The following is a 576,716-nucleotide window of genomic DNA, read 5'->3' on the forward strand; positions in this document are numbered from 1 at the left end:
TCAAGGTATTTCTTCACTTCCTACTTTTGCATTCCAGTTCCCTATAATGCAAAGGACTTTTTTGGGGGTATTAGTTCTAGAAAGTCTGTAGGTCCTCATAGAACCATCCAACCTCAGCTTCTTCAGTAATACTGGTCTGGGCATAGACTTGGATTACTGTGATATTGAGTGGTTTGCCTTGGAAATGAACAGAGATCTTTCTGTCATTTTTGAGATTGTATTTTGGACTGTTTTGTTGACTGTGATGACTACTGCATTTCTTCTAAGGGATTCTTGCCCAAAGTAATAGATTAGATTCACTCATTCCAGTCCATTTTAGTTCACTGATTCCTAAAATGTTGATGTCCACTCTTGCCATCTCCTGTTTGATCTCTGCCAATTACCTTGATTTATTGATATAACATTCCAGGATCCTATGCAATATTGCTCTTTACAGCATCAGACTTTTCTTCCATCACTAGTTATATCCACAGCTCAGTGTTGTTTTTGCTTTGACTCCATCTCTTCATTCTTTCTGGAGTTATTTCTCCACTGATCTCCAGTAACATGTTGGGCACCTATACCGACCTGGGGAGTTCATTTTTCAGTGTCCTAACTTTTTGCTTTTTCGTAGTCTTCATGGGGTTCTCAAGGCAAGAACACTGAACTGGAAGTGGCAGCTGTGCAGTGCTGGAATGGTGGTTGTAGCAAGGGAGCGACTTTGAGGAGACACCCCATGTCCAAAACAGAGAAGCACCAGAAAGACAGTAGGAGGGGTGAAATCACGTATAGAATCAATTCCCATACCTGCCAGAGATGCTCAGAAGGCTCAAACAAACCTTATGTGCACCAGGACCTAGAGACCCCTAAGACACTGAACAGAATTATGTTTGAGAGTCTCCTGTGCAGGTTCAGTTCAGTTCAGTCCCTCAGTCGTGTCCAACTCTTTGCGACCCCATGAATCGCAGCATGCCAGGCCTCCCTGTCCATCACCAACTTCCGGAGTTCACTCAGACTCATGTCCATCGAGTCGGTGATGCCATCCAGCCATCTCATCCACTGTTTCCCCATCTATTTCCCATGAAGTGTTGGGACCGGATGCCATGATGTTCATTTCTGAATGTTGAGCTTTAAGCCAACTTTTTCACTCTCCTCCTTCACCTTCATCAATAGGCTTTTCAGTTCCTCTTCACTTTCTGCCATAAGGGTGGTGTTATCTGCATATCTGAGGTTATTGATATTTCTCCCGGCAATCTTGATTCCAGCTTGTGTTTCTTCCAGTCCTGCGTTTCTCATGATGTACTCTGCATAGAAGTTAAATAAGCCCGGTGACAATACACAGCCTTGAAGTACTCCTTTTCCTATTTGAAACCAGTCTGTTGTTCCATGTCCAGTTCCAACTGTTGCTTCCTGACCTGCATACAGACTTCTCAAGAGGCAGATCAGGTGGTCTGGTATTCCCATCTCTTTCAGAATTTTCCACAGTTTATTGTAATCCACACAGTCAAAGGCTTTGGCATAGTCAATAAAGCAGAAATAGATGTTTTTCTGGAACTCTCTTGCTTTTTCCATGATCCAGCGGATGTTGGCAATTTGGTCTCTGGTTCCTCTGCCTTTTCTAAAACGAGCTTGAACATCTGGAAGTTCACGGTTCGCATATTGCTGAAGCCTGGCTTGGAGAATTTTGAGCATTACTTTACTAGCATATGAGAGGAGTGCAATTGTGCGGTAGTTTGAGCATTCTTTGGCATTGCCTTTCTTTGGGATTGGAAAGAAAACCGACCTTTTCCAGTCCTGTTGCCACTGTTGAGTTTTCCAATTTTGCTGGTATATTGAGCACAGCACTTTCACAGCATCATCTTTCAGGATTTGAAATAGCTCCAGTGGAATTCCATCACCTCCACTAGCTTCGTTCGTAGTGATGCTTTCTGATGCCCACTTGACTTCACATTCCAGGATGTCTGGCTCTAGGTCAGTGATCACACCATAGTGATTATCTGGGTCGTGAAGATCTTTTTTGTACAGTTCTTCTGTGTATTCTTGCCACCTCTTCTTAATATCTTCTGCTTCTGTTAGGTCTTGTGCAGGTAGGGGTCAGCAATTTTCTGCCTCAGGGAAAGGGGCTCTGATGCAGCAGACCTGGGTATGGCATAAGCCCTCCTGGAGGAGGTCATCATTAACCCCACCTTAGAGCTTCCAGAACTTAAACAGCACTGGGAAATAGACTCCTGGAGAGCACAATAAAACCTTGTGCTCACCAGGACCCAGGAGACAGGAGCAGTGATCCCATAAGAGATTGACCCAGACTTGCCCATTAGTGTCCAGGAGCCTCTGGAGGAGGCATCTGTCAAATACCAGGGTAAGTGCTTTTAATCAATTTATGTTCTTGCAATTGTTAGTACCACCCTGAAAATAAGCTCTTAGAGTTTTAGTCTTTCCTGTATATGGAAACATATTTAAACTTTTCTCAAGATTAATGCATTTGTGTATAGTTGGACATTCTGTAAAATATAACCACCACATTTATATATTAGTTGACTTCTTGTTCATCATTCAGTGTCACTGAACCATTCAGTTCCAGCTCATTCTATTTTTAATAATACATGCTGCTAAGTAATCCAGCAGTCTAAGGGAGCCATATGAGAGCATTTATTTCACTGCTACTTAGATGGAAAAAAAAAAAAAAAAAGAAGGCCAAAAGATAGGATGAATCACCTCTCTTTCAGGAAGAATAATAAATTTTGTATTCTCATCACCTGGATCAGATTGGTGCTAATATCTGGATCTTTCTCCATCTTACTTTATCTATCATTTAGTTTAGATTTGTAATATTATATTAATTCAATATTTAATGGGTTAAATTGTTACTTAAACATTAATCAATACTACACAACCATTCACTTTTTATAATTTTTCTATAATGCCCTACTCTAAAGACAAATGCTCTGTGTTAGTGGAGTAGGAGGAAGCAATGGTCTATGGAAACATTATCTTCAAGCTTGCACATGGAAGTCAGAAATCTGCATTTATAACCACCTCAACAGTTCTTGTTATGGTTCTACTTTCCATCTTCCTAAACTTAGAGAAATTCTAAGCTGTCTTCATTTGTGATTTATTCTTGTAGATTCTTTTTTCAACCCAGATCTGGTTATTCAAGTACCTACTTTGAATCAGCTCTGAGAAATTTGAAAGGATTTTTCTTTGTTTCTTTCTTTCTTTTTTTTTTGGTAGGGGAGTAATTAATTATTTACTCCTGATAGTCTTTATTTGTGCATAAAGATTCAATGGTAGAAAAACTCATGACCTCCTTCCCCAGTTTGCTCCATAACAAAGAAAACAATACAACTTATTTGACTAGTAAACCAGGGAAGAACAGACAGTGATGTATAGGTCAGATCCAGTTTTCTTCCTATCAGAATTAAAGATTCATTAGACAACATGTTTTGCCCCACACCTAGTCCTTCATTGTGTTCTCTTTTCATTTCCACACAATGATATAGAGGATAAAGTTTAAATGTATATGTAATGATAGAATAGAAAAATATTTAGGCTACAATTTACTTTAAGATACAAGCCATCAAAGCAATCAGAGTAAACACATTTTAAGATCATGCAGACCTTAGTAATCAACATGATTTAACAGGCTTTATAAAATGATGCATTTGGCTTTCAAAAGGTTAATTTTTTAGGCTATGAAGTAGATATGAAATTGATTAAATGAGGATAAACTAAGATAAATTAAAAATTCACCCTTAACTGTGATATTAAATCCTGCTCAACCTGACCTATCCAATTCTCATTTCTGTAAAATATACTCTCAAAAGTAGTGGATACATATTCAAAGTTAGCTTTAACAAGGGTCAGAGTTCTGTTCTAAACATTTTAAAATCACAAGGATACAAAAGTATTTCAAGGGCATTACACTCCCCCCAGGGGATCTAATTAGTTGCTTGTGGTCATTCTAAGCATTCTACTGCATAGATCTGTCCCCATAGATGTCCAATGTCCCCCCATCTGCTTTGTCAGCTGTATTCTTAAGGGCACAATGTGCAATATTGAAAGCAGAAAATTAAAAGCTTAGGCCTTAAACAGAAAATTCAGAGGACAGAATGAAACCGGATGAAAGGATGATAAAGAGGGCTAATCAATGAGGTACTGAAAAGACTATGAGTTGGCCATCAAAAGTATAACTGAATACATTTGAAAATTATTAATATCAAACAAATATTGATGCTCCATAAATCACCACAGGCTGTGAAGAGTGGTTGAGTGGTAATCTTTTATTTTAAAACAACAACAACAATAAATGGATGTGATGGGACAGTTCTGTATCACTGGTTTGATGACTACAATTCTAGTCTTACTATTTTAGTTCCACTAGGAATCAAGTTCTGATCCAATGCTATATTCTGTTAGTAGTGCAGAAGAGAAAACAGTTGTGTCAAATTCTTGTACAGTATATGAAATCTCTTTCTCATACAGTTTATCCTGCCAACAAAACACTATCCAATCAATAAGTAAATAGCTCCAGGAAAAAACAATTGAAAATGAACTGAAACAGAGTTAAAGTGTACAGGACAAAAATAAATCTTTTCACAATTCTTAGAGCTTTCGGCATTATTTTAATCATAGAATGCACCTGCATATAACTTACTTAAAACTGTGACATCTGTGAATTATAGATCTTTCACATATGTGAAATATTGATTAAAAAATGCACATACTTTATTTCACTCTCTATTTAAGAGTTCTTAAAAAAATAATTTGGAAGTGCCTGAATTTTCTGCTTTTTAAAAAATTAGTTAGCAAAGACATTACACAATGTTTATAAGAAATGGAGATGAGAATGCATAGTTTTTTGGATGCTTTGTAAAATTCCTTGAAGGTATAATGAAACTTGTTGAAAGGATCATACTAATCACAGTTGAAAGTCTTAGCCAAGTGAAAAATGATGTATTCCTCTGATGAAGAGCCCACATGTTTTAGGAGAGAAAGAGCAAGAAAGAAGAAAACAAATTTTTCTTTACATTTTGTCAAAGTTTTCCTTATTTAATAACTGGCTTTAGTAGGAGACTTTATCAAAGGTCCATTCGGAAATGTTAGACTAAATGGTAGAAATCTAAAAAGAACATAAATGAATTGAATGGGGTATATATAGAATTATGACTTAATAGTCTGTAAAAAATACAGAAATATTTTCTGGAAATTTTGAGTTACATATTGTATTGCTGATACTGCTTGTGACACCAACTGTCTCACTGTATCCCACTGTGTGCACTGTTTACTGAAGCCCAAGTAGGCAAGGCGTGACTAAGAGGCTGGAAGAAAATGTGAGGACCCATAGGAAATGCAGACATGTTATTCTCTCCTGGCTGGCACAGCTTTCATAGTTACAGATGTAACATAGTTCAGTTCAGTCACTCGGTCCTGTCTGACTCTTTCAGATCCCATGGACAACAGCACGCCAGGCCTCCCTTTCCATCACCAACTGCTGGAGCTTGCTAAGACTCATGTCCATCGAGTCAGTGATGCCATCCAACCATCCCATCCTCTGTCATCCCCTTCTCCTCCCAACTTCAATTTTTCCCAGCATCAGGGTCTTTTCAAATGAGTAAGCTCTTCGCATCAGGTGGCCAAAGTATTGGAGTTTCAGCTTCAACATCAGTCCTTCCAATGAAAACCAAGAACTGATCTCCTTTAGGATGGACTGGTTGGATCTCCCTGAAGTCCAAGTGACTCTAAGAGTCTTCTCCAACACCACAGTTCAAAAGCATCAGTTCTTCAGAGCTCAGCTTTCTTCACAGTCCAACTTTCACATCCATACATGACCACTGGAAAAACCATAGCCTTGACTAGACAGACCTTTGTTGGCAAAGTAATGTCTCTGATTTTTAATATGCTGTCTAGGTTGGTCATAACTTTCCTTCCAAGGAGTAAGGGTCTTTTAATTTCATGGTTGCAATCACCATCTGCAGTGATTTTGGAGTCCAGAAAAATAAAGTCAGCCATTGTTTCCACTGTTTCCCTATTTATTTGCCATGAAGTGATGGGCCCAGATGTCATGATCTTAGTTTTCTGAATAATGAGAGTCAATTCTTAGGTAGGTTGATAAGAAGTCCAAGGTCGCTGAGGGGCGGTAGGGGAGGAAGGGGGAGGAGGAGGGGGAGGGGTGTATAAGGAGGAGGAGGGGAGGGGTAAGGGGAGGCAAAAGGGGTTTGTGTCTCTCAGGAGGAGAAAAAGACAGATTTTTTTTTTTCTTTTCTATATTTCTTAGTCACATGAAACGTTTTTCTTTAAGCCTAGAGCTGATGATTACACAACAGAACAATTCATCTTAAACTCTGTACCAATGATTACATAACAACAATGTATTCTGCTTGAGGACATATTTCTCCTTCTTAGAAGAATCTTCTAACTCTGTCATCTTAAAATGTATATTTTGGGAGGGAGCCTGGTAGGATCTTTATATTGTTAGTTCTAATCCCATTAACTTAAAATGTAAATTGTGGGTGTCTGGTAAGACCTTTGGGGAGAAGGCAATGGCACCCCACTCCAGTACTTTTGCCTGGAAAATCCCATTGAAGGAGGAGCCTGGTAGGCTGCAGTCCATGGGGTCGCTAGATTCGGACACGACTGAGCGAAATCACTTTCACTTTTCACTTTCATGCATTGGAGAAGGAAATGGAAACCCACTCCAGTGTTCTTGCCTGGAGAATCCCAGGGACGGCGGAGCCTGGTGGGCTGCCGTCTATGGGGTCGCACAGAGTCGGACACGACTGAAGCGACTTAGCAGCAGCAGCAGCGGGTAAGACCTTTACAACCTTGAGACATTCTTTTGACTTACTATAATAACCAACTGAAAAAGTATACAGTTCTCTTGTTAAGACTAACAAGGGGGGGCACTCTCCATACCCCTTCTGATGTGAATGTCAGAAGTTATTTCTGTGCTTTTTGTAGTTTAATAAAACTCTGCTATACAAAAGTTCTTGAGTGATCAAGCCTGGTCTCTGGTCCCAAAGCTAAATCTTCTTCTTCAGAGATTACAAATCTGAATTTACTGTAAGCTGTCAATAACACAGCATCAGATCAGATCAGATCAGTCGCTCAGTCGTGTCCAACCCTTTGCGACCCCATGAATCACAGCACGCCAGGCCTCCCTGTCCATCACCAACTCCCGGAGTTCACTGAGACTCACGTCCATCGAGTCAGTGATGCCATCCAGCCATCTCATCCTCTGTCTTCCCCTTCTCCTCCTGCCCCCAATCCCTCCCAGCATCAGAGTCTTTTCCAATGAGTCAACTCTTCGCATGAGGTGGCCAAAGTACTGGAGTTTCAGCCCATAACACAGCATAATTGCATACAACTCTTCAGGGCTTTTCCAGGTGAAGCTAATACAGACATAGCCCTACAAAGTAGCCTAGTGAGGTAGAAATTACTAGGCAGTCAGTGTAGAACTCAGACCTTGGTCTTGTTTTCTGTAAACATCCCACTACATTGTCCTGAATTCCTGGAATATGTCTTTAGTCTCATAAAATATCAGCACCCAGATATGGAGAAGGGCAGTAATTAAATTCTATTCCATATACTTGAGGCCTCCTCAGACAGCCATTTTGCTTTTTATCATTTCTTTTCCATGGGGATGGTCTTGATCCCTGTCTCCTGTACAATGTCATAAACCTCTGTCCATAGTTCATCAGGCACTCTGTGTATCAGATCTAGTCCCTTAAATCTATTTCTCACTTCCACTGTATAATCATAAGGGATTTGATTTAGGTCATACCTGAATGGTCTAGTGATTTTCACCACTTTCTTCAATTTAAGTCTGGTCTTAGAAAAGGCAGAGGAACCAGAGATCAAATTGCCAAGATCTGCTGGATCATCAAAAAAGCAAGAGAGTTCCAGAAAAACATTTATTTCTGCTTTATTGACTAAGCCAAGTCGTTGACTGTGTGGATCACAATAAATTGAGAACAATTCTGAGAGAGATGGAAATACCAGACCACCTGACCTACCTCCTGAAAAACCTATATGCAGGGCAGGAAACAACAGTTAGAGCTGGACATGGAACAACAGACTGGTTCCAAATAGGGAAAGGGGTATGTCAAGGCCGTATATTGTCACCCTGCTTATTTAACTTATATGCAGAGTACATCATGAGAAAGCTGGGCTGGAAGAAGCACAAGCTGGAATCAAGATTGCCAGGAGAAATGTCAGTAACCTCAGATATGCAGATGACACCACCCTTATGGCAGAAAGTGAAGAGGAACTAAAAAGCCTCTTGATGAAAGTGAAAATGGAGAGTGAAAAAGTTGGCTTAAAGCTTGACATTCAGAAAACGAAGATCATGGCATCTGGTGTCATCATTTCATGTGAAATAGATGGGGAAACAGGGGAAACAGTATCAGACTTTATTTTGTTGGACTCCAAAATCACTGCAGATGAAGCCTGCAGCTATGAAATTGAAAGATGCTTACTCCTTGAAAGGAAAGTTATGACCAACCTAGATAGTATATTGAAAAGCAGAGACATTACTTTGCCAACAAAAGTCTGTCTAGTCAAGGCTCTGGTTTTTCCAGTGGTCATGTATGGATGTGAGAGTTGGACGGTGAAGAAAGCTGAGTGCCGAAGAACTGATGCTTTTGAACTGTGGTGTTGGAGAAGACTCTTGAGAGTCCCTTGGACTGCATGGAGATCCAACCAGTCCATCCTAAAAGAGATCAGTCCTTTGTGTTCATTGAAAGGACTGATGCTGAAGCTGAAACTCCAATACTTTGGCCACCTCACGTGAAGAGTTGACTCATTGGTAAAGACCCTGATGCTGGGAGGGGATGGGGGCAGAAGAGAAGGGGGCGACAGAGGATGAGATGGCTGCATGGCATCACCAACTTGAGGGACATGGGTTTGGGTGAACTCCAGGAGTTGATGATGGACAGGGAGGCCTGGCGTGCTACAATTCATGGGGTAGCAAAGAGTCCAACATGACTGAGCGACTGAACTGAATTGAACTGAATGGATACTTGAGGTAAAAACAACTGGTGATCATTAATCTTAAACCCGTACATCTGGTCTTTGGTAAAATGCCCAGAGGGCATGAAAAAGGGTGGTGACTTAATCCAAGGATCAAGAGAAGCCATAAGGATGTAAAGTGTCTTGATCTCTAAATTGATTGATTAGAAATAATGTGATTTAAGGAAGGATATAAAAACTGCTGTAAGTCCACTTTGGGGGGACTGTTTACCCCTTCTTGGGGTCTATGCTGAGAGCTTTGTACTTTCCTCCTCTTTTATAAATCTTACTGCCATACTTTAACTACTTAGTTTACTTTAATAAATCCTATTCGATTGACGGGGAAGCCTGACTGCAGTCCATTGGGTTACAAAGAGTCGGACACTATTGAGCGACTGAACTGAACTGATTCGCTTACTACCGTGAGTGCTTACATTTTCCTGGATTCCATTCTTTGGTTCCATGGACAAGAACTTGGATTCCCATCTCACTGTGACTAAGAAATGCACATTCGCAGTGCTACAAGTGATCTCAGCCATTACATAACCGTGCGAAGTTACTGTTTACAGAACGGCCTTTGGGAGGGCATGAGAACATGGGGTGAGAGAACCTGAGTGGCCCCATCTTGTTAATTTACTCACACATATCTGCATAAGCATGATAGGAAATTGTAATCTAGGGTACTGGCCAGAATATCTACATGAGATTTCCAAAGTAGTGCAAGTTGTAATAGATTCATCTTAATACGTTTTCCTTAAGGCATGATTGTGTAGGAAAACACAATTTACCACCCCATAATGTCTCTTTGGCATACTGATTATTTAAAGCTGAAAGCAATCAAGGCCCAAAAGATTCAGGAAGAAACTTTGCCCTCTCCTTTTGGCTGCCTAAATAATGTAGACTCAGGACCTATTAGAGTCGTAAGAATCCACTTTTATGATGGTAAAGAATCTGTCTGCCAGTGCAGGAGACATAGGTTCAATCCTTGGATCAGGAAGATCTTCTGGAGAAGGAAATGGCAACCCACTCCAGTATTCTTGCCTGGAAAATCTCACAGACAGAGGAGCCTGGTGGGATATAGTACATTGGGTTACGAAAAAGCCAAACATGACTTAATAAACAAACAATAACTATTAAAGAAAGATCACCATAAATAGTTATAGTAAGAACTAGGTGTGGTTGACAGGGCAGAACCTATGAAAGTATTTTTATTAAAATTCCTTCCTGTGTCTCACTGTCTCTGCCTGGCCCAGGAAACATTTCTTAACCAAATATTTACTTTTTGTCTTCATGTGAATTTCCTTTGTCTCCCCTAGAAGTTTCAGACCTCCAACATCCTCTTTTGTCTTTAATTGAAAATAGTATTTAAGTGGAGGGTTTCTACCATTTTTGGGAGTTAATCAGTGTTTCTGGGTATTTTCCATGTATACATATTATTAAACTTTGTTTGATTTTTCTTTTGTTAATCTATCTCATGTTAATTGTTAGGTCAGCAAGAAGCTAGATGGATAGAGAGAAAATGTTTCTCCCCAACAATTCCTGCAAATGGATTAAAACAAAGTTGGTGATGTTAACTAGTGGGAAAAGAAAAACACAAAAAAAGTTCTTAAAACAACTGAAAAATAATAATAAAACAAAACGGGAAGCCTAGAGAATTCTATTATTTTATTCTTTACCATGAATATGCTATACTTCTATTATTATCATATCTAAAATATTCTTAGTGCCACACGAGTGTATGTTTCTTGGTTCTTTGTCTCATCACAACAAAGATTTGGAGTGACGGACATTAAAGCCCTTGGCACGTCACAGCTCTTGGGTCTTGGACAAACCGTGTTACAGCTCTTAGGCAAATCAGTGTTACAGCTCTATTTTATTTAGAAAATAGCAGGAGAATCCATCCTCAAAGTGCGAGGGCATGCCAACCCAAAGACTTGAAGAGAAGAGAGTGGAAGAGCATGCGGGGGAAGGAGAGAGAGAGAGGGAGAGGGAGAGGAGAGAGAAAGAGGGAGAGAAGGAGAGAGAGAGAAAGAGCACACACACATGGGAGAAATAGAGAGAAAGCGCTTTGGCTCCTCCTTTTATATGTTTTTTCCTCCACCTGGGCCTGCCCTATGCAAATTGGGCTTAGCCAGGAGTGCTGTTTGTTCTACCTGAAGTCTTCACTCTGGTCCTTGGACCTTCCTTTGACCTTACTTTCTTCTATTTTCGCAGGCTTTTCCCTTCCTTTTCTTTTAGCCACTGCCATTTGGACTCCTTTTCCCTATTCTACCTACCTAACATTAGTAATTAAAAGATGTATTTATGTACGAAGCTGAACAGGGCCCTGTGAGGCCCTTCCAGTTATGAAAGTCCCTCTGAGTCCCAGTTTCCTGTTTGCAGAAAAATATTGCAGCCTCGTAGAACCTTTTCTGAATTCTAAACGGCAGATTCAGCTACCAATTGGGGAAGTGAGGGAAAGCAGAAGCAAGGAGAAAACAGTCAAGAAACAATAGTGTAGTGATAAAGCAAAGTTTGAGTTTACCCTCAAGGGATATACACAACAATCTTATGTATATCTCTGAGTCCTTCTTTAAAAAAAAAAAAAAAAAATATATATATATATATATTTTTGGCTGTGCTGGGTTTTCGTTGCTGCATGGGTTTTTCTCTAGTTGTGGCAAGTTGGAGCAACTCTCCAGTTGCTATGCACAGGCTTCTCATTGTGGTGGCTTCTTATTGAGCACAGGATCTAGAGCACACAGGCTTCAGTAGTTGTGGCTCAAGGGCCTTAGGGCACAGGCTCAATAGTTGTGGTACACAGGCTCTTAGTTACTCCATAGCATGTGGGATCTTCCCAGATCAGGGATCACACCTGTGTCTTCTGTAATCACAGGTGGTCCTTTACCACTGAGCCACCAAGGAAGCCCTCTGAGTTCTTTAGGAGCTGGGACCTGACTCAGGTAGGGGATGGTAACTTCAGGCTGAACACAAGCACTGAATCCCAGACTCATTGGGAACCAGAAGCCAGATGATTAAGATCCTGAAACTTCACACATCAACCCATCAGAAGACAGTCACATACCCTCCAGCCCTCACCCAGCTTCTGTCTTTAAAAATTCTTCCTTGAAAAACCATTGGGGGAGTTTTGGTCTTTTGAGCATGAGCCACTCATTTTCTCTGTCTGGCCCTTGCAATAAATCTCTTCATCTCCAGACTCTGATGTTTTAGGCTTTTTGCCTTCACTGTATGTTGAGCACATGAACTTGAGTTCAATGACATAGACATTCAACAGATAAAAATCTAGTAATATTATCCTTCAAATTGATTAATCTTTTTGTGAAAAATTAATAATTTATACAGGTGTTAAACTGTAGCATTCAGTTGTAACACAGTTGTTACTTAATAGTTTACATTTTTAATGCCAAATTTGTTAGGGGAGATATAGACTGAAACTGCCCACCCTGGCCAAGAAAGATAGTAGCTTCTTACTTAACTATCTTAACAATAGGAGGTCCTAGTAACAAACACAGAATTAACAAAACACCAGCATGCAGAAAAATTTGAGAAAGGTCCAAAAGAGACCTCAATCCATATGTCCTACCAGTCCCCAGAATCCTTCTAGCTGGATCCATCTTGACTGAGAAATGCATGTGCCACCAAGAAGGACCCTGAATCAGAATGACTGAACAGAGACCACCAGGAACTAATCTCACCACTGTAAAATGTAAGATGGTGACCCTTGTGGCCAAGCAGCGCTGGTAGGTTACCTTACTCACCTGCTCTCCTCCCGGGTGCCTCTCCCCAGTAAATTATCTTGCTTTGTCAGAACAAGTGTTCCCTCAGATAATTCAGGCACCCACTGTTGTGCTATAGGAAGGACCCCATTTCTGAAACGATTTCAAATTAATATTTTTCCTAAGGTTCAATTTTTGCTTATTATGATATGATTTCATGTATACCAGTTGTTGGAACTCTCAAGATTTATTCCAATTTTATACTCAGATATCAAATTAATTTTTAAGTGCTATCTTTTCTTAATTTCTGCTTTTGAACTTATGTATATCTTTAATACTCCTCCATTTCCATTAAAAAAGTAACTGAAGAATAGATAGCAACTACTGATTTCAATTTCTATCTTTACCTACATAATGAAAGTGAAAGGGAAATTCACCATCTTGTCTGACTCTTTGATATCCTGTGTACTATAGAGCCCATGGTGTTCTCCAGTCCAGAATACTGCAGTGGGTAGCCTAGATCCCCAGAGGATCTTCCTGACCCAGGAATCAAACCTGGGTCTCCTGCATTGAAGGTGGATTCTTTACCAGCTAATTTACCAGGGGAAGCCCCCACCTGCATAATATCTTCATAATACCTGCATAATGCCTGCATAATAGCATCACATTACCAAAGTTGGATTTTAAATCCTATAAAATAATTTTGATGAATTAATGTTTTTCTCTACACTTCCAATGAATTGAAGCAAACCTAGAGTAATCACTGATCAAGTCAAATATATACTTTGTAAAGGAGTGACAAGAAATGCTTTCAGTGGTGTTTGTTGCCATATGTCAATGTGAAAAATTGTGTGTATGTATATACAGTTTAAAATCTGTATATAACCATATAAAAATAAATTCTGTGAAATTCTTGCTATGCATGTGTTTAATACTCCAGTAAAAGATAAAGATATATTTGAGTTTAAACCTATTTTTCATCCTGTTTTCTTTATTCTATCTGAAGAAAATTTAGGATGTGCATTTATGTGTGTGTATGTGTGTGTATACATATATATATATATATGCAAAAGTGTGTGTGTGTGTGTGTGTGTAGCGTGATATCTAGAATTGAGAATTTGCTTGAGGGCATTAGTTTGAATAAATATTTATTAAGGGTAAACTACTTCAACTGATACTTGTTTGCATAAGTTATTCCTTAGGGGTTAGGTGCTTAAAGTCCCCTTCAGGGATATAGCTTTGCATAAGCTGTTTGCATTTAGATTCCCTTTAGGAGATGTTAATTGCTTGAGCTGTCATTAAAGAGTGGAGATTTAAATTCTGTTAAAGTAATACCCTGGAGTGTGACTAAGAGGAACTGCTGAGGTGAATTTGAATATGTTTGAATCCTAGAGGTTTGCTTTAGAATGGATAAGCCTCCAAGAAGTGAACTGTCTTACTGTGCCATCAGAAAGTAAACCCCATGCAAGCAGGCATAGAGGAAACATTAACTGAGAAAAAGTATTTTTGCCACCCATTTTTATTCCCATACTCCTCATTGAGCCTTATAATAAAGATAGCATCCCTCCTTTGGGAGATTAGATTAAGTTGCTATGTGCCTCAATTGATCAGAACTATTTGTCACTTCATTTTAAACAATATCCTGTTAGTCATAACAGTTTTTTATAATTTACTAAAACCTGAAATAATCCAGATGATGTAAGATTCTACTTTTTTCTATAACAGAGTTTCCTCAGATATATTAATTTAGGAATAGAGTTTATCTCTTGATTCACCATAACCTAAAAAATCTATTCCACTACACTTGCACCCATTTTTAACATTCAGACTTTTAGTTCTGTCAAGTGCTTTCCATTCTAAAATTAATGTTGAATATTTTTCTATCTACATATCTACCTATCCATCCATGAGACACTTCAGCCATCTGTTTTTATGACAATTCATTCACTTATCCATTCATTTACTAATTCAAGAACTATTTCTTATGGTTCAGACATATTCCAACTGATGAAGACAGTAGTATACTCACATAAGACAAATATTCTAGTAAAGGAAACAGATGATAAACGCAAACAAAGAACTGAGGTTACCTCAGATAGAAATTATTACTATGAAGAAAATAAAAATGCACAATAAGAAAATATGAGTAGAGTTGAGGAGACAAGAATAGAAACTTTTAAAAAGGATAAACTAATGAAGTAAAATGTAGTTTGTTTTCTATAAGATTTTGGATCCCATTGGTCTCAACAAATATTTTGGATGGCAGAGCTAAGAGATTCCTCTTGTTATTATTATAGAGGGTCTCTAAAATTGCATGTTTCCTGTCTGTTTCAAGGAAGTGACAAGGTAATTATTTTTATAGTTTTGAATACTATAAAAATACTATCTGTATATTCTTAAGCATGTGCAGATAATCAATATAATTGCTACCTGCCATTCCTATTAAAGTGGGCACTCTTACCTGACACATTTTTTGTTCCTAATATTTCCCCAATTTCTTTGGAGATGTCCAGCCTTCCCTGAAACAGCCTGAGTGCTTCAGTGAGAACTGGCCTACCATGACTTAAGGTTAATTTATCTAAGAATAATTCCATCTCCATTGCATGACTGATTTTACAATGTAAACCTAAGGCACACAGGCCATGGGTATTTTGGTATTGCTCAAAGAATAAGCCTGTAGAGACTGCTGGCTGTCAAACAAAATTCATTATTTCCTTTCTTCCTGGGCACATGGCTTAAGTTACATTTCTAAGATTCTCTTATAGTTGTATTCATATGATGAAATGTTTACTAATGTTACAGGAGCAGAAGGGACAGGTGTAATTCTATGCTTTTTAAAAATTCTACTCTTTTAAAAGAATTTCACATAGTCCCAATAAGCAGTCAATTTTGGGAGCTACATCTTGAAGCCTAAAACATTTAATTTACACAATTTATTTTGTTAGCTTTTATTATATTCCCTTCATGTGTGTGTGCATGTGTTGCTTCAGTCATGTCTGATTCTTTGCAACCCCATGGACCGTAGTTATCCAGAGTCCTCGTCCCATGGGATTTTCCAGGCAAGGCTACTGGAGTGGATTGTCATGCCCTCCTACAGGGATTCCCTTCATGAAGTGAAGTGAAGTCGCTCAGTCGTGTCCAACTCTTTGTGGACTGTAGCCCACCAGGCTCCTCCGTCCATGGGATTCTCCAGGCAAGAATACTGGAGTGGGTTGCCATTTCCTTCTCCAGGGGATCTTCCCCACCCAGGGATTGAACCCAGGTGTCCCACATTGCAGGCAGATGCTTTAACCTCTGAGCCACCAGGGAAGCCCAGTCATATGTCAATTATATTTTCAGTAACCTACTGTCTTTTGTTTCAGGTTATTGAAGTTCTAGTATGTTTGAAGTGTACTACATGATGATTGGATATGCGTATGCCTTATGAAAAGATTCCTCACTGAATTAACACATATTCATTTCTTTTTAATTTTAATTGTACTATTGCAGTAAATTTCAACTATATAATATAGTGTTATCAATTATATAACTAGGTGACTATAGTTACCTTGTTGTACATTGCTGCTGCTGCTGCTAAGTTGCTTCAGTCATGTCCGACCCTGTGCGACCCCATAGACGGCAGCCCACCAGGCTCCCCCTTCCCTGGGATTCTCCAGGCAAGAACGCTGGAGTGGGTTTTCAGTTCCTTCTCCAATACATGAAAGTGAAAAGTGAAAATGAAGTCGCTCAGTCATGTCTGATTCTTAGCGACTCCACGGACTGCAGTCTACCAGGCTCCTCCATCCATGGGATTTTCCAAGCAAGAGTACTGAAGTGGGTTGCCATTGCTTTCTCCATGTTATACATTAGGCTCTCAGAATTTATTCATCTTATAGCTGAATGTTTCTATGCTTTTACTCTCCACTGTCTCAATAATCCATTATCTAATATTACTGTAATTTAGTTAATAATAATACTTAGAAATATTTTTTTAAACCTATGAAGAACATTTATAAAAGTAAAGCAAAATATGTATTTTGGTTACTGATTTTCTAAACTTTTCTATGTTAAATGTTTTATATTAAAGCATTTTAATCCTGAATCAGATATTTTTGGAGTGTCTGACTTTCTAATATATGATAACATATATGTTTTCCATAATACTTAGTTGATGATCTTTCACTAAATGTCAATATGTGGGTTATGATAACTGTAGGAAAGAGTGCTAATTTCTTCTCCATGTTTGTTTTCTTTTTATTTTTTATTGTTAGAACCTCTGATATATACACAGGTACATTCTGAATGGTCACCTAGGATAATGACACAATTTCTCAATTACCTTTAAATCCTATTGTGATCTTATGACTACATCTTGCCAATGGGATTTAAATAGGAGTGCTGTATGAAATATCTTCTTAAAAAAGAAAAGCATGAAATTTTTCTTCCTGCTTGCTGCAATGTGTTCAAGATGCCTGAAACAAGCAGACACCTTGGACAATAAGATCAATGCCATGTGTTAGGTAGGGCAAAGCAATAAGATTGAAGGAACATCTCTGATGATTGGATTAATCATAGTGCATTGTAGCTATATACTTAGTTTTTTTTTTAAATAAAATTGAATTCATATCAGATGTAAGCAATATTTAACTGAGGTTTTCTTAATTTTTCAGCCAAACATGGCTTCTGTATTGCATACCTCTAAGCACATCACTAGACTAATAGAAGATACTGAGGTCTATGCAGATTTCACCCCTAGTTTAATAATAAATAGCATTTATATGAACTCTGATGTGAAAATGTTCCTTGGAATTATGCACTGTAGAAACTCTACTGCCAAATCAAACTGTAAAACAATTAAATTATTTATAATCAGTTTTTACCTCATTATGTGGTAACATATTGGACATGAAGCAAGATACTTTAGACTCTAAGATTCCATCAATCCTATAAAATTTTAGTGATTGAATTTCGTGATAAAAATGACTTTGAAACTCTCTACATTATGCTCTGTATTTCAATGTCATTACTGACCTGTAACTCTTATTAAGATACAATTTGCTCTTCTTCAACTGCCCTGGGACCTAGAACAGCCATTAGTGAATACTTCAACACTGATACTCATCCCTGGTATTGATCTGCTGTTGGAAGTTTCACTTTATTAACAGAACACATCATCAGGGTTTTGTGTTATATTCATCATAAGAAAAAGCACCAGTAGTCTGCACACATATTGCTTTGACAGAACCTCTTTTACAGTATATCAAATGCCAGGAGTGTCAAAGATATTTCAATGACTGTGCTTTCTACTCCACTGGTATGAATGTTAGCAAAGTAAAATAATTTTTAAAAACTAAAGATAAGTTAAATTTTCCTCAGAACCCCATGAATATAAAATCATCCAACCTGTTCACTGAGAAAATTGAGAGATTATTCAATTACACATTCATTTCCTAGTCTGTTTGTAATTTCTGCTCATTAGTGATTTTAATTCCATGCAATCACTGGTTATTGTGAAATGATATTTCAAGAATGTGACCTTTGCTGTTTTCTTTTTAGGCAAACATATTTTTTAACAAAGATTAGATAGAAAATAAACTGTAATAATCAGAAATCATGAGGAAAAAATGCAACAGTGTTTTGATCTTTTGGGCTTCCCTGATAGCTCAGTTGGTAAAGAATCCGCCTGCAATGCGGGAGACTCTGGTTCGATTCCTGGGTCAGGAAAATCTGCTGGGGAAAGGAAAGGCTATCCACTCCAGTGTTCTAGTCTGGAAAATTCCATGGACTGTATAATCCATGGAGTTGCAGAGTCAGACACGACTGTGCAACTTTCACTTTGACCTTTTAGAATATAAAATAAACGTTTGGAACTTGATATCTTCAAAAACTTTTCTTCCCAAACTTTTTCAGTTTTCAATCATTGGTATAATTAAAAAAAAAAAAAAATGGTTTTCATTCAGTTTTGCTTTTTCAGAAAGATTTTCCTTATAGCCTATAATTTCTCTACATTCTTCTGAATAGCAATCACATTACGACCATTATTCCTAAAATAGGTTAAAGTTAATAACTCTACAAAAAGAATACTTTGTGTTAGTAAAGTACTTATTATTTTGCAATTGCTGAATTTAGCAATTTCCACTATTTATGTGAATTATCTCTCAAAAAATACCATTGATACATATTTTATTATCATCACTGAATAACTAAAAAGAATCACAGCTTAAAGTAAATACATGCATGCCTGAGGTAACGTATTTTATAAAGTTATAGTGTTGGGATTCGAATCCAGACTGTTAATTTCAGGTCTTTCTTATAAACCATTACACCATGAATCAGAAGCAACCTGAAAACTAAGCAGAATGGTTAGGAGAAAAACTATTATTATTTTTTAATCCAGTTAAATAGCTTAGTGATTTTGTTGACTATGCAAGTAATATGTTTTATAAAACAGATTACCATAGAGAACTAATTAATATATATCAGCAGTTAACAAAATATGGCCCTAGGGGGAAATCTGGCCTTTTGTCTGCTTTTATAAATAATATTTTAGTGGAACACAGCCACATTCATTAATTTAAGTATTGTCTATGGCATGTTTGCACTGCAATGGCAGAATTTAGTAGTTGTATCAGAGACCACATGGAACACAAAGTCTGAAATATTTGCTCTCTGCTTTATGGAAAATATTTGCAAACATCTGACGTATTATTATCTTTCGTGTCATCTAAGACTTCAAAGAAGCTATTCAGCTTCTACTATAAGCTCTAAAATTAAAGACATCTTTATAAATTGTCAATGATTGAAAAATGTTGAACAATTATATTAAAGGAATGAATCCTGTTTGGTATTTTCCTGTAGAAAATGATGTTACAAATTTTTGGCATGTAAAGAGATAAAAAGAGATATAATCAGAATATAAGAATATATTAATCAGATATACCCAGAAATTTATCTTTAAAATAGTATGTTATTTTTCAGGATTCATGTTTGTTTATATTATGCTTTCCCCACTCAGACTGAACTCCATAAAAGCAAGTTTTGTTGTTTTTATTTACCACTTTACTGGTAAGTATGTCTGACACTTTTTAGGTAAGTATGTGGCACATAATAAAGGCTAATGAAAGGTGCTGAAAAACAGATACGTTTAAGTTCATCATTCTCCTCTATATTCTTATGTGATGTGAAAGTCACTCAGTCATGTCTGACTCTTTGTGACCCCATGGACTATATCCTGTCAGGGTCTTTTCTACATGGAATTTTCCAGGCCAGAATACTGAAGTGGGTGGCTGTTCCCTTCTCCAGGGGATCTTCCCAACCCAGGAATCAAAGCCAGGTCTCCCACATTGTAGGTAGTTTCTTTATCTGAGCCATCAGGGAAGTCCATACTCTTATGTAGAATAAATAAAAATAAGAATTATCCAGGAAAGATTAGACACTATCAACTTACTAAAAAATAATAATAATAAATTCCAAAATAGTGAATGAAGAAGTTAAGAAAAATAAACCCTAGTACTATATACAATTGCAGTTATATAAAGTTAGGGAGAGAGAAAAAGGAACGAAATCCCTGTCAAGATGGTTGCTTGAAGTAATGTATTAACCAAAGATAAATATAAGGGCAAAGCATAACAGACACAGGAACAACATAATCAGATGAGGGAAGACATTGAAGGGTAAAACATTTCACTTGAATTCAAAAAGGAAGTCATATATTTATTTTCTATATAAATGTAAAGGTGAATAGCTATCCAGTTAACTTACAAAGCTCTCTCAGATAATTAATTGCAGCATCTTCATAAAAGAAAAAAAAATTGTCTCCAATAGTTACAATCAGGGGTGTAGTAAGTAATCCTCTGTAATGTCACTCATCACAGAGCAGACATATTTGAAATATACATGTGTATATGAACACCTTCAAAGAGAAGTAAATTACTTTAGAAATTGTTTTACTAGATCCTAGATTCAGATTAATAATACATATAAACTTGATTTTAAAGAAAGATTAATGATATGTGGCTTTGTAGTAGAGCCTGAAGTCAGGTAGGTTGATTCCTCCAGTTCCATTTTTCTTTCTCAAGATCGCTTTGGCTATTCGAGGTTTTTTGTATTTCCATACAAATTGTGAAATTATTTGTTCTAGCTCTGTGAAGAATACTGTTGGTAGCTTGATCGGGATTGCATTGAATCTATAAATTGCTTTGGGTAGTATACTCATTTTCACTATATTGATTCTTCCAATCCATGAACATGGTATATTTCTCCATCTATTAGTGTCCTCTTTGATTTCTTTCACCAGTGTTTTATAGTTTTCTATATATAGGTCTTTAGTTTCTTTAGGTAGATATATTCCTAAGTATTTTGTTCTTTTCGTTGCAATGGTGAATGGAATTGTTTCCTTAATTTCTCTTTCTGTTTTCTCATTATTAGTGTATAGGAATACAAGGGATTTCTGTGTGTTGATTTTATATCCTGCAACTTTACTATAATCATTGATTAGTTCTAGTAATTTTCTGGTGGAGTCTTTAGGGTTTTCTATGTAGAGGATCATGTCATCTGCAAATAGTGAGAGTTTTACTTCTTCTTTTCCAATTTGGATTCCTTTTATTTCTTTTTCTGCTCTGATTGCTGTAGCCAAAACTTCCAAAACTATGTTGAATAGTAATGGTGAAAGTGGGCACCCTTGTCTTGTTCCTGACTTTAGAGGAAATGCTTTCAATTTTTCACCATTGAGGATAATGTTTGCTGTGGGTTTGTCATATATAGCTTTTATTATGTTGAGGTATGTTCCTTCTATTCCTGCTTTCTGGAGAGTTTTTATCATAAATGGGTGTTGAATTTTGTCAAAGGCTTTCTCTGCATCTATTGAGATAATCATATGGTTTTTGTTTCTCAATTTGTTAATGTGGTGTATTACATTGATTGATTTGCGGATATTGAAGAATCCTTGCATCCCTGGGATAAAGCCCACTTGGTCATGGTGTATGATCTTTTTAATGTGTTGTTGTATTCTGATTGCTAGAATTTTGTTTAGGATTTTTGCATCTATGTTCATCAGTGATATTGGCCTATAGTTTTCTTTTTTTGTGGCATCTTTGTCAGGTTTTGGTATTAGGGTGATGGTGGCCTCATAGAATGAGTTTGGAAGTTTACCTTCCTCTGCAATTTTCTGGAAGAGTTTGAGCAGGATAGGTGTTAGCTCTTCTCTAAATTTTTGGTAGAATTCAGCTGTGAAGCCGTCTGGACCTGGGCTTTTGTTTGCTGGAAGATTTTTGATTACAGTTTCAATTTCCATGCTTGTGATGGGTCTGTTAAGGTTTTCTATTTCTTCCTGGTCGAGTTTTGGAAAGTTGTACTTTTCTAAGAATTTGTCCATTTCTTCCTCGTTGTCCATTTTATTGGCATATAATTGTTGATAATAGTCTCTTATGATCCTTTGTATTTCTATGTTGTCTGTTGTGATCTCTCCACTGTCATTTCTAATTTTATTGATTTGATTTTTCTCCCTTTGTTTCTTGATGAGTCTGGCTAATGGTTTGTCAATTTTATTTATCCTTTCAAAGAACCAGCTTTTGGCTTTGTTGATTTTTGCTATGGTCTCTTTTGTTTCTTTTGCATTTATTTCTGCTCTAATTTTTAAGATTTCTTTCCTTCTACTAACCCTGGGGTTCTTCATTTCTTCCTTTTCTAGTTGCTTTAAGTGTAGAGTTAGGTTATTTATTTGACTTTTTTCTTGTTTCTTGAGGTGTGCCTGTATTGCTATGAACTTTCCCCTTAGGACTGCTTTTACTGTGTCCCACAGGTTTTGGGTTGTTGTGTTTTCATTTTCATTCGTTTCTATGCAAATTTTGATTTCTTTTTTGATTTCTTCTGTGATTTGTTGGTTATTCAGCAGCGTGTTGTTCAGCCTCCATATGTTGGAATTTTTAATAGTTTTTCTCCTGTAATTGAGATCTAATCTTACTGCATTGTGGTCAGAAAAGATGCTTGGAATGATTTCTATTTTTTTGAATTTACCAAGGCTAGCTTTATGGCCCAGGATGTGATCTATCCTGGAGAAGGTTCCATGTGCGCTTGAGAAAAAGGTGAAATTCATTGTTTTGGGATGAAATGTCCTATAGATATCAATTAGGTCTAACTGGTCTATTGTATCGTTTAAAGTTTGTGTTTCCTTGTTAATTTTCTGTTTAGTTGATCTATCCATCGGTGTGAGTGGGGTATTAAAGTCTCCCACTATTATTGTGTTATTGTTAATTTCTCCTTTCATACTTGTTAGCATTTGTCTTACATACTGCGGTGCTCCCGTGTTGGGTGCATATATATTTATAATTGTTATATCTTCTTCTTGGATTGATCCTTTGATCATTATGTAGTGACCTTCTTTGTCTCTTTTCACAGCCTTTGTTTTAAAGTCTATTTTATCTGATATGAGTATTGCTATTCCTGCTTTCTTTTGGTCCCTATTTGCATGGAAAATCTTTTTCCAGCCCTTCACTTTCAGTCTGTATGTGTCCCCTGTTTTGAGGTGGGTCTCCTGTAGACAACATATGTAGGGGTCTTGTTTTTGTATCCATTCAGCCAGTCTTTGTCTTTTGGTTGGGGCATTCAACCCATTTATGTTTAAGGTAATTACTGATAAGTATGATCCCGTTGCCATTTACTTTATTGTTTGGGGTTCGAATTTATACACCATTTTTGTGTTTCCTGTCTAGAGAATATCCTTTATGTGGACCTCACCTGTTTTTTTTTTTAATTTTTCTTTGACTATGAGAATCTCTTTTTTTAATTAATTGATTTATTTATTTACTTTACAATATTGTATTGGTTTTGCCATATATTGACTTCAATCTGCCATGAGTGTACATGAGTTTCCCATCCTGAAGCCCCTCCCACCACCCTCCCCAGCCCATCCCTCTGGATCATCCCAGTACACCAGCCCTGAGCACCCTATATTATGCATCGAACATTGACTGACAATTCATTTCACATATGATAATTTACATGTTTCAATGCCATTCTCCCATGTCATCCCACCCTTGCCCTCTCCCACAGAGTCCAAAAGACTGTTCAATACATCTGTGTCTCTTTTGCTGTCTCACATACAGGGTTATCGTTACCATCTTTCTAAATTCCACATGTTGTTGTTCAGTTTCCAAATCGTGTCTGACTCTTTGGGACCCCATGAACTGCAGCACACCAGGCTTTTTTATCCCTCACCACCTCTTGGAATTTACCTAAGTTCATGCCCAATGAATTGATGCCATCCAACCATCTCATCCTCTGTCATCCTCTTCATCTTATGACTTCGATCTTTCCCAGCATCAGGAGCTTTTCCAATGAGTCAGCTCTTCCATCAGGTGGCCAAAGTATTGGAGCTTCAGCTTCAGCATCATAGTATTCAGGGTTGATAAACTTTAAGATTGATTTGATCTCCTTGCTTTACAAGGGACTCTTAAGAGTCTTCTCCAGCACCATAGTTTGAAAGCATCAGTTCTTTGGCTCTCAGCCTTCCTTACTGTCCAGCTCTCACATCTGTACATGACTACTGGAATGACCACAGCCTTGAGTATACAGAACTATGTCAGCAAAATGACATCTTTGCTTTTTTAACACACTGAATTTTGTCATAGCTTTCCACACAAGAAGCAGTTGTCTTTTACTTTCATTACTTCAGTCACCATCTGCAGTTATTTTAGAGCCTGAGAAGAGGAAATCTGTCACTGCTTCCAACTTTTCACCTTCTATTTACCATGACGTGATGGGACCAGAAGTCATGATCCTAGTTTTTGTTTGTTTTTTAATATTGACTTTTAAGCCAGATTTTTCACTCTCTTCCTTCACGCTCATAAAGAGGGTCTTTAGCCCCTCTTCAACTTCTGCCTTTGTAGTGGTATCATCAGCATACCTTGTTGTTTCCCCCAGCAATCTTGATTTCAGCTAATAACTTATCCAGCCCAGCATTTCATATGATATGTTCTGTGTATAAATTAAATAAACAGGGTGACAATAAACAGCCTTGTCGTACTGCTTTCTCAATCCTGAACCAGTAAGTTGTTCCTTACAGTGTTCTAACTGTTGCCTCTTGATCCACATACTGGTTTCTCAAGAGACAGGTAAGACCCCATCTCTTTAAGAATTTTTCACAATTTATGTGGATTGTACTTGATTAAGTTGAAGGAAGAGAGTGAAAAACTCGGCTTAAATGTCAGCATTAAAAACAAAACAAAACTAAGATGAAGGCTTCTAGTTCACACAGTCAAAAGCTTTGACATAGTCAATGAAACAGAGGTAGGTGGTTTTCAGGAATTCTCTTGCTTTCTCTATGATTCATTAAATGTTGGCAATTTTATCTCTGGTTCCTCTGCCTTTTCTAAACACAGTTTGAAGATCTGGAATTTCTTGGTTCTTGAAATGCTGAAGCCTAGCTTGGAGGATTTTGAGCATAACCGAACCAGCATGGGAGATGAGTGCAAGTGTTCAGTGATTTGAACATTCTTTAGTACTGCCCTTATTGGGAATTGGGATCAGGATTGGCCTTTTTCAGTCCTGTTGCCACTGCCTAGTTTTCCAAATTTGCTGACATATTGAGTGCAACACTTTAATAGCATCATCTTTTAGGATTTTAAATAGCTGTGTTGGAATTCCACCACCTCCACCAGCTTCACTGGCATCAGTGCTTCCTAAGGCCCACTTGACTTCACACTCCAGAATGTCTGGCTCTGAGGGAGAGACTACACCATTGCAATTATCTGGGCCATTAAGATCTTTTTTATACAGTTTGTCTGTGTATTCTTTCTATCTCTTCTTGATCTCTTTTGCTTCTATTAGATCTTTACCATTTCTGTTCCTTATTGTGTCCATCTTTGGATGAAATATTCCTTTGATATTTCCAATTTTCTTGAAGAGATCTCTTTTCTTACCATTTCTGTTATTGTCTTCTATTTCTAGACATTGTTCATTGAAGAAGGCCTTCTTGTCTCTCCTTGCTAATCTTTGGAACTCTGCATTAGGTTGGATGTACCTTTCCCTTTCTCCCTTGCTTTACACTTCTCTTCTTGCTTTAGCTATTTGTAAAGCCTCCTCACACAACCACCTTGCCTTTGTCGGAGGTTTGTAATTTCCTCGGTTCTGTCTCGTCACAGCAAAAATTTGAAGTGATGGACCAGCATTACAGCTCTCAGATGGGTCAGTGTTACAGCTCCATGTTACAGCTCTGTTTTATTTAGAAAATAAAGGAAAATACATCCTTGAGGCATGAGGGCATGCCAACCCAAAAGACGCGAAGAGCAGAGAAAGACACCCCCAGCATTCTGGCTCCTCTTTTTATGTGTTTTTCTCCTCCCCCTGGGCCTGCCCTGTGTAAATTGGGCTAGCCAGGAGTGCTGTTTGTTCTATCTGAGGTCCTCACTCCTGTCCTCGGACCTTCCTTTGATCTATTTTTGTGGGTTTTTCCTTCCTTATTTTTAGCCATTGCCATTCTGGACTCCTTTTTCCTATTCTAACTACCTAATATCTTCATGTCTAGAATATTTTTAAGTCTTGATTTTGAAATGATTAAAAAAAAATAGGTTCTGCTTCAGCTGTTATCAGACACTCATGTAAAACTTAACTACAATGAGTTAAAACTTAACTAATCAGGGCCTAGCCAATTGTGAATAGGTTCAAAAATCTGTAGGAGATATTTATAGGGTAATTTTTTTCCATAAGGAAATAGGGAAAGGGAGAGAGATTTAAAACAATAACAACAACACATATTTTATTTCATAATTTTATGAAAAGATCACTAAAAGACAAATTCCTCCACTGTGTTGACTAATGACATCCTAAGCATCAAAGAGCATGCAACCATTTGTGTGAGTAGCCAGTAAAAAGTCCAGGGTAACTACATTCTCTTGTTAATTGTTCCTATGCTAATTTGATACTAGATTTTCTGTACTAAAACATCTCCTATGGGACTCCTGAATTTTGTCTCATAAATGCATTAATATTCTGCATTTCAAACATATATATATGTAACAATTACATATATATATATATATATATATATAATCTCCAAGGTCACTCTTGCTGCTGCAAGATAGGTCAATAAACCCAAGTCAAGATGTTGAGACAAGGAAGGGCCATTATTTGGGATCCAGTGACTGAGAAGATGGCAGGCTAGCACCTCAAAATAACCATCTTGTCCTTGGTCTGGTGGCCAGATTCTTTTATGGATCAGATATGGGGGGAGATGAGGAAACAAACAAACAAAAAAAGATTATTCAGTCCTTGCAAATGTCCCCTAGAATGGCAAGCCTCAGGCAGGGTGATGTTTTAGTTTCACTTCCTTATAGTCATTTCCTGGGTTATGTGAAATGGAATATCTCCTGTCATATTAACAATCAAAGATGCCACTTCTATCTGTGATTCTGGCTTCCCTGAATGTACATTTCTGGGCCACACTGGAAAGCAGCTTAAGAGGGACCTAGAGCCATTTGCCACACAAAGAATTTAAGAATGTCACAGTCCTTCACCAGTGGGCAGAGTCAGGTTATCTCTCTGAAGTAGGCCATTATGTAAGCCTATAATAACAAAAATGGGCAAGATAAGGGTTAAAGTCACACAGCAGATTCAATGTGAATTCAAAATTAACCATTCCTGGTTGCAATCTTAGTTCCTCAATCAGGGATTGAACCCTCTCCCTCAGCAGTGAGAGAGCAGAGTCTTATCCCCTGGACTGCCAGGGAATTCCTGACCCACTATAATTTACATGCTTGATTCAGACAGTAATACTTATATATGTTTTTCTCTAAGAAGTTGAAATAATTATGTTAGACATAGCTTTTAGACCAGAAAAAAATATTAAGATGAAATATTCAAGATTATATAGACCTTCTTTAATGGATAAAATATTCTCTGATTCTATTTCAGGAACAAGTTTTGTGATTTCTTAGAGAATACTAACATTTCCAGTTGTAATTTTAAAACTATAATAACTATATTATGGAAAAGGGCAGGTACTGTAGTGTTTGATGAATCATAAAGAAGTACTAGGTTTTCCAATCTCAGTGAATTTCCTTGGGACCTTTGGGGACATCTTGATGTGGTAAAGAATGAGTTCCTTCTTCTTCAGCATTGTAGAAAGTAGAGAAATGGGTAGTCTTTGGGGTTAGATTAATTGACGTTATACTTTATGATATACCAATGAATAACGGGTTTATACTGCATAACAATGCTATACCTCACATTCCTCACCTAATAAATGAGTGTATCAGATGAAATAATATTTATAAAGCTCAATACATTCATGACACCATTAAGCAATAAACCAAATGATATTTACTATTATTTAGGGCACCTGATCTGCTAACCTCAGTTCAGTTCAGTTGCTCAGTCATGTCCGACTCTTTGCAACCCCATGAACCACAGCATGCCAGGCTTCCCTGTCCATCACCAACTCCTGGAGTCCACCCAAACCCAATTCCATTGAGTCGGTGATGCCATCCAACCATCTTATCCTCTGTCGTCCCCTTCTCCTCCTGCCTTCAATCTTTCCCAGCATCAGGGTCTTTTCCAATGAGTCAGCTCTTCACATCAGGTGGCCAAAGTACTGGAGTTTCAGCTTCAGCATCAGTCCTTCCAATGAACACCCAGGACTGATCTCCTTTAAGATGGACTGGTTGGATCTCCTTGCAGTCCAAGGGACTCTCAAGAGTCTTCTCCAACACCACAGTTCAAAAGCATCAATTCTTCGACACTCAGCTTTCTTTATACTCCAACTCTCACATCTATACATGACCACTGGAAAAACCATAGCCTTGACTAGATGGACCTTTGTTGGCAAAGTAATGTCTCTGCTTTTTATATGCTGTTAACTGAACCCTGAACTCCAGGTAAAGCTAACTTTTATTTAAAAAAAAAAATATCAAGCAATAAACTAGTTTCTAATTAACCTTCACTTTTCTCCATGGAATTAACTCCAAGGAAGTTTGAATAGTACTTTTGGATTATTAATGTAGTCTTAGATTTATGAGTTAGTACATGAAAAGGGGGTAATTCAACACCATGTTCTTTGACTTTCTGAAGGCAGGGAAAATGATTTTTCCTTTTCCTTTTTTTGGAATTGCATGGATGGGCAATGTTTAGGTTCTTAATATACATTTGAATGATGGCCAAATTAATGGAAACCTATTCAAATAAATAATCTCTAAATTTTATTTTTACTGTAGCCAGCCAGGCTCCTCTGTCCATGGGATTTCCCAGGCAAAAGTATTTGACTGGGCTGCCATTCCTCTAGGGAATCTTCTCAACCCAGGGATGGAATCTGGGTCTTCTGCATTGCAGGCAGATTCTTTCCTGTCTGAGACACCAGGGAAGCACATTTTTACTGAAGCTAGACACAAATGAACATTGTATTTTCCAACAGGGGCTCTGGAGTCAGCCAGCCAGAGGTCAAACCCAAGTTCTTCTACTTACTAGTTCTGTAACTGGTTGAGTTACTGACTGCTGTATTCAGCAACCTTTTCTTCTTCAATAAATGACCTCAAAATCTCAATGGCTCAGAAACACAGATCCTGGTTCTATAGCTGGGCTATGTCTATGGCTCTTCTCAGCTAGGTTCAGCTGTGCTTGACGCCAACACCTGCATTGTGTGCAAGTCTGCTTTATATATATTTCTTTCTGGTACTCTGGCTGAGTGCAGGAGTTCAACAGGATCAAGGAAATATAGGTGATGTTGTTGAAAACCTCTGCTTAGAACTGGTACACTACCACTTCTTCCCACATACTGCTGGATAAAAGAATCACATAGCCCAGCTCAAAGTCAGTGGGTGTAGAAATACACTCCACCTCTCCACTGGGAGGCATTAAAATGTTCCAAGTCAAAGCCTGAGGGCATATATTCATAATACAAGGGAAAAGAAGAATAATCCAATCTCTGACACTACATTGGTGTATTTTTTTCCCTGATTATGTTAATAAAGTCATTCAATTAATAGGATTATTGTGAGAATTAAATAAGATAATATACTTAAAGTACATTATGTTAAAGTCTGTTTCTCAGAGCATATTATCTGAAAGTATATTTCTACCAGTCGCTGGCAGAAATTAAAGATAATAATAATTCCTATTAATATTATGCCTTATAGTCCATGGCCCCAATATACCATATTCTTTTTTATTTGGACAGCTTCTAAACTTTGGGGTTTGTGGTATGCAGTATCTAAGATAACTTCCATGACCCCTACCTCTGACGGTCTTGCTCTGTGTATGTATACATGTTAAGAAGAATATGATCTAGACTGTATTGGTAACTTTTCACCTACCTGATTAAAGGAGGTGAGATAGAACTTCCTATTAATATAACAAAATAAAATATACATTCACTTAATCTTTACCAACTCCATTTATCACTTTTTCTTTTACATAGACTCTGTCAGGAAGAAATAGTATTTAATGTAACATAACTCACAGGCACATGCTCTATTAAATAGTATTTATATGATGTTCCATAGCCACATCTATTTTGCAGACTTAGAAATGCTAAAATTCTAAACCCCAAAAGCTTTTAGTAAGAAGAAAAACCAACGGGCTGATAATAAAATGTTTACATAAGGAAGTGTTTCTTTCCTTCCACACTGAGCAAATTGCTCTCCATTTCACGATTATATTTTGGGAGCATTATCTATGATTAATAGACTTTCAATGTTTAACTGAAAATCCAACTTCACAGACAGATGATAATCTAACTACTACTTGAGTATTGAAATATCCAGAGTTGAGGACATTATCAGGAATGACTGGCCCCTATAGAGTGGCCCTATTTAAGATTTCTCTAAGCTAAAACTAAAAGTTCATTTAAAAATTAAAGCCTTCTTCACAATCTTGTACTCCATTGTTGAACTTTTCTAAGTTTTTCCTTCTCCTTTTGGAATGAATTCTCTCCTACAATAGCGTATAATGATCTTGCTGTGCTCTGATGAGTCAAGTTTCTTTTGAATAATTCTCGGTTTGGGTTTTTGAGGACATTCTGTTTTCACATTTTTCACCAAAGTTTTGAGAGAGCAAAAATAGCATCTCTTGTAGATTCACTTTCCCTAGAGAGCTACTTTCTTAATATATTTGTTTGTTTGTTTGTTTCAGTGTACCCTAATGGCTACATTTGTTCCCATTAATGGTGTAATAACAATTCTTTGTGAATGCCCTTCTAAACAGAAGAAGGAAGTGAGACTTCTCTCAATTTCCATAGCCTGCCCTATACAGTCTGCATGCATTTCAGCCTTGCTGCGTCTGTAAATAAATTACCTCTGAGAGGGAGAATGAAGAATAGCCTTTATCCAGGTTACCCAGCTTCAGACTAATGGTGGTGCATACTTGCCCAGTTGAGTCCCACTCTTTGCGGCTCCATAGACTAAATATAGCCTGTCAGGCTCTTCTTTCCATAGAACTTTCCAGGCAAGAATACTGGAATGGGTTGTCATTTCCTACTTCAGGGGATCTTCCTGACCCAGGAATTGAACCCATGCCTCTTTCATCTGCATTGGCAGGCAGATTCTTTACCACTGTGCCATCTGGGACATCCCAAACAGGAGGGAAGGAAGATATATTAATGAAGTTTTGAATATTAAGCCACAAAATAAAGAATGCACAAAAAGTTTGTTTTTTTTTTAATTTTTTTCTGTGTTAACCCAGTTTGACATCTGAATTACCATTCTGTGCAGCTGATGAAATGCAGAATATTGGCTTTTTTTTTCAACTCCACCCTCCAGTGTTGTATCATGCTCCAAGAAAAATATTTCCTGTCAAGAATATGGGGAAGCATATGCACACCTGTCCATACCTGCTGCTGAGGTTTTATTTGTTGCTTCACATGGTGCTTCTTGCATTGTGCTAGAGCCACAGAAAACTTCCGTGTTTATCACCTTGAATCCTTATCATCTTATCACCTTGAATCCTTCTCCTTAAGTAGGTCTGTTTCCCTTCCGGAGCCACACATTTGACTCCCTTCCACCAAGCCTGAGGGAATCTCCTTTCGTAAATGAAGAAAGCCTTGTACTTAGTCCTTCAAGAATTTAACCTTGTTCTTTCTCCTTCTTACCTACCCAACAAAAAATTCTGTCTGAACTCTTCAACTTTTGGTAGTGAAAGCCAGGAAACCTTAAAGACTACTTTTACTTTCTAATCTGACACCTTTCACCCAGTCAATTGGATGTCAAAATATTTGTTACTTAAATTACGGTACTGCAGGGTAGCAGGTTAGGAGAAATGGAAAGTTCATTACAAAAACTGACTTGAAAACATATATTTATTTGGCAAAACTAATACAATTATGTAAAGTTTAAAAATAAAATAAAATTAGAAAAAAAAACAAACAAACAAACAATATCCAGTATACTTGCTTTGAGAAGAATCTAACATTCCCTTTCTTTTCAGTTACTTATTGAATTTTATTTCCAAACATCTTGATCTCTGATGTACATATCCTTTTCTCCCATCTCAGTGACCTTGAATATCCTTGCCTCGAATATTCACCTCATGAAGACATTTCATTCACTATAATTATTTTTGCTTAGTTTATAACTCAAGATTGATTAATATATCATGCATTTGAAAGCGTTCTCACCATCTTTGTCTAGACTTTCAATGGATTCAACTTTTAATTCCACTATTTTTAAAAATTGTATTGAAGTATAGCTGCTTCACAATATTGTGTTAATTTCTACCGTACCGCAAAATGAATACATTACCCATATACATGTGTCTCGTCTTTTTGGACTTCCCTACCATTCAGGTCACCACAGTGCATTAAGTAGAGCTCCCTGTGCTATACAGTATGTTCTCATTACTCATCTACTTTATACAAAACAGCAACTACAAGAAAAAATGTATACGTGTCAACCACAATCTCCCAATATCTATTGAATTTAACTATCCTTTGGCAGCTACATAAACTCTCTTTTTGATTACAGTCCTCAGACGATTATATTGCATCATCTTTTCAACATGAAATCATAAACCTTTATAATCTCATTCATTTGTTCCAATTCTTTTTTTATTAATATGGATCAGGTGTCTTTCTTGTTAAAAGTTATTTCCTTTATTCTTTCCTTTATAGATTCTGCTGTATCTCTGCATCTTTCCCTAAATTGTCAATCTCTACTGGAGCATACATCTCAACAGGCAAACATGATATCACTAATGAATAACTAAATATATATATATATATAGCCTTAATCCATAGACCCTCTTTTGACCCCACTTTCCCTTCCACCTGTAGTCCTAGATTATTCTTCACTCACAATTAAAGTTCCTGGAAGAATGATCTACCCTTGTTTTACCAATTTCTTCTTCTTTCTGTCACTCATCAATCTTTTGCAATCAGACCTTCATCACGATTCTTCCACCAAAGTTGTTCTCCTTAAAGTCACAAAAAATGCTCACGCTTCCAGTTATAAAGGTACAAAGCATCCAAATTTGATAAATTCTGCTCTAGGTTTTCAAACCCCTTCCCTTCTGTATTTTTAGTCTTGGAGATAAACACTTTCTAACATGCCATATGTCTTACACATTTCATATTTGTCTTATGTCTTGTCTGTCTTTCTTCTCCAGAATATTGTCTCTATAATTTTAAAAATGTTTGTTCATTTTGTTCACTATTGTTTCTCTGGTGCCTGAAGAATCTCTAGCATAGAATACAATTTAGATTCACATTTCTTTATGGAATGTTTAAATAAACACACTACTCTATCTTTAAATAACTAACTTTTAGATTTATTGACTAGTTTTGAAATAATATTCTCCCTCTTGACTTCTACTACCCCATTCAATTTCCTAACTCACAGACAAACTTTCAAGTGTCTTTTGCTGAGTTCTTACCCTTCTATTCTATTTCAAGGTTTAAGGCTATAGTTCAGTTCAGTTCAGTTCAGTCGCTCAGTCATGTCCAACTCTTTGCGACCCCATGAATCGCAGCATGCCAGGCCTCCCTGTCCATCACCAACTCCCAGAGTTCACTCAAACTCATGTCCATTGAGTCAGTGATGCCATCCAACCATCTCATCCTCTGTCGTCCCCTTCTCCTCCTGCCCCCAATCCCTCCCAGCATCAGGGTCTTTTCCAATGAGTCAACTCTTCATATCAGGTGGCCAAAGTATTGGAGTTTCAGCTTTAGCATCAGACCTTCCAATGAACACCCAGGACTGACCTCCTTTAGGATGGACTGGTTGAATCTCCTTTCAGTCCAAGGGACTCTCAAGAGTCTTCTCCAACACCACAGTTCAAAAGCATCAATTCTTCAGTGCTCAGCCTTCTTCACAGTTCAACTCTCACATCCATACATGACCACAGGAAAAACCATAGCCTTGACTAGATGGACCTTTGTTGGCAAAGTAATGTCTCTGCTTTTTACTATTCTACCTAGGTTGGTCATAACTTTCCTTCCAGGGAGTAAGCGTCTTTTAATTTCATGGCTGCAGTCACCATCTGCAGTGAATTTGTAGCCCAAAAAGATAAAGTCAGACACTGTTACCACTGTTTCCCCATCTATTTCCCATGAAGTGATGGGACTGGATGCCATGATCTTTGTTTTCTGAATGTTGAGCTTTAAGCCAACTTTTTCACTCTCCTCTTTCTCTTTCATCAAGAGGCTCTTTAGTTCCTCTTCACTTTCTGCCATAAGGGTGGTGTCATCTGCATATCTGAGGTTATTGATATTTCTCCCAGCAATCCTGAGTCCAGTTTGTGCTTCTTCCAGCCCAGAGTTTCGCATGATGTACTCTGCATATAAGTTAAATAAGCAGGGTGACAATATGCAGCCTTGACATACTCCTTTTTCTCTTTGGAACCCGTCTGTTGTTCCATGTCCAGTTCTAACTGTTGCTTCCTGACCTGCATATAGGTTTCTCAAGAGGCAGATCAGGTGTTCTGGTATTCCCATCTCTTGAAGAAGTTTCCAGTTTATTGTAATCCACACAGTCAAAGGCTATAATATGAATACAATTTCTCTCTATATATTTTATCCCTTAGTAACATTATTTATATGTATGTTTATAAAAGTTGACTAAATGTTGATAATTTTAAGTCAGTATTTACATCCCAGACCTTTCCTGAATTTTCAAAACTCATGTATCCATCTGCCTATTTTGACTATTTGTATGCTTTCTAGGAAATTCGAATTAGCATAACCATGTTAAAAACTTTTATTTCCTTCTTTTAATCTATTCTTCATCTAGCATTTCCTGTCTGGTTTTTCACCTAGTGGAAAAAACCAGAACTCTTATTGGAGTCTTCTGCAATTACTTACATATGTTTTGATTTTCCTGATCCGTTATCAGAGCCACATGGTGTGATATATGATTATAAGTCTAAATGTTAAGCTACTTCTTCTACACAAAAGTATTTCAAATGTGCTCACATCGCTCCATCTTTTCTGTCATTTTGCTAAGCTAAATTATACCACTTTTAATCCTGAACTACTCTGTCACTGTTCCTTTCTCCTATTCTTTCTTGACCCAGAAGCTAAACAATATTTTAAAACATAAATATGGAGATCAGTCCTGTGATCTCCACAATTAAATAACTTTTCACTGAACTTGAAAAAAATTAAAAATTCTTTATGAAAATGTGTAAGATATTCCTTGATCTGGTCTGTGCACTCTTACTCAAATTCATTATGTTCTTCCTTTACTGTGAGTGATTCAGGTACACTGTTCTCTCAACAGTTCCTAGAAGAGAGAAAATTTGAGGGGCTGAAGAGCTTCAGTGAAGTTGAACTTGTTTTTCCGTAAGTCTGTAACTTTCTTCCCTTTACTCTCTATGTAGCTGACTCTTCATTCCAGAAATCCCAGAGTAAATATATCCTTGTTGAGAATCCTCCTTTGGCAAACCTATTACACAATGGGCTTCCCAACATCCATTCTAGGCAATAGCATTTTTACTTTCTAGCACAACAAAAACTGTAAATTTGCAATTGATCTGCTTCACTGCCTGCAGTTGAATATGATGCCAGCTCTATTTTGGCTTGACCATACCTTTCCCATGCACAGTGGAATCTCTGGCACCTAAACTTATACTGGGCATAAAACAAGGATCACTAACTAGTTGTTAAGTGAAACAATAAAGATGTTTCTTATAATAATGCCTTTTAACAATAGATGTAACAATAGTAATTGTTTAGAAACCATTTAATAGCCTGTGCCCCTGTAATTTATATATATGAAATATTTAATAACCCTATAGAGTATACCTGTTTAGCCATGTTTTGTGTAATAGAATAAGTCTCAGTTAGATTCAACACACCACAAGCATTCAAGAAGAAAAGTTTCAGGCATGGTAAGCCATCCAAAGACTTATGGTGTAGTGTGTGATTGCAAGCTTAAATTTCAAACCTTCACCTCCTCAGCAGTTAAAAATATTGAAATAAATGTTGCCCTTCATTCCACTTCATGTCTTTATTCTTTCTTTTACATATTCACACTAAAGCAAGTACTTTTATACTTCAATATTTCTTGATATGTGGAATTGTTATAAATATTTAAAAGTGCTAAGTCAGGACTTTGGTAAATATTTCATAGCAAAGCCTTACATACTGCTTTTATCAAAGTCCTGCTATAATATAATTATCCAGCATGTTGGATGAAACTGAAATAATAGCTAATCGAATATTCTTGTTAAACTCAAGTCTATTCATGTTGCTATCAGTTCAGTTCAGTTCAGTTGCTCAGTCGTGTCCAACTCTTTGTGACCCCATGGACTGCAGCATGCCAGGCCTCCCTGTCCATCACCAAGTCCCAGACTTTACTCAAACTCATGTCTATTGAGTCGGTGATGCCATCCAACCATCTCATCCTCTGTCATCTCCTTTTCCTCCTGCCTTCAATCTCTGCCAGCATCAGGGTCTTTTCCAATGAGTCAGTTCTTCACATCAGATGGCCAAAGTATTGGAGTTTCAGCTTCAGCATCAGTCCTTCCAATGAATATTCAGGACTGATTTCCTTTAGGATGGACTGGTTGGATCTTCATGTTGCTATAAATGGTTCTTTTTCTCATTTTTCTAAAGCCTTTCATATAAAGAAGCTATTTGGGTAGATTCAAATCAATTTTTGTGCATTCCTAAGATGTTTGCAACATAAATTTCTCCTACATCTCAACATACACACGTCATACACATCAAATAGTCATTACAGTGTAAGATATCCTATATCTCTCTATAAAAATAATTTGTTTTCTATTCTCTGATAATATTTTCAATCAGTGCCAGATGTTACAGTGAAGATCTGTGTTGTGGGATAGTATGGGATAGTTTCTATAGAACTGGAGATATCATGAGATGAAAGGATCTAAGGATATTTGTTTGTATCTACACACAGTGAAGGATCTATCTCTGAATGAACTTTGCAAGTAAGTATTTAATTTCTCCTTAAAATCTGCAGATATATTTTATAACTGAAAGACTGTAACAGTAGTTTTGAGTTGTTTAATCTTTCATTTTGCTAGAGAGCATACCAGGAAAGTTATCAAATGTGTGTGTATGTGTATGTGTGCTCAGTCATGTCCAACTCTTTTCAACCCCATGTGCTGTAGCCCATCAGGCTTTTCTGCTCATGGAATTTTCCAGGCAAGAATACTGGAGTGGGTTGCCATTTCCTCCTCCAGAGGATCTTCCTGATCCAGGGATCAAAATTGCATCTCCTGTGTCTCCTGCATTATAGGCGGATTCTTTACCATTGAGCCATCAAGTTACCATATACATTGCGTTAGTTAATGGCAACCCACTCCAGTATTCTTGCCTAGAGAATCCTGTGGACAGAGGAGCCTGGGGGCTGCTGTCCATAGGGCTGCACAGAGTCAGACATGACTGAAGCGACTTAGCATGCATGCATTACATTTCAAGAAGATAAATATGATTTCCTTAATAGTTTGCACATTAAGAAATAGATCCCTAATATTGTCTCTTATATTCTAGATTGGAACTTAGAATTCATGCATTGTGTACAGTTTCTCAAGATACAGCAATCCCCATGAACAGAGGAGCCTGGTGGGCTACAGTCCATGGGGTTGCAAAGAGTTGGACATGACTGAATGTCTAAGCACACACACGAACAAATCAAAACATTCTAGTAAATTTCATGTGATAAAGGTTTCTTAGATATAAAATAATATGATCAATTAATTTTTTGGAGAATATAGATTTCTTGCTGATATTTTTTATGCTGAACCTAGAGAAAAACTTAGAAGATATTGAGGTTATAAGCTATAAGATTGAAGGACTAAAATTTTCTGTTTTTTCTCCTGCTGTTTACCATCTATAAGTAAAAGAATACAAGGACAGAAGGAATTGGGAGATAGTGGCATTAACAGATAACAGATTTCAACAACTGTTGATGGTTAGTAACTAATAAACAGGAAAAGAAAGATGCAGCTTAAACTATAGATCAGAGGGACTGAAGCAGAAATAGAAATACATTATCTATTTAGAACACCATATCAACCAGATATTAGAAGACTTATGTATATAGAAGCAGATGTGTGAAATGGGGGAAAATAAAAGAAGATTCACTGACAACTACCCCCAACATACACATGCATATTTATACATTTAATATATTTCCTTCAATAATTTATCACCTCCAAAGCATGGGTTGATGAGAGTGGTAAATCCTAAAAATAAATAAATAAATACAATTAAATTAAATATAAAAATAACAATTGGCTAGAAAAACATGAGCACTTAGTGAAACAGGAAGGAAAGGGGCAGGCTACAACCTTTACAAGAATGGCATAGCCTAAGAACAAGACATAAACTGGTTAAAATCATCTAGGTCAAAGATGGTGAACGAGACTTCTACTAGACCTGGAGCCTCAGTATATGCTCATTGTAACATAACCAGCACACTAAATGACATGAGCAAGGGTGCCATGACAGTTCAAACAGGACAGTGGCCCTGAGAAACTCCACCCCTTCCCCAAAATAGGTGGAATACTCCTCCTCAGTCATTAGCCTATGAAATTAGCTACCCTATAAAAACTGACAACCCCATACCCTGAGATGACTCTCTTCTGATGTGGCCCACACTCTATCTGTGGAGTGTGTATCTCTCCAAATAAATCCACTTCTTACCTATCACTATGTTGCTCACAGAATTCTTTGTGATGAGACATCAAGAACCTGAGCCTCATGAGACCAGGAGTGTGATCTCAGTTAAAATTCTATGGATTCAATTTCCATTCTGTTTTTTTTTTTTTTTCCAGGCTTGAGTTTCAGACTGTGGGTTCAAGTCCCAATCTGAGGAACATGGTTTCACTAGTGTTCTAGAAAAATGTCATTCTCTTTGGGCATTTAGGCATTCCACTGTTGAACTGCTGATTCTCTGGTTTTTCACATTAAACTGCAAAGGAAGCCTCCCAACTGAAAAACCCAATCCCATAATTTAGGCTCTTAATCATCTTTCTATGATTGTTTTCCTCAATGTAAATAAACAGACCATGCTCTTTAAATATTTAAATAAGCCTAGCAATAAGAACAACAGCCAGATAAACAAAAAAGAAAATAAAAACACAAAATATGACCCCTAAGAAAGCAATTAATTTAAAGAACAGAGCCTATCAGCAAGAAACACTTTAATTGAATGTTGCATCAATGATACAACAATAGAAAGCTACTTGAAAGAAATATTCCAAAAACAGCAACAGGCTTTTGGAAATATAAAAACCTCCAATTAAAATAAATAACTTTATATTTAAAAAAATTTAAAAAAATCAATAGAATGTCTGAAATAAAAATATAGGAAAATATCACAAAGTGAGGAAATAATATAATAGGACAAAATTTGAGAGAAAACAATTACAGAGGCCTGATTCATAATAGCAGACACATGCACAGTGAGAAGTCATAATTTACAAAAAGCAAACAACAATTCAAAACCAGATTGAAAGCTTCACTCAACACATATGTTAGGGAAAAAAAAAATTTCAAGATACATCGCTTTGAAATTGAAATTAGGAATGATGATGTTCTTCTAAACTCAGAAAGAATATATCCTTACCTTTGTAACAAAAGCAACAATGAAAGATTTCTTATAAAGGAATTAAAAGCAGGCTGATATAATTTGTCTAGTGAGCTTTGCCATGTGCTAAAGGCTCTGACTGGAATTCTTAACAAGTTACTTTGGACATGCTCTGTAAAATAAGAAAATTCACCTGAAAGGGGAAAGACAAAGGAACAAAAAATGTCAAAACACAAAAGTGTTATGTATGAGTTTCTTCAGTTGCCCCCATTTAAAAAAATAAATAAATAAATCAGTGAAGATGGGGTTGCTGCTGCTGCTGCTGCTGCTAAGTCGCTTCAGTAGTGTCCGACTCTGTGCGACCCCATGGACTGCAGCCCACCAGGCTCCTCTGTCCATGGGATTTTCCAGGCAAGAGTACTGAAGTGAGGTGCCATTGCTTCTCCAGAAGATGGGATCAACAAGGTGGAATTGACTGGATAAAAGTTGATTTTGTAAACAAAGAATAATTTCAGAAATCTGATGAGGCCTTTGGGAATACTCTGGGAATAATAATCAAAACTCAAAGCAGTCAAAGAAAATGACTTAATCAGCTGGCATTAATTGGCTTTCAAGTAAAAACTAGATATCAACAGTGAAAGAAACCAGAATATATCACCCCAAACATGCCATTTTGGCATAAAAACTATTTTGAACTAAAGGCACCTTTAAAAAGAACAACAGATACAAGAAGGAATTCTGACTTTACCTCCCCTCCCACCTTTTTAATTGAAGTACATTTTATTTACAATATCACATTAGTTTCAGGTGTATAGCACAGTGATTCGGTATTTTTACAGATTATACTCCATTCAAAGTTATTACCGGATCATGGCTAGGATTCCCTGTATGCAATATAGTCTTGTTTCTTATCTATTTTGTACATAGCATCAGTAGTTTGTATTTCTTAATTCTATACTACTAACACATCCCTTTCCCCTTTGCTCTTTCTACTTGTAAAGACTAGTTTGTTTTCTATATCTGTGAGTTTGTTTCTCTTTTGCTATGCACCTTTCTTTCTTTGCCTTTCAAATTCATCATATAATTGATATTATACAGTATTTGTCTTTCTCTGATAACATAGAGTATTAGTCTGATTAATTTCATTAAGCATAATATTCTCTAGGTCCATTTATGTTGCTTCAAATGGCAGAATTTCATTCTTTTTTATGGCTGAGTTGTGTGTGTGTGTGTGTCTGTGTGTTTGTGTGCGTGTGCTGTTTACTCAGTTCCTAAGTTGTTTCCAACTCTTTGCAAGTTCCAACTCTTTCCCATGGACTGTAGCCCACCGGGCTCCATTGGATTTTCCAGGCAGGAATATTGAATTGGGTTGACATTTCCTACTTCAAGGAATCTTCCTGACCCCGTGATCGAACGCATGTCTCCTGTATCTCCTGCATTGGCAGGATGATTCTTTACCACTAGAGCCTATGAAGCCTATAGACATGTGTATGTGTATGTATGTGTGTGTATACCCCAGGTCCATTCATCTGTTGATGGACACTTGGCTATATGACTGACAAGAGGTTAATATACAAAATATGTAAACAGCTTGTATAACACAAAATCAAATAAAAAATCAACTTGAAAAAATGAGCAGAAGACCTGAACAGATATTTTTCCAAGGAAGATACACAGATGGCTAACAGGCACATAAAAAGATGCTCAGCATTGCTAATTATTAGAGAAATGAAATCAAAACAGCAATGTGATAACACCTCATAGCTATCAGAATGGCTATCATCAAATTCTACAAATAGCAAGTGTTGGCAAGTATGTGGAGAAAAGGGAATCTTTGTACATTGTTAGTGGGAATATAAATTGGTGCAACCACTGTGGAAAGCACTATGGAGCTTTCTCAAAAGAAAAAAAAAGAAAGCTAAAACAAAACTACTGTATGGTCGAGCATGTCCACTCCTGGGTTTATATCCAGAAAAAACAAAAACACTAATTCCAAAAGATACATTCATCCCTATCTTCGTGCCAGAATTATTTAATAGCCAAGATATAGAAGCATACTCCTTTTATTTGTGAGATAAAATTCCCATATGGAAGATGTCATCCTTGTATCAGAAGAAAAGTAACTCTTATCATCACAGACTAGAAGTTGGGGCAGAAAATTTTGTATAAGCAGGCCTTGTTAGAATATTTCTGATCTTATTCTTTTAATGGAGTATAATTGCTTTGCAATGTTGTATCAGTGTCTGCTCTACAATGAATTGAGTCAGGTATATGTATACATATACACTTTCCCTCTCAGTCTCCATCCAAACCCCAAATCCCAACACTGTAGGTCATCACAGAATACCTAGCTGAACTCTCTGTGCTATACAGCAGCTTCTCACTGGCTATCTATATTATAAATGGTAATGTATATATGTCAGTGCTATTCTCTCAGTTCATCCCACCATCTCCTTCCCTAACTGTGTTCAAATGTCCTTTCTGTATGTCTGTGTATTTTTCTACCGTGCAAATAAGTTCTTTTGTGCTATTATTCTAGGTAACATATATATGTGTTAATATATAGTATTTGTTTTTCTCTTTCTGAATTTCTTCACTCTGTATGACAGACTCTAGGTTCATCCACATCACTGTAAATACCCAATTTTGTTCCTTTTCATGACTGGGTAATATTCCATTGCTTATATGTACCAAATAATCTTTATCCGTTCACTTCTCAACTGACATTTAGGTTGCTTCCATGCCCTGACTGTTGTCAATAGTGCCACAATGAACATTGGGGTACATGTATATTTTGTACTGTGGTTTTCTCAGGGTATATGTGCAATAGTGAGACTGCTGTGTCATATGGTAGTTCCATGTTTAGATTTTTAAGAAACCTTCATACTGTTCTCCATAGTGGCTGTAACAATTTACATTCCCACCAATAGTGCAAGAAGCTTTCCTTTTCTCCACACTCTCTACATTAATTATTATTTATAGATTTTTTGATAATGGCTATTCTGACCAGTGTGAGGAAATGCCTCATCATAATTTTGATTTTCATTTCTCCAGTAATCAGCAATATTGAGCATCTTTTCAGGTACTCCTTGGCCATCTGTGTTTCTTCTTTGGTAAACTGAATGTTTACATCTTCTGATGACTTTTTGATTGTATTGTTTGATTTTTTGATATTAAGCTTCATGAGTTGTTTCTATATTCTGGAGATTAATCTTCTGTTTGTTGCTTCATTTTAAAAACATTTTCACCCATTCTATGCGTTTTTTCATCTTGTTTATGATTTCCTTTGCCAGGCTAAATCTTTAACTAAGCTTGATTTGCTTATTTTTGTTTTTACTTTCCTTATTCTAAGAGGCATAGAGACCTGGAATGTTAGATCCATGAATCAAGGCAAATTTGACGTGGTCTAACAGGAGAGAGCAAGAATTAATATTGACATTTTAAGGATCAGTGAACTAAAATGGACTGGAATGGGTGAATTTAACTCAAATAACCATTATATCTACTACTGTGGGACAGAATTCCTTAGAAGAAATGGAAGAGTCATCATAGTCAACCAAAGAGTCCAGAATGCAGCACTTGGATGCAATCTCAAAAATGACAGAAAGATCTCTGTTCATTTCCAAGGCAAACCATTCAATATCACAGTAATCCAAGTCTATGCCCAAATCAGTAATGCTGAAGAAGTTGAAGTTGAACAGTTTTGTGAAGACTTACAAGACCTTCTAGAACTAACACCCCCCAAAAGGTGTCCTTTTCATTATAGGTGACTGGTATCCAAAAGTAGGAAGTCAAGAAATACCTGCAGTAACAGGCAAATTTGGGCTTGGAGTACAGAATGAAGCAAGGAAGAGGCTAGCAGAGTTTGGCCAAGAGAACTCAGTGGTCATAGCATACATGCTCTTCCAAAAATACAAGAGAAGACTCTACACATAGACATCACCAGATGGTCAACACTTAAATCAGATTGATTATATTCTTTGCACCCAAAGACAGAGAAGCTCTATACAGTCAGCAAAAGCAAGACCAGGAGCTGACTGTGGCTCAGATCATGAGCTCCTTATTGCCAAATTCAGACTTAAATTGAAGAAAGCGGGGAAAACCACTAGATCATTCAGGTATGACCTAAATCAAATCCCTTATGATCATACAGTGGAAGTGATAAATAGATTCAAGAGGTTAGATCTGATAGACAGAGTGCCTGAAGAACTATGGACAGAGGTTCGTGACACTGTACAGGAGACAAGGATCAAGACCATCCCCATGGAAAAGAAATACAAAAAAGCAAAATGGCTGTCTGAGGAGGCCTTAAAAATAGCCGAGAAAAGAAGAGAAGCAAAAAGCAAAGGAGAAAAGGAAAGATATAAGTATCTGAATGCAGAGTTCCAAAGAATAGCAAGGAGAGATAAGAAAGCCTTCCTCAGCGATCAATGCAAAGAAATAGAGGAAAACAGTAGAATGGGAAAGACCAGAGATCTCTTCAAGAAAATTAGAGATACCAAGGAAACATGTCATGCAAATACGGTCTCAATAAAGGACAGAAATATTATGGACCTAACAGAAGCAGAAGATATTCAGAAGAGGTCTCAAGAATACACAGAAGAACTATACAAAAAAAAAAAAAAACTTCACGAACCAGATAATCACAAGGGTGTGATCACTCACCTAGAGCCAGACATCCTGGAATGTGAAGTCAAGTGTGCCTTATGAAGCATCACTACAAACAAATCTAGTGGAGGTGATGGAATTCCAGTAGAGTTTTTTCAAATCCTAAAAGATGATACTGTGAAAGTGCCACAGTCAACATGTCAGCAAATTTGGAAAACTCAATGGTGGCCACAGGACTGGAAAAGGTCAGTTTTCATTCTTACCCCAAAGAAAGGCAATGCCAAAGAATGTTCAAACTACGGCACAATTGCACTCATTTAACACACTAGCAATATAATGCTCAAAATTCTCCAAGGTGGGCTTCAATAGTACATGAACTGTGAAATTCCAGATGTTCAAGCTGGATTTAGAAAAGGCAGAGGAACCAGAGTTCAAATTTCAGCATCAGTTGGATCATTGAAAATGCAACAGAGTTCCAAAAAAAAAATCTACTCTTGCTTTATTGACTACACCAAAGCATTTGACTGTGTGGATCACAACAATCTGTGGGAAATTATTCAAGAGATATGAAAACCAGACCACCTGACCTGCCTCCTGAGAAATCTGTATGCAGGTCAGGAAGCAACAGTTAGAATCAGACGTGGAATGAAAGACTGCTTCCAAATTGGGAAAGGAGTATGTCAAGGCTGTATACTGTCAGCCTGCTTATTTAGATTCTAGGCAGAGTACACCATGCAAAACGTCAGCCTGTATGAAACAAAAGCTGGAATCAAGATTGCTAGAAGAAATATCAATAACCATAGATATGCAGATGACACCACCCTTATGGCAGAAACCAAATAACCTCTTGATGAAGGTGAAAGAGGAGGGTGAAAAAGTTGGCTTTAAACTTAACATTCAAAAAACTAAGTTCATGGCATCCAGTCCCATCACTTCATGGCAAATAGATATGGAAACAGTGACAGACTTTATTTTCTTGCCCTGGAAAATCACTGAAGATGCTGACTATAGCCTTGAAATTAAAAAGCACTTGATCTTTGGAAGAAAAACCATTACCAATCTAGACAGCATATTAAAAAGTAGAGACATTACTTTGCTGACAAAAGTCTGTCTAGTCAAAGCTCTGGTTTTTCCAGTAGTCATATGTGGATATGAGAGTTTGACTACAAAGGAAGCTGAGTGCTGAAGAATTGATGCTTTTGAACTGTGGTGTTGGTGTTCTTTGGAAGGAATGATGCTAAAGCTGAAACTCCAATAATTTGGCCACCTGATGCAAGGAACTGACTCACTGGAAGAAACCCTGATGCTGGGAAAGATTGAAGGCAGGAGGAGAACAGCACGACAGAGGATGAGATGGTTGGGTGGCATCAACGACTTGATGGACATGAGTTTGAGTAAACTCTGGGAGTTGGTGAAAGACAGGAAAGCCTGGTGTGCTGCACTCCTTGGGGTCACAAAAGTCAGACACGACTGAGTGGCTGAACTGAACTGACTGTAATAAAATTCATTTGTATATTAATAGAAAACTTTTAAGTAAATGTTGAGTGTAGGAAAGATGTCCATTGGGAATAGCAAAATCAGTTGTTCTATATACATGTTTGTTAAGTCAAATGGCAAGCTGTCTAAACCCTATCTTTGGAAAATGTGGATAAAAACTTCCTAGTGAATACTGGTGGAAAAAATAAAAAGTAATTGAAGCATTTCCAATCCCAAATTAAGGCAATGCCAAAGAATGCTCAATCTACTGCACAACTGCACTCATCTCACAGGCTAGTAAATTAATACTCAAAATTCTCCAAGCCAGGCTTCAGCAATACGTGAACCATGAACTTCCAGATGTTCAAGCTGGTTTTACAAAAGGCAGAGGAACCAGAAGTCAAATTGCCAACATCATCTGGATCATCGAAAAACCAAGAGAGTTCCAGAAAAACATCTATTTCTGCTTTATTGATTATGCCAAAAACTTTGACTGTGGGGATCACAATAAACTGTGGAAAATTCTGAAAGTGATGGGGATACCAGACCACCTGACCTGTCTCTTGAGAATGACCTGTATGCAGGTCAGGAAGCAATAATTAGAACTGGATATGGGACAACAGACTGGTTCCAAATAGGAAAAGGAGTGTGTCAAGGCTGTATATTGTTACCCTGCTTATTTAACTTCTATGCAGAGTACATCATGAGAAATGCTGGAAAGAAGCACAAACTGGAATCAAGATTGCCGGGAGAAATATCAGTAACCTCAGATATGCAGATGACACCACCCTTATGACAGAAAGTGAAGAGGAACTAAAAAGCCTTTTAATGAAAGTGAAGGAGGAGAGTGAAAAAGTTGGCTTAGAGCTCAACATTCAGAAAACGAAGATCATGGCATCTGGTCCCATCACTTCATGGGAAATAGATGGGGAAACAGTGATAACACTAACAGACTTTATTTTGGGGGGCTCCAAAATCACTGCAGATGGTGATTGCAGCCATGAAATTAAAAGACGCTTACTCCTTGGAAGGAAAGTTATGACCAACCTAGATAGCATATATTAAAGCAGAGACATTACTTTGCCAACAAATGTCTGTCTAGACAAGGCTATGGTTTTTCCAGTAGTCATGTATGGATGTGAGAGTTGGACAGTGAAAAAAGCTGAGTGCCAAAGAATTGATGCTTTTGAACTGTGGTGTTGGAGAAGACTCTTGAGAGTCCCTTGGACTGCAAGAAGATCCAACCAGTCCATCCTAAAGGAGATCAGTCCTGGGTATTCATTGGAAGGACTGATGTTGAAGCTGAAACTCCAATACTTTGGCTACCTCATGTGAAGAGTTGACTCATTGGAAAATACCCTAATGCTGGGAAGGATTGGGGTCAGAAGGAGAAGGAGATGACAGAGGATGACATGGCTGGATGGCATCACTGACTCGATGGACATGGGTTTGGGTAGACTTCAGGAGTTGGTGATGGACAGGGAGGCCTGGCATGCTGCGATTCATGGGGTTGCAAAGAGTCAGACACGACTGAGCGACTGAAATGAACTGAACTGAACTGAAGCCTTTCCTACTCTACCTGATGGCTATACATATCTAAAAATTCCATATGGCTATAATATGTAATATTATAATTTTCTTGAGGCTCCAAATCTTTGGACACCTGATGTGAAGAGCTGACTCATTGGAAAAGACCCTGGTGCTGGGAAAGATGAAGGTGATTGGAGAAAGGGAGAACAGAGGATGATATGGTTGGAAGACTTTGTGAATTCAATGGATATGATTTTGAGTAAACTGAAAAGAAGAAGAGGAAGGCCTGACATGCTTCAGTCCATGAGGCTGAAGTGTCAGGCATGACTGAATGACTTAACAAAATTTTATGTGATTAAAAACCTACTGTATATGATGCCACAAATACTCAATATTTTGACATGACACACATATTTGGAAATTTAGTTAAATCTCTCAGTTCATTCAGTCAGTTCAGTTGCTCAGTTGTGGCTGACTCTTTCTGACCCCATGGGCTGTGGCATCCCAGGCTTCCCTGTCCATCACCAACTCCTGAAGCTAGCTCAAACTCATATCCATTAAGTCAGTGATGACATCCAACCATCTCATCCTCTGTTGTCCCCTTCTCTTCCTGCCTTCAATCTTTCCCAACATCAGAGTGTTTCTTTTTTTTTTTTCCCCCAGCGAGTCAGTTCCTTGAATCAGGGGGCCAAACTATTGGAGTTTCAGCTTCAGCATCAGTCCTTCCAATGAATTTCATTTAGGATTGACTGATTGGATCTCCTTGCAGTCCAAGGGACTCTCAAGAGTCTTCTCCAACACCACAGTTCAAAAGCATCAATTCTTCGGTGCTCAGCTTTCCTTATAGTCCAACTCTCACATCCATACATGACCACAGGAAAAACCATAGCCTTGACTAGATGGACTTTTGTTGGCAAAGTAATTTCTCTGCTTTTCAATATGCTCTCTAGGTTTGTCATAACTTTCCTTCCAAGGAGTAAGCGTCTTTTAATTTCATGGCTGCAGTCACCATCTGCAGTGATTTTGGGGCCCAAAAAAATAAAGTCTGATACTGTTTCCACTGTTTCCCCATCTATTTCCCATGAAGTGATGGGACCGGATGCCATGATCTTCGTTTTCTGAATGTTGAGCTTTAAGCCAACTTTTTCACTCTCCACTTTCACTTTCATTAAGAGGCTTTTTAGTTCCTCTTCACTTTCTGTCATAAGGGTGGTGTCATCTGCATATCTGAGCTTATTGATATTTCTCCCAGCAATCTTGATTCCAGCTTGTGCTTCTTCCAGCCCAGCGTTTCTTATGATGTACTCGGCATATAAGTTAAATAAACAGGGTGACAATATACAGCCTTGACGTACTCCTTTTCCTATTTGGAACCAGTCTGTTGTTCCATGTCCAGTCCTAACTGTTGCTTCCTGACCTGCATACAAATTTCTCAAGAGGCAGATCAGGTGGTCTGGTATTCCCATCTCTTTCAGAATTTTCCAGTTTATTGTGATTCACACAGTCAAAGGCTTTGGCATAGTCAATAAGGCAGAAATAGATGTTTTTCTGGAACTCTCTTGCTTTTTCCATGATATGCCAGCAACTTTGGAAAGCTCAGCTGAGGCCACAGGACCAGGAAAGGTCAGTTTTTATTCCAATCCCAAAGAAAGGTAATGGCAAAGAAAATTCACACTACTTCACAATTTCTCTCATCTCACACACTAGCAAAGCAATGCTTTAAACTCTCCAAGTCCAGCTTTAGCAGTACGTGAACCGTGAACTTCCAGATGTTCAAACTGAATTTAGAAAAGGCAGAGGAACCAGAGATCAATTGCCAACATCAGTCGGGTAATCAAAAAAACAAGAGAATACCAGAAAGTCTTTCTGTAGATTAATCAAAATAAATGTTAATAGAGATTAAGAGTAAGCAAAAAATAGCCCACATGCCAAATCTTGCCTAACCTGCTTTACTGTATAAAGTTTTATTTGAAGATAGCCACACATGTTTGTTCATCTATTGTGTATGGTGAGCAAGACAGGCTATTTTCCTGCTACAATCACAGAATTGACTAATTGTATCAGAGAACACAAAGCCTGAAATAGTTAGTATTTGGCCTTTTATAGAAAATGTTTACCAACCCCTATTGTGAATCAACACTGGGCAACACGGCTTTTTTAGATAATGGATACATTCTACATCCGTGATCTTAAGAAATTTGCTACCGACTACATGTGACTACTGGGTATTTGACATGTGGTTAGTGTGACTGAGGAAATGATTGTTAATTTAGCTAACTTTAGTTTAAATTAAAACAGCCATATGTGGCTAGTGTCTATGCTACCAGATAGCAGCTCTAGATGGTCTTCTAGCTGTGGAAAACAATGTAATTTTAGCTAAGCAATTTAAATACAATTTGACATTTTTCAAGAATTCAGATTATAAATACATTTGTGCTATTAACAAGCAACTATTTCATGTTAGAAATTTTCAAATTGAATAAAAGTCCTTGAATATAATAATTAACAGTGCTACATTCCTTTAAAGGGTCAGAGAAATCTCATTGCTTCTCTGGGTTGGGATGATCCCTTTGAAGAGGAAATGGCAAGCCACTCTAGTATCTTGCCTGGGAAATCCCATGGACAAAGGAACCTGGAGGGTTACAGTCCATGTGGTCACAAGAGAGTCAGACATGACTTAATGACTAAACAAACAACAAGGTATATTATATTTAGAACATGGTTCATTATTACAAGAGAATGGTAGTTTAAAATAATATTTGCGGGTTCTTTTTCAACCATTGAAAAATGAAGGTCCCTGTTATATAGTGAAAACACGTGCTTTAGTTTACTGTAAAAGCGGAGTTAAAATTTAAGATCTGTGTCTTTTTGCATAAAATCTGTCTATCCATTTTGAATATATCCAAACAATTGCTACAAAGTATATACACAAGTTATATAAATCACTTTTTCCTTAATGAAATAGTTTCTTTGGGAATCTCCTCCGTTAAAGATTAATCTGACTCTATTTTCTATGCATATATAAGTTTTCAGAAATGAAAGTATGATTCTGACTTGTATCTTTATAAATTGTGGGAATTAAAGACTGAATTTTAGAAATGATATCTATTTGCTACCTTATGAAAAAAAACTAACATTGTTCAGTTCACCTCTCTCATTGAATATTGATGGTATGAATGAGGAACTTCAAATGGAATTTACTTAACTAAAATAAAATTTGACACTGAAAATTAAATATTATAATGCTCATATATTAAAACTTTACAAATACCTTGGGACATGTTACTGTAAATATAAAAACCATTGTGAAAGATTATATCCATCTTTGGAAGCACTTACATTGGTGAACAGCTGTATTCTACTATAAAACTGAATATAATAAAATATTCTTCCATGTTAAGTGATTCAAAGCTGACTTATTTCATACTACAACCCAGAGTATAAGAATGACTTTGATATTTATTGGTATAAAAAGAGAACCCAGGATCTGGAATTAAATAAAAAGAGACATAGATTTGAACAATAGTATATGTAATAGTATATGCAATATTCACTATTATGTTATAATTTTATAATTTTATTATTTTTATGGCATAAACTAATATATTTTTATGTAATAGTACATATGTCAAATAATAGTAATCAATTGAAAAGCTTAATTTCTGGTGGCCAATCTTTCCAATTTCTGTCTCAGTTCATTTATATTTAACATGTCATCTTTGTATACACATTTGAATTCCCAGCTTTCACAATACACAAAACAAAGGTGATTTCAACCTGTTTACAAAAGAATGTAGATTATTAAGTATGAATATATAGAAGTACAAAAGATAGTAGTTGGGAGATAACAGAATGAAGAGGTTGAGAAGTAGAGGAATAGAGACATCCTCATTTTACAAAGGAAAATGGGCAGGAAGTAATATCTAATGTCATTAGAACAATAAATGAAAGTGCAATAATATATTTATAATGAAAATTAATAGAGGAAGAGAAAATAGTATTATTACTAAATTATAAGGGTGGATTTAACTGGGGCATTAAGTATGATAAATTTTTATAACAAAGTAGGAAATAAACTGAACCCCACATTTTCACTGTTGATTGTTTAATACAGCACAGCATTGTTTTCATAAAAAAACTGTTTAAGATGCATTTTAAAATATGAATAATTAAGCAAACCAAAAAAGCAAAAATAATTTTGGAATTTCATAAATTTGACAATTCTTCTTTTTGAAAAGAATCTAAAATGAGGGAAGTAAATGCAGACTTCTTTTTCCCTGTCGTAGGTACTTGCCTTTGTTCTTGTTATACATATATTTAGAAATATACAGAATAAAACATCCACTGAAACACTGCTCATCAATCATTCAATACTCTAGCCTTATGAAACTAACATTTTAATTGGAAACACAATTGAACAGTTAATTGCATTAAAGTTTTTTTTTAATTACATTAAAGTTAATTGCATTAAAGTTTGATAAGGATGTTTGGGAAATTAACAGACATTTTGGACTTACCTAGCAGTAGTGTCTCATGTGGACAAGGCCAGATCAGGGAATATTTACAAGACAAAGCCATATTTCACACTAAATATCTTAGAGAATTCCTGACTGAGGTATCACATGTGTATGACAGAGCATTATATCTGGAAGGCACTGGGTGATTATGGATTATACAAAGGCAACAATAACCCTCTTGAAAAGTATTTAATAACCAAAACAAAACTCATCTATTTGTCAATGGTCTTTAAATATTACCCTTCGTACATTTGTAGGATCATGCTTAGTAAGGCTTCTACTCTGATAATTTATAAAAAATAAAATGTAAAACTCATTGCAAATCTGTTTTTTTAAACACAAAATTATGTAGGAGTTAGAAGTACAAAGAATCATGTGACAGTAAGTTGTGGACTTAAATATATATATATATTTTTTTACTAAAAACGAAGTATTTTTCTGTTACTACAAAACAACCCTGAAAATCAAAAAATTAGCATCTATACATTACTACCATCTAATCTTCAGACTTCATTAAAGTTTTGCCATTTGTAATGCTAATATTTGTATAAGAAAACAACTTAGTTCAGAATCATACATAGTAAAAAGTTCTTCCTGTTTCCATAATTTCCCTCAAGCAGTCTTTAGTCTTTTCTTGTCTGATCCTGACACTTCTGAAAAGCAGAGGCCATCATTTTATAAATTGCCCCTCAATCTGGAATAATCAGATGTTTCCTTGTGATTTGATTCATGAATCGTTGTAAAGAATATGACAGGAGAGACACTGTGTTCTTACCACACCTGATGCAGTGACATATGATTTTAATTTGTCCAGTTACTGATGATATTCATCTTAATCACTTGATTAAGGTGATATCTGTCAGGTTTCTCTACCATATTGATATTTTCCCCATTGAAATGAATATGAATTCAGTGGGAGGTTACATTCATATCATAAACATTTTTCATTCCCAGTCATACTTTCAATGCATTTATTCATTTATTGATATCTATATGGTACCCATGGCTTTCTCTTTTACTCCATGTACTAGAATCCATTATTGTCGTCGTTGATTTTGACGTCAAAATTCTTTCAGACAAGGTCAGTGGGAGAACCTCTTGCAAGTTGGCTCTGCTGTTCTTTTGAAATGCTCCCATATGTCTTTGACCACTTTATTTTTAACGACAACAAGGTGTCCTAGATTCATTTTGCACTTTACATGAGCCAACCTTAGAATTAGTCACTTCAATAAGAAGCTTTGGTTTCTTTTAGATGAAAATGACATTTAGAAGTCAAAAACCATGATCTAGATATGATCATTGTGCTCTGTGGCCTGTGCTTATTTATGCTAGCTATGCACCTTTCATAAAAAAAATGTTGCCTACATTCTGAAATATACAGGATACCCTATTCTCTAGGTTCTGATCTTTAAAGATATAACACTTTTGATTCATCCAGAAATTAAAATTTGCAGAACAAAGAATACCATTTATCTTGCTGGAGGTTATAGGAACATTGTGACCAGACTCACACGGACAGATACAAAAACAAAGGATTCTGGCCCTAAGAATGAAACAACCAGGCATACTCTCCCCTGTTAGTATAAAAGAAGCCTGGATTCTAACTCAGAGAAGATGACTCTTTGGAACACTAGTTTGTCATCTTCTCAGTCTGCTGGCCAAGTAAAGTCTCTATTCCTTGCTCCACCTCAAGCTAAGGTGCTGGGAAGACTACTGGAGTCACTCGGACTGCAAGGAGATCAAACCAGTCAGTCAATCTTAAGGGAAATCAACCCTGAATACTCATTGGAAGGACTGATACTGAAGTTGAAACTCCAGTACTTCAGTCATCTGATGCGAACAGCTGACTCACTGAAAAAGTCCTGATGCTGGAAAAGATTGAGGACAGAAGAAGAAGAGAGCATCAGAGGATGAGATGGCTAGATGGCATCACCAATGCAATAGACGTGAACTTGGGCAAACTTCAGGAAATGGTAAGGAACAGGGAGGTCTGGCATGCTGCAGTCCACAGGGTCACAAAGAGTCACACACGACTGCATGACAGAACAACAACAGCAAGAGTGATATAAATAGATTCCCCATTCTATAGATGACTAAGTGGTTATCATAAATATTAGGTCATTTACCTAAAGCAATGTGACTAATTAGTGGTCAATTTTGATATAAATTCCAAGTCTGAATCATTCCATAACATATCTCTGTTCAATCAATAAAATGCTACTTCATGCTTTCGGTAATCAATTATAATCAGCTAATTACATGCTGCATTTAACCAGTGAACTAACCACTGTTAAAAATCAGAAGAGAAATGTGAAGCATCCCTCACCCTTACTAAGCTTGGGAATTGAATTAAGAAACAAAACAAATATCCATGAAATAATCAGAGAGTCTCTGTATGATTTAATACTCCCTAACTTGGATTCTAAATGATGCTAATATATATACTGAGTAGAGAAAAAGAGGAAAAAAGAGAGATGTTAATATGTACACTGGGTAAGAGAAAAATGGGATGTTCTATGATCAATAAACTATGGATAACTTAGTTAACTTTAAAGAAATGTGTGCTAATTATAAGGCATCTCAGAATCTTTAACACACATGTGCATCATGGATTTCCAAATGCAAGACGGAGCATTTCCTACATATATTTGGGCAGTTAACCCCATTCACAACTAATAAAATCCCATGGAAAATAATCTGGAAAATGCTAATAGAGTAGGGAGATACAATGACTGTTGAGAGTAGAAAATTCATTGAGACAAAGAAGTCCAAGGTGGCTCCATGGGTGAGTAGGTACCCAATTTAACCTTTGAAGAAATTATGTAGCCTAAAGTTCATCTAACACCACAGAGGTGGGAAAGATGAAGCTAGATAGACTGAGGCTGGCTTGCTTCAGATGGAGGATATTACCATAGGAAGAGATAATATTAGTGCCAATTGAAAACAGATTCAAAAATCCTGGGAGGGGGTGTTTTTAGTATGAAAATTAAAACAAAATAACCATGGAACAATAAGGTCCAGAATCTCCCAGACCATCCCAAACTGAGACAGTCTGAAGTTGAAAGGAAAGGGACCTTAAGAATTGGAAGATAGAAAAATGATTCTCTTTACTTACCAGGCAGCCACTCTTGTGATCCTCTATCGATTTGAAAAATGCATGACCTGAATGTATTTAGTCATGTTTTAGATTTATAATAAGCAAAAGGCTCAGTAAACAAATATTATTGTTACTTTGATGAAAGTACTATCTTTTTTTAAAATAAAAGACATAGCCATTCATTGTGGTGCAATTTCTTATTCAGCCTTTATCAAAACCTCTGGAGATACACAGTGCAGTCATTATAATCTTCAACATATTACAATTGGTGAAAAATATACACATATGTCAACATTTTTTTGGTTTCAAATGACAGTATCCAACTTAAACTAGTTTGAGAGAATTTGTTATCTGTATTAACTCAGAAGGGCATTAGGTCAGCTTAAAGGATCAGAGGAAATAATATGTTTGTGTATTTCTTATCTTCTCCACAGGGTGTTAGAGATCTTCTCTATCATGTTCATGTCATTACCCTAGCTCTTTAGACAGTGTCTGACACTTTTAAAGTATACTAATAACATACTCACTGAAGAAAAAATAAATAAATAAATAAAAGAAGCCTGGATTCTAACTCAGAGAAGATGACTCTTTGGAACACTAGTTTGTCATCTTCTCAGTCTGCTGGCCAAGTAAAGTCTCTATTCCTTGCTCCAAATATTCATCTCTTCATTTATTGGTGCATTGTGCAGCAAGCAGTACAAGCTTAGACTCAGAAACACATACAGATATTTACACAGAGAATTAAGTCTCTATCCTCTATCTATCTAATCTATTCAACTGAACACTGCAAATCTTCACCCTGATGTATACAATTTAACTCTATAATTTCTAGCTTTCTCCCTTTTTGTATCTGGCTTCCTTATCTATTCCTAAGAAACCTACTTTAATTATCTTTAATATATTTATGTATTTGATTAACGCCCTTTATCGACCAACCTTCCATCTCCACTGCCACCTGTTTTCTGCAGAGATACCCTCCATTCCCTGCTTGAGCTCGACCTCCATTCTGGGCAGCATCCCATCCCCAAAGGAGTGTCCTGCTTAGTCTACTGGATAATTAGACTTTCGTGTCATTAATGTATAAATATCATCTCTGTGCATCTCTAATTGTTACAACAAACCGCAGTTTTGCAAAGCTGCTTCATTTTTTGTTTCAGTTAACACTTGTGTGTGTGTCCAATCACTCAGTGGTGTCCGACTCTTTACAGCCTTGTGAACAGTAGCCTGCCAGGCTCTTCTGCCCATGAAGTTTTCCAGACAAGATACTAGAGTGGGTTGACATTTCCTACTCCAGGGGATCTTCCCAACCCAGTGACTGAACCTACTTCTCTTGAGTCTCTTGCATTGGCAGATTTATCCTCTACCACTAGAGCCACCTGTGTAGAAACACTTTGTTGAATGCATATTATGCATGATTAATGCATTATAGACACCATTGTTCATATGTCACACTCTAGTGGCCCAGAATTATATTTTAGAATTATATACCAGAAGATACATTCTACAGCAGTTTTTGTGTTTTTTTTTTTTTTTTTTTTTACGCTAAAATGTTAGCCTTTTCCCATTGAAGAGAATTACTGTGTCATAATAATCAAAAGATACTTATATATGCTTATGTACTTTAAAAGTTAGTATTATTACTTGGTATTTATTCAGGACACACATTTAAGAGTTATTAACATTACAGATTTTGGACTTAAATTAGGCCCTTAAATAGGTCTTTATGCATATAAAAAAATATGCAACACTGTTTTAGTGCTTCTGTGTTTGGACATGGGCACGCAATTAAAATTAAAGCAGATAAGAGAATTACAAGGATTCTGATTCTTTTGAAGGAATAGATTTTGTGATACTGTAAGTGCTTGCAGAAATCCACTAAACAGAAAATGCACATAACATGTTGGGAAAGAGCATATATATATATATATATTTTTAATCAAGGCATCCTGCTTTAAAATCCTAGCTTTCTTCTAACTGTTTATGAATATAGGGGAAAACATTACCTAAGCAATCTGTGTTTCAACAGTCATCTACAAAATGTTGATCAAAGAGTGTTTGTCTCACTGAGTTATGGTGAGGATTACATGCATTTCGAGGTATAAACGATCCTATATAGTGTACATTGTGTAATTGTTAGCTATTATTATTGTAATATAAAATTTTATTTGCTTACAGATAATATTGTTACTGCGTGTTCCTTGGAAATCTAAAATATAGTCTTTTATTAAATGTTCACCTTTCACTGGAAATCTCTGTTCTTGCCTAAAAATATTTGGAAACCAAATTGATCATTCCCAACTAATCTACTTATATATGCTAGGACATATGAAAGTTATCTAATTTGATTTTTTTGCTGTTGTTCTATGTCGCTTGACTGTTTTTAATGAAACTCCCTCCAGCCAATTTGAATAATAAAATTGCTAAGTGGTGAATACTTTAGTGAGTTTAGTAAAAGAAACACATAACTGGATATCTGGGGAGAACAGCTTGCAGTTGCCAGCAAACTAGCCAGAAGGCACATTTAATGATTTTTGTCAATCCTTTTGCATTTGACAAGTAAAGAATATCCACTGTTTTATGTTTTTTTTTTTTTTTTTCCCCACCAAAAGAAGGGTTGTCCACTTTTAATCACACTTTCCCACAGCTATCTAAACACCTGAGCTATAACTATTTCCTCCTCTTCCTGCCCTGCTTGAGCTACTCATCAATATCTATTTTTTCGTTCCCTTCTGTTTTGGAGGACAGTTGTCCTTGATTTGAGAAGACTAGTACTGATTCTTAGTATCAAAGGCTATTCCAGCTATCTATATTCTTCAAAGACAATTCAAAGTAACCTTTCATCCCTCTTCCTTGTGGACCATCATTAATACAACTTGCATTTTTAATGTTACAGTCCTGCTGGCCACCACATCTGAAACCGTAAAAACGACAGTGCATGCAGAACCTATCCTACTGTGCTTTTTGCTCCTGCCTGTGAAACTGAGATCCAGTGCTGAAAGTCCTGGAGTTTTGACGCTTCACTTTGAGTGGAAGCTTTGTTGTTTTGGCACCAGAAAAGAAAAACCTAGGGAGAAATGTTAGTTTACAAAGTTGGATAATACCAAAACTCTAAAAAAAAAAAGAGGAAAATATATGTTGTGAAAATGCTCTACGTTAGGAGTCATGGAGTTGCATTCCTGTATGTGAATACATGATGAAAGCTTTTGTGTATTGTATTTTGTTAAATTCAGGAATTTAGACGTATTATGCTCAACCTGCATTACACAGGCTTTTCTTTGAAATATCATTTTAATAACTGGTTAATTGATTTCAGTGCATTGGCAGACCTGTTGTACTTGGTCTATGCAGAATAAATCATTATCAGAATTAAAGTTATATATGTTCTCACAAAGGCCTTTGAAACTCCCTGACAAAAAGGATTAACCCTCTTTGAAAAGTATTTGTACATGTTATAGGATTAATTCTCTTTGAAACATACATGTGCATTTTATAACAACCAACAAATAAGAATCCAAATATGAGTTCATCTGTGTTTTGCAGATTTAGAGAACTAATTTTGAAACTGAATGGATTTTCCAAATGAGGTACTTAGCAAAAGCAGACAATAGTATAGAAATCAGCTTAAAAAGATATCTTGATTGTTTTCTGTGGCAGGATGACAGACAGAAGCATTGAAAGCATAAATGAAAAGAGATATACATTTTTCTATACAGAGAGAGATTTTCAAGCCATCAGTTCATTCAGTTCAGTTCAGTCGCTCAGTCGTGTCCGACTCTTTGCAACCCCATGAATCGCAGCACGCCAGGCCTCCCTGTCCATCACCAACTCCCGGAGTTCACCCAGACTCCCATTCATCGAGTCTGTGATGCCATCCAGCCATCTCATCCTCTGTCGTCCCCTTCTCCTCCTGCCCCCAATCCCTCCCAGCATCAGAGTCTTTTCCAATGAGTCAACTCTCCGCATGAGGTGGCCAAAGTACTGAAGTTTCAGCTTTAGCATCATTCCTTCCAAGAAATCCCAGGGCTGATCTTCTTCAGAATGGACTGGTTGGATCTCCTTGCAGTCCAATCTCTTAAATAGACTTCCTAATAAACATATACATAGCCATGCTCAGGTCAAGGTGATCTTTTATGATAAAAAGAAGCAGTATATTACAACAATTAAGAGCAAAATTAAAGTAAAAAAAATAAAATATTCAGTAGTAAGAGTGTTATAAACAGTGCTGCGATGAACACTGGGGTACACGTGTCTCTTTCAATTCTGGTTTCCTCAGTGTGTATGCCCAGCAGTGGAATTTAGAAAGATGGTAACAATAACCCTGTATACAAGACAGCAAAAGAGACACTGATGTACAGAACAGTCTTTTGGACTCTGTGGGAGAGGGAGAGGGTGGGATGATTTGGGAGAACAGCTTTGAAACATGTGTAATATCATATATGAAACGAGTCACCAGTCCAGGTTCGATGCACGATACTGGATGCTTGGGGCTGGTGCACTGGGACAACCCAGAGGGATGGTATGGGGAGGGAGGAGGGAGGAAGGTTCAGGATGGGGAACATGTGTATACCTGTGGCAGATTCATGTTGATATATGGCAAAACCAATACAATATTGTAAAATTTAAAAAAAAAGGTGTTGTATTTTGGCACTATTTGGCAAAATTCAATCCAATTTTTTTTTTAATAATTCTGCCATGTTCATACACTATGCTAGGCACTTATGATGCAACAGTAACTTTTTGAAAAAGAAATCTGTATTTAAAGAATGTACATTCCACTAGGACACTGGGTAAGTTACCTAAATTCTGAATGTTAGTCTCTTGGCATATTAAAAAAGAATAATAAGTGTATCTCATTTGATGCTCTGTCACTAAGCTATGTACAACTCTTGTGACCCCATGGATTGTAGCCCACCAGCCTCCTCTGTCCATGGGATTTTCCAGTCAACAATACTGGAGTAGGTTGCCATTTCCTTTTCCAACCCCATCGGTAGTCAAAAATAAAACAAATTATTTCCTTGGCCATAATCAATAATCAGCATCACCTATTATTATTGTCACAACCATCCTCAAAAGTTATTATATCTGTCCTTGCCTAATATAGGGAGACACAAGATAATTATTACCTTTGTACAAAATGGTGGAAAGGGAGTCACATCTCTACAAAATGATTCTACAGAAAAAATATTATTATCATTATTTTTCACCATAGTACATATGAAACCATTGCTAAACATGTTTTCTGCATGGCTAATTTAAAGAACACCCCTAAATGTATTTATTAAAGTTCTGTCTGTGATAGACAACATCAATGAATGTTTTGAAAGGATATATTATATGCACAGGAATTTTTCAGCCCAGTGTTTTTTTAGGTGGATCTATAATTTGATGATTTAATTTGATATCTGCTATTTTTCCAAAAGTAATTGTGTGCTTTCAGAATTGAAATCTACCCAGTATCCTCTAACCACCCAATTGTATTCATTCAAGATAATTTGTTTTTTAAGTGCCTTATACTATCTTAGTAGAAGCATACAAAGGTCATTAAAATATGGTTTTGTTCTTGAAATAGAAATAGTACAGCTGAGGAGACAGGTAGGTGTTTATACTGCTTCAATTCTATGAAAGAAATTATCATTTTGAAAAGGTCCATTCTGCCACCTTACCTACATCTCCTTTGACATGCCCACATTATCCACTGCAGGAACTAGATAAGTCACCAACAATGCCTGAATTTCAAGGATAAATTGAGGCTGGCTTACTCTTCCAATCAGCTTTGAACACTCTTTCTCAGGGATTAGTCTTATATGGCTTCATATCGTAACTATTTCCCTTTGTTTAGTGGAATTTATTGAATGTATTTTGGATTGTAAGACTTATGTCTGGTTTTGCACTGTTTTATGTAACTGTCTGAGGGAGATTTTATAACTGTGAGTTAATAAATGGCTATTGTTTTAAGCTGCTAAACTTGTGGTCATTTTCCATGCAGAGATAGAAAAATAACATAATTAAAAATCATTAGTTCAGTGAAACTTAATAGAACATAATAGTTTAACGGGCTTCCCAGGTGGCACAGTGGTAAAGAATCCGCCTGCCAATGCAGGTGATGCCAGAAATGCGGGTTTGATCCCTGGGTGGGGAAGATCCCCTGGAGTAGAAAACGGCCACCTGCCCCAGTATTCTTGCCTGCAAAATTCCCTGGACAGAGGAGCCTGTCAGGCTCTAGTCCCTGCGGTCGCAAAGAGACACGATTTAGCGACTGAGAACACACGCAGGGAGTAGCTAGTCCCTTATACTGGAGCTGGTATTTGAGCACGTGGTACTACACATCACAAAGATGCAAGGAAATGAAAAGCAAAATTTATAAGGAGTTATACCAACAATTAACTCACATCTTACAGGGTAGTTAGGTTCTTAGGATACCGTGTGAAGCAAGAGTTGTGCTTAAAGAAGCAACATTGGAGTTAGATACAGCATGTGAATGGGTTAAAGGCAACTGATGCTTCCTCCAGCATTGGAACAGATGTTATAGCAGATGAACTGGCTGCTGGTAATATTAACAGTAATAAAAATAACACCACTAATATCTCTATGCTATACTTTCTCGTAAGCACTATAAATATATATTAGACCACACAACTTTTAATAATCTTAAGAGATAGTTATCCTCACTCTTTTATAAAAGAGGCAATTTAGGCAAGAGTGGCTACATGGAAGAGTGATGGTATGTATGCAACATGGTATCCGGATCAGGGAAGATCTGAAGAAAAAGCAAGGGAATTGCTTCTCATAAAATGCAATCATAATCATCCAATTCTTTCATAACTGGGAGAGAATTAACTCTTGTAACTCCACTAGTTAAATACAAGTTGTCTGGAAGCAATTCTAATTCTTGTGGGAACTTAAATAAGTCATGTGATCTCTCAGTCTGTTTTCCTCATCTGAAAGTGATAAGAAAAATCAATTTACATAAAGCATTTAAAGCTGTTGGCAATTAATAAATAGTCAACAATAAAATCTGCTATTATCAATTTTTACTTATTATTCCTTATCTGTCTGTATAGACTACAGGGAAAGTTCCTCGTCTCAATGTCCTATAGGCATTCCAGGGTTCAGAACAATATTGTACTATATCTATGAAAATTTTTGATTATTAAGTGAATACATTTTAATAGCATAAAAAAGACTTTTTTAAATATAAAAGTATTATATTGGCAATATAGCCTTATCATAAATATTTTTGTTTATGAAATCTGAAATGATATTTTTCGTACTCCCTGGACTTGCAGAGGAATAAGATTTGACTTCCTTCTTATACAGTACACATGGAGGATCCATGTTTTAAAAAGAAACACATTAAAGTAGCATTCAACTTAAGTGAGGATTCTGAAAGAGAAGCAAGTTTCTATTCTCATATTCTAAAAAATACTACTTTTAAGTCTATTTTTAATACCATCTGTTATTAATTCTTCCCTTTTCATTCTCTGAATAGTATGTTTATTCTTCTCTTTCTGTGTACCACCCTAAAATAGTTTCACTTCTTTCCAGCACAGAAGAATGCAGATTTATCTCAGTTACAATGCTCATATCCTGCCATCTCTGCCCCTCTATCTTTTTTATTATTTTGATACTATTGGTTGCTTTCAAACTGGGAGTCAAGAACTCACTTGTGTCCCTGGAACAGGCAATTAATCAGTCCTTCTGGGTCGTTGAGCCCTTTCCTTGTTCATAACTTTCAGCCCTGAGTTTGAAGGTATCTGGGTTTATGCTTGTCAGATCAGCTTTCATTTTTAATTGGATAATCTGATGCTTCCTCTCAAAGAAATATCCATTAAACAGACATCCACAGTCTTTCTACCTCCAGGAAACTGATGAATTCTCTTTGGGCTCATGTTCCTTCTCCTGTGTCTTTGTTTATATGAGTCTATAGTTACATGTTAATTTTAATTATCAATTGCATTACTATTATTTAAACAGAATCTAAGAAGGAAGTTAAGAACTGGATGTGCTCATTTCTTATTTTTAAAGTGCCTTTTTCTCTTTCCCCAAGAGTTAGTGATGCAATAAAATTATCTATTTTCTCAGGGTGATATGAAAGAAATGTTCAGATGGAAATTATTATCTAAAAGGATTTTAAAACTGTTTTCTATTTTACATAAATAATGTGAATAAAAATGTATAGAATCTTATCTGAGGGAAATTTTTTAACATAGCAATGGATAATATTACTGTAGAGGTGTTATTTGAACATTAGCTATTTTTTTAAACTCACTTGAAATAGTTTATAATCTCTAAGTGTGTGTATGTGTGTGTGTGTGTGTGTGTGTGTAAGCATGAATGCAACATATGTGAGTATATATATCTCAGTAGTTTATGATATTCTAAAAGAAAGTAAATATTCTAATAGAAATAATCATGGAATTTTTCATGTCAGATGTATGTTTCATTTTATAGAAAACATATTTAACTCTAATGCTGTATACAGGGAACTTCAGCTTGTAAAAGACCAACTAAAAGCAACCAAAGGAATATGTCCTCGCTGTGTACAGGTGATTTCGATAAGAGAATATATGGCACATTAGGAGACGGATCTAGAAATATATCAAGTGAAAGAGAGGCAGATTAAATCAACATACTCTTATCCAGTTTATATTTTGCAATTAGAATTACTACTGATTTTTAATGATGTTGAGATTAAAGTTTCATTTAAATATAGTATTTTTAATATCACAGTCCACTGAAAATTCTATAACATTTCTACAATTTATCCATGGAGGGAACACAGAAAACAGAATACCTTTGTTTGAAAAAAAATATAGGTTTTTGTTATTTCTGTTGTAGGAAATAGAGGACAGGTGTTGCAATTGGCCAATTTCTACAAGGTGAGATGGAGATCATCAGTGACATAAAAATTCTATGCCTCAAAAAGCAAAATATACTCCTTAATAAGCTACTTCTCAAAAGGAACATGGCTTATTCATATTAGTAGAATATTAAAACAGACACTCCCATCTGTGTATGTTTCCAAGTATATCACAAATAGAGATATACATTTTTTTATCTGATCTGCAGTTTCTTTTGGGCACTTTGCCTCTGTCCCTAAGAGCCCAGAGCTGATTGTTAAATTCCAGAAAGCATGCTGTGTTTGATAGATTTTACAATTTAAGCTTCACTCTTAATACGACTGAAACCCTTCCCGGACTGATCTGTCTCTATGTGTAACTCATTATATCCTCATTCTAATTTGAGATTGGATATAGGTGATTGCAAAAGAGATGAGTAGTTATTAAGTCAATAGCTATTGCTGCAGTGCAGTGCCCTTGATTTTTAGCCATTATTATTTTTATTTTTAATTTACACAGCATCGCATTACTAAATGTTTAAATGCAAATGAAACCATTTGAAAAATAGTAAAATAACTGAATTGAGTCAAAACCTTCTATTTCCTTTTATGACAGTTAAGTTTGTGGATCTTAAGGTAGCAGCATTTCAAAGGTATAATTAGTTCACTCATTCAGTCGTGTCCGAATCTTTGAGACCGCATGGACTGCAGCAGGCCAGGATTCCTTGTCCATCACCAACTCCCAGAGCTTGCTCAAACTCATGTCCATTGAGTCAATAATGCCATCAAACCATCTCATCCTCTGTCATCTCCTTCTCCTCTTGCCATCAATCTTTGCCAGCATCAGGGTCTTTTCCAATCTGTCAGTTCTTCACATCAGGTGCCCAAAGTATTGGAGTTTCAGCTTCAGCATCAGTCCTTCCAAAGAACACCCAGGACTGATTTCCTTCAGGATGGACTGGTTGGATCTCCTTGCAGTCCAAGGGACTCTCAAGAGTCTTCTTCAACACCACAGTTCAAAAGCATCAATTCTTTGGTGCTCAGCTTCCTTTTGGTCCAACTCTCATATCCATACATGACTACTGGAAAAAGTCATAGCTTTGACAAGATGAACACTTGTTGACAAAGTAATGTCTCTGCTTTTTAATATTCTGTTTATGTTTGTCATAGCTTTTCTCCCAAGGAGCAAGCGTCTTTTAATTTCATGGCTACAGACACCACCCGCAGTGATTTTTGGAGCCCCCCAAAAATGAAGTCTGTCACTGTTTCCATCTATTTGCCATGAAGTGACAGGTTTGGATGTCATGATCTTCATTCCAGCTTGTGCTTCCTCAAGCCTGGTATTTTGCATGATGTATTCTACATATAAGTTAAATAAACAGGGTGACAATATAAAGTCTTGACACACTCATTTCCCAATTTAAACCAGTCTATTGTTCCATGTCCGGTTCAAATGGTTGCTTCTTGTCTGCATACAGGTTTCTCAGTGGAAAGGGCAGGTGGTCTGGTATTCCCATTTCTTAAGGAATTTTCCACAGTTTGTTGTGATCCACATAGCCAAAGGTGTTAGCATAGTCAATGAAACAGAAGTAGATTTTTTTTTTCTGGAATTCTCTTGCTTTCTATTATCCATACCTAAATAATAGTTGAAAAGAAAGCTCAGTGTAAACTATTCTTACTAATGTATTTGTACTAATCCATATTCTTTATTTATTTGCTATCAGCATTTTGCAAAAACTAGGAAATAAATAACAGGAATCAGCTATTATGTGAAGACCCTTTAGCATTTCATTATCTGTTTTCCCTACTTTTCATGATTTGTGACTTAAAGGTATGCATCATTTAAGTTGTAGATTTTAGAGTATATAGAAATTCTAAGTATAAACCATCTAAAACAAACTAAACTTTTAGATGACCTCGAGACCATGAATCCTATTGTTTCAGTTGCCCAGAAGCTCCTAGTATCTATATGGTAAATAGATTAGAGTTGAAAAATGAGCGTCAATGTATGTGACAATGATGACAAGGGGTTAATTTCCATTTCAGCTACTAACAATAGTTTTTTATCCACACAACACGATTTCTAACAAATTCTGGGCAATGTGCCAGGCTTAGAGAATCAGACATGAAAGACAGAGGCACTTTCCCTGGTGTATGGAATATGTTGTGTGGATTTTGAATTTCTAATCCATGTAGAAGAATATTCTCCAAGTATTTCATTTTCTAACTTTATCTGAGAGAAGCGGGGCATTTATTTAATCAAGACAGGGATATAGTTCTTCTCAGAACACTTGTGAATCATTGAAGCCACTACAGAGCTGAGTTTCACATTTTAGAATAGATAATAAGGTTTTTCTTCATAATAGGTGATTGAAAATTACTTTAAGAAAGATTTTTTTTTTCAATTAAAAATTCTCAGTATACAATGTAACTTTTCTCAGGTTGTGACAGTTATTTTCCAGCCATACTTATTATTGCAATGCAATTCATGAAATTCAAGAAACATTAAGTCATTCTGCAAATATGTTTAATTATTAACAAAATATATATTTGAGAGTATTTAATTTTCTTATCTATGAAGTATACCATGTCTTCTCAGGTGATGCAAGTGGTAAAGAATCTGTCTGCAAAGTCAGGAGACAAGGGTTCAATCCCTGATTCTAGAAGATCCCCTGTAGGAGGGCATGGCAACACACTCCAGTGTTTTGGCAATGGACAGAGGAGCCTGGTAGGCTACAGTCTATAGGGTCACAAAAAGTCAGACACAACTGAAGTCACTTAGTATGCACTCATGCATGAAGTATAACAATCTCAATTAAGACTTGGATGGATAGAGGATTTTGTCAGATCTATTTGGAATTCTGTTTCTGCTACTTAATAGTGATTTTGAGAAACTAACTTTTCTGTTCTAAAATAAATTCTGTTATTTGTCAATAAAGGATCATAATTATACATAGCTCAAAATATTACTTAAAATTATAAGCTATTCTATTTACAAAAGAATGCATGTAAACATAACATATACAATATGTATTATATAGGGGTATGTATTATATATGCGTATATAGAAGACGGACACACTTTTATTTATTTATTTATTTTTGTATTACAAGGACGATTTGAAGTAATCTTAAAACCAAATAAAGAATAAAATTACTTGATGGATGATTTACTTCTGTATATGATATTTAGCATATATTACTAACTTTTCAACAGCTAAAAACTAAACATCTGGAAAATATTCTTACATTATTTGAAACAATTGAAGATTGAAAAAAATGAAGGGAGATGGGAAGCCAATCAAATTATTAAACAGAGAAATAGCAGTATTTTTTTGTTTGTTTGTTTGTTTATGAGGGTCCATTTTTCCCAAGGACACTTTCCACCCATAAGATATTAGGTTAGTGAAGCTCAACAAGAAAGTTTCAATTTAGCAGGTTTTGGAAATTGAAGGACAGAATCTAAGACTGCTGAAGTGGCTGGAAATTTGAGGCAAAATCTTGTGAAAAGGAGACAGCTTTGAGAAGGGGAGACCTCAAAATCTCCAACTAAACACCATTCAAAAGCCTGGCTCGCCCTTGAACTTCGCTTGTACGGAGAAGACTTCAACAGGCCCATTGGAAAGCAAGAGATGGAAGGCTGCAGATACTGGAGATTTCATTTGATACCCATTGCCTGGAAAATCCCATGGACAGAGGAGCCTGGTAGGCTGCAGTCCATGGGGTTGCTAAGAGTCAGACACGACTGAGCAACTTCACTTTGACTCTTTACTTTCATGCATTGGAGAAAGAAATGGCAACCCACTCCAGTGTTCTTGCTTGGAGAATCCCAGGGATGGGGGAGCCTGGTGGGCTGCCGTCTATGGGGTCTCACAGAGTCCCACACGACTGAAGTGACTTAGCAGCAGAGTTGCTGGGGTCTCGAAGAGTTGGACATGACTGATTTCACTTTCACTTTTCACTTTCATTCACTGGAGAAAGAAATGGCAACCCACTCCAGTGTTCTTGCCTGGAGAATCCCAGGGTCGGGGGAGCCTGGTGGGCTGCCGTCTATGGGGTCGTACAGAGTCCGACACGACTCACGTGACTTAGCAGCAGCAACAGCAGAGTAAATAGAGTTTGGAATTTGAATCAGGACAGTCTTCTTCTTAGAACAAAAGTCAACATTCTTTAAAGAAAACGAACAAAATTCAGATCCTCTACAAGGTATCATTCTAAACTTACAATATACAATCAAAATTGCTACACGTGTACAGAAAGAGAAAATAAGACATTTAAATAAGACATTTACTTAGTAGACAAAAGATTCAACATGGTGATGGCAAGACAATAAAAATATTGGAACAGGAATCCAAGGACTCTTGATACCTCAAACTGTATAAACACATTATAAGAAAATGAGAATCAATATAGTGAAAATGAGTATACTACTCAAAGCAATTTATAGATTCAATGCAATCTTTATCAAGCTACCATGGTATTCTTCACAGAGCTAGAACAAATAATTTCACAATTTCTATGGTAATACAAAAAACCTCGAATAGCCAAAGCTGTCTTGAGAAAGCAGAATGGATCTGGAGGAATCAACCTGCCTGACTTCAGGCTCTACTACAAAGCCACAGTCATCAAGACAATATGTTACTGTCACAAAGACTTAAATATAGATCAGTGGAACAAAATAGAAAGCCCAGAGATAAATCCATGCACATATGGACACCTTATCTTTGACAAAGGAGGCAAGAATATACAATGGATTAAAGACAATCTCTTTAACAAGTGGTGCTGGGAAAACTGGTCAACCACTTGTAAAAGAATGAAACTAGAGCATTTTCTAACACCATACACAAAAATAAACTCAAAATGGATTAAAGATCTCAACGTAAGACCAGAAACTATAAAACTCCTAGAGGAGAACATAGGCAAAACACTCTCCAACATACACCACAGCAGGATCCTCTATGACCCACCTCCCAGAATATTGGAAATAAAAGCAAAAATAAACAAATGGGACCTAATTAAACTTAAAAGCTTCTGCACAACAAAGGAAATTATAAGCAAGGTTAAAAGAGAGCCTTTAGAATGGGAGAAAATAATAGCAAATGAAGCAACAAACAACTAATCTCAAAAATATACAAGCAAGTCCTACAGCTCAACTCCAGAAAAATAAATGACCCAATCAAAAAATGGACCAAAGAACTAAATAGACATTTCTCCAAAAAAGACATACAGATGGCTAACAAACACATGAAAAGATGCTCAACATCACTCATTATCAGAGAAATGCAAATCAAAACCACTATGAGGTACCATTTCACACCAGTCAGAATGGCTGCGATCCAAAAGTCTACAAGCAATAAATGCTGGAGAGGGTGTGGAGAAAAGGGAACCCTCTTACACTGTTGGTGGGAATGCAAACTAGTACAGCCACTATGGAGAACAGTGGGGAGATTCCTTAAAAAACTGGAAATAGAACTGCCTTATGATCCAGCAATCCCACTGCTCGGCATACACACTGAGGAAACCAGAACTGAAAGAGACATGTGTACCCCAATGTTCATTGCAGCACTGTTTATAATAGCCAGGACATGGAAGCAACCTAGATGTCCATCAGCAGATGAATGGATAAGAAAGCAGTGGTACATATACACAATGGAGTATTACTCAGCCATTAAAAGAATACATTTGAATCAGTTCTAATGGGGTGGATGAAACTGGAGGCTATTATACAGAGTGAAGTAAGCCAGAAAGAAAAACACCAATACAGTATACTAACATATACATATGGAATTTAGAAAGATGGTAACAATAACCCTGTATACGAGACAGCAAAAGAGACACTGATGTACAGAACAGTCTTTTGGACTCTGTGGGAGAGGGAGAGGGTGGGACGATTTGGGAGAGTGGCATTGAAATATGTATAATATCATACATGAAACTAGTTGCCAGTCCAGGTTCAATGCACGATGCTGGATGCTTGGGGCTGGTGCACTGGGACGACCCAGAGGGATGGTATGGGGAGGGAGGAGGGAGTAGGGTTCAGGATGGGGAACACATGTATACCTGTGGCAGATTCATTTTGATATATGGCAAAACCAATACAATATTGTAAAGTTAAATAAAATTAAATTAAAAAAAATAAAAAAAGAAAATAAACTTGCAGAGTAGTATCTCTAAAACTTATAAATATATTTAAACAATGTAAGAAATTTACCATATTAACAGGATCATGGAGAAGAAACATATGATTTTGTCATTGAAAAGGATGGAAGAGAAAAATTGTCCATATTTGAAAACATTAAAAAGCCACTGAAGATATAAAGTAAAAGTCACTCAGTCTTGCCCAACTCTTTGCGACCCCATAGACTATAAATTCTTAGCAAATTCTAAATTCTAAGCAAATTTAGAGAATAGCAAAACTTCCTCAAGCTGAAAACCCCTCCTTGTTGTTATTCAGTTCCTCAGTTTTGTCTGACTCTTTATGACCCCTGGACTGCAGCACGCCAGGATTCCCTGTTCTTCACTGTCTCCCGGAGTCTGCTCAAACTCATGTCCATTCAATCAGGGATTCCATCCAACCATCTCATCCTCTGTTATCCCCTTCTTCTCTCACCTTCAATCTTTCCCAGCATTGGGGGTCTTTTCCAATGAGTCAGTTCTTCACATCAGTTTGCAAAAGTATTGGAGCTTCAGTTCAGTATCAGTCCTTCCAATGATATTCAGGGTTGATTTCCTTTAGGACTGACTGGTTTAATCTCCTTGCAGCCCAAGGGACTCTCAAGAGTCTCTCCAACACCACAGTTCAAAGGCATCGATTCTTCAGTGCTCAGCCTTCTTCATCCTCTCACATCCATACATGATTACTGGGGGAAAAAAAAAAAAAACACATAATTTTGACTATACGGACCTTTGTCAACAAAGTGATTTCTCTCTTTTTTTTTTTTTTAATATACTGTCTATGTTTATCATAGCTTTTCTCCCAATGAACAAGCATCTTTTAATTTCATGGCTGAATTCATCATCTGCAGTGATTTTGGAGTCCAAGAAAATAAAAATTTGTCACTGTTTCCCCACCTATTGCCATGAAGTAATGGGACTGGATACCACGATCTTCTTTTTTTGAAAGTTTGATTTTAAGCCAGCATTTTCAATCTTCTCTTTCACCTCTATAAAGTGGCTCCTTATTTCCTCTTCACTTTCTATCTTTAGGATGGTGTCAAGTGCATATCCGGGGTTATTGATATTTCTCCCTGCAATCTTGATTCCAACTTGTGCTTCATCCAGCCCAGCATTTCTCATGATATACTCTGCATATAAGTTAAATAAGCCTTGACCTACTCCTTTCCAATTTTGAATCAGCCCGTTGTTCCATGTCTGGTTCTAACTGTTGCTTCTTATCTGCATACAGGTTTCTCAGGAGGTAGGGAAGGTAGTCTGGTATTCCCATCTCTTGAAGAATTTTCCACAATTTGTTGTGATCCACCCAGTCAAAGGCTTTCGTCATAGTCAATAAAGCAGAAGTAGATGTTTTCCTGGAATTCCCTTGCTTTTTCTATGTTCCAACACATGTTGGCAATTTGATCCCTGGTTCCTCTGCCTTTCATTCATCTAAATGTCTACATCTAGTATCATGTTAAATGTGAAGTATCTAACACTGTCTTCCTACGATGAAGAATACAAGGTTATACGATTTCAATATATCATTTCAACATTATACTACAGGCCTTAGCCATTGCAATAAGACAAATAAGGGAAACAAATCATAAAGATAGAAGAAACTGAATGAGATGGTCTATATAAAAATCTGTAGAATTCTATAAATTAACTTTAAATAAGTGAATTTAGCAAACAGCAGGATATAAAGTATATATATATATATATATATATATATATCTTATTGTAGTTATATATACTAGCAACAAACAATTGAAAACTAGATTTTTATTTGTTCTGGTGAGGGTTCAGGATGGGGAACACGTGTATACCTGTGGCAGATTCATGTTGATATATGGCAAAACCAATACAATATTGTAAAGTTAAAAAATAAAAAAATAAAGAAAAAAGAAAACTAGATTTTTTAAATTAAAAAATTCATTTGCAATTGCATTTATAAACATACACTGATTTTATTAGAATTTAACAAAGAGCATACAAGACTATTTCACTAAAAACTATAAAACACAATCCAGAAGGCCTTTATAATAGAAACTGACATGCTGATGCTAAAATAAAGAAATTCAAATGATCCAGAGTAGTAAATTAACATTTGAAATGAACAGTATATTTGGAAAATTTGTAACACCAAAATTTGATACTATATAATTTGTTTGTTAAATAGAAGTCCAAATATACCATCACATTTAGTCTGGTCATGCAAGAATACTGGAGTGGGTTGCCATTTCCTCCTCTAAGGGAACTTCCTGATCAAGAGTTTAAACCCACATCTTTTGCATCTCCTGCATTACAGGTGGGTTACTGCTGGGTGAAGAAAACATAAAGTGAAATGTAAATTTAAAAAAGAAATAAACAAACTTCCCCAAAGGGTGACATCAGCAAGATAGTGAAATAGGAGGTCCTGAGTGCTCATCCTCATACAGAAACACTTATTTAAAAATCTACACATGCCAGTGGAATGTGTAGAAGCTTTGTGGAAGCTTTTGGGTCCAGATAAGCCATTGTGAAACTTAGAGGATCCCAAGATCAAGAAAAGCTGCTTTGAGGAGGCAAGATTTTGTCCCTGTTAGCAGATATGTCAACCTCAGACCAGCCAGCAGACCTCAGCTTAGCAACATTATCCTGTAGACATGCCTCCTGTCCCACTACCAGTCTTTTCAGCTCCAGGGCTGGGCAGGAACCATAGTCGCCTGTGCCTCTAGTAACAGATTCACCAAGTGGGACTTCACTATGGACTCAGAGGCAGTCACAGAGCCTAGAGATCTAGTGACAACCATGCCTGGCCATGCCTCAAATAATAGGCCTGCCAACAGTGAACTTGACTGCAAATTCAGAAGCATAAACTACCTTCTGGCCCAGCCACTCCCATACCTGCCAGATGAACTGGAGGCAACCCCATCTTACAACAGACACATCAAGGGTCACAATGAACTGCACCTCCAGTGGCAAAACTACCAACCATGGAGCTGACTGTGGTCCCAGAGGCAGTCCAGCCTTCCCACAGATGTAGCGAAAGCTCTGCTAAATAAACTACAGACCTGATTTCAGCCCCATCCACCAGCACACATGGCTTTAGCCATGCCCTTCTTCATCCTAACAGCTCAGAGGACAAATAGAAACCTTAAAACATTAAAAAAAAAAAAAAAAACCAAAAATATATCCTAAAGCTGAAGAATATAGGGACTGAACTGAAAATCTTAATAATTTCAATAGCAGATTCAATTAAGCAGAAGAAAAAATCAGTGAAATTGAAAACAGGTCATTTGAAATTAACCAAGGATAAAAGACAAAATGAATAAAAGCGAGTGATGAAAGTCTACAGGTGTTATGGATACTATCAAGTGAACCAGTGTAAACATTGTGGAGTCCCAAAAGGAGAAGACAGAGATAAATGTATAGATATCTTATTTTAAGTTTATTTGTCTTTTAATTGAAGAATAATGGCTTTACAGAATTGTGTAGTTTTCTGTCAAACCTCAACATGAATCAGCCATTAGTTCAGTTCAGTTCAGTCACTCAGTCGTGTCCCACTCTTTGCGACCCAGTGAATCGCAGCACACCAGGCCTCCCTGTCCATCACCAACTCCCAGAGTTTACTCAAACTCATGTCCATCGAGTCGGTGATGCCATCCAGCAATCTCATCCTCTGTCGTCCCCTTCTCCTCCTGCCCCCAATCCCTCCCATATCAGGGTTTTTTCCAACGAGTCAACTCTTCACATGAGGTAAGCCAAAGTACTGGAGTTTCAGCTTTAGCATCAGTCTTTCCAATGAACATCCAGGACTGATCTCCTTTAGAATGGACTGGTTGGATCTCCTTGCAGTCCAAGGGACTCTCAAGAGTCTTTGCTAATACCACAGTTCAAAAGCATCAACTCTTCAGTGCTCAGCTTTCTTTATAGTCCAACTTTCACATCCATACATGACCACAGGAAAAACCATAGCCTTGACTAGATGGACCTTTGTTGGCAAAGTAATGTCTCTGCTTTTGAATATGCTATCTGGGTTGGTCATAACTTTCCCTCCAAGGAGTAAGCGTCTTTTAATTTCATGGCTGCAATCACCCTCTGCAGTGATTTTGGAGCCACAAAAAATAAAGTCTGACACTGTTTCCACTGTTTCTCCATCTATTTCCCATGAAGTGATGAGACCAGATGCCATGATCTTAGTTTTCTGAATGTTGAGCTTTAAGCCAACTTTTTCACTCTCCTCTTTCATCTTCATCAAGAAGCTTTTTAGTTCCTCTTCACTTTCTGCCATAAGGGTGGTGTCATCTGCATATCTGAGGTTATTGATATTTCTCCTGGCAATCTTGACTCCAGTGTGTGCTTCTTCCAGCCCAGGCCACCTACAAAATGAGGTAAAATATTCAATGAAAATATATGTGATAAAAAATATATATGGGCTATATACTATATAGATAGATAGATATGGACTTCGCCAGTGTCTCAGCAGTAAAGAATCTGTCTGCAGTGCAGAAGACACAGGAGATTCAGGTTCGATCCCAGGGTTGGAAAGATCCCCTGGAGGAGGGCGGAGCAACACACTCCAGTATTTTTGCCTGGGAAATCCCATGAACAGGGGATCCTGGTGGGCTACAGTCCATGGGGTAACAAAGAATCAGATATGACTTAGTGACTAAATAACAACAACAGTAAAATATTATAATATATATGAAGAACAAAATGTACCCAGATATATATTTAATTTTTTTACAACTCAGTACAAAAAAATACAAAATTGGCAGCAAAATATTTGAATTGACTTCATAATGGAAAATATACACAGTAAATAAAATAAAAACGTGCTTAGTGTTGCTACCATCATTAGGGAAATGCAAGCTAATCTCTATGAGGTACCATTTTTCTACCTGAATGGCTAAAATGTGATTGACTGCAGCAAATACATTGAGCCTATAAAACACCAATAGTTTCAAGCATTGCTGAAGGAAGGAAATATGACAAACTGGAAAATTCTATCAGATTTTTACAAAATCAAACATTTACCTACCATATGCCCAAGAGTCTGTTGGTCATAGGAATTCACTGTTGACCATTTAAAGACTAGAAAATTTATATTTATAAGAACCCCACATGGTAAGCAATTCAAAAGCTATTAACAGAAAATTTGATAGAGCAATCATAGTATATTAATATTCAGCAATAAAATAAAACACTAAACTACTGATGCATGTAGCAGGTTGGGTAAATCTCACAGTAAAAAAAGAAAAAAATAAGATATTTAAAACTACTTGCTGGATGTTTCTATTTATATGAAAATCTGAAAGAGTGAAAAGCAATGTCTTTGGTTAAAATAAACAAACAAATAACAACAACAACAAAAAAACACAGAAGCAACTCCTTTCATGTGGAATCAGCCTGGGAAATTTTATGGTATGGGCATATGTAAAAACTCTGTATAAAAAAAGTAGATTAGTTATCTAACATTATGTATGTTTAAGATGCACATTTTGTTATTTTGATATGTTTGCATACTATAATATGATTATATCACTTACACGTGTGAACCAAACTGTTATCTTAAAAAGGTTGTGGGTTACAGGCATGTATGCATTTATTAAAGTTCATTGATCCTGAGCTTAATATACAGCTTAATACACCTTTTGCTGTAGTTTGTGCAAAAGTTATCCAAAAAAGATTTATAAACAAATATTTAATACTAGCATGTAGTCCTTTTTTACATAGTTATATGAATTAAACATTGTTTAAAGTACCTTCTTTTCCAATGAGTCAACTATTTGCATGAGGTGGCCAGAGTACTGGAGTTTCAGCTTTAGCATCATTTTTTCCAAAGAACACCCAGGACTGATCTTTAGAATGGATTGGTTGGATCTCCTTGCAGTCCAAGGGACTCTCAAGAGTCTTCTCCAACACCACAGTTCAAAAGCATCAATTCTTCAGCGCTCAGCTTTCTTCACAGTCCAACTCTCACATCCATACATGACCACTGGAAAAACCATGGCCTTGACTAGATGGACCTTTGTTGGCAAAGTAATGTCTCTGCTTTTGAATATGCTATCTGGGTTGGTCATAACTTTCCTTCCAAGGAGTAAGGGTCTTTTAATTTCATGGCTGCAATCACCACCTACAGTGATTTTGGGGGAATTGGGGGCCGGAGGAGAAGGGGACGACAGAGGATGAGATGGCTGGATGGCATCACCGACTCTACGGGCGTGAGTTTGAGTGAACTCCGTAAGTTGGTGATGGACAGGGAGGCCTGCTGCTGCTGCTGCTAAATTGCTTCAATTGTGTCCGACTCTGCACGACCCCAGAGACGGCAGCCCACCGGCTCCCCCGTCCCTGGGGTTCTCCAGGCAAGAACACTGGAGTGGGTTGCCGTTTCCTTCTCCAATGCATGAACGTGAAAAATGAAAGTGAAGTGGCTCAGTCGTGTCCGACTCCTAGCGACTCCATGGACTGCAGCCTACCAGGCTCTTCCATCCATGGTATTTTCCAGGCAAGAGTACTGGAGTGGGGTGCCATTGCCTTCTCCGCTCGCGTGCTGCAATTCATGGGATCCCAAAGAGTCGGGCACGACTGTGCTACTGAACTGAACTGAACTGAAAGTACCTTCTGCAATTCTTAGCTTTGAGTTAATGAGAAATATATTAAGAGCAAAGGGCTCCTGGTTTCTTGCTGTTAGAGAAGGAAGTTATAAATATGTAATAGGGAAAGTCTAAAAGATATTGTGTACTTTTTGATTGAAAATGGAGGTATCATTAAGAAGTGAGTCTGTGTATATGTGTGAGGGAGAGAGAGAGAGGTCACACTCAAGTTTTTTTCTAGAAGCAGTGTCATGTGAGTAACAATGAGAGGACCCGGGATTCATAATTCAGTTTCTAAGTAACATCCTCTATTGAAAGAATTAAAAGTCATTGGAGGAAATACTGATTCCAGCGTTGAGTCAGAAAACATAGCAAATCAGCCTGAAAAATCATGCTATTCCAGAAAGCAAGAGAGTTCTCAGATAATACTGTTAACATGGCCATAACAGGAGCTAGTCTGCAGTGGTTCTGAGTTGCCAATTGTGGAAGACCTTGAGCATTGAACACTGATAGTTATTTATTATCCCTGAAAAAAGTAAGTACCCATGAGATTACTATATGCATGATTAAAGGAATAAATGGGAGAAAGAATGTTCTTCCTTGTAGTACAATGGTAAATAATAAACATAGAAGTTAATATTAAAGGAGTTATAAAAACATCAATACATGGTATAAAATTGAAGTGAGAAAAAAGATGCTCAAAGTATCTTCCCCCCAAATATTTATTAATTAAATAGGGGTAAATGTAATTGTACATTAGAAACTACTAGGTACAAACTTTAAAACATATTGAAAAGTACCACTGAAATAAAATACTATTTAATGCATCTTGATATGAGATACTGAGAAAGACACTACTTTTATGAAACTCCTAACAAATATACACATTATTAAATCTAATCAAGATGAAACAAATTAAGAGGTAGTCTACAAAATAACTGGCCTATACTAAAAACAAAACAAAACAAAAATACAAGGTTAGGAAATTAAGCAGAACAGACACCTAAATATAAAAAGTGATTCAGGACTCAATTTATAATTAAAAGAAGAAAATTATCATAAAATGCATTGTTGAGGTGCTTGATTACATTTGGGTATAGGCTGAATTTAATTGTAGTTTTGTTTCAATATTATTTTCTGCTTTTGATAATTGCTCAGTAGATATTTAAGAGAATGTCCTTATTCTTAAGAAAGACACACTGAGCATATAGGATTAATGGTATACACAATGTCAATAATTTATTCTCAGATGGTTTATTTAGGATGATATGCATGCATATGTAAGCAAAAAAGAGAACATGTAAGCAATATACAAAACTAGTTAAAGAATACATATGAATTCTCTGTAACCCTCTGTGAAATTTTCTGTAATTTTGAAATTAGATCAAATTGAAAATGTCAAAATGTAAGTAAGGAAAAGTTAGAGACAAAATTTATGAGAGAGACAGGATGATAACAGAAACATACAAGTAGTTTCAAGGTCATGGGATACCTAATTTTTAAATATGAGAGTTCACATGTGCTCATTTTATTATATTTCATAACTTTCATATGGATATTACATTTTTTAATGCATCACACTACATATTGCATACTGAAAAAATAGAGTGTGAGAAAATAATCGGATGAAACATTCACTAGACCCGGAATTTGAAGCTTCTTTTTAATGAATTTTATTTTATTGTTTACCACAGAAAAGAGTCACAGTACCACAGAAGTCTAAAATATACATATAACAGAAATAATTAATTTTGAATTGCAGATTATGCAGGACAGTAACATTTATGCCCAGATGTGTGATATTCTGATACATGAAAACACCGCAGATATAAAGTTTCTTTTATGGGATAGCCATGAGTTTTTCAGTGACATGGTTTTACATATCCAAAGGTATAATATTTTTGTATTGCATTTTGTTTCTGGTTGCCACAGATTTGTTTTAATCAAGTACAAATCCTTTGTATTTGTTTTGCTATTCATAGTTCGTTACCGTTCAGCTTCATTGAGCAGCTTGTAACAACAGTGAAAGAAGGAAGGAGACTTTCACTCCATGATTCATCTTAATAAATAATCTGATGTTATTGAAGATACCAGAGCACTCCCAAATTGTTTTGAACTGGAAGCAAATCTGGAATTAATCTACTGATATCAGGATATGAAACTGATTTTTTTTTAATTTTGTGGGGATCTATTTTCCACATCTGTTCTGCTGGAGAAAGGGTTTGCAGCTATCACTGCCTGATACAACTTCATGGGTATAGGAGCCTACCTTTATTGAGGCTTATTAAGTGTTCTTGTCTGGAGAATCCCGGGGACAGGGGAGCCTGGTGGGCTGCCGTCTATGGGGTCGCACAGAGTCGGCCACGACTGAAGTGACTTAGCAGCAGCAGCAGCAAGTGGTATTAATCTTCCAAAGTTTTTTGTGATAGGATAAATAGTAAATTTCTATCAGAATTTGACTTTGTTGATTGATGCAATTGAAACAAAACAAGCAATTTTCTTTCCTTGCTGCTGAAGTGATCTTTTGAACATAAGAAATGCAATACATATGCTGGTTAGATATTTTTGTAACAATTTTATTAAAGTGTGGTGAATAATTGCCTTAAAACTAATCTGATTTTGGTAAAGAACAAAAATACATTTCCCTTAAGATGCTTAACTCTTTTTAAACAGTTTTTCTGAACGGGGCAATAAAGAAGAAATCAGACTTTTCAAATTATGTTTATAAATAATGTACACAAAGAGCATAAGGCCACTATTTTATTTTTCCATTCTGTATCCTTTCACTATCAGATTATTGCACCTGAATTAACACACATCATCATTTGGAGCCCCATATAACTAAAAAGCAAATTATAAACTTACTGTTAACAATCAGTGCCAATTTTCATAAAATCAATCCTAAGCAAAATAACATAACAATAAACAAAAGTAAAATGCATAAGTTGCTTCTGTTATGTCTGACTCTTTACAATCCTGTGAATCACAGCCTGCTAGGCTCCTTTGCCCATGGGATTCTCCTGGCAAAAATACTGGAGTGGGTTGCCACGCCCTCCTCCAGGGTAATCTTCCCAACACAGGGATAGAACATACGGCTCTTATGTCTCCTGCATTGGCAGGCAAACTCTTTACCACTAGCTCCATAGCTCATTTGGTAAAGAATCCGCCTGCAATGCAGGAGAGCCTCCATTCCTGGGTTGGGAAGGTCCACTGGAGAAGGGATAGGGTACTCACTCCAGTGTTCTTGGGCTTTCCTTGTGGCTCTGCTGCTAAAGAATCCACCAGCAAGTGCGGGAGACCTGGGTTCGATCCCTGGGTTGGGAAGACTCCCTGGAGAAGGGAAAGGCTATCCACTCCAGTATTCCAGCCTAATGAAACCCATAGACTATATAGTCTATAGGGTCACAAAGAGTTGGACATGGCTGAGCGACTTTCACATCACTTCACTTCCACCTGAAAAGCCCATGAAAGTGAAATATATGGTATCAGAAATTTGCTTCAAATGTTCCATAAAGCATCACACTGCTAAAATGTAAGCAGTTATTTTAAACAATATCTACATATAATCCTTTCAAATCATCTTGCACTTTCTTACAAAGTTTTAACTTTATACAACATAATACATTTAATTTAAATAATCAAGGCAAGATTTTTCATTGTTTTAACTTTACTCCTGGGCTGTTTGCTTTTTTCCCCATTATCACAAGGTATGAACCATGGTAAGACACAATAGAGAAACACTAGAACACTTCTTACTTTCCATTTAAGAAAAATTCACTATTTAATTTTTATTTTAAAATAAGTTGTATTTTTAGCATTAAAAGTAGTATCAATAGTCTTAATAATATCTTTTCTTCATAATCATTTCAATAATGACTGAAAAATTGTGTCCTATTTAAAAATTATCATTTCTTTTTTATGTCATTATAAGTAAGAATCACATTATTCTCTAAGAACATGTATCTCAACTGACAGTTAATATAGTGACATGTAATCAGATCTTTGGTCCTATTCAAAGAACCAATATTTGTTCTGAGATTGCAATTAGAGTCCAACAGTTACATGTTGCTTATTAATTATCCATCATCAGAATCCTCCCTTCTTTCCTCCTGCCCCTCTTCTCCCTCCCTTTCTTTCTCCCATACGGCCCTTCTTTCCTTCCTTCCTTCTTTCTTTTCCCCTTGTATATGCATGTGATGCCCAATATATATGTAGAATTTGCTATAAGTGCTATTCAAACTGGCCTTAATCATATAAATGAGTAAATAAATATTCAATTAAGGATAATGCCAAGATTAGGTAAAAAATTGATCAGAACTTTATTTTCAATTGACCCTGGAATTATTTTTAAGAATTATTCTTAGAATAAAATCTTTATTCTTCACAAAATTTTACCTTACAGAAAGGCATGATATCACTGTATTAACATTAAAGAACTAGAAAAAGGTGAATAAGAAACAATAGGTTTTGGGTAAATACATTATGATACATTTACCTGTATATGTTACTAAAATAATGAATAAAATATGATTATGGAAGAAATGCTTACATTTATTGGTAAGTGTAAATTAAAAATAAAGAAAAAATAAGTCCAAATGTGTGTTGTGATTGCATGTGTGTACACGTGTGTGTATTCAACTGAATTTCTTCACTGATATGTTAAACATATTTAATTTTAATGTATTATAGTGTATAACGATGTGAGAGTTGAACTATAATGAAGGTTGAGCACTGAAGAATTGATGCTTTTGAACTGTGGTATTAGAGAAGACTCTTGAGAGTTCTTTGGACTGCAAGGAGATCCAACCAGTCATTTCTAATGGAAAACAGCCCTGAATACTCATTGGAAGGACTGATGCTGAAGCTTAAATTTCAATACTTCAGCCACCTGATGTGACTCATTGGAAATGACCCTGATGCTGAGAAAGACTGAGGGCAAGAGGAGAAGGGGATGACAGAGGATGAGATGATTGGATGGTATCACTAACTCAATGGACATTGGTTTGAGCAAGTTCTGGGAGATGGTGAAAGACAGGGAATCCTGGAAGGCTTTAGTCCGTGGGGTCCAAACAGTCAGATCTGACTGAGTGACCGAACAGCAACAATAGTGTACTGTATAAAAGTTAGGTTTAAAGGTTAAATTTCAATTGCATAAGCTTCCATCAATGTGAGTGACAAAAGTCTAGAGTTTTCCCAGTAGCCTTTCTCTCACTAAACTTTGTAAGTGGACCTGAAAAGCCAGGGAAGGGTCCTCTATTACCAGAGATACTTTCATAGTAGTGCATACTCCATGTTCACTGTTCTCACTGTCTTTGTTATTGCTTGTTCTGACAACAAGTTGTCATCTTTTGACAAATCAATCACTTTTTTTTTTATCACTACACTCTTTACTAACAGTGTGTTATCATTTATCTCTAAATACTTGAAATTAACTACTCTTATCTTTCTTGAAATGTTATTTCCAACACATGTTCTCATACTTTGACTCCTAGTATAAAATACAGTTTATTCTAGAATATAACTTTACATATCTTGGGTTATGAGACATTAATAGATGTATAATAAATATTATGAATCAAATATCACTAGAAAATTTTAGTTGAAATAAAAAATATTAAATATAAAATAATATAGTACATAAAAGTAAACAAGATTAGGATAACTTTGTGCAGGTTTTGCATGTTAAACTGGATTTGTTCTTTATCCAAAGTGATTCTATGTCTTATGTAAATCATGAATCAATATTACTACTAATAACAGTAGTAGTAATTTACAGTTAAAGACTATATATTAATGTTTAGTGTAATCATGACAAATCTATGATTACATAGATCTTAAGTCTTTATTAAGCTAATATGCCCTCTGAGAAAATAAACTAAGACATTTAAGTAACTTGTCCCAGGTCACAGTTGTAGTTAGTGACAGATCAGGGACTCAAATATGTCCCAAACCCAACAGTACTCCTAGGCGCTACCAGCAGCCTCATTGCCCAGAACTCCACGTGGCAGCAGAGGATTCTGACCAGTGTCAGCAACAGAAAGCTAGTGTGATCTGAGTACCTGGAAGGCTGTTGCCTCTGCCCCAGGTCAGCCTCACTTAGTCTCATTTCTGATCTATACAAGTTAATTCCACAAATACATGTGAATGAGGAGTTGATTGCATACCAAAATCTGTGACTTATCAACAGTGTCTCTGAGTTATGGAATTTCCTTTCTTATTTTTAAGTTTTCCTAAGTTTTAACTTTCACAGCAACATTTTGAAAAAGGGAATTGTTATTTACTTAATGGTAGCAAGAGGCTGAGACCTGCAAACATAGTAGCAATCATTTTTTTAGGTAGAGATCCCTTCCAGCCATACTAGGTTATAAAAAATTCTTACTTGAAGTGGTGCCATGTCACTTTCAGATGTAGACAGATTCCACAATGATGCTGATTAAACTCAGAAGATCAGACTGCTTTGTCTGTTTGAGTCATTTTCATGTCAGAAACAGTATAGCAGTGCAATGACTCCAATAATAATGAATGACAAAACCTCCTACTTAGGTTGTGACATGGAAAGTATATATTGAGTAGTTAGGAACTTGAGATGCATTTATCAGGACCTCCCTTGTGTCAGGTACTATTTTAAGTGCAGAAAAGTTTTGCTTAGTTGTCTAGTTTAAATGATCTGTAGGCAAGTTATTGTTGCTTAGTATTAAAATGTAATTTAAAAATTACCCAGGTCATTGCTTAGCTGTTTCCTTTGGCCTGAGAAAAAAAGTGCTTTAAACAAATTGTGCTCATCCCATTATCCATTAGTGGCTGAAGTTTAAGTATCTGAGGAAGGGTGTTTCTTTTTCTTATATGTTGATTTCCCCCGTGCCTCCCCCCAACCAAAAAAAAAAAAAAAACTTCCTCAGAAGGAAAACCTGATCTGGAAGGATTTCCACTTTTACTCTGATTTTGTTTGGAAATAACTGGTTCCTTAATGAATCTGTTCTACTGTAAAAGCAGCTTCATAGTGAAGCACAAATGTGACTGTTAGAATAAATAAAAGCTGAAGAAATATTTTTTCTTCTTTCCTACCCCCATACCCAGTTTTAAATGTATTAAACTTTCCAAAGTTCTGTTTGTTTTTTTTTTTTTTTTAACTAGTATTAGTTTAGTTTCAGGTATTCACTTTCTATAATATGAGTTCTTTCAACATGTTAATTCAATTATTTAGTTTTTTGTTCTCTGAAAATAATTTTCAATCAAGAATTTCAAATAAAAATGAAACAAACATCTGTATAAATAGCTGACTAAGATTCTGCAAATAAATTTAATACTAAAATATGTAAATTACTTTAAGTATAAATAACAGGATAAAAGAAAGAAAACAGAAACACTAACAATGTAGGAATAACTAATGAAATTGGGTAACTATCAAAGGCATCAGTGACTGTAAAATGAAAAAAATGAATAAAGTTCTGAAAGTAGGGACAGTAGAAGAGCATATAATTTGCATCCTATTCCTGCCTGCTCATTCACTATTCTCAGTCAACACAAATGAGTGATAATTACTAACACTTCTTTGGGGCATATGCCATTAATTCACAATCATATTTTAAAATATATGTGCATAAACACTTCTGCTATTAATAAAAATAGCATGCATTTACCTCACGCTTATTAGTCCTTGTTATAGCCTCTTCACAAGCATTAGTATTTTTCTACTTAATAATAGTCCTGAAATTATTCTTTTGAAGTTTAGGGTAAATGTGCACTTGTGTGTGAGTACGTATGTGTATGTGTTATAAATTGCTTTATATTCAAAGCTAAAAATATTCTTTTGTATAATCAATAAATTATATAACATGCAGAATTTATTATATATATCTCCTATGTGAAATATATATTAAATATGTTAAATTTTTAAATATATTAAAATTGTTTTTAAATATAAAAACTTAAAAATACTTTTGTAAAATAGAGGCAGCATCAGAAAGGTTTGTTTTGAACTTACAAATTTTGAAACATTAGATAATTAGCAAAGATGTTAAACTTTGATTTAAAGTACACTTTTATTTAAAATACAATTTAAAAACAAAACTAGACATGCTATGGTTACAAATAATTGTTTTAAGCAAGGTATAAAGTTATGTAATCTTATAATCTTTATATAATGTTAATTATCAGTGGTGAAATAGCTTAAATTAAAATAAATATCAGATAAGCAAACCTTAAAGGATGTTTTTGTAAACATATAAGACTTTATCATGCTGGTGAAATAAAGAGTTTTCTACCATTTTCCCACCAAAGAACACCAATCTTGACAATCACCATGGTTGGAAGAAGACTTTGCAGAATTCAGAAAGCCAGTGGAGAAATTGCCATGGAATTCCAGGAGGCCAGTAGAGCAAGAAGTCTGAGATTGGATACATTTGAGAGGGTAAGAGAAACAGTTTTTACCCAAGTCTCCCCTCCCCTAAGGCAGCATGGCTCAGTGCTAAGCAAGACCTTATTGGCTGTGATTTCTTCAGCAGGTGAGAGTGAACCCAGTTTCCCCAGTTGCACAGGATGCTGTCAAAGAGATCCACTACTTTCTCATCCCATTAAAAATATGAAGTGTGTAGCACAGCTAGGATTGGAAAGCCTGGGAGAACCACAGATACTGGAGATCCCACAGATCCTACTAAGGCATTTTGCAGACTGCATCAGTAAGTATGCCCAAGAACTGCTGGGGAGGCCTCACCTTGAATCCCACTAATAGGCCTACAGGTAACCCCAATGTTCCTTTCAACTCACACTCCTTCCCCCTCAACTCCATGGCTGGCTTCTTGTGTGCACTCTCCAGTGGCAGCAAGAGCCAGCCTTTGCAGACAGCTACTGAGCACATGCAGAAAGCTGACCCAACTCTGTGAAACCGGGTGAAACCACATACACTTGAGTATCCCTCACTTCCCTAGGGAAAGCAAGAGAAAGCTGTCAGTGTTCCATCTGCTTTTGCAGGAAGATGAAGGCATAAAATCTAAAGGACATCCCCATAAGCAGGAACAAGAAGTGCAGAGAATTGTATCTTAGAAAAGATCTGAGAAAGCATGAGAATCTCTAACAGGACTGACAAAAGGTATTTCTTCCCTGTATCTAGTCAGTAAAGATTGGAAGAGGTAACTGCTTCTTCAAATATGATGTGGCTGTAACAATAAAAACACCAACAAAATAGAAAATAAATAAGTGGGTCTATATCAAACTAAAAATTTCAGAAAAAACAAAAACAAAAGAAAAAGTCAACAGAATGAAAAGCAACCTAAAGAATACCAAACAAATATTTTCAAGCTATAAATAAGAGTTAGTATACATACTATATAAGAAATGAATGCAACTAAATAGTTAAAAAAATGCACAAATAATACAATTGTAACTTGGGCACAGAACTTGAACAAAAATGATATACAAATGGCCAACAGGTATATGAAAAGATGTTTGACATATACATCAATGTATATGTCAAATGAAATATCATCTTACACCTGTCAGAATGGTTATCATCAAAAAAACAAGAGATAATAAGTTCTGGCAAAGATGTGGAGAAAAGGGAATCCTTGTATACTGTTGGTGGGGATGTACATTGGGACAGCCACTGAAGAAAATAACATGGAGTTTCCTCAAATAATTAAAGATAGAACTACCATATGAATATAAGATTACACATAGGAACTGTACAAAAATATCTTCATGACCCAGATACCTACGATAGTGTGATCTCTCATCTAGAGCCAGATATCCTGGAATAAAAAGTCAAGTGGGCCTTGGGAAGCATCACTAAGAACAATGATAATGGAGATGATGGAATTCTAGTTAAGCTATTTCAAATCCTAAAAGATGATGCTGTGAAAGTGCTGCACTCAATATGCCAGGAAATTGGGAAAACTCAACAGTGGCCACAGGATTGGAAAAGGTCAGTTTTCATTCAATCCCAAAGAAGGGCAATGCCAAAGAATGTTCAAACTACTGCACAATTGCATTCATCATCTAACACACTAGCAAAGAAATGACCAAAATTCTTCAAGCCAGGCTTCAACAGTACATGAACCAAGAACTTCCAGATGTTCAACCTGGATTTAGAAAAGGCAGAAGAACCAGAGATCAAATTGCCAACATCCACTTAATCATAGAAAAGCAAGAGAATTCCAGAAAAACATACTTTTTCTTCACTGATTACACCAAAGCCTCTGTACACAGAAAAAAACTGTGTACTGTACACATCGGAAAAAAACTGTGGAAAATTCTTCAAGTTTTGGGAATGCCAGACCACCTTACTTGCCTCATGATAAACCTGTATGCAGGTCAAGAAGCAACAGTCAGAACTAGACTTGGAACAACAGACTGGTTCCAAATTGGGAAAGGAGTACATCAAGGATGTATATTGTCACCTTGCTTATTTAACCTATATTCAGAGTATATCATGAGAAATGCTGGGTTGGATGAAGCACAGCTGGAATCAACATTGCTGGGAGAAGTATCAATAATGTCAGATATACAGATGATACCACCCTTATGGCAGAAACTGAAGAGGAACTAAAGAGCCTCTTGATGAGAGTGAAAAAGCTGGCTTACAACTCAGCATTCAAAGCATAGGATCATGGCATCCGGTCCCATCGTTTCCTGGCAAATAGTTGGGGAAACAATGGAAACAGTAACAGACTTTATTTTCTAGGGCTCCAAAATCACTGCAGATGGTGAAATCTGCAGCCATGAAATCAAAAGACACTTGCTCTTTGGAAGAAAAGCTCTGACAACCTCAACAGCATATTAAGAAGCAGAGATATTGCTTTGCCAGCAAAGATCCTTCTTGTCAAAGGTATGGTTTTTTCAGTAGTCATGTATGGATATGAGAGTTGGCCTATAAGGAAAGCTGAGCACCAAAGAATTGATGCTTTTGAGCTGTGGTGTTGGAGTAGACTCTTGAGAGTCCCTTGGACTGCAAGGAGATCCAATCAGTCAATCCTAAAGGAAATCAGTCCATCCTAAATGGTCCTGAATATTTATTGGAAAGACTCATGCTGAAGCTGAAACTCCAATACTTTGGCCTCCTGACCTGAAGAACTGACTTATTAGCAAAGACCCTGATGCTGGGAAAGATTGAAGGCAGAAGGAGAAGGGGACAGCAGAGGATGAGATGGTTGGATAACATCACCAACTTGATGGACAGGAATTTGAGCAAGCTTCGGGAGTTGGTGATGGACTGGGAATCTGGCATGCTGCAGTCCATGGGGTCCCAAAGAGTCGGACATGACTGAGTGGCTGAACTGAATTGAGCTGAACTGTATGACCCAGTCATTCCCCTTTTGGGCATATATCAAGTGAAACAAAGTGAATATCTTGAAGTGATAGTCACACTCCCAACTCCTAGAAAAATACTGAAACAGACTCAACAAGGAATAGAAAATCTGAATAGAATTCTAATGAGCAAAGAGAATGAATTAGCAATTTTTAAAGTTTCTGCAAAAAAAAGAAAAATCTAAGACCTGATAGTGATGACGGCTTCAACTGAAGAATTCAACTTCAATTCTTCAAAAACGAATTAAGCTCATTCTCTCTTTGGCAGCACATACACTAAAATTGGAATAATGCAAAGAAGATTATCATGGTCCCTGCAATAGGATGGCATGCCAATATGCTCCAATTAAAAATTTTAAAAAGAATTTAAGGCCAATTATTTCAAATTCTTAAGAAGAAAATAATTTAGAAAGAGGAGAAAACATTTTTAACTCAATTTATTAGGCCCGCATTACTCTGATAGCAAAGTCAGGCAAAGATATCACAAAATCTTTAAATTATAGATGACGTTTTCATGAAAAAGTACACAAAATTCTCAAAAAATAGTAACAAGTCAGATCCCACAATATAGCAGAAAGGATTATACATCATGACCTAGTAAGATTATCTGAAAGACTCAAGGTTGAGTGAATATACAAGTATCAATCACTGTATAGCATCTTATTAATAAAATAAATACTCCCCAAATTCATTGCCATTCTTGTCAATACTGCAGTAGGATTTCCTGCAGAAACTGACAAATTAACCCTATCATTGACATGTTAATCCTATGATTTACATGTTAAGAAAACATCCCAGAATAAATAAAACCATCTTGAAGAATAAGAACAAACTAAGAGGACTAAAAATTTCTGATTTCAAAACCTCTGCAAAAGGTACAATAATATAGTGTTTTACTGGCATAAAAAAATAGACATATCAGTCCATGGTATAGAACTGAAAGTCCAGAAATAAACTCATATATCTATGGTTAGCTGATTTTCAATAAAACTGCAAAGACAATTCAATGGGGAAAGAATAGTTTTTTCAACAAATAGTGCTAGACCAACTGTATATCCAGATGTAAAAAGAAAGAAGTTGTAGTTTTATTTCACAACAAATAAAAAGTAACTCAGTATGGATCAAAGACTTTACATTTGTAAGATAGCACAGTGAAAAACTATTAGAAGAAAGTATATAAATGTAAATCTTTGTGGCTTTAGTTTAGATGATGCTTTCTTAGATATGATTCTTAAAGCATAGCAACCCCTTTCCCACTCTGCAAAAAAAAAAAAAAAGAAACTAGACGTTATGCATATAAAAAGCTTTTGTGATTCAAAGAACACTATCAAGAAATTGAGAAGCTACACCTACAATGTGTGGAAATATCTGTAAATCATATATCTAATAAATACCTTATTTTCAATATATGTAAAGAACTCTAAAAACTCGACCAAAAAGCAAATATCCAACCAAAACTGGGCAAAGAACTTTAATACATAGTTCCCCGAAGAAGATATACAAATGACCAACAAAGACATGAGTACTCAGCACCTGTAGTCATGAGGGAAATGTAAAGCAAAAATATAATGACATACCACTTCACTCCTACCATGATAGCCCTAATCAATTTAAAACTGCAATAAATTTAAAAAAGGAAAACTACAGATAATAAAAAGGGTGTGGGGAAATTGGAATTATGATGACTTGAAATTTGGAAGTAAAATCGTGCAGTTGATTTGATAAATAGCGTGCAGTTCTTCAATAAGTTAAGCATAGAGTTACAATAAAAACCTGCAATTCCCTTTTTAGTTATATACCCCAGAGAACTAAAAGCACAGCCTCACACATAAATTTGTACTCAAAAGTCTATAAAATATTGTTTAAAGTAGCAAAATAGGGGAGAAAAACTCAAATTTTAATTAATGAATAGATAAGCAATTATGTGTATGTATACACACACCAAAAAATACACATGGAATATTATGCAGGCATTAAAAGTAATTGAGAACTAATACATCCCAAACTGTGAAAGAACTTTGAAAAAATTATGTTAAGCAAAAGAAGCCAGCTACAAGGCTATATAAGTTTGTTTATAGAAAATATACAGAATCTGGCAAATTAATGGATACAGAAAGTAGGCTACTGGATTAACTGCTAATGTGTATGAAATTTATTTTGGGTCGATCAGAATATTCTGGAATTAGGTAGTTGTGAAGGTTGCAAAACTTTGTGAACACACTAAAAAGGCTGAATTGTATGATTAATTAGATGAATTTTGTCTAGATTATATCTCAATAAAAAGGCATAAACGTATTAAAATGTATAGACAGAGAACACAACACAGATACAAAGCCAAATAAAACTAGAATTGCAGTATCTGTACCAGAGTAGACTTCAGAAGAAGAAATATTATTAGACATAAAGTAAATATTTTAAAATGACAAAGTATACATTAGCTAACAAACATAAAATGCTAATGTTTATCTTCACAAAAGAATTTCTAACATGTGAAACAAGGAATGAAAGAAGAAACAAACAATGAATAAATATATTTCAACATCCAACACTACTTTTTAGGTAACTAATAAAAGTTGGCAGAAAAATGGCAATGTATAGGTGAGCTGAAAAACAATATTTATCAAGTTACTTTATTGCCTAATGGAATATTCTACCCAACAGCAGAATATACATTTTTCTCAAGTGTGCATGGAACAGTCACCAAAACAGCTTACATAGCTGGACACATAAAAAAACCCTTTTACAAATTTAAAGGAATACAAATAATACAAAGAATTTTCTCAGATCATACAATTTAAGATATAACTAAATATATTGAAAATGCCAAAACTTTTCAATATTTGGAAAATGTAATAATCATAAATAGTACATGTGTCAATGATAGAATCTCTAAAAAAAATCTAAAATACAGTCTGAATTGAATAAAATATGAAACACTGCACATAAAAATTGTCAGAAGCACCCAAAGTAGTGCATAGAGATACATATATAGCATCAAATGCTTATATAAGTATAGACAAAAGTTCTTACTTAAATCAGTAATGTACATTTCCACAGTACTTATCATGAGTGAAAAGAGCAAAATAAAACAAATCAAGCAGAAAGAAGGGTATAAGTTTAATAGTACAAGGCAGTGAAACTGAAAACAGAAAAACAGTAGAGAACACCAATGAATCCAGATATTACTCTTTTTAACAAAAAGTTAATAAAAGTGATACAACTTCAGTCAAATTGAACAAGAATGAAAAAAAGAAATATTATCCGAGATCCCCAAATCATTAAAAAGATAACTAGGGGTTAATATAAAGTATATATGCACACAAATTCCATAATTTAACTGAAATAGACCAATCTCAAAATTAAAAAAAAAATAGATAACCATGATGGTATGATCACTCACCTAGAGCTAGACATCCAGGAGTGCAAAGTTAGGTGGGCCTTAGGATGAATCACTATGAATAAAGCTAGGGCAGGTGATGGAATTCCAGCTGAGCTATTTCAAATCTTAAAAGATGATGCTGTTAAAGTGCTGCACTCAATATGCCAGCAAATTTGAAAAACTCAGCACTGGCCACAGGACTGGAAAATGTCCATTTTCATTCTAATTCCAAAGAAGGGCAATGCCAAAGAATGTTCAAACTGCAACACAATTGTGCTCATCTCACACCTTAGCAAAATAATGATCAAAAATTTTCCAAGGTAGACTTCAATAGTATGTGAACCAAGAACTCCTAGATGTTCAAACTGGATTTAGAAAACTCAGAGGAACCAGAGATCAAATTGCCAACATCCACTGGATCATGGAAAAGTCAAGAGAATTCCAGAAAAACATCTACTTCTGCTTCATTGACTATGCTAAATCCTCTGACTGTGTGGATCACAACAAACTATGGAAAATTCTTAGAGAGATGGGAGTTACAGACCACTTTACCTGCCTCCTGAGGAATCTGTGTGCAGGTCAAGAAGCAACAGTTAGAATTGACATGGACCAAGAGATTGCCAGGAGAAATATCAGTAACCTCAGATATGCTGTATTTTGTGACCTTGGTTATATGCAGAGTACATTGTGCAGAATGCAGGGCTGGATGAAGCACAAGCTGGATTCTAGACTTCCAGGAGAAATAACAATGACCTCAGATATGCAGAGGACAATGCCCTTATGGAGGAAAGTGAAGAGGAACTGAAGAACCTCTTGATGAAGGTGAAAGAGGAATCAGTAAAAGCTGGTTTAAAACTCAACATTCAAAAAGTTAAGATTATGGCATCTGGTCCCACCACTTCCTGGCAAATAAATGGGGAAACAATGGAAACAGTGATTATTTTCTTGGGCTCCACAATCATTGCAAATGATGACTCCAGCCATGAAATTAAAAGACTCTTGCTCCTTGGAAGAAATGCTATGACCAACCTAGACAGCCTATTAAAAAGTAGAGACATTACTTTACCAAAATGTGTCTGTATATGTAAAGCTATGGTTTTTGCAGTAGTTATGTATGGATGTGAAAGTTGGACCATTAAGAAAGCTGAGCACCAAAGAATTAATGTTTCTGAACTGTGGAGGTGGAGAGGACTTTCAAGAGCCCATTGGACATGAAGAAGACCAAACCAGTCAATCCTGAAGTAAGTCAGTCCTGAATATTCATTGGAAGGACTGATGATGAAGCTCCAATACTTTGGCCACCTGATGCAATGAACTGACTCATTGGAAAAGACTTTGATGCTGGGAAAGAATGAAGGCTGGAGGAGAAGGGGACAACAGAGGATGAGATGGTTGGATGGCATCACCAACTCAATGGACATGAGTTTGAGCAAGTCTGGGAGTTGGTGATGGACAGGGAGCCTGGAGTGCTGCAGTCCATGGGGTCATAAGAGTCAGACATGACTGAGCTACTAAACTGGACTGAACTGACCAACATATAATAAAGATAATCCTATTATACAACGCATGCACAATTAGGAAAGAAGAGTTTCTTCAATAAATAGTATTGGAAAAACTGTCTGTCCACCTGTAAAACAGTGATACAGGAACTTTATTAACATTAAATTAAGAAAAAAAAGGAGCTGTCTATATATTCAATACTTAAAGAAGAGCTGAAGCTGCAAACTGCTAGAAGAAATTATAAGAAAAAATCCTTTTGTCGTACCTTTTGTATATAATCTCGGAAGTATATGCAGTGAAAACTAACATTGGCAAATCAAAGTGCATTGAACTAAAAATTTCAGCAGTGGCCACAGGATTGAAAAAAGTCAGCTTTCATTCCAATTGCAAAGAAGGGCAATGCCAAACACTGTTCAAATTACCATACAATTGTGCTCATTTCACATACTAGCAAAGTTATTGTCCAAATCCTCAAGGTAGGCTTTAGCAGTACATGAACTGAGAAATTCCGTATATATAACTTGGCTTCAAAGAGGCAGAGGGACCAGAGGTCAAAGTGCCAACAATCATTGGATCATGGAGAAAGCAAAGGGATTCCAGAAAAACATATACTTCTATTTCACTTACAGCACTAAAGCTTTAATTGTGTGGATCACAACAAACCATGGAAAATTCTTAAAGAGATGGAAGTGCCACATCATCTTACCAGTCTCCCAAGAAACCTGTATGCAGGTCAAGAAGAAAAAGTTAGAACTAGACATGGAAAAAGGGATGGTTCAAGATTGGGAAAAGAGTACATCAAGTCTGCATTTTGTTACCCTGCTTATTTAATTTATATGCAGAGTGCATCATGAGAAACGCCATGCTGGATGAATCACAAGCTGCAATCAAGACTCCTGGGAGAAATATCAGTAACCTCAAATATGCAGTTGTTACCACTATCCTGGCAGAAAGTGAAAACAATGGTCTCTTATTGAAGGTGAAAAAGGAAAGTGGAAAAGATAGCTTAAAACTCAACATTCAAAAACTAATATCATGACATCCAGTCCCATTACTTCATGGTGAATATTAATAGAAGGGGTAAAAGTGGCATAACACATTGTGTTTTCTTGGGCTCCAAAATCATTGCAGCCATGAAATTAAAAGATATGCTCCTTGGAAGAAAAGCTATGACCAACCTATACAGCATATTAAAAAGCAGAGACATCACTTTGGTAACAAAGGTCCATATAGTCAAAGCTATGGTTTCTCCTGTAGTCATGTATGGATGTAAGAGTTGGTCCAAAAAGGAGGTTGAACACCAAAAAATTGATGCTTTCCAATTGTGGTGACTCTTGAGAATCCCTTGAACAGCAAGGAGACCAAACCAGCCAATCCTAAAGGAAATCAACCCTGAATATTCATCAGAAGGACTGTTGCTGAAGGTCCAATACTTTGTCCACCTTATGTGAAGAGCTGACTCATTGGAAAACAACCCTGAGGCTGGGAAAGATTGAAGGCAAAAGAAGAAGGAGGTGGCAGGAGATGAGATGGTTAGATAGCATTGCTCAATGGATATGAAATTGAGTGAACTCTGAGAGACAGTGGAGGACAGAGGAAACATGTCCATGGGTCCCAAAGAGTCAGACACAGCTTAGCAACTGAACAACAACAACATTTCTGTATAGCAAAAAAAAAAAAAAAAAAAAAACCCGACAAAGAAACAACCTATGTGATGGGAAAATATTTGCACATATGTGTATATAGTCTATATATATTTATATACACATAATTAAGTTTACCTCTTTCTTAAGGCTCAACAGTAGTTGATTGCATATTGTGGCAAAATGGATAAAACTGGTTATCATTACACCAACTGAAATAAGTCAGACACAGAGAGACAAATACTGTTTATTCTCACCTAGATGTGGAATATACAAAAGTAAGACTAAGAAGCAGAGAGTAGGATGTTGCTTACCAGGGTCTAGAGGGTGAAAAAAATGGGGAAAATATTGGTCAAAGGGCAAAAAGAAAAAAAAAAGTCAAGTATGTAATAGGAAAATATTGGCAAGCCAAGTATCTCTTTAGCAGTTCATATTCAAAATAAATAAGCAACAACAACAGACAGGAAAACAAACAACCTGATTTAAAAATGGGCATACAACCTAAATACATATTTTTTGGTTAATATCTAAAATAAATGTATTTTAGCAAAATATATTTAGTAACATACAGAAAAGATTTAGATACACAGGAGGAACTTCTGAAGATATGATGTACTACATCATGATGATTGTCATTAACCACGCTTCATTGTACACATGAAATTGGCTGAGTAGAACTTAATTGTTCTCACAAAAAAGGTACTATGGAAACTGATGGATATTTTAACTAGCTTGAATGTTGTAAACATTTTACAATGTATATGTATGTAAGAACATCACATTGTATACCTTAAGTATATTCAATTTTTGCCTATACCACAATAAAGCTGGGGGAAAGAAATGTAATCTTTTTAAAGAAAGTGAATTTGTAATTATATCTTTCAATAAATAAAGCATCAGATATAAGATGTTTCCTGGGTAAATTGTATCAAACATTAAAAAAAATACCAAAGTAATACCATCTCTTCCTGAAAAAGAACAGGAGGGAACACTGCCCAACTCATTGTGCATCCAGTATTATCTGAATAACCAAATTAATAAAGACATTACAAGAAACACAAGCTACAGATAACCCTCATGAGTATGAATGCCAAATTATTCACCAGTCATTAGCCAAATATATATAAAACATACAGAAAAGAAACTACATCATGACAAGTAGGGTTTATTCCAGAATTTCAAACTTGTTCAGTAATCAAAGCAGATTGAGATTGACACATATGCTCTATTGATACTATGTACATAGATAACTAATATGAACATACCACAGGGAACTATACTTAAGGCCCTGTGGTGACCTGAATGGGGTGGAAGCCCAAAAGGGAGGAGATACATGTATTCATATGGCTGATTCATTATGCTGTAGAGTAGAAACTAACACATTGTAAAGCAACTATACTCCAATAAAAAAGAAAAACGACTAGTGCAAACTATCATATCAACAACTTAAAGGAAAAGCACTTGATCATCTCAAGAAACACAGAAAAAGCATTTGACACACTTAACGTTCATTCATGGTATTTCTATGTATTTGTGTACTCTTCTTCATGTGCTCAGTCACCCTCTCATGTCTGACTCTGTGTGACTCTATGAACTGTAGCTCGCCAGGTTCCTCTGTCCATGGAATTCTCCAGGCAAGAATACTGGAGGGCTTGGCATTTCCACTCGAGGCCATCTTCCTGACCCAGGGATCAAACCTGCATCTCTTGCAATCCTTGCATTGGCAGGTGAATCCTCTACCTGCTGACCCATGTATTTGACAGCTATTCAATAAATCCATGTTGGTTGAATAAATTAAAATGTTCAATAAAGCCACAACAATGGGAGGAAAATAAACAACTTTAAAGCCATAATATTGATTTTAGAGTTATGACAAAGTGTAAAATGAACCCACAGGAGCCAAAGGAGAGAGATTTTTTTGAAGGAAGATGACCAAGAGTAGGGAGTTGCTGATGTCCTTAATTATGAGAACTGAGGAAAACATACTTGAAAATTAGGAAGTCCATGCTGGTCCTCATAATACAAATTAAACAGAACCTAAAAGAGAGGTATTGTGTGTGTATGTGTGTGCATGTGTGTGTGTGTGTGTGTGTGTGTGTATACCCCCATCAGAGGAAGAGATGGAAAGATTTTATACTTGATAGTTTTTATTCAATATGAGGAAGCAAAATAGACCTAGAGGCAATAGGAAAATAAACATTGAGATAATTTTAAATATGTTAAATATTTTAGAATCTCCAAACATCTTAGGGGAAAAATCATATCATGATTAAAAGCAGGCCACTTTAGAAAGTTCTGTAAAATTTTCTGGCAATGGCTTACAGCTCAAAAAAAACATAGTGATGTAACATCTGATCTAGTGTGTTTATTTGTGTAAAGAAAGACTTAAAAATTGAAAGTGTGTATAGCATCTTGATATCTAGAAAAATCAGTTTAGGAAAAATAATTTTAGTTCCAGTTCTTCAAAACAGAAAAATGATTAATTGTATACATATTAGTTTTAAGGCTGAAACAAAAGCAGTGTACATTGTGAATAATACATTTGGAGGGGAGAGAGAAATTTCACTTGTTGATCCATTATCTTTCATGTCTGAATGGCCATTCATTGAAAAATTAAATAATTTTTAATATTTAATAAATTTATTTAATTAAATAAAATTGACGCCATACCAAATGAATTTTGCAGGACATATATCTCTAGTGAAACCGAAGACACCAGTGAATTAAATGGAATCAGTGTTCAATTTAATAAAACAACAGAGAATTTACTAATCTTTAAGTAAATTTAGTTATTTTGGAATAAAAGTACATGAGAAAAAGCTATGTATCTGCATGATAATACTAAGAAAACTAAATTCAGACTTAAAAATGAATTAATAAAATTACTCTTCATGTATATTACTATATACATTCATGTAAACTCAGAAAGAATTTTGTTTTCATTCCATGAAAAAAATGAAAGCTCTTGTCTTATCTACTCTGTTGAAACGTGTCCTTTGCCTTATTATAATGGTGATGGACTATTTAACACCATCCTCACAACTCAGCCACGTTCTAGCCTTAGCCTAGCAGCATTCATAATGAAGGATAATTAAGATAATATTGGACTGTATCACCAACAAGACAACCCACAGCTTTGTTATCATACTTAATCAATGCATCAGCTAGGGAATAGAGACTGTATAATGTCACATAACTGATTCAGGAATTCTTCATGTAGTGATAAATCATCCTCTTTCTAAAGCATTACCTTGTTAGTTAGCAGCTAAAATGGTCCCTATGTTAATATCTCACACTCAATTCTGTAGCCTTTCATTTCATTGACTTCAGTTTTTTTGTTTTTGTTTTTTTTAAATTGGAGGCTAATTACTTTACAATATTGTAGTGGTTTTTGCCATATATTGACATGAATCAGCTATGGATGTACATGTGTCCCCCATCCTGACTTCAGTTATGATTGAGCAAAGGACTATTGATTCAGACCCCAAAGGCTAAGGTAATAACTTTTCATAGACCTTATAACTAATTGCCTTGCCCCAATTCGTTACAATATACCACTCAAATTTTGTAATAAATATTTATTCCGTTGAACACAATGAACTGTGTTTTCATGCTGGCCAGTATTTTAAAGCTATAGAGTTAAACCAATGTGGTTCTACATATTTCTTTGAGGCTCCTATAATAGCATAAATTCTTAATCAAATCAATATCACAGACTTCTAGAGACATTTGGCTCTTTAAGTTTTGACAGTGCATATTCCAGATCAAAGAAACGCAGATTTTAGTCTACTTTTATTTGGAATATCTGTATATTGATTATATATGACAACCTCAACCATGTTTACAGGTAAGCTTAGAAATGATGTAAAACTGTTAAGCAAGTCTGTAGAAATTTATTTCTTAAGGCTTTTTAGATAAAACAAAACACAAACAACAAAATATAACTTTATTCCAAATGTTACCTCATTCTGATTTCATCTCAGTCGTATAGAGTAACAATGTTTCGAGTTGCCCCAGTGTTCAGCAATAGGAATATTGTTGGGAAAAGAAAGTCCAATTTCTTGGACTAATACCAAGGTCAAACAACTTCCTTAAACCTTCTAAAGTAATACACTCCAAACACCAGTGGTTTAAATCAGCACAGGTATATTTCTTGCTTATGCTACCTGCCCAACAGGCTTGCCTAGGATTTTATCCCATAATCTTGATTTTCTAAGAAAACAATAAAATTAGATTACTTATAAAATTGATAATTTTAACCAATGGTACATGAGATTTTTTTTTTTTTTTTTTGTCAATGTAGCAATAAAGTTTCCATCATCTTACAAACTTTCCCTTGTTCTCTTCTCCCAGGCTATAACCATTTCCTTAGAATACATGCAGGTTGGGAATAAAATGAAATGGACCTATTTACCACTCGTCTGCCATTAATTTCCTGCCGCTGGAAAGTGGTCATTTATAAAGCTACAGTTTTCTAAATCATCAGCACTATTCTTCCTGGAGTTGCCAAAAGCAGCCTTTGAATTCAAAGACCATCTAGTAAAATCTTGCTTAGCTCAAAATAAGCCTGAGGATGTTCCACCAAGCATAGAGTCAGCGAGCTAAATCATTTACTATAATCCACAACAAAGATGCTATTAGATAGAAAAGCAACTGACTTGGAAATGGTTTTTTATGAGCAAGAGCAGCAGTAAGGTAAGGGCAAGTAAATGAGAACGCAGGCACACTGGTTCACAGAACCAATGCGGTGAGGACACTGGCATGTGTTATAGGGAACCAGCAATGCTCACTTTCAAAGCACAAAAATTGGAATATTGCCTGAAAATACTATCATTATCTAAAAACAACTTATGTGCTACTTCACTAGCAATAAGAATTATTGATATTATTGAAAATGGCAGCACACATAGTAACTTATGTACTGAAATGCCTGAGCATGAAGCTTTCTCGCTTGTGTGGCCTTGCTATCAAATTGATGCAAAACTGATTTTCATAGTTGACAGGTTATTATAAAGAAAGGTACATTTCCATTTTCAGCAAGTGTAGCATATGAAAATCATGATACACCCTGGTGGTACAAATAATGCCTATCGTGTGATTGATAAAATAAACACTATTGTTAATAAATACATAAATCAGTGTTGTTATTTGTGAGTCCAGGAGAAAGAGAAAATCTGACACGTTTTGTTATGCACAATAACACAAAAGACTGACTTCTGGAGAGACAATATAAAACAGTGACAAAGAGGCAGATTTGGAATCAGAAAGCCTATGTTTGAAGTCAGAGCTTTCTACTAATTAGGAAACAAATTCATGAATGTTACCTCTTCCAGCCTCAGAGTCTCCATCTGATAAAAGGAATATTACTATCTTGTTCACCATAAATGGATGTTAAGTAAAATATATTTCATAAGATAAATAGAACAATGCTATTTATCCATGCTATTAACAATGCTATTCAACAGCACAATGCTTGATGAAAAGTTAATGGTATTTTTAATAGAAGAGTATGAATAAACGATCAGTCAAGTGGCAATCAATAAGCCTAGGTTTATGCCAGTTAGAGCACTGATTCAATGTCTTGGCCTTTTTACTTACCTCCAAATCTTTTGTTTTCATTATCTATTAGCTATGAGAGGAGAGGAGAGGAGGTGGATAAGCACATTCATTCATGTATGCACTTATCCTTTCATTCATTCATTCTCTTACTGAGCACTTCCTATGAGCTAAGCACAGGGCACAATAGATGCAAAGATGAGTAAGTCAGCCTCTCTCAACCAGATATTTACTGTCTAGTGGGGGAGGCAGAGAAGCAAACGGAGCAAGTACCATGTATCAGGGGTCACCACTTTAAAAGTACAGCTGAACACAGAGAGGAGATAAATTAAAGCTGCCAGGAAAAGTCAGAGCTTGTTAAACCTGTAAATTTTATGTACATTCCATCTTGAAAAATAATTTTTTACTATAATTTAAGAAGAAGTTGAACTACTTTCCAGAAGGATGAACAGATGCAAAATCAAGGATGAAAAAATGACACATTTAAATTAGAAGGGCAAAAGATAGTGAACTCAGTGACACAGTTGGGGAAGTGGGCAAATTCAGTGTAGTCTTAAGGTTTTGGAGAAGGGAAGGGCAACTCACTGCAATATTCTTGCCTGGAGAATTCCGTGGAGAGAAGAGCCTGGTGGGCTAGGGTCACAAACAGTTGGACATGACTGAGTGACAAACACACTGGAGGTCTTATTTAAGGAGGCAATGTGCAAAGCTTTATCACAATTTCTGGATATCAGCTTCAAACTGAAGTTTGTATAACTTAGAAAAGCCCTGCATGAAATGTTTGGATGTGAAATATATCAGAGCTAAGTTCTGGGTGTGAGACTTCAAACAGGAAGGGATTACAGAGGGTGATAGTGTTCTCAACTGTGTCAATCTTTTGGAAAAGACTCCAAGGCTTGAACAAATGTTGAGTCAATACAGGAAAATGGACATTTGCAAAATGTTTCAAAGAGAAACAGTAGTAAGAAAGACAGGCACAATTAAGGAGGCTAAATTATCTCAAAATCCACCAGACAGGTGAACATGAGACATCCAGTTCACATCATAGACCTGGAAGACAGACTGTAAAAAAGAGGTTCACCTTCTAAGTGATGGCATGTTTACCAGTAACTGTAGCCAGACTATAAACATCAAGAAAAATGGTAAACACACAGATCTGCTTTTCAAAATTAACTCTGAAATTTTCTCTTAGACCACAGACTTTTATCTTTTTCCCCAAAACAGATAACTCAAACCTAAAGTAGTTTACTTTATCTCAAAAAAGTATTATATTTAAAATAAGAGGTAGGTGGGTAAAATATTTGTATTATTAAGCTCCCCATTCTACTAGAAATGCATGAGGATTGACTTTGTAAATCTGTTCTGAATAAGTTCTTGTTTAAAATGTAGACTGTCACTTTTTCTTTTTCACTTCATCATCTACAAATCAAAATCAAGACAGATTCTGCTCATTGTCTGAGATCCCAATTACCACTCATTCTCTTATTCGAAGGGAACATGATTGTGATACTTAGCTGTCTTTGGTATTATCATGCAGGAGGGAAGGTGAATTATTCTGAGATGATCCTTAGAAAGGATGAAAATTTATAATACACATCTCTTATGACATTCTGAGAATCCCAACACATCAGAACTGGGTATTTTTGAACCTTAGAGAAAGGAGGTTGTGCTTTTGATATGCAAAAATACAGAGTCTCTTCTTTGAAGCGTGTGATGATTACTGCAGCCTCATGCTGACTAAACAACTCACTGGAAAACCATAATATTCCACATTTTAAATCCCATGTGTCATTGACAATAATCATACACTAGGTTTCAGGTAAATGAAAGCTATTATTCAACATAAAAATACTATTCCTTATCTTCTTCTTTCTCTAATACTATACTAATAATAACTCCCAATGAAATCATCAGTGCATTTTTATCTTGGTCCTTATCACTAAATAAATTAAAAAATTACCTGTAATTTCTTATTTTACATGACTTTTCCTTTTAAAAACCCTAAGCAATACATTTTATTAAAAATAAAATTTTATTTATTTAAAATACATAAAATTTATTTATTTAAAAATAAATAAAATTTATTGACATGCTCCTCTGCTGGCAATACCAAATTCCTGGGGAAGAGATTTGTGTCATAGAATGTCTTGCTAGTATTAGTCCTAAGGGAACAGCCTATTGCTGATATTTTAGGAATGTAACCAAACATACTATTAATTTTATCAATATTGGGAGAAAGTTTGGGGTCAGGAGAGGAGCAAAGCTAAACAAAATCTCCACACACACACGTGCACACATGCTCACATATATGTTTGCAACCATGAATCATCTTCCTAGAGCATTTTATATATTAGCCCAATCCCTAATTCAGTTTGGGGTCATATTGTACTTTGACTTGTTTTTTTTGTTTTTTTTTTTTTAATTATTAACCTTGAATCAAATAACATGTGTATTTTTACTCACCATAGCATCAGTTCTTATGCACTCTTCCTTCCTATCAATTATTACTCACGATCCCCCTGTGCTACAAGGTTAAGTCCAGTGAGTTTTCCATGTGTTGCTAGATTACATTTCTTGTCCCTTATCCAAGGATATCAAAACACCACAGTAACAATTTTTTAATCTCTCTGTTTCACTATTGATTTTACCTATTCCATCCATCAGCATGAAAGCACACTGCTATGTTTGCGGTATTTAAAGAGCCAGGAGACAACAGCAAAGGCAAAACTTCTCTTGACATCTCTACCTTCTTCAACTTCTTCCCTGTTTCCCTATTTACAATCACAAAAATCTTCAGAATTTTTTTTTTTACTCACTTTTTTCAATTTTTCTTCTCATCCTATTTTGACCTTTTGCAATGGTCTTCACAATATTAAACCCAGTGGTCAAATGTCAGTTCTCTTCTTACAGAACTATCAGCAACATTATTCTTTCTCAGAGATGTTTTTTGGTCTTCCTCCTAGATTTCAGGCTGCTTTGTTTATTGTATTTTTTCATCAATTCTTATAACCTGAGGCCTTTAAATTTGAGATTATCCAGGCCACAGTACTCAAAGATCTCTTTTCTTCATCGTGGTTGGCTTGGTAATCTCTTCCTGGGTCATGCCTTAAATCACCAAGTGAAAAATGAATATTTGTACATTATTATCCCCAGTGTAGATTTCTCTTAGGTGCTGATTCCACAGCAACCACAGACTGAAAAAATACTACTTATGGTTTAGATAAGAGGAGGAATAAAAAGTAACCACTGGAATAAAAAGATTTGTGTTATTTTAGTGTATATGTGGATTTGAAATCCTGTTAAGAATAAATTCAACAGAAAAAAAAAAGGAAGAAAAAATTTGAGACAGAAAACACTGAGAAATATATCAAGGATATTTTTCTTTCTTTCTTTCTTTTTTTTTAAATTAAGAGGAGTAGAGAAAAAGAGTAATACCTGCATAAGGGGGCTTTATGTTGAGAAATATTTCAAAGCGACTGACCCAGTGCATATGTAAAATTGCCATATATCTTAATTTGAAAAATTTATAGAATTTAGAGAACACCTGGGGTCAAACATAGAAGATATAAGCGTGTATGTGTATGTGTGTGTGTGTGTGTGTGTGTATGCGTGCATGCATGCTAAGTCACTTCAGTCATGTCAGACTCTTTGCCACCCTATGGGCTGTAGCACACCAGGCTCTTCTGTCCATGGCATTCCCCAAGCAAGAATACTGGAGTGGGTTGCCATGCCATCCTCTGGGGGATCTTCCTGATTCAAGGAGATATTGGGCTTCCCAGGTTTCTCTAGTGGTAAAGAACCTGACTGCAAATACAGGAGTCATAAGAGATGTGGGTTTGACCCCTGGAAATATTTCAAGGACTGATGCTGAAGCTGAAGTGACAATCTTTTTGTCACTTTATGAAAAGAGCTGACTCATTGGAAAAGGCTTTGATGCAGGAAAAGATTGAAGGCAAAAGGAGAAGGGGTCGGCAGAGATTTGAATTGTTTTACCAAAAATAATGGTAGATACATAATACTCTGTCTCTTCATTCTCATTTATTCAATTAAATTAAAGCTGCTAAGCAAGGATATACTAAACAGTATAATTTTTTTTTCTGGAAATCATTTCTTGTCAATAGTTGTGAAGACTTTAAATATAATTGGTTGATAATATATATATATATATATATATGTATATATTCAAATAACTATTCAGGGTTGATTTCCTTTATTATTGACTGGTTTGATCTCCTTTCAGCCCAAGGAACTCTCAAGAGTCTTCTCCAACACCACAATTCAAAAGCACTAGTTCTTCAGCTCTCAATCTACTTTATGGTCCAGCTCTTACATTTGTACATGATTACTGGAAAAACCATAACTTTACATATATTGACATTTGTTGGCAAAGTGATGTCTTTGTTTTTTTAATACACTACTTGGATTTGTCATAGCTTTTCTTCCAAGGAGCAAGTGTCTTTTATTTCATGGCTGCAGCCAATGTTCACAGTGATCTTGAAGCCCAGGAGAATAAAATCTATTTCCACTTTTTCCCCTTCTACTTGCCATGAAGTGATTGAACTGCATGCTGTGAACTTAGTGGTTTTTTGTTTTTTTTTTTTTATAAAAGTCAGCTTTTTCACTCTCCCTTTCACCCTCATCAAGAGAGTCTTTTTTTTTTTTTTTATTTTTAAATTTTACGTAATTGTATTAGTCTTTAGTTACACTTCACTTTCTTCCATTTTTAAAGTATCAACTGCATATCTGAGGTTGTTGATATTTCTCCCAGCAGTCTTGATTCCAGATTATAATTCAGTCAGGCCAGCTCTTCTCATGATGTACCCTGCGTATAAGTTAAACAAACAGGGTCAGAATATACAGCCTTCTTGTACTGCTTTCCCAGTTTAGAACCAGTCGGTTGTTACATGTAAGGTTCTAACTGTTTCTCCTTACCCGCGTGCAGATTTCTCAGGAGACAGGTATGGTGGTCTGATATTCCCATCTCTATAAATTTCCCACAACTTCTTGTGATCCACCCAGTAGCATAGTCAATGAAGCAGAAGTTGATGTTGTTGTTGTTGTTTTCTGGAATTCATTTGCTTTTTCTCTGGCCCAATAGATACTGGCAATTTGATCCCTGATTCTTCTGCCTTTTCTAAACCCAGCTTGTTCATCTTGAAGTTCTCAATTCACATAGTGCTGATGCCTAGCTGAAGGATTTTGAGCTTAACCTTACTAGGATGCAAAATGAGTGCAATTTTCTGGTAGTTGAGCATTCTTTGGCACTGCCCTTCTTTGAGATTGGAGTAAAAACTGAATTTTCCAGTCCTGTGGCCACTGCTGTTTTCCAAATTTGCTTACATATTAAGTGCAACACTTTAACAGCATCATATTTTATGAGTCTAAATAGCTCTCATGGAATTCCATCACTAACACTAACTTTGTTTGCAATAGTGCTTCCTAAGGCCCATTTGACTTCACACACTAAGATGTTTGGCTGTACGTCATTGACCACATCATCATGGTTATCCTAGTAATTGAGGCATTTTTGTATAGTTCTTCTGTGTATTCTTGTCACCTCTTCTTAATCTTAATGTCTCTGCTTTTCGTAGGTCCTTACTACTTCTTTATTTATCATGCCAATCCTTGCATGAAATGTTCTTTTGATTTCTCCAATTTTCTTGAGGAGATCTCTAGTCTTTATAATTCTATCATTTTCCTTCATGTCTTCATTTAAGGACGTTCATAGCTCAGTTGGTAACAAATCTCCTGCAGTGCAAGAGACCCTGGTTAGATCCCTGGGCTGTGAAGATCCCCTGGAGAAAGGAAAGGCTACCCACTCCAGTATTCTGGCCTGGAGAATTCCATGGACTGAATAGGCCATGGGGTCGCAAAGAGTTGGACAGGACTGAGTGACTTTCAGTTTCACTTTCTTAGCTCTCTTTGCTATTCTCTGGATCTCAGCATTCAGTTGTGTATATCTTTCCTTTTCTCTGTAGCTTTTATCTTCTCTCCTTTCCTCAGCTATTTGTAAAGCCTCCTCAGATAGCCACTTTGCCTTCTTGCATTTATGGTTTTGAGATGGTTTTGGTCACTGTCTCCTGTACAGTGTTATGAATCTCTGTTTACAGTTCTTAAGCCACTCTGTCTACCAGATCTAATCCCTTAAATCTATTCATCACCTTCACTGTATAATCACAAAGTCTTTGATTTAACTCATATCTGAATAACATAATGATTTTCCCTAGTTTCTTCAATTCAAGCCTCAATTTTGAAATAAGGAGCTCATGATCTGACCCAGTCAGCTCTAGGTTTTGTTTTTGCTGACTGTATAGAGCTTCTCCATTCTCAGTTACAAAGAAAATAATAAATTCAATATTAACCATCTGGTGATGTCCATGCTTAGAGTTGTCTCTTATGCTTTTGGAAGATGATGTTTGCTATGACAAGAGTGTTCTCTTGAGAAAACTCTGTTAGCCTTTGCCTTATTTCATTTTGTGCTCCAAGGTAAAACTTGCCTGTTATGCCAGGTATCTCTTGACTGCCCGCTTTTGCATTTCAACTCCCTATAATGAATAGGACTTTTTTTTTTTTTTTTTTTAGTGTTAGTTCTAGAAGGGTTTGTGTAGGTCTACATAGAACTCTTCAACTTCAACTTCTCTGACCTTAGTGGTTGGGGCATAGGCTTGGATTAATATGATATTGAATGGTTTGCTTTGGAAATGAACCACAATTTTGAGATTGCATCCAAATACTGCACTTCAGGCTTGTTGACTATGAAGGCTACTCCATTTCTTCTAATGGCTTCTTGCCCACAGTAGTAGGTATAGTGGTCATGTGAAGTAAATTCACCCATTCCCATCCATTTTAGGTCACTGATTCCTAAGATGTCAATGTTCACTCTTGTCATCTTCTGCTTGACCATGTCCAGTTTACCTTAATTCATGAACCTAACATTCTAGGTTCTCATGCAATATTGTTCTTTACAGCATTGGACTTTGCTTTCACCACCAGACACATCCACAACTGAGTATCATTTCCACTTTGGCCCAGCCACTTCATTCTTTCTGGGGCTAATAATAACTGCCCTGGTAGCATATTAGACATCGTCAGACCTGGGGGGCTCATCTTCTGGTGTTGTATCTTTTGGCCTTTTCATATTGTTCATGGGGTCCTCACAGCAATAAAAGTGGAGTGGTTTGTCTTTCCCTCGTGCAGTGGACCACGTTTTGTCAGAACTCTTCACTATGACCCATCCATCTTGAGTGGCCATGCATGACATGGCATGGCTCATAGTTCACTGAGTTATGGAAGCCCCTTCTCCACCCTTCTTTAGATTTTTCCAAATGCTTTATTTTATATATTTATTTAAAAGTTGCAATTATCATAAAATATTAATATATGTATTTTTAGAAACATAATGTAACGCAGCAAATAATGAAGGACATGAAATTCAGACTTGATAGGGATAAAAAGGAAAAGAGTGTATATGAAATGATCCAATTAGCAAAGGCCACTTCTATCCTCTAACTGCCCTTAAGGTCACAATGACCAATTGTACAATCTATCACATTTGAGAAATTAATTTCACATATATAATCTTAATTGATCTTTCAAATAATTCAGTGAGTAGATTGTAATCTCTATTTTGCAAATAACATTTTCAATGTTACTTTTAGTCACAAAGTTAGTGTTTTTAGGGTCAAATTCAAGTATTTTAATCTTAGGGCTCTTTTTGCTAATATTACTGATGATTAAACTTGGTTCTTATCTGGATTAGAAAGTTTCAAAGTTCTATTAATAAGAAGCTATCATGGTTTTCCTTCTTTTTTCTTCTTTGGATTAGATGCTCTATCTGATTCTGTGTTTCTAAAAATTCAAAAGTACTCATGAGCAATTACAGAAAATGTAGATTTCAAATAGGGCAAACAATACACATTAAACAGACACAGAGGTTTTGTTGTACAAAATAATCCAGAAATTTGTGCTAAAATAATCAAGATTTAATTTATCCTAAATTTGTTTCAAGATAAATTTCACATTTAGGAGATGAAACATACTTTTATTTTGAGCTAGTCATTAGAAATAATATATAAACAACAAACAAAACAAAAATACAAACCCAATCATCAGTAGACAGGATTACCAAATCACTCAACCTTGCACATTAGAGGAAAAACAAGCAAACAATCAAAAACTCAGCACAAATCTCACCCTATACGAAGCTTACACAAATCACTGGACCAACCCTTAGGAGGGCAGAAACCAAAAGGAAGAAAAAATTCACACTTGAAGCATTGGAAAAGGAGAACTCAAAAACAATGTCAAAAAAAAAAAAAGAAAGAAAGAAAAGAAAAGGCCAAGAAATACTACATAAATGAAGGAAAAAACTGAAAAACAAAAGTCTGAATAAATGAAAAGGAAATAAGCAAACTACCTGAAAAATTATTCAGAAAAATGATAGTAAAGATGATCAAAAACCTTGAAAACAAAATGTAGAAAATGAAAGAATCAATTAACAAATACATAGAATAAATAAAGAATAAACATAGACAAATAACACAATTACTGAAATTAAAAATACTCTAGAAGGAATCGATAGCAGAATATCTGAAGCAGAAGAATGAATCAGTGAGCTGGAAGATAAAATGGTGGAAATAACTTCTGAAGAGCAGAATAATGTAAAAATAATGAAAATAACTGAGAATAGTCTCAGAGACCTCTGGGGCAATGTCAAATGAACCAACATTCAAGGTATAGGGGTCCCAGAAGAAGAAGAGAAAATTAAAGGGTATGAGAAAATTTTTGAAGAGATTATAGTTGAAAATTTCACCAATATGGAAAAGGGAGACCTTTAGGATGATATCAAATGCACCAACATTTGAATTATAGTGGTCTCAGAAGAATGGAAAAATAAAGAGTATAAGAAAATTTTTGAAGAGATTATAGTTGAAAATTTCCCCAACAAGGAAAAGGAAATGGTCAAGCAAATCCAAGAGGCCCAAAGAGTCCCATATAGGATAAACCCAAGGAGAAACATGCCAAGACACATACTAATTAAACTAACAAAGACTCAACACAAAGAAGGATATTAAAAGCATCAAGGGAGAAGCAACAAGCAACATACATGGGAAACCCCATACACTTAACAGCTGATCTTTTAGCAAAAACTCTGCAGGCCACAAGGGAATGGCAGGATATATTTAAAGTACTGAAGGGGAAAAATCTACAGCCAAGATTACAGTACCCAGCAAGGATCTCATTCAAAACTGGGGAAGAAATAAAAAGCTTTTCAGACAAGCAAAATTTAAGAGAATTTAAGCAAAATTTAAGAGAATTCAGTACCACCAAACCAGTTTTACAACAAATGTTAAAGGTAATTATCTAGTCAAGAAATATAAGAGAAGAAAAAAAAAGATCTATAAAATCAACCCCAATTAAGAAAATGGCAATAGGAAAATATATATCAATAATTACTTTAAATGTAAATGAATTAAATGTTTCAACCAAAAGACACAGACTGGCTAAATGGATACAAAAACAAGACCCATATATATATTGTCTATAAGAACCCAATTCAGACCCAAAGACACATATAGACTGAAAGTGAGAGGATGGAAAAATATATTCCATGCAAATCTGAATGAAAAGAAAGCTGGACTACCAATCCTCATATCAGACAAAATAGACCTTAAAAAAGATTACAAGAGATAAGAAAGGACGCTAAATAGTGATCAAGGGATCAATCCAAGAGGAAGATATGACAATTGTAAATATCTATGCACCCAACACAGGAGTACCTCAATACATAAGCAAACACTAACAGACATAAAGGAAGAAATTGACAGTAACACAAAAATAGTAGGACACTTTAACACCCCACTCACACCAAAGGACAGATTGTCAAAACAGAAAATGAATAAGGAAACATAAGCCTTAAATGATACATTAAATGAGATGGAGCTCATTGATATCTTTGGACATTCCATCCAAATGCAGAAGAATAAACCTTCTTCTCAAATGCACATGGAACATTCTCCAGGAAAGACCACATCTTGAATCACAAATCAAACCTCAATGAATTTAAGAAAATTGAAATTCATATCAAGCATCTTCTCTGACCACAGTGCTATGAGACTAGATGTCAATTACAAGAAAAAAAAAAAAACTGTAAGAAACACAAACACATGGAGAAAAAACAACGTGTTTCTAAATAACTAACAGGTCACTGAAAAAAATCAAATGGGAAATAAAAAACTTCTAGAAACAAATTACAATGAAAACATGACAAATCAAAACCTGTGGGATGCAGCGAAGTAGTTCAAGGAGGTAAGTTTATAGAAATACAATCCTACCTCAAGAAACAAGAAAATCGTTGAATAGACAACTTAACTTTACACCTAAAACAACTGGAAAAAGAAGAACAAAAAACTCAAAAATTAGTAGAATGAAACAAATCAAAAAGATCTGTTCAGAAATAAATGAAAAAGAAATGAAAGAACCGATAGTAAAGATTAATAAAACTTAAAGCTGGTTTTTTGAGAAGATAAACAAAATTGACAAGCATTTAGCCAGACTCAACAAGGAAAAAAGATAGAAGAATCAAATCAACAAAATTAAAAATTAAAAAGAAGAGGTTGCAACAGACAATGCAGAAATAAAAAGGATTATAAGAGACTATTATGAACAACTATAAAGCAATAAAATAGATAACCTGGATGAAATGGACTGATTCTTAGAAAAGTTCAATCTTCCAAGACTGAACCAGGAAGAAATAGAAATTATGAACAACCCAATTACAAGCACTGAAATTGAAGCTGTGATCAAAACTCTCCCAAAACACAAAAGCCCAGGACCAGATGGCTTCACAGGAGAATTCTATCAAACATTTAGAGAAAAGCTAATGCCTATGCTTCATGGGAAATAGATGGGGAAACACTGGAAACAGTGTCAGACTTTATTTTTCTGGGATCCAAAATCACTGCAGATGGTGACTGCAGCCATGAAATTAAAAGATGCTTACCCCTTGGAAGGAAAGTTATGACCAACCTAGATAGCATATTCAAAAGCAGAGACATTACTTTGCCAACAAAGATTCGTCTAGTCAAAGCTATGGTTTTTCCTGTGGTCATGTATGGATGTGAGAGTTGGACTGTGAAGAAGGCTGAGCGCCGAAGAATTGATGCTTTTGAACTGTGGTGTTGGAGAAGACTCTTGAGAGTCCCTTGGACTGCAAGGAGATCCAACCAGTCCATTCTGAAGGAGATCGGCCCTGGGATTTCTTTGGAAGGAATGATGCTAAAGCTGAAACTCCAGTACTTTGGCAACCTCATTTGAAGAGTTGACTCATTGGAAAAGACTCTGATGCTGGGAGGGATTGTGGGCAGGAGGAGAAGGGGACTACAGAGGATGAGATGGCTGGATGGCATCACTGACTCCATGGACGTGAGTCTCAGTGAACTCTGGGAGTTGGTGATGGGCAGGGAGGCCTGGTGTGCTGCGATTCATGGGGTCGCAAAGAATCAGACACGACTGAGTGACTGATCTGATCTGATCTGATCTGATGCTTCTAAAACTCTTTCAAAAAATTTCAGAAGGAACACTTCCCAACTCATTCTATGAGGCCACCCTGATACCAAAACCAGGCAAAGAGAACACAAAAAGAGAAAATTACAGGCCAATATCACTGATGAACATAGATGCAAAAATCCTCAACAAAATTTTTAGCATACAGTATTCAGTAACACATCAAAAATCTCATACACCATGATCAAGTTGGGTTTATTTCAGGGATTCAAGAATTCTCCATCAATGTAATAAACCGTATCAAAAAATTGAAAGATATAAATCATTTGATAATCTGAATAGATGCAGAAAAAGCCTTTGACAAAATTCAACAGCCATTTATGATTAAAACTCTTCAAAAAATGGGCATAGAAGGAACCTACTTCAACACAGTAAAGACCATATATGATAAGCCTACAGCAAACATTACTCTCAATGGTGGAAAACTGAATGAATTTCCCTAAGATAAGGAGCAAGACAAAGGTGTCTACTTTCCCCACCATTATTCAACATAGTTCTGGAAGTCCTAGCTACAACAATCAGAGAAGAAAAAGAAATAAAAGAAATCCAGATCAGAAAAGAAGAAGTTCTCACTATTTGCAGATGATATGATACAGTACATATAAAACCCTAAATATAGGGTCAGAAAATTACTAGAGCTAATCAGTGAATTTAGCAAAGTTGCAGGATACAAAATCAATACACAGAGATTACTTGCATTTCTATATACTAACAATGAAAAATCAAAAAGAGAAATTAAGGAATCAATCTCATTCACCATTGCAACAAAAAGAATTAAATATCTAGGAATAAACTTACCTAAGGAGACAAAAGAACTGTACACAGAAAATTATTAAGACACCGATGAAAGAAATCAAAGACGACATCCCATGTTCCTGGGTAGGAAGAATCAATATTGTGAAAATGACTATACTACCAAACACAATCTACAGATTCAATGTGATCCCTATCAAATTATGAATGGCACTTTTCACAGAAGTAGAAGAAAAAATTTCACAATTCATATGGAAACACAGATGACCCCTGTAGAGACCACTCAACAAGAAGGATTTCCAAAAGTGGGATATGGCAAGAGAATGAGAAACGAGACACAAGAATTCAGAGATAAGTGAGGATCAGGGGACCAACACCACTCCAAGGTGAAGGTGCCAAAACGGAATCCAAGCCAGCTTCATTATACTTTTAGTCGTGAATGAAAAATACGCGGGATTTACACTGTAACTCATGTGCCCTTCAGGGCCAAAAAAACAAAATGATCATCAACCATTGACTAATTAGGAAACAGTAATCAATAACAAATCAGTACCTAAGGCTAATATACTTATCTATAGATTTTCTACCAGATACGTAAAACATGTGACTCTGAGACACCAGTTGAGATACAGTCTGGGGTTTTCCGACCCCAGGATCATATCTTGTTTTCAAGATTATGAACTGTTCCCTCTAGACTTGTTCCAAGTCTCATGCCTTATAGCATCCAGTTTATTAATAATGATAAATTTCTTTTGCAGCCCTTGCAGGGGCCTGCTTTTCTTTTATTCTTCCTGTCTCCTACAACCCCAAATAGCCAAAGCAGTCTTGCGAAGGAAGAATGGAGCTGGAGTAATCAATCTTCCTGACTTCAGATTGTACTACAAAGCTACCGTCATCAAGACAGTATGGTCCTGGAACAAAACCAGAAATATAGACCAATGGAATGAGATAGAAAGCCCAGAAATAAGCCCATGCACTTATGAGTATCTTATTTTTGACAAATGAAGCAAGAATATATAATGGGGCAAAGACAGCCTCTTCAGTAAATGGTACTGGGAAAATTGGACAGTTACATGTAAAAGAATGAAATTAGAACAGTTCCTAACACTATACACAAAGGTAAACTCAAAATGGATTAAAGACCTAAATGAAGACCAGAAAGTATAAAAATCTTAGAGGAAAACAGAACACTCCATGACATAAATTAAAACAAGATCCTCTATAACTCACCTCCTAGAGTAAGAGTAATAAAAACAAAATTAAACAAGTGGAACCTGATTAAACTTAAAAGCTTTTGCACAGCAAAGGAAACTATAAGCAAGGTGAAAAGACAACCCTCGTAAATAAATTTATATATATAAACAAAGACAACCCTCAGAATGGGAGAAAATAATAGCAATTGAAGCAATTAACAAAGGATTATTTTCCAAAATACACAAGCAGCTCATATAACTCAATGCCAGAAAAACAAACAACCTAATCAAAAAGTGGGGAAAATACCTAAACAGACATTTTTCCAAAGAGTTACATATGGCTAACAAACACATAAAAAGATGCTCAACATTGCTCATTAATAGATAAATGCAAACCAAAAAAAAAAAAAAATACAATGATATATCACCTTATACCAGGCAGAATGGCCATCCTCAAAGAGTCTACAAGCAATAAATGCTGGAGAGGATGTGGATAAAAGGGAATGCTCTTGCACTGTTGGTGGGAATGTAAATTGATACAGCCACTATGGAAGACGATATGGAGATTCCTTATAAAGCTAGGAATAAAACCAACATATGATCCAGCAATCCCACTTGTAGGCCTACACCCTGAGAAAACCAGAGTTGAAAAAGACACACGTATCCCATTGTTCACTGCAGCACTATTTACAATAGCTAGACCATGGAAGCAACCTAGATGTCCATCGACAGTTGAACAGATGAAGTCATTGTACGTATATACAATGGAATATTACTCAGCCATAAAAAGGAGTACATTTTGAGTCAGTTCTGATGTGCTGGATGAACCCAGAACCTACTATACAGAATGAAGTGAGTCAGAAAGAGAAAGATAAATATCATATTCTAACACATACATATGGAATCTAACAAAAGAATACTGAAAAATTTATTTACAGGGCAGCAGTGGAGAAGCAGACATAGAGAATAGACTTATTGACATTGGGAGAGAGCAGGAGAGGGTGATATGTATGGGAAGAGTAACACTGAAATTTATACTACCATATGCAAAATGAATAGCCAATGGGAATTTGCTGTATGGCTCAGGAAACTCAAACAGGAGTTCTGCATCAATCTAGAGGGTTGGGATGTGGTGGGAGATGGGAGGGAGAGTCAAAAGGGAGGGGATATATGTATAGCTATAGTTGATTCATGCTGAGGTTTGACAGAAAACAACAAAATACTGTAAAGAATTATCCTTTAATTAAAAAAAAAGAAAACATTTTTGAAAAAAATATAATATTTCAGGATAAAATGGATAGGGAATGATTTTTGAATGAAAAAAACTAATTTTTTTTAAAGTTTCTAAAGTTATCTATAAACATATTATGTGGCATCTTATACTTTCCCATATTTTTTGTAAAATCCAGTTTGTATCATATCTACAGAAAAAAGTATTTGAAAGGTTTCTTGTTTCAAAATGCTATCAATGCCCAAATAAGTATGTAAACATTTTAGATGTTAAATTGTAACATCAATAATAACTTTATTGACCAGTAACAAGTAATCATTTCCTTATATTACTTCTTTTTGTCTCTTATATATTCCAACACTTAACTAAAACAGTACTAATGGATTTCTGAAGTTTACTTAATCTTTTATTGTAAATCATGATATTAATGTTCATTAATATTTATTAATTATTATAATCTCTATTAATATTTATTAATATTTTTGAGTGGTAAGAATTTTTGCTGTTTAAAACTTTAAAAATGATTCTATGTTTATACAAATTTGTAATGATCCCTATTTAATAAAGAAATCCAAAAGTGTATGATTTCAAGGCTCACTCAGAATATTAAATTTTGCATGAAATCATTAAAATTAATTCTTTATAATTGAACCAGAAATGGAATATAGCAAATTTCTTTTCTAAATCAGGTCAAGTCAGTTTTTCATTAAAATTAATTGTTTAAAATCCTATGTATGCAGTACTTTCTTCTAAAAATTATTCAAGAATTATGAAAATACAGAGTTCTTTCATTTTCATTATTGAATTAATTCTGGCCATCTGGGGAAAACAACGTTGATCACAATCCCAAGTTTCTGAAGGCTATTTTCTTAATTGTTAACTATGGAGGCATGGAAAACTTGAATTGTTAAAACATGAAAAGCATTCTGAATCATGCACTAATAGTCTTAATTTACTTAGAGAATCAATTAACCAATGTCATGTATACTTGAACAGCTGTTTTTGCTGCCTGCCATTTGTCTACTGATAATTTTATAACACAAGGAAAGGATATTCACATTTAATCTGGAAAATTTTTGATTCTTCATACTGATCATATTTAGTTCCAATATTAAAGCGTAATATTCTCTTTCCTCTCTTCTCTGTTCACAGAATCTGTGTGTCCCACACAATGAATATTAAATGAACACATGCAGAAGATAACTGTGTGGTATAACATTCCACTTACATTACACTTTTTCCTACTTTAATTTCTAGTTTACTCTTCTATTATATCTAGTATGATGTGATTTTCTAAAAAAGGCTCTAGTATGTCATTGCCTTCATTGCATCCTCAGTGCTCAGTGGGTCTGGTTCAGACAAGATACACAGATAAAATTTATTATTAATATATTAATGCAAAGCAGAAAATTTAAAGCAGAATGCTACTTAAGGAGGCATTGAAAAGCTCCCTGGGAAGGGGCTTGAAGTGAAATTTTTATTTTCCAAATATTTAGCAAATAAATGTGTTGAGAAAATTGATTATATTTATATAAAAAAAGTATAATTTAACTTGGAAAATAGCTTCATCTTTACAGAGTGTATGTATTGTGTCTCAAAATCTGTTATTTCCTTTCTTGTTCAGATAAAAACAGAGAATTTTGAAATTGCATACACAGATGACTTGGGTGAAACTGGTTCCTTTTTAGTGATTGGAGTCTAATAAGGAAATCAAAGCAAAATATTTTAAGAAATAAATGCTTGGGGCTAGTGCACTGGGACGACCCAGAGGGATGGTATGGGGAGGGAGGAGGGAGGAGGGTTCAGGATGGGGAGCACATGTATACCTGTGATGGATTCATTTTGATATTTGGCAAAGCTAATACAGTTATGTAAAGTTTAAAAATAAAATAAAATTTAAAAAAAAGAAATAAATAGTTAAAATAAAAAACAACTTTAAAACCCTATCTTAAATACTCTCTTATGGAGTCACTATAAATGGGTGGGAAAGTATGTATTTTCATTATTTTTAGGGCCTAGGCATATCAATTTAGATTAGAAATAATTTTACTTGGTAAATCTAGAGATGTTAACAGATAGGAAAAAGGCAGGATGGAAGTAAAAGAGGGGCTGTAAAACTTAAAAAGGAAGACATAAAAATTTGATACACAGTCCAGTGTATGTATTTGTACCACTTACAGATGGAGGCAAATAATATTCTATGTATTCTTAGTTTTTCAGTTAAGTAACAAGAGGTTAGGAAGCTCTTTTGAATGTGAGTGAATGGTGTGTGTGATGACACTGCATTAGAGAGATGAAGACAAATTTTTAACTACAGTTCTGTGTAACATGAAAAGATCCTGTCTTTAAACATATGACAAATAAATAGGAAATGTAAATTATTCTTTTAGAAATGTGAAGATTTTAAATTTCTGTAACAAAAGAAAATATTAGAGAATATATAAAATTGGCTTCCAAGTGATATAAAGAAATTCCAAGAGTATAAGGTAAGTACACTTTAAGAGGAACCAGAGATCAAACTGCAAATATCACCTGGATCATCAAAAAAGCAAGAGAGCTCCGGAAAAGCATCTATTTCTGCTTTATTGACTATGCCAAAGCCTTTGACTGTGTGGATCAAAGCAAACTGTGGAAAATTCGTCAAGAGATGGGAATACCAGACCACCTTACCTGCTTCCTGAGAAATCTGTATGCAGGTCAAGAAGCAACATTTAGAACTGGACATAGAATTAACAAACTGGTTCCAAATTGGGAAAGGAGTACATCACGGCTGTATATTGTCACCTTGCTTATTTAACTTATATGCAGAGTACATTGTGTGAAATGTTGGACTGGATGAAGCACAAGCTGGAATCAAGACTGCTGGGAAAAATAACAATAACCTTAGACATGCAGATGACAATACCCTTATGATAGAAAGCAAAGAAGAACTAAAGAGCCTCCTGAAAAAAGTGAAAGAGGGAAGTGAAAAAACTGGCTTAAAACTCAACATTCAAAAAGCTAAGATCATGGCATCTGCTCCCATCACTTCATGGCAAACAGATGGGGAAACAGTGGAAACAGTGAGAGACTATTTTCTTGAACTTCAAAATCACTTCAGATGGTGACTACAGCCATGAAATCAAGAACTTGCTCCTTGGAAGAAAAGCTATGAGCAACATAGACATCATATTAAAAAACAGAGACATTACTTTGCCAACAAAGTAATGTCTAGTCAAAGCTATGGCTTTTCCAGTAGTCATGTATGGATGTGAGTCATGTATGGAGTTTCTTAAAACTATAAAGAAAGCTGAGCACAGCAGAATTGATGCTTTTGAACTGTGGTGTTGGAGAAGACTCTTGAGAGTCCCTTGGACTGCAAGGAGATCCACCCAGTCCATTCTGAAGGAGATCAGCCCTGGGATTTCTTTGGAAGGACTGATGCTGAGGCTGAAACTCCAATACTTTGGCCACCTGATGTGAAGAACTGATTCATTGGAAAAGGCCCTGATGCTGGGGAAGACTGAAGGCAGGAGGAGAAGGGAACTGCAGAGGATGAGATGGTTGGATGGCATCACTGACTCGATGGATGAGTTTGAGCAAGCTCCGGGAGTTGGTGGGGGACTGGGAAGCCTGGTGTGCTGCAGTCCATAGGGTTGCAAAGAGTTGGACATGACTGAGCAACTAAACTCAACTGAACACTTTAAGATTCGAAATAGTCCAAGAAGATTCCAGCCATTTCCAAACAGGAGGCCTGAGTAATAAGTCAAGAGATCCAAGTTTTGTAAATAATGTCTTATTTCCTTAGTTCCTAATACATCATGAATGATTTAAGCAAAGTTGTTTTTGTTTTTTTTTAACCTAGTGTTGCGACATTTTATTTTTCCATTTTAGAGCATTTTTAACTAAGTCTAGATCGAAACTGGCATAACCAATTCCCCATGGGAGACATTTGGAAGTGGCAGCAACCTGAGAGAATCAAGTCCCACCTCACACTTAAGTGAGCAAACCTCTGGCTTCTGCACAGAGACTGTGTAAAGCAAATGAGTAGATATATACAGAAATGAAACAGCCAAAACAAGCAAAGCCTAGCTTCTTGCCCCCAATTTCATGGGGAAAGGCTCCCTGATTTCATTTGTTAACTCGGCTTTTTGCTTTGATGCTACTGCTTGTAAATTGCTCTTGCCTCTTCATTGTGAATGCCGGCAGAAAGTCAGTGTGCTCTACTTGATACTCGCTGTTTTAGACTTTCTCTCAACTGTGTATTTCTGGAATGGAGCACTTCTGCTATGGAGAAAATATATATTTTCAGTGTGTTCTCTGTGCTTTTCAACTGAATTCCCAGTACATGATGAAATATGTAATATACCCAGATATAATGTACTTTAGAGGAAATTCATCGACACACTATTTTTGTACATTCAATATTATATCTCAGTTGAAATCACTTGGAAACATTAATCAATCTGTTTACTGGTCTGAGGAGGTAGCAAGTTGTCAGGGTGAATTAGTGATGAAGTCTGAGGAACTTTAAAGACATATTTGTAAAATGATATTGAAAGGGTCTGAAACTGAATTTTCCCTAATTACCCATTTGACTGCTGCTGAAATTACCAGTGATTTGCAAGATGAAGACTGATAATTTCAGTGTAGGCAAGAATGATGTTCCAAACTCAGAAACTGTTTATGTATTTTATTATTTCAAAAAGTGCGTGTGAGTCAAAGTAGGATCCAGTTGACAATTTCTGTGTTTCAAAAGCAGCAATAAGCTGAGAAGTCAGAGGGCAGTGCCTTTGAACAGACTTTTCCCAGAACCCCTTAACTTAGCACAAGCCAGAATAACAAATGTGAGTTGTGGCTTGCCAATATGCAACTAAATGCTATCAGCCCTTCATATCACAATATTTAGGGTTGTTAGATTTAGCAAACACAAATAGAAGACGTCAAATTAACTGAACTAACTTGTTGGCTTAGTGAATTTTCTGAAACAGACAGAATGATCTTGTAGGTAGATTCATCCATGATACCATAGATAAGATCCCAGCCTGACAAACACTTGGATTTGTTTTGTGAAAACCTCAACACACAACTCAGTTGAATCTGTACAGATTTCTGATATAAAACTGTGAGTTAATAAATGGATATTGTTCTAAGCTGCTAAATTAATGGTCATTTTCCATGCAGAGATAGAAAACTAACCCAATTAAAAACCATAAAAATCATTATTTAAATGAAGCTTAATAGAGCATAATAGTTTAATAGACTTCAAGGTGGTGCAGTAGTAAAGAATCTTCTTGCCAATGCAAGAAACATAGGTTCAGTCTCAGAGTAGGGACGATCACCTGCAGTGGGAAATGGCAACCCACTGCAGTATTCTTGCCTGGAAAATTCCATGAAGAGAGAAGCTTGACAGGATACAGTCCATGGGGTCACAAAGAGTAGGACATGACTGACTGAGCAACCAAGCACACACAATAGTTTAATATTAGGTATCTTGGTAATAGCCTCATGAAATAATAAAAATATAAAAATAAAGATGAATCAAACATTAATAGGAAACTATATTGCTTAACTAAGAGAAATATAATTGCAGTTCATTTTATTTAAAATGACTTCAGACAAGTAACTCTACTCATTCTCAATCTCTTTATCTTCAAAATGGGGTTAATATTGTATTTACCTCATAAGTTTGATTAGGCTTAAGTGAAATAATTCATATATAGCACTAAAGATTGCATCTGCCAAGTAGCAAGTGTTAAAAAAGCATTAGCTAATATAATAACTGCTTGGAAATATGGGTCAATGTATATTAAGGCCTTCTGTTAACATGACAGGAACAATACCACTGTATTGGGATTCTCAATACTCAAGTATAAATTATTCAAGTATGAAATTATTATTATACTCTTGTAAGTATTCTATGTGTAATATTTTATTATATTGAATGTCTCTGGTGGCTCAGATGGTAAATAATTTGCTTGTAAAGCAGGAAGCCCAGGTTTGATTCCTGGGTAGGGAAGATTCCCTTTAGAAGGGAATGGTTACCTGCTCCAGTCTTCTTGCTGGAGAATTCCATGGACAGAGGAGACTGGTGGGCCATAGTCCATGGAATCACAGAGTCAGACACAACTGAGTAACTAATATTTTCACACTTTCACATTTTATTGTATTTTAAAAGTAAAAATCAAAAGTTATCACTATTCTGTCATTTATCCTCACATTGTCATTTTGGTAAAAATTATTTTATTTGGAAAAAAAGGAAAATTAAATATTAACTAAATAACTCTATGCTCTTTTGGTATAGTGTTCCCCTTTGCAAATTCATTCATTTCCACTGATGTATTAAATGAATAAAATTATTTAACATTGTTTAAGAAATATCCTGGTTAAAATAGTTATGACTAGGACTTATTTTAGCTTAGGGTGTCCAGGAAGCTCTGAGAAAGAGATTTTTGAGCTAAAGAATAAATGAATATTATTGATGTAAAGAATGAGAAGTCTGAGATGGATAAAAGAAGGATTTTCATTTCATTTACTTTTGTCATTTGTTTAACAATTTTTGTAGGTGAATATTTCAAAGTTATTTTATTTACTTTTAAACTCCTTTATAGGCAGTGATAACTTGCTGTCATCAATGAAGAATGCCATCTAAAGCTGATTATAAAAGGTGGTGTCACATCAAACTCTTTGTGATAGTGTGCTATCTGTCTTTTTTCTTACCTTGCTACTGATGATTTACTGGAATTATTTTAGCCCCTGATCTCTTGTAAATCAGTGGTTGCTATAATCTAGGCACGGTTGTTATTTATTTGCACAATTAATGATGCAGAAGACAATTCCTTGACACTTTGTCTATTTCAGAAGGCAGATGAACTCTCTGCACTTTGCTACGTGATTCTAATTATTTTCAGGGGGACTAACTAATTATTTAATTAGTAGATTAGATGAAGCCAATCTGAAATGTCAATTCCTACATGTCAGTTTCTAGTCAGTTTTAAAGTTTTTTTTTCTATTTTTATAACTATTATTGATTTAAAGATGTGCTGTTTTAATATTTTGTTTCTTCCTCCCTCCCTCCATCACTCCCATCTTTTGATTGTGTCAGGTGTTAGTTGCAGCAGGTGGGTCTTAGATCTTCACTGGGGCAGGATCTTTAGTTGTAGCATGCAGACTCTTAGTTGCAGCATATGGGATATAGTTTTCTCACCAGAAATCAAACCCAGGTCCTTGAACTGGGAGTGCAGAGTTATAGATACTGGACCATCAGGGAAGTCCCTAACTCTTATGAACATATCAAGGGCCATTTTGCTGAATGTTGCCTTTATTCAGGATTTATGGAATTGTGTACCTATGAAATATACAGGAATATACCACACAGAGCCTTTAAAATGTGGCCCTTTACTTGTTTAATTTACATGGCATTCATATTAATAATGGGCTTCCCAGGTGGTGGTGGTGGTAAAGAACACACCTGCCAATGCAGGAGACATAAGAGATGCAAGTTTGGTCCCTGGGTTGGGAAGATCCCCTGGAAGAGGGCATGGCAACCCACTCCAGTATTCTTGCCTGGAGAATCCCAGGGACAGAGGAGCCTGGTAGGCTGCAGTCTATGGGGCCTCAGGTCGGACATGACTGAAGTGACTTAGCATGCACATGTTAATAATATTGCCGCAATACTTTGAAGTATGTTACACAAAGATGGGCTCTGTAAAGGACAGAAATGGTATGGACCTAACAGAAGCAGAAGATATTAAGAAGAGGTGGCAAGAATACACAGAAGAACTGTTCAAAAAAAGATCTTCATGACCAAGATAATCACGATAGTGTGATCACTCACTTAGAGCCTGACATCCTGGAATGTGAAGTCAAGTAGGCCTTAGAAAGCATCACTACGAACAAAGCTAGTGGAGGTGATGGCATTCCAGTTGAACTATTTCAAATCCTGAAAGATGATGATGTGAAAGTGCTGCACTCCATATGCCAGCACATTTGGAAAACTCAGCAGTGGCCACAGGACTGGAAAAGGTCAGTTTTCATTCCAATCCCAAAGAAAGGCAATGCCAAAGAATGCTCAAACTACCACACAATTGCGCTTATCTCACACACTAGTAAGGTAATGCTCAAAATTCTCCAAGCCTGACTTCAGTAATACGTGAACCGTGAACTTCCAGATGTTCAAGCTGGATTTAGAAAAGGCAGAGGAACCAGAGATCAAATTGCCAACATTCGCTGGATCATCGAAAAAGCAAGAGAGTTCCAGAAAAACATCTATTTCTGCTTTATTGACTATGCCAAAGCCTTTGACTGTGTGGATCACAATAAACTGTGGAAAATTCTGAAAGAGGTGGGAATACCAGATCACCTGACCTGCCTCTTGAGAAACCTCTACGCAGGTCAGGAAGCAACAGTTAGAACTGGACATGGAACAACAGACTGGTTCCAAATAGGAAAAGGAGTACGTCAAGGCTGTATATCGTCACCCTACTTATTTAACTTATATGCAGAGTACATCATGAAAAACTCTGGGCTGGAGAAAGCACAAGCTGGAATCAAGATTGCCAGGAGAAATATTAATAACCTCAGATATGCAGATGACATCACCCTCATGGCAGAAAGTGAATAGGAACTAAAAAGCCTCTTGATGAAAGTGAAAGTGGAGAGTGAAAAAGTTGGCTTAAAGGTCACTTAAAGCTCAACATTCAGAAAACTAAGATCATGGCATCTGGTCCCATCACTTCATGGGAAATAGATGGGGAAAGAGTGGAAACAGTGTCAGACTTTATTTTTGGGTGCTCCAAAATCACTGCAGATGGTGATTGCAGCCATGAAATTAAAAGACATTTACTCCTTGGAAGAAAAGCTATGACCAACCTAGATAGCATATTTAAAAGCAGAGACATTACTTTGCCAACAAAGGTTCCTCTAGTCAAGGCTATGGTTTTTCCAGTGGTCATGTATGGATGTGAGAGTTGGACTGTGAAGAAAGCTGAGCACCAAAGAATTGATGCTTTTGAACTGTGGTGTTGGAGAAGACTCTTGAGAGTCACTTGGACTGCAAGGAGATCCAATCAGTCCATTCTGAAGGAGATCAGTCCTGGGTGTTCTGTGGAAGGACTGATGCTAAGGCTGAAACTCCAGTACTTTGGTCACCTCATGCAAAGAGTTGACTCATTGGAAAAGACTCTGATACTGGAAGGGATTGGGGGTAGGAGGAGAAGGGGATGACAGAGGATGAGATGGCTGGATGGCATCACCGACTCGATGGATGTGAGTCTGAGTAAACTCCGGGAGTTAGTGAACTCCGGACAGGGATGCCTGGCGTGCTGTGATTCATGGGGTCACAAAGACTCGGACACGACTGAGCGACTGAACTGAACTGAACTGATACATTTTTATTTGCTATTGCTAAGCATTAGTCTGAAATATATTTACCAGCATTTTAAATAATGTTTAAATATTTGGAATAGTGTTATTAATCATACATGATCATGTATTTGGAGAAAGAAATTACTAGAACAGACTTCAGTACTGACTTACAGAAGTTCAAACCAACTATCCAATTGACATTTTTATCTAGATACACTACAACTCAAATTTATCATATCCAAAGCACTTACAAAAAAATAGAAATAATGTAAAAGAATAATGTAAAATTCATTCAACTCAGAATGAATAAATAGATTATTATATATTCTTGGGATCAATTTACAGCTACAGCAGAACCCCATCTCAAAAAAACATGTCACTTCACAAATTTTTCGGGAGACCAGTACAAAACAGGAAGCTGTAATTGGAACTGACTCTTCCTCTTGCCATGCATGCCCTCATAGCTCTTGAAGCAAGAAAAAGCAGTACATGCTGGTCATGCTTTTCAGTTAGCCCTGGACATCCAGTACCCTGCTAGGCGTTGTCACCCACCAGTCAGTTCCCATTAGTACAGCTGAGTTTTAATACTATGTTTTTCTCCAAGCTTATTTTATTAAAAAAAAAAAGAAAGAAAGAAAGAAAGAAATTAACTAGATTAGACGTATGAGCATCACGAAACCTGAGACCAGTGACTAGGATTGGTCACATTTTAAGTCCACATTGTGTACAGAGAGTGGGTTAGAGAAATACAGGACGTCCTGGTAGTTACTCTCTTACTTTCCTTGTAAATCTCCACAGGTGATAATATGCTCCTTCCCTTTTCCTTACGCTTTGGTTCACTTTATTGGCATCCAGGGTGTGAAGACAGCTAAAGTTAAAGATCAAAGATAAGGAGAAACAGCAGAAGATGTACTTTCTTCTTCTTTTGTACCTTGTAAATCTTCCTTTGGGAACACACAGACCAGGAGATTAAGCAGACCAGGTGGCCAAGATGATCAGCTTTGTTATGCTGAGGAGGGAAAAGGAGGTTTAGTGTTCACAGTTGTATTTTGATACTGTGAAGAAACAAGACATAGACAAAACATGGGGATTTACCAATGAAGCAAAGATATATATTCTGATTGCTGCTGCTTCTTCTGATCCTAGTTTTTGATGTGTTTCTCTTCAGAGCCATTTCTATACTCACCATTGGCTAATTTTGAATGGATTTTGCTGTATTCAATCTTTGCTGAATCACCTTTTGGTAACAGAGGTCTTTCTTTCTACGGATGTATATTATTAAGTATCTTTCATATAAATATTTACCAAAAGAGACAAAAAAAAAGTATAACAAGTGATTTAGTGTGGTATAAGATTGTAATGAAAATAGGGAAATTTGACGCCTGGATCTGCTTTATGAATTAACTACTTTAGCAATAATGTGCTCGTAAGATAGAGTCTGCTGAGCAGTCTTTGCTCTCTTCTGAGTCACTTTCTGATGCTGAATGCTGTCTGGAAACTCTAAAGAAATTTTTAAAATGCAGAAATACGTCTGGATGACAAATCAGTTATACAGGTTTTACTAAACTGTTATTTTTAAATACAAGTCTACATTTTACTTTTTTTCTTGTGTGGTTTAGAGTACATAGCATACTTTTGATTAAAGATGATGTTGAAAATATATCAGAATACCAGTTCTAGTTTTGGTGGTTCAGATGATGAGCTTTGTTAATAAGACAAGTTATTTAACCTTTTTGTTCTCTAGTAGCAACAATTCTAAAATGAATATTTGGGAGTTAACTATTATAAAGTTACTTCAACATTACTCTGTGCTTCTTCTTGCTTCATCTAGCATGATCTCATACTTGAACTACCCTCATTTTAGATATTTGATGATACAGTAATTCTCTATATTTTAATTACATATTTAAGTTAAAATTAATGAATTTCATGCTCACATTATTTATTTTACACAGCAAAAGTTTTCAGTTCATACATTTTTATTTTCATAGAGTAATAGATCTGAATATTTTCTTCAGTCTGTTCGGTAATTTTTAAGAATACAAGAAGTGAAAATACTAATTTACCTCAAAACATCAGAATGTAGCCAAGGAATCATCCTGAAAACAAGATTCTGAAATCTTAATGCATTGTGCCTCCAATTAGATTATATACCAAGCAATTTACTTGGAAATAAACATATAAAATTCTAGTAGTAAGACAATTAAAGTGTGATATTCTACAAACAGAAGAGAAGTTTTCATTGTCTAAATGATTTGGACACAGACCTCTGGTTTAATAGCTTTGGATTTCTTTCATGGCAAAATTATATTACATCTCTGCAATTTTCCTTTTTGGAAAAGACGCCAGGTGTGCTGCATATGGAGAGACAGTTGTGGTTTTATGGCACCTCCTCTCCCAAGCACATTAGTATATGTCACTCACAGTGGCCCTCTTTCTAGGAGTGACAAATGTCCTCATTCACACTTATTGTCGAAAAAGACCTTAGCATCTGGGAAAAAAAGGAAGGCATATTTTGACTTTACTGAGTGTGGAATGGGGTTTGAAGGAGTTTCCTGGTGCAGTTTAAATACCCGTTATACAAGAAAGGGGTTTCTTGAGCACATGTACTTATGGAAAAGAGGTTATGGTTGCAACACATACTAATTTTAACTCAGGAATAAGACACTCCCATTCCCACCTTCCATCCCAACATACATGCAAGTTTGCTCTGGATGTATCCAAGCAAGTCGCTTTGGATGTGTTTTACTCTTTGCCACACTACAGACTGTAGACTGCCTGGCTTCTCTGTCCATGGGATTCTCCAAGCAAAAATACTGGAGTGGGTTGCCGTGTGCTCCTCCAGGAGATCTTCCTGACGTAGGGATCAAACCCATGTCTCCTTGATCTCCCGCATTATAGGCAGATTCTTCACTGTTGAGCCACAGGGGGAGACCCCATCCCAACACACATAAAAACAAAAAGAGAAAGGTGTACCATGTAAACAGATGAGAGGTCTCTGGTGACCCTGATGTTTGTGGAAATGATGAGAGATATTGAAGTGAGATTAACAGTTCCATTTATCTGCCCACAAGACAAGTTTGAAGACCAGGTTTGGCCATCTTTCAGTGAACTAGGTCAAGAGCGTGGTTTATAAAAGCCCTGTGGGCAGCCGTAGGTATGGAATAATTAGTACAAAGCGCTACTCAGTGGTACAGTTGCTTTGGCAGGATAGATGAATCTGAGGATTTGATTAGTTCTTTTTTTGCCCATAACCCGTGACCCTCTTTAGTTAATTGAAACTTTAAGTAAACCCACTTGATAATAACTGGCCTCCTGGTGGTGAGAGTATCAGAACCATGGTGACTCGCTAGCAGAGTTTTAATTTGAATATCATATTTAGCATCCCATTCTGGATATACCAATTTTGTTGTCAAATGGGAGTCAGATTTGAAATATTAGCTATTAATGTAATTTTAAAAAATGCTTTGTGGTCCTCCCACAGGAAAATCATGTTGAATAAAAATATTCCTCTTAGTGTTTCCTAGCTAGAGAAAGAATTAATACATTGATTGAACATTTTAAAAAGTAACTTTGTCTTTCATCTAAAAAATATATAAAAACAGTGAATTTATGTTTTTGTAGAAAAATTTAGGAAAAGGCTTTAGTGGTGAAAATAATGAGTACCAGATTTAAATATCCATCAGAAAAAGCAAACAAAGAAAAAGATTAATGAAAAACACAAGAAAGATCCTAGTTTTGTTCCTCCACAAAACACTCAAATATCTATTCTTTCTGAATAGTAAAGAGCTGGTCAGTATTTTTCCTGGTTACTGGAGAGGGATCTGGTAAGAACATAATTGTGTGTATGTATGAGTTACAATCTAATTAAAATAGGAAAATGAAACCTCACTAATAAGAACAAAAATATTTGCTTGATATCCTCTAAAATATGACATGAAAACTTGATACCATGAGGGCATTAAAGAAAACAGTAAAGCAAAATTTATCTTAAAATTAATTTTTTCCTTATATTTTTGTTTTTTTAATTAATAGGAGACACATAGGATTATAAAGTACAATTTGAGAATTTTAAGTTAAAATGTAAACAAATGCTTATAAATAAATAATATATTTATAAATATGAATAAAGAATTTTATTTTTAATATTTAGGCAATTGATGTCCTTAAGTAATAAATAACATTTTGATGCAGATATATTTTGGGGGAACAGAGGTATGAAAGCTGCAGTCTATCATGTACTCTGAACATCATTATAAGAGTAAATAAAAATGTAACTTTTAAACTATCCTGGATATGAATAAATAATTAGCATTTTATCAAATTAATAATCAAATATAGTACAATTAATTTCCATTTTAATGAAATTTTCCATTTTCCTGGATCTGGTCATTTCATCAGTTGTTCAGTATTTAATATTAAGAAATAATCACTGACTTTAATCTCCTATGTCTGGTCCTCTATTCAATTGTTTGATATCTAATATTAAAAAATAATCTCTGACTCCAATCTCCAGGTTTCTTTTGCAGTTTCTGTGATAGGGAGCAACTTGTTAGTGTGATACTGTGCTCCTAATTAAAGACTGTGGCCCTAATCAGAGTCAGCATGGCAAAGGCATGAATCTGCTGGTTCACCTCTCTGAATACTAATTAGCATGTGAAAGCCTCAAGCTCCAGTCCTAATTTAGAATAGTTGATCCATAAGCATTATGTTATTGAAATGTCTATTTGATCTGAAATATTATTTATAGGGAATGATATCAAAGGTCACATAATTTTGAAAACCAGTCTGTATACACTTAATTAAACTTTTTAAGTTTAATTACTAATCCTTCAAACATTAAAAAAAGTTAGTCTATGACAGCTATGATTGATGATTAAAAAATAGAAAGTAGTTATTACTAATACTAGGTAGCCAATATAATCTTCTAAATCTAAAATTATACATTAAACATAGAGGTAAAAAAAGAAGCAAGTTAACTTCAAAACCTGAATTTGTTGTGAATATTAAATAATAACTCAAACCTAAGTTTACTTTCTTAGTTTGAAATGCCCTAAATAAGTCTAAAGCACCACATCTTATTTTAAAGTTTTAAAAGTAGTTAAAATTATGGTTTATGAAGTAAAATATATATATATAGAAATGGAAACAAACAAAAAAAATTAACTGTGCTCCAACATTGCAACAATTTTACAAAAATACATAAACACAAATAAATTATTTATTTTTTTACTCACTCTGCTGGAGTATTTTAGGAATCTTTCCCTTGTTCAGAGCCATTTTCAACACCACCAATATGAGTGTTCCTTATTTTTCTGAATAAAATAATAATTGTGATTTTTTTTAAATCAAAAATATACTATAACACATCTCCAAATATCCATGATACATGTAATGTTCTGCCACTTTTCTATGGGAATTCTTTCAGTTCAAGAATCATACTTCTTTATGCTTCTTTCTTTCATTGAAGAATGAAATCGGCTATCATCAATGGCTACTAAGTTAAGGAAGTTGCAAATGGGCATGTTACCAGTTCTGCTCTTGAGTATAGGGCAAAAAAGACAGAAAGCATCATCCTTTGAACTATGCTGTACTGTGCTTGGTTGCTCAGTCATGTCAGACCCTTTTGTTACTTAATAGACTGTAGTCCACCAGGCTCCTCTGTCCATGGAATTCTCCAGGCAAGAGTACTGCAGTGGGTAGCCTTTCCCTTCTTCAGGGGATCTTCTCAACCCAGGGATTGAACCCAGGTCTCCCACTTTGCAGGCAGTTTCTTTATGGTTTGAACAACCAGGGAAGCCCACTTTAAACTAGAGACCTAGGCTAGTGTTGAGAAAGTCAAGTTTCAGAGGTATTCATACCTTTGAATGGAAATTCACCTCATCAGTAGATAAATGGGTAAGAGTTGACTATTGAACTAGATAGAGAAACATGTGCAGAATAGGACATTCTTTGACCAGTTTCTGTGACTTGAAGTCCTCAAAATTTCATGAGCTAAGTACCACGTAAGCTGGAGGGGAAAACCACCCTCCTTATGGCAACATCCTGAAATGCCCTAGTAAGATTTTTTTTTTCCTTCAAACACATTTTAGAGAAATGTTCTGGAAAGAACATTGCAAAAAATTATTCAAAATCTGTAACTTTGTAGAGCAGGAACTTAGGCTCTAAGAAATGAGTTGCTTAAGTAAAAAGAGTTGTTATTCATTTTCAAGACTGAGATTCAAATTCTTTATTTTTTAATTAGATAAGTTTGAATTTATATCAATTTCATTGCCATTTAAATATTTTCATACATACCTCTGCATCTAGTATGATCTTCACAACAACCGGTTGCATGAGAAAAAAATTGTGATTTTGTACCTCTACTAAGTCAACACATATGCTAAACCTCAGAAAGGTGCAGTACAGTATATTTGTTGCTCTAAAGATATTTAGGATTTATTTTCAGTTATCTCCAAATGTAGTTAACACTTCATAAAGTTTCCCCAAATGTCCAATTCACCAAGACAATATGACTCAGAAACTAAACTGAATTCTGAGAAAACCTTAAGCTTTTTATTTGTGAAAAGCTTTAACCTTGCCAATAACAGTACAAGAAATGTCATTTTTCATCTGGCTTCAGCCAGCTTCTTATGGATCTCCACAGAACTGCTCCAGTTCTCTTTGCCATGGAACTGAGAAAATTGAAGCTATTCATCAACTGCAAAGAGTGGCATGCGAGGGTGTGAGACTTTCACTGACTTTCTTTTGACCTTGGTTTCTTTGGTGATTTAATGTAGGTGAAATACCCCTAGCTGGTGAATACTTCAAGGTCATTTTCAGGGTGGAAAAAAAAGGTGTGAGCTAATATTGATTGATCATCCCTATTTAAATTTGATAAATTATAAAATCTAATGACAAATTAATGTTCTTTAGTCTTTAGTGACATGAGCTATTGTGAGAAACAGTGTTTATGAAAAAATGAGTGTTTACTTACTCGGTTTTTTCCAATTACCAGTCCTTGTATTCTTTTTGTATATATAATCAATTATAATATTGCATTCTGCCAAATAAACTTGTGAGTATAAATGTTTGACTGAATCCATTCATACTGCTGGAAAGTAATCTGAAAATTGGTGGGTAAAGTCACCTCTCTTTGTTGACCATGATGGCTACTCCATTTCTTCTAAGGGATTCCTGCCCACAGTAGTAGATATAATGGTCATCTGAGTTCAATTCACCCATTCCAAGGACGGCACCACTGACTCGATGGACGTGAGTCTCAGTGAACTCCGGGAGTTGGTGATGGACAGGGAGGCCTGGCGTGCTGCGATTCATGGGGTCCCAGAGAGTCGGACAGGTCTGAGCTACTGAACTGAACTGAACTGAACAGAAAGTCACCTCTATTTTTGAATTCAGCATGCATCTCAGAATTCACTATCAGTATCTTTTGGCAAGATGATCTATATGAACCTCACATCTTAACTTCTGAGAATCCTAGAACTGGTGCTTACATGACCTAATGGAGACAAAAAATAAAATAACATCTGATTTTCATTGACCAGTACTGGGGCAGTTAAATTATTGAAAGTAATGTGTACCAAATTCGTGATTTAAAAAATCATATTTGTTATGTTAAAATGTTGACCTGGCAAGGACATTTTATATTCTCTTTTTGGAAGAATACTGACAAATCATTTACATGAATATGGAGGAGAAATGCCTAATAATTTCTCACCTCCCATAAATATTCTTTAACCTTGGAATAACTGTTTTTGTGCAAAATGATGATAATATTTTAATAGCGATTAAGGCTGTTTTCCCACTTGTCTTTAAAGGTATTTTTTTCCTGTTGTTTCTTGTTTCTTCTTTTCATTTGGACTTTACCAAAAAAAAAAAAAAAATCATTGCATGAGATAAAAAAGGCACTTAGCATTGTAAGTGTTATGGCCATACACTGTTGAATGTTCAGGGTCATATTTCTGTTTTACATAAAATTTAATCTACAAAACATGACTCTTAGATACAAGAGAACTAAGTGAAGACAAATGAAGTACGCATTTTCCAGGGTAGAAATTGTAAGTCACTTTTCATGAAATATAGCCAGTAATGATGCATTTTGAAAGTTTAACTTTGAGTCTTTTATTTCTGAGTAGGATTTTATTTTCTGTGGTAAACAGGTGCTTTAAATACATGGTAGCTGCATATTATGGTTAGATGGCATTATGGAAACAGGAAGCTAGATAGATGATAGAATTTTTCATATTTTTACCCTAGTTTGAGTAACTGTTACTTATCTTTTAATCTATATAAGACTTATCTAAAGGAAAGTGATAACAAATATGTCAGGTTTTATTCAAATTAATGAGGTACTTCATTTTTTTTTATTTATTTTTTAAAGATGTACAATGATTACTTTTAAAATAAACAATTTTCTAATGTTGTACATTGATTTTCATTGCAAATGTCTGTGATGAAAATGATTCAATTTAATACAAATAAAAGTTTCCAAGTTAATACAGATAATAGGTAATAGATTTAAATACTTTTTCACTTCTTCTAAAGTTAAATATGCTAAAAGTACAAGTACAAAATGATACTACTAAAGTAAAATGTTCTTTAAGATAAAATAAAAAAATAAAAAAAAATCCCTGTGGAATGTTACCACCACTGTATTCAAGGGATTTCTCTGAACCTTTGCTTAGAGTTCAGTGATGCAAATTGATTCATGAATTTGTTAGAACATATTTTGCATTTTTACCTTTAAACTAGCAGTTTCCAAGTATTTAAAGATTTTATCTGTAAACTCAGTATGAATTAAAAATCATAATTTTTAAGGCTTCCAATAAAAATTTCAGTTTACTCTCAGTGATTTCAATATGTTTTTTAATTGGCATAAAAATATGATGCAAAAATAATTTCGACTCTCTAACATGCTCAAGTAGAAATGTTATTTTAAATGCAATGTAACATCATATCAACATATTATTCATAAATTCTTTTATTTATTTAGTATATACCATTACCCCTGCATATTAGAGTATGAAGAAAGTAATCTTTGTAGATGTTTAACTATGATATGGATCAAGACCCTACGGGGAATTCCCAGGACAGAACCCCAACCCCCATATTTTCTGTTTGCCTTTTATCTGTAGAAAAACTTTAGTCAAAGAATAAATTTAATCAGAGAAGTGTGAAAATGTGGAAAGGAAGGGAAAACAGTCAAGCAAGTCTAAATGACAATAGTAATTAAATAAAGTCAAGGACCTTTATTTCCTTCTCTAAAGGCTATAGATAATATACTTTGACCTGTTTTGTAGATATTGAAACCCCCACCAGGTGGAAGAACCTAACTACATGATAAGCAGATTGTAGCTATGACATAGCTGACACAATTCTAAGAGAAAAAAAAAAAAAAGTGAAAGTCGCTCAGTCATGTCAAACTCTTTGCAATCCCATGGACTATGAAGGCTGTGGATTTCTCCAGGTCAGAATACTTGAGTGGGTAACCTTTCCCTTCATCAGGGGATCTTCTCAACCCAGGGATCTAACCAAGGTCTCTTGCATTGCAGGCATATTCTTTACCAACTGAGCCATCAGGGAAATCCACAATTCTAAGAACTGGCCTCAAAAAAAAAGGGAACACACCAACCTGAAACTGAAGATTAATTGTACTCAACACAATCAGGATGCTGATCAGGCCACCAATGACCAATTTCAAGATGACTGTCAGACCTGACTGTGCTGTTTCTACATGCAGCCCCTATCTCCACTTATACATCCTTGAAATGCCCTTTAAAAGCTTGTGTCCCCTGGTTGTCAGTGGGGAGTAGACAATAAGGCATGAGTCTGCCTTCTCCCCAAGTTGCCCTTCTCTGGAATAAAGCAAATTTTTCTTTCCACCAACCTCTCCTCTCCAGTATTGATTTTTGAGTGCCGAGCTGCAGTTGGACCTGAGTTTCAATAGCGTCTACGTAGGTGGCACTAGTGGGAAAGAATCTGCATGCCAATGCAGGAGACACAAGAGACACAGGCTCGATCCCTGGTTTGAGAAGAATCCCTGGAGGACAGCATGACAACCCACTCCAGTATTCTTGTCTGGGAAATCCTATGGACAGAAGAACCTGGCAGGCTACAGTCCGTGGGACCACAGAGAATCAGGCTTGGCTGAGCAACGAAGCACACAGTACATACTCAAGACCAACTTGTAGAATCTACAAGCTATCTCCTTGGCTAAAATAGAAAAGAAAACCCCTGAACGACAGGGAAAAGAACTTTTAAATATAAAAATTATTAATCAGAAAGAAGACAATGTCTACAGATTGCTTAGTATGCAGTAATATCCTAATTTTTACGATTTCTAATTTTCATTTAATTGATTCAAATTTCTTAATTAAGAAATAAAACATACAATGTTTCCATTGTGGACTTTCATTATATATGATGTACTATGATACAGTTGTTTTTCTCTTTTAGAAGATGTTACCAGGCTTACTTGAAGCTACTAAAAATAGAATGCAGAAAATGAACACGTATTTGAAATAGTGATGTTTGAAAAAAGAGGTATAAAATGAAGTAAAATATAACTGAATAAATACAATTATATGTGTATATTATGTACAGAATTTCTAAAGTTGCATTCTTCACTTAAATATTAATTTAAGGGAAACTGTCACCATATAAATACAAACATTAATGTAAATACTATTAAGGGTTACTGTTGTTTTACTTTTGTCTCACTATATTAAGCTATATTGATTGACAGTAATGGAATTTGATAACAGCAAAGAATAGAACAACTGATTGAGTGAATCATGATCTTTTGTAATTCTCTGTATTTAATCTTGAGCATTAGATGGTAACAATGTTTGATGAAGGATCATTCTTAATTTGTACATGAGGTAATAAGCAAGAAAAATTTGGAACACTAATTATGTGCATGTTTATTTTGCATTCCATAAATGGTAAACATTATATTGGTTAAAGAGTATAAAGAGTACAGAGTGTAAAGCAAGTAGTGGAATTCAGTTCATCCTTTCAATAATCATATATTCTAGTTACTGAGACTCTTGTAGTCAAGTGACTACATATATACTAAAATGAAGCAGTAAGGCCAGTTGATAAAATATTGAAATATTTCCTTAGTGTTTTTGGTAAGCAGATACATCCTCAAGTCCCATGAGTGACCCATTACTACTTTCTCCACACCATCCACTTTCTGGAAAGGATCTTGGTGAGAAGGATATAAAATACGGACTCCAGTTCTGGTGCCCACCTTCCCCACATGCTGAAAGAATAATTTCTTAAAACAGTAAATAGATAGCAAAGAGATAAGGCTTGAGGTGGGAATATACTTCTATATTTGAAGAACAAGGCTATCCACAATTATAAGCAAAGATCCACCAAAAATAGTCCTAGTGATCAGAAGCAGAGGACCTATTGTGATATGGTGAAGTGTTGTGATTTTCAGCTCAGTTCAGTAGCTCAGTCATGTCCGACTTTTTGTGACCCCATGAATCTCAGCACCCCTTGAACTGTAGCCCACAAGGCTCCTCTGTCCATGGAATTCTCCAGGCAAGAATACTGAAGTGTGTTGCCATCCCCTTATCCAGAGGATCTTCCTGACTCAAGGATTGAACCTGGGTCTCCTGAAGGTCTCCTTCATCACAGGCAGATTCATTACTGTCTGAGCCACTAGGGAAGGTCCAAAACAGGGATAAATTTCCTGTTTATCACCACATACCAAAAAAAAAAAAAAAAAATCCAAGTATCTTTTTAACACACATTTGAGGACAAAGAAAATCAATTTTTGTGCAGTTTCAGAAATGAATAAGAACATATTTTACAAAGATGATTGAAAAGTCTGTTTCCCTGGTTTCTTAAATGGAACTGGAAAATGCTTTAGGAAAGTTTTTTGGAGGAAAGTTTTAGCTACTGAATATAAGTTGGTGATGACTCTCAAGAAGTTTATCTTATATCAATGAATAAACCACAATCTCACAGAATTTTAGGATAGGTTGGAAACTGTTATGATGATTGAGCTCACATCCTTTAATTTTCAAGCAAAGAGAATGAAGATTTGGGGCTTCCCAAGTGGCACTAGTGAGAAGGTGCTGCCTGCCTAACGCAGGAGACATAAAAGACATGGGTTCAATAGCTGGGTTTGGAAGACCTCCTGGAGAGGGGCATGGAAACCCACTACAGTATTTTTGCCTGGAGAATCCCATGGACAGAGAAGCCTGACAAGCTAAGGTCCATACGGTGCCAAAGAGTCAGACACTACTGAAGCAACTTAGCACACACACACACACACATTCTCTATAATATGCAGTTTTCATAGGAATCATAGCATTTGGAAAAAGAGAGGATATGTTCATTAACTTCTCCCAGTAAGTATAAATGGAAGAAAGATTTTCTTAGGCATTTTTCAACATCTGAGAGGTCATTCAAGAGATCTGTTGAATAGTTCCAATGTTTGAACTGGATTCACTACTGTGAAAATATGATATCTTCAAATAACATCTAGAGATGATTTTGCCTATGTATGAATGGTATAGCCTCCTGTCAACTCTTAAATTGACCTAAAATCCATTGTGCAGCCTTTTCACAATGATCTTATCTTAGAACTGTTATCACAGTATAAAAATGTGATACCTTTTGAAAAAAGGAGAGATTTTTTGTTTTCTATTGTTTCTGTCATCCATCACTCTTCTTAGAACAAATGTAGATTATATTTACATTTTTATTCTAGAATTTAGTTTAGAATTGCAGAAATATCTAAATCTGTAAAAAGTGAAATTCATGTTATCCAATTCCCAATTTGATTTAGTTTCTCTCATGGGATGGGTCCACGTGTTATGTAAATAAGAAGTTAAAGGAGGAGACAAACAGAAGTTCTAGTCACTTCTATTCACATGCAATACAAAGCTCAATATGGATCAGAATGATATTTGAGAGCCTTTTAATAGTGAAAAAGCTGGTTTAAAACTCAACATTCAAAAAAATGAAAATCATGGCATCCCATCCCATCACTTCGTGGCAAATAGATGGGGAAATAATGGAAACAGTGACAGACTTTATTTTTTAGGGCTCCAAAATCACTGCAGTTGGTGACTACAGCCATGAAATTAAAAGACACTTTCTCCTTGGAAGAAAAGCTATGACAAACCTAGACAGCTTATTGAAAAGCAGAGACATTACTTTACAGCAAAGGTCTGTACAGTCAAAGCTATGGTTTTTCCAGTAGTCATGTACAGCTGTGAGAGTTAGACAATAAAAAAGGCTGAGTATGGAAGAACTGATGCCTTTGAAATGTGGTGCTGGAAAAGACTCTTGAGACTCCCTGGACAGCAATGAGATTAAACCAATCAAACCTAAAGTATATCAATCCTCAATATTCATTGGAAGGACTGATGTTGAAGCTGAAACTCTAGTACTTTGGCCACCTTCTGCAAAGAACCAACTCATTGGAAAAGACCCTGATGCTGGGAAAGATTGAAGGCAGAAGAACATTGTCCTATGTTAAAGGAGACAACACAGGATGAAATGGTTGGATGTCAATGGACATGAGTTTGAGCAAATGCTGGTAGATGGTGAAGGACACGGAAGTCTGGTGTGCTGCAGTCCATGGGGTCATAAAGAATCAGACTCGACTGAGCTACTGAACAATAATAGTGACGTGTTTTTACCACAGACTTTGAAGTACGTGACAGTGTTCCTTACCTAAACAGTGAAAAAGGCACATGGCATGTCACTCATAATCCTCCATGTCTGTCAAGAAGTCAGGTCACTTAGGTAGCTTCAGGGTGTTCCATGAAAATTGAAAAAAATTTTAACAAGTGTCTTAAACAGGATTCACTGTATATAAGCTATAAAATCTATTCCAAGAATTTGATAGTGCAAGAAAAATAATTTCAGTTAGAAATATAAAGAACAGTATGCGAGCTAAAATACTAAGTTGTCTTTTGATTAATCCTAGCTAGTGGCCTAACAGTTCCTTTTCTTGAGGAGCAAATTAAGTTCACACATCATCCACTTTTCTGATCAGCCTCTCACACTCCAGGGCCAGTATTAGCACCAGGCCCAGGTATCAGCCACTTAGGATATATCTCCTATGTTCTAGATCCCAGGAAATTATTCAAACTAGTAAACATAGACCCTGTTTGTGTAATGTAAGCTGCTCCCGACAACTCCAGCTTGTTATTATCCTGTCCTCTGGCTCGATCCACTATGTCACCTTGTCTGGCAGTCTTATTTGTTTTGGACCTGTCAGATCAGATCAGTTGCTCAGTCGTGTCCGACTCTTTGTGACTCCATGAATCGCAGGATGCCAGGCCTCCCTGTCCATCACCAACTCCCAGAGTTCACTCAGACTCAACATCCATTGAGTCAGTGATGCCATCCAGCCATCTCATCCTCTGTCGTCCCCTTCTCCTTCTGCCCCCAATCCCTCCCAGCATCAGAGTCTTTTCCAATGAGTCAACTCTTCGCATGAGGTGGCCAAAGTACTGGAGTTTCAGCTTTAGCATCATTCCTTCCAAAGAAATCCCAGGGCTGATCTCCTTCAGAATGGACTGGTTGGATCTCCTTGCAGTCCAAGGGACTCTCAAGAGTCTTCTCCAACACCACAGTTCAAAAACATCAATTCTTCAGTGCTCAGCTTTCTTCACAGTCCAACTCTCATATCCATACATGACCACTGGAAAAACCATAGCCTTGGCTAGACGAACCTTTGTTGGCAAAGTAATGTCTCTGCTTTTGAATATGCTATCTAGGTTGGTCATAACTTTCCTTCCAAGGAGTAAGTGTCTTTTAATTTCATGGTTGTAGTCACCATCTGTAGTGATTTTGGAGCCCAGAAAAATAAAGTCTGACACTATTTCCACTGTTTCCCCGACCTATAAGTAAGAAAAAAAAGAAACAAAACTCTATCTTTTAGCTATCTGAGTGTCTTTGTGTTTCTTTCCAACCAAATCTTTAAATCTTATAAAACATTGTGATATAGTGTAAGTACTGGACCAGACCACACAGTACATGTATCATAATGAAAGCACTGTCATTTCTAAACTAGATAATGTATAACAGATATGACAGCCAGATGAAAACCATCCTCATTGAGACCACATACTATGAGGGTGAGGTGATACTTCTTTTACTGCCTTGACTACTGTGTCAGGTGGAAGTCATATTGCCCTAACAGTGTGGGCATTCCTACAGTGTGGGAATTCTTAAATTAGTATATATATGCACATATACATGTGTTACTGGTAGGACAATGATTTCCTCTGTTCTTATATTCTTAAAGGAAAAAATTAGACAAGAAACATCGAACAGTTTCAAACAACATGAGTTTTATTAAGCAAAGCAAGAGTACACTCTTGAGAAAAGATGATAATGGGCTATCTAGAAGTCAAAAAGCAACCCCACAATGAGGTTGGGTTTGGTATTTTAGAGTGTGGCAGCCTCTTCCCCTGTCCTACATCATTTGAATGACAAGTTGATTGACAGTTTTAGGTTATACAACTTTTCTCCTAGTGTGCAGGTGCTTACCTACAAGCACCCAAGCATAACCCAGACTGGGGAGGTTAGGCCACAATGCTAATTTATTATATATATGGCAAAATGGGTCCCAAGTTACTTTGAGTCACTTTTAATCTTGGCACACTTGTGACAGCTTGTTTCGGTGGTTTTATCTTGTTTGGTCCTTGTTTTGGTGGTTTTATCTTGTTTGGTCCTAATAAGATTGGAAACTTAGCCATGGTCCTTGGCTAGAAGAATGAGGCACTCTGGGTGTGCTCTGATTACCAGTATCCAGGAAAGAGAGGGAAAGATAATCCCTGCCAGAACGAGGTGGGATCTGCTTATGTCTGATTAGCTACATAACAGATGCATTCAGTTGAAAGAACATATAAATTTTATGTGTATTATCTTTTTTTTTTATTGTAAGCATTATTTACTGTAATCAATGACAAACATTCAAAGCAGTACACTTATGAATTTACATAATTCTTCATTTGTCCATTTTATTTGTTAATTTTTTATTCGGGGATTATTGCTTTACAATGTTGTGGTGGTCTCTTCTGTACATCAATGTGAATCAGTCATAATCATATATATATATATATATATATGTATGTATGTATATACATATCCCCCTCCTCTTGAGTCTCCCACCCCCTCCATCCCACCCATCTAGGTCTTCACAGAACAATAGGTTGAGTTCCCTGTGTTATACAGAAGCTTCCCGTTAGTTATCTATTTTACACATGATAGTGTAAAATAGATATGTCAGTGCTACTTTCTCAATTTGTCCTATGCTCAACTTTCCCTGCTGTGCCCACCAGACCATTCCCTATGTCTATAATCTCTATTCCTTCTCTGTAAATTGGGTCATCAGGATTATTTTTCTAGATTCCATATATATGCATTATTCTCTGTCTGATATACTTCAGTCTGTATAACAGGCTCTAGGTTCATCCAGGTCACTACAACTGACTCAAATTTGCCCCTTTTTACAACTGAGTAATATTTAATTGTATATATGTACCATGGGACTTCCCAGGTGGCACAACTGATAAAGAATACTCCTGCCAATGCAAGAGACATGGGTTTGATCCCTGGGTCAAAAGATTCTCCATAGTAGGAAATGGCAATCCATTCTGGTATTCTTGCCTGGGGTTGCAAAGAGTGGAACATGACTAAGAGCCTGAGAACACACAGCATACACACACTACAGTTGCTAAATTCATTCATCTGTTGATGGACATCTACATTTCTTTAATGTCTTGGCTATAGTAAATAGTTATGACCAATGTAGACAGCATATTAAAAAACAGAGACGTTACTTTGCCAAAAAAGGTCCATCTAGTCAAGGCTATGGTTTTTCTAGTAATCATGTATAGATGTGAGAGTTGGACTATAAAGAAAGCTGAACACTGAAGAATTGATGTTTTTGAACTGTGGTGTTGGAGAAGACTTTTGAGAGTCCCTGGACTGCAAGGAGATCCAAACAGTCCATCCTAAAGGAAATCAGTCCTTACTATTCATTGCAGGGATTGATGCTAAACTGAAACTCTAATTCTTTGGCCACCTGATGCGAAGAGCTAACTAATTTGAAAAGACCCTGATGCTGGGAAAGATTGAAGGCAGGAGGAGAAGGGGATGACAGAGGATGAGATGGTTGGATGGTATCACTGACTCAATGGACATGAGTTTGAGTAATTCCAGGAGTTGGTGATGTACAGGGAGGACAGGGAGGCCTGGCATGCTGCAGTCCATGGGGTCGCAAAGAGTCAGAAACGACTGAGAGACTGAACTGAACTTATGGTAAATAGAGCTACAAAAAACTTTAGAGTGCCTGAGTCCTTTCAAATTGTGGTTTTCTCCGTGCATATGCCCAGTAGTAGAATTGCTCAGTCCTATGAGAGTTTCTTTCCTCATTTGTTAAGGAATCTCCATATAGTTCTACATATTGGCTGTATCAGTTTACATTCCCACCAACAGTGCAATAGAATTTCCTTTCTCTTTATCCTCTCCAGTATTTTTTATTCATAGTTTTTGATGATGGCCATGCTCACTGGTATAAAGTAACACCTCAGATCAGATCAGATCAGATCAGTCGCTCAGTCGTGTCCGACTCTTTGCTACCCCATGAATCGCAGCATGCCAGGCCTCCCTGTCCATCACCAACTCCTGGAGTTCACAAAGACTCACGTCCATCAAGTCAGTGATGCCATCCAGCCATCTCATCCTCTGTCATCCCCTTCTGCTTCTGCCCCCAATCCCTCCCAGCATCAGAGTCTTTTCCAATGAGTCAACTCTTCGCATGAGGTGGCCAAAGTACTGGAGTTTCAGCTTTAGCATCAGTCCTTCCAAAGAAATCTCAGGGCTGATCTCCTTCAGAAAGGACTGGTTGGATCTCCTTGCAGTCCAAGGGACTCTCAAGAGTCTTCTCCAACACCACAGTTCAAAAGCATCAATTCTTCGGCGCTCAGCCTTCTTCACAGTCCAACTCTCACATCCATACATGACCACTGGAAAAACCATAGCCTTGACTAGACGAACCTTTGTTGGCAAAATAATGTCTCTGCCTTTGAATATGCTATCTAGGTTGGTCATAACTTTTCTTCCAAGGAATAAACATCCTTTAATTTCATGGCTGCAGACACCATCTGTAGTGATTTTGGAGCCCAGAAAAATAAAGTCTGACACTGTTTCCACTGTTTCCCCATCTATTTCCCATGAAGTGATTGGATCGGATGCCATGATCTTTGTTTTCTGAATGTTGAGCTTTAAGCCGACTTTTTCACTCTCCAGTTTCACCTTCATCAAGAGGCTTTTGAGTTCCTCTTCACTTTCTGCCATAAGGGTTGTGTCACCTGCATATCTGAGGTTATTGATATTTCTCCCAGCAATCTTGATTCTAGCTTGTGTTTCTTCCAGTCCAGCGTTTCTCATGATGTACTCTGCATATACGTTAAATAAACAGGGTGACAATATACAGCCTTGACATACTCCTTTTCCTATTTGGAACCAGTCTGTTGTTCCATGTCCAGTTCTAACTGTTGCTTCCTGACCTGCATACAAATATCTCAAAAGGCAGATCAGGTGGTTTGGTATTCCCATCTCTTTCAGAATTTTCCACAGTTTATTGTGATCCACACACTCAAAGGCTTTGGTATAGTCAATAAAGCAGAAATAGATGTTTTTCTGGAACTCTCTTGCTTTTTCCATGATCCAGTGGATGTTGGCAATTTGATCTCTGGTTCCTCTGCCTTTTCTAAAACCAGCTTGAACATCAGGAAGTTCACGGTTCACATATTGCTGAAGCCTGGCTTGGAGAATTTTAAGCATTACTTTACTAGCATGTGAGATGAGTTCAATTGTTTGGTAGTTGTAGTTTTAACTTGCATTTCTCTAGTAATAAGAGACTTTGAGCATCTACTAATGTGTTTATTGGCTGTCTTTCTGTCTTCCTGGGAGAAAATGTTTAGGTCTTTGCTCATTTTTTGATCGAGCTATCCCTTTTATCTAATATTGAGTTGCATGAGCTGCTTATATATTTTGGAGATTAATCCTTTGTAAGCCACTTTCTCTTATTCTGAGGGTTGTCTTTTAGTCTTGATTTTTGTTTCCTTTACTATACAAAAGCTTTGGAGTTTAATTAGGTCTAATATATTTTTTGTTTTATTTCCACTATTATAGGGAGTGGACCAAAGAAGATCTTCCTGTCATTTATGTCAAAGAGTGTACTGCTTATTATTTCCTCTAAGTGTTTTATACTTTCTGGCCTTATATTTAAGTCTTTAATCCATTTTTAGTTTATTTTTTACTTTTAGTGTTAGAAAGTGCTCTAACTTCATTCTTTTACATGTAGCTATTCAGTTTTCCCAACACCACTTACTGAAGAGGCTGTCTTTTCTCCATCAATTTTTTTGCCTCATTTGTTACAGATAAAATTTGCATTAAGTGTGTGAGTTTATCTTTGGACTTTCTTTCTTGTTTCATTGGTGTATATTTCTGTTTTTGTGCCAGTACCACACTGTCTTGATGTCTATAGCTTGGTAGTATATTCTGAAGTCAGGAAGAATTATTTTGCAGTTCTGTTTTACTTTCTCAAGATTGCTTTGGCTATTTGGGGTCTTTTGTACAAATTGTAAATTTTTTTGTTCTAGTTCTAGTGAAAAATACCACTGGCAGTAGGGATTGCATTGAGTCTGCATATTGTTTTGAGTAGTATAAGTATTTTCATCATATTGTTTCTTCCAGTCCAAGTACATTGAGCCTTCTTTGATTCCTTTCATCAGTGCTGCATACAGGCCCTTTGTCTCTTTATATAGGTTTACTCCTAAGTATTTTGCTCTTTTCTTGCAGTGATGGATGGGATTGTTTCCTTAATTTTTCTTTCTGATTTTTCAGAAAAAAATTAGTGTATAAGATGCAGGGGATTTTGAGTATTAATTGCATATTCCAAAACCCTTTTGTTGATTAGCTCTAGTAAGAATAATTTTCTGGTGGCATTTTTGGATTTTCTATGTATAGTATCATGTCATCCAATCTGGATTCCTTTTATATAGTTGTTTTTCCTCTCTGATTGCCATAAGTAGGACTTCCAAAACTATATTGAATAAGACACTATACTGAATAAAAATGGACACTCTTGTCTTGTTCATGGTCATAGATGAAATATCTTCAGTTTTTCAGTGTTGAGAATAATGTTTGCTGTAGGTTTGTTCATATATGGTATTTACTATGCTAATATACTGGAGAAGGCAATGGCAACCCACTCCAGTACTCTTGCCTGGAAAATCCCATGGACGGAGGAGCCTGGTGGGCTGCAGTCCAGGGGGTCACTGAGAGTCAGACACGACCAAGTGACTTCCTACTTTCACTTTTCACTTTCATGCACTGGAGAAGGAAATGGCAAACCACTCCAGTGATCTTGCCTGGAGAATCCCAGGGACGGGGGAGCCTGGTAGGCTGCCGTCTATGGGGTGGCACAGAGTCAGACACGACTGAAGTGACTTAGCAGCAGGAGCAGCAGCATATCAATATACGTTCCTTCTATGCCTACTCTCTGGGGAGTTTTTTTATCATAAATGGCTGTTGAATTTTGTTGAAAACTTTCTCTGTGTCAGTTGAGATGACAGTATGGCTTTTATCTTTCAATTTGTTAATATGGTGTATCATATTTATTGATTTGCATTTATTGAAGAATCCTTGCATCCCTGGGATAAACTCCACTTGATCATTGTGTATGACCCTTTTAATGTGTTGTTGGATTCTGTTTGTTAGAATTTTGCTCAGAATTTTTGCATCTGTGTTCATTAGTTATGTCCTTAGCTGCTCAGTCATGTCTGACTCTTTGCTACCACATAGACTGTAGCCTGCCAGGCTCCTCTGTCCATGGGGATTCTCCAGGGAAGAATACTGAAGTGGGTCACCATGCCCTCCTTCAAGGGATCTTCCCAACTGAGGGATCAAATTTAGGTCTCCCATATTGCAGGCAGATTCTTTACTGTCTTATAATTAATATATCTTCTTTTGGATTGATCTCTTCACCATTATGTTGTGTCCTTCCTTGCTTGTGTAATGAAATTTATCTTGAAACCTATTTTATCTGATATGAGTATTGCTATTTCCACTTTTTTTTTTTTAAATTTCCATTTGCTTGGAATGTCTTTGTCCAGCCCCTCACTTTGAGTCTTTATGTGTCCGACGGAGGAGCCTGGTAGGCTGCAGTCCACGGGGTCGCTAGGAGTCAGACACGACTGAACGACTTCACTTTGACTTTTCACTTTCATGCATTGGAGGAGGAAATGGCAACCCACTCCAGTGTTCTTGCCTGGAGAATCCCAGGGACGGAGGAGCCTGGTGGGCTGCCATCTATGGGGTCGCACAGAGTCAGACAAGACTGAAGCGACTTAGCAGCAGCAGCAGCATGAACCTATTACTATTTACTTTATTGTTTTAGTTTTTTGTGGGTTCTGTTTTTTATCTTATATTTCTTGTCTAAAGTTCCTTTAGTATTTGTCGTAAAGCTGATTTTGTGGTGGTGAATTCTTTTAACTTTTGCTTATTTGTAAAGCTTTTGATTTCTCCATCAAATCTGAATGATATCCTTGCTGATTAATCTTGATTGCAGGTTTTTTTTTTTTTTTTCCCTGTCATCACTTTAAGTATATCCTGACACTTCCTTCTATCTGGCAAAATTTCTGTTGCAAAATCAGTTGTTAGCTGTAGGGTGACCCCCTTATACATTATTTGTTGCTTTTCTCTTCCTGTTTTTAATATTTTTCTTTGTGTTTAATTTTCATTAGTTTAACTAATATATGTCTTGGTATGTATCTCTTTGAGTTTATCCTGTATGGGACTATCTAGGCTTCCTGGATGTAGATGGCTATTTCCTTTCCCATGTTAAGGGCAGTTTTTGTCTATAGTCTTCTTGAATATTTTCTCATACCCTTTATTTTCCTCTTCTTCTTCTGGGACCCATGTAATTCAAATGTTGATGTGATTAACATTGTCTAAGATGTCTTTGAGACTGTCTTAATTTCTTTTCATTCACTTTCTTTTCTCTGCTTCAGTTATTTCCATTATTCTGTCTTCCAGTTCATGCATTCATTCTTCTGCCTCAGTTTTTCTGCTATTGTTTCCTTCTAGTGTATTTTTAATATCAGCTATTGTATTGTTCCTATGCAGTACTGCTCTTTACAGCATCAGACCTTGCTTCTATCACCAGTCACATCCACAACTGGGTATTGTTTGTGTTTTGGCTCCTTCCCTTCATTCTTTCTGGAGTGATTTCTCCACTGATCTCCAGTAGCATATTGGGTACCTACTGGCCTGGGGAGTTCCTCTTTCAGTATCCTATCATTTTGCCTTTTCATACTATTCACGGGGTTCTCAAGGCAAGAATACTGAAGTGGTTTGCCATTCCCTTCTCCAGTGGACCACCTTCTGTCAGGCCTCTCCACCATGACCCACCCACCTTGGGTGGCCCCACACAGCATAGCTCAGTTTTATTGAGTTAGACAAGGCTGTGGTCCATGTAATCAGATTGGTTAGTCTTCTGTGATTATGATTTCAGTGTGTCTGCCCTCTGATGCCTTCTAGCAAAACCTACCGTCTTACTTGGGTTTCTCTTACCTTGGACGTGGGATATCTCTTCACGGCTGCTCCAGCAAAGCGCAGCTGCTGCTCCTTACCTTAGACGAGGGGATTCTCCTCACGACCGCCCTTCCTGACCTTGAACGTGCAGTGGCTCCTCTAGGCCCTCCTGCACCCGCACAGCCACCGCTCCTTATATAGCGCTGCTGCTCTCTTTTATGAAAATTTTCAAAGCACCACTTCTTGATGATTCTGCAGCAGTCCCAGCCAGGATGATTGTAGATACAGCACTTAAATACAATAGAGAGTTTCATCCAGCACCGAGGTATACACTGGCTTCCATGTCTTAGACTCAAACAGTCTGCACTTCTTCCTGCTCCCATTCTTCCTGTTACTCAGGGAGCACACAGCCCACCATGGTCAAATTGGAAGTGGTCAAACAGGAGATGCCAAGAGTGAACGTCAACATTCTAGCAATCAGAGAACTAAAAAGGACTGGAAAGGGTGAATTTAACTCAGATGACCATTATATCTACCTCTGCAGGCAGGAATCCCTTAGAAGAAATGGAGTAGCCATCATGGTCAACAAAAGAGTTCGAAATGCAGCACTTGGATGCAATCTCAAAAATTACAGAATCAACTCTTTGTTTCCAAGGCAAACAATTCAATATCACGATGATCCAAGCCTATTGCCCAACCAGTAACACTGAAGAAGCTGAAGTTGAATGGTTCTATGAAGACCTACAAGACTTTTTAGAACTAACACCCAAAAAAGATGTCCTTTTCATTATAGGGGACTGGAATGCAAAAGTAGAAAGTCAAGAAACACCTGGAGTAACAGGCAAATTTGCCCTTGGAATATGGAATGAAGCAGGGCAAAGGCTAATAGAATTTTGCCAAGAGAACGCCCTGGTCATAGCAAACACCCTCTTCCAAGAGCACAAGAGAAGACTGTACATATGGACATCACCAGATGGTCAACACCAAAATCAGATTGTTTATATTCTTTGCAGCCAAAGATGGAGAAGCTCTATATAGTGAGCAAAAACAAGACTGGGAGTTGACTGTGGCTCAGATCATGAACTCCTTATTGCCAAAATCAGACTTAAATTGAAGAAAGAAGGGAAAACCACTAGACCATTCAGGTATGACCTAAATCAAATCCCTTATTATACAGTGGAAGTGAGATATAGATTTAAGGGACTAGATCTGATAGACAGAGTGCCTGATGAACTATTGACAGAGATTCTTAACATTGTACAGGAGACAGGAATCAAGACCATCCCCATGCAAAAGAACGGCAAAAAAGCAAAATGGCTGTCTGGAGAGGCCTTACAAATAGCTGTGAAAAGAAGAGAAGCGAAAAGCAGAGGAGAAAAGGAAAGATATAAGCATCTGAATGCAGAGTTCCAAAGAATAACAAGGAGAGATAAGAAAGCCATCTTCAGCAATCAATGCAAAGAAAGAGAGGAAACAACAGAATGGGAAAGACTAGAGATCTCTTCAAGAAAATGAGAGATACCAATGGAACATTTCATGCAAAGACGGGCTTGATAAAGTATGGTATGGACCTAACAGAAGCAGAAGATATTAAGAAGAGGTGGCAAGAATACACAGAAGAAATGTACAAAAAAGATCGTCAAGACCAAGATAATCACGATGGTGTGATCACTGACCTAGAGTCAGACATCCTGGAATGTGAAGTCAAGTGGGCCTTAGAAAGAATCACTATGAAAAAAGCTAGTGGAGATGATTGAATTCCAGTTGAGCTATTTCAAATCCTCAAAGATATGCTGTGAAAGTGCTGCACTCAATATGCCAGCAAATTTGGAAAACTCAGCAGTGGCCACAGGACTGGAAAAGGTCAGTTTTCATTCCAATCCCAAAGAAAGGCAATGTCAAAGAATGCTCAAACTACTGCACAATTGCAGTCATCAAACACGCCAGTAAAGTAATGCTCAAAATTCTCCAAGCCAGGCTTCTACACTACATGAACCATGATATTTCAGATGTTCAAGCTGGTTTGAGAAAAGGCAGAGGAACCAGAAATCAAATTGCCAATATCTGCTGGATCATGGAAAAAGCAAGAGAGTTCCAGAAAAACATCTATTTCTGCTTTATTGACTATGCCAAAGCCTTTGAGTGTGTGGATCACAATAAACTGTGGAAAATTCTGAAAGAGATGGGAATACCAGACCACCTGATCTGCCTCTTGAGAAACCTGTATGCAGGTCAGGAAGCAACAGTTAGAACTGGACATGGAACCAACAGACTGGTTCCAAATAGGAAAAGGTGTACGTCAAGGCTGTATATTGTCACCTTGTTTATTTAACTTCTATGCAGAGTACATCATGAGAAACGCTGGACTGGAAGAGCACAAGCTGGAATCAAGATTGCCAGGAGAAATATCAATAACCTCAGATACACAGACGACACCACCCTTATGGCAGAAAGTGAAGAGGAACTAAAAAGCCTCTTGATGAAAGTGAAGGAGGAGAGTGAAGAAGTTGGCTTAAAGCTCAACATTCAGACATCTAAGATCATGGCATCTGGTCCCATCACTTCATGGGAAATAGACGGGGAAACAGTGGCTGACTTTTTTTTTGAGGGGGCGGGGGGTTCCAAAATCACTGCAGATGATGATTGCAGCCATGAAATTAAAAGATGCTTACTCCTTGGAAGTAAAGTTATGACCAACCTAGATAGCATATTCAAAAGCAGAGACATTACTTTGCCAACAAAGGTTCATCTAGTCAAGACTATGGTTTTTCCAGTGGTCATGTATGGATGTGAGAGTTGGACTGTGAAGAAAGCTGAGTGCTGAAGAATTGATGCTTTTGAACTGTGGTGTTGGCAAAGACTCTTGAGAGTCCCTTGGACTGCAAGGAGATCCAAGCAGTCCATCTAAAGGAGATCAGTCCTGAATGCTAAAGCTGAAACTCCAATACTTTGGCCAGCTCATGGGAAGAGTTGACTCATTGGAAAAGACCCCGATACTGGGAGGGATTGGGGGCAAGAGGAGAAGGGGACGACAGAGCATGAGGTGGCTGGATGGCATCACCGACTCAATGAACATGAGTTTGAGTAAAATCTTGGAGTTGGTGATGGACATGGAGGCCTGGCATGCTGCAATTCATGGGGTCACAAAGAGTTGGTAATGACTGAGCGAGTGAACTGAACTGAACTGATTGTATTGTTCATTGCTAATTGTTTATTCTTTATTTCTTATAGACTTTGGTTGTAAATTTCCTATATCTTCTTAATATGTGCCTCCAGTATATTTCTGTGCCTCCATTTTATTTCCAAGATGTTGGATCATCATTGCTATCTATACTCTGAATTCTTTTTCTGGTAGACTGTCTGTATTCTCTTAATTTGTTTGGTCTTGTGGATTTTTACCATGGTTCTTCATCTATTGCATGTTTATGTCTTTTCATCTCATTTAATGTACTGTGCTTGTGGTCTCCTCTCTGCAGCCTACAAGTTGTAGTTCTTCTTATTTGTAGAGTTTTGCCCAGTTGATGAGTTGGACCAGTGCCTCATGAAGGTTTCCTGGTTGAGGGAGCCAGTGTCTGCGTTCTGATAGGTAAAGCTGGATCTGGTCTCTCGGAAGGGCCCTGTCTGGTAATGGACGGTATTGTGTTGCTGTTTTGTTGTTGATTTGGCATGAGGCATCAGCATTAGAGTTTGCTGGTCTTTGGTTGGGGCATGGTCCTAGTGTTGAGCTGAATGCCTTTTGGAGAGTTCTTTCTAATTAATGTCTCACTAGATTTTGAGTTCTCTGGAGGTCCAACACCCAGGACTCAGGTGTCTGACCTCAGAGGTTCAGGCTCAAACTCTTATTGTAGGACTAAATCTCCACAAGCCACAAAACACAGAAAAGAAAGAGGAAGAAAGAGATAGAGGAAAAGGAAAAAGAGAGAGAGAGAGAGAGAGAGAGAGAGAGAGAAAAGCCAAAGGGAAAAGAAAGAAAATATAGAAATAAGAAATGAAACAAACATACAGACAAAAAAGAATGAACAGACAAAACCTGAAGATAAACAGTAAAAATAATGCTCAACAGACAAGAATCCAAAAGGCACTCATACTCATTCTAGGGAGATTAGCTTTCTTTTTTGAAAGTCTGCGGTATTCTTCTAGTATACAGACGGTATTCAGTAGGTGTTGTTCCACCCACAGATATATTTTCTTAATCTTTTCTTTTCTTAAAAAAAAAAATTATTTGGCTACACTTGGTTTCAGATGCAGTTCATGGGATCTTATAGTTAATACATGCAAACTCTTGATTGTAGCATGTGGAATCTTGCTATCTGATTAAAGATTAAACCCAGGTACCCTGCATTGGGAGTGCAGACTCTTAGCCATTGGACCAAGGGAATGCCCTAGAATACATATATTTTAATAGATTATCAAATCAGTTCAGTTCAGTCTCTCAGGCATGTCCAAATCTTTGTTGACCCCCTGGACTGCAGCAAGCCAGTCTTCCCTGTCCATCAAACTCCAGTCCATTGAATCAGTGATGCCTTCCAACCATCGCATCCTCTGTCATCCCCTTCTACTCCCACTTTCAATGTTTCCCAGCATAAGGGTCTTCTCAAATGAGTCAGTTTTTCGCATCAGGTGGCCAAAGTATTGCAGTTTAAGCTTCAGTCCTTCCACCGATTATTCAGTGCTGATTTCCTTTAGGATGGACTGGTTGGACCTCCTTGCAGTCCAAGGGACTCTCAAGAGTTTTTTCCAACACCACAGTTCAAAAGCATCAATTATTTGGTACTTAGCTTTCTTTATAGTCCAACTCTCCCATCCATACATGACTACGGGAAAATCCAAAGCTTTGACTAGATAGATCTTTGTTGGCAAAGTAATGTCTCTGCTTTTTAATATACTGACTAGCTTGGTTATAACATTTCTTCCAAGGAGTAAGTGTGTTTTAACTTCATGGCTGCAGGCACCATCTGCAGTGATTTTGGAGCCCCAAAAAATAAGATCTGTCACTGCTTCCATTTTTTCCCCCATCTATTATTTGCCATGAAGTGATGGGACCAGATGTCATGATCTTAGTTTTCTGAATGTTGAGTTTTAAACCAACTTTTTCATTCTCCTCTTTCACTTTCATCAAGAAGCTCTTTAGCTCTTCTTCACTTTCTGCCATAAGGGTGGTGTCATCCGCATATCTGAGGTTTTTGATATTACTCCCAGCAATCTTGATTCAAGCTTGTGCTTCAGCTAGCCCAGCATTTGCATGATGTACTCTACATTTAAGATAAATAGGCAGGGTGACCATATACAGCCTTGCCTTACTCCTTTCCCAATTTGAAACCAGTCTGTTGTTCCAAGTCCAGTTCTGACTGTTGCTTCTTGACCTGCATACAGATTTCTCACGAGGCGGGTCAAGTGCTCTGGTATTCCCATCTCTTGAAGAATTTTTCACACACGGATTGTTGTGATCCACACAGTTAAAGGCTTTGGTGTAGTCAGTAAAGTAGAAGTAGATGTTTTTCTGGAACTCTTTTGCTTTTTTGATTATCAAACGGATGTTGGCAATTTGATCTCTGGTTCCTCTGCCTTTTCTAAATCCAGCTTGAACGTGTAGAAGTTCATGATTCACATACTGTTGAAGCCTGGTTTGGAGAATTTTGACCATTACTTTGCTAGCATGTAAGATGAGTGCAATTGTGATGTAGTTTGCACATTCTTTGACATTGCTTTTCTTTGGGATTGGAATGAAACCTGATCTTTTCCAGTCCTGTGGCCACTGCTGAGTTTTCCAAATTTGCTGGCATATTGAGTGCAGCACTTTAACAGTGTATCTTTGAGTATTTGAAATAGCTCAACTGGAATTCCATCACATCCACTAGCTTTGTTCTTAGTGATAATTCCTAAGGCCCACTTGACTTCACACTCCAGGATGTCTGGCTATATTTGAGTGATCACACCATCATGGTTACCTGGGTCATTATCATCTTTTTTGCATAGTTCTTCTATGTATTCTTGCCGTCTCTTCTTAGTATCTTCTGCTTCTGTTAGGTCCATGCAATTTCTGTCCTTTATTGAGCCCATCTTTGCATGAAATGCTCCCTTGGTATCTCTAATTTTATTGAAGAGATCTCTAGGCTATCTCGTTCTATTGTTTTCCTCTATTTCTTTGCATTTATCACTGAGGAAGATTTTCTTATATCTCCTCACTATTCTTTGGAACTCTGAATTCAAATGGGTATATCTTTCCATTTTTCTTTTGCCTTTCTTGTCTTTTCTTTTCACAGCTATTTGTAAGGCCTCCTTGGACAATCATTGTGCCCTTTTGCATTTCTTTTTCTTAAGGATTGTCTTGATCACTGCCTCCTGTACAATGTCATGAATCTCTGTCCATAGTTCTTCAGGAACTCTGTCTATCAGATCTAATCCCTTTAATCTATTTGTCATTTCCACTGTACAAGTGTAAGGGATTTGATTTAGGTCACATATGAATGGTCTTGTGGTTTTCCCTACCTTCTTCAACTAAAGTCTGAATTTGGCAATAAATAGTTCAAGATGTGAGCCACAGTCAGCTCCTGGTCTTGCTTTTGCTAACTGTATAGCGCATCTCCATCTTTGGCTGCAAATAATATAACCAATCTGATTTCGGTATTGACCATCTGGTTGTCAAAGGCTAACTGAGTTTTGCCAAGAGAATGCGCTGGTAATAGCAAACACCCTCTTCCAACAACACAAGTGAAATCAGTTAATCTCTACCCCATATTTAAGTATCAATAAAAGAGAAGAATCTTTAGCTCTAAATTTTTATAAAGTCAACAACCTAAAATTTTTGAATGAAAAACATGGAAAATAATCTAGATATCTTTTAAAGTATAGATGAATTAAATACAGAAGTATTATTAGTTTTTTAATTCTTTCCTACTAAGGGCTTTGTAAAACCTTTAGTTAAATGTGGCTCCAGGATCAAACTATTCCTGATTCCACCAGCCTTGAACTTTTCCAGGTGCTTCACAGGTCCCGATAATGATGCTCTTTTATGTTTTTCACATTATGTATGACCCATTTTGAAATTTCTTCTGATTTTCATGTATTAACATTCATTTTAAAATTTCAGTTTCTACAATATAATTTATTTTAACAATAACAGTACAACACCCTATCAAGTGTTGAGTATTTCTTTACTATAATCAGTAAATGGCTTCTTGTAATCCATTACTCTGAAGAAATTATTTCCCTTGTCCTTCATAGAAATAAATGCCATTGTTTCCTGATTCCTAGCTATATACATATTCTATTCTCAGGTCTAGTGACTTTATGTTTGGCCTATGGAAGTTTTGCTTTATTATTCTCCACTTGTCATAAGAATAATTTGCATGTTGAATACACACTGAGAAAATAACAATTTTTACTATAAACATTAAGACAATGGTATACCCTTTATAAACATGTATTGTGATGCTTTTGCAGTGCTAGTTTCAGCAATTTATCTAGATTACTGTTTGGCTTTCCAACCAAAGAACACACAACTCATTTTGTTCAAACTCTAAATGCTCTTAACTCTGAGTCTCACTTTACTCATTTATAAGTCTCCTTTGCCTTGAAGGTGTTTTCTAGGCCAAGTGAATGGTAAATGCCGATTTTTATGGTCTCACAGGGTTCAAAACCTACTAAAGTAATGTAACATAATAGGAGAACACTATATTAGGCAGGTTTCTTCAGATGGAAATATCATCAGTGTTGTAGGAACTATAAGTAAATACCACATAATGTGCTCCAAAAAACACTGAACTGATAATTTTGTTAAAAATGGTCCCAGAACTTCAGTTTCTTGATAAACCTGGGAGAATCAAACGTAGATTTTCTCAGGACAGAGTCTCATGAATTTTAGGCCTCATAAATTCCCTATAGTTAACATACTAGGGGAGATTAACACCTCTCTCTCCCTCTTTCACACACACATACTCAAATTGCAAAATACATGTAAACAACCAGAAACAAACAAAAAACACCCACAGTAGAATAAGACTTGAAAAAGAGTTCAGACAAAGTAATTGTTAATACATAATTAAACAGTTCAGTAATAATAGGAACTGAAACATATATAGGCAATTTTCAGAAGAACCAAAATGAAGTTTCATAAATAAAATACAAAAATAAAGTAACTGAAAACTCAAATCCAATGTATGAGTTTAACCACAAATTGACATTTTAAGACACTAGTAAACTAAAGGATTAATTTATACAAACAATCCAGAATGCATCAGAGAGACTAAAATGAAAAATATGAAGGATCTTCAGAGGCCAGGAAAATAACATGGAAACAAAAGTTGTGGAAAAACATAAAAATTTATTGTCACAGATATTACTGGAAGATACGTAAGCCAAGAATTTCCCAGAGTTGATGAAACAGAAAAATGTATAACACAGCACCCAGTGAACCCAAATCATATTAATAAGAAGAAATCTAGACCAACACATACAAAGGGAATTATTCAAATCACTGAAGACAAACAGATAGTCTCAAAAATAGCAGGAATCAATGGTAGATTAACTTGAAATGTGCAAAAATAATATTTGATATCCAATTTTAGGAGTAATATTGGAAGCCAATGACATAATTTAATCACCTTGTAAGAAAGTGGAAATGTGCAGTTTGTCTAGAATGTTATACCTAACCATATCATTTAAGGATCAAGTGTGATCATAACATAGCTCAATATCAAAGCAGAGTTAACCCTCAACAAACTTTTACTAAGGGAAATTAAAAATGCTGTATAAGAAACTGCAGAAAATGATGCCAAATTGAAGTTGGGTGATTAGAGGAACACAGGAAATTAATATAAATATATCTAAATCTAATAGTTTTATTTTTTTAAAGCATGAATTTACAAAGTAAAGTAGATCTAAAATACATGACGATAATAGTATTTAATGGGAATGAATTTCAAATGTTTAAGATTTTCAAATTTCAAATGTTTTGGAAGATTTTTAGAGTTAAGCTGGTGTTCACTGGGAAAAAAAAAAGAAAGAAAGAAAGAAAAGAAAAAAAAAAAGCACAAACTAACACTTAGAGCTCTGTTTTATTCAGTGGTCAAAACTGAGAATAAGCTTGGAGCACTAAATCTCAGGTAATTCCTACAAAGAGGCAGGGGCACAGGGTTGGAGGGGAGCCAGGATATATAAAAGTTTTTGCAGCTAAGACTAGGTAGTCAGTACCTCTAAAGTTTAGTGTTAATTAAAGAAAGCCAAATATCTCAAGTTAAGGAATTTAGTACTTTTCTATGTATGGGAAGATAAAAAGTCTGGGCTCACTGAAGTCATTCCTTTGATATGCCCCTCAGCTCTCTGGGGTCAGTGTCCTGGGCTTTGCATCCTGAATCTCCTCAGGGTTTACCATCAGAGGTGGCTGCGGAGGCTAACTACTAGATTGGGGGGCATCTTGCATCCATCCTGAGTTCTCTCCATCTTGGGGTGGCTGTCACTTGATGGCTACCATATCATTTGTTTACTGATATAGAAGGTGGCATTTTTAGCTCACAGTGGGCAATAAAGTGTTAAATAATATTAAAGTGTGTTCAGAATGAGTATTCATATTATTATCATATACGCAAGTATGATGAGTATATAAACTTCAAATAGAGAAAGTTTGTAAAATAAGAGCCCCCCTCCAGAAAAAAAAAAGTCCACATTAAAAAAAATGGTATAGGAAAATAACACAAAATAAGATGGGAGAAATTAATTGCTGTCACTACAATAAACCTGGGCTTCCTAGGTAGCACTGGTGGTAAAAAGACTACCTGACAAAGCAGGAGACATAAGAGACGTGGATTTGATCCCTGGGTTAGGAAGTTGCCTGGAGTAGGGTATGGCAACACAGCCCAGTATTCTTGCCTACAGAACCCCATAAACAGAGGGACCTGGTGGGCTATACTGTCCATGGGGTCACAAAGAGTCAGACATGACTGAAGTGACTTAGCATGCACACATGCACAATAAATCTAAATGGAGTTAGTATTCTAATGAAGATAAATATTTTTACATTGGACAAAAACAGATATTTTTATGCAACAAATGCAACAAATCTTTACAAATTATATTTTCAACTTTATTTTATTTGCCTAAGAGTATAAAGCATGCTTCTTTTACATTAAGTTTATAATGATTATTACTTATTTTTATCACAGAGGTCCAGTGTAGTTGGAAACTTATATACAGGTGCCTAATTTTACTTGAAGTAAAATTGCCTGTGGTTCCACTTCTAGAGTCTTTTTTACACTTTGGCTATATATACACCTTTATATGTATTTATAACAAATTAGCTTTTGACTTATAATTTTATCCTTACACTTTGCTAAGTATAAAAACAGTGTAATTGACATCTGTCTATTCTAATATTTGCTGTTGTCCTCAGTTGCAAACGACCCCATGGACTGTAACCCAACAAACTCTTCTGTCCATGGTATTTTCCAGGCAAGAACACTGGAGTGGGTTGCCGTTTCCTACTCCAGGGAATCTTCCTGACCCAGGGATCAAACCTATGTCTTCTGTATTGACAGGCAGATTCTTACCACTTGTGCACCCGGGAAGCTCTCCCCTACCCCACAAAAACAAAATCTAAGCTTTCACTTTCTGCACAGTCTAAGAGGAAAGAATATGGGATCAAAGGCTTTGAATAAGTACTGGCTTAAAGCACTATTCTGTTGTTTACCAGCTGTGCTGTTGTTTAGTTGCAAAGTCATATTCAACTCTGTGACCTCATGGACTATAACTCACCAGGCTTCTCTGTTCATGCGATTTTCCAGACAAGAATACTGGAGTGTTTTGCCTTTTCCTCCTCCAGGGGATCTTCCTGACCCAGGGATCAAACCCACGTCTTCTGCATTTGCAGGTTGATTCTCTACCACTGAGCCACTAGGGAAGTGCTATTCCATTATAAGGCTGAAGAGATGCTCTTTCTTAATATGATTTTTAAAAATCAATTTTTATTAAAAACCATCCTTTCAAACTGTATTCAAAATGCAGCTCTACCTGTAATCATTAAGCAGTAGTCTTCTTAATTCCAATAAATTCTGTTAAAATTCTATAACCTAAAATACCCTCTATCCTTTTTCTTGCTGTAATGTTGAAAGCTTAAGAAAGCCAAACCTACCACTGGCAGATTGAGGGAAAAATGCTTGACAACAAAAAATATCATCTTGATAGTGAGGTTAGGATAATTTTTTCCAGCTTATGTTTATTTTTACTGAAAAAAAGCTAACAAAATTTTGAAATAATCACAATGGAACATTCTGATTTAGAATTTTAGAATTTTTTTAAGGGAAGGAATATATGAAGATAAAAATGTTCATTTTTCTGTAAGAGATCTAATGGATAACTTTTCACTTTACCAGTAATAATGTATTGATTAATTATAACTTACAAATCAGTGATAATTATAAGGAATTGGAGAATGAAGTTGAGAATACTCTGACATACTATAAAGAAGTTCAGTGCTACTGAAAAGTAGACATGGATGAGTTGTGTATCTATACTCTGAAATCTAGAATCTAGGACAAACATTAAAGTAAAATTAACATGATAAAAGAGGAGAGAAAATTGGATCATATCAAGTGCTTAGTTAAAACCAGGGGAGGTTAAAAAAAAGAGGGGAAGATAAACAATGAAAAAGTTTAGTGACTAGAACGTATTTATAGAAAAAGGTCTATAAGTCTGCAGACTTATAAGTCCAACTATATCAATGAATCACTTTCAATGTGAATGCTCTGAATTTACCTATTAAAAGTAGAAACTGAGAGAACTGGTAAGACAAACAAACAAACAACTCAATATGCTTTCTAAACGAAGTCCACCTTACATATAAAGACAAACGTGAAACCTGTGGCAGATTCATGTTGATGTATGGCAAAACCAGTACAATATTGTAAAGTAATTAACCTCCAATTAAAATAAATAAATTTATATTTAAAAAATAAAAAGTAAAAAAGTAAAAGGGTAGAGTAATACGTATTAACACAAATTAAAAAAAAAACTGGAGTACATTATTTATTACAAAGCTGACTTCAGAGCATGGAAAAATTTTCAGGTTTAAATAAAGGTGTTACATATTGATGAAGAAGAGTCAGTCTTCAAGAAGACATAACAACTCTTAAGATATTAAAATACATCAAGTAAGAACTGACAGAACTGTAGGAAATAACGTAAATCTACCATTAGAGTTGGATATTTTAACACACATCTATCAGTATATGATGGATCCAGCAAGCGGAAAACCATGATAATATAGTTGAACGAAACAGCTTTGTGTTAGTCAGAGTTCTCCAAAGAAATATATACATATTTTCATTTATACATATGAAAAGATTTATCATGGGAATTGGCTCAAGTAATTGAAGAGGTTCTGAAGCCAGTCCATCATCAGCAAGCTGGAAAATAGGAAGGCCAATGGTTTAAGGCCAGGAATGTGGGAGCCTGAGTAGAGGAAAGGGAAAACATGGTCCCAGTGCACATACTAAGGTCTGATGTGAAAGTGAAAGTCGCTCAGTGGTGTTGGACTCTGCAACCCCATGGATTATACAGTCCATAGAATTCTCCAGGCCAGAGTACTGGTGTGGGTAGCCTTTCCCTTCTCCAGGGGATCTTCCCAACCCAGGGATCGAACCCAAGTCTCCTGCATTGAAGACAGATTCTTCACCAGGTGAGCCACAGGGGAGCCCAAGAATACTGGAGTGTGTAGCCTATCCCTGCTCCAGCCAATCTTCCCAACCCAGGAATTGAACCGGGGTCTCCTATATTGCAGGAGGATTCTTTACCAACTGAGCTATCAGGGAAGCCCCAGCTCTGATAACTAGGAGCAACAATATCCAAGGGCAGAAGGAAAAGCATGTCCTATCTGAAGTAAAGAGCAAAGTCACCCTTCCTTTGCCCTTTTGTTCCTTTGATAAAGCTCCTCATATTTATCTTTTCCAAAAGCAGAGCCTCAGTGGTTATCAACAGAAATATGCTTCATTGAAAGTACAAGCTGATTGACATTTCAAGATGAATGATCAAGAGCTCATATTTATATGATACATAAACTTTAAAACACTTTAGTGTAACTCAATAACAGTTTTGACGTAGAAGTCTATGACTCTTAATATTTTATCTTTTATATATCATGAAAAAAATCTACACTATCAACTCTCAAGACTGCTGATTCTCATTTTCATTTGTTATATATATATATATATGTATATATATTTCTAAGAATTTGAATGCTTTTGTGGCACCAGAACAATATATTTAATGGTTAAGAAAGGAGCCCAGGCACATCAATAAGTGAAAATACAATTACATTTTTTTTAAGAATAGGTGTAATAATGTTTAGATCAAAATAAAATTAATAAATATTAAAACTTTGCTACAATATTATTAGTTTTATCTATTCTGTTCAATGTTGCATTTGCAGTTCTTAGATTAGTACCTTGTCTATAGTATGTATACATATAATTGATGTTCAAAGAGTAGATTATATATTAATTCCTGGTAATATTAGCTATTTTAATGATTATTTATGTAATATCTGATAATGTATACATTGTAATATTAGACAATATGTTAGTTACATCACAAGAAGTTGTCAATATTTGATCCTTTTTGACATCCTGTTACTTATATTGTGAGTACTTTAGGTGAATCTGGTTTGGCAATAAAATAATGATGTGTTATAATTACAAAATTATGTTTAAATTACCAGTTTGGATACCTGCAAAGAAAATGACAATGTAACATATTCAAATCAATCAAGGTTTTTTCCACTATTACTGTGCTTATCTGCAAGATTTAAGTTCTAGTTTTACATTTCTGGACTCAGCTTCTATAAACTTTTCAATGACCTAACTTTTAAAAGGCTTCCATAACTAGATTTGTAGTGTAAACCATGTGAATATGCCTGATATTAGCTAGCTATTCACAGATAATTCTCTATGAGCTTGGTTAATCAGAGCCCAGCAACAGGTGACCACAAAAGTAATATATTAAGAGTTATTGGCATCAATGTTTTCTTCCTATTGATCTGAAGAAAGATGAATTCACTAAACAAAGACATTACCCAAACAATGTAAAAGAAAAGACTAGAGAGGCAAAGGGAAGGCCGAAGTGAATCTGATGATCTCATTGTAATTCTTGCTGAGGTCAATTTTTGTTCCTCCTGTTTTTATGAGATTTCTCCATATTCTCATAATAAATTATCCCCTTTTCCTTAGGCTAATGTTGGTTTTCTTTATTTGAATTCCAAACAGTTCTAAGTTTTTTGTCATATCAAGTAAGAAATATTGATAAAGCACAAAAGAGCCTGGAGGCTATAAATTAATTGTACTTCCCTGTATCTACTTTGTTCTGTAGCTGACAGATATCTAAAATAGTATTTTAATTATTCATTGATTATCTTTTTGTTATAAAATATACCACCAAAGAAAACAATCCATATAACTGTGGTAAAGTCTTTAATAAATCACTGCACTAGTGTTTTAACAAGTACACATATTTGTCTTTGTTCATACTAAAATTAGATATTAAATACTTTTTTCAAGGAATCAGAATGATGTACATGTGTGTGTGCAGGCAAAAATGACTGTGGATAGACCTCAGAATTGCAGTAGTAACAGTTTACAATAAAATTACAATGTAGAAGTAATGATCAAATCTGAAAATCAAGGTCTTAGATTCACAAATCATAGAATATAAAATCTGCCTCCAAAAAGGCAGCCAGACAGAGGTCAAAGAATCCAGAAAATCACAAGTCAAAGGAAAAGCATTTTGGCTCGTTATTTCTAGTTGTTAATAATTAATATTATTAATAGTGGGAGTATAACTGGGGAAAATAATTTATATACCTAAAGATGTGATACATGACCAGTGATTAAATCCAACAGAAAATGTTGATTACATAGAAAGTTATACAGAGTGGACTTTTTTTTTTTTTTTTAAGCTAAAATGAACAATTATGCAATAACAACCACAAAACAAGCTTACTGTATGTGCATAGGGTAAGATTTGAAATTATACTCACCATGCTTCTTAAGAAGCAAAACTTAAGGTTTGTTTTCTTTCTAATGGACTATCCCCAAATAAAGAATTATGCATTCTAAAATGCTAAGATATGAAATATAAAAAGTTATCTTTATCACTGTAAATATGTAAAAAACTAAATATAAATGAACAGTTCACACTGATTATCAAATCAAATTGTAGAAAGTTTCTCTCTTTATATTTTGTATTCCTGTTATTTTAATTTCATTTTGCAAAAAAAGTAATTTAAAAAATCAAGAAATAGGATAAGAAGAATAAAAATTACATCTGTTGAACACCCTGTTTTTGCTGGCTTTTTATTTTATACAATAACTCCATACATCAATTTTTGCTACATGCTTTCTTAGGAATATAGGAACTGTAAATTAGAAGTACAGAAATCCAGAGAAGATTTTTTTTTTTTTTTTTGCCTAGAGTACAGCTAATAAAGAGAAAAAAGGATGTGGCAATGAGGGTATTTTATAACTTAAAATTCTGTGATGTTAAACCACCATATTGATCATTTAGAAAGTGTACTTATACAAATTTGGACATTTTAATATGAATTTATGATAGAATCAGATTACAAATAGAAAGTCTAAAATTATAAAATAAATGAGAGATTCAACACCTTCCCTATATTTCTGATTCAAAACAAGGTAAAGACGTTTTGAGTATGTTGTAGTTTTATTATTTCCTAAACATTATCTTATAAACTGATAGCATTTTAATCTTTTCATTTTCTTCAAAATCTTTACATTACTGAAAATATCAAAGCAAAAAAAAAAAAAAAGGAAAAAGAAAAGCAGAACACCACTTTCAAGTTTGGCCAAGTAAGTCACTCACAAAATAGACCCTTCAAATTTCTTCAAAATATTTGAATGTGATTATACTTAATGTAAGGCTTCCAATGTGGCGCTAATGGTAAAGAATTCCTCTGCCAGTGCAGGAGACACAAGAGATGTAGACTTTGTCTCGGGGTAGGGAAGATCAACTGGACAAGGAATTGGCAACCCACTCCAGTATTCTTGCCTGGAAAATTCCGTAGGCAGCACAGTCTGGCAGGCTACAGTCCATGGGGTCGCAGAGAGCATGACACAAATGAGCACAAAGCACATACTTAATATAAGAACTGATACCGGTTTTAACTGCCATATGTCAAAAAAACTACTTACCGATATTGGCTGTGTGTGTGTGTTAGTCACTCAGTCGTGTCTGTCTCTGCGACCCAAAGGACTGTAGCCCTCTAGATCCCTGTCCATGGGGTTTCCCAGCCAAAACTACTGGAAAGGTTAGCCATTCTCTTCTCCAGGGTATTTTCCCAAACCAGGGATCAAACCCAGGTCTCCTGAATCACAGATGGTTTCTTTGCCAGAGTCACTAGGGAAGCTTGGACCAAATTGTCTCAATTTAGTTCAGTTCAGACACTCAGTCATGTCTAACTCTTTGTGACCTCATGGGCTGTAGCACCTCAGGCTTACTGTCCATCACTAACTCCAGAGTTAGCTCAAACTCATGTCCATTATGTCAGTGATGCCATCCAAACATCTTATCTTCTGTCATCCCCTTCTCCTCCTGCCTTCGACCTTTCCCAGCATCAGGGTCTTTTCAAATGAGTTAGTTCTTCACATCAGGTGGCCAAAGTACTGGAGCTTCAACATAAACACCAGTACTTTCAGTGAGTATTTGGGTTGAATTCCTTTAGGATGGACTGGTTTGATCTCCTTGCAGTCCAAGGGACTCTCAAGAGTCTTCTACAATACCAGAGTTCAAAAGAATCAATTCTTCTACATTCAGCTTTATGGTCCAGGTCACACAAATATACATGAGGACTGGAGAAACCATAGCTTTGACTGGTGGACCTTGGTCAGTAAAATAATGTCTTTGCTTTTTAATATGTTGTCTAAGTTTCTCATACCTTTTCTTCCAAGGGGCAAGTGTCTTTTGATTTCATGGCTTCAGTCACAATCAGCAGCCATGATTGATTTTGGAGGCCAAGAAAATAAAATCTCCCACTGTTTCCACTGTTTCCCCATCCATGCCATGAAATGATGGGATTGGATGTCATGATCTTTTTTGTGTGTGTGCTGAGTTTTAAGCCAGCTTTTTCACTCTCCTCTTTCACTTTCATCAAGAAGATCTTTAGTTCTTCTTCACTTTCTGCCATAAGGGTGGTGTCATATGCATATCTGATGTTACTAATATTTCTCCTGGCAATCTTGATTCCAGCTTGTGCTTCATCCAGCCCAAAATTTCACATGATGTATTTTTCATATATGTTAAATAAGCAGGGTGACCATATATAACCTTGACATACTCCTTTCCCAATATAAAACCAGTCCACTGTTCGATGTCTAGTTCTAACTGTTGCTTCTTGACCTGCATATAGATTTCTCAGGAAGTAGGGAAGGTGGTCAGGTATTCCCATCTCTATAAGAATTTTCCAGTTTGTTGTGATCCACACAGTCAAAGGCTTTAGCACAGTCAATAGAGCAGAAGTAGATGTTTTTTCTGGATTCTCTTCCTTTTTCTGTGATCCAGCGGATGTTGGCAATTTGATCTCTGGTTCCTCTGCCTTTTCTAAATCCAGTTTAAACATCTGGAAGTTCTTGGTTCAGGTACTGTTGAAGTCTAGCTTGGGGGATTTTGAGCATTACTTTACTGGTATGTGAGATAAGTGAAATTGTGCAGTAGTTTGAACATTCTTTGGCATTGCCTTTCTTTGGGATTGAAATGAAAGCTGGCCTTTTCAGTCCTGTGGTCACTGCTGAGTTTCCAAATTTGCTGGCATATTAAGTATAGCACTTTCACAGCATCATCTTTTAGGATTTGAAATAACTCAACTGGAATTCCATCCCCTCCACTAGCTTTGTTCATAGTGATGCTTCCTAAATCCCACTTGACTTCATAGTCCAGGATGTTTAGCTCTAGGTCGGTGATCACACCATCATGGTTATTTTGGTCATTAAGATCTTTTTGTATAGTTCTTTCATGTATTCTTGCTATCTCTATTTAATATCTTTTATTTCTTCTAGGTCCATAATGTTTCTGTCCTTTATTGTGTCCATCTTTGCACAAAATGTTCCCTTGTTATCTCTAATTTTCTTGAAGGAATCTCTTGATTTTCCTATTCTATTGTTTTCCTCTATTTCTTTGCACTGATCACTGAGGAAGATTTTCTTATCTCTCCTTGCTGTTCTTTGGAACTCTGCATTCAGATGTGTATTTCTTTCTTTTTCTTCTTTGCCTTTTGCTTCTCTTCTTTTCTCAGCTATTTGTAAGGCCTCCTCAGACAACCATTTTGCCTTTTTGCATTTCTTCTTCATGGGAATGGTTTTGATTGCCACTTCCTGTATAATATTATGAACCTCTGTCCATAGGTCTTCAGGCACTCTCTCTATGAGATCTAACCTCTTGAATCTTCTTGTCACTTCCACTGTAAAATTGTAAGGGATTTGATTTAGGTCATATCTGAATGGTCCAGTGGTTTTCCCTACTTTCTTCAATTTAAGTCTGAATTTAGCAATAAGGGGTTCCTGATCTGAGCCACAGTCAGCTCCCAGTCTTGTTTTTGCTGACTATATAGAACTTGTCCATCTTTGACTGCAAAGAATATAATCAATCTGATTTTGCTATTGACCATCTGGTGGTGTCCATGTGTAGAGTCATCTCTTGTGTTGTTGGAAGAGGGTGTTTGCTATGACTGGTGTGTTCTCTTGGCAAAACTGTTAGACTTTGACCTGCTTCAATTTGTACTCCAAGGTCAAACTTGCCTGTTCCTCCAGGTATCTCTTGACTTCCTAGTTTTGCATTCCAGCCCCCTATGATGAAAAGTACATCTTTTTTGAGTGTTAGCTCTAGAAGTTCTTGTAGGTCTTCACAGAATCGTTCAACTTCAGCTTTTCAGCCTTAGTGGTCAGGGCATAGACTTGGATTGCCGTGATATTGAATGGTTTGCCTTGGAAAAGAACAGAGATCATTATGGTGTTTATGAGATTGCATCCAAGTACTGCATTTTGGACTCTTGTTGACTATGATGGCTACTCCATTTCTTCTAAGGGAGTCTCACCCATGGTAGTAGATAAAATGGTCATCTGAATTAATTTCACCCAGTCCAGTACATTTTAGTTCACTGATTCTTAAAATTCAATGTTCATTTTTCCCATCTCTTGTTTGACCACTTCCAATTTTCCTTGATTCATTGACCTAACATTCCAGATTCCTATACAATATTGTTCTTTTAGCATCTTTTAGCATTTACTTCCATCACCAGTCACTCCACAACTGGGTGTTGTTTGTGCTTTGGCTCAGCCTCTTCATTCTTTCTGGAGCTATTTTTCCATTCTTCTCCAAGAGCATATTGGGCTCCTGCTGACCTGGGGTGTTCATCTTTCAGTGTTATATCTTTTTGCCTTTTCATACTATTCATTGACTACTTGGTAATAATCAAAATATTGCCTAGTTGGTAATAATTAAAAGCAAAAAAAAAAAACTTTAAATAATTTAATTACAATTTAATGTTCTTGTATCTAATTTTATATTAGTATTGAAATATGCTATTTCTACCAGTGTAACTTTTATCTGAATCTAATTGAACTGAAGCTATCTTATGTATGATTGAAAGCTATACTCTGTTTAACAACAGTATTACTCACTGATTGCATTTTGGCTTGTAGCTAGGGGTATAAACATGTTTAGTTTAGCTTTGAAGGTTTGGTTTATCTTTTTGTGTGTATTTCTTTACTGAAAGGAAACCACCCCATTTCCACATGCTCCACAATAACAGCTTCTGTCCAAATTTTCTGTCAACAACAAACATATATTACTTCCCTTGTCCTGCTGTACACACACCTCTTCTGTTTTGCTTCTCAGAGTTTACCACAGCTTGTATCTTTTCATCAAATTTCTTTTTTATCTTTTCCAGCTCAGCAAACTTAGAAACATTAACATTGAACTCTAATTAGTAATGTCTTTACAGCTGATGCTGCCTTACCACTTAATATTATCTATAGCTCTCTGAGAAAATTCCTAGAAGATAGGGCTCTGATGGCAAATCTCAGTTTCTTGCATGTAGGAGCATGTGGCACCATCCTGTAAACCTTTAGCTTCGTCTGGAGTTTAATATAACACGGATGTCAGAATGTTGGCCTTCCAAAGGACATGCTGAGATTTTTGATCTACTTCTCTGATTCTTGTCTATTAATAAATTCTGTGACAGCTTCCTGCTGAGTAGCAAAATTCAGTGACAACCTTCAGATAGGTGTTGCCAAGGAAGATTTCTGAGTGCATGTAGTTTTCATCTGGTGCAAATTAATACATGACCTTTGTCTTCTTTAGGCTGTCTATTAATCCACAGCACTGGTCTGACTGCAAAAATATAACTCATAATATTAGATGTAGCTCTCTGGATGTGATTCTGGTGAAAAAGTCTGTAGCCATTAGTAATTTTTATAAAGACAGTGCTAACATCTTACATTGAAGCTGTTGAGGAGGCAGTATTTCCTGGAGATAAAAGTGTACCAAATGCCAATACTGCATATTTGCTTATTTTCCTTTTATGCTATATCATAAGAAAAATAAAATAGGAAAATTTATTCCTTTTCTGCTGAGTTACCAGTGAGTTAGGGAGGGTATTTTTATTACTAAGTTTTCAATCTTTACCAAAGTGATATGCTTTTTATGATTCATAGTTGACTGGAATATTTTTTAAGTTTTCCTTTTTTCCCACTTTATTGATACATCGTTGACATACAGTACTGTGCAGGTTTAAGGCAAACAGTGTTAAGGGGGACATTTCCTATCTGCTTTTATTTCTATGATGACAACTTATTGGAAATTTATGTTAAAAATAAAGAGCACTTACTTTAACTTTCAAAGCATAATGGCCATCTGCTTAAACTGAGACTGTAATGATGGAAATCCTTGGAAGGGGTACAGGAAAAGGAAACAGAAACAAACAAAAAAGGAGAAGGAGAAAGAAAGGATGAAGAATTAAAATTAAGAGAGGAAACTTTGAATGCCAGGAATAGTGTGCTCTAAGCTCTTAAGAGGTATCATCTCCTAAATGTTTATAATCATCTTATGGATTAGGTACTATTATTATAACCATTTTACATATGCAGGACTGAGGCACAGTGAGATTGATCTACTGCAAGCCATCCAGTAAACAATGGTAACACTAGTATTTGAATGTTGGCAATGTGATACAGGGGGCTTCCCAAGTGGCTCTAGTGGTAAAGAACCTGCCTGCTGATGCAGGAGATGCAAGAGATGTGGATTCCATCCCTGGGTCGTGAAGATCCCCCGAAACAGGGCATGGAAACCCACTCCAATATTCTTGTCTGCAGAATCCCATTAGGAGAGGAGCCTGGCCAGCTACAAGTCCATAGGGTCGCAAAGAGTTGGATATGACTGAAATGACTTAGCACAGCAGAGCACAGCCCAATGTGCTACTAAAACCATAGTACCAAATGATGCTGCTTCTCCCATTCCTATCAGAACAAAAATTCTGATTAAGCCTAGATAGAGTTTCTTGCAAAAAAAAAAAAAAAAGAGCAGACTTATTTCACAAACAGTGCTGAATGACAGTTTACCTCAAGTTTAAGAGTCCAGGGAGGTACTGTATCACTACATAACAGAATAGCACACACTGGGTGGTGTAAACGACAGAAATTTATTTTTTACACTCTGGAACTTGGCAGTCCAACATCAAAGTGTTGGCACTTTTGATTTCTTTTGAAGCCTCTCGTCTTAGTTTGCAGACGACTGCCTTCTGACCGTGCCTTTTGTGACCTTTTCCCTGTGGACTCACAGGGTGTCTTTTTTGGTATCTTTTCCTCTTTTTACAAGGACATTAGTCAGATTGGATTAGGGCCTACTTATATGATCTCAGTTACCCTTCATTACCTCTTTAAGGTCCCTATGTCAAAATAAAATTATATTGGGGTTTACATATACATATGTATGTACGTATACATTAGGTGCATGGGTGGTATATACTATGTGTACATATAGATTACCTATCCAGCTGTATCAGGGGAGATCATAAATACAAATTCATTATTTATTTTTCTTTTATTTGACTCAGTCTTTCATTTAAGTAAGAAATGTTCCCATTTGTGTACAATTACACAGTAGTTGTTCTGACCAGATAACCTCAAGAGCCCTTACAGATTTATCAAATAAAAATTTCCCTTTTGTATGTCTCACAGATATCATATTTACTCCATAACCACCAATGTCAATAACTGGATATCTTTAAATAAAGATATCAAAAGAATTGTTTGGTTTAATATTGATATGAAACTAGATTTCAGACTTAATGTGAGTCTCCAAATTTCATCTTGAAAATAAGTGCAGGTCCTGATTCAAAATAATCACCAAAAAGATATTCTATGAGAAAGAGAATGTCAAATGTTCCAAATCTAGAGTTAGGTAAAGTGAGACTTTAAAATATTGTCACTGTAGTGGGGGAGGGGGGTGGGATGCAGTAGGGAGAGTGCTCTGACAATAAGATCTGCAAGAGTGTCAGGAGTCAGGCAGAAAGGAATTTTCTTTTATAGGGAGTCAAAAGTGAAAGTATTAATTGCTCAGTCCTGTCCAGCTCTTTGGGACCCCATAGTCTTGTCACCCACCAGACTCCACTGTCCATGGAATTTTCCAGGCAAGAATATTGGAGCGGATAGCTATGCCTTTCTCCAGGGATGGGTAGCAATTCCTTTCTCCAAAGGATCTTCCCGACCCAGGGATAAAACCCGAGCCTCCCACATTGCCAGCTGATTCTTTACTGTCTGAGCCAACAGGGAAGCCCTTAATGAGTCATAAATGGAGCTAAAAAGAACCAGGCATTGGGGAGTAGGGGGTGCGGGGGCATGGTCTGACAGTTGAGTAGGAAAATTATTTCCCTGAGGTCAGCCTATTGTCAAGAGTACCTTTAAGGAGGAGTTTCTCCATATTCCACTACTGACCCAGACTGAGATTATTCAATGTTGAGGAGCCTGAAGGGAAGAAAACAGGTTTAACCAAACTTTTATCAAGCTAAATTTGCAGGTATTTTGTGGAAGTTGGTGAATAAAAACAATTCAACTAATCACCTAATCTACAAAGAATTTGGGTGGTCTGTGTCTTGCCTTGTCATAGGTAAACACGAATTTCTCTAATCCTAGGGAACACAATTCTTTGAATTAAATATTTTCTCAGAACATAAGAAGCTGGGGAAATTCCTGAACGCTTGCTCTCTTTCAAGAGCACATACCTCAGGTAGCTTAGCATTGTCACAATCAAAATACATTGGTAAGTGTTTTCTTTCAATATTCAGACATATGTTATATGCATCCTTATGCTCTTCCAAATAGAGAAAGGAGTATGTCAAGGCTGTATATTGTCACCCTGCTTATTTAACTTATATGGAGTGTACATCATGAGAAATGCTGGGCTGAATGAAGCACAAGCTTGAATCAAGATTGCTGGGAGAAATATCAGTAACCTCAGATATGCATATAACACCAGCCTTATGGTGGAAAGTGCAGAAGAACTAAAGAGCCTCTTGATGAATTTGAAAGAGGACAGTGGAAAAGTTGACTTAAAACTCAACATTCAGAAAACAAAGATCATGGCATCTAGAATTACCATTCATGGCAAATAGGTGGGGAAACAGTAACAGATTTAATTTTCTTGGGCTCCAAAATCACTGCAGATAGTGACTGCAGCCATGAAATTAAAAGACGCTTGTTCCTTTGAAGAAAAGTTATGACCAACCTAGACAGCATATTGAAAAGCAGAGACATTACTTTGCCAACGAAGGTCTGTCTAGTCAAAGCTATGATTTTTCCTGTACTCATTTATGGATGTGAGAGTTGGACTGTGAAGAAGGCTGAGCACCGAAGAATTGATGCTTTTGAACTGTAGTGTTGGAGAAGACTCTTGAGAGCCCCTTAGACTACAAGGAGATTCAATCAGTCCATCCTAAAGGAAATCAGACTTGAATATTCATTGGAAGGGCTGATGTTGAAGCTGAAACTTCAATAGTTTGGCCATCTGATGTGAAGAATTGATTCGTCTGAAAACACTCTGATGCTGGGAAAGATTGAAGGCAGGAGGAGAAGGGGATGACAGAGGATGAGATGGTTGAATGACATCACTGACTCAGTGGACATGAGTTTGAGCAAGCTCCAGGAGTTGGTGTTGGACAGGGAGGCCTCATGTACTACAGTCAATGGGATCACAAAGAGTCAGACACGACTGAGCAACTGAACTGAACTGATGTTCTTATAACAGAGCAACTGAACTGAACTGATGTTCTTATAACAGAACACCTCATAAATATTACTGACAATGACACATTTATCATCACAATTATTTAAAAAATACTGAGGACGCAGGAAAAAAATGTCAGTTCTTAGTCCTGTTTATGAATGAGACCATGTGACAAATTAATGACTACAGTAAAGTCAGAAATGGCTAAGTCCTTTGTGGATTCATTGCGATTTGGGCATGGAATTGAAAGATACTGAGTTGCCTTTACCTCAAAAATGATATGGGTTTTAAAGTTTAAGAAAGTGGGGAACATCTGTGTCTGTCACTTACTTTGCATATATTCTGTAAGTCATAGGAATTCAATAACACTTCAACTTCTGGAGGAAATTCATAGGAGATTTTTGTCTCTTATCTATGATGCTGGCTCTCTTTCAACAGATGATGCTATCTTCTTTTTAATTTTTTTCTTATACTTCTAGGAGAAATAAAATCTAGATACTGTCACAGTCTCTTACAATTAATATAGACCAGGGATTGTGTTGACATTTCCTTCTGAAAACTGTCTATCTTTGCTCCCTGGGTATAACATCCACACAGGAGTATAAATACCAATACAACAGAGAAAGGAAACCTCCTTCTACTGTTGTGACAGCATAAGGAATGTTTAGGCCTATTTTTTTCTAAGTAATGTAAGTTTTGTGTATTTACTCAACAAATAAAAATACATATAACAGTTTGGAAAATATCTACTCGATAAGTAAATTTGTAAGAAGTATATCCATAATTATTAATGTTTGTTTTTGTTTAATTGCTAAGTTGTGCTTGACTCTTTAGTGACCACATGGACTGTAGCCTACCAGGCTTTTCCATCCTTGGAATTTCCTAGGCAAGGATGTTTGAGTAGGTTACCATTTCCTTCTTCAGGTGATCTTCCTGACCCAGGAAAGGAATCTGAGTCCCCTACATTGCAGGCAGATTCCTTGCCATCTGAACCACCAGGGAAGTCCTTATTAATGTACCTGAAGGTATTTAATCTGCAAGTCATTTGTTTCCCTACAAAGGAAGAAAACTTAGAAACATTCTGATATACAAGAAAGGAATTTATAGCCTGAAATGATGTGCATTTTTTACTGTTCCAAATTAGGATCTTCTATTCCTGGTCAAAGTCTATACTCTCAGAAATAGATAAATTCCCTCTAGCAAGCCCTAGGTAGTTATTCTATAATGCACAAAATAGTAATGTATTATTTGATTCAATATGTTTACTTAACAGATGGATTACATTTATATTTCTATGTAGAAAGTTTATGATATATGTAATCAAATTTCATTAAAATGTCATAAATATATATTTTATGGTACATTTATATATACAAAATTTTATATAATTTATATCATAAAATTTCTCCATAAGAAAATATATACTATAATTTTATATATATATATATAAATTTATGGGCTTCCTTGGTGGCTCAGATGGTAAAGAACGTGCCTGCAAAGCAGGAGACTCAGCTTCATTCCATGAGTCAGGAAAATCCTCTGGAGAAGGTAATGGCTACCCAGTCCAGTATTCTTGTCTGGAGAATTCCATGGACAGAGGAGCCTGGTGGACTACAGTCCATGGGGTCACAAGGAGTCAGACACCACAGAAAGACTAACAGTTTCACTTTCACATTCAACGTCTTTATATTCAGTATACCCATTAAGGCCTAAGGCAAATCCCTGATGCTTTAAACTTATTAATATAATAACCCCCTCACACCCCCACAACACCTCCAAAACATAGGAACAAACGAAGGCACTTGAGGCAACTATGACCCATTCTGCCCTAGAATCAATCAGTTTAAGACTTCATTATTAAATTATAAGCAAATAAATATGAAGTTGAATAACTCTAATCACTAACATGCACCGTCTTAATGGTAATATCTTAATTATTTCATTAAAAAGTATAAGCTTTGTCATAAACATAGGGGTACAGATATCTCTTTGAGATACTGGTTTCAATTGCTTTGGATATAGACCCAGAAGTAAGATTGCAGAATCATAAAGCAGTCCTATCTTCTTTTCCAATAATTGTGTTTATGTATTTGTGGCTGTGCTGCGTCTTTGTTGCTGTGTGGCCTTTGCTCTGTTTGCGGTGCGCAGGGCCAATCTTTGTTGAGGTGCTCGGGCTTCTCATTACAGTGGCTTTCCTCACTGCTGAGCACAGGCTCTAGCATGCACAGGCTTCACTCGTTGTGGTTAGTGGGCTTAGTTGCTCTGTGGCATGTGGGATCTTCACTGATTAAGGGTCAAACCAGTGTCTCCTGCATTGGCAGGCAGATTCTTCACCACTGAGCCACTGGGGAAGCCTCTAATTTTTTGTGATCCTTTCATACTGTTTTCCATACTAGCTACACCATTTTACATTCTCACTGTTGACATTTTAAAAAAAAAGCACAACATAAGAGTTGTGCATTAAGATTGTGGAGGGCAAAATGAGGATTATAACTCAGGAGATAGCATTTCAGATAGCTCTGAGAAACCGATCCTTAGAGGAAGGAGGGAAGGTCAGTGTGCATATGATTTGGATGAAGGCAGGGCCACGTGCAATCAAGCACACAGCTTGGCAGAAGGCTGCTGCTAGTTTCCTGAAGGTCACTGCTAGTGACAAGGAGCAGATGTCTCCAGCAACAATTTTAGTGCTTTTCTAGATATGAGGAGATGCAAGAATTGGGCTCATAGAATCTTTTTCTGAAAGTATCTAAGTATCTGAAAAATCTGTTTGTCAGTTTTTCCCAGAATGCAGGGTGCTTCATTCCTGCTCTCCACCCTGAACACATTTCAGGGGTGTTGAAGGTCAGGGACTGCAGCGGCATGTGATTTAATCCTTGCAGAGGCAGATGGCAAGTGCCAATTTTGAATTGGCACCAACAGTGTGCAAATCTTCCAGTTTCTCCACATCCTTGCCAATATTTACCTTTTGTTTTTTGATGATAGCCACACTGGCAAGTATGAGTTGATCTCTGATTGTGACTTTGATTTGCATTTCCCTGATAATAGGTGTTGAGCACTTTTTCATAAATCTGTAGGCCACAGTAAAAACAATGGAAGCAACCTAATGTCTATTCTCAGATAAACGGATAAAGAAAATGTGGTATAGACATGCAATGAAACATTATTCAGTTTTAAGGAAAAGAAAGTCTTGCCAAATGCAACAACAGGGATGAACTTGGAGAATGTATATTAAGTGAAATGTCAGTCACAGAAGGAAATATTGTATGATTCCACTTATATGAGATATCTAAAATAGTCAAGCTCATGGAAGCAGGGAGTAGAATGGTGGTTTCCAGGGCTTGTGGAGAGGAAATATGGAGTTGTTCTACATGTATGCTGTGAAATTTCAGTGATGGAAAAGAAATACATTCTAGAGCACTGCTGTACACAAATATAGTGCGTAGAGTTGACCACACTCTATTGTACACTTACAAATGTAAGAGGGTAGAACTTATTTTTAGTGTTTTACCACAGTAGAAAAAGAAAATAAAGGGTGAGGAACAAGAATTCGTAACAGAGTTAGCCTCCTTTGTTTTAGAAATTTGAAATAAGACACATATTTGTGTGTTTTACTTTAATACTTGAACATAGATAAGTGTATCCATAGCATCACAGATCATTTCTACTGAAACTATTTTTATATAAATTATTACCCATTACAAGACAGGCTTATATGACATTGTAAAGGAAAAAGTGACAGTAATTTATTTGGTTTTTTGTATTGATGCCCTGGATTAATAGATTTTTCCTAGCAATGTATGCATAATGATGTGAATATGAGAAATTCAATGACAATGCCAGGGAAACAAATAGAAGTAACTCAGATCAGGTCTTTGCACTATTATGTGGAACTATGTGTCATGTTAGCTTATGGTTTCCACTTGTCCTCTATTTCTTCACTTTAAGAAATAGTGGTCTAGATATATGAATGTCACACTTTTGTAGAATATTTCCATTTTTACTCATCACTCTTTTCTATCTGCTGAAGTTCACAACAAAGATTTTGAGAAATAGCTACCACCTAAACTACATCCCAGCATACCCAATAGATGATGTTCTACAATAGCTTGGCGAATGCTTACATGGGGCACACTTGTTTCATAACAGTTTGATTTATGAAAAAATTACATATAGTGTTTTATCTTATGCTAACTATAGCTATAAAGAAATAAAAGTAATAACTTGATTGTTAACAGTAAACATGATTGTGACTGAGAAATATATTGGAGAAAGCAGCATCTGTTTAGAAAAGGCTGATTCTCAATCTCTTTTTTTAAGGAGAAATTAAGTAACCCTGTTACAGCACTGGGCATCTTCTGAACAAAAGAAATTCTTGAAATTAGTATGTAGTAAATTAGTGGAATGAAAATTAAAATATTAATATAATTGAGTTAAGGAACAATTAAAGTACTCAAAAAAAAAAAAATGCATTACCCTGATCCATGGTTTAACACAGTGATAGTAATCCAGGTAATAGAACTCTGTTGGAAATATTCTAAGCACTCCCTTAGCAAAGTCATCACAGAGTGGCCTTCTGCCTCAAACAATTTCTATGATAAGCTACTGAAAATTTAATTGGCTTTAGCTCTAAAATATTTCTTCATAAAGTAAGTACAACAGATGAATAAACCTCTTTGATTTATCTATTTATAGAAACTTAAGGAAACTCATTAACATACGTCCTTTGCAGATATTTGTATTAAACAGGAATGTTCAAAGAAATATTGCAAGGATCTTTAAGAAGCCATATTCCCTACCATAAAATCATGTTTGCAGATGAAAATTTTGATTAAATGAATTAAGTACCCACTTAATTTGCTGCCAGAAATAGCAAGTACTATTTTTGTCTATTATTAAGATATAAGCTCTTACAGAAATATATATTTGTCTGGAATAATATTTCTTTTCCCAAATGTTAGAAATGCAGCTTCCTTATAATCTTTTAATTTGAGAATTAGCCATATGCCCATATCTCAAACTGTTGTAACATCATTTACTATTTTCCTTTACTGTGAGTTTTGTTGCTCAGTTTAAGTGGTTCTTTTGTAGGAAGCATAATTGTAAGGAAATGAATCAAAGTTCTAGTGAAAGCCCAAAACTTTCCTTGTAATTCCAACACAGAGCTTGGTCTATCAATAGGTTATAGTAAATAGAACTTTTACTTCTACCTTAATTATAAAGATGGCTTCCCAGGTGGCTCTAGTGGTAAAGATTCTACCTGCAATGCAAAAGACCCAGGTTCAATTCCTGGGTCGAGAAGATGCCCTGGAGTAGGAAGTGGTAAGCCACTCCAATATTCTTGCCTGGAAAATTCCATGGACAGAGGAGCCTGGAGGCTACAGTCCATGGGGTTGCAAAGAGTTGAATGTGACTGAGAGACTAAGAACTTAAGGATAAGGATCTGAAATATCCTACATCATCACACCCAGAAGTCACTTTGACCCATCCTTCCTCTGGCCTCTCCCTTAACCTAGATCCTGCAAAGGCCTCATGCTCTTACTCCCTGTGATGTTCCCTCTCTTGTGTATGTGTGGGTATGCCCAGATGCTCGGTCATGTCTGATTCTTTGTGACTCCATGGGTTGTAGAAGCTACCTGCCAGGCTTCTCTGTCCAAAGGATTTTCCCAGCAAAAATACTGGAATGGGTTTCTATTTCCTCCTCCATGGAATTTTCCCAACCCAGGAGTCGAATGCTTGTCCCCTGTGGCTCCTGCTTTTATAGGTGGATTCTCTACCAGTAGTGCCACCTGTGAAGTCTCTTGATTCACCTTTGATTAAATGTGATGTTGAGTATATGTTTCATCAGCAATGACTCATTTTTACACAAATTTCTGTCATATTTTCCACAGTTTTTTTTTACTACCTCAAAATATTTGGTGCCATAAAATAATACTTACACATATATCTCACTTACCCATTGAGGCAAACACTAAGTGAGATAATTTCATGAAAATATGGTATGCCCCAATATGTATGTGTCTCGTCCAGAACAACTTATGGGCATCTTTTAGCTCTTAATGCTGTAGAGTCCAAACCTTAGCCTAGAACACAAGATCCCTCATGAGGTCCTTTTAAGCTACTTCCCCACCTTTTCTCTTCACCTTGGATTTCCATTCAGTTTATCCTCCCATGACTTAACATTCTAGCTCTGAAGCCACTTTCCAATTTTGTATATAATTCACAAAACTCTTAAAAAATTACCATCAAGCTATCTGAAATACTAAAATGTCTAAAAGAGGTTATACGATAAATTTCTGATTATCAAGTGTGCATTTGTATGTGTGTATGTTTACTCAATTAATCTTCTTCTGTATAGCAATGCTAGAAAGGATATTGTTAAACGTATTTCCTAAATTTTGGAATCTCAAAATGACTTTGTATAGCTTGTACAGAAGAGTTGAACATGGAACTGTAAAGTTTAGGCCAAAAACCACACTCCTAAAAAATTAACTGATATCATTGATACCATTATATACATTTTAGTTTCTATACTCCTTCTATAGCTTTTACATCATATTTCTGCTTAAATTCATTCAGAACAATATATTTATTATACACTGTATATATATGCTTATATATATATATGCATACCATGTATATACTCTTTATTTTTAGTCTCATTTTTTTCTTTTTTCTTTCAAATTTTCTTTTTCTATTTTTATCATTTTTTCCTGTAACAAATGTATTGTGAAACCTGTCAAATTTGTTCTCCACAACCTTTTTATATTTTATTCATTGTCAAAATGTCTTCTTTGTACGTTTAATGGGGAAGATTCCCCCACTCTCTTCTTTTTTATTAAAAGACACACTTTTGATATGCCAAAATACAACAGAAATAATATAATGAATGTTTTCATAACCAAAACTCTCTAGAGTGAGGTGATATATTTTTTTTTCTTATGTTTCATTCCATAATCAAATTCCTTTCTTCTCTCTCACTCAGAAGAAAGCATCATCTTGAAAGAAGAGTTCATAACACCCATAGTTTATTATGTATGTTTATATTATGTTATACATTTTATTAATTGCAAAAGTTTTAAATGTCATCTCCATGGTATCACAATGCATCATTTTTAAATCATTATCTTTGTAACATTTATCCAAGTATATATAGTTTCTATTAATTTTCACTTCTGTACTGCATTATTTTATTCAAATAAATAGATATTTATAAATCCATTATCCAGATGGTAAATATTGGGGTTATTTTCAGCATTTGCAAGTGCAAATATTATTTTTGTATATGTTATTTGCTCATGTACATAAGTACTTCTTGAATATATCAATAAGAGCCAAATTTGCTGTGTCAAAGGATGTGAACCTCTTCACTTTACTATTTCTAACTTTCTCTTAAAGTAGATATAGAAAGTATAAAAGTTTTAATTGTACCAACCAGTTTTAAATGTTCTATATACACATCAATTCTTACTCTTTGTGGACAAATTTTTAAATCTGAGAAGTAGTAAGTAATAAAATTCTGTTTTATTGAGGATTGAATTTGTGTTTGATTTTAGCAGTTGGGAACATCTTTTCATATACTGATTCAGTTTTCCTTTATATTCTACAGATAATCCCTTTTTTAGACTTTCAGTATATCATATGTTTTCTGCAAATCTATCATTTCTGGAATATGATAAATCTGTGTGGTGCATTCTTAATTATATAAATAAACATAGATATAAAATACATATATGCATAAATATTTACACATACACATATATGCCACATTGACATATATAAACATACAATTCTATATTTACACTCATTATATGATATACACATTTAGATGCCTATTTACATATATAAATAGTGTTTTCCTCTTTTAACATGCAGATACCCAATATAAACAAATGCACACATACACCAGAGAGAAATATCTCTGAGAAAAGCTGATGAAGGAAAGGTGATTCTGATACTGATTGACAATATATCTATAAGTGAGGTGATGATAGATATATTTGATATTTAATTAATGATTTACCTTCTTCATAATCAATTTATTTATTATATAAATATATATATTGTATACCAAGAAAAATTAAGAGGGTTTATATTGTCATATAATTAAAAATTTTTTATGGCTAAAACTCAAATCTTTCTTTCAAATAATCAATAGGATCCATCTGGTATTATTGCCTTCTGAAAATCATAGGACTGATTTCTCTCCTAAATTCAATTTGCTTGGTATAAGATTATCTTAAAATGTCATCTCTACACCACAAATGTGAAGATATGTTTTAGTTTTAAAATTTCCATTTCTCAAATTAATTGAAATGATTTTAACATAGTCTTATCGATCAATCTTACACTAAATAAGAAATAAGAACCACAGTATCACATATTTCACAACAATATAAATAACATCTTTTCAAATTTTACTAGAATCATAATGAAGTATAAGCTGTCAAAATCTGAGGTCCTAAAAATCTAATTTATAAATTCAACTTAAGAAATAAAAGCATGGTTGTATAAACATTTTTTTTGTTTGTTTTTTGTTCTTCTGGTGGCTCACACACCAAAAAAATTAATAGTAAAACTTTCTTTTATTTCTGCTATCTCTTCATCCAAATCTTTCCATTAATATTTTTAAATGCAGGAATGGTATAATAATAATAAAATCTTGTTTTCAGAGTAAATATTAGTGCATCATGACAGGGGAAAAAAGCAACATTTATATTACAGAAACTTTTTATTTTTTATTTTTTTTTGATGGAGCAAATGGAATTGATATGATCTTTATTTTTATTTTTTTTTAAATTCTCTTTTCAATTTTATTTTATTTTATTTTTTATTATTTTTTTAATTTTATTTTATTTTTAAACTTTACATAATTGTATTAGTTTTGCCAAATATCAAAATGAATCCATCTTAAAAATGTAATTTTTACTATATTAGAAATTTTAGACATTATTGTGTAATTGTACATATATTTAATTTGAGCTTTTCAGTGAAATTAGTGAAGCAAAATTTTTATTACATCTTTAAAAAATAAAACTCATGCATGGCTTTTCATTTCTTATAATACAGACCTCTTCTTCCATTTAAATAGCTTTTTTTTCACTGTTTCTTAATCCCCAATCTTATACTCCCAGATACAATATTCTATTTAGTGTTGAACTGGAAACCCAGCTTAATATTATAATGAAACCAGAGCTGATGAGGTTTGTTACTTTTTCTTTGCATACTCCAACCATATGAGGCTAAACATATTGTCCTGCAGTCTTTATTGAAACTTTATTCCTCTGTCCAACAAAAATAATAGTTATTCAAATAAATGTAACACAGTAGCATTAAAAATTGCAGGTGTATAGTACAAAATTTTATTTTTTAAATATTTATTCATTTCTTGATACTTATTTTAATTGCTTCAAGCTCCTGCCTGCATGAAGCTGCTTCAGTTGTGTCCAACTCTTTGTGACCCTATGGACCATAGCCCAGCAGACTCCTCTGTTCATGGGATTCTCTAGGCAAGAATACTGGAGTGTGGTTGCCATACCCTCCTTAAGCGGATCTTCCTGACCCAGGTATTGAACCCATGTCTCTTATGTCTCCTGCACTGGCAGCTGTGTTCTTTACCATTAGTACCACCTGGAAGCCCAAGCATGCAAACACAAAACAAGCTCAGACGCCACACTTAAGTTCTGTGGCTATCGTAAGGTTGCACCTTACTGACCACAGGACCTTTTCACTTCTTAGTGAACTATACAGAAATTAACAAAAGAGAGGCTTATAACATCTACACGATGGGTTATTCATCTCTACATTGTTGAGATCTCCTGGTTATAATTCATATAAAATACAGTCTGCTATTTCATTTATTTAGTTATTAAGGCAGAAATTTATATTTGCTTATTATTTTGGGTAAAATGTTGCTATGATTAGATTCACGATGAAATACTGCATGAAGTTTGAATATCAGATACATTATTTCCTACAGTCATTATGATGACATCTTTCTCAGCTTTATATCTTAAATGACCTAAATATTTGTATTAACCTTGAGCATTAACTTTTAAAATGCTTCACATACTTAAAAAAAAAAAAATGTGCGATGAAGCTAAATCATGAACCTACTTACTGACAAGAGATCTGCTTGAAGTGCAGAATTTACCCAAGGAAAGGATGTCAATAAGCAGTGCTGAGTTCCACAAAGAAAGTACTTAACAGCAAATAGAACAATTGCTTGCAGTGACACATTTCAAACCCAAAGAAATGAGAGATCTCTGTCAATTGATTTCAGCTAGCAGTTTGTGGAGAACAGACTTGAAAACTCCTTAAGGTAACTGTCTGCAGGTGTGGCATTTTCCATACACTACTAGGACTGTATAGGTAATGCAAAATTTGAAAAGTACCTGGGGATAGCCAAGTCAAAGATGGTACAGCAAGTAGTAATCAGCTGTACTATTAATTATGCTAGATTACCATTATAATCAAAGAAGCCCATAAATGATAACATGCAAGAAAATGTTACCTGGAAAATGAGTTGATTCTAAAAGGAGTGCAGTCTTTCGAAGAAGATGCCATCATATTTTAAATGAATAGGCAATGTCAATCAAAGTGTCCCACATTTTAATAATAGCTTATATTTTAAATATTTATTAAACAAAATCTGGATACTATAAATTATACAATAGATTATCTAAAACCACAAACACCAAATGTCAGGTATTGTCTTAGGGACTGGGATTGGGAAAAAATATAAAAGGATGGCAAATGTCAGATTTGGACATATTTTAAGTTAGTGGCAGGATATTTAAGGGAATTCCAGTGAGAGTTCGGAAAGCAATAACAGGCAAAACTTGCATTTTTTATTTAAAAGTCATTTTAAAAGTCTATATAATTTAAGGATGTGTTTTTATCATAAATTATGATAAAGTGTGTGAGTATGTTGAATATTGGAGAATAGCTTTCTATTTATGTTTCTAGGAAAGGACATGAATATTTAATAAATGCAAAGCTATGTCTCATTCTTGATTTTGAAAAATAAAATTTCTTTTGCTTTTCCATCCTTCAGAAACTTTACTATTTTCTATTATATGTCTGTTCAGCTACTAAGTGAAGAGTACCTGACAAATTAAATATGACTCATCAGAGGGAAAAAATTCATGAAGATACACAAAGTTATTGCCAACTTCTTTTTTTATCTTATTTACTTTTTTTTTCAGAACTTTTTGAGCTCTAGTAGATTCAGTTCAGAACACATCCTAGATAAGGTGAACCATAATTCTATGCTCAATATTCTTCACACAGTAAACTCACAGGTGTTAGATCTTCCAGAGAAGGTGAGTGCTATTAATTTAGTTAGCTGGTAAAGTCAGGAAGAAATTTTTCTTTTATTGAAATATAAAAATATGTTTTTAAATTTAAAGATTTTTATAGAGCAGTTTTATATTTACAATTAGAACTGAGATGAAGGTAAGAGACTTCCCACACACCCACTACCTCCATACCTGCATCAGTTCAGTTCAGTTCAGTGGCTCATTCATATCTGACTCTTTGTGATCCCATGGACTGCAGCACACCAGGCTTCCGGGTCCAACATCAAATTCTGGGAGCTTGCTCAAACTCATGCCCATTGAGTTGGTGAGGCCATTCAACCATCTCATTCTCTGTCAACCCCTTCCAGTGACTTCAATTCTTCCCAGCATCACGGTCTTTTCTAATGAGTCAGTTTTTCGCATCAGGTGGTCAAAGTGTTGGAGCTTCAGCTTCAGCATCAGTCCTTCCAGTGAATATTCAGGGTTGATTTCCTTTAGGATTAACTGGTTTGATCTCCTTGCAATCCAAGGGGATTTCAGTTCTCCAGCACTGCAATTTGAAAGCATCAATTCTTGGGAAGTCAGCCTTATTTATGGATGAACTCTCAAATTCTTACATGACTACTGCAAAAAACAAAAAACAAACAAACAAAAAAACATAGCTTTGACTATATGGATGTTTGTCAGCAAGGAGACGTCTCTATTTTTTAATACACTGTCTAGATTTGTCAAAGCTTTTCTTCCAAGGAATAAGAGTCTTTTAATTTCATGGCTGCAGTTAGTGTCTGCAGTGGTTTTGGAGCCAAAGTAAATAAAATCTGTCACTGGTTCCATTTTCTCCCTTCTATTTTCCATGAAGTGATGGGACCAGAAGCCATGATCAAAGCGTTTTAATGTTGAATTTCAAGCCAGCTTTTTCACTCTTGTCTTTCACACTCATCAAGAGGCTATTTGGTTCCTCTTCACTTTCTGCCATTCGAGTGGTATCAGTTGCATGTCCAAATGTTGATATTTCTCCTGGCAATCTTGATTCCAGCTTGTGATTCATCTATGCCAGCATTTCACATGATATAATCTGCATAGAAGTTAAGTAAGCAGAGTGACAATATACACCATTTCCCAACTGCAACCAGTCAGTTGTTCCATGTCCAGTTCTAGCTGTTGCTTCTTGACCTGCATACAGTTTTCTCAGGGGACAGAAAAAGTGACCTTGTACTCCTGTCTTTAAGAATTTCCCATGGTTTGTTGTGATCCACACAGTCAAAGTCTTCAGCGTTGTCAATGAAGCAGAAGTAGATGTTTTCTGGAACTCCCTTGCTTTCTCCATAAATCAATGAATGTTGGCAACTTGATTGCTTATTCCTCTGTCTTTTCTAAAGCCAGCTTGTACACTTGGTAATTCACAGTTCACCTACTGCTGAAACCTAGCCTGAAGAATGATAAACATGACCTTGTTAGCATGTGAAATGAACCTAACAGTATGGTAATTTGATCTATGAAGGAATGTACATTCTATAGGTTTGGACAAAACATTAAATATTATGCAAAATAATTTCACTACACTAAAATATCCCCTGTACTCTGCCTATTCGTGTCTCCCCATCCCCTACAGCCACTCATTTTTTTTAAATCTCCAGGGTTATGTTTTTGCCAGAATGTCAGGTAGTTGGAATCATAAAGTATTGAACCTTCTAAGATTCGCCTCTTTCACTTAGTAATAATCATATAATTTTCTGTCTTTTCTTGGCTTCATAGCTCATATCTTTTGAGTGCTGAATAAAATTCCATTATCTGGATGTACCAGTTTACTTATCCATTACTGGAGGGCATTTTGGTTTCTTTCAAGTTTTGGAAATCATGAATAATAACATCCTTGGCAGATTTTTCATGGATATGTATTTATAACTATTTGGTTAAATAACAGGGAATACAATTGTTGGATTTGTTTAATTAAAAAAAAAATCAAGCTGCTTTCCAAAGTGGCTATACCATTTTGCATTCCCACCAGTAGAAAATGAGAGTTTCAGCTGCTCCACATTCTCCTTAGCATTTGGTGTTGCCCGTGGTCATTGAGATTTTGTCCATTCTAATAGTTGTGTCATGGGATCTTATTATTGTTTTAATCTTCCTTTCCTTAATGATATATGTGGAGGATCTTTTCACGATCATATTTGCCAGTTCTAGATTTTCTCATAGTCCTCAGAGTCAAGGCTATGGTCCTGCCAGTGGTCACGTAATGTTGTGAGGGCTGGACGGTAAATAAAGGAGAGCACTGAAGAACTGATGCCTTTGAATTGTGGGACTAGAGAAGACTCCTGAGAATCCCTTGGACAGCAAAGAGATCAAACCAGTCAATCTGAAGGGAAATCAATTCTGAATACATTTTTGAAGGATTGATGCTGAAGCTGAAACTCTAGTATTTTTTTCATCTGATACGAAGAGGTGATTCTTTGGAAAAGTCCCTGATTCTGGGAAACATTGAGGGCAGAAGAAGAGGGTATCAGAGGATGAGATGGCTGGATGGCATCACCAATGCAATGGACATGAGCTTGGGCAAAATTCAGGAGATGGTGAGGGGCAAGGAGGCTGGTGTGCTCCAGTCCATGGGGTCACAAAGAATTGGACATGATTGGGAAACTGAACTGAACTCTGAACTCCAATACTTTGGCCACCTCGTGAGAAGAGTTGATTCATTGGTAAAGACCCTGATGCTGGGAGGGACTGGGGGCAGGAGAAGAAGGGACTACAGAGGATGAGATGGCTGGATGGTATCACCAACTTGATGGACATGAGTTTGAGTAAACTCCAGGAGTTGGTGATGGACAGGGTGGCCTGGTATGCTGTGATTCATGGGGTCACAAAGAGTTGGACACGACTGAGCAACTGAACTCAACTGAACTGGGCAACTGAACAAAACAACATTTTATCTGATATTCTTTAAGTAGTTACTTCAGATTGTTATTAGAATGCTTATATTCATACATAAATCAGCATTTCATATAGTTACTCATTAAGGCTGAAATTTTATTTTATCTGAGAAAATGGGAAAAATATGAATTTTGCCTTAGATACAGATGACACTTTTTTCTACTAATTGCATAAAGTGATAACACTGAGTCAAGTAGTTTATAAAAAATATGAAGCAATCAACAGAACCATCAATCACAAAATAGCAAATATACTGTAATACTCGTAATTTCTATAAAATCAAAAGTATTTTACATAAAATGTTAACTTTCAAACAGTAGTTCAGTTCAGTCTCTCAGTTATGTCCTACTCTTCACAACTCCATGGACTGCAGCACGCCAGGCTTCGTTGTCCATCATAGACTCCTGGAGTTTGCTCAAACTCATGCCCACTGAGTTGGTGATACCACCCAACTCTTTCATCCTCTGTTGTCCCCTTCTCCTCCTTCCCTCAATCTTTCCCAGAATCATGGTCTTCTCTAATGAGTCAATCCTTTGCATCGAGAGGCCATAATATTGGAGTTTCAGCTGCATCATCAGTCCTTCCAATGAATATTCAGGATTGATTTCCTTTAAGATAGACTGGTTGGATCTCCTTGCAGTCCAAGGGACTCTCAAGCATCTTCTCCAACACCACAGTTCAAAAGCATCAATTCTTTGGGGCTCAGCTTACTTTATAGTCCAACTCTCATATCTGTACATGACTACTGGAAAAACCATAGCTTTGACTAGATGGACATTTGTTGGCAAAGTAATGTCTCTGCTTTTTAATATGGTGTCAAATTTTGTTACAGATTTACTTCCAAGGAGCAAGCATCTTTTAATGTCATGGCTGCAGTCACCATCTGCAGTGATTTTGGAGCCCAAGAAAATGAAGTCTCTCACTTTTTCCATTGTTTCCTTATCTACTTGTCATGAAGTGATGGGAGCAGATGCCATGATCTTAGTTTTTTGAACATTGAGTTTTTAGCCAGCTTTTTTCACTCTCCTCTTTTACTTTCAACACGAGGCTCTTCAGTTCTTCTTCGCTTTCTGTGAGGGTGGTTTCATCTGCATGTCTGAGGTTATTGATTTTTCTTCCTTCAATCTTAATTCCAGCTCGTGCTTCATCCAGTCTGGCATTTTGCATGAGGTACTCTGCATATAAGCTAAATAAAGAGGTTGACAACCTTAATGTAAACCTTTCCCAATTTGGAACCAGTCCGTTATTCCATATCTGGTTCTAACTGTTGCTTCTTGACCTGCACACAGATTTCTCAGGAGGCAGATAAGGTGGTCAGGTATTCCCAACTTTTGAAGAATTTTCCACAGCTTTTTGTGATGCATGCAGTCAGAGCTTTAGCACAGTCAATGAAGAAGAAGTAGATGTTAAAGAGTAGAATGCTGTCCTATTTAATGCTATTTTCTTCCAGTTTTTTTTTTTTTAGATTTAATTGTAAAATTTATTTTTATCATAGATGAAATATTTTAATTTTCCCTTTGATTATGATTTTCTACATAAACAATTAACTTATACGTTGAAATGCAAAAGAAACTTCAACTGTTCAAGAACTGTAACAGGATTGCTATTTACATTTGTGGCCTCAAAAATCAATCTCAGTATTCATGATGAGTTTGATTGAGTTTAGTTTAAATAAAAGATTCCATTTGAAAATGATCAAAGAAGCCAACTTTCATGGAACTAAATTATTCCTTATGGAGAGTTCAAGTATAATTATTACAAATGAATATCTTTTAAAAATTACTTTCATTGAATTTTACTTCAGAGATTCATATAGAAAAGAAGTCACCATCTCTAAAATTTATAAGAATAGATTTTATTAGATTTCTTGTGTTTGTGCTTAGTTGCTTCAGTCAAGTACCACTCTTTGCGACACTATAGACTGTTGCCTAAAGGCTCCTCTGTCCATGGGATTCTCCAGGCAAGAATATTGGAATGTGTTGCCATGCCCTCCTCCAGGGGACCTTTCTGACCCAGGGATTAAACCTGTGTCTCTTACATCTCTTGCATTGGACGGTAGGTTCTTAACACTAGCACCACCTGGGGAGCACTGTTAGATTTCTTGTGAGTAATGTAATAATCTGAAAATTAATTATGGTTGAAAGCAAAAGGCAAAGGAACTTAAGACAAAGAAAAAATAACTTAGGAGATGCAAGGATTATTTTCTTTTCCTTTCTTCTAGGGTTTCAGTGGTTGAAACATTCTGATTTTGTAGACTTGTTATGAGAACAGTGATGTTTATAATGCCTACCCTAGGACATGGTTGGCCCTCAACTAATATTAACTGTATTTGAATTCTAAAGCTGTCTTTACATAGACTTTCAATAAAGTTATTAATTCAGGTACTTCCTGAGTGGTTCAGTGGTTAACACTCTGCCTCCCAATGCAAGAGGTCTGAAATTCATCTTTGGTCAGGGATTAAAACCTGTGTGGTGTAGCTGAAAAAAGAAAATAACTGATCCATACACATTGAGTGATCATTAATTTTGAAAGATTAGGAAAAAAAAAAGGTTGAATCTGAAACTTGAAGTCCTCTAATGACATACTTTGTTTGTTTTGTCTATTGCTTTTTAACCTAACAAACAAAGGAAATCCTTAAAGATTGTGATCAGAGAAATTAAAATATGACCATTTTAGTCTGCCATAATTTAACATATTTAACCTTACATCATTGGCAATTGATTATCTGTATATGTGAATGCATTCGTATGAGTGTAATGATGAAGAGCATTTGATATAAGTCCCTTAAAATTCAACTAGTCTGGATAGAAGGCAAACATTTTCCTTCCTTTCAGCTGTTTTTTGGGGGGTTATATGATCCTGACTGCTTTTCTGTATTGAATTTTGTGATTTGTATGTGATAATAAGTCTCTCAGTATGCTCAACTGGATAATTCTCTTTTTTCCTGACAGTTCACACAAATAGCAATAAACTTATCTGATGCCTGCTGCTTTCTTTATGTCATTTGGAAATGAGTTACTGTTATATTTTCAGCATAAATTGAATTCTGTCCTTTTAAACATGGATTTGAGTAGTCTTGTACTTCAGTTTTTTTTTTTTTTCTCTTATGTTACAGAATATTACTTAGTCCAATGTGACACACTGTAGGAAGAGTACCATTTAAATCCTGTTGCTATTGTGGAATCTGGGATTTATTTCCATGGACACTGAGCCAAGCTAACAGTAAGGATTTTATAGCCTAACATTGACTGAGGACTGGGAACCTAAACAGTCTCTATTAAAATGAAGTGACTATAAATTAAGCAAGCATTGTGTATATTACACAAAAACTAATTTATCAAATTTCCTCTACAGAAACATATTGAAAACGATTATTAGAGCTTCAAGAATTTTTTTAAGGCAGAAAATACCACTACTTTCCCCAATCCTAATAACTATAGATTAATCATTTTGATGCTGATACTAGCACAAACATATGATAATGAATTAGATATAATGAAAGACAGCATATTTATTAATCTAGAATAAAACTGGTCCATTGGCTTGAGTGTGTGTGTGTCCATCACTCTGTCTTATCTGACTCTATGTGATGCCATGGACTGTAGCCCACCAGGCTCCTCTGTCCACAGAATTTCCCAGGCAGGAAAACTAATGATTTCCTACTCCAGGAGATCTTCCTGATTCAGGGATCCAACTGGTGTCTCTTGCATTGGCAGGTAGGTTCTTTACCATTAGCGCCACCTAGAGTAAAACTAGGGGGTGATGTAACAAGCATCTCTAGAAACAACATTCTCTGACTGTATGTCTATTTAAAAAAATAAAGAAAAGAACACAATGTTGATATAAAGTGAAAATATTTAATGAACCAGTTAAATTGTATAAAAGTGCTACATTAAGAAGATTAATTTTTTCTTCATTTTATTTCAGTGGAAATATTGCTTTCCAATGTGGGTTTTTGTGAGGGTCCTTGGGCTTCCCTTTTGGTTCAGTCGGTAAAGAATCAACTGCAGTGCAGGAGACCTGGGTTCGATCCCTGGGTTGGGAACATCCCCTGGAGAAGGGAAAGGCTACCAATTCCGGTATTCTGACCTGCAGAATTCCATGGACTGCATAGTCCATGAGGTCGCAAAGAATCAGACACGACTGAGCGACTTTCACTTCACCAGGTTAAAATTCTTGTGTTCTTAAAAGATTAGTAAAGATTCACATCTTTACTAATGTGAATCTGCCTTGCTTAATGTTTCACTCAGCCATCAACCTATTCATTCATTCTGGAGAGTTCCAGGTAGGCTGAGATTTATGGCATCAAGTTTACTTCACCAATGATGATTAAGTAAAGAAAGTGAAGTTGCTCAGTCATGTCCGACTCTTTGCGACGCTATGGACTGTAGCCTATCAGGCTCTTCCGTCCATGGGATTTTCCAGGCAAGAGTACTGGGGGTGCGTTGCCATTTCCTTCTCCAGGGATCTTTCCGACACAGGGATCGAACCCGGGTCTACCTCACTGTAGGCATATGCTTTACCGTTTGAGCCACCAGGGAAGTACCCTATCAATAATGATTGACCTTTGTTTATTTTCCTCAAAATTGCAGTAAAATAAATCTTAATCTACTAGTAATGTAAGCTAATCATTACCCAATTGCTAGTCAAATACATACATGTTACTATAGCAATCACACATAATTTCAAATAAATTAAAATAATTATAGAAAGCCACATATGATAAATTTTCAACAATTTTAAATTGTATGAAACAGGATATTCATAAGTAAATATTAAAAAATAATTAAGACTTATAAAGGCTTATAACATCCAAAGTATGTATATTTTGCACACACCTGGGGTTGTAGCAACCATCCCTATGTTTCCCCAATCTTTTTATTTTTTCTGATTTCAGCTTGGTTTGTCTGAACTATTAAAGCAAGGCAAGGATTCTAAATTATTTTGGATGTCTATGCAAATATTCTTTTTTTTTTTTTTTTATTAGAGCCTTTCATCAATCTCTTGTTTTACCTATCCCAAGTAGTAGTATCTATTTCTTGCCAAAAAAAAAAAAAGGGTGCTACATTGGTGGCACACAAAAATTGCATGAGAAAACACTGAATCCTTTTAATCAAAAGAAAGAAGAAAAAAGTCTTTTGAAGTCTGCTTACTTTTAAATAGAAACAAATAATTATTGATGTGTATGTCAGAGTTTCAGTTAAGACTTAAATTAAATGTGACAATATAAAATGAAAATCTGTTGTCTTTCTATATTCAGCTTTAGTAGCTGAAGAACATATTGGAAAATTGTGTGTTGTAGAAGTGGAAGACACATTTAGAGACAAATTTCCAGCTAAAGCACCAAAAATCATGTGTTTCTTTGTTTAAAGCTATATTGCAAAGTCCAACCAACATCCTTGAGGATGAGCTCGTATTTTAAATGAAGTAAAAATAATTTTTAAAATTTAGCAAAAAAAAAAATAGTATTTTAGACTAGTCTATGGATTGAGGTTGGCATTAATTACATTATTAAAATATGCAAGTGGCTTATATAAATCAATACCAGAAAAACAAGCAACCCAATCAAAAAGTTGGTAGAAGACTTAAACAGACATTTCCCCAAAGATATACAGATGGCTAATGAACACATGAAAAAATGCTCAACATCTCTTATTAGAGAAGTGCAAATCAAAGCTACAAAGAGATATCACCTCACACCAATCAGGATGACCATCTTCAAAAAATCTATAATCAATAAATGCTGGAGAGAGTATGCTGAAAAGGGAACACCCTTGCACTGTTGATGGGAATGTAAATTGATGAAGCCACTGTGGAAGATAGTATGGAGATTTCTTAAAAAAAAAAAAAAAAACTAGGAATAAAATTACCATATGATCCAACAATCCCACTATGAGGAAATCATAATTAAAAAAAAAAAAAAACATGTAACACAATGTCCATTGCAGCACTATTTAAAAATTTAAAATAGCTAGGACATGGACGCAACCTAGATGTCCATCTACAGATGAATGGATACAGAAGTCGTGGTACATATACATATAATGGGATAATGCTCAGACATTAAAAGGAATGTTTTTGAGTCAGTTGTAATGAGGTGGACGAACTTAGAAGCTATTATACAGAGTGAAGCTAGTCAGAAAGAGAAAAACAAATATCACAAATAAATGCATACATATGGAATACAGAAAGATGGTATTGATGAACCTACTTGCAGGGAAGCAGTAGGGATACAGATACAGAGAACAGACTTGTGGACACAGGGCAAGGGGGAAGGAGAGGGTGGGACAAACGGAGGGAGTTGCATGGAAACATACATACTACCATATGTAAACAAGATAGCCATAGGAATTTGCTGTATGACTCAGGGAACTCAAACAGGGGCTCTGTGACAACTTAGAGGGATAAGATGGGGTGGGAGGGAGGTTCAAGAGAGAGGGGATATATGTATACCTATGGCTGATTCATGTTGATATATAGAAGAAATGAACACAATATTGCAAAGCAATTGTTTTTCAGTAACTCAGTCATATCCAACTCTTTGCGACCCCATGGACTGTTGCACACCAGCCTTCCCTATCCTTCACTATCTCCCAGAGTTTGCTCAAATTCATCTCCATTGAGTTGATAATCCCATGCAACCATCTCAGCCTCTGTCTTCCCTTTCTCTTCCTGCCTTCAATCTTGCCCAGCATTAAGGGTTTTTCCAATGAGTTGGCCGTTCACATCAGGGGCACAAATTATTGGAGCCTCAGCATTGGTCCTGTCAATGAATATTGAGAGCTGATTTCCTTCAGGATTGGCAGGATTGATCTCCTTGCAGTCCAAGGGACTCTCAAGAGTCTTCTCCAACACCACAGTTCAAAGGCATCAGTTCTTCAGTGCTCAGCCTTCTTTATGGTCCAACTCTCACATCCTTACATGACTACTGGAAAAACCATACCTTTGACTATACAGACCTTTATTGGCAAAGTGATGTCTCTGTTTTTTTTAACACACAATCCAAGTTTGTCACAGCCTTTCTTCCAAGGAGCCAGCATCTATTAATTTCTTGGCTGCAGTCACTGTCCTCAGGGATTCTGGAGTGCAAGAAAATAAAGTCTGTCACCTGTTTCCATTGTTTCCCCAACTATTTGCCATGAAGTGATGGGACTGGATGCCATGATCTTCATTTTTTGAATGCTGAGTTTTAAGGCAGGTTTTTCCCTCTCCTCTTCCACCTTCATCAAAAGGCTCTTTAGTTCTTCTTCACTTTCTGCCTTTAAGGTGGTGTCATCTGCATATCTGAAGTTATAATATTTCTCCTGGCAATCTTGATTACAGTTTGAGCTTCATCCGGCCTGGCATTTCACATGATGTACTCTGCATATAAGTTAAAGAAGCAGGGTGACAATATACAGCCTTGAGGTACTCTTTCCCCAATTTTATCCTAGTCAGTTTTTCCTTGTCCAGCTCTCAATTTTCCTTCAATTAAAAATTTAAAAATAACTTGATGCAATGAAAATTTATTACCAAATTTCCCATTTAATTTATCATGTTAATCATGTAAAATTTCTTATGATCATCTTGTAATGAAGTTGCTTGACTTACCCTCAAAATATAAAGCTACTAATTTATTTTCTGGGTTCCCATTCTCTTCTGACAACCATGACAAAATGACACGATAAGTTACAGTCATGTTGGTGACAAATTATTCAATTGTTATATGTATAGTTTATTAGCTTCTTTCTTCAAACAATAATTTTAATAATTATAGAATTAGCCCCAGAAATAACTATTGGCTATATTTTGTATTGATAACATCTACTTAAAAAAAAAAAAGCAAATGTAATAAAATGTCAAAACGTGATTATCTCTGTAGGGTCACAGATGTCAATAATTATCTATGTCACAAGGATTGGACATCTTCCATTCATGCCCTCCTTGATTTTAATTGGCTGTTAACTCTATTCATCTTATATCACAAACTGGTGAGGGAATAATAATGCAATTGAAAGCATTGATGGTCTTGATACTAGTCACTTATAAGCAAAAAGAAACAAAAAAAATGAGATAGTCATGAAATGGAAGAATACTCTTTCTCTGGAATAGTAATGAAGGACATAAATATGATGTAATATACAGATACACCTGGAGTGTGGAGTCAAAAGTAATACTTCCATCTTTTTGAAACTTCTTTTTTCAAAGTAAAGAAACATCTAATCAACTGCTTTCTGCAATAATGAAAATGAATATAGTATAGTCCAAGATATATTTAAACACACATCTGAAAGAACTTTTGTGGGATAAATAGCATTTATTTTTTTAATTTCAAATAAGAGGAAAGTAAGGTTTAAGAGTTTACATTTTATTCAGAAGCTCACATAGTAAGTGTAAAACTCATATATAAACTTCAAAACCCATTCAATTTCCCGTATATTATGAAGCAGAATGATGCCCCTGAAATGATGGATTAGTCAGAAAGTACAAATCCACAATTCAAATTTCACAAATGGAGCACATTAAGGTCTTTGCAAGTGTCTTGGCAACTATATTGCTAAAATGGAGTGGAGAGGAACTTAATGTTGTTGAGGGTGAATCTGAGTTATGTAAGAAAGTCTGAAAATTGGGGGTTGGAAGGTGTTACAGCTCATCACTTGAAAATAGCTGATACTTGTGACTGATTTTAAGGAAAAGTGGTTTTCTGGGGTATGAGTATAGGCAGAGGAGGAGACTGAAAAGCAAAGGCCTGATAAGAAAAATAAATGAATGTATTCACATAATGCTAAGGTGGGGGTAGATGTAGGAATTTGAGAGGAGTCAACCTTAAGGAAAGTTATAAAGTTATAAAGAAATCAGAACAAAATGATAGTAAAGCAGTAAATAAATAGGAAGCATTTTAGAATGTTGCAATTCAAGATTTAATGTTTGGGTCATGTTTACCAAAGAAGATACTGAATATTACATGTTTCATTATTACAGTATATATTTTCCACTTCTAGACATAAACCTCATTCAGAGGACATATTGTGTACCATATGAAAATCAGCAAACTTTCATGATATGAAATAACACATGATTAAATAGACATATGAAGAATGGCTTTAAATTTATTACTAAGTAAAGTGCTTTATTTTAAAGCAGGTAGCTTAAATGGATATTGAATATTAAGAAAGTGTTAGTATGAAAAATATACTACACTTTTTCAAAGCAAAAACTCGTTTTAGTAATCTTTGAGCTTATCACCATATAAACACTTAACTATATATATATATATATATACACACACACACACATATATATTTAAACTGCAAAGCTATTGTCATCAATACAGTATGGTACTGGCACAAAGACAGAAATATAGACAAATGGAACAAGATAGAAAGACCAGAGAGAAATGTACACACTTATGGACACCTTGTCTTTGACAAAGAGGGAAAAACTTACAATGGAGAAAAGACAGTCTCTTCAACAAGTGGTGCTGGGAAAACTGGTCAGCTATGTTCAAAAGAATGAAATTAGAATAAAGCTAAAGAAAGATATGTAAAGAGTGGGCTCTTGTATAAAACAATTTCCATATAGTTTAAGTAGCTTTACTTTAAGTTTGACCCCAGTATAAGTTGCTATAGCACTTAAAAGAACAAAATTTAAAAACATAAATGTTGAGAAATTAAAAGTGATGGAATTTAAATAGTGAGTTTCATGGTGATTTGGTAGTATTCTTGACTGCTGTTAGATTGATAGACCTAATACTTTTTTTGTGAGTCGTGTAAGACTCTGCGACCCCAAGGACTGTAGCTCTCCAGGCTCCTCTGTCCATAGAAGCTTCACATAATTTTCCTGGATTTCAGGTCAATTGGTATACATTTTTCCTCCATTAGTTTTATGTTAATTACATGTTTCTCCAAGTACAAATGCTTATGGTATGACATAAAAATGACAAAAGAAATTACAATGAAAAGTCAATATCAGGTCTTTTTTGGTTCCCAAACACAGCGTGATTCATCAGAATCTACCTCTTTTAATTCTTTTCACTTATTTTCTCGTACTTATGTCAATAACTCTGTAAAATAGTTATACGTATTAACAACTGTGTTCTGTAAAATATTTGTACCTAACTTTTGCTTTAACAAGTGCACTATTCTGATTCATATATATATATATATATATATATATATATATGGTTTTCATCTGTGCTTCTGGCACAGAGAGACTAAAACCCTTGGGATTTCCTAAATGATTAAAGCTATAACGTCCTTTGTCATGAAGTGAGCTTTGGGCCACACCTAAGGATGGGTGCTCATCACCCAGGGACCCAGTGATGGCAATGGATTGGCACTTTCATTTGCACCCCATGATCTTCTGGGAGGGGAGAGGGGCTGGGAATTGGGTTAATCCTTAATAGCCATTTATTTAATCAAGCAATCATGACTATGTAATAGAGTTTCCATAAAAATTAAAAAGGATGGGATTTGGAGAGCTTCCAGGTTGATGAATCCAAGGACATTAGGAGAGAGTGGTGCATTCAGAAAAGGTATGGAATCTCCTTGCCTTTTCCCCATACTTTGCCCTAAGTGAACGTCCATGGGGTTGTTTCTGAATTGAGTAAAATATTTCTCTGAGTTCTGCAAACAAATTTATGGAACCCAAAGAGGAGGTCACTGTAACCTTCAATCCATAGCCCGATGGTACAGAAGCACAGGTAACAACCTGGACTTGCAATTGGTACCCAAAGTGGAGGTAAAGGTCAGACTCGTGCGACTGAGTCCTTAACTGATGGATCTGAGGCTATCTTCAGGCAGATAGTGTCAAAATTAGGTTGGATTGTTGGACACTCAACTGGTGACTAACATTTTCTGAGTCGTGTGGAGAAACCCCCTCCCCACATATACTGGAATGAGTCAAATTAGGTGCACAATCTTAATGACTTTAGACAATGAGGCATTAAATGATGTACACTGTTCCTTTGACCTAGTAAATAAATTATTTGTTCTTTTAGTTGTATTTCTGATGGTTATAACATTTTTTATTGGATATTAGGCTCAAACATATGTTTTTTTAAAGCAACAAACATTTAACATATCTCATAACTCTCCATATTTTAAGATAAATATATGCCATCCTGTATTTGTCCTATATTTTCTTTTCTACTATTAAAATTTCCTGTGTTACACTTATAATTTTTCATTTTTAGTTCACTAATATATACATTTTCCCTAAAACCATAATAAAATAAAAGTAGGAACTTTGATATTAGTGTCCCATTTTCTACCACTACCCAATTTTGCTCCTGGAAAGTGTTGAGGAGATTATTGTGCACAGATCACTGGTCCCAAGAAGAGGACTCTAAACACTTTTGCCCACTGCACCTTGGTATGAGATTCATTAAGAAGAACTCAACACAGTCAAGCAGTGGATGGAATGATGCTTATTGGTAGAGAGAAGAGACAGAATAAGATCAGCTTCAGGAGTGTACATAGGAGCCTCAAGGCCAGCAGATTTCTCTTGGAGAACATAGGGCAATTTGTATATATGTGCCCTCCTTGTTAAAGGCAGATAGAACTGTTGGCCAGGGGTCATATGTAGTGCATACTTCAAGCAAAGAAAAAGCGAGCATCCTTTTAGCCTGAAACAGGCTAAGATATTCATTCCTAAAGTGATAATCTGAGAACAGGCTACATGGGTTTCTTAGCTCTTGAAAAGAAAGTGTTGCAAGCCCAAGGCCCAGTATTAACTGGCCCACTGGGTGACAAAACATGGACAAGGTACATGAACAAGGAAACTGCCATTCCCAGGAGAAAGTCTGACTTAAATTCACTTTTCTTTTGTAAATGACTTGGTTTTATACCATTCAGCAAGTTTTTAAGGTCCCTTTATTGTTGGTGTTTAAAATATAAAGAGAGCTTTCTACATGGACATCACGAGATGGTCAATACTGACACCAGATTGATTATATTCTTTGCAGCCAAAGATGGAGAAGCTCTATACAGTCAGCAAAAACAAGATTGGGGCCTGACTGTGGCTCAGACCATGAACTCCTTATTGCCAAATTCAGACTTAAATTGAAGAAAGTAGGGAAAACCACTAGATCATTCAGGTATGACCTAAATCAAACCCCTTATGATTATACAGTAGAAGTGAGAAATAGATTTAAGGGGCTAGATCTGATAGAGTGCCTGATGAACTATGGAATGAGGTTCGTGTCATTGTACAGGAGACAGGGATCAAGATCATCCCCATGGAAAAGAAATGCAAAAAAGCAAAATGGCTGTCTGGGGAGGCCTTAAAAATAGCTGTGAAAAGAAGAGAAGCGAAAAGCAAAGGAGAAAAAGAAAGATATAAACATCTGAATGCAGAGTTCCAAAGAATAGCAAGAAGACATAAGAAAGCCTTCTTCAGCGATCAATGCAAAGAAATAGAGGAAAACAACAGAATGGGAAAGACTAGAGATCTCTTCAAGAAAATCAGAGATACCAAAGGAACATTTCATGCAAAGATGGGCTCGATAAATGATAGAAATGGTATGAACCTAAGAGAAGCAGAAGAAATTAAGAAGAGGTGGCAAGAATACACAAAAGAACTGTACAAAAAAGATCTTCACGACCCAGATAATCACGATGGTGTGATCACTCACCTAGAGCCAGACATCCTGGAATGTAAAGTCAAGTGGGCCTTAGAAAACATCACTACGAACAAAGCTAGTGGATGTGATAGAATTCCAGTTGAGCTATTTCAAATCCTCAAAGATATGCTGTGAAAGTGCTGCACCCAATATGCCAGCAAATTTGGAAAACTCAGCAGTGGCGAGAGGACTGGAAAAGGTCAGTTTTCATTCCAATCCCAAAGAAAGGCAATGCCAAAGAATGCTCAAACTACCGCACAATTGCACTCATCTCACACGCTAGTAAAGTAATGCTCAAAATTCTCTAAGCCAGGCTTCAGCAATATGTGAACCATGAACTTCCAGATGTTCAAGCTAGTTTTAGAAAGGGCAGAGGGACCAGAGATCAAATTGCCAACATCTGCTGGATCATGGAAAAAGCAAGAGAGTTCCAGAAAAACATCTATTTCTGCTTTATTGACTATGCCAAAGCCTTTGACTGTGTGGATCACAATAAACTGTGGACAATTCTGAAAGAGATGGGAATACCAAACCACCTGATCTGCCTCTTGCGAAATTTGTATGCAGGTCAGGATGCAACAGTTAGAACTGGACGTGGAACAACAGACTGTTCCAAATAGGAAAAGGAGTACATCAAGGCTGTATACTGTCACCCTGTTTATTTAACTTCTATGCAGAGTACATCATGAGAAACGCTGGACTAGAAGAAACACAAGCTGGAATCAAGATTGCCAGGAGAAATATCAATAACCTCAGATGTGCAGATGACAGTACCCTTATGGCAGAAAGTGAAGAGGAACTCAAAAGCCTCTTGATGAAAGTGAAAGTGGAGAGTGAAAAAGTCGGCTTAAAGCTCAACATTCAGAAAATGAAGATCATGGCATCCGGTCTTATCACTTCATGGCAAATAGATGGGGAAACAGTGGATATAGTGTCAACTTTATTTTTCTGGGCTCCAAAATCACTGCAGATGGTGACTTCAGCCATGAAATTAAAAGACGCTTACTCCTTGGAAGGAAAGTTATGACCAACCTAGTTAGCATATTCAAAAGCAGAGACATTACTTTGCCAACAAAGGTTCGTGTAGTCAAGGCTATGGTTTTTCCTGTGGTCATGTATGGATGTAAGAGTTGGACTGTGAAGAAGGCTGAGTGCCGAAGAATTGATGCTTTTGAACTGTGGTGTTGGAGAAGACTCTTGAGAATCCCTTGGACTGCAAGGAGATCCAACCAGTCCCTTCTGAAGGAGATTAGCTCTGGGATTTCTTTGGAAGAAATGATGCTGAAACTGAAACTCCACTACTTTGTCCACCTCATGCGAAGAGTTGACTCATTGGAAAAGACTCTGATGCTCGGAGGGATTGGGGGCAAGAGGAGAAGGGGATGACAGAGGATGAGATGGCTGGATGGCATCACTGACTAGATGGATGTGAGTCTGAGTGAACTCCGGGAGTTGGTGATGGACAGGGAGACCTGGCGTGCTGCAATTCATGGGGTCGCAAAGAGTTGGACACGACTGAGCGACTGATCTGATCTGATCTGATCTTCTAGATAGTTTGCTTTTCGTTTTGATTATTTTTTTTTCATTTTGATTATTGAGTATAACCTTTAGAAACAAATATGTGGTTTTCATATCTGAACATTTTTTCTATTATTTCTTTAATCTTTTTTTCTCCCAATATTTCCCATTCAGTCTTCTAGAGCTTCTGAATAGGTTTCAATCTATAAATCAGATTACTTACATTTTCCATATTTATCTTTCTGTTTAGCTTTGAAACATATTTCCTCAAATATAATTTTAGCTTTTTTATTTTTGATTATATATTTTAATATATATAGATAGATGTTTATTATAGGCATACATATATGTGTGAATATTTCAATATTTTTATATACACACATATGATATTGTGTATATAAATTTTTCAACAGTAAAAACAACTTAGATACCCATAACTTGACTAGTGGATAAATTATGTCTCATGTCCATACATTCCATAAAGATATATCATCATACATCAACTTTAAGAAATTAATCTTGAGTGACAAAATGCAAAATGAGACATATATAAATATTAAAAAGATGAATTATCCAGGAACAGTAAAAAATACTATATGTAGATATAAATAAATTTTATATATTTATAATAGTACCTCTTGGAGAAGGAAATGGCATCCCACTCCAGTGTCCTTGCCTGGAAAATCCCATGAATAGAGGAGCCTGGTGGGCTAGAGTTCACGGTGTTGCAAAGGGTGGGACATGATTGAGTGACTAACATACACACGCATATACATGTGTGTGCCACAAAATATATGTGTATATTACAATTACGGTTTTCCAATGTAATGAAAAAGAATGGAAGAAAACAATAATTTGTGAAGGAAAAAATGTCATGAAATTTTTAAAAAACTATGTATTTTCATAGTTCAATGTTGAAAATTTTCTGTGGTTCAAATAACAAAATGCACCTAACTAATACATCATGGTCAACAAAAGAGTCCTAAATGCAGTACTTGGATGCAATCTCAAAAATGACAGAATGATCTCTGTTCGTTTCCAAGGCAAAACCATTCAATTACAGTGATCCAAGCCTATGCCCCAACCAGTAATGCTGAAGAAGCTGAAGTTGAATGGTTCTATGAAGACCTACAAGAACTTTTAGAACTAACACACACAAAATAGATGTCCTTTACATTATAATGGACTGGAATGCAAAAGTACGAAGTCAAGAAACACCTGGAGTAACAGGCAAATTTGGCCTTGTAGTACAGAATGAAGCACGGCCAAGTCTAATAGAGTTTTGCCAAGAGAACACACTGGTCATAGCAAACACCCTCTTCCAAAAACACAAGAGAAGATGCTATACATGGACATCACCAGATGGTCAACACAGAAATCAGAATGATTATATTCTTTGCAGCCAAAGATGGAGAAGCTCTATATAGTCAACAAAAACAAGATTGGGAGCTGACTGTGGCTCAGACCATGAACTCCTTATTGCCAAATTCAGACTTAAATTGAAGAAAATGTGGAAAATCACTGGACCATTCAGGTATGACCTAAATCAAATCCTTTATGATTATACAATGGAAGTGAGAAATAGATTTAAGGGGCTAGATCTGATAGACAGAGTGCCTAATGAACTATGGACAGAGGTTCTTGACATTGTACAGGAGACAGGGATCAAGACCATCCCCATGCAAAAGAAAGGCAAAAAAGCAAAATAGCTGTCTGAGGAGGCCTTACAAATATCTGTGAAAAGAAGAGAAGCGAAAAGCAAAGGAGAAAAGGAAAGATATAAGCATCTGAATGCAGAGTTCCAGAGAATATCAAGGAGAGATAAGAAAGCCATCCAACAGTGATCATGCAAAGAAAGAGAGGAAACAACAGAATGGGAAAGTCTAGAGATGTCTTCAAGAAAATTAGAGATACCAAGGGAACATTTCATGCAAAGATGGTCTCAATAAAGGACAGAAATGGTATGGACCTAACAGAAGCAGAAGATATTAAGAAGAGGTGGCAAGAATACACGGAAGAACTGCACAAAAAAGATCTTCATGACCCAGATAATCACGACGGTGTGATCACTCACCTAGAGCCAGACATCCTGAAATGTAAAGTCAAGTGGGCCTTAGAAAGCATCACTATGAACTAAGCTACTGGAGGTGATGGAATTCCATTTAAGCTATTTCAAATCCTCAAACATGATGCTGTGAAAGTGCTGCACTCAATATGCCAGCAAATTTGGAAAACTCAGCAGTGGCCACAGGACTGGAAAAGGTCAGTTTTCATCCAATCCCAAAGAAAGGCAGCCAAAGAATGCTCAAACTACCGCACAATTGCACTCATCTCACACGCTAGTAAAGTAATGCTCAAAAGTCTCCAAGCCAGGCTTCAGCAATATGTGAACCGTGAACTTCCAGACGTTCAAGCTGGTTTTAGAAAAGGCAGAGGAACCAGAGATCAAATTGCCAAGATCCGCTGGGTCATGGAAAAAGCAAGAGAGTTCCAGAAAAACATCTATTTCTGCTTTATTGACTATGCCGAAGCCTTTGACTGTGTGGATCACAATAAACTGTGGAAAATTCTGAAAGAGATGGGAATACCAGACCACCTGACCTGCCTCTTGAGAAACCTCTATGCAGGTCAGGAAGCAACTGTGAGAACTGGACATGGAACAACAGACTGGTTCCAAATAGGAAAAGGAGTACATCAAGGCTGTATATTGTCACCCTGCTTATTTAACTTTTATGCAGAGTACATCATGAGAAACGCTGGGCTGTAGGAAGCACAAGCTGGAGTCAAGCTTGCTGGGAGAAATATCAGTAACCTCAGATATGCAGATAACACCACCCTTCTGACAGATAGTGAAGAGGAACTGAAGAGCCTCTTGATGAAAGTGAAGGGGGGAGAGTGAAAAAGTTGGCTTAAAGTTCAACATTCAGAAAACTAAGATCATGGCATCTGGTCCCATCACTTCATGGCAGATAGATGGGGAAACAGTGGAAACAGTGTCAGACTTTATTTTTGGGGGCTCCAAAATCACTGCAGATTGTGATTGCAGGCATGAAATTAAAAGACGCTTACTCCTTGGAAGGAAAGTTATAACCAACCTAGATAGCATATTGAAAAACAAAGGTATTGCTTTCCCAACAAAGATCTGTCTAGTCAAGGCTATGGTTTTTCCAGTGGTCATGTATGGATGTGAGAGTTGGACTGTGAAGAAATCTGAGCAACGAAAAATTGATGCTTTTGAACTGTGGTGTTGGAGAAGACTCTTGAGAATCCTTTGGAATGCAAGGAGATCCAACCAGTCCATCCTAAAGGAGATCAGTCCTGAGTGTTCTTTGGAAGGACTGATACTGAAGCTGAAACTCCAGTACTTTGGCCACCTCATGTGAAGAGTTGACTCATTGGAAAAGACTCTGATGCTGGAGGGATTTGGGGCAGGAGGAGAAGGGGATGACAGAGGATGAGATGGCTGGATGGCATCACTGACTTGATGCACATGAGTTTGAGTAAACTCCGGGAGTTGGTGATGGACAGGGAGGCCTGGCGTGCTGTGATTCGTGGGGTCGCAAAGAGTCAGACACGACTGAGTGACTGAACTGATACTGAATACATATTAATTTGTATCCATTAAATTTGTCATCGTTGTTACAGAGCAAGGACTTGAGCTGTCTGACCTGGATAGATGCCATTTTGTGGTACTGGATTTTTGTAGAAACAGCTCTATTCAGAAGGTGACCATCAAGGAGACAAGAGGCAGGTTTTAAATAAAAAATTCAAATTATTCCTAGTAGTAACTGAACAGAATGCTATCATTCCATTTGGTGGATTTTCTGAAGTTCTAAAGGGGAATTATTTTGAGGAAAAACAAACAAACAAACACATGCCAGTGTTTGCTTCAGTAGCATATACACAAAAACTGTAATGATGTAAAGAAGCTTAGCAAAGTACCCGTGCAAGAATAACATGTTATTTTGTTAAGTGGTGTCTATTTGTTATTGTTTATTCACTCCAGAGTTTTTGTTAAAGTAATTAAAAATTTTAGGAATAGATAGTGATGATTGTTGCACAATATAATGAATGGAATTTGTACCACAAAATTTATTAAATTTTGTTAAGATAGCTAAGTATATATATATGCAAAATTGTTAAAATAGCTAAGTACATATATATGCAAAATAAGCTTACAAAAAATACATTCAGTTTGTAGAGATTTCATTGTATTGCATCATTGTTCCCCATTTTCTTTAACTTTGTAAAAAAAATGAAAAATAATTAGAACAAGATATAACATATTATTATTTGATTTTTTCTTGTTTTAAAGTTGAGCAAGTATAATAGATTAATATATGGACTATACTGAAAAATAAATAAACCATCTGTAATAAAAGCCATGGTAGGACTTTTTTTTTTTTTTAATCTCACAGGGTCATTTCTAAGAATGCATTTCTTGTTTGTAGAAAAACTGTCTTCCAGTTTTATATGCTGGTACATTCAAAATTTATTTCTGAGTGTCTTGCCTTTTTGCTAGAACTGTCTCCTCCCCAATTTCAATCTTCTTTTGCTAAAAAACCAAAATCTTTTAATTCTGTATTTACAAGAAGTGATGTTTGACACGTTATGAAAGTGAAAGTTGCTCAGTCATGTCCGACTCTTTGCAACCCCATGTTCTATATAGTCCATGGAATTCTCCAGGCCAGAATACTGGAATGGGTAGCCTTTCCCTTCTTCAGATCTTCCCAATCCAGGGACTGAACTCAGGTCTCCTGCATTGCAGGCAGATTTTTTTTTTTTTTTTTTTTTAACCATCTGAGCCACCAGGGAAGTCCAAGAATGCTGGAGTGGGTAGCCTATCCCTTCTCCAGTGGATCTTCTTGACCCAGAAATTGAACTGGGGTCTTTTGCATTGCAGGAAGATTCTTTACTAACTGAGCTATCAGGGAATCCCAGATATGTTATACCATAATTTAGTTTGTATTTGTCTCACAAATAATGATACAATTCTGCTGCTGCTGCTGCTAGGTCGCTTCAGTTGTGTCCAACTCTGTGTGACCCCATAGACGGCAGCCAACCAGGCTCTCCCATCCCCAGGATTCTCCAGGCAAGAACACTGCAGTGGGTTGCCATTTCCTTCTCCAATGCATGAAAGTGAAAAGTGAAAGTCAAGTGGCTCAGTCGTGTCCGACTCTTCGCGACCCCACGGGCTGCAGCCTATCAGGCTCCTCCGTCCATGGGATTTTCCAGGCAAGAGTACTGGAGTGGTGTGTCATTGCCTTCTCTGGGATATAATTCTAGAACTCTTCTAAGGCCAAATATATGTTTATTAAACACACAGGGTCATCATTTGTTTTGGACTGCTTCATAGCATATCACCAACACTGTCAGAAGATAACAGATTTAGTGTGATAAACTGTTCTTTTACTAGACATGAAAATTTAAATATCATTTATTTTAGATTTTACCTAGACTGCTACCAGTTTTCTAATATTGTCATGTCAGAATGTAGTTATGGCAGCAATGCAGCATTTAGAATAAGAAGAACTAGATTTTTGTTCACACTTTTTGTTCTTTATTTAGATCTTTCTTATTTAACTTTTTAAGTGCATTGTAGATTTTTCTGATGATAGCATGTGCTTGGCCTATCTACTTCTGTTAGCTTAAGAAATAACTAAAAAACAAAAAAAAAATCTTTGAAATGATTCTGTGCACTAGGGGAAATCATTATATTACTTGTGGAGTTTGGTAGCACAGTAATTGTATAAAATTTTTTGAAATGAAACAATTTACTGAAACCCCATGAACAAATTCACTGAAATAAAATGGAATTCATTACAAGAAACTGCAGAGTCACTCTTTTTTACTATACTACCTTTCATTTGCCTCTTGTCATTTTCATTTTCTAGTCTTATCCCCAAAGAAAAACAGAGATTTCAATTCATTTACTGATAACAAGGGCTCGTTGTATCTAGCGAAATGTATTACTTGCTTTGATTTTTGCATAGTTCCTTTCAACTGTGCTAGTTGTTGTCCTCTTAGCATGTCCATTTTTCCTCTGGAGTCAGGATCACTCTGATCCGTACTTTGATTTCATATTCATTTCCTTGCTGTCCCTTGCACGCTATATAATGACATGGATGTCTATCATGTTGAAGAAAGAAGATATTTTTTGTGTACTTTAAAATAAGTTAATTGAGTTTTGCTGATGTACATGTAAAAATAATATATTATATTATGGAGTGTAAAATTAGTTTTGGTTAAATAGAAATTTTAAGTGATATTGAATTGTATAAAGTTAATAACTAGTGAAAGGAAAAAGTCAGAGAAAAGAAAAGAAAAAAAAAAGGTACCAGAGTTAAGAGATTTAAATCTGTGTTTTTTCTTGTTGGTCATTTCCCTCAGTGGTTATAAAAACATCCCAATAGATTTCATACGTACTATTTATTCATTGTGCACATGCTTCAAATTGTTTATGTCTATAAAAAGTTAATTATATACATATCCTTATATCTGTTTAAGGTATGCATCAATAATTTATCCTGATACAATTTTAGGAAATCTAAGATATTGGCTTGCCTTATTACCCTTATTGAGCAAGGTAATTTAATAGTTGCATTATTGTTCAAGTTGACATGTTCTCTTACAATGTACTTTTTCATAAGCTAGACACAATAGGGGGCAGCAGAGGAAGACATAGTTAATATGACTCAGTGGAGATGAATTTGAGCAAACTCAGGGAGAGAGTGGAGGACAGAGAAGCCCCATGTAATCTACGGAGTTTCAAAGAGTCAGAGATGACTTACCAACTGAACCACAACTGAACACTTACTTTGTGCTGAGCATAAACTATCATATTTGGATTTCTGGGAGAGTTTCAAAGATCTCCCTGTGATCAAGGGGATTTTACAATTTCACACAATCCTATTAACACTTGGAATTATAAAGTACTCTAATTCGACAGTAATTGAGGTATAAAATGATATCCCAGGTTTGCTTTAATCACTATTTCTAAATGCCAATGATTTTGAGCACTTTTTCATATGCTTAGTGACTCCTTTGGTTTCTTTCTGTAAAGGGCCTATATACACTGTTTATTCACTTTCTATTATAGTTTTGGTGTCTTTTTTTTTTTTTTTTGCATCAGTGAGGGTTTTTTTTTTTTTTAATTTTATTTTTAAACTTTACATAATTGTATTAGTTTTGCCAAATATCAAAATGATTCTGACACAGGTATACATGTATTCCCCATCCTGAACCCTCCTCCCTCCTCCCCCCCCATACCATCCCTCTGGGTCATCCCAGTGCACTAGCCCCGTGCATCGAACCTAGATTGGCAACTCGTTTCTTACATGATATTTTACATGTTTCAATGCCATTCTCCCAAATCTTTCCACCCTCTCCCTCTCCCACAGAGTCCATAAGACTGTTCTATACATCAGTGTCTCTTTTGCTGTCTCGTACACCGGGTTATTGTTACCATCTTTCTAAATTCCATATATATGCGTTAGTATACTGTATTTATGTTTTTCCTTCTGGCTTACTTCACTCTGTATAATAGGCTCCAGTTTCATCCACCTTATTAGAACTGATTCAAATGTATTCTTTTTAATGGCTGAGTAATACTCCATTGTGTATGTGTACCATAGCTTTCTTATCCATTCATCTGCTGATAGACATCTAGGTTGCTTCCATGTCCTGGATATTATAAACAGTGCTGCGATGAACATTGGGGTACACGTGTCTCTTTCCCTTCTGGTTTCCTCAGTGTGTATGCCCAGCAGTGGGATTGCTGGATCATAAGGCAGTTCTATTTCCAGTTTTTTAAGGAATCTCCACACTGTTCTCCATAGTGGCTAAACTAGTTTGCATTCCCACCAACAGTGTAAGAGGGTTCCCTTTTCTCCACACCCTCTCCAGCATTTATTATTTGTAGACTTTTGGATTGCAGCCATTCTGACTGGTGTGAAATGGTACCTCATAGTGGTTTTGATTTGCATTTCTCTGATAATGAGTGATGTTGAGCATCTTTTCATGTGTTTGTTAGCCATCTGTATGTCTTCTTTGGAGAAATGTCTATTTAGTTCCTTGGCCCATTTTTTGATTGAGTCATTTATTTTTTTGGAGTTGACCTGTAGGAGTTGCTTGTATATTTTTGAGATTAGTTGTTTGTCAATTGCTTCATTTGCTATTATTTTCTCCCATTCTGAAGGCTGTCTTTTCACCTTGCTAATAGTTTCCTTTGATGTGCAGAAGCTTTTAAGGTTAATTAGGTCCCATTTGTTTATTTTTGCTTTTATTTCCAATATTCTGGGAGGTGGGTCATAGAGGATCCTGCTGTGATGTATGTCTGAGAGTGTTTTGCCTATGTTCTCCTCTAGGAGTTTTATAGTTTCTGGTCTTACATTGAGATCTTTAATCCATTTTGAGTTTATTTTTGTGTATGGTGTTAGAAAGTGGTCTAGTTTCATTCTTTTACAAGTGGTTGACCAGTTTTCCCAGCACCACTTGTTAAAGAGATTGTCTTTAATCCATTGTATATTTTTGCCTCCTTTGTCAAAGATAAGGTGTCCATATGTGCATGGATTTATCTCTGGGCTTTCTATTTTGTTCCATTGATCTATATTTCTGTCTTTGTGCCAGTACCATACTGTCTTGATAACTGTGGCTTTATAGTAGAGCCTGAAGTCAGGTAGGTTGATTCCTCCAGTTCCATTCTTCTTTCTCAAGATAGCTTTGGCTATTCGAGGTTTTTTGTATTTCCATGCAAATTGTGAAATTATTTGTTCTAGCTCTGTGAAGAACACTGTTGGTCGCTTGATAGGGATTGCATTGAATCTATAAACTGCTTTGGGTAATATACTCATTTTCACTATATTGATTCTTCCAATCCATGAACATGGTATATTTCTCCATCTATTAGTGTCCTCTTTGATTTCTTTCACCAGTGTTTTATAGTTTTCTATATATAGGTCTTTAGTTTCTTTAGGTAGATATATTCCTAAGTATTTTATTCTTTCCGTTGCAATGGTGAATGGAATTGTTTCCTTAATTTCTCTTTCTGTTTTCTCATTATTAGTGTATAGGAATGCAAGGGATTTCTGTGTGTTGATTTTATATCCTGCAACTTTACTATAGTCATTGATTATTTCTAGTAATTTTCTGGTGGAGTCTTTAGGGTTTTCTATGTAGAGGATCATGTCATCTGCAAATAGTGAGAGTTTTACTTCTTCTTTTCCAATTTGGATTCCTTTTATTTCTTTTTCTGCTCTGATTGCTGTGGCCAAAACTTCCAAAACTATGTTGAATAGTAATGGTGAAAGTGGGCACCCTTGTCGTGTTCCTGACTTTAGAGGAAATGCTTTCAATTTTTCACCATTGAGGATAATGTTTGCTGTGGGTTTGTCATATATAGCTTTTATTATATTGAGGTATGTTCCTTCTATTCCTGCTTTCTGGAGAGTTTTTATCATAAATGGATGTTGAATTTTGTCAAAGGCTTTCTCTGCATCTATTGAGATAATCATATGGTTTTTATTTTTCAATTTGTTAATGTGGTGTATTACATTGATTGATTTGCGGATATTGAAGAATCCTTGCATCCCTGGGATAAAGCCCACTTGGTCATGGTGTATGATCTTTTTAATGTGTTGTTGGATTCTGGTTGCTAGAATTTAGTTAAGGATTTTTGCATCTATGTTCATCAGTGATATTGGCCTGGTTTTCTTTTTTTGTGGGATCTTTGTCAGGTTTTGGTATTAGGGTGATGGTGGCCTCATAGAATGAGTTTGGAAGTTTACCTTCCTCTGCAATTTTCTGGAAGAGTTTGAGCAGGATAGGTGTTAGCTCTTCTCTAAATTTTTGGTAGAATTCAGCTGTGAAGCCGTCTGGACCTGGGCTTTTGTTTGCTGGAAGATTTTTGATTACAGTTTCAATTTCCGTGCTTGTGATGGGTCTGTTAAGATTTTCTATTTCTTCCTGGTCAAGTTTTGGAAAGTTGTACTTTTCTAAGAATTTGTCCATTTCTTCCACATTGTCCATTTTATTGGCATATAGTAGTCTCTTATGATCCTTTGTATTTCTGTGTTGTCTGTTGTGATCTCTCTATTTTTGTTTCTAATTTTATTGATTTGATTGTTCTCCCTTTGTTTCTTGATGAGTCTGGCTAATGGTTTGTCAATTTTATTTATCCTTTCAAAGAACCAGCTTTTGGTTTTGTTGATTTTTGCTATGGTCTCTTTTGTTTCTTTTGCATTTATTTCTGCTCTAATTTTTAAGGTTTCTTTCCTTCTATTAAACCTGGGGTTCTTCATTTCTTCCTTTTTTAGTTGCTTTTGGCGTAGAGTTAGGTTATTTATTTGACTTTTTTCTTGTTTCTTGAGGTGTGCCTCTATTGCTATGAACTTTCCCCTTAGGACTGCTTTTACTGTGTCCCACAGGTTTTGGGTTGTTGTGTTTTCATTTTCATTCGTTTCTACGCAAATTTTGATTTCTTTTTTGATTTCTTCTGTGATTTGTTGGTTATTCAGCAGCGTGTTGTTCAGCCTCCATATTGGAATTTTTAATAGTTTTTCTCCTTTAAAGTAAGCGTCTTTTAATTTCATAGCTGCAGTTGCCATCTGCAGTCATTTTGGAGCCCAAAAAAATAAAGTCTGACACTGTTTCCACTGTTTCCCCATCTATTTCCCATGAAGTAATGGGACCGGATGCCACGATCTTCATTTTCTGAATGTTGAGCTTTAAGCCAACTTTTTCACACTCCTCTTTCACTTTCATCAAGAGGCTTTTTAGTTCCTCTTCACTTTCTGCCATAAGGAAAGACTTTAAAACAAAGGCTGTGAAAAGAGACAAAGAAGGTCACTACATAATGATCAAAGGATCAATCCAAGAAGAAGATATAACAATTATAAATATATATGCACCCAACACAGGAGCACTGCAGTATGTAAGACAAATGCTAACAAGTATGAAAGGAGAAATTAACAATAACACAATAATAGTGGGAGACTTTAATACCCCACTCACACCTATGGATAGATCAACTAAACAGAAAATTAACAAGGAAACACAAACGTTAAACGATACAATAGACCAGTTAGACCTAATTGATATCTATAGGACACTTCATCCCAAAACAATGAATTTCACCTTTTTCTCAAGGTGAAACCTTGAGAAACCTTCTCCAGGATAGATCACATCCTGGGCCATAACCTAGCCTTGGTAAGTTTTGGTGTCTTTACTGTTAATTTGAAGAATTTTTTGTATATTCTAAGTAAATTTTTTTTCTGTTAGACATATTCAATTCTGTTCAATTCTGTTGCCTATGTTTTAAATTTATGTAAATTTTATGGAGTTCTAATTTCAATAATTTTTGTTTTTGAGAAACTTGAAAATTGTTAATAAATATATAGAGAAGTTTAAGAATACACAAAGAGCCCAGTAGATATTTTTAAAAGAAGCTAATATAAGACATGCTATAGTATACTATAGCATGCCATATGTTTTAAGATTTAGCATGCTTGACAACACACTAATAAACCAATTGAAAGAATAGAAAGCTGAAAACCGACCATTTATAGATAGCCTTCTCATATACATTAAAGTGTTGCCATAAATCATTTAAGAAAGAGAATTTCAGTAGATTGCATCAGGAAACCTAGCTCTTTATGTAGAGAAAAAGAAACTTAATCAAATGTGTCACACAAGGATGGAACCTAGATTGACTGAATATTTAATTTTGAAGGCTAAACCACAAAGTTAATAAGGAAAATTAAGAAAAACTTTAGTGTCTTAGAGGCAGAAAAGAAACTTCTGGCATAAAACTTTTACAGAACAAATTACAAGGCAAAACAATAAATTTAGTTACATCGAAATTAAAAATTTCTTTTTATAAAGGACATTATTGTCATTTTCAAATTTATTCACTACTAATAAAGAATAAAGAATATATATTTTTTAAAATGATACAGTAATAACAAAAATATAGTGTCTATAAATAAATATGTGCAAGAAATTTACATAAGGTTGGACTCAACATTTTAAAGATTTTTTTTTCTTTTCGACTTATCTCTAGATTCATGTCGATGAAATTCATGATCAACAAACCTTTTCCAGTGAACTTACACCCAAGAATGTGTAAATTATTAAGATTTTTACATGAAGGTAGAGTTTTCAAGATAGCATATGTATTTGGACAGAGATAGCAAAAGTAAATAATTCTATAGAGAGAAGGTATCTCCTCTCGGCTGCCCCCCCCCACCCCTGACCTCTGATGTGGGGTAGCTCCTCTCAGCCGTTCCTGCGCCATCACAGTCTGGCACTCTCGGCCGCTGCCCCTGACCTCGGACGTGCGGTAACTCCACTTGGCTGCCGCCCTTCAGGAATGGGGTCCTCCCAGCTTCTGCCCCTGACCTCAGACGTGGGGTAGTTCCTCTCGCCGCGCTTAGCGCAGCCATCGCAGCCGCCTGAAAGGTTAGGGGCGGTGGCCAGGAGGAGATACCCCACGCCCTTAAGCCCGAGGCCAGGGGTGGCAGGCGGGAGGACCTAGCCCACACCCCCATGCCCGTAGTCAGGGGCTGTGGCCAGGAGGACCAACCCCATGCCGAGGCTGCGTGGGCACAGGAGGGCCTAGAGGAGCTATGCCACATTGAAGGTCAGGAAGGGTGGCGGTGAGGAGATACCCCTCGTACAAGATAAGGAGCATTGGCTGCACTTTACTGGAGCAGTCGTGAAGAGATACCCCATGCCCAAGGTAAGAGAAACCCAAGTAAGATGGTAGGTGTTGCAAGAGGGCATCAGAGGGCAGACACACAGAAACCAAACTCAAAGAAAACTAGTCAATCTAATCACACTAGGACCACAGCTTTGTCTAACTCAATGAAACTAAGCCATGTATGTGGGGCAACCCAAGATGGGCGGGTCATGGTGGAGAGATCTGACAGAATGTGGTTCACTGGAGAAGGGAGTGGCAAACCACTTCAGTATTCTTGCCTTGAGAACCCCATGAACAGTATGAAAAAGCAAAATGATAGGATACTAAAAGAGAAACTCCCCAGGGCAGTAGGTGCCCAATATGCTACTGGAGATCAGTGGAGAAATAACTCCAGAAAGAATGAAGGGATGGAGCCAAAGAAAAAAGAATACCCAGTTGTGGATGTGACTGGTGATAGAAGCAAGGTCCGATGCTGTAAAGAGCAATATTGCATAGGAACCTGGAATGTCAGGTCCATGAATCAAGGCAAATTGGAAGTGGTCAAACAAGAGATGGCAAGAGTGAACGTCAACATTCTAGGAACCAGCGAACTGAAATGGACTGGAATAGACGAATTTAACTCAGATGACCACTGTATCTACTAATGTGGGCAGAAATGGAGTAGCCATCATGGTCAACAAAAGAGTCTGAAATACAGTACTGGGATGCAATCTCAAAAACGACAGAATGATCTCTGTTCGTTTCCAAGGAAAACCATTCAATGTAACAGTATTCCAAGTCTTTGCCCCAACCAGTAACGCTGAAGAAGCTGAAGTTGAACGGTTCTATGAAGACCTACATGACCTTTTAGAACACCCAAAAAAGATGTCCTTTTCATTATAGGGGACTGGAATGCAAAAGTAGGAAGTCAAGAAACACCTGAAGTAACAGGCAAATTTGGCCCTGGAATATGCAGTGAAGCAGGGCAAAGACTAATAGAGTTTTGCCAAGAAAGTGCACTGGTCATAAAAAACACCCTCTTCCAACAACACAAGAGAAGACTCTACACATGGACATCACCAGATGGTCAACACCGACACCGGATTGATTATATTCTTTGCAGCCAAAGGTGGAGAAGCTCTATACAGTCAGCAAAAACAAGACCAGGACCTGACTGTGGCTCAGACCATGAACTCCTTATTGCCAAATTCAGACTTAACATGAAGAAAGTAGAGAAAACCACTAGACCATTCAGGTAAGTGAGAAATAGGTTTAAGGGCCTAGATCTGATAGATAGCCTGATGAGCTATGGAATGAGGTTCGTGACATTGTACAGGAGACAGGAATCAAGACCATCCCCACGGAAAAGAAATGCAAAAAAGCAAAATGGCTGTCTGGGGAGGCCTTAAAAATAGCTGTGAAAAGAAGAGAAGTGAAAAGCAAAGGAGAAAAGGAAAGATATAAACATCTGAGTGCAGAGTTACAAAGAAAAGCAAGAAGAGATAAGAAAGCCTTCCTCAGCAATCAGTGCAAAGAAATAGAGGAAAACAACAGAATGGGAAAGACTAGAGATCTCTTCAAGAAAATCAGAGATACCAAAGGAACATTTCATGCAAAGATGGTCTCAATAAAGGACAGAATGGTATGGACCTAACAGAAGCAGAAGATATTAGGAAGAGGTGGCAAGAATACACAGAAGAACTGTACAAAAAAGATCTTCACGGCCCAGATAATCACAGTGGTGTGATCACTGACCTAGAGCCAGACATCCTGGAATGTGAAGTCAGGTGGGCCTTAGAAAGCATCACTACGAACAAAGCTAGTGGAGGTGATAGAATTCCGGTTGAGCTATTCCAAATCCTGAAAGATGATGCTGTGAAAGTTCTGCACTCAATATGCCAGCAAATTTGGGAAACTCAGCAGTGGCCACAGGACTGGAAAAGGCCAGTTTTCATTCCAATCCCAAAGAAAAGCAATGCCAAAGAATGCTCAAACTACCACACAGTTGCACTCATCTCACACGCTAGTAAAGTAATGCTCAAAATTCTCCAAGCCAGGCTTCAGCAATATGTGAACCGTGAACTTCCTGATGTTCAAGCTGGATTTAGAAAAGGCAGAGGAAAAAAAAAGAAAAGGCATAGGAACCAGAGATCAAATTGCCAACATCTGCTGGATCATGGAAAAAGCAAGAGAGTTCCAGAAATACATCTATTTCTGCTTTATTGACTCTGCCAAAGCCTTTGACTGTGAGGATCACAATAAACTGTGGAAAATTCTGAAAAAGATGGGAGTACCAGACCACCTGATCTACCTCTTGAGAAATTTGTATGCAGGTCAGGAAGCAACAGTTAGAACTGGACATGGAACAACAGACTGGTTCCAAATAGGAAACAGAGTATGTCAAGGCTGTATATTGTCACCTTGCTTATTTAACTTATATGCAGAGTACATCATGAGAAACGCTGGGCTGGAAGAAACACAAGCTGGAATCAAGATTGCTGGGAGAAATATCAATAACCTCAGATAAGCAGATGACATCACCCTTATGGCAGAAAGTGAAGAGGAACTAAAAAGCCTCTTGATGAGGGTGAAAAGTGGAGAGTGAAAAAGTTGGCTTAAAGCTCAACATTCAGAAAACGAAGATCATGGCGTCCAGTCCCATCACTTCATGGTAAATAGACGAGGGAACAGTGGAAATAGTGTCAGACTTTATTTTTCTGGGCTCCAAAATCACTGCAGATGGTGACTGCAGCCATGAAATTAAAAGACACTTGCTCCTTGGAAGGAAAGTTATGACCAACCTAGATAGCATATTCAAAAGCAGAGACATTACTTTGCCACAAATATTCGTCTAGTCAGGGCTATGGTTTTTCCTGTGGTCATGTATGGATGTGAGAGTTGGACTGTGAAGAAGGCTGAGCGCCGAAGAACTGATGCTTTTGAACTGTGGTGTTGGAGAAGGCTCTTGAGAGTCCCTTGGACTGCAAGGAGATCCAACCAGTCCATTCTGAAGGAGATCAGCCCTGGGATTTCTTTGGAAGGAATGATGCTAAAGCTGAAACTCTAGTACTTTGTCCACCTCATGCGAAGAGTTGACTCATTGGAAAAGACTCTGATGCTGGGAGGGATTGGGGGCAAGAGGAGAAGGGAACGACAGAGGATGAGATGGCTGGATGGCATCATTGACTCGATGCACGTGAGTCTCTGTGAACTTCGGAAGTTGGTGATGGACAGGGAAGCCTGGTGTGCTGCGATTCATGGGGTTGCAAAGAGTCAGACACGACTGAGCGACTGATCTGATCTGATTGACAGAGGAGAAGGCAATGGCATCCCACTTCAGTACTCTTGCCAGGAAAATCCCGTGAACGGAGGAGCCTGGAATGCTGCAGTCCATGGGGTCGCTGAGGGTTGGATACGACTGAGGGACTTCACTTTCACTTTTCACTTTCATGCATTGGAGAAGGAAATGGCAACCCATTCCAGTTTTCATGTCTGGAGAATCCCAAGGATGGGGGAGCCTGGTGGGCTGCCGTCTATGGGGTTTTACAGAGTTGGACACAACTGAATTGACTTAGCAGCTATAGAGAGAAGGTCCTAGAAACTATTCCCCACACATACAGAAACTTAATTAATAAGAGTTCTGGAGTGACCAGAACTGGAATAGGGAAAATTGTTATAATTTCAAAAATACATGCTACTTTAATAGTATATATCCATTTATGAAACCAGTTTCTTTAGTATTGGCATATTGAGCCAGAATCCAGTAGCCAATGGATACATGCTGTGGTTCCTCAGGACTGTATACTTATTAAATTGCTATATGTATCAATCACTGTGGATGGTGACTGCAGCCATGAAATTAATGATGCTTTCCCGTTGCAAGAAAAGTTGTGACAAAAGTAGACTATATGAAAATGCAGAGGCAGCACTTTGACAGGAAATGTCTGTATAGTCAAAGTTATGTTTTTTTCTGTAGTCATATTATAGATGTGAGAGTTGGACCATTAAGAAAGCTGAACATTGAAGAATTGATGCTTTTGACTTGTAGTGTTAGAGAAGACTCTTCAGAGCCCCTTGGACTGCAAGGAGATCAAATTTGTCAATCCTTAAGGAAATCAGCTCTGAATATTCATTGGAAAGACTGATGTTGAAGCTGAAGCTCCAATACTTTGGCCATCTGATGCAAAGAGCTGACTCACTAGAAAAGACCCTGATGCTTGGAAAGATTGAGGACAGGAGGAGAAGGGACGACAGAGGATGAGATGGTTGGATGGCCTCATAGACTCAATAGACATGAGTCTGAGCAAGCTACGGGAGTTGGTGAAGGACAGAGAAGCCTGGTGTGCAACAAGCCATTGGGTCGCAAAGAGTTGGACACACTGAGTGACGGAACACAAACTGATAGTACAAAATTTGTTTAAGTCTTCTTCTTTTAAGTAACCTCAGAGAAATGAAGTAGAGCTGATGAACTCTTGTGTTGTATATATCTTCATTTAGACAAGAAGCAAAATATTATCCACCATATTTAATGTGGCTCACATGTTTCAAAAGGACATGCTAATTTCCAGGCCATTCTTTTCTCTGTACCTATTGTCAATAAGATTTTCTTTGGAAAATAATCCTTATGTCATTAGACAAGTGACCCTTGTGTAAATTATAAGCTTGGTATTTTAAGACCTCACAGTCTACTTCCTTATCAGGATACCAAATTTGGGACACCTTATGAGTATACATTAATATGCAATTATAATGCCATTCCTAGTTCTAAGCAACAAAGAAAAGTCAAAATCACTGCATCCTTGAGTGAGGATGCATTCTAGTTGGTGAAGTGATAATCAAGCTAAGTGTCAACAGTTATCTTTAGAATTAATTATGCCAAAAGAAAATCACTTAAATAATTTCTATTGCACAGTATCTGTGGGTCACAAATTCAGTTGCAGCTACTCAGGATGCTTCTGACTCAAAATCTTTCATAAGGCAGATAACAACTTCTCATTCCCAGCCACAGTCAGAAAATGCACTAGCAAGATCTTTCACAGACTATTGGCTGTTGGCTGGAGGCATCTTTCCTTGCCATATAAACCTGACCACTGGGTGATTCACAAAATAGCAGCTTGCTTTCCTCTGAAAGGAAGAGGTGGAAGCTACCTTTTTTTTTTTTTTGGAAGCTACCATTTTTGGGGAAATAATGTTCAAAGCTGCATTCCATTGGTTCTTATATTTTCTTTGTTAGGAATGAGTCATTAAATCCTGCCTACATGGAAAGGAGAGATTACACCAGGTAAAGAATACCAGGATGCGAGGCATCTTTGGGGGCCACTTTAGAAGCTGCTTTCTGTAGTAGGTAAATGAACAGTGATAAGGACTAAGAAGAAAAGTAATGCAGAGAAGGAGATAATAAGTTTCCAGGGGAAACGCTGAAATTTTAGACAGGATGAAAAGACAGCACTGGCAATGAAATTTGACACAAATAAAGGGGGATGACACATGTGAGGATGTGAGCCAAGACCATTCGAGACTAAGAAAAATGGCAAATAAAGAGATCTTGATATGTAACAAATCAGTAATGAGAAAATTAAAATTAGCACATACTGATAAAGTTATAATTGGCTCTCTCACTCATCAGGCTAGGATAACAGACAAGGCCAACTCAAAGTTAACATGAAACAGTATGTCTCCAAGGATAGCTGCAGCTGTAAAGTGTCATAACAACTACCTTCTTTAGTGACTACTGATTTCTTAATTATTGAAAAATGCTGTCCCCTGGAAATCATGCCATCAGAAACACTGTGGTTTGAAAGTATAGAAGAGTGAAGCATGCCACTCCTGCCTGGGTATCTACATCATTTACTACAGAGTCCAGCCTCAATTTTCAATCCAGGTCCTGTGATGCAGATAATAGTATTCTGGACAATTTTGTTGTTTCCATGAAAACAGGATCTTGCATCTACTTTCCAATCTAGACTTCACGTTTACCCTGTTACACAAAGTCCATTTCTGTTTTCAGCGTATCGAACCCAGCTTCAGTTAGGTTTCACCTACTTGCCACTTTTCCCAAATTCTATAACTTTCCTTCCTTTGTGGAAACATTCCACAGTTCCCCCAGTGTATAGTCGTTTTCACTGAAATAGGTCCATAAGAGTGACTTTGTAGAACTACAAGTGTGTCCCCATGGATTGTAGACTGATTGTGCTAGAAAGGCGAGACATATTGAAAAAACTAAGAATCAGTAGCAAAGGAAGACAGAGAAATATATTTTCCCTCCTTCAGGGTAATAAAACATCTACTCAAATGAGGGATACTGCTGTATTGCTGGTGCTGCAATAGTTAGTATCATTCATCTCTTTGGAGACATCTGAACAAACTAATTGAAGAACATGGCTAGAGATATTTTGGATGGATAATAGATTTTCAACCTTGGATGCATGATGGAATTGGAGTTAATGTGCTCTGTGTTTTCTGGAGGAAAGTTCTACTCTGCCTTTTTTGGGAACCAGCATAATTACATATGAAGCTGTAGTTTTTGTTTTGAAAGCAGCCAAGTTGGACTTTTGGGTTTTTTTGCTCCCAAAGGCAATAGCTGAATGCTGGATGATCAAAATTTTTAACTAGCAGGTAAAAGCATCCAATACTCAGTGTGGATGTGGCCACGGATATTTACTGTGAATAGTATTTCTAATAGCTTGTCTGTGTTCTGCTTTCCTGATTACTGACTGTGAGCACATGGGCTATCCCACCCAACTCCTACTGGGACCCAGCAACTGTTTTGGGTAAGGGTGTCTGCAGAGAAAATTAAAACTGACCCTCAGGAACTCTGTTTCAATGTTTAACCTTTTTGGAGGGTGAAATGGGGCAGAGCATGTTAGCCAAGTCCATTGGTCAGCATAGTTTGCTCACATAACCAAGCAAAACTTTATCAATAATATGTTTCACAATAATTATGATTCCACTTGTTTGACTTCTGTGTCTATCTCTAAATTGATTTTGAATTTATGTGGGATGCACATTATGGATGAACATTATAAAGTTTCAATTGTCTGCTCCAGCCACCATTCTAATTTCCTGTTATTCATCTTATCCCAAAAAATTGGACAATACTATCTACACTCGCTATCTACACGTTCTCATTTATTTAGCAAGTAATTCCAAGGTGATTTTCATTACCAAAGCTCTACTGAATCTCTTTTCAGGTTTACAATGATCTCCATGTTGCTAAATATCCTTGTCCAATTCAGCATTTGGAAAGTTTGGCCATTCTCTCTTTCATGATATATCCATTTTCTTAGCTTGCATATACCTCATCAACAGTTTCTTTTATTGATATTTCATCCTTTACTCCACCTGTAAAATCTAACATCTGAGAACCTCAGGGAGGGTTGCTTCTCAATCCATGTTTTATTCTCTCCTCACTATAGAGAACCTCATCTATTCTTAAGATCTTGATCATAAATGTAGTTAATACACACACAGACAACACACACACACACACACATACACTCACATCATGGTTCTCAAGATATTTTGTTCAGGCATGGTATATTTCATAAGCTCTTTCAGACCCCAAATCAGTGAAGCATCTACCTGTCACCTTTATCTAAATAACTAACAAGCTCCTCAGAGCTTCTTGGTGGCTCAGTGGTAAATAATTGGTCTGCACTGTAGGAGACTTGGGTTTGATCCTTGAGTTGGGAAGATCCTCTGGCATAGGAAATGGCAACCTACTCCAATATTCTTTGTTGGGGGCCAGCGTGAGGTACTCTGCCCATGGCAAAGGTCATGAGGAAGGAGGCTCGACATACGCAAAGGCGGGATCAAGCCTCAGGAGTCCCCCTGGAAATTCTCGAGCATCTACCCCCATAACCAGAGCCTGCCTACTTTACTACTTTGTGCTCTCCCCTACACCTCTGACTTTACGGGGGGCTGTCCCCCACCACCTCTTTTGGAGAAGGAGTTAACTTAGAGCTCCAGTTAATAAAAACTTCTGGGCGTGACAAGAGTGTTTCAACCTACAAACTCCTCTGAAGGTTCTCTAGCCTGCCTGACAGGCTTGTCCGGCCACATGTGATTGCTCACAGCCTCCCAACCATGAGAGGCACGAGATGCTTTAAACCTTCTAAAAAACAGGTTCTTTAGAGAAGTTAGAAAACTATTAGTATAAGTATAATGGGCTAATTAGAAATTGTATTGGTGAAGGGTTTTTCATTTGTTGAGCCAATGTTTACTGCTAAGACTCCACACCCCCTGCCCTTACACACATTAATGAGTATATAGAAGAAATAAGTATTAACCTTTGATATTAATCACGTTAGACCTTAGGCTAAGTAAATTCTTTCCTTAACTAAAACCCACTACACCCTCACCCTATAGGAATGTAACTTTATTTGGGTGGCGTCTGTTTTAAGAATAATCACCCCTGGAGAAATAAGTGTCCTGGTTGACTGACCACTGTCACAAGGAGAGGGTCGTAAATTGTCAGCAGGCCCCCCTGGCCAGAAGATGATGTAACACCCCTAAGACCTCTGTATATATCTGTGTGAAGCACCTGACTTTAATAAAAGTCAGGACTGCTGTCCCCACATGACTTTTGTATAACATCTCAGTGTATAAAAACAGACTCTGGAAAATAAAGAATTGGGATCAATTTCTCGAAATACTGGTCTCCCCATGTCTCTCTTTCACTCTGGCTGAGTCTCCATCTGGAGCGCGGAACCCACCATGCTTACTAATTATGCCTGGGCTTCTAAGATCCGACCGGGGAGGCCTCAGTGTCTCCTCTCCTTTGGGAGAATGGAAGGACGCCTGCGGCCTACGTAAGTGGTGCAAGCTTCTTGTCTTGAAGTTTTATTGGTCTCCCGCGTAAACCAAGCTACTCAGCTTCTTTTCTCCACTGAATTTTCCTACTGAGCTATCCTCATCCTATTACTCTTTATATCTTTGATAAAATATTTAAATAAATAGGTCGCCGACGCCGTCCCCGCTTCGAATACCCTAGATCAGCCGGGGCAGGACCCCGACAATTCTTGGTTGGGAAATTCCATGGATAGAGGATCCTGGTAGCTAGAGTCCATCGGGTGCACAAGATTCAGACATGACTTGGTGACTAAACAACAAAACAAGTACCTCAGGTCAATGATTTCAAACTTTACTACCCTCATGCCCTCCAAAGCTGCTCATAACTAGTTTTCCCATTCATAATAAACGGTGTGCCAGTCCACTCATACCTTCCATTTCAAACCAACAATCATCCTTATTAGCCGGCCTAATGTCCCACTACCCTCAGTTCAGTTCAGTCAGTTCAGCTCAGTTGTGTCCAACTCTTTGTGACCCCGTGAATCGCAGCACGCCAGGCCTCCCTGTCCATCACCAACTTCCGGAGTTCACTCAAAGTCATGTGCATCGAGTTGGTGATGCCATCCAGCCATCTCATCCTCTGTCGTCCCCTTCTCCTCCTGCCCCAAATCCCTCCCAGCATCAGGGTCTTTTCCAATGAGTCAACTCTTCGCATGAGGTGGCCAAAGTACTGGAGTTTCAGCCTGAACATCAGTCCTTCCTCCCAATGAACACCCAGGATTGGTCTCCTTTAGAATGGACTGGTTGGATCTCCTTGCAGTCACAAGCATCTTCTCCAGCACCTCCATCAATTCTTCGGCAATCAGCTTTCTTCACAGTCCAACTCTTACATCCATACATGATCACTGGAAAACCATAGCCTTGACTAGACAGACCTTTGTTGGCACTAGCCTAGGCACATTTAATTCTTGTGCATAGATTCTATAAATTCACTACAAATTGTAATTATCTATATCTTAAATACAATGCAATAAACATCTATCAGTCTCTTTTTGATGGTTCTTATTTCCCTCCAAATAATTATATTTTAAGTACTTATTTTTTTCTGATTTAATATAGTCATATTCTTATTTATATGATAATTCTTTAAGTCCATCCCTTTTTACCTATAACCCATTTTTTATAATTTTTTTTTTTTTAGGAAAGGAAAATAAGCCTCACCATTCTCTTTTCAAAATTATTCCATAACATCCCATTATGAATGGACACTTTTGATTAGTTTAGCATTGGACTTAAAAATCATGTAAGAGGGCACAGCTTTTATTTCATCCACTACTCAATCTCTATCAGTAACTGGACTGCTCACTGCTGTCATAAATAAGCTGTGCCATTTCTAGTGCTGTGTTTTAGAACCTCTGATCTCCTATCTCAGTGAGGAGAAATCTACACCAAATACTTGAAGGTCTGTGTCAAATGATAACTCTTCAGTAAAGTCTTCTTTTACTTTGGTCTTTCATGATCTCTTTGTGGATATCTTTTGAAGGACATGTAATTTATAAATAGATGAGTAGGTAGCTCCCTTTTCTAGTTGTTTTAGACCCACAGAGTTTAAGACTTATTAACCATATCCTCAGATTCTAGCACACAGTGCCTAGTCCAAGGGGAATAGTTTAGAAATAGTGACTGAATCATATTGAGATAGTACTAGTTATCAACTAATAAGTGATTTATAAAGTTGGATAATTTACCTGGGAGATTTTTCTACTCATTAAATGTCATTATCAAATCTTTTCTCTTTTTTGCTTTGAATATTTGTGCCCCAAAATACTACTCTTATAAAATAAGCCACCAAAATCTATTTTTTTGGCACAGGTTAGACAACAACAATGAAATCATTTTCATAGATTTTAAAAAATGTATTCAATAGTGTAGCTACCATTAATATAGAAGAAACTTGAAATAGTGTTATTTATTTCCTCCATAGGCAAAATATGTTGAAATTTGGTCTTAGTCTCTGTTACTTAGCACCATGATAGACATGAAGTCAAGCTGTACATGAATAAGGCATAGATTTCTTAGAATTCAAGAAATAAGCACATGCTATTGTTAATATTAATATTGTTATTATTAGTCCCAGTAGAATGTCCCATCGTGTTACTTAGTCTGCAGCATATAGTTGAAACAGGTTACAAATTTCCATTCCCTAGTTTGGTGCAGCATATAGAGAAACTGCACATCTCCAACTCATTACCTAAATAAACTGGCTATACTTAAGAAATTGGGAGGAATACCTCTGTAATACATGGACTGGTTAGCATTCATAGGTTGCACAATCATGACTATGGTAATGAAATAAAACAATTTGGCAAAACTAATACAATTATGTAAAGTTTAAAAATAAAATAAAATTAGAGAAAAAAAAAAAGAAAAACAAATAAATTATGCATTTGTACCTGTTAAAAGTTTAATAATGATAATATGATGCTCTAGGGTGAGCCAAAAGAAAAGAGGAATCTGTACAGTTAGAAAAACAAGATTTCCTCACACATTAAATGGCCTTAGGGCTGTACTTAAAATATGTCACTTAACCAGTAACCCCTGAAGTGTCTTACTGCTTAATCATGTAATAGTCACAGTTTGTGTGGCAGACAGCCCACTGCCAACTAAACTTAGGTGCTTAGGTTAGTTTTCTCTCTCATTGTTTCCATTTTTTAAAATAATTTCTCTTATCCTATTAATAATATGTGTGCCTTGACCCCCAGTATAAAACACGATTCCCCCAAGTGGTTCTCTGTAAGGCTTGGTCAAAACATGATTTGTGAGACAGATTTTGAGTATATTTTATAACACTAAGTTGAATCCTAAAGGAAAAAAGCTAGAAACTCTCCTCCACAAGGATTTCATTCAGCGCACTTTTAAACTTGATCCATAATTTGATCGAATGCTCTTGGGCACTATTAAATAGTAATAATGAACTTCACCTAAAGCCCTTAGTAATTTTGTTCCACATTTCCTTCTCTAATTATCCACTATTCCCTATTTATTACTACTTCATTCTCTGCCTTCAGGCCCTCTAAAAATACTAAGAAATGATAAATTAAACAACACATTTGGCACTAAGTTAACCAGTGGGGAGGGTTATAATTTAATGGGTTGTCTTCTGAATTAATTATTTCTGGATTATTTAATTGCAGTTTCTAAACAAATTTCTTAAAATATATGACATTAGAACTTGCAGTATATTTCTCATAAAATTATTATGGCAAGATCACAGGTTATCATAATCATCTATTTAAGATTAATTTTATGGTAATTTTACTGCACATATATAGAGATTTACTAGTTATATTTTTCTAAGTGTTGTCTTCTATGGAATTTAACAATATTTTCCTTAGTATCTCACCAGTGCAGATGTCTAATTGCTGGCATTTTGAAACCAGTGCCTTTTCCCCCTAAGTAACAATAACCATTGACTTTTATATTAAAGTCATGAGTCTTACTATATATTTATAGTTTTTAGATTAAGTAGTAGAGAACATGATGATATGCTGTATACTATTTATTTACCCCCCTCAGTCTCATTAGAGTTCTGTGATAACCAATTCCTGATTCTCTGAGCTAAAAATCTCATTTTATCTAAATAAACTATCATTTAGAAGAATCCACATTGCTAAATGACAAGCAAGCTATTTGTGGTGTGAAATATAACTCATATTGTGCATTTTTTTTTTAGTATTTTTCTTAGAAAAAGACTAGAAATTTTTTCTTAGAAAAATTTTTCCTTAGAAAAACAGAACTTTTATGAAGTTTCTTGCAAAGCTAATAAACAAAAACTTCTCAACCATTCATCAACAGTCAGCAAGTCCAGAGGAAGTGAAACAGCTCATCTGGTCTTAACCTCTGGAATTTCCCCAAATTAATTCCCTCTTACATCCAGCCCACAAAAGCCTTCTCAGATTTCATGTATGAAAGGCTGCATTGGTGATCCAAAGCTCTTTACAACTTCCTTCAATTCTGTGAACTTCTGGGCAACTACATTTTTAATGCTTTGCAAAGCTCAGTGGTAGAAAGTTTTCACTAAGTATTAGGGTGTCATTCAACTGTAAAGACTTAAATTTTAAAAATGTATCAGGTACTTATATATATATATATTTTTTTTTCTTTTACATTTTGTTCAAGCTTACTACAGAAGTAGATGAATCTCACTAGGTACTGATAACCACGGACTATTTATATTGTTGGCACCTAGACTTGAAAATACCTATAACTGTCTCAGAAATAAATATTTAGTAAGATAAATGCATTTCAAAAGGAAAGTGGAATTCTTATACTATATAGATATGAAGTACAAATTGCTACAAGGATTTTGGAATACTATTTGACATAATTAAATTGAAACATGCATGTGCCCAAATGACTCAGCAATTTTATAAAAGGATACACAAGTGCACCAACAAATTTGTATAAAAATATTCATAGAAAAATATTGTATAAAACTCTCAAACAGATAATATGGATCAAAAGTAAATTGGGAAAGTATCTTGCAGTATCTATATACAGTGGGGATACTACATAATGATAAAAAATAAATAACTATAGTTACCTGTAACAATATGGCTGAATCTTATTAACATAATATTGATTGAAATAAGCCAAACACAAATAATATATTCATTCATTTATATAATGTTCAGTAACAGGCAAATCAGGCTATAGTATTGAAGTTAGGACAGTGGTTACTTTCAGGGAGAAAGAAGATATTGTTAATTGATGTGGCCAGAAGCCTGTGTAGTTCGGTAACGTTACTTGAGCAAGGTGGCAAACAAATGCATTTGCTCATTCAATTATATACTTACGATCTGTGCATTTCTCGATATGTCCATGTGGCGGTGGTGGTAGTTTAGTCACTAAGTCGTGTCTGACTATTGCGACCCCATGGGACTATAGCCTGCCAGGCTCCTCTGTCCATGGGATTCTCCAGGAAAGAATACTGGAGTGGGTTGCCATTTCCTTCTCTACTAAACAGGTCTTAATGGCATCGACCTCACTGGACCGTGAAGAGGCTCAAGAGAGACTAAGACTCCTAAAGTTCTTGACACAAGGCTTGGTACCCTGGAAGTTCTCCACACACAGTAAGTTCACTGTGAATAATGATGAGGAACACTCCTGGTGGTTCAATTAAAAAGTTAAAAAAATAATTTGATGTATTTGAATATTAACATCTATTGTTTTTTGGCCCACTATCACCACGGTTTCCACAGTGAGCTACCTTATAGATTTTATATAATTTGATTCATTTATTTTTCTCATTTCCCAATTCAAACTGCCATGAATTATTTAATTTGGGGTTTTGAGCTATGTTTTCCAATTGTCCTCCACGTGATTCAATTTGATGTTCATATCCATTACTGTTCTAATGGAGATTCTCCCCATTTCAAGTTTAAACTCCCTCAGATAGATCTGACTTAAATTACTTTTAACTGTCTTAGATAATTTTCTGGAGCCACTGCTTTTAGAATTTGACACTTATGATTGAATAGTTTATTTAGTGAATTTGATCACCTACCAGAAAATGATTAAACTATTTTACTTTGCTTTAGAGGCCTTCCATTGTAAGATTTACAATTTTATTATTATTTACCCAGGTTTTCTGTACAAAGTGACTTCTTTAGAAAGAATTCCATTCTCCAAATATTAAGGAAGAGATGTTCTAGTTACAATTTCTTTCTTCTGCTATATGTTCATTCATTTCACATATTTATTTCTTTGTTTACTCATATTTCAACTGTTTTCCAAAGTTGTCTTTGTTTCAGTTATTTCATGAAGTTTTATTTGATTATACCAGATTGAATGATCTCCCCTTCTTTTGTAACACTTTTATAATGTTTACAAATGCACACTATGATGATCAATTACACTCCCACTTACCTACAAAGATTCTATTAATATTATGTGTCAGGTATGCATATATACAGATGTAATAATATGTATGGGGAAGTATAGAAGTGTCTCATGCTCTGTTCTACAAAATCACACAGCCATGCACAAATAAAAGGAAGAAAACACATAACTAGAGTATACTGGAGTGTTCAACCTAGTAATTTTTTTTTAATTTATAAGATAGTTTATAAGACACATATCACAAGAATATACTGTATTGTTTTTAAAAATAGAAAAAAAATCACTTGTAATAGATCTTAAGCAAGGAATAACTATGCCAGCATGTGCTTCAGCTTCTTGAAATGACTGTGGAATTTGTGATCCCTAAGGTAAAATTGTGAGGGAAAGTATAAAAAGTAAACACAAAAAAATGAAAATACTTGTTTAAATATCTGTTTTAACTTTTTTTCAACAAACGGATGACATTTCTAAGTAAAAACAAAAGGCTTTCAAATTAAGTAAATGTTTATAAACATTCTTCAGGTAATAGAAATTTTCAAATGCCCATGCATTTTTTTGTGTAGCATAGTTTAAATTGATTTTCATTAACAAAATAAGAAAATAACAGTGTGACATTTGCAGATAACTATGCCTGACTTGCTGTGTTAACTTTGTAAAGATATTCATAATTATTTTATGTTAATTGTATTTGAAATAGCATCCATGAAATTATAGTTTTATATTTATTTATTGTACAATTATCTAAAATTATTTTCAGTCAAAGCCACCTAGCATGTAAATAACACTTTAAAATTTAAAACTATAGAAACAAATCACGTTTCTACTACTTTATTCATTTCCAAGTAGCATCAAAACTGCATGCATAATAAAATTTTCTGCTTTCCCCCCCAAAATAACAGTCAATTAACTAGATGAATGCAAGTTTCTTTAGCAGCTGTTTTGACATATTATTACACTTTCTATTTTACAAGAATACAAATTATATGTATATGCTTTAATTCATACCCATAAGTAATAATATATAATATTTTATATAAATTTCATGTGTATTATTAGTACTAATTCAACAGTAAAGATTACAATTTATAATTAAATTGTGTTGTTATGAAGGTAGAGTATAATAAACCATAACTTTCTTACACAGTTAGTTTATTATATTAGAATTTGTTTCTTTCAAACAAACATTGGAATTCATTTTTATTTTAAGATCAAGATGTAAAGTCTTTTGCTTCTTACTCAATATCTGTGTTTTTTTAATTCATTATCATGTATCAGACACCTGACATATATACACAAATGGAAAGAATAGTCCATCTAATTGATTTTTTCTGAACATGCATTATATTCTCTCAAATGGGAAACTCAAAACCACAAGTAATTTTGTAATATTGACATATTTTTGCCACTTAAATACCAAGAGTGTATAAATAATTCTATAGCAATCATAGTTCATGTAAATTTATTTTAAACATAGAAATGAAAGATATTTTCTTTCTATTGTCTCTTTCTATATATATATATTCTGTATATATATATATATATATATATATTCTGTATATATATATATATATATACACATAATCCCTGTATGTATGTATGTGTGTATATATATATATATACACACACACACAGAATCCCACATGATATATATATATAAATATTCATGGTCCATGCGGGCATAGCATAGAGTCAGAAAGCCATAATGGTAATCATATTCGCATTAAGTCATCTGTGTGTGTATGTCTGCATGTATGTATAATGTCTTGACTGTGCATGTGCTTAGTTGCTAAGTCATGTCAGACTCTCTGTGATCCTTTGCACTATAGCCTGATGGCCTCCTCTGTCCATGATATTTTCCAGGCAAGAATGCTGGAGTGAGTTGCATTTTCTACTCCAGGGGATCTTCCAGATACAGGGATTGAACATGGGTCTCTCGTGTCTCCTGCATTGGCAGGCAGATTCTTTCCCACTAGGTATTTACCTGGGAAGCCTACATCTTTCATAATTTTGGACAATAAACATATCTCAATTTGTATCCAAAAATTTTGGCATTTATTAGGTGGTTCCGTAAAGAAACATATTGGAAATGTTCTTATTCTATGTTGCTTAATCTGAAAAATGAAATTAATGCTGTTGTGAGAATAAAAAAAATCTTACACATATGAAGTGTTTTGAATGCATTTGAATATGTCATTATCACTCAAAAAATTGTGGGACAATACATATGAAAATGTTAAAATCTATATGTGGACGCAATATAGTGTTTCAAATTAATATGTTAATTTCCTAATATCTAATATTTAATTGTTACATAAGAAATACAAATGAAAACATTTACTTAAAAATAATAGATATTTATGTATAAGTTTAAAATTCATATATTTTAATAAATGTATATATACTAAAATATCTTTAATAATAAGTTTATTAAAATTCAATAAATAGAATAATACAATTAAGATGACTTTTATAATACACCTCATGTCTACTAATTTTAAGATTAAATATATAAAGACAACACTTCTTGGGAAACATTTTTAATATAGATTGTACTTCTTTATATTATGCATCAATTCCAACCTCTTCTTCTTCTCTGTTATAATATACATGCAGAAGATTTTTAATTGTCTTAATTCAATAGTTGTAGCTTTTTAGTGCCAATCAAACAATAAATTTTGAAAATCACAAGCAGAAAATTTTATGAATCATAGTAGTTTACTTTGTTCATTGCTGCTACTCTCTATGCCATTGTCAAGTAATACTTGACTTTTTGAACATCAACACAAATTATTTTTTGTATAGTTGAAAATGTAAAGCAAAGAAATGAGAATGTACATGAAATGATCCAAGTTATTTTATGTCTCAAATCTTCATAATGCTCATCATTTGTATCACTACAATCATTTAGTTCCAAATTTACACCATTCTTAAAAAGTTGCAAGTTGATGAGAAATAAAATATTGATGTATAAATATGTATAATGTGAGATTGAATAAGAAAATGTCTAAGAGGAATGCAAAAATGTATTTAAAATATTGAGGGGCGAGAGACATTGAAAATGGAGTGCAATATGAGAACACATGTTTTTAGAAAATTGTCCTTTTAATACAGAAGCTAAATAATTCTAAATAAGAGTTTCAGAACTTGGATCAAGGTAATGAGTAGAAGATGGAACTCACCTCCCCCAAACAAAACATCACAAAAAAAAAAGTCTCCATGTATGGAGGAATTCTCACCAAAAGCTAACTGGAGACTGGCATAAAGACTTTTGTGCAAAAATGCTGGCAAAAATATCTGAAAGTGAGTAGAATGGAAGCGGAAGGGAAGGAAAAACAACTATGCCCCCGAGAATGATGCAGAGGAAAAAGGAGATAACAAAGGTGGGATGGAGAGTCTCCTTGGAGAATGAGTTGTTCAAGCTACCTATTGGTCTCCCCAGTCCTTGAGAGGGATACAGTGAAAATAAGTCCCCTTGTCTGACTGGTGGGCTGGTGGGTCTAACAGGAGGGTTTATGAGAAGCCTGGACTAAGGGCCTCTTGCTGAAGTGCATGTCCCTGCCTGTGAGGGAAGGCTCCAGTCCTGCTTGCCTCACATCACAGCTTTACACTGGAGTGAGGGCTGCCACAGCTGAGGATAGATCTCAGCCATGAGATGATGAGGTGACTCAAAGTGAAAGCCTGAGCAAGGATGGGGCAGATACTGCTGGTGCTTACATGGCTGGTGGGTCACAAAAAGTCCAGATATCTGTCAGTGGTTAAATAGCCAAAATTCAGACCCTGGCCCTTGCCAAGTGCCCACACCAGGCCCTCTTGGTCCAGCATGGCTCCACTCTGGGGCAAAGGAGTTGATGCTGCAAAGGAAGGGAGTGCTTACACTCAAGAAAAACTGAACCAGATCACACTCAACCTCAGGGTTTCTGCTCCAGCAACCTGGAAACTGACATTACCCTCGATAGGTCATCACCTGACTCATAGCCACTGAGCAGAGGAGAAGCTCCACCTCACATGTGACTCTGGCCCTAATCCCTCCATTTCCAACCCTACCTCTCCCCAAGGCGATAACTGACAGCATAGCCTGATGAAAGATATGGCATGCATTCATGTTAAATCCAGTTCTCCCACTGGGCATGTATAGACTGTACAAGGATGCTCCCAGGCAAGAACACTCATTCAAGACTGCAATAGGTAACTGTTTCACTTAATTTTGTTCAGTTCAGCTCTGTTCAGTCTCTCAGTCATGTCTGACTCTGTTACCCCATGGACTGCAGCACACCAGGCCTCCCTGACTATCACTAACTCGTGGAGTTTACTCAAACTCATATCCATTGAGTTGGTGATGCCATCCAACCATCTCATCTTCTGTAGTCCACTTTTCCTGCCTTCAATCTTTCCCAGCATCAAGGTCTTTTCAAGTGAGTCAGTCTTCTCCAACACCACAGTTCAAAAGCATCAATTCATCAACACTCAACTTTCTTTATAGTACAACTTTCACACCCATATATGACCACTGGAAAAACCATAGCCTTGACTAGATGGATCTTTGTTGGCAAAGTAATATCTCTGCTTTTTAATAGGCTGTCTAGGTTGGGCATAACTTTCCTTTTAAGGAGAAAGTGTCTTTTATTTTCATGGCTGCAGTCACCATCTGCACTGATTTTGGAGCCCCCCAAAATAAAGTCAGCCACTGTAGAAACAGAGAAATAAATTAAAATGAGAAGACAGAAAGATTGTGTCTCAATTGAAAGAGCAAGAAAGAAATGGTAAAATATAAAACAAAAATAAGCAATTTGCCAGATAAAGAGTTGAAAGGTTTAGTAGTAAGAATGTTAATTGACTTAATGAGGATAGATAAACACAATGAAAATTTTAAGAAGTAACCCCATAGAAAAGAAATGCAAAAAAAAGCAAAAATGCAAAAAAATCCAAAAAAGCTGTCTGGGGAGGCCTTACAAATAGCTGTGAAAAGAAGAGAGGCGAAAAACAAAGGAGAAAAGGAAAGATGTTAGCATCTGAATGCAGTTCCAAAGAATAGCAAGAAGAGATAAGAAAGACCTCCTCAGCAATCAATGCAAAGAAATAGAGGAAAACAATAGAATGGAAAAGACTAGAGAACTCTTCAAGAAAATGAGAGATACCAAGGAAACATTTCATGCAAAGATGGGCTCGATAAAGAACAGAAATGGCATGGACCTAACAGAAGCAGAAGATATTAAGATGAGGTGGCAAGAATACACAGAAGACGTGTACCAAAAAAAGATCTTCATGACCCAGATAATCAGGATGGCATGATCACTCACCTAGAGCCAGAAATCCTGGAATGTGAAGTCAAGTGGGCCTTAGAAAGCATCACTATGAACAAAGCTAGTGGAGGTGATGGATTTGCAGTTGAGCTATTTCAAATCCTGAAAGCTGATGCTGTGAAAGTGCTGCACTCAATATGCCAGCAAATTTGGAAGACTCAGCATTGGCCACAGGACTGGAAAAGGTCAGTTTTCACTCCAATCCCAAAGAAAGGCAATGCCAAAGAATGCTCAAACTACTGCACAATTGCACTCATCTCACACGCTAGTAAAGTAATGCTCAAAATTCTCCAAGCCAGGCTTCAGCACTATATGAACCGTGAACTTCCAAATGTTCAAGCTGGTTTTAGAAAAGGCAGAGGAACCAGAGATCAAATTGCCAACATCCACTGGATCATGGAAAAAGCAAGAGAGTTCCAGAAAAACATCTATTTCTGCTTTATTGAGTATGCCAAATCCTTTGACTGTGTGGATCACAATAAACTGTGGAAAATTCTGAAAGAGATGGGAATACCAGACCACCTGACCTGCCTCTTGAGAAACCTCTATGCAGGGCAGAAAACAACAGTTAGAACTGGACATGGAACAACAGACTGGCTCCCAATAGGAACAGGAGTATGTCAAGGCTGTATATTGTCACCCTGCTTATTTAACTTATATGCAGAGTACATCATGAGAAACGCTGGGCTGGAAGAAGCACAAGCTGGAATCAAGATTGCTGGGAGATGTCAATAACCTCAGATATGTAGATGACACAACCCTTATGGCAGAAAATGAAGAGGAACTAAAAAGCTTCTTGATGAAAGTGAAAGAGGAGAGTGAAAAAGTTGGCTTAAAGCTCAACATTCAGAAAACGAAGATCATGGCATCTGGTTGCATCACTTCATGGGAGATAGATGGGGAAACAGTGGAAACAGTGTCAGACCTTATTTTTTTTGGGGGGGGGGCAAAATCACTGCAGATGGTGATTGCAGCCATGAAATTAAAAGATGCTTATTCCTTGGAAGGAAAGTTACAACCAACCTAGATAGCGTATTCAAAAGCAGAGACATTACTTTGCCAACAGAGGTCTGTCTAGTCAAGGCTATGGTTTTTCCTGTGGTCGTGTATAGATGTGAGAGTTGTACTGTGAAGAAAGCTGAGCACCGAAGAATTGATCCTTTTGAACTGTGCTATTGGAGAAGACTCTTGAGAGTCCCTTGGGCTGCAAAGAGATCCAATCAGTCCATCCTAAAGATCGGTTCTGGGTGTTCTTTGGAAGGAATGATGCTAAAGCTGAAACTCCAGTACTTTGGCCACCTCATGTGAAGTGTTGACTCATTGGAAAAGACTCTGATGCTGGGAGGGATTGGGGGAAGGAGGAAAAGGTGACTACAGAGGATGAGATGACTGAAACATATATAAAAAAGTATCAGTCATAACTGGGGAATGCCAGGAGCCAGCGTGAGGAACTCCACCCGTGGCAAAGGTCATGAGGAAGGAGGCTCGGCATACACAAAGGCGGGATCAAGCCTCAGGAGTCTCCCTGGATATTCTCGAGCATCTACCCCCAAAACCAGAGTCTGCCTACTTTACTGCTTTGTGCTCTCACCTACACCTCTGACTTTATGGGGGGCTGTCCCCCACCACCTCTGTCTGAAAAAGAGTTAACTTACAGCTCCAGTTAATAAAGTTCCTGGGTGTGACAAGAGTGTTTCAACCTACAAACTCCTTTGGAAGTCCTCTAGCCTGCCTGAATAGATTCTTCTGGCCACATGTGATTGTTCAGAGCCTCCCAACCAAATAAGTCATGAGATGTTCTAAAGTGTCTAAATAAAGATTCCTTTGAGCAGTTAAAAGATTGATTATAAATTGTATTGGTGCAGGGTTTTTCACTTGTTGGGCCAGTCTTTGCTGCTAAGTTTCCATATCCCTTACCTACTGTGTCCCTGGCAGTATATTGATTAATGTAATTGGTGTATAGGAATGTAAGTAGTAGCTTTAATGTTTGTAACCTTGGACCCTTGAGTTAATTATTTTTCTTGTTATAGCCCACCACACTTTGCCCTATAGGAATGCCACTTTATCCAATTCTTTTGGAGGGTGCGCCTGACTAATCACCTTTAGAGAAAAATAAGTTTTCTGAAGAAAGGGTCTTAAAAGGCCTCTGGGCCAGAAGATGATGTAAATCACCTAAACTTTTGCATATGATAAGTTTGCAGGCAGAAAGCCTGGCTTACTGTTGACTCTACCCCTTCCCCCTTTATCCTCTATGCCTAACTTAAGGTACAAAAACTACTTTGGAAAATAAAGTGCGGGCCTTGTTCACCGAAGCTTGGTCTCCCCATGCCATTCTTTATCTCACCTTCTGGCTGAATTTTCTTCTGGGGCATGGAGGCTCGTCAAGCCTACTAACTATGCCTGGGCTTCTAAGATCTGACAAGGGGGCCTTAGTGTCTCCTCTCCTTCGGGAGAATGGGAGGACACCTGCGACCTATGTAGGTGATGCAAATTCCTTAGTTTGGAATTTTATTAGCTTTCCATGTAAGCCAAGTTATTCAGCCTCTTTTCTCCACTGAATTTCTTCGCTGAGCTATCCTTATTTCAGCACTTTTTATATCCTTAATTAATGTTTAATTAAGCAATTGTTTCCTGATCCTCGCTGACGCCGTCCCCACTTCGAATTCCCTGGATCCACTGGGGCTGGACCCCATCAGGGGAATATTATAACTGAAATGAAAAACACATTGGAAGGAATAGACAGCAGAACAGATGATACAGAAAAATGCATAAGTGATCTGAAAGATGAAATGATACTAATCATTCAATCAGAATAGCAAAAATAAAAACAAATTAAAAGAGAATAGTTTGAGGAATGTCTAGGATAACACCATTGTGTACCGTCACCCCTATAATTAGAGGTCCCAAAGGAGATAAAAGAGAAAAGGGATCAAAAATGTACTTAACAGAATTATGACGAAAATATTCCTAAACTGTAAGAAGGGAAGAGTTTTTTAGGTACAGGAAGCAAAGATTGTCCTAAACAACATGAACCAAAACAGCTTCACACTAAAGACACATCACAATTAAAACTTAAAGAGACAAATCCCTCTGTCTTCTCATTTTTATATACCTAACAATAATTACTTTAAATGTCAATATACTAAATTCTCCAAACAAGAAACATTTTCCAATGAGTGTCTCATTGGAAAAAAAAATACTCTCTCTCCTTTATCTCTCTCTCTCTCTCTCTCTCTCTCTATATATATATATATATATATACACATACATATATAGATATAGATATAGATATATGTACTCAGTTGCTTCAGTCGTGTCTGACTCTTTGAAACCCTATGGCCTGCAGGCCACCAGGCTCCTCTGCCCGTAGAATTTTCCAGACAAGAATATGGGAGTGGGTGCCATTTCCTTCTCCCGAGATCTTCCTGACCAAGGGATTGAACCATGTCTCCTGCATCTCCTGCATTGCAGGCGGATTCTTTTCCACTTAGTCACAGGGGAAGTCCCATGTATACACATGTGCGTGCGCGCACGCGCACACACACACACACACACACACATAGTTTTCCAAGTGGCTCAGACAGTAAAGAATATAATATAAATTATGCATGTAAAGATAATATACATGTGTATATAGATATATTGCTTACAAGAGTCTCACTTCAGAAATAAAGACACACTCAGACTGAAAATGAGGAGGTGGAAGCTATTTTATGTAAAAAAAAAAAAAAAACAACCAGAAAGTCTCGGTAGCAATATTCATATCAGGCAAAATAGACTTTAAAAGACAGTTTATAGCAAAAGACAAAGAAAGTTATTATATAATGATAAGGTGATCAGTACAAGCAGTGGGCATTAAACTCATTAATGCATATACACCCAATACAGGAACATTTAAATATACAAAGCAGATATTAACAGATATAAAGAGAGAAACTGACAACAGTATAATAATAGTAAGGGATTTTAACACTTCACATACATTAATGGACAGAACCTCCAGATGAAAAATAAATAAGGCAACAGTGGTTTTAAATGATATTGACTGCTCAGACAGCTGGATATTAAAAACAAACAAGCAAACAATAATAACAACAACAACAAAACAAAACAATAAAAAATGGGGCAGAAGATCTAATTAGATATTTCACCAAAGTAGATATATGGAGAGCTAATAGACACAACCAGACATGGAACAATGGACTGGATGAAAACTGGGAAAGGAGTACCTCGAGGTTGTATATTGTCACCCTGCTTATTTAAGTTATATGCAGAGTATATCATGAGAAATGCTAGGCTAGATGAACTGCAAGCTGGAATCAACATTACTGTGAGAAATATCAACAACTTCAGATATGCAGATGATACCACTTTAATGGCAGAGAGTGAAGAATTAACGGGCCCCTCGATGAAGGTGAAAGAGGAGAGTGAAAAAGCTAGCTTAAAACTCAACATTCAAAAATCTAAGATATGGCATCTGGTCCTATCACTTCACAGCAAATAGATGGGGAAAATGTGGAAACAATGTCAGATTTTATTTTCTTGGGCTCCAAAATCAATGTGAATGGTGAATGCAGCCACAAAATTAAAGGATGCTTGCTCCTTAGAAGAATAACTATATCAAAGCCAGAATTGTTTTAAAAAGCAGAGACATCCCTTTGCCAACAAAGGTCCATATAGTCAAAACTAAGATTTTTTGCAGTAGTTGTGTATGGATGTGAGAATTGGATCAAAAAGAAGGTTGAGAACCGAAGAACTGATGCTTTTGAACTGTGGTGTTGGAGAAGACTCTTAAAAGTCCCTTGGACTGCAAGGAGATCCAACCTGTCAATCCGAAAGGAAATCAGTCCTGAACATTCACTGGAAGGACTAATGCTGAAGCTGAAGCTCCAATATTTTGGCCACCTGATGTGAATAGCTGATTCATTTGAAAAGACCCTGATTCTGAGAAAAATTGAAGGCAGGAGGAGAAGGGGATGACAGAGATGGTTGGGTGACATCACCAACTGGTTGGACATGAGTTTGAGCAAGTTCCAGGAGTTGGTGATGGACAGGGAAGCCTGGCATGCTGCATTTCATGGGATTGCAAAGAGTGGGACATGACTTCATGACTGAACAACAACAGCAACAAATAGACACATGAAAAGATGCTAAGTAAGCTCTGGGAGCTGGCGATGGATGAGGAAACCTGGCATGCTGCAGTCCATGGTATCGCAAAGAGCTGGACACAACTGAGTGACTGAACTAAACGGAACTGAAAATTCTAAAGATGACTAATTATTAGGAAAATGCAAATCAAAACTGCAATGAGGTAACACCTCACACCTGTCAGAATGACCATCATCAGTAGGTCTACAAACAATAAATACTGAAGAGGGTGTAGTGAAAAGGGAACTCTCTTGTACTGTTGGTGGAAATGTATATTAACAAAAACTTTAGAGAACAGTATGGAGGTCCTTTAAAAATGAAACATAAACTACTATATGATCAAGCAATACCACTACTGGGCATATACCTTGAGAAAATCATAATTCAAAAAGACTCATGTACCCCGATATTCACTGAAGCATTATTTACAATATCCAAGACATGGAAACAACCCAGATGTCCATCAACAAATGAAAGGATGAAGAAAAAGTGTACATACATACAATGGAATATTCAGTTCACTTCAGTTCAGGCGCTCAGTCATGTCCAACTTTTGGCAACTCCATGATTTGTAGCATGCGCACGCCAGGCCTCCCTGTCCATCATCAACACCCAGAGTTCACAAAGACTCACGTCCATCGAGTCAGTGATGCCATCCAGCCATCTCATCCTCTGTCGTCCACTTCGGCTCCTGCCCCCAAAACCTCCCAGCATCAGAGTTTCTCCAATGAGTCAACTCTTCGCATGAGGTAGCCAAAGTACTAGAGTTTCAGCTTTAGCATCATTCCTTCCAAAGAACACCCAAAACTGATCTCCTTCAGAATGGACTGGTTGGATCTCCTTGCAGTCCAACGGACTCTCAAGAGTCTTCTCCAAAACCACAGTTCAAAAGCATCAATTCTTCAGCACTCAGCCTTCTTCAGAGTCCAACTCTCACATCCATACATGACCACTGGAAAAACCATAACCTTGACTACACGGACCTTTGTTGGCAAAGTAATGTCTCTGCTTTTCAATATACTATCTAGGTTGGTCATAAATTTCCTTCCAAGGAGTAAGTGTCTTTAATTTCATGGCTGCAATCACCATCTGCAGTGATTTGGGAGCCCAAAAAAATAAAGTCTGACACTGTTTCCACTGTTTCCTCATCTATTTCCCATGAAGTGATGGGACAGGATGCCATGATCTTCATTTTCTGAATGTTGAGCTTTAAGCCAACTTTTTCACTCTCCACTTTCACTTTCAACAAGAGGCTTTTGAGTTCCTCTTCACTTTCTGCCATAAGGGTGGTGTTATCTGCATATCTGAGTTTATTGATATTTCTCCCAGCAATCTTGATTCCAGCTTGTGCTTCTTCCAGTCCAGCGTTTCTCATGATGTACTCTGCATAAAATTTAAATAACAAGGTGACAATATACAGCCTTGATGTACTCCTTTTACTATTTGGAACCAGTCGGTTGTTCCAAGTCCAGTTCTAACTGTTGCTTCCTGCCCTGCATAGAGGTTTCTCAAGAGGCAGGTCAGGTAGTCTGGTATTCCCATCTCTTTCAGAATTTCCCACAGTTTATTGTGATCCACACAGTCAAAGGCTTTGGCATAGTCAAAAAAGCAGAAATAGATGATTTTCTGAAACTTTCTTGCTTTTTTGGTGATCCAGTGGATGTTGGCAATTTGATTTCTGGTTCCTCTTTCTTTTCTAAAACCAGCTTGAACAACTGGAAGTTCACAGTTCATGTATTGCTGAAGCCTGGCTTGGAGAATTTTGAGCATTACTTTACTAGCGTGTGAGATGAGTACAACTGTGCGGTCGTTTGAGCATTCTTTGGCATTGTGTTTCTTTGGGATTGGAGTGAAAACTGACCTTTTCCAGTCCTGTGGCCACTGCTGAGTTGTCCAAATTTGCTGGCATATTGAGTGCAGCACTTTCACAGCATCATCTTTCAGGATTTGAAATAGCTCAACTGTAAATCCATTACCTCCACTAGCTTTGTTCATAGTGATGCTTTCTAAGGCCTACTTGACTTCACATTCCAGGATGTCTGGCTCTAGGTCAGTGATCACACCATCGTGATTATCTGGGTCATGAAGATGTTTTTTGTACAATTCTTCTGTGTATTCCTGCCACCTCTTCTTAATATCTCATGCTTCTGTTAGGTCCATACCATTTCTGTCCTTTATCGAGCTCATCTTTGCATGAAATTATTCCCTTGGTACCTCTCATTTTCTTGAAGAGATCTCTAGTCTTTCCTGTTCTGTTGTTTTCCTCTATTTCTTTGCATTGATCTCTTAGGAAGGCTTTCTTATCTCTTCTTGCTATTCTTTGGAACTCTGCATTCAGATGCTAATATCTTTCCTTTTCTCCTTTGCTTTTCACTTCTCTTCTTTTCACAGCTATTTGTAAGGCCTCCCCAGACAGCCATTTTGCTTTTTTGCATTTCTTTTCCATGGAGATGCTCTTGATCCCTGTCTCCTGTACAACATCACAAACCTCATTCTATAGTTCATCAGGCACTCTATCTATCAGATCTAGTCCCTTAAATCTATTTCTCACTTCCACTCTATAAGCATAAGGGATTTGATTTAGGTCATACCTGAATGGTCTAGTGGTTTTCCCTACTTTCTTCAATTTAAGTCTGAATTTGGCAATAAGGAGTTCATGGTCTGAGCCACAGTCAGTTCCCGGTCTTGTTTTTGTTAACTGTATAGAGCTTCTCCATCTTTGGCTGCAAAGAATATAATCAATCTGACAATCAGTGTTGATTATCTGGCGATGTCCATATGTAGAGTTCTCTCTTGTTTTGTTGGAAGAAGGTGTTTGTTATGACCAGTGCATTTTCTTGGCAAAACTCTATTAGTCTTTGCCCTGCTTCATTCTGTATTCCAAGGCCAAATTTGCCTGTTACTCCAGGTGTTTTTTGATTTCCTACTTTTGCATTCCAGTCCCCTATAATGAAAAGGACATCTTTTTTGGGTGTTAGTTCTAAAAGGTCTTGTAGGTCTTCATACTTCAGCTTCTTCAGCGTTACTGGTTGGGGCATAGACTTCGAATACTGTGATATTGAATGGTTTCCCTTGGAAATGAAGAGAGATCATTCTGTCATTTTTGAGATTACCTCCAAGTACTGCATTTCGGACTCTTTTGTTGACCATGATGGGTACTCCTTTTCTTCTAAGGTATTCCTGCCCACAGTAGTAGATATAATGGTCATCTGAGGTAAATTCACCCATTCCAGTCCATTTTAATTCACTGATTGCTAGAATGTCGACTTTCACTCTTTCTATATCACTCAGTCATAAAAAGGAATGAAGTTGGGTCATTTTTAGTGACATGAAAGGACCTAGAGTCTGTCACACAGAATGAAGTAAGTCAGAAAGATAAAAATAAATATCACATTATCTATGTATATATATGGAACCTAGTAAAATGGTCCTGATCAACCTATTTGTAGGGCAGGAATAGAGACTCAGATCTAGAGAGTGGTCTTGTGGACACAGGATCAGGGAGAGGAGGGTGAGGTGAGTTCAGAGATCAATCATCTTGTGGACATCAAATGATCTCTGGTCCATCAAAATATGCACATAGTGAAAGCCATTAATATTTTGTTGTTACACATTTGTGTCTGGATATAACTTCATATTAAGAGCTAAAACAAAGAAAATGTTCAAAAGATCAAAATCTTAAGTAGAAATATATATGATAAATGCAATAATACAGAAAATAATTTATTACAATAAAAGCACTTCTAAGTCAAGGTGTACATTGCCTTTGTTTACATTTAAATTTTCTTTACTGATTACTATTTCATGTGTGGCAAACACATACAATAAAGATATAAATCTGGCTCTTCATATATATTCCAATGTCACAACAGAAACATTAGAACACAAATATATTTTCAATGTAGATTAATTAACCTGCACTAGCAAATTTGAAATACATTTACATGAAGAGGAAATAAAAGCTTGAGCATATTCTAAAAGATGCTGGCTAAGTGGAGTAACAAATGAAATGAGTCCATAAGGTTGTAATTGAAAAATTAATCAAGCCATATATAGAATCAAAAATAAAAAAGAGACAGCTTTAAGTAACTTGCTTCTATTCTTTAAGATAAAACCATGTTACCATGTTTAAATTTTTATTGGTCATTACTTCTATTTTAAAACTAAGGTGTATCATTACCATTTTAAGATATAATGAAAAATATTGTAAATATATACTTTATTTTATGGCTTCTTTAAACTAATCATCTTATGAGTATGTTTTCTTCCCAAATTTCCAAGAATTATACTTCTGTTCTTTATTGTATATCCTCTATAGAAATAATTTATGCCATCAAGAGACTCAATTTATATCATTTCACTAATGGTTCAGGATAAGAGATAGATGTAATCAATTTTTATAAACAGCAAGATTTACATATCTATATAATTCAATTTTGCTAGGTTTTACAAAATAATCACAGTATTTTTTTTGCAACAAGAGATTTTATATTAATCATAGCATTGTAATGCAATAGATTACACCTTTAAAGGAAATAAAAGGAGAGAAGCATAAAGCATTTATTTGGTAGCAGAGTTAGAGTGGATAAGCCTAGAAGAAAAGAACATGCATTTCATATTACTTTAACTTTACTACTGCACATTCTGTGCACAATAATCACACTGAGGAGATGCAAGTATCTGTGTCTCAGTGAAGTTACATTAAAGTTATGCTGTGATTTACAGAGAGTTGGTTATGACTACTCCAAAAACTACTTTATGACTGATCTTTTTTTTTTTTTTTTCCCCTTACCTACAGAATATGTGATTTCTATTGGACCTTGCTTTTATATCTGAGTGTTCGGCTACTGTGTCCTATAGTTATTAACAATTTAAAGGGACCCTGTGTTTACACTTCCATAATTTTTATTTGCAAATAACAAAAATATTATAGCAATTAATATTGATGATTTTGTGAATATATTTGAGATGAACTTCTCTTACATATACAGCCTTGACGTACTCCTTTTCCTATTTGGAACCAGTCTGTTGTTCCATGTCCAGTTTTAACTGTTGCTTCCTGACCTGCATACAAATTTCTCAAAAGGTCAGGTGGCCTGGTATTCCCATCTCTTTCAGGATTTCCCACAGTTTATTGTGATCCACACAGTCAAAGGTTTTGGCATAGTCAATAAAGCAGAAATAGATGCTTTTCTGGAACTCTCTTGCTTTTTCCATGATCCAGAGGATGTTGGCAATTTGATCTCTGGTTCCTCTGCCTTTTCTAAAACCAGCTTGAACATCTCTCCATTCTGAAGGAGATCAGCCCTGGGATTTCTTTGGAAGGAATGATCTAAAGCTGAAACTCCAGTACTTTGGCCACCTCATGCAAAGAGTTGACTCATTGGAAAAGACTCTGATGCTGGGAGGGATTGGGGGCAAGAGGAGAAGGGGACGACAGAGGATGAGATGGCTGGATGGCATCACTGACTCGATGGACGTGAGTCTCAGTGAACTCCAGGAGTTGGTGCTGGACAGGGAGGCCTGGCGTGCTGGGATTCATCGGGTCGCAAAGAGTCGGACACGACTGAGCAACTGATCTGATCTGATCTGATCTCTTACATATAATGTAAATACAGGTGAAAAACACATAATGAAAATTTTCACACTCAAATTTATGGCAGAATTATTTCTCAGGAAATCCTCACCAGTCTATTAGCTGATGCTAAAGCTGGTTGCTAAACACCACATGCAAAATCTATTACTCTCTTTACTTCCTCACTATTTTGTTGTTTCCAAGCTAACAGACCATGATTTCATTTCCCAGAGAACAAGAATCTTTTTCCAGGGAGCCTTCTAAACTCCAGCAAGCCTCATCAAAAAACTGATAATCAATGAAGTGTGTACACATGAAAATGTCTAAAGAATTCTGATGAAGTAGTGTATTTTTACAGCTTGCCTGTCTTCAGAGAAGCTTTACGAATGAAGCCAATTGCTTTCTCCACTGGGAATTCTAGATGGTAGAGATCAAGGAAGAGGCTAATATTTACCATTTCACAAATTAAAGACTACATGGTAAGTCTAGTGTCAGACAGCTTTAATTATTTTCCCTGCTTTGTAGTTTGGATAGTTTAATCTGGGTTTCCCTGCAGCTGACAACTTAGAGTGAAAAACCAAGCACAATGTCAGCATTTACTGAAGCAGATAATGTAGCTCAAAAATGCAGAGACATTTTATTGGGATGCAAGACAATGTTTTGCATAGCTCTAGCCATTCAGCTGAGTGAACATTCCCATATTCATTTAATGCAGAAAACATGGGTAATGATATGGTTTTCAACACATTTGATTGAGTAAAAAAAAAAAAAAAGTGAAAATATCTTGATGTAAAAAATAGGATTTTGTTAAGATTATATCATTTATATTAAAGTTACAATGTGTACAAGGAATCAACATATATTTTTAATGCAGCAATCAGAAAACATTTTGCATTTATTATATGTAATTTATGGGCTATTTTCATGCCCATTATTTTTACTATTAGAGTTCACAAATAATAACAGACACTTTAGGAAAATGAAAAAAGGAAAAAAGGATGATATTCTTCTGATGCTAAGAAACAGGTATTTTAAAGGTTCAAGTTTAATTGGGTGTTGTACAATTTCAAATTGAAAGGCCTAATTGTTTAAGACTGGGAGCTGACTGTGGCTCAGATCATGAACCCCTTATTGCCAAATTCAGACTTAAACTGAAGAAAGTAGGGAAAACCACTGGACCATTCAGGTATGACCTAAATTAAATCCCTTACGATTATACAGTGGAAGTGAGAAATAGATTTAAGGGCCTAGATCTGATAGACAGAGTGCCTGAAGAACTATCGACTGAGGTTCGTGACATTGTACTGGAGACACGGATAAAGACCATCTCCATGGAAAAGAAATGCAAAAAAGCAAAATGGCTGTCTGGGGAGGCCTTACAAATAGCTGTGAAAAGAAGAGAAGTGAAAAGCAAAGGAGAAAAGGAAAGATATTAGCATCTGAATGCAGAGTTCCAAAGAATAGCAAGAAGAGATAAGAAAGCCTTCCTAAGAGATCAATGCAAAGAAATAGAGGAAAACAACAGAATGGGAAAGACTAGAGACCTCTTCAAAAAAATGAGAGATACCGAGGGAACATTTCATGCAAAGATGGGCTTGATAAAGGACAGAAATGGTATGGACCTAACAGAAACAGAAGATATTAAGAAGAGGTGGCAAGAATACACAGAAGAACTGTACAAAAAAGATCTTCATGACCCAGATAATCACGATGGTGTGATCACTGACCTAGAGCCAGACATCCTGGAATGTGAAATCAAGTGGGCCTTAGAAAGCATCATTACAAATAAAGCTACTGGAAGTAATGGAATTCCACTTGAGCTATTTCAAATCCTTGAAGATGATGCTGTGAGAGTGCTGCACTCAATATGCCAGCAAATTTGGAAAACTCAGCAGTGGCCACAGGAGTGGAAAAGGTGAGTTTTCACTCCAATCCCAAAGAAAGGCAATGCCAAAGAATGCTCAAACTACTGCACAATTGCACTCATCTCACACGCTAGTAAAGTAATGCTCAAAATTCTCCAAGCCAGGCTTCAGCACTATATGAACCGTGAACTTCCAAATGTCCAAGCTGGTTTTAGAAAAGGCAGAGGAACCAGAGATCAAATTGCCAACATCCACTGGATCATGGAAAAAGCAAGAGAGTTCCAGAAAAACATCTATTTCTGCTTTATTGACTATGCCAAATCCTTTGACTGTGTGGATCACAATAAACTGTGGAAAATTCTGAAAGAGATGGGAATACCAGACCACCTGACCTGGCTATTGAGAAATCTGTATGCAGGTCAGGAAGCAACAGTTAGAACTGGACATGGAACAACAGACTGGTTCCAAATAGGAAAAGGAGAGTGTCAAGGCTGTATATTGTCACCCTGTTCATTTAACTTCTATGCAGAGTATATCATGAGAAACGCTGGGCTGGAAGAAGCACAAGCTGCAATGAAGATTGCCAGCAGAAATATCAGCAACCTCAGATATGCAGATGACACCACCCTTATGGCAGAAAGTGAAGAGGAACTAAAAAGCCTCTTGATGAAAGTGAAAGTGGAGAGTGAAAAAGTTGGCTTAAAGCTCAACATTCAGAAAACGAAGATCATGGCATCTTGTCCCATCACTTCATGGGAAATAGATGGGGAAACAGTGGAAACAGTGTCCAACTTTATTTTTTGGGGCTCCTAAATCACTACAGATGGTGATTGCATCCATGAAATTAAAAGATGCTTACTCCTTGGAAGGAAATTTATGACCAGCCTAGATAGTATATTCAAAAGCAGAGACATTACTTTGCCAACAAAGGTCCATCTAGGCAAGGCTATGGTTTTTCCAGTAGTCATGTATGGATGTGAGAGTTGGACTGTGAAGAAAGCTGAGCACCGAAGAATTGATGCTTTTGAACTGTGCTGTTGGAAAAGACTCTTGAGAGTCCATTGGACTGCATGGAGATCCAACCAGTCCATTCTGAAGGAGATCAGTTTTGTGTGTTCTTTGGAAGGAATGATGCTAAAGCTGAAACTCTAGTACTTTGGCCACCTCATGCTAAGAGTCGACTCATTGGAAAAGACTCTCATGCTCGGAGGGATTGGGGGCAGGAGAAAAAGGCGGATGACAGAGGATGAGATGACTGGATGGTATCACCGACTCGATGGACATGGATTTGGGTAAATTCTGGGAGTTGGTGATGGACAGGGAGGCCTGGCGTGCTGCAATTCATGGGTTGCAAAGAGTCGGACACGACTGAACTGAACTGAATTCTTTAAGAAATCCTGAAGCAGCCCCATGAGGAATATACCATTCCTGTAGCAGAGGGAAATTGCAAGAAGGTGCTGGGTTTGGAAATTCTTCTTTATATCCTTTCTAATAGTCTCTCATTATACCCATGAGTTAGATTCATGATCTCTTAATTTAATTCTTGTATTTTTTCCAGCATATAGTCTCATAAAATTTTCCTGGAGCCTCATATGATCTGTTGGGGGTATTCATTTTTTTAACTGAATCTCCAGGACCTGACATAATATACCTATTTCTGAATCTATAATTAATCAATAATCATTATTCACTCATTCATTCATCATTCCATCAGTCAGTGGATAATTATTGATTACTGAATATTTGTTATGCTTCATATTATACCTTGAGAATTCAATATAAATTGAATTCAATCACTACCTTAGAGAAGCTTATGGTGAAATACTTGCTGCTGCTGCTGCTGCTGCTGCTGCTAAGTCCCTTCAGTCGTGTCCGACTCTGTGCAACCCCACAGACAGCAGCCCACCAGGCTTCCCCATCCCTGGGATTCTCCAGGCAATAACACTGGAGTGGGTTGCCATTTCCTTCTCCAAAGCATGAAAGTGAAAAGTGAAAGTGAAGACTCTCAGTCGTGTCCGACTCTAGCGACCCCATGGACTGCAGCCTACCAGGCTCCTCCCTCCATGGGATTTTCTAGGCAAAAGTACTGGAGTGGGGTGCCAAGAAATACTTGCTGCTCATCTTAAATTCCTTATTGATTGACTTTAAGAAAATACAAGAGCATCTTTCACAAATCTTACTGTATCAGTCAGCTCTGCAGTAGAGAGAAGTCTCATTGCCTTATGACAGTAAAGTTCTGTTCTTGCTTATGTACCAGCTGGGGCTCTGCTCTTCCTGTGTGTGATGTTTTCATGTCTGGATCCAGGAGGTGCCAGAGTGAATAAGGAGCAGCCACTTGGTCACGAAGTTCATGGAGTAGAGAGTACATTGAAGAGAATTGGGAGAAACATACATGGCTTAAGAGTCTTCTTGGAAAATGAAAGTGAAAGTCAATCAGTCATGTCCGACATTTTGCGACCCCATAGACTATACAGTCCATGGAGTTCTGCAGGCCAGAATACTAGAGTGGGTAGCCTTTCCCTTCTCCAGGGGATCCTCCCAACCCAGGGAACTGACATAAATTACTTCCTTTACTGTTTATTGGCTAGAGAATGTCATATGGAAAAACTTGACAATAGGGTAAGGAGTCTGGGTCATGTGGGAATTTTAAATAAATAAGAAGGGACAAATCCCTCCAGCAAAGGGAGTAAAGGACTTGGAGTAATCATAGAACCAGCCAGTTTATCTAAGAGTGTGTTCTTATGGTGGGAGGTGATTTTGACATTTCATAATGGAATTTCTATTTAGGCTGTGATCAATATTTATTTTAAATATTTCAATCCATGGCATTTTATTCTTTGGGTAACTTTAAGCTAAATCCCTCACCTAGTCCTCATACATTGTATTACAAATATTAAATTATCAGGAGATGAAAGAAATGTTTACTAGTTTTTATTATGAAAGAGCACATAAGAATTAGCCAAGAACATTTAGGTATTTTGCCTGGAAAACAAGTCAGATACTACTCCACGTAATTCTCTCCACATTAAAAGGATCATTACACATGCTAAAATCTGTGTAGCATCCTGTTAGACAAATTTTTGCTAAGTAAGATATTTAACTATCTTAAAAGCAAAATGTTTATTTTTTGTATCTATCTATACATATGGATAACTTTATTCAGTGAAAATTAGATTTTCTGTCTCAGAGAAGCTTATCTTCTACATTCCTCTCTGCTAGTTAGAAGCCTGAGGAAGAGAAGGATTCTATGAGCAGAATGTTTTAGGTGAAATACAGCTGCAGGTTTGAAATTTCATTATGATTCTATTCTATTTCCATCACCCCACAGGAACACATAGACTTAATTCATCAGAGCCCCGTTATTATCTGTGCAACACCCTCAACATCCATATCCACCCCAAGCCCATTAACATGGCTAGTTATAGCATTTACAAAGGGAATCAGGCTTTGAAATACAACGGTGCTGGCAGCATGCCCTGTATGCTTCTAAAACATATACAGAAAACTTCACAGCAGGATTTTTCTCAAAAGAATAACAATAGTCTCTTTATACACCTAAAATAGGAAGCATATGTTCATGCTGACATATTTAAGTGGATTTGATTCCCATTCATACCGTGATGGACTGATTTAAAGATGAAATATAGAAGTTCCTCATTTGGAAAAAATCATCTCCACTACCAGCTATTGTAAAATACTCTGCCTTGTGTAGGTATAATCCAGTCACTCAAAAACAATTTTAAATTTACTTAGAAAAAAACATGCAACGTAGAGAAAATGTTATGCTTCACCATATACTCTCTTGACATTAACCTACATACATAACTTTTTTCTTTTTTTTTTTTTAATTTCCAAATTTAAGAAAGATATTCATCCCTCTAGTGATGTATATTAGGTATAAGTACTTTCATTTTATAAGCTAATTTATGACTACAGGTTTCTCTCATGGGATTTCCTCAGTCTTAAATAACCCTTTCTATTTTCTTTCTTACATAATCCATCTTTATAATCCATGCTTTTCTTCTTTCTTTCTGCTCCCTGGATTCCTCTCTTGCTTTTACTCAGTCTCTTTTGGGTCTTTTCCTATGCTTTTTCTGTAAATGAGATTATATAACCAACTAATTTCCTTTTGCAATTTTATCTGTAGCAATACTGCTAATATAACAAACACATGAAAAGATGCTCAACATCACTCATTATCAGAGAAATGCAAATCAAAACTACTATGAGGTACCATTTTACGCCAGTCAGAATGGCTGCGACCCGAAAGTCTACAAGCAATAAATGCTGGAGAGGGTGTGGAGAAAAGGGAATCCTCTTACACTGTTGGTGGGAATGCAAACTAGTACAGCCACTATGGAGAACAGTGTGGAGATTCCTTAAAAAACTGGAAATAGAACTGCCTTATGACCCAGCCATCCCACTGCTGGGCATACACACTGAGGAAACCAGAATTGAAACAGACACGTGTACCCCAATGTTCAATGCAGCACCGTTTATAATAGCCAGGACATGGAAGCAACCTAGATGTCCATCAGCAGATGAATGGATAAGAAAGCAGTGGTACATATACACAATGGAGTATTACTCAGCCATTAAAAAGAATACATTTGAATCAGTTCTAATGAGGTGGATGAAACTGGAGCCGATTATACAGAGTGAAGTAAGCCAGAAAGAAAAACACCAATACAGTATACTAACACATATATATGGAATTTAGAAAGACGGTAACAATAACCATGTATATGAGACTGCAAAAGAGACAGTGATGTATAGAACAGTCTTTTGGACTTTGTGGGAGAGGGAGATGGTGCGATGATTTGGGAGAATGGCATTGAAACATGTATAATATCATATATGAAAAGAGTCGCCAGTCCAGGTTCGATGCACGATACTGGATGCTTGGGATGACCCAGAGGGATGGTACGGGGAGGGAGGAGGGAGGAGGGTTCAGGATGGGAAACACGTGTATACCTGTGGCAGATTCATGTTGATATATGGCAAAACCAATACCATATTGTAAAGTTAAAAAATAAAATATAAAAAAAAGAATAGTAAGAACCAGTGTTCACAGAACACTTGCTTTGAACTTGAAAATTTTCAATGCCCTTTATGTGTAACTATCTACTGTAACTGTAAAAGATAGAAATTATTATCTACCATTTACATATAAGTGAGACAAAGCAATATTACATTACTTGCCCTAGAACATTCATCTAGAATGAAGTGCTCCAAGTTTCAATTCCAGGAAACATAATTCTAAGGATAAGTTATTAAGTACTGTAAGCTTCTCATACCACAAGATCCATCTGAACATAGTCTGAGGCTGCTAATTCCCAAATGTATTTTTCCAACTCAGATTTTTCACATGAGCTCAAAATCCATGGATCTAACTCCCTGCAAGAAGCATCTACTCATACCACTAACTGAAATGCAGCAGTTTGAATATTAAATTGTTTTATTTACTCCCATACTAGGTCCTCGGTGCTGTTCCCATCTCAGAAAGATGCACCACTAATCCCCCATTGACTTAGTCACAGACTTGACTTAGGCTCACTCATTGCTCCCAATCCAAAAATAAGTCCTATCAATGTGGTTTCCAAAATATATCTCAAATCATCACATCATTCGTCTCTATGGACACCACCACTTTGCTACAGGGATCTAAAATATCTTCTTTTATTTATAAGTTCATACCATTTTCCACAATTTGACCAGCGTTGAGTTTTCAAAAATTCAAAACTGTCATTTCTCTGCTTAAAACCTTTCAGTGTCCCTCACTGTCTTTATGAGATTTAAAAATCTTAATATAATAAACCGCTTCTTTCCAGAATTTACTCTTGGCACATCCTCAGTCCCTCAGTGTCACACCACATTGAACTGCATTCTTGGGTTTCCTCCTCTCAACCGCCTTGTTTTCTCCTCTTGCCCACCTCTTTGTTCATCAAGCTGGCAGCTTGACATTTCTTCTAAGCATAACTATGTCATCTCTATGCCATCCACTTCTAGGGAGGTATCTAAGAGAAATAATATATATATGTTCCTCAGAAGACTTGCATAATAATCTTCCTAGAAGATTTAGTAATAATAGGCAAGGAGTGAAAATAACCCACATTTTCATGAGTACCAGAGTGATGTGGTAGTTTTTCCCGAAGAGAACTGCCCAACTAACCATACCTCCTGTTGGGCACTTCCTTATGTTGTCCCCTCTCTTGAGTTTGTGTTGCTCTTGTAATTTCTCATTGACTGCTGGAATACATCAGTTGTGAAACTTTGTGGTTTCTGACGCTGGTTCATAAGACTTGCAGCTTATCTTTCAGCATTTTGGAACATTCTCTCTTGATACACACTTTTATAGAACCCAGTCATGGTGATATAAGAAGCCTAAGTTAACTACATGGAAAAACCATCTGTTGACACTGGTTGACACTCCCAGCTAATAATCCAGCCAATATCCAGCATCAGCTGCCAATCATGGGACTGAGGCATCTGGGGAATCCAGCCCCAGCTTCAACCTGTGATTGCAGGAGAAACCCTGAGTGATCACTGCCCAGCCAAACACGGTCAGTCTCAGCACTGTTAGAAACAGTATTTATAGTTTTGTGAAAGTCACAGAAATAGGGAACCAGGACAAAATGATAAACAAAAATTATAGATTCATGTAATGTTACTCTATGCAAAAACAAAAATGAATACTCTTGTGTACAAAAAGTTCTTAACACAAAATAGTACATGTGATATGGCTCAATATAAAATGTAAGTTAAAAAAAATAATACCATCTCATCTAATTAGAACAGTGGTTTAACAGTGGTCATGATGTAATCTTCTGGCATAAGGAAAATGTTCTGTATCTTGATAAATGGGTTTGGGACATGAGTGTAAAACGCAAATTGTACACTTAAGATGTGTGTGTTTCACACTATGTAAATTGTACTGAAAAATTGTCATTGAGCCAAAAGCAGTATTTTTGTAACAATAGTGACTGGTCAGCCTTCGATAAGTTATTAAAGTCTGTTTTTTCCTATGTCAATAAAGTAACTATTATCATATTTAAAATGTGTATTATATAGTCTCAAGATCTTCCATTTTATCACTTCAGCACAGTGTGTTTCTTAATTTCTCATATGACATATTTTCAAGAACTTTTAGTAATTGTATGTTCTCCTGTTATTTGCCAATAAATATTAATGCCCAAGGGCTGATCATAAAATTCCAAAAGAAAGGACCATTGTGTAAAAGCATGAATTTATTATCTTCATTATGGTCTGGTATGAACTAAGATAGTTTTAGTTTTGGCAAACTCATGCTGTCCACAATAAATAAAATCTGAGGGTCTTGTTTTACATTTATTAATTGTTCTAATACATTTTATTCTCCTTCTTGAAATAAGTAGTTCATTTTACACAGCAGTTCTCAAGTCAGTTTTTATGCCCACATTTGCCGACATCCTAAACCATGTCATATCCCTGCTTTGAGCTCCTGTAATATCATGAGCTCCATTACCACTTGTGTGATTAAAGTTACCACGTTGTGATGAATTGATTCAGCAAAGAATAGTGTTGACATACTTTTTATCCTCAGCATTCAATATGATCTTAAAATCTCCTCTTCACAAAAAATTGTTCCTGCAATTTTAATTTTTAGATATTCCTTACAAGCTATAATGATCAAAATCATGCCATCATGCATACAGACAGATTCTGGCCAGTAGGTCAATATTCAATAAATGATATAATAGCTATAAGCATTAACCCAGGCTGTGGGTCATTTCAGGGTTTCTCAGGTGGCATTAGTGGTAAAGAACCCAACTACCAATATAGGAGACACAAGAGATGTAGGTTTGATCCCTGGGTTGGGAAGATCCCCTGGAGGAGGGCATGGCAACCTCCTCCAGTAATTCTTGCCTGGAGAATCTCATAGATAGAGAAGCATGGCAGGAGAATCCCATAGATAGAGGAGTCCATAGGGTCACAAGAGTTGGATATGACTGAAGCAACTTAGCAAGTGGATCAATTCAGTTTTTATTTTTTTAGAAATATGTGATCTACACAACATGAAACATATACACACTGGAACACTAGAATAATAAAAACATCATAACAACACATTCAAATTTCTCCACAGGTTCTCAAGGGGATTTATTGGCATTATCTACAAAAAGCCCTTCAGATAACAATAAAGACTTGAAATAAAATATGGAGGGAAAATGCTTCAGTGAATTAAAACACATTTATCAGATTTAGAGATTGACTATTTACATTCCTATGATGTGTAGTTTCATGGTAACGACAGGTTACTACTGGTAAGTGATTTTTTTTTTTCTCAACAACTGATATAAATTGAGCATTATTTGTTTCACAGAAGTTTTGAATCCCCTCTTTTATATTTGTCAGCATTCTTGTTTTCTTTTTGTTTCAACAGTCATGTTCATATTAGTGTCTTTAGTTCAGTATTCATTCCTCACTTACTATTTAAAGGATAGATAAGGCATCATCATTGATAAGAGGAGCAATATCATTGAAACATTAAGCTATTTATAAAATGGACTTGAGAATATAAAATAAAATTTTGCCTGTGAATGACATAATCAAAAGATACCATTATCTCTCAAGGTACCATTTGAGCACACGACATTAATGGAACACTACATGTAGAATTAAATTAAAAAATAACATGGAGAATGAAGGAAATATGTAATATCAAATCAAAATTGCAAAATCTCTACCATTACACTTTAATATTCATGTTATTGCTAAGTAAATGCAACAGTTTAAGCAACAAAAGACTTCCAAAACAAAAGATACACTCAGTGCAATCCTTTGGTTTGGCAATATAGAATTTTCCATGAAGCTCAGTAAATCCTTATGTCTCCATTGCTCTCGAGGGTCAGTTAGCAAAATAAGGATTCCATGCCATATTTTATCTTTTGCTCCCTTAATTCTGATTATATACATAAAATAGAAAAAGAGAGTGTTGAAATAATGAATAAAGGATGAAAGCAAAGAAAACGAAAGCCTGATGTCTATCTACACAGACATTTATTTGTATATCTAAGTGACAAACATTAACTAGGCTGCTCTGGAATTGGGCTAATTATTTTTCTACATTATGAGAGTTTCTTGTAATTTTATAGTATTATTCATTTGAAACCAATTATGCTTCCTATTTAAACTACTAAGCCAGATGATTTGAAACAAGAATATTCTGATCTCCAGTTTAACATATACAGTAAGTTACCTACATAGCAAACTTCAAGCTGTGAACTTTTGAAGACGCGAATGTGAAGACTCATGTCCAATCACTTCTGTTAATTCTTATTTCTGACATACATTGTCACAAGTGAGGTTTCTTTACAAGTGGTTGTGCTTTTGTGTACAAGCTGAAGATAGATCTGCAAGAGGACAACTTCATTGAACTCCCTGCTGTGCAACACAGGAGCTTACAATGAAGACCTCATGGAATTGGAGGCCCAGAGAAAGAATGAAGAGATAAGGGGAAGAAGAGATAAGGGGAAGAAGAAATAAACGAAGAACCAAAGAGACTCATCATGCAGGAGATAGCAAAAAGATGTTATTTGAGGAAGCACTGTTCGTTTTTCAGGCCCAGGATCCTAACATAGACCTACTACTATATGAAGGTTGCAGCAGTGGTTCAGAATTTAATCTAGTGCTAACATGTCACTTATGATATAAAGAGCTACTACCTAGACATCACTGGATAATTTTTTCAAGGGGGTAGATAGAATTGAATCCAGGAAGGAACCAAAACCTGTGTCATTAGCATCAGGCATGAGTGAAATTGCAGCTTGCACTCCATCTCTAATTCTGATGATCCTTCAGCTCTTCCATTTTCTACTTCCTGTATCTCCTCTGGTCAGTAACTGTTCTTGCCAGGTCGTTAATGTCAGCTGTTGTACTGTACTACTGTACTTTTCAAAGTCTTGTTTTGTTCAGTTGCTAAGCCATGTTCAACTCCTTGTGACTCCATGGATTGAAGTATACCAGGCTCCTCTGTCTTCCACTGTCTCCTGGAGTTTGTTCAAATTCATGCCCGTTGAATCAGTGATGCCATGCAATCATCTCATCATCTGTCACTCCCTTCTCCTTCTGCCATCAGTCTTTCCCAGCATCAAGGTCTTTTACAATGAAGTCAGCTCTTCCCATAAGGGGGCCAAAGTATTGGAGCTTAACCAACAGTCCATCCAGTGAATATTCAGGGGAGATATCCTTAAGGGTTGATTGGATTAATATCCTTGTGGTCCAAGGGACTCTCAAGAGCATTTTCAAGCACCACAAATTAAAAGTATAAATTTTTCTGCAGCCAGGCTTCTTTATAGTCCAACTATCCCATCTGTACACATGACAACTGGAAAAAAAACATAGCTTTGACTATATGAACCTTTGTAGGCATAGTGATGTCTCTGCTTTTTAATAGGCTGTCTAGGTTTGTCATAGCTTTCCTTTCAAGTAGCAAGTGTCTTTTAATTTCATGGCTGCAGTCAGCTAATGAATCATTGATTCATTCAATGATTGATTCATTCAATCAATAATTGAAAAATCAATCACTAATGATTTTGCAGCCCAAGAAAATAAAAGCTGTCACTGCTTCTGGTATACCACCTTCTATTTGCCATGAATTGATGAGACCAGATGCTCTAATCCTATATATATAGTTTAATGTTGAGTTTCAAGTCAGCTTTTTTAATTCTCCTCTTTCACCTTCCATAGGCTCTTTATTTTCTCTTCCCTTTCTCCCATTAGAGTGCTATCATCTGCATACGTGAGATTGCCGATATTTCTTCCAGAAATCTGGATTCTAGCTTGTGATTCATTTAGCCTGGCATTTTGCATGGTGTACTCCTCATTTAAGCTAAATAAGCAGGGTGACAATATACAGCCTTGTCATACTCTCTTCTCACTTTTGAACCAATCATTTTTTTTCCACATCTGGTTCTAATTGTCGCTTCTTGACCTGCATTCAGGCTTCTCAGAAGGCAAGTAAGGTGGTCTGGCACTCCCATCCCTTTTAAGAATTTTCTACCATTTGTGGTCATCCACATAGGCAGTGGCAACCCACTCCAGTACTCTTGCCTGGAAAATCCCATGGACGGAGGAGCCTGGTGGGCTGCAGTCCATGGGGTCACCAGGAGTCAGACATGACTAAAGCGACTTAGCAGCAGCACTACATAGTTAAAGGCTTTAGCATAGTCAATGAAGCAGAAGTAGATTTTTTTTTTTCTTGAGCTCCCTTGTTTTCTCAATTATCCAATGAATTTTGGCAATTTGACCTCTGGTTCCTCTGCCTTTTCTAAACCCAGCTTGTACATCTGGAAGTTCAAATACTGCTGAAGCCTAACTTTAAGGATTTTGAGCATAATCTTGCTAGCATGTGAAATGAGTGCAATTGTGTGGTAGTTTAAATATTCTTTGGTATCACCCTTATCTAAGATTGGAATGAAAACTGACCTTATCCAGTCTGGTGGTCACTGCTTAGTTTTCTAAATCAGCTGGCATATTGAGTGCAGCACTTTAATAGCATCATATTTTAGGATTTTAAATAGTCAGTTGTAATGCTCTCACCTTCACTAGCTTTGTTCATAGTAATGTTTCCTAAGGCCCAAAAGACTTCACACTCCAGAATGTTTAGGTCTATGTGAGTGAGACCATCCCATCGTGGTTATCCAGGTCATTAAGACCTTTCTTGTATAGTTTTCTGTATATTCTTAATCTCTTTTGCCTCTGTTAGCTCTTTACCATTTCTGTCCACTATTGTGCTCATCTTTAAATGAAATGTCCCCTTGATCTCTCCAATCTTCTTGAAGAGATCTCCAGTCTTTCCCATTCTATTGTCTTCCTCTCTTACTTTGCAGTGCTCATTTAAGAATGCTTTTTTATCTTTCCTTCTTATTTTCTGGCATTCTGCCTTCAGTAGTATATATCTTTCCCCTTTTCCTTTGCTTTTTGATTCTCTTCTTTCCTCAGCTATTTGTAAACCCTCCTCAGATAACCATTTTGTCTTCTTGTATTTCTTTTTCTTGGGTAATAGTTTTGGTCACTCCCTCCTATACAATGTTATGAATCTCTGTCCATAGTTCTTCAAGCACTCTGTCTACCATATCTAATCCCTAAAATCTCCACTGTATAATCATAAGGGATTTGATTTAGGTCATACATGAATGGCCTAATTGTTTCCCTTCTTTCTTCAGTTTAAGTCTGAATTTTGCAGTAAGGCATTCATCATCTGAGCCACAGTCAGCTCTAGGTCTTGTTTTACTGACTGTATAGTGCTTCTTCAGGTTTGGCTCCAAAGAACATAATCAATCTGATTTCAGTAGTGACAATCTGGTGATGTCTGTGGTAGATGTCCATGTCTTCAGCTGTTGGAAAAGATACTTGCTATGTCCAGCAAGATATATATATATTATATATATTAATATATATATATAATATATATTAATAAACTCTGCTAGCTTTTGCCCTGATTTCTTTTGTACTCCAAGGCTAAACTTGTCTGTTATTCTGGGTATGTCTTGACTTTCTTCTTTTGCATTCCAATCCCCTATGATGTAAAGTGCATTTGTTTGTTTGTTTGTTTTGGTGTTAGTTCTAGAAAGTTTTATAGGTCTTTATAGAGCTGGTCATGGAGAAGACAATGGCAACCCACTCCAGTACTCTTGCCTGGAAAATCCCATGGACGGAGGAGTCTGGTAGGCTGCAGTCCATGGGGTCACAAAGAGTTGGACACAACTGAACGACTTCACTTTCACTTTCATGCATTAGAGAAGGAAATGGCAACCCACTCCAGTGTTCTTGCCTGGAGAATCCTAGAGATGGGGGAGCCTGGTGGGCTGCGGTCTATGGGGTCGCACAGAGTTGGACACGACTGAAGCGACTTAGCAGTAGCAGCAGCATAGAGCTGGTCAACTTCACCTTCTTCCACATCGGTGGTTGGGGCATAGACGAATTACTGTGATGTTGAATGATTTGCCTTGGAAATGAGCTAAAATTATTCTTTGTTTTTTGAGACTGCACCCAAGGACTGCATTGTGGACTCTTTTTGTTGACAATGAGGGCTCCTCCATTTCTTGTAATGGATTATTGCCCACAAGAGTAGATAAAATGATCATATGAATTAAATTTTCCCATTTTCATCCATTTTAATTCCTAAGATATTGATGTTTACTCTTGCCATCTCCTCCTAGACCATGTTGAACTTACTTTGATTGAATGTACATAACATTTAATGTTCCTATGCAATATTGTTCTTTACAGCAGGGCACTTTACTTTCTACAACAGACACATCCACAACTGAAAGTCATTCCTGCTTTGGCCTAGCCACTTCTTTCTTATTGGAGCTATCAGTAATTGTCCTCTGCTCTTCCCCAGTAACATGCTGGACACCTTCCAAACTGGGGGGCTCATGTTTAGGCCCATCTTTCTATCTTTTTGCCTTTCCCTACTGTCCATGGGTTTCTTCAGGCAAGGACGCTGGAGTGGGTTGCCATTTCCTTCTCCAGTGGATCATACTTTGTTAGAATTTTTCACTATGACCCATCTTTCTTGAGTGGCCCTGCACAGCATGACTCATAACTTCATTAAGTTATGAAGGCCCCTTTGTCAGAACAAGACTATGGTCCATGAAGGGCAGATATGTATAGTAATAATATTATACACACACACACACACACATACACACACAGTCTAATAATATTCAGTCATAAAAAGAAGAAAATCCTGACACTTGCAAAAACATGGATGGACCTTGAGGACACTATGCTAAGTATACCATAAGATTAAAAATCTTCAATTTTTTGTTTTTATGTAATATTTGTGTGAGAAGTCTTCTAAACCTATTATAATACAGTACTATTAATACATAGGTAATTGTCTTAGTGGGGTACCTAAGCTAACTTTGTTGGAATTATTAGTAAGTTGGACTTAGAAATGCACTCTGAGAACAGAACTCATTCATATGTTGAGGGCTGACTGAACTCAATAACTCATTTGAAATCAAATTCAAGTTAATTTCTTTCCCATGCTTTCCAAATCTATTTCTTTCACCAAATTTCCATTTCTTTGAGGCACACAGTATTCTATTCACCTCTTAAGAAATCATTCTCAATATCTTTTCTACATTTTTTGTCAAACCTGACACAAATTAGTCTGTAATTCATCTCCTAAATATTATGCAGTGTCAATGGTTATAATCTGAGGTACTGCCACTAATCTAATAATTTTATACATACCAATTGGTCTTTTGAAGTTTATACTTTAAAATCAAGGTGAGACTTTGATATTTCTCTCTCAAAAATTCTTGATGATTCTATATTATATTCATAAATATCTAAATCACTTCATATGTCATAATGTTCCCTTGACTTGTGTCATCGGTTCCTTCAGTCCATCTCACAAAAAAGTTGTCATTTGATTTAACTTGGTATCTAACACTTTCCTCTTTCTGACGAATTACCATACATGCATCGTCACTAACTTTTCCTTACATGGCTTGCTCCTAGTTATTCAACTATCAGTTCTAATTAACTCCTTAGGAGAGCATTCCCTAGCAGCTGCTGGCTGACTTAGAATACTTTTGTAATTCTTTCTTAGTCCTTAGAGTCTTTATTTGCATAGCACTTATCAAAATGTATGGTAACACCTTGTGTAATTTCTTTCTATGACCATTAACTTTAAAATTGTTGAGAAAAGATATCATGAATTCTATTTCTGAATTTCTAGCATCTGCTCCTCTAGCATCATCTCCTCCTTACTATATTTAAAAAAAGGCTGAAAAGTGTTTTTGAATTAATAAAGACATTATCAAATGGTTGAGATTCAATAAATAAAATTTTGCATTAAAATCAATTAAGGAATAATTTAATTTTGGATATTAACAAGCAATTATATATAAATTTAATCATCCTTCTACTGAAGATTACCAAGCCAAGACAACAGAGAAACAGAGGTTGACATTAATAAATCTGACATTTATAATTATTACTATCATCTGGAGGTTTTCTAATTTAAAACAAAAGTTGTTTTAGAAAAAAATATTTAAAATGGTAAAATAATAAACCCAGACTATAATCTATAAAAATAGGGTAATCTTGAATGAAATGATATATAACTCAAAATAAGAAATCAATAAGTGCTTCTAATTACATGTTTGAGTTGTAAAGAGAATTAATAGTGGAAGATAAACTAGAGAGCATGTTAAAAACAGAGACATCACTTTGCCAACAAAGGTTCATATAGTCAAAGCTATGATTTTTCCAGTAGTCATGTATGGATGTGAGAGTTGAATCATATAGAAGGCTGACTGCCAAAGAACTGATGTTTTTGAACTGTGGTGCTGGAGAAGACTCTTGAGAGTCCCTTGGACTGCAAAGAGATCCAACCAGTCAATCCAAAAAGAAATCACCCCTGAATATTCATTGGAAGGACTGATGCTGAAACTGAAACTCCAACACTTTGACCACCTGATGTGAAGTGCCAACTGATTGGAAATGACCTTGATGCTGCGAAAGATGTAGGACCCTTGATGCAGGAGGAGAAGGGGGTGACAGAGGAAGAGATGATTGGATGACATCATCAACTCAATGGAGATGATTTTGAGCAAACTCCAGGAGGTAGTGAAGGACAGGGAAGCCCAGTGTACTGCAGTTCATGGGGTCACAAAGAGTCAGATACAACTTAGTGACTGAACAACAAATAGTGGGAGATAGGTTACAGTGAAAGATCAAGATCAATCACAGAGCAGCATATGAAGAAAATATATAAAAGTATAATATAAAAAGTTTAAAGAAACAAAAAGAAGGCATAATATACATGCAATTCAAGCTCCAAGAGGAGAGGAAAGTGGAAGAAGCTATATCGAGACTGTTCTAAAACTGATGAGATAGTTTCATGAAGAAAGCCATGATTAGATAGTCATCATCTCAGTAATAATTACTCAACTCAGAAGGTAAGTTTTAAGAAAATAACTGGAAACTTATAATTCAATACACAACAAAATATTTTTTAGTATCAAAGATAATACAAATATATTTTCTGAATAAAACACAACTGATATAATTTGTCAAATGTAGGCCTGGATAATAATAATAATAAAGGCAGTGTTTCATTTATGGGAATATTGACATATGTAAATAGAGAAATAAAGAGAAACTGAACATGATGAAAAATATACTTGATAATGGTGAACTTGTTGGTCCAGACTAACTCGTCTACTGATAATGAGTAGAAAAGCTTTATAAAAATAAAAATATTGTCCTATAAATTTCAGTGAGCCAACAGCAAAAATATGAGAGTTTATGGGGCTATGAGAAGAATAAAACCTAAGGAAGTTAGACCAATATTAGGGTGTGCATTAGCAGTATCTGACAATTCTGAATAAAGCAGCAAGAGCCATAGAATGTCTATTTAGAAAATATTGAAAGAATCATAATCTTAAGATAAAAATCTGATATCCGATCCCATGATTTAAATTCAGTTTCCATAGCAATACACTGTGAGGGTAAGGTAAACAAAAGGAAAAAATAAAAGAAAAAATTAAATATTCATAGGGACTAAAGTCTAGTTTTGTATTATTATTTTATTAAATTTCTAAATGAATTAAATATTAGCCTCTCTAGTCCAATATCTGCCAGAAGCAAAGCATAGACTCCAAATATTGATGCAATCATTAAAACAAAATATATGGCAGTCAAAAATAATGCACAGTGCTAAGATATAACCATATATGAGTGAAAGTCACTCAGTCATGTCTGACTCTTTGAGACCCCATGGACTATACAGTCCATGGAATTCTCCAGGCCAGAATAATGGAGTGGGTGGCCTAGCCCTTCTCCAGGGGATCTTTCTAAGCCACGGATCAAACCCAGGTCCCCACATTAAATAATACAAATTAGTGCATAAATTAATTTAAGAGAAAAAATAATGTGATCATAACAAAAATTTACTTTTGAGATGATTAAGATTCACAGTCTTTTGAAGAAAGATCAATAACAAAAGCACAAGTAAATAATATTAATATATGAAAATGAGAGCATTACTACATACACTAGAAATTTCAAAAAGGCTATTGGCATTCTTTCCAATAAGCTTGAAAATTTAAAAGAAATGAAAAAACTTAATCCAGAACAATTGAAACTCATAAGAATAAACAGAAAGTATAAATATTAAAAAAATAAACTACTAAATAAAATTGAATTTATATTAAACTCTTCCCTACAATTGAATTCCATGCCCAGATGTTTTTTCCTTTGAATCTTATTCTAGGAAGATATTCTAGGAAAAGTTGCATAAATTAAAGATTAACTGTCAGAGAATAATAAAAAAGAATATAACTTAACTAAGCCAGTACAGCTTTGATAGTAAAATAGAAGAAGGAAATGACAAGGGATTAAAACTATAGTCTTTTTTTTTTAATTAATTTTATTTTATTTTTAAACTTTACATAATTGTATTAGTTTTGCCAAATATCCAAATGAATCCACCACAGGTATACATGTGTTCCCCATCCTGAACCCTCCTCCCTCCTCCCTCCCCATACCACCCCTCTGGGTCGTCCCAGTGCACCAGCCCCAAGCATCCAGTATCGTGCATTGAACCTGGACTGGCATCTCGTTTCATACATGATATTTTACATGTTTCAATGCCATTCTCCCAAATCTTCCCACCCTCTCCCTCTCCCACAGAGTCTTTGTTCCAGTAATATCACTAATTCAGAAGTTCTAAAACACAATTAAGATAATTCAAAGACTAAATAAATGGAAGGTATCACATATTCATTAATGAAAACACTATAAAAATGAATTTTTGTCAAATTTATTTATAAAGATCTCATAATCTCTCAAAAAAACTGTTTATCAAGTTGATTGTAACATTTATATGAAAACATAAAAGGACTAGAGTAGACAAAAACCTTGAAGAGGAAGAGTATACCATACAGTATCTCAAAATATATCATAAAAATACAATGAGACAATTTGATATTGGCTCAAACTTAATGGGCAACTAAATCAAACAAACAAACAAAAAAATCCAGCAATATATCCTCATATATATTTATATTTAAGGAGATGGCAATGGCACCCCACTCCAGTACTCTAGCCTGGAAAATCCCATGGACGGAGGAGCCTGGTGGGCTGCAGTCCATGGGGTCATGAAGAGTTGGACACAACTGAGTGACTTCACTTTCACTTTTCACTCTCATGCATTGGAGAAGGAAATGGCAACCCACTCCAGTGTTCTTGCCTGGAGAATCCCAGGGACAGAGGAGCCTGGTAGGCTGCCGTCTCTGGGGTTTCAAAGAGTCGGACATGACTGAAGCGACTTAGCAGCAGTAGCAGCAGCATATTTATATTTAATTATAGTATGATAGAAGAAGTGACAAATGAATCATTTTTTAATTAATGGTGATAATTTAACTGACATCTATAAATAATATATTTATTTTATTATCCAAACTTGAGTCCCACCCCATACTTAAAAATAGATTCAAGTTGAATTGTAGATCATGATATTAAAAGCAGAAAAAATCATAGAAAGTGACATAGAGCAATATCTTCATATCTTAGAGAGTTTGCAAATAGTACACAGATATAAAAATTTGATAGATTTCTCTATAGCAAATTTAAGAATTTATGGTCATATACTAGTCAGATCAAATAAAGTACTAAATAAAAAAGTATTAAAAATAAATGACAAAAATTTTACTGCAGCAAAAAAGATAAAAAAAAAAAAAAACCTCAGCAACTTTTGATTTCTGATTTCAGCACATAGAAGTTGCCAATACATCTTAGTAATAATGAAAAATCTAAGCAAACTGAAAAATGTACCTGAGAGATCAAGAAGGGAAGTGAAACCGTAAGGCATATCATTATCTTCCAAACTGGAAAGACAGACAGGCAAACACAGAGAATCAAAAATCACTGGGACAGAGGACTCTTCTGGAGCCAGTATTAGGGTAGGAAAAACTGAAATGCAGATTGAGGAATTACTGGAGGTTCAGGACAGACAATTCTGAGAGATTATCAGTTGCACAGGGACCCAGTCATTGTTGCTGGAGCCCACATAAGTTTGTAAGCTTTACCTCCATAGTGCTAGCAGTTTCTCAGATAAAAATTCCCTCATATTTCCTGCAGGGGTGAGGGAAGGGAGACATCTTGAAATATACCAAGGCATTCTGTAGTCCTTAAATCTGTCCTCAGGTGAAACTATTTAAATAGAGTCAAATCTGTAGGATTTTATCAGAGCCTAACTCATTGCAGCTCAGTTCAGTTGCTCAGTCCTGTTCAACTCTTTGCAACCCCCTGGACTGCAGCACGCCAGGCCTCCCTGTCCATCACCAACTCCCAGAATTTACTCAAACTCATGTCCATCGAATCGGTGATGCCATCCAACCATCTCATCCTCTGTCGTCCCCTTCCTCTCTGGCCTACAATCTTTCCCAGCATCAGGGTCTTTTCAAATGAGTCAGTTCTTCTCATCAGGTGGCCAAAGTATTGGTGTTTCAGCCATCAGTCCTTCCAGTGAATATTCAGGATTGATTTCATTAGGGATGGACTGGATATATCTCTTTGCAGTCCAAGGGACTCTCAAGAGTATTCTCAACACCACAGTTCAAAAGCATCAATTCTTTGGTGCTCTGCTTTCTTTATAGTCCAATTCTCATATCTGTACACGACTACTGGAAAAACTATAGTTTGGACTAGACAGACCTTTGCCAGCAAAATAAAGTCTCTGCTTTTTAATATGCTGCATAGGTTGGTCATAACTTCTCTTCCAAGGAGCAAGTGTCTTTTAATTTCATCACTGCAGTCACCATTTGCAGTGATTTCGGAGCCCCAAAAAATAGTCTGTCACTGCTTCCATTGTTTCCCTATCTATTTGCCATGAAGTGATGGGACCAGATGCCATGATCTTGGTTTTCTAAATGTTGAGTTTTAAGTCAACTTTTTCTTTTTTAATTAATTTTATTTTATTTTTAAACTTTACAAATTGTATTAGTTTTGCCAAATATCAAAATGTATCCGCCACAGGTATACATGTGTTAAGTCAACTTTTTCACTCTCCTCTTTTACTTTCATTAAGAGGCTCTTTAGTTCTTCTTCACTTTCTGCCATAAGTGTGGTGTCATCTGCATATCTTAGGTTACTGATATTTCTCCCAGCAGTCTTGACTCCAGGTTGTGCTTCATTCATTCCAGCATTTCTCTTGATGTACTCTGCATACAAGTTAAATAAGCAGGGTGACTATATACAGCCTTGTGGTACTCCTTTCCTGATTTTTAACCAGTCTGTTGTTCCATGTCTAGTTCTAACTGTTGCTTCTTGACCTGCTTACAGATTTCTCAAGAGGCAGATCAGGTGGTCTGGTATTCCCATCTCGTTAAGAATTTTCCACAGTTTGTTGTGATCCATAGAGTCAAAGGCTTTGGCATAAGGGAAAGTAAACACATAATTTAGTTAATGCTGGCACTCCATGGAGAGCAAGGGATATACCCAATTCCAACTCTCTCTAGCCCTCTACATGGAAGAAAGAAAATACCCATTCCAGTCCACTCTAGCCATCCTGTCCCAGATAAGAGGGAGGGGGTATAGAGAGGCACTTCTGAAATTAACACTCCAGAAACACAGACTCCCTGACCCATTGCTATCACATTACTTAAGTCATAATTACAACAGTTCTTTTACCCAGTTTATCTGTCTGATTATGAAGAAAAAGTATAAGGCGAACTAAAGATCAAAAAATAGTTTGAAGAGACAGAGCAAGCATATATGTAGTTAGGTATGACAGGGGAGCTGGAATTATCAAACTGGAAATTTAAAACAACCATGATTCATATGCTAATGCTCTTGTGCAAAAGTAGACAGCATACAAGAACAGATGGGCAAGTAAGCAGACAGACAAGAATTCTAAGAAAAAGCCAAGATGAAATGTTAGACATAAAAACCATTATAACTGAAATTTCCTTAATAGCTATTAATAATTAATATTAATAGAGGGCTTATTAAACTGAACACAGCTGATGAAAGAATCTCTGACCCTGAAGATAACTCAATAGGAACTGTCAACACTGAAAGTCAAAGAGAAAAAGCACTGAGAAGAAAATAAAACAACATATATAAGAACTGTGAGACAACTACTAAAGGAATAACATACACCTAATGGGAATGTCAGAAAGAAATTAAAGCAAGAAAGAACAAAAGAAATATTTGATATAACAGCACTGAGAATTTTCCCAAATAATGTCAGACAATAAACTACAGATCAGAAAACACAAAGCAGAATAAATGTAAAAAAATAAAATAAAACTACTTCTGGTCATATCATAATAGAACTATAGAAAATCAAAGTAAAAAATTCTGATAAAAGTCAGATGAAGAAGCACTTTACCCATAGAGGAGAATGTGTATTCTTCTCAAGCTCATAAAAAGAATATTCATCAAGATAGACCATATTTGGGGCCATAAATTATATCTTAATGAATTAAACTGGATAGAAACATTATAATATCTATTCTCAGATCACAATGGAATTGAACTACTAAACAACAAAAGAAAGATAGGTGGAAAATACTAAAATACTTGATTAAACAACACACTTTTAAATAACATATGATTAAAGAAGAAATTTCAAAAGAATCTTTTAAAATATTTGACTTAATAAGAATGAAAGCATGACTTACTAAATCTCATGGGATACAGTAAAAACAGTGCCTTTTGAAAACTATATTATTGAATGTATATATTAGAAGAAAGATCTAAAAATTAATAATCTAAGCTTCCACCATACTTAACTAGAAAAAGAAGAGCAAACTAAATCTAAAGTAAGCTGAAGGGGAGAGCATAAATCAATGAAATTGAAAATACTAAATCAATAGAGAAAGTCAACAAAACCAAAATCTAATTCTTGAAAAGGTCAATAAAATAGATGACCATCTAGCCAGGCCAACTAAGGAAAACAGAGAGAGAACATCAATTACTATTATCAGAAATGAAAGAAGAAACATTACTATAGAACTCATGGAAATTAAAATTATATTCAGTGGAATATTATGAGCAATTCTATGTCCACAAATTTGATAATCTAAATGAAATAGAGCAGTTCCTTGAAAGGCACACTATCAAAATATATACAAGAAAAAATGGAACATATGAATAGGCTTATATCTATTAAATAGATTGAATTGATAATAAATTTCCAAAATGGGAAACATCAGGTCCAGAAGAACTCGCTTGAATGGAGCATGGAGGCCTTCTCTCAATATGATTATCATCTAATTCTGCCAAAATATTGTGCACTAAAGCTGACAGTTTGAATTAAGTTAATAAGCTAATTATTAGCTTGCAATGAATAAAACTCTATTGGATTTGGTACTTTTTCCCAAGCTATTTTCTAGAATTAGATATAGACAAAATTAAAACTGATCTACTTAGAAACAAATAATTCAACCATAGTGATTTTTTTTTTCTATGAAATTTGGACTAAGAGTAAGTGACAGGTGATATAATGGAGGTAGTTTAATGAATAAATCAAGGAACTACTTCTTGTTTACAATGGAGTGGAGTGAAATACACAAAATAAGTAACAAGATAATTTCAAGTAGATTGTATTATAAATAATTAGCCTACAGGTTGTCCCTTTCACACCATTTCCAACATGACTCTTCTATCCCACATTACTATGCACACACCACTCTTAGAATCTCAGGGAAGGAAAGCATCAGAAGAAATGTCAAGGGGAAATCCAGAGTCAATTCTTAATATCAATTTCAAAAGGAATATTTCAAAACTTCTGACAGAGGTAAAATGCTTATATTTTGCATTTGCAAAGGCTAAGCTTTTTGAAGTCCAATTCTGAAGGTCCCAGGTTCTAACAAACTTTAAAAGGGGGAAAACTACAGGACAATGTAAATCAGACTCTCTATTATAAGTAAAATAAGGGAGGGAGGAGGGTTCAGGATGGGGAACACATGTATACCTGTGGCGGATTCATTTCGATATTTGGCAAAACTAATACAATAATGTAAAGTTTAAAAATAAAATAAAATTTAAAAAAAAATAAAATAAAAACAAAACAACAACAACAAAAAAAACTTAAAATATATCAGCTTGTAGAAAACATGCATTCTTAATAAATATTTGATGATTGAAAAAAAAATTAAATTGGAAGGATGAAGAAGAAGTCCAGAAAAATGTAGGCGTTAGGACAAGTTTAGGGAGTTAGGGAGACAAGACTCTGTCTCTAGGATCCCATAAATTATCATGCTTATTACCTTCCAAGGCACTCCCTCTATCTCCATGTGTATGTGTGCTCAGTCGATTCAGTCATGGCCAACTCTGCAACCCTATGACTGTAGCCCGACAGGCTCCTCAGTCCATGGGATTGTCCAGGCAAGAATACTATAGTTGATTGCCATGCCCTCCTCCAGGGGATCTTCCTGATCTAGGGATTGAAGCTGCATCTCCTGAATTGCAGGGGGATTCTTGACTCACTGAGCTCACCTGAGAATTATGCTATGCATTTCTCCTCTCCGCAAATGTACAGGAATTTAGATCAACAGTGGGAAGAAAGTGGGTAGGAAATATGCACACTGAGCAATAAAGAATTCAAATGACTTGGTTTCCCCTTCATTGTACTGAAATTATCTCTCCTTAGCACAGTTAAGCTTGTGGTAGAAATCTAGTAATCATTAGACAAAATTACCATTCAGGAGCAGCTGAGTTTATAATCTGAAACTTATACTCAGTTAACAATTAAAGAAATGTGATATTTGCTTTCAAAGAAATATATCGTATATTAGAATAGAGAGTACCTGGGGAGACAGACCTGTGTTTGCTACGTATGTTAGAAGAATCAGGATTCTTCATTGTAAAGCAACAGAAGCGAACTTTTAGAAAAAGAATATTGGCTGGCTCAGAATTTTTGGAAGGGTGAAAAACTAGGTTGTGGCTAAGTTTTCAGAACCAAAGCAAAACATTACAAGAAACCATGGAAAAGAGATCTAAGGAAGAGATGGAGAATGCCAAGCCAGAACTAAACTTGACTGTTTCAGCGACAAGCCTCAGAGCACTCTTGTACAATAAACCATACCAGGACAGCATTTCTTAAGAATTTTAAAGTTAAAAAAAAAAAAAAAGAAATGGGATAGCTCAACTACCCCTTTAGAAAACAAAGAGCAAAGCAATAAACAAACAAAATCCGTCAACAAATAAAAGTAAAAGGAGAATAAAAAGCACTTTTTGTGTTCTCATTTTACTCTCATCTAAATTGGAGAAGGCAATGGCACCCCACTCCAGTACTTTTGCCTGGAAAATCCCATGGACAGAGGAGCCTGGTAGGCTGCAGTCCATGGGGTTGCTAGAGTCAGACACGACTGAGCAACTTCACTTTCACTTTTCACTTTCACCCATTGGAGAAGGAAATGACAACCCACTCCGTTGTTCTTGCCTGGAGAACCCCAGGGACGGGGGAGCCTGGTGGGCTGCCCTCTATGGGGTTGCACAAAGTCGGACACGACTGAAGCGACTTAGCAGTAGCAGTAGCAGCAGTAAACTGAAGAATGAGCTTCCCTGGTGGCTCAGTGGTAAAGAAACTGCCTTTCAATGCAGGAGACAAGGGTTTGATCCCTTGGTCAGAAAGATCCCCTGGAGGAGGAAATGGCAATCCACTTCAGTATCTTTGCCTGGGAAATCCCATGGACAGAGGAGCCTGGAAGGCTATAGTTCACAGGGTTGCAAAAGAGTCAGACATGACTTAGTGACTAAAACAACAACAAAACTGAAGAATATTAAGATGCAGATATGAGCTGCTAAAATATGATCATTCTAAGAAGAAAATGCATTAAGAGCAAAAGATGTAAAGATAGAAAAGGGCTTGATGTGTTTAAGAAATAGCATGTAAATCATGGCCAATAGTGGAGAAGGAAATGGCAGCTCACTCCAGTATTCTTGCCTGGAGAATCCTATGGACAGAGAAAACTGGAGGGCTACAGTCCACCGGGTTGCAAGAGTCGGAAACGACTCAGTGACTAAACCACCACCACCACCATGGCTGATACGGGGTTTCCCTGATGTCTCAGCTGGTAAAGAAACTGCCTGCAATTCAGGAGATGCTAGAGACACTAGTCAATCCCCTGGAGAAGGAAATGGCAACCCAATCCAGTACTTTTGCCTAGGAAATCCCATGGGCCGAGGAATCTGGCAGGCTACAGTCCACAGGGTCATGAAGAGTCAGATATGACTGAGTGACTGAGCATGTGGCTGATAGAGGATGATCTTTAGATTAATGTAAACTGAAGTTGGAGAGAGGGGATTTTATTTTATTTTTCATTAAACTTTTTATTTTATATTGGAGTGTAGCCTATTAACAATCTTGTTATAGTTTCAGGTGAATAATAAAGGGATTCATCCATACACATACATGTATCCATTCTCCCCCAAACTCCCCTCCCAGCCAGCCTGCTACATAGCACTGAACAGTTACCTGTGTTATACAGTAGGTCCTTGTTGTTCATTCATTTTTTAATGTAACAGCATGTACCTAGACAAGGTACCTTAGGCTAGGGTAAGGAATATAAATGTATTCTAAGATAAGTTTCAAGTCACTAAAACTTTCTTTAGGAGTGACATGATCACATTTCTCCTTTACAATAATCACTTAAATGTAGGGGGCTGGGGGAGAGTGGGAACAGATTATTGAGGAACAAGAGAATAAGTAGAAAAACCAGATGGATGAATACCACAATAATCTTGGTGAGATGTGATAGCAAATTAGTTCTACACAACAAAACAGGGCTCAGGGAACGTGTTTAAAAACATAATACAAGTCCTCTGGCATTGTATTTGAATCTTTGATTCACAGCGTTCAGCTCAAATAATTTTATTCAGAGCTCTTAACTGGTTGATAGCTACACATGAATCTGAAAAACAAATGAGAACAAAAACACATACTGAGTGCTTCTGTTGCGTGGGTACTATCACTCAAATTCTATTATATAACTCTGAAAGTGTGAGATTTCTATGTCCATTTTAGAGAGAAATAAACAGAAAAACACTACTTACTCAAGGCCTTTAGTTGGTGTGTGGTTAGCCAGTTAAATGAGTGGACTACTTCAAGGAATTCAGCATGAAATCAAATGTCTTCAAGTTCAACACCCTTTTCAGAGAAACAGACACATTTCAATAAAAGTGATTTTCTATTTACCTATGTTGAAAGTATTTTTAGCAGTTAATAATTCTATTCCCTTCCTGCTGATATTGGCAGTGATAATAATTTTATGATGATTAAAACTTTAATGTAATTATAATAACAAAAGTTATTAATGCATTAATATATATTTATTGTTAATATATTTAAAACTTAATGTTAAATCAGTATGCAGCATATAATATAGGAACATTTTTTATGACCTGTAAATCAAAGAATGTATTATGTGAGTGTGTGTATAGAAAGAGTTTTAAAGGGAAGTTTCAAAATCTGTTTCTTTTTTCTAAAATAAAACCAAAATAAAGTAAAATATTTAGGTTAATTCATAGTACCTGGTTTAGTGGATTTCCTTTATCAGAATAGGATATTATAATTTGGGAAAATGGAAAATATTTACCAGCTTTTGTAAAGTGTAACATATTTATTCATTTGTTCAATTCAATACATCTTTATCATCCACTAAGAAAAAGAGAAAAAGTGATCAGTCATATTCAAGACAATAAATAATAAGCACTAAATAAATTAATAACTAATTAAAATCAAGGATTCCAAAAAGTGACAAGTTCTAGGGAAGAAAACAAAGCTGAATAATGTACTGGAGAACAGAGTAAAGCATGTCTCACTGGATCATTTAGATGCTGTTGTCTGAAATTCCAATCCTTTAGGTGAAAATTGATCAAAGTTATAAGTTATGCTTCATGAAGATCTGGGTGAAGATTGTTTGGGGATGTGGAAACAACCCACAAAAGCTGCAAAAGAGGGATTATGTTGCGTAATATTAAGAAATAGCAAGGAAGTGCGGAGGGATGGAGAACAGTATGAGGATTAGAGGAAAAGATGAACTTGGAGAATTAACAGAATGGAGATCACATTAAAGAAAACTTTTGAATTATATTAATGCTTTATCAGGAATCCTTTGGCAAGCTTTAAGCAGAGGAGTGGCAGATGTAATTTATGTGTTTAAATGCATATTTTGGCTGCTCTGTGAAGTGTGGGAGCAGAGCAACAATTTAGGTGACTCCTGGAATTGTCCTTATAGAAAGGTGGGAGCCAGAGGCTGGGGCAACAATGATAACTTTAAATCATATAGAAAGATATTGGGCAAAGAACAGGCTTAGTCCTAGAGGGAGTTGTAGGTGAGAGGGAGGTAGGGATGCAGTTCAAATTATCAATTGCTATTAATGCTATTTAAGCTGAAAATTGTGGAGAAGGCAATGGCACCCCACTCGAGTACTCTTGCCTGGAAAATCCCATGGACGGAAGAGCCTGGAGTGCTGCAGTCCATGGGGTCGCTAAGAGTCGGACACGACTGAGTGACTTCCCTTTCACTTTTCACTCTCATGCATTGGAGAAGGAAATGGCAACCCACTCCAGTGTTCTTGCCTGGAGCATCCCAGGGACGGGGGAGCCTGATGGGCTGCCGTCTATGGGGTCACACAGAGTTGGAAACGACTGAAGTGAGTTACTAGCAGCAGCAGGCTGAAAATTGTAATTAAATTATGTGACTGGCTGTCATAAATGACTGAAATAATTGTATGCCATTTTTAACACAAAGTAGGCACCCATGCATAAAACAGATTATATTAACACTTAAACCATACTTCCAGTACAAACCATTCACAATATATGAGCATTTACATTGTACTCCTTTTGCACATTATTTGAACTAAATGCACACAAATGACAAATGTATAATCTCCAATAAGACTCTAATCCTTTGCCCCACTGTTATGTGAGGCATTAGCCTATTGTATCCTTGAAATGGAATTATCATCAGTGCCAAAAGGCTTGCAGGTATATTCAGCATATCAATTCTACGTAACTAAATAGAGTTCAGAAGAGGTATTTTAAAAATATAATACAAATTCCCTTGATTCAGTATTTATATACCCCACATTAATGTAGAATATCTTTCTATTCATAATGTGTAGCTCAAATAATCTTATTCTGAAATCCTAAATTAAGAGTTGCCCCAAGACCTTGTCTTTTGCTGGAAATTACATATTTAATATAATTTAAAAAGAAAATTTACTTGGCTAAATTGATTTTAAAGACTTTTGCCTACACAAATAGTTTTCTGTCTTTGATATTACAATAAGTCTCCCACATATGAATGAGTTCCATACTGAGGGAGTGTTCATAACTCTGATTTGTTCAGTAGTCCAGCAAAGTTAGCTTAGTTACCCAAATAACACAGTCAGCTATATGGTACTGTAATGTAGGATATACTGATGCTGCTGCTTCAGTCGTGTCCGACTCTTTGCGACCCCGTAGACGGCAGTCCACCAGGCTCCCCCGTCCCTGGGATTCTCCAGGCAAGAACACTGGAGTGGGTGTACGATATACTACTTTTCACACAAATAATACACAGCAAATAACATATAATAAACTTATAGTACAGTACCTTGAAAAGTACAGTAGTATAGTACAGCAGCTGTCAAACAGGAGCTGACGAGTAGAGTTACTGACTGGAAGTGGGAGAAGAGGTGGGCGGTGGTAGACCTGAAGGATTGTCAGTAGAAGGTGGGAGGCGAGCTGCAAGGTCACTTACATCTGATGATGGAGTGTGCGTTCGCCTCTTAGAAAGTTCTCAACTTGAAGGTGTGTACATAGAGAATATTGTACTGTAATATGGAATAGCACATAAAACTATTGGCATTATGTTTTTTTTAATATAGATAACTATTACTACTCTGTAAATTCAATAACAAGTCTAAATTTATCTGGGTATTTTTAAACTGTTATTTATTTCGTGGATTTTTTAAACTCATAATTCTAAGTAAATGTATATTCTGTTCTGTGTCCTAACTTCTATACTTCGTAAGTGTTTTTCCTTTTTCTTTAAAGGAAAAAAAGTCTCTATCTACTTCATATATGAGTTCCCAACCAGGATTTTAGATTCTAGTTTTTGCTCTTATATCATGAGTGTTTGAGAGAGTCTTAGTGACACCATTGGGCTTCCCCGGTGGTGTTAGTGGTAAATAACCCATCTGCCAATGCAGGAGATGTAAAAGATGCAGGCTTGATCCCTGGGTCAGGAAGATCCCCTGAGGAGGACATGACAACCCACTCTAGTTTTATTGCCTGGAGAATCGCCATGGACAGAGGAACTTGGCGGGCTACAGCCCATATGGTCACAAAGAGCCAGACACAACTGAAGTGACTTAGCACGTAAGCACAGTGACATCAGAATAATAAATTCTACTATCATTTGCTATATTGGGAAATTTTAAGTAAGCCATTTAAGAGGAATAAAATTTCACATCAATTAGAATTTCTCAAGGTAATTGTTATAATGGTAGTTATTTTTCACTTAAAATGTATACCTTTGGGTGCAAAATTTTACCAGATTCTTTGTTCCTTATGTCCCAGGAGGAACATATGATATCTTTGATATTTATTTTGCTGAGTAGTCAAGATTATTTATTATCTTTTAAGAATAGCCTCAGTTCAGTTCAGTCAGTGGCTCAGTTGTGTCTCACCCTTTGAGACTTCATGAACTACAGCATGCCAGGCCTCGCTGTCCATCACCAACTCCCAGAGTCCACCCAAACCCATGTCCATCGAGTCGATGATGCCATCCAACCATTTTATCCTATGTTGTCCCCTTCTCCTCCTGTCCTCAATCTTTGCCAGCATTAGGGTTTTTTCAAATTAGTCAGCTCTTTGCATCAGGTGGCCAAAGTATTGGAGTTTCAGCTTCAGCATCAGTTCTTCCAATGAATATTCAGGACTGATCTCCTTTAGGATGGACTGGTTGGATCTTTTTGCAGTCCAAGGGACTCTCAAGAGTCTTCTCCAACATCACAGTTCAAAAGCATCAATTCTTCGGTGCTCAGCTTTCTTTATAGTCCAAATCTCACATCCATATATGACCACTGTATAAACCATAGTCTTGACTAGATGGACCTTTGTTGACAAAGAATAGCCTCACTTATCACCATATTTATGAATTCTTAATCCCTTAAAATAAAATTTCCTACTTTCTCCCTGTTAGTACTCCCTGTACCAACAAAATTTCTGTTTTAAAGCCTACAACAATTAACTATATTTGGTCAATCATGTGGTTTTCTTCATAGGCAACCTGTATGCTCTTTGAGAGTAATGCATATCACTTGTTCATATCTCTGTCTCCAAAAGAAACATCCCTTTTCATAGATGACCATTGAATGAACAAAAATCTTATATTTATGACCTTAGTTATTGTGACTAAACATAACATACATATTAGAATAATGGAGGTTTTTACAATTTTATGTGTCAATAAATGACGGACAAAGAATATTGACTTTTTTGTATGTGTTATTTATTTTTTGTTTTTTTCTATATATAACTACAACTGTACATTAATGACAGGAGCTTTTTTTTTTTTCTTTAATTAGGAATTCAGGGGAAAGAAAACAGAAAAACTATGCTTGTACATTGTGATTAGGTATTCCCACTGAGTGTGATTCCATGAGAGACTGTGACCATCATCATTGAAGCCTAATTTTACTGCATTTAATATACACTTGTATCTTCAGAGATCTTGTGGAATCTATGTACATCTTGGCTGATTCAACTTGGTGTTTTTTGTTTGTTTGCTTCAGGAGCTATGATCGTTACAGCACTGATCAGTTAAAATGAATAGGCTAAGTGTGATCCCAATAGTTATATATATAAAACCTATACAATGCACAAAACCAACCTATTTAGGTCTTTAAAATATTTAATTCTTTAACAATTTGGGCTTTATTCTGAAAATGTGACTTATTCCAAGGCTATTGTTTGAGTTTGACTAGAAATCACTGTCCTGTCCTTAATAATCACAGGCCTTCTATAGCTTAGGACATTTTACTTGTTAAATTAAACCTCTTACGTATCTACTAGACTCAACTGCATCACAATTATTATGATCATAATAAAATAAGAGTTGTGGAAGGAAATAGGACTTTCAGAGAATGTGGTCATTTTTGGTATACTTAACTGCCTCTTTTATTTAGTTTTAAGCTTCTAAACTTTTCTCTTCTTTGTTTTCTTCCCAATAAAATAATACTTTGGCATTATGATTAATTGAAATATATGCTTCAGAAATTGACTTTGTAAACTGCAACATAATAATCTGTTAATGAACTATTTTGAGAGAATCTAACTGGTGACTCAGTGGGTTAAAAAAAAAAAAAAAAAACTGTCTGAAATGTGGAACACCTGAGTTCAAGCCCTGTGTCCAGATGATCATCTGGAGAAGGGCATGGCAACGCACTCCAGTATCCTTGCCTGGAGAAGTCCAAGGACAGAGGAGCCTGACAGTCCATGAGTTGGCAAAGAGACAGACATGACTGAGAAACTAACACCCTTAACTTACTACGGTAAAACCATTTTCATCAAATGTTTATATTCTATAGTTATGGAAATATGTCTTCTTCTAAAAGACAACATTATTTGAATTAGATAGCTTCATGAATGGCTTGCTTCAGATTAAAAATTTTGGGGTGATTTGGGGATTGGGATTTATATATATATCCTAATATGTATAAAATAAATCACTAATGAGAATCTACAGTATAGCTCAGAGAACTCTACTCAGTTCTCTATTGTGACCTGAATGGGAAGAAATCCAGAAAAGAGGGAATATATATATATATATATATATATATATATATATATATATACACACACACACATATGTATTTATATATATATATATATACATATATTTATGTATACAGATATATGTTTATGTATATCTGTGTATATATACATATGTGTGTATATATACACATATGTATATAGCTGATTCAAACAAATGGGACCTAATTAAACTTAAAAGCTTCTGCACATCAAAGGAAACTATTAGCAAGGTGAAAAGACAGCCTTCAGAATGGGAGAAAATAATAGCAAATGAAACAACCGACAAACAACTAATCTCAAAAATATACAAGCAACTCCTACAGCTCAACTCCAGAAAAATAAATGACCCAATCAAAAAATGGGCCAAAGATCTAAATAGACATTTCTCCAAAGAAGACATACAGATGGCTAACAAACACTTGAAAAGATGTTCAACATCACTCTTTATCAGAGAAATGCAAATCAAAACCACTATGAGGTACCATTTCACACCAGTCAGAATGGCTGCGATCCAAAAGTCTACAAATAATAAATGCTGGAGAGGGTGTGGAGAAAAGGGAACCCTCTTACACTGTTGGTGGGAATGCAAATTAGTACAGCCACTATGGAGAACAGTGTGGAGATTCCTTAAAAAACTGGAAATAGAACTGCCTTATGATCCAGCAATCCCACTGCTGGGCATACACACTGAGGAAACCAGAAGGGAAAGAGACACGTGTACCCCAATGTTCATCGCAGCACTGTTTATAATAGCCAGGACATGGAAGCAACCTAGATGTCTATCAGCAGATGAATGGATAAGAAAGCTGTGGTACATATACACAATGGAGTATTACTCAGCCATTAAAAAGAATACATTTGAATCAGTTCTAATGAGGTGGATGAAACTGGAGACTATTATACAGAGTGAAGTAAGCCAGAAGGAAAAACATAAATACAGTATACTAACGCATGTTTATGGAATTTAGAAAGATGGTAACGATAACCCTGTGTACGAGACAGCAAAAGAGACACTGATGTATAGAACAGTCTTATGGACTCTGTGGGAGAGGGTGGGAAGATTTGGGAGAATGTCATTGAAACATGTGAAATGTCATGTATGAAACGAGATGCCAGTCCAGGTTCAGTGCACGATGCTGGATGCTTGGGGCTGGTGCGCTGGGAAGGCCCAGGGGGATGGTATGGGGAGGTTTGGAGGGAGGAGGGTTCAGGATGGGGAGCATGTGATTTTTTTTTTAAAAATAAAATTATAAAAAAAAAAAAAAAAAAAGAAACAAACACAATGTTGTAAAGCAACTCTGTTTCAGTAAAAACTAATAAAGATTTCATTAATAAAATTTCATTAGTTTCCTTACTAGAAATTAATATTTCCTGAGAATCTATGCTAGTATCTCTTCTAAGTACTTTTACATATACCATTTTATTTAGTCCCATTAATCAAACAAATTCAAAGCATCTATGATTTGGACCCAATTAGTATTGGACAGTCAAATAAAAAAACTGAAGTATGAAAATATAAGGGACTATTAGTCATAAAACAGAAATCATGTTATTTTCAGTAACATGGATGGACCTACAGCTTATCATACTAAATGAAGTAAGTTATTGCTTATATGTGGAATCTTAAAAATGATACAAATAAACTCACATACAAACCAGAAATAGATTCACAGACATAGAAGACAAGCTATGGTTACCAAAGGGGAAAAGAGGAGGGAGGATAAGCTATGAAGTTTTGATTAACATATCAACACTACTGTATATTAATAGATAATCAATAAAGACCTACTACATAGCACATGAGACTATACTCAATATTTTGTAACAACCAATAAGGGAAACATCTGAAAAATATAGATATATACACATGTATAATTGAATCACTTTGATGTAATACATCTGAAACAAACAACATTGTAAATCAACAATATTTCAATTAAACTTAAAAAAAAAATGGAGCATAAGGCAGAGGAACCAGAGATCAAATTGCCAACTTCCGCTGGATCATGGAAAAAGCAAAAGAGTTCCAGAAAAACATCTATTTCTGCTTTATTGACTATGCCAAAGCCTTTGACTGTGTGGATCACCACAAACAGTGGAAAATTCTGAAAGAGATGAGAATACCAGACCACCTGATCTGCCTCTTAAGAAATTTGTATGCAGGTCAGGAAGCAACAGTTAGAACTGGACATGGAACAACAGACTGGTTCCAAATAGGAAAAGGAGTACGTCAAGGCTGTATATTGTCACCCTGTTTATTTAACTTATATGCAGAGTACATCATGAGAAACGCAGGACTGGAAGAAACACAAGCTGGAATCAAGATTGCCAGGAGAAATATCAATAACCTCAGATATGCAGATGACACCACCCTTATGGCAGAAAGTGAAGAGGAGCTAAAAAGCCTCTTGATGAAGGTGAAAGTGGAGAGTGAAAAAGTTGGCTTAAAGCTCAACATTCAGAAAACGAAGATCATCATGGCATCTGGCCCCATCACTTCATGGGAAACAGTGGAAACAGTGTCAGACTTTATTTTTCTGGGCTCCAAAATCACTGCAGATGGTGATTGCAGCCATGAAATTAAAAGACGCTTACTCCTTGGAATGGAAGTTATGACCAACTTAGATAGCATATTCAAAAGCAGAGACATTATTTTGCCATCAAAGGTTCGTCTAGTCAAGGCTATGGTTTTTCCTGTGGTCATGTATGGATGTGAGAGTTGGACTGTGAAGAAGGCTGAGTGCCGAAGAATTGATGCTTTTGAACTGTGGTGTTGGAGAAGACTCTTGAGAGTCCCTTGGACTGCAAGGAGATCCAACCAGTCCATTCTGAAGGAGATCAGCCCTGGGATTTCTTTGGAGGGAATGATGCTGAAGCTGAAACTCCAGTCCTTTGGCCACCTCATGCGAAGAGTTGACTCATTGGAAAAGACTCTGATGCTGGGAGGGATTGGGGGCAAGAAGAGAAGGGGACGACAGAGGATGAAATGGCTGGATGGCATCACTGACTCTATGGACATGAGTCTGAGTGAACTCCGGGAGTCCGTGACGGACAGGGAGGCCTGGCGTGCTGCGATTCATGGGGTCGCAAAGAGTTGGACATGACTGAGCGACTGATCTGATCTGATCTGATCTGGAGCATAAAGAGGATTAAGTGTATCCAAGGCTGAGCACTGAAGAATTGATGCTTTTGAACTGTGGTGTTGGAGAAGACTCTTGAGAGTTCCTTGGATTGCAAGGATATCAAAGCAGCCAACCCTAAAGGACATCAACACTGAATATTCACTGGAAGGATTGATGCTGAAGATGAAATTCCAATACATTGGCCACCTGATGTGAAGATCTGACTCACTGGAAAAGACTGATGCTGGGAAAGATTGAAGGCAGGAAGAGAAGTGTAGGATAAATGATGAGATGATTGGATACCATCACCAACTCAGTGGACATGAGTTTGAGCACACTCCAGACAGGGAAGTTAGGGCAGGAAGTGATGGACAGGGAAGCCTGGCATGCTGCAGTCCATGAGGTTGCAAAGAAGAGGACATGACTGAGTGACTGAACAACAACAAATTTTACAGAGTCATCATGTGGCACAACTAAAATTTTTAAATTAGTAGTTTGACGTCAGAGACAACATTCCTAGTGACTTTATTGGAATACATGTGTCATGAACACCACATTGCTTTTTGGTAGATTTCTATATAAATTTGAGAAATTGTGTCACAATTTTAAGAATTATTTGAGGGATGATGGATTATCACCCAACTTTTTGAATGGAAAATGTTTTTACAACTATATTGTGAATACCAGGATTTTCATCATAAAATTATACATGTGAAGCAATAAGTTTCTTATTTTCAAGTATCAGTTCAGTTCAGTTCAGTAGCTCAGTCATGTCCAGCTCCTTGTGATCCCATGAACCGCAGCACACCAGGCCTCCCTGTCCATCACCAACTCCCGGAGTTCACCCAAACCCATGTCCATTGAGTCGGTGATGACATCCAACCATCTCATCCTATGTTGTCCCCTTCTTCTCCTGCCTTCAATCCTTCCCAGCATCAGAGTGTTTTCAAATGAGTCAGTTCTTAGCAATCAGATGGTCAAAGTATTGGAGTTTCAGCTTCAACATCAGTCCTTCCAATGAACACTCAGCACTGATCTCCTTTAGGATGGACTGGTTGGATCTCCTTACAGTCCAAGGGACTCTCAAGAGTCTTCTCCAACACCACAGTTCAAAAGCTTCAATTCTTCAGTGCTCAGCTTTCTTTATAGTCCAATTCTCACATGTATACATGACTACTAGAAAAACCATAGCCTTGACTAGATGGACCTTTGTTGGCAAAGTAATGTCTCTGCTTTTTAATATGCTGTCTAGGTTGGTCATAACTTTCCTTCCAAGGAGTAAGCATCTTTTAATTTCATGGCTGCAATCACTATTTGCAGTGATTTTGAGCCCCCCCAAAATAAAGTCTGTTACTGTTTCCATGGTTTCCCTATCTATTTGCCATGAAGTGATGGGACCGGATGCCATGATCTTAGTTTTCTGAATGTTGAACTTTAAACCAAGTTTTTCACTCTCCTCTTTCACTTTCATGAAGAGGCTCTTTAGTTCCTCTTCACTTTCTGCCATAAGGGTGGTGTCATCTGCATATCCAGGGTTATTGATATTTCTCCCAGCAATCTTGATTCCATCTTGTGCTTCATCTAGCCCAGCATTTCTCATGATGTACTCTGCATAGAAGTTAAATAAGCAGGGTGACAATATACACCCTTGGCATACTCCTTTTCCTATTTGGAACTAGTCTGTTTTTCCATGTTTCAAGTATAAGTTTCCCTTATAAACTTTGTCTCTCTAAAATTATCCAAATGTAGCATGAAAACAGCATGTAAACAACAGCAACATAATATTGACAATGAAACAGATCACATTAGAACAATATTATCTGAAGAAAGGCCACCAAGTACAGCCAAACCAGGTCAGTTGGGAAGAGTTCTCTGCTGTCTCAGGTGGACATGGTGGAGTACATGCATCAAAGTGGTGAGCCTGCACAGCAGGTATATGACAGCTCCCCAAGAATTTCCTCGGGATCAATGATTCACTAGAAATGCTCTTATAACTCAAAGAACTGTTGTACTCGCAGTTACAGTTTATTACAGTCAAAAGATACAGATTAAAACTTTCAGTGGTAAAAGATGCATGGGATAAAGTCAGAGAGAAAACAGGTACAAGCTTCCATTCATCTTCTCCCGTTGAAGTCATATGGACCATACTTAATATTTTCAAAAATAATGTGCAATAGCCACATTGCTGACAAAGGAAACTGACCTGAGCCTTGGTGTCCAGGATTTATTGAGATTTGGTTACATAAGCATCTAGTGCCTGATGACTGACTTTGGTCCCTCAGTCCTCAGCAGCTATCCCTTCCAGAGTTCAGAATAATGCAATGTGGCTCAAGGGCCTTGCCATTGAGTATACTAGTGCTATTAACTACCTGGCTTGGCCCAAGGCCACGAGTATGCAGGCATGTTTAGCAAGCAAAATGTTGTAAGTTCTCAGAAGCTATTCTCATGGAGAGGTTCAAGGGGCATTTTTTCGGGAGGTGGTTGAATGTATAGGTTTTGAATATTTCTAGCTTTTTAAATTAATACTTAACTGCCCAGCAGGCTGAACAAAAAACTTCTATTGTGAAATAAATTAATAACTTGTTTTGAGATTATAGGAAGCATCTTGATACCTATTTTTGACAGAATAAAGAAGAGAGGAGGCTTGACTAAGTGTAAACAAATCAAGTAGGTATTGTTCCATAAAATTCATGCTAAGGATGAGTGGAAGTGGAGAAGAAATTGTGTGTGAATCATAGTTAAATGTTGATTCTGACAGATTGAAAGAAGCAGATGAGGTGATATACCTACACACATACACAAACACAGATGCAAAAATAGCATAGACCTGTCGGATGTAATATCTTTCTGTGTTCTAGGTAAGGTCTATACTCCTAGAACAGAGTTATATTCCTAGGATAGATTGTTGATAAGAAATTTTCCACAGCAAATTATCATAAAACTCAATGTAGCAACTATTTTGAAATTTATTTTTCCACCTTCCCTCAAATGGTTAGTGATGTTGAGCATCTTTTCACATTTATTGGCCATCTGTACCTTTTTTTGGTGAAAAAACCAAAACAACATTGTAAATCAATTGAATTAATTAAAAAAGAAACAATTTTCACTCACCCAAGTCCTTCCTCATATATTCTTTTAAACATGAAGATTCAAGAATATCTATGTTTATTTAAAATCTACAAGCAAATGAGTAAAAAATAATATCAGTCAGTTCAGTTAAGTCGCTCAGTCGTGTCCGACTTTTTGCGACCCCATGAATTGCAGCATGCCAGGCCTCCCTGTCCATCACCAACTCCCGGAGGTCGCTCAGACTCACGTCCATCGAGTACGTAATGCCATCCAGCCATCTCATCCTCTGTCATCCCCTTCTCCTCCTGCCTCCAATCCCTCCCAGCATCAGAGTCTTTTCCAATGAGTCAACTCTTTGCATGAGGTGGCCAAAGTACTGGAGTTTCAGCTTCAGCATCATTCCCTCCAAAGAAATCCCAGGGCTGATCTCCTTCAGAATGGACTGGTTGGATCTCCTTGCAGTCCAAGGGACTCTCAAGAGTCTTCTCCAACACCACAGTTCAAAAGCATCAATTCTTCGGCACTCAGCCTTCTTCACAGTCCAACTCTCACATCCATACATGACCACAGGAAAAACCATAGCCTTGACTAGACGGACCTTTGTTGGCAAAGTAATGTCTCTGCTTTTGAATATGCTATCTGGGTTGGTCATAACTTTCCCTCCAAGGAGTAAGCGTCTTTTAATTTCATGGCTGCAGTCACCATCTGCAGTGATTTTGGAGCCCAGAAAAATAAAGTCTGACACTGTTTCCACTGTTTCCCCATTTATTTCCCATGCAGTGATGGGACAGGATGCCATGATCTTCGTTTTCTGAATGTTGAGCTTTAAGCCAACTTTTTCACTCTCCATTTTCACTTTCATCAAGAGGCTTTATAACCACACAGTAATACTAAAAATGTGTAAGCAGAAGATATAAAAACTAAATAATCATGAAATAACATGAAAACAAACTACACCAAACTTTTGCATGCACACATGCACGCGCACACACACACACACACACACACGCTGAAAAGATTTTCACAGGGAGGAAGCAAAAAACATATACATATATTGCTATAGAAAATTAAATATGTTAATAAAGAAATACCCTTTATGTTTGGGATTCCCAGGCATTTCATCTGCCTGCCAATGCAGGAGGTGCATGTTTGATCCCTGAGTCAGAAAGATCCTCTGGTGAAAGAAATGGCAACCCACTCCAGTTTTCTTTCCAGAGAAATCCCCTGGACAGAGGAGCCTGGCGGGCAACAGTCCATGGGGTTGCCAATGAGTAGGGCATGACTTAGTGACTAAACAATGTTATAAAACCTCCATTTTATAAAGATATAGAAAGAAAAAGTTCTAGAAAGAAATGGTAATGCAAGGTAAGGAGAATAAATGAACACATAGATACAAAGCAAGGAAGAAAAATTAACATTAGAGAAAATAAGGTCTCATTAAAAGAATATACAAAGAAAATAATGACAGATTTAACAAAAAATTGTTACATATATGACAGGAGAGAACTGACCAAATTTTCATAACGAGCAGAAAGTTTGTAAAATTTAGAAAGAAATTTGCAGTTACAAAAGAACAAAAATTATCCAAAAGATGAATATTTAACATATCTGTGCAATAGAAAAAATGAAACAGTCAAATATGTAATTCAGTATGATGTACCTAAAGTGAAGAAAGACAAATCTTTTGACTAGGTGTTCAAGAAAATCATAATGCAGCTCAAGACATAGTAACACATGGCTTGGGCAGTTAATTGACTTGAAGATAAAGAATCCCAAAGACAGCCAACCAAATCTTTATGTCAATGACAGGAAGGATAAACCAGGCTTGGTTCTGACTTCTTCATGGTAACATGCTTGCTCCACAAACGGACAAATATCAGAAATATTTTCAGAAAACATAATGTGACCCAAAAGTTAAAACTTAGTTAAATTACTCTTCAAGAATAAGAGCAATAGACAGAGATAATTCCAAAGAACACCAGTCCCGAGGTTCATACACTTTTATAAGAAATAAATGATGTCTCAAGAATAAGAAGTGAACTGGTAAGATTCATCTAATGCAACACTTTCCTGATATTTGCAGCCACACAGTTCATGAGTAGCCATTGAAACTCCATTTTCATGAATATAAATTCAAAAGCGCCTACAGTTGTGAAGACAATGTACAGAACTTTTGGTCTTGTTCGACTAACTCCAAAAGTTAATCAGATGTTGTTGAGACATCAGCATGAGCCTCTGCAGACCTATGTGTTATTCAAATTTGAATCCAGGATGCCATGGCAGCAAGGATAATTCCAGGATTTGGTCTTTGTTAAGGTCCCAATCTTTGGTGGCCTCGGCCTGCAGCAACTTGAAGCATGTCTTCAGTTCCAGGCCAGAGACTGAGGTCGAGTCACAATGATGAGAGCCCTAAATCCTAACCAATAAACCAGAGGTGAGCAACAAGAGCCTAGATCTTCAGTTATGCAGAAAAGACTTCCCACAAAGATGGAAAGTAGTGAAACAAAGTATTTAGGAGGAGGTTAAAAAAGTATGGTACCTCGGGATAGATACATGGGTACACTCAGAGAGAGAGTTGCACACTCATGGCAGTTTAAATCACTTATGTGTGGCATTTCTTTCAGGTTTCCTTTGGCCAGTCATTTTGATTTGTCTGGTTCAGAGTCCAGATTTGGTATATCTGAGGAACCTCCCATGTATGCCTACACATCTCCTAGACATGATGGATTCTACCAAAGAGCCATATGGCTAGTTAGCTTCATTTAGCATCACTCTCTTTTTGACCTCCAAGGGGCCTTTCTGTGCACATGTAATTGGGAAGCTCTCCTGATTTCATCTTCTGTTTGAGCAGGGATCAACCTCCTCCTTTAATTGCCTGCTCTTTTTGTCTTAAAGTATAGGTCTACAGAGAACAAACTTCACATGTTTGCCCCAGGGCCCCATCTATCTTCTGCCTCAATCCTATCTATCCTGATGCTTTCATTCCACAGTAGTTTCATATTCTGCCTTACTATACTCTAAACTCGTTTCCAAAATATCTTTAGTTTCTTGTTCTCCAAAAAAAAAAAAAAAGGAATAATGTAAGAGCAATGATAAAAACAAAACCATTCTTTGGTCTGAATTATTTAACTTGATGATCCTTTGTGTCAAAATCTTCACCTTTTCTGCTTTCATAATTAAGGTCAGCATCCAGAGAAACATCCAAAGATGAAAATGACTTATTTTATGGCCAAGCATACACGATAAACCGGTCACAGAAATGCACCAGTTATTTTTAAAAGATTACTGAGATTCAATAAACTAATGTATATTGATATTAGACTTTATAGTCCAACTGACATTTTGAGAGTAAATTAACATTTAGGTGTTAATCCAGATTTTCCAGTGAAAACCTGGGACATATGGTCAACTCACTATAAACTACGCTAGATACTTTGCAATAATTCTTACAACAATCTTGTGAATGTGTTCTTATTAATCCCATTTATCTTATTAGATAAAAGAGAATATTAAAACTTAGAGATGAGTGATTCATATAAAGTCTAAATAAGTGTTGGATCAGAAATTCTAAGCAAACTTTAAGCCTATGGTTTGCACTCTTCAAAACACTTTTATGTAGATCAATAATTCATTCAGGACAATAGATATATTTTTAAACTATCATAACAATGGCATAATTTTTCAAGTTTATTTTTAATGTTTATTGAAGCCATAAATAAAATTATATATAAAGAAATAATGCATTTTCTTCAAAAGCAATGTAATGGATTAAGCACACACAAACACACATATAGAGGGAGATAATCAGAATTTTTCAGGCATCTGTAGTTACATGGAGGATTGTCTGGGAAAAGTTAATAAGAAAAGTTCCATGAAATATCAGCAATTTAGGTTTGTAGTAAGAAATACTTTAGGGGAAAGTCTATTACAATACAAGTTTCTTGTTTGATTTGGCAACTATTTGTTTTATCATTTAAGCTTAAACAAGTCAAATCCCTGGTTACTCCTAGAGTGGGAGAGCTGCTCTATTTACTTAGCAGGTGTTTTTTTTTTTTCCCCCTGCTTAATAGAACTCTCAAGTCCTGCCCTATGAATGAAAAAAAATTAAGTTAATTTGGTTAAGGGGAAAAGAGGCATTAGTTTAGCATGACAAATTGAGATTTAAGATTGATCAGAAATTACTGGCTTGCTTTTTAGTGGTTTTCTTTTCAGAGGACATAGGCATGAGTTTCTGCTTCTGAGTGTTCCATTCATTTTAAGTATGTCCTTCAATCTCTGCAGTCTTTCTCTGTTATTATTAGATCAACATCTCAGCTTGTAATGCTGCGCATGTACAAACAAGACAACCATTCTAAAGAGCAATATCCACCAACATCACCAGATCTACAAAATATCTTAGAAAAGAATATATGGCATCAACTTTATTTCTTGTTCAGATTACTCACAGAGCCGGATATCAGTTTGTAAAGTTATTGCACAGTAACCTTTAAAGAAAACAAAAAACAAAAAACACTTTCCTTCATAAAATCAGAAAGGCATCAAAGAATATTTCAAAAAGCTTTAAAACCTAGTAGGATGCATAGGTGGGATAGAAAAAAGCTAGTATTAAATGTTTGCCTTGCATTGAAATATTTTTATCTCAAATCTAGTTCTCTGGACTAATAATGGTATACTGAGTTCATGTCTCCACATATGTAGGCTCTCTGCTCTAAACAAATAGCAAAAATAGACAAAATACAGAGACAACAAAAAATGCATATATGGTCTTCAGAAAAAAAAAAATGTTTTTGAGTACTGGAAAGCTGACAGAAACTCAGAGCAGTGAGCTTTGTTCACTGTGTACTAGCTGAGCTCTCAGTCCAGAGAAAAATGAGGAAAAGAAGTACAAATGAAGCATATTAATGTGGATGACATTTTCTCTAAGTTTTAAGGGGTTCCAAAACTCACTTCTTGAAGCTGGTGGCTAGGAATCATCAAAGAACCTGAAGTTTATCACTGGCAACCAGCTACAGTCACAGATTTTGGGAAGCTGCAGGTGAGGAGCCAGAAATAAATGGAGAAGCACCCAGCCAGTGTCTTTTCCATTGGTAACTGCATCTCTGAGAGCCTTAACATCATCTGAGGGGCACAAGTATAAATATGGAATCATTGTATAAGTTTTTGGAAACTAAGAGTAGATATGCAAAGCAAGGGGATAGCTGCAGTGGGAGAGAGAAAAACACTGCTATAAAAAACTACCCACTCAAAACTGCACTGCTTACAGAAACTAAAGAACACATTATTTTTGTAAAGAGCTAATGTCATGAAAGATAGCAAGTGAATAATCAGGACTAGTATCTTACCTGAATGAAGTTATCTTTATGAATCTGTCTAATGAAGGCTTTAAAATAAGCATGTTCAGGTGCCCAAAGAGTGAAATGAGCAGACAACATTGTGAGATAGAGCTGATTTACTATTTCAGTTATCTTTTTGACAGTGTACCTTCCTCTGTTTCAGAGATAGAAAAATATTAACTGTACTTGGATTCCTTTGGGGTTGGAGTTACAGAGTGGGAGCAGATTTTGTTAATCAGATACATTTGTACAGACTTGTCAGGACTGAATCAGTTGAAGAAGCAGCACAGGAAGTGCCCATCCTGCAGTGTGGGTTATAGCAAGGGCAATATGGCTCTGGACAATCAGTTCTGGTGGTGGCTACCTTAGCCTTGGTTAAAAAAAAAAAAAAGTAATTATTCCTGGAACCAAAGTTAATTTTACTTTCCAATCTTTTTTTTTTTTTTTTAATGGCTGAGGTAGCACCATCCTAATGTCAACACTTGGGAACATACCTTTCTAATTTCCTGAATGTAGTTAAGGTTGCAATTCTTTCTGTGAATCACTTCCTTCAATCATTCTGATCCTAAACTTTATATGGAAACAAACCTAAATACATACATACACACATATACATGCCCAAAACAAGTAATGTTACCAAAACTTTGAAGAACGGAAACAATGAGGGAGTAATTGCTTCTGCAATTATAACAAGTACCATTAAAAACTGCTGCTGCTGCTGCTAAGTCGCTTCAGTCCTGTCCAACTCTGTGCGACCCCATAGACTGCAGCCCACCAGGCTCCCCCGTCCCTGGGATTCTCCAGGCAAGAACACTGGAGTGGGTTGCCATTTCCTTCTCCAATACATGAAAGTGAAAAGTGAAAGTGAAGTCGCTTCAGTCCTGTCTGACTCTTAGCGACCCCAAGGACTGCACCCCACCAGGCTCCTCCATCCATGGGATTTTCCAGGCTAGAGTACTGGAGTGGGGTGCCATTGCCTTCTCCGACCATTAAAAACTTAAAGGTATTAAAAGGTGTGGAGGTACATACATATAGCAATAGACCAATGGTACACAATATAAGGATATAAATAATTTCAAATAACTATAAGAATTTTTGCATATATTGAATTCTCAAACGAGTGGGAATATTGCTATTTAATACATCAGGAAAGACTATGTATTAACTATGGGGGGAAAAAAGACAAATTAGGATAATTCTTCATACCATCCAAGTAGGGTAAACTACAAACTATTATCAAACTGAATGTACAAAATGAAATATTACAGTTACTAGAAGAAATCATGATGAATCCCTTAAAACTGAGAGAAGGGAAAAGCATTCTGATTATGAATAAAATCCAAGAAACAATAAAAGCAAAATGTAATAAATTAATGGTATAAAGCTAATACAACAAGAAAAAAATCCTGCCTGACAAATACAGTACAAGCAAAGCTATTGTAAAAATACAAAACTGACAAAATATTTACAACATGTATCACAAACATACGGTTAATCTCCTTTTGAGTATAAAACAATTACTAACCTAAGGAGGAAACAATGATCATTTTAAAGGTAAAACATATGAAAACAAGATTCAAAGAAAAATAAAAGTGTAGCCCTTTCCAGAGATGCACAGCTTCTCTCAACAGTTTTACAGTGAAGTACATCTTCTACGTGACAATAAAAATACAAACTTTGTCAAAATGCTATAAATAATCAAGCTGTTGGGGCACAGTCATTCACTGTGGGGGAAATGGAAAATTGTCTAAGAAGGAAGGGAGATCTAGTCATATTTACTCACATTACAGAGGTTTTCATGATCAGAGATCATATTCATGAGATAAATCCTACATACTTTCCTGCTCATGATTAGAATACAGTATTATAATAAAAATTAATAGGAATTTTCACTTTTTTGTTAGAGCATAAGATTGGAAGCAATTCATGTTGCCATCAGCTAAACTCTGATTATCTTTATTATAAAATATCACACAGCTCTATTAAAAATAGTGAGAAATATCTCTGTGTATGGTTAACTAATTCTAGGATACATAAAGTGGAAAAATCAAGATGTAAGATAGTGGATACATGATTTTATCTTCTGTGTAATAAAGAGGAAAGTAAGAATATATTTTCAAAAATGTGTATAAAGATATGCTAGAAAATATGTACAAAATAATAAAACAAATCTATACAGTACTCTTGCCTGGAAAATCCCATGGGCAGAGGAGCCTGGAAGGCTGCATGCAGTCCATGCGGTCACGAAGAGTTGGACACGACTGAGCAACTTCACTTTCACTTTTCACTTTCATGCATTGGAGAAGGAAATGGCAACCCACTCCAGTGTTCTTGCCTGGAGAATCCCAGGGTCGGGGGAGCCTGGTGGGCTGCCATCTATGGGGTCGCACAGAGTTGGACACGACTGAGGCGACTTAGCAGCAGCAGCAGCAGCAGCATACAGAGAGAGTAAAAGGATGAGGTGGATGCATATAAAGGTAGAATCAAGATTTTCTATATTTATATTTTGTATATTTTCACACTTTTAAAACACATAAAACTGCTTCACTCTGTATCACAGGCTCTGGGTTCATCCACCTCATTAGAATTGACTCAAATAGGTTCCTTTTTACAACTGAGTAATATTTCATTACATATGTGTACCACACATTTTTATGCATTCATCTTAGTGAGAAAGCATTCCACTTAGTGAAAAACAAAATAATGGAAGTTTGGAAATATACAACCAAATTCTATGTAACACATTCATAGCACAATAAAAATGACAATATATTTCAAAATAAATCATACTAAAAAACTATGGACTTCAAGAGTTGCTTGTATATTTTGGAGATTAATCCTTTGTCAGTTATTTGCTCTTATTTTCTCCCATTGTGAGGGTTTTTGTTTTACCTGGTTTTTAGTTTCCTTTGCTGTGCAAAAGATTTTAAGTTTAATTAGGTTCCACTTGTTTATTTTTTTTTTATTTCCATTATTCTAGGAGGTGGGTCATAGAGGATATTGCTGTGACATATGTCAAGAAGGGTACTCTAAGTGTTTTACAGTTTCCTGGCCTTACATTTAAGTCTTTAATCCATTTGAGTTTATTTTTGTGTATGGTGTTAGGAGGTGTTCCAGTTTCATTCTTTTCCATGTAGCTGTCCAGTTTTTCCAGCACCACTTATTGAAGAGGCTGTCTTTTCTCCACTGTGTATTTTTGCCTCCATTGTCAAAGATAACATGCCCATATGTGTCTGAGTTTATCTCTGAGACTTCTGTCTTGTTCTATTGGTCTATGTTTTTCTTTTTGTGCCAGTATCATACTGTCTTGATGACTGTAGCTTTGTAGTATAGTTTGAAGTCAGGAAGGTTGATTTCTCCAGCTCCATCTTTCTTTCTCAAGAATGCTTTGGCTATTTAGGGTCTTTTGTGTTTCTATGCAAAATGTACATTGCAGCACTATTTGCAATAACTAACGTGTGGGTGCAACTTAGATGTCCATTGACAGAAGAATGCATAAAAATGTGTGGTACATGTATGCAATGAAATATTATTACTCAGTCATTAAAAAGGAACCTATTTGAGTCAGTTCTAATGAGGTGGATGAACCTAGAGCCTATTATACAGAGTGAAGTAAGTGGGAAAGAAGGAAACAAAGATCATATATTAATGCATATATATGGATTCTAGAAAGATGGTTCTGATGAACCTATTTGCAGGGCAGCAATGGAGAGACAGACATAAGAACAGACTTGTGGACACAGTTGGGGAAAGAGAGGGGGAATTCAGAGAGTAGCTGAATGTATATGTTGAAACAGGTACATTACCATATGTAAAATAGATGGCCAGTGGGAATTTGCTGTATGATGCAGAGAACTCAAACCTTTTGCTCTGTGAGAACTTAGAGGGGTGGGGTGGGGTGGAGTGGGAGGCAGGAAGAGGTTCAGGAGGGAGAGGACATGAGTATACCTATGGCTGATTTACATTGATATATGGCAGAAACCAATATAATATACTAAAGCAATTATCCTCCAGTTAAAAATAAATAAATTAAGAAACAAAATATGAAGTCATTAAAAAGTTAATATACAAATATATTCATATTCCTAAAATTATGATGTTTTATGTACAAGCTCAAATGTCTAAGCTCTAAAAAGAACATTAGAATAACACCAAAGAAAGGCAAGTAGTTAATATTATAGAACACAAAACCCAAAATTATTAATTAAAATGTACAAAAATCTAAAAACTAGCTCTTAGGTTTCAAAAACCTAACATAGCAACCTGACTTCCGAAATTACCAATATACAGGCAGAGAATGGGGATGGGAGGAAACTGAAAGAGAATGAAATGGTTTTCTAGACAAATATAAATCATCAAAATTTTAAAAAATAGAAAATACAAAAATAAGATTTTTTTTTTAATTGAAGGTTAAAAAAAAAAAAATAGAAAAGCAGGTTAGAAATGTTGGACAGAGTTAAAGTCTAACATAATCTGAATTGGGTCCCCTGAAGGAAGCAGAGAAAAAATTTGGCAAAGACAAAATTTGACAAAATAGTAACAGTTTTTTTTGTTTCTTTTTTTACATTTGTATATTTTCATTAAAATCATCAAAGAAATCATAAGACAATTTGAAACTTCCTTTCAAATTAGAGTACCTAAGAATTTTAAGTTCAACAACTTTTGTTACCATGATTCAATTCCCGCTTGATATACTGTAGGAAGCATGATCTTGGTAAAATTTAATAGGTTAAACTCTGTGCTCTAAGGAGTCAACCTTAGTGCACAAATTTCCCCTTTTGTTTACCTGCAGGACTATGCTAGTTCTGACCCCTGAATCAGAAAAATATAACTTTAATCAGTTTCATAGACCGATCAGAGAATAATAAGCTAATACATGTTCTCCTTAGTGTGGTATGCACAAGGTAATATAGCAGATGCTATATCTGGTTGAGCATTGGTGTTTTTGAAGGGATTATAAGTTTTGCTTGATTTTAAAAACAGCAAAAAAAAAAAAAAAAATCACCGGTAAGACTGGAAAAATAGAAAACACCAAAAATTGAAATAACTGTATATTTAGTTCTTAAAATATAAGGAGTTAACCATATGATATACTTTGATAAAATTAGTAGTTGGTGAATGTGCATTTAAGTCATACCTGAATGGTCTAGTAGTTTTTCCTACTTTCTTCAATTTCAGTCTGAATTTGGCAATAAGGAGTTCATGGTCTGAGCCACAGTCAGCTCCTGATCTTGTTTTTGCTGACTGTATAGAGCTTCTCCATCTTTGGCTGCAAAGAATATAATCAATCTGATTTCGGTGTTGACCATCTGGTGATGTCCATGTATAGAGTCTTCTCATGTGTTGTTGCAACAGGGTGTTTGTTATGACCAGTGCACTTTCTTGGCAAAACTCTATCAGTCTTCCATATTCCAAGGCCAAATTTGCCTGTTACTCCAGGTGTTTCTTGACTTCCTACTTTTGCATTTCAGTCCCCTATAATGTAAAGGACATCTTTTTTGGGTGTTCTAAAAGGTCTTGTAGGTCTTCATAGAAGCATTCAATTTCAGCTTCTTCAGTATTACTGTTTGGGGCATAGCCTTGGGTTGCCATTATATAGAATGGTTTGCCTTGGAAATGAACAGAGATCATTCTGTCATTTTTGAGATTGCATCCAAGTACTGCATTTTGGACTCTTTTGTTGACCATGATGGCCACTCCATTTCTTCTGATGGATTCCTGCCCACAGTAGTAGACATAATGGTCATCTGAGTTAAATTCACCCATTCCAGTCCATTTTAGTTCACTGATTCCCAGAATGTCAACGTTCACTCTTGCTATCTTCTGTTTGACCACTTTCAATTTGCCTTGATTCATGGACCTGACGTTCCAGGTTCCTATGCAATATTGCTCTTTACAGCATTAGACCTTGCTTCTATCACCAGTCACATCTACAGCTGGGTATTCTTTTTGCTTTGGCTCCATCCCTTCATTCTTTCTGGAGTTGTTTCTCCACTGATCTCCAGTAGCATATTGGGCACCTACTACCCTGGGGAGTTTCTCTTTCAGTATCCTATCATTTTGCATTTTCATACTGTTCATGGGGTTCTCAAGGCAAGAATACTGAAGTGGTTTGCCATTCCCTTCTCCAGTGGACCACCCTAAATCAAATCCCTTTGATTATACAGTGGAAGTGAGAAATAGATTTAAGGGCCTAGATCTGATAGGTAGAGTGCCTGATGAACTATGGAATGAGGTTCATGACATTGTACAGGAGACAGGGATCAAGACCATCCCATGGAAAAGAAATGAAAAAAAGCAAATGGCTGTCTGGGGAGGCCTTACAAATAGCTGTGAAAAGAAGAGAAGCGAAAAGCAAAAGAGAAAAAGGAAAGATATAAACATCTGAATGCAGAGTTCCAAAGAATAGCAAGGAGACATAAGAAAGCCTTCTTCATGGATCAATGCAAAAAAATAGAGGAAAACAACACAATGGGAAAGACTAGGGATCTCTTCAAGAAACTCAGAGATACCAAAGGAACATTTCATGCAAAGATGGGCTTGATAAAAGACAGAAATGGTATGGACCTAACAGAAGCAGAAGATATTTAGAAGAGATGGCAAGAATACACAGAAGAACTGTACAAAAAAGATTTTCATGACCAAGATAATCACGATGGTGTGATCACTCACCTAGAGCCAGACATCCTGGAATGTGAAGTCAAGTGGGCCTTAGAAAGCATCACTATGAACAAAGCTAGTGCAGGTGATGGAATTCCAGTTGAGCTATTCCAGGTCCTGAAAGATGATGCTGTGAAAGTGCTGCACTCAATATGCCAGCAAATTTGGACAATTCAGCAGTGGCCACAGGACTGGAAAATGTCAGTTTTCATTCCAATTCCAAAGAAAGGCAATGCCAAAGAATGATCAAACTACTGCACAATGGCACTCATCTCACACGCTAGTAAAGTAATGCTCAAAATTCTCCAAGCCAGGCTTCAGCAATACGTGAACCATGAACTTCCTGATGTTCAAGCTGGTTTTATAAAAGGCAGAGGAATCAGAGATCAAATTGCCAACATCCGCTGGATCATGGAAAAAGCAAGAGAGTTCCAGAAAAGCATCTATTTCTGCTTTATTGAGTATGCCAAAGCCTTTGACTGTATGGATCACAATAATCTGTGGAAAATTCTGAAAAAGATGGGAATACCAGACCACCTGACCTGGCTGTTGAGAAATCTGTATGCAGGTCAGGAAGCAACAGTTAGAACTGGACATGGAACAACAGACTGCTTCCAAATAGGAAAAGGAGTTTGTCAAGGCTGTATATTGTCACCCTGTTTATTTAACTTTTATGAAGAGTACATCATGAGAAACGCTGGACTGGAAGAAACACAAGCTGGAATCAAGATTGCTGGGAGAAATATCAATAACCTCAGATATGCAAATGACACCACCCTTATGGCAGAAAGTGAAGAGAAACTCAAAAGCTTCCTGATGAAAGTGAAAGTAGAGAGTGAAAAAATTGGCTTAAAGCTCAACAGTCAGAAAACGAAGATCATGGTATCCGGTCCCATCACTTCATGGGAAATAGATGGGGAAACAGTGGAAACAGAGTCAGACTTTATTTTTCTGGGCTCCAAAATCACTACAGATGGTGACTGCAGCCAAGAAATTAAAAGACGCTTACTCTTTGGAAGGATAGTTATGACCAACTTAGATAGCATATTCAAAAGCAGAGACATTACTTTGCCAACAAAGCTTCGTCTAGTCAAGGCTATGGTTATTCCTGTGGTCGTGTATGGATGTGAGAGTTGGACTGTGAAGAAGGCTGAGCGCCGAAGAACTGATGCTTTTGAACTGGGGTTTTGGAAAGGACTCTTGAGAGTCCCTTGGACTGCAAGGAGATCCAGCCAGTCCATTCTGAAGGAGATCAGCCCTGGGATTTCTTTGGAGGGAATGATGCTGAAGCTGAAACTCCAGTACTTTGGCCACCTCATGCAAAGAGTTGACTCATTGGAAAAGACTCTGACGCTGGGAGGGATTGGGGGCTAGAGGAGAAGGGGACGAAAGAGGATGAGATGGCTGGATGGCATCACTGATTTGATGGACATCAGTCTGAGTGAACTCTGGGAGTTGGTGATGGACAGGGAGGCCTGGCATGCTGCAATTCATGGGGTCTCAAAGAGTCGGACGCGACTGAGCGACTGATCTGATCTGAATGTGCATTTATGTCATATTTGTTGTTTTTGTTTTTCATTTGTTGTCAGTAATACACAATGAAAAATTAAAAACAGAATAAAAATTATCCTAAAGACACTGCCACCTCCCAAGATGATGTGGGATGAGCAGCACTCAGTGGAAGTGATGTAAGCACACACAGCTATGGGTCCTTCTCAGGGCAATGACCATGAGGTTTCACTTCTGGCTCTTATAAAAAAACAAAAGAAGAACAAAAGGTCTAAAACATTTTTTAATGTATTTATTTTAATTGGAGGCTAATTGCTTTACAATATTGTATTGGTTTTGCCATACATCACCATGAATCCGCCACAGGTGTACACATGTTCCCAATCCTGAACCCCCCTCCCACCTCCCTCCCTATACCATCCCTCTGGTCATCCCAGTGTACCAGCCCCAAGCACCCTGTATCCTGCATCAAACCTGGACTGGCGATTCATTTCATATATGATATTGTACATGTTACAATGTCATTCTCCCAAATCATCCCACCATCTCCCTCTCCCACAGAGTCCAAAAGACTGTTCTATACATCTGTGTCTCTTTTGCTGTCTTGCATACAGGGTTATCATTACCATCTTTCTAAATTCCATATATATGCATTAGTATACTGTATTGGTGTTTTTCCTTCTGGCTTGCTTCACTCTGTATAATCAGCCCCAGTTTCATCCACGTCATTAGAACTGGTTCAAATGTATTCTTTTTAATAGCTGAGTAATACTCCATTGTGTATATGTACCAAAGCTTTCTTATCCATTCATCTGCTGATGGACTACCATCTAGATTTCTTCCACATCCTGGCTATTATAAACAGTGCTGCGATGAACATTGGGGGTACACTTGTCTCTTTCAATTCTGGTTTCCTCTGTGTATATGCACAGCAGTGGGATTGCTGGGTCATAGGCAGTTATATTTCCAGTTTTTTAAAGAATCTACACACTGTTCTCCATAGTGGCTGTACTAGTTTGCATTCCCACCAACAGTGTAAGAGTGTTCCCTTTTCTCCACACCCTTTCCAGTATTTATTGCTTGTAGACTTTTGGATTGCAGCCATTCTGACTGGCGTGAAATGGTACCTCATTGTGGTTTTGATGTGCATTTCTCCGATAATGAGTGATGTTGAGCATCTTTTCATGTGTTTGTTAGCCATCTGTATGTCTTATTTGGATAAATGTCTATTTAGCCTTTTATTAGAAAATCTACTTTTAAAGCAAGTACAGCCTTGATTAAATACATATTGCTATCAGTAGTTGCATTCTTAAATATTAGAGAAAATCAACCATTTCCCATTGTTAAAACAACACAAATACTTTTAATGATCAAGTTTGTTGCCTAATAATGTTCATTTCAGTATTTTTTGTAATATTATAGTTAGTATTTACACATAACTTATGATTATAACAGAAAACATTACAATTGTGGATAAGCTACATTTCTGTGGATTAGAAATTAGGTGACCATGTTATCAACAGAGACTGGTATTTACTATATGACAGGGATATGATCATAATTATTAATCAGCTTCTCATATACAATACAAATATAGACATCACATATAAGGTATGTGGTCATTGTGCATCCGTTTCTTTTTTTTCCTTGAGAATATTTAGTAAACATGTTTCCAAGGCCAAAAAATGCACCATTAAGCTATCCTTTTCAATAGTCAGAAAATATTCATTATTTATTTAATAGCCCATATTGCAGCACTTTGATTAATGCTGATTTTGCATTACATTTTCTCATGAACATCTGTAGACTTACATTTTAATGCACATAGTCTATGTAATTAAATGAAAGATACATTATAAGATTTCTTTATAAACTAAGCAAAAAAATTTGCACCTAGTTACATTATAATGTCAAAATTGTTGAAACTCTAATTATAAGTTCTGAAAAAGCAGTCTTTTCTGACAGCTATTTGCATTAAAATTTTCACATATTTGTTGTATAAATTATAGGAAATTACTATAAATTATATTCTTTTTAAATAAATTGTATGACTAATATATCTCTCTAGCTTTATAGAATTAAATTTTGTTTTCCATATATTTGACTTGAGATTGCTATTAGAAACATAAATATTGCCTGAACCCTTATGAGTCCTTCCATGAAAATTCATTGTTTTTTACTGACAGCATATTTCAAAACACTGCAAAATTAATGACCCCAAAGCATACTAGTCATAATTTTACTTTCATCTCAAAAATATCTTTAAGAATTCAAATAAATAATAGCCATGATAACTATGATGGTTTAGTCTCTAAGTTGTGTCCAACTCATTGTGATCATGGACTGTAGCCCTCCAGGCTACTCTGTCCATGGGATTTCTGAGGCCAGAATACTGGAGTGGGTTTCCTTCTTCAGGGTATCTTCCTAACCTGGGGTCAAACCCATGTCTCCTTCATTGTAGATGGTCTCCTGCATTGCAGGTGGATGCCTTACCATTGAGTCACCGTGGAAGCCCCATAATAAGTATGCTACCTGCTCAAATGTCTAGAATAATGTTAAATCTTTAATAAATATCAAAAAATTATGACATTATAATTAAATTTGTTCCAATTACCTTGCTCTTAATTTTCTTAATTTAGATTCTCTGATATATTGGGGAAAATATTGTTTTCTGAAGACTGAATTCGAAGTGCACCAGCTTATATGATAAAATCTCTATAACTTGCTTTACATTCATGTTTAGCTTACTTAATCTTCTTGATCCTTGATCCTTCGTTTTTCCACTTAAAAATGATGAAAATAATGGTATCTAAATCATAGGTTGTTGTGATAAATAAATGGAAATGTGAAGAATTAATTAGTATAGTATTTGATAACTATTGTTACATTTTTAAATATTCATTTGTATTTTAAAACTGCTTACTTTCAAAAAAATTTTTTGAAAGTGATTTTTCTACCCCAATCAGAAGTATTTAAATTAACATTGTACTGATATTTGAATACTCTTATAAATTGAGAATCCACAAGTAACTTATCTCCCAATCCCAACACCAACTGAAAGAGAACAAAAATATTTAAAAACTATTAAGTGCAGACAGCTGCCACCAGCGCGCTAAGCACGGCCGAGAGGAGCCACCCCACATCCAAGGTCAGGGGCAGAAGGTGAGAGGACCCCATGCCCGAGGGCGGCACCCAAAAGGAGCTACCCCACGTCTGAGGTCAGGGTGGGCGGCCGAGAGGAGACACCCAGCATCCGAGGTCAGGGGCGGCGGCTGGGAGGAGCTACCCATGCCCCTAAGCCCGAGATCAAGGGCAGCGGGCGAGAGGAGCTACCCCACATCCCTACACCCAAGGCCAGGGGCGGCGGCCGGGAGGAGCAACCCACGCCTGAGGCCAGGGGTGGTGGCCGAGAGGACGAACCTCACGTCCAAGGAGCCATGGCTGCGCGGGGGCAAGAGGGCCTGGAGGAGCTATCCCATGTTGAAGGTCAGGAAGGGCGGCGGTGAGGAGATATCCCTCGTCCAAGGTAAGGAGCAGTGGCTGCGCTTTGCTGGAGCAGCCGTGGAGTGATACCCCATGCCCAAGGTAAGAGAAAGCCAAGAAAGACGGTAGGTGTTGCAAGAGGGCATCAGAGGGCAAACACACTGAAACCATACTCACTGAAAACTAGTCAATCTAATCACACTAGGACCACAGCCTTGTCTAACTCAATGAAACCAAGCCATGCCCTTGGGGCAACCCAAGATGGGCGGGTCATGGTGGAGAGATCTGACAGAATGTGGTCCACTGGAGAACGGAATGGCAAACCACTTCAGTATTCTTGCCTTGAGAAACCCATGAACAGTGTGAAAAGGCAAAATGATAGGATACTGAAAGAGAAACTCCCCAGGGCAGTAGGTGCCCAATATGCTACTGGAGATCAGTGGAGAAATAACTCCAGAAAGAATGAAGGGATGGAGCCAAAGCAAAAAGAATACCCAGCTGTGGATGTGACTGGTGATAGAAGCAAGGTCTGATGCTGTAAAGAGCAATATTGAATAGGAACCTGGAACATCAGGTCCATGAATCAAGGCAAATTGGAAGTGGTCAAACAAGAGATGGCAAGAGTGAATGTCGACATTCTAGGAATCAGCGAACTGATGTGGACTGGAATGGGTGAATTTAACTCAGATGACCATTATATCTACTACTGTGGGCAGGAATCCATCAGAAGAAATGGAGTGGCCATCATGATCAACAAAAGAGGCCAAAATGCAGTACTTGGATGCAATTTCAAAAATGACAGAATGACCTCTGTTCGTTTCCGAGGCAAACCATTCAATATCACAGTAATCCAAGCCTATGCCCCAATCAGTAATGCGGAAGAAGCTGAAGTTGAATGGTTCTATGAAGACCTACAAGACCTTTTAGAACTAACACCCAAAAAAGATTCCTTTTCATTATATGGGACTGGAATGCAAAAGTAGGAAGTCAAGAAACACCTGGAGTAACAGACAAATTTGGCCTTGGAATACAGAATGAAGCAGGGCAAAGACTGATAGAGTTTTGCCAAGAAAATGCACTGATCATAATAAACACCCTCTTCCAACAACACAAGAGAAGGCTCTATACATGGACATCACCAGATGGTCAACACTGAAATCAGATTAATTATATTCTTTGCAGCCAAAGATGGAGAAGCTCTATACAGTCAGCAAAAACAAGACCAGGAGCTGACTGTGGCGCAGACCATGAACTCCTTATTGCCAAATTCAGACTTAACTTGAAGACAGTAGAGAAAACCACTAGACCATTCAGATATGACCTAAATCAAATCACTTATGATTATACAGTGGAAGTGAGAAATAGATTTAAGGGCCTAGATCTGATAGCTAGAGTGCCTGATGAACTATGGAATGAGGTTCATGACATTGTACAGGAGACAGGGATCAAGACCATTCCCATGGAAAAGAAATGCAAAAAAGCAAAATGGCTGTCTGGGGAGGCCTTAAAAATAGCTGTGAATAGAAGAGAAGCGAAAAGCAAAGGAGAAAAGGAAAGATATAAACATCTGAATGCAGAGTTTCAAAGAATAGTAAGAGATAAGAAAGCCTTCTTCAGAGATCAATGCAAAGAAATAGAGGAAAACAACAGAATGGAAAAGCCTAGGGATCTCTTCAAGAAAATCAGAGATACCAAAGGAACATTTCATGCAAAGATGGGCTCGATAAAGCACAGAAATGGTATGGACCTAACCAAACAGAAGATATTAAGAAGAGGTGGCAAGAATACACAGAAGAACTACACAAAAAAGATCTTCATGACCCAGATAATCGCGATGGTGTGATCACTCACCTAGAGCCAGACATCCTGGAGTGTGAAGTCAAGTGGGCCTTAGAAAGCATCACTATGAACAAAGCTAGTGCAGATGATGGAATTCCAGTTGAGCTATTCCAGGTCCTGAAAGATGATGCTGTGAAAGTGCTGCACTCAATATGCCAGCAAATTTGGAAAACTCAGCAGTGGCCACAGGACTGGAAAAGGTCAGTTTTCATTTCAATCCCAAAGAAAGGCAATGCCAAAGAAAGCTCAAAATACCGCACAGTTGCACTCATCTCACACGCTAGTAAAGTAATGCTCAAAATTCTCTAAGCCAGGCTTCAGCAATATGTGAACTGTGAACTTCCTGAAGTTCAATCTAGTTTTAGAAAAGGCAGAGGAACCAGAGATCAAATTGCCAACATCCGCTGGATCATGGAAAAAGCAAGAGAGTTCCAGAAAAGCATCTATTTCTGCTTTATTGACTATGCCAAAGCATTAACTGTGTGGATCACAATAAACTGTAGAAAATTCTGAAAGAGATGGGAATACCAGACCACCTGACCTGGCTGTTGAGAAATCTGTATGCAGGTCAGGAAGCAAGAGTTAGAACTGGACATGGAACAACAGACTGGTTCCAAATAGGAAAAAGAGTTCATCAAGGTTGCATATTGTCACCCTGTTTATTTAACTTATATGCAGAATACATCATGAGAAACGCTGGACTAGAAGAAACACAAGCTGGAATCAAGATTGCCGGGAGAAATATCAATAACCTCAGATATGCAGATGACACCACCCTTATGGCAGAAAGTGAGGAGGAACTAAAAAGCCTCTTGATGAAAGTGAAAGTGGAGCGTGAAAAAGTTGGCTTAAAGCTCAACATTCAGAACACGAAGATCATGGCATCTGGTCCCATCACTTCATGGGAAATAGATGGGGAAACAGTGAAAACAGTGTCAGACTTTATTTTTCTGGGCTCCAAAATCACTGCAGATGGTGACTGCAGCCATAATATTAAAAGACGCTTGCTCCTTTGAAGGAAAGTTATGACCAACCAAGATAGCATAGTCAAAAGCAGAGACATTACTTTGCCAACAAAGATTCATCTAGTTAAGGCTATGGTTTTTCCTGTGGTCATGTATGGATGTGAGGGTTGGACTGTGAAGAAGGCTGAGTGCTGAAGAATTGATGCTTTTGAACTGTGGTGTTGGAGAAGACTCTTGAGAGTCCCTTGGACTGCAAGGAGATCCAACCAGTCCATTCTGAAGGAGATCAGCCCTGGGATTTCTTTGAAAGGAATGATGCTAAAGCTGAAACTCCAGTACTTTAGCCACCTCATGCAAAGAGTTGACTCATTGGAAAAGACTCTGATGCTGGGAGGGATTGGGGGCAGGAGGAGAAGGGGATTACAGAGGTTGAGATGGCTGGATGGCATCACTGACTTGATGGACGTGAGTCTGAGTGAACTCCAGGAGTTGGTGATGGACAGGGAGAACTGACGTGCTGCGATTCCTGGGGTCGCAAAGAGTCGGACAAGACTGAGTGACTGATCTGATCTGAATGTGACTATGTGTTCAAACACTTCCACAAGGATTAAGAAACCATTATCACAGAAGGATGGGAAAGAAGGAAGAACTCTGTAAGAGAGCTAGAGGGAATGATTTAGAACTTTATGTAGCATCTGAAAGATTTGGATTCAATGGAAGTCATTGGACAGTTTTCAACAGGGGAATTACATGACTTAATTTATGTTACTTTGGAAAAGGTATGTTAATTTACACATATTAAATGAATGTGTGTAGAATGAATTCTAGAGAGTTATGTGCAGAGTGGCCTAGCCATGAAATGATGGCATGCCATGTCAAAAAAAAAAAAGAGGATATATGTATACATAAATTCGGTTTTCTTCATCATAAAGCAGAATCTAACACAACAATTGTAAAGCAACTATATTCCAATTTTTAAAAAAATGGATTTAGTTAAGGAGAGAATTTGTTCAAAGGGATTACACCTTGATTCTGATATCTAGAAGTGCCTCCAAAATCAGGTTGAAAAGGGATTTTTATTTTATAGGGAAGAATAAAAAAAAAAAAAAAAACAGATATAAGTAAAGGAGTAAACAAAACCAGAAAGAAAAATGAGTGAGGAAATGGGATAGCATGTGGAGAAGCAGAATGAAAGAGTAGAGATGGTGCAACAGGACAGTAGATCTTAGAATGTTTTACCCTGAGGTATCCTCTGGATGGAGCCAATAAGGAAAGCTTGTTTAGTGACAGGTTGTAAAGACACTTAGCATGGCACAGGCTAAGGATGGGTCAAAGTTCAGGAGTCTGTGGAAAGATAGAAGCAAGTCAGTCGGATGGGCATTTTCTTCCAATTGATTAGTGGAGACAAAAAATTCAGAGATCATTATGAGGCAAGAAATAAGAAGGGTCTGTGTCTGATCTTTTCATTGGTAAACAGAAAGGCATCCCTGAGTTATGTAAGTCCTACAGGGAAGAATGGTTCTTTGCATCCACTGTTTCACAGAACATGAAAAAGTGAGAGGACTCTTCTACTGTCTGTTTCCCAGGACCATAGAGCTTCATTGTAGTTCAACGCTGATGGTTGACAAAATAAAAGTGGCAGACTTTAATTAAATAAAATATTTATTAATATTAAAAAATATTATTTATTTAACAAAATTTAATAAAATTATATTATCTTATAAGTATAAATTATAAGATAATAAATTATAAATTAAAATTTATATTATAAAGTTTTTATAATATAAATTTTATATTATAAAATTCATATTTATATTAAAATTATATTATATTAAAGTAAAATTATATCTTATATTAAAATTTATAATATATTCTATTATAATTATTTATATTATAATTATTTATAATTATATTTAAATTATATTATGTTTATAAATTATAAATTAAAATTATACTATTTATTTAATAAAATTTTATTATCTTAATAAAATATTTATTAAGCATGTATAATGTTTTAAAAATTATTCTAGTTAGTATTATACAGAATTTAGCAAAAAAAAGAGAACTCTTTCATCATGGAGATTTTATTCTACTGGGAGAACATAGAGGCTAAACAGACAACAGACAAAAATACTGAGAATTTGAAATTGGCATGTAGACATCACTGTGTTTAAAATAGGTAACCAAAAAGGACAAACTGCATAGCACCAGCAGCTCTGCTCTATATTCCATAACAACCTAAGTGGGAAAGGGATTTAAAAGATAATAACTACATATTTACGTATAATTGAATCACTTTGCTGTACAATTGAAACTAACACAACGTTGTTAATCAACTATGTGCATACACGTGTGTTAAGTCATGTCTGACTCTTTGCAACCCTATGAACTGTAGCCCTCAAGGCTCCTCTGTCCATGGAATTCTCTATTAAAATACTGGACTGGGTCACCATGCCCTTCTCCAGGGGATCTTCCTGCCCTAGGGATCTACTATTTAGGGTACAGATTATATGGTATCTTGTAGATCTTGGTTAACATTTACATTTTATTATAAATGAGATGGGAATTAAATAGAGGGAATTAAGCAGAAGAGTGACATAGATTGACTTGTTTTTAAAGAATTGCTAAGGCTTCTGTGGGAAAGAAAAGGAGACAAGTTAGGAAGTCTTTGAATTAGTGCAAGAAACATGACAGCAGCTTGTACTATAAAAGTAGCAGTGTTAAACGCTCAGCTGTGCCCAACTGTTTGCAACCCCATGGGCTGTGGCCCACCTGTCTCCTCTGTCCACTGAATTCTCCAGGTAAGAATACTGGAGTAAATTGCCATTTCCTTCTCCAGGAAGTCTTCCTCACCTAGGGGTTTAAACCGGGTCTCCTGCATTGCAGGCTGATGAGCCACAAGGGAAGCAGTAATTGTACAGAAAAATGTTTTAAAAAATTGATCAAAAACTATGTTGGTAAATTTATGGTTATGTGGAGTGTTAAGTGAAGAAGAGAATCATGAGTGATTTTCAGAGTTACTACGTTAATGCTTGGATATAAAACCATGAGTGGAAGGTGTTAGCAATAGTGTAAGATTTCAGAAATCTGTCCTGGACATATTATGTTTCAGCTTTTGAGATTATTAGGCTTCCAAGAGAAAAGTCAGCCAAAGTACATCTGCTTTTCAAATATGAGTTTCCGTTGCTAAGCACAAAGATACTTAATAGATATAACCTTCTATTTTGGCATGAAGTTAAAATGTCTAAGAAAATGCTACAATTTTGGATTCATTGGCATATAGATAATATTTATATCTATGAGACAGAATGAGATCCTCAATGGGAGAAATGAGACAGAGGAAACAGGTCCCAGGTATAGACCGACATTTAACTGATTTAGAAAAAAGGATAAAATAGTGATGATGATATTTCTATGATGATCATGATAACAATGTTAAAAATAATATTCATAATGCAGCATAATGGAGTTTTCTGTCCTCTTCTGTCTTCTGTTTCCTTCACTCAGATTATCATGCCTACATGACAGATATATATTGCAAGAAGAGCCAGTTTATCAGGAGAAGTGTTACTTTTTCTTACAGCTATTTTGCTATGAAGCATCTGAAGGAAGCCTGGAAGAAATCCTCAGCTGTTAGGCTATAGTTGGAGGAGACTCAGAGGAAAACTTTATATGGAACAATCGGCAAACAGATATGAAAGATTGTGTGTATGTACAAATGATTAGGCTCTGTTTTTGTTTTCTTACTAATAATATATTATATTTGCAAAGTCTTCCAGAAATATCAGTGCATAATGTCAATAATAATACCAGTAATAATAACAGCTAGCATTTATTGAATCCTGAATGATACCAAGGTCTTTGCTACAAACTTTAAATAAACCCATGTAATCTTCATAAAATAATTTAGTTACAATATTTTTTTCATTTTCCATCTAAAGAAAATGAGATAAAAAGTGACAGAAATCAATTTGGTTTCATAATTTTGCTCCCTGCTTTCATTATCTGTCAAGCGAAGAGGAAAGTAGTACTATTCTTAAATACAGCAGAATTATGAGATAGGAAAAGGGAATACCAATACCTTACATTTATTGCAGTCAAGATTATACCTGATGCTTTTGTTGATTCTACTTATGTCAGCTCTGCTCATTTATTGGGTACATACTATGAGGGAGGGAGCATCCTAACTGCTTTATAAGCATGGACTCCGTTAATCTTCATAATTACCTCATCATGAAAATCAGATCTTGGGTGACAATAAATTATCCAAGATTATGAAATTTGTGAGTAGCAGGATGGGAGATATAAAACCTAGGCTTTGGGTGGAGTGACTGTGCTCTTAAACATTGCTTTAGATGGCATGATAATCAAGTATGTTTGGTTTTTTTTTTTTGCATTTTATTTTAAATAAATAAGAGAACTGAAGTACAGAGGTGCTAAGCAGATTGATCAAGGTCACAGAGTGGTCTTACCCACTAGCATGTGATGTCTAGCAGTGACTGTAGTGTGTTTAACTCTGCAGATGCAAGAGTACATGAAATACTATCAGTACTCTCACTGGCTCTTGTGTAACAGCAGATAAAGTGTAATAAAGCAGATGGGTGTTACACTCTACTGGTTAGTCCGGAAATATCAAAATTTGTGGAAAATCAGTTTTGCAAGGAGAGTTTCTCACTAAAATTTTGAGCTTCCTAGAGAACACCTGGGCAAGAACAGATGTTGGAATATAAAGTATCAATTATATCAGCTCCTGTGATAACTGTTAGGGATCATCTGTCTATAATTAAAATCTAAATTTTATCAAAATTCTTTGAATCATTTTACATTGGACAAAACCATTTATAATAATTTGTATTTTTTTTAACATAGATAGATACTGTGGAAGAGGAAAAGAGATCAGAAAGTGTATGTCATTATCCATCACATCAAATGCCAGTTGTCAGTAGCCTAAAGCAATGCGCAAGCTGTTATCTTGCTTCTGATTTTATTTATGTAACTCAACTTGTTTTCTGTGGTCAATACTTAAGTTATATACTGTTATTAAATAAAAATATTATTATTTTATACTCTAGAGAAGGAGGGCAGATAATGATGTGAGTGATGGATCACTTGAGGTGTGATTTGTAGCCTGTACTTTGGTATATTTTATATAGAAAATCAGAAATAAATTCCAAAAAGAATCTGTACTTGAATCTCTATGATCTTTCATTCCTAGGTTACCTCCTTTATTTAATATTATACACATAAACCAAGCTTTTTCCTATTATATTGTAATGAATAACACCAACCCATAATTACTGATTAAATAATACAACTTAAGGTCAGTAAAGTGTTACAATTATTTGTTTTACTAATAAGCAGCTAGAACTCAAGCTTTTAAATTGAGTTTATATGTAAAAAACTTATTTGTATTTTTAATATTTTATTTCTATTAATTGCACATGACATAGCAGAGACATCTATTACTCAAAGAGATAGTACACTGGCTTATTAGAAAGTGCCGTCTTTGTTTGCTAGTGTGTTGTGCTCTGCTGAGTTGCTCAGTCATGACCAACTCTTTGTGACCCCATGGACTGTAGCCCGCCAGGCACCTCTGTCCATGGGGATTCTCCAGGCAAGAATACTGGAGTGGGTTGGCATGCCCTCCTTCAGGGGATCTTCCCAACCCAAGGATCGAACCCAGGTCTCTGACATTGCAGGAGGATTCTTTACCGTATGAGCCACCAGGGAAGCCTTCCTTAGAAATCACAATTCTATAAATTAGCAATATCTATATGATACTCCTTGCAGGATTTTTTTCACCCTTTTCTATTGGTGAAAGTCTGTTTTATTTGTTAGGGTCTTATATGTCAGATGAGCAGATGTTACTCTATTTTAAATGTCAGAAACCAAAGTAATGATGCAGCTTATACCCCAAATGTAAGAATTTCTAAGCAATATTTAACAATATAAAAAATGCCTTTATATCAATCAGTGCAACTAAAGAAATGTTAATTGAAAAGCAATAATATGCCTAGCATTATCTGATACTTCATTGGATATAAAGGAATAATTCATAAGTTTACCTTTATTTTAAGAAACAGACATTCAGAGACTATCAGACAAATGGTGGTTATTACAAAACCAGTACAAAACACTTTGGGAGTTTAAGAAGAGAATTTATCTTATTGCACTACATAATTAAATATTACATATTATTTGGAATATAACAAATGAACTCAAAGGTACAAGATAGATGCTTTATTAAGATTTTTTTTTTATTTTCTATACAAAGGAGGTTAAACTTAGAACCATTACAGTGTTTAGTGCAGTGTCCAGAATTGTTCAACATAAATCTGAGTATTAAATTAACATGTGACAAATACCTGAATGGTCTAGTGGATTTCCCTACATTCTTCGATTTAAGAATGTAGGGAAATTTAAGTCTTAAATTAAATTCAATTTGTCTGAATTTTGCAATAAGAAATTCATGATATGAGCCACAGTCAGCTCCCAGTCTTATTTTTGTTGACTGTACAGAACTTCTACATTTTGACTGCAAAGAATATATTCAACTTATTTTCGATATTGAACAACTGGTGATGTCCATGTGCAGAGTCTTCTCCTGTGTTGGTGGAAGAGGGTGTTTACTATGACCAGTGTGTTCTCTTGGAAAAAATTCTGTTAAATTTTGCCCTGCTTCATTTTGTACTCCAAGGCAAAACTTGCCTGTTACTCCAGGTATCTTTTGACTTCCTACTTCTACATTCCAGCCCCTTATAATGAAAGAATATCTTTTTTGAGTGTTAGTTCTAGAAGGTCTTGTAGGTCTTCATAGAACTGTTCAACTTAAGCTTCTTCAGCTTTACTGGATGGGGCATAGTCTTGGATTACTGTGATATTGAATGATTTGCCTTGGAAACGAACAGAGATCATTCTGTTGTTTTTGAGATTGCATCCAAGTACCAAGAGCACCAGGCTACAATGGCACAGCCAGGAGCAGCCGAGAGGAGCTACCCCATGTCCAAGGTCAAGGCGGCGGCCGAGGGGAGCTACCACACAGTGAAGGTCAGGGGCTGCGGCCAAGGGGAGCTACCCCACACTGGAGGTCAGCAGTGGTGGCCGAGAGGAGCAACCCCACGCCCGAGGTCAGGGAAGGGGGCCGAGGGGAGCTATCACACACTGGAGGTCAGTGGCAGAGGCCAAGAGGAGCAACCCCACATCCAAGGAGCGGCAGCCGAGAGGAGCTAATCCATGTAAAAGGTCAGGAGAGGCAACTCGCCCAAGGTATGGAGCAGCGGCTGTGGTTTGTTGGAGCAGCTGTGAAGAGATACCCCACGTTCAAGGTAAGAGAAACCCAAGTAAGATGGTAGGTGTTGTGAGAGGTTATCAAAGGACAGACACATTGAAACCATAATCACAGAAAGCTAGCCAATTTGATCACATGGACCACAGCCTTGTCTAACTCAACGAACTAAGCCATGCCATGTGGGGCCACCCAAGACGGATGGGTCATGGTGGAGAGGTCTGACAGAACGTGGTCCACTGAAGAAGGGAATGGCAAAGCACTTCAGTATTCTTGCCTTGAGAATCCCATGAACAGTATGAAAAGGCAAAATGATAGAATACTGAAAGAGGAACTCCCCACGTCAGTAGGTGTCCAATATGCTACTGGAGATCAGAGGAGAAATAACTCCAGAAAGAATGAAGGGATGGAGCCAAAGCAAATACAATACCCAGTTGTAGATGTGATTGGAGATAGAAGCAAAGTTTGATGCTGCAAAGAGCAACATTGTACGGGAACCTGGAATGTCAGGTCCATGAATCAAGGCAAATTGGAAGTGGTCAAACAAGAGAGGGCAAGAGTGAATGTTGACATTCTGGGAATCAGTGAACTAAAATGGACTAGAATGGGTGAATTTAACTCAGATGACCATTATATCTACTACTGTGAGCAGGAATCCCTCAGAAGAAATGGAGTAGTCATCATGGTCAACAAAAGAGTCCGAAATGCAGTACTTGGATGCAATCTCAAAAACGACAGAATGATCTCTGTTCATTTCCAAGGCAAACCATTCAATATCACGGTAATCCAAGTCTATGCCCCAACCAGTAACGCTGAAGAAGCTGACATTTAAAGGTTCTACGAAGACATACAAGACCTTTTAGAACTAATACCCAAAAAAGATGTCTTTTTCATTATAGGAGACTGGAATGCAAAAGTAGGAAGTCAAGAAACGCCTGGAGTAGCAGGCAAATTTGCCCTTGGAGTACGGAAAGAAGCAGGGCAAAGGCTAATAGAGATTTGCCAAGAGAACTCACTGGTCATAGCAAACACCCTCTTCCAACAACACAAGAGAAGACTCTCCACATGGACATCACCAGATGGTCAACACCGAAATCAGATTGATTATATTCTTTGAAGCCAAAGATGGAGATGCTCTATACAGTCAGCAAAAACAAGACTGGGAGCTGACTGTGGCTCAGATCATGAACTCCTTATTGCCAAATTCAGACTTAAATTGACTAAACTAGGGAAAACAACTAAACCATTCAGGTATGACCTAAATCAAATCCCTTATGATTATACAGTGGAAGTGACAAATAGATTTAAGAACTAGATCTATAGACAGAGTGCCTGATGAACTATGGATGGAGATTTGTGACATTGTACAGGAGACAGGGATCAAGACCATCCCCATGGAAAAGAAATGTAAAAAGGAAAATGGCTGTCTGGGGAGGCCTTACAAATAGCTGTGAAAAGAAGAGAAGCGAAAAGCAAAGGAGAAAAGGAAAGATATAAGCATCTGAATGCAGAGTTCCAAAGAATAACAAAGAAAAATAAGAAAGCCTTCCTCAGCGATCAATGCAAAGAAATAGAGAAAAACAACAGAATGGGAAAGACTAGTGATCTCTTCAAAAAAATAAGAGAAACCAAGGAAACATCTCATACAAAAATGGGCTCAATAAAGGACAGAAATGTTATGGACCTAACAGAAGCAGAAGATATTAAGAAGAGGTGGCAAGAATACACAGAAGAACTGTACAAAAAAGACCTACATGACCCAGATAATCACGATGGTGTGATCACTCACCTAGAGCCAGACATCCTGCAATGTGAAGTCAAGTGGGCCTTAGAAAGCATCACTATAAATAAAGATAGTGGAGGTGATGGATTTCCAGTTGAGCTATTTCAATTCCTCAAACATGAGGCTGTGAAAGTGCTGCACTCAATATGCCAGCAAATTTGGAAAACTCAGTAGTGGCCACAGGACTGGAAAAGGTCAGTTTTCATTCCAATCCCAAAGAAAGGCAATGTCAAAGAATGCTCAAACTACCACACACTTGCACTCATCTCCCATGCTAGGAAAGTAATGCTCAAAATTCTCCAAGCCAGGCTTCAGCAATACGTGAACCGTGAACTTCCAGATGTTCAAGCTGGTTTTAGAAAAGGCAGAGGAACCAGAGATCAAATTGCCAACATCCACTGGATGATTGAAAAAGCAAGAGAGTTCCAGAAAAACATCTATTTCTGCTTTATTGACTATGCCAAAGCCTTTGACTGTGTGGATCACAATAAACTGTGGGAAATTCTGAAAGAGATGGGAATACCAGACCACCTGATCTGCCTCTTGAGAAAACTATATGCAGGTCAGGAAGCAACAGTTAGAACTGGACATGGAACAACAGACAGGTTCCAAATAGGAAAAGGAGAGTGTCAAGGCTGTATATTGTCACCCTGCTTATTTAACTTCTATGCAGAGTACATCATGAGAAGCGCTGGGATGGAAGAAGCACAAACTGGAATCAAGATTGCTGAGACAAATATCAATAACCTCAGATATGCAGATGACACCACCCTTATGGCAGTAAGTAAAGAGAAACTAAAAGCCTCTTGATGAAAGTGAAAGAGGAGAGTGAAAAAGTTGGCTTAAAACTCAACATTCAGAAAACTATGATCATGGCATTCAGTCCCATCACTTCATGGGAAGTAGACAGGGAAACAGTGTCAGACTTTATCTTTTTTTGAGCTTCAAAATCACTGCAGATGGTGATTGCACCCCTGAAATTATTATGACCAACCTAGATAGCATATTCAAAAGCAGAGACATTACTTTGCCAACAAAGGTCCTTCTAGTCAAGGGTATGGTTTTTCCAGTGGTCACGTATGGTTGTGAGAGTTGGATTGTGTGAAAGCTGAGCACCGAAGAATGGATGCTTTTAAACTGTGGTGTTGGAGAAGACTCTTGCGAGTCCCTTGCACTGCAAGTATATCCAACCAGTCCATCCGAAAGGAGACCAGTCCTGGGTGTTCATTGGAAGGACTGATGCTGAAGTTGATAGTCCAATACTTTGTCCACTTCATGCGAAGAGTTGACTCATTGGAAAAGACTCTGATGCTGGGAGGGATTGCGGGCAGGAGAGGAAGGGGACAACAGAGGATGAGATGGCTGGATGGCATCACTGACTTGATGGACATGAGTTTGAGTGAACTCAAGGAGTTGGTGATGGACAGGGAGGCCTGGCATGCTGTGATTCATGGGGTTGCAAAGAGTCGGACATGACTGAGTGAATGGACTGAATTAAACTGAACTGAACCAACTACTGCATTTCAGACTCTTGTTATTGTGATGGCTACTCCGTTTCTTCTAAGGGATTCTTGCCCTGAGTAGTAGATCTAATGGGTATCTGAAATAAATTCACCCATTCCAGTCCATTTTAGTTTGCTGATTCCTAAAATGTCTTTGTTCACCCTTGCCATTTCCTGTTAGACCACTTCCAATTTACCTTGATTCATGGACCAAACATTCCAGGTTCCTATACAATATTGTTCCTTACAGCATTGAACTTTGCTTCCATTGACAGTCACACCACAATTGTTTGTTTGTTTGGTTTTTTGTTTTTTTTTTTGTTTTTTTGTATGTTTGTTTTTTTTGCTTTGGCTCCATCTCTTCATTCGTTCTAGAGTTATTTCTCCACTCTTTTCCAGTAATGTATTGGGCACCTACTGGCATGGGAAGTTTATCTTTCAGGTTCATATCTTTCTGCCTTTTTATACTGTATATGGAGTTCTCAATGCAAGAATACTGCAGTGGTTTTGCTGTTGCCTTCTCCAGTGGGCCACGCTTTGTCAGAACTCTCCACCATGACCCGTCCAGCTTGGGTGGCCCTACATGGCATGGCTCATAGTTTCATTGAGTTAGACAAGGCCATGGTCTATGTGATCAGTTTGGTTAGTTTTCTGTGATTGTGGTTTTCATTCTATATGAGGGTTTAGGATAAGGGACTTATGGACATTTCCTGATAGGAGAGACTGACTGTGGGAGAAACTGGGTCATGTTCTGATATGTGGGGCCATGCTCAGTAAATCTTTAACCCAAATTTCTGTTGATGGGCGGCACTGTGTTGCCTCCCTGTTGTTTGACCTGAGACCAAAATATGATGGAGGTAGTGAAGATAATGATGACCTCCTTCAAAAGTTCCGGTCCGCACACTGTTGCACTTAGTGCCCCTGAGCCGACAGCAGGCCATGGCCGATCCACACCTTTGCCGGAGACTCCTGGATACTCAAGGTAAGTCTGGGTCAGTCTCTTTTGGGGTCATTGCTCTTTTTTTCTGGGTCCTGGTGCACACAAGGTTTTGTTTGTGCCCTCCAAGAGTCTGTTTCCCGAGTTCTGTGTAAGTTCCATAGTCAAATCCCACTGTCCTCCAAATTCGAATTGCCTGGAGGTTCTCAGTCCCTTTGCCAGATCCCCAGGTTTGGAAATCTGCTGTGGGTCCTAAAACTTTCTTTTCTTTCTTTCTTTCTTTCTTTTTTTTTTTTTATAACTTTCTTAAGAGTGTGATATTTTCTTTGGTTTAATAGTTTTGCAGTCTGTGGGTCATGTACTTGGAAGCTCTATGGTGGGGTTAATGGTGACCTCCTGCAACAGGGATTATGCCACACCCAGGACCACTGCTTCCAGAGCCCCTGCCACTATGGCAGGCCACTGCTGACCTGTACCTCTGCAGGAGACACTCATACACTTGAAGGCAGGTCTGGCTCACTCTCTGGGTAGTTCTCCTGGTGCACACAAGATTTTGTTTGAGACCTCTGGGCATCTCTGCAGGTGTAGGGTTTTATTCTAAATATGATTTTGCCCTCCCCATCATCTTTCTGGAGCTTCTCCATTGCCCTTGGAAATTGGGTATATTTTTTTTGGTGGGATCCAACATTTTCATGTCAATGGTTGTTCAAGAGTGAGTTGTAAATTTGGAGTTCTTGTAGGAGAAAATGAGCACATGTCCTTCTATTCTGCTATTTTGATGTAATAAAGTTACATCCTTACTGAAAAATTGACTTAAATTGAAGAAAGGGGAAAACCACTGGACCATCCAGGTATGACCTAATCAAACCTCTTATAATTATACGGTGGAAGTGGCAAATATATTCAAGGGATTAGATCTGATATAGTGCTTGAAGAACTGTGGATTCTTGACAGTTCATGATATTGTACAGGAGGCAGTGATCAAGACAAACCCAGAGAAAAGAAATGTAAAAAGGAAAACTGGTTGTCTGAGGAGGATTTATAAATAGCTGAGAAGAGAAGCAAAAGCCAAAAAAATAGAAGGAAAGATATACCCATTTGAGTGCAGAGTTGCAAAGAATAGCAAGGAGAGATAAGAAAGCCTTCCTCGGGGATCAATGCAAATAAATAGAGGAAAACAACAAAATGGTGAAGACTAGAGATCTCTTCAAGAAAATTAGAGATACGAATGGAAGATTGCATTCAAAGATGGGCATAATAAAGGACAGTAATTGTATGGACCTAATAGAATCCCAGCGATGGGAGAGCGGGTGGACTGCCATCTATGGGGTAGCACAGAGTCGGACACGACTGAAGCGACTTAGCAGCAGCAGCAACAGAAGCAAAACATTAAGAAGAGGTGGTAAAAATACACAGAAGAACTATGCAAAAAAAATCTCCATGACTCAGATAACCACGGTGGTGTGATCACTCACCTAGAGCCAGACATCCTGGAAATGAAGTCAAGGGGCCTTTAGGAAGCATCATTATGAACAATGCTAGTGGAGGTGATGGAATTCCAGTTGAGCTATTTCAAATCTTCAAACATGATGCTGTGAAAGTGCTGCACTCAATATGCCAGCAAATTTGGAAAACTCAGCAGTGGCCACAGGACTGGAAAAGGTCAGGTTTCATTCCAATCCCAAAGAAAGGCAATGCCAAAGAATGTGCAAACTACCACACAATTCCACTCATCTCACATGCTAGCAAAGTAATGGTCAAAATTCTCCAAGCCAGGCTTCAACAGTAGATGAACTGAGAACTTCCAGATGTTCAAGTTGGATTTAGAAAAGGCAGAGGAACCAGAGATCAAATTGCCAACATCTGTTGGATCATCAAAAAAGCAAGAGAATTCAAGAAGATCATCTATTTCTGCTTTATTGACTATCCCAAAGCCTTTGACTGTCTGAATCACAAGACATGGTGGAAAATTCTTAGGCTACTGTAATACCAGACCACCTGACGTGCCTCTGAAAAGTCTGTATGCAGGACAGGAAGCAACAATTGGAACTGGGCATGGGACAACAGACTGGTTACAAATTGGGAAAGGAGTATGTCAAGGCTGTATATTGTCACCCTGCTTATTAACTTATATGCAGAGCACATCATGAGAAATGCAAGACTGGATAAAACACAAGCTGGAATCAAGATGGTTGGGAGAACATCAATGTCCTCAGATTCACACATGATACCACCCTTATGGCAGAAAGTAAAAAAGAATTAGAGCCTCTTGATGAAAGCGAATGAGGAGAGTGAAAAATTTGGCTTAAAACTCAACATTTAGAAAAAAAAGATCATGGCATCCAGTCCCATCAGTTCAGTTCAGTTCAGTCATTCAATGGCGTCGGACTCTTTGCAACCCCATGAATCACAGCATGCCAGGCCTCCCTGTCCAACACCAACTCCAGGAGTTCAAACTCATGTCCATCGAGTCGGTGATGCCATCCAGCCATCTCATCCTCTGTCATCCCCTTCTCCTCCTGCCCCCAATCCCTCCCAGCATCAGAGTCTTTTCCAATGTCCACTCTTTGCATGAGGTGGCCAGAGTATTGGAGTTTCAGCTTCAGCATCAGTCCTTCCAAAGAACACCCAGGACTGGTCTCCTTTAGAATGGACTGGTTGGACCTCCTTGCAGTCCAAGGGACTCTTAAGAGTCTTCTCCAACACGACAGTTCAAAAGCATCAGTTCTTCAGCGCTCAGCTTTCTTCACAGTCCAACTCTCACATCCATACATGACCACTGGAAAAACCATAGTCTTGATTATAAAGACCTTTGTTGGCAAAGTAATGTCTCTGCTTTTGAATATGCTATCCTTCCAAGGAGTAAGCATCTTTTAATTTCATGGGTGCAATCACCATCTGCAGTGATTTTGGAGCTCCCAAAAATAAAGTCTGACACTGTTCCCACTGTTTCCCTGTCTATTTGCCATGAAGTGATGGGGCCAGATGACATGATCCTCGTTTTCTGAATGTTGAGGTTTAAGCCAATTTTTTCACTCTCCTCTTTCACTTTCATCAAGAGGCTCTTTAGTTCCTCTTCACTTTCTGCCAAAAGGGTGATATCATCTGCATACCTGAGGTTATTGATATTTGCCCCAGCAATCTTAATTCCAGCTTGTGCTTCTTCCAGTCCAGTGTTTCTCATGATGTATTCTGCATATAAGTTAAATAAGCAGGGTGACAATATACAGCCTTGACACTCTCCTTTTCCTATTTGGAACCAGTCTGTCTTTCCATGTCCAGTTCTAACTGTTGCTTCCTTACCTGCATATAGTTTTCTCAAGAGGCAGGTCAGATGGTCTGGTGTTCCGGTCCCATCACTTCATGGCAAATAGATGGGGAAACAATGGAAACAGTGACAGACTATTTTTTGTGGCTCCAAAATTACTGCAGATGTTGCCTGCAGCCATGAAATTAAAAAATACTTGCTCTTTGCAAGAAAATCTACGATCAACCTAGAGAACATGTTAAAAAGCAGAGACATTATTTTGCCAACAAATGTCCATCTAGTCCAAGCTATGGTTTTTCCAGTAGTCATGTATGCATGTCAGTATTGTACTCTAAAGAAAGCTGAGCGCTGAAGAATTGATGCTTTTGAACTGTGGTATTGGAGAAGACTCTTGAGAGTCCCTTGGATAGCAAGGAGATCCAACTCATGCATCCTAAAAGAAATCAGTCCTGAATATTCATTGGAATGACTGTTGGTGAAGCTGAAACTCCAATACTTTGGCCATCTGATGCACAGAAGTGATTCATTGGAAAAGACCGTGATGCTGTGAAAGATTTAAGGCAAGAGAAGGGGACGACAGAGGATGAGATGTTTGGATGGCAGCACTGACTCCATGGACATGAGTTTGAGCAAGCTCCTGGTGTTGGTGATGGACAGGGAAGCCAGTGTGCTGCAGTCCTTGGGTTTCAAAGAGTCAGACACAACAGAGTGCCTGAACTGACTGACTGACTGACTTGTAAATACCATTTGGTTTCCCTGGTGGCTCAGAAGGTAACGCGTCTGCCTGCAATTTGGGAGACCTGAGTTTAATCCCTGGGTTGGAGAAAGAAATGGCAACCTACTCCAGTACTCTTAACTGGAAAATCCCATGGAAGGAGGACTGGAGTAGGCTACAGTCCCTGTGTTTGCAAATAGTTAGACACAACTGAGTATAACACAACTGAGTCTTCACTCTCACTTTCTTTTTGGTAAAATATTATTTCATCAGGACAATGAACTAGGCAGCTGTTTCATATGCAATGCTGAGTAGAAATTTTGTAAATTAGAGAAGATAATTTATTCTTTCACCTGGCAATGCACTACTTGAACAACAGCTTTCTCTAAAAACTTAAATTCAAGCAAGTACATTTAATAGTGTAAAGCATAAAATCTCTTAATCCAATATATCATAACAGAAAATGTGTAGGTCTAGTCAAAGGCAAATTAAGGGATCCATTCTGGAGAATGAAAATAAAAAGTGAGGCCGATGGAAAAAACATAGCAGTCCCTGTAGTCTGAGAGAGTTGGTATCTGCTATAGAATTTTCTGCTACCTTCCCAAGGGTTGTCAGTTAGGAGAGCTCAGAGTCAGAAATAGGTGCCTCAGTCCTGGCTTTAACACTGCATAGCTATGGGACTTTATCTCTCTGGTCTGCTTAAGCCTTCATAAAATAGGTGCTCGGGCAAAGAAATTCAGGAGAACTTTGTGGTCATTACATTGACTATATACAAATTAGGGGTCATAAGAAAGTGGATAGGATTGAAATTGACAGAGATGTAAAAATGCTTTAGGAGAATATTCACTTTCAGAGAAAGAACTTGTAATAAGTTAAATTTCAAAAGAAACAACCAAATGAAGTTCATATAAACCAAATATTTATGTTTGCACTGCTTTGTTAAAAAAGCCATCACATGTACCTATGTATCTTGCTTTGGTATGCAATATCTCACAGTGTCTGTAACAGTCCCAGTTTGCTGCTGCTGCTGCTGCTAAGTCGCTTCAGTCGTGTCCGACTCTGTGCAACCCCATAGACGGCAGCCCACCAGGCTCCCTTGTTCCTGGGATTCTCCAGGCAAGAACACTGGAGTGGGTTGCCATTTCCTTCTCCAATGCATGAAAGTGAAAAGTGAAGGTGAAGTCAGTCAGTGGTTTCCTACTCTTAGCGACCCTATGGACTGCAGCCTACCAGGCTCCTCCGCCCATGGGATTTTCCAGGCAAGAGTACTGGAGTGGGGTGCCATTGCCTTCTCCAAGCCCCAGTTTACCAAGGTTTAAATAGTAAACACAAACATTACCAGTAACTGGAGATAAGTGATATCATTTATCTGGGAAAGCCACTTTAATCTAGGTTAAATTTAATGTTCAATCCTGAAGCATTCTAAACAGGAATGTAATTAGACTTTGCAATCCTCTATAAGAGATCTGTACTTGAGGACAATTCCAGAATCTCTTTAGCTCAGTTTTTCATTCAGAAAGGATACAGAGGTATAAAAATCACACACTCTAAATTTAATTGCTGGTGGATGTTAATTCTTTTTTGTTTATTTTGCTTTGTTTTTGGAAAAATCAATAACATTTCTCAGAGGAATGTGTAAATTCATTCACTTAAACAGATCTTTAAAGGGCATGCATAGTAAGCATGATATGCCAAAGAAGGTCAAAGACAGACTGTCAGAATAAGTTCAAATCATTGACCTTCCTGGGAATACTTTAAAAAATCATTTTCTGCATTTATCTTCCCTAAGTGAATTATTGATCAAATTCAGAAGACACTTTCAGGTAGTCTATGAGTCATATTATCCAACTCAGTGAGTAATTTATGTCTCATTGTAATTATCATTCTCAAATACTATTAATTATACTAGATCTCATAGAGCCTGAGCTTTATTTTCCTTTTGACATACAACAATTTCTGGTGTATGACCTAAAGATTATATGTATGTACATACATATATATATAAGGTACATATATATGTATGTACTGCTGCTAAGTCGCTTCAGTTGTGTCCAACTCTGTGCAACCCCAGAGATGGCAACCCACCAGGCTCCCCCGTCCCTGTCCCTGGGATTCTCCAGGCAAGAACAATGGAATGGGTTGCCATTTCCTTCTCCAATGCATGAAAGTGAAAAGTGAAGGTGAAGTTGCTCAGTCATGCCCAACTCTTAGTGACCCCATGGACTGCAGCCTAGCAGGCTCCTCCAATCATGGGATTTTCCAGGCAAGAATACTGGAGTGTGTTGCCATTGCCTTCTCCAGTATATGTATGTATATTACATGTATATTATATATGTATATACATATAATATATGTATATTATATGTATATATATATAGCTCAGCTGTGTCCAACTCTTTGCAAACCTATGGACTATAGCCCACCAGGCTCCCCTGTCCATGGGATTTTTTCCAGCAAGAATACTGGAGTGGGTTGCTATTTTCTTTTCCAAGGGATCTTCCCGACCCAGGGATGGAACCCAGGTCTCCCACACTGCAGGCAGACTCCTTACCATCTGAGCCACCAGAGAATCCCATATATATATGTATATATAGCACCATATGGTGCTAGTGGTAAAGAGGTAAAGAACCCACCGCCAATGCAGGAGACATGAGACAAGAGTTTGATCCCTGGATCAGGAAGATCCCCTGGAGAAGGAAATGGCAACCCATTCCAGTACTCTTGCCTGGAGAATCCCACATACAGAAGAGCCCAGGAAATCCTATGGAGAGAGTAAATCATCACCACAATAAGTCTAGTTAAGATCCATCATCAATTAAATAATTTTTTCTTGAGGTGGGAATTTTTAAGATCTTAGCAACTTTCAAATGCACAATACAGTATTCATTGTAATCATCACATCTTATATGCTTGACTTATGTATTGTATGACTACAAGTGTGTGTGTTTTGAACATCTTCACTCATTTTTCCCTACCCCATTCCTTTGGAACCATCAATTCATTCTCTGTCTCTGAGAGCCTGAGCTTTATGTGTATTTCTAAAATATAATTTTATATTTCATTATTTTAAAATATTTTGAGTATGCCATCGATAATGATATAGATAATTCTGGCTGTCCCTCAGGTAACAGTTATGTCCTGATGCAAGTCTCTATTCCTACAAGAGCCATGCAGCATTTCCATATTTACAAACCATAGACTTACACCCTGCATTTCAATGTTGCTTCTTCAAATTCGAAGTAAGCTATAGCAATGCATCTAATGACTGGCAATTTTTGTGTTGTTTTGGTGCAAAATTTCATTGTTTCTCAGATAGCATCATTTTGACACACCACGAAATCCAGCTTCTATTTACTGAAGAAAACAATTTGACTGCAGTCTTTAAAACATACAACTCATGGTTTCTGTGTTGACAGAAAATCATATTAGATGCAGCTAGCACATGCTAAAATATCATTTCTATTTTTCAACCTGTGTCATTTAGCATTAGAGGAGGAAACACTTTTTTCTTAGACCTAAATAGGAAAGTTTTTTTTTTTTTCCTTTTCGCCTTACAAAATCAGCACAATTAAATAATAGAAATATACATTAATAATCTAAGTGAAGCTGCTTTACATTTAATCATGTCACATTTTGAAAAAAAAAATGTACCTGTAAATAAATAACAAATTGACTAATAGCATCAATTATTAAAACATACTGTGAATTAGATATCATACCTAGATATATTATGTATTATACATTGATAACTCTTGGTGACCCCATGGACTATAGTCCACCAGGCTCACCCATCCATGGGATTTTCCAGCCAAGAACACTGGAGTTGATTGCCATTTCCTTCTCCCATCCACCATAAATAGTTTCAAAAGAGTACACTTAATGTATGGAAGAGTTATTATGTTTTTGTAAACCAATTTAAACTCCCAATGTTGATGTATGGCAAAACGAATACAATATTGTAAAGTAATTAGCCTCTAATTAAAATAAATAAATTTAAATAAAAAATAAATAAAAATAAACTCCTAATTGCTTATCAGAAAAACAATAGATAGAAAAGTCAAATGGATGAAGAAAAATAAAGAATGAAAATACCCTGAAAATATTTATATCCCATTGAATGTTTTAAAACATTTTTGAACTTTTGGAGATTTTAAAAGAATTTCACAATGTCCCCAAACATTGTGAGACATTACTTTGCTGACAAAGGTCCATCTAGTCAAAGCTACAGTTTTTTCCAGTAGTCATGCATGGATGTGAGAGTTGGACCATAACGAAAGCTGAGTGCCAAAGGACTGATACTTTTGAACTGTGGTGATAGAGAAGCCTCTTGAGAGTCCCTTGGATTGCAAGGAGACCCAACCAGACAATTCTAAAGGAAGTCAATCCTGAATGGTCATTGGAAGGGTTGATGCTGAAGCTGAAACTCCAATACTTTGGCCAACTGATGCGAAGAACTAACTTATTGGAAAAGACCCCGATGCTGGGAAAGATTGAAGGCTGGAGGAGAAGGGGATGACAGAGGATGAGATGGTTGAATGGCATCACCAACTGGATGGACAGGAGTTTGAGCAATCCCGGGAGTTGGTGATGGACAGGGAAGTCTAGCCTGCTGCGGTCCACTGGGTATCAAAAGGTTTACGTGACTGAGTGACTGAACTGAACTGTAGCACAGGCAGTTTATGCAGTATCCTTATTCCTCTTATTCTCAGTTATTAGTAAACATGGAAACTATGAGACTCTCAGTAGATGGATACTATACTTGCTTATTTTAAGTGTTATAAATTTTTCCTCATATAATTTTCTATGAGATGAAGGTACAAAGATATCTCAAAGGAGTTTAAAGAATGTTTTCTCTATCAATTACAAATATGTGGGCAGTGGAATGACTCTTCTTGTTTTTCACTAGAGACAAACTCTCCCAAAATTTAACAAGTTCTTAACCCATGTTAGAGCCAGAATCTTCCCAGATCAAATACTTCCAGTTTGTAAACATACAAGACACAGAACCTACATACTTAAGAACAGGAGAGTCTAAGACATCTGAGACTAAGTCATTGGGAACTACATGGGGATATAGTACAATGCAGGACACCTTTGAATATAATAAGCATATAGCTGTATTCCAAAGTCTGGAAACTTTCTTGTAGAATTTAAAGAACTCAAACTCTTTCTCTAGGCAAAATATCTTATTAAGTAAAATTTAATTATTATGCATCCTGTTTGTAAAATTCAACCTAATTTTTAAAAATTCCACAAATCACCATGAAAATTGGCAATATTTTAACATGGATTTTATATTAAGTAATATGATTGCATCTGTATTGAAATTCCTCATGAATCCTATGAGATGTAGTGGTTTGGGACTGTGATGACTGCAGATAACTTCAAATCAGTAAACAAATAATAATGGCATTATAAGATGCATGTGTGTGTCTATATTGAGTGAGGAGAAAGCAAATGTGCCAATATATTAATATTAATATTGACAAATATATGTTTCAACAATTTTTGAGGGAAAAAGTGCAAAGATGAATATGGTTACTTCACTTTTCTGAAAGTTTATTAGTTTTTTTTTTTAATTCAAAATGATCCTTTTTTATTGCAGTTGTATTAGCTTGTAGTGTACAGTTAAATGATTCTATTATCCATATATGAATATGTTTATATATATATATAATTATTTTAATAGATTAGTCAAAGCCAATTCATGCTTCTAAAGAATATAAATTTACTTTTTCCAATAGTTTTGAACAAAACTAAAATAACAAATAACAATTTCATAAAAATTTACAGTTCTGTTTTCATGTTACATTTTAGTTGATAAATTTGAGGTGTTAAAAGTGTTAATTCACTTCTTAAGCTAGACAGTATACTTGGAACTAAAGATTTCTTTTTTATCATCCTAGTTGCAAGAAAAATCCCACTTGTCTCTTTTAAAGGTTGGAATAAATGGACTTTTTCCAGCCTAGCCATAATCTATTGACTGAAAACATGGCAAACTATTATCTATCTTGTCATATAAAAATAATGACATCATGCTAAAAGAAAGTGATTTGACTTGATAAAGAATAATCAGTCATACTCAATTAAAGTTGAAAGACAGTTATCTTATTTGCAATGTGAAGGATAGTAACCTTACAGTAAATTAAAGCCAACATTTCCTGCTTAATCCCATTGTAAACCTAATTACATTTTAAAATCTAATACCAGTTCAATGGCAAATGAATTCAATAAACACTTGATATGGTTAAGTTTTCTTCCTTAAACCACTTTATTTAAAATTCTAATTTTATTGAGATAAAAATACTAATATTAGGAGATTGAATTCTGCTATCTATTCCTTTATCATTTTAAATATGTATTAAATGTTTAAAATTTGTCAAGTCCATGCTGGTCTCTGGGGTCTGAACATAAAATAGACTTACTGATTTTAAGTTGCTCTCAGACACAAATGAAATATAGTTGTCTATGTGACTTCTGTTGATTTCTAGTTTTGTTCTTTATTTTTTTTCATTCATTCATTCATTTATTTATTTGCACAGTTCATTGTAAGGTATATTTGAAAAGAGTTGAGGCCTCAATAATAGTGGGAAGAGAAATAATATTCTTATTAAATCCATAGTGAATACTAACTTTATTTGTCAAGGCAAATTATTTGGGGATATTTTATGTAAAATAATGGGAACATAAAAATACATTATGTTATTTTTTGTAATCTGCTTATTGGTTTCCTCTAGAAGCTATTCCACATTAAAGGTCAGGAGGGGTGGCCATGAGGGGATACCCCTCGTCCAAGGTAAGGAACAACGGCTGAGATTTGCTGGAGGACCCGTGAAGAGATACCCCACATCCAGTTAAGAGAAACCCAAGTAAGATGGTAAGTGTTGTGAGAGGGCATCAGAGGGCAGACACACTGAAATCATAATCACAGAAAACTGGCCAATCTTATAACATGGACCACAGCCTTGTCTAACTCAATGAAATTAAGCCATGCCGTGTGGGGCCACCCAAGATGGATGGGTCATGGTGGAGAGGTCTGAAAGAATGTGGTCGACGGGAGAAGGGAATGGCAAACCACTTCAGTATTCTTGCCTTGAGAACCCCATGAACAGTATGAAAATACAACATGATAGGATACTGAAAGAGGAACTCCCCAGGTCGGTAGGTGCCCAATATGCTACTGGAGGTCAGTGGAGAAATAACTCCAGAAAGAATGAAGGGATGGAGCCAAAGCAAAAAGAATACCCAGCTGTGGATGTGACCGGTGATAGAAGGAAGATCTGATGCTGTAAAGAGCAATATTGCATAGGAACCTGGAATGTCAGGACAATGAATCAAGGCAAATTGGAAGTGGTCAAACAGGAGATGACAAGAGTGAACATTGACATTCTGGGAATCAGCAAACTAAAATGGGTGAATTTAACTCATATGACCATTATATCTACTATTGCAGGCAGGAATCCCTTAGAAGAAATGGAGTAGCCATCATGGTCAACAAAAGAGTCTGAAATGCAGTACTTGGATGCAATCTCAAAAATGACAGAATGATCTCTGTTCATTTCCAAGGCAAACCATTCAATATCATGGCAATCCAAGGCTATTCCCCAAAGAGTAATGCTGAAGAAGCTGAAATTGAATGGTTCCATGAAGACCTACAAGACATCTTAGAACTAACACCCAAAAAAGATGTCCTTTACATTATAGGGGACTGGAATGCAAAAGTAGGAAATCAAGAAACACCAGGAGTAAAAGGCAAATTTGGCCTTGGAGTACAAAATGAAGCAGGAGAAAGGCTAAAAGAGTTTTTCCAAGAGAACACACTGGTCATAGCAAACACCCTCTTCCAACAACAGAAGAGAAGACTCTCCACATGGACATCACCAGATGGTCAATACCGAAATCAGACTGATTATAATCTTTGCAGCCAAAGATGGAGAAGCTCTATACAGTCAGCAAAAACAAGACCAGGAGCTGACTGTGGCTCAGATCATGAACTCCTTATTGCCAAATTCAGACTTAAATTGAATAAACTAGGGAAAAACACTAGACCATTCAGGTATGACCTAAATCATATCCTTTATGATTATACAGTGGAAATGAGAAATAGATTTAAGGGACTAGATGTGATAGACAGAGTGCCTGAAGAACTATGGGTGGAGGTTCGTGACATTGTACAGGAGACAGGGATCAAGACCATCCCCATGGAAAAGAAATGCAAAAGAGCAAGATGGCTGTCTGAGCAGGCCTTACAAACAGCTATGAAAAGAAGAGAAGCGAAAAGCAAAGGAGAAAAGGAAAGATATTAGCATCTGAATACAGATCTCCAAAGAGATAAGAGGATATAAGAAGAGATAAGAGATGATAAGAGATAAGAAGAGATAAGAAAGCCTTCCTCAGTGGTCAATGCAAATAAATAGAGTAAAACAACAGAATGGGAAAGACTAGAGATCAAGAAAATTAGAGATATCAAGGGAATATTTCATGCAAAGATGGGCTCGATACAGAACACAAATGGTATGGAGCTAACAGAAGGAGAAGATATTAAGAGGTAGCAAGAATGCACAGAAGAACTGTACAAAAAAGATCTTCACAACCCAGATAATCACAATGGTGTGATCACTCACCCAGAGCCAGACATCCTGGAATGTGAAGTCAAGTGGGCCTTAGGAAGCATCACTATGAACAAAGCTAGTGGAGGTGATGGCATTCCAGTTGAGCTATTTCAAATCCTGAAAGATGATGCTGTGAAAGTGCTGCACTCAGTATGCCAGCAAATTTGGAAAACTCAGCAGTGGCCACAGGACTAGAAAAGGTCAGTTTTCATTCCAATCCCAAAGAAAGGCAATGTCAAAGAATGCTCAAACTACCGTACACTTGCACTCATTTCACACGCTAGTAAAGTAATGCTCAAAATTCTCCAAGCCAGGCTTCAGCAATATGTGAACTGTGAACTTCCAGATGTTCAAGCTGGTTTTAGAAAAGGCAGAGGAACCAGAGATCAAATTGCCAACATCTGCTGAATCATTGAGAAAGCAAGAGAGTTCCAGAAAAACATCTATTTCTGCTTTATTGACTATGTCAAAGCCTTTGACTGTGTGGATCACAATAAACTGTGGCAAATTCTGAAGGAGATGGGAATACCAGACCACCTGACCTGCCTCTTGAGAAATCTGTATGCAGGTCAGGAAGCAACAGTTAGAACTGGACATGGAACAACAGACTGGTTCCAAATAGGAAAAGGAGAGTGTCAAGGCTGTATATTGTCACCCTTCTAATTTAACTTCTATGTAGAGAACATCATGAGAAATGCTGGACTGGAAGAAGCACAATCTGGAATGAAGATTGCCAGGAGAAATATCAATTACCTCAGATATGCAGATGACACCACCCTTATGGCATAAAGTGAAGAAGAACTAAAGAGCTTCTTGATGAAAGTGAAAGAGGAGAGTAAAAAAGTTGGCTTAAAGCTCAACATTCAGAAAACTAAGATCATGGCATCTGGTCCTATCACTTCATGGCAAATAGATGGGGAAATGGTGTCAGATTTTATTTTGGGGGGCTCCAAAATCACTGCAGATGTTGATTGCAGCCATGAAATTAAAAAACAATCCTTGGAAGGAAAGTTATGACCAACCTAGACAGTGTATAAAAAAGCACAATTATTATTTTGCTAACAGAGGTCCGTCTAGTCAAGGCTATGGTTTTTCCAGTGGTCATGTATGGATGTGAGAGTTGAACTGTGAAGAAAGCTGAGCGTGGAAGAATTGATGCTTTTGAACTGTGGTGTTGGAGAAGACTCTTGAGAGTCCTTGGACTGCAAGGAGGTCCAACCAGTCCATTCTGAAGGAGATCAGCCCTGGGGTTTCTTTGGAAGGAATGATGCTAAAGCTGAAACTCCAGTACTTTGGCCACCTCATGCGAAGAGTTGACTCACTGGAAAAGACTCTGATGCTGGGAGAAATTGGGGGCAGGAGTGGAAGGGGACAACAAAGGATGAGATAGCTTGATGGCATCACCAACTCGATGGACATGAGTTTGTGTAAACTCCAGGAGTTGGTGATGGACAGGGAGGCCTGGTGTGCTGCGATTCGCAAAGAGTCGGACATGACTGAGAAACTGGACTTAATTGAACTGAATTGAATGTAAATAAATTATGTTTAATTTTTAAGCTGTTAAAAAGTTCACTAATATATTTTTTGAAAGATATAAAGATGCTTCCAAAAGTGTTTAAGGAATGGTTTTGTTAGTAGAAAAGTGATTACAAATAAATCCAATTACCTGTGTTGTTAAGACACTAATCTACAGCCCCAGAGGAGTATCTGAGTTTTTGCACAGATTTTTGTATTAGAGTGTACTCTATTTGCTTATAGAGTCAGTATTTTAAAAAATAAATGTATATTCCTTAGTTTTTTTTTTCATTGAAAAAGACTTCACTTAGCATTTCAATGTAGGAAAATGTCTGAAATAAAGATCAGTAAAGCTTAATTCTTAAAACTGAATTATTTTTGGTTTTTCTTGGTTTCATATGCATTTTTTTCAAAATATAATAGCCTCAGAGCTGATTTTTTTTGAAATAAAACTTCTGATATTGACTTTGTCTTTCCATTAAAAAATCAGATTATTTAAAATAGTAGTTGTCAATTTTTTATTATTTTGGTGTGCATAATTGCTTCATTAAAACAATCAGCTCATTTTAATAAAGTTATACCAATGTATCTTTCTGCACAATTGACTACTATGAAATTTAAGTTTTTCATTTTGCTATTGATAAAGTTATCAATGTCTAAATATAAGGGAGCTTAGAACATTAATAAAGTTTTATAAAACAGGAAATTACTGAATGTGGAATAGAGTAAACTTATGTTCTACAATGAAATAGCTTTCATTTTTTAATCTTTTAACTTTTTTTCTTTAATACCATTGATATTCACAGTTTGCATTTACTTTTGTTTCTGTCACAATATATTGGAGAGTTAAATGGAGCATATTTATTGGACATATTATAAAAATTAACCCTTTTAAATAATACACCACACAATACACTCAGGGGATTTCAAATGATGTATGAATTGACAATGTTATTGCTAATAGATATCAAGATTATTTTGATGTTTCTGAAGAAGCATATGGAATTTCACCAATAATATCTTATATTGTCCATCCTATGACAACATTTGCAAAAGTGAACAGTATTTTTTAAATTTAAGAGGAACTATTTCTGGAAAAAAAGATCAGGAATCCTCAGAGGATCTATTAGCCACTTGCCATTTCTATGTGATTCTGCTGGAGCTTATTTCACAGACACCCATGTACTTTTGCTCAACTAATCACAGTGTTCACCAGCCATGGACAAAAGACAGCCTTGCGAGCCAAAGGCAAGCTATTGGCTGATGTAGAGGTTGGCCCAGTGGTCAGATGCCAGTTCTTAAGAAAGATGCTCTAAAGTAAGAAGTAATCCATTTTTCATTGTGAGGGTGTGTCAACGTGACACACAAACAACAAAGCTGGTAGGAAGAGCATAAACCAAGATGCACAATGTAGAAACTGCAACCAGCAGAAACCCTAGCTTAAGTCTGAAGCAACAAAATAAGTAGAGAGTCAGAGAAAAGGGAATCCGAATCCATAGCAGAATAAAGAAAAGAGAAATGTTGTGGCATATTTGGGATTTTTACTGTAGCCTGAAGTAAAGTAATTGCACTCTATTCTGATTTTGCAACTGACTGAGCCAATTTTTTGTGCTTTCTTGCTTTTCTGGGTATCTTTACAATAATACTTTGTCACCTGAACAAATCTGATTGTCTCCTCTTTTCTTTCAAACTTACAGCCAAAAAACGTATATTCACCTCAAAAGCTGTTTGAGAAAAGCATTCTATACTAAATACAGTATGTAGCTAGTCCATGCTGACCAGTACAGAAAAAAGGCATACATATTAATATTTTATGAAAAATATGATAATCTTGAGGTTTGGGAAAAAACAAACAAACAAAAAGTCACTGTGTTAGAAAATAGTACAAGATGCTAAAATGTAAATACCACAGAAGCCTAAAGAGGATTTTTTTTAAGTTTATTTACTGTATGATATTTTCAAGGCTAGAATATGGGAAGTTAATAGTGTTTTCAGGAGATATTTTCATGGAATTCAGTACATATAAAAAATCAATGTAAACTGGTTTTCAAGCCAGTGAGATCCTTTTAGATTGGTAGCATTTTCAATACAGTTACACTGCAGAGCACAGAGTATCACTTATTTATAAAGATGGGTCTCTCTCTCTCTCTCTTATAAAATGGAACATTATAATATATCTTGTCCAGAATCCGATTTTGGAGATTTGAGGCCAAATTCGTCTTTTGTGGATAGCTATTTTTAGTTATTAAAAAAAAAATGCAAGTCATTTGAGAAATGTGGTGATACTTGAAGTGAGAGGGATAAAAAGAAAATTAAATGCTTAGCTCTAATTAGAATTTCCATCAGTGCTTCTAACCAGTAGTAACCTGATGCTGCCATTTGATTTCCTCTTGGATTTGACCAGCTCAGAATTACATCTTAAAGGAACAGAAGCATGGAACTATAGAGAACAGAGGAGACTGGGACATTGTGTAGAAACTATAAAAAGATGTGCTGATTGTCCAGGAATATACTGTCTTTGTAGGTTTTAAAAAAGAAACCTACAAGATTATTTAAGGTTAGAAATAATGGCCAATATTCACAGATGTGAATTTTTTTTTTTAAAAAAGATGTGTGTGTGTGTACATGTGTGTGCTGTTATTTGTAATATCCAAATTTGAGTGAAATTCCCCTGAAATACCTTCTGGGGAACACTTTCCTTGTTTTGAGTCCATTTGCTTTGAGTGAATCTCCAATACTGGTTCTTGTATACATTGAGGATATGAACTGTGTTTCCAGATCATGAAGAAGCATGTCTGGGTAATAAGTATTACCATTAATATTATACACAGCATATTTCATCACACGTTAAGCATTTTAAAGAGGACTTTATACTTTGAAGAAGTCATTCCTGTGTATGGTTAACATTATGAAATTTAGTTTTTCTTTGGAAATATCCAAAATATTTCTTTTTACACTTTTTGCAGTGATGAATTCTCATGGGAATGCTGGGGTTACATTTGACAACCAGTTTCTTTTACATGGTCTGTCACATAGTTCTATGTAGATCCAAGAGTATCTTAGCCTTTGTTGTCTGGAGTTGATATAACTGAACACATTTTAAATTCTTCTACTTATAAAAACATAAAAATTAATGCACACCTCTGTTGATGCTGATGTTCTAATGCTGAGAATCATTAAGATCCTTATAAATGAGATAAGGGTTTATATTTTTTTATTATAAGAGGAGATTGATGCAGGAGCATCAAAAAAGCATTTTCCTCAATTTTCTGCCTCTATTTCTCTAAAAACTTTGACTTTGCTTACATTCCCAGGACACAGGAAAGTTACTCTCTGTTTAATGGACATTTTTGGCAAGAATGAAAGGTTTCCACATAAGGAAAACTATTTTATATGAGAGCAAGAGGACCTAGATATTAGCAAAACTCTTTGGGTCTGAGGTTAGATTTATCTTTGAAGTTCCAAAAGAATCTGAGAGGAAATAAATATAAAGCTATTGCAACTTCATTTTTTCAAGATGGCTTTGATATGCCATGTTTGATGTCTTGCAGGGGAAAAAAAAATTCTTCTTTACTTTCACAGGTCTTGCTAAAAATGCTTTAGAATCCAAAAGTCAGGACCCACCATTAGTAGTTAATTCACAATCCCATTGCTCTTTCTTCTCTTAGTCTCAACACCTTATTCAACAAGTGGGTGCTCAGTTCAATTTTTACGATGATTATTGTTCAAGGTACAATTGGAATTTTTTAGATATTAGCAGTCAATGTTTACTCCCCAATGGAATTAGACCTCATAATGGTGTGGGTTAGGGTACACATTATAGAACCACTGCTAGAGTTGCTTGGTCAAGAAGAGGTTTCATTTTTCCCACAAAATATGAGCCTGTAAGTAGGTAGTCTAAAATCTATGCAGTTGTCCCATTATCACAAAAGGGATGCAATTTCCTGCTTTCTTTTCACTTTGCCTTCTTCAAGCTCTGGCTTTTACCCTCATGCTCACATTATTGCTGCTGTGCCACAGACCTCACATATATGTTCCAGGCAGGAGGAAAAAAATGAATATCAAAAAGTCATGGACAATTAAGAATTTTAATTTTTTTAGAACAATAATTTTTCTGTAATCTCCATCTAGCAAAATGTTGTAAATTTTATTATCCAGAGCAGACAGTCAGGCTACTCACCCCTAATTATACAGAAACCCAACAAATTGAATCTTTACCAAGGCACATTGCCTTGTGTGTGTGTGTGTGTGTGTAGTAATACTATTTTTTTTATTTAAAATGCAATCTGAGCAACATGAGTTTACCTAGAGAAGAATAGGCCAGCCAGCTTGGCATAGCAGCCTCTCTAATGGAACAGAAGCAAAAGTACTATACACATTAAGGCTTTGTAGAGAATATTGGGAGGTGAATGATGGGAAAGATTGTTATCTTATCAGTATAGTCTATATATGCAGTTCATTAAATTGTTACTGTATTACATGCTCACCCAAAGCAACTTTGATCCAGATAGAATTATACCTACAAAATTAAGTTAGTGTGTGTTAATTGCTCAGTTATGTCTGACTCTGCCACTCCATGGACTGTAGCACACCAGCCTCCTCTGTCCATGGAATTCTCCAGGCAAGAATACCAGGGTGGGTTGCCATTGCCTTCTCCAGGAGATCTTTCAGACTCAGGGATCAAACCTGGGTCTCCTGCATTTCAGACAGATTCTATACTGTCTGAACCACTGTGGCATACTTAGAGTTTTTTTTTTCTTTTTTTACTTTAATGAATAATCAACACTTTATTTTTAAGAACTGAAATGATGCAACGAAGTCTCAAAATATTTATGTAATCAAGACAGAGACAAATAGTTGCATATAATAGAAGTCTAATAGGTTGGAATTTTTTTTTTCATGAACTTTACCTGATGCAAATTCTGGATGAATGTCAGGGAATACCATAAAACAGTCAATCTATGTTTAATTATCTTTAATACCCAAGCAAGTACCATTTTCAATATCATCATGAAATTTCTGATTTAATGACTCAAATGGTTTTGAATTTGATAACCTTATCCTCACTAATCAAATGGTCTATTTATTTTTTACTTGAGTACATGTTCTTAATTTTTGCCTAGCTTATTTTTATTGAAAGAATTATAATCTCCATCCATTGGAATTCTTGTTCTGCATATGAAATATAATATGTATCTATTCATCAAACTATTTTTGACACTGTTAATGAAAATTCTAAGCAGTTAAGCAACTTTTTAGTAGCATACAGAACTGAATAGAAAGTTAAATATTTGACCATCTCTTACCTAAAATACCAAAGAAACACTTATGTTTTAAACATTGGTGGCAAAAGGAAAAGATAATAGCTAAAAGGAAACTTAAATGTATTGTATTTCAGTGATGTGTTGGGATTACTGACTGAAAATCCTTAATTGATCATCTAAGTGGATTGTGGTCACTCTTTCGAGTTAAAGATTTAGGGAGTAAATTAGGTTTCTTCTACTTGAAATGCCTAATTCTGTCACAAGTAACCTTATCTTGCAATGTCAATGAAGTTTGTTTTTTCTCCCTTTTTTCCCGTCCTTGGGAATTCTAGCTTGCCTCAGTCAGTTCAGTTCAGTCGCTCAGTCATGTCCAACTCTTTGCAACCCCATGAATTGCAGCACGCCAGGCCTCCCTGTCCATCACCAACTCCCAGAGTTCACTCAAACTCATGTCCATCGAGGCGGTGATGCCATCCAGCCATCTCATCCTCTGTGGTCCCCTTCTCCTCCTGCCCCCTATCCCTCCCAGCATCAGAGTCTTTTCCAATGAGTCAACTCTTCGTATGAGGTGGCCAAAGTACTGGAGTTTCAGCTTTAGCATCATTCCTTCCAAAGAACACCCAGGACTGATCTCCTTTAGGATGGACTGGTTGGATCTCCTTGCAGTCCAGGGGACTATCAAGAGTCTTCTCCTAGATTGTGGTAACTATTATTAGTCAATTTATAAATTTTAAGAGTGGAACATAGCCTGCCATGTTTAATCTAATTCATTTCCTGTTATGTGCTCAGTGAATGACTGCATATGTTAATCTGTTTTGAGACTTGTCAGTAACTTGGGATACAAATTGCTGGCAAAATAAAATGCAGGTTTTTAATAATGCTGCACCCCAGAGTTTCAATACTTGACAACAGCAGAAGAGAACATACAATTTATAAATTTATATAAAATAAATCACTTCAGAAAGTCAAATATCTGTGTGACAAACAGTGATCCAGAAAAGCTGATAACATATATTGTCACTCAATAAATAATGCACTTTTTGAAAATATAGTAAATTTTATGGTCTAAGCTAATGTAAGTCTCATGATCTCGGGAAGCTATAGGCCTCATACCTACAAGGTACTTCAGAATTTCAGAATGCATGAAGAAATTTCATTATATGTGAATAAAATTGATACATTTTATCATAAAATGTAATTGATTGTTGATAACATAACCTTTTCTAGAAGAATGGATGGCATTGCCCATACTGTGGAAGAGGCCAGCAGCTACTTGAAATCAAATTTAGATATGCTGTCACTAGATTTAATAGGCCTTGTGATCATGCAAAAAAACAACAACAAAAAATTATCAGGATATTCAGCTGCACTATTATGTTGATTATTAACTGAGGTTTTTTCGTGACTCATTAGTAAGGATCTTAGAGAGTAAGAATTTAGTCAGCTTTAATCAAAAGAAAGAATTTGTACATATTAAATGTACATTAAATGCTCATTATCAACAATTTAGTCTGAAATTCCTATTTGTGGAGAAGAAAACTCTTGGAAAAAATAGTTTAATTTTGATCATTTAACTCTCTTCTCCCCCAAATACACTTACAAAGATATCAGTTGGTCTTCAAGAATGTTTATTTAGTCATTTAGGAGCCTTCCCTCATGGCTTAGACTGTAAAGAATCTGCCTACAATATAGGAGACCCAGGTTTGATCCGTGGTTTGGAAAGCTCCCTCGGAGAGGGGAATGACAACCAGTATTCTTGCCTGGAGAATTCTGTAGACAGAGGAGCCTGGCGAGCTACGGATCATGGGGTCACAAAGGGTTGGACACGACTGAATGACTAACACACACACACATTTAGTCACTTACCAGGACATCATTATTTACTAGGACAGTGCTTCAGTCAAATATGTTTGCATTTTGGTCTATGCAATAATATCTTTTTGGCTGCAGTATTTCATTTTAGTTTGGCTATAGCGGTACAATTCTTAGAAGTTTAGTCACTTAGTGGTGGTTTAGTCGCTAAATCATGTCCAGCTCTTTGCGACCCCATGGACTGTGCAGGCTCCTCTGTCCATGGGATTCTCCAGGCAAGAATACTGGAGTGGGTTGCCATTTCCTTCTTCATTAGTCACTTAGAAAAACAGTATAATAACATTTCAGTATCTCAAAAGATGTAGTATTCAGAACACGGACTCTGCATTAGTGTTGGTCATTCCTAGTTATCTCAAGTAGCCTGTTTGTCTCCAACGGTTATGTTCCTTTGGCTATCACATTTACCTCTCTCTTTCTTATCTGTTATTCAATAGTCTTTGCCTCATATCCCACAATCTAAATGAGAATATACTAACTGTTGTGAGAAACAGAAAGTTCACAGATTCTTATAATTTGTATATTTTAAAGTATTTCTGTATAAATTGTCTCATTTTACTAAAAATAATCTAATGAATGCAGATAATATCTATAATCACTTTTTCATTGTAAATTATCCAGCCACATCATTAGGCATGAATAGAGCTGGGGCAAAAAATAAAACAACAACAAACGAACAACATTCCTTAACTCCCCCCACGCCCAAGAAAAAAATAAATAAAACCTCTGGTATTTTACATTTACATTACCTATTTACCAAATGAGAACGAAAGCAAGAACAAAAGCAAATGACAATATAGCTTACAATATAGTTGGGAAGTTAATGTCCACATGGAAAATTAGCTTTAACATTTTTTTTTCCAAATATTTCCAAATATATTCAAGCATTTTCTTTGGTGACACTAATCTGAGCATATACAAACAGTGTAATTAAACAAAAATGACTTATTGGGATTGGCCCATAATGCCATCTCTCCCACATTCACACATGCCACTTAGCACTCCATCATTTTGAAGTTGCTTGAGTTGCTCTAAATTTTATGTATGCACTTTCCACTGTGCAGATTAAAGAACGTATCCATGGCAATCTCCTTCTGATTTCCTGCCTATAGATTTCAAGTGACAAGGTAGAGCATTCTACTCTTAGCATCAGTGCTGTTGTTGCTATCAATGCTGAATTTCTTCAAAGGATAAGCATTTTCACTGGCAAAATAATTCATGCTGCTGACTTGTTTTTGCTTCCTCATGGCCCCTTGGCTAGTCATTTCTCTTCTTCCTTCCACACTTTATTGTAAATTGCTCACATGGAGTTAAACTGCACAGGAAGCTTTGATGATTCTTCCACTGCCAAGAGTTTCTCCACATGCTCTTGGCTTCCCCAGCCAAAACCCAAATGTCCTCTTCATCCTTTGCCCTCTGCTGCTGGTTTGCCTATTTAGTTTCTTCATTAGGAACAAATGTCCTTATTCTCCTGATCCCTACCAACCATCTACCCTTAAATTAAGTCAGTGTCCTTGATCAAAATGTTGTACATATGTTTCTTGTTTGTAATTTAGTTGCCACACACACAAATCAAGAACATGTTACTATCAAGATCAGCACAACAAAATTAATAATACAAGAATGATAAAAATATAACCTTATATAAACAATAAGCACTGTGAGATCATAAGTAAAAGATTATCAATATGATCTGGACTAGAAAGCAGAAGTTCATGAATAAGGTGAAAGTTACCTTTACCACTGAGGAAAAACATATGAAGAAGTCAAAGTGAAAGTGTGAAGTCGCTCAGTCATGTCAGACTCTTTGTGACCCCATGGACTGTAGCCTGCCAGGCTCCTCCTTCCATGAGATTTTCCAGGCAAGAAAACTGGAGTGTATTGTCATTTTCTTCTCCAGGGTATCTTCCTGACCCAGGGACTGAACCCAGATCTCTTACATTTCAGGCATACTCTTTACCATCTGAGCCACCAGGGAATCCCATGAAGAGGTGAGGAAGCAATAAAAAGAGTAGTCTTGGAGAGAAGAGTGCAAGCGATTTTATTGCTTGATTATTTTGAATTAGCCCATGTTTTTAAATAATTATATTCAGATACATTTTGCATGGTGAAGAGACCAGTCTGAATGAATCAGAGTCTGCATGACAGATAATTGAATGGTTAGGTTGGAAATTTAGAACAGTGACAGTTTATAAAGTAATTATATGCCTATGTGAGAATTTGCTGACTCTTATATGTCACATATTGGAGAAACAAGAAGAAAAAGACATGCCCTTGAATATTTTTAGTCTAATGATAATAATAAAGAGTAAACTGTAATAGGCGAAAGAGAGTGTTAGGGAGTGGCATGAGGATTAGTACATGCGGATGAGAAGAAATTCAACAGGTAGAGAGAATATGGAAGGACATATAGGTAAAGAGAAGATCTGTGTTGGTAATAAAAACAGCATTAGGCAAATTGAGTATGGAAGAATTTTTGAAAACCTGAAGAAGACTAATGTAGAGAACCAGAATGAGAACTGGTGAAAAGGAATTTTCTCCTTCATAATTTTTATTAAAGTTTCACATATGTTATTCAATTATTCCAGAAGATTTTAAACATTTTGCAATGTTCTCCCACTTTAACTAGGAAACAGTGGTCTTCATTCTTGCATGGGCTCTTATTTGAACACATAATATACTAAAAAAATTCAAGCTATGCAACTCAAGCCCAAAATCATGTACCAATTTATACAACTTTCAAGCTATAGAACATTCTGGAAATATGAACAGTACAAAGTCATCATTTCACTGTAGTATCTTTGTAAACACTTGAGATGTAAATGTTCCAGCTATTTTCTGTTCTTTCCATATTTTCACAGAAAGATAAGAATTGGGAAAAGGAACAGGTTGGAAGTGGTATTCTTTCAAGATAATCCTGTTCTCTAGTCTCTGCTCCAACTGGTAATCAAATAATTACAGAGAGTAATTGGAAGGACAATCTAAGTCTTTATCTATCCACAACCTCCAGACTATACAAAGCTATACTCTCCTTCCCCTGGTCTTCTGTGACTTTACTCTTATGTAAAGTCACTGTCATCTCTGACTCTGTTTGCTTTGCCTTCATCCACTCATGAGCCACTATTCATGTAAATGTCTTGTTTTGTTTCTTTTATTGAGAGACTGATGGAAAATTATACTTATAATTTAATCTATTTTCATTTTCATTTAAAAAGCAAAGAAATTTTATGTGTTGGAGAGAACCTATTAAAATTCTCCAAAACATGTAATAGCATATGGTAATTGAATCTTAAAAATACAGCCACTTATCCTTTACCTTGCAAATGCAGACACTTGTCTATACATTTCTGAGTGTGAAATATTTTCATTTGCATAATGCAGACAGTCACTTCCACATCATACAGCAGCCTCTACATAATCTCATTAAGGTTTAAATAAAAATATAAATATACATACATATATGTGTGTGTATTTGTATGTGTACATGTAGTAATTATATGAATATTACCTTATATTTGTAGATAGTCTACTCTGTGTTTGGCTGAATTGGAAAACATTTATTGAGTGAAAAGAAAAGGAGCAAGGATTAGGCATGGAAAGTCTAAGGACCATTCCTCGAGCCTGACATTTGTAAAGGAGAGGCAGAAGGAAAGTGGTTTTGTTAGGAAAGGCCTCAAATTATATTAAGAGTTCAACTCTGAGAATGTCCCTAAGTAGAAAGGGGTACTGCTATGAAGATATTTCTACCTTAGAAAGAGATAGTCAGACCACAATAAATCATCATTCTCAGGACTGACGCTGCCTTTAAGGACCTCAGTTAACAGACTGTAGTGGATCCTGAGGGCACTTCAGCTAGAGCGACTCAGCTAACCACATACCTTGCAGAATGTTCTCTCTTGAAATGGGATACTTTTCCCTGGGTGCCAATTACATAGAGAATGAAATCAAGAATTATAAATAGAATTTATGTTATGATTATTCAGTAGTCTCTCCTGAACTGACAGACAATATTTAAAACTTCCAGTTTCATGGAATACTTTGAAAACATGGCAGACTTTTAAAGTGTTCTTTAATGTCCATCTTTGCTCAGCATTTAAGGAGTGGCCCTCAGAACTGTATGAACACAAATCTGCTTAGTTCTACCCTTCACCTGCCTAATATCCTTCAACTATGGATCCTGTGATCAGGTTACACTTCAGTAGAGATCCATTCTAGATTCCCTTTTAATAAAACATTACACATATTTCAGTATGATAAAAATGGTATATTCAGAGAGGCTATGTGTCCTACATGTGCTGAAATTTTATTTTTAGTTGCACACCCGCAGAGTATTAATGTGTATAAAATTATGCTTCCTCATATATGCCACTGAATTCTAATTCCTCATAATCTATCACATTCAGTTAGCTACAAAAGTATATAAAGCAACTGGCAAGACAGTAGGCCTAAAGGGGCACTAAAACTCTTAGCCTTGTAAAGAAGAAAGGAGGATGGAGAGAATTGCTGATTTATAAAGGAAAAACTTCCTGAAGAGTTGATGCTTAGGTTAAGCTTCCCTCCTAGGCAGCACTAATTTGGCTGACAGATATCAAACCATAGATAATTTAAGCTGACACTGACCTTACTGGCATTACCTGCAAAATCATATCATACAAATTTTTCTCAAATAATTATTCCAATGCACTATACACAGAAAAGCTGTCTATCAACAAAGCCAGGGATATTTGATTTCCCTTCAGTTAAAATTCACCAATCTTTTGCTTTTTTTTTTTTTTTTGCTTTTTTTTTTAATTAATTTTATTTTATTTTTAAACCTTACATAATTGTATTAGTTTTGCTTTAGAGAAGAAAAAATATCAGCTATTCTCTCCAAGTTTTACAACTTTTACTTTGTAGGGAAGAATTAAAGGCTCAATGGAAAACCATATGTTGATTATATGGGAGCTATCTTTACAATTATGTAAATTGTAGATAAAGAGCTAAAGAAAGAAGAGAAGTGAAAAACAAAGGAGAAAGGGGAAGGTATATTCAACTAAATGCAGATTTCCTAGGAACAGCATGCAGAGACAAGAAGGCCTTCTTCAATGAAGAGTGTATAAAACTAGAAGAAAACAACAGAAGGGGAAAGACTAGAGATCACTTCAAGAAAATTGGAAATATCAAGGGAACATTTGGCCCAAAGATGGGCAAAATAAAGAACATAAACTGTAAAGACCCAGTAAATGCTACAAGGATCAAGAAGAGATGAAAAGAATACATGGAAGAACTGTATTAAAAAGATCCAGATGAACTGGATGACTACAGTGATGTGGTCAGCTACCCAGAGCCAGACATTCTGGAGGGCAAAGTCAAGTGTGCCTTAGGAAGCACTGCTGTTAATAAAGCTAGTGAATGTGACAGAATTCCAGTAGAACCATTCAAAACCCTAAAGGATCATCATTCAATATATCAGCAAATCTGGAAAGCCAGGCAGTGGCCACTGGTCTGGAAAAAGGCAATTGTCATCCCAATTCCTAAGAAGGGTAGTACCAAGAATTTGCTAATCACCAAATGATTGCACTCATCTCCCATGCTAGTAAGATCATGGCTTAAAATCTTGCATGCTACTCATCAGCATTATGTGAACCAAGAACTTCCAGATTGTTCAAACTGGATTTATAAAAGGAAGAGGAACCAGAGATCAAATTCCAACATTTGCTGGATTATAGAGAAAGCTAGGGTTCCAGAAAAAAAAACATCTTTCTCTGTTTCATTGACTACACCAAAGCCTTTGTGGATCATAATAAACTGTGGAAAGTGCTTAAAGAGATGGGAATACTAGACCAACTTACCTGTCTTCAGAGAAATCTATATGTAAGTCAAGAAGCCACAGTTAGAACCCTGTATGGAACAACTGATTGGTTCAGGATTAAGAAAGGAGTACGACAGGGCTGTCTGCTGTCACCATGTTTGTTTAATGTATACACTAAGCACATCATTGGAGAAGGAAATGGCAACCCACTCCAGTGTTCTTGCCTGGAGAATCCCAGGGACGGGGGAGCCTGGTGGGCTGCCGTCTATGGGGCTGCACAGAGTCGGACATGACTGAAGTGACTTAGCAGCAGCAGCAGCAGCAGCAAGCACATCATAAGAAATGCCAGGTTGGATGAGTTATAAGCTGGAATCAAGATAGGTGGGAGACACATCAACAGCCTCAGATATACAGATGATACCACTCTAATAGCAGAAAGCAAAAAGGAAATAAAGAGCCTCTTGATGAGCTTGAAGGAAGAGAGTGAAAAAATGGCTTAAAACTAAATAAAATAAAACAAACAAAACAAACAAACAAACAAACAAAAACCCTAAAATCATGGCCCCTGGCCCCATTACTTCACAGCTACTAGAGGGGGAAAATGTGGAAATAGTGACAGATTTCACATGTTCAAGCTGTTTCAACAATTTCCAGATGTTAAAGCTAATTTTAAAAAAAGGCAGAGTAACCAGCAGAGGAACCAGAGATCAAATTACTAACATCTGCTGGATCATTTAAAAAGCAAGAGAGTTCCAGAAAAGCGTCTGTTTCTGCTTTACTGATTACATCTAAGCCTTTGACTGTGTGAATCACAGCAAACTGTGGGAAATTTTTAAAGAGATGGGAATACCAGACCACCTGACCTGTCTCTTGAGAAATCTATATGCAGGTCAAGAAGCAACAGTTAGAACTGGACATGGAACAACAGACTGGTTTCAAATAGGGAAAGGAGTACGTCAAGGCTGTATATTGTCACCCTGCTTATTTAACTTCTACACAGAGTACATCATGAGAAATGCTGGGCTGGATGAAACACAAGATGGAATCAAGATTGCCGGGAGAAATATCAATAACCTCAGATACGCAGATGACCTCACCCTTATGTCAGAAGGTGAAGAAGAACTAAAGAACCTCTTGATGAAAGTGAAAGGGGAGAGTGAAAAAATTGGATTAAACCTCAACCTTCAGAAAACTAAGATCATGTGGTGTCTGTTCCCATCACTTCATGGCAAATAGATGGGGAAACAGTGGAAACAGTGACAGACTGTTTTTGGGCTCCAAAATCACTGCAGATTGTGACTGTAGCCATGAAATTAAGAGATGCTTGGAAGAAAAGTTACCACCTACCTAGACAGCATATTAAAAAGCAGAGACATAACTTTGCCAACATAGGTCTGTCTAGTCAAGGCTAAGTTTTCCCAGTAGTCATGTACAGATGTGAGAGTTGGACCATAAAGAAATCTGAGCACCAAAGAATTGATGCTTTCCAACTGTGGTGTTGGAGAAGACTCTTGAGAGTCCCTTGGACTGCAAGGAGATCCAACCAGTCCATCCTAAAGGAAATCAGCCCTGAATATTCATTGGAAGGACTGATGTTGAAGCTGAAACTCCAATAATTTGGCCACCTGATGTGAAGAATGAGTCAATCATTTGAAAAGACCCTGATACTGGGAAAGATTGAAGGCAGGAGGAGAAGGGGATGACAGAGGATGAGATGATTGGATGGCATCAATGGACATGATGTTTGAGAAAACTCTGGGAGTTGGTGATGGACAGGGAGGCCTGGCGTGCTGTGGTCCATTGGGTCGCAAAGGGGCAGGCATGACTGAGTGACTGAACTGCACTGAACTGGAGTGACAGATTTCCTCTTCATGGGCTCTAAAATCACTGTGGATGATGACTGCAGCCTTGAAATCAGAAGACATTTGATTCTTGGTCAGCAAGTTATCACAAACTGAGACAGTGTGCTGAAAATCAGAGAAGTTATTCTGCCAACAAAAGTCCATAGAGTCAAGGTTATGGTGGCCCAGTTGCCACATGCGGTTGTGAGGGTTGGATGGTAAAGAAAGTAGGGCACCAAAGAATTAATGCCTTTGAACTATGGTGCTGGAGAAGACTCCAGAGTCCCCTGGAGAGCAACAAGATCAAACTAGTCAATCTTAAGCAAAATCAACCCTGAATACTCGTTGGAAGGACTGATGTTGAAGTTGAAACTCCAGTATTTTGGTCATCTGATTCAAAGAGCTAACTCACTGGAAAAGGCCTTGATGTTGTAAAAGATTGAGGACAGGAGAAGAAGGTCATCAGAGGATGATATGCCTGGATGACATCACGGATGCAATGGACTTGAACTTGGGCAAACTTCAGGAGATGTTGAGGGACAGAGAGGCCTGGCATGCTGCCATCCATAGGGTCCCGAAGAGTCAGATATGACTGAACGATGGAACAACAAGAAGTTGTAGATACCAATAAAGATGCAAAAAACATTCTATACAGAATATGTCTTGTGGAAGAATAATCATCCTTATTTATAGAAAAGCATGATATATACAGCTTTTGTACATATACTCTTATATCCATGGTCTATAAATATGTCTATTCTTTGACTTTGTTTTTAAAATGGTTATAAAATCTGCATGGTTTACTCATTGATAAAAGAGTTAAAATGATTAATGTGTTTTTTATAGCTGCATGAAAATGCTAATTTATCTTTTTAAAATTTTTTGAACAGTATATTTTTAATGTCACAAAAATATAAATATTCAGTCATAGAATTATATATATATTTAGTTCACTTCAACTGTGGAAAGTTCTTAAAGATATGGTATATACCAGACCACCTTACATGTTACCTGAGAAACCTGCATGCAGGTCAAGAAGCAGCAGCTAGAAACTTACATGGAACAAATGGGAAAGGAGTGGTTCAAAATTAGGGAAGAAGTATGACAAAGTTGTATATTGTCACCTGCTTATTTAACTTAAATTCAGAGTACATTATGCAAAATACTGGGCTGGATGAATCACAATCTGGAATCAAATTTTCTGGGAGAAATATCAACAACTTCAGATATGCAGAATGTAAAGAGGAACTAAAGCACCTCCTAATGAGGTTGAAAGAGGAGAGTGAAAAACTCATCTGAAACTGAACATTCAAAAAACTAAGATCATAACAATTGGTCCTATTACCTCATGGCAAATAGAAGGGGAAAAAGTGGAAGCAGTGACAGATTTCATTTTCTTGGGATCCAAAATCACTGCAGACAGTGGCTGCAGCTGTAAAATTAAAAGATGACTACTCCTTGGAAGAAAAGCTATGACAAACCTAGACAGCATATTAAAAAAACAAAGACATCACTTTGTCAACCAAGGTCCATATAGTCAAAGCTATGGTTTTTCCAGTAGTCATGTATGGATGCTAAAGTTGGACCATAAAGAAGGCTGAACACCAAAGAATCGATGTTTTCAAATTGTGATGGAGAAGACTCTTGAGAGTCCTTTGGACTGCAAGGAGTTTGACCAATCCAAGAAAATCAACTCTGAATATTCATTGGAAGGACAGATGCTGAAGCTCAAGCTCCAATAATTTGGCCACCTGATGTGAAGAGGTGACTCATTGGAAAAGACCATGATGCTGGGAAAAATTGAGAGCAGGAGGAGGAGCGACAGAGGATGAGATGGTTCGATATCATCATCAACTCAGTGGACATGAATTTGAGCAAACTCAGGGAGACAGTGAAGGACAAGAAAGTCTGGCCTGCTGCAGTCCATGAAGTTCCAAAGAGTCAAACACGTCTGAGCAACTGAACAGCAGCAACAAAAATTGTTTCATTTACTCACCTAAGCATTTTAAATTGAACACTAATATGTTCCAGATAGTGTTAGAATATCAGACATTCACAGTAATTTTATCATGTGACAGTATACCTTATAAGATGCAGCTATGATTTTCAGGTGGGAACTGTCTTATGAATGGATAAATCAAAATATGATGGAGTATGTGTTAAAGGAAAGTAGGGGACAACATGCTTTCAAAGGAGAAGACAATAAAAGAAACCTCCAGATCACTTTTAGGCCTTTGGGAATGTTATAAAACATGAGGTGAGATTTTAAAATGGGATTTTTTTTTTAAAGTACTATTTTTAATAGTACTTCATAGGAGAGGTGAGAATACATGACGAACAAGGAAAACACCTTTGAATTTTACATTTGTGTTTTTGTCAAGAACCTTATTAAGAACTTTAACAAGTCGAATCAAATGCCATACAAATACAGCAATAGTTGTAAGAGATGAATCTGGGATTATTTTCTCTTACTTGACTAGATTTTAAAGTACCAGAGATGTTAAGTGAATTGCAAAAGGTCACACAGCTAGATGTTATAACTGTGAGAACTAAAGTTTAACTATATCTATTCTTTCTTCCTCAGGACACTCCTAAGACTTCCTCAAGACACTTCAGCCACTACTGGAAAACTCATGCAAAAACACAAGTACAATTAACTTTTTGAGGAAACTCCATATTACTTTCAATAATAACAATACCAATTTATATCCCCATTTACACTGTACAAGGGTTGCCTTTTCTCCACATCTGAACCAATGTTCATCATCTTTTTTGTGATAATTTCCATTCTAATAGGTATGAGGCAATATCTCATTGTGGTTTTGATTTGCATTTTCCTGGGAATAATGATTTTGAACACTTTATTATATACCTGTTGGACATTCGTGTGTCTTATGAAAAATGTTGACTCAGGTCCTTCCTCAATCTTCAATTAGATCATAATTTTGTAGATTTGTTTGTTTTTCCTATATAGTTAATTTCCTTATATATTTTGGATATTTACCAACCTATTATCAGACATATGACTGCAAATACTTTCCACCATTCTATAAGTTGTCTATTCATTCTGTTAATTTTTTTCTTTTGCTGTGCACAAGCTTTTAGTGTGAAGCAACTCCATCTGTGTGTACTTGCTTTTGTTGCCTGTGTTTTGGGGGTCTTATAAAAAAATCATTGCCCAGACCAATGTCAATATTTTTTATTATGTTTTCTTTTAGTAGTTTTAGGTCATATGTTTAAGTTTTTAATCTGTTTTGAGTAAATCTTTGTATATGGTGTGAGATAAGGGTCCAATTTCATTCTTCTACATATGGATATCCAGTCTTCCAATACTATTTATTGAAGAGACTATCCCAAACCCATTGTTTACTCCTGACATCCTTGTAGTAATCATTTGACTGTAAACATGTCAATATGTTATGGCCCTCTATCCTATTCCACTGGTCTGTGTGTCTATTATTATGCTACCACTGTACAGTTTTGTGGTATATTTTAAAACCACTACAATATTGTAAAGTAATTAACCTCCAATTAAAATAAATAAATTAATAAAAAATAAAAATAAGTAAATAAAACTAGGAAGTGCAATGTCTCATTCTATGTGTCCTTTGCAAAAAATACTTTGACTATTTGACATTTTTTGTAGTTCTGTATGAAATTTTATGATTTACTTCCTATTTCTGTGGAAAAATTTCATTAGTATTTTGATAGAAATTGCATTGAATCTGTTGTTGTTCATTTGCTCAATAATGTCCAACTCTATGACCCCATGAACTGCAGCAAGCCATACTTTTCTGTCCTTCAGTATTGTCTGGAGTTTGCTCAAATTCATGTCCATTGATTAGATGATGCCATCCAAACATCTCATCCTCTGTTGCCCCCTTCTTCTCCTGCCCTCGATCTTTCTCAACATCAGGGTCTTTTCCAATGAGTCAGTTCTTCACATTAGGTAGCCAAAGTATTGGAGTTTCAGCTTCAGCATCAGTCCTTCCAAAGAATTTTCAGAGTTGATTTCTTTAGGATTGACTGCATTAATCTCCTTGCTGTCCAAGGAACTATCAAGTGTCTTATCCAGCACCACAGTTCAAAAGCATCAGTTCTTGGTGATCAGCCTTCTGTATGATCCAATTCTCACTTCCATACATGACTACTGGAAAAACCATAGTTTTGACTATATGGAACTTTGTCAGCAAAGTGATGTCTCTGCTTTTTAATACACTGTCCAGATTTGCCATAGCTTTTCTTCCAAGGAGAAATTGTCTTTTTATTATTATTTTTTTTTTTACTTTACAATATTGCATTGGTTTTGCCATACATCAACATGCATCTGCCACGGGTGTACACGTGTTCCCCATCCTGAAGCCCCCTCCCGCCTCCCTCCCCATACCATCCCTCTGGGTCATCCCAGTGCACCAGCCCCTAGCTTCCTGTATCCTGCATCGAACCTGGACTGGAGATTCACTTCTTATATCATATTATACATGTTTTAATGCCATTATCCCAAATCATCCCCCCCTCCTGAGAAATTGTCTTTTATTTTGATGGCTGCAGTCTCTATCCTCAGTGATTTTGGGTCCAAGAAAATAAAGTCTGTCACTGTTTCCATTGTTTCCCCATCTATTTGCCATGAAGTGATGGAACCGGATACCATGATCTTAGTTTTTGAATGTTGGGTTTTAAGCTAGCTTTTTCACTCTTCTCTTTCACCTTCATCAAGAGGCTTTTAGTTCCTTTTCTTTCTGTCATTAGGGTGATGTCATCTGCATATTTGAGGTTATTGATATTTCTACTGGCAATCTTGATTCTAGCTTGTGCTTCATGCAGCCCAGAATTTTGGATGATGTTCTCTGGATAGAATTTAAATAAGTAGAGCGACAATATACAGCCTTGATGTACTCCTAAAGTGTTCATCATCTGAGCCACAGTCAGCTCTCATTTTTATTTTTGCTGACTATATAAAGCTTCTCCACCTTTGGCTAGAATATAATCTATGTGATTCAGGTATTGACCATCTGGTGATGTCCAGGTGTAGAGTCATCTCTTGTGTTGTTGGAAGTGGGTGCTTGCTATGACCATTTTGTTCTCTTGGCAAATATGTTAACCTTTGTTCTGCTTCATTCTGTACTCCAAGGCCAAACTTGCCTGTTATTCCAGGTGTCTCTTGACTTCATACTTTTTTGTTCCTGTCCCCTATGATGAAAATGACATCTTTATGTGGTGTTAGTTCTAGAAGTTCTTGTAGGTCTTCTGCTTTTTTGCCATTAGTGCTTGGGCATAGACTTGCATTTTTGTGATATTGAATGGTTAAACTTGGAAACTAACTGAAGTCATTCTGCTGTTTCCGAGATTGCACCCAAGTACTACATTTTGGACTCTATTGTTGACTCTGAAGGCTACTCAGTTTCTTCTAAGGGATTCTTGCCCACAGTAGTAGATATAGTGGTCAACTGAATTAAATTTGTCCATCCCGTTCCATTTAATTCCCTGATTCCTAAAATGCCGATGTTCACTCTTGCCATCTCTATTTGATCACTTCCAATTTACCTTGATTTGTGGATGTAATATTCCATATTCCTATGCAATATTGTTCTTTACAGCATCAAATTCACTCTCACCACCAGTCACATCCACAACGGGGTGTTGTTTCCACTTTGGTTCAGCCACTTTATTCTTACTGGAGCTATTTCTCCACTGTTTTCCAGTAGTATACCGGACATCTACCAACCTGAGGGATTCATCTTTCAGTGTTATATCTATTTGGCCTTTTCATACCATTCATGGAGTTCTCAAGGCAAGAATGCTGATATGATTTGCTATCCCCATCTTCAGTGGACCACATTTTGTCAGAACTCTCCATCATGACTCCTCTGACTTGGGCAGCTCTGCATGGCATTTCTCATAGTTTCATTAAGTTACACAAAGCTGTGATCCCTATGATCATTTTAGTTAGTTTTCTGTGGCTGTGGTGTTCATTCTGTCTGCCCTCGATGGATGAGTATAAGAGGCTTGTGCCCGCTTCCTGATGGGAAGGACTGGCTCTAAGGAAAACTAGGTCTTGCTCTGGTCGGTGGGGCCATGCTCAGTAAATCTTAATCGAATTTTCTGCTGATAGGTGGGGCTATGATCCCTCTCTGTAATTTGGAGGCCTAACTATGGTAGGAATAATGGTGATCTTCTCCAAAAGGACTTACAACAGAATACTGCTTCTCCTAGGACTGCTGCTGCCAGAGCCTCTGACTCCACAGCAGGCCACTGTTGACCCATTCCTCTGCTGGAGACTCTGAAACACTCACAGGCAAATCTGGCTTCTGGAGTCACTGCTCCTTTCTCCTGGGTCCTTGTGTGCACAAGGTTTTGTTTGTGCCCTCCAAGAGTCTGTTTCATCAGTCCTGTGGAAGTTCTGTAATCAAATTCCCCTGATCTTCAAAGTCAGATTTCCTGGGGATTATCTGTCCCCAGGTTGGGAAGTCTGTTGTGGGACCTAAAACTTTCACAACAGTGGGAGAACCTCTTTGGTATAGTTGTTCTCCAGTAACCGTGACCTCCTCCAAGAGGACTTAAGCCACATACCACACCTCCCAGGACTACTGCTGCTAGCGTCCCTGTCCCTGAGGCAGGTAACTGCTAGACCATGTCTTGGGAGGAGACCCTCAAACACTCACAGGCAAGTCTGGCTCCATATTTTGTGGGGGTCACTGCTCCTTTCCATGGTCAATGTAATTCTTCTAATCTATGAATACAGGATGTCTTTCCCTTTATTTGTGTCTTTTTAAATTTCTTTCACAATTTTTTTTAATAGTTTCTAGTATTCAGATCTGTCACTGGCTTGGTTAAATATATTTTGTTGAAAAATTTTGCATCTGTATTCATCAGGGATAATGGTCTCTGATTTCCAGTGGTGTCCTTATCTGGCCTTTAATATCAGAGTATACTGCTGGTCTCATAAAATGAGTTTAGAATTATGCCTTCCTCTTTTCTTTTTTGGAAGAATATGAGTATTGGTGTTAATGTCTTTTGAATGTTTGGTAGAATTCAGTCATGATGCCATCTGCTCCAGTATTCTTGCCTGGAAAATTCCATGGACAAAAGAGCCTGGAAGGCTAAAGTCCATGGGATCACAAAGAATTGGATATGACTGAGCACATATGCACAGCGTCTGGTCCTCAGTTTTATCTTCTCGGGTTTTTTGATTATCAATTCAATCTTACCTTTATTGGCCTGTTCAGATTTTCTTTTTTTAATGACTTAAATTGGTAAATTATATATTTCTAGAAATGTGTACACTTTTACTAGGTCATTCATTTCATTGGCATACACTCATTCATAGTAATCTCTTATAGTCCCTTATTGTCTCTTCTTTAATAATTTTTATAAGTGTAATTTATATAACATATTTTTAGCTGTCTCATTTTACTACTTATTGTAGCTAAAGTTTTGTTAATTTTCTTTCTTTAAAAGAACACTTCTTAGATCAACTGATCTTTTTCTGCTGCTTTCCTATTCTCCACTTCACTTCACTTGTTTATGCAGTAATCTTTAATATTTCCTCTCTGCTGCTAACTTTGAACTTAGATTGTTCTTTTATCCTCTGATATCTTGAGGTACAAAGTTAGGTTGCTTAGTTGAAGTCCTCTTTTTCGTCATGTAGGCAGTTATTTTTATAAATTTTTCTCCTAGAACTAGTTTTGCTCCACACCATAAGATTAGATGTGTTGCATTTCCATTTTTGCTCACAAGTGTGTTACGGCATCCCAAACAAATGGCAGAACTGAGAGTTCACTACACTTTGACTTTGCTTTGGGAGAAATCAGGAGCTGAGGAGGTCTGTCTTGGTACTGAGCTCTGATGTTTCAGGGGATATATGATGCAAGTAAAGTAAAACTGTCCTTCTTACCCTCTTCAGTGTGTGCATTCTAGGATTATTCGTTCCAGCGGAGTGTTGGGACCTCTTTACTGTATTTCTGGACTCCTACATAGGTACTCTTATCCTAAGGGTGGGTGTAAAATTTGGTTTCACTGTCAGGAAGATGAGGGCTGAAACTTCTCTTTTGTCATCTTGCTAACTTCTCTTCACAGAAAATTTAAAATGTACTCTTAAATGTCAGACACGACTGAGCGACTGAACTGAACTGAAATGTTATCAGCATGAGAAAAACAGTGCTGAAGACAAACCAATCACTAGGCAAAGAACAATTAGGCACAATATTGGATCTATACAGCTTGACATAGTAATGTATAGTTTACTGTTTCATAAAGCTTTTCTTTTTTTCAAACTCCCATTACTTGTCTATATTTTTGTTGTAGTTAAAGTCTACTTAATTAACTTTATAAATAATTATGATTCAGAAATCTCAAGACATTTTCAAAAACAGATAATTTTTACTGTAAACAGTAAGATAAATTGTTAAACTGTGTTCTTATATCTGTTGTGGAAATATATAATAAAGTAATTTCAGAGATATAATATTCCAATATCTCATTTAACTTTCTTTTTTTTTCCTCATTTAACTTTCATTGGATGCCTCGAATATAGAAAATGTAATGCAGGTTATCAGGGATAAAATAATAGTCTATTTTCCTGGAATTTTCAGTCTATATAAAGAAAGGGATAATACATAAATAAACAAGCAAATAAACATATAAAGTACAGATTTTTAATAACTATGAATAAATGAGAAAGTGAAAGTGTTAGTCACTCAGTCCTGTCTAACTCTTTGTGACACCATGGCATGGAGCCTGCCAGCTGTCTTTGTCCATCAGATTCTCCAGGCAAGAAGACTGGAGTGGGTAACCATTCCTTTCTTCAGGATATCTTCCCAATCCCAGGGATCAAACCCTGGTCTCCTGGATTGCAGGCAGGTTTTTTCTCAATTATTTGTTGTTATGGGTGTTGATCAGTCACTGAGTTATATCTGACTCTGCAACCCCATGAATTGCAACAAGCCAGGCTTTGCTGTCCTCCATTATCTCCCTGAGTTTGCACAAACTTAAGTCCACTGAGTCAGTATACCATCCAACCATCTCATCCTCTGTTGACCCCTTCTCCTCCTGCCCTCAATCTTTCCCAGCATCAGGGTCTTTTCCAATGAGTCAGTTCTTTGCATCAGGTGGCCAAAGTATTGGAGCTTCAGCTTCAACATCAGTCCTTCCAATGAATATTCAGGGTTGATTTCCATTAGGATTGGTTGTTTTCATATCACTGCTCTCCAAGGGACTCTCAAGAGTCTTTTCCAGCACCACAGTTCAAAAGCATCAGTTCTTCAGAGATCAACCTTCTTTATGGTCCAACTTTCACATCCATACATGACTACTGGAAAACCATAGCTTTCACTATACAGAACTTTGTCAGCAAAGTGATGTCTCTGCTTTTTAATACACTGTCTAAGTTTGTCATAACTATTCTTCCAAGGATCGAGTGCCTTTTAATTTTATGGCTGCAGTCAATGTCTGTATTGATTTTGGAGCCAAAGAAAATGAAACTGACACTGTTTCCACTTTTCCACCATCTGTTTGCTATGAAGTGATAGATTTGGAGGCCATGATCTTTTATTTTTTTTTTTAATGTTGGGTTTTAAGCCAACTTTTTCATTCTTCTCTTTCACCTTCATCAAGAGGCTCCTTAGAGCTCCTTCACTGTCTGCACTAGAGTAGTATCATCTGCATATTTGAGATTGTTAATAGTTTCCCTGGCAAACTTGATTACAGTTTGTAAGTCATCCAGCCCATCATTTCATATGATGCACTCTGTATGCAAGTTAAATACAGCCTTGACATACTTCTGTTTCAATTTCGAACCAGTTTGTTGTTCCATGTTCAGTTCTAACTCTTGCTCCTTTTTCTGCATACAGGAAAAGGAGACAGACAATGTGGTCTGGCATTCCCATCTCTTTAAGAATATTTCGAAGCATGTTCTACTCTTTAGTGTAGTCAATGAAGCAGAAGATTTTTAGAAAAAAAAAATTTACTTGCCATTTCTATGATCCAGTATATATTGGCAGTTAGATCCCTGGTTCCTCTGCCTTTTCTAAATCCAGCTTTTAGATTAGAAGGTCTCAGTTCATGTGCTGCTGAAGCCTAATTTGAAGGATTTTGAGTATAATCTTTCTAGCATGTAAAATGACTACAATTGTATGGTAATTTGAACAGCATTTGGCATTGCCTTTCTTTGGGATTGGGATGAAAGCTGACCTTTTCCAGTTCTGTGGCCACTGCTGAGTTTTCCAAATTTGCTGCCATATTGACCACAGCAGTTTCACAGCATCATCTTTGAGGATTTGAAATACCTCAGCTGGAATTCCACCACCTCCACTAGCTTTGTTTGTAGTGAGGCTTTCTAACAGCCACCTGATTTCACACTCCAGGATGTCTGGCTCCAGTTAGCAAGCACACCATCGTGGTTCTCTGGGTCATTACAAGATCTTTTGTACAGTTCTTCTGTGTATTCTTGCCACATCTTCTTAATCTCTTCTACTTCTGTTATGTCTTTGCCAAGTTTGTCATTTATTGTGCCTATCTTTACATGAGATATTCCCTTGGTATCTCTAATTTTCTTAAAACGATCTCTAGCTTTTCCCATTCTATGATCTTCTTTTATTTATTTTAATTGCTCAGTTAGGAAGGCTTTCTGATCTCTCCTAGCTATTCTCTGGAACTCTGTATTAGGTTGGGCATATCTTTCACTTGCCTTCTTATATTTCTTTTTCTTAGTGATGGTTTTGGTCAGCACCTACTGTACAGTGTTATGAACCTCCGTCTATACTTCTTCAAGCACTCAGTCTATCAGATGTAATCACTTGAATCTATTAATCACCTTCACTATAAAATTGCAAGGGATTGGATTTAAGCCATACCTGAGTAACCTAGTGGTTTTCTCTACTTTTTTAAATTTGAGCCTGAATTTCACAATAAGAAGCTGATGATCTGAATCACAGTCAGCTCCCAGTCTTGCTTTTTGCTGAGTATATAGCATTTCTCCATTTGTTCATTTCCAGGGAAACCATTCAAAATCACAGTAACCCAAGTCTATGCTCCAACCACTAATGCTGAAGAAGCTGAAGTTGAATGGTTCTATAAAGACCTCAAGACCTTCTAGAACTATTACCAAAAAGAGATGGCCTTCTCATTATAAAGGATTGGAATGCAAAAACAGGAAGTCAAGATATACCTGGATTAACAGGTAAATTTGACCTTGGAGTACAAAACATAGCACAGCAAAGGCTAACAGTGTTTTTCCAAGAAAATTCACTGGTCATAGCAGACACATTTTTCCAACAACACAAGTGACGGCTCTACACATGGTCATCACCAGATGGTCAATACCAAAATCAGATTGATTATATTATTTGAAGCCAAAAATGGAGAAGCTCTATACAGACAGCAAAAATAAGACTGGCAACTTACTGTGGCTCAGATCATCAGCTTTTTATTGCAAAATTCAGGCTCAAATTGAAGACAGTAGGCAAAATCACTAGGTCATTCAGGTATGGCCTAAATCGAATCCCTTGTCATTATCTACAGGAAGTGACAAATAGAATCAAGGGATTAAATTTGAAGGACAGAGTGCCTGAAGAACTATGGACATAGGTTTGTGACATTGTGCATGAAGCAGTGATCAAGATCATCCCCAAGAAAAGAAATGCAAAAATGCAAAATGGCTGTCTGAGAAAGCCTTACAAATAGCTGAGTAAAGAAGAGAAGCTAAAGGCACAGGAGCAAAGGAAAGATATACCCATCTGAATGCAGAGTCCCAAAGAATAACAAGGAGAGATAAAGCCTTCCTCAGTGAGCAATGCAAATACATAGAGGAAAACAATAGAATGGAAAAGACTAGAGATATCTTCACGAAAATTAGAGATAACAAGGGAATTTTCAAGCAAAGATGGGCACAATAAAGGGCAGAAGTGGTATGGACCTAACACAAGTAGAAGATATTGAGAAGAGGTGGCAGTTATACACAGAAGAACTATACAAAAAAAGATCTTCATGACCAGATAACCACAATTTTGTGATCACTCACCTAGAGCCAGACATCCTGGAATACAAAGTCAAGTGGGCATAAGGAAGCATCTCTATCTACAAACCTAGTGAAGGTGATGGAATTCCAGTTGAGCTATTTCAAATCCTCAAAGAAAATGCTGTGAATGCTGCAATCAATATGCCAGCAAATTTAAAAAATGCAGCAGTGGCCACAGGACTGGAAAAGATCAGTTTTCCTTCCAATATCAAAGAAAGGCAATGCCAAAGAATGTTCAAATTACCACATAATTGCACTCATCTCAGATGCTAGCAAAGTAATGCTCAAAATTTTCCAGGCCAACATTCAACAGATGAACTGAAAACTTCAATATGTTTAAGTTTGGTTTAGAAAAGGCAGAGGAACCACAGATCAAATTGCTAATATCAGCTGGATTATTGAAAAAGCAAGAGAGTTCTAGAAAAATATCTACTTCTGCTTTATAGATTGTGCCAAAGCCTTTGACTATGTGGATCACAACAACTGTGGAAAATGCTTTAAGAGATGGGAATACCAGACCACCTGACCTGCCTCCTGAGAAATCTGTATGCAGGTCAAGAAGCAACAGCTAGAACCAGACATGGAACAATGGACTGGTTTCAAATTGGTAAAGGAGTACATCAAGGATGTATACTGTCACCCTGCTAATTTAACTTATATGCAGAATACATCATGAGAAACACTGGGCTGGATGAAGCACAGCTGGAATCAAAATTGCCAGGAGAAATAGCAATAACCTTAGATATGCAGGTGATACCACCTTTACGGCAAAAAGTGAAGAAGAACTAAAGAATCTCTTGATGGAAGTGAAAGAAGAGAGTGAAAAAGTTGGTTTAAAACTAAACATTCAGAAAACTAAAATCATAGCATTTGGTCCCATCACTTCATGTCAAATAGATGGGGAAACAATGGAAACAGTGACAGACTTTATTTTCTTGGTCTCCAAAATCACTGCAGATAGTGACTGTAGCCACTTGGCAAAACTAATACAATTATGTAAAGTTTAAAAATAAAATAAAATAAAAAATAAAAGGTGCTTACTCCTTGGAAAAAAAAAATATATATATATGACTAAACTAGACAGCATATTAAAAACCAGAGATACTACTTTTCTGACAAACATCCATCTAGTCAAAGCTATAGTTTTTCCAGTAGTCATATATGGATGTGAGAGTTGGACTATAAAGAAAGCTGAGGGCTGAAGAATTGATGCTTTTGAACTGTGGTGTTGGAGAAAACTCTTGAGAGTCCCTTGGACTGTGACGAGATCAAACCAATCAATCCTAAGGGAAATCAGTCCTGAATATTCATTGGAAGGACTGATACTGAAACTCCAGTACTTTGGTCACCTGATGCAAAGAGCTGACTCATTGGAAAATACCCCGATGCTGGGAAAGGTTGAAGGCAGGAGGAGAAGGGGATGACAGAGGACGAAATTGTTGGATGACATCACCGACTCCATTGATTTGAGTTTGAGCAAGGTCAGGGAGTTGGTGATGGACAAGGAGGCCTGACTTGCTGAAGTTCCTGAGGTAGCGAAGAGTTGGACATGACAGAGTGACTGAACTGAGCTGATAGAGCTTCTTCACTTTTGGCTGCAAAGAATATTATCATTCTGATTTCAGTACTGACCATCTGGTGAAGCCCATGTCTGTTGTGTTGTTGGAAGAGAGTATTTGCTATTACTATTGCATTCATCTGCCAAAACTGTTAGCCTTTGCCATTTTTCATTTTGTACTCCAAAGCCAAACTTGTCTGTTACTCCAGGTATCTCTTGACTTCCTACTTTTGCATTCCAGTCCCCTATAAGGAAAACGACAATTTGTTGTTGTTGTTGTTGTTTGTTTTCTCTATGATTTCTTGTAGGTCTTTATAGAATTTTTCCACTTCAGCTTCTTCAGCATTAGTGGTTAGGTCATAGACTGAATTACTGTAATGTGGAATGGTTTGCCTTGGAAATGAATTGAGATCTCACTCATTTTTGAGATTGCATGCAAGTACTACATTTCAGACTCTTTAGTTGACTCTGTGGTCTACTTTGTTTCTTCTGAAGGATTCTTGCCCACAGTAGTAGATATAATGGTCATCTGAATTAAAATTTCCCATTCCCATCCATTTAATTCATTTATTCCAAAAATGTTGATTTTCACTCTTGCCTTCTCCTATTTGACCACATTGAATTTACCTTAATTCATGAACCTAACATTCCAGGTTCCTATGCAATATATTTCTTTATAGCATCAAACTTTACTTCCACTACTAGATACAACCACAACTGGTGGCCATTTCTGCTCTGGCTCAGCCTCTTCATTCTTATTCTAACTATTTCTCTGTTATTCCACAGTAGTATATTGGACACCTACTGACATGGGGGTTTCATCTTTCAGTGTCGTATATTTTTTGCCTTTACACACTGTTCATGTACTTTTCAAGGCAAGCATACTGAAGTCATTTGCCATTCTGTTCTCCAGTGGATCACATTTTGTCAGGTGCTAAGTAGCAGGAGACTTTATGCTTTTGAACTGTGGTGTTGGAGAAGACTCTTGAGAGTCCCTTGGACTGAAAGGAGGTCCAACCAGTCCATTCTAAAGGAGATCAATCCTGGGTATTCATTGGAATGACTGATGCTGAAGCTGAAACTCCAATACTTTGGCCACCTCATTCGAAGAGTTGACTCATTGGAAAAGACCCTGATGCTGGGAGGGATTGGGGGCAGGAGGAGAAGGGGATGACAGAGGATGAAAAGACTGGATGGCATCACCGACTCAATGGACATGAGTTTGAGGTAACTCCGGGAGTTGGTGATGGACAGAAAGGCCTGGTGTGCTGCAGCTCATGGGGTCACAAAGAGCCAGGCATGACTGAGCAACTAAACTGAACTGAACTGGAGTAGCAGAAACATACCCTTCAGCTGCTCAGTGTAGCTGGATGGCATGCCCAATGTCCCAGTTGTTCCACTGCTGGTCCTTGTTGAGCGTATAAACCACTGGCCATCAGGTGTCAGTCAACATGTGCTGGGTGTCGAGGCAAAGGCCCTGCTGGAGTGGCTGGGGAGTAGATCCAGGGAAGGCTTGAGCCAATTTTGGAGGACACCCAGGAGCTGAGTGTCTGCAGCCTCACTGCTGCTACTTGCTGCCTGGAACTGCCACTGCCCAGGAGTTGCAGGCTACTGTGGATGTAATCAGCCACCTGGGAGTCACTGTAGTGCTATTTTATTTCATCTTCACTATCAAAGCCATCAAGAGTCACCAAAAGAATAAAAAATCAAAATAAAAAATATTCTTTGAAATATAGTCCCTCTCATAGCCTCAAAGGAGATCCTAAAAAGCTTGTCTGGCAAATGTTTTGAATTTGGGATCAACAACAGAATAAATCTTAAGAGGTAGTACATATCCTGGGAGAAGGCAATGGCACCCCACTCCAGTACTGTTGCCCGGAAAATCCCATGGATGCAGGAGCCTGGTAGGCTGCAGTCCATGGTGTCGCTAAGAGTCAGACACGACTGAGTGACTTCACTTTCACTTTCCACTTTCATGCATTGGAGAAGGAAATGGCAACCCACTCCAGTGTTCTTGCCTGGAGAATCCCATGGACGGAGAAGCCTGGTAGGCTGCAGTCCATGGGGTCGCACAGAGTCGGACACGACTGAAGTGACTTGGCAGCAGTACATATCCTGGGCTTCCCTGGTGGCTTAGAGTGTGAATAATCTGCCTTCAATGTGGCAGACCTGGGTTTGATCCCTGGGTTGGGAGATCCCCTGGAGGACAGCATGGCAACCCACTCCAGTATTCTTGCCTGAAGAATCTCCATAGACAGAGGAACCTGGAATGCTACAGTTCATGGGGTTGCAAAGCTTTAGACACAACTGAGTGATCAAGCACAGCACAACACATATCCTAAAAGATATCAAGCAAACTCTCTATGTCCTTGAAAATCTGTTACATGGTGCTGGATGGGCAATTCAGTGGTCTTGTCATTAAAGTAAATGCAGCAGCATGGGTGATCTGTGGTAATAGAAAGAGTGTCCTTGCAGATAGGTTGATCAATTCTATTAAATGGAAAAGACAGTGAAATTGAAGAAGATAACTTATTTCCAGTAACTATGATGCATGCTTCTGGCAGAGAAAAGTGACCAAAAAAATCAAGTGGAATGAAGAATAGAAAGCAACAAATACCAGATAATAGTACTAACAGCCTTTGATATAATGGAATTAGAGTAAATTACTGCAATGTCATAAGAGCTAAAAACTGAGTGGAAAATACTCCAGAGAAATCTTGCAGATTTGTGAAAAATGTTTAAAATCACAAATTTGAAAAAACACTATAGGCTGCCTGTCCTTTACCTTGGGATTTTTTTTTTTTTTTTAATGTAGCCATTACTATGCAATGACTCTAACAATTAGAAATGAACTTCCATAGTATCTATGTATTTCAAAACTCCAGAGACTGGGATAGCTTAATGTAGAATCAAGACAAAAATCTACACACAAAGAGATAAATCAAGCCAGTTTTACTGGGTGTCATTCAATGCCCCCCAAATGGGGAACCATATCTAGAACATTCTGAAGAAAATAAAATGTGAATTAAATTAAAACTGTTCTCTTTACAAAGGCAAAAGATAGACATGTCAAAGATTCAGGGACATTTCAAATATCATTTTGGCAAACTCAAATGACCCCTTAAAGTCACAGTAGGAAGATATTATTGATCAACAAGGCATTAATGGCTGCAGTGCCAAGACAAGAAATGTACCATTTTGATGATAGATTCTTTAGTTTAGAAGATTACCATGACAAAGCAGATAGGTTCAAGTGAGATGTTGATATAGCACACTATACTGACATCATACCATTTGAGTTTGTTCTTATCTTTGCAAAACATGAAGCTTTTGGCTCTGGGAGAGAAGGTTCTTCTCATTCCTCCATTCATGATCACTTTTCTATAGACAAGTCTTTGTTTTTTTTTTTCTTTTTCTAGTGTGCATATGTTTAGATATCTCCAGGTAGTTTACAGCATTTTGCCTGTCTTATCTACACTTCCAGTGACTGTCTGGCTGAAAATATCTTGCTCAAATAATTTTTAAGGTAGGCGGAGTTTGATCTCTATTGTCCCCTTAAAATGTAATTTTCTTGAGACAGAGCACTTGCATGTGATTTTCATTGTCCAGCACGTAGCAGATGGATAAGAACAAGTTAGCAATTATGAGTACCCTGCCTTCCCTGGCACGTGCTGTGTATTTTTGTGTTTGCCTTATATGTTCTACACAAATCTTTTAACTACATCACAATTTGCTGGCTCTTCTTAAAAAAAGTTTGTTAATACTCCAATAGGTTCCTAATAGAAAAGATAGAAGAAATCATCCTGTGATGGGAGGTCACACTTGACTGGATTATGGCACTCAGTTACTTAGTCAAACACTAGTCTAGATGCTGCTGTGAAAGTACCTTGTACATGCAAATCACATTTACCATCGATAAAGGAGATTAATTCCCTCTCAACTCAGGTAATTCAGCTGCTGGGACTCAAGTTAGAAAGAGTGTGTGTATGTGTGTGTGTGTGCGTGCACACACACACACACACTCAAGTGCACACATGTGTTGATAGAGGTGTTAATACCAAAAACTATTCAGAAAACCACTTCACCAAACAGAGCATATTAGAAAGTGAGTCATGGATCTGGCCATTTTGAAGAGGGCATGCGTGGCAAGTCTGTGTGGTCATGGTCCTAAAAAATAGACTCATATCCTTCACAAATCTGGCATGTTTGTGAAAATCCCTTAATGAGTATTGACCATCACCATTGAAAACCTTCCAGATTGCCTTCTGCTTTGTCTCTTCTGTTTCTCTATCCCTATATAGTATGTAATTTGCCTTTATATTCACCTCAAAATTTACCTAAAGCACTTATATTTATAATGAACTATTTTGAGTTCTTATTCTGATATGACTTCAGCATCTATGCTCTACTCCCCTTCATAAATTGGAGATCTGAAATTCTTCAAGAGTTCTTTGTTCCAGTCCTTCAAAACCAACTGCCTAAAGCTGTCTCCTCACACCTTAAACATCTTTGTTTTTAAAAGTTAAATAACAATGCATTTTAAAAAATGAACATTTTTCCAATTTTTAGAAGAACCTGCATAGCTTTGGATACAAGTTCAACTGCCTGAACCACTTGAATTTATTTTTAATTGTTTATTTCCCTTAAGATAAATTCCTTAAGATGCTACTTAACAAAATGATGTTTTAGCTAATTCATACATTCTTTTAATAGTGAAACATGAGACCATTTTTCTTTATTCACTACAAATCATATTATTTGAAGTGACTTGATTATTTGAAGTTGCTATCAGAAACAATAGCCAATTTTTTTTTGTACCTGTGATCACAATTACCTTTCATTGACTACATTTCATAACCAATTATTCATTTTTTCTGTTTCCTAGGGTTATAACTAATTTACTCAAATATCCTCATGGCCAATTTTCCTCTCTCATTTCTGTGTCTATATACATCTTTAATAACTCAAATTATTTTGGTTATATATATAGGAGAAGGAAATGGCAACCCACTCCAATATTTTTGCTTTTGAAATCCCATGGACAGAGGAGCCTGATGGGCTACAGTCCATAGGGTCGCAAAGAGTCAGACATGACTGAGCGACTAAACAAACAGTATGTGTGTGTGTGTGTGTGTGTGTGTGTGTACAGAGAATAAAGAATCCACCTGCCAATGCAGGAGACACAGAAGGAGCAAGTTTGATCCCTGGACTGGGAATATCCTCTGGAGAAAGAAATGGCAACCCACTCCAGTATTTTTGCCTGGAAAAATCCCATGAACAGAGGAGCCTGGTAGGCTACTGTTCATGAGGTTGCAAAGAGTTGGACACAACTGAGTGATTAAGAGTGCACACATGTATGTATGTATATATATATATATATATATATATGCATGTGTGTGTTTTTATGGATATGCCTGACTTATAAAGTATAAATCTATGTATAATTTATTAACAAATGATTTTATAAATTAAAAGAAATTTAATTCCTAATTGTATCTTAATCTGTAAAATTGTCTTTTCTCTGTGTGTATATATGTGTTAATATCTATATTGTCTTCATTTTCCTAGAAATCCCAACCTTTGTTGATTGGTTCAAATATTTCTCTACGTATACCTTTCTTAGAAATATAAAGCATCCTACTTTGCCCCCGCACTAGCGATTTTTTTTCCTTTCTTTTGATTATGTCATTAAATGTTAATTTCCCCAAATTCTTAAGTATCTTAAATCCATCCATTGTTCTTCATTGTTTATTTCTCTGTTTGCATTTCCTATCATTTAAGTTATATCATTCTATACAATCATAGAAGAGTCTGAAAATGAATTTATTGCTTTACTTTTTACAAATTGTAGTGGGCTGCTGTCTATGGGGTTGCACAGAGTCGGACACAACTGAAGCGACTTAGCAGCAGCAGCAGCAGCAGCAGCAGCAGCAGCAGTGTAATATTTGACTTGCCAACAAATCCTAGAATTAGTTATATAAAAACAGAAAAGAAACAATCTCATGTCTAAATTCTAACTTTCCAATAGAATAAAGTACATGCTGTTCCCACTTGGGCACTGTAATGTCCCAACAATATTAACTGGGGAGCTTGCCAATGATAGAATTACTCTAGCTCTTTCTTTGGTTTCTGCCGCCAGAATTCTGTCTATCCCACACTGTACTTCAATTATGTGCACTGATCATTATTGCCATTTTACCATCTGATTATGTAAAGCATTTCATTCTCTCTGCTGTTATAACTAATCCACCCATGTTTTGTAACACCAGATGGTAGGTATCCACAGCCAGTCCTAGTTAATCTGCAAGCATTCTCTATGCATACTCTATTTTTATTAGCATTTGGAAGGTTTTCGATCAAGAAATCAACATCGTAGAGCCTCACACATAGTAATCTTCAATGTAAAAATCAACATGCTGGTCAAGTGTTTACCTTATCAGAATTTTATTTTGATTTGCTATTATAAAGTTCAGACATTTAAAATCTAATCTGCAGGATTCCAGTGGATACATTCTGGACATCTTCATAATGTGTTACATATAAATAAAGAAATCATGCAGTGTTGGGCAGAATTTTTGTCTTCAGATGTGTCATTATGGGCACTCTGAAATACCAGAAAGTGTCTTGTATATTCACTATCAATGTTTGCTATAGATATCACTTGCTTCCAGTTGCCTCTTTTGCTGTTCCAGCTTTTGGTTAATCATATCTTGATGTAGAATATATTGAAAAGTAAAAAGCCCTATTTAAGTTTTTCCAGAGTGTCTGCTAGCAATCTTTGCTGCTGATGCAAAAGATTCATTTATTATAATAACTTTTAGTAACCTTATGCCGGTATAAATTCATGATCTCTGTCCGTTTATAAGATTATCTTTAACCTTCTTTGTCCCTAAAAGTTGCAGTAAGACATGAATTATATTGCCAAATATTCAAAGCATTTAACAAGGATGCAGCAAGACCTTCTTTGATGAGGTGACACATAGTCTTTTTCTGTTCCTCCTCTTGAAGTAAGAATATGCAAGCACAAAGCCCTGGCGGGAGAGCTGTTAGGAAAATATGAAAAACCAAGAATGAAACCAGTGAATATGAAGCAAACTAGGAGCACATGATGCCTTACAATATGCAAAATGTTTTTTTAAGAATGGGAGATACTTATTTGATTTAGGAAAGAAGTGATTATTAAGATCCAACAAGAGTATTTTTGATAAAAAATGGAGATAAAAGATTTATTTTATTGGCTCCAAAAGAGAACAAAATATAAGAGATTTAAAATAATTACTATAGTCAACATTTTGTAAAATTTTACGATAAAGAAGAACAGAGGTGAAAACTGGAGAGGAATGTAAAATTAGAAAATGGTTTTCTTAAAATAACTGTATATCATTGGAAGGACTGATGCTGAAGATGATGAAACTCCAATACTTTGGCCACCTGATGCAAAGAACTGACTCATTGGAAAAGACCCTGATGCTGGGAAAGATTGAAGGCAGAAGGTGAGGGGATGAGAGAGGATGAGATGGTTGGATGGCATCACCGACTCAATGGACATGAATTTGAGTAAGCTCTGGGAGTTGGTGATGGACAGGGAGGCCTGGCATGCTGTAATCTATGAGGTCACAAAGAGTCGGATATGACTGAGCAACTGAACTGAAGAGAATATTTGTATTTATGATGAGGGTGATTCAACAAGAGAAAAATTGATACAGAAGTGGAACAGATAGGTTACTGAAGTTAATGACTCTAAGTAGGTGAAAGGAGATGGAATCTAGTTCACAAGTGGATGATTGGCCATAGATTGGTGCCAGAGACAAAAGCAGTAGAAAAGAAGACAGAGTGTACAGTCACAGAAGGAGACAGGTGAGTCCATTTGGTGAAAAATAGTCATAGAAATTTTCTAGGCTTTGTTTTCATTGTAAATCAACTAGGAAACAATACTATAGACTGAATAGGTGAGGGGAATTGGAAGCTTTCATGAAATAAACATGTATATGAGGGGAGAGAGTGAGTGGACTAGAAAGATACAGTGTGAAAGCTGGCTATTAAGACATGTTCTTCTCAATCTCAATTTTTTGTCTTTAGATATTGCAGTCTTGGTGGGTTTGGAGGATCACTGAAGTCAGGCAAAAATACAAAAAATAAGTGAAATGGAAAAATGACTGGTGATGTCAACAGAGTGAGATTCTTGATAGCTAGAATTTGAAGTTTTTAATTTTTGACCACAGCAGATTTATGGCTATGACCAAAGGAGACAGAATACAAGTCAGTGTTTCTAGAGAAGTGAATGAAAATGAAAAATAAAGATCAAGTTTCAATGGATCATTAACATGGAGTTTGAAATCAGGAAGGAGTCTATTCTGTTCCTTTTGTTGTTCAGTCACTAAGTCATGTGTGACTCTTTGGGATCCCATAAACGGTGACAAACCGAGCTCCTCTGACCTCCACTATCTCCCAGAGTTTGCTCAGATTCATGTCCATTGAGTTGATGATGCCATCCAACCATCTCATCCTCTGTCACCCTCTTCTTTTCCATGAATTGGCTCTCCCCATCAAGTGGTCAAAGTATTAGAGCTTCCTGTGAGCGTCATGGTCTGCATCAACTATTTGAATTTTTTTCCTAAATTATTTTCTTGGATACCTTTTTTTTCCTCTTAAGCTATTTCCTATAATGCATCCAGTGATTTTTAAAATACATTCTCCCCTTTCTTTCTGAGATGCAGAGGCAAGCCACATTTATTCATTCAGGTGCATTCTTCTATACCTAGTATCCTAATAGCCCGTGTTGGAATTCCTAATAGTGGAACTGGATGCCCCAAACATCCCTTCCCCCAAACTGGGAAGGGACTTTGAAGCATAAATGGCAGAAGGCTCAGGAGTTTAGATTTCTTAGACATCTCTCTGATGTTGAATGATGGAATCCAGCCCCACCTCCACACCCCAGCCGAGACGGCCTGAACAGAGCTGAGCTACTCTCCCATGTAATCTAAAAAAAAAAAAAGTAAATTAACACAGGTGTGATGCATCTAGCTAAGAAGAAGTGAAGGGAGGCCAAAGCTTTTCTTTGAGTCTCTATCAGTCTTGACAAATTTCTTAATTTTTTCTCCCTGATCTTATTTTCTAAACTGTGAAAAGACAACATCTTTTGGATACAGATTCATGTCTGTCCTGCCCTAGCTGCTCAGGAGCTCCAAAAGGCCAAGTTGGTTCTGGCACAGTTCCTGAAATGAAGTTTGTGAATTATGCTCAGAGCTCAGTCCCCTGATCTCAAGATGTGTGTGTGTGTGTGTGTGCACGCGTGCACGCGCGCTCTGCCATGTCTGACTCTTTGCTGCCCCATGAACTGTAGTTCACCTCTGCCCATTGGATTTTCAAGGCAAGAATACCAGCGTGGGTTGCCATTTCCACAGAAAGCTTCCAGTTTCCACAGAAAGCTTTAGCAGATTAAGGTTGAGCTGACCTAAAGTTATTTGTATGATGGCTGTAAGCTGAACTCTTATCTTTGATTCTTACTGAGACTTTTAAAGGCAGGAAAAGTGAGGATACATCAGTCCCATTTCTTTTCTTCCTAGCTGGAGTTTCCCTTCACTGATTCAGAAATAAGCTCAGCAAATTTTTTTTTCCATTTTTCTTAAACAAGGAAGAAGAGACTTTAATATAGAGGGAGTGTATTAGCTTTGTTGCATTTAGCATAACCTTAACCAGAGCCTGGAACTTTTAGCTCCAGCTTGAGGATGTTGGGTTTTCCAGGTGACTCAGACCTTAAAGAATCTGCCTGCAATGTGGGAAACCTGGGTTCAATCCCTGGATTAGGAAGAGAGTCTGGAGAAAGAAATACTCACTCCAGTATTCTTGCCTGGGAAATTCCATGCATAGAGAAGCCTGGTGGGCTATAGTCCATGGGATTGCAAAGAGTCAGACACCTCTGAGTGAATGCTGAGGATGCTAGCTCAAGAATCCAGGCTCTTCCCAACTCCTTATAAGTATTTATGAAAGCTTTTCAAGGTTTTACAGACACACAGAAGATTATTTTGCTTTAATACTTAAAACCCTTTGGTGATTCCCTTTCTTATAAGGGAATGGAGGATCTCATTTCTGGAAATTTCCACAGATTCCCTTCTGGATATTCTCTCTTCATTCTCTAGAATCCATCTTTATGGGATTTGTGTGAGTGTTTTGCTCTCCATGGGTAAGCCATGCTTGATCAGCATTGGCTTTTTCATTATCTGGCAAAATGCAAATCCTGCTGAAGATGTCAGCTGATGTTTAGCTACTACAGAAAACTTTCTAAGTCAGGTGGGTTTTCCTTCCTTCCTTTCTACTTACCTACATGGTCATACCTTTCATCATCCTTATTATAATTTGCTATAAAATGTCATTTCTTCCACTGTGCTTTAAGTGATCATGACAGCAACATGAGTCTCTGTCTTCCTGACCATGGTATATTCTATGCTTAGCACACCATTCCTGATGCTTAGTTCTCACAATAAAAGCTTTGAATAAAAGAATTTGCAATAGATAAATAAATACATGATCCTGCTTGTTTATTTTATGACAATTTCTTTACCTGAATTGCTGAATATGGTGCCAAACTTTTACAGAAACTACTGTCTTGATTGTGCTAAAGATGTGCACTCCCTATGGGGGCATTTCTGGAATTCTCTTGCTTTTTATGATCCAATGGATGTTGACAATTTGGTATCTGGCTCCTCTGCCTTATCTAAAGCCAGCTTGAAAATCTGGAAGTTCTCCATTCATGTACTGTTGAAGCCTAACCTGGAGAATTTTAAGCATTACTTTTCTAGTGTGTGAGATGAGTACAATTTTGTGGTAGTTTGAACATTATTTGGCATTGCCTTTCTTTGGGATGGAATGAAAATTGACCTTTTCCAGTCCTGTGGCCACTGCTGAGTTTTCCAAATCTGCTGTCATATAGAGCACAACACTTTAACAACACTTTTACCTGCCTCCTGTGAAACCTGTATGCAGATCAAAAACAACAGTTAGAACCAGACATGGAACAACAGACTGGTTCAAAATTGGGAACAGAGTATATCAAGGCTGTATATTGTCACCCTGCTTATTTAACTTGTATTCAGAGTACGTAATGCAAAATGGTAGGCTGGATGAAGCACAAGCTGGAATCAAGATTCCCAGGACAAGTATCAGTAACCTCAGATATCCAGATGACATCACCCTTATGGCAGAAAGTGAAGTGGACTAGAGAGCCTCTTGATGGAAGTGAAAGAGGAGAGTGAAAAAGCTGGCTTAAAACTCAACATTCAAAAAAGGAAGATCATGGCATCCGGTTCCATCACTTCATGGCAAATAGATGGGGAAATAATGGAAACAGTGACAGGCATCATTTTCATGGGCTCCAAAATCACTGCAGATGGTTACTGAAGCCATGAAATTAAAAGATGCTGGCTCCTTGGAAGAAAAGCTATGACAAATCTAGACAGTATATTAAGAAACAGAGACATCACTTTGCCAACAAAGGTCCATCTAGTCAAAGCTATTGTTTTCCAGTAGTCATGTGTGGATATGAGTTTTGGTCCATAAAGAAAGCTGAACATTGAAGAATTGATGCTTTTGAACTGTGTTGTTGGAGAATTCTCTTGAGAGTCCCTTGGACTGCAGGGAGATCAAACCAGGCAATCCTAAAGGAAATCAGTCCTGAATATTCATTGGCAGGACTGATGTTGAAGCTGAAACTCCAATACTTTGGCCAGCTGATGCGAAGAGCTGACTCATAGGAAAAGACTCTAATGCTGGGAAAGATTGAAGGCAGGAGGAGAAGGGAACAGCAGAGGATGAAATGGTTGGATGGCATGACTGACTCAATGGACGTGTGTTTGAATAAACTCTAGGAATTGGTGATGGACAGGGAGGCGTGGCATGCTGCAGTCCATGGGGTCACAAAGAGTCAGACACAACTGAGCCACTGAACTGAACTTAACTAAGTCAAAGCCATGGTTTTCCCAGTAGTCATGTATGGATGTGAGAGTTGGACCATAAAGAAAGCTGAACTCTGAAGAATTGATGTTTTTGAACTATTGTGTTGGAGAAGACTCTTGTGAACCCCTTGGACTTCAAGGTGATCCAATCAATTAATCCTGAATATTCATTGGAAGGACTGATGCTGAAGCTGAAACTCCAATAACTGACTCATTGGAAAAGAGTTGGACATGACTGAGTGACTAGATTGAACTGAATGGGGTCATTTAGTGAGATAATTCTTTTACTTTTTGTAGCATTCTGTTTCAGTCACTTCAATCTATGTCTCAAACATAAGCCCTAGGAAGATAAGTAAGTTTTTCCTTAATTTTACTTAATTCTTTAGTTCTTGTTACTTTCATATCTAATTGCCAAGTGCTCTATAATTTATTATATAATTATGATCTAATAGTTGTAAATAATATTTCAAACTCTAATATTTAGCTATGTATATATATAGGGAATATAACAGACTGGCTCAGGGGTAAGTATTCCACCTGCAATACAGGAGATGGAGGTTTAATCCTTGGGTTGGGAATAGCCCCTGGAGTAGGAAATGGCAATCCAATCCAGTATTCTTGCCTGAGTAATCCCACGGACAAAGGAGACTGGCAGGCTACGGTCCATTGCATCACAAAAGAGTTGGACATGATTGAACGACTAAACAACAGCAGAATGTGTTTCTGTGTGTGTGTATGGGTACTGATAAGTGTTTAATTTTTTAAAACAGTTCAGCTGAAATTTTCAATACCTTTTTCTCTAACAACGGAAACTGATCTTCTCCTTGACATCACTCTCCTCTTTCTGAGACATTTTCTGATCCCCATACCAGATTACCTTCAATGGTCTGCCCACTCTGGATCTGTGGCCAAATTTACTGATTACATCAGTGCTTCAGTGACTGATACCCTTTACTGTATCCTAAACTCTGGGAGAGAAGCAATCACGTGGTTTTCATCTTTGAGTCCTATGGAATGCACAGCATAATGTCTTACACATCGTTCATTTATGACAATATTTTGCTATGCGGCTCAATTGTCTTGTCTATTATGAGCTTGGATAGTACTAAACTATTGAATAATGTTTAAAAAGTTTAATTTTGTGGATTTAATAGGGAAAATAAAATGTTTCACTTTAAGTTTTTTGTAGAATTCAAGATTTGAAATACCACACCAATTCACATAAGAAACAATGGACCAACATGGATTACATTATATCTGAAACAATGTAATGTACTTACAGGCATGTCATTTCAATAATGAGGTTTCAAATTATCTGTATATAAACTTTTCATCTAAAATGTATTTCATGTAAAACTGTAATTCATGTAAAGGCTTATGTAAAAGTTCTCTTCATGCAAATTAATATTTTTTTAAATGTTGTAATGGAAAAGTAACACTCAGTGAAACGTTGTCAAGAAAAAAAAATTATAATATATCATTTTACTCCCTGAAATTACTGAAGTAGTTAGAACAGCAATAAGAACAATAAGTGAAGTGCACAGTCTGAAACACTGGGAATCCAATTGCAGGATACATCTTTTGGAGAGTGACCAGGTGGGGAGAAATAAATTATAGATGGTTCTTTTGAGTGTAGTGATTGTCAAGCACCTGGCCATTTAGGTTATTTTAGTATCTAATTAAATTTCCAACTGGTCCATCCTAAAGGAAATCACTCCTGAATATTCATTGGAAGGACTGATTTTGAAGCTGAAACCGCAATACTTTGGTCACCTGATGCAAAGAACTGACTCATTTGAAAAGACCCTGATGCTGGGAAAGATTGAAGGTGGGAGGAGAAGGGTACGAAAGAGGATGAGATGGTTGAATGGCATCACTCAATGGTCATAAGTTTGAGGAGACTCCTGGAGTTGGTGATGGACAGGGAGGCCTGCTGTGCTGTGGTCCATGGGGTTGCAAAGAGTCGGACATGACTGAGTGACTGAACTGAACTGAATTAAATTTTATCATAGTAGGCATACTTTTATTTTATAGTATTTGAAATCATATGTATTATATTCTAAATTTAAGATTATTTCTTTTCTAAAATAATTATATATCCAGGTATTATGTTTATTACTTTATTATATTAGTATATGTTACTACAAATGATAAAACATTTTATTTTAACAGTTAAGGAAAACTCTCACAGGAACTGGTTATTAGTCATTAATATTTCCAGCCATTGGAGTCCCCAATCTTATTGCCTTCAGGTATTTGTCACAAAACCAAAAATGCAACAAAAACCTGAAGCGTTTGTAATTGCTGTTTCCTAAAATGTATTACCTGTTGTAGAACACTAAAATTTGAAATTCTTAGCATTTCCAGAAGTATCATTATCATTGAAAATAATTCAAAGAAAGATGCACTCTTAACTTTACTCATTTTCCTAAAAAACTTTCCAAAAAAAAAATCATTTTTGAAACAAAGCACCCTATGTATCACTGTATCAAACACAAAATTGAGTGTGCTAACAAGTTAGAGAAACAAAAATGCAAGCAGGTTTAATAGGCATGCCATGAAAAGCAATGTGGAAATGCATGACAAATCATATAGAATATTCTATTGTCTTTCTAATAATCTGTGCATTTATTTTAACCAATATACCATCATTATAAACATTTAAAATATTTTCTTTGAAACCTACTCCAAACTAATGTAGAAAGACTCTAAGAATCTCTCCCAATACTTTTTACAACCATCTCGTTTGAGATTAATGCCCATATTTCTTACCTAGAACAAAATATAATTTAGAATGCATTCTAAATTATAAAATATAAAAATCCCAAGTTTGAAACTTTGAAAATAATACAAATATTTATTTGTATTCATATTAGATAAATCGAATTGGCAATGAAATATGTAATAGTCTGAAATCAAGAAATGAATTAAGGGAAAATGCTTAAGATAAAATGTACATCATCAAAATATATTTGTGGAAGTAAGGCCTGATTGTAAATGTCCTACATTCTACATTTAGTTAAAATAAATTTAGTAAAGTTTCTCCCATTTTCAATGCAGTCGTCTCTGCATCTGCTCTTAAATAAATAATTTTTGTATAGATAACAGTTATTCCTTATGAATACATGTATTTGATGCATTAAATATGTATTGAGTGTCCACGTATAAGCAAGCAGATAGGATATATTTTAAATATTTGCACTTATTTTTGCTATTAGAGTAGATCAACAGAATTAAAAATAGAAGACAGATTATCTAAATGTTATTAATGCAAGGAATAAATACAAGAAAGTTGTCACAATCAGAAGAAAAAATGTGAATTTTGACAAGACGTAAAAAATTGGAGGCATGCACACAGATGTGGCATTTGAGTTGACCTTTGAATGATGAGTAGTTTGAAAGGAAAAAGCAGGAGAAGAGCACTGGAGCACAAAGAATGACAGGAGTCAAAAGTGAGAGGGTGATACGGCAAAGTAAAACGGTGAGATGGTGGAAAATGAGATAATACATTAACTCCTCACTGCAGTGGCTTTTGGAATCAAGTTAAAAAATTGTCCTACAGTATATATACATTTAATGTGGAGTTCTCAAATATTTTTGAGCAAAAAGGTGCTCTTTGTAAAAGAAAGATCTGCTTCAATTAGGGCTTCTACTAATAGGAAAGGTTTTGGTGAAATGTTAGAAGCAGAAGGATCCATCTTTGGGTTTATTTTATCAGTTTCCTGTATTAATTGTTTTTTAGAAAGCATAGTCAGGATCTCTTTGATATCTTGATAGTTATACTTTAGAAGACAACACTTACACATGCATACAGTCAGATGTTTAGATGGAAATAGCCCTTCGATATGCACACGTGTATATTCTTGGAGTGATTTAGTCAAATAAGAATATACTACTCTAATTTTGTTTTACTAATTTTATGAGTCCTACTTGGATTGTAGAAGATGGTCATTCTCAATGACATCTGTTTTAGTTTTTTTTTAATCCCTCTATCATTTCTCTGGCGAAATAAAGATGCAAATCAGGATGAAGAGTCCTTAATTTGGCAGCAGCTGTATTTCCTCACATTGTTCACAGATGGGATGCAAACAGCAACAGAAAAAACTAATCTGTAGTTTGGTGAGAAAGTCATATATTTTAAATTCTTTCAGTGCTTTCTTAGATTCACATCAAAATTTCTTTTTGGATGTTTATGGCTTCTTGATTTTTGAAAAATCTAATTTAATGATCTAATTTATTTTTTAGTTCAAAATTAGCGATTTTAATGGATATGCTGTATAATTTCAAGGTCTTTCACTTTAAAGGAAGCAAGGTTCCTTGATTTTATTTTAACAGACATAAAGTATTGTGTTTATTTAACTGTCATCAAACCATTTTACAAATTTCAAGTTGGAATGATGGTAATACCAGACTGTTCATCCTACCTTTCTTATAAAGATGTATCTCATTAGATCACCTAACTTGGTTGTAGTTCTGTCAAGCATCCCAGTTAATTTCCCACATGTTAATTTCCAGATAGTAATAGCATTGCTATGGCTTGCGGTTTTCCCTTCACTCTTCTCTTCCTCACTTAAGATTTCTCTTGATAACTTTGGCCAGTTGCACTTGTCATTTGGTACTACTCCCTTTCCAGTATTTTCAGTTGTCCAGACCACACCTCTCTCTTTACATCCACAATTGCTTCTTTCACCAACTTACAGATGTGTGTACATGAGTGCACACACACAAACACACCACTGTGGAACTTAAAAGGAACTCTAAAAAAGGATGAGGTTGTGTGGCAGATGAAGTATATATAGTTTCAGCTCAATCCTCATATCTTGTTTTAGTTTTGAAATATTTCAAAAATGAATGCTAATTTGGAAAAGAAAATGTTTGCTAAAAGATACAATGAGTTAATACTCCATACATATCAAATATAATTTATCCATTAATTCAATTTAAACATAAATATCAATAATGTATTAATTTCATCAACAGCAAATGGGTGGACTTTCTCTTCCTCTGTATAAGGTCTTAGTAGTTTAAAACATTCTACATTATTAGCCGTGTTTCTCTCTAACAAGTGAACTCTGATTTCCCTTCCCTTGAACCTGATTGGACACAGGAACTTTCTTAGACGATAGGTTCTAAGCAGAATGAAATTCTGTGCCCTTTAGGGTAGGTCATAAAATGCTTTGTAGCTCTGCAGAGACTCTGTTGGCCCTGTTCCTTTGAGGTCTTTGAAAAATGTGTAAGAGCTTTGATTCTACACGGAACTTTGGTCAATAGTCCTGACTAAACTTAGCCTCTTAGCCCACTCTGCCAAAACACCAAATATGAGGCAAAAGCCCTTTTACTCTCACAAATCTTCCTATCTGCCAGATAAGTATTATCAACGGACCTAGTCAACATCTCTGAACATTAGAGCAACACCCAACCCAGGCCTGCTCCAATGTCTGATTCACAAACCTGAGATATAATGCAATTTCAAGTATAATACTCTTTCCAGAGAGTAAGTTTGCAGTGGTGGATGACAAGAACAAAAATTAGTGGCTCCATTGGAGCACTTGATCTCACTCACCTTATTATTTTCAAGTATTTTTTCCCTCATCACATTTTTACCTTTCTGCCTTATCTTTTTTTTTTTTTTCTATTGCTATTAGCTTCCATTTCTTGTCACTATGCTGACACTCTGTGGCTTTTTTCTTCTCTAAAAAAATCATTTTATACAATGTCCCCTTCCATTCTTCTATCTATCTTCCCTTTTCTCTGTTCTTTATTCTTTCTTTCTCATCTTTATATATTTTATACCAAAATTTTATAAAAAGTTCATATAAATTGTCTTTATTTCATCACTGCTGCTGCTGCTGCTGCCAGGTCGCTTCAGTTGTGTCTGACTCTGTGCGACTCCATAGACAGCAACCCACCAGGCTCACCCGTCCCTGAGATTCTCCAGGGAATAACACTGGAGTGGGTTGCCATTTCCTTCTTCAATGTGTGAAAGTGAAACGTGAAAGGGAAGTCACTCGGTCGTGTCTGACTCTTAACGACCCCAAGGACTGCAGCCCACCACGCTCCTCCATCCATGGGACTTTCCAGGCAAGAGTACTGGAGTGGGTTGCCATTGCCTTCTCTGATTTCATCACTATCTACCTTATTTTTTATCTACTCTTAACATTCATTAGGCTGTCTTATCAGAGATACCTACTTTTGTCAAATTGAATGTCTCCTCAGTTATTAATTCAATGTCTCAAGGGTTCTTGGTACTCTATACTTTTTCTTAGATAAATATTTCTATACTTAAAGTATTTCTTTACTGTGTTTCTGAGGATATACACTATCATGTTTATTCTTCCCACTTCACTAGACACTCCCTCTCCACTTTCTTTTCTGAGTTTTTCTCCTCTCTTTCTTACTACAGAATGCTGAAGTGCCCACAGACACTCTTGTGGATGCTGACCAGAGACTGGACAGTTCTTTGGTAACAACAAGCATGGCAGTGTATATGAATTGAGATAGAGGGGGAAAAACCATTTCAAGTTCTTTTCTTGAACTAGAGTGTAAATTCATCAGCTGAGAATAACAATGGAAGCAGAGATGGTGAGTGGTAAAAGAGATGATAAAAGAGCAAAATCATTTTCTAGGAAAGCAGAGAGACTGAAATGAAATAGGAATGAAAATATTATTGTTGGGGAGAATTGAGGCCCAAATGTAAAGTCCAGGAACAAATCTATTTGGGACATAGAGTGATAGGAAAATAGAGAACCAAGAGGAAAACCACACAAAATTATACATGTTTGCTGGCATGTGGTTGAATGCCAGTAAACAATAATGCTTCAAGAAAGACTGACAGCAAGAAAAGGTCATTATCAAGGTCAAAAACATTTCTTTTATCAGGACCTATGTCAAGGAAAAATTGAGCAGTGTTTCAATGCAGTCTACTTTTAAATTTTAGATAGCAATGTAGAAAGCAATTGTCATTCATTTGTGTATAGTCATAAAAAAGCATAAAGACACTTGCCTATGATAAGGTAGAATATGTAGAAAAAAAGCAACATTTATATATCAGTACACATTTTTAACCATCTCTTTTTTTTATTGGGCACTTTTTATTTTATTTTTCAAATGTATTTATTTTAATTGGAGGCCAATTATTTTACAATATTGTGGTGGTTTTTGCCATAGGTTGACATGAATCAGCCCTGGGTGTACATGTGTCCCCTGTCCTGAACCCCCCTCCCACCTCCCTCCCCATCCCATCCATCAGGGTCATCCCAGTGCACCAACCCTGAGCAACCATCTCTTTAAATAGAGAAGCATTAAGCATAAACAGACTAACACCACAAAAAACCATAATTCTTTGAATAATAAGATTTAGAATGAATTATATCTTTATGATCATTCTCAAATATTAACTTGTTTTAGTAGCTGAGTTATAAAGAACATGGAGCTTGCAGAGCAGCCTGGACCTGTTGCAGAACTTTCTCTCACTCTGGAACACTGTCAAACTAGTAGCTTCAGGGGTTGCTCTATTTTGATTTTAGGAAGGACCTGGTCCAGCAACTTATTCTTCACATTGGAAGGAATACCCAATAAGCTTCAGACCACTGTGCTCCAAGAAATGTTGATGAGATGGAAAGGTCCTTGGATTTTGAAGGGGTTTATTTTCCACACTTTGATGCAAAAATATCTTACCAATACACCTAAACTAATTGCTACCTGGGACGAAAACATTAAAAAAGTGAAACTGTTAGTAGTTCAGTTTGAGACACCATGGATTGTACTCTCCAGGCTCCTCTGTCCATGGGATTCTTCAAGTAAGAATACTAGAGTGGGTTGCCATTCCCTTCTCTAGGGGATCTTCCCAATCCAGGGATCAAACCGAGGTCTCCTGCATCGCAGGCAGATTCTTTACCATCCAAGCCACAAGGGATGCCTTGAAAGTGTAAGTCACTCAATTATGTCTGACTCTTTGTGATCCCATGGACTGTAGCCCTCCACGCTCTTCTGTCCATGGAATTCTCCAGACAAGAATACTGGAGTGGGTTGTCACTCTCTTCTCCAAGAAATCTTCCCAACCCAGGAGCATTCTTTACCATCAGAGCCACTAGGAAAGCCAATTGCTTCTTAGTATCACCAATTCAATCAGCCTAATAGCATCACTGTAATGGATCATCACAATATCTTGTGGAAAGGAAAGGCAACCAGGTTCCCTCTATGAACTAAATTATGACACAGGGCTAGAGAGTTGCTATACCCTTGAAATAGGATAGAAAAATTGTATTACTAAATGTCAGCTGAAAAATAAAACTATTTCTGTTAAAGGTTATTATAAAAATTAATTTCAAAAAATGACCAATTGCACACCAGATAACAAGGGTGTGTTCATTTGTTCAAGTGATAGAACCATCTAGAATGGCAAATGAGATTTGAAACACCACATTATTACGTTTCAGTTCAGTTCACTTCAGTCACTCAGTCATGTCCGACTCTTTGCAGCCCCATGAATCACAGCACGCCAGGCCTCCCTGTCCATCACCAACTCGTGGAATTCACTTAGACTCACGTCCATCGAGTCTGTGATGCCATCCAGCCATCTCATCCACTGTCATCCCCTTCTCCTCCTGCCCCCTATCCCTCCCAGAATCAGAGTCTTTTCCAATGAGTCAACTCTTCGCATGAGGTGGCCAAAGGACTGGAGTTTCAGCTTCAGCATCATTCCCTCCAAAGAAATCCCAGGGCTGACCTCCTTCAGAATGGACTGGTTGATCTCCTTACAGTCCAAGGGACTCTCAAGAGTCTTCTCCAACACCACAGTTCAAAAGCATCAATTCTTCAGCACTCAGCCTTCTTCACAGTCCAACCCTCACATCCATACATGACCACAGGAAAAACTGTAGCCTTGATTAGACGGACCTTTGTTGGCAAAGTAATGTCTCTGCTTTTGAATATGCTATCTAGGTTGATCATAACTTTCCTTCCAAGGAGTAAGCATCTTTTAATTTCATGGCTGCAGTCACCATCTGCAGTGATTTTGGAGCCCAGAAAAATAAAGTCTGACACTGTTTCCACTGTTTCCCAATCTATTTCCCATGAAGTGATGGGACTGAATGCCATGATCTTCGTTTCCTGAATGTTGAGCTTTCAGCCAACTTTTTCACTCTCCACTTTCACTTTCATCAAGAGGTTCTTTAGTTCCTCTTCACTTCCTGCCATAAGGGTGGTGTCATCTGCATATCTGAGGTTACTGATATTTCTCCTGGCAATCTTGATTCCAGTTTGTGTTTCTTCCAGTCCAGGGTTTCTCATGATGTACTCTGCATATAAGGTAAATAAGCAGGGTGATAATATACAGCCTTGACATACTCCTTTTTCCTATTTGGAACCAGTCTGTTGTTCCATGTCCAGTTCTAACTGTTGCTTCCTGACCTGCATACAGATTTCTCAAGAGGCAGATCAGGTGGTTTGGTATTCCCATCTCTTTCAGAATTTCCCACAGTTTATTGTGATCCACACAGTCAAAGTCTTTGGCATAGTCAATGAAGCAGAAATAGATGTTTTTCTGGAACTCTCTTGCTTTTTCCATGATCCAGCAGATGTTGGCAATTTGATCTCTGGTCCCTCTGCCTTTTCTAAAACCAGCTTGAACATCAGGAAGTTCACGGTTCATGTATTGCTGAAGCCTGGCTTGGAGAATTTTGAGCATTACTTTACTATCATGTGAGATGAGTGCAATTGTGTGGTACCGTACTCTTCAATTTTTGAAGATCCACATTTTCTGTGCAAGCCAAATAGGCAAGTTGAGTGGAGATGTGGTAGAAATCACCATCCTTGTATCTTTTAAGTCCTTGATAGTAGCACTAACCTCTGCAATCCCTGCAGAAATATGGCATTGATTTTGATTAATATTTGGTAGGTAAAGGTGGTTTTAAAGTCCCTCATAGCTCAGACTGTAAAGAATCTGCCTGCAATGCAAGAGATCAGGGTTTGATTCTTGGGTCAGGAAGATCCCCTGAAGAAGAGAATGGCAACCCACTTCAGTATTCTTGCCTGGAGAATCCCATGAACAGAGAAGCATGGTGGGCTATAGTCCATGGGGTGGACAGTCATGGTGGGCTATAGTCAAAGAGGTGGACATGACTGAGTGACTAAAATACACAAAAAGGTGATTTTAGTTGTTTCCACTTGCTCTTTCTTACCAAAAGGGAGCTAATCACATGGGTCAGAGGGCCAGTGTGAGGATTCTGCCAGTTGCTATTTTTATTCCATTTATAGATGAAAGAAATGTCGAAATAATCAGTGGATGTATTTGGAGAGCCACTGGGACCACTGTGAGGTGTCCACACATTACTTAAAACCTCACCAATCACTTGACCTCTTTAAGCACGTATTATGACTGGACAACCACAATGATGTTTTGAGGTTTTAAGAATGTGTGTTAGTACAGGGCCAGTGTTCAACAACTCCCCCCAAAGTCTGATTACTTCTCTCTAACAAATGTATATGGAGAAGGAAATGGAAACCCACTCCAGTATTCTTGCCTGGAAAATTCCAAGGACAGAGGAACATGGCGGGCTACAGTCCATGGGGTCACAAAGAGTCAGACAGGACTGAGCACATCAGCACAACAAATGTATAGTTAGGCTGGTACTTGGCTCTATGTTATTTTAGGAAAGGCTGGAGGAAAGACGATATAAATTTGTACCAGTTGTAATAGTGTCTTTCCTTATGGGGATCCAGCTTCCCCATATTCAAGGTGATCTGGGGCTATAGACTGGCTCAAGTCTCAGCAAATCACTGAAGAGTTGCTACTCTTCTTTGGCTATTCAAATTAAACTTATGTCCAGTATACATAGAACTTCTTCACCTGTTCAAGTCAAGTAAAAATTTAATAAACTACCTACCTATCTATGTGGGTTTCCCAGGTGGCTCAGACAATAAAGATTCTGCTTGAAACACAGGAGAATTGGGTTTTGTTCCTGAGTTGGGATGATCACTGGTAGGAGGAAGTGGCAAACCACTCCAGTATTCTTGCCTGGAAAATCCTATGGACAGAGGAGCCTGACTGGCTACAGTCAATGGGGTCTCAAAGAGTCAGACATGACTGAGTGATGAAAAACACACCTCTGCCAAACACACATCTAGTTATAATCAGTAGACATCATGAGCATCTAGTCTATTCCTTAGGTCTCTGTGAGTCAGACTATCCTGACAAGAGTCTCTTTGTCTCTTCTGTGGGTCAAACAAATGCATTCACATTGTCTTTGCAATTAAGTGATGCCACTTGGCCCTGGTAACCTGGGATCTCATTATCCACATCGCATTAGGGATTCAGGATTGATGCTAATAGTTCTCACACCAATTTCTAAGACAGAGACAAACAACCACAGAACACTTGATGGACTGTAGGATGGAAAATTTATTTCTCAGAGTCATGTTGAAAAGTGTATCCTTCTGCACCTTGCAGGGTGAGTGAACAGGACTTATAAGATAAATTTGCTGTAACACTCCAGAAACACTATGGATGGTGACTGAAGTCATTAAATTAAAATATGCTTGCTCCTTGGAAGGAGAGCTATGACAAACCTAGACAGCATATTAAAAAGCAGAGACATCACTTTGATGACAAAGATCCATCTAGTCAAAGGGCTTCCCAGGTGGCTCAGCTGATAAACAATCCACCTGCAATGTGGGGGATGGAACCTGAGTTCCATCCCTGAGTTGAGAAGATCCCTGAAGAAGGGAACAGCCACTCACTTCAGTATTCTGACCTGGAGAATTCTGTGGATGGTATAGTCCATGGGGTCACAAAGAGTCCAACACAACTGAAAGACTTTCACTTAGTCAAAGCTATGATTTTTCCAGTAGTCAGGTACAGATGTAAGACTTGTACCATAAAGAAGGCTGAGAGCCAAAAAATGGTTGCTTTCAAATTGTGATGCTGGAAAAGATTCTTGAGAGTCCCTTGGACTGCAAGGAGATCCAACCAATCAATCCTAAGGAAATCAACCCTAAATATTCATTGGAAGGACTGATGATGAAACTGAAACTCCAATACTTAAGTCGCCTGATGCAAAGAGCTGACTCAGTGGAAAAGACCCTGATGCTGGGAAAGATTGAAGGCAGGAGAAGAAAGGGATGTCAGAGGATGAGATTGTTATATATCATCAGTGATTCAGTGTACATGGATTTGAGCAAACTCCTGTAGATAGTGAAGGATAGGGGAGCCTAATGTGCCTACGGGGTCAAAAAGATTCAGACATGATTTTGCAACTAAACAACAACACTCTAGCACTCCAATACTCTTGTTTTTGGAAGCCTTCTTCTTTAATATATTAAGGGAGTACTAGCACTTCAACTTCATTTACTATAGGCCACTCCTGTCTCCATGTTACCAGAAGTTCAGTTCAGCTCGTCACTTAGTTGTGTCCAAGTCTTTGCCACCCCATGGACTGCAGCACTCCAGGCTTCCCTGTCCTTTAACAACTCCTGGAGCCTACTCAAACTCATGTCCATCGAGTCACTGATGCCATCCAACTAGCTCACCCTCTGTTATCCACTTCTCTTCCTGCCTTCAATCTTTCCCAAATTCAGGGTCTTTTCCAATGAGTCAGTTCTTCACAACAGGTGGCCAAAGTTGTGGAGCTCCAGCTTCATCATCAGTCCTTCAAATTAATATTCAAGACTGATTTCCTTTAGGATGGACTGGTTGGATCTCCTTGCTGTCCATGGGACCCTCAAGTGTCTTCTCCAATACCACAGTTAAAAAACATTAATGCTTCTGCACTCAGCTTTCTTTTTAGTCCAACTCACATTCACATATGACTACTGGAAAAATAATAGCTTTGACTAGGTGAACCTTTGTCCATAATGTCTCTGCTTTTTAATATGCTGTCTAAGTTGGTCAGGGCTTTTCTTCCAAGGAGCAAGTGTCTTTTAATTTTATGGCTGCAGTCACTATCTGCAGTGATTTTGGAGCCCAGGAAAATAATGTCTGTGACTACTATCACTGTGTCCCCATCTATTTGCCATGAAAGGATGGGACCAGATGCCATTATCTTAGTTTTTTGAATGTTGAGTTTTAAGCCAGCTTTTTCACTCTTCTCTTTCACTCTCATCAAAAAGTTCTTTAGTTCCTCTTCACTTTCTTCCAAGAAGAAAGTTGGTTTCTTCTGCATATCTGAGGTTATTGATATTTCTCCTGGCAATCTTAATTCCAGCTTGTCCTTCATCCAGGCAAGCATTTCACATTATGTACTCTGCATATAAGTTAAATAAGCAGAGTGACAATATACAGCCTTGATGTACTCCTTTCCCAATTTGAAATCCAATCCCTCATTCCATGTTTGGTTCTAACTGTTGTTTCTTGACCTGCATACAGATTTCTCAGGAGGCACATAAGGTGGCATGGTATTCCCATCTCTAAAAATTTAAAACAGCTTGTGGTGATCCACACAGTCAAAGGCTTTGGCATAATCAATAAAGCAGAAGTGGATGTTTTTCTGGAACTTTCTTGCTTTTTTAATGATCCAGCGGATGTTAGCAGTTTGATCTCTGGTTCTTCTGCCTTTTCTAAATCCAACTTGAACATATCAAAGTTCTTGATATGTTGAATCCTGGCTTGGAAATTTTTGAGATTACTTTGCTAGCATGTGAGATGAGTACAATTATGTGATAGTTTGAACATTGTTTGGCATTGTCTTTCTTTGGGATTGGAATGAAAACTGACCTTTTCCAGTCCTGTGGCCACTGCTGAGTTTTCCAAATTTGCTGGCATATTGAGTGTAGCACTTGGACAGCATCATCTTTGAGGATTTGAAATAGCTCAACCAGTATTCCATCACGTCCACTAGTTTTGCTCATAGTGATGCTTCCTCAGACCCATTTGACTCTAGGTGAGTGATCACACCATTGTGGTTAACTGGGTCATTAAGATATTCTTTGTTTTGTTCTTCTGTGTATTCTTTCCACCTCTTCTTAATATCTTCTGCTTTTGTTAGGTCCATACCACTTCTGTCCTGTATTGTGCCCATCTTTGCATGAAATCTTCCCTTGGTATCTCTAATTTTCTTGAAGAGATCTCTAGTTTTCCACATTCTTTCATTTTCCTCTATTTACATTGATCACTGGGAAGCCTTTCTTATCTCTCCTTACTATTCTTTGGAACTCTGCATTCAGATGGGCATATCTTTCCTTTTCTCCTTTGCCTTTAGTTTCTCTTATTTTCTCAGCTATTTGTAAGGCCTCCTCAGACAAACATTTTGCCTTTCTGCATTTCTTTTTCTTGAGGATGATCTCGGTCACTGCCTTCTGTACAATATTATGAACATCTGTCCATAGTTCTTCAGGCACACTATGTATAAAATCTAATCCCTTGAATCTATTTGTCACTTCCACTCTATAATCATAAGGGATTTGAGTTAGGTATATCTGAATGGTCTAGTGGTTTTCCGTACTTTCTTCAATTTAATTCTGAATTTGGCTATATGGAGTTCATGATCTGAGCCAGAGTCAGCTCCCAGTCTTGTGTTTGCTAACTGTATAGAGCTTCTCCATCTTCAGCTGCAAAGAATATAATCAATCTGATTTCTATACTGACCATGTGGAGATGTCCATGTGTAGAGTTGTCTCTCGTGCTGTTGGGAGAGGGTGTTTGCTATGACCAGTGCATTCTCTTGGCAAAACTCTGTTCACCTTTTCCCTGCTTCATTTTGTACTCCAAGGCCAAACTTGCCTGTTACTCCAGGTATCTCTTGACTTCCTACTTTTTTATTCCAGTCCACTATGATGAAAAGTACATCTTTTTTTTTTTTTTGGTGTTTGTTAATTATATAAGGTCTTGTAGGTATTTATAGAACTTTCAACTTCAGAAGGTCACCATTATCTTCATTACCCCTACCATAGTTTGTTTTCAGGTCAAACAAGATGGAGGGAATACATCCCCATCCATCAACAGAAAATTGGATTAAAGAATTACTGAGTTTGGTCTTGCCCATCAGAACAAGACCTAGTTTCCCCCACAGTCAGTCTCTCCCATCAGGAAGCTTCCATAAACCTATTATCCTTATCCATCAGAGGGCAGACAGAATGAAAACCACGATCACAGAAAACTAATCAAACTAATCACATAGACCACAACCTTGTGTAAATCAATGAAACTATGAGCCATACCATGGAGAGGCATCCATGAGGGATGGGTTATTGGAGAGTTCTTACAAAATGTGGTCCACTGAAGAAGGGAATGACAAACAGCTTCAGTATTTCCTTGAGAACCCCATAAACAGTATGAAAAGGCAAAAAGACAAATCACTGAAAGATGAACTCCCCAGGTGGGTAGGTGCCCAACATGCTACTGGAGAATAGTGGAGAAATAACTCCAAAAGGAATGAAGAGACAGAGCCAAACCGAAAACAAGGTCTAGTTGTGGATGTGACTGGTGATGGAAGTAAAGTCCGATGCTGTAAAGAACAATATTGCATAGGAACCTGGAATGTTAGGTCCATGAATCAAGGCAAATTGGAAGTGGTCAAACAGGAGATGGCAAGAGTGAAAGTTGACATTTTAGAAATCAGTGAACTAAAATGGACTGGATCAGGAGATTTTAATCTAGATGACCATTATATCTACTACTTTGGAAAGAATCCCTTAGAAGAAATGGAGTAGCCCTCATAGTCACAAAAGAATCTGAAATGAAGTACTTGGGGGCAATCTCAAAAGTGTTACCAGAAACCAATCAACAAATATTTTGAAGCTCTTTTTAAGCCTTCAAGCTAAAGCACTGAATGCAAAATATCTGACTGTCTTATTCCAATTATGGGATCAATTTTAAGGCAGAAGTTTTCAAGGTTTTGCTTAGGCAGTCATCTATGCAATCCTTATTATTAAGATTATTTCAAGATTTGAACAAACAACTGTATATCTTATAATATTTTACAACTGCTGTTCTTCCATATTTAATGTTACCTCATCTTCCTACACTGCATAAAAAAGTCAGACATATTCACACTTAATTAGCAAACAATTAGGAAGCTTGAGTTATATTTTATCAGCCTTCTAATCAGGAAGAGCTGTTTCTCCTCTGCAAGATTCTGAAAATGCTCCAAGAATCCAGAACTTGTTGAATTCAAACTAGTAGAGAAAATATGTTAGCTAACCACTTTGAATAAAAGAAAGAATTTATATTGAAAAACACTCTTTTCCTGAGCCAGATTGGTTTAAGAGTCTAGGTTCTAGAGCACAAATTATCTATCTTTTGTTTTAAATAGGAATTTATGCAGAATCATATTTTTCCAAAAATTGTGGCTCAGCTGGTAAAGAATCCGCCTGGAATACGGGAGACCTGGGTTCAATCCCTGGGTTGGGAAGATCCCCCGGAGAAGGGAAAGGCTACCCACTCCAGTATTCTGGCCTGGAGAACTCCATGGATCATATACTCCGTGAGGTTGCAAAGAGTCGGACATGACAGCTTCTTTCATTTTACTTTCACTTTCACCTTTATCATACTCATAGTCATCTACTTTATTTTACTGACTTATCAAGTAAATTTGTTATGTGTGTGTGTATGCCAGTGTTATTCTCTGTACTGAGGTAATTAAATGAGTTTTTCTCATCATCTGAAAATATGAGTGAACTTGACTTTCACTAAATATAATGCATAGAATAATATCTTAGATTTAACCTCATTCTTATCTCTATTATGCATCAGTTGGGACAATTATCAGCCAGGAAGACAATTTCTGATTCATTTTTGAAGTGTTAACTAAGAATAGACCAATAAATGATTGAATCAGTACAAAGTGTGAGACTACAATAATTCAGCTCTTTGTGTTGTTATTCTTTGTGTGTGTGTGTGTTAGTCACTCAGTCCTGTCCAGCTCTTTATGACCCCATTGACTATAGCCTACTACTAGGCTCCTCTGTCCATGGAATTCTCCAGGGAAGAATATTAGAGTGGGTTACCATTCCCTTCTCGAAGGGATCCACCCAATCCAGAGATCGAACCTAGGTATCTAAGATTGAAGGCAGATTTTTTACCATCTGAGACACCAGGGAAGCCCCTGTTATTCTTTACTACTCTGATTTTGTTACTCTTTCTATTCCTTTCTTTATTTTTCTCAAATTGTTGTTCACTTGTCCAGTTGTGTCCAACACTTTGCAACTCCATGGACTGCACCACATCAGGCTTCTCTGTCCTTCACCATCTCCCAGAGTTTGCTCAAAGTCATGTCCATTGAGTCAGTGATTCCATCCAACTAGCTCATTCTCTGTCATCCCCTTCTCCTCCTGCCTTCAATCCTTCCCAGCATCAGGGTTTTTCTTCCAATGAATCAGCTCTTCACATCAGGTGGTCAAAGTATTTGAGCTTCAGCATCAGTCCTTCCAATGAATATTCTGGGTTGATATCCTTTAGGATAGACTGGTTTGATCTCCTTCCTGTCTCAAGAACCCTCTCCAGGACCAGTTTGAAGGCATTAATTCTTTGATGCTCAGCCTTTTATATTGTCCAGCTCTCACATCTGTACATGTCTACTGGTAAATTTGCCAAAATATCTCTCAAGTAAATTTACCAAAATATTTTTTAGATAAACATCATGAGAATTTTATAAGTTCTTTATTCCATCGCTTTTCAGTTCAGTTCAGTCACTCAGTCATGTCCGACTCTTTGCAACTTTATGGACTACAGCACGTCAGGCCTCCCTGTCCATCAGTAACTCCCAGAGTTTACCCAAACTCATGTCTATTGAGTCAGTGATGCTATCTAACCATCTCATCCTCTGCAGTCCCTGTCTCCTCCTGCCTTCGATCTTTCCCAGCATCAGGGTCTTTTCAATGAGTCCATTTCCTTTAGTGGGCCAATATCTTTGTAATAGCACATACTTTTATTTGTATTGAGATATAGCTGACATAATGCTAGTTCTATATATTAGTTTTATGTGTACAACATACTGACTATACAAAGTTGCTATAATATTAGTAACTATATTCCTTATTCCATGCATAACTGGTAGTTTGTATGACAATCCCCTTGACCTATTTTGCACCCCCTCCCCATTGCCTTTATTTTGGCAACCACTAGTTTGTTCTCTGCTTCTGTTAGTCTGTTTCTGTCTTATTCTATTTGTTCATTTGTTTTATTTTTTAGATTCCAAATATAAATGGAAACAGTATCTGTCTTTCTCTGTCTGAATTATTCTACTTTGCATAATTATTTCCTCCAGAGCCATCCATGATGCTGCAAATGGAAAGATTTCCTTCTTTTTTTAACAGCTGGATAATGTTCCATTATATATACGTATACATATACGTATATATATATATACATATATATATATATATATACATCATCCATTCATCTGTAGATGGACACTAGATTGCTTTCATATCTCAGCTATTACAAATAATGCTGCAATGAACAATGAACATTGGAGTGTATATATCCCTTTGAATTAGTGTTTTCATATTCTTCACAGGAATATCTAGGAGTGGAATTACTGTATAGTATGACATAAAATAAAATTTTAAATGAGAAGTTTGGATAGAGGTACCAAGAAACAAAAGGCAAAATTTCAGAGAATATATTGGAAATTCAACAAAGAAATTTTAACCAACACCCGTATTTAAGATATAAAAAGTTTGAGTGTGTGGTGATAACAAAAATTAGGATCTATGGATTTCTATGATAATGTTGGGCTGGATGAAGCACAAGCTGGAATCAAGATTGCCAGGAGAAATATTGGTAAACTCACATATGCAGATGACACCACCCTTATGGCAGAAAGTGAAGAAGAACTAAAAGCCTCTTGATGAAAGTGAAAGAGGAGAGTGAAAAAGTTGGCTTAACACTCAACATTCAGAAAACAAAGATCATGGCATACTGTCCCATTACTTCATGGCAAATAGATGAAGAAACAATGGAAACAGTGACAGACGTAATTTTATTGGCCTCCAAAATTGCTATAGATGGTGACTGCAGTCATTAAATTAAAAGATGCTTGCTTCTTAGAAGAAAAGCTCTGACCAACCTAGACAGCATGTTAAAAAGCAGAGACATTACTTTGCTGACAAAGGTCCATCTAGTCAAAACTATGGTTTTCCCAGTAGTCATGTATGGCTGTGAATGAAAGTGAAAGTCATTTAGTTGTGTCCGATTCTTTGTGACCAGATTCTTTCTGTACAGTCCATGGAATTCTCCATGCCAGAATACTGGAGTGGGTAACCTTTTCCTTCTCCAGAGGATCTTTCCAACCTAAGGATTGAACCTAGGTCTCCCACATTGCACGCAGATTCTTAATCAGCTAAGCCACAAGGGAAGCCCAAGAATACCAAAGTGGGTAGTCTGTCCCTTCTCCACTGATCTTCCCAACCCAGTAATCAAATCAGGGTCTCCTGCATTGCAGGCAGATTCTTTACCAACTGAGCTATCAAGGGAGATATGAGAATTGGACCATAAAGAAATCTGAATGGCAAATAATTGATACTTTCAAAATGTGGTGTTGGAGAGGCCTTTTGAGAGTCCCTTAGACTTCAAGGAGATAAAACCAGTCAATCCTAAAGGAAATCAACCCTGAATATTCATTGGAAGGACTGATGATGAAGCTTCTTTGGCCACCTGATCCGAAGAACTGACTCATTGGAAAAGACTCTGCTGCTAGGAAATATTGAAGGCAGGAGGAGAAGGGGATGACATAGGATGAGATGGTTGGATGTCATCACTGACTCCATGGACATGAGTTTGAGCAAGCTCCGAGAGTTGGTGAAAGATAGGGAATCTGGCGTGCTGCAGTCCATGGGTCATAAAGAGAGGGACACAACTGAGTGACTGAACTGAACTGATGAAGATGCTCAATAGCTATGTCAGCTTTATAAATATGTGCCCACCAAATACATGAACATAACAGACCACTCAAATAACAGTGAGTGTTTAGTATAAATATCCATTTAATATTAACTAAAACACATGGGGCTTCCCTGGTGGCTCAGATGATAAAGAATCTGCCTGAAATGCAGGAGACCCAGATTTGATCCCTGGGTTGAGAAGATCCCCTGGAGAAGGGAATGGCAATCTACTCCAGTACTCTTGCCTGGAGGATTCCATGGACAGTGGAGCCTGGCAGGCTACAGTCCACAGGGTCACGAAGAGTCGGACAGGACTGAGTGACTAATATTTGGATCTTCCCTGGCAGCTCAGACGATAACAATGCAGGAGACCCAGGTTCAATCCCTGGGTCAGGAAGATCTCCTGAAGAAGGAAATGGTGACTCACTCCAGGACTCCTGCCTGGAAAATCCCATGGATAGAAGAGCCTGGAAGGCTACAGTCCATAGTGTCACAAAGAGTTGGACATGACTGAACGACTTCACTTTCATTTTCTTTCTTTCCTTTCTTTAAAGCACATGTATACAGAATAAAATATTTAAAACTGGTAATCTGGAAAGATGATCTATTGTGCTTAAACTTATTAAAAACTTTATGAGTCATATTTCATTTTCTTTTCCCTTTGACATTCAGCTAGAAATAGCTAAAGGTTATGTTTATTTTTTTTAGAGAGTTTTTTCTTTTTTTTTAATTTTTTTTTAGTTTTATTTTATTTTTAAACTTTACATAATTGTATTAGTTTTGCCAAATATCAAAATGAATCCGCCACAGGTATACATGTGTTCCCCATCCTGAACCCTCCTCCCTCCTCCCTCCCCATACCATCCCTCTGGGTCGTCCCAGTGCACTAGCACCAAGCATCCAGTATCGTGCATCAAACCTGGACTGGCAACTCGTTTCTTACATGAAGTTTTACATGTTTCAATATCATTCTCCCAAATCTTCTCACCCTCTCCCTCTCCCTCTCCCACAGAGTCCATAAGACTGTTCTGTACATCAGTGTCTCTTTTGCTGTCTCGTACACCGGGTTATGGTTACCATCTTTCTAAATTCCATATATATGCGTTAATATACTGTATTTATGTTTTTCCTTCTGGCTTACTTCACTCTGTATAATAGGCTCCAGTTTCATCCACCTCATTAGAACTGATTCAAATGTATTCTTTTTAATGGCTGAGTGATACTCCATTGTGTATATGTACCACAGCTTTCTTATCCATTCATCTGCTGATGGACATCTAGGTTGCTTCCATGTCCTGGCTATTATAAACAGTGCTGCGATGAACATTGGGGTACACGTGTCTCTTTCCCTTCTGGTTTCCTCAGTGTGTATGCCGAGCAGTGGGATTGCTGGATCATAAGGCAGTTCTATTTCCAGTTTTTTAAGGAATCTCCACACTGTTCTCCATAGTGGCTGTACTAGTTTGCATTCCCACCAACAGTGTAAGAGGGTTCCCTTTTCTCCACACCCTCTCCAGCAGTTATTATTTGTAGACTTTTGGATCGCAGCCATTCTGAATGGTGTGAAATGGTACCTCATAGTGGTTTTGATTTGCATTTCTCTGATAATGAGTGATGTTGAGCATCTTTTCATGTGTTTGTTAGCCATCTGTATGTCTTCTTTGGAGAAATGTCTATTTAGTTCTTTGGACCATTTATTGATTGGGTCGTTTATTTTTCTGGAGTTGAGCTGTAGGAGTTGCTTGTATATTTTTGAGATTAGTTGTTTGTCAGTTGCTTCATTTGCTATTATTTTCTCCCATTCTGAAGGCTGTCTTTTCACCTTGCTAATAGTTTCCTTTGATGTGCAGAAGCTTTTAAGGTTAATTAGGTCCCATTTGTTTATTTTTAATTTTATTTCCAATATTCTGGGAGGTGGGTCATAGAGGATCCTGCTGTGATGTATGTCGGAGAGTGTTTTGCCTATGTTCTCCTCTAGGAGTTTTATAGTTTCTGGTCTTACGTTTAGATCTTTAATCCATTTTGAGTTTATTTTTGTGTATGGTGTTAGAAAGTGGTCTAGTTTCATTCTTTTACAAGTGGTTGACCAGATTTCCCAGCACCACTTGTTAAAGAGATTGTCTTTAATCCATTGTATATTCTTGCCTCCTTTGTCAAAGATAAGGTGTCCATATGTGCGTGGATTTATCTCTGGGCTTTCTATTTTATTCCATTGATCAATATTTCTGTCTTTGTGCCAGTACCATACTGTCTTGATAACTGTGGCTTTGTAGTAGAGCCTGAAGTCAGGTAGGTTGATTCCTCCAGTTCCATTCTTCTTTCTCAAGATCGCTTTGGCTATTCGAGGTTTTTTGTATTTCCATACAAATTGTGAAATTATTTGTTCTAGCTCTGTGAAGAATACTGTTGGTAGTTTGATAGGGATTGCATTGAATCTATAAATTGCTTTGGGTAGTATACTCATTTTCACTATATTGATTCTTCCAATCCATGAACATGGTATATTTCTCCATCTATTAGTGTCCTCTTTGATTTCTTTCACCAGTGTTTTATAGTTTTCTATATATAGGTCTTTAGTTTCTTTAGGTAGATATATTCCTAAGTATTTTATTCTTTCTGTTGCAATGGTGAATGGAATTGTTTCCTTAATTTCTCTTTCAGTTTTCTCATTATTAGTGTATAGGAATGCAAGGGATTTCTGTGCGTTGATTTTATATCCTGCAACTTTACTATAGTCATTGATTAGTTCTAGTAATTTTCTGGTGGAATCTTTAGGGTTTTCTATGTAGAGGATCATGTCATCTGCAAATAGTGAGAGTTTTACTTCTTCTTTTCCCATTTGGATTCCTTTTATTTCTTTTTCTGCTCTGATTGCTGTGGCCAAAACTTCCAAAACTATGTTGAATAGTAATGGTGAAAGTGGGCACCCTTGTCTTGTTCCTGACTTTAGAGGAAATGCTTTCAATTTTTCACCATTGAGGATAATGTTTGCTGTGGGTTTGTCATATATAGCTTTTATTATGTTGAGGTATGTTCCTTCTATTCCTGCTTTCTGGAGAGTTTTTATCATAAATGGATGTTGAATTTTGTCAAAGGCTTTCTCTGCATCTATTGAGATAATCATATGGTTTTTATTTTTCAATTTGTTAATGTGGTGTATTACATTGATTGATTTGCGGATATTGAAGAATCCTTGCATCCCTCGGATAAAGCCCACTTGGTCATGGTGTGTGATGTTTTTAATGTGTTGTTGGATTCTGATTGCTAGAATTTTGTTAAGGATTTTTGCATCTATGTTCATCAGTGATATTGGCCTGTAGTTTTCTTTTTTTGTGGGATCTTTGTCAGGTTTTGGTATTAGGGTGATGGTGGCCTCATAGAATGAGTTTGGAAGTTTACCTTCCTCTGCAATTTTTTGGAAGAGTTTGAGCAGGATAGGTGTTAGCTCTTCTCTAAATTTTTGGTAGAATTCAGCTGTGAAGCCGTCTGGACCTGGGCTTTTGTTTGCTGGAAGATTTTTGATTACAGTTTCAATTTCCGTGCTTGTGATGGGTCTGTTAAGATTTTCTATTTCTTCCTGGTCCAGTTTTGGAAAGTTGTACTTTTCTAAGAATTTGTCCATTTCTTCCACGTTGTCCATTTTATTGGCATATAATTGTTGATAGTAGTCTCTTATGACCCTTTGTATTTCTGTGTTGTCTGTTGGGATCTCTCCATTTTCGTTTTTAATTTTGTTGATTTGATTGTTCTCCCTTTGTTTCTTGATGAGTCTGGCTAATGTTTTGTCAATTTTATTTATCCTTTCAAAGAACCAGCTTTTGGTTTTGTTGATTTTTGCTATGGTCTCTTTTGTTTCTTTTGCATTTATTTCTGCTCTAATTTTTAAGATTTCTTTCCTTCTACTAACCCTGGGGTTCTTCATTTCTTCCTTTTCTAGTTGCTTTAGGTGTAGAGTTAGGTTGTTTATTTGACTTTTTTCTTGTTTCTTGAGGTGTGCCTGTGTTGCTGTGAACTTTCCCCTTAGGACTGCTTTTACCGTGTCCCACAGGTTTTGGGTTGTTGTGTTTTCATTTTCATTCGTTTCTATGCAAATTTTGATTTCTTTTTTGATTTCCTCCGTGATTTGTTGGTTATTCAGCGGCGTGTTGTTCAGCCTCCATATGTTGGAATTTTTAATAGTTTTTCTCCTGTAATTGAGATCTAATCTTACTGCATTGTGGTCAGAAAAAATGCTTGGAATGATTTCTATTTTTTTGAATTTACCAAGGCTAGCTTTATGGCCCAGGATGTGATCTATCCTGGAGAAGGTTCCATGTGCGCTTGAGAAAAAGGTGAAATTCACTAAAGGTTGTGTTTAAAGATGGGCTTCCCAGTTGGTTCTAGAGGTAAAGAACTCACCTGCTAATGCAGAAGATATAAGAGATGCAGATTCAATCCCTAAGTTGGGAAGAACCCCTGGAGGAAGGCATGGCAACCCACTCCAGTATTCTTGCCTGGAGGATTCCATGGACACAGGATTCTGGCAGGCTACCATCCACGGGGTGACAAAGACTCAAACATGACTGAAGCATCTGAGCACACACACATGTTTAGAAATAACTGATGAAATTTCAACTTTAAGTTTTGTGAAACTAAAAACAGCTCCTCTTTATATGCACTTTATCTCCTGTTTTATTAAAAAAAAAATGGTCATTGCCTAATTAACATGTTCAAAATCTTTCCATTTTGATAAAATAAAATATTGGGTCACTGGTTCAGTGTTATGGTCTTTTAAATTTACAAGAGTATACTTTTGAAGACCAATGTGTTAATATTTATGAATCATTTAAACGATGAATATCACTGAGCTAATTATACATCATTTAAAAAGAACCTTTTAAAAGCTCAATGATATTAAATGCCAAAAAACAAATTCAGTATATGAGTTTTGAGCATCTTCCCAAATCACTGCCTGCTTTATAACAACAACAACAAAAAAGCTGCCTTAAGAAATAACTCTTTGACTTTATTCTTCCATTAAATTGATGCTATTAATGCAGTTGTTGTTCAGTCGCCCAGTCATGTCAAACTCTTTGCAACCCCATGGACTGCAGCATGCCAGGCTTTCCTGTCCTTCACCATCTTCTGGAGCTTGCTCAGACTCCTGTCCATCGAGTCAGTGATGCCATCCAACCATCTTGTTCTCTGTCATCCCCTTCTCCTCCTGTCATTAACCTTTCCCGGCCTCAGGGTCTTTTCTAATGAGCCACCTCTTTTCATCAGGAGGCCAAAGTATTGGAGCTTCAGCTTCAGCATCAGTCCTTCTAAGGAATATTCAGGGTTGATTTCCTTTAGGATTGACCAGTTTGATCTCCTTGCAGTCCAAGGGACTCTCAAGAGTCTTCTCCAACAGCACAGTTCAAAAGCATCAATTCTTTGGCAATAACTAGTAGTCATAAAGAGTCAAAAGAAATAACCAAAATACTATTCATATCTCATATAAAATATGGCCTTTCTGAAAGCCATGTCAATTTAATAAATACTTATAGAAAAAACTGAAAAGATTTAATTAAATAAAACCTGCAAGCAAGAGAAAATATATGTGGCCCAAAGAAAAACCTTAATTAAATATAAATAAGTAAAAGCATTTTCCAAAAAGTATACTTTCTAGTATTCAATTCAAATAAAAAGCTATTATTTTCTTATGATTTCTTGTGAAATTCTACATATCTGAGTGGTAAAATGGTGCCGTGTATTAAATTTGTCATATTATGCTAGGGAGTAATATCAGGGCCCACACATTTTCTTAGAAATACTAACTTGCTGCTATGAAAGTTAAAGAGTTAGTCACTTTGTCATGTTTGACTGTTTGCAACTCCATGGCCTATAGCCAGCCATCCAGGCTCCTCTGTTCATGTAATTTTCCAGGTAAGAATATTGCAATGGGTTGCCATTTTCTTCTACAGGGATTCTTCCTGACCCAGGGATCAAACCAAGGTCTCCTGAATTGCAGGGAGATTCTCTACTTTTTTGAACCATCAGGGAAACCCTTAACTTGCTGCTATAGTAACATAATGTATCCCAGTTGCAGAAATCTCTTGATAAATTTTCAATTAACCCATGTCACTAAGTAAAATGTCAAAAAAGCATCAGTGGCTTAAAATAAAATGGAAATAGCTGGTTACTTACATATGGAGCATTGGAATGTGGTTAATCATAGCTTTGTGGGAAAAAATACAATTATTTAAAAACTTGCTTATAAATTGAAATGCAGTAATGTGCCTCTATTCACCCTGATGATGGCCAACTGCAATAACTGTTAATCCATGCACAACACGAATATTTTTTCACCCTAAACCTCTTGAACCCTCTCTTAAAATGCTATGTTTCTTTAAGATGAGTCTGACAGAATTTGACACTCGCACAAAAGCCCTGTATGGTAGGCTTGTGCTGAGCATCACTGTGACATTCAGAGATATTCTGGTGTTGGCAACTGTTTGAGATTTGTGGGTCTCCTTTGACATTTACAAAAATTCTGAGACTATTTCTGAAAAGGGCTGGAGCATTTCACTAGATATGTGGTTTCTTCAAAGGCCACTTTCAGATTAAAGTGTCTATTGAAACTCTGGATGGAAGTAACATGGGACTGAATGAGAAAGGTATTTATTTTGTTTGTAATAAGAAAAGTAAACAGATGGCTGGTTCTACAAAAATCCAAATGAAGGCGAAAAATAAAAAGACAGCATTTCTTTAGTTGTGTCTCTCTGATCACTGAAGTGCCAAGATGTTCCTGTTTGTCTTTGTACAATGGCAGTCATCACAGAGGACAATTCACGTGGCTCTTTGAGCATACTTGGACTAATTAGGACACCTTTTCAGCAGCATTGTTTTGTTTGTTGGTTTGTTTTGTTTTGTTTTTGATTTCAAGTAGTTTAAATTACTGCTGAAATTTGTTTTGTTTTAAGGGATGTCAAGTTTACACTAGAAATGTTTGAACCTCTTTCATTTGTGAATCAACTTGAATCCACTTTAGGAAGTTTATGTGAGTAATGCGATTTGGAAATACAGGCCAAAGTCCTGTGCTTTTGTGCTCATGCTCAATTGTGCCAGGTCTTTGAGACCCGACCCTTTGGACTGGAGCCCACCAGTCTCCTCTGTCCATCAGATTCTTCAGGCAAGAACCCAGGAGCAGGTTACCATTTCCTCGTTTAGGCATCTTCCCAAGCCCAGGGATCGAACCCATGTCTCTTATGTCCCCTAAATTGTAGGCAGATTCTTTACCCACTGAGCCATCAAGGAAAAGTCCTGAGAGGATGTGAAATTCACGTAGAACAACAGGTTAGACTTTGGGCCACACTTTTACTTCCTTCAGCCTTGATTCCTTGATCTGATAGTGTGATTTTGACACCTAATGAGCACTGTAGAACATCTGCAAAAACAAATCTTTTGTGTCAGAATTTGATAGGCTAAGGGAGACTGCTTTTAACAGTGTTGAGAATTATTATTATTATTTTTTTTTTACTGTAGGGTTGATTTACAAAATGTAAACTATATTCTACAGTTTAAATACATATACATATATACATTTTGAAATGTTCTTTTCTATTATGATTTATCACAGATACTGAATATAGTTCATTGCATTATATGATAGGACCTTACTGCTTATCCTTTCTGTACAAAATAATTCACATCTGCTAATCCCTAACTCCTACCCCATCGCTCCTTGACACCCCACCACCTTGATAAGCAGAACGCTCTTCTCTATGTTTGAGTTTGTTTCTGTTTTGTAGATAAGTTCATTTGTGTCATATTTTCTCTCTCTCTCTCTCTCTCTTTTTTTTTTTTGCTTTTAGTAATGCTTTTCTTACTTTGATTTAAAAAAATTTTTTTTTAATTGGGAGAAATTTGTTTTACAATGTTGTATTAGTTTCTGCTATACAACAATCGAATCAGCTGTAATTATACAAATACCCCCTCACTTCTGGGCCTCCCTACTCCCCCCATTATACCCCTCTTACTCATCACAGAGCTGCAGGTGTGCTCCCTGTGTTGTGCAGCAACTGCTCATTAACTCTCCATCTTACGGTGATAGTGTACGTGTGTCAGTGCTACTCTCTCAGTTTGTCCCTCCCTCCATCTCCTTTCCCCACTGTGTCCACTGTATTTTTTAGAATTGTGATTTTCTCAGTATAAATGCCCATATTTTAGATTTGACATATAAATGACATCATAGGGCATTTGTCTCTCAAAATAAGTTTTGACAAATACACATATGGGAGAGTATGTTTCTATGATCAACATGAAGGATTAATTAAGTTTTTGTATAAGATTATATATCATCTACATGTGTGCTATGCACACACACACACACATATATATGTGTGTGTGTGTGCATGTGTATGTGTGTGCGTGTATGTGTGAGAATATGCACTGGAATAAAAGCTTAATAGGTATATATTTCTAAAGCTGCTAATTTGGAGCTCTGTTGCTCTCTTTATAATGCTTACTGACCATTTTATAGCAGACATGGATACTATGAATATGTGGTATTTAGCAAGGATGCAGAGCCAAATTAGATATTAGCCCTGGCTCCCTCCATACCAAAGCCACCCTCAAGCAGATGTTATAGATATAGGATTAGAGTTATACCAGGTCGAGCTGGTAACAAATTAATTCAAACCAGGGCTACAAGATGGTAACGCATTCAAATAAGCCTCTACTGGGTAGATTTGGACTACATCTGAGAAATGATTGTTTTTCACAATTTGATGCTATGAATTTTCACTGTTATTGTATTATCTACTTGAAGGAATCACAGTGACAAGTGGACTATACCTTCACAGAAAAGATATATTATGTGTGCCCATGACTTATGCATCTGAATAAAATTTCTATTCCTCCTGTTTAGAATTTTCCATCAGTTTAGTTCAGTTGCTTAGTAATGTCCAACTCTTTGCAACCCCATGGACCGCAGCACACGAGGCTTCCCTATTCATCATCAACACCCAGAGCTTGCTCAAACTCAAGTCCATCGAGTTGCTGATGCCATCCAACCATTTCATCCTCTCTCATCCCCTTCTCCTCCTGCCTTCAAACTTTTCTAGCATTGGGGTCTTTTCCAAAGAGTCAGTTCTTCACCTCAGGTGGCCAAAGTATTGGAGTTTCAGCTTCATAAAATGGAGTTTCAGTCCATAAAATGAATATTCAGGACTGATTTCCTTGAGGATTGACTGGTTGGATCACCTTGAAGTCTAAGGGAATCACAAGAATCTTCTCCAGCACAATAGTTCAAAAACATCAGTTCTTCAGAACTCAGCTTTCTTTATGGTCCAACTCTCACATACATACATGACTACTGGAAAAACCATGGCTTTGACTCAGTTCACTTCAGTTCATTCACTCAGTCATGTCCGACTCTTTGTGACCCCATGCACTGCAGCACATCAGGCCTCCCTGTCCATCATCAACTCCCAGAGTTTAAACAAACTTATGAACATTGAGTTGGTTATGCCATACAACCATCTCATCCTCTGTCATCCCCTTCTCCTCCTGCCTTCAACCTTTCCTAGCATCAGTGTCTTTTAAAATGAGTCAGTTCTTTGCATCAGGTGGCCAAAGTATTGGAGTTTCAGCTTAAACATCAGTCCTTCCAATGAACATTCAAGACTGATCTCCTTTAGGATGGACTTGTTGGATCTCCTTGCAGTCAAAGGGACTCTTAAGAGTCTTCTCCAACACCACAGTTCAAAAGCATCAGTTCTTTGATCCTCAGCCTACGTTATAGCCCAACTTTCACATCCATACATGACTATTGGAAAAACCATAGCCTTGACTAGATGGACCTTTGTTGGCAAAGTAATGTCTCTGTTTTTTAATATGCTATCTAGGTTGGTCATAACTTTTCTTCCAAGGAGTAAGCATCTTTTTATTTCATGGCTTCAGTCATCATCTGCAGTGATTTTGGAGCCTCCCAAATTAAAGTCGGTCACTCTTTTCACTGTTTCCCCAGCTATTTGCCATGAAGCGATGGGACGGGATGCCATGATCTTAGTGTTCTGAATGTTGATCTTTAAGTCAGCTTTTTCACTCTCCACTTTCACTTTCATCAGGAGGCTCTTTAGTTCCCCTTCACTTTCTGCTGTAAGGGTGATGTCATGTGAGTATCTGAGGTTATGGATATTTCTCCCAACAAACCTGATTCCAGCTTATGCTTCATCCAGCCCGGCATTTAGCATGATGTACTCTGCACATAAGTTAAATAAGCAGTGTGACAATACACAGCATTGACGTATTCCTTTCCCAATTTGGAACCAGTCTGTTATTACATGTCCGTATGAAACTGCTACCCCTTGCCCCACATACAGATGCCTCAGGAGACAGGTCAGGTGGTCTGATATTCCCATCTCTTGAAGAATTTTCCATAGTTTGTTGTAATCCATACAGCCAAGACTTTGGAATAGTCAAAAAAGCAGAAGTAGATGATTTTCTGGAACTCTCTTGCTTTTTTGTTCATCCAACAGATGCTGGCAGTTTTATCTCTGGTTCTTCTGTCTTTCCTAAATCCTCCTTGAACATCTGGAATTGCATGGTTCATGTACTGTTGAAGACAGGCTTGGAGAATTTTGAGCATTACTTTGCTAGCATGTGAGATGAATGTAATTGTGTGGTAAGTTTGAACATTCTTTAACAGTGTCATTCTTTGGGATTGGAATGAAAACTGATCTTTTCCAGTCCTGGGCCCACTGCTGCATTTTCCAAATTAGTTGGCATATTCAGTGCAGCCCTTGGACAGCATCATCTTTGAGGATTTGCAATAGCTCAACTGGAATTCCATCACCTCCACTAGCTTTGTTTGTAGTGATGCTTCCTAAAGCTCACTTGACTTCACATTCCAGAATGGCTCTAGGTGAATAATCATGCCATCATGGTAATCTGGGTTATTAATATCTTTTTTGTGTAGTTCTTCTGTGTATCCTTGCCATCTCCTCTTAATATCTTCTGCTTCTCTTTGGTCTGCACCATTACATACTGCAGTCACTCCCATCAGCAAGCTTCCATAAGCCCCTTAACCTTATCCATCAGATGGAAGATGGAATGAAAAACACAATGACAGAAACTAATCAAACTGATTGAATGGACCACAGCCTTGTCTAACTCAATGAAACTATGAGCCATGCTGTGTAGGGCTGCCCAAGATGAACCAATCATGGTGGAGAGTTTTGCCAAAGTGTGGTCCACTGGAGAAGGAAATGGCAAACCACTTCAGTATTCTTGCCTTGAGAACCCCATGAACTGTATGAAAAGGCAAAAATATATGACACTAAAGATGAACTCCCCAGGTTGGTAGGTACCCAATATACTTTGGAGAAAAGTGGAGAAATAACTCCAGAAAGAATGAAGAGATGGAACCAAATCGAAAACAATGCCCAGTTGTGGATGTGACTAGTGATGGAAGTAAAGTGTGGTGCTATAAAGAGCAATACTTCATAGGAACCTGGAACATTAGGTTCATGAATCAGGTAAATTGGAAGTGGTCAAACAGGAGATGGCAAGAGTGAACATCGACATTTTAGGAATCAGTGAACTAAAATGGAATGGGATGGGTGAATTTAATTCAGAAGACCATTATATCTACTACAGTGGGCAAGAATCCCTTAGAAGAAATGGAGTAGCCATCACAGTCAACAAGAGTCTGAAATGCAGTACTTGGGTGCAATCTCAAAAATGACAGAATGACCTCTGTTCATTTCCAAGGCAAACCATTCAATATCACAGTAATCCAAACCTATACCCCAATCAATAATGCTGAAGAAGCTGAATTTGAATAATTCTATGAAGACCTACAAGACCTTCTATAACTAACACTGAAAAAAGATATTTTTTTTTTCATTAGGGGGCCTGGAATGCAAAAGTAGGAAGTCAAGAGATACCTGGAGTAACAGGCAAATTTGGCCTTGGAGTACCAAATGAAGCAGGGCAAAGGTGAACAAAGTTTTGCCAAGAGACTGCACTGTTCATAGCAAACAAACTCTTTCAACACCACAAAAGATGACTCTACACATGGCCATCACCAGATGGTCAACACTGAAATCAGATTGGTTGTATTCTTTGCAGCCAAAGATGGAGACACTCTATACAGTCAGCAAAAACAAGACTGGGAGCTGACTGTGGCTCAGATCATGAACTCCTTATTGCACAATTCAGACTTAAATTGAAGAAAGTAGGGAAAACCACTAGACCATTCAGGTATGACCTAAATCAAATTCCTTATGATTATACAGTGGAAGTGAGAAATAGATTCAAGGGATTAGATCTGATAGGTGGAGTGTCTGGAGAACTGTTGACGGCATTTCTTGACATCGTACAGGAGGAAGTGATCAAGACCATCTCCAAGAAAAAGAAATGCAAAAAGTCAAAATGGTCGTCTGAGGAGGGCTTACAAATAGCTGAGAGAAGAGAAGCTAAAGGTAAAGGAGAAAAGGAAATATATACCCATCTGAATGCAAAATTTCAAGGAATAGCAAGAAAAGATAGGAAAGCCTTCCTCGGTGACCAATGTAAATAGTTTTCCATATGTCCCTGCAAATGCTCCTGCCTATAGGAATCTGCTTGCTGTTTTTACTGGTCAGCTTTAGGTGTTAAATAACTTCACCATGCTTTAAATTGGAGACATTTCTATGATGGGACCCATGAGAATAAAGTACCTAGTACTGTTAAATGAGTACCATATAAACAGAAATTTGAAAATGGCAACAATCATACTTTCCAACCCTTCAGATACAGACCTTAAAACAAGGATGTATGAATGCAAGCAGTATATTTAGGAGGAGATTAAGGGAACACAGGATGAAGATTGGAAGAATAAAATAGGAAACACCAATCAATTAAAGATGCTTTAGCAAGCATGTTGCCACTGTGGGTAGCTGGAAATTATTAACCCTACTAGTTGGCAAAGCAGAACACAGCACAGGAATAGAACTGTGGCCACAACTGAAAAAAACATTATTATTTGTATTTATTAATATTTAACTAGGCAGGGATGAACTAGAATGGGAAATACATATATATGATGTGTGTGTTATTATTTTTTCTTAAGTTCCAGGATTAAAGACAGTGTCCTCTCCTCTTCAGGAGGTAAATTTCAAAGTGTATGTCAGAAAAGCTAAAGAAAAACTCCCTGCAGAACATAAGAAAATCCCCCAATACATTATTTAATCAAAGGTAAGAACACAGAGCTCTAGCTTTCAAATACTATTTTGTCTGTTATTACTGGATTAAGTTACAGAAGTGTAATATAATAGTAAGTGAGCAGAAAACAAACATGAAATAAGGGAAAGAAAAGAGATTCCATTCTTTCATGTCACTTTACAAATATGTTTAGTAGCTGTGTCCAGCTCTTTGCGACTCCATGGACCTGTCAGGCTCCTCTGTTCATGGAATTTTCCAGACAAGAATACTGGATTGGGTTGCCATTTCCTTCTCCAATAGATCTTCTTGACCCTGGGATCAAACCCATGTCTCTTGTGTCTCCTGAATTGGCAGGCAGACTCATTACCAGCTGAGGCACCAGGGAAGTCCTTAAAACATTAAAGAAGTAGAAGACGACTAAGAAGTGTGTCTACCCAATATCTTCCCACAAGTAGAAGTCCTAGAATTATTTTTCGCATTACCAATGTACCAAAGTTCATATTTCTCTTGCATTCTTGACTGCCAACAAAACATCACTTTACTGATAATTGACGCTAACTGGGCTGATATTATTCCCAAATGGTATAATGAGTTTAAGATGTCTAATTATTGAAATGAGCACACCAGAAACCTATGACACATCTCCTTTAAGTACTTTATATTATAATAATCTGAAAAGTATGGGTCACACAGCTACCCTATCTGATTATGAGACATCATAAATAGTAGTAATTATATTTAAAAATTTGGATACAAGACAGGGAACTATCACAAAATGTATTTAGCCAGATCTTGAGCAATGGAATTCTCTGAATAAACACGCTTTTACAGTAAAATTTCTCAGTAAAACAACAGAAACTAAAAGAAATACTAGCACTATAAAATATTACTTTTACAAACTACCACTACAATATTTATGGAGTGAAAACAACAATTGCAAGAAAATAATCAGATTTCAAATGTTTTGGGATATGACTACTTTTTAAATAGAATAAGCATTATATTGCAAATGTTTGCTATTTAATTTAAATATATGTTTAATCTTAATGGCCGCCAGGACATTCAAATATAAAACACAATTAAAACATGCAATTTCTTAATCACATAAGAAAACATGAACATCTTATTTGTGGTTGGTTTTCAGAATTCAAGTGTTAAAACCACATGAATGTCCATCAGTTAAAATATACAAGGATCAGGAATATTGAATGGATTGTTATACTTGGTTTCTTCACAAAGAAATTTTTGAATAAATTATTTTAATTGACATTTTAATATAAATACACAGTTATCTTGCTAGGAAAATACTATGAAAATTAGAGGAAAGACAAGATGTGTTTTTGATGCTAGGGGAAGTTTACTATAGTAAATTAATAGGAAAACATTTTCTGCAATGTAACATAAGTGAAAATATATTTGGGTAGAAAATAGGAAAGCATTAGATTTCTCTCAGATAACAGTGGCTTTTCTGTCACACTGACATTTCATGTTTAAAGCTCCATCAGTCAATAAGAAAACAATATGCATGACTTTGACTTGTATGAGGTTTTGGAGATAGATCATGTTCACGACAAATACACACACTCGCACACACACATACCCTGCTCCTAGAAAAGAAAATGGTTGAATTATCTAACTCTTATAAAGATTTTGAGTGCAGGTAGTAAAATAACATTGACTCTTTTGTATCCACTTGCATACCCAGGGTTTTCTATCAATATATGTTCCTATGTTGCATTACTTGCAGTTGAGTTTGCTTTTAAGGCTTCTGGCAGAGTATAGTACATCTTTGAATATGTCTTTTTAGAACTATTTTTCTGAAAGCAATGTTTGTGAAAAAAATATCTGGTGTGCATAATAGACATGCAAAATTATCAATATTAGTCATGTCGGGGTCAAACAATAATACCCATTAGCTAAGTTTCTAGGAGAAATTTCCATGATACTTTGAGACGTCAAAGGACAGTGAACAGTTTGAAATTAATATGCCAAACAAAAAGACTCATTTTAGTGCTCGCTTCGGCAGCACATATACTAAAAAAAAGACTCATTTTATTCAAGCTACTTAAAAACACAACTCCTATTGTCATTGAGCAATCAGAAGCTATTGTAGAAAGAAAAAAAAAAAAAAAAACGACTGAAAATAACACTGTTTTAAACAGAGGGCTTCAGTTAGAAAAGTGGAAAATGACAACACCACACAACCTCAGCTGAGAAGATGCAAAACTTTCAAGAAACAGATTAAAAAGTTTATTTCTTTGAGCACATTGGCCCATAGTAAGTGCATATACAAGACAAAGACTTAATAACAAAGATAGGATGCAGACTTACATGTCACATGAAAAAGCAAGGTGGGACATCAAGAATACGCTCTGGTCAGAATTATCATGCATTTCTTATGGAAGAAAATCTATTGCACCTTCAAACTAACTTTAGTTGCAGGGATGAACAAATTGTTCTTATAAAGGTCCAGGTAGTGAAAACGTTAAGATTTTCAGGACATAGCGGGCACTGTCTTACTCAGCTCAATAGCTGTAGAAAAGAAGCAGTCATAGAAAACATGTACATGTTGATTGCAGTTGTATCTCAGTAAAACTTTATTTACAGACAGAAAATTTGAACTTCATATCATTCTTACATATCACAAAAGATTTTTTTCCTCTGATTTATTTTTTAAGCATTTAAAAGTATAAACTCTATTCTTGCCTTTTGGGGCTATGCAAAAAGCTAGGTGTGGCAAATGGCCATAGTTTGCCAACCCCTGATTTAGGTTGTATCATCACATAGATTAAAACTATATGTGCTCCTTTGGTTTCCAGAAAAATATCAATTTCTGTTTTATTGACTATTTCAAAGACTTTGACTGTGTGGATCACAACAAACTGTGGGAAATTTTTCAAGAGATGAGAATACCAGACCACTGTACCTGCCTCCTCAGAAATCTGTATGCAGGTAGAGAAGCAACAGTTAGAACTGGACATGGAATATGGACCAGTTCCAAAGTGGTAAAGGAGTATGTCAAGACTTATATTGTCACCCTGCTTGTTTAACTTATATGCAGAGTACATCATGTGAAATGCTGGGCTGGATGAAGCACAAGCTGGAATCAAGTTTATCAGGAGAAATATCTACAGCCTCAGATATCCAGATGACACTACCCTTATGGCAGAAATTGAAGAGGGACTGAAGAGCTTCTTGATAAAAATGAAAGAGGAGAGTGAAAAACTTGGCTTAAAGCTCAACATTCAGAAAAACAAGATCATGGCATCTGGTCTCATCACTTCATGGCAATAGATAGAGAAATAATGGAAACAGTGACAGACTTTATTTTGGGGGGCTCCAAAATCACTTCACATGGTGACTGCAACCATGAAATTAAAGGATGCTTGCTCCTTGGAAGAAAAGCTTTGACTGATTTAGCATAGTAAATAGCAGAGACAGTACTTTGCCAGCAAAGATCCGTCTAGTCAAAGCTATGGTTTTTCCATTAGTCATATACAGATGTGAGAGTTGGACCATAAAGTAACCTGAGAGCCAAAGAATTGATGCTTTTGAACTGTGGTGTGGGAGAAGACTCTTGAGAGTCCTTTGGACTGCAAGGAGATACAACCAGTCCATCCTAAAGGAAATTGGTCCTGAATATTCATTGGAAGGCCTGATGCTGAAGCTGAAGCTCCAATACTTTGGCCACCTGATGGGAAGAACTGACTCATTGGAAAAGACCCTGCTGTGAAAGATTGGGGGCAGGAGGAGAAGTGGACGACAGAGGATGAGATGGTTGGATGGCATCACTGACTCGATGGACATGAGTGTGAGCATGCTCTGGGAGTTGGTGATAGACTGGGAAGTCTGGCCTGCTGCAGTACATGGGGTCACAAAAAGTCGGACACGTATGAGTGACTGAACTGAGCTTATAGCTTGTATCATGAGCAAATTCTTTGCTATATTTATAACATCTAATTAAGAACCATAGGCTCTTACCTAGGTATTACCTAGGTAATACCATTAGGTATTACCATACAAAAATATGTGGTTATGTTTGTCGATTATAGTTCTCAGATGTGTAAAAAAATACAAGTGTATTATCCTTATTATGCTTTTGTAAGGTTTTCTCTGTCTACAAATTAATCATGTTATGTATTCATTCTTGAAATATTGACTATAAAACAAACACAACAAATAACTTAAGTAATAAAAGATGTAGCATAAGTTAGCATTTAAGGAGTGCTAAAATGAAAATCACATTTTTCAAAAATAGTTCACTTTAACCCCAGCCAATTTGGCCAGGATAAGTACTGATAGTCAGAAAGGTCAAATAACCATAGAAGAATCAACTCTAAAATTTGAGAGTTATGCAGGCAGTTATGCATTCTTTTGATTTATCTTACTATATTAATAACATACATTGTCTTTATCACTGAATAGATACATACATACTAGTGATAGTTCTGAATTGTTTCTTTTGACTTTCCAGAATTCAAGCACTTATTCTCATTAATTTTAAGATAATAAACCATATTTTTCCTGATTACAGAAAAGAACCCATTAGATATGTACAGACTTCTGTAACAACAACCATATTTTTGAAAAAAGGGCATTTCTAATATTTTTTTTTGTAAAATAATCCTACAATACACTATAGGTACATATCTCTTTTGTTTCAACTTTACTTCAGTTCAGTTCAGTTCATTTGCTCATACCATGTCTGACTCTTTAGTAACTCATGGGCTGCAGCACGCCAGGGTTCCCAGTCCACCACCAACTTCTGGAGCTTACTCAAACTCATATCCATCAAGTCAGTGATGACATCCAACCATCTCATCCTCTGTTGTCTCCTTCTCCTCCTGCCTTCAATCATTCCCAGCAGCAGGGTTTTTTACAGTGATTCAGTTATTCGCATCAGTTGGCCAAAGTATTGGAGTTTCAGAATCAGCATCAGTCCTTTGAATGTATATTCAGGACTGATTTCCTTTACGATGGACTGGTTTAATCTCCTTGCAGTCCAAGGGACTCTCAAGAGTCTTCTCCAACACCACAGTTCAAAAGCTTCAGTTCTTTGGCACCCAGCTTTCTTTATAGTCTCACACACATATATGACTACTGGAAAAAACCATAGCTTTGACTAAACAGACCTTTGTTGGCAAAGTAATGTCTCTGCTTTTTAATATGCTGTCTAGGTTGGTCATAGCTTTTCTTCCAGGGAGCAAGTGTTTTTTTTTAATTTCATGGTTCCAGTCACCATTTGCAGTGATTTTGGAGCCCCCCTAAATAAAGTATATTACTCTTTCCATTGTTTCCCCATCTACTTACCACGAAGTAACAGAACCAGATGCCATGATTTTCATTTTTTGAATGTTGAGTTTTAAGCCAGTTTTTTTCACTCTCCTCTTTCACCTTCATCAAGAGGCTCTTTAGTTCCTCTTCACTTTCTGCCATAAGGGTGGTGTCATCTGCATATCTGAGGTTATCGATATTTCTCCTGAAAATCTTGATTCCAGCTTGTGCTTCATCCAGCCAAGCATTTCTCATGATGTACTCTGCATATAAGTTAAATAAGCAAGGTGAAAACATACAACCTTTATGTAGTCCTTTCCCAATTTAGAACCAGTCCGTTGTCCCATGTCTGGTTCTAACTGCTGCTTTTTGACCTGCATACAGATTTTTCAGGAGCCAGTTAAGGTAGTCTGGTATTCCTATCTGTTGAAGAATTTTCCACAGTAAGTTGTGATCAACACAGTCAAAGGCTTTGGCCTGGTCAATAAAGCAGAAATAGATGTTGTTCTGGGACTCTCTTGCTTTTTCCATGATCCAGCAGATGTTGGCAATTTGATCTCTGGTTCATCTGCCTTTTCTAAAACCAGCTTGAACATCTGGAAGCTCACATTTCACATACTGCTGAAGCCTGGCTTGGAGAATTTTGAGCATCCCTTTGCTAGTGTGTGAGATGATCATATGCGTGCATATTTTGAGCATTCTTCAGCATTGCCTTTCTTTGGGATTAGAATGAAAACTGACCTTTTCCAGTCCTGTGGCCACTGCTGAGTTTTCCAAATCTACTAACATATTGAGTGCACTTTAAACAATCATCTTTTACAATTTGAAATAGCTTAACTGGAATTCCATCACCTCCACTAGCTTTGTTCGCAGTGATGCTTCCTAAGGCCCATATGACTTTGCATTCCAGGATATCTGGCTGTAGACAAATTATACATATCTTATGTTTTATAATTCATAAAATATAATACATTTTATTGCTTTGAAAAACTGCAAATATGTGAATATATTGAGGGACTTGAAAATTCATATCATTTGCCAGATAGCATCTAGTTTGGGCATTACTATCATTTTTGATTTAGGGATAATTCAAAATGACTTTGACTCTCAATATAGAGGCAACCTATCTCAAAGTTTTATGAATGAGACTGATGTTAATATCAAAAAGATGACAGAGTGGCATTGACACATATACAGTACCATGTGTAAAGTAAATAGCTAGTAGGACGCTGCTATCTAATAAAAAGCTTACCCTGGCACTCTGTGACATGACAACCTAGAGGGTTGGGATGGAGAGGTGGGAAGGAGTCTCAAGTGTTGGGGAAATTATATGTGTGTGTGTATATATATATATATATATATATATATATATATTATATGTGTGTGTGTGTGTGTGTATAGCTATGACTGATTCTTGTTGTTGTAGGGTAGAATATACATTATAAAGCAATTATCCTTCAAGTACACAAAAACAGAATGAAATGATGAGAATATAAAAAAACCTCACCTGCCACAAATCACATAAAAAATATATTAAAGTTTAACAAGAGCAAAACATCAGATGTCTGATTGACATCTGTGCCAAACATCAATCTGTGTGTTCCTTTAACAGGTATAATACTAAAGCAGATCAAAAAATGACATCAAATGACACTGATGCATTTAAGCTAGTTTTAAAGATGACTTGAAATCTCATTAGCAGCTAGTGACAAGAAGGGCACTGAACCACACTAATTGTAGATGTAACGAATGAGACGAAAGGTCAAACATGCAGAGTGAAGTCCACAGTCTGGTTGAGAGATGAAACAGTAGCAAGCTGCTAACTTTGGCTTATTCCTTGCCTTCAGAACCTGCACTCTATAAGATAAGCAGACCTAAATCCAATATTTGATTAACCTTATTCTCTGAAATCACTAAATATCTAGAATACTGAGTTGCATTTACATTTACAAAAAAATGGTGGTACCGGTCATCTTGGTGATAATGTGTATGTGCACAGAGTATAAATGTGTGTTTATGTGTGTATGTATGTGCTGTGACCTCCATGCGTAAAATCTGGATTTATAGCTATCATATTGCATAAACTTTATCTAGTCTATAAAACTAAATTATTTTTTAAAAAACTTATGTTTCATAAATAAAGCTAAAATGTTAGATATTTAATGAACTATGTGAGAATAGGAAATTTCCCCTTTTCTAACTCTAATGTTTTTCAATTACCTGTCTGAAAAAAATAAGGGAAGTGAAAAAGAAAAGGTCAGTGCTTTTGATTCAGATGGTCTTGAGAGTAAGTACCTCTAAATTTAACTGAGTGACAAAATAACAAAAAAGTATATGTGAACAATAGAAAACATAACTGATTTTAAAATGACAACTGCTTTATCTAAAGTTTGGAAGCTTAGAAATGCAAATACATCCAGTGTAAAACTCCTCTGAATGGAAACCAAAGGAAGCAAGTGAAATATCATTAAATGGTTTAGCACTTTTAAAAGGAAAATAGAAAATATTTGTTTTACTACTGAATTATATTTATTGCAATGATTTTTTTCAGTTGAAGAAAAATTGATTTTTAGAGATAAATGTTAAGAACCATAAGGTCACAGGAACATATAACTCAAGGTCGTTATTCTTTAAACTACTTTATGTCACAATTTGTTTTCAATTTAGGGATTCTCAAATATATTTGACTGGAAACCCATCAAACTTAAAGGAAATTAACTCTGAATATTCATTGGAAGTATTGATTCTGAAGCCTCAATACCTTGGTCAGAAGAATTATTGAAAATTGAAATAAGTAGAGGAGCATACCATATTTAACAAATTAGAGAGTCAATGTAGTTAAAACATAAATTTTCCCCAAATTGATCAATAGGTTTCTGTAATCAGAATAAAAATTTTGGAAGAATTTTTTTTTTAATGTGAGGATTGATGAACTAATTATAATTTTTATAAAAATGTTTATCGATTAGACAATGAAATTATAAATAAAAACAAATTGGAAAGGGTTTACATAATTTGATTTTCAAGCATTATTACAAAGCTATACTAATCAAAACAGCATGGTACTGATAAAAGGACAAAGACAGGCAAAAGGAACAGAATAGAGCCTAGAAAAAGACTAATTATATATTTTCAGAGATTTTCAAGAAAAGTGGGAAACAAATTCACCTGGAAAAGGGAAATATTTTCAAGAAATGGAACACAGAGATGTTTTCACGAGGGAAGAGTGAAATATTAGCTCATCCTTACGCAAAAAAAAAAAAAAAAAAAAAAAAAAAACAACAACTCTAAATCTCTAAGTGCATCCAAGACATAAACTGAAAGGCTAAAACTGCATAATTTCTGGAACGAATCATAGGTGCAAATCTCTGCAAATTTGGAGTAGCCCCAAATCATCTCTGACTCTCTCCTTAATAACAACCAAGGTACTGAAAAATAAGATTCAGTGATTTGAAACTATGGTCCAAGAATTATAGTTTATATAAAATTAATTACTAACCATACCACAATAAAAGAGAACAGCTCAGCAGTGGAGGAATAGGTGGCCAAAGATGATTGATACTATATTCATTTTTCCTTTTGTTAAATCTGTGTTCAATAAGTACATCTTATTTGTTTTTAATGTCTGATATTAAAAGTACTCTATTTATTTGAGTTATACTCTTGGTTACTCATTGTAGTATATATGTAAAGTATTCTCTGGTTAGCTAGCCCAGATAGTCATTCTTTAAGTTTCTTTGAATTTCACTTTATGTTTCTATTCTAGCAAGTTTTGATTGAATTTTCTTCTCTCTTTCCTACCATGACAAATCAGATAGGAATAAGTATCTTTCCCCTGAGTCCAGTAGCATTCTGAGTATTCCTGTTAGAATTTTGAGTTCACTACATAAATTGTTATTTCAAGTGACTACTTCCTGTATCTTGAAGTGGGAGACCAAATTTCATACATACTAAACCCAGTGCCTGGCACAGTGATTAATAGATTATATATGGTAAATAAATATTTTATTAGAAAAATGCTGTATTTCTAGAAAATTATTTATTTCTTTGTTATTTACACTTTTTCTACCCTCAGATTGAAATGTGTTTATGGAAGTATAATTATTCTCAAATCCCTAATAATTATATTTGTCCTCCTAAATAATTTCCCTTGATTTACTCTACCACTCATATTTTTATTTTTTTTTCAGTAGCAAAGATTTCAGAGTGAACAGCATTTTGTTGTCTCATATTAGGTAAAAGACTATGAGATTTTAAAGGTTAATATCAGAGAACAACAAATGTGCAGCATATAATTTCAGTCCTAACATTGTATTGTGATTTTATTCTAAAGAGCTAATAAATAAAAAAGATAATGACTTGGTTCTTAGATTCTGGTCTACAAAAAACAAACAAACAATTAATGATAGGCAATGAGTAAGATATTAGAATCTTCCACAGTTTAGTAAAGAATCAGAATTGATCAGGGAGATAGAACTTACATACTTTTCCTTGAAACCTATAATATATCTCTATATGCATAAAAGGAAGGATTTAGCATGCATGTAAAGAAAAATAAAGGGACAGAATTTATTTGCTTGGGCTCCAAAATCACTGTGGATGGTGACTGCAGCCGTGAAATTAAAAGACTCTTGCTCCTTGGAAGAAAAGCAATGACAAACCTAGACAGCATACTAAAAAGCAGATATCACTTTGCCAACAAAGGTCAGTATAGTCAAAGCTATGGTTATTCCAGTAGTCTTGTATGGATGTGAGAGCCAGACAATAAAAAAGGCTGAGTGCCGAAGAATTGATGCCTTTGAACTGTGGTGCTAGAGAAGACTCTTGAGAGAGAGTCCTTTGAACTGCAAGGAGACCAATAATCCAGTCAATCCTAAAAGAAATCAATGCTGAATATTCACTAGAAGGACTGATGCTGAAGCTAAAGCTCCAATACTTTGACCACCATATGCAAAGAGACAACTCATTGAAAAAGACCCTGCTGATGGGAATGACTGAAGGCAGGAGGAGAGGGAGTGTCAGAGGGTAAGATGGTTGGATGGCATCACCGACTCAATGGACTTGAATTTGAGCAAACTCTGGGAGATGATGAAAGAAAGGGAATCCTGGCATGCTGCAATCAATCCATGGGGTTTGCAGAATCAGACACGACTTAGTGACTGAACCACAACAAAGAAAAATCTATAAAACTCATAAAAATATATCTGCAAAAGTCTAGACAAATCTAGTAGATTATTAACTTTTTTTTTCCATAATGTAAATCTTTTATTTTATTTTAATTTTTTAACTTTACAATATTGTATTGGTTTTGCCATATATCAAAATGAATCCGCCACAGGTATACATGTGTTCCCCATCCTGAACCCTCTTCCCTCCTCCCTCTCCATACCATCCCTCTGGGTCGTCCCAGTGCACCAGCCCTAAGCATCCAGTATGATGCATCGAACCTGGACTGGTGATTCGTTTCATATATGATATTATACATGTTTAAATGCCATTCTCCCAAATCATCTCACCCTCTCCCTCTCCCACAGAGTCCAAAAGACTGTTCTATACATTAGTGTCTCTCTTGCTGTCTCGTATACAGGGTTATTGTTATCATCTTTCTAAATTCCATATATATGCGTTAGTATACTGTATTGGTGTTTTTCTTTCTGGCTTACTTCACTCTGTATAATAGGCTCCAGTTTCATCTACCTCACCAGAACCGATTCAAACATATTCTTTTTAATGGCTGAGTAAATTTATTAACTTTTGAAATCTGATAGGCACCAGAGAAGACATTTGAACATCATAAATGTAAAACAATTTATCCTTTTCAGTGATATCAGATCAGATCAGATCAGTCGCTCAGTCATGTCCAACTCTTTGTGACCCCATGAATCGCAGCACGCCAGGCCTCCCTGTCCATCACCAACTCCTGGAGTTCACTCAGAATCATGTCCATCAAGTCAGTGATGCCATCCAGCCATCTCATCCTCTGTCGTCCCCTTCTCCTCTTGCCCGCAATCCCTCCCAGCATCAGAGTCTTTTCCAATGAATCAGCCCTTCGCATGAGGTGGCCAAAGTACTGGAGTTTCAGCTTTAGTATCATTCCTTCCAAAGAAATCCCAGGGCTGATCTCCTTCAGAATGGACTGGTTGGATCTCCTTGCAGTCCAAGGGACTCTCAAGAGTCTTCTCCAACACCACAGTTCAAAAGCATCAATTCTTCGGCACTCAGCCTTCTTCACAGTCCAACTCTCACATCCATACATGACCACAGGAAAAACCTTAACCTTGACTAGACGAACCTTTGTTGGCAAAGTAATGTCTCTGCTTTTGAATATGCTATCTAGGTTGGTCATAACTTTCCTTCCAAGGAGTAAGCATCTTTTAATTTCATGGCTGCAGTCACCATCTGTAGTGATTTTGGAGCCCAGAAAAATAAAGTCTGACACTGTTTCCACTGTTTCCCCACCTATTTCCCATGAAGTGATGGGACCAGATGCCATGATCTTCATTTTCTGAATGTTGAGCTTTCAGCCAACTTTTTCACTCTCCACTTTCACCTTCATCAAGAGGCTTTTTAGTTCCTCTTCACTTTCTGCCATAAGGGTGGTGTTATCTGCATGTCTGAGGTTATTGACATTTCTCCTGGAAATCTTGATTCCAGCTTGTGTTTCTTCCAGTCCAGCATTTCTCATGATGTACTTACTCTGCATATAAGTTAAATAAACAGGGTGACAATATACAGCCTTGACATACTCCTTTTCCTATTTGGAACCAGTCTGTTGTTCCATGTCCAGTTCTAACTGTTGCTTCCTGACCTGCATACAAATTTCTCAAGAGGCAGATCAGGTGGTCTGGTATTCCCGTCTCTTTCAGAATTTTCCACAGTTTATTGTGATCCACACAGTCAAAGGCTTTGGCATAGTCAATAAAGCAGAAATAGATGTTTTTCTGGAACTCTCTTGCTTTTTCCATGATCCAGCGGATGTTGGCAATTTGATCTCTGGTTCCTCTGCCTTTTCTAAAACCAGCTTGAACATCAGGAAGTTCATGGTTCACATATTGCTGAAGCCTAGCTTGGAGAATTTTAAGCATTACTTTACTAGCGTGTGAGATGAGTGCAGTTGTGTGGTAGTTTGAACATTCTTTGGCATTGCCTTTCTTTGGGATTGGAATGAAAACGGACCTTTTCCAGTCCTGTGGCCGCTGCTGAGTTTTCCAAATTTGCTATAGATGTTAGCTAATTATAGTGAAGAAAACAATGTTTCAAATCAGATAAGAGAGACCTTGATGATTTTAGCATTTAATAAAAATGACTATAGGATAAACCCAAGCCTCAATAAGTAAACAGGTAAAGCAAGGGCCCGTAATCAGATTTTTTAAAAGTCAGTGTTTTTTATTCTCTTCTGTGAATTCTAGTATAAAATTATTTAGATTTTAGCTCTATGTATAATTTAAGATCCAATTAAGCAAAATATAAAGTGGAAAACACTTCATGGTTGAAATTTCAAGAGTAAGAATGTATATCAATGTTGGATCTTTGGCTTTATTTTTACACTTCACTTCTCTCCATCAGAGGTGGAGGAAGTCATCTAATTGCTGAGTATAAGAAAGTGAATTTCCAATCATATAAGACTTTACCCCTTATTCCATTTTGTCCCCTTAGAAACTGACCTTTGAGAAGAGAAAATATGTTTTGCAGTGTTGCTCAGTTACATAAATAACAAAGGAACAGATTATGCTTCTTAAAATGGGGAAGGCTGGTTCAATTCATTGTGCCTACCAGTGGATAATCTGTCTTATCTTGGAGTGTTCACGTATGTCTGTGTTCATGCTAAGTTGCTTCAATCGTGAATGACTCTGCAACCCTATGGACTGTAGCTCACCAATCTCTGTACATAGGATTTTCCAGGCAAGAGTACTGTAGTAGTTTGCCACACCCTCCTCCAGAGGACCTTTCCAACCCAGGGATTGAACCCACAACTCATGTTTCCTGCATTGGCAGGAAGATTCTTTACCACTAGTGCTGCTTTTTACTCCCCTCATCTGTGTCTATTTTCCCATAAATATATATCACATTCTCCAATATAAGCTTCACAAATTATAAAGAGGATATTTTGTTCTTCATTTACCCTATTTGGTTAAGTTGATCTGAAACTTAAGTAGGGAAATGTGCTGATGTACTGAATGCCTTCACACCCAATAGTGGTTCATGAAGATGGTAGGGTTCCAGCCAAATGGAATCATTTTAGAAATGACAGGATGTTCAAATCAGTATTATTATTTTACAAATGAAGGACCCAATATTTAAAGAGATTGGTTAATTCATGACAGAACTATAAACCAAACTGGTTTATTGACCATCAAGTTCATGCATACTAAGGATCCCTTCCAACCTGCTATATTTGAAAATTCATGATCTCTAAATTCAGATCTCATTTCTAGTTCCTTTTCTTATTACTTATTATAGCATTCAGTTTTCTTACTTGCAAACCAATGCCCAAGTTCACAAGTTTGTTCTAGAATAAGAAGAAGAGTACCCTATATTATTATTAGTTAAGCTCAGTCATGTCCAACTCTTTGTGACCCCATGGACTGTAGCCTGTCAGGTTCCTCTATTCATGGAATTTTCCAGGCAAGAATACAGGAGTGGGTTGCCATTTCCTTGTTCAGGGGATCTTCCAGACCCAGGAATTGAACCTGGGTCTCCCACATTCCAGGCAGATTCTTTTCTATCTGAGCCACTAGGGGTGCCTGCACTATTGAGTAAATATCAACTTACCACAATATTCTCTATAATTATTTTTATAATCTGAATCACAACAATAAGTAAAATATGAACTCAACGAATGAATATTTTAAAATATTAACAGCATTTAGCAATGCTGATTAGGATGATAAATTAAAATCATGCAGTTAATTTTAACTGCATGAGACTTTAAGACATATTTATTAAAAACATGTAAAAGTTAGGATATATTTCTACAGTAATTGAGAAATTATAGTTTTCTGTGTAAGGTGAATCTAAAGATATTTTAATGTATCATAAAATCTGAATCCATACTGTCATTATCAAATCAAGTGCTCTTTTAAATCTGTCTTTCACAGGTACCCTGTTTATCCTTTTCTATTTTTTTATTACCTTTACAAACCAGTTTCATATGCATTTACCCAGAAGTACTATTTTTGTTACTATGTTTGACGATCATTTTTGTAATGAACACAAATCATAGAAAATATTCCTTTTTAAATAGATTTTTTTTTATCTTACTCTCAGTAAAATAGCTTGAGGAAAGTAGACAGGTTCAATGAAAAACTGTCATTTATTCATCCTTTTTTTCAGCTGTCAATCTTACCTGTGGGATGACTTTTCCATTGGTATTTCTGCATACCTGATGTATCCTTAATTCCAACTCTCATTGAAAACTTCACACTAAACTAAAAGATGTAATATCAAGGAAAGATCATGGAAGAAACCTAAACTGAACATAACTAGTTTAAATAGCTTTGCAGCTTCAAAACGATAGTCTAATAAGGGTGTTAAAATATACAAAAACTAAAAGGCAAATTACTTTTCTTAAATTATTTTGAAAAGTACCTCATCTAATTTAGATAATTTGTGATATTTTTTTAATTGTCTCATCAGCATTCTTTACTTAATGGTTATCCAAAACAATCCATAATAATTCTTTATAAGATTAAAAAAAATGATAAACAGCAACTAAAGATTGGGTGTTGAACAGTGCAATACATTTAAGTACAATTTAAATTACCTACACTAACTGAGCGACTGATCTGATCTGATCTGAACTGTACTTTCGTGAGCACCCAAATTAACTGAGGGCTTCCTGGGTGGCTCAAATGGTAAAGAATGTGCCTGCAATGTGGGAGACCTGAGTTTGATTCCTGGGTCGGGAAGATCACCAGGAGAAAAGAATGGTAACATACTCCAGTATTCTTTCCTGGAGAATTCCATGGACAGAAGAGCCCTGGCATACAGTTCACGGAGTCACAAAGAGTCATACATGACTGAGTGACTAACACATACAAATTAACTGAATTTATTTCAAAAGATATCATTCAGTTCAGTTCAGTTCAGTAGCTCAGTCGTGTCGAACTCTTGGCGACCCCATGAATTGCAGCACGCCAGGCCTCCCTGTCCATCACCAACTCCTGGAGTCCACCCAAACCCATGTCCATTGTGTCGGTGATGCCATCCAACCATCTCATCCTCTGCCGTCCCCTTCTCCTCCTGCCCTCAATCTTTCCCAGTATCAGGGTCTTTTCCAATGAGTCAGCTCTTCACATCAGGTGGTCAAAGTATTGGAGTTTCAGCTTCAACATTAGTCCTTCCAATGAACATCTAGGACTGATCTTCTTTAGGATGGACTAGTTGGATCTCCTTGCAGCCCAAGGGACTCTCAAGAGTCTTCTCCAACACCACCATTCAAAAGCATCAATTCCTCAATTAATTTTTATTAATTCATTTGCTTATTCATCTTCAAAAAATGTTTATTTAATGTTTGCTATGTTAGAAATTGACTAATATTGTAAAAATACCTATATTACCCAAAGCAATCTACAGATTAAATGCATTCCCTATCAAATTACAAAGGGCATTTTCCACAGAATTAGAGTGAAACTTTTACAATTTGTATGGAAATACAAAAGACTTCAAATAGTGAAAGCGATCTTGTGAAAGAAGAATAGAGGTGAAGGAATCAGGCTTCATGACTTCAGAGTTTACTACAGTCATCAAAACAGTGTGGAGTGGCACCAAAAAAAAGAAAGAAAGAAGCATAGATCAATGGGACAGGATAGAAAGCCCAGAGATAAACCGATGTACCTACAGCCACCTAATCTATGACAGAGGAGGCAAGAATGTACAATGGAGAAAAGATGATCTCTTCAATAAGTGGGGCTGGGAAAACTGGGCAGCTATATGTAAAAGAATGAAATTAGAAGACTCCCTGGTGGCTCAAATGGTAAAGAATCCACCTGCAATGCAGGAGACCTGGGTTCAACCCTTGGGTCAGGAAGGTCCCCTGGGGAAGCTAATGGCTAACCACTCCAGTATTCTTGCTTGGAGAATTCCATGGACTGGCAGGCTACATTCCATGGGTCACAAAGAGTAGGACATGACTGAGCAACTCAATCTTTCACTTTCACTAATATCATACACAAAACTCAAAATGAATTAAAGACATAAATGTAAGGCCAGATACTACACAACTCTTAGAAGAAAATATATGCAGAACACTCTTTGACATAAATCACAACATTTTTTTTTTTTGGTTCCACTTTCTACAGTAATGAAAATAAAAAGAAAAATAAACAAATATGTTAGAAATTGCCCTGCCCTCAGAGAGCATTAGGTGCAGTCACACTGTTGCCCTCACTGTCTTTGAATCATATTTAATGAATCTGGAAAGCTTCTATCACAACTTTATCAACATATCAAAATAGAATATCACCCTGGGGGGTTACACAAAATCCCTTGAAATTCTAATATCTGAGTCAATTCCTCTTTTTTCATCACTTGTGTGAACTTGTTTCCTAGGTGGCTCTTTGTGTGATCACAGAGGCTAAGAAATCTCTTCCACGTGGAGTCAGTTCAGGCTCCATATACCTTGGACTTCACCTTGTATTCCTTCTCTTCTTTTGGTCTGAGAGAGACAGACAGCAGGCAGAGCCACAAAAAGTCCCCTATGTCATTGAGGACTTTCCAGGTGGTGCTAGTGATAAAGAACCCATCTCCCAATGCAGGAAACATAAGAGGTGCAGGTTCGACCCCTGGGTTGGGAAGATCCCCTGGAGGAGGGCATGGCAACCCACTTCAGTATTCTTGTTTGGAGAATCCCATGGACAGAGGAGTCTTGTGAACCACTGTCCATAGGGTCACACAGAGTCAGATATGACTAAATCTACTTAGCATGCACACGCACTATGTCACTGAAAGAAATGTGGACCTGAATTTAAGGGTGATATAAAGTAATTGACAGCTCTATACAGGGTTACTAACATGATTCTTATTGACATGTTTTAAATTATCAGTGTTGTTAAATTTTAAAAGCATATGAGGTTTTCTACATGTATGTTTTTGTATGTTAGTGAACAAAAAACAAAGAGCTATATGTTGAAAACACGATTTTTATTTAATTAGCTGCAATAGATTGATGTTAAATATGATTTTTTATTAAATACATAAATTAATTTCTGAGGTACTTTAGAATTCAGAGACCCTACACTTCTACTATTGATTTAACTTTGTACAAATTGCTTATCCTTTCAAAGCTCCTTTTTCATTGTTGTTTTCATTTGTATGTTTGCTTTGTTTTTGGTGAAAGCTTCAGCTTCTTAAAATACCAGGCACCAAAAGCCATAGTGAGGAGATTGAGGAGTGAATGAGTGATGTGGAAAATTAGAGAAAGTATAGAAATCAATAATAAGAAGTGGGAATAAAAGGAAAGAGGTGCCAAAGTAGCTGAGCATGAAGTTGAGTTTACATTTGTGTGTGTGTGAGTTTTAGGGAAAGAGAGACTTAACCATGTTTTAGTGCTGATGTGAGAGAATTGCTGTCTAGACAACATTTAAAGTCATGAGAGAAAAAGAGGATAATATGGAGAAAAGTCCCTGAATAGCCCTTGGGGAATTGTTGTCATATTAGGGTCACATAAAATAAGCAATATTCTCCAGAAATAATATATTGAGTTCTTGCTTGACCTATGCTCTCGTGACACGGGTGTGTGCTTGTTCAGTTCCTAAGTCATGTCCAGCTCTTTATGACCCCGTGGACTGTAGCACGCCAGGCTCCTCTGTCCTCCACCACCTCCTGAAGTTTGCTCATGGTACCATCATGAGATTTACCAAGCTGTGTTATGTTTCTATATTTACATATATATCTTCCAGGTTAGGGAAAAATTGAGCATAAGCGGAGAAGGGGTGACAGAGGATGAGAAGGTTGGGTAGCATCATAGACACAGAGGACAGGAATTTGAGCAAACTCCAGGAGACAGTGAAGGACAGTGAAGCCTGGCAGGCTGCAGTTTGTGGGGTCGCAAAAAGTTGGACACGACTGAGCAAGTGAACAACAATAACTCCCAGGTTAAGTTGTTAACTCTTTGAAATTTGAGGGTTTACTTTACTAATCCCTTTTTACCTGGAACCTAATATCTTTTTATCGCATTGAATAATTCAGTGAAAATGCTACATGAAATGCTGTATGTATAACTATTATAGTTATTACTGTTCAAATTATTAAGAAAATGCATATAATATGCTTAATTACATATAATATGAATGAAATAACATGAAAGAAATGACATATAATATGAATGAAAACCCTATTTAAAAGAGATGGAATCAACATTGTAGCATTCAAAAGTTTCCTCTTAATGTTGTTTTCACATACCCTTTAGAGTAAATTTTAAAATGAAATATCCTGGCTTCTTATTGAGACTCTATAGTGGCAACATTTCCAGTCTATTCTATCAGCTCTGTGTTCTGAGCTCAGTAAAGATCTTACTATTCCTAGATCCTGAGTATCAAACTGAAGGAAAGGACAGGAAGCATTATGCAGTTTTTTTGTTTGCTTGTTTGTTTTACCTGTGATCTCATCTGATGATGAAGATTAAGTGTCTTGATGTCTATCAGTTTGGCTTAAAATTTGTAAATATGTAGGCATTTAGCCTTAAGCATAATCACTACTCTTTCAAATAATACTTTGATGATGACTGTATCATCAAATAAACACTAATCTTTCCATTGGTGACAATAGATTATAACACCTCATTTTTAAACTCCAAAATTATCAAAAGTAACTAGTTCCCTCTTGACCTGGTAACATAAGCACAATTAATTAGCTATTTAGTTCTGAAAGTTTTCAGAGTTACAAATTTTCACTTAAATGGAATTGGAAATAGTCTTCATACAGAAACAAATGGAAATGTCTTTCCAATTAAAAATTCACTTACACATACACATACATTTTTGTTTCAGAGTAGAGAAAATTATTAGTTGTCATAATTAAAACTTTCCAAGGGGCATCTAAGGCAAATTACAAATAAGACATGTTACATTCTGCTGACACTTTTCAAAAACATTTGTGATTATTACACCAGAGTCAAGAATTTAGTGAGAGAGTGAGTTTTAAGAGTTAAAACTCTTGTAAGACAAAAAGACCACGTACAACAAAAAGGGAAAAAAAAATCCTTATAGAGAGTTCTGACTTAATATAAATCTCACTAAAGATTATAAAGAGCTCTATTCATATTCAAAAGTGGATCAAATCTTATGAATTTCTCTGAACTGACAGGGAGTTAAAAGGAAGTGGTTTGTAGGCGAGAACAAGGTACCTGAGCCTTCTCATCAGCAGTCTAGTCAGGAAAGGGACCTGGTGACTGCTCTAAGCAGCCCACACAATTACTTCTGAAATTTGCTGCCAGTAAAATCTCTTTCCATCTCGAATTCAAGTCCTGTGATTGTCACCTAAATCGAGTGTCCAAAGTAGAATACCAAGTGCAAAACATTTCCATTAATTTTTTTTTTTCATTTATGCTTTGGTGTCACCCGCCTACTCTGTTTATGTTTTTATACTAACCATCTTCTATACACCCTCATGCAAATGTGCATATATCCCAGAATAGTAATACACAAAGTGATACAGTACACATCATTATTACACCACAGCTTAAGTTTATATTTTTAGAGTGTATAAAAGCATGTGAAAAATTCCTCTCCCACAGATGAAATGCTCTTTGATATTCAGTTTTGAAAAGGTTAGTAGCTCCAATAAAAAACTTTAAAACTAGGGAAACTTGTTTAAAATATTCCATCTATGTAATGTTTGGCAGCCACATATTGGAACAGGTTCTAGAAATCTCAGGAAAAGAGGAACAACCCTCACAACCTGAAAATGTGCTACCTGGATGGGATGATATTGATACTTAGTCTACAACCCTTACAACATGAAAATGTGCTACATGGATGAAATGGTATTGATACTTAATCTGAAGGTCATATCCAAACATGTACCATTACCACAGTTATTGACAGAATTTTGTGTTCATATGGAGGACAGGATAGGCAACATGCCTTGAGTAATAGGGAAGAACAGATCTGATTCCATGCTTGATCTGCTTCTTTTACTTTAAACTTTGTGTTCTGTTTATTGTTTTTACTACAGGTTAATCACAAATGGATGTTGCCTTTAGCTTGTGTGCATGTGTGCGTGCTAAGTTGCTTCAGTTGTGTCTGACTCTATGGAACCCTATGGACTGTAGCCCACCAGGCTCCTCTGCCCATGGGATTTTCCAGGCAAGAATACCGGAGTGGGTTGCCATGCCCTCCTCCAGGGGATCTTCCCAATCCAGGGTTCAAACGCACATCTTATGTCTCCTGCATTGGCAGGTGAGTTCTTTATCATTATCACCACTTGAGAAGCATGTTGCCTATAGCTTAGAATATACAAAATAGCCCATTTTAGGGAACTCTGCCTCCCATGCCTGAGTGTTAAGCTAAAATATTTTTGCTAAAGTTTACAGGAAACATCCTGACCAGGCCCATCTGTGCATGGCTACAGTAAAGAAGAATGAATACATTCTCTCTGGAGTCTGACTAGAACCAGGAAATATTTGAAATAATGTGTTGCCTTTTTTACATTACATCCTCACCTTCCCTGGCCTTTGTTTTTATAAATGAAGCTAGCACCCAAATCTGAGGAAGATGATTCTTTGAGACAGTAGTCCACCATCTCCTTGGTCTCCTGGTTTTCTGAATAAAATCAGTATTCCTTGCCTTAACAGCTCATCTCTCAATTTATTGGCCTGTCACATGGCAAGCAGTCCAAGGTCAGAGTAGGTAACATTAGGAAAGGAGTGTGAAATTCAAATTTGATTCACATCCCCTAAATAGAGAGAGAGCATGATTAGACATATCATATTATGCCTATCTTCTTTCTTTCCAAACTCCCTCTCAAGAGGTAAGAACACAGATTAAATGAGCAAATGACAATCTGAAAATAATAAAAGTTAACTATTTTTGATTAAGCTGAGATTCTTTTAACAATGAACAAATATTTACTGAGTCCCTCTTTGATTTCAAGGCAAGTGTCTAGGCACTAGGGATATAAGAAAAGAAAAAAAAAAAAGACAGAAACAGTACCTGCTGTTGTTAAGCAGGAAATTAGCCATGAGCAATGAGAGGCAGCCCCATTGACTAAACGTCCAGTAGCTGCCTAATCCCGTCAAGCTATTTACCAGTCTTGTCCCAAACACAGCCCTGTCAGTACTCGAAATGCTCAAAAGATCAGAAAAATCCCCCTGTGGGCAATTGTCCCCTCTCTGACACATGCACACACCTCACACTATCATGTCCTTACATAAGCTTGGTGGCCATTGGGCTCATTAAATGCTCATAAATATTCCATGAACACATGCATCTAATTATAACAGACTGAATTATGGAAAGGACATATACAGCAGAGCCTCTTGTTATATAACCTGCAGCTCTCAGTTAAGACTGTCAAACACCAATACAGTATACTAACACATATATATGGAATTTAGAAAGATGGTAACAATAACCCTGTGTACGAGACAGCAAAAGAGACACTGATGTATAGAACAGTCTTATGGACTCTATAGGAGAGGGAGAGGGTGGGAAGATTTGGGAGAATGGTATTGAAATATGTGAAATATCATGTATGAAATGAGATGCCAGTCCAGGTTCGATACACAATACTGGATGCTTGGGGCTAGTGCACTGGGACGACCCAGAGGGATGGTATGGGGAGGGAGGAGGGAGGAGGGTTCAGGATGGGGAACACATGTATACCTGTGGCGGATTCATTTTGATATTTGGCAAAACTAATACAATTATGTAAAGTTTAAAAATAAAATTAAAAAAAAAAAAAAAAGACTGTCAGCCAATGATCTCCTGGATTATGCAAAAAACTTTGCCTTAAAAACTCTATATCACAGCCCTCCAGAGCCATTGCTTTCCTTGGCCTGGTCTACTTCTCTCTTGAGATAGGCTCTCTGTTCTCTCTTTAGCTTCAATAAACTCTCTTGCAACAAGTAAGACCTCAGATTCTTCTTTGTATCCTTACCAAGAACCAAGGCCAATGGGAAGAGGGGTCTCTAGACTCCCTTCCACTAACACTATGATGGCTTTTTCTAGAATGCAGATATATAAATGCTACCTTTGAATTTCATGGCGCTATATGAGCACTCAGTCCAACTTGGATCTTGTAAGAAACTAGAGATGGGGGGATGCCTGGTAAAACAATGAGTTAGCCTCTGCAATTTCACTTGTGTCTTTACTCTGAATCTTCTTTATATAAAAGTATGAAGCTACATCTTTCCTTCTGTCAAATTCTGCCTATCTCTAAAATACTCTTTTCTCTTTCATAAATAATCCTTATATTAGCCAGATGTTTCCCTGATTATTAAATTGTGTATTTTACTGTAAAGTGTGAAGACATACTAACAACCAAGTGATGAGAAGGAATAGTAGAGGCAACATTCACACCTTGGTAACCACTCCTCTTTCCCCCAGGAAACGTCATCTGTTGGGAATAAAGTCTTAAATTAGTGTAAAGGTACTTATGTTTTTTCACCATTCCAATTTGTTGTGCAAATTGAAAAAGAGAAAACCTATCATTATGGATAAAGATCATAGATTCCCAATAAATATGTAATACCTGAGTTGGTAAATAAGAAATTGAAAAATTTATAGAATCTTTTGTATTCTTACTAATGCCTTAAGTTGAGTAAATCCACTGAGGGAACCACCCTGATCCAAATTGATCTCAGTACCTTGAAGAGTGTCCACATGAAATGGAGTCCCCTAAGAGTTCATTCACAGTGGAAACACTTGAGAAATCCCAGTCCTTCTATTATCCGCAGTCTGGGTTAAGATTTGTGTCCTGCTGTTGGTCCCCAAACTGGAGTGTTCAAGGTTGAAATCTGAAACTGGCCCCCGTATGTGGAAAGCAAGTAAAGACTGGATACAGAATCCAATCACTCCAGATTGACAAGCAACAGGTTTAAGAAGCAAAGGAACTTATACACAGGATGTGTCATGGGCACCACAAGATAAGTAGGTCTTCACACTGCCTGCCAAAATTTTAAAAGATTATACAGAGGACTAGATTTTGTCACATAAGCAATTCAAATGGCTTCAACCTTCAGCCTTATCCTCTCCAATCTATGTCCCTGGAACAGCTCCTGGAGTGGGAATGGCGGGCAGAGTGCACTTTCCAAGGATGGGGGAGGGGCAAGGAACCTCCAACTGCCTGAGTCCAGTTCTTGGGTCAATCCAAGGTCACAGCCTTTTGATGACCTTCTCCAACACCTTCCAACCAATACTAAGATCAAGATCAAAGACCTCCGGGGTAACTTTTGAGGTCCTGTGTATCCCTGGAGTGACAGAACACCCAAAATGTCAGTGTGATTTGCTCTTTCAGATTTTTCTCTCTGCCTGATCTCTAGTCCATGGACTGACTGTCAAATTGCCTCATCTCATTCTCTGTTCATGACTGCAGCTTCTTCCTGAATCTTCAATCCTCACACACACACACACATAAATAGATACTTTAGGACAGGATAGCTTTAATTATAACCTTTAAGAAGGGCTAGATCTGCTGTCCTTATTTTTCTCCCCATTCTACCCTACACATACTACTTGGGTTTCTAACATAAAATAACATAAAATAATTTACGTTATTATTATTATTTATTATAATAATATAACATATATAATTATGTTATACATAATAATATAAAATAATAATAATATAACATATATAATTATGTTATTATTATTAAAAAATAAAATAATTTCTAACATAAAATAATAAATGGGGTTCTGTTTTCTCAGAACCCCATTTCAGATCATTATGCCCCTGCCCTCTTTCCTTGTACTGTATATCTTTATATAGTTACACAGCACCTCTTTATATAGTTATACAGTACCAGGGCTTCCCTGGTGGCTCAGAGGTTAAAGCGTCTGCCTGCAATGCGGGAGACCTGGGTTCAATCCCTGGGTCAGGAAGATCCCCTGGAGAAGGAAATGGCAACCCACTCCAGTATTCTTGCCTGGAGAATCCCATGGACAGAGGGGCCTGCTGGGCTATAGTCGACGGGGTCGCAAAGAGTCGGACACGACTGAACGACTTCACTTCACTTCACAGCGCCTCTAGAGAGGCCTTTCTTACGTTTGATTTTTGTTATTTGCACAATCATATTTAACATGATTTATTGAATGCTTTCTATATGCCAGGAATTTCTAAATACTTTATATTCATCATGTTTTTCCTCTAGTATATAGATAGAAAATAGGATAATATCTAACACATAGGTCCTATTAATATTTGTTGAATGATATGACATTATCCTAATTTACAGTAGTAAAGTTGACTTATAGAAACAGCAATTTGACCAAAATGCAGAATTCTAGTTCTTAGTTTTCTTTTCACAATTAGTTTTAAGCTGCAATTATTACCCTGGCTTTTTGTCAACTACATTTGGGTTGTTCTTTTGCTGTTTCTTGTGTTTAAGTTCCCATCATGACAATAACTTTTCTTCTTCTCATATTTTGCAATTACAACTAACAAGAACATAATAATTTAACTTCACAGAGTTCTTCTTTGTTCCTTATAATCCAAGATATTGTTTTAAAATATTATTTGGCATATTTTGCATCTCAGTAGTTTTAGTTTCACTTTCATCATTAAAGCTAATCTAATTTATCCAACTGTAAACAAAAAATTTTATCAGAAATTCACTGTATAGAAATTATATGTCAATTAAAAACAAAAACAAACAAATAAAAAAAAAAACAGGCTGAGGGCCATTGCCCTGGAGAAGAGAGTATAAAATGAAGTCACAGCAAACTTTTGGCTTTGAGTTTCAAAATAAGTTTCTAGAAGCTGATTAAAGAATAAAATATTAAAAAAAATGATAAATGGAAGTATAACTTTTAAAATAAATGATTATCAAGCTCTTTCATATAGTTATTTACTATTTATTATAGGTTTTTACTTATCACTACATAGAATATTATTATTTGGGCTCTTCAAGGGTATGTATGTATGTGTGTATACACATTTCATTACATTTGCAACATTTTGTGCATACCTTGAGAGAAAACTTATTGACCCAAAATGAATTTTAATTGCAAGATAAAGAGAAGTTTACCAATGAATTCTCAAAAAATCAATTGCTTATGTATTAGTTGTTTAATTTATATAAATTATAATTTCAGATAATTCTAATAGCCCTGGCACTTCATTTTCACTGTATTAATTATTCAGTGGTTGTATAGATTTCAAGTATACATAAGGACCTGAAAAAGTCTTATCAAAATGCATATTGCTAAGCCTTATTATCCAAATTCAAAGTCAGCATATCATTGAGGGCCTAGAAATCTGAAATCAATAAGCACCAAAGGTGTTTGGATATATAACATACAAGCATCACATCAGTGAAGTAAGGACTAGTCAGAATGGCCTGGACAAGGAAAAAGAAAGCCAAACTTCTAAATCTCACTTTAACTTGATCAATCTTGTGATCATTAGAAAATAATTTAGCTATTTAATTTTGCTGTATTGTCCTTATCTCTAATATGAGCAAATTGAATTTGTATTTTCAACAAGGAAAATTTTATGTAACCCTTAAAATTTTCACAATTTTTAATCTATAATATATCAATTGTATTAAATCCAAAGTTAAAATGCAAGTTTTTCCTCTCTAATAATCTCATTTATGGTCAAGAATGAAAATTCAAATTGTATCCAATTTATAAGAAATAAGTTTCTGTATTTGAACCTGAGACTATGAGATCTCTGCATTTATGGTTTTGTGATTTGAGGATATGCAAAGTAATTTAGAACCTTTTGGTACGATTAAATAGATATCTTCATTTTAAAAGTTCTAATTCATATACTACAGAAAATAATTCCTATATAACCCTAATTCCACTTAGCTAAAATGCAATTATATAACCCTCTCCCTCTCCTTTTTTTTTTTTTTTTCAGTTTTTCAAGAAGGATAGCAAGCATTAGCAAACGAAAAAGTGATGTCTAAGCTAAAACACAAAGAAGCTCTTTAATTTCAAGGTCAGCTTGTCTTTGGCCACTATAACTTATAATATAAGGGAAGCACATTGATATTTGTAAAACATATCCAAGACATAAAAGCAAAAACAAAACATGGGCATGTCAACATTTAGTTTACCTGAAAAAAATCTGTGAACAGAATCTGGTAGCATAAATAATACTAGTAATATCAAACCTTTATTGTGTGTTCTACAATATCAAAATATGTTTTAATATGTCAGTTTTACAATTAGAGAAGATATCAATTGGTATGACAGTTTTTATCTTTTTGCAGAGATATTCCCAAACTAATAAATATTAGATTCACCGCTGGAATCCAGGGACTTCTTTCACTAAATCATGCTCTCAGATTAAATCTCTCAGAGTAAATAAGGAATTTTTCATCACTCATGTAATGTAGCCTTCCCTTAACTACATCTGCTCCAATCACCTTCATTTCTACCATGTTACATGTCATCATTAACAATGGTTTTTGCTGATTTTTCCTTATGTATAACAGGAAAGTATACTCCATAAACATGGTACCATATCTACTCTGTTCTCTATGGTATTATCTTGAAGAATGCTTAGAATGGAATAGATGCTTCTTAGTTTTGTTTACTGATTAAATAACAAATGAAAAGTATTTTGTTCTTTTACTTTCATTATTTTTCTTTTCTTTTCTTTTTATTTTCTTTTATTTCTTTTCTTCCCTTCATTTAAAAAAATGAACAGCACATTTCTATTTATAGCCTAGTTTTGCTTCTGAAAAAAGTCATGGCAAGACTTATTTTTGGTATAGTCAAGGAGATTCTTGAAACATATCCATTTATAGTTGGGAATGGTGAAGGGTCTGAGACTTTACCCTACTCACAAGCTAACAATTTAGCTGGCCAGTGTTTTATAGATATTGACAGAAACCACAAGACTTCTGAAGCAGAGACAAAGCAATGTATTACTCAAAGCACAGCAGGAAGCATAAGCTTCAAGTTCACATCAATTTCCCTCACTACCCAAGACCTGTGGTCTAAGTACAGAGGTCTAAATGATTCTGTACCCACAGCAGTTTGTGAAACAACAGAGGAAGCTTAACCTTAGGAAAACACCAATCTTATAAGGGAGGCTACTGACAAACTTTGTAAGCATTAGCTTTAGTTTCTTCTTCAGGAAGTAAATCCATTCTCTTCCCTGTAGGGACTCGCCATTTTCATTATCCAAGGCTGTTTATAATACAAATATCCTTGGGAACATAGTCTAGAACATGGTTAACAAAACCATTCAGAAACCCAAAAGATACAAGGAAAATTATCTCCCCAAAATAGCCTGAATCAGATAAAATATAACAGATGTATATGCCTTTTATTCTGCTTGAGAATTTTTTCCTTTCAATTATCATGAATTGGTCTGCATGTAAATTACAACAAAATGCTTCAGTTTGATAAAGACACTCCTATAATTATGGGACTGCAAGGAGATACAACCAGCCCATCCTAAAGGAAATCAGTCCTGAATATTCATTGGAAGGACTGATGCTGAAGCTGAAACTCCAATACTTTGGCCACCTAATGTGAAGAAATGACTCATTGGAAAAGACCCTGATTCTGGGAAAGATTGAAGGCAGGAGGAGAAGGGAACTGCAGAGGATGAGGTGGTTGGATGGCATCACCAACTTGATGTACATGAGTTTGAGTAAGCTCCAGAAGTTGGTGATGGACAGGGAAGCCTGGCTTGATGCAGTCCCTGGAGTCACAAAGAGTCAGACATGACTAAGCTACTGAACTGAACTGATAATGATGTGGTTCAGTTGGTAAAGAATCTACCTGCAATGCAGCAGACCTAGGTTCCATCCCTGGGTTGGGACGATCCCCTGGAGAAGGGAAAGGTTACCCATTACAGTATTTTGGCCTGGAGAATTCCATGGACTGTATAGTCCATGGGATCACAAAGAGTTGTGATGACTGAGTGACTTTCATTTTCATAATGATGTTAGACAGTGAAAAATGAACGATGTAATCATTTACATGTTTCAAAAACACTTATGTTTCCTGATTTATATTTTTCTACCAGATGTGAAGAGTCAACTCTTTAGAAAACACTCTGATGCTGGGAAAGATTGAAGGCAGGAGGAGAAGGGGATGACAGAGGATGAGATGGTTGAATGGCATCACTGACTTAATGGACAGGAGTTTAAGCAAGCTCCAGGAGACAGTGAAGGACAGGGAAACCTGGTGTGCTGTAGTCCATGAGGTCGCAAACGGACATGACTGAGAGACTGAACAGCAACAATTTTGCTACTTGGATATTTTTATATTTTCAGACATAGTGTTTGGTCTTTCAGCAATTTTCCAACATAGATTATGCCAGTCTAAGTTTTATATTTGGATATCTATGAATAAATAATCTTGGTAATACACACTTCCTAAGTCAATGTTGATAAAATGCTTTGTAGATGAAAAGCAATTGATGGTCACTGTGCAAAATGTTTAAAGTGTGCCTGACCCCTGTGGGTGAGAAATCAGCTGCAACAAATTTTATTTGATCAAAGTGTGTGAGATTGCAAGTGAAGTTAGGGAATAAATTGACCACTTGTAAGTGAAAAGAATTATTTAAAATGGTGGTGCTATACATTCAATAGGTTAAACAATAAAAAAAAAAAATTATCAGTACAGTATTTCTCATACAAACTACAATTAGGGTACAATTAAAGGGGTGACATTCAAAAGTGAGGGGATTGATACAATTATACAATTTGAGGTTCAGTAGTTATACACATAAATGGCATCAAAGAGCATGGCATACACTTTGGAAACATTGTGTCAATGTATGTGCAAATACTTGTAAAAAGATTATACAGTTGAAACAGATGGCAGAGTAAGATGTGGGACACACCTCCTCCAAGAGTGCATCAAAAATGCATATACACATGGAAAAAATCTCACTGAAAGTGAACTGGAAACTATTAGAAAAGCTCCTATACGAACAAACCTGTGGGAAAATGAGGAGAATTGAGTAGGCTGGGAAGAGAAGGGGTCACATTGGACCCTGTGACTCTGGGGTGGGGACTCAGGGAGATCACAGAGGTGGAGGTCTCTCCCACAGAGGGTGTGACTCAAGCCTTATAATGAGCTCACCAGTCCTGTGAAGACAAGTCCCTCTGGCCAGTCGAAGGGTCATTGGGTCTGACAGGAGGGCTCTGGGAAGCCTAGACTCCACTCGCAGGAGTGCAAATGCTCCTAAAGAAGTGGGGAGGGCTGGAATGTGGCCCAGCCTGAGTCAAGTGACTGACTGCTCCAGCTCTGCTTACTTCACATCACGCCTTCACACTAGACAAAGGGCAGCATTGACCAGAGAGAGAGAGAGCTCAGCTGGGGGACACAGAGATGTCTCAGACCAGGGGTGGCGTCTGTGTGGGCTGGGGTGGCCGTCACTTAGGCAGCATGTCGGTGACAGTCCCAGTCTCTGAGAGTGTCCACCCGTATGCATGCTGAGAACCCCCACAGCCCTTGTCCACAGAGAGAGGGCTGGCGGAGACTGGGCGCTGCGGTTGGCTGTGCCAGACGAGGAAGACTCAGGCCCAAGGCTGTGTCTGAGCAGTGTGGGGGCTGTCGTTGCTGCCACTTACACGGACGGAAGGTTGGAGGCAGACTGGACCTCTGTCTGTGGTCAGGCTTCCTCAGCCTGTGCCATCACAGGATGACAGACCACACTGGCCCCTCCTGGTTCACCACCGACCGCCACTGGGTCAAGGGTCCCAGAGCTGGGAGAGGGGAGAGCACACACTTAAAGGGAGGTGACCCAGCTTGGATTCACACCTCAGACCCAGCTCCAGCTCTAGACCCTCTGTCTCAGTCCCCACATCCTACCCAAGAGATAGCTTGCCAGCACACTGAGGAAAAGACGTTACTGTGTTCACACCGGTCCAGCTCTCCCACCAAGGCAGTGGGCACACACAGCTCATACAGGGACACTCCCTCATAAGGCCACAATTTCAAGACCACAATGGGTAAAAATAAAAAATCACCTGTGTTCACAGAGACAGAGAAAGTTAAGCAAAAGAAGACAGAGAACTAGTCAAATCCTGAAAAATATAATGACAGAAATAAACAATTTACCAGATAAAGAATTCAAAGCACTAGTAATAAGAACAGTAACTGAATTATGGAAATGAATAGATTAACACAGTGAGAATTTTAATAAGAAAGTAAAAAATATTTTAAAAAATATGCAGGAAGAACTGGAGAATATATCTAAAGTAAAAAAAGAAACAAACTAGAAGGACTAAATAGACAACATAAATTATCTGGAAGACAGAATAATGGAAAACAAATACCTTTCCTGAGAAGCAAAACTAAAAGACCTTACCAATACTGAACCTATACTAAAAAAAAAAAAAAAAAAAAAAAAGTTAAATTAGTTTTATCTAAGTGGAAAAGAAAAGGCTATGACATGAAGTAATAATCTTGTAGATCTTTTAAAATGTGTTTGAACCTAAATGATTACAAGGTTTAAACTAGTAGATTTAACTGTAAGTCAACATATATGAACCTCAATTTAATAAAAAAGTCAAAAACCTACAATAGATACACAAATACTAAAAATAAAGGAATACAAGCATAGTACTGAATAAAATCATCAAAACACTAGGGAAGAGAAAAAAAGAAATGTACAGAGAAGAACTACAAAAATGTAAAAAGAGAAACAAGCAATGAAATGGCAATAAATACATAACTATCAGTAGTCAATTAAAAGGCTTCCCAGGTGGCACTAGAGGTAAATAACCCACCTGCCACTGCTCCAGACATAAGAGGCGTGGGTTTGATCTCTGGGTCAGGAAGACCCGCTGGAGAAGGGAATGGTAACCCACTCCAGTCTTCTTGCCTGGAGAATCCCAAGAACAGAGGAGCCTGGTGAGCTACTGTCCATGGGGTTGCAAAAAGTCAGACATGACTGAGCAACTAAACACACATACATACATGAGTTTATATTATATAATAAGCTACTGTGGATAATATCATTGGAAATATTTTCCCCCTTTCAGTAACTTGTCTTCTCATTTTGTGAATGATTTCCTTTACTGAGCAAGAGCCTTTAAGTTTAACTAAGTCCCATTTGTTTATTTTTCATTTTTGTTTTTATTTCTTTTGCTTTAAGAGTTAGATAAAAAATATATTTCTACAATTTATGTCAAAGAGTGTTCTCCCTATGCTCTCTTCCAGAAATTATATATATATATATATATATATATACACACACACACACACACACACACGTGTGTGTGTGTGTGTGTGTGTGTATCTGTGTTCAGAGAAGGCAATGGCAACCCACTCCAGTACTCTTGCCTGGAAAATCCCATGATTGGAGGAGCCTGGTAAGCTGCAGTCCATGTGGTCTCGAAGAGTCGGACACAACTGAGCAACTTCACTTTCACTTTTCACTTTCATACATTGGAGAAGGAAATGGCAACCCGATCCAGTGTTCTTGCCTGGAGAATCCCAGGGATGGGAGAGCCTGGTGGGCTGCCATCTGTGGGGTCACACAGAGTTGGACACAACTGAAGCAAATTAGCAGCAGCAGTAAGTGTGTTTCTCACATAAATGAGCAAGTGCCTGTTTTACTTTATGTGTTATTTTGTTAAGTAAAGTTTGTATATTGCATTAAAAATCTATATATAGATGGCTGATGCAACTCAATAACAAAAAAATTAATAACCTGATTTTTAAAATGAGTAGAATACCAGAATAGACATTTTTTTCCCCAAAGGAGACATACAAATGACAAACAGGCACATGAAAACATAGTCAACGCTGCTAATTATAAGAAAAATGCAAATCAAAATGAGATATCATCTTACACCCGTCAGAATGACTATCCTCCAAAAGATAACAAATGTTGGAAAAGATATTGGGAAAAGGGAACCCTTGTACACTGTTGGAATATAAATTGGTGCAACTACTATGGAAAAGTCTATATAGGTCCCTCAAAATACTAAAAATAGAGCTCACATATTATCCATCAATTCTACTGCTGTGTATATGGCTGAAGAAAACAAAACACTAATTTGAAAAGATATATGTACCCTAATATTTGTAACAGCATTATTCACAATAGGTAAAATATAGAAGCGACCCAAATGTCCATCAACAGATGAATTCCAAAAGAAGAGATGTATACATTTATAGTGGGTTATTACTCAAGCGTAAAAAGAGTTAAATTTGCCATTCACAACAACATGGATGGACCTAGAGGTTATTATGCTTAGTGAAATAAGACAGAGAAAGACAAACACTATATGTTATCACTTATATGTGAAATCTAAAAAAAAATAGAAAACAAAAGAAAAAACTCCAAACAACATGAATGTTCATAAAAGACAGATAAACAGTCACAGATACAGAAAACAAACAAATGGATACCAAGGGGGAGAGGGAAGGGGGGAGTGGGAGGATAAGGGCATCAGATTCAGGGATGCAGACTACTATTTATAAAATAGATGAACAACAGTGATGTATTATACAGCACAGGGAAATATAGACATCATTCCTTATAACTTTAGAGTATAATCTACAAAAAACACTGAACCATTATGCTGTATACTGCAAACTAACATAATATTGTAGATCAACTGTATTTCAATAAAAAAGAAAGATTATGGCTTCCCTATATTGGAGAACATAATTAATGAAAAGAGGAAGTAGCATAATTGACTTAGAAAAGGAACATATGATTATTGATGAATTAAACAAAAAAAGCTTTAAACATAAGCAATGCAGTGTTAGGCACTTCTAACATATGTGAAATTAAAATAAGGAATGCATTTAAAGAATGTTCATGTGAAGCTCTTAAAATTAAACTTGAATAGCAAGCAACAAAGAAACAGAGGGCCTTAATGTATATTAAGATCCCAATTACTCACAATATTAGGAAGGAAATCTTTGTTTAAAAAAGAGGAAATATCTTGACAAATGGAAGTGATTCTATTTTTTATATTAACAAGAAATAAGTAAAACAGCACAATTTATAGTTAGACCAGTAGTGGCAATTGATAGCAAGAGGTGAACAAGATAAGGTAATACTTCAGGGAAAGAGCAGCATATATTTTACAGCTAGAAAATTAGACAAAAGTTTTTATATGCAGTACCCTCTAATTCTCCTTTTATAGGAGATTTTCAGGAAAATTGGAAATATTGAGGGAATATTTCACCCAAAGATGGGCACAATAAAGGACAGAAACAGTAGAGACCTAGTAGAAGCAGAAGAGATCAAGAAGAGTTGGAAAGAATACATGGAAGAACAGTACAGAAAAGATCTTGAACCAGATAACCACATGATGTGATCACTCACCCAGAGCCAGACCTTCTGTAGTGCGAGGTCAAGTGAGCCTTAGAAAGCATTGCTGTCAGTAAAGCTAGTGGATGAGATGGAACTCCAGTAGAGCTATTTATAACCCTAAAAGATGATGTATCAAAGTACTACACTCAATATGTCAGCAAATTTGGAAAACACAGGAGTGGCCGCAGGACTGAAAAAGTCAGCCTCATTCCAATTCTGAAGAAGGGCAGTATGAAAGAATATTCAAACCACGGGACAATTGAACTCCTGTCCCATGCTAGTACATGAAGTGAAGACGCTCAGTCATGTCCAACCCTTTGCGACCCCATGGACTGTAGCCTATCATGCTCCTCCGTCCATGGGATTTTTCAGGCAAGAATACTGGAGTGTGTTGCCATTAGTAAGGTCATGCTCAAAATCTTGCATGCTAGGCTTCAGTATTATATGAACCAAGAACTTCCAGATATCCAAACTGGGTTTACAAAAGGCAGAGGAACCAGAGATCAAATTGAAAACATTTGCTGGATAATGGAGAAAGCAAGAAAATTCCAGAAAAACATCTCCCTCTGTTTCATCGACTACACCAAAGTCTTTGACTGTAAAGATCATAACAGACTGTGGAAAACTCTTAAAGAGATGGGAATACCAAACCGTCTTGCCTGTCTCCTGAGAAACCTGCATGTGGGTCAAGAAGCGACATTTAGAACCCCATATGGAACAACGACCTGGTTCAGGATTGAGAAAGGAGTACAACAAAGCTGTTAATTTCACCCTGTTTAGTTAACCTATATGCTGAGCACATCATGAGGAGTGACAGGCTGGATGAGTTATAAGCTTGTATCAAGATAGGTGGGACAAACATCAACAACCTCAGATACGTGGGTGATACCACTCTCATGGAAGAAAGTGAAGAGGAACCAAAGCATCTTTTGATGAGGGTGAAGGGCAAGAGTGAAAAAGCCAGCTCAAAACTAAATATTAAAAAATCTAAAATTATGGCCTCTGGTCCCATCATTTCATGGCAAATAGAAGGGGAAAAGGTGGAAACAGTAACCAATTTCCTCTTCTTGGGCTCTAAAATCACTGGGATGGTGACTGCAGGCATGAAATCAGAAGATGATTGCTTCTTGGCAGGAAAGCTATGACAAACATAGACAGTGTGTTGAAAAGCAAAGACATCACTTTGCAACAAAAGTCTGGATCGTCAAGAGTATGGTCTTTCCAGTGGTCACATAGACTTGTGAGAGCTCTCTCTCTCTCTCTCTCTCTCTCTCTCTCTCTCTCTCTCTATATATATATATATATATATATATATATATCATAAAGAAGGCAGAGCACCAAAGTATTGATGCTTTTGAACTGTGGTACTGTAGAAGACTCCCGAGAGTCCATTGGACTGCAAGGAGATCCAACCAGTCCATCCTAAATATCAACCCTGAATATTTATTGAAAGGACTGATGCTGAAGCTGAAGCTCCAGTATTTTGGCCATTTGGTGAGAAGAGCTGACTCACTGGAAAAGACCCTGATCCTGGGAAGACTCAGGGAAGAAGAAAAAGAGAGTGTCAGAGGATGAGGTGGCTGGATGGTATCACCAAGGCAATGAACATGAACTTGGGAACTTGGGCAAATTTCGTGAGATGGTGAGGGACAGAGAGGCCTGGTGTGCTGCAGTCCATGGGTAGCGAAGAGTCCGACAGCACTGGGCAACTGAAAAACAAAGGAATACATTACACATATAATAATTATCAACGTGCCATTTGGTCCATGTTTCAGGAACAGGAATGGATACAACTTCAGCACACAAATAAGAATCAGTTACTGCAGTACCCTGAGCTGTTTTCCTGGTTGGTCTTATATCTTGTTTTCCTCTGATCAAGGACAGAAACACAGTTACAGGCTAGTAACTAGTAACTTGGAATGTTGTTCATTACGTAATTAGCGATTGTTACAACTGACTATTGTAAGTGACTTCTTTTCAAGGATAAATTTACTTTAAAATATTTCAAATGTCAAGGAAATGACTGGATCATAGAAAAAGCAAGAGAGTTCCAGAAAAACGTCTATTTCTGCTTTATTGACTATGCCAAAGCCTTTGACTGTGTGGATCACAATAAACTGTGGAAAATTCTGAAAGAGATGGGAATACCAGACCACCTGATCTGCCTCTTGAGAAATTTGTATGCAGGTCAGGAAGCAACAGTTAGAACTGGACATGGAACAACAGACTGGTTCCAAATAGGAAAAGGAGTTCGTCAAGGCTGTATATTGTCACCCCGTTTATTTAACTTATATGCAGAGTATATCATGAGAAATGCTGGACTGGAATAAACACAAACTGGAATCAAGATTGCTGGGAGAAATATCAATAACCTCAGATATGCAGATGACACCACCCTTATGGCAGAAAGTGAAGAGGAACTCAAAAGCCTCTTGATGAAAGTGAAAGTGGAGAGGGAAAAAGTTGGCTTAAAGCTCAACATTCAGAACACGAAGATCATGGCATCCAGTCCCATCACTTCATGGGAAATAGATGGGGAAACAGTGTCAGACTTTATTTTTCTGGGCTCCAAAATCACTGCAGATGGTGACTGCAGCCATGAAATTAAAAGATGCTTACTCCTTGGAAGGAAAGTTATGACAAACCTAGATAGCATATTCAAAAGCAGAGACATTACTTTGCCAACAAAGGTCCATCTAGTCAAGGCTATGGTTTTTCCTGTGGTCATGTATGGATGTGAGAGTTGGACTGTGAAGAAGGCTGAGCACTGAAGAATTGATGCTTTTGAACTGTGGTGTTGGAGAAGACTCTTGAGAGTCCCTTGGACTGCAAGGAGATCCAACCAGTCCATTCTGGAGATCAACCCTGGGATTTCTTTGGAAGGAATGATGCTAAAGCTGAAACTCCAGTACTTGGGCCACCTCATGTGAAGAGTTGACTCATTGGAAAAGACTCTGATGCTGGGAGGGATTGGGGGCAGGAGGGGAAGGAGACGACAGAGAATGAGATGGCTGGATGGCATCGCTGACTCGATGGACGTGAGTCTGAGTGAACTCCGGGAGTTGGTGTGGACAGGGAGGCCTGGCATGCTGCGATTCATGGGGTCACAAAGAGTTGGACACGACTGAGCGACTGATCTGATCTGATCTGATGCTTTCAGAATGTGAATGAAAACAGTCATTATTTCTCCTACTCATATCACAGCATGGGTGAAGGTACCCTAGAACCCCAGCAGAGTGCAGAACCATAGTTGTTTGTTTTTTTATTCTAAATTTTAAAATAGAAGGTTAGGTTAGGCAATCTCTAACTGTCATTCCAAGTAAAGGATGATGTACTATCCTGGGTAAGATCCTGGAACAAAGATATTAAGGAAAAAAAACTAAGAAGATATAAAATGAGTATGAACTTAATTATAAGCTATTGGTTCATTTATTTTAGCAAATTTATCATATTAAGATGTTAATAATGAGAGAAACTAGGTATAGTGTATATGGGAAGTCTTTGTCCTATTGTTGCAACTCTTCTGTAAAGTTCTCTCTACTGAGTTAAATTTACTTAAAATTAGTTATTTCACAGAATATTTTAAATGATTTAAACAAGGTAATGAGCTTATCCGTTACCCCTCAAATTTTTGGTGTGTCCATTTTTGATTCCCTGAAGCCCATTCTCTATTTTCAGGTAATTACTAATATGCTTTCTGCTTAAGAGGAATAAATTTTGAATTTTCTTGAGTTCTATAAAAAAAAAATCCTTCAAATGCACTGTTTTTGGTCTTTATTCAACCCGCATAATTAATTTGGACTTCTTTCATCCAGCATCATTACTTTGGTATCCAGTCATTTAGTTATGCATTTCAGTGGTTCAATTCCTTCCTTAGTGTTTCTGGATAATATTATTTGTATGAAAGTTTCAATACCACAATTTTTCTCTCCATGGATCTATGAATGGATCTCTGAAGTTTTGGGGTATTATATATAAAGCTACTAGAAACATCACTGTATATGTTTTTATGTGCATTTATAATTTCATTTCCCATTGATAAATACTTAGAGCTAGCATGGCTACACTGCATGTTAATTGCAATTTTAAATTTTTACAGAAACTTCCAAGCAAAAAAATTGTAGTAATATTTTGCATTCCAACTATCAGTGTATGAGATTTCCAGTCACTCTATAACCGCTCCAGTACTTAGATTGGGAGTCTTTTTTAAAAATTATTATTTTAGCAATATAATAGATGTACAATACTATCTCATTATTTTGCTAATTTACATTTTGCAAATGACTAATGATGTTGGACATTTATGTGTTATTTGACCTCCATGTATCTTCTTGAGCCAAATATTTGTTCAGATGCTTTGCCTATTTTTTAATTGAGTTGTTTTCTTATTTTTTAGTTTTGAATGCTTTTCTAATCTAGAAGTATAAATCCATTATCACATGTGCCTCTGCATAATTAGTAAGTAGGAGTCTTTATGGTGTCTATTCTCAGAAGACAAATATCTCTAAATTTTTGGCCTAAGAAGAGGTCTATCTATTTATACACTCATTTCTTTGTGACAGTTCCTTCCAAATTCTTTACCTCCTGGCCATTTGTCAGCTATAGTCCATGAATCAATGTACATTTTTACTTTGGATCATGTTTCCTGAATGAAGCATATATTATGAGAATTTCATCCAGTAAGAGGATTTTCTTTATCATTCTTCAGGATTACTCCTGGCTTGTGCCAGAATATTGTGCAGATCCCTCTGAAAAAGAACTTCAGAATTATTAATCTAGAGAAAATGTAATATTAAGAATATAACAAAAGACAAATGATTTAGGTGGCAGTATAGCTGAAATCAACATACAGGAAGTATAAAACAACTTCTTGTGTTAATTGTGCATTAGAGATTTCCTAGCTAATCTAACATATGCCACTATCACTGAACAATGCAATGTTATTGGACTCTCCCAAATTTATAAATAACTAGAAGGCCAAAGGTCAAGTGTTTCTCCATTGTATTCAACAGCGATTCAAGAGGTGTTTTTCAAAAGGTAACTAATTATTTTGTAAAGAAGGTAGGGATTGTTGTAAACCTTCAATTATTGATATAATCCTCTTAACTCAGCTTCCCACTATTCCACATATTTCAGACGTGACTTTTAGAGTCTGGTGAAATATTTAAGTCTGTGTACTAAACTATGACATAAAATACAACAGCTGGCCTAACTTTGCTACTTAGGTCTTCTTCACTGAATTGTAAAGTTCAGTAAGGCTGAAACAAAAATTGCCACTCTCGCATTCACAACTTTGATAGCAGCAGCTCTCTGTAATTCTCCTGAGGCAGCTTTTGGGGCAGAGAGAGAACATTCTAAAAGTTTCCCCCTTGCTTCTTGCACATGGGCTCAAATTCCCTTCATAGATCATGGACAAATTACAAGGATCGTGGCAGTTGTGAAGCATAGCTAGTCAAAGAATATACACAGAAACTAAAGAAATAAGTACATTTTGGAAACCTTATTGTATCTTACCTTGGGTAGAACTTACGCTACAAATCCATTTATTGTCTGCTGCCCATCAAACGCTGCTCTGTTTGGTGAACTGTAGTGGCACTCAAGATGCATAGGAAGTAGTTTACAAAAATCTTCATAAGGTCTGACTATTTTTTTCTTTCCCTGTATTCAGACTTTCTCAGGAAAAGTAGTAATGATTCAGTGCTTATGATCATAAGCTGTGTTTATAGTGCTTAAGATCAATTTAGATGTCTTCCTCAAGGGTACTTGTCCTTCCATTTATTGAAAGGACTCTGAGTCTATGATCTGACATCTGGAAGTTGGCAAAGGACTGTGACTCTATTGTAGTGTGTCAAAAGTAAATTCAGCTTGCCAGACTTAGAATTATTAAATTTATGCAAATTAAGCTAGCCTTTTGTGAAATATGCAAATATTTCATTCTTCATATTCCATAAATATTTTTGCTTCTAAAGGAGATATTTAAGAATCAAGCTATTTTGCCACTCTTGTTGCAGAAAATCCACCATTCTTCTTTATAGAATATTGATTACAATCATCTTTCTCTTTATTATTAATTCACAAGTGAAAATTCATGGTGGGTGTATTTGATTGATGGAGCCATCACTCTACCTGTAAGGAGGGTAGAAAAGTAATGTTTTAATAAGAATGGAGAATAGCACTTGAGAACTGGTATTGAAATTCTTTACCACCCATAAGCTCTGTGAGTTGAGGGAGTCAGTTGCATACTGTACTTCATTTTCTTTATCCACAAACTAGGAATAATAGCAACTACCTATGAGGGCTACAGATAAGATTCAATTATTTAATTAATACAAACTTCTCTTAACATATTTCCAGTACATAAGACTCAATTAGTATTAGCTTCTTTCCAACAATATCATTTCTATTATCATTATTTGACATGTTCAACTTATTCATAGGATAAAATCCTCTGCTTTCTCCAATATTCATAAGCTCAGAAATTTCCCACGTTTAGAAGTGCTATTGTGGTATCTTGAATCAAAAAGCATAAGAGTGCTATATAAATTAAGCATTCAATTCACAATCTGTCAATCAAAGCTTTCTTTCATTCATTTCTTTCATTCATTTCATCCTACCTATCTAAAACATTTTGCCCATTTTCCATGTTATAATTTACAGCCATCTAAGTCAAGATTTTTGTATCTGGAGCTGTTGACCATCACCTGTCACTCACTGTGCCAATATAATTAAAAGTTTTAGGCACTGTCACTCTATCATGTAAAACAAGCCTCATTAATTATGTTGCTTTATAATACCATCCTTGATTTTGTGAATATCACTACCCACATTGCAGTAGTGGTTTATAAAAGTAGTGTTAAAATCACTGAGGCAGACATTGATTATCTACATCATAGCTTATAGAATTATGTTTTTGCAGCCTAGAAATAGATAAGATAACAACGGCAGTGGAGGGGTGGCGGGGAATGAACCACAGCAAAACTAAGGAACTAACGTCTTTTATAAATTAATCTGCTAGTTGTATATAAAGTATTTGTATAACAGTGTTTCAGAGTAGGCATGACTTTGGAGAAGCAAGCTGATGTGAGTCTGGATTTATTATTGGCAGAAAAATATGAATAATAGCTTTGATTTTACAAAGAAAAATAATCAGTAGTGCTTTGTGATGGGATTGGGCTGGGATTTAAATAGGATTGTGGCTTGATTAGGACTGTATCCAAGTGATTATTGATATAAATGGTTAAATAATAATAAAAATATCAACTTTGGATTACAGATGATAGGTTCATTATAGGAGTCATTGAGTTTGAGTTAGCATGAGTATATTCACAGGCTGCGATTGCACCTAGGTATGCAGTTTTGAAAGTTGTCAAAGATGCTGGATGAGGAGTTCACAATAAATGTTTACAAGTCATCAATATTGCAATGATTGTTAAGGTCATGAAAGTGGTTGAAACTGTTAAGGTTGGAAGCAAATAAAAATAAAAATAATTTAGTAAAATATCTTTAGAAACACCCTCATCTGGATGTGAGTTTAAGCAAAAGAGAAAAATATGAGCCTTAGAGAGGTGATGAGAAAATAGCCACAGGGTATAACACAGCCCCAGACGGAAAACAGCATGAAACTATAGTATTGTGTGAGGCAGAAAAGTTATGGAAGCCAGCGAAAAATGACAATGTCCCTTCTCAGAAAAAACTGCTATGAAATGCAGAAAATCAGTATTTTGAAGTTGAGTATAAATGTTTTCCAAAGCTAATGTTTATATGATTAATAGTTTATTAAAAAAAAAAAGAGTTGAGAGAAGAAGGCAGTCATGGAAATACAATAACTACTCTGTACACAGAAGAAAACCTATACAAGACAAAATAAAGAAATGAAGCAAGAAAATTTGTTCATTCAAATACCTTTAACATACAAATAAGTATAGTCAACAAAATCAAAAGAAAAATATTCTCCCAGAGACCCTTGGTCAAATTTCCTAGTTAGAATCCTGACATCCTTTAGTATTCACCATTTAATTAGTATTATTGCTCCTCTTTCTAGATAATGAAAGATGAAAATCCAAGTATCTAATTATCAACTCATTTTCAAATAAATTCCACTAATAAAAATACCTGAAGCAAAAGGTAATTTTCTCATTATAATACTGAAAATGATAATAATTAATAATTTATTTTGCTAAATATCCTTTATAATTTATAGCTTCTATTGGAGCTTTCCCAATAAATCTCTTGTATGAAACAATAGATATAATTGGAAGTCATCAATCATAATTTTTATTTGAAAAATGTCATAAGCAGAGTAAGCCCTGTCAGCCCCATTTTTACCTACATTTTACTCATTGTTCAGTGGTGGTGAAAGTCACTCAGTTATGTCTGATGTTTGTGATCCCAGGGACTACACAGTCCATGGGATTCTCCAGGCCAGAATACTGGAGTGGGTAGCCTTTCCCTTCTCCAGGGGATCTTCGCAACCAGGGATCAAACCCAGGTCTCCCACATTGCAGGAGGATTCTTTACCAGGTGAGCCACCAGGGAAGCCCTAAGTGCATAACTTATGACCATTGGCAAGAACTCATTGTTAATAGACTTTGATAATCAGAAAATATACTTTAAAATATTTTGGGTATTATATGAAATCATAGATAAATGGGCCAATAAATAAACATATTTTACATTATGAATGAATGAATACAGCATTTGAGGCCATGTGTATCCTTCAAATCAGAAACTTCTTTGATGACCCAACCAAGTTTTTCTTATAGAGACACAGGAGATAAAGACTGCATTTTATTAAGACAAAAGGTATAGATTTGAGTACACTGGAATTCCCCCCCAACAAAATTGGTTGACTAATCTTCAATGTAATGATTATGCCAAAAACAATAATCAGTTTTATGTTTACCTGTTACACTGGTGTGGAGACTTATGATTATATATTAATTATATTTGAAATTCAAAGATATCATGTATTGATTATTAATTGATGGCTTCCCTGTGGTTCAGATGGTACAGAATCTGCCTGCAGTCTAGGAGTCCTGGGTTAGATTTCTGGATTGGAAAGATCTTCTGGAGAAGAAAACGACCCCACACTACAGTATTGCTGCCTGGAGAATCCCATGGACAGAGGAGCCTGGCGGGCTACAACCCATGGGGCTGCAAAGAGTTGGACACAACTGAGTAACTAATGCTATTGATTATTAACACAAAGCCACAAAGGCATTGAGACAAAAAAATTACTTTGCTTTTTTGAAATTATTAAAAGCTAACTAGCTCAAAGCACTTTTATAAAAAAAATGATCTCAGATCATTCAGAACATTATTCGTTTTTTATTTTAAATTAGATACACCACATGTACTCACACTTGAATGTAGTCACATAGCAAGTAACTTTTGTTTGTAATTAAACATTTGTGCTTTTTTAACGTTAGTAGGAATGCTACATTTTGCCCTCCCTTCAAACTTCTTCCTCCCATTCTTTAGCAGCAGGCAAGGTGTCTGCCTGTCTCTGTAATATGAATGGTTGAACATTTCTTGTAAAGAATGGAATACAGTATGCTGTAGGAATTGCATAAAAAATCCTCCGTGAATGGAAAAAAAAAGGCTCTGGGACCTTGGATGTCACTTCCAGGAGAGACAAATTTATAAGCATAACAATCTGTCTTTTATAACTGACATCTAAGGTCCCAGAGGCCCTTTCCCTATCACTAAGGATATTTCATGCATTTCCTACAATATGAAAAACCTGTGAGTGTAACATTTAGCCATTTTTGCTGCACATAAAAGGAATTTTTTTTATTTTGTTGTAGATCCATACCCAAAATCAATTTTAATATTAAAGTTTCATCTTCAAAAGGAATGAGACTTCTACACCATTGCAATAAAGAAATGCTAAAAAATTAAGCTTACTCAGCAATTTACTATTTCACCAGGAACTAATAATAGAGAGGCCATCCACCCTTGTAGTGTAACAGTCACCCAGTGAGGTATATTCTCTTTGGGACTCAAAGAGGTGTGGCTGTCACTCACAGAACAGTGGTAGAAACACAAATGACTGCTTTAGTGGCCTGAAGAGCTAAGTGAGCTTTTCAAAGTAACATTTGCCATGGAGTATCTAAGGCATTAAGAAAAATAATAACTGTGGCTCAAGGAAGCTAAATGATACAACACCACAAGGCTGCAGAAATTATCCTAAAACTGTTGGAAATCATGGAAATGTCTTGACCAATCAGTGGGGTCATGCAGACACAAAGGCTGACTCCACCTTCAGGGCAAAAATTTTTTTTCAAAGATTCATTTCTCCTTATGACCAAAATTGCACTACTTTGTCAGAGTTAAGCAAGGAGTATAGCAATATGGATTCCACTGACCTACAAGCATGGAAAAATCAATTCACTTAAGCTTACTTTTGCTTCTCTAAACAATGTTTTGTAGTTTTCAGTACACAGGTCTTATACACATTTAACTATATTAGTCAACAAAATATTGCATATTTTGGGTGCTACTTAATCACATTTTTATTGCTAGTAAATAGAAGTTATAGGTTAACAGCTGTACTGATTGCTCATTTATTCATGCTTTTAATAACATGGAGCTATCCATTTTAAAAGGGTGAGTTTTATGGTATGTGCTGCTGCTAAGTCACTTCAGTTGTGTCCGACTCTGTATGACCCCAGAGATGGCAGCCCACAAGGCTCCCCCATCCCTGGAATTATCCAGGCAAGAACACTGGAGTGGGTTGCCATTTCCTTCTCCAATACAGGAAAGTGAAAAGTGAAAGTGAAGTCGCTCAGACGTGTCTGACTCCTAGCGACCTCATGGACTGCAGCCTACCAGGCTCCTCCGTCCATGGGATTTGCCAGGCAAGAGTACTGGAGTGGGTTGCCATTGCTTTATGGTATATAAATTAGGTGAATAAAGTTGACTCAAGAAGAAATATGCAGTGTCCTTACTGTATAAGTGTTAGTCACTCATTTGTGTCCGACTCTTTGCAACCCCATGGACTGTAGCCCTCCAGGCTCCTCTGTCCATAAGATTCTCCAGGCAAGAATACTGGAGTGGGTTGCCATTCTCTTCTCCAGGGGATCTTCCTGACCCAGGGATCACACCTTGGTCTCCTGCACTGCAGGCAGATTCTTTACGATCTTGAGCCACCAGGGGAACTCCATACTGTATAAGACTTTATAGACAGAAAAATGAGATATTTCCTGTAACATGTTTATCACAGTCCTAAAAAAAAAAACAAAACTGAGGCTTCCCTGATAGCTCAGTTGGAATTTTTGGTAAAGAATCTGCCTGCATTTCAGGAGACCCCGGTTCGAAGATCTGCTGGAGAAGGGATAGGCTACCTGCTCCAGTATTCTTGGGCTTCCCTTGTGGGTCAGCTGGTAAAGAATCTGCCTAATGCTTGACAAAAATTATTATAGCTCTTATCAATATTTTAATTCTGTATAGTTACATATTTTCTTTACTATATACTAAACATCCATTGCCACATATATACTTGAGAATTCATGTAGAATATTATCCACATATATAAACAGGATATATTACTGGAGATTTTCAAATATTTTAATATTATTTGCAAAGATCCTTATGAATACAAAAATTATCATTGGTTTCAGTCTCCAAATGGAGTCCTTTGAAGTTATTCTCAGTTGCCTGCTTTTAATACTCCCGCTCATACACTTGCCTTGCTTACCCAGAATTTCACTGTTTCACTTTGTTGACAGTTATGCTCAGAAAACTTTCATGTGAGTGCTTTGCTCACATTTTTCCTCAAAGTTATTTGTTGACACTGCTTGTCTTAATCTTTGAGAAGGATTCTGCTGCTGCTGCTGCTGCTAAGTCGCTTCAGTTGTGTCCGACTCTGTGTGACCCCATAGACAGCAGCCCACCAGGCTCTGCCATCCCTGAGATTCTCCAGGCAAGAACACTGGAGTGGGTTGCCATTTCCTTCTCCAATGCATGAAAGTGAAAAGTGAAAGTGAAATCGCCGAGTCTTGTCCGACTCAGCGACCCCATGGACTGCGGCCCACCAGGCTCCTCTGTCCATGGGATTTTCCAGGCAAGAGTGCTGGAGTGGGGTGCCATTGCCTTCTCCGTAAGAAGGATGACTGTCTCTTATTGAACACTTCTGTTGTGCTCCTGTGCTTCACAGTTTATTATTGCAGCTATTGTCTCTTCACCTTCCATCCACAGTATTCTTGGCAATAGAAATTTAAATTCCTTTAGAGATGAATTTATTTATATGCAATATTAAATTAAAAAATAAACTAAGAGTAATAGTAATAATTATACATACATGTAGGGCTTCCCAGGTAACTCAAACAGTAAAGAATCTGCCTGCAATGCATGAAACCTGGGTTCAGTCCCTGAGTTGGGAAGATCCCGTGGAGAAGCGCATGGCAATCCACTCCACTATTCTTCCCTGGAGAATTCCATGGACAGAGGAGCATGGTGGGCTTCAGTCCATGGGGTCACGAAGAGTTGGACACATCTGAGCAACACACACATATATATACATTTATATACAATGTACCACATGACAGGGAGTCCAGTGGTACACATATACACAAGTATACAGTTCTATATACACATGTATATAGTTGAATCCACAAAACAAGTAGGGACTGGGTGCTAATTATACTTCTATTTACAACTAAATTTGTAGAACAGAGTAATTAAATGGCTTCTCTAAATTATGACAATGTTTAAGCAGCCTCATACTGAGGCAGTGTGCAATCTTGTAACTAGAATCTCAAACATTATATTCTCTTACCATTCAAAATTCTCTTTTTGATAAGATGAGTAATATTAAATTAGTTACGATGAATTACAGAACTTAAATGATCCATGGTTAAATCAATTCATTTTATATCCTGGAGCAAAAATACAATGATAGGCATAGACTTCATGTTTTTAACATTTAAATTCAAGGTGACTATATCCAGAACACACATTCAAACTTATATAATGTAGCTTCACATTCCACTTTTAAAATGTTAGTCCTTCTTGGACAATTAACTTGGATTCCAAGTAAGATTGCAGGACATTATGCTTCCATAAAACAGATATGTCCCTGTGCTTTAATTAACTTGTATCTTAAAGCTATGCATCAAATGTTGGCTTTTAGATGCCTTAGAGAAGTTTTTGGCTACATACATTTTGAAGGTGTTTCTGAATCAATTGTCTAAATATAATGAAAAGTTAATGACATTATTTTGCTATATTATTCACAGTTCTTTCAAAAATAGCTCTTGATACTGTATTTAGCTAGCTTTGAACTCAGTCTTAGACTATCTATCTAAACATCTGCTGCTGCTAAGTCGCTTCAGTCGTGTCCGACTATGTGCGACCCCATAGATGGCAGCCCACCAGGCTCCCCCATCCCTGGGATTCTCCAGGCAAGAACACAGGAGTGGGGTGCCATTTCCTTCTCCAATGCATGAAAGTGAAAAGTGAAAGTGAAGTTGCTCAGTTGTGTCCGACTCCTAGCCACCCCATGGACTGCAGTCTACCAGGCTCCTCCATCCATGGGATTTTCCAGGCAAGAGTACTGGAGTGGGGTGCCATTGCCTTCTTATCACACACACACACACACATATATATACACACATATATATATATATGTATATACACATATATTTATACATGCTACTGCTGCTAAGTCACTTCAGTCGTGTCCGACTCTGTGAGACCCCATAGACGGCAGCTCACCAGGCTCTGTGGGCTGGAGACCTGGGATTCTCCAGGCAAGAACACTGGAGTGGGTTGCCATTTCCTTCTCCAATGCATGAGAGTGAAAAGTGAAAGTGAAGTCGTTCAGTCGTGTCCGACTCTTCACGACCCCATGAACTGCTGCCCACCAGGCTCCTCTGTCCATGGGATTTTCCAGGAAAGAGTACTGGAGTGGGGTGCCATCGGCTTCTCTGATATTTATACATATATATATTTGACTGTGTGGATCACAATAAACTGTGGAAAATTCTGAAAGAGATGGGAATACCAGAACACCTGATCTGCCTCTTGAGAAATTTGTATGCAGGTCAGGAAGCAACAGTTAGAACTGGACATGGAACAACAGACTGGTTCCAAACAGGAAAAGGAGTACGTCAAGGCTGTATATTGTCACCCTGTTTATTTAACTTATATGCAGAGTACATCATGAGAAACACTGGACTGGAAGAAACACAAGCTGGAATCAAGATTGCTGGGAGAAATATCAATAACCTCAGATATGCAGATGACACCACCCTTATGGCAGAAAGTGAAGAGGAACTCAAAAGCCTCTTGATGAAAGTGAAAGAGGAGAGTGAAAAAGTTGGCTTAAAGCTCAACATTCAGAAAATGAAGATCATGGCATCTGGTCCCATCACTTCATGGGAAATAGGTGGGGAAACAGTGTCATACTTTATTTTTCTGGGCTCCAAAATCACTGCAGATGGTGACTGCAGCCATGAAATTAAAAGACGCTTACTCCTTGGAAGGAAAGTTATAACCAACCTAGATAGCATATTGAAAAGCAGAGACATTACTTTGCCAACAAAGGTTCATCTAGTCAAGGCTATGGTTTTTCCTGTGGTCATGTATGGATGTGAGAGTTGGACTGTGAAGAAGGCTGAGCACTGAAGAATTGATGCTTTTGAAGTGTGGTGTTGGAGAAGACTCTTGAGAGTCCCTTGGACTGCAAGGACATCCACCCAGTCCATTCTGAAGGAGATCAGCCCTGGGATTTCTTTGGATGGAATGATGCTAAAGCTGAAACTCTGGTACTTTGGCCACCTCATGTGAAGAGTTGACTCATTGAAAAAGACTCTGATCCTGGGAGGGATTGGGGGCAAGAGGAGAAAGGGAGGACAGAGGATGAGATGGCTGGATGGCATCACTGACTTGATGGACATGAGTCTGAGTGAACTCTGGGAATTGGTGACGGACAGGGAGGCCTGGCGTGCTGTGATTCATGGGGTAGCAAAGAGTCAGACACGACTGAGCAACTGATCTGATCTGATCTGATCTGATCATATATATATATATATATATATATATATATATATATATGTATAAATGTATGCCCAGGTGCTAAGTCTCTTCAGTCTTGTCTGACTTTTTGTGACTTCATTAACTGTAGCACTTCAGGCTCCTCTGTCCATGGGAATCCCCAGGCAAGAACACCAGCATGGGTTGCTATGCCCTTATCCAGGGAATCTCTCCTACCCGGGATAGAACCTGCATCTCTTATGTCTCCTGCATTGGCATGCAGGTTCTTTACCACTAGTGCCACCTGAGAAGCCCTTATAAGAACATACATACATATAAACCTTATTATTTACATATGCTATGAACCTTAGCGTGAAAAACTGTAAACTGTCTATGCAGAAGAGGCACACAGATCACAGTCACTCAGATCAGTCTTCACTTTGAATGAACACTTCAGTGTGATCCAAGTAAACTCCTCTTAAGAAATTCATATATGATTTCTACTTATGGTGATGAAAGAAATCCAGTTTGATTCAACATATTACATTTAAATTATTCAGAAAGACATAGGTATATTTCTCATTTCTATAATATATTTTATTATTTGACTATTTGTGCTCAGTTTTGTGACATTCTTTGTTCCCAAAATGAGTTTTCATAAAGCTTTTGCAAATGATCTGTCCCCATGATCATGTAATGTATCTTCTATAGTTTCACGATGCTTTATTTCAGGTGTTTATAGAGATAAGGCCACTGAAAATAGCTTCCGGCAAATAGGGTGGTATAATAAACACCTATTTTATATCCCTTTGCCATTTTAATTTGATTGCTGAGGACTACTAAAAATTGGCAAATAAATAAATTTTCTTTTTGCTCAGTATTTTTTAAAAATTCAATAGCTCTTGTTACCTAGCACATAATACAAAGCTTATGTAATGCTTGGAGTAAATTTACAGAGTAAAATTGAGATAGATGGAGTCTGTTTGGAATTCTAGTATTCTCAGGATATTTAAAGGGGTGATGATGATGAGCTAATAAAAGTATAACTCAAGAAAATCAGACCATATATAAAGAGATCTGAACATACCACTATCAGAAATTAAAGTCAGAAAATATTAAGTATTTCCAAGTAACAAAACAAGGCACAGGAAATAGGTACTTTTTTAAAAAACCTATGCATTTCATTAATGAATGAAGGAACTGTCATTAATATTAGACCGTCATGTCCCTACTTGAATTACTGGCACATTTGTTCAGATTCTTCATTATTTGTAACCTGAAGGAAGGCCTTCAGGTCTTAGCAGCCACTTTAAGAAGGGGCTTTAAGAAGCCAAACCCTGTCTCATTTTCAATTCAAAAGTTGGAAACCAGCCAGTCTTAGCCTTTAATTGGGACCTTAATTGGGTTTTTGATGCCCTAATTATAAATAAGGTAATTGTAGAAATTATAGATGAATTAGAGTAATAATAACTTTAAAATAAATTTTAAGTACTTACAAAATAGATGATTAATATGACAGCACCACCTCAAACATTGCGATGCTTTCTACTTACCTACATGCATGCGTGTTCAGTTACTTCACTCGTGTCCGAGTCTTTGCAACCTATGGACAGTGGCCCACCAGGCTCCTCTGTCCATGGGATTCTCCAGGCAAAAATACTGAAGTGAGTTGCTAAACCCTCCTGCAGGTGATCTTCCCAACCCAGGAATCAAACCAGTATCTCCTGCATCTCCTGTATTGCGGGCAGGTACTTTACCCACCGAGCCACATGGGAAGCCCCACTACATGCATATCTCTCATTAAATCTGGCTTAGATTTCAGGAAATTGAAATTATATAATTATACATATATCTTTGTGATGAATTGCATTCTTATCCTATCCCCAAAGATTTTTTTAAAAATCAGTTTAATATTTAAATAAAAAGACTAACATTACAAAGTTAAAACAATGCACGTGCGCGTGTTTGTGTGTGTTCAGTTGCTCAGTCGAGTCCAACTCTTTGTTGTACCATGTAATGTAGCCTGCCAGACTCCTAGGCCCGTGGAACTTTGCAGGGAAGAATACTGAAGTAGGATACTGTTTCCTGCCCCAGGGTATCTTCCTGATGCTGGGATGGAACCTGCGTCACTTGCATCTCATGCATTGACAGGCGGATTCCTTACCACTAGCAAAACAACATAGATTCAATTCCAAAATCCACAACCTATTTAAAATGCCATTTCATCATTTCTGTAGGTGAATTATTAAACAGATAAATGAATGCCTATTCTTATTAGCTTGAACTTCTAAATATTAAAAATGTTAATGCCTTATTTGAAATAATAAGTCATATTTTAATGTACCTTTAAATAAGTATTTCTACTGTTTGAATCCCATCCTATTTAAGGGGTGGCTCACTTATTTTCTAACTTTGTAACCACCAAATATCTGTTGCACACTTAAAAAAAAATCATCTGTGCTAATCGCCTTTCAGCAATTATATGTCCTTGTCTAATGAAGCAGAATACAATCAGCTCAGATTTTAATTTTAACGACATCTATGTCTGCTTTTTATTTTTATTTTTTTTTATATGTCTGCTTTTTAAACAAAACCACATAACCGACACACAGCCCTTTCATTTGTTACAATGGTCTTGACTAGAACTTTGGCCGAAAGAGCGATTAAATTAACATATACGGCATCACTGAGACTACGTTCATTTTGCTTTTGTCTTGACAGAAATGTTTGGGAAATAGTTGTCAAAGTCTCAGATAACTATCAAATCCTGGCCCAGCTACTTGCACCTGTGTGATATTGTGCTACAATCTGCTGCTTCTGAAAAACAAAGAAATAAAACCTATTGATTATATTTGTTGAGAGTTAAAATATAATACCTACCCAACTCTGCCAGGCAGATAGTTGAAATGGAGAGTAATAAATTGTATCTATAATTATAAAATGACCACAATATCTTGATGATGACACAGCCTAATGATTATTTATACCCATGGAACTCACTACCTGTCAAGTTCAACTGCATATTTCTCTGTATGCCATCAAACTTAACAACACTACTGATTGAATTGAGTTCCTTCAAACCTGTTTCCAGCTCATATCCTGGAGGAAATAGTACTTCATTTAAAATAATAAAATATACTAACAAGAAAATACATTTGTAGTTTCCTAATGACAATATGATTGAAAATATCAAAAAGATGTGAAAATGCCAGAGATTTATTTATTTATTTCAACTTCTAATCTCAAAATTTTAAATGTGGGCCAAAGATCTAAATAGACATTTCTCCAAAGAAGACATACAGATGGCTAACAAACACATGAAAAGATGCTCAACATCACTCATTATCAGAGAAATGCAAATCAAAAACACTATGAGATACCATTTCACACCAGTCAGAATGGCTGCGATCCAAAAGTCTACAAATAATAAATGCTGGAGAGGATGTGGAGAAAAGGGAACCCTCTTACACTGTTGGTGGGAATGCAAACTAGTCCAGCCACTGTGGAGAACAGTGTGGAGATTCCTTAAAAAACTGGAAATAGAACTGCCTTATGATCCAGCAATCCCACTGCTGGGCATACACACTGAGGAAACCAGAAGGGAAAGAGACACGTGTACCCCAGTGTTCATCCCAGCACTGTTTATAATAGCCAGGACATGGAAGCAACCTAGATGTCCATCAGCAGATGAATGGATAAGAAAGCTGTGGTACATATACACAACGGAGTATTACTCAGCCATTAAAAAGAATACATTTGAATCAGTTCTAATGAGGTGGATGAAACTGGAGCCTATTATACAGAGTGAAGTAAGCCAGAAGGAAAAACACCAATACAGTATACTAACGCATATATATGGAATTTAGAAAGATGGTAACGATAACCCTGTATACGAGACAGCAAAAGAGACACTGATGTATAGAACAGACTTATGGACTCTGTGGGAGAGGCAGAGGGTGGGAAGATTTGGGAGAATGGCATTGAAACATGTGAAATGTCATGTATGAAACGAGATGCCAGTCCAGGTTCAATGCACGATGCTGGATGCTTGGGGCTGGTGCACTGGGACGACCCAGAGGGATGGTATGGGGAGGGAGGAGGGAGGAGGGTTCAGGATGGGGAACACATGAGAAATAAAGGAAAAAAAAAAATTTAAATGTACAACCTAAGCTTTTAATTTTCTGTTGATCTATCTTCATACTCACTGATAATTTTCTCAGTTTTCCAGGGTACAAGATGAACAACTCAAAGGCATTATTTACTTCTCTTCTGTTTTTCTGATTTCTATAATTTTTAAGTTTTTCACTTAGTTTCCATCTCCATGTTGAAACCATCTGATCATACATTTTTTCCATTTTTTCAATTAGAAAAATCTAACATATTCAGTTCAGTTCAGTTCAGTCACTCAGTCATGTCCGACTCTTTGTGACCCCATGAATCGCAGCACGCCAGGCCTTCCTATCCATCACAAAATCCCGGAGTTCACTCAGACTCATGTCCATCGATTCAGTGATGCCATCCAGCCATCTCATCCTCTGTCGTCCTCTTCTCCTCCTGCCCCCAATCCCTCCCAGCATCAAAGTCTTTTCCAATGAGTCAGCTCTTCGCATGAGGTGGCCAAAGTACTGGAGTTTCAGCTTTAGCATCATTCCTTCCAAAGAAATCCCAGGGCTGATCTCCTTCAGAATGGACTAGTTGGATCTCCTTGCAGTCCAAGGGACTCTCAAGACTCTTCTCAAACACCACACTTCAAAAGCACCAATTCTTCATGGCTTAGCTTTCTTCATAGTGCAACTCTCACATCCATACATGACCACTGGAAAAACCATAGCTTTGACTAGATGGACCTTTTTTCTAACATATTACACATATCCATTTCACATTTCTCATCTGATCTTCCTGACATATGTGTTATATCTCATTCTGCTTCTAAAATTTTCTTTGTCTTTTCAGACTGTGTTTTTTCTCCTATTTCTGTGCACCTTGTAATTTTTGGCTGAGTGGTGAAAATGTTTTTAGGATACATGATAAGGGTTGTTTGGCTGACTGGCTATCTTTTTTTATTCAAATGCTTGTCTGGTTGTAGTATGGACTCAGTAACACTAATTAATTGACTTGAAATCTGTTAAGCCAAAATTTTTTATGTTTAGTTTTATACTGTAACACGTAGATCAACTTTTATAAATGTCTTACATGCACTTGAAAATGTATGCTCCAGTGGACACATGTCAAGAGATCAATTATTAATGAATATGTTATATATATCTTATATTTCCTGTTGTTTTGTTTTAAAAATTTATCAATAAAATTCAGACTTAAATTGAAGAAGGTAGGGAAAACCACTAGACCATTCAAGTATGACCTAAATCAAATCCCTTATGATAATACAGTGGAAGTGAGAAATAGATTTAAGGGCCTAGATCTGATAGATAGAGTGCCTGATAAACTATGGAATGAGGTTCGTGACATTGTACAGGAGACAGGGATCAAGACCATCCCCATGGAAAAGAAGTGCAAAAAAGCAAAATGGCTGTCTGGGGAGGCCTTACAAATAGCTGTGAAAAGAAGAAAAGCGAAAAGCAAAGGAGAAAAGGAAAGATATAAGCATCAAAATGCAGAATTCAAAAGAATAGCAAGAAGAGATAAGAAAGCCTTCTTCAGCGATCAATGCAAAGAAATAGAGGAAAACAACAGAATGGGAAAGACTAGAGATCTCTTCAAGAAAATCAGAGATACCAAAGGAACATTTCATGCAAAGATGGGCTCAATAAAGGACAGAAAGGGTATGGACCTAACAGAAGCAGAAGATATTAAGAAGAGATGGCAAGAATACACAGCAGAACTGTACAAAAAAGAACTTCACAACCAAGATAATCACGATGGTGTGATCACTGACCTAGAGCCAGACATCCTGGAATGTGAAGTCAAGTGGGCCTTAGAAAGCATCACTACGAACAAAGCTAGTGGAAATGATAGAATTCCAGTTGAGCTATTTCAAACCCTGAAAGATGATGCTGTGAAAGTGCTGCACTCAATATGCCAGCAAATTTGGAAAACTCAGCAGTGGCCACAGGAGTGGAAAAGGTGAGTTTTCATTCCAATCCTAAAGAAAGGCAATGCCAGAGAATGTTCAAACTACCATACAATTGCACTCATCTCACACACTAGTAAAGTAATGCTCAAAATTCTCCAAGCCAGGCTTCAGCAATATGTGAACCATGAACTTCCAGTGTTCAAGCTGGTTTTAGAAAAGGCAGATGAACCAGAGATCAAATTGCCAACATCTGCTGGATCATGGAAAAAGCAAAAGAGTTCCAGAAAAACATCTATTTCTGCTTTATTGACTATGCCAAAGCCTTTGACTGTGTGGATCACAATAAACTGTGGAAAATTCTGAAAAAGATGGGAATACCAGACCACCTGATCTGCCTCTTGAGAAATTTGTATGCAGGTCAGGAAGCAACAGTTAGAACTGGACATGGAACAACAGACTGGTTCCAAATAGGAAAAGGAGTACGTCAAGGCTGTATATTGTCACCCTGTTTATTTAACTTATACACAGAGTACATCATGAGAAATGCTGGACTGGAAGAAACACAAGCTGGAATCAAGATTGCTGGGAGAAATATCAATAACCTCAGATATGCAGATGACACCACCCTTATGGCAGAAAGTGAAGAGGAACTCAAAAGCCTCTTGATGAAAGTGAAAGTGGAGAGTGAAAAAGTTGGCTTAAAGCTCAACATTCAGAACACGAAGATCATGGCATCTGGTCCCATCACTTCATGGGAAATAGATGGGGAAACAGTTGAAACAGTGTCAGACTTTATTTTTTGGGGCTGCAAAATTACTGCAGATGGTGACTGCAGCCATGAAATTAAAAGACGCTTACTCCTTGGAATGAAAGTTGTGACCAACTTAGATAGTATATTGAAAAGCAGAGACATTACTTTGCCAACAAAGGTCCGTCTAGTCAAGGCTATGGTTTTTCCAGTGATCATGTATGGATGTGAGAGTTGGACTGTGAAGAAGGCTGAACACTGAAGAATTGATGCTTTTGAAGTGTGGGGTTGGAGAAGACTCTTGAGAGTCCCTTGGACTGCAAGGAGATCCAACCAGTCCATTCTGAAGGATATCAGCCCTGGGATTTCTTTGGAAGGAATCATGCTAAAGCTGAAACTCCAGTACTTTGGCCACCTCATGTGAAGAGTTGACTCATTGGAAAAGACTCTGATGCTTGGAGGGATTGGGGCAGGAGGAGAAGGGGAGGACAGAGGATGAGATGGCTGGATGGCATCACTGACTCGATGGACATGAGTCTCAGTGAACTCCGGGAGTTGTTGATAGACAGGGAGGCCTGGCGTGCTGCGATTCATGGGGTTGCAAAGAGTTGGACATGACTGAGCGACTGAACTCAACTGAACTGAACTAATGAGGTATTTTCAAAACCTCGCATCATGTTGGTATATTTATCAATTTCTCATTTCAAAAAACTATGAAATTTGCTTTATATTTTTTTAAATTTTATTTTATTTTTAAACTTTACAATACTGTATTAGTTTTGCCAAATATCGAAATGAATCTGCCACAGGTATACCTGTGTTCCCCATCCTGAACCCTCCTCCCTCCTCCCTCCCCATACCCTCCCTCTGGTCCCAGTGCACCAGCCCCAAGCAAAATTGTTATTCTAATATATATATATACACTTAACTTTTATATCCCCTTTGTATGCTAAAGAGCTTTCATATGGTTTAGGTTCATTCTTTGACCCTAAAATATTTTCCCTTGAAATCTACCTGTCAGAAATTCTGCAGTTATATCATTTTATTTGCTAGTATTAGCAGAATAATTTTAATTTGTATTTTATAATTTCAAACTAAACGAGTCTTTAGAATTTAGGCATGTGCCTTGGTAACAGAATGCAGCTATTATAAAACAAGCATTTTAAAATTGAAAAATTTATATTAGAGTTACTCTTAAATGTACAAATCAGTCTAGAAATTTATTTGTTAAGTGAGTAAAAAATTCAACTGTCACCTTCTTATTTACACCCTATTTTTTAAAACCTCATCATCTGGTGAAAAAACTTGAAAATATGAGTGTTTTCTACTTTTAACAGCTTTAATTGCTGAGGGTAATGACTCTGAAAAGAGATTCTATTTTTATTCCCTGGGATGGTCTTCCAATGCAGAATTTTTCAGCATAGCAGTGCAGGTCCTGGGGGATTATGCTAATGGACTCTGTTGCCACCAATAAACACCTTGTTGAATTGGTAGTTACTTCATAGAAAAAAAAAAAGAAGTCACTCTTTAGACTGAGTCTTTTAAACACACTGTGAAATGAAGAGTATGTAAGCTTAAGAGCAATTATTCCCATTATGCACACTTTTATGACTCAAGATATTGAGATAACAAGGAAAATATGTAAAATAGGCATGAACAGAAAGCTCAGCAAAGATGAGATTCTCACTGAGTATAATAGATCAAAAATGCAAATAGGTATATAACACATTTGTAAAATTTTTTAAATTGATCATTTTATACAATACAGAAATGTTGTATTAGTTGATATTTAATTTCATCAAGTGACTAAGTTGCTTCTAATGGCAGATTATGCATTATTAGGGAGGGGAGATCATTTCTATTTTATATCAAGTATGTAGGTTATGTTATTCAGAATACATCAAAAAATCAGAATTTTAACATTAATAATAAATCTCTACTAGGTAAGGGAAAAATAGCAAGTTATCAATAGGACACTAAAGTCTCATGAAAGTCACTTTCTGGATGATCTGATCATCTTCCATTATGTCATCTCTCTAGCACTTTTTAATTAAAAAATGATAAACATTACCCCATGTTCTGTTAAATGGAATGTATTGGAGCACATAAAGTTGAGAATTTTCTTGCGCTTCAATCATACACTTATAAAGGGACTGTAAATTGAAATCTGGGTAGAGGAGATTTTTCAATATACAGTTATTTAATATTGGAAAAAAGTGATAGAAACGGTTCTGTTTATTTAAGCAAAGTTCATCAACAACCTAAATATTTCAAAATTATTAGTCAACTTAAAAATTGTGATAACATATATTTGAGAATTTATAAAAGAAAATCATTCAGCTTACTGAAGACTGCAAAAATGTCAAAATTTATTTATTTATTTATTTATTTATTTACTCTTGACATAGTACTCATACTAGTATTTTGTGTAGCAAGTTGCCAGAAATGTAGTGGCTTAAAACACCTATTTATTATCTAGCAGTTTCCATAGGTTAGGAGTCCAAGCACAGCTTGTTCAAGTATTCTGTTCAGAACTCACAAAGATGCAAAACGGTATCAGTTGCTTTCTCATGTGGAGGATGGATTCTGGAAGTATTTTCTTCCAAGCTCATTCACATGGTTAGCAGAATGTACTTCCTTATGATTATGGAACCAAGGCCCCAGTTTTCACTGGTTGTGGCTGTCGGTCATCACCATGTCCAAGAAACTGCCTGCACTTCCCTGCCAGGAGGGAATTTCCATCAGCATTTTCACATCTCTGTTTAGTTCTCTGAGGTCAGCAGGAGAATAACCCTTAGACAATCTGGCAAGATGGAGTTTCATATGTGCATTGTAATTTAATCATGGGAGTGACATACCATTCCCTTTGTTATACTCTGCTTGTCAGAAGCAAGTCAAAATTTCCATCCACCCTCAAGGGGATGAGCTTATACAAGAATTTGACACATTGGGGGTTACCCTAGGGTGAGTCCACTCAGAGTTCAGTTTCACTCATAATCTTTGTACATATTATATTATATATATTAAGAACATATATGATAAACATATTATAATCTTTGTATAATTTATATTACATAATATATATATATAAATAATGTATAAATAGAAATTATAAATAAAGTTTTGTATAGTAAAATTTTTATCTGTAATAAAATCAGCCCTTACTTAACAAGACTCTTCAAAACTCTTTTGAGTAAGTTATCAATAACCACTTTGAACATCAAATCATATGGGTTAAAATAAATGCTTAGAATAGTGTTTTGAACATGGTAAATATGCAATAAATGTAGTTTATCAATATTATTTTGTTTTAATTATATTAAATATTATTGGCATCTGGTCCCATCACTTCATGCAAATAGATGGGGAAACAATGGAAACAGTGACAGACTTCATTTACTTAGGCTCCAAAATCACTGCAGATGGTGCCTGTGGCCATGAAATTAAAATATGCTTGTTCCTTGGAAGAAAAGTTATGACCAACCTAGACAGCATATTAGAAAACAGAGACAAAAGGTCCATCTAGTCAAAGCTAACAAAGGTCCATCTAGTCAAAGCTATGGTTTTTCTAGGAGTCATGTATGGATGTGAGACTGAGTAAAAAGACCGTATAAAGACTGAGTGCCAAAGAATTGATGTTTTCAAACTGTGGTGCTGGAGAAGACTCTTGAGAGTCCTTTGGCCTGCAAGGAGATCAAACCAGTGAATCCTACTATGACAGGAAAAATAATGGTGAGGTTGGGGTGACAGAAAAATTAGCAACCAAAAACAGGACAAAGTTTGAACTACTTGACTGGAAAAAAGAGTGCAGGATAACATACCAGACATGCCTTATATTCTGTGGGGATTCACACAGGGCTGGTTTTCTTAATTAACACAGACTTGCAAGGCAAAGAAAAAATATTTAGTCAGAATGATTAAAAGATGGTTTCACAAAGACATGTATGTAGTATTGGGTTTGTCTTTGGGATATGTTCATAGTGAGTGGCACTTATTATCTGTCCTCGAGATGAGACGTGAGAGAAGATAATTTTCCTGGACTCACCAATGTCAGCTTACTATCAGATCAGATCAGTCACTCAGTCGTGTTCGACTCTTTGCAACCCCATGAATCGCAGCACGCCAGGCCTCCTTGTCCATCACCAGCTCCCGGAGTTCACTGAGACTCACATCCATCGAGTCAGTGATGCCATCCAGACATCTCATCCTCTGTCGTCCCCTTCTCCTCCTGCCCCCAATCCCCTCCAGCTTACTATTAATGGGGGGAAAAAAAAGTACAAAGGTACTACTCAAAGGCAGGTAAGGGGAAGAATGATACTCCATTCCTTATGTCCTTGTGAGGGTTAGTTGCTCAGCCATGTCCAACTCATCGTGACCCTGTGGACTGTACAGGTCCTCTGTCCATGGGATTCTCCAGAATCCCACTGGAGTGGGGTAGCCATTCCCTTCTCCAGGGAATCTTTCCAACCCAGGGACTGAACCCAGGTCTACCACATTTCAGGCAGACTCTTTACCATCTGAGCCACTAGGGAAGCCCCTCATTATTCCTAGGCAGTTGCAATCACTTCTAGTTAAAATCTATCTCCCAACATTGTTATTGTCAAAGAAATTGTAAACAGGCAGTGAAAATAAAGTACCCAAATAAACAACTCAAGCAATAAAATTTGAAACCTTTCTTAATTTTCAGCAATTCTTGTCAGTTTTCAGAGGTTTTCTCCCAGGTAGTTCTCAACACTGAAGAAATGTGTCCTGTATTGTGAGTTCTTGCATGCACTACTGAGCTTTCAGTTATGACTATACTTATTTGTTAATTTCCTATATATCACTGGGGTAATGACTGGACGTAATGCAGAGAGATCACTAACAGGTTTTCTTGTAGAACCAGGGACATTTACAGGTAAGAATGAGCTTACTCTTAAAAAAAAAATAATAATAAAGGAAAGAAAGAAAGAAAAGAATTGGATAAATATAAGTAAAATTGTGTGGAAGAAAGCATCCCAGAGGGAGGAAAAAAAAAACAAAGCATTAGAATGTGCAAAGTCATGGAGACATAGAAATAAAGGTGATTTTTAAGAAGACAATTTTAGTGGACTGATATGTCTGGAAATAATCTGATAGTTTGATAATGTTTCAGGAGCATGAGGCTAAGAGAGAGAATCTTGGGCCAAAATATTGATGGCTTTAAAGAGATGAATGCTTGAAACACAGAAATAACAAACTAAGACCTACATTTTATAAACATCTTATCTGTCCTTTGGGTCAGGTGCAATGACATGGGTTCCCGTGGAAAGACGGTGCAGCAAAACAGGTGAAAAACTGAAAGGAAACCATCAGTATAAAAAGAAAAAGCTCAGGTGGAACATATTTGAGACATTATTTTAACATATATTGGTGGCTAATTTATATATCTAAGAAAGGAAACAAAACTTGTCTCAAACTGCACCGCCCAATAAGATTTCCTAAGCCACATGTGGCTTTTTTACATTTAAATACACATTAACTAATATTAAATCAATTTAAAACTTAAAAGTTCCTCAGTAGCAGTAGCCACATGTAGAGTGTTCAATAGGCATATTTGGCCAGTGGTTACCATTTTGGAAAGATGGTAAGACTGTTATACAACAGTTATACAACACTGTTATATAAATCCCAGATAATGTGTTTGATAGAAGAAACACATAAAAAAATTAAATATGAGAGATAACATAATGAAATGAACGATTATAGACATGTGTGTTTGAGATGAAATTTTCTCTTTTATCAATAATATTTCAAGATTTTTATTCATATATCTTCCTATTTAGAAGCAAAATTATAGGCTAAATTCCTCAGTGAATATTTGTTGCTGCAAGAGTATTTACATTTATAATTAATAATAGTTGAAAAGCTGTCCTCTATATTATCTAGTTAAATAAGATAAATCTCATTTTTTACAAATTTAAACTATGTAATACAAAGAATTAGTTTTTTTTTCCAAAATAAAAAATGTTCTTATTTTAAACTTACATTTATCTAATTATTAGTGAATCTAAGCAATTTTTCATATATTAACATTTATAATCAATTTGTGTGTATTTTTAGGACTGATGTTTTCCTATTTTAAGCTTTTTTTTTTTTTGTATTTTTCTTAGTGATTTGTAAGGTATTTGTATATATTAGAATAGAGTATTAGTCATGGGGTTGTCTTGTAAGTTAAAAGTCTTTTTTTTTTTTTCTGTTTATTCCTTCAAGGATCTTGTCTATGATCAGTTTATATAACATTTTAAAAGCTGTTAAATGTATTAATATTTCTTTTACGATTTCTGGAATACAATTATGTTTGACTTATAAGAACACTGATTTTGCTTTGATATTTCTATGGTTTTATTTTAAAATGATTGATCCATGTGGAATTTATTTTAAGCAATAATGCTTTTAAAAATTTAGCTATATACACATATGGGAAAAAAGAATTAAGATGTTTCCTTGGTTTTATTGAATATATTGTTGTTGTTGATTTAAGCACAACAACAAGACAGTTTTCATACATTTATATGAAAAAGAAAAACAATAGAACTTGTATATCTGTAAGCAAAACAATATACTAATTCCCAATGAATATAGGGAAAAATCAATAACACCATTTTTCTCAAAACTATACTGATTGAAATAAATGATTCAGGTATTATAATAAGTCAAAAACAATTAATGAAAATTCATTATGTTCTAAAAAAGAACAAAATTTTCACATGTATATGTATAATGTGACTAAACTTGAAATAAATTAATCTAAGAGAATTAACTGACATAGCATTCATGATCAGATTACTTTAATTGAAAATTAGTCATAGATAAATTGGGAAATAAAGTGGGGTCTTGACTATTGGAGAAACAGCTTATATAATAGAATTGATAAACAATAATATGTTTAATTATTAATTTAAGATTTTTTATATAATCTGTTCCTTAAGAATAATGAGCAATAAGTAAGGAGACAATAATTGCACCAGTAATTTAAAAAACTGAATTTAAAGAATTACTTCCTTATAAATTTGTCAGGAGCTTCCCTGGTGTCTTTGTGGTTAAGAATCTACCTGTCAATGCAAGATATGTGGGTTCGATCCCTGGATCAGAAGGATCCGCTAGAGAAAGAAATGGCACCCTACTTAACTATTCTTGACTGGAAAATCCCAAAGACAGAGGAGCCTGCTGGGTTATAGTACATGGGGTCACAAAGAGTCAGACATAACTTAGTGACTAAACAACCAACACAAATTGTTGTCATCCACAAAAAGAAAGCCTAATAAAGTAAATAAAAGACCTCTAAGGAATACAGGAATAGCCTATATACAAAGTTTCTACTTCCTCTAGGACTAAGAATCAAAAACATGGATGTAGATCATATTTTAGGGTGTGATTAAACCTCTGTAAAGTACAGAACTCCAAGACAGAAATGTAAGAGCAGGTCAAAAGGAAGAATTGCTGGAGTGCTAGGGAAACTCAATAAGGATCTCAGACTTTTGTTGGTGGATATGACATAGGAGGGAAAAGCAACACACCAGGACCAGGAATGGTGTGATGACTCACCTAGAGCCAGACATCCTGGAATACGAAGCCAGGTGGGCCTTAGAAAGCATCACTACAAACAAAGCTAGTGGAGGTGATGGAATTCCAGTTGAGCTATTACAAATCCTGAAAGATGATGCTGTGAAAGTGCTGCACTCAATATGCCAGCAAATTTGGAAAACTCAGCAGTGGCCACAGGACTGGAAAAGGTCAGTTTTCATTCCAATCCCAAAGAAAGGCAATGCCAAAGAATGCTCAAACTACCGCACAATTGCACTCATCTCACATTCTAGCAAAGTAATGCTCAAAATTTTCCAAGCCAGGCTTCAACAGTACATGAACCACTAATTGCCAGATGTTCAAGCTGGATTTAGAAAAAGCAGAGGAACTAAAAACCAAATTGTCAAAATCTGTTGGATCATCAAAAAAACAAGAGAGTTCCAGAAAAACATCTATTTATGCTTTGTTGACTATGGTAAAGCCTTTGACTTTGTGTATCACAATGAACTGTGAAAAATTCTGAAAGATGAGAATACCAGACCACCTGATCTGCCTTGAAAAGTCTGTATGCAGGTCAGGAAGCGACAGTTAGAACTGGACGTGGAACAACAGACTGGTTCCAAATAGGAAAAGGAGTACGTCAAGGCTGTATATTGTCACCCTGCTTATTTAACTTATATGCAGAGTACATCATGAGAAACGCTGGGCTGGAAGAAGCACAAGCTAGAATAAAGATTGCTGAGAGAAATATTAATAACCTCAGATATGCAGATGACACCATCTTATGGCAGAAAGTGAAGAGGAACTCAAAAGCCTCTTGATGAAAGTGAAAGAGGAGAGTGAAAAAGTTGGCTTCAACTCAACATTCAGAAAATGAAGGTCATGGCATCTGGTCCCATCACTTCATGGAAAGTAGATGGGGAAACAGTGGAAACAGTGTCAGACTTTATTTTGGGGGGCTCTAAAATCACTGCAGATGGTGACTAAAGCCATGAAATTAAAAGATGCTTGCTCCTTGGAAGAAAAGCTATGACCAACCTGCTGCTGCTGCTAAGTCACTTCTGTAGTGTCTGACTCTGTGTGACCCCATGGATGGCAGCACAACAGGCTCCCCCATCCCTGGGATGCTGCAGGCAAGAACACTGGAGTGAGTTGCCTTTTCCTTCTCCAATGCATGAAAGTGAAAAGTTAAAGTGAAGTTGCTCAGTCGTGTCCAACTCTTCACAACCCCATGGACTGCAGCCTACCAGGCTCCTCCACCCATGGGATTTTCCAGGCAAGAGTACTGGAGTGGGTTGCTATTGCCTTCTCTAATGACCAATCTAGACAGCATAATAAAAAGCAGAGACATTACTTTTCCAACAAAGGTCCATCTAGTCAATGTTACAGTTTTTCCAGTGGTCATGTATGGATGTGAGAGTTAAGACTATAAAGAAAGCTGAGTGCCAATGAATTCATGCTTTTGAACTGTAGTGTTGGAGAAGACTCTTGAGAATCCCTTAGACTGCAAGGAGATCTAATCAGTCCATCCTAAAGGAGATCAGTCCTGAATATTCATTGGAAGAACTGATGCTGAAGCTGAAACTCCAATACTTTGGCCACCTGATGTGAAGAGCTGACTCATTTGATAAGCCCCTGATGTTGGGAAAGATTGAAGGTGGGAGGAGAAGGGGAAGGCAGAGAATGAGGTAGTTGGATGGTATCATCGACTCAATGGACATGAGTTTGAGTAAACTCCAGTTGGTGATGGGCAGGGAGGCTTGGCATGTTGCAGTCCATGGGGTCACAAAGACTCAGACACGACTGAGTGACTGAATTGAACTGACTGAAGACAAGAAGAGTAGTTCCTACTGCTGCTTTGTTCCCCAGTTCCCTCCATTGACAACATATAACATCACATTTTTTACAGGTGTTGGGCTGCACCTTACAGGCCTATAGGCCCCTTTGCTTGCTCAGCTTCAAGAACTGAAGGAAAAAGCCCAGAGTCAGCAAAAAGGACACCAATGGACAGGGGGTCTGGCATGTCTGAAGCAAGGTCTTGGAACAATACCCTACCTTGTGCAATGAATGGCAGGGCATGGTGGCACTCTTTACTCCTGGGAGAGGGGGAGACTCCAAGTTTTAGGAGGACTTTATGTCAGTTTGTTCATTGGTTATCAGGGAAACTAACAGAGGTTAGTTCTCACTGCCCTGTTGAGAACAATCATTAGCTGGAGCCTGGGGCAAGTATGTAGGAAAGTCAGTCAAGTGAGTAGGGTGTAGATAAAGCAGGCAGTGGTCAAGCAGGGAGTGAAGACAGAGCAAGAGTACAGCCATCTTGAATGGCCTGACTATACACAGGGTACAACTTAATTATCAAATAACAGGTCAAAGGAAAGGGAATGTGGAACACAGAGGTAATAATTTGATAACTGTTATAGTCCACCGTGTTTGCTATTTAGCTTCTTTATGTACACTTATATTCATATTTGAATTTCAACATAATAAAATCACTCTTGTTCCCACTAAGCAAAGCATATCATTTGCTATCATTTATACAAATGGAGTTCTTATCTCTTCCCCAAAATGAGAAGACTGAATATTCTCTTCTTTAAAGAGTAATTTTAATATCCAATTGTATGTATGTAAAATAATAAAGGAAGGAGATAAATGAAGAACATAAATAATATATAAAAATATATTTACATACATTGTTGTTGTTCAGTTCCAAGTCATGTTCCACTCTTTGTGACCCCACGGACTGTAGCACATCAGGTCTTGCTGTTCCACACCATCTCCTGGAGTTTTCCCAAGTTCGTGTCCATTGCATCGACGATGCCATCCAACCATCTCATCCTCTGTCCCCCTTTTCTCCTTCTGCCTTCAGTCTTTCCCAGCATCAGGGTCTTTTCTAATGAGTTGGACCTTCACATCAGGTGGCCAAAGCATTGGAGCTTCAGCTTCAGCATCAGTCTATCCAATGAGTATTCAGAGTTGGTTTCCTTTAGGACTGACATTTGATCTTGCTGCCCAAGGGACTCTCAAGCATCTTCTCCAGCACCACAGCTCAAATACATCAATTCTTTGGCACTCAGTCTTCTTTATGGTCCATACATTAGTAATGAAAAGACCATAGCCTTGACTATATGGACTAGCTTGGCAAATTGATGTATTTGCTTTTTAATATGTTATCTAGGATTGCTATAGCTTCCCTTCCAAGAAGCAGTCATCTAAATTTCATGGCTGAAGTCACAATCCACACTGATTTCAGAGCCTAACAAGAGGAATTCCATCACACTTTCCACCTTTTCCCTTTCTATTTGCCATGAAGTGATGGGACCAAATGCCATGATCTTAGTTTTTTTTTTTTTTTTTCTTTAATTTAAATTTTAATTTGGCTTTTTAAGAAGTTCTTCAAGAAGTTCTTTAGTTCTCTTTGCTTTCTGACATTAAAGTGATTTTGTCTGCATATCTGAGGTTGTTGATATTTCTCCTGGCAATCTTGACTTCACCTTGAAACTCATCTGCCTTGGCATTTCACATGATTTTCTGCATATAAGTTAACAGGGTAATAATAAATAGCTTTGTTGTACTTCTTTCTCAATTTTGAACCAGTCACTTGTTCCATATAAGGTTCTAACAGGTTTCCCAAGAGACAGGTAAGATGGTCTGGTATTCCCATCTCTTTAAGAGTTTTCCACAGTTCATTATGAGTCACACAGCCAAAGGCTTTAGTGTAGTCAATGAAACAGAGGCAGATGTTTTTCTGGAATTCCTTTGCTTTCTCTATCATCCAGAATCTGTTGGCAATTATGTCTTGGTTCCTGTGCTTTTTTTAAACCCAGCTTGAACATCTGGAAGTTCTCAGTTCATGTAAGGCTGAATCCTGGCTTGAAGGATTTTGAGCATAACCTGACTAGTGTGGGAGATGAGTGCAATTGTTTAGTACTTTGAATATTCTTTAGTACTTCCCTTCTTGGGAACTGGGATAAAGATTGACATTTTCCAGTCCTGTGGGCACTGCTGGGTTTTCCAAATTTGCTGACATATTGAGTGAAACACTTTAATAGCATCATCTTTTAGGATTTTAAATAGCTCTGCTGGAATTCCATCACCTCCACTAGCTTTATTGACAGAAGTTCTTCCTAAGGCCCATATGATTTCACACTCCAGAATGTCTGGCTCTGGGTGACTGGCCACACCATTGTGGTTATCCAGGTCATTAAGATACATATATATTTTACAGTGTACAATTCTGTGTATTCTTGCCATCGCCTCTTGATCTCCTCTGCTTCTATTAAGTCTGTACCATAGCTGTCCTTTATTGTGCCCATCTTCAGGTCAAATGTTCCTTTGATATTTCCAATTTTCTTAAAGAGATCTCTAGTCTTTCCCTTTCTATTGTTTCCCTCTATTTCCTTGCACTGTTCATTGAAGAAGGCCTTCTTTCTCTTTGCTATTCTATGGAAGTCCAAATTCATTGGGTATACCTTTCCCTTTCTCCCTTCCTTTTCTCTTGTCTGCTTTTCTCAGTTATTTATAAAACCTACTCAGAAAGCCACTTTGCCTTCTTGCATTTGTTTTTCTTTGGGATGGCTTTGTTCATTGTGTCCTGTACAATATCTCTGTCCATAGTTCTTCAATCACTCTGTTTACTAGATCCATCCCTTGAATTTGTCACTTCTGCTGTATACTCATAGGGGATTTGATTTAGGTTGTACCTGACTGGTCTAGTGTTTTTCCCTGCTTTCTTTAGTTGAAGCCTGATTTTGCTATGAAGAGCTGATGATTTAAGCCATACATATATACACAGGCAATTATACAAAGTTATTCATCTTTAACGTAATTGAGCATAGAGTCATAGTTGGTATCATACTGTATTCCTTTTACTGCTTTTTTCTATTTAACTCGTTCTCAGCAATAATCTAAGCTGGTGTGCTTTGCCTGGTGAAATGCCTCCAAATTTTCCTTCTGAAGAGCTGAGTCCTGAAATATCCTGCATTTTGTGGTTGCTCTTTATGATTAGGCATGGGAGTGTTAACAAATATCCTAGAAAAAATCCTAGGTAACTCATATACTAATTTGCCAATTTCTCCTTGCAATATCTGAATTTCTTATCAGTAAAGGGAATCACTCATCCCATTGAGTAAAATAACTCCTTCCTGTCTGTTCATTTAGTGACTGATGTAAGAAAACCACAAAGACCAGTGGTAGTCTTATCTTCAAATTCAGTGAAACATTGTCAGTTTGTGGAAACTTCCTTGGAAGCTTGGAAACTGAACTTTTCTTGGAAAAGTTTTCAAACCAACAGAGGAAAAAAAAAAGCTGTCAAATAAGGATCAAAAGTTCTATGAATGGATTCTTAGGTATAGTGATGAAAAAAACTACTCCCACTTCTATCCCTTGATTCCAGAACCAAGATATACTAGTTATGGATGGAAACACTATATATTTATAAAACTTTCTGCTGAAAAACATGTATTACAAACTGTAAGACAGGAAACCATCCTTTCAGAGTATTATCTCCTGTGTGTGTGTGTGTGTGTGTGTGTGTGTGTGTATGTTAGTTTCTCAGTCATGTCCAACTCTTTGTGACCCTATGGACTGTAGCCACCAGGCTCCCCTGTCCATGGCATTCTCCAGGCAAGAACACTGGAGTGGATTGCCATTTTCTCCTCCAGGGGATCTTCCCAACCCAGGGATCGAACCTGTGTCTCTTATGTCTCCTGCTTGCAGATTCCTCACTGCTAGTGCCACCTGGGAAGCACTGTCATCTCCTAAACTGTGCTATAACCAAGTCTTCATCAAGCCATCCCAACTATCTATTAGGGCAAATTTATCTGGATATGGGTTTTATGGTAAAACCAGTTAATTCCATTTCTTTAAGCCATTGCTATACTTCTGTGAAATAATTCCCTTGGCTAGAAGCAAAGTTGTGTAGAATACCACGTTACTGCATTACATGTGTCCACAGATGACAGTGGAAAAAGTGTTTCAGCCAAGAAAGATAGTACAGCAAGTATACAACTGCAACAGTATACCTAGCTTGGGAGATGATGATTAATTAGGTACACTGGGGCAAAATTGTAACCAGTTACCAGTGTGTCCTTGCTGTTCTTTGTAATAAACTGTTGGACAGTATTTTCCATGAATATTTGCATGCTTCTACATGGCCCTCCTTTCTAAGTGAGGAGCATTTTTGAATAGTGAAGGCAATGGAAGTTAGAGATAATGTATCACTCTGAAGAGGTTTAGAGAATTCTCCCTGGAGCTATTTCCTTACATTCGTGTTGATATCTGACTGTTTATGGGTCAAGAAGAAATAAGGGGTGATTTCTTGGGGTCTTAAGAAGAATTTCTACTCTCTTGCAAGTGTTTGCATCAGGAGAGATTATCACAGTGTTTTCAAGCAAAGAAAGGCTAATTTCCTACAACAAAGGTGGTCAGTCTATCTAAATGGAACAAGAAAGCTTAAAGTTAGTAATAGGTTAATATTGTCAGTTTCTTCTCAGTGCAATCTGTTCATAGGATTAAGCTCCAATTTAATAAGATAAGAAATGAGCTGAGCGCAGTCAGTTATAACTGTCACAGAATCAGTTCAGTTCATTCGCTCAGTCGTGTTCGACTCTTTGTGACCCCATGAACCAGGCCTCCCTGTCCATCACCAACTCCCGGAATTTACCCAAACTCATGTCCATTGAGTTGGTGATGCCATCCAACCATCTCATCCTCTGTCGTTCCCTTCTCCTGCCTTCAATCTTTCCCAACTTCAGGGTCTTTTCAAATGAGTCACAGAATAGGACTAATTAAAAAAAAAAAAAAAGAATAAATGCAAACAGCTATCACATAAGCTGTCACAATACATAAGCTATCACATAAGCTATCACAATTGCCCACATGTTTGGGCTTCCCTGATGGCTCACTGGTAAAAAATCTGCCTGCAAGGCAGGAGACAACGTGTTTGATCCCTGAGTCGAGAAGATCCTCTGGAGAAGGAAATTGCAACTTACTTCAGTATTCTTGCCTGGAGAATTCCATGGACAGAGGAGACTGGCAGGCTACAGCCCACAGAGTCAAAAAAGTCAGACACAACTGAATGACTAACACACATCACATAAGATTGTGCCAGGAAAATAAGTTAGTTATTTGATTATTTGGCTCAGAAACAGCTGATATTTGACTCTACCCCCATTGCTCATGAAAGGTAATTTATTAATACATTCTCTGTCCTTGAAACCCTATTGGGATGCACATATAATCTTTTTCAACAACACACTATAGGTACAATTGCAATTTCATGCCTAAAATAAAAATTATATTGTGAGTTGATATAAGAAAATATGTTTTCATATAGATTGATGACATTTAATAAAAACAATCATTAACCCATAATAGGATATGAAGAAGAATATTATACTTAACACAATTTACCTTATACGTAAATTGAAGAACACAGGAAATTAAGTCACTGACCCCAAATCACTAAATTATTTAAGAATTAAATTCTCATATGTTGACTCATTGCTGACCAGCATTTATTACATTTTTATGATAATAGCTATTTTTCAAGGAGGGTATGGCAACCCACTTCAGTATTCTTGCTCAGAGAATCCCCATGGACAGGGAGCCTGGCAGGCTGCAGTTCATAGGGTCACAAAGAGTCAGACACAACTGAGCGACTAAGCACAGCACAGCACGGCTATTTTTCATGCATTAATTTCATTTTTCTCCTGAAGGACAATGGATAATAATGATCATATTACTGTGTTATATATAACATTATGATAATCTCTGTCTTAAAGTCCATGGGGAAAAAGATATATTCCAGTGTTGAGGAAATATACATGTTTTGCAGATAATTGGGCTTACCAAATGAATAATTTTATCTTGTCAATTGAAAATAAAAGGCAAAATATTTCCACCTCATCCTTTAGTCCATCTGCCTTTTTCATGCTTTATTGCATCAACTGTTCCAGTCTTTCTCAGTCATTTTTTACTTACAAAAAAATTTCACATATTCTTCTGTGTTAACCTAAGAATCTCTGACATTTATATTGCTTCAGTGCTTATCTTACTAGGTTAAAAATTGACAGCAAATATTGTCTGAATACTGTCCTTCTGCCATCCCACTCATGTGTGACACCCATTTGTTATCCTGCTGGATACTGGCGCAGCTTCCTGCTGTGAGTATTCAAAGACCTGTCCACCTTGAGGTTATGATGCAAAGTAACCTAGTCATTTTGTATCCATCCATGTTCCTTTGGTCTCTGTCACTTCTTAAGTATTCTGCTAACATCGGAGCTTGAGTTAAAATGAGATTATATTATTTGTGACCTGTATGCTGTTTTTTTATGATATTGTTGATGGACTACTTCTAAACCAATGTGACTAGTAATCATAGTCATGACAATAATTTGTGACCAGAATAAAAAAAGAAGGAAATGGATGATTTTCTTACCATTAGAGCATCTTTTACTCTTTGCTGTTAATTGTGATCACATGCTCATCCTAGTAGGTGTTTCCCCGAAAAAAAATACAGATAAATGAAGGGAACTGTAGCCCCTGGTGGGGCTTTATCTGTGCAGTTGTCTTTCTATCTATACAGTTGTCTGTACAAATACAGTTGTCTATCTTTTGGGATTCAGGGTGAGAGAAACATGAGCCAGATTATATAAGGGTTCTTCACTTCAAGCTTTTATTAATGATCTGGCAACCAATAACTTTTTAAACCCAAATTGACTTAAAATGTAATTTTTCACATTAACCTAACATTACAAGGCCAATTTTCCAATTTCAGTTGAACTTTAATATAAGAAAGCAATTATAGTGACAATAATAATAATAATAATAATTGTAAACAAGCAATGAATAAAGTTCTATGCCAAATGTTTTCCATGGATTATTTCACTGATGCCCATTAGAATTATCAAGAAACTGAGAATAAGTTGTGTTGAATAATTTATTCAAAATGATCATTTATGAGGAAAAATATTATAATTGGCTAAATCCATGAACAATTCCACAAACAGAGAGTGTTCTGATAGTTTCTCAAGACAGGAGAGATGAAGCTTGGCAACAGCAGGTGTAATCTGTAAAAGTAGTTGGGTCATTTTACACATAAGAAAAGTAGACATTAGGAAAGTAACGATCCTAACTATGTATCAAGATCACCAAAGTGAGTCATTACATAAACAGAAGCTTGAACAGACCTTGAATATTGTCTTTATAGAGGGAACAAATCAAACTAGTTTCTCTGACTTGCTAAATTGGGTTAAGCAATTATATATCAGGACAAAAATTAACAGAAAAAAACTGCTGTCCTCCACCACTCTATGTATATGCTATAGCTTTTATGTACAGGCATTTAGTCAACTTGAACTGCTACAAGCCTCCAAGAGTGTGGATCATGACTGTCTCAGAACCGATTAGTAATGAGTCTTATGTCTTTCAGTCACTTCTTTAATAACCATGTGTCATACATAGACTAAGAGCTTTACACATATTTTCATATTCAGTTCTCAGAACAGCCAGAAAAGGTAAATTTCCTTATCATCAGCTGAAAATAAGAAAACCTATGTTCCATGAAGTTAAATAACTCATCCAAGAGCATCTTGCAGCTGGTATGTACCAACCCTGGATTTGAGTGGAATTATTTCCGTGAAAGTCTTGGATCTTAGTAACCAATGTATAACATTTCCTCTTTAACTGCCTTGAAGCAAATCATTGTTATTGTGATAAACATATATTTTTGTCAAAACTATATACCATATTCTTCATATAAAAAGTCACATGCATAAATAAATTTGATAACATATATTACTATAGAAATTTAGTTCCTTTTAGAAAGAAGAGTTATAATGATAGTCCATGAAGTTTCTAGATTATCAGACTCTCAATAAATATTGTTGGTGTTTAGTTGCTCAGTTGTGCCCCCTCTATGCAACCCCATGGACAGTAGCCCACCAAGCTCCTCTGTCAATGGGATTTCCCAGGAAAGAATACTGGAATGGGCTGCCATTTCCTTTGCTACAATAAATATTGCATTATAATAACAGATCCTTTAACAACAAAATGTTTATTATCAGGCAGTTAAAAACCAAAACAGCGGAATTCACTTTAATGCTGCTTTACGCTAACAAGTTCTCTTTCTCATTTGGTTTTGATCCACACATATTGTTGCTGTTCAAACAGAAAGACAGATGTTACAGGACAATTTACATTCATAGGTAAATTTAATTTACACTATGCTGGGGTAAAAATATTTGACAAATTCCTTTAATTTTTTGAGTATATGGAAATGTATTAATCAGAAAAAAATTCTATCTAGACTGACAAGTCTTTGCATAGAGTAATCTGGAATACCTGCAGGGGGTGGGGGTAGGATTGGGGATGATCTGACCTGCTTTTTAATATTATAGTGATGTGTGATGCAATTAAATACAACTTAAATGTGAAGTTCCCTGGTCAGCTAAGGCAGAGGTTTTTTTTTTTTTTTTTTTTTTTTTTAGATATAAAAACACTTGGTCTCCGTGTCAAGAGAAAGAGCTCCACATTGCTTTGAAGCACCCCTGGCAGTTGATAATGGAGAGCTGTTGGCAATGATTATGGAGGCAGATGCTTACCTGTACTCCCACAGTGTACAATCTTGGCTTGATGACAAGGTGAGGAGAAGGAGAAGCTGTCACAGAATGGGGGCAACTGGCAGCTGAAACCCTAGCAGGGAAGGGTAAACTGGCTGCCCAGGGCTGCTTGCTTGACTGTGGCGGCTCTCATCAATCACGCCAACATATGCAGCTGCCTGAAAATAAACAGGCTTCTCAGACAGGAGACAAAATGTGGCAAATTAAAAGCCCAATAATTTAAACAAATCCATTTCCAGTTTCACAGCAAAGATGGATGGAGGAATTGTGCTGAGAGACCCAGATTCCTGATGAATTGATAAAAGTTAGTGATACATACAAATGTACTCAGCTTAAACATGCCAATTGTGAAATAAGATCTCTGTATCAGTTCTTTTAAAAGGTTGCTTTCTAAAAAATACAGGCATGGCGTATTTTTTAAAAAATCTATCAATTATTACCTCCTAGATTTTTCTACATTTATCCCTTAAATAAACTTTGCAATTCTAGGTACGCTACTGAAGCATATGTCTTCTAGTTCTCTCCAAAGCCCCCACTGAAACCAGTGGGAATTTGGCTGCAATAATGACTGTATAATTATTCTCATAGTGTTAAGATGACACTTTTTATTTTCATTTCCCTTTCCCTATTAATCTTTCTATTAGCTAATCTTGAAAATGTTTATTACAATATTGCTTCCATGTATTATTTCATCATCACAAACTCATTTAACTTTCTTGACTCTCTTTTAAGTTAATATTAGCCTATGTCGACTCCTTGCTGTATTTGTATATATATTATTCTTGTTCCAAATATTCTATTCTAATTCCTTAAAGTCCTGCAGCAATCTCCTATTTCACATCAAGAAAACAAATTACTTGTTGTCCTTCCTTTGTTGGCTTAAAACAGACTTTTCCCGGGAACCCTTGACTAATAATCACAGATTCCCTAAGGTTAAATGATGATGAACTCCACCATTAGAGACTTAGTCACTTTCATTCCTTGTTAGCACCTCTCTTCTTGAGTCCATTCTGTATCCGTCGTCTAATTTAAATTTATCTAAAAATACCAAAGAGCTCATGTCCTTCTCACTGATGTGCTGCTTGGTATTCATATGCTTCTGATTGCTACCCAGTGCCCTCCAGAGCACTGAGGGGTCTGATGAGACAATATCAGAAGGTGGTGATTTTCTTTTTCAAATCTGACAGTCGTGCAGAAATTAGAGAAAGACAAAACTAGCCTGAGGTCAGTGTAATTCTCTCGACTCTCAGACTCATCTCCTTACACAGGTGGCATTACAGCTGCTGCTATGTCTGCAGGGGAATCAGATTTGCTGGCAGTCCCTTTCACAGCTGGCGGCCGGATGCAGGGACATGACAATCAGGTTCGACACAGCTAAATGGGGAGCATCCACCTTGCCTTCCAAATGTTTGCTTCTCTGCAACCCACACTACAAGATGGTTTATTTTTGTTTTTGCTGCTGTTACTGTTGTCTTTTTAATCATAGCTGAGAGTTCAAATTTCTCCTCACCTAGTAAATTGCTTAAAGATCTACTATCCCATTTCACCAACTCTCTCCACCTAAAGGACAAATAGACATCTTTTAGAAATTAATTTAGCTCAAGATTTTTAATGATTTTGAAGTGAATAGTTCTTTTTAAGCTTTCTTCAGAATTTGTAATAGCTTGGGGATAATAATATATCCCCAAGATAAAGAACTTGGATTTTAGTGCATTGGCATTTCACTGTAGCAATTACTGTAAGAAGCTTTGGAAAAATGCTGTATTTGGGGCAAGGGAAAGAAGAGATGAATTCAGTAACTAAGACAATGACAATGACATTTTTGCAACATCCAAAGGTAATACACATACATATGGGTACTCTAGTTTTATTTACTGTCTTGGACATCTTCCTAGTACGTATATATCACAGATTCTTTATTGCTTACATTGGATTTCATCTCACTGTCAGATGGTTGCTATAGTCATTTTAGTATCCCTGGGAATAATTGTCATAAGCACATTGACAGACATGATTTTTTTCAGCCCTCTAATTCAGTACTAGTGGTAATCCGGGTTTCACAAATCTGTCCTTTATCACAATTTTCCTTTGACTTCAAAGAATGTCCACAGTCCATGTACACTCTAAGCTTCATTAACTCTGATGGCCCTGCCATATGCTTACAACCAAAAGGATATTATGCACATAACTTAGCCCAGGCATAGGTTAAAGCAGTTACTAAGTGGTGACTTGCATATCACCTTCTATCTCTAGACACTTCAGCATAAGCATTTTTGCCACATTTTGCGTGACATATAATAAAAAACTCATGAACTGGCTCTAAGCTACAATGCATAAAAGCCTACTATAATTAATTAGTGTTGTTATAGCAACACCTTTGATAGTATTGCTTAACACCCAAAGGATACAGTGGCGTGGGGTAAAGCATCTAAAAAATAATTTTGTCAATTTAATCTTCAACCATTCTCATCCTTTATTTCCTTTTATTTTAATCAGCCCCCCCCCCTTTATTTAGATCTCTCCATTTCTGCGGAAATTGACTAGTCAAATCTCAACAAAGCAGCAGGTCTCAATATCAGTTTGTTTGAATATTGAGAAGCTAGCACTAGGTTTTTTTTTTTTTTGTCATAAAAAAACAGTTTTTACTCCAGTTAAAATTAACTTTTTAATTTATCATGATTGCAATATAGAAGGAAACAGCATGCTACCTTTGATTACCAGTAGTCATTTCCCTGTATCCATGGTGCACCATTAGAAGAAAAATAGCATTTTTTAATAACAAAATCTATGGGACTACCTATACATGTTATTGTATTTATAGAAAGAAAAAATCTGAGTTGGAAAGGAACTTATAGGCTATTTAGTATAGCCCTTCTAATTTATATGTCGAGAGACAAGGAGAAAGAAATATCCAGAGGTCTCATAGGTAGTTAACCCCAGAACTGGGGTGTGAACCAAGGTCTCTGTCTTCCATAATCAGTATATTTACTGTATAATCAGTATACACCAGATTACAAATGGCCTTCTATTACACAGTTCTAACACACAAAACATCATTTTTAAAGATATAAATTTAAGGAAAGCTGTATGGTAATGCTAGCTTAAGTGCATGATAATCTTGCTTACCTGGTGGTAGAAAAACTATGCTAGTGAGTCAATGCACAACATATCTGTCTATATACTAAAGTGGGATGAATTTCAAGTGAAATTGAGTATGTGAGAGAAAAAAAAAGTCTGGAACAGGCAGGAACACTTCAGCATTGGGAGAGTTTGAAAATACATGCAAGTAGAAGTCTTGCCATATTAGAAGAATCATGGAACTCTAGAGAATGGTCACACGTGGATGTTGGCAGAGCTCCAAGTCTAGGAATCTGGAAAGATGCAACATACTGTGAGAGCCAAGAGTCAGGATTCTGGAGCTGACATCACAATAGAACTAATAGAGGTGGGAGAGATGGAGTTAGAGATTAGCAGGCATAAACTAGTAGATATAGGATGGATAAACAAGGTCATACTGTATCACATTGGGAACTATATTCAATATCCTATGATAAACCACAATGGAAAAGAATACGAAAAAGAATATATATACATACACATATAACATATATGTAACATATATATACATATATAACATATGTATACACATATATAACATATATGCATACATACATATATATATATAACACTTTGCTGTACATTAGAAATTAACATAACAGCATCACTACAAACAAAGCTAGTGGACGTGATGGAATTCCAGTTGAGCTCTTTCAAATCCCGAAAGATGATGCTGTGAAAGTGCTGCACTCAATACGCCAGCAAATTTGGAAAATGCAGCAGTGGCCACAGGACTGGAAAAGGTCAGTTTTCATTCCAATCCCAAAGAAAGGCAATGCCAAAGAATGCTCAAACTACTGCACAATTGTACTCATCTCACATGCTAGTAAAGTAATGCTCAAAATTCTCCAAGCCAGGCTTCAGCAATACGTGAACCATGAACTTCCAGATGTTCAAGCTGGTTTTATAAAAGGCAGAGGAATCAGAGATCAAATTGCCAACATTCTCTGGATCATCGAAAAAGCAAGAGAGTTCCAGAAAAACATCTATTTCTGCTTTATTGACTATGCCAAAGCCTTTGACTGTGTGGATCACAATAAACTGTGGCAAATTCTGAAAGAGATGGGAATAGCAGACCACCTGACCTGCCTCTTGAGAAACCTGTATGCAGGTCAGGAAGCAACAGGTAGAACTGGACATGGAACAACAGACTGGTTCCAAATAGGAAAAGAAGTACATCAAAGCTATATATTGTCACCCTGCTTGTTTAACTTATATGCAGGGTACATCATGAGAAATGCTGGGCTGGAAGAAGCACGATCCGGAATGAAGATTGCTGGGAGAAATATCAATAACCTCATATATGCAGATGACACCACCCTTACGGCAGAAAGTGAAGAGGAACTCAAAAGCCTCTTGATGAAAGTGAAAGAGGAGAGTGAAAAAGTTGGCTTAAAGCTCAACATTCAGAAAATGAAGATCATGGCATTCGGTTCCATCACTTCATGGGAAATAGATGGGGAAACAGTGGAAACAGTGTCAGACTTTATTTTTCTGGGCTCCAAAATCACTGCAGATGGTGACTGCAGCCATTAAATTAAAAGACGCTTACTCCTTGGAAGGAAAGTTATGAATAACCTAGATAGCATATTGAAAAGCAGAGACATTACTTTGCCAACAAAGGTCCGTCTAGTCAAGGCTATGGTTTTTCCAGGAGTCCTGTATGGATGTGAGAGTTGGACTGTGAAGAAAGCTGAGCACTGAAGAATTGATGCTTTTGAACTGTGGTGTTGGAGAAGACTCTTGAGAGTCCCTTGGTCTGCAAGGAGATCCAACCAGTCCATTCTGAAGGAGATCAGCCCTGGGATTTCTTTGGAAGGACTGATGCTGAAGCTGAAACTCCATTACTTTGGCCACCTCATTTGAAGAGTTGACTCATTGGAAAAGACTCTGATGCTGGGAGGGATTGGGGGCAGGAGAAGAAGGGGACGACAGAGGATGAGATGTCTGGATGGCATCATTGACTCGATGGACATGAGTCTGAGTGAACTCCGGGAGTTGGTGATGGACAGGGAGGCCTGGCGTGCTGGATTCATGGGGTCGCAAAGAGTCGGACACGACTGAGCGACTGAACTGAACTGAAGTCAATTATACTTCAGTAAAAATGAAAATTAGACACAACAATAAAATAATAGAATCCTTGGAATTGGGATTGAAAGAGTCAAACAGTAAATAAAAGCCCTAACCAATTTCCTTGCAATAGCAGATCCTGGCAACATGTCTGATCACTATACAGGGTTAACAGAATCCACCACATAATTTAAGGGGCCCGATGCAAAATTGTTCAGTCATTATTAGGAATTTCAAGATGGTAACAGCAGAGCTTTAAAGCCAATGTGAAGCTCTTCTAAATATTAGGAATCTGAAATATACAATTTATAAAATTTCCTGTAGCTAGAATTCTGCATATGACTTTGTTTTGCCAAACAGATGTATTCATAATCGATTAAAAAGCCAGAGGTAAGGCCAAGACTTTTGCCTATGCTTTCATCACTCTAGTATCCCTGCCTGGAGAATCCCATGGATGCAGAAGCCTGGTGTGCTGTAGTGCATGGGGTCTCAAAGAGTTGGGCATGACTGAAGTGACTTTTAGCATGCATGCTTGCACCTTACATCAAAACCATTGGTTCTGCTCTCCAGCTGCCTTGCTATTGAGAAGCAAGTGTTAGAGCGGTGAAGATTTCACTTCAATCGTAATCCAAGAGGCTGCTTCAGAGTATTTGCTCTGCTAGCAGATTATTGTTCAGCTGTATTAGGGTTAGTCAATGCGTTTCAGACTAGAATCTGCTGCCTCAACACTCCTAAAAATTTTGTGAGCATCTAACGCCATAGATCTCTTCTGTAGAAAGTACCTATAATGGTTTTTGTTTTTCACTGAACCGCACATAGGTCAATCAAATTTAGTTGATTCTAAAGTTGAGGGTAAAGGTTTCCTACCAATAATTTTGCAACAGAGATTCTGGTAAGTTTTTTTTAATGTATAAGCATACAATGTATAAGTGTACAATGTCAATTTACATTCTCAAAAATGTATTGATGGCCAATGGCAGAAGGACAGGGGAGGTTTTTAAAAGAAGTACATCTCTCATACCAGGTATATAATTTTCTAGGGCTCCTGTCATGAACTGTGACAAATTTGGGAGCTTAAAATAATAGACATACACTCCCTCAAATCTGAAGAGCCGAAGACTAAAATCAAGGTATCAATAGGGTTGCTTTTTCTCAGAGGCTCTGAAGGAGAATCAGTTTCATGTCTCTCTTATATGAGTGAGCGCAGGCAACCCTCGGCCGTCCTGAATATGGAGAGGCATCACTCCAGTCTCTTCCACCATTTTCATATGGTCATCTTCCTTTTGTGTCTGTATCTTCTACAGAAGCTCCGGGAGTTGGTGATGGACAGGGAAGCCTGGCATGCTGCAGTCCATGGGGTCGCAAACAGTCAGATATGACTGAGCAACTGAACTGAACTGAACAGAGTCCATATAATTTACGTTGAGTACTAAAGAAAAACATTAGGCTATATGAATCATTATGGTATCTCCATCTCTAACGATAAATTATTTTATTCCTGTTTTATCTTAAAAATGTTTTGTGTGTAATGTTTTGTTTTTATCTTTACTACAATCTTATGAAACAAATAGACACTAAAGTCCCCCACCCTGGTAAAAATTTTAGTGAATTTGAGAAAATTGTGTAGGAAAAAAGTATGTGGATGAAGGGAAGATACCATGATACACTACATACCATGGTGAGAGAATGTATATCGTCTTCTCTTTTACTAGGCCTAATAGCCAGAGAACAAGATGATATTTCCATGCCTCTTCTCTTATTTGACCTAACAAATTAAATAAAATCAATTAAATACACTATTACTTGAAAATAAAAAGTAATTCATAAATTAATGTTTTTGAAACATAAAAATATCCACCTAATTGCCTTTGATTATATTATCCTTCCAATGCTGACAAACACCACTTCCAGTACTAAGTAATCAGAAAGCATAACTTATTTATCACACCAAATGTAGAAAAATAATCTAAACTAGAGGCAGCAAAGGAGTGAAGTGAATAAAGACAGAGATAGGGCCTTACCTGAAATGTACTGGAAATCCCCTTTACAAGCTTTCTCTCACTTATAGCTTTCTCTGCTATAAGTTGTCAACGAGTCCCAAAGTATCCTTAAAGCACCTGGTATGTATCCTTCTTGAAATCTGTAAATTTACATTAATTGGCAATCTGTCTCTTCTCTTTGACTATGACTGAATTGAGAGTAGAAATCTAATTGCTTTCTATCCATCTAACCACCTATCTTTCACTCTTTATTCCTTCTCTCCCTTTCTCCCATCTTTCCTTTCTACTTGGGTACACTTGATAACTAATATAATGCTTAGCTTTGGGATGGTAATTCTGAAGCTGTAATATTTATTGGAACCATCTAGAGGTGATTTTAATAATCCCACCAGCATTTAGTAGGACTAGAGTTGCACATCTGTGACTTACCAGTTTTAATAAATTTATAGGTGATTTCAGTGCTGCCTTAATGGGCGCTACACATTGAGAACAATGCTCTAGCTTATAGATAGTTAACAATAAATGTTTACTTAATAAAAAATTAGACTCCTACACTAGTGTGCCCCACACTGCAATTTCCTCCATTGCTGATGGAGGCTTTGGTCAATTTGATGATCAACTCTACTAACTGCTTTTAATGATTTCTGTGAGAAGGCATTGAATTAAATATATCTGTCTTTCATGTAGACTTTATGTACATATCTGTTCTTTATGTAGATTTCACAGTACTTAGTAGGATAATATCAGACCTAAATAAGATAAATAGATTTATTTTATAAGATCAAGGCCAAAGTATAAAAATTATCCTCAAAGGTCTATGAGTTTCTTTAAAAATAGCCACAAAAGGTAATACATCTGAACATATGATTTTCACATTCTTGCTTCCATTAATGTGTTTCTGGTTTGTTTCCCTATGAAACTTGAGTATCAGGCTAGCAACACCTGCTGTAAGTTTGTTCTTGTTTACTAAGCAAAGCTCTTGATCTTTGCCTTTTAAACAGCTCATTCAGTAAGCAGAGAGAGAAAATTCAAGTTTTATTAGAGCAGGGCTAATATATTCAATGCTAACAAAGCCAAGAAAATAAATCCCATTTCAAAATTTTCATTGAGGAGCCAATTGCTAAATATTCATTTCCACAATTTTTTAAATTTGTGTATTTACATATGAATAGTAAAACTGGCCATCAATAATTATGCATAACCTGATCCAATGATTGAAGTCATGATATTCAACAAACATAGACTACCATGTGAGGTCCAAAATTCAAATTCTCATCATGAATTTCATCACAATTATTTGTTCATAAGGACTAGAGAAAACTAAACATGTTTGGAATTTCTAAAGGACTTTTCATGAAAAATGAAGATAAACTCAACCTTTTCCCCTCTGATTTTATTTATTATTTTTCTTCAAGCTATTTTACATTCTAAATGAAATCTCTGTTGATTCTTATATACTCTTGGAGAATAGTTTACTTTCTCATTAAGAGCTGACTTATTAAGACTTTGGTTCTCAATTTGTGCTGCCTAAGAATCACCTGCAGGACTTGTTAAATCAGAGTGTTGGGACCCAATAACAGATTTCAATTCACTAGGTCTGGGGCGGGGGCAAGATATTTTGCATTTCTAACCAGTTCCCAGAAGATCTTAATGATGCTGGGAGATGAATTCTGAAAAGTATTCACAGCTTATTTTATAAACGAGAGCACTTTGCTTCTTAATTATCATGTTTGTACAAATCTTTGCACAAATTTTGCTCTTTTACTATTTAATTTTTCAATTATTTTATTGGATACAGCTGATTTTCGATGGTGTGTTAGTTTCTGCTATACAGCAAGGTGAATTAGCTGTCCAGCAAGGTGAATCAGTTGTCAGATCAGTTCATTCAATCAGTTATGTCCAACTCTTTGAGATCCCATGGACTGCAGCAAGCCAGGCTTCCCTGTCCAACTCCCAGAGTTTACTCAAACTCATGACCATCGAGTCAGTAATGCCATCCAACTATATATCCTCTGTTATCCCCCTCTCTTCCTGTCCTCAATCTTTCCCAGCATCAGCATCTTTTCCAGTGAGTCAGTTCCTCACATCATGTGGCCAAAGTATTGGAGATTCAGTTTCAGCATCAGTCCTTCCAATGAATATTCAGGCAGGACTGATTTCCTTTAGGATGGACTGGTTGGATCTCCTTGCAATCCAAGGGAATCTCAAGCATCTTCAACACCACAGTTCAAAAGCACGGTCAGGATGGGGAATACATGTACACCCATGGCTGATTCATGTGAGTGTAAGGCAAAAAACACCACAATATTGTAAAGTAATTAGCCTCCAATTAAAAAAATAAAATAACAATAAAATCTACATGCAAAAAAAAAAAAAAGCATCAATTCTTTGACACTCAGCTTTCTTTACAGTTCAACTCTCACATCCATACATGACTACTGGAAAAACCATAGCTTTGACTAGACGAACCTTTGTTGGCAAAGTAATGTCTGTGCTTTCTAATATGATGTCTGTACTGGTCATAGCTTTTCTTCCAAGGAGCAAGCATCTTTTAATTTCATGGCTACAGTCACCATCTGCAGTGATTTTGGAGTCCAAAAAAATTAAGTCTCTCATGTTTCCATTGTTTCCCCCATCTATTTGCCATGAAGTGATGGGACCAGATGCCATGATCTTAGTTTTTTGAATGTTGAGTTTCAAGCTAACTTTTTCACTCTCCTCTTCAACTTTCATTAAAAGGCTCTTTAGTTCATTGCTTTCTGCCATAAGGGTGGTGTCATCTGAATATCTGTGGTTATTGGTATTTCTTATGGCAATCTTGATTCCAGCTTGTGCTTCATATAGCCTGGCATTTCTCATGATGTACTACTCTGCATGTAAGTTAAATAAGCAGGGTGACAATATATAGCCTTAATGTACTCCTTTCCTGATTTGGAACCCATCTGTTGTTATCAGTTATAATTTGAATCAATTATATGTATACATATATCCACTATTTTTTAGATTCAATTCCCATATAGGTCATTATAAAATATTGCATAGTGTTCCCTGGGTTCACTATATAGTGGGTTCTTATTAGTTATTGACTTTATATATAATAGTATGTGTATGTCATTCTCATTCTCCCAATTTATCCCTCCCCCCCCCTTTCCCCACTGGTAACTATAAGTTTGTTTTCTACATTGATGACTATATTTCTGTTTTGTAAATAGGATCATTTGTGTATATATATATATATTTTTTTTTTAATTTTATTTAAAAAAAAATCACATGCTCCCCATCCTGAACCCTCCTCCCTCCCAACCTCCCCATACCATCCCCCTGGGCCTTCCCAGCGCACCAGCCCCAAGCATCCAGCATCGTGCACTGAACCTGGACTGGCATCTCGTTTCATACATGACATTTCACATTTTTCAATGACATTCTCCCAAATCTTCCCACCCTCTCCCACAGAGTCCATAAGACTGTTCTATACATCAGTGTCTCTTTTGCTGTCTCGTACACAGGGTTATCGTTACCATCTTTCTAAATTCCATATACATGCGTTAGTATACTGTATTTATGTTTTTCCTTCTGGCTTACTTCACTCTGTATAATAGTCTCCAGTTTCATCCACCTCATTAGAACTGATTCAAATGTATTCTTTTTAATGGCTGAGTAATACTCCATTGTGTATATGTACCACAGCTTTCTTATCCATTCATCTGCTGATGGACATCTAGGTTGCTTCCATGTCCTGGCTATTATAAACAGTGCTGCGATGAACATTGGGGTACACGTGTCTCTTTCCCTTCTGGTTTCCTCAGTGTGTATGCCCAGCAGTGGGATTGCTGGATCATAAGGCAGTTCTATTTCCAGTTTTTTAAGGAATCTCCACACTGTTCTCCATAGTGGCTGTACTAATTTGCATTCCCACCAACAGTGTAAGAGGGTTCCCTTTTCTCCACACCCTCTCCAGCATTTATTATTTGTAGACTTTTGGATCGCAGCCATTCTGACTGGTGTGAAATGGTACCTCATAGTGGTTTTGATTTGCATTTCTCTGATAAAGAGTGATGTTGAACATCTTTTCAAGTGTTTGTTAGCCATCTGTATGTCTTCTTTGGAGAAATGTCTATTTAGATCTTTGGCCCATTTTTTGATTGGGTCATTTATTTTTCTGGAGTTGAGCTGTAGGAGTTGCTTGTATATTTTTGAGATTAGTTGTTTGTCGGTTGCTTCATTTGCTATTATTTTCTCCCATTCTGAAGGCTGTCTTTTCACCTTGCTAATAGTTTCCTTTGATGTGCAGAAGCTTTTAAGTTTAATTAGGTCCCATTTGTTTATTTTTGCTTTTATTTCCAATATTCTGGGAGGTGGGTCATAGAGGATCCTGCTGTGATGTATGTCAGAGAGTGTTTTGCCTATGTTCTCCTCTAGGAGTTTTATAGTTTCTGGTCTTATGTTGAGATCTTTAATCCATTTTGAGTTTATTTTTGTATATGGTGTTAGAAAGAGTTCTAGTTTCATTCTTTTACAAGTGGTTGACCAGATTTCCCAGCACCACTTGTTAAAGAGATTGTCTTTAATCCACTGTATATTCTTGCCTCCTTTGTCAAAGATAAGGTGTCCATATGTGCGTGGATTTATCTCTGGGCTTTCTATTTTGTTCCATTGATCTATATTTCTGTCTTTGTGCCAGTACCATACTGTCTTGATAACTGTGGCTTTGTAGTAGAGCCTGAAGTCAGGTAGGTTGATTCCTCCAGTTCCATTTTTCTTTCTCAAGATCGCTTTGGCTATTCGAGGTTTTTTGTATTTCCAGACAAATTGTGAAATTATTTGTTCTAGCTCTGTGAAGAATACTGTTGGTAGCTTGATAGGGATTGCATTGAATCTATAAATTGCTTTGGGTAGTATACTCATTTTCACTATATTGATTCTTCCAATCCATGAACATGGTATATTTCTCCATCTATTAGTGTCCTCTTTAATTTCTTTCACCAGAGTTTTATAGTTTTCTATATATAGGTCTTTAGTTTCTTTAGGTAGATATATTCCTAAATATTTTATTCTCTTCGTTGCAATGGTGAATGGAATTGTTTCCTTAATTTCTCTTTCTGTTTTCTCATTATTAGTGTATAGGAATGCAAGGGATTTCTGTGTGTTGATTTTATATCCTGCAACTTTACTATAATCATTGATTAGTTCTAGTAATTTTCTGGTGGAGTCTTTAGGGTTTTCTATGTAGAGGATCATGTCATCTGCAAATAGTGAGAGTTTTACTTCTTCTTTTCCAATTTGGATTCCTTTTATTTCTTTTTCTGCTCTGATTGCTGTAGCCAAAACTTCCAAAACTATGTTGAATAGTAATGGTGAAAGTGGGCACCCTTGTTTTGTTCCTGACTTTAGAGGAAATGCTTTCAATTTTTCACCATTGAGGATAATGTTTGCTGTGGGTTTGTCATATATAGCTTTTATTATGTTGAGGTATGTTCCTTCTATTCCTGCTTTCTGGAGAGTTTTTATCATAAATGGGTGTTGAATTTTGTCAAAGGCTTTCTCTGCATCTATTGAGATAATCATATGGTTTTTGTTTTTCAATTTGTTAATGTGGTGTATTACATTGATTGATTTGCGGATATTGAAGAATCCTTGCATCCCTGGGATAAAGCCCACTTGGTCATGGTGTATGATCTTTTTAATGTGTTGTTGGATTCTGATTGCTAGAATTTTGTTTAGGATTTTTGCATCTATGTTCATCAGTGATATTGGCCTATAGTTTTCTTTTTTTGTGGCATCTTTGTCAGGTTTTGGTATTAGGGTGATGGTGGCCTCATAGAATGAGTTTGGAAGTTTACCTTCCTCTGCAATTTTCTGGAAGAGTTTGAGCAGGATAGGTGTTAGCTCTTCTCTAAATTTTTGGTAGAATTCAGCTGTGAAGCCGTCTGGACCTGGGCTTTTGTTTGCTGGAAGATTTTTGATTACAGTTTCAATTTCCATGCTTGTGATGTGTCTGTTAAGGTTTTCTATTTCTTCCTGGTCGAGTTTTGGAAAGTTGTACTTTTCTAAGAATTTGTCCATTTCTTCCTCGTTGTCCATTTTATTGGCATATAATTGTTGATAATAGTCTCTTATGATCCTTTGTATTTCTATGTTGTCTGTTGTGATCTCTCCACTGTCATTTCTAATTTTATTGATTTGATTTTTCTCCCTTTGTTTCTTGATGAGTCTGGCTAATGGTTTGTCAATTTTATTTATCCTTTCAAAGAACCAGCTTTTGGCTTTGTTGATTTTTGCTATGGTCTCTTTTGTTTCTTTTGCATTTATTTCTGCTCTAATTTTTAAGATTTCTTTCCTTCTACTAACCCTGGGGTTCTTCATTTCTTCCTTTTCTAGTTGTTTGAGGTGTAGAGTTAGGTTATTTATTTGACTTTTTTCTTGTTTCTTGAGGTGTGCCTGTATTGCTATGAACTTTCCCCTTAGGACTGCTTTTACTGTGTCCCACAGGTTTTGGGTTGTTGTGTTTTCATTTTCATTCGTTTCTATGCAAATTTTGATTTCTTTTTTGATTTCTTCTGTGATTTGTTGGTTATTCAGCAGCGTGTTGTTCAGCCTCCATATGTTGGAATTTTTAATAGTTTTTCTCCTGTAATTGAGATCTAATCTTACTGCATTGTGGTCAGAAAAGATGCTTGGAATGATTTCTATTTTTTTGAATTTACCAAGGCTAGCTTTATGGCCCAGGATGTGATCTATCCTGGAGAAGGTTCCATGTGCGCTTGAGAAAAAGGTGAAATTCATTGTTTTGGGATGAAATGTCCTATAGATATCAATTAGGTCTAACTGGTCTATTGTATCGTTTAAAGTTTGTGTTTCCTTATTAATTTTCTGTTTAGTTGATCTATCCATAGGTGTGAGTGGGGTATTAAAGTCTCCCACTATTATTGTGTTATTGTTAATTTCTCCTTTCATACTTGTTAGCATTTGTCTTACATACTGCGATGCTCCCGTGTTGGGTGCATATATATTTATAATTGTTATATCTTCTTCTTGGATTGATCCTTTGATCATTATGTAGTGACCTTCTTTGTCTCTTTTCACAGCCTTTGTTTTAAAGTCTATTTTATCTGATATGAGTATTGCTACTCCTGCTTTCTTTTGGTCCCTATTTGCATGGAAAATCTTTTTCCAGCCCTTCACTTTCAGTCTGTATGTGTCCCCTGTTTTGAGGTGGGTCTCCTGTAGACAACATATGTAGGGGTCTTGTTTTTGTATCCATTCAGCCAGTCTTTGTCTTTTGGTTGGGGCATTCAACCCATTTACGTTTAAGGTAATTACTGATAAGTATGATCCCGTTGCCATTTACTTTATTGTTTGGGGTTCGAATTTATACACCATTTTTGTGTTTCCTGTCTAGAGAATATCCTTTAGTATTTGTTGTAGAGCTGGTTTGGTGGTGCAGAATTCTCTCAGCTTTTGCTTATCTGAGAAGCTTTTGATTTCTCCTTCATACTTGAATGAAATCCTTGCTGGGTACAATAATCTGGGCTGTAGGTTATTTTCTTTCATCATTTTAAGTATGTCTTGCCATTCCCTCCTGGCTTGAAGAGTTTCTATTGAAAGATCAGCTGTTATCCTTATGGGAATTCCCTTGTGTGTTATTTGTTGTTTTTCCCTTGCTGCTTTTAATATTTGTTCTTTGTGTTTGATCTTTGTTAATTTGAGTAATATGTGTCTTGGGGTGTTTCGCCTTGGGTTTATCCTGTTTGGGATTCTCTGGGTTTCTTGGACTTGGGTGATTATTTCCTTCCCCAGTTTAGGGAAGTTTTCAACTATTATCTCCTCAAGTATTTTCTCATGGTCTTTCTTTTTGTCTTCTTCTTCTGGAACCCCTATGATTCGAATGTTGTAGCGTTTAATATTGTCCTGGAGGTCTCTGAGATTGTCCTCATTTCTTTTAATTCGTTTTTCTTTTATTCTCTCTGATTCATTTATTTCTACCATTCTATCTTCTAATTCACTAATCCTATCTTCTGCCTCTGTTATTCTACTATTTGTTGCCTCCAGAGTGTTTTTAATTTCATTTATTGCATTATTCATTGTATATTGACTCTTTTTTATTTCTTCTAGGTCCTTGTTAAACCTTTCTTGCATCTTCTCAATCCTTGTCTCCAAGCTATTTATCTGTGATTCCATTTTAATTTCTAGATTTTGGATCAATTTCACTATCATTATTCGGAATTCTTTATCAGGTAGATTCCCTATCTCTTCCTCTTTTGTTTGGTTTGGTGGGCATTTATCCTGTTCCTTTATCTGCTGGCTATTCCTCTGTCTCTTCATCTTGTTTAAATTGCTGAGTATGGGGTGTCCTTTCTGTATTCTGGCAGTTTGTGGAGTTCTCTTTATTGTGGCTATTCCTCACTGTGTGTGGGTTTGTACAGGTGGCTTGTCAAGGTTTCCTGGTTAGGGAAGCTTGTGTCAGTGTTCTGATGGGTGGAACTGTATTTCTTCTCTTTGTTCAGTCGCGCTGTGGGGAGGGAGGGAGGGATGCTGCAAGCAAATAACACTGGCGTGCGCTCGCAGTGCCTCAGCCACACTGGGTCTGCCCCCGCTCACTACGCGTGTAGCCTCCCTGCCCACACTGCTCGGGCTCTAGGTTGTTCCGCCGGGAACAATCCGAGGCTGGCCCTGGGTTGCATGTACCTCCCAGGTCCAAGCCGCTCAGGTTCAGGCACTCGGATAGTCCTCAGAGGCGCAGACTCAGTTGGGCCTGAGTATTGTGCTCTTCCCAGGTCCGAGCAGCTCAAGTGATGAGGTGTTTGGCGAGCGCCAATGCTGCGACTTATCGCCTCCCCGCCACTCGGTTATCTGGGCGCAAAACCGGCGCACCTTCTTAGGCAGATGTTAACCGTCCAGACCCCCAAGAAGTTTTAGTTAGCAAAGAAGCCTGCTTACAGTTTTATAGATAATGTCTCTCTGGGGCTGCGATTGCCCCCTTCCGGCTCTGGCTGCCTATCACCGGAGGGGGAAGGTCTGCAGCCGGCTATCTCTGTTCAATTCTTTGTTCCGTGCGCGGGCCTGGTGGTCTTAGGTTGGGGCTGGCTTTTCGCGTAGTAGATATCCCACAGTCTGGTTTGTTAGCCCAAATTATTTCACTCAGATAGTGCTCAGGGTATTCAGGCCAGATTCTTACTCTAAGCGATGCAGCCCGCGCTGCGCCTCCCTGCCCAGCCCCCGCTTGTTAATGGCGCCTGCAGGCGTCTGCGCTGCTTCTCCACTGGGGGAGTTACCGTAGGACTCGCAATCTTCGAGTTTTAATTGTTTATTTATTTTTTCTTCCTGTTATGTTGCCCTCTGTGCTTCCAAAGCTCGGCACAGATTCGGCAGTGAGAAGGTTTCCTGGTGTTTGGAAACTTCTCTCTTTTTAAGACTCCCTTCCCGGGTCGGAGCTCCGTCCCTCCCTCTTTTGTCTCTTTTTTTGTCTTTTATATTTTTTTATTTTTTCCTACCTCCTTTCGAAGAGTTGGATTGCTTTTCTGGGTGCCTGATGTCCTCTGCCGGCATTCAGAAGTTGTTTTGTGGAATTTACTCGACGTTTAAATGCTCTTTTGATGAATTTGTGGGGGAGAAAGTGTTCTCTCTGTCCTACTCCTCCGCCATCTTCTGAAGCTCCTCTGTGTATATATTTTTTACATTCCACATATAGAAATGTCATATGACTTTGAAATTAGTCTGACTTATTTCACTAGGCATGACAATTTTTGTGTCCCTCTATATTAGTGCAAGTTACATTATTTCATTTTTATGGCTAAGTAATATTCCATTGTATATATGTACCACATCTTCTTTATCCATGGCTCTGTCAGTAGACATGTAGGTTGCTTCTATGTCCTGGCTATTGCAAATAATGCTTCAGTGAACACTGAGTACATATATATTTTCAAATATGGCTATATCTGGATATGTGCCCAGGAATGGGTCTGTTGGATCATGTCATAGCTTTATTTTTAATTTTTTAAGGAACCTTCATACTGTCCTCCAGAGTGGCCATGCCAATTTGCATTCCCACCAAAAGTGTAGGTGCATTCCCTTTTCTCCACAGCCTTTCTAGCATTCATTGTTTGTAGATTTTTTGATGATGGTGATTATTGGAAGTATGAATTGACATTACTTTATGGTTTTGATTTGGATTTCTCTAATAATTATTGATGTTGGGCATATTTTCATGTGCTTTTTAGCCATCTGTATGTCTTTGGAGAAGTGTCTATTTAGACTTTCCACTAATTTTTATAGGGTTGGTGTTTTTTTTTTTTTTTAATATTGAACTGTTTGAGTCATTTGTATATTTTGGAGATTAATTCCTTGTTGATCACTTGGCTTGCAAATATTTTCTCCCACTCTGTTAGGTTTTTTGTTTGTTTGTTTGTTTTTTGTTTTGTTAATGATTTCCTTTTCTGTGCAAAAGCTTTTAAATTTAATTAGGAGCCATTTATATACTTTTGTTTTCATTTTCATTACTCTAGGAGATAGATCAAATTATCTTCCTGAAAAGTATGTCAAAGAATGTTCTGCCTATGTTTTCATCTGTTTTATAATGTCTGACCTTACATTCAGGTCTTCAGTCCATTTTGAGTTTATTTTTGCTTTTGGTGTTAGAGAATGTTTTAATTTCATTCTTTTATATGTATCTGTCTATTTTTCCCAGCACACTTATTGAAGACAATGTTTATTATCCATTGTATATTATTTTCTCTCTGTAATGTATTATGTGACCATAGGTGTGTGGATTTATCTCTGGACTTTCTCTCCTATTCCATTTATCTGTACGTCTGTTTTTGTGCCAGTGCCATGCTGTTCTTATGGCTACAGCTTTGTAGTATAGTCTGAAGTCAGGGAGACTGATTCCTCCAGCTCTGTTTTCTTTCTTAAGATTGCTTTGGATATTTTGGATCTTTTATATTTCCACACAAATTGTAAACTTTTTGTTCTAATTCTGTGAAAAATGCTATTGGTAATTTGATAGGGATTGAACTGAATCTATAGATTACTTTGAGTTGTATAGCTATTTTGACAACATTGATTCTTCCAATCCAAGAACATTGTATATCTCTCCATCTGCTTGTATCATCTTTAATTTCTTTTATTATTATCTTATAGTTTTCTAAGTGCAGGTCTTTTGCTTCCTTAGGTAGATTTATTCCTAGTTATTTTATTCTTCATGATTGGTGGTAAATGGTATTGCTTTCTTAATTTCTCTTTTTGATCTTTCATTTTTAGTGTATAGGAATGCAAGTAATTTCTGTGTATAAATTTTGTTTACTTGCAACTTTACCAAATTCTTTTATGAGCTCTAGTAGCTTTCTGGTAGTATCTTAAGGATTTTCTGTGTATAATATCATGTCATCTGCAAGCAGTGACAGTTTTACTTCTTTTTTCTTTTTCCAATTTGCATTCCTTTTATCTGTTTTTATTCTCTGATTGCCATAACTAGGACTTCAAAAATTATGCTGAATAAATGTGGAGACAGAGGACATCCTTCTCTTATTTCTGATCCTAGAGGAAATGCTTTCCATCTTTCACTGTTGAGAAAGATTTTTGCTATGCATTTTATGCATTTGCTCTATATGGCCTTTATTATGTTGAAGTATATTCCTTCTATGTGCACTCTATGGAGAAATTTTACCACAAATGGGTGTTGAATTTTATCAAAAGCTTTTCCTACATCTATTTAGGTGACCATATATCTTTTATTTTTCATTTTCTTAATATATTCTTCATTTTGTCTATAATTGATTGATTTGCATAAGTTGAAGGATCTTTGCATCCCTGGGATAAATCCCACTTGATCTTGGTGCATGATGTTTTAAATGTGTTGTTGGATTATGATATTTTCTTAAGGATTTTTGAATCTATGATCATCTGTGTTGCTGTCCTCTAATTTTCTTTCTTTGTGTGTGTGTGTTATCTTTATCTGGTTTTGGTATCAGGGTGATGATCACATCATAGAATGAGCTTGGGAATGCTCCTTCTTCTGCATTTTTTTTTTTTCTTTCAGAATAGTTGAAGAAGGCTAGGTGTTTTTTCCCCAAATGTTTGATGGAATTCACCTGTGATGCCTTCTGGTCCTGAACTTTTGTTTGTTGGAAGCTTTTTAAATTGCACTTTCAATTTCATTATTTCTGACTGGTCTGTTCTTATTTTCTCTTTTCTCCTGGTTCAGTCTTGGGAAATTGTACCTTTCTAAGAATTAGTCCATTTTTCTAGGTTCCATTTTATTGGTATACAGTTGCTTATGGTAGTTTCTTGTGATTATTTATATTTCTGTGCTGTCAATTGTAACTCCTCTTTCATTTCTAATTTTATTGATTTGAGTTCTCTTCCTTTTTTCTTGGTAAATCTGGCTAAAAGTTTACCATTTGTTTATCTTCTCAAAGAATTAGCTTTCAGTTTCATTGATCGTTGCTATTGTTTTTTTTTTTTTTTCAGTTCTCTTTTTATTTCTGCTCTGACCTTTATGATTTTTTTTTTCTTTCTACTAAGTTTAGGTTCTGTTTGTTCCTCTTTCTCTACCTGCTTTACGTCTAAGGCTAGGTTATTTATTTGAGATTTTTCTTGCTTCCTGATATAAGATTGTATTACTATCAACTTCACTTTTAGAACTGTTCTTGCTGCATCTCATAGATTTTTGGATTGTCGTGTACTTGTCATTTGTGTCTGGATATTTTTGCAATTTCCTCCTCGATTTCTTCAGTGATCCATTGGTTATTTAGTAATATATTGCTTTGCTTCCAGGTGATTTTTTAAAATTATTTTATTTATTTTAATTGGAGGTTAATTACTTTACAGTATTGTGGTGGGTATTGCCATACATCAACATGAATCAGCTATGGGTGTGCATGTGTCCCAAAATCCTGAACACCCTTCCCAACTCCCTCTGCACCACATCCCTTGGTTTGCCCCAGAGCACCAGCTTTAAGTGCCCTGCTTCATGCATTGAACTTGCACTATCATTTGTTTTACATATGGTAATATACATGTTTCAATGCTATCCTCTCATATAGTCCCACCCTTGCCTTCTCCCCCCATAATCCAAAACTTTGTTCTTTATATTTGTGATTGTGCTTTTTACAAGTTTTTGTTTTTTTCTTTCCTGTAATCAATTTCTATTCTCACAGTATTGTGGTCTGAAAAGATGATATAATTTCAGTTTTCTTAAATTTTTTTTTTTACCAATGCTTGATTTGTGACCCAAGATGTGATCTATCCTGGAGAATGTTCCATGTGTACTTGAGAAGAAAATGTGTTCTGCTGCTTTGGAATGGAATGTTTATAGATATAAATCAGCCATGAATAGGTACCCCACATCCAAGGTAAGAGAAACCCAAGTAAGACGGTAGGCACAGAGAGAGGGCCAAAAAGGGCAGACCAACTGAAACCACAACCACAGACAACTGTCCAATCTGATCACATGGACCACTGCCTTGTCTAAATCAATGAAACTAAGCCATGCCATAGGTCCAAGATGGATGGCTCATGGTGGAGAGGCCTGACAGAATCTGGTCCACTGGAGAAGGAAAAGGCAAACCACTTCAGTATTCTTGCCTTGAGAACCCTATGAAGACTATGAAAAGGCAAAAAGATACGACACTGAAAGATGAACTCCCCAGGTCAGTAGGTGCCCAATATGCTACTGGAGATCAGTGGAGAAATAACTGCAGGAAGAATGAAGGGATGGAACCAAAGCAAAAACAACACCCAGTTGTGGGTGGGACTGGTGATAGAAGCAAGGTCTGATGCTGTAAAGAGCAATATTGTATAGGAACGTGGAATGTTAGGTCCATGAATCAAGGAAAATTGGAAGTGGTCAAATAGCAGATGGCAAGAGTGAACATCGACATTCTAGGAATTAGCGAACTAAGATGGACTGGAATGGGTGAATTTAACTCAGATGACTATTATATCTACTACTATGGACAGGAATCCCTTAGAAGAAATTGAGTAGCCATCATAGTCAACAAAAGAGTCCGAAATGCAGTTCTTGGATGCAAACTCAAAAACGACAGAATGATCTCTGTTCATTTCCAAGGCAAACCTTTCAATATCATGATAATCCAAGTCTATACCCCCAAGCAGTAACACTGAAGAAGCTGAAGTTGAACAATTCTATGAAGACCTAAAAGACCTTCCACAACTAACACCAAAAAAATATGTCCTTTTCATATAGGGGACAGGAATGCAAAAGTAGGAAGTCAAGAAACACCTGGAGTAACAGGCAAATTTGGCTGTGGAATATGGAATGAAGCAGGGCAAAGGCTAATGGAGTTCTGCTGAGCGAACGCACTGGTCATAGCAAACATCCTCTTCCAACAACACAAGACTCTACACATGGACATCACCAGATGGTCAACACTGAAATCAGATTGATTTTATTCTTTGCATCCAAAGATGGAGAAACTCTATACATCAGCAACAACAAGACTGGGAACTAACTGTGGCTCAGATCATGAACTCCTTATTGCCAAATTCAGACTTAAATTAAAGAAAACCACTAGACCATTCAGGTATGATCTAAATCAAATCCTTTATGACTATACAGTGGAAGTGAGAAATAGATTTAAGGGCCTAGATCTGATAGATAGAGTGCCTGATGAACTACGGGTGGATATTCGTGACACTGTACAGGAGACAGGAATCAAGACTATCCCCAAAAAAAAGAATAGCAAAAAAAGCAAAATGGCTGTCTATGGAGGCATTACAAATAGCTGTGAAAACAAGAGAAGTGAAAAGCAAAGGAGAAAGGGAAAGATATACCCATTTGAATGCAGAGTTCCAAAGAATAGCAAGGAGCAATAAGAAAGCCTTCCTCAGTGATCAATGGAAAGAAATAGAGGAAAACAATAGAATAGGGAAGACTAGAGATTCCTTCAAAAAAATCTGAGATACCAAGGGAATATTTCATGCAAAGATGGGTTCAATAAAGGACAGAAGTGGTAGGGACCTAACAGAAGCAGAAGATATTAAGAAGAGGTGACAAGAATACACAGAAGAACTGCACAAAAAAGATCTTCATGACCCAAATAATCACGATGGTGTGATCACTCACCTAGAGCCAGACATCCTGGAATGTGAAGCCAAGTGGGCCTTAGGAAGCATCACTACGAACAAACCTAGTGGAGGTGATGGAATTCCAGCTGAGCTATTTCAAATCCTGGGAGATGATGCTGTTAAAGTGCTGCACTCAATATACCAGCGAATTTGGAAAACTCAGAAGTGGCCACGTCAGTTTTCATTCCAATCCCAAAGAAAGGCAATGCCAAAGAATGTTCAAACTACTGCACAATTCCACTCATCTCACACGCTACTAAAGTGATGCTTACAATTCTCCAGGCCAGGCTTCAGGAATACGTGAACCGTGGACTTCCTGATGTTCAAGCTGGTTTTAGAAAAGGTGGAGGAATCAGAGATCAAATTGCCAACATCCTCTGGATCATGGAAAAATAAAAGAGTTCCAGGAAAACATCTATTTCTGCTTTATTGACTATGCCAAAGACTTTGACTGTATGGATCACAGTAAACTGTGGAAAATTCTGAAACAGATGGGAATACTAGACCATCTGACCTGCCTCTTGAGAAACCTGTATGCAGGTCAGGAAGCAACAGTTAGAATTGGACATGGAACAACAGACTGGTTCCAAATAGGAAAAGGAGTACATCAAGGCTGTATATTGTCACCCTGTTTATTTAAATTATATGCAGTGTACATCATGAGAAACCCTGGTCTGGAGGAAGCACAAGCTGGAATCAAGATTGCCAAAAGAAATATCAATAACCTCAGATATGCAGATGACACCACCCGTATGGCAGAAAGTGAAGAAGAACGAAAGAGCCTCTTGATGAAAGTGAAAGAGGAGAGTGAAAATTGGCTTAAAGCTCAACATTTAGAAAACTAAGATTATGGCATCCAGTCCCATCACTTCCTGGAAAGTAGATAGGGGAACAGTAGCAACAGTGGCTACCTTTATTTTTCTGGGCTCCAAAATCACTGCATATGGTGATTGCAGGCATGAAATTAGAAGACATTTACTCCTTGGAAAGAAAGTTATGACCAACCTAGACAGCATATTAAAAAGCAGAGATATTACTTTGCCAACAAATGTCCATCTAGTCAAGGCTATGGTTTTTCCAGTGGTCATGTATAGATATGTGAGTTGGAATATAAAGAAAGCTGAGCGCAGAAGAATTGATGCTTTTGAACTGTGGTGTTGGACAAGACTCTTGAGAATCCCTTGGACTGCAACGAGATCCAACCAGTCCACCCTAAAGGAGAGCAGTCCTGGGTGTTCATTAGAAGTACTGATGTTGAAGCTGAAACTCCAATACTTTGGCCACCTGATGCAAAGAGCTGACTCATTTGAAATGACCCTGATGCTGGGAAAGACTGAGAGCAGGAGGAGAAGGGGATGACAGAGAATGAGATGGTTGGATGGCATCACTGACTTGATGGGCATGGGTTTGGGTGGACTCCAGGAGTTGGTGATGGACAGAAAGGCCTGGCGTGCTGTGGTTCATGGGGTCGGAAAGAGTCAGACATGACTGAGCGACTGAACTGAAGTCTATCTGGTCTAAGGCTTGTGCTTCCTTATTGATTTTTTCTCTGGATAATCTGTCCATTGATGAAAGTGAGGTGTTAAAGTCCCTACTATTATTGTGTTACTGTTGATTTCTCTTTTTATGCCTATTAACATTTGTCTTATGTATTTAGGCGCTCGTATGTTGGGTGCATATATATTATAAATGCTATATCTTCTTCTTGGATTGAGAAATTTTGTTCTTTTGAAAAGAATGAAACAGTTTAAATATAACTTGTTCTTTTTTAATTATCTAAAAGTGCATAACTGATACAAAATTTTGGGCTTTAACTGAATTTAAAATTATGAGTTTCAATTTCAGTAGTCATGATTCTATAACTATTTATCCCTGATGAAGGAAAAAGCCTACATCTACAAAAATAATATTATATTCTAACAATTGTAATTAATATATGCACATATAGTTATGTAAAGATATGCTACTTATAGGAGATTTGACTGAATGGTTCAATATACATTTTCAAACAGACTGAATATTTAAAATTATATTTTATACATTCAATGCCAGGATGGCCATAAAAAAAGAGAATACTTTTCAAAAATAACACTTTTGTAAAATACATAATTTAAAATTATGTGGAATGTTTTTATGACAAATTTGTTATTGCTCAATTCCATTTAAGTTCTAAGAGATGAAAGAAATAAAGAGTACTAATATTTTGAATTTGGAAGGAGTTGTTCCAAAAATATATGCTTGTAGGAAGTCTATTCCTGTATAAGACAGTATTTCAGAGCATGGTAAATGTCAACAGCCATGCCACTGCCTTTGTAGAGTTCCACCAGAATGTGTAGATTATAACATTCTTCACAGAGAAATACTTCAAATACAAACTAGAATGCTGTCATTTTGTGGGTAGCTGAAGCAAAAGGATGTGATTTGAAACCTTAACACATTCGCTAGAATGATTCAAAGATTCAGTCCTAGAAACATGGAGAGACAAATAAAAAGAAAAGAAAATATTGACAGGGAGATACTTACTCATTTTGAGATATCAATAGGGAATTGCTTTTAGAATAGACGAAAATTTTCTTTAGTAAAACTAGAACTGAAATCAAAGTTTTATAGTATAAATTGTACATATTAAGAAATTTCATTTTTTCCTCTTTAAATAAGTATTGGCCCTAGAAATTTTCCAGTAAAATCTAAATAAATCCAACAAGTTGGGGATTTCAGGGTCTGAAAACCACATAGCAGTATTCTAGTGTTTTTAATTGTTTATTCTTTCACTATGAGGAAGTTTCTGGAACTCATTTTTCAAATCAAGGAGCTTGAGATTGAGAGGAGTCTAAGCAATTCAGGGTATCTGTGAAAATGACTATAAAATAAAACATAGTGACTTTTACAGTTTCCAAAGTCAGGAAAAAGCAAGAAAAAATAATTTAGATCACCATGTAAAAATATAAGCTTGTGTGTGTGTGTGTGTGTGTGTGTGTGTGTGCTCAACCTTGTCTGACTCTGTGACCCCATGGACTGTATACTACCAGGCTCCTCTGTCCATGGAATTTTCCAAGCAAGAATACTGGAGTAGGTTGCCATTTCTTACTCCAGGGGATCTTCCCAACCCAAGGATCATACTCATGCCTCTTGTGTCTTCTGCACTGGCAAGTGTATTCGTTACCACTGTGCTACCTGGAAAGCCCATACATATCAGTAACCTATTACTAATATTGTCTGATATTGAGGTACTATTTGAAAATGAAAGTACAGCTTTCATTGTATCATAGGACTACTGTTAGGGGGATAATACCAAAATCTAAATATTTTTTCTGTTTAAAAAATGACTGTATGGATACAAAAGCTTTAAATACTTATATTATAAAACAGTGGTCAGTTCAGTTCAGTTCAGTCACTCAGTCGTGTCCGACTCTTTGCGACCCCATGAATGGCAGCACTCCAGGCCTCCCTGTCCATCACCAACTCCCGGAGTTCACTCAAACTCACGTCCATCGAGTCAGTGATGCCATCCAGCCATCTCATCCTCTGTTGTCCCCTTTTCCTCCTGCCCCTAATCCCTCCCAGCATCAGAGTCTTTTCCAATGTGTCAACTCTTTACATGAGGTGGCCAAAGTACTGGAGTTTCAGCTTTAGCATCATTCCTTCCAAAGAACACCCAGGACTGATCTCCTTTCAAAGGGACTGGTTGGATCTCCTTGCAGTCCAAGGGACTCTCAAGAGTCTTCTCCAACACCACAGTTCAAAAGCATCAATTTTTTCGTGCTCAGCTTTCTTCACAGTCCAACTCTCACATCCATACATGACCACTGGAAAAACCATAGCCTTGACTAGACGGACCTTTGTTGGCGAAGTAATGTCTCTGCTTTTGAATATGCTATCTAGGTTGGTCATAACTTTCCTCCCAAGGAGTAAGCGTCTTTTAATTTCATGGCCACACTCAATAAATACATGTACTGATATATTATAGTAAACTGAAAAACTTTTTAAATCAGGAGTTACAAAACCTGATGTATTTTCTATCTTTTCACAAACTTTCACTACTCAAACTTACTTCAAATCACTTAACATTTCTGCATATATCCTAATCTTTAAATTATACAGTGATATATTCAAGACTAGTTGAACACTTAAACTCTATGGGCTCATTTTAAGTATATTAGTTACTAATAAATAGTCCACAAATTAATATAGATAATACTTTCCATATAGTGAAACACAGTTGGAAATGCTGAATTGAAACCTAACATGAATAATAGCACAGTGAAGCAGAGGAATTTTAACTTAATTTCTGATGTGCAGAATGATCAATAATCTGAAGCTCTGAGAGGCCAGCTACTGAGAGACAGCATGAGAACATGGCAGACTCTGCATGAGTCCTAATAAAAAGAAGTTTAAAGTGAAAGGGAGTTAGTAGCTGAGTGGGTAAACAGAGGTAGTGACTAGCAGAAGAGGGAGTTTAAAAGGAAGGGAAAACAGATCAATGCAAAGTTAGCTTAGCAATCAGAACCAACTATAGAAAAGGAGGTCCTGAAGGAGTTCAAAGGTATTTATTTGTGTAGTTGATGTTGTTGACATTTACAAGATTCTATAAATGAGGCAGCTTACTAAAAAGAAGTTATTGAGAAACTAACGAGTCAGAATCAAAACAACAACAAAAAAAGAGATCGGTAAAGTTCTCAAAAGAATCGTTCCTGTAGAAAAAAAGCATATAAAATGTTCTTTTTTTTTTCTCTAATAAAATACAATTAAGGGGAAAAATAAAACCATGTCCAAATTCTGAAGAACAAAACTGAAGATGAAATTATTTTAAATATCACTAAATTAAGAAGAAACTGTTGAGGAGAAGAAAGGAAGGGTATTTGTAGCATCTTGAAATGGACTATCCTTTGTGATCAGTCTATGAGTAGCTCCTCCACACATTAACCCTTTCAAGAGTGCTTCCCTTCCTGGAGAATATAGCTCTGATTAGTTTAAGGGCAATGATTTCATTCTTCAGAGCAACTTGTTTTCATGGATTAGACTTCTTAGTGTGTAATCATGTGTTCAGATGATAGATTAGAATGTCTCCTAGAATCTCGTGCCTTAGAGGAGTTTTATTTACGGGAGATAAGGAATTTTTATTTACGGGAGATAAGGAGTTTTTATTTATGGGAAATATTTGCATACCCCACGTTAAGTGTTTCATAGAGGTAGGAATTATTAGGAAACAAGGATCGCACTGTGGTTTGGAAATATGTAGTAAGAGAAAAGTGACTCTTCTAACCTTCAGACACCCATGATTTTGATGAGGATAATGTTTCTGCAGATGAAGAAACAGTTGTGACAGTTGTGAGCTCATCACCTGCTCCCCTATTTCAATAATCCCAATTTACTCTTCAAGTATTAACTTATATTTTACTTCTCCCTAGGAGCGTCCCCTGCTCACAGCCTCCCTCAGAGATATCCAAATAAATTTAGGTGTTCTTCTGGGTTTCAGTTCAGTTTATTTCAGTCTCTCAGTCATGTCTGACTATTTGCAACACCATGGACTGTAGCACACCAGGATTCCCTGTCCATCACCAACTCCCGGAGCCTGCTCATGTTCATCCAGTCAGTGATGCCATCCAACCATCTCATCCTCTGTCATTCCCTTCTCCTCTTGCTCTTCTGGGTTTACTCTTGGCAACTTATAATACTTACATTGAACGTGTCCAAAGCTTTGGTTTAGAGCTTAGAACAATCTGTGTAATAAATAATGTGTGTATAATAGAATAAAATTTCACTGAAATTCTATTTCATTCAAAAATAATTTAATTATGTAGAACTTACACAGAAAGTATATCTATAAATAAAAGCTAAATCCATCAATTTTGCCCAGTCGTTTAAAGATTAGTTCACATTTTTCACAATTATAAGATACAAAGGGGCAGGCAGTACTGACCAAAGGTTCCTAAACATGATCTAATGATATAAAATCACATAAGCATATTTCTTTTCTTAAGCTAATCTTTTATTTTAAATTCGTGACAAGCAGTGAGACATATTCTCTTCAAAAACAGATATAATTGTTCTAGACCACAAATAAATAAAATGGAATAACAATTGACTACTCTTAGGTATCTAGACCTATATCACAGAAGAAAAGGAAAATTAAAATAACAATATTTGGGCATAGTCAAGACCTAAGTGGGGGAATCTGATAACTGGGATTTCAAATGTATTGACTGATTGCACCTAGCAGTGATAAAAATGTAAGCTAGGCTGGAAGAAATCTCTCCACTGTGTACCAAAATTTGTAAAGACATAGCACTTCAGAGCAGCGGATTTGAGCTCCCTGTATCATACAGGAAATTCCCACTGGCTATTTAATTTTACAGATGGCAATGTATCTGTTTCCATGCTTCTCTCTCAACTCGTCCCACCCTCTACTTCCCTCACTGGGTCCACAAGTCTGTTCTCTATGTCTGCATCTGCACTGCTGCCCTGCAAACAGGTCCACCAGTCCCATCTTCCTAGATTCCATATATATGTGTTCACATATGGTATTTCTTTTTTCTCTTTCCAACTTAACTTCAGTCTATGTAATAAGCTCTAGGTTCATCCACTCATTAGAATTGACTCAAATGTATTTCTTTTTATGGCTGAGTATATCTACACCGCTTACCTAGACAGATGAGGTGGGTTGGGAGGTGGGAGGGAGGTTAGAGAGGGAGGGGACATATGTATACCTATGGCTGATTTAGGTTAATATATGGCAGAAACCAACATAATATTGTAAAGCACTTACCTACCAATTAAAAATAAATAAAAGAAAAAAAGGAAATGCAAAAGATAATGCTTCAAATATAACCATTTAAACAGCTATTCTTCTAAAAATAATAAAAATATTTAAAGTAATAAAAGACATATATGTCAAAGGAAAATCCACAATGAAAATTAACTACAAACTTGACAAAGACAGAAATATTCTATAAGTGCTGTTGGAGTTAATAGGTCTCTGTTTTATTTTTCATATGATTCAGAAATACAGTTAAAGCATAGTTCCTTAGGTTTCTAAAAATAATTTTGCTTTGTCATTTTGCTGTAGTTTTAGATCAAATAACCTTATTGTCTGAAGGTTTGGGGCTTTCCAGATGGCTCAGTGGTAAAGAATCCACCTGCCAATGCAGGAGGCACAGGAGACGTGGGTTTGATCCCTGAGTCAGGAAGATTTCCTGGAGGAGGAAATGGCAAGCCACACCAGTGTTCTTTTTTGGGCAATCCCGTGGACATGTTAAAGATAAAGATGCTAGAGAATAGATAAGGTGTGAGGTTTTGTTCATGACAGATATTAAGATATTAAATTGGTGGCAAAATTGACTTCAATTCAGAACTTGGTTCAGCTCTGTTCTACAACAGTGCTTCTGTTATCGCATGCTGCCTATTACTTACAAATAAAACACTGTAGACAAAAATGTTTCTAAATTAGCAAATAAAATGTAGGTATTATAATAAAAACAAAGTCATAAATATTTATATAAACATTAGGAATGAAATTTATAAAATCCTTCTGAAAATATATGCAGCATGTACAATAAAATAGCATATAAAATAGTTTTAACAGTATATAGTAGAAATATATTCTGACTTGTCAAATTGTTCAATCAATAATCTAGAAAAATGGACAATTCCAAAGTATTTTAATTCCACCAAAGGTCAAAAAAGTTGCAAGTAGGAAATTTCTAAGTCAAAAATAAAGTCAAGAAACAGGGAAAATCAGCCTAGAAGCATCACAAGCAATTCATCAAATAAGGGATAATCCAAAAAGCATTAAATATGAGAGTAAAACCAAAAATCATCATCATCATTATCACAATTACGATCATAGTATACTCTATCTTTCACTTTCAAGAAGTGTAAGATGGAATATAATTCTCACTACTCCTCCCGCCTAGCACAACTAAAAACAATAGGGATTATAATAAAACAAAATAAAAATATTCTTCAAAGTATAAAAATTTTAAAAAGGCAGACCATCAAGCAAACTGGGACCTGAGGAACTACATGATCACACATTGACCAATTCCTTTTTGTCTTTTGTCTCTTATATGCAAAACTGGGAACTGAAAAACTAGCAGTCTGGAAATACCAATAAGCACACACACTAAAAAGCCAACAAAAATGTGCTCTCTCTAGGTTAAAAAAAAAAACAAACAATGAAAGGGACAACCTAACAAGGCAGAAAACTTGTAGACAACAACCAGTCTAATCGACTGGAGTAAAACAGAAAACACGAGCCCCACACTCACTATACTAGCAACAACTGATTACAGAGCCCAAACTTCCACCCTGGAGAGCCTGGGGCAGCACATACCAATACCCCTGCATAGATGGTGCGAGTAAATGCCAAGTAGAGGGTTAGCAATTTCATTCCTGATGGCTCATCATGAGCTTGCTTACAGCGCTATTGGTGGGGACCATGGCAGTGACGTGGACTTCCAGCCCTCCCTTCTGCATTAACTAGAAACCCCTTCTCCCCATTTCAGATGTCACCAGGGACTGAGTAGGAAACTCAGATTTCTACATTCACCTGGAAATAATGAGGTGAAATCCCTCTTTCCCCTGCCAGAGAATCATTAAAGAAAGCCACCTAAAATAGAAGTTTTATAGAAGATTCAGAGTCTCAGATAAAATATAAAAATGGCCAGGATTCAACTGATAAATCTTTCATCATACTAAGAGTCAGGAAAACCTCAGTTTAAATGAGAAAAAAAAATCAACAGATGTCAACATCAAGATGGCACAGATGTTAAATCTAATTTAAAACCTAAATCCAATTTAAAATTAGATTTTTAACAACCATGATAAAAATGCTTCAATTAGCAATTACGAATACAATGGAAACAAATGAAAAAACAGAAAGCTTCAGCAAGTCTGTTCAAAGACATAGAAGATATGAGTAGAACCAAATAAAAACTTTAAAACTCAAGAATACAACAACAAAAATTCAGTAGACAGGGTTAACATCAGAATGGAGCAGACAGAAGGAAGTGAGTGGAAGACTGAATAATAGATATTATCCAATCTGAATGAGAGAGTAAATACACTTAAATTAAAAAAAAAAAAAAAAGAACAAAGACTTAGGGATGTTTGGAACTGCAACAAAATCAGAACATGTATGTCTTCAAGGTCTTAGAAAGAAGAAAACCTACAGGACTGAAAAAGTACCCAAATAATGGCTGAAAACATCTGAAACATAGCAGGATATTCAAAGTTAAAGTTCTAACAATTTATACATGCTCAGTCACTTCAATCCTGTTAATCTCTTTGTGACTCTATGGACTGTAGCCTTCCAGGCTCCTCAGTCCACAGGATTCTCTAGGAAAGAATACTGGAGTGGGTTGCTATGCCCTCCTACAGGGGAATTTTCCAGACCCAGGGATCAAACCAGAATCTCTTGCCTTGCAAGCAAATTCTTTACCACTGAGCCACAGGGGAAGCTCAACAAGTTATGATGGACCTTAAACTGAGTAAACCCAAAGGAATCCATGCTAATATGCATTATAATTAAACTTCTGAAAACTAAAGACAAAAAAAAAAAAAAAGAATCTGAAAAAATGTCACAAAGGAAAACCATTAGAAATACAGCATCATTCTTCAAACAGTGGAGGTCAAAAAAGTGGTACAAGAAATTTCAAATGGTAGAAGAAAAACAATAACAAAAAAAACCTGTCAACCCAAATCATTTTTTTTTCCAAATTCTATATTCAGTGTAAATAGTCTTCAGATTGCTCCAGAAACATATCTTCTAGAGTATACCTTTAACATTACTGATGAATATATATATATAAAAGTTTCATATAATCTATGAGAAAGTGAAAGTGTTAGTCACTCAGTTACCTCAGATTCTTTGTGAACCCATGAACTGTAGCCCACCAGGCTTCTCTGTCCATATGTTTCTCCAGCAAGAATACTGGAGTGGGTTGTCATTCCCTTCTCCAGGGGATCTTCCCAACCCAGGGATCCAACCCAGGTCTCCTGCATTACAGGCAGATTGTTGACCCTCTGAGCCACCAGCTAAGCCCTATACAATCTATATGATCTATATATAACCTCGAAAGAAACCTGGTTTACTTGCGAAGTTAATTTTCCTGCTTTAAACGCGTTCCTTGTGTCACCCGACCTCGGGAACAGAGAAGGTGAAGGCAGGCAGATGGGCTCCTTACCGTGGTCCTGGCTGGAAGGCAGGCATGCTTCGTGCTCAGGGATGATTTCCAGAACGTGGGTCTGGTCTCCATGCCACTGCTCAAATGGAGAAAGAGAAGCCTGAGTTCATTCCCTACTTTCACAGCAGCCAAGGCCCTGCGGAGGCACCCGAGCCAATGAAAAGTGGCCTTTCGGTGCAAGGACGCCTATGGGAGGGGAGCATTCACCTGCTCTGGGTTCCGGGCCTGGACTACCTCCCACGTGGACCCGTTGGTCAGAACCGCTTCCAGTTCCCCACCACTAACCAAAGCCCAAGTCGGGAGGACTCTGGACCTTGGACCTCAGCCTCGCGTCCGCTCAGGCCTTGAGCCACCCTGTCTGGCCGAGCTTCTGCTGAGACCCAGTGGAAGGACGGAGGAGACTGTCCTTGCATGTGCATCAGACTCCAAGGAATAAACAGCAGTTAGGGGTGATGGGAAGCGGCCCTGGTCAACCACACCCCTGCTGGCTGGTGGGTACGTTCCTTGAAACTCGGGGAACAGGGCAAGGACCCGCGTGCCAGTTTCAGGGCTGCTGGGCATTCCTGATCACTATCCGGAGGGGACCTCCGGGCTGTTCAGCGGTCCTCATTGTCCTGGGACCCCTATTTGTCTCTAGGCCCCACCAGTTCCCTCCACCACCCGAGTTCTGCGTTTCACAGCCAGCCTCACCCCAGCCTACCCTACCCGCGGGTGACCCCTTGGTCTGCAAAAGCAGAAGCTGGAGGTGGGATGCCCCACCTCAGATGCCTAAATTAACAATCGGTTTAAAAAAAAAAAAGAAATAAAGAAAAGTGAAGTCACAAAAGTTTAGCTAATCTGTGATCCCCATTTGACTTTAAAGTTTACAGCTGATGTGTGTAGGTGCTCCCGAGAAGGAAATGGCAACCCACTCCAGTATTCTTGCCTGGGAAATCCCATGGACACAGGAGCCCGGTGGTCCATGGGGTCGCAAAGAGTTGGACATGACTGAGCAACCAACACTTTCACTTTTCACTTTCAAGTGTTGTGTGTGATTTTTTTTGTACACTGTACCAAAAGCTTGCCAAGTGCTTGCCACATGCTTTAGGAACTCAGTGAATATTAGTTGAATAGGAACTTGTTTAAGAAACGTGTTTATCTCAACTGAACAGATTCCATACAAAAACCTTAATATAAACCACAGGTACCTTCAATGTCTTTGAGACTTGCACCCTGGAAGTCTCTGTCATCTAACAGTACTGCTCAAAGGAGTTGATTGTTTCAAAGTATGCTGCGAAGCATTTCTACTTGGTACTTTGTACCCTGGGAGTGGCTGTGCTTTATATGCTTAATACTAGAGTTTCAAAAGTACCTATCTTAATTAATTAATCCATTTGATAGGCAAACAGTAACAATGCTGACAGGCAGTCTTCTAGGAGTTAGAGTAACAGTGGGATTTATAGAGTCACAACAGGGGTTAAAACCACTGGCATTATCCCTCCCTCCAAGGAGATGATGATCTTCAGTGGGGACAGCATGAATCAGAGCTTCACAAATATTAAAATATGGGTGTTCCCAGGCTTCTGTCTTTGCCTTGCTGCACCCAATGCACTATACCTCTTCTAGTATTATCCTTTAGAGTAGATATAGTATTTAAATTTATTTTTATTGTATAGAATTTAGGATGTCTTGGATCTCTACCTTTGCTATCATCCTCCCTGCATTACTGTACAACTAATACTTACAGTATTATATGTTTGAAATTATTCAGAAACATTCTGACAAGTGCAGAAGACTTAGAAAAAAAATACCCCCATCATCTCTAAACTACTTTTTCAGGAGAATAATATCTATGTATATTATAAATGCTGAAAAATCATAGTATAAGCATTTGTCCTAAAATAATTATTAGTATCTGGTTCTAAATGGTGAATTTTGACTCCTACTCTAATGCACCCTGATTAAAGGAGTAAATCTCTTCAAGTCTCTTCATACATGTATATACAGTCAAAATCTACATAATCATTTATATATATATATATATATATACATACACATATATACATATCTCAAACTTTAAAAATCAGTAATTTTGTCTGGCCTCATGCAGCTTTATCTGCAGCATATTAGGGTTGTGAAAGTGAAAGTCACTCAATCATGTCCAACTCTTTGTGACCCCATGGACTATACAGTCCATGGAATTCTCCAGGCCAGAATACTGGAATGGGTAGCCTTTCCCTTCTCCAGGGGATCTTCCCAACCCAGGAATCGAACTGGGGTCTCCTGCATTGCATTGTAGTTATACCTATTTTGAATTTCTCCAATTTTATTTTGACTTTTTTGTCACACTCAGTATTCTTAATCATGTTTGTATAAGGAGGGACTTAGAATTAGATTAACCTAGATTAACCCAGATTCAGGCCATATGATTTCTTAATTTGCAGAAATTGCTTGAAAAAACTTGCTTCCCTTCTTTTACCCTCATTTTCTTTGTCTATAGAATGAAAGTAATGCTAGTCTTTGCATTTCATGTAATCTAATCAAACACCATGTGTGGTAAGTGATGCTTTCCTTGCTACTGAGAAATAATATATGCTATCAATTAATTGTGACAGGTCATCAGCAGTAAAATACACTCTAAATTCAGAAATTTGTTTCTTTTTTTTTTTTTTTTTCTAAAACATTTTTAATTTATTTAAAAACAATAATAATAAACTCATTGCATATTAACAGATCATTTTCCTTAGGAGAAATAAAACCAAACATAGAAAAGTGGCATTCTTTTACATTTACGAATATCTCTTTGATATTGGATTAGTGGAAAGTACATAGATTCTCATATCTGTTTCACACATTTCATTAGCTCTCAGGGCTCTGATAGGATCATATGTCATCCAGCAAAATGTGTAGGAACTTTTTCTCTCCATCTTCCTCCACATCTCTCCTCTGTTCATTTTCCTCTAGTCCCTTAGCAGAATTTGTATTTTGTTTCCTGCTTGCTTCTCTTGATCCAGCCAGATAAAATTAATATTTTATGAATTAGATTCTATTCCAGCAGGAAGAGTCTGTCTTTGTAATCCAAATGGAGGCTGCCTCTTTCCAAAAATTCTCTGTTCTAGTAGTTAGAATTCTTTGGAAATCAGTTTGAGAATGGCCATCATTGTTAAAAGTTGAGTTCAAAAAGAACACCCTTTTTTCTTCTTGAGTGGAAAACTAATAAGAGAAATACTGAGTAGACACACTAGATAAGAGGACTGTAGAACTGCAGTCAACTTGCTTACCTGCTCTTGGGTGGAATGTACCACTTCATACTTTGCCTGCAAGGGCAGATCAGAAAAAAGGAAAATCCAGGAGAGGCTGAGCCACATGGCCCAGTGTCTTCCCCAGACTTTACAGTCACATGTCATTCCTTTTCTGCTAAGCAAAGAAGGGAGAATACAGACCAGAAATCTTATTCCTGAAAGAGTGGGAAGTAAATGTTCCCCTCTTCTCAACAAAATGCTTATTTATGTTTTTTTCTTTTATAAATGTAGAGAACAGAGTTTTATTGTCATAAATTAGTAGTAGCTTAACAACCACCCTCTCTCACTCAGCAGTGACTATTGTGAGAAGGCTTAAGGTCACCTTTCCAAAACTCAAATTGTCATTTATTTCTCTGTACTCTCTACAACATTGTTAACAAAACTGTTGAACAAGTTAGTTAGCTGGACAGAGCCCACATTAGTTTATCATGAGGGTTATCAGATTTTTTTTTTTTTCTTCCAATTTTATTTTATTTTTAAACTTTACATAATTGTATTAGTTTTGCCAAATATCAAAATGAATCCGCCACAGGTATACACGTGTTCCCCATCCCGAACCCCCCTCCCTCCTCCCTCCCCACACCATCCCTCCGGGCCGTCCCAGTGCACCAGCCCCAAGCATCCAGCATCATGCATCGAACCTGGACTGGCAACTCGCTTCCCACACGATACTTTACATGTTTCACTGCCATTCTCCCGAATCTTCCCACCCTCTCCCTCCCCCACAGAGTCCATAAGACTGTTCTATACATCAGTGTCTCTTTTGCTGTCTCGTACACCAGGTTATTGTTACCATCTTTCTAAATTCCATATATATGCGTTAGTATACTGTATTTATGTTTTTCCTTCTGGCTTACTTCACTCTGTATAATAGGCTCCAGTTTCATCCACCTCATTAGAACTGATTCAAATGTATTCTTTTTAATGGCTGAGTAATACTCCATTGTGTATATGTACCACAGCTTTCTTATCCATTCATCTGCTGATGGACATCTAGGTTGCTTCCATGTCTTGGCTATTATAAACAGTGCTGCGATGAACATTGGGGTACACGTGTGTCTTTCCCTTCTGGTTTCCTCAGTGTGTATGCCCAGCAGTGGGGTTGCTGGATCATAAGGCAGTTCTATTTCCAGTTTTTTAAGGAATCTCCACACTGTTCTCCATAGTGGCTGTACTAGTTTGCATTCCCACCAACAGTGTAAGAGGGTTCCCTTTTCTCCACACCCTCTCCAGCATTTATTATTTGTAGACTTTTGGATCGCAGCCATTCTGACTGGTGTGAAATGGTACCTCATAGTGGTTTTGATTTGCATTTCTCTGATAATGAGTGATGTTGAGCATCTTTTCATGTGTTTGTTAGCCATCTCTATGTCTTTTTTGGAGAAATGTCTATTTAGTTCTTTGGCCCATTTTTTGATTGGGTCATTTATTTTTCTGGAGTTGAGCTGTAGGAGTTGCTTGTATATTTTTGAGATTAGTTGTTTGTCGGTTGCTTCATTTGCTATTATTTTCTCCCATTCTGAAGGCTGTCTTTTCACCTTGCTAATAGTTTCCTTTGATGTGCAGAAGCTTTTAAGGTTAATTAGGTCCCATTTGTTTATTTTTGCTTTTATTTCCAATATTCTGGGAGGTGGGTCATAGAGGATCCTGCTGTGATGTATGTCGGAGAGTGTTTTGCCTATGTTCTCCTCTAGGAGTTTTATAGTTTCTGGTCTTACATTTAGATCTTTAATCCATTTTGAGTTTATTTTTGTGTATGGTGTTAGAAAGTGGTCCAGTTTCATTCTTTTACAAGTGGTTGACCAGATTTCCCAGCACCACTTGTTAAAGAGATTGTCTTTAATCCATTGTATATTCTTGCCTCCTTTGTCGAAGATAAGGTGTCCATATGTGCGTGGATTTATCTCTGGGCTTTCTATTTTATTCCATTGATCAATATTTCTGTCTTTGTGCCAGTACCATACTGTCTTGATAACTGTGGCTTTGTAGTAGAGCCTGAAGTCAGGTAGGTTGATTCCTCCAGTTCCATTCTTCTTTCTCAAGATCGCTTTGGCTATTCGAGGTTTTTTGTATTTCCATACAAATTGTGAAATTATTTGTTCTAGCTCTGTGAAGAATACTGTTGGTAGCTTGATAGGGATTGCGTTGAATCTATAAATTGCTTTGGGTAGTATACTCATTTTCACTATATTGATTCTTCCAATCCATGAACATGGTATATTTCTCCATCTATTAGTGTCCTCTTTGATTTCTTTCACCAGTGTTTTATAGTTTTCTATATATAGGTCTTTAGTTTCTTTAGGTAGATATATTCCTAAGTATTTTATTCTTTCCATTGAAATGGTGAATGGAATTGTTTCCTTAATTTCTCTTTCTGTTTTCTCATTATTAGTGTATAGGAATGCCAGGGATTTCTGTGTGTTGATTTTATATCCTGCAACTTTACTGTAGTCATTGATTATTTCTAGTAATTTTCTGGTGGACTCTTTAGGGTTTTCTATGTAGAGGATCATGTCATCTGCAAATAGTGAGAGTTTTACTTCTTCTTTTCCAATTTGGATTCCTTTTATTTCTTTTTCTGCTCTGATTGCTGTGGCCAAAACTTCCAAAACTATGTTGAATAGTAATGGTGAAAGTGGGCACCCTTGTCTTGTTCCTGACTTTAGAGGAAATGCTTTCAATTTTTCACCATTGAGGATAATGTTTGCAGTGGGTTTGTCATATATAGCTTTTATTATGTTGAGGTATGTTCCTTCTATTCCTGCTTTCTGGAGAGTTTTTATCATAAATGGATGTTGAATTTTGTCAAAGGCTTTCTCTGCATCTATTGAGATAATCATATGGTTTTTATTTTTCAATTTGTTAATGTGGTGTATTACATTGATTGATTTGCGGATATTGAAGAATCTTTGCATCCCTGGGATAAAGCCCACTTGATCATGGTGTATGATCTTTTTAATGTGTTGTTGGATTCTGATTGCTAGAATTTTGTTAAGGATTTTTGCATCTATGTTCATCAGTGATATTGGCCTGTAGTTTTCTTTTCTTGTGGCATCTTTGTCAGGTTTTGGTATTAGGGTGATGGTGGCCTCATAGAATGAGTTTGGAAGTTTACCTTCCTCTGCAATTTTCTGGAAGAGTTTGAGCAGGATAGGTGTTAGCTCTTCTCTAAATTTTTGGTAGAATTCAGCTGTGAAGCCGTCTGGACCGGGGCTTTTGTTTGCTGGAAGATTTTTGATTACAGTTTCAATTTCCATGCTTGTGATGGGTCTGTTAAGATTTTCTATTTTTTCCTGGTCCAGTTTTGGAAAGTTGTACTTTTCTAAGAATTTGTCCATTTCTTCCACGTTGTCCATTTTATTGGCATATAATTGTTGATAGTAGTCTCTTATGATCCTTTGTATTTCTGTGTTGTCTGTTGTGATCTCTCCATTTTCGTTTCTAATTTTGTTGATTTGATTTTTCTCCCTTTGTTTCTTGATGAGTCTGGCTAATGGTTTGTCAATTTTATTTATCCTTTCAAAGAACCAGCTTTTGGTTTTGTTGATTTTTGCTATGGTCTCTTTTGTTTCTTTTGCATTTATTTCTGCTCTAATTTTTAAGATTTCTTTCCTTCTACTAACCCTGGGGTTCTTCATTTCTTCTTTTTCTAGTTGCTTTAGGTGTAGAGTTAGGTTATTTATTTGACTTTTTTCTTGTTTCTTGAGGTGTGCCTGTATTGCTATGAACTTTCCCCTTAGGACTGCTTTTACCGTGTCCCACAGGTTTTGGGTTGTTGTGTTTTCATTTTCATTCGTTTCTATGCAAATTTTGATTTCTTTTTTGATTTCTTCTGTGATTTGTTGGTTATTCAGCAGCGTGTTGTTCAGCCTCCATATGTTGGAATTTTTAATAGTTTTTCTCCTGTAATTGAGATCTAATCTTACTGCATTGTGGTCAGAAAAGATGCTTGGAATGATTTCTATTTTTTTGAATTTACCAAGGCTAGCTTTATGGCCCAGGATGTGATCTATCCTGGAGAAGGTTCCATGTGCGCTTGAGAAAAAGGTGAAATTCATTGTTTTGGGATGAAATGACCTATAGATATCAATTAGGTCTAACTGGTCTATTGTATCGTTTAAAGTTTGTGTTTCCTTGTTAATTTTCTGTTTAGTTGATCTATCCATAGGTGTAAGTGGGGTATTAAAATCTCCCACTATTATTGTGTTATTGTTAATTTCTCCTTTCATACTTGTTAGCATTTGTCTTACGTACTGTGGTGCTCCCGTGTTGGGTGCATATATATTTATAATTGTTATATCTTCTTCTTGGATTGATCCTTTGATCATTATGTAGTGACCTTCTTTGTCTCTTTTCACAGCCTTTGTTTTAAAGTCTATTTTATCTGATATGAGTATTGCTACTCCTGCTTTCTTTTGGTCCCTATTTGCATGGAAAATCTTTTTCCAGCCCTTCACTTTCAGTCTGTATGTGTCCCCTGTTTTGAGGTGGGTCTCTTGTAGACAACATATGTAGGGGTCTTGTTTTTGTATCCATTCAGCCAGTCTTTGTCTTTTGGTTGGGGCATTCAACCCATTTACATTTAAGGTAATTACTGATAAGTATGTTCCCGTTGCCATTTACTTTATTGTTTGGGGTTCGAATTTATACACCGTTTTTGTGTTTCCTGTCTAGAGAATATCCTTTAGTATTTGTTGGAGAGCTGGTTTGGTGGTGCAGAATTCTCTCAGCTTTTGCTTGTCTGAAAAGCTTTTGATTTCTCCTTCATACTTGAATGAGATCCTTGCTGGGTACAATAATCTGGGCTGTAGGTTATTTTCTTTCATCATTTTAAGTATGTCTTGCCATTCCCTCCTGGCTTGAAGAGTTTCTATTGAAAGATCAGCTGTTATCCTTATGGGAATTCCCTTGTGTGTTATTTGTTGTTTTTCCCTTGCTGCTTTTAATATTTGTTCTTTGTGTTTGATCTTTGTTAATTTGATTAATATGTGTCTTGGGGTGTTTCTCCTTGGGTTTATCCTGTTTGGGACTCTCTGGGTTTCTTGGACTTGGGTGATTATTTCCTTCCCCATTTTAGGGAAGTTTTCCACTATTATCTCCTCAAGTATTTTCTCATGGTCTTTCTTTTTGTCTTCTTCTTCTGGAACCCCTATGATTCGAATGTTGTAGCGTTTAATATTGTCCTGGAGGTCTCTGAGATTGTCCTCATTTCTTTTAATTCGTTTTTCTTTTATTCTCTCTGATTCATTTATTTCTACCATTCTATCTTCTAATTCACTAATCCTGTCTTCTGCCTCTGTTATTCTACTATTTGTTGCCTCCAGAGTGTTTTTAATTTCACTTATTGCATTATTCATTATATATTGACTCTTTTTTATTTCTTCTAGGTCCTTGTTAAACCTTTCTTGCATCTTCTCAATCCTTGTCTCCAGGCTATTTATCTGTGATTCCATTTTAGTTTCAAGATTTTGGATCAATTTCACTATCATTATTCGGAATTCTTTATCAGGTAGATTCCCTATCTCTTCCTCTTTTGTTTGGTTTGGTGGGCATTTATCCTGTTCCTTTATCTGCTGAGTATTCCTCTGTCTCTTCATCTTGTTTAAATTGCTGAGTTTGGGGTGTCCTTTCTGTATTCTGGCAGTTTGTGGAGTTCTCTTTATTATGGCGTTTCCTCACTGTGTGTGGGTTTGTACAGGTGGCTTGTCAAGGTTTCCTGGTTAGGGAAGCTTGTGTCGGTGTTCTGGTGGGTGGAGCTGTATTTCTTCTCTCTGGAGTGCAATGAAATGTCCAGTAATGAGTTATGAGATGTCTATAGTTTTGGGGTGACTTTGGGCAGCCTGTATCTTGAAGCTCAGGGCTGTGTTCCTTTGTTGCTGGAGAATTTGCTTGGTATGACTTGCCCTGGAACTTATTGGCCCTTGTGTGGTGCTTGGTTTCAGTGTCGGTATGGAGGCATTTGATGAGCTCCTGTCAATGAATGTTCCTTGGAGTCAGGAGTTCCCTGGAGTCAGGGTTTGGACTTAAGTCTCCTGCTTCCAATTATCGGTCTTATTTTTACAGTAGTTTCAAAACTTCTCCTTCTATACAGCACCATTGATAAAACATCTACATTAAAGATGATAAGTTTCTCTACAGTGAGGGTCACTCAGAGAGGTTCACAGGGTTACATGGAGAAGAGAAGAGGGAGGAGGGAGTTAGAGGTGACCCAAATGAGATGAGGTGAATCAATAGTGGAGAGAGTGGGCTAGCCAGTAGTCACTTCCTTATGTGCACTCCACAACTGGACCACTCAGAGATGTTCACGGGGTTATACAGAGAAGAGAAGAAGGAGGAAGGTAACAGAGGTGGCCAGAAGGATAAAAGGGGGGAATGAAAAGGAGGGAGACAGATCCAGCCAGTAATCAGTTCCCTAAGTGTTCTCCACCATCTGGAACACACAGAAATTCACAGAGTTGGGTAGAGTAGAGAGGGGTTAGGGAGGAGACACAGGCGACCTGGTGGAGAAAAAGGAGGGTCCAAAGGGAGAGAGAGCAGTCAAGCCAGTAATCTCACTCCCTAGTGAAAAATGGGTCCTGAAGATTGGGTCCTTAAAGGTACAAAATTGGTAACAAATACATAAAAGCAAAAATCAAAAATCTAGAGTAGAGTTTGGAATTTCAAAAATACGATGTTAAAGAAAAGAAGAAGGAAAAGAAAGAGAGAAAGAACGAACAAACAAAAACAAACAAGGTCGTGAAAATTATAAAGAAAGTACAGGTACAAAATTGATAACTAATACCAGAAAGCGAAAATTAAAAATCTAGAGTAGAGTTTGGAATTTCAAAAATACGATGTTAAAGAAAAGAAGAAGGAAAAGAAAGAGAGAAAAAACGAACAAACAAAAACAAACAAGGTCGCGAAAATTATAAAGAAAGTACAGGTACAAAATTGATAACTAATACCAGAAAGCAAAAATTAAAAATCTAGAGTAAAGTTTGGAATTTCAAAAATACAATGTTAAAAAAAAAAAAAAAAGAAGAAGAAAAATAAAGAGAGAAAACAAACAAACAAATACGAACAATGTCACAAAAATTATAAAGAAAATACAGGTACAAAATTGATATCAAATACCAAAAAGCATAAATTAAAAATCTAGAGTAAAGTTTGGAATTTCAGATATACAATGTTATATAAAAGAAGAAGAGAAAGAAACAGAGAAGAAGAAAAAAAAAAGAAAAAAAAAAGTCACAGAAATTATATAAAAAAAAACTATAGGTACAAAATTGATAACATATACCAAAAAGCGAAAATTAAAAATCTAGAGTAGAGTTTGGAATTTCAAAAATACAATGTTAAAGAAAAGAAGAAAAAAACAAAAACAAACAAACAAACAAAAAAAAACAAGGTCAAAAAATTATAAAATATATATATATGAAGTTTGCTGAAGAAGAAAAAAATAGGGTCTCTTTTTTTTTTTTTTTTTTGCAAAGTAATAGGTTATAAAAGTGAAAATTAAAGGAACAATAGAGGACTTAAAAAAAATTTTTTTTTTTTTAGTTAAAAAAAAAAAAAGAAAGAATGATCGTAAAAATAATAAAAATATATCTAGGACTTTTTTTTTTTTTTTTTTTTTTTTTATGGGTGTTGTGGGTTCAGTTCATTTTTGGCTAGTTCCTTGGTCAGATTTATATTTCTCAAGATCTATAGGCCCCTTCCTATGTAGTCCGTAGTAACCACAGGGTTTTGATCTATTGCCTGTAGCTTCCAAGGCGTTTCCCTCTGTTATATCTTCTTCTGTTTGCTAGTCTCTTCAGTATCTGGTTTCCGCCCTCACTCAAAGGGCACGGTGGAGGACACTTTTTTCTTTTTTTTTTTTTTTTAGGCTTACTTGTTCAGTCGCGCTGTGGGGATGGAGGGAGAGATGCTGCAAACAAATAACACTGGCGTGGGCTCGCAGTGCCTCAGCCACCCTGGGTCTGCCCCCACTCACGGGGCGTGTAGCCTCCCTGTCCACACTGCTCGGACTCTAGGTTGTTCTGCCGGGAACAATCCGAGGCTGGCCCTGGGCTGCATGCACCTCCCAGGTCCAAGCCGCTCAGGTTCAGGCACTCGGGTAGTCCTCAGAGGCGCAGACTCAGTTGGGCCTGCGTTTTGTGCTCTTCCCAGGTCCGAGCGCCAATTTGCTCTTCCCAGGCGAGCGCCAATGCTGCGACTTATCGCCTCCCCGCCACTCGGTTATCTGGCTGTAAAACCGGCGCACCTTCTCAGGCAGATGTTGACCGTCCAGACCCCCAAGAAGTTTTAGTTAGCAAAGAAGCTTGCTTACAATTTCATAGATAATGTCTCTCTGGGGCTGCGATTGCCCCCTTCCGGCTCTGGCTGCCTGTCACCGGAGGGGGAAGGTCTGCAGCCGGCTATCTCTGTTCAGTCCTTTGTTCCGTGCGCGGGCCTGGCGGTCTTAGGTTAGGGCTGGCTTTTCGCGTGGTAGGTATCCCACAGTCTGGTTTGCTAGCCCAAATTATTTCACTCGGATAGCGTTCAGGGTATTCAGGCCAGATTCTTACTCTCAGAGATGCAGCCCACGCCGCGCCTCCCTGCCCAGCCCCGGTTTGCTAATGGCGGATGCAGGCGTCTGCGCTGCTTCTCTGCTGGGGGAGTTACCGTAGGGCTCGCAATCTGCGAGTTTTAAATTGTTTGTTTATTTTTTCTCCCTGTTATGTTGCCCTCTGTGCTTCCAAAGCTCGGCACAGATTCGGCAGTGAGAAGGTTTCCTGATGTTTGGAAACTTCTCTCTTTTTAAGATTCCCTTCCTGGGACGGAACTCCGTCCCTCCCTCTTTTGTCTCTTTTTTTTTGTTTGTTTTTAATATTTTTTCCTACCTCCTTTCGAAGAGTTGGGTTGCTTTTCTGGGTGCCTGATGTCCTCTGCCGGCATTCAGAAGTTGTTTTGTGGAATTTACTCAACGTTTAAATGCTCTTTTGATGAATTTGTGGGGGAGAAAGTGTTCTCCCCGTCCTACTCCTCCGCCATCTTGGCTCCTCCTAGAAATTTGTTTCTTAAAAATTACAAAATAACATTCCACATCTTTGTTAGTAATGAAATATATATATATATATATATACGTATATACACACATATATATAACATGATTCCTTTGATCCTTTGAATGTTAGTTTCTTATCTGATTCACCTTAAGACTCTTATTATAGTGGTTTTGATGATCAGATTAAATGTGGTGTACAAACATGATAAGATACTACAAATCCATTGCCGATTCTCTTGCTTGCTATTGCATTATATGATCAGAATCTATGAATATTTACTTGAGCACTACAATTAATTTGCCTTTGATTTTAGAGAAGTACCTAAATTTTCTTGACTTCATTAATTAGCAAAATGAAAACATAAGCTTATAAACATATTATTAAGTTTAAAATACAAAATTCATTCTGAAATATTTCCCAAATATGATATGTTAAGTTGTAATGGAAAAAATGCTCAAAGCAAATGAAATCTATCTGGCATTGTTAATTCAAAAAACATTTTTGCCTGTGTGAGTGCCACTGAAAGAGGAATCCTCCCAGGAAAAAAAGACAAAAGCAAAGCTTGAAATCGCCTCTCATCCTTCATAGGTAAAATCTCCAGAGTGGTGGTTTGGGCTGATGGGAAATTTTTACTCCCTGTGCTGTATCTGTTCAGTTGATAAAAAGAGGACTTTGATCACAGAGACTGTCAATCCAGCTCTTTTTATGAAAAATTTGCTTAAAGTAAACAGTAAAAGTAGCAAAGCAGTTATTAAAATTCCACCCCAATTGGCTATGCTCCCAGTTCCAAAACCCAAAACATAATGCCCACTGATTATTCAGATTATGTTTAAGACTTTTTTGTGTGTTCTTAAAAAAAATCACCACTATAAATAACCAATATAGTTGAGAAAATTACAAATCTTCCCTTTCAAATTCTAATCATGTTAGTTGAGTTAAAGTAAGATCCAGCAAAAATTCTTTCAATAACATTTCTATTGATACAAGCTCTAAGTACTAAATTCTGAGCTATATCCAGCCACTAGACTTTTGTGGATAATTATGAAATACTATACTTGAGTTTATATCCACTGACTGTCAATCATCTTAAAAGCACACTCATCTGTAAAATCCATATGTATATACATACATGTATGTATATATATTGAGATATTAATCAATTCACTAAGGCTGTCTTTTCCCACTGCTAGTTACCTTCTGAACTATTTTCCTTTTTATATTTTAAAGAGATGCCCACTGAAATTTTCAAACAAATTAGCCATATACAATGGAATAAAGCCTCCCTGTTTATTTGACAATCTTGTTAGATACAATTGCGTAACAAATACATTAAGTTTTCTCATTCTGCTTTCGGCTATTTAGGGAAGAAGGGAACTATAAAAGCAATGTTTCTTAGTATCTATTGGAGCTAAGGTTCTGAAAATAAATCGATTAATTCACTTATTTATTTCGCTAATTTACTGAAGACAGGAAGAGTGGGAGTCCACCTTGCTGCTGGATCTTTAAGTAACACAGCCAGGAGAAATGAGTAGTTAAGGCATTCAGACTCAGCATTGCAGACTCTGAGACCATCCAGACGCAGAGCTGCTGCAGTCAATGCAGTAGCAGAGGGGCATTCTCACCTGTGAAGTGCAGCTCTATGACTTTGACCTCTTTTGTCTACACTTCTAGTGCTTTTAAGTCCCATATATTGATTTCCTTTCAAGGGAAATACCTAAAATGTTTTCTGTTTCTTGTATGAAATACTGACTGCAAACTTCTCAAAGGGAGTACATTTAATTCCAAAGCATTTTTCTAACATAAAGGGGAAATTAAAGATTGGTGATATGAAAGAATAAAAATCTAGAAAATTAACCGTATGTTTCAGAGGAATTAAAACTGATGTTTAACTCTAAAAAATATGGTTAAATGATGTTGCACAGTTCTTGACTTCAAAGTGAACATGTAACTTCAGGGAGAAAGAATTACACTATTGAATCATTTATATTCAGTTCAGTTCACATGCTCAGTCATGTATGATTCTTTGCAACCCCATGGACTGTAGCATGTCAGGCTTCTATGTCCATCACCAATTCCTGGTGCTTGCTAAAACTCATCCATTGAGTTAGTGATGCCATCCAACCATCTCATCCTCTATTGTCCCCTTGTCCTTCTGCCTTCAATCCCTCCCAGCATCAGGGTCTGTTCCAAAGAGTAAGCACCTCCCAACAGGTGGTCAAAGTATTGGACTTTCAGCTGTAGCATCTGTCCTTCCAATGAATATTCAGTACTGATTTCCTTTAGGATTGACTAGTTGGATCTCCTTGCAGTCCAAGGAACTCTCGAGAGTCTTCTCCAACACCACATTTCAGAAGCATCAATTCTTTGGCACTCACCCTTCTTTAGAGTCCAACTCTCACATCCAAACATGACTCCGGGAAAAACCATAGCTTCGACTAGATGGACCTTTGTGGACAAAGTAATGTCTCTGCTTTTTAATATGATGTCTAAGTTGGTCATTGAGTGACTTCACTTTCACTTTTCACTTTCATGCATTGGAGACGGAAATGGCAACCCACTCCAGTGTTCTTGCCTGGAGAATCCCAGGGACGGGAGAGCCTGGTGTGCTGCTGTCTATGGGGCCACACAGAGTCGGACACGACAGAAGCAACTTAGCAGCAGCAGCAGCAAGTTGGTCATAACTTTTCTTCCAAGGAACAAGAGTCTTTTAAGTTCATATCTGCAGTAATTTTTGAGCCCAAGAAAATAGTCTGTCACTGTTTCCATTGTTTTCCCATCTATTTGAAATAAAGTGATGGGACTGGATGCTATGATCTTAGTTTTTTGAATGTTGAGTTTTAAGCCAACTTTTTCACTCTACTCTTTCACTTTCATCAATAAGCTCTTCAGGTCCTCTTCATTTTCTTCCATATGGGTGGTGTCATCTGAATATCCAAGGTTATTGATATTTCTCTTGGCAATTTTGATTCCAGCTTCTGCTCCATCTCAGCTGATAAAGAATCTGGCTCCAATGCAGGAGATCTGAGTTTGATCCTAGGTTGGGAAAATCCCCTGTAGGAGGGAAAGGCTATCCACTCCAGTATTCTGCCCTAGAGAATTCCATGGACTGTATAGCAAAGTGTCAGACATGACTGAATAACTTTCACACACACTGCTTCATTCAGTCCAGAATTTTCATGATATATTCAACATATAAGTTAAATAAACAGGGTTACAATATACAGCCTTGACATACTCCTTTCCCAGTGTTAAAATAATCTGTTGTTTCATGCTTGGTTTTAACTCTTTTTGTTTCTTGACTTCTATACAGATTTCTCAGGAAGCAGGTCAGGTGGTCTGGTATTCCCATCTCTTTAAGAATTTTCCACAGTATGTTGTGATCCACACAAAGGCTTTGGCATAGTCAATAAAGTAGAAGTAAATGTTTTTCTGGAACTCTCTTACTTTTTCTATGATCCAGTGGATATAGGCAGTTTGGTCTCCACTTCCTCTGCCTTTTCTAAATCCAACTTGAACGTTTGGAAGTTCAGAGCTTATGTACTTTCCAAAATCACTGCAGATGGTGACTGCAGCCATGAAATTAAAAGACGGTTACTCCTTGGAAGGAAAGTTATGACCAACCTAGATAGCATATTCAAAAGCAGAGACATTACTTTGCCAACAAAGGTCCGTCTAGTCAAGGCGATGGCTTTTCCAGTGGTCATGCGTGGATGTGAGAGTTGAACTGTGAGGAAAACTGAGCGCCGAATTGATGCTTTTGAACTGTGGTGTTGGAGAAGACTCTTGAGAGTCCCTTGGACTGCAAGGAGATCCAAGCAGTCCATCCTAAAGGAGATCAGTCCTGGGTGTTCTTTGGAAGGAATTACGCTAAAGCTGAAACTCCTGTACTTTGGCCACCTCATGCGAAGGGTTGACTCTTTGGAAAAGGCTCTGATGCTGGGAGCAATTGCGGGCAGGAGGAGAAGGGGATGACAGAGGATGATATGGCTGGATGGCATCACTGACTCGATGGACGTGTTTTAGTGAACTCTGGGAGATGGTGATGGACAGGGAGGCCTGGCGTGCTGCAATTCATGGGGTAGCAAAGAGTCAGACATGACTGAGTGACTGAACTGAAAGCCTGGCTTGGAGAATTTTGAGCATTACTTTGCTAGCATGTGAGATAAGTGCAACTGTGTGGTAGTTTGAGCATTCTTTGGGATTAGAATAAAAACTGACCTTTTTCAGTCCTTTGATCACTGCTGAGCTTTCCACATTTGCTAGCATATTGAATGCAGTACTTTCACAGCATTATCTTTGAAGGTTTGAACTAGGTCAGCTGGAATTCCATCACCTGCACTAGCTTTGTTCATAGTGATACTTCCTAAGGCCCACTTGACTTTACATTCCATATGTTTGACTCTAGGTGAGTGATCACACCATTGTGGTTATCTGAGTCATGAAGATCCTTTTTGTATAGTTACGGTTCTGTGTATTCTTGCCACCTCTTCTTTATATCTTTGCTTCTGTTCATCCATAGCATTTCTGTCCTTTATTGTGTCCCTCTTTGCATGAAATGTTCCCTTGGTATCTCTAATTTTCTTGAAGAGATTTCTAATGTTTACCATTCTTTTGTTTCCTGTATTTTTTTGCCTTGATCACTGACGAAGGCTTTCTTATCTCTCCTTGCTATTCTTTGGAACTCTGCATTCATAGGGATATATCTTTCCTTCTCTATGTCTTTAGCATCTCTTCTTTCCTCAGCTATTTATAAGATAACCATCTTGCCTTTTGCATTTCTTTTTCTTAGGAATGGTCTTAATCACTGCCTGCTGTACATTGTCATGAACCTCCATCCATAATTTTTCAGGCACTCTGGCTATCAAATCTAATTCCTTGAATCCATTTGTCACTTCTACTGTATAATCATAAGGGATTTGATTTAGGTCATGCCTTAATGTCTAATGGTTTTCCCAGCTTTATTGAATTTTAAGTATGAATATTGGAATAAGGAGTTCATGATCTGAGTCCCAATCAACTACCAGTCTTCCTTTTGCTGACTGTATAGAGCTTCACCATCTTCAGCTGCAAATGATACAATCAATCTGATTTTGGTATTGACTATCTGGTGACTTTCATCTGTGGAATTGCCTCTTGTATTGTTGGAAGAGGGTGTTTGCTATCACCAGTACGGTCTTTGGCAAAGCTCTGTTTGCTTTTGCCCTGGTTCATTTTTCACTCCAAGGTCAAATTTATCTGTTACTCCAGGTATCTCTTGACTTCCTACCCCATTATGAAAATGAAATCATTTTTGGTGTTAGTTATGGAAGGTCTTGTAGGTCTTCATATAACCATTCAACTTCAGTTTCTTTAGCATTACTTGTTGGGGCATAGGCTTGGATTACTGTGATATTGATTGGCTTGCCTTGGACAGGAACAGAGATCATTCTGTCGTTTTTGAGACTGCATCCAAGTACTATATTTCAGGTTCTTTTGTTGACTATGATGGCTACTCCATTTCTTCTATGGGATTCTTGCCCACAGTAGTAGATATAATGGACACCTAAATTAAATTCACCCATTTCAGTCCATTTTAGTTCACTGATTCCTAAAATGTTGATGTTCACTCTTGCCGTCTCTTGTTTGACCACTCCCAGTTTACCTTGATTCATGGACCTAGCACACCAGGTTCTCATGCAATATTATTCTTATAGAATCAGACTTTTCTTCCATCACAAGTCACATCCACAGCTGGATATTGTTTTATTTTTGGCTCCATCTCTTCATTCTTTTTGGAGTTATTTCTCCACTCTTATCCAGTAGCATATTGGGCACCTACCAACCTGGAGAGTTCATCTTTCATTTTCATATATTGTTGCCTTTTCCTACTGTTTATGGCGTTCTCAAGGCAAGAATACTGAAGTGGTTTGCCATTCCCTTCTCCAGTGGACCACATTTCATCAGAATTCTCAACCATGACCTGTCTATCTTGGGTGGCCTTTACTGGCATGGCTCATAGTTTGAGTGAATTTGACAAGGCTGTGGTCCATGTGATCAGTTTGGTTAGATTTCTGTGATTGTGTTTTTCATTCTATCTTCCCCCTGATGGGTAAGGATAAAAGGCTTATGGAAGCTTCCTGATGGGAGAGACTGACTGTTAGAGAAGCTGGCTCTTGTTCTGATGGGCAAGCCATGCTCAGTAAATCTTTAGTCCAGTTTTCTATTGATGAGTGGGCCTGTGCTCCCTCCCTGTTTTTTGACTTGAGACTTGAAACTTTCTTCAAAAGGACTTGTTCAGTGCCCCTGACCCCACAGCATGCCATTGTCAACCCACACTTCCACCAGAGACTACTGGACACTCATAGGCAAGTCTGGGTCAGTCTCTTGTGTGGTCACTGCTTCTTTCTCCTTGCTCCTGGTGCACACAAGGTTTTGTTTGTGCCCTCCAAGAGTCTGTCTCCCCAGTCCTGTGGAAGTTCCACAATCAAATCCCAGTGGCCTCCAAACTCGCATTTCTTGGGGGTTCTCAGTCCCTTTGCCAGATCCCCAGGTTGGGAAATCTGTTGTGTGTCCTAGAACCTTCTTAACAGTGCAAGAATTTATTTGGTATAATTTTTGTGCAGTTTGCGGGTCATCCACTCAGCAACTGTGTGGTAGAGCTAATGGCGACCTCCTCCAAGAGGGCTTATGCCACACTATATGACACAGGTGTGCTGCAGCCAGAGCCCCTGTCTCCACAGCAGGCCACTGCTGACCCATGCCTCTGCAGGAGACACTCAAACACTCAAAGGGAGGTCTGGCTCAGTTTCTCTGGGGTCATTGGGTCCTGGTACACACACACAAAACCTTGTGTGCACTGGGACCCAGAAAACTTTGCAAAATTTATGGTTAAAATATCCAGCACAGCTCTTGACTTCAAAGTGAACATGCAACTTCAGAGGAAAAGAAGTTACATCAACCATTTAGATTAGATTTGCAAAAAACCCTGAGATCCAAGGAGTGATGTGATTTTCTCAATATTATACAGTTAGTGTCACAAGCATGAGTAAAAAATAGCTACTAATGTTTCTTAAGATTCACTGGGATCCTATAAAGATTCCCAACTTTTAGACTTTCAGCTCACCTCAGTTAAAAAAAAATAAGAAAAAGAATATGCAAAGAGAATGGAAATATTAATTCAGTAACATCTGAAAATATATTCATTAAATTTCTACTAGGTAAAAGGCAGTTTAACAGGTGCTTCATTAGGAAATAAGAAAAACTGAAAGCAAATGAATTACACAAGTAATTTTAAAACTTTGTCAAAAGAGTAATAGTTAAAACCCAAAGAGGAAGATAAAAAATGAAAAAAAAGAAATAATTATAGAAATTAAAAACAAACAAGAAATAGAGACTAAAAACAAAATCAGTGATTGATTCTTTAAAAATAAACATCTATAGAGCTGAAAATTGCTATCAGAAGAAAAAGATGCAAAAATGAAATACATAAAAAATAATAAATAGGTATAAACGACAGAGGTTTAAAAGAATAAAAGTTTATGTTGAATAAATATTGACAATGCTTACTTTGCACAATAGTGCAGGGTCATAAAAATGACTGCAAGCTGAAACCATACGAAGTAATTTTAGTAATCAATGGAGAAATTTACAATAGTCCTATGACATTTCAAAGTACTGTCAAAAGTTTAAAAGTCTCTTATGGTCAATTATAAATATACAGAAAAATATACAAATAGAACAGTTAATATATTTTCATACATTGTAATTTCAAATAGTATAAACGTTGAGAAAACTCCTTTGGGAAAAGTTATGCAAAGAATTCTGATTATTGTTAACTTTCTAATTCTCATTGCAAAACCTATGATATGAGAAACTATTTTTTCTATGCTTTGGCAAATTTTCATGCTCATTTGTAAGTTTGGATCAGCTTCCAACACTTTACCCTTTTCATTTTCTATATTGTGAACTATCTCTGAGTTTCTTTAGTATGAAGCTTTCTATGGTGTCTCTTCTAAAACATCTTATCGTTTAGCCATAATCATTTTTCTCCTTTATGGAAGAAATTTATTTCTGATTAACTTCTTCTTTCTATATATCTAGTTTCTGGAATGGTGGCAGTGTCAATATTTCCATTATCAAACTATTACTTTTATAACAACTCCATTTACATTCCATTCAGATTTAAGTTTTAGCATTTATCATTTTCCATGCTTCTGCTGCACTTCTTTTTTGGCCAACTTCCTCTTTTGATTATCCATTGTGTAAAATGCCATTTGGGTTTATTCCTGGGAACCACAGAGTTCACACAACTACCTCCTTTATTGTCTGTTTCAGAAATGAATAAATGTATAATCACCAATCACTGACAGATTTGAAAGGAAATGAAGGTTGTTCACTAATGATGATAGGCACTATTTATGTAGTAGTATGTGAATTAAAGAGCTAGCAGCATAGTTCATTCTTTATATCACTATTCAGAGTTAATAAACCATAGTAACTGAAATTTGAACCATGTTGCTGGGGGGACTAGTATTACTAAGCCCTGATAAGTGAAATTTGTGAGTGTCAGAAGCATGCAAAATGAGGACTCCCTGTATGTATTAGTCAACTTGAAAACTGGGGAAAAGTAAAAAGATTTCTGAAAAATAAATAAATAAGGCATAAAATTGGCACATGAAATAATAGAAAATTTGTCTAAACAAGTAGGTATTAAAGAGTAAAACAGCATGGGCCCAGATGTTTCTACAGTTGCATAAGACACCTGCTTTCATATGGCAGCCAAAAGTACAACAAAACAAAAATCATAGTTTTCTGTGGAACTAGCAAAGAAACATTGAATCAGAAATTCTGATTAACTAAATTTAAAAAAAGAAGCAAAACAAAAAACACATAGGTCTTCAGAGAATGACAGTGCTCTCCTACCCATACCTAATCTGGATATGGACTGGTCTTGGATACACAGAGAGATATTTCAGATTATAAGAGACAAAGGATTGGGTTTTTTGTTTTGCCTAAATTAAGAAGCAAATTCTGAAACTGAATAGAATAAAAAGAATTAAACTGGCTCAGTCAGTAAAGAGTCTGCCTGCAATGCGGGAGACCCGGGTTCAATCTCTGGATCGGGAAGATCCCCTGGAGAAGAAAATGGCAAATGCTCCAGTATTCTTGCCTGGAGAATTCCATGGACAGAGGAGCCTGGAGGGCTACAGTCCATGGGGTCACAAACAGTCAGACACAACTGAGTGACTAACACCATACACACACACATGTTAGCCAACAAAGCTTTGAAAAAGAAGAAAAATAGTGAAGGAATTATATCACCACATTCAAGACTTATTTTCTTTCAACTTACAGTTATCAAAACAGTGGGTTTTTATCTGTTGTTGTTGTTTGTTTTGGTAAACATAAATGTACTTAACAGTGAACCAAGTGATCTAAAAGTGAATGTTAGTCACTCTGTTGTGTCTGACTCTTTGCGATTCCATGGACTGTAGCCCTCCAGGCTCCTCTGTCCATGGAATTATTCAGGCAAGAATACTGGAGTGGGTTGTCATTTCCTCCTACAGGGTATCTTCATGATCCAAGGATCAAATCTGGGTCTCCTGCATTGCAGGCATATTCTTTAGTATCTGAGTCAAAGTCTGAATAGAAACCCACAGTTATGTGATCAGTTCATTTTCAAAAATGTTACCAAGGCAATTCAATAGTGAAAGAATAAAATTAAAACACATTGTGCTAGAAAACTTGAATAGCCATAAGCTAAGTAGTAAATCTTTTCCTAATACCAAATTCAAAGTTAAGTTGAAATAAATGAGAAATAAATAACAAAATAAAATGCTAAAATTTCTATATGTTAGGCAGGAGAATATCATAGTGATTTTGAGTCTGGAAAATGTTTCTTAATTACTTCTCAAAAAAAAAAGACAAGAAAAATTAACAAATTTGACTTCATAAAAATAAAACCTTGTTCCTCAAAATACACTGCTAAGATAATGAAAAATGAAATAATGAATGATGTTAAATGATAATGGACAGTCAATATAATATTCTCAGAACATATATCCAACAAAGACTTGTAAGTAGCTTGTGGAGGAATTTTTCACTCAGTTATAAGAAGACAAAGAGATCTATTGTTAAACAATGAGCAGAATTTTTAAAAAGCAGTACATTTTAATGAACACTTTGTTAAAGAAGACATTTGGATTTTTTTTTAAAGTTCAAGATGTTAATTAATGTTATTAGACACTAAGGAAATTGAAATTAAATTGATAATGTAATCCGACTACCTAAACTAACATAAAACAAAGAGATAAAATTTAAAATCTTTACCAAGTGTGGCATGTTAGGGGAGGATTTGGAGCATTCAGCGCTCACATACAGTGCTTATAGGATTTTAATACAGTATAACCATTTGGAAAAATAGTTTGAAAGAGTCTTAAAAATTTAAGCATATATCTAACATATAACCCAGTTGTTTTATTTCAAAGTAATCATTGAACAAAAGTAGACATTTGTACACATGCAAGTTAATTCTATTAACAAAAACTGGAAATAACTCAAATGACCACCAATAGTTGAATGGATCAACAAAGGGGGATGTTCATACAACTGACTATTGGTACCAATGAAAGAAATAAGCTTCAGATGTATTCAACAATATGTGTTTATTTCAAAGGAATTAAACTGAGTGAAAGTCATCAAGAAAAAAATGAGTTCATGCTGTGTGGTTCAGTTTAAATAAAATTCTAAAAATTGCAAACTAACCTACTATGATAGAAAGGAGATGGATGCCTAGAAATGAGAGAATAACAAAGGAAATCATTAATTACAGTGGCACACAAGGAAGCTTTGGGGTTGATAGATATGTTCATTCAGTTGTATATTTTAACAGACGCAGTTTGTCATATGTCAACAATACTGAAACCAAGCGTAGGCATCACTTAGATCCACTAATCTATAAATTACTTAATAAAGAAGTATAACCTGCTCTAACTGATCAAGTTTGTAAAAATTTGCATATCTTCCAAGCTTCATGCAGCGTATACAATAAGATGCTTGCCTCAGTCTTTTTTCAGGATCTTGAGTCCGGTTCAATCCCAGACCAATTAAGATTGGTTGGGACCACCCATACTCCAACTGGGCATACATGCGTGTCTGATCTTTTGATGTCAGAGGGCCAAAACTACCCGCTCAGAGCATGCTGCTTCCACCGTTTTCTGACTATGCCCCATAAAGAAGACTGTAGCTTAGTTGAACTTTCATAGAAAGATGACTACCTCACCTTTTTCTTATCTCATATTACCTTTCCCCATGACCCCCATGCCTCAGTTTTATCCCACAAATACCCCAAGCCCTTTAACTTTCAGAGGTCTGTTTGAGATTTGTTCTTCCGCTCTCAATTGGCTGTCTCGAGAACAATGCTTTCTCTGCTGAAGATCCTGCCAACCCAGCATTTGGGTTGCTGGTTTGGTAATAAACATCCTCCATACAGCTGTTTAAAATATAGACTTAGCTTGTAAAAGAAGAAGCAGAATGAGTCCTGTAACAGTGTAGTATCCATAAAAATAAAAATCAATTTCAAAATAGCAATACATAATTTCCAATGATACAAGAAAGACTGATACACGAATGGCACATTGAAATGATTGCTCATAAGAAGGAGAATGGAGGAACTGATGCTGAAGCTGAAGCTCCAATACTTTGGCCACCTGATGCAAAGAGCTGACTCTTTGAAAACGACCCCGATGCTGGGAAAGATTGAAAGTAAGAGGAGAAGGTGACGACAGAGGATGAAATGGTTGAATGGCATCATAGACTCAATGGACATGAGCTTGAGGAAACTCTATAGTGATGGACAGGGAAGCCTGGCGTGCTGCAGTCCATGGGGTAGCAAAAAGTCGGACACGACTGAGCGACTGAACTGAACTGAACTAAAGAAGGAGAATGATGTAAAAAGCTTAGATTAGTAAGTATACAGCAGTAAATATGCATAGATTAATGTAAAGTTATTTTATAGACTAGTATAATACTTTTAATAATGTTAAAAGTATTTTTTCTCTACTCAAGGTCCAAATTGGAAACAATTACAATGGCGTTTATCCCAAGTGCTTGCTAAGTCGCTTTGGTCATGTCTGACCCTTTGCAACTCTATGGACTGTAGCTCGCCAGGCTCCTCTGTCCTTGGGGTTGTCCAGTCAAGAATACTGGAGTGGATTGCCATGCCCTCCTCCAGGGGGTCTTCCTGACCCAGGGATCAAACTAGCATCTCTTATGTCTCCTGCATTGGTGGGCAGGTTCTTTACCACTAGCACCACTTGGGACTCATAAGTACATTTTCTTAAATCTAAAATGTCTCTTCTCTTCAAATGTTAAAGGAAGTGATTATGCTGACGAGCTTTGAAGCGTTACCAAGTTTATTTAAATTTCATTCAACAGATATTTATTAAATGTTCAGTAAATCTTCAGTAATGGACACCATGCTGGGTCAGCAGTGAGTGAAATCACTCTGGTTTTTGTTCATACTGAGATTTTATTTGATGGCAAAAAATGCATTCTTTCCTGTTTCAGGGCCTTTCTCACTCCTTTCTTTCTGCCTGGAGTTGCATTTCTTCTGCTTTTTGCACAGATCTAATAATAGAAATCTTTATTGTTGTCATTTAATTATCATTTCCTCAAAGAAAGTGATCCTGAGGGCCCAACCTAAAGAACATATGCTACACTACCACTTCTCCTTGCTCTTGTCTCTAGTATTGCACCTCATTTGCTTCTTTACCTGCTTGTCTTCTTAATTAATTGCAAATTCCACAGGGGAATTTCAAACTTGCTAATATACAATGCCCAGTGCCTTAGACTGGCACATAGCCTGCTCACAATACATTTTTAAAATAAGTGCATAAAATATACATAAACACATAAAATTAATTATGTATTGATAAATTAATCATAAGAAAAATAATTAATTGTGGTCTTGAACAATGTTAGAGAAGATGTTACTGTAAGCTTGTCAAAGGAAATGTTTGTGGAGGCATAAATTCACTTTCAAAACAGATTAATCTCTGACCAAAATGTACATTATTCTAAATTCAAGGTTAAATTCAGGAGAAAAAAAAATCTATAAAATGTTGAAAAGCATACATTGAGAAAATCCAAAGAGTGCCATCATAGACATGACATCAAATATTATATAATAGACCAAAACCACACTTCTGACAGGTGAGAATAAAACTCTTAAATGAGAAAATGCTTATACAGAATGCAGAAACTCTCCCACACAAATATTTTGATATTCTTGTTACTTTGAGATTCCTAGAATTTTAAATGTGCAACCACATGCCAAGTACTTCACAGATTAAATATGTATTAGTTTAGAGATATTTATAATTAAACTCTGAAATATCAATCTGTAAACTGAACAAAACGATGCCTCTGTGGACACATTTCCATTAAGTGTCTCTAAATGCCTATTCGTTTGGTTCCTGCACAAATGTAATAGAAAAAGAATTCTAATTTTCACATACAGTGATTGTAACCACTAAGACTGTGAATTTTACTTTTATGCATTTTTGTTGCACTATAGCAATAACCTAACTGTGAAAGTCATTTCACTTTTGAAAAGAGCATAACCAATTCTTTAGTAAGCTTAATGTTAGAGAAATCTATTATACTCACTTTATAAGTAGCTATTAAACATACATGCACATGCTTCCATGTACATATACTAAAAACAATAGATCTATTTGTAAATCAGAAATAGTAAAAACCCTAAAAACTGAAAATGTGTTTTCACACAAATGCATACATCTCCATTCACACATAAAATCAGCTTTTGGTCAGTAGGAAATTCTCTTTCTTTAGAAAATAATTAAAAATGAAGATTCAAGACTGGTGGGAAAAAAATGATTTTTTGAAAACCAAAAATCAAATAACAAAAAATAAACTTGCTGTGCATGGTGTGTTTGCTTTCCTCCTTAAAACAATCAAGCCAAACCAGAACACTATCAGATAAATATAATTTACAATTTCAATTCAATATATATGTGTCAATACTGTCATGAGTCTTAATTATCATTTAAATGTATAGAATATTTAATACTTGCTGCTGCTGCTGCTGTTGCTGAGTCACTTCAGTTGTGTCTGACCCTGTGCAAGCACATAGACAGCAGCCCACCAGGCTCCTCTGTCCCTGGAATTCTCCAGGCAAGAATACTGGAGTGGATCGCTATTTCCTTCTCCAATACATGCATGCATGCTAAGTTGCTTCAGTTGTGTCCAGTTCTGTGTGACTCCATGGACAGCAGCTCACCAGGCTCCTCTGTCCACAGGATTCTCCAGGCAAGAATACTGGAGTGGGTTGCCATTTCCTTCTCCTAACACTTGCTAAGAACAATTAATAAAAATAAACCTCTAACTCAATTAGTCTTGAATTGGCTTTACTTCAGGAAGATAAGTGACATAATCATGAAAATTTTCGAAGAATAAAATACATAGGTGCATATTTTTGATAAAGTCTTTATTTCTAAATTATTCATTTTGCAGCAAAAATCATAGTGTTCTGTATGGCTTAAAGGCATACATATTTATTTATCCTGTGTAGCTGCCACATTTTAATTGAGACATATGGGAAGTTTCTGATTGGGCACTTAATAGTCCTAACAGCTTGCTATTCTTGAGAAATTCAATTACAGTAAATATAGCAGTGTTAGTAGCCTAGTGCTGGTACTACCTAAATGGCTGGCACAGAGATACTGCATTTTAAAAAATGAATACTTAATGATTTTAACTTTATGAAGGTGAAAAGATGTATTTCAACAGTGGCAATTTGCATTATAATAAATGCTGTTCTTAGAGGTGGGTGAGTTGGAGTAGAAACTGAATAGTTTTATATTAATTCCAATGTAAAACACATGACTCTAATGGCTTTTAAAGTAAAATGTTGCCTACATTTTTTTCTGATTTCCAAAATGTACTTTGAAAGGTTTGGCCTAATAACAAGGACATAGAGCAAAAATATCCATATTCAAGCATTCAGGAAACAACCAATTTATTTTATATCTAAAACTGTAGGCAGAAATTGCTGGCTTAGTATGTATAGAACAAGAATTTTAACTTGCTCTATGTAAGAAGTTTAGCCCTTGCTGGGGAATTATAATTAGATGTAGGTCTCAAAATAAAAGCAAATCAATAAATAAGAAGGATGTCAATAAATAAAGTATACATATAATGACAATGTGGGTTTTTTCATACTAATCTTGCTGAGGAAATTTGATATGAAATGAATCATGATCTCATACCTCAAAGACAATGCTGTGTGGCATAAACTTTACACAATTTGGAATATATCTGCACATATCTCACCTATTTCCCTAGGTTGAGAGTTCCCTGAATATAGGAACTGTGCTTTACTTATGGTTATATCCCCAGCATTTTAGGATGTTTTGTATCTAGGCATTGGGGCTCCCCTTGTGGCTCAGCACTAAAGAATCCACCTACATTTCAGGAGATGCCAGTTCAATCCCAGGGTTGGGAAGATTCTGTAGAGGAGGAATAGCAACCCACTCCAATATTTTTGCTTGGGGAATCCCATGGACAAAGGAGCATGGCAAGCTACAATCCATAGACTGGTAAAAGTGTTGGACGTGACTTAGTGTCTAGATAACAATAATAACAACATCTAGGCATTAGGACAGAGAGGGCAATGGCACCCCACTCCAGTACTCTTGCCTGGAAAATCCACGGACGAAGGAGCCTAGTAGGCTGCAGTCCATGGGGTCGCTAAGAGTCAGATACGACTGAGCGACTTCACTTTCACTTTTTACTTTCAAGCATTGGAGAAGGAAATGGCAACCTACTCCAGCGTTCTTGCCTGGGGAATCCCAGGGATGGGGAAGCCTGGTGGGCTGCCGTCTATGGGGTCGCACAGAGTTGGACACGACTGAAGCGACTTAGCAGCAGCAGCAGTAGCAGCAGGCATTAGAAGGTATTGAAAACATCCTTACCTTAAATGGCCTATGCAGTTTGGGTACTATGATTTTGAATAAGCTTTCTAGTATTAAATATTCACTATCTATGTAAGTATCTAGAGTATTTGGCTGGGACGGAGGGTATTGATGAGCATTGTTGAACATCCATCATATATTGTTGTTGCATTATTGCTTCGATTCACTCATGTAGCCAACATTCATTCATTGGATGGACATTAAATGAGATTCTGGGGAAGCAGAAATTTACAAAACCATGACTAAAATTTAGGTGTTGTGTTTTGGTGAAACAATCAGACAATAAACTATGTGTCTGCGATAATCAGTGCTGTGATTATAAGTAAAGTGGGATGAATGATAATAGACTGGGGATGCTTGTTTAAGAAAAAGTGTTGTAGAAAGCCTTTCTGCTGAAATGTCATTTGAGCAGAGACTTGAATGAAGTGAAGAAGCAAACACCTACATGGATATTTTGTTCAAAGTCATTCCAAGTAGAGAAAACATTAGATACAAGTGTTCTTGAGTGAGAATGTGCTTGATTTGTTATGGGGAAACTCAAGAAGACAAAACCGGATGGTGCCAAGTGAACAATGGGAAGAAATTTTGGAAATAAAATCACAGAGTTGGGGTGGCCATGTCAACCTATAGTAAAAATATAATTTTAGCCTTATTTTAGTGTCAGTCTTGTATTTTTTCTCTGAAATTGGACTTATCATAGAGTGAAATACTTGAATTCTTGAGTCAAAATAGTCTATCTGCTCTCCTATTTCAAAACACCGTAGCAAAAAAACTACTAAACAAGAGACGAGTCGTTAAATATGAATTTTGTAAGACAGACAAGGTTTTTGTACAAGATTCTATTGAAAAGCACAATTATACTTGATCCAGTTAGATAAAGAAAGTTATTCATGTAAAACAAACAAATAAAAAAGGCAAGAAAAGAAAATTCTAATGATAAAATGTAATCATAAAGAGCAGACGACACAAAGGTAAATGGACAAGTTAGGAAAAAGGGAAATGCTTAAACATATTACTAAACAAAAAACAATTTGAAAATTTTAGTGAGAAAATAAACACCAGTGCTAAATGTGGAAAATTCTGACAGAGATGGGAATACCAGACCACCTGATCTGCCTCTTGAGAAATTTGTATGCAGGTCAGGAAGCAACAGTTAGAACTGGACATGGAACAACAGACTGGTTCCAAATTCGAAAAGGAGTACGTCAAGGCTGTATATTGTCACCCTGTTTATTTAACTTCTATGCAGAGTACATCATGAAAAATGCTGGACTGGAAGAAACACAAGCTGGAATCAAGATTGCCGGGAGAAATATCAATAACCTCAGATATGCAGATGACACCACCCTTATGGCAGAAAGTGAAGAGGAACTAAAAAGCCTCTTGATGAAAGAGGAGAGTGAAAAAGTTGGCTTAAAGTTCAACATTCTGAAAACGAAGATCATGGCATCCGGTCCCATCATGGGAAATAGATGGGGAAACAGTGGAAACAGTATCAGACTTTATTTTTCTGGGCTCCAAAATCACTGCAGATGGTGACTGCGGCCATGAAATTAAAAGACGCTTACTCCTTGGAAGGAAAGTTTTGACCAACCTAGATAGCATATTCAAAAGCAGAGACATTACTTTGCCAACAAAGGTTCCTCTAGTCAAGGCTATGGTTTTTCCTGTGGTCATGTTTGGATGTGAGAGTTGGAGTGTGAAGAAGGCTAAGCGCCGAAGAATTGATGCTTTTGAACTGTGGTGTTGGGGAAGACTCTTGAGAGTCCCTTGGACTGCAAGGAGATTCAACGAGGCCATTCTGAAGGAGATCAGCCCTGGGATTTCTTTGGAAGGAATGATGCTAAAGCTGAAACTCCAGTACTTTGGCCACCTCATGTGAAGAGTTGACTCATTGGAAAAGACTCTTGATACTGGGAGGGATTGGGGGCAGGAGGAGAAGAGGACGACAGAGGATGAGATGGCTGGATGGCATCACTGACTCAATGGACATGAGTCCAAGTGAACTCCGGGAGTTGCTGATGGACAGGGAGGCCTGGCGTTTTGCAATTCATGGGGTCACAAAGAGTTGGACACAACTGAGCGACTGATCTGATCTGATATATATATATATATATATATATATATATATATATATATATAGTTTTATAACAGTTTAAGAGGATAAGAAAAATGTTTTCTATTTGGAAATTTCATTCTAGTGTTGGAGATGCACAATTTAAAATGTGTTAAATATGGTGATTTTAGAGCATCAAGAAATAAGCCTTTAATATGTTGTTGAGCTATACCTTTAGATTCACTTGTTGCAGTGATTTAGTTACCTTAATTGAGTAGAATACAGGATCGTGAAATAGGAAAAATCAAAAGAAAAACATCAAAAAGAAAGAATATAAAAAGGAAGATCAAACCAAAGATTAAACAATGTAGTTTTTATAAGTGTAAATGGAATAAAGTTATCTATTGCCAGGAAAAAAAAAAAATATCCATTCTCAGAAGTGATATAACAAAATAATTAAATTAAAACATAAAAAAGACAGCAAAATGAAAACAAAAAGAAAGCATGGACAGTGATACATGAAAGATAAAATTAACTCAATTTATGAATTAAGTCGGAGAAGGCAATGGCACCCCACTCCAGTACTCTTGCCTGGAAAATCCCATGGATGGAGGAGCCTGAAAGACTGCAGTCCATGGGGCCGCTGAGGGTCAGATACGACTGAGCGACTTCATTTTCACTTTTCACTTTCATGTATTGGAGAAGGAAATGGCAACCCACTCCAGTGTTCTTGCCTGGAGAATCCCAGGGACGGGGGAGCCTGGTGGGCTGCCGTCTATGGGGTCCCACAGAGTCGGACACGACTGAAATTACTTAGCAGCAGCATGAATTAAGTAAAGTGTATTATGTATTATACAGAGATAAACACTAAGGAGAAACAGTTTATAAAACTTAAATCCATTCTATTTCAGAGGTGTGAATCAGCCAAGGGTTTTGTATTTTTTAGTATAAAATCATTGATACTATTTGATACTTTTAACAAAGTTCAGGTATTTGTTGAAAAATAAAATTGAATTTCTTGTATATTTAGGATATTAACACCTTATCAGTCAAAAAAATTTTAAAAATGAGAAGACATAAATGGACGTTTTTTTCCAGAGAAGACACACAAATGGTCAACAGACACAAGAAAAGATGTTCCATGTCACTAACGACTAAAGAAATGCAAACCAAAACCCAATGAGATATCACCTCACACCTGCCCAAATGTCTATCACCCAAGTGTGTACAAGTAAATTCTAGAGAAGGTGTGGAGAAAAGGGAACCCTCATACACTGTTCATGGGAATGTAAATTTGTATAGCCACAGTGGAAAACCTTAAGCATGTTTCTTAAAAGAGTAAAAAGCTACCAAGTGATCCAGCAATCAGACTTCTGGGAATATATTTGTAAGAGATAAAAACTCTAACTTGAAAAAATACATGCACCCCAATAATGATAGCAACACTATTTACAATAGCCACAACATAGAAACAATCCAAATGTCATTTAACAGATGATCGGTTTAAGAAGATGTGAAATATTTATATATGATAGAATATTATTAAGCCACAAATATATATATATATATATATATATATATATATATATAGAATGGAGCCAGAGAATACTATGCTCAATGATATAAATCAGAGAAAGACAAATACTACATGACATTATTTATATGTATCATCTAAAAAGTAATGCAAGTTAATATATATACAAAATGTAAACAGATTCATAGACATAGAAAACGGCCTTACATTTACCAAAACAGAGATGGAGGGCTGCAGAAATAAATTAGGAGTATGGATTAACTGTTACAAACTATTATATAGAAGATAGATAAACAACAAGGATTTACTGTATATCACAGGGAATTATATCCACTATTTTGCAATAGCCTATAATGGACTATAACCTGTGAAAAAATAATAATAATAATTTAAAAAATCCATTGTGATGTACCCTGAGATTAACACAATGTTGTAAATCAACTATATTTCAATTAGAAGTAGAAATAGATTTAAAATAAATAAAAAACAAATTTGAAGTTTCACTTCAGAAACTCTCACTAAAGCACCATCAATATGTCATCACAAATAATAAAACATACTTAAACAAATTTAAGAAAATACTTTATTCATGTAAAAAATTTATGCAATAAAAATTTGAGCATTTTTATATTCTCATATTGCAATGAAATAAAGTAGGAATGAAATATTTAAATATAAAATTATAGTAAGTATTATAGCTAGCAGTTCATTAACAAGATAAACAGAAAACATTTAATGATTTAAAATACTTATGAATAAATTAAGCAATTGACACTCCAATAGAAAATATGTATATGACAGTAATAAGGGATATATACAGACTGAAAGTGAAGGGCTTGAAAAAGATATTTAATGCAAATGGAGACCAAAAGATAGCAGGAGTAGCAACACTCATAGAAGATAAAATAAAATTTGAAATAAAGACCATGAAAAGAGACAAAGAAGGACACTACATAATGATCAAAGGATCAATACAAGAAGAATATATGACAATTATAAATATATACGCACCCAACATAGCATCTTGATATGTAAGACAAATGCTAACAAGTATGAAAAGGGAAATTAACAGTAACACAATTACCGTGGGAGACTTTAATATCCCACTCACACCTATGGATAGATCAACCAAACAGAAAATTAGCAAGGAGACATAAGCTTTAAATGATACAATTGTCAGGTTAGACCTAAATGTTATCTGTAAGGCATTTCACCCAAAAACAATGAAGTTCACCTTTTTCTCAAGTGCACACAGAACATGCTCCAGGATAGACCACATCATCAGCCATAAATCTAGCATTGGTAAATTCAAAAAAAACTTTTAAATTTTCAAGTGTATTTTCTGATCGCAATGCGGTAAGATTAGATGTCAACTACAGGGGGAAAAAAAAGAACTATTAAAAATACAAACATATGGAGGCTAACCAACATGCTTTTGATCAACCAACAGGTCACAGAAAAAATTAAAAAGGAAATCAAAATATTCATAGAAACAAATGAAAATGAAAACAGCCACCCAAAACCTATGGGGTTCAGTAAAAGCAGTGCTAAGAGGAAGATTCATAGCAATACAAGCTTACCTCCAAAAAACAAGAGAAACATCAAATAAATAACCTAACTTTACATCTAAAGCAACTAGGAAAAGAAGAAATGAGAACCTCAAAGTTAGTAGAAGGAAAGAAATCATAAAATTCAGAGCAGAAATAAATGAAAAAGAAACAAAGGAGACTATAACATAAATTAACAAAATCAAAAGCTTTTTCTTTGAGAAGATAAATAATATAGACAGACCATTAGCCAGACTCATCAAGAAAGAAAGAAAGAAGAATCAAATCAACAAAATTAAAAATGAAAATGGAGAAATCACAACAGGCAACACAGAAATACAGATGATCATAAAATACTACTATCAGCAACAATATGTCAATAAAATTTACAACTTGGAAAAAATGAACAAATTATTAGAAAAGTATAACCTTCCAAAACTGAACCAGGAAGAAATAGAAAATCTTAAGAGACCCATCACAAGCACAGAAACTGAAACTGTAATAAAAAATCTTCCAACAAACAAAAGTGCAGGCTTCATTGGTGAATTCTACCAAAAATTTAGAGAAGAGTTAACAGCCATCCTACTCAAAGTTTTCCAGAAAATTGCAGAGGAAGGTAAACACCAAAACTCATTCTATGAGGCCACCATCACCCTAATACCAAACCAGACAAAGATGCCACACACACACACACACACACAAGAAAACTACAGTATCACTGATGAACATAGATGCAAAAATCCTCAACAAAATTCTAGCAAACAGAATCCAACAACATATTAAAAGATCATATATCATGATCAGATGGGCTTTTATCTTGTGATGTACCATATTAACAAAGTGAAAGTGAAGTCGCTCAGTCATGTCCCACTCTTTGTGACCCCATGGACTGTAGCCTACCATGCTCCTCCATCCATGGGATTTTCCAGGCAAGAGTACTGGAGTGGGTTGCCATTTCCTTCTCCAGAGGATCTTCCTGACCCAGGGATTGAACCTGGGTCTCCCGCATTGTAGGCAGATGCTTTACCATCTGAGGCACCAGGGATACTGAAAAATAAAAACCATTTGATTATCTCAATAGATGCAGAGAAAGACTTTGACAAAATTCAACATCCATTTATGATAAAAACTCTCCAGAAAACAGGGATAGAAGGAACATACCTCAACATAATAAAAGCCATATATGACAAACCCCCTGAAGAAGGAAATGGCAACCCACTCCAGCAAACATCCTCAATGGCAAAAAATGGAAAGCATTTCCTGTAAAGTCAGGGATAAAACAAGGGTGCTCACTCTCACCACTACTATTCAACATAGTTTTGGAGTCCTAACCATAGCAATCAGAGAAGAAAAAGAAATAAAAGGAATGCAAATTGGAAAAGAGGTAAAACTCTCACTATTTACAGATGGCATCATCCTCTACATAGAAAACCCTAAAGACACCAGAAAATTAGTAGAGTTAATCAATGAATATAGTAAAGTTTCAGGATGTAAAATTAATACACAGAAATCCCTTGCATTCCACTAACAATGAGAAAACATAAAGATAAATTAAGGATAAAATCCCATTCACCATTGAAACAAAAAGAATAAAATACTTAGGAATAAATTTATCTAAAGAAACAAAAGACCTATATATAGAAAACTGTAAAACACTGATGAAAGAAACCAAAGATGGCAGAAATAGATGGAGAAATGTACCATGTTCATGGGTCAGAAGAATCAATATAGTGAAAATGAGTACACTACCCAAAGCAATCTGTAGATTCAATGCAATCTCTATCAAACTACCAATGGTACTTTTTACAAAACTAGAACAAATAATTTCACAATATGTATGGAAACACAACAAAACAGGAATAGCTAAAGCAATCTTGAGAAAGAAGAATGGAACTAAAGGAATCAACCTGCCTGACTTCAGACTATAGTACAAAGCTACAGTCACCAAGACAATATGGTATTGGCACAAAGACAGAAATGTAAATCAGTGGAAAAAAATAGAAGGTCCAGAGATGAATCCACACATCTATGGACACCTTATCTTTGACAAAGGAGGCAACAATATACAATGGAGACAAGGCAGCCTCTTCAATAAGTGGTGCTGGAAAAATTAGTCAACTATGTGTAAAAGAATGAAACTAGAACACTTTCTAACACAAAAATAACCTCAAAATCAATTAAAGATCTAAATTTAAGACCAGAAACTATGAAACTCCTAGAGGAAACCTAGGAGTTTCCTCTAGACATAACCTAGAGCCCTCTCTGGCATAAATCATGGCAACATCCTCTATGACTCACCTCCCAGTGTAATGAAAATAAAAGTAAAAATAAACAAATGGGATCTAATTAAGCTTAAAAGCTTTTGCACAACGAAGGAAACTACAAGCAAGGTGAAAAGGCAACCTTCACATTGGGAGAAGGTATTAGCAACTGAAACAACTGACAAAGAATTACCTCCCAATTATGCAGGCAGCTCATGCTATTCAATACTAGAAAAATAAATGACCCAATCAAAAAATGGACCAAAGCCCTAGACAAACGTTTCTCCAAAGAAGACATACAGATAGCTAACGAACACATGAAAAGATGCTCAACGTCATTCATTATGAGACAAATAAATATCAAAGCCACTATGAGGTACCAACTCACACCAGTCAGAATGGCTGCCATCAAAAAGTCTACAAACAATAAATGCTGGAGAGGGTGTGGAGAAAAGGGAACCCTCTTATACTGTCGGTGGGAATGCAAACTGGTACAGCCGCTATGGAGAACAGTGTGGAGATTCCTTAAAAACCTGGAAATAGAGCTTCCATATGACCCAGCAATCCCACTGCTGGGCATACACACTGGAGAAACCAGAATTTAAAGAGACACATATACCTCAATGTTCATTGCAGCACTGTTTACAATAGCCAGGACATGGAAGCAACCTAGATGTCCGTTGGCAGATGAATGGATAAACTGTGATACATATACACAATGGAATATTACTCAACTATAAAAAAGAACACATTAGAGTCAGTTCTAATGAGGTGGATGAAGCTGTAGCCTATTATACAGAGTGAAGTAAGTCAGAAAGAAAAGCACCAATACAGTATATTAACACATATATATGGAATTTAGAAAGATGGTAACGATGATCATATATGCAAGACAGCAAAAGAGACACAGATATAAAGAACAGATATTTGGACTCTGTGGAAGAAGCCAAGGGCCAGATGATTTGACAGAATAGCTTTGAAACAAATATATTACTGTATGTGAAACAGATGACCAGTACAAGTTTTATGCACGAGGCAGGGCACTCAAAGCCAGTGCACTGGATCTACTCAGAGGGATGGGATGGGGAAGAAGGTGGGAGGGAGGGGTTTTCAGTACTCAGGGACATATGCACACCTGTGGCTGATTCATGTCAATGTGTGGCAAAAAGCACCAGAATATTGTAAAATAAATAGCCTCCAATTAAATAAAATTTTTTAAAAAGAAAAAATATATATGACAGTAATAAGTTATCTACAGGAAATACATGACTATCTTACAATGGCTGATAACATTATGACACTTAAATAAACCCAAAATTAAATGATAATGATGCATTCTTTCCCTCTACTGAGATGCAAAGTTGCAAAATTTTAATGCAGAGAACTGGTGAGGTAATTCTCATATGACATAGCTGCTGCTGCTGCTGCTGCTAAGTCACTTCAGTCGTGTCCGACTCTGTGTGACCCCATAGACGGGAGCCCACCAGGCTCCCCCGTCCCTGGGATTCTCCAGGCAAGAACACTGGAGTGGGTTTCCATTTCCTTCTCCAATGCATGAAAGTGAAAAGTGAAAGTAAAGTCGCTCAGTCGTGTCCGACCCTCAGGGACTCCATGGACCACAGCCTTCCAGGCTCCTCTATCCATGGGATTTTCCAGTCAGGAGTACTGGAGTGGGGTGCCATTGCCTTTGGTTTGCTATGTCCTTGAGAAAAATTTGCAACTATTTTTCAAAACAAAATCAATAAAAAAGATTAATAAGACTAGGACATTTTTTAAAGATAAAATTAATAAGCCTTCATAAGACTAATTAATTAAAAAGGAGAGGGTCTGAATAAAGAAAATTAGAAGTGAAAAAGGAGAGGTACAACTGATTTAATACAGATGACCATTAGACACATGAAAAGATGCTCAACATCATTAATCATCAAGGACCTGCAAGTTTAAACAACAATAAGATATCACCTCCCAAGTGTCAGAATGGTTATCATTCTAACAAGAAATGAAATAACAAGTGTTGGCAAGGATGTGGAGAAACAGGAACCATGGTACAATGTTGGTGGGCCTATAAATTGCTATGCCTTTATGGAAAACAGTATGGAGTCTTCTCAAAAAATTAAAAGTAGAAACACCATACAACCCAGCAATTCTAGTTCTGGGTATACATCAAAAAAAATTTTTGAAACACTAATTTGAAAAGATATATGCACCCCAATATCTATAGCATCATTACTTACAACAGCCAAGATATGAAAACAAGCTAATCATCCATCAAAAGATGAATGGATAAAGAAGATGTGGTAAATTTATACTTCCGGGTATTACTCAGCCATAAAAAAAGAATGAAATTTTGCCATTTGCCACAATATGTATTGATCAGGAGAGTATTATATTTAGTAAAATAAGTTTGACAGTGAAAGAAAAATACCATATGTTTTCACTTATATGTGGAGTTAAAATAGTGAACAAATAACAGAAACAGAATCACAGATATAGAGCTCAAAATTAATTAATAGAAAGGGGAGGGGCAAGATAGGTGAAGGGGATTAGGAGGCATAAACTAATATTTATAAAATCAATAAGTTAAAAGATGTAATGCATACACAGGGAATGTAGCCAGTATTTTATAAATCTATATGAAACATAATCCATAAAAATCTTGAATCACTGTACTATACTCCTAAAACTAATATAATACAGTAAACCAACTATTCTTCAATAAAAATAAAAAACATTAAAATTAATGAATAAAAAGGAATCAGCTAAGATTTTCAATTTTTAAAATAGAATCAATCTTATGACCAGTTATTATTTATCAAAATCTCAGCTGAGATTAATAATTTTTAAGGACATATGCACAAAAGATATATAATTCATTCCACTTTCTTGCCAGTTCAGCAAATTGAATATTTAGATAATTATTGACCACTAACAGAATTTATTTTATAAAATGCAAATGGTTTAATTTACAGGCTGATATAAGTGAGATATTCAGTACTTATTTACAGAAAACTCTAAGAAAAATATAATCATATTTTCTTACCAAAAATAATACATTTCTCCTGAGAAACTATTTTTTGTTGCTGTAATTGTTGCTTTTAATCTCATGTCATTTTGAATTAAACTAATAAACTTAGCTTTTTTTGATTTTCCCTTCAAAGGACAAATCTGTAAATCCAAATTTAGTATACATGAAATCATTATGTTTAATAATTTAAGTCTTATATATGGCTTTTATTTTCACCACTGTTATTTTTATTTTCTCATTCTCCCCACCTTGAACTCATTTTATAATGAGGTAATGAAAGCTAACTTTTTGAAACAAATCGGTATAAGCAAAATATTTTAATAAAAATATACAAAAATTAAACAACATATTATATGTATATACAGGGTTATCTTGGGCTTCCCAGGTGATGCTAATGGTAAAGAACCCGCCTGCCAATGCTAGAAACATAAAAGACATAGGTTTGATCCTTAAGGAGGGAAGATCCCCTGGAGGACAGCACAGCAATCCATTCCAGTATTCTTGCCTGGAGAATCCCATGGACAGAGGAGCCTGTCAGGCTAAGGTCCCTAGGGTCACACAGAGTTGGACATGACTGAAGTAACTTAGCATGCATGCAAAGGGTTTTCTACCAAATTAGTAATAATAGTAATGGCATTCACTATTTAGAATTCCCAACATTTAAAACAAAAGTGTTTCCTTTTAAGACATTTATTCCTCTTAAATATGTATGTTGATGTTTAATCTTCATTATTATTGTTCAGTACTTTTATAAAAGCATTTATAAAATCCAAATGATATGTGTTGCTTAATCATATTCCAGTTCTGTGTTAATTTTAATAAATGTATCTATAATAACTAAGTTTACATGAATAATTGCATTAGAAACCAAAGATAATATGCTCTCAGTAGTTAAGACAGTGCCTTTAGCTATGGGAACATGAAAATAAAAATGATATTTATTTTATGTCTGTCAGTTGCTTATTAAGCAAAGGAAGGAAGCAATTTTTGCTAATAAGAACCATCTAATGTATTCTAATAGAGATATCATTGATGTATTAAAAATAATTAAGGTATTTCTCTCTTATTTATTATACTTTATATTCACTAGCCTTCACAGTAGCATCTGGAGAGTCTCTAAAAGTTATCTCTCCCACCGCCTTATTAAGATGCCTAGTTCAGTTCAGTTCAGTCACTCAGTCTTGTCCGACTCTTTGCAACCCTATGAAACAAAGCATGCCAAGCCTCCCTGTCCATCACCAACTCCCAGAGTACACCCAAACCCATGTCCATTTAGTCGGTGATGCCATCCAATCATCTCATCCTCTGTTATCCCCTTCTGCTCCTGCCCTCAATCTTTCCCAACATCAGGGTCTTTACAAATGAGTCAGCTCTTTACATCAGGTGGGAAAAGTATTGGAGTTTCAGATTCAACATCAGTCCTTCCAATGAACACCCAGGACTGATCTCTTTAGGATGGACTGGTTGGATCTCCTTGCAGGCCAAGGGACTCTCAAGAGTATTTTCTAACACCACAGTTCAATAGCATCAATTCTTCAGCACACAGCTTTCTTTATAATTCAACTCTCACATCCATATATGACTATCGGAAAAACCATTGCCTTGACTAGACAGATCTTTGTTGACAAAGTAATGTCTCTGCTTTTGAATATGCTATCTAGGTTGGTCATAAGTTTCTTTCCAAGGAGTAAGTGTCTTTTAATTTCATGGCTGCAATCACCATCTGCAGTGATTTTGGAGCCCAGAAAAATAAAGTCAGCCACTGTTTCCACTGCTTCCCCATCTATTTGCCATGAAGTGATGGGACCAGATGCCATGATCTTAGTTTTCTGAATGCTGAGTTTTAAGCCAACTTTTTAACTCTCTTCTTTCACTTTCATAAAGAGGCTCTTTAGTTCTTCTTCACTTTCTTCCATAAGGGTGGTGTCATCTGCATATATGAGGTTATTGATATTTCTCCCAGCAATCTTCATTCCAGCTTGTGCTTTCTCCAGCCCAGCGTTTCTCATGATGCACCCTGCATATAAGTTAAATAAGCAGAGTGGCAGTATACAGCCTTGGTGTAGTCCTTTTGCTATTTGAAACCAGTCTGTTGTTCCATGTCCAGTTCTAACTGTTCCTTCCTGACCTGCATACAGGTTTCTCAAGAGGCAGGTCAGGTGGTCTGGTATTCTCATCTCTTTCAGAATTTTCCACAGTTTATTGTGACCCACACACTCAAAGGCTTTGGCATAGTCAATAAAGCAGAAATAGATGTTTTTCTGGAACTCTCTTGCTTTTCCAATGATCCAGCAAGTGTTGGCAATTTGGTCTCTGGTTCTTCTGCCTTTTCTAAAACCAGCTTGAACATATGGAAGTTCACGGTTCACATACTGCTGAAGCCTGGCTTGGAGAATTTTGAGCATTACTTTACTAGCATGTGAGATGAGTCCAATTGTGCAGTAGTTTGAGCATTCTTTGGCATTGCCTTTCTTTGGGACTGGAATGAAAACTGACCTTTTCCAGTCCCGTGGCCACTGCTGAGCTTTCCAAATTTGCTGGCATATTGAGTGCAGCACTTTCACAGCATCATCTTTCAGTATTTGAAATAGCTCAACTGAAATTCCATCACCTCCACTAGCTTTGTTCATAGTGATGCTTCCTAAGGCCCACTTGACATCACTTTCCAGGATGTCTGGCTCTAGGTGAGTAATCACACCATAGTGATTATCTTTTTTGAAGATCTTTTTTGTACAGTTCTTCTATGTATTCTTGACACCTCTTCTTACTATCTTCTACTTCTTTTAGGTCCCTACCATTTCTGTCCTTTATTGAGCCCATCTTTCCATGAAATATTCCTTTGGTATCTCTAATTTTCTTGAGGAGATCTCTAGTCTTTCCCATTCTATTGGTTTCCTCTATTTCTTTGCATTGACCACTGAGGAAGGCTTTCTTATCTCTCCTTGCTATTCTATGGAACTCTGCATTCAACTGGGTATATCTTTTCTTTTCTCCTTTGCTTTTTGCTTCTCTTCTTTTCACAGATATTTGTGGAAAGAAAGCAACCCATGTCCAAGGTCAGGGGCGGTGGCTGAGAGAAGCTACCCCATGTTTAAGGTAAGGAGCAGTGGCTGCACTTTGCTGGAGCAGCTGTGAAAGAAACCCCACGTCCAAGGTAACAGAAACCTAAGTAAGAGGGTAGGCGCTGAGAGAGGGCATCAGGGGGCAGACAGGCTGAAAACACAATCAGACAACTAGCGAATCTGAACATGAACCACAGGCTTGTCTAACTCAATGAAACTAAGCCAAGCCATATGGGGCCCCCAAGATGGACGGATCATGGTGGAGAGATCTGAAAGAATGTGGTCCACTGGAGAAGGGAATGGCAAATCACTTCAGTATTCCTACCTTGAGAACCCATGAACAGTATGAAAAGGCAAAAAGATAGGACACTGAAAGATGAACTCCCTGGGTCGGTAGGTGCCCAATATGCTACTGGAGATCAGTGGAGAAATAACTCCAGAAAGAATGAAGGGATGGAGCCAAAGCAAAAATAACACCCAGTTGTGGATGTGACTGGTGATAGAAGCAAGGTTCGATGCTGTAAAGAGCAATATTGCATAAGGACCTGGAATATTAGGTCCATGAATCAAGGCAAATTGAAAGTGGTCAAACAGGAGATGGCAAGAGTGAACATTGACATTCTAGGAATCAGTGAACTAAGATGGATTGGAAAGGGTGACTTTAACTCAGATGACCATTAACATGCCTAACCATAGGCCAAAAACATTAACAAAAGCTTCTTGAGCTTTTCTGAACCTTTTCTTCACTCCTTGTCCCTTCCCTTTAGTCAGATATTTCTTTTCTCCCAGTGTACTATAGTCCTTCACATACTAGAAGAAAATTCCATTCATTCTTTGAACTCAAAGGTATAACTCAAGATCACTTTTTTTAAATGTTGAAAGATAAATTTTTTCCTTTAACTCTGTCTACAGAAAATCACTCAATTTATGCATATATTTAGTATTGAGCTGGCTACTGTTTCATTTTTATTTGATCAAAATATTTTTATATATCTAAACACATCTAATATCTCTTCTTATTTGTTGTTTATTTTCCTGAGCGCTCTACAATCCTATCCCCAGCTCTACTTGAAGACCTGTTTAAATGTTAAAGTTATCAACAATTTCTAGTGTAGTGTGTGATGCCAGAAAATATTTACTGTATCTGTTTAGTATTAAGAAATGATATATTTATCCTTCAGTTCAGTTCAGTCGCTCAGTCATGTCCAACTCTTTGCAACCCCATGAATTGCAGCACTCCAGGCCTCCCTGTCCATCACCAACTCCCAGAGTTCACTCAAACTCACGTCCATTGAGTTGGTGATGCCATCCAGCCATCTCATCCTCTGTCGTCCCCTTCTCCTCCTGCCCCCAATCCCTCCCAGCATCAGGGTCTTTTTCCAATGGGTCAACTCTTCACATGAGGTGGCCAAAGTACTGGAGTTTCAGCTTCAGCATCAGTCCTTCCAATGAACATCCAGGACTGATCTCTTTTAGGATGGACTGGTTGGATCTCTTTGCAGTCCAAGGGACTCTCAAGAGTCTTCTCCAACACCACAGTTCAAAAGCATCAATTCTTTGGCATTCAGCTTTCTTCACAGTCCAACTCACATCCATACATGACGACTGGAAAAACCATAGCCTTGACTAGATGGACCTTTGTTGGCAAAGCAATGTCTCTGCTTTTCAATATGCTATCTAGGTTGGTCATAATAGTTTTTACCAAACAAATGTTATTTTAACTTCTTTTCCTTATCATGCCCTTACTCAGCCTTTGTAGCCTTATGTTTTAGAGGAAGCAAATATTTTTTGTCCCCCACTTTCATAGCCATGTGCTGTGCCTTTGCTTAGTCGCTCAGTCATGTCCTACTCTGCGTGACCTTGTGAACTATAGCCCAACAGGCTCCTCTGTTCATGGGGATTATCCAGGCAAGAATACTGGAGTGGGTTGTCATGCCCTCCTCCAGGGGAGCTTCCCAACCCAGGGATCAAACCCAGGTCTCTGCATTGTGGGCAGATTCTTTACCATGTGAGCCACCAGGGAAGCCCTAGAATACTGGAGTGGGTCAGGGATCCTGACCCAGGGATCTAACCGAGGTCTCCTGAAGGGCAGGCAGATTCTTTATCAGCTGAGCTACCCATGTGACTTGGTTATTTGATACAATAAAAGAAAGTTTAAGACCAATTTTTACCACATAAGTAAACTTTATCAGCAATCAAAGAAAAACCTTGTCATTTTTGTTGCATTATTTACTACATTTCTAGTTGAATAAATGTATAGCTCCTTCATCTTAGTGGTGGGATACTGGATTGGATGGAGTTCTTGGCCTCAGGGGCCATTGCAGTATGTAAAACTGCAGGGAGTGTCATATTCTTACATAACATTCATACACCTCTACACATGTTATGGTATTGCTAGTCAATCTCTGTATGTTAACACCTACTAGGATTGCCGGTGATGAACATTTATAGCATTCTATAGCTATTTTATGCAGCCTGGGGCCATAAATTCCCAATTAGTCTCTCAAATATTAACAAAACTATTTCTGAGATTGGTGATGCTAATTAGAATACCTCAAATTATAACTTGAGTGTAGACACAGTGTATTAAAACCAAGGCAAAAAAATGTATATATATATATATATATTACATTACAATGGGCAGGACAAAGCAATTTTAAATAAATTATAATACACTTTTCAGTCTCTAATATATTTCCTTGAGGATAGCATACCTTAAAGTGAAAATGCTTTTTCCTCTCTTTACATTGAGTTTACTCTCGAAAATTGAGGTAGGCTCAGTAAGGTTGCTTAAAGAGTTGTTTCACTGGATTAGGTTTGAACCTAGTTTTTTTTTTTTTTTAAACTCCAGACAGGAAACTGCAGATAAGGGATTGCCATGGATGGTTGACAAATGTTTTCTGCTTTACTGAAGCAGTGGGGCTTTAGTAGATTTTTCAAGCTAATAAATAATGGGAACCTTTTGAAAAGCCAACATTTTTATATGTTTGAACTAACAATCATCTCCAGAAGAACTTCAGTGCCTTCAGGGATTAAGAAGACAACTTGCTGGCAAAGTGGCTTATTCCAGAATTGTTCCAGCAACACAGCACAGTGGAGGACAGTGAGAGAGAAAGGAATCCACTATGATTGGGAGGTAAGACAATCAATATTCTGCTGAAATAAATACTGAAATAAGGCCTCAAGAATTTATGGTAGTTAGGAGGATTCAAATTGACTGTGATATTAGTTTTCAAATGCTTTATTTGTTGTGGCAGTTGAGTGCACCCTGCATTAGTTTCCACGGAAGGATGTTAGAGGTTGTTCTTGACCAGAATATGCATTTCATGTTTTTTGCATAGTGTAGCACAGGCAGATACATACAGAAATTTGAATGGAAATAAAACAGTGGTTACTCCAAGTAGTTGGTTCTGCAAGGTACCTTTTACTTTGCTGAATGTGTGATGCTACCTGTGGGCACTAAAATATAAGACTTGTCAGTTCACATTGTTGACTGGAAATTTAAGGGATGACTTTCACTGATTGAAACTACAAAACACAAAGTGTATAACCCAGAGAGGCAATTAATTAATTTACAGTGAGAGATATTACAGAAGGTAGGTCAGGCTTTCATGTTTGCCTAAATACTAATTTGTTTTCCCTATAGACAACCTACATGGGAAGAAACTGAATGGGCATAAAAATAAAAAAGTAAAGGAATTTAGTTATCGGAGTTAGATATTTAGTAGCATAAACTCTGGCAGCTTTATGAGTTCATCTCAACACATTTCAACACCACACACTCACATGCTTTGACTTAAAACTTTGACTTGTTGATCATCCTTCTGTTAATAGCCCACAACCCTTGCATTGTCTTTTCCATTTTTTTCTCTCATATAGTTCATGTTTCTTAATACTTATATTTTATTTTTCAGCCATGGTCAAATCCACCCTCATCACTAAAATGAACCGTTACTAGGGACTAGTAACTAGTCTCTCATTTGCCTCTCAATCTCCATTCTTACCTCAACATAGTTTATTTTTATAGCAGCTTGAATGGTTTGCATAAAAAATAAAACAGATCAAGAGATGACTGGGCATGTGGGTTTCAACTGATTCTCATTATTTACATCATCAAGTTTAAAAATTTCTCTACACAAAACCCTTTAAATTCATCTCTTTTCACTCACACCCTTTTTCAAGATGTTCAAAAACCTTCGCTTGCTACTCCCTTGTTGCTCTTTTACCTTGGACCTGGCTCCCTGGCCAATGCACTGATTACAGGGGTTAATAGCATCCTTAGTGTTTGTGGTGGAAGCAAGTATCACACACAATGTGGTCAGAGTCTTCCAAGCCAAGGTGAGAATTTCTACCTTCTTCTCACTGGACTTCTGGACTTTTAACATGAGCAAATCATCAAGGGCAATCAGTTCTAATCTGTAGTTTTCTTCTTCTACTGACTTACCCCTGAGATTCAGTGTTATCAATCTGTCAAATTAGTACATCAACTAGAACCCAGGGTGCCTGGTGAGGGTCTTTAGTTCAACAACAGACCACAAGAGAAGCTAAAATAGAGAATTCTACTACTCATAGGTCCCAAAGGAAGTGACTGGCACATTTTGAGGGGCCACAGGAGGTATTCCAGGCAGAGTGCAGAAAAAGTTTATTAGGGTTCATAAGTGGAGTGTTTTTGGGTTTCCAGAATAAGGTCAGATTGGGCTATTTAAACCAAAGATTGAGGTTTGGTAAGCTCCATGGGGTTTTAATCTAAAAAATCTGTTAGTCATGTGATTGCTGGGAGGCAGGAGAGACTGTTGATCACAAGGGCAATTGGGGAAGTCATAGCAGAAACTTAAATTTTCTTATGACTCTGTGGGCTGCTATCTCAGCCATTCACCTGCATGGATTAGTGCCATTTTAAGGTCATTTCAGTGGTCATGTATGGATGTGAGAGTTGGACTGTGAAGAAAGCTGAGCACTGAAGAATTGATGCTTTTAAACTGTGGTGTTGGAGAAGACTCTTGAGAGTCCCTTGGACTGCAAGGAGATTCAACCAGTCCATTCTGAAGGAGATCAGCCCTGGGATTTCTTTGGAAGGAATGATGCCAAAGCTGAAACTCCAGTACTTTGGCCACCTCATGGGAAGAGTTGACTCATTGGAAAAGAGTCTGATGCTGGGAGGGATTGGGAGCAGGAGGAGAAGGGCACGATAGAGAATGAGATGGTTGGATGGCATCACTGATTCAATGGACCTGAGTTTGAGTGAACTCCGGGAGTTGGTGATGGACAGGTAGACCCAGCGTGCTGTGATTCACGGGGTCGCAAAGAGTCGGACATGACTGAGTGACTGAACTGACTGAACTGAACTGAAGGTCACTACAAAATGGATGCAATGCGATGGGATAGCTTAGCTAAATTCTTAACATTCGAAAAAAGTTCTCTTCCTCATCCTGTATGGCAGTGCTCACCAGCTTCTGAGCCACAGACAGGAACCAGGCCATACAGCACGAAGTGAAGCACCAGAGATAAAAGTAGTGCACTTGAATCATCCCCAACCATCCCCCACCACACCATTCATGGAAAAAATCGTCTTCCACAAAACTAATTATTGGTGCCAAAAAGGTTGGGGACTGCTGCTATATGATTAAAATTTATGCCATAATGTGTATCAACTTGGCTTTATTGTATTAAATATACAGTTTACAAGAATCTAGACTTGTCTTAAACTGTTAGTGTCCTACTTTGAATATTCAGAGAAAATTCAATTCTCCCTTAGTAAACCCATACTTCTGTAAATTGTGTTTGCTTTCAAAACTAATAAAGGACGTTAAACAAAATTATATCAAAACACCCACGTATGATTTATAATCAGCTATATCTTTCCATCTACTTCTGCTCCATTGACTATGCTAAAGCCTTTGACAGTGTGTTTCACAACAAACTGTGGAAAATACTTAAAGTGATGGGAATACCAGACCACCTTACCTGCATCCTGAGAAACCTGTATGCAGGTCAAGGAGCAACAGTTAGAACCAGACATGAAACAATGGACTGGTTCAAAATTGGGAAAGGAGTACAAAGAGGTTGTATATTTTCACCCTGCTTATTTGACTTATATGTAGACTACATCATGTGAAATGCCAGGCTGATTGAAGCACAAGCTGGAATCAAGATTACCAGGAGAAAGATCAATAATCTCAGATATGCAGATGACACCACTATTACGGCAGAAAGCAAAAAGGAATTAAAAAGCCTCTTGTTGAAGGTGAAAGAGGAGAGTGAAAAAGCTGGCTTAAAACTCAATATTCAGAAAACTAAGATCATGACATCTGGTCCCATCACTTTGTGGCAAATATATGGGGAAACAATGGAAACAGCAACAGATTTTATTTTGTTGGGCTCCAAAATCACTGTGGATGGTGAATGCAGCCGTGAAATTAAAAGATCCTTGCTCCTTGGAAGAAAAGCAATGACAAAAGTAGACGGCATATTAAAAAGCAGAGACTTTACTTTGCTTACAAATATATGTATAGTTAACACTATGATTTTTCCAGTAGTCATGTATGATGTGAGATCTGGACAATAAAAAGGTTGAGAGGTGAGGAATCGATGCCTTTGAACTGTGGTGCTGAAGAACTCTTGAGAGTGCTTTGGGCAGCAAGGAGATCAAACCATTAAATTTTAAAGAAAACCAATCCTGAATATTCATTGGAAGGACTGATACTGAAGCTGAAACCCCAATACTTTGGCCATCTTATGCTAAGAGCTGACTCATTGGAAAGAACCCTGATTCTGGGAAGGATTGAGGACAGGAGAAGAAGTGGATGACAGAGGATGAGATGGTTATATGTCATCACCAACTCAAAAGAAATGAGTTTGAGCAAACTCTGGAAGATAGTGAAGGACAGGAAAGCCTGGTGTACTGCAGTCCATGGGGTCGCAAAGAGTCAGACATGACTGAGTGACTGAAAAACAAATATCTTTCCAACTCTAGCGGCACCAAATGCCATTAATTTATTGAATGAGAAGATCTGGTTGTTGTTAAGAATATTTGGTGATGCATGTGTGCTAAGTCACTTCAGCTGTGTTAAACTTTGTGAAACCCTATAAATTGAAGCCCACCATGCTCCCCTGTCCATGGGATTCTCTAGGCAAGAATACTGGAGTAGGTTGCCATGTCCTCTCCAGGGAACCTTCCCAACCCAGGGATGAAACCTGCATCCCCTGCATTGGCAGGCAGATTCTTTACCACTAGAGCCTACTGGGAGGCTATTTAATGGTGGTGGATAGGTAAAAATAAGAACTATTATCCCTTTATCATTGCATGACATCCAAGGTGTTAAATCTCTCTCTTAATAGGCAATATGAGCATGTAAGAGAAAAAGTGTTTATCTTGATGAATGAAGCTTCTAAAAGTTGTGATATATACTGTCTAAGGTATAAAGAGCAGGTATTCAAATTAAAACCAAAGTAGATTATTGGTTGTCTATTTAGATATATGATGAACCGAGTAATGCTGGCATGAGAATTCTGAAAGGAACACGGAAGGCAATAACTAAGAGTCATCAAAGCACACAGAATAATAGCAGATGGTACTTTTGTATTGGAGAAAGCTATTATCCTTTTGCTTTGGAATATAATAGCTTTGGTCAACTTTCTGGAACTGTATGCAACACTTTTCATGTTATATATTGTCTTAACCCACTCCAGTATTCTTGCCTGGAGAATCCCATGGACAGAGGAGCCTGGAGTACTGCAGTCCATGGGCTCACAAAGAGTCGTACACAACTGAAGTGACTTAGCACACAAAACTAGAAATGTGTATCTGATAAAACTTCCAAATTGGTACACTGACCTCAATTTTCCTTTTATATTTCTAATTTTACTTAGATGAATTTCCAAGCCAAAATGATACACAATCAAACCTTCTGTCCCCAAACTTTGTTTTCTAATAATTCAATTTCTGTTAATATCATCACTATTTTTCATCCACCTTGAAACCTTAAGACAAATTGACAAACCTTGTCCATTTCCCCCTGATTTTTTGTTACAATATCAGCCACAAAGTTCTATATATACTCAGCCTGAGACTATATTAATATTCTGTGTGTGTGTGTGTGTGTGTGTCTTTCCCTCTTTTTATCTCTCTTTTTAGTTAAGCACACTGACTTTGGAGTCACATTGTCTGTGTTTGAGCTCAGATTCAGGCATTTACTAGCCACAGGACTTTATTTTGGACATACTACTTGGTTTGTTTTTCAAAATTCTCTTCTATAAAATGTGAATGATAATAATAGCATTATTATGAAACTCAGACAAAATAAATTATACAAAATGCCTAGTATCCAGTAACCTCTTATGATTTTTTGCTGTTATCATTTACATACTTTCTCTAGTATTAACTGCTTTCTGTTCACATCCACAGATAACACATACACAATTATAATTTTATAGTTCTAGTAAGTAAACCTATGTTTATATCCATCACAGTTCCTAGATCAGCAAATACATTATTATTTTAAACATATTTTTCAAGTTGAGTAATTTCAAACCACCTCTAGACCATTGTATTCTCTTAAGGAATATTTCATAATCACGCATGGTGCAGAAAATATATAAGGATATTATGTAAAAATGCATGTATATGCATATATTATGTGTGTATATGATATTAAAATATATATGTGTGTATATATGTGTGCTTTATAAAACAAATTTCCTATGCTAACTGAACTATAAAGGAGTGTATTTATAATAAGATATTCAGAACAAATGTGTTCAATGCAGAAAAATTGGAAATCCATAAAACCTATTCTGAGCTTAAATTTTAAATTCAAATTTCTGAGTAACATGTATGAAATTTCCATTTTTATTCCTGAATAGAACTAAAATTGCACAAGCATTCTGGAGCATATGAGACTGGAATATTCAATGTATGTAAACAGTTATCTTTCACTAGCTGAAAAATTCCTAAATTTTTAGCTAAAAGAGTTTTTTGACATAAACTTCATAAATTTGGGGAAGAATCTTCTGAATTTGTGTATTATTATTCTGTTCTTTATACTTATATAATATTTTGCTTTTACCTTTATTTTAGCATGGATTACTCTACAGGATGTTCATTATATTGGATCTATTATCCTTCATTAACTTGCGGGTGGGCTTCCCAGGTGGCTCAGTGGTAAAGAATCTGCCTGCCAATGATCCCTGGGTTGGAAGGTCCCCAGGAGAAAGAAATGGCAAGCTACTTCAGTATCGTTGCCTAGGAAATCCCATGGACAGAGGAGCCTGGTGGGCCACAGTCCTTGGAGTCACAAAAGAGTCAGACATAGCTTAGCAACTAAGTAACAACAATTTGGGACTATCTAAGTTTGTCAGGTACATATTTTACCCTAAATGAAGGAAAACTCATGTCTTGGTACATATTACATGTTCAGCAAATATGTGTTGAATGCGGTTTTTACTGTCATACATTATAGACATCACATCACATACATACACTTAATCTATATTAGTGTTGTGCCTAAATATTGAAGTCATGTCTATTGTTATAGTCCTATAAACATAGGTATTAGAAATATAAAATGTTTATTTTTCTGTCTATAGTTTATAAATTTGTTTTTAATTTACAAAATTAGTTTTAATTTAATGTTAAATAAATTACATATTACTCAAATTATCTGGTGGTTCAACTGGTAAAGAGCCTGTATGCCAATGCAGGAGATACAGAAGATGAGGGTTCGATCCCTGGCTCAGGAAGATTCCCTGGGGAAGGAAATGGCAACCTGCTCCAGTATTTTTGCCTGGAAAACCCCATGGATAGGGGAGCCTGGTGGGCTACAGTCCATGGGATTGCAAAAAGTTGGACATGACTGAGCACACACAGAATGAATTAAACCACAGAATACAGCAAAACGTAACATAGCCATTGTTTTATACTCAGCAGTATATTCATCCTTCTCAAACAAATATGCATTATTTTAAGAAAAATGTTGACTGCATCCTTATTTTAAAATGTGTCTACTCTAGTGACGAATTACCAAATGTACCTTTTAATGTGCAAAGTAAGTTGCAGTCATCTAAATATTGCTTCAGGAAGTGTAACTAAATATATATTACTCAGTCAATTTAAACTTCTTTTTTATATAAATGACAGGAAGAACCTTGAGGATATATGTACATTATTTCTACAATAGCAAAGATGTGAAAAGCAGAAGTAAACTATACCGACAAACTAAACATCAGACAAGAGTGAACAAGTTAAGAAACTAATTTAAATTTACCCTGAAGAAGCAAAGCTAAAGGCAAATTTTGAGGCAGAAATAAATATGGACAAGTTTCCTGTTATTTCAGAATTATCATAAAAATTCGAGAAGACTATTTCTCCTTTCCATATGAAAAACATGTAAGGGCCTTCATTAATGTGAGCACCTCTCTGAAAAGATGTACCACACTTCACCAAAGTACAGTTAAAGAAAAAGCAGGCAGGGGGTGGGGGATATATCTTCACTAGACATCAAGGCATAAAATAGTAGTAAAGGCAATTGGTGTTGGTGCAAGCATAGATCGATGAAACAGAATATTCACTGGAGGAAATACATATAAGAAAACTTGATTTACCACAAACTGAGTATACAGATTGGTAAGAAAATTGATGAGCTATTAAAATAATAAAATATTTAGTTATATAAACAATACATGTAATTGGACTTCTATTTTAAACCATATACAAAAAATAATCATTTAAGGTAACTTAAAGATTGAAATGTAAAAAAGAAAACTTATCAAATGTTTAAAAAAGCATTACAGAGGAAAAACTTCACAGTGTAGTTTTAAGGGAATAACATCAGACTTTGTTTAAAAAGTGTCTTAATTTTTGAATAAGATGTACTCAGGAAACATAAAATATGGAGAAAATTTTGACAAATTGTATTAAATTAAGATTTAGGAAGATTTTTATTGAAGTATATCTGATTTACAACATTGTGTTAGTTTCAGGTGCACAGCAAAATGAGTCAGATGTATATATGTATGTATATATATATATGCACATATATATGCAATTTTTCAGATTATATTCCATTATAAGTTACTACAAGATTTTGAATATTGTTCCCTGTGTTATACGGAAAAGGCAATGGCACCCCACTCCAGTACTTTTGCCTAGAAAATCCCGTGGACGGAGGAGCCTGGTAGGCTGCAGTCCATGGGGTCGCTAGAGTCGAACACGACTGAGCGAGCTCACTTTCACTTTTCATTTTCATGCATTGGAGAAGGCAATGGCAACCCACTCCAGTGTTCTTGCCTGGAGAATCCCGGGTAGGGGGAAGCCTGGTGGGCTGCCGTCTTTAGGGTCGCAAAGAGTTGGACACGACTGAAGCGACTTAGCAGCAGCCCTGTATTATACAGTAAATTCTTCTTGCTTATCTATTTCATACATAGTAGTATGCATCAGTTAATCCCATTTTCTTAATATATCCCTCTTTTTCTTTTCCCTTTGGTAACTATACCTTTGTTTTCTATGCCTGTGAGTCTATTTCTTTTTTGTATACAAGCTCATTTACATCGTTTTTTAGGTTTCACATATAAGAGATACTATGTCCTATTTATCATTCTATGTCTGACTTACTAAACTTAGTATGATATTCTCTATGTCCACTCATTTTGCTGCGAATGGCAATATCCTGTTCTTTTATATGGCAGAGTAGTGTTCCATTATATATTTTTATATTTATACTTATATATATTCTACCTCTTCCTTAAGCATCTGTTCATGAATAATTAGGTTACTTCAAGGTCTTGGCTGTTTAAATAGTGCTGCTGTGAACATCGGAGAAGGCAATGGCACCCCACTCCAGTACTCTTGCCTGGAAAATCCCACAGACAGAGGAGTCTGGAAGGCTTCAGTCCATGGGGTCGCTGAGGTTCGGACACGACAGAGCGACTTCACTTTCACTTTTCACTTTCATGCATTGGAGAAGGAAATGGCAACCCACTCCAGTGTTCTTGCCTGGAGGATCCCAGGGACAGGGAAGCCTGGTGGGCTGCCGTCTATGCGGTCACACAGAGTCGGACACCACTCAAGTGACTTAGCAATAGCAATAGCAAAAATAGCTGTGAACATTGGGATACACATATCTTTATGAAATATAGTTTTCCTCTTTTCCAGATACGGGATTAGAATCCCAGGAGTGGGATTGCTATATCATATGATAGTTCCATTTTTAGTTTTTAAAGAAATCTACATTCTGTTTTTCCATAAGGGCAACACCAATTTATATCTCCTTGAACAGTGGAGGAAAATTTTCTTTTCTCCACATGCTCTCCAGCATTTATTTATAGACTTTTTAATGATGGTCATTCTGACCAGTGTAAGGTGATATCTCATGGGCATTTGGATTTGCATGCCTCTATCAGAGACGTTGAGAATCTTTTTGTGTGCTTGTTGGCCATTTGTATGTCTTCTTTGGAAAAACATCTATTTAAGTCTTCTGCTCATCTTTTGATGAGGTTGTTTGTTTGTTTGTTTTTTGATATTGAGTTGTATGAACTGTTTGTATATCTTGGAAATTAACCTCTTGTCAATCTTATTGTTTGCAAGTATTTTCTCCCATCCTGTAGGCTGTATTTTTGTTTTGTTGATGGTTTTTGTAGCTTCTCTGATAGTTCAGTTAGCAAATAATCCACCTGTAATACAGGAGACCTTGATTCGATTCCTGGGTCAGGAAGATCTGCTGGAGAAGGGATAGGCTATCCACTCCAGTATTCTTGGCCTTATCTTGTGGCTCAGCTGGTAGAGTCTGCCTGCAATGCAGAAGACCTGGGTTCAATCCCTTGGTTGGGAAGATCCCTTGGAGGAGGGAAAGGCTTCCCACTCCAGTATTCTGGCCTGGAGAATTCCATGACCATATACATGTCCAAGGGACCTCAAAGAGTTGGACACAACTGAGCAACTTTCACTCTGTTGTGCAAAAGCTCTTAAGTTCCATTAGATCTCATTTGTTTATTTTTGTTCTTCTTTTGCATTTGGAGACTGATCTAAGGAAATAACTTCTTTTTTAACAAATAGACCCTGTAGAAAATGAAACAGCAATCCATAAACTAGAAGATACTTACTACAGATATAACTAGAAAAGACTTGATATTCAATATTTATTTCAAAAGACCTTCTAAAGTAAAGAAAAAGAAGAATCTTACAATAGAAAATGGTCAAATGACTTCAATAGGTACTTAAAAAAGAATGAATATAATAATTCATATCCATCAGTGTGACACAAATTTTTAAATTGTGTCAAGTGACAATATGAATGTGGAGGAATGTTTACATTCATCCACACTGAATAGCAAATTTGTAAAATCAATATGCTAAACAATTTTGTCTTGTTTGTATTAGTCACTCAGTCGTGTCCAACTCTTTGCAAACCCCATGATCTCCAGGCCCTCTGTCCATGGAATTCTCCAGGCAGGAATACTGGAGTGGGTATCCATTCCCTTCTTCATAGGACCTTCCCAAACCAGGGATTGAACCTCAACTCTACGCATAATTTATAACTCAAGAATTTCACTCTTAGGTATGTCCTCTAAAGAAATTTCCTGTGAACATGTACTATTATATGTTCAAGACATTTTAATACCATTGTTTTCAATAACAACAACAAAATAAATAGAAAGAAAATAAATGCTCGATAATAATATAATGGATACACTAATTGTGGCATGTTCATAAAATGTAATTTATTTAATACTTTAAATGAATGAACTGCAGGTACTTGTGGTAGTGTTAGTCAATAGAAAAATACAAGCAGATTAAACAAACATACTACAAAAGAATACCTATAGTATGATTGTATCTTCAGAAATTTTTATTTTTTTTCAGAAATTTTTAGACATGAAAACAATGCAATTTATTGCTTAGGTATGCAAATATAATACTACTATAAAGAAAAGTAAGAAGATTCTAAAATTTTAAAAAAACCAGTAGTAAATAAAATATTCAAGCTAAGTATCCCTTTTGGAAATGGGGAAGAACTGTGTATCATTAGGGTGGAACACAGAAAATTCCTGGATCACTGCTAAGGTTCAATTTACTGTCCACAGCTGGAATAATAATATTAAAAACAAAAAAATAGTGAGCACATATATAACACTTACTGCACGCCAGGAACAAAACTATGAGACAGATATGATTCCCTTATTCCAAAGAAGAGATTCACTGGTTTGTCTAGCTGCATATTGATAGTAAGCTCAAGAGGCATGATTCCAACTCAGGCACCTTAGTCTAGACACCCTGCCAGGATCTCAATCCTGAGCTGGCACAGCAATCACCAGTAAGGTTATATATATATAAATTCCTGGGTCTCACTCTCAGAAATTCAACTCTCACTGGTTGAATTGGTCTGGCATGCATCTTGAGTAATTTTTAAAAGCTCCTCAAGTGGTTCTTCTTCAACAGAGTCAAAGAACAACTTAAGCAATGCTTGTTTACATTACATATGCAGGTACTTATCTATTCTCAGATCCATCAGAGAACTGAGATAGCAGGACAAACTGCCACCTCAAAATCTTGAGAGACAGATAAATAAAGGAAATTACAGCCAAGATCACATTAACTGAAACAGATGACATTAGAGCCAGTAGGAATACTTAAAGTAAAGCTTTGAAGAACTGTTGAACACTGAGTGTGGGCGATCTTGAGTTAAAAACTACCGGGGAGGCTTCCAGTCCATGTTTAAGGTACTTATAAGTTGCCACTCCACCTAATAACAAGTGAAAAAGCTAAGCAGACTGAATTATCAACAACACTTCTTAAATCTGTAAGAGAGGGAAGAATGGAGGTCAAACTGCTGCCTGCAATACTGGAGAGAAAGACAGGTGGATACAGAACTCAAAACCACCACAGGAACCAATACCAGGAAAGGAAAACTTGAACTGAAGTTGACAAATTGCTGGAAGCTCAGTGTAGACAATATTGAGAGTTAAAAACTCCAGAGGGACCTAGTCAAAGAGGGAAACCCCCGGAATATTATGAAATTTATCACTAAGACCTTGAACAGTTTCTTAAATTCAATATCAAAGAAAAATCCATTTTGACTCTGTCAGAGAGAGGAGGAAAGAAAGCATTTATATATATATTATATAATATGTAATAATACCATACTCTGATAATACCACAGCAGGTTAGGCTCCGGTAACTAATTTTCCCAGAGGGTAGGCTTTATTGAGAACTGTTTCCTGATTTTATATATATATATATATATATAATAAATATATATTTATTTTATATATTTATATATTTATAATAAATATATATTATATTTATATATTTATATAATATATAATATATATTATATATATAAATACATATATTATATAAATATATATATAAATATATGTATATATTATATATATATATATATATATATATATATAATCAGGCAACAGTTCTCAATAAAGCCTACCCTCTGGGAAAATTAGTTACCGGAGCCTAACCTGCTGTGGTATTATCAGAGTCTTTAATGGATAAAATAAACAGCATAGAAGAACAGCAGATCAGTGTAAGCAGAGAGATAGAAATCCTAAGAATGAATAAAAGCAAACAAACAAAAATGTTAGAGATTAAAAACAGAATTGAAGAATGCCTTTGATGGGCTTACTAGAAAGCTGGACACAGCTAAGGAAAGAAGATCTGAGCTAGAGCACTTATCAACAGAATACTTGAAACCAAAAAGCTAAAAGAACAAAGACTGATTGAACAGAATATACAAGGAGAAGCATTGTGGTACTGGAAAAAAAAAAAAAAAAGTGTAACTTACTCATAACTAGGACTACTACAAACAGAAGAGTGAACAGAAAAAAAGAAATACATGAATAGCAATGGTTGAGAATATCCTCACATTTCTGTCAGATTCCAAACCACAGATCCAGGAAGCTCAAAGAACACCATGCCAAATAAAAGCCTAAAATACCACACCTAGGCATATCTTTTTCAAATTATAGAAAATCAAAGATAAAATGATCCAGTTAGCAGCCATGGAATGTTGGTAGGGGGCTCATTTCAACCAGATGGGAACAATGATAAGAATCACATCAAACTTCTCAGAATCCTTGCAAACAATAGGAGAGTGGAGTGAAATAATTGAAGTGCTGAGAAAAAAAAAAAGAAAATGCTACCAACCTGGAATTCTGTATTCTGTGAAATTATTAAAAATGGAGAAACACCCAAACTCCCCAAAGATATTATAAGAAAACTACAGACCAATATATCTCATCACAAGAGATGCAAAACTCCTTAAAAAAATAATACTAGTTCAAATTCAATAATGTGAAAAGAAAACATCCACAACCAAGTAGATTATTCCAGGAATACAAGGTTATTTCAATATTTGAAGATCAGCTCTTGTAATCCAACACATAAATAAGCTTTAAAAAAAAACCCCACCATATGCATATTAATGTATATCGCATCGCCTGGAAAACTCAATGGATATAGGAGCCTGGAAGGCTAGAGTCCACGGGGTCCCAAAGAACCAGACACGACTGCATACACACACACACACACACACACACATACACACACACACACACACAAATATATAGTGAAAGCAGTTGACAGAAACACATCATTCATTCATGATAAAAACTCTTAATAATGTAGAAATAGAGGGGAGCTTCCTCAACTTGATAAAGAATAGTTACAAAAAAGAAAAAAAAAGTATAGCTAACATCAAACTTACTCGTGAGATGTCAGATCTTTCCCACTAGAACCAGATACAAGAAAAGGATGTATTTTCTCATAATTTTTTTCAGCATTTCAATAGAATTTCTAGCTAATACAATAAGAAAAGGGAGGGAAATCAGGAGTACACAAATTGGTGAAAAAAGTAGACTTTTATTGTTCACAGACAACAAGATCACTAATGTAGAATATATAAAAACAACAATCAAGTCCTGGAACTGATAAATGCTTATAAGAAGAGTATAGATAAAAATATATTAAAAATGAGCAAATTAATTTTATTTTTTTTATTTTTTATTTAATTTTATTTTTTAACTTTACAATATTGTATTGGTTTTGCTATATATCAAAATGAATCTGTCACAGATATACATGTGTTCCCCATCCTGAACCCTCCTCCCTCCTCCTTCCCCATACCATCCATCTGAGTCGTCCCAGTGCACCAGCCCCAAGAATCCAGTATTGTGCATCGAACCTGGACTGGCGACTTGTTTCATATATGATATTATACATATTTCAATGCCATTCTCACAAATCATCCCACCCTCTCCCTTTCCCACAGAGTCCAAAAGACCATTCTATATATCAGTGTCTCTTTTGCTGTCTCATATACAGGGTTATTGTTACCATCTTTCTAAATTCCATATATATATGCGTTAGTATACTGTATTGGTCTTTTTCTTTCTGGTTTACTTCACTCTGTATAATAGGCTCCAGTTTCATCCACCTCATTAGAACTGATTCAAATGTATTCTTTTTAATGACTGGGTAATACTCCATTGTGTATATGTACCACTGCTTTCTTATCCATTCATCTGCTGATGGACATCTAGGTTGCTTCCATGTCCTGGCTATTATAAACAGTGCTGGGATGAACATTGGGGTGCACATGTCTCTTTCCCTTCTGGTTTCCTCAGTGTGTATGCCCAGCAGTGGGATGGCTTGGTCATAAGGCAGTTCAATTTCCAGTTTTTTAAGGAATCTCCACACTGTTCTCCATAGTGGCTGTACTAGTTTGCATTTCCACCAACAGTGTAAGAGGGTTCCCTTTTCTCCACACCCTCTCCAGCATTTATTGCTTGTAGACTTTTGGATCGCAGCCATTCTGACTGGTGTGAAATGGTACCTCATAGTGGTTTTGATTTGCATTTCTCTGATAATGAGTGATGTTGAGCACCTTTTCATGTGTTTGTTAGCCATCTGTATGTCTTTTGGAGAAATGTCTATTTAGTTCTTTGGCCCATTTTTTGATTGGGTCATTTATTTTTCTGGAATTGAGCTGTAGGAGTTGCTTGTATATTTTTGAGATTAGTTGTTTGTCAGTTGCTTCATTTGCTATTATTTTCTCCCATTCTGAAGGCTGTCTTTTCACCTTGCTTATAATTTCCTTTGTTGTGCAGAAGTTTTTAAGTTTAATTAGGTCCCATTTGTTTATTTTTGCTTTTATTTCCAATATTCTCAAAAATGAGCAAATTAATTTTAAAATAAAAAGCACAATGCTATTTGCATTAACACCATCCAAAAATACTCAGGCATAAATATAGGTTCACAATAGGTCCAAAATAGGTACACAATACATCTGAAAAAAAAAACTACTGAATTTCAATAAATAAAAAAACTGAATTAATGAAAATATATTCCATGTTCATGAACAAAAATTAAATATTCTCAAAGTGGCAGTACTTCCAATTTTTTGTATAGATTCAATTGCACTTCACTCTAATCCCAGCAGTCATTGTTGCTGTTCAGTTGCTGTCGTGTCCGACTATGTGCGACCCCATGGACTGCAGCATGCCAGGCTTCCTTCACCATCTCCTGGAGTTTGTTCAAATTCATGTCCACTGAGTCAGTGATGCATTACAACCATTTCATCTTCTGTCATCACCTTCTCCTCCTGCTCTCAATCTTTCCCAGCATCAGGGTCTTTTCCAATGAGTTGTCTCTTCACATCAGGTGGCAAAAATATTGAAGCTTCAGCCTCAGTATCAGTCTTTCCAATAAATATTCAGGGTTGATTTCCTTAAGAATTGACTATATGATCTCTTTGCAGTCCAAGGGACTATCAAGAGTCTTCTTGAACACCACAGTTTGAAAGCATCAATTTGTCAGTGCTCAGTTTTATTTATGGTCCAAATCACACATCTGTACATACTACTGGATAAACCATAGCTTTGACTAGATGGACCTTTGTTGACAGGGAAATGTCTCTGCTTTTTAATATGCTGTCTAGATTTACCAGAGCTTTTCTTCCAAGGAGCAAGTGTCTTTTAATTTTATGACTGCAGTCACCATCCACAGTGATTTGGGAGCCCAAGAAAATAAAGTCTGTCACTGTTAACATTGTTTCCACATCTATTTGCCATGATAAAATGGGACGGGATGCCATGACCTTCAGTTTTTGCATGTTGAGTTTTAAGCTAGTTTTTTCATTCTCCTCTTTCACCTTGAACAAGAACCTCATTAATTCCTCTTCACTTTTTGCCATAAAGGTGGTGTCATCTGCATATCTGAGATTGTTGATGTTTCCCCTACTAATGTTGATTCCAACTTGTGCTTCATCCAGCCCAGCATTTTGCCTAATGTACTATGCATATAAGTTAAATAAGCAGGGTGAAAAACAAGCAGCATGACAAATTAGTTTCCAAAGCTAGAATCAGTCCGTTGTTTCATACCTGGTTCTGTTGCTTCTTGACCTACATACAGGTTTCTCAGGAGGCAGGTAAGATGGTTTGGTATTCCCAGAAGGCTGAGCACCGAAGAATTGATGCTTTTGAACTGTAGTGTTGGAGAAGACTCTTGAGAGTCCCTTGGACTGCAAGGAGATCCAATCAGTCCATTCTGAAGGAGATCAGCCCTGGGATTTCTTTGGAAGGAATGATGCTAAAGCTGAAACTCCAGTACTTTGGCCACCTCATGTGAAGTGTTGACTCACTGGAAAAGACTGATGCTGGGAGGGATTGGGGGCAGGAGGAGAAGGGGACGACAGAGGATGAGATGGCTGGATGGCATCACTGACTCGATGGACGTGAGTCCAAGTGAACTCCGGGAGTTGGTGATGGACAGGGAGGCCTGGCATGCTGTGATTCATGGGGTCAAAAAGAGTCGGACACGACTGAGCGACTGATCTTATCTGATCTCTTTAAGTATTTTCCACAGTTTGTTGTTATCTACACGGTTAAAGGATATACCATAGTTAATGAAGCAGGTTTTTTTTCATTTTCTTGAGTTATCTTGTTTTTTTCTATGATCCAACAGATGTTGGCAATTGATCCTTGGTTCCTCTGCGTTTTCTAAATCCAGCTTGCAAATGTGGAAATTCTCAGTAACATAGCAGGTTGTTATGTGAATATTGACAAAGGGACCCTAAATTTACATATGATAAGGAGAAAGATGCAGAATACCAAAAACAATATTGAAGAAGAAGAAAATCGAAGGACTGATACTTCCTGATGTATAGACTTCAGTTCAGTTCAGTCTCTCAGTCATGTCCAAATCTTTGTCACCTATGGACTGCAGCACACCAGGCCTCCCTGTCCATCACCAACTACTGGAGCTTACTCAAACTCATGTCCATTGAGTCAGTGATGCCATCCAACCATCTCATCCTATGTCGTCTGCTTTTCCTTTTTCCTTCAATCTTTCCCAGCATCAGGATCTTTTCAAATGAGTCAGTTCTTCACATAATGTGGCCAAGGTATTGAAGTTTCAGCTTTAGTATCAGTCCTTCCAATGAATATTCAGGATTGATTTTCTTTAGGATGGACTGGTTGGATCTCCTTGCAGCCCAAGGGACTCTCAAGCAACACAAGGCATTCTCCAATACCGCAGTTCAAAAGCATCAGTTCTCCAGCGCTCAGCCTTCTTCACAGTCCAACTCTCACATCTATACATGACTACTGGAAAAAGCATAGCTTTGACTAGATGGACCTTTGTTGGCAAAGTAATGTCTCTGCTTTTTAATATGCTGTCTAGGTTGGTCATAACTTTTCCAAGGAGCAAGGGTCTTTTAATTTCATGGCTGTAGTCACCATCTTCAGTGATTTTGGAGCCCCCCAAAAATAAAGCCTCTCACTATTTCCACTGTTTACCCATCAATTTGCCATGAAGTGATGGGACCAGATTCCATGACCTCAGTTTTCTGAATGTTGATTTTTAAGCCAACATTTTCACTCACCTCTTTCACTTTCATAAAGAAGCTGTTTAGTTTTTCTTCTCTTTTTGCCATAACTGTGGCTCCATATGCTTATCTGAAGTTACTGATATTTCTCCCTGTGATCTTGATTCCAGCTTGTGTTTCATCCAGTCCAGCATTTCTCATGTTGCACTCTGCATATAAGTTAAAAAAGCAGGATGACAATATAAACCCTTCATGTACTCCTTCCCCAATTGGGAACCATTCTGTTGTTCCATGTCTGGTTCTAACTGTTGCTTCCTGACCTGCATACATATTTCTCAGGAGGCAGGTCAGGTGGTCTGGTATTCCCATCTCTTGAAGAATTTTTCACAGTTTGTTATGATTCATACAGTCAAAGGCTTTGTCATAGTCAATAAAGCAGAAGTAGATTTTTTTTTTTTTCTGAAACTGTCTTGCTTTTTTGATGATCCAGCAGATGTTGGCATGTGATTTCTGGTTCCTCTTCCTTTTCTAAATCCAGCTTGAACATCTGGAAGTTCACGGTTCATGTACTGTTGAAGCCTAGTATGGAGAATTTTGAGCATCACTTTGCTAGCGTGTGAGATAAGTGCAATTGTGTGGTAATTTGAGCTTTCTTTGGCATTGCTTTTCTTTGAGATTTTTTTCAAACTGACCTTTTCCACTCCTGTGGCCACTGCTGAGTTTTCCAAATTTGCTGGCATATAGAGTGCAGCACTTTTACAGTATCATCATTTAGGGTTTGAAATAGCTCAACTAGAATTCCATCACCTCCAGTAGCTTTGTTCGTGGTGATACTTCCTAAGGCCCACCTGACTTCACATTCCAGGATGTCTAGCTCTAGCCAAGTGATCACATCATTGTGATTATCTGGGTCTTGAAGATCTTTTTTTAAAGAGTGCTTCTGTGTATTCTAGCCACATCTTAATATCTTCTGTTTCTGTTAGCTCCATATCATTTCTGTCCCTTATTGTGCCAAACTTTGCATGAAATTTCCCTTGGTATCTCTAATTTTCTTGACAAGATCTCTAGTCTTTCCCATTCTATTATTTTCCTCTCTTTGTTTGCATTGATCACTGAGGAAGGCTTTCTTATCTCTTCTTGCTTTTCTTTGGAACTCTGCCTTCAAATGGGTATATCTTTCTTTTTCTCTTTTGCCTTTCACTTCTCTTCTTTTCAGAGCTATTTTTAAGGCCTCCTCAGACAACCATTTTACCTTTTGTTTTCTTTACCTTGAGGATGTCCTTGATCACTGCTTCCTGTACAACGTCATGGACCTCTGTTCATAGTTCTTCAGGCACTCTGCCCATCAGATCTAATCCCTTGAATCTATTTATCATTTCCACTGTATATTCATAAAGGATTTGATTTAGGTCATACCTGAATGGTCTAGTGATTTTTCCTACTTTCCTCAATTTAAGACTGAATTTGGCAATATGGAGTTCATGATCTGAGCCACATTCAGCTCCCTGTCTTATTTTTGCTGACTGTATACAGCTTCTCCATCTCTGGTTGCAAAGGATATAATCAGCCCAATTTCGGTATTAACCATATGGTGATGTCCAAGTGTAGAATCATCTCTTGTGTTGTGAAAGAGGGTGTTTGCTATGGCCAGTGTGTTTTCTTGGCAAAACTCTATTAGCCTTTGCTCTAAATCATTCTGTACTCCAAGGTCAAATTTGTCTGTTACTCTAGGTGTCTCTTGACTTCCTACTTTTGCATTCTGGTCCCGTATAATGAAAAGAACATCTTTTTTGAATATTAGTTCTAGAAGGTCTTGTAAGTCTTCATAGAATCTACGAGAATGGTGGCTGTGTGGTGCTTGAGTGGCAGTTGCACAGCTCTGGAACGACTGTGAGGAGATACCCCACATCCTAAGGCAAAGTAGAAGCCCCAGCAAGATAGTAGGAGGGGTGAAATCACGTTTTGAATCAAACCCCATGCCTTCCAGACATGCTCAGTGTGCTCAAACATACCTTGTGTGCTCCAGGACCCAGAGACCCCACAGAGACTGAGACAGATTGTATTTGAGTGTCTCCTGAGGAGGTGCGGGTCAGCAGTGGACGACTGAAGGGGCAGGGGCTCTCGATGCAGTAGATCTGGTTATGGCATAAGCTCTCTTGGAGGAGGTCGCCATTATCCCCACCATAGAGGTGCCAGAACTTACACGGGACTGGGAAACAGACTCTTGGGGGGCACAAACAGAACCTTGTGCACACCAGGACCCAGGAAAAGGAGTAGTGACCCCAAAAGAGACTGACCCAGACTTGCCCGTGAGCTTCTAATAGTCTCATGGAAGTGTGGGTTGGCCGTGCCTGCAACACATTCGAGGGCACTGAGTATAGCAGTGTGTGCATGGGGTCTTTTGAAGGAGGTCACCATTATCTTCGTTACCTCCACCATAGTTTTGCCTCAGGTAAAATAACAGGGAGGGAATATAACCCCCCTCATTAACAGAAAACTGGATTAAAGAATTACTAAGCATGGCCCCGCCCATCAGAACAGACCCAGTTTCCCCCTCAGTCAGTTTCTCCCATCAGGAATCTTTCATAACCTCTTATCTTTCTCCATCAGAGGGCAGACAGATTGAAAAACACAATCACAGAAAACTAACTAATGTGATCACATGGACCACAGTCTTGTCTAACACAATGAAACTATGAGCCATGCCGAGTAGGGCCACCCAAGATGGATGGGTCATGGTAGAGAGTTCTGAAAAAACGTGGTCCTCTAGAGAAGGGAATGGCAAACCACTTTAGTATTTTTGCCTTGAGAACTCCATGAACAGTATGAAACGTAAAAAGATAGGACACTGAAAGATGAACTCCCCAGGTCGATAGGTGCCCAATATGCTACTGGAGATCAGTGGACAAATAACTCCAGAAAGAATGAACAGGCAGAGTCAAAACACAAACAGCACTCATTTGTGGTTGTGACTAGTGATGGAATTTAAATCTGGTATTATAAAGAGCAATATTGCATAGGAATATGGAATGTTAGGTCCATGAATCAAGTTAAATTGAAAGTGGTCAAACAGGAGTGAACATTGACATTTTAGGAATCAGCGAACTAAAATGGACAGGAATGGGTGAATTTAACTCAGATGGCCATTATATCTACTACTTTGGGCAAAAATCTCTTAGAAGAAATGGAATAGCCATCATAGTCAACAAAAGAATCTGAAATGCAGTACTTGGATGCAATCTCAAAATGACAGAATGATCTCTGTACATTTCCAAGGCAAACCATTCAATATAATGGTAATCCAAGTCTGTGCCCTGACCAATAATGATTTCTAGACTTACTACTAAGCTACCATGAGCAAGAAAGTGTGGTGTATAAAAGAAGAGACAAAGAGATCAACATAGTAGAGCAGAGAGCCTTGAAAAAAAGACCACAAAAATATAGTCTAATAATCTTTGAAAAATAAGCAAAGGCAATACAATAGAATAAAAGTAGTCTTCTCAAAATGGTATTAGAGCAAGTGGACATCCACACAACAAATAATAACAATAATGATAATCTAAACACCAACCTTATCTTTCACAAACTTTAACTCAAAATAGATAACAGACCTAAAGTAAAATGAAAGTCTATAAAACTATTTCAAGATAATAGAAGACCTTGGATATGGCAATGGCTTTTTAGATGCAAAAGAAAAGATATGATCTATGAAATAACTATTTAGTAGATTGTATTTCATTAAAATTGAAAACTTATGCTCAAGAAACTGAGAAGAGAGTCACATACTGGGAGAAAATATTTGCAAAAGACATATCTGATAAAGGAATGTAACCCAAAATATACAAAGAATTCTTAGAATTGAACAATAAGAAAACAAACAACCTTATTTTTTAAAAGACTGAAGACATTATAGACATCTCACTAGGGAATATTTACAGATAGAAAATAAACACATTAAAAATTGTTTCATTTTATATATCATCAAGAAAATGTAAAGTAATACAACAATGAAATAATACTATGTGTATGTTGAAATGGAAAAAATGCAAACACTGATAATATCAAATGCTGGTAAGGATATGAGGCAATAGAAACTCTTATTCATTTATGAGAGTGCAAACAGTTGGGAAGACAGTTTTGGGACAGGTGGGCTTTTACAAAACTAAACAAACTCTTTCCATAACATCCATCAATTATGCTATTTAGTATTTATACAAACTTTGAAATATTTCCACACAAAAATCTGTAGGAGGGCATTTATAACAACTTAATTTATAATTGCTAAAACTTGGAAACAATCAAAGTGTCTATTAGTAGGTAAATGCATGTATAAACTGTGATATATCTGGACAATTGGATATTATTTGGTACAAAAAATGAACTAACAAGCCTTGAAAAGACATGGAAGAAACTTAAATGCATATTACTAAGTGAAAGAATTTATCTGAAAAGGCTATTTGCTATATGACCCCAAGGTAAGACACCTTGGGAAAGACAAAAGTATGGAGACAGAAAAAAGAGTACTGACTTTCAGAGGTTTGGTTGGGGGAGAAATGAATAGGCAGAGTACAGATGACTTTTAGGGGTGAAAATATTCTGTATAATATCATAAAATTGGATGTGTTTGTTCAAATTCTTAGAATTACAGCAACAAGAGTTAACTGTAATATAGATATGGACACTGGGTGATTATATGTCTGTTTAGGCTTTTCAGCTGTAACAAATGTCCCACACTGATAGGATATATTAGTAATGGGGGAGTCTAGGGATATGTGGGCGTAAGGTTGTATGGGAAATCTCCATAATGCCCTTCAAATTGCTACTAACCTAAAGCTACTCCAAAAAAAAATAAAGTCTTAATAACAATATTCATGAGTATGTGCTAAGTCGTTTCAGTTCTGTCTGACTCTTTGCAACCCTATGGACCATAGCCTGTTAGGCTCCTCTGTCCATGGGATTCTCCAGGGAAGAAATCCAGACTGGGTTGCCTTGCCGTCCTCCAGGGGATCTTCCTGCCCCAGGAATCAAACCTGCATCTCTTGTCTCCTGCACTAGTTAGTGGATTATTTAACACTAAAGCCACCTGGGATGCCTAATAACAATATAATACAAAACAAAACAAAAAAAACTACGGGAACCAATCTTATAGAAATCCCTAAACCATTTTGGATTTGGTCACCATATTCTCCTGCACTAGGTTGCAAGAAAATCTTCTATTGTTTAGCAGTGAAAGCAACAAAGTCACTTTAAAATACACTAAAGTTTTTTTCTTTCTTCTTTTTTTTTTTAATAACCGGAGCTTGACTTCCAAGGATATCAACATTACCAAAGACTTTTTATGACCTGGGGAAGGATAATTAGTAAACTCCAAATTGGACTTTCTATCTAACTTAAGGAGAGAAGAAAAGATAAGAAACAAGTTTAAAGATTAAAGTGAAAGTCCACTAAAAAACTGAGATTTAATCAGTATAGAACACTTTTCTTCTCTTTCTCAAAACTTTATCACATCAGTAAGCTTAAGGAAAATTGCAGTGAATTGCAACTAAAACAGTAAAAGACACAGCCACTAGCAGAGTTTCTTAAAGAAACCTAAAACAAGAGTTAAAATAAACAAGTAAACAAATAAACAGGCAAAAGCATACAAACAAGGAAATTAGAGAAAATGAAATTTCTGACATGTACAGCTATAGAAAACAGGAAATAAGGCCCGATTCCTAGCCAAATTAACATGTAAATCCACACTGAATGTCAAATAATGTCAGTTCCTAATACCTGATACATCTTGTTGAACATTCAACAGAAAATTACAAAGCATGCTGAAAATTAAGCAAAAAAAAAAAAAAGAGAGAGAGAGAAAATTCAGAGTGAAGAAGTAAAGCAAACGTTAAAACCAGACTCAGATAAACCACATATTTTTGAATTGGTAAACAGAGAACTTAAAATAACTGTGATTGATCAAAATTAAGGAAGTTTGGTCAAGAAGGTAGAATTAGAAGACCCTGAACTCATCTCCTCCCTCAGTCACATTAAAAATAAAAGTTATAGAGCAATTATTATTCTGAAATCTAACACAAGATTTTCCATAACTGAAGGTATAAAGAAGGAACCACAGCAAAATGGGTAGGAGCAGCAGAGATATGGTATACTCAAAACCCACATTCAGGGGTAGGCAACTCACAAACAAGAAGGTAACCAGAATTGTAAAAGTTGTCCCCAAGAAGTGAGAATTTGAGCCCCACATTGACTTGTAGCTCTGGAGTCCTTCCCCAAATGAGTCTTGCATCAAATGAGTCCTCAGAACGCTGGAATGTCCTGACTTTGAGGGCCAACAGGGTTTGCCTTGAAACTCAGAGTACAAAAGATATTCCACTCTTGAAAGGGACAAGGAAGTTCTAACAAACTCTGAAACCCAGCACAGAGACAGCAATTTTAAAGGTCCTAAACCAGACCTGCTTGATCTCAGAGAGGCAGGAGGTCCCTGGTACAAACCATGAGGTGGTAACCATTTTTGGAGCTTGTTCTACCCTGCAGGCACTGATAGCTCATGGCAAGGGCCATTTGGACTCCTCTCTCTGACTTTCCTGGTGGTTCAGATGGTAAAGAGTCTGCCTCCAAAGTGGGAGCCATGGGTTTGATTCCTGGCTTGAGAAGATCCCCTGGAGACAGAATGGCAACTCACTCCAGTATTCTTTTCTGGAGAATTCCATGGACAGAGGAGCCTGGTGGGCTACAGTTCATGGGGTGGCAAAGAGTCAGACAGACTAAGTGACTAACACTTTCTCTTTTCTTCTTCACTACTAGCACCAGGACATAACCTTGCACACCAGCTAATCCCAGGACCCCAAGACACAAGTAGTCAGTCTTCTGGAGATCCAATTCTTCCCACCATGAGAATGGCATCAGCCCTTCCTCCAGGTCTCATAACCAGTTTTTTTTTTTTTTTTTTTTTTTCATGATAGACCCTAC

At 36.8% G+C, this 576,716-nt stretch overlaps 2 non-coding genes across 2 annotated transcripts; both read left to right on the forward strand.

The window, feature by feature from the left end:
* The first annotated feature begins 88,011 nt into the window (after positions 1-88,011).
* Positions 88,012-88,118, forward strand: LOC147361344 (U6 spliceosomal RNA). Its single transcript, XR_015138520.1, has one exon. It is a non-coding gene; the product is annotated as a U6 spliceosomal RNA (small nuclear RNA).
* A 114,893-nt stretch (positions 88,119-203,011) lies between these two features.
* On the forward strand, positions 203,012-203,118 carry LOC147361345 (U6 spliceosomal RNA). The gene has a single exon (XR_015138521.1). It is a non-coding gene; the product is annotated as a U6 spliceosomal RNA (small nuclear RNA).
* The last annotated feature ends 373,598 nt before the right edge of the window (positions 203,119-576,716 follow it).

Source organism: Bos grunniens, chromosome 12 (assembly GCF_055505025.1).
Source record: "Bos grunniens cultivar Pamir isolate PY7600 chromosome 12, Bosgru_T2T1.0, whole genome shotgun sequence".
Classification (NCBI taxonomy): domain Eukaryota; kingdom Metazoa; phylum Chordata; class Mammalia; order Artiodactyla; family Bovidae; genus Bos; species Bos grunniens.